The 576,716-nt window shown below is 39.1% G+C and overlaps 1 protein-coding gene and 2 pseudogenes across 2 annotated transcripts; 1 reads left to right on the top strand and 2 right to left on the bottom strand.

The window, feature by feature from the left end:
- Window positions 1-26,539: 26,539 nt before the first annotated feature.
- LOC149203423 (25S ribosomal RNA) lies at window positions 26,540-28,922 on the top strand (annotated as a pseudogene).
- Window positions 28,923-85,700: 56,778 nt separating this feature from the next.
- Window positions 85,701-418,452, bottom strand: SFC (ARF GTPase-activating protein). Of its 2 annotated transcripts, none has more exons than XM_089403430.1 (19): window positions 417,359-418,452; window positions 392,121-392,197; window positions 338,776-338,876; window positions 284,444-284,514; window positions 265,001-265,063; window positions 237,617-237,661; window positions 236,336-236,401; window positions 204,135-204,182; window positions 203,877-203,972; window positions 203,682-203,723; window positions 202,432-202,647; window positions 202,039-202,170; window positions 201,566-201,817; window positions 201,239-201,325; window positions 200,766-201,104; window positions 178,590-178,735; window positions 178,347-178,443; window positions 86,537-87,036; window positions 85,701-86,421 (listed from the first exon to the last, which is right to left on the bottom strand). In XM_089403430.1, the coding sequence occupies exons 1-19, from the start codon at window positions 417,401-417,403 to the stop codon at window positions 86,304-86,306; spliced, it is 2,541 nt and encodes an 846-aa protein (XP_089259556.1). In that variant the 5' UTR covers window positions 417,404-418,452; the 3' UTR covers window positions 85,701-86,303. The 2 variants fall into 2 exon arrangements, with proteins under 2 accessions (XP_089259556.1, XP_089259555.1); XM_089403429.1 differs by having other exon boundaries at window positions 200,766-201,107.
- A 6,960-nt stretch (window positions 418,453-425,412) lies between these two features.
- LOC149203425 (uncharacterized) lies at window positions 425,413-426,086 on the bottom strand (annotated as a pseudogene).
- Window positions 426,087-576,716: the final 150,630 nt, after the last annotated feature.

A 576,716-nucleotide genomic window follows, 5' to 3' on the forward strand; every position in this document is an offset into this window, starting at 1 on the left:
CCATACCTCGTAGCCTTATATACTGCCTTTGTGCAGCCCTACTTAGGGGCTAAACGTTGTGCTTCTACGTTATTACCCAAGTCCTTACTGGTATTCCAATATTAGTTGATTATTTTAGCCTATTTGCGTGCTTTAAGTTATACTTAACAACATAAACCATTCATACAGGTGTGCGCAGTAAATAAACAATATATTTGCAAATTATATCGAACATGCATTAACCCAAGAACAGATACACAGAATTATGTTAAAACTTCTCTTTATTAATTCCTTCTTCGGTTACAGACTCGACTCTGCCCTGCACACTTAGCTCCAAGGGTCCGCGCACTCAGCTACGGACTACTAGGCCTCTGTGCACTCAGCTACAGAGCCTTCTCCTACTCTACGACCCAAAGACACACTTCCCTTAGTCACTTAGACTCTTTCTTCTCTACTTCTTCTCTCCTCCTTCTCTTCCTTTTTACACTTAGAGCCTCGCTCTATTTATACAATCCCATGGTCTGCAGACCATGGGTAGGTCTATCCAGCAGACATTACATTACAAAACTAGGGTGGACAACCCTGTGACTCTATCATACATTTCACGCTTCGCGCCCGCAATTCGCGGAGCTTTACAACAAGATTGGGTCAAAACTTGGGCTTTGAGCCCCAGAACATGCCTTGGGGGGGACTCCATGCACAACAAAGAATGTTCTGGCTTCTATAGAATTTCAATAGTGGGTTCTAAGGGTGTCTTTACAACTTCTCGCTTAGGATTCAGAGATTTGGAATGCGATCGAGAAGTTGGAGGTGAGGGTGAGGGAGTTTTACTCTTAGAATGGCCTGTTGGTTTGAATTTACTTGCCATTCATAGTTAGGCCCTCCTTCTAGCGCCAAAATGTTGAAGCCTCGAAAATTGTTGCTACAACATGGGGGAAAACCACCCGATCCAGACCTTGGTTGGCAACTCCTTTTTCGTTTGGTGTAGTGGCTCCGACTGGGGATAATGGGACAAGTTTCCCAAAAAGATATTTTCGATAGTGTTGAAGAGGTGATATATGATGTAACAGGGGGATGATTAAGCTAAGTGTAATCTAATCTAAACTATTTGAACACATGCATATATCCTAGTTTAAACATTATTAAATTATAACTATGCCCGGGAATAAAGTAAAGTATGTGATCTACAATAATGTCCTATAGCAATTGGTAATAAAGATCATTCAACTGCAATAAGAAGTGAAATCGTTTAACAATAATCATTTTGGATAAATAGTTAGCCAAAACGATTGTGAAAGATATATCGCATATAGAATCGTTCATATATTCAACAAAAAATTAAAGCCAACACCATACAAAAGTGCAATAATGCTAACCGAAATTCAAACTTTCATACATAAAACAATTGAAGAAAAGTTATTTTATGATACATAAATAAAAAATAACCACAAGATAAAAGTACCATATATGATAAGTTCTGCTCATGTGTTTCAGCAATATTGACCTAATTCGAACCAATCCAACATCATCTAAGAGTGCAAAAGTGAAAATTCAGTAGAACATGGCAGATAAAAAGAAAATATATCATGTTCCATTCATTCCACCAAAACCTCCTCAAAGGTACAAAAGTGCATGTTTTGAAGAATGTTTCTGATAAAATTTTTGTACCCCTCTCTAAATTCATGAGAAGGGTTTAAATACTAAAACTTTAGGTCCTAAAATAGATTATTACAAAAATAGTTGAGGAGGTTTAAACGACCTTCCTCAAATTATGCTAAATAAAACAAAGAGACTAACTCCTTTGCATTTGATCCTTAGGATCGCAGATATCTGTCATCGGTTTGAGCTGTGTTGGTTGGTTGATCACAGATTTCAACTATCCAGTAAATATAACGTTTGTCAGTGCTAGAACCATTTTTTGTGTGGAGGTAGTTAGGCATCACAAGGTCATCCACTGGCTATATGGTTTGACTAAGAATTTCTAGTATGCTTCCCAGTTCATCTTGCTCATTTGTCTGATCACCTCCTCCCTTTCCTTTGTTGCTTGTCTCCATTGCTGCTCTAGTTGATTAGCATTTGGAAGAAATCCTGGTATAGATTCTACAACCAGGTTGGCACCATGTAGATTTTCATTAATGGCTTCAATGATGTTGTTTGTTGCTACTTCCGCGACCACTGTTTCCTTTTTTGCTTGCTTGAGCCGAGAATCCCAGTCTGCAAATAGAATTTCTTTATGCGATTCCTCTAGTTTTGGAAAATCAACCTTTCTCCCATCTTCTAATTCTTGCCAGGTGATAAAGTCAGAAATCCTTTTATGGACTTTTTCATACTCAAGTCTCATGTCGACAAATTGGCTTGTTATCTTATCACTGATCTCACAATAAGGACTTATTTGCGAGATTTTCTGGCACAAAACTTCCTTTTGTTGCATTAGTTGGGCATTAAGGCTGAGTGCTTCTTTTACGAACTGATCGATTTGTGAACTGTCTTTATACTTCTCTGTCATAGCTTGAATCCACGCATCCTTTTCTGCTAGGCTGGCTTGATGTTGTATTTGCATCTGTTCAAACTCCTACTATAGTTTGGCTATTTGTAACTCTACTTGTTGGTTATATTTTTCTTGCTCTAATTGTTGTTCCAACAACAGGATCTTTTGTTCCTTTTCTCTTAGCAGCATTTGGACCTCTGTTGCTTTATCAATAGTTGTCATAGCATAGGCTCCCACAAATTGTGATAGTCTCGTAAGGTTCTCAGATGGGTCCATGGGCGAATCTTTCCAGACAATGTCCATTGGTTCATTTTTGAGAGTGGCATTAGTTCATTTTTGAGAGTGGTAATAGCTGCAACATCTATCTTTCTTTTCTTCCTCTTCCATTTGATGACAACTTTATGGGTAGGGCTATAAAACACATCTAATGGAGGAATTTCCTCAATTCTCAAAATAATTTCAAAAGTGGGGGTGGCAAGAATGAGCTCCACATCCTAAGTGCCTACAATCTTCTCCACTATAATTTCTTGAGTTGATTTGTGCTATGGACTTTGTATCTTAGATGTTTGTTCCTATGTATGGAGCTTCTTATTAAAATGCTCCCATTCTTTTTCTAAATCAACAACTGGGGGTTTCGCCGACTGAGTGGAAGTAGAGGGAAGTTCAGCTTGTTTCTTTGTCGAGGTTTGTTCGGCTGCTTTTTCTGTGGTTTCAGCTATGTCCCTTTCAGACTCTCTGTTTTTATTTCCCCCATTTTGAGACTGTAGCTATGAGTGCTCTAACTCACGAGTAGACTTTTCCTGGGACTCTGCTTCAGAATTTTCTTTGGAATTTTCTCCGGAGCTTTCATCTAAGCTTACAGTGGGAGTTGGCTCCCTTATTGGTTCAATCTGTAGCAGGTCCAATGGGACCTGTAATAATCTCCTTTCCCAATATTCACTAAAGGCTTCAAGATGATCTGGGGAAAAAAGTAGTGATGCCATATGCGTCACTTTTGAAAACGTCTCTTTTTGTAGGAAGAGGTCATCGAAGGCATATTCCTCATGGGTGAATGGTTTCACTTTCACCATAGTAGTGAAGTCTTTGGACATGCCATTTGGGTCATACTGTCTTCCTAAGAACGTAGTCAATTTTAGAGATTTCATAATATCTGCTTCCTTGCATGCATGTCCAAAATCGTGTAGTGAAAACACACCACATTGCAATGAAAATGTAGGCCAAATGGCCTTTTTATGTTCCTTCAGTCCTTTTCTCAGCCCACCTTCCCCTTCTGTTTGGTAGGCTATCTCCCTGGCCATAAAATTATCGGGGACATAGTATGGGAGGACATGCGGTGAAGTAATTCTCCTGAATACTTTGATATATGTAAATGTTTCTTCCCCAAACCATCTGGCTATAGGTAGGATATATACTTTAGCTTCTCTAGAAAATCTAGGGGCATTCCTGTTGTAGACTTGTTTATGAATAGGCAGCACAACTCCTTGACAAATTTTGTAAAAAATGGGGGCGAAACTGAGACTCCCACATACTCTTATGATATATATGGATAGGAAGTGAGTCTTGGACAATCCACTTCCATCCCATGATAGGAAATTTGGAACCAAAACAGATAGTGTTCATTACATAGGCACTCATGAAAAATGGAGGGTAAACCCTAGAAGAGGTACTCCTCTTTCTCCTATACTCCATTATGGCTTTTGCCAAATTATTAGACAAAATTGGGCCCAATTCATTATTGTTGCATTTACGGCTGCATCTATTAATGGTAGTCATTCTAGGGAAAATTTAGTACTACCAGGCTTGCCAAATATTCTACATAGCATGGTTGCTGTAAAACTATGAGGGGGAGAGATAGATGTTGTAGAATACATACCCATCTTATCATTTTTGATCTTTCCTTCATTTTCAGTCCAGTTCCATGTGACATCTATTGGGTCTTCATTCTCCTTAGCAAATTTCTCAAGGAACTATTTATTATAGATATTCTGTAGCTCTGGTATATTTTACATAACCGCAAACCATCTGGTGAAAAAGATCCCATAACCTCCTACCTGCTATTCTTGAATTCTCTGTCCGAGACGTCCACCTAATCGATTATCCACTTAACCATATCTGTATATGGAATTATCTTCGGCCTTGTGGCTATGCGGTGCATAAATGAGCATGTTGTCTTGAAGAAGGAGGCATCAGAGGAAATATGACCATCGGTTGTGGCCTTTGTTACCAGAGGTCTTGGTTTCTCTTCTTCTAATAAATCATACATGGCCTCCCATGTTGAGGTTCCTCCATCTTTGTTGCATGTAGTGTCAGAGAATAGAGGGATCATTTCTGATTTTTCAGACGCGACTGCCTTTCCCCTCTTTGCCATTGCTCCCAACAACTCTTGTTGTGGATTGTTCCTGAAAATGGAGCAAAGCAAAAGCTATCAGATAGACACAAGTAAAAATGAACATAAGAATGAATGATACAAGTGACTTTGAAAAGGTGACAAGAAAGGAGTTTTTATTAAATGCAAGTGAGAAGATATCGTATCACGTCGAACATCTTTTCAAACGTAAATGCCATTAACCTGTACTAAATGCCCACTAATGGTTCCTTATCCCTAGCTTTATTGCTCATTAATGTTTTGCATTGTAAGTCGGGAAAGAAACTTATTAGTGTGGTGCTTTTTAACTGCGAAAATGCCAATTTTATGATTTGCGATGCAATATCACAGATCACATTATCGCATTTTGTGTGCGCGCTTTCTTTCCCATTCCTTTGGTTTCTGAAAAACGCAATATGCAGGGTGTTCTTTATTAGTTTTCAAAGCATAGCTTATTTGATAGGATTTTCTTTGTAAATACTTTTTTTGTTGCGCAACGGACTTGAGTGTTTTTATAACATAGTTGGCAATCGGGTCCAGGGTCCCATCGCATTTCGCAATATCGCAGGGTTGATAAGTTTTCAAATCTTTCTTAAGGGTTTCCACTGCGATGCAATAAGGGTGACGGTGTCATCACAATATCGCATATCGCATGGTTAAAGATACTTTGTGAAGGTGCGCTCTTTGCAAGTGGCGATATGCGATGCGGGCCTTACTTTAATAAGAAACATTTTAGGACTTAGTTCAAATGAAAAGTCTAATAGTTTCAAGGTTAAGCGCAGTAATCCCTTTTTATTATTTTTTCGCGAGTTTTGGTCGTTAACAGGGATTTTGACACACTTGATCATGCGATATGCGAAAATAACAAGAAAATAACAAGAAAATGCCTAAATGTTAAATTTATTTTTTTGGAAGGAATTTTTAAGGGTCCCCATTTATTAATAGAATATCAGCTATTATGTTAACAAATGGGGGGGATTGTTGAATAGCACAATAGGTCACTTCAAAATGGCTTTACAAAATCAAACATGGACCTGATGGGAGTGCTAAAAAGTTCAAGGCCAGGTTTGTTACTCGAGGCTTCTCTCAAAAGGAAGTAGTAGACTATGATGAGATATTTGCATCGTTTTCTCGATATACCACCATTTGTTCAATCATAGCCCTTGTTGCCTCACAAGGTTGGAGCCTACACCAAATGGATGTCTAAACTTCTTTCTTGCATGGATCGCTTAAAGAGGAAGTCTATGTAGAACAAACTAAGGGGTTCGAAGTTCAAGATCGTAAGACACATGTATGCAGGTTTAAGAAATCCCTCTATGGGTTGAAAGAAGCCCCTAGGGCTTGGTATGAGAGGATTGATAGCTATCTTATGAAGCCAGGATTTACAAGGGGAAATGCAAAACCAAACCTATACTTCAAGGTTGAAAAGGACAGGCCTCTCATTCTGGTCCTTTACGTGGATGATCTCTTTCTAACAGGTGATGACCCTCTCAGTCATCAATGCAAGAGGGAGTTGGATTATGAATTCGAGATGAAGGACCTAGGACTAATGTATTATTTCCTAGGACTGGAGGTCTAGGAAAATCCAGGTGAGATTTTCCTTTCTCAAAGAAAACACATTGTGAAGCTACTTGAGAGATGTGGGATGGTGGATTGCAAGTCTGTATCTACTTCGATGGAACTCAACTTCAAGAAGTTATGTGGAAGTGTTGATGGGCCCGGATTAGCGAGTCCTTCTGAGTATCGTCACATTCTGGGGGGCCTGATGTTCTTGGTAAACTCTCATCCTGACATATGATTCGTTGTGAGCATGTTGAGTCAATTTATGGTCGAGCCTCATCACATTCATTGGATTGCTGCTAAGAATCTCTTGAGATATCTCTGGGGCACAATCCACTATGGATTGAGATACACTGTCGGGAATTTGAGGCTACATGGATATACAAATGTTGATTGGGATAGCAATGTGGTGGATCGTAAGAACACTTCTAGGTGTTGCTTCACTTTGGGGTCTGCTTCAATATCTTTGATGAATAGGAAGTAGAAATCAGTTGCTTTAATCACCGTCGATGCCAAATACATTGCTGCGAGTATGGTCTGTTGTGAAGCTGTTTGGTTGAAGAATATCTTCAGTGAGCTATTTGAGCACATGCTGGATACCACCATAATATTATTTGACAACCAGAGTGGAATTCACCTTTTAGAGAATCATGTGTTCCACAACCGCTCCAAGCACATTGATATCAGGTACCACTTTATCTGGGATATGGTACAACGGGGAGAAATAAGGCTCCAACACATCAGGATGGATGATCATGTCACAAACATTCTCACGAAGCCTTTGGTGAAGGTAAAATTATTAACCTTCCGAGAGAGACTTGGAGTTGTGGAAAGACCCTCGTATGAGGGTCTCGTGTGAGTTGGACATTGAGTTATGGGAGCTCCTGGGGAATTGGGGTACTTCTTGGAGCTATGAGCGACCATAGGGTGAGTAGTTCACCTTCCCTTAGTGGTGTGCTAGATACAGGGCGAGTGGTTCACCTTCCCCTATGATACCCCATGATGGTTGACATGTGTGTAAGGTTAGTAGTTCACCTTCCCCTATGATACCCCATGATGGTTGACCTATGTGTAGGGTGAGTAGTTCACCTTCCCCTACGATTGCAAACACATGTATGTAGGGTGAGTGGTTCACCTTCCCCTGTGATTGACATATGCATAGGATGAGTGGTTCACCTTCTCTTGTCGATGCCCTAGCACACATCCTACCCATGGAGTCCGGGACTCATGGGAATAACCTCTCATCTAGCCAATGAGTTGGGAAAAGTGGTTAGGGAACATATCACTACCAATGGATGCATCGTGTACTTTCATACTCCCTATGACTAGGGTGCATGGTGTTCAACAACTTGATTTGGGATCAAGGACTGAATTTTGTCAGTGGAGAGTGGTAAGGTCTTGTGGCTCTCTCTCGATCACTTCTTATTCATTATTATTTCATGGTTTAGCATAGCATAGTAGAGGAGTGATGACAGAGATGGTACATGATGACATGATGGCATGATGATGTGTTACATGTCAATTTGTCACCATGACACTTGATCAATTTATGGATATTTTTACCTTCCGTGAACATGTTTGAACCAGCTCCCTCAAAAGTCAAACAACCCAAAATATGTTGAATTACATGAGAAATTTGAGTCAAATAGTTGTCACACCTTGTTAAGTTCCACCTGTGCCATTTTCTATAGAGTTTCCCACATATGCGTTGAAATTGACTCTAAGAACAGCGTAGAGTACTGCTCTATATACCATTATAAACCCGCGCAAATGAATTCTAGAAAGTAATAAAAAGTACATTCTAGAAACATAGTTGGCCGAATATTTCCTAATTGAAAGCTTCCAGGTGATGACTATTCGAACTATAACCCTCAGAAGATGCATCTCCATCCCTTTTCTCATGGTAACCTAATCCCTCAATAAAGGAGTCTCATCCTCCTCTCATGGATCAAAAACTGCCTCTTCTTGGAAAATTCAATCCCTAATTTACTTGATCATTAGGCTAAGTTGTTTGGATTATTATATCACATGTGCTTTTGATCCTTTTATAGTCTATGTTCACAGGTCTTATCAAGCATTGAAGAACTGCATCAAGTCACAACAAGGGATCTTCATCAGGAATTTCGTGAAATAGGTAAGAGGCTCATCCATTAACATTACTTCCTTAAATTCGAAAAAGTTCAACTTAGGGAAAGAGTCAGTTCAATTGTCATGATTGTTTCTAGTTTCCATGTTGGGTTTGTTGGGTTGTGTTATATTCTTTCCACGTAGTTAACAGGGGGTTTGAGGGGCACCGATAACCCCACTTTATGGGGTCCGAGGCAGCGCCCCAGAAAATTTTGGTTTTGGACCCTATGTTAGGTTGGGCGGACCCACCTATGGTTTTGTGCATGATTTTCGCACATGTTTTTTGGACGCGATGGTTTTTGGTCCATGGTATTGGATGCGATGGTTTTTGGTCCATGGTATTGGACGCGATGGTTTTCGGTCCATGTTATTGGATGCTTCGGCATGTATAAATATGTATTATAACATTGAAAGGAACATAATGAAAAATCAAGCTGGTAGTCCCAGTTTTCGGATCCAGGGGAAAATCTTTGTGTATATGTGTTTTATGTGTTCTGCTCTCACATTATTTATTTTTTGTGTTTTAGAATTCGTATGCAGGTAATCTCTGTACGGGGTTAAAACCTGCATTTGGTATCAGAGCAGATTTGGCTTCAAGGGGACGCCTTTGTTGCTGAGGGGTTTCGCTCGGGCCTGTGGTAGACCCTGTTCAGTGGGAGATCTGCAAGATCGATTCTGGTGGTGAAAGAAGATGGTGAGCAGTGGAAAGATAGAGATCGAGAAATTTAATGGTTAGAGTTTTGAGTTGTGGAAACTCAAGATGGAGGATCTGATGGTGGATAAAGATCAGTGGATCGTGGTATATCATGGTACTAAACCAACGGGAGTGTCCGATGAAGAATGGAAGAAGTTGGATCGGAAGGCAAAGAGAACAATACAATTGTGTGTATCAGATTCAGTATTGCTGAATGTATCAAGGGAAGCTATAGCAAAGGCTTTGTGGGACAAGTTAGGGACTTTGTACCAATCTAAGTCTCTGGTGAATAAACTGTTCCTGCGGAAAAAGTTGTATAACCTGAGGATGAAAGATGGAGGCTCGGTGACAGAGCATCTGAATGCATTTAATACTATGGTAAGTCAGTTAGCATCTGTTGATATTAAAATTTCAGATGAAGATAAGTGCATCAGTTTGTTGTGTTCTCTACCAAATTCGTGGGATAATCTGGTTATTGCAATAGGTAGCAATGCAACTGCCTTGCAGTTTGATGAAATAGTCTCAGCCTTGCTGATGGAGGAGATGAGACGGAAAAATATGGAGAGCCAAAATGGTGATGCCTTGTCTGTACGAGGACGGTCCCAAAATAGAAACAAAAATAAGTCATCGAGTGGGAGATCTAAATCTAGAGGGAGATCTATATCTCCAGGAAAACCTATAAAGGTGGTGTGCTGGAAATGCAGAAAGGAAGGCCACTTTAAAAGGGACTGTAAATCTAAAGCTCCTGACAAAGGAAAGGGATCTGATGAGGCTCCTTCTGCAGAGGCGAAAACCACCTCAGATGAAGGTGGGGATGTGTACTTGGCTTCTTCAAGTACACATGTAGATCATGAGGCATGGTTGATTGACTCAAGCGCATCCTTTCACTTCACTCCCCATAGAGAGTGGTTTTGTGAGTATGAGAAATATGATGGTGGTGATGTCTTCTTGGGGAATGACAGGAAGGCTAGAATCATTGGTCGTGGAAAAGTAAAGTTGAAGCTGCAAGGTGGAAGGGTTGGAACACTTCTGGGTGTTCTGCATATTCCTGCATTAGCCAAAAATCTGATTTCTGTTAGTAAGCTGGATGATGCAGGTGTAAAAACAGTGTTCGAGAAGGATACCTGCAAGATGGTTCGGGGAGCACTAGTATTGATGCGGGGAGTTCGGATTGGAACTCTGTACAAGCTGCAAGGTAACACTGTTGTTGATGGGTGCAACAGTTCCGTGGTCCTAAAAGTGGAGCAGAAAATCTAGTGGTCTCTGGAGAAAAGACCATGCTGTTGCATCAAAGGCTTGGACATATTGGAGAGAAGGGCCTTCGAATACTTCATGGTAAAGGTATGGTAGAAGGTATGAGTAATAGCTCTTTGGATTTTGATTTCTGTGAAAATTGTGTATACGGGAAGCAAAATTGGGTGAGTTTCCCCTCTGGTGGTAAGAGGGTGAAACATATATTAGAGCTTGTGCACAGTGATGTGTTTGGACCTATGAAGGTTCCATCACTGGGTAAGTGTGTGTACTATGTATCATTTATAGATAACTTCTCAAGGAATACATGGATATATTTCCTTATGAAGAAATCTGAAGTCTTTGATAGGTTTAAAGAATTTAAGGCTCTAGTGGAAAACCAGATAGAGAAGAAGATAAAGGTGCTGAGGACAGATAATGGTGGAGAGTTTTGCAGTAAGGAATTTGAAGAATTCTACAAGAAGTGTGGTATAGCACGACAGAAGACTACTCCATATACACCTCAGCAAAATGGAGTTGCAGAAAGAATGAATAAGATGTTGATGGAAAGGGCAAGAAGCATGCTCAGTGGTGCCAGGTTAGGACAGGAATTCTGGGCAGAGGCGGTGGATACTGCATGTTACCTGGTCAACAGGTCACCTTCATCAGCGTTGGAGGATAAGACTCCACAAGAGGTATGGACTGGTAAGAAACCCTCCCTTTCACATCTGAGGGTATTTGGATGTGATGCATATGTACATGTTCCAAAGGAGAAAAGAACAAAGTTGGATAGTAAATCTGAAAAGTGCATCTTTATTGGGTATAAGGATGGTTTAAAGGGTTATAAGCTTTGGAACCCAGTAACAAGGAAGGTTATGTACAGCCAAGATGTGGTGTTCAGAGAGGTGAAAGATGTTATTAAACATGAAGTCCAACCAAAGGAACTTGAGAAGATAGAGTTTGAGCTAAAGGAGGAAGAATTAGACTCTACAACAGAGGTGGAATCAGAAGATAAAGAGCCACAAACTCCGGATGTGAGCAGATCAATTCGAGAAAGAAGGCAACCAGAAAGGTATAGTCCATCTGCTTTCTGTTCAAATTTTTCTTTGTCTGTTACTGATGATGATCCTAGAACTGTGAAGGAAGCAGTGGATTCAGAGGATGGAAAACTCTTGAAAGAGGCCACGGTTGATGAAATGGCATCTTTGCACAAAAATGAGGCTTGGAATCTAGTGGAGTTGCCGGCTGGAAGGAAACCCATTGGCAGCAAATGGGTGTTCAAAAAGAAGACAAATGTAGAAGGAAAAGTGGAGAAATTCAAAGCTCGGTTGGTAGCAAAAGGTTATTCCCAAGTGCCGGGAATTGATTTTGGTGATATTTTTTCTCCTGTTGCCAAGGTAACTTCTATTAGATTAGTTTTATTTGTTGTTGTTGCTTTTGATTTTGAGGTAAAACAGATGGATGTGAAGACAACATTTCTTCACGGGGATCTGGAAGAGGAGATCTACATGAAGCAACCTGAAGGCTTTGCAGTGAAGGGTAATAAAGAACTGGTATGTAAGTTAAAGAAGTATCTATATGGGTTAAAACAATCACCAAGGATGTGGTATCAAAAAGTTGATACATTTATATGGGGACTTGGCTTCACCAGAAGCAAAGCAGACCACTGTGTGTATTTTAAATTAATTGGTGACCGTGTTATTTATCTGGTCCTGTATGTGGATGATATGTTGTTGATTGGAAATGACAAAGAAGTTATCCAGGATTTGAAGACCCAATTGTCCTCCAAATTCGACATGAAAGATCTTGGTGCTGCAAACTATATTTTGGGCATGGAAATTAAAAGAGATCGGGCAAAGAGGAAGTTCTGGTTAAACCAGAGGAAGTATGTCGAGACAATATTACAGAGGTTTAATATGCAGGATAGTAAACCGGTGAAGGTTCCTATTCCTGTAGGTGTGAGGTTATCTACTGAACAGTGTCCCAAGACACAAGAAGAGGAAGAGGACATATCCCGTGTTCCATATGCAAGTGTAGTTGGTAGCCTGATGTATGCAATAGTTTGTACTAAACCAGACATTGCACATGCAGTGGGAGTATTGAGCAGGTTTATGTCAAAACTAGGGAAGGAGCACTAGACAGTAGTGAAGCGAGGTTTCAGGTATTTGCATGGCACTAGTGATTATGGCTTGTGCTACCAAGGAAGACCAGGATTGGACAGAGTGTTGGATATTCATGGCTTTGTTGATGCAGACTGGGCTGGAGATCTGGATCAGAGAAGATCTACAAGTGGGTATGTGTTTAACCTATTTGGAGGTGCAGTTAGTTGGATGAGTAAGAAACAATTTGTAGTGGCACTGTCAACTACAGAGGCAGAATACATGGCAGCCACTCATGCAAACAAGGAAGCTGTTTGGTTGCAGAGATTGTGTTCAAGTATGGGGTTAGTATAGGAAGCTATAAGGATAGACTGTGACAGCCAAAGTGCAATTTTCTTGGCAAAGAACCCCACATATCATTCAAAGACAAAGCACATTGATGTTCAGTATCACTTTGTGAGGGATATGATAGAAGACAAAAAGGTGTTGCTGGTAAAGGTGGACACTTTGAAGAATGTTGCAGATGCATTGACAAAATCTGTGAGCTCTAGGAAGTTCTCTTGGTGTAGAGAGACAATGGGCATTTCAAGGCTGGAAAAATGACTAAGCTCTCTTGTGGCCCCCTACGGAAAGAAAAAAACAAGTGGGAGAATGTTGGGTTTTTTTCGGTTGTGTTATATTCTTTCCACGTAGTTAACAGGGGGTTTGAGGGGCACCCATAACCCCACTTTATGGGGTCTAGGGCAGCGCCCCGAAAAATTTTGGTTTTGGACCCTATGTTAGGTTGGGCGGACCCACCTATGGTTTTGTGCATGATTTTCGCACATGTTTTTTGGACACGATGGTTTTCGATCCATGGTATTGGACACAATGGTTTTCAGTCCATTGTATTAGATGCTTCGGCATGTATAAATATGTATTATAACATTGAAAGGAACATAATGAAAAATCAAGCTGGTAGTCCCGATTTTGGGATCCAGGGGAAAATCTCTGTGTATATGTATTTTATGTGTTTTGCTCTCGCATTATTTATTTTCTGTGTTTTAGAATTTGTATGCAGGTAATCTCTGTACTGGATTAAAACCTACATTCCATTTAGGATGTAGGGAGATCACTCTTGTCTGCAAGAGGGATTGTCTGATGTAACAAATTGGTGACCATACTAGGGATGCCTTTTCAAGTCCAACCAACCGTCCACGCTAACCTATCGACCCCTTCCCATCAACCATTCCTGAGTACTCATCAATACTTGGTGCAGTCTACCATGCCAACAACTGTTCAGAACCCCGGTTCAGGTTCGCCTCAAACTCCCATTCCAAGAGCATCGCAAGTAACTGTCCCGCTTACATCACAGGTTACTATGCAACCCCCTTTTTAGTCTTTACCTCAGGCATCTAGTGTTCAATCTATTCCTATGATTTCATCACCACCTTAAATACCTGTTGTACAACCTAGCGTCCCATATACACAAGTACCGTTTCAATGGCTACCTTTCCAAGGTTTACCCCAGAGTCAGTTTGTTCATGGTCCACCTTTTCAAACTCAATTTCGCCAAGGTCAACCCTTGCAAAGCCAACCCTTTCAAGGACAGTTCGTTCAAGGTCAAATGAGCCAAAGTCTCCCCTTTTAGAATCAACCATACCTAGGTCATACATTTCAAAAACCTATTCAATTGCAATACGGTATGGCTCATCCTGGATACCCATGAGGTATGCAAATTCCAACTACTCAGGTTATCCCATGATATCCTGGATATCCTCCTCCTGGTATGGGACTCATCCCTCAAGATTATCAATATCCATCGTAGGACCCTAATTGACAGTTGCCCTTTAGTGCAACTTTGGATTTGCTTGACCTTTCTCAGTTAACTAATGATCCACTTCTTCATTTACCATTTTCGCCGAATATTCCTACTAAGTTGCCCAGTGATATTCCTAAGCTCAAAGGTAAGTCGAGTGAAGATCCATCCAACCATGTTATGACCTATCATCTTTGGTGTGTTTCCAACTCATTAAACGACGATTCTATTAGATTACAACTTTTTCAACAAACCTTAACTGGTTCGGCAACCAGATGGTATGTAGAATTGTCGCGTGCTTCCTTCAACACGTTTAATGCCCTTGCTATAAACTTTTTGACCCATTTTCAGTTGCCATTCGGTATGATAATGGAACTGAACTTTTAACTTCTTTGAAGCAGTCAATGTCAACCCATATCTCATATCACATTCATGAATGGAGATGAAGACATCGCTTAGTTAAAGTTTACATTCCAGACCAGATTTTGGCTGAATGGTTCATAAAATCTCTTTTACCCATAATAACTGAAGATGTGGCCAAAGGGGGTGATGTAATTGAAGAGCAAGTAATTTACTGTGCTCAATACCTTGATCTTGTTTATACTCAGTCTGGTACTTTTTATGAAAAGATCCCATATTTACCCCGATCTACCCCAAATAATCCACCTCTTCCAGGATCACATGTCGCAGATGGCATGATTGGTTCTATAAGCTGGAAATATAAGAACAAAAAGAAAAATTCTAAGAAATTTTAGGTTTCAGCTCTATCTGATTCACCTGACAAAGATCCTTCTCCCAAAATTACTTCTGAAATTAACGCCATAGAGTCATCTACTGGAAAGGGTAAGAAATCCATAAATAAGAAAAAGGGAAAAGGGAAAACTAAGCAAGACAACCTTTCCAAGGAGAAATCAAACAAGAACGAACCATCTGACGAAAAGAGGAAACCTTGGTATCCTTGCTTAATTTGTGAGGAAGATCATTACACAAAGGAGTGCCCTCATTGGGCCGAAGTTTCCAAATTCGTCAAAAGTTCACCCACACCCATTGTTTTGAAGGATCCTTTTCCTCGATAAGAGAGTAAAATGGTTTCTCATGACCAATACTCCTCATCCGCATCGGCAGATATCATGATGATGTCTTCCAGAGTTATGGCAAAAACAAGATCCAAATATTACACATCAAAGAGTCATGTTGAAGATGGAGATGACTCCAGTTCACCTGGTCAAACTTCCACATCTACTCCTCCTTCTTCTGAACCATTACATATTGAAAAACCAAACCCTGATATGATAATCCGTCCGCCTCCTAAGGGTATGCTTCGTAAGTCAACTTTTAATCCTCATGCAAGGGATTCCCAAAACTATAACATCATCGAAGATCTGGCTATGTCACCTTCGGCCATGTCTGCCCTTGAAGTGATGCAAACTTGTCCAGCACAAAGGAAATTATTATTATCAGCTATAGGAGTGGTAGATCCTCAAGACTCCCATTTGATTGTTTTTGATCTCGAAAATCATGTCCCACGTCTCCTACACCAACTGGCTTTTCAAATACCATTTCACATCAAAACGCGACAAGGTTTTTGAACACTGATTGACAAAGGAGCGTCAACATGCATTATGTCCATTGCCTGTTGGAAAGCCTTGGGTTCTCTAGCAATCAATCAATCTCCCACGACTTTGAAGGCCTTCGATGGAAGAGGTTTTCGTCCGTATGGACTTTTAAATGGTTTACCAATCGAATTAGAGGGAAAAACAGTTGCAATAGATGTTGAGGTTATTGATGCTCAACTTGAATATAACCTTTTTCTTGGTCGGATTTGGACTTATTCATGGCGCAATAGTCTCGCCATATTTTAGAATGATTATGTTTCTTCACAAAGTAATAATTATGAAAGTAGATCAATTATCCTACTATACCTTAGACCCTAATTCCACAGGTAGTATCCCATTTGTTGGAAAATCAACCACTCCATATGAGGAAGTTGGTGTTGGCTGAATTAAAGACTCATATTTTATGGGAACTTTTGTGTTTCCTCCACCCAATTTCCCTCATCATGATGGCTAGATTAACATGATTACATCAAGTACTTTCGAATTAGGAGATCCGTGGAAAGTACCTTCAAAATCAGAAATGATCTTATATGGAGATCAAATGCCTCATAGCCCTTTTGATTTAGCCTATGAGGTAATTCAATCTTTTTCCAATTCATCAACATTTGATAATGATCGAAACAATACTATTATTGATGAACATTCTCATTTGTCATGCTTAGAACCAATCTCTATGCCTGATCCTTTTAACACATATTTTTTTAACTAATGAAGGGATTATGGAAGTCATGACTTTGGATAAAATGCCATGGGATGATACTCATCATCGTTCAACTTTCTTTCCATCCTTTGACAAAAATGAGAATAATTTCTCATCTATGTTTTCATCTAAGACCCTTAGTGACCCTCAATGTCCAATATCTACCCTTTCTTCTAATTCTGAACAAAATTTAGGGAACATATTGACAACGGTACCTATAGATATCTTAGTTAAACCCAGGATAGCTGAAAATATTCATATAGGAGCTTCTTGTTTGTTAGAAGAGATTTCAACTTATAAAGCCCTATTTCAAGAATTTCACGACATTTTTGCTTGGTCCTACAAAGAGATGCCAGGAATTGACCCTAGCATTGTTGTACATGAAATAAAAACTTATCTGGATGCTAAGCTAGTTAGACAACGATTACGTCCTATACATCCGCGAAAGGTTGCCACCATCAAAACTGAAGTTGAAAAATTGTTGAAAGCAAGTTTTATTTACCCGGTTTCTTTAATGGATTGGGTATCAAATATTGTACATGTTAATAAAAAGCAAGGAACTATTCCAGTGTGTGTTGATTACCGATATATAAATAAAGCTTGTCCCAAGGATAATTATCCAAATCCGTATATCGACCAAATTGTCTATGATTGTGCTGGGAATGAAATTTTTCCCTTTACGGATGGATTTTCTGGCTACAATAAGATAAATATACTCCCTTCCGATCAATATAAAAACACATTTATATGCCCATGGGGAACTTTGTCTTATCACAAACTCCCACTTGGCCTAAAAAATGTTGGTGCGACTTTTCAACAAGCAATGGCTTATGCATTCCTCGATATCAAAAATATTGTTTATCCTTATTTAGATGACCTATCAACTCATTCTATGAAACGGCAGGATCACCCATTGCACTTGAAAGCAAATTTCATTAGCTGCAGGCATTACAATATTCGCTTGAATCCACACAAGTGTGTTTTTTGTGTACAATCAAGTCGACTTCTAGGTTTCATCGTTTCAAAGGAAGGCATTCATGTCGATCCCCTCAAGGTAGAGGCAATCTTGAATTTGCTTGCTCCTTCTATCCTTACTCAACTCCAAAGTTTGCAAGGGAAGGCAAACTTTTTGCGTATATTCATCCACAATTATGCTGAACTAATCCAGGGTTTTACTCGACTGTTGAAAAAGGGTATTCCATTTTTTTGGGATGATCTTTCTGATAAATATTTCGATGGGTTAACGCATGCACTGACTAATGCATCGTTATTGCATCCACCCGATTATCATCGAGACTACTTTATGTACTTAGTTGCATCTGATGCCACCATTAGCATGGTGTTAGTCCAGAGGATGATTTTAGTAGCGAACATGTGATTTACTATTTGAGCAAGAGTCTCACTAAAACTGGGATTAAATATGCACATGTGAAGAAGCTAGCCTCGGCAGCTGTGCAAGCTGTTCAACGATTCCGTCACTATATACTTCTCTGAAAAACAACCGTCATTTTGGATTGCAACCCTATGGTGTACATTCTCACAAAACAATTGCTATGGGGTAAATACTTGAAGTGGATAGTTATTTTATAAGAGTTTGATTTGGAATTTGAAATATCCAAATCAAATAAATCCTTGATTTTCACTGAACTATTGTGTGACTTTCCCCATACTGATATAGAAACTGTAGCAGAAGATTATTTTGATGACGAATCTCTCTTTCTTATTAGTATGTTAGATATGTGGTATGGAGAAATCATTGTATATCTCCAAACACAAAATTTTAGGCCTGAGTTATCCAAAATTGATCGTCGGAAAATTCGATACCAATCCCAACAATACAATATTGTTGGTGACACTCTTTACCGTCGTGGTGCTAATTTTGTATTCCAACATTGTTTAACCTTTCAAGAAGCTGAAAAAACTTTAAATGACTTCCATTTTGGAGCATGTGCCGATCACATGTCTGGGTATGCTACTGCCCAAAAGATATTACGTGCTGGTTATTTTTGGTCGTTAATGTTTAAAGACTGCATCACTATAGTATGCAAATGTCATAATTTCCAAATCTATGATCGCAAAATGTGAGCACCTCCAGCTCCTCTTCACCCTATCATTGTTGTTGGTCCTCTTTTCAAATGGGGCATCGACTTCGTCACATCTAACCCTCAATCGGTCGGGGGGCATGGAATACATTATCCTTGCAGTTGATTACTTTACAAAATGGGCTGAGGTAGTGCCTACATATAGAGACGATGGTTAAACTGTAGCAATTTTCATTTTCAATCATGTAATTGCTCGGTTCGGTGTCCCACAAGCTATTGTTACAGACCATGGTAGTCATTTTCGTAACTTTATGATGGTCGAACTATTCACACAACTCGACCTTCGCCATGATAGCTCTACTCCATATTATCTACAAGCTAATGGTCAGGTCGAAGATGTCAATAAAGTTTTAACCAATATGATTAAATGGATAGTTGGTACGCATAAAGGAAACTGGCATTCTATGCTCTTTTCAACACTATGGGCTTACCATACCACTGTAAAAACATCGACCAGTTTTACTCCTTTCCAACTTGTTTATGGTTTGGAAGCAGTATTACCTATTGAATATGAGATTCCATCCCTTAAGCTAACTATCGAATTATTACTTGCTACCTCTGCGGACGAAGAACGATTTGTACATTTAGCTCATTTAGATGAAAATCGTCGTAATGCCGTATTGGCTAGTGAAGCTCACCAGAAACGTGTCAAAGCCCAATATGATCAAAAAGTTAATCCTCGTATATATTCAGAAGGTGACCTAGTATTGGTTTATTATCAAGCTCATGACAAGTTAGGTGCAAGGAAATTTGAGCCCATGTGGCATGGTCCTTACATCATAAAATGTGTATTAGTTAAAGGTGCCTATGAGCTAGTTGATTACGATGGTGTTCCTTTGGGAAATCCCGGAAATGGCCTTTACCTAAAGAAATATTTTGCATAAAATTTTGGTGAAGATTTGTACATTATTTACCGTTTTTTAGGAACGTGTGATAATTAGTGTTTTTTACATTTTCTACTACTTCTCTTGCTTATCTTGTTTTTACACTTGATTTGCAGATGTCGACGTTCTCTCAGACTTACATTTGGCTTCGCTGATGGCGCTAGTCGTAGTACTCAAAATTTATCTTCTGAAACCTGGGTTATCTATTCACCCGGTGATGAGCTAGTTTATATTAATGGAATATGCCTTGGTCAAACAATGAACAATATAGCATAATATAGCATATTCATTGAGCTATTAGCTGATGCCATCACATTTGGTATCTGGCGTTTGATCATTAGGTTAGATTCGCGGCTCATGGTATTAGATTTAAATGGTGTCTATACAGTAAGGAGTCCAACCATGTTAAGAGTATTTTTACGAGTCCGTCTCTTGGAAAGGTAATTTGATTACATCGAATATCAATACATTCCAAGATATTTAAACACATTAACGGATGCATTGGCGAATCATGTGTTAAAGAGACATTTTCTACATATGTAAATTAAAAACAATATTCATTCATACATTGATCAAGATAAACATAGGCAAAAATTAGTATGTTTTTCATTAACATAGAGTTTGGGTGTGTCTACAAAATATGTCATCCTAGGACACAAGGCCCCATGGCCTTTTATTTTCCAAATATGCTAACACCAAAAAGTAAAAAATGGTCCTAGAAACTAGAACAGCTAGGCATGATGATGCTCATGATAACACACGATAGCACGAGAAACTTGACATAGAAAACATCTGAGGGGCCCTAGAACACCAACTACATGCCTTTGATAGGTGCATGGAATGTCATCGGTCCCAGTCTTTGGGATGTTGGAATTCAACCTCTCAAGGTTGTGCTCCAACTCTGTTAGGACTTTCTCTGCCTCCGAGTTCATTGCTGCAGCTACTATAGGACGCTCACCTCATCTATCATATCGTCTCAGCCCGGCTGGTTGATTTGGACCCACATTTTCACATGCATTTCGGGTAATTAGCCTTTTAAGACAAAAAACACATAAAAATTTGAAAATTTGAAAATATGTCAAAATGAGAAATTCTTACCTAGATCACCCCACTGAGTTATGGCAGGAAGTGGGATATCAAGATCACCTCTATAATCCATCTCGGCATACGGAAAGTCCTCGATCAGGACAATTTGTTGTCCCAACCAATCAAAAAACTATGTCGTATACCTCATTACGGGTCCATCATCTCCATGGCGTGCCATTAGTGCAACCCACCTCATCACGCGTGGATCCCTCAAACTCCCCTCGTCTGCCAAAATCTGTTGTGGCCAAATAATAGGAACCCTCTTTAGGGAAAAAGAAACAAGAATGGCACCATAGCCAAAATTCTTCAATTTTCCATTCTTGCACCTAGTCAACTCACCCTTCATATTCACCACCACTGCCTCGCACCAGTTATATACCGTGGATTCCCAACATTCCACGACCATCTGCATTTGTGCCCGTGTGGCTAGATGAAGGGCAGCGGTCCCAGACAGTTTCCAAACAATAAAAGCAATGGTCCTCATTGGTAAAAGTTTGATGGACTGAATGTTAATTCGTCCATCCTTGGGTGGTGCACCCTTGCAAAAGCACCATAGGTATCCATCAGTAGTGTCTCCCCCTGATCTTGTTCCAAATAGTGAAATATCGGCTCCCCAATGAGACAACCCAGTCAGGAAATAGATATCATCAGCGTCAATGGTAAGGTGATAATCATCAATCACAAAACATTGTTCCTGGACATTCCAGGTCCTTACCAACCACGTCATTAGATCTACTTGAGCTTTCATCCCAGGGATAAGCCAGTATTTTAGGAGGCCACAAGTCCTGAGAGCCTGCAAGGTGGCCAGATCCACCAAAGCTGCCAAATCATTGGCTTCATGCTCTCTTTCCCTCCACTCCATTTTTTAGCAATAAAATGACCTGAAATGAATATTTTAAAGCAGTTAGAAACATTTTTAAAACTCATTTCACATTTTTTACGACTGGAAACTTGTTTAAAAATTAACCCCGGTGACTGCGCAGCTGCCCTTTTATGGATAGGGCGTAGCTACGCGGATTTTTCCGCAGAATTCCGCGCACTATGAATTTCCGTGTGGAAAATTTTATCGGCTTGCACGGGCCTGATTGAAAAAACCCACGCAAGGCTGGGGGCGCATTTTTGAACAAGGTTTTTCTCAAAAAAAAAATGAAATCTTAAAATGAAAAATTAAATAGATAAAAATCTAAGTTATGGAGAAATCTTCTACCTGGAAGAAACGATGCACGATTTTGTCCACCGGTTGGCTCGGAATCAGTCCTGGAAGTTTGATGGTAAAAACTCCTCTCTTTGCTCTGAACTAGTGAAAGTGCAAATGGTAAAAATAAATTACTTTTTTCCACTTTTATAAGTTTTTGAAGCTTAAAAAATATTACTTTTTTTAATGTTTTGAACCTTTTTGGGAGGGAAAATTCCCTTTTTGAGCAGTTATGACAAGTTATTGAGTTAAAATGTGCAAGATCGTTTACGGAGTCAAGATGAATAATTTTTGACATTTTAGCAGACTTTTATCACTTTTCATTCTCTTAAAAAATTACGAAATGCGAAAATCATGGAGTTCTCTTTAAAGCCCTTTTCAGACTCTTTCAAAATGGAAAGATTGTCGAGTACTTTCTTGTTCGAACTTGCAAAAGTAAATGAACAACCGTCCACTCAGTATAAGTTTACCCCTTTTACGGATTGAGCCAGCACTGTTTACAAAAAAGGTATACGTTGACTAGACATGGTTAATAGAGTTCTCTCTTGTATTAATTTATCCTTTTTCGGATCTGAGAGACTAAACTGACGAAAAAGAACCTGATTGAGCCTGATTATGCTTTTCTTCCGACTCTCTAAAAATGAAAAAAGCCGAGATTTACTTTTTCCAAGCTAGTTAAAATTTTACGGTAAAAGAACTGAATGAGTTTCCTTTTTGTGTCTTTTTCAAAACTCTTAAAATAAAACAACATTGAGTTACCCCTTTACTGTACTCGTAAAAATTAAACAATATAGGACCCATTAAGCAGGACGAGACCGAACCGCTCCTTCTTATGGTTTGTTAAAAATACTTGGATGGAGTCATCCGAAGGATGAGCTTACAGTCCAAGCATATGTTATCCTCCTCAAGCTTTTAAAAAATAAAGAGGTACTTGCCAGTAATGGTGGGGAAAAATTGGGGAAGGTGTCCATTTTACATTTTCAGTTTTAAAAGGTAGCATGTCACTCTTGAACATGGCACTCCGTCACATTCATGTCCAGGTTGGGAAATCCATTTTCCTTACAGTTAATCAAACCTCATTGAAAGTCTTCATGGTTTTGGGTATTATCGTTAAGTCAAATGCTGCCAAGTCATTGTCATGTCATTATGTGTTCAAGAGAAGTTCAACCTCAGTTCAAAACCCTTTGCAAATTATATGCCTTCATTTGCGTTGGCCATCCTTGAGTCAGTCCTTGCAAACTATTTTCAAAAACTTGATATCATGTTTCGTGTCGTAGGCTTTCCTACGACAGATCGCTTCCTATCGACTTCAGCTCATTATCTAGGAAGTTGATTTAGAAACCTTCAGTGCCTTGAAGCCTGCATGCCTTAATGGAAGGTTTCTCACTTTTGACAATAGGTTCTCATCATTGGCCTTCGATCAAATGATTCTATGAGTGTTTGACTTCATATCACTTATTCACACTTCATAGATTGTACTGGGAGTACCTTGAGAGCCATTGTCATTATTGGTGGTTTCTCTTGCGCTTGTTAACAGTTCACATTATTGACCAGTAATCAAGTGGTTTCTATCATGTTCAACTTCAAGACATTCACTCGCATTGTTAGAATCAGACTGTGGATCGAGAGATGGAGATCAAGACCCTAGATCTAGTTTCATCAATCCAGGTTGCAAGGAAATTTTATATTCATGATTATGTAGACAGGTGGTTGCATCCATGTTGTGTCTACCATCTATATGATCTTATTTTTTCCATGCTTGTTCATTAAGTTCGCTTTACTCTGAGTATGGGAATGCCTACCTCAAAGATGATTTCTTGATATATATTTGCATTATGTTCCTTGAATGTTCCTTGCAGGTTTTCGACCATTGCCTCTGATCCGATCCTTGGAATGATAAAGCGCTTCAATATTTAAACTTGTTTTTACAAACTTCACACTTTAGGGGGAAATTTGTTACATGTCAATTTGTCACCATGACACTTGATCAATTTATGGATATTTTTACCATCCATGAACATGTTTGAACCAGCTCCCTCAGAAGTCAAACAACCCAAAATATGTTGAAGTACATGAGAAATTTGAGTCAAAAAGTTGTCACACCTTGTTAAGTTCCACCTGCGCCGTTTTATCTAGAGTTTCCTGTACATGCGATGAAATTGACTCTGAGAACAGCGTAGAGCTCCGCTCTATCTGCCATTATAAATCCGTGTAGGGGAATTCTAGAAAGTAAAAATAAATGTACATTCTAGAAACATAGTTGGTCGAATATTTCCCAACTGAAAGCTTCCAGTGATGATTATTCGAACTATAACCCTCAGAAGATGCATCTCCATCCATTTTCTCATGGTAACCTAATCCCTCAATAAAGGAGTCTCATCCTCCTCTCATGGATCTAAAACTTCCTCCTCTTAGCCTATAAAATGACTAGAGGGTAGAGGGATTGAAGAGGTTAGAATTGAGAGAAGACAAACTTATGATGTTGGTTTGAGATGGGAAATCTTGTCATCTAAGGAGGATATTGAAGGAATTTGGGAGGGATCTCATGGCATCAAGGTGAAGGTTGTAAGGCTCCTCTTATTTTCTAATTAATACAAATGAACACTTTCTCCCATTGATTTTTTCTTATGTGAATGATGAATGGTTTACAATTGTTTATAATTTTTATTAAGGAAAATTCAATCCCTAATTTCCTTGATCATTAGGCTAAGTTGTTTGGATTATTATATCACATGTGATTTTGATCCTTTTGTGGTTTATGTTCACAGGTCTTCTCAAGCATTGAAAAACTGCATCAAGTCACAACAAGGGATCTTCATCAGGCATTTTTTGAAATAGGTAAGAGGCTCATCCATTAGCTATACTTCCTTAAATTCGAACAAGTTCAACTTAGGGAAAGAGTCAGTTCAATTGTCATGATTATTTCTAGTTTCCATTTAGGATCTAGGGAGATCACTCTTGTCCGTAAGAGGGATTGTCCGGTGTAACATGATGACAGATGAATTGGAAAGTGGAATTCTCCCTAGTTGAGAGGGAGTGTTAAAATTGGAAACTAGGGTCAAATTCCACCTTGGGACAACTCATATGATGGAGATTATTATTGCATTGGATTCCTATTTTCGAGAGGTCCAAGTTTGATATAAAGATCATCTCATTCAGAAAAGCAGAAGTGGAATTTTGAATTTATTTGCTCCCATGCACAAATTGTTAAGGTTGGCCTCAGCTTAATGTAGGCTCATGAAGCCCAACAAATGTGTCCTATCACCCTCAACGAATTGTATAAATAAGAATGACCTCTCTCCTCATTTGACATCACTCACTCATTATTTCTTCTCTCTCCAAATCTGGTTGGTTCGTACAACTTGAAGATCAACTCTCTCTCTCTCTCTCACGTGAGGAATAAAGGACGAATTTCTGGGTCATATTGCAAGCCAAATTTCAGAGTTTCAGGACAACGTTGACTAAGGCTTCATTGACCAAGTTTGACTGCTTTTTCTAGGGCAGAATTTCAATCTCTTGAGGCCACATTTATTAACACAAAAATCAACGTGTTTGGGATAGTTTGACCAGCATTGATTTATGTTTTGACTACTAAAAATCTCAGCATATTTTCTCTCTCCTTTGACTAGGTTTGACCAAGCTGTTTTAGGCAATGTTTGACCTCTTAGTCCATGTTTGACCAAGGAAGATTGAGTTCCTTTGGTGAAGTTTTTTTTTTTGTTTTGACCATCGTTGACTTTCTGGTTAGGGCTGAAATTGACTGCAGTTGACTACAAAATTTTATAGGGTTGATTGACTATGTATTAGGCAAGTGAATTTGATATTTGTACTCTCTCTCTCTACTGAACTATTAAATAATAATAAGAATATTTGATTAAAGGGTGGTATCTGCCATATCCTATGTCCCTTGTCTTGGCTTGTCTTCGGCATATGTTTTTATGTTCTATCTGCATTTATTGTCAATGTGATTAAGTTAATGTGATTTCTACTAAAATTAATTGGAATTGTCATTAGGCTGATAAAGGAACATTAAATTAAATTGTGCTAAGCATAGAACATACCATTGCTATCTAAAATTAACACTTTGTCCCTCTAGAACTACGCATTGGGCAACCTTAACGCTCAAGCCTTAAGACGGTCACCTTGAGCCCCTCAATTGTGTAGTCACTTTGCCTTGACCTGTATGAACTATGCACTTCACAGTCTCAAGGCTCAAGCCTTAGCCTTGACCTCTTGAGTTACACAATTGTGCAATCCCTTGGCCTTTGTCCTTCCAAAACTGCGCAATGGGAAACCTCAAGCCTCAAGCCTTTAACCTAATCCCTTAAGCCCCTCAATTGCATAGTTGTCTAGCCCTGGCATGCCTAAATTGCACACTGCATAGTCTCAAGGCTTAGTCTTGGCCCCTAACCTCCTAAGTCGTGCAACTGGGAAATCCTTGAGCCTGTCTCCTAGACTACCTGGTTCTACCTCAGTCAGTGGTTAACATGAAGCATGTTAGACTAGGGGTTTATCAGACTGATGTTGTCTTTTCATGAGTCGATTTCAGTTGCAGGTATTTTATCTTGTTATAACATGATGATGATGAAGGAGATGAAGAAGGAGACCATGCTAGAAGACACCTGTGAAGCTGCAAAAACAATTTGATAAATCAAGAAAGATGAAGGGACACTAGATTGCAACAACAGCTGGAAATCACTATCACATTGAAGATTCCTTATCTTCGAGCCTTATGGAGGAGGAAGAAGAGCATGTTCCATCTCTCAAGAAGACTCAAAGAAAGAAGCATCAAATAATGGTTTGACATTGCCATGTCAGCATGCAGTCCATGTCATTAGTGTAATGTCATGGATGAAAACCTAATTGGGTAGTAAATTTCGTCCAAGGATAAATACGGGCGAAAGACCGATAGCGAACATGTAACGAGAGGGAAAGATGAAAGGGACTTTGAAAAGAGAGTTAAAGAGTGCTTCAAATTGTCAGGAGGGAAGCAGATGGAGGCTATCGATGCGTCTCGGTCGAATGTAGAATGGCTCAAGCTGGTCCGCTTCTCGCTTGAGGTGAAAACCAACATGGACTGTTGCATCGTCACAAGCACGAGTGGAGTAGTACTTGTCAGTTTTCTGTTACGGTGGTTGAGGAATGAAACGTGCATCCTTGTGGTTGGTCATGTGCACCTGTGCACTCATGGTGTTGGTTGGTGGGCTTTCCATTCGACCCGTCTTGAAAAATGGACCAAGGAGTCTAACATGTGTGCGAGTCGAAAAGTTTGAAAACATGCGAGGTGAAAGGAAGATGATGGGTGATATCCCCTCTCTAGGGGGTGTATTGTCAACCAACCTTGAGATTATGCGAAGGGTTTGAGTGCAAGCGCACTTTTTAGGACCCAAAAGATGGTGAACTATGCCTAAGCAGGGCGAAGCCAGAGGAAAATCTGGTGGAGGCTCATAGCGATACTAACGTGAAAATCATTTGTTTGACTTGGGTATAGGGGCAAAGGCTAATCAAACCATCTAATAGCTGGTTTCCTCCGAAGTTTCCCTCAGGATAGCTGGAGTTCACGCATGATTTTTATCAGGTAAATAAAATGATTAGAGGCATCAAGGTTGTAATGCCCTAAACCTATTCTCAAACTTGGTGTGGCTTCTCCATTGCGCTGTGCCACAGAATCGAGAGCTCCAAGTGGACCATTTTTGGTAAGAAAAACTGGTGATGCGAGATGAACCGAAAGTTGAGTTACAGTGTTAAATTGTGCACTAACCTAGATCCCACAAAGGGTGTTGGTTGATTAAGATAGTAGGACGGTGGTCATGGAAGTCGAAATCCGTTGAGCAGTGTAACAACTCACCTACCAAATCAACTAGCCCCGAAAATGGATGGCGCTAAAGCACACAACCTATACTCGATCGTCGGAGGAATTTCTTGGATTCGATGAGTAGGAGGATGTGGGGGTCATTGATAAACCTCGAGCATGAGCTTAGGCGGATCGGCCCCTAGTGCAGATCTTGGTGGTAGTAGCAAATATTCAAATGATAACTTGGAAGACTGAAGTGGGGAAAGTTTCCATGTGAACAACACTTGGACATCGGTTAGTTGATCCTAAGTGATGGGGAAGCCTTGTATCAAGGGTGCACTCTGCATGAGCATCGAAAGGGAATCGGGTTAATATTCCCGAACTGGGACATGCCGGCATGCAAAAATGTTAGGAAATCTGGAGATGTCGTTGGGGGCCCCGAGAAGAGTTATCTTTTCTTTTTAACAACTTTGCCACCTTGGAATCAGTTCACCCAGAGATAGGGTCCAGCAACTGGAAGAGAACCGCATGCCTTGCGGGGTCCGGTGCGCCCTCAATGACCCTTTAAAATCTGGAGGACCAATTAAAATTCATGCCCAGTCGTACTCATAACACAAAAAGTCTCCAAGGTGAACAACCTTTGGTCAATAGAACAATGTAGGTAAGGGAAGTTGTAAAAATGGGTCTGTAACTTCGGGAAAAGGATTGGCTCTAAGGGTTGGGCCTAGGGGTTTGCGCCCTCAACTTGTGGGTCGTCGGAAGTTTGCCCAAGCTGCTCTCGGGGCGGGGACGAGCAGTCGCGTGCCGATTGGGCTACAGGCGTAGAATGCCCCCTAGCAGGGGATTTTCCCTAGGCAGAAAACAATCGACTCAGAACTGGTACGAACAAGAAGAATATGATTGTTTAATTAAAACAAAGTATTGCAATGGTCCCTGCGGATATTGATGCAATGTGATTTCTACCCAGTGATCTGAATGTCAAAGTGAATAAATTCAACCATGTGCGCATAAACGACGGGAGTAACTATGACTCTCCTAAGGTAGTCAAATGCCTCATCATCTAATTATTGATGTCCATGAATGGATTAATGAGATTCCGACTGTCCCTATCTACTATCTAGCGAAACCACAGCCAAGGGAACAAGCTTGGCAGAATCAGCGGGGAAAGAAGAGTCATCATTTGCCACGTCATTTATGGATTATGTAAATTCAATATTAGAGAAATGTAATGTAAAGTGTAAGTCCAAGAGTCATCCATAAAATGTGAAATGTCATGAAGGAGTCAAAGAGTCTTAGAGAAGTCAAACAGTCATGAGGGTAGACCAAGAGTCACAAGGGAGGTGAATGGTCACCCCATTTGTTATATATACACCCTCATAGATCATGCAAAGGAATTTTCACCTTGGATCCTCCTACTAGGCATTAGAGAAGAAAATAGTTCTTTTGGAGGAGCAAGTGGTTGCTCTAACTCTCCACTATTGGAGCTAGTGGTGTTTATTGTATTTGATATATCTTGGAACTTTTTCTTAATTTCAAAGCTTGTTGAGCCAACACACTTTCATGTGTATGTCGTGAATATTGTAAGACTATTCTTTGAATGTTTGCGATGTATGTTGTTTTCATCTATACTAAGGAAATTGAACTATTCCAATGTATTTATCTTATTGAAGGTGTGTTGTATGTGTTTTAACAATCGTTGCTTCTATGTGGACTATTTCGCTAGTTGTCCAACGATTCATTCATATGTATATGCTCGTATGTCTTTACTAGATCAATATTATTACTCTTCCTTTAAAGGCTCACTTTTTCTCTCCCTTTCAGTAGAATAACCTTGGTACATTCTGCAGTTGAACATTCCACAAGGCATACTCACTTGTTCATTTGAAAGTACCTGTGCATTACTCTCTTGTGCTGACCATTGTAGTTGAGGATTATCTCTAAGAACATATGGAAATCGGGCCTTATTTTCGGAAGGGCTCCCACACCAAATGGTGTGAAGTATGATTGGGACTTTTCATCGAGCAGACCCCCTTGGTTGACAGATTTCTGGCACCGTCAACACAACCTCAAGTCAATATTCCCAGAAAATATCAATCAATATCTCAACCAATGTGCCCTCCCAAAACATAACATAATTCGGTCCAACCAAGTAAAAATAGCCCAAGTCAAATGTTGGTCAAAGTATGTCCAAAAAACATAAGTCAATGCAGTCAAACATAAGCTCTCTCCCCTTTACACATGTGAACTTGTCCCTTCAATTTTAAGAGGTGTACGAACCAATAGAAGAGATGTGATGATGCCTCCAAGTGAAGTCAACAAGCCCATATTTATATGGGAGTTACAAGGGTCAATTTCTCTCTCTAGGCCAACTTGTTGACTTTCATGTTGACCCCGACCAACAAAAAACAATAATATTTTTCCATGTGCAAATTTTATTTCTCTCAAGTAGAAGAGGGGCCTCCTTAGGGTTTGCTAGGATTCTCCAATGGGGAAATTCATCCCTTAGCTGCCAATTTTCGACCACTTCCAACCATCATTAAGGTCTATCATTGTTATTTGACTTCATAAACTCCAAGACCAATATTGCAACCATATCTCAATAAATCATTATATAAACCATTAGTTAAAGTGATTAAACTACCTAACCTCGAAAAATAGTTTATAATATAGCACCAATCACATGTTACTACATAAATCACATTACAAAACACCATATATACTTATATTTCCTTTACATTAACATTAGAGAATTTAAATTTTTCAAAAGTTGCAAAATTTTAATCCTAAAGTTTTTAAAAACCCTAGGTTCACACTTAACAAACTTCAGCCAATTTGGTTTCTATATTATTAAAAAAATTGTATGAAAACCACCCAATGTATTGTATTTTAATATTTTTTTTGTAACTTTGTCATATTCTAAAATGGAAAATTAGTTTCCCCTAGTGCTAACTTTTATTAAATTTCTAAAATGTAAGAACATGAACTTCTACAATATAACCTAAATTGGTTACATGATACTCATCTTTCATCTTTGACCACAAATAATAAATGCTTTCAATATTTTATATATAATGTTCTTATTATTACTTTTCCTTCTTTCAAAGTTCATTTTCAATAACATTATTTGGGCATATAAATGAACATATGAATCATTTTTACATGGGCATGTCATCTTTTATCCTGATGCGGTGATTAGTCAACATAGTAACTCTCTTGCTAATAACCTTCTCAACATTTATACCAAAACATGAAAGAAGTGAACCTTCGAATATGAAAATTTCCTCTTCCATTTATCTAGTCACACTTAATTCGGATTAGTGAAATATGAAACCCTTTTATTTTAGCCATTCCTTGAAAGTTAACTTACATAGATTGCATCTTGAGTTTTGAGTATAAAAATTTGAACATGTAACAACCTCAATGGTCCACTTTTAAAGCCAAGAATCACTGAATTTGGATATGAAAATCCACAAGATATTCACAATAAATTGTAACCTACACTTTCCTATTCAACACTAAATTTGAGCCATAACATGTATGAATTATATCTCCTAAAATTCCATGCACATTTCTCTTAAACCTTAATCAAATGTTCTACTTGAATCTTTCCAAAAAAATTAGATGATGCAAAAGTTCTACCTCTCTACCAAAAATTAGTGTCTCCAAGAGTAAATGGGTATCCCTTGAAGATTCAGTCCCAAGAATCACCTCATCAAATACCACAAAATGATATTCATTGATTACTTTTAATCACTGCCTTATTTTTCCAATATTGTTTCAATAGATATTTATATCACTTGATTATACATAAATCAACTCTGTGTGTGAGTCATTTTTCCAATATTATTTTATTAGATATTAATATCACTTAATTATAAATGAATCAAACACAAAATGACAATCACTGGTTATTTTTATTCATTATCTAATAAATCTTTATTCTAAACTAAATGGAAAGAAAATAACATCTTTACAATAAACATAAATGGCCCATAAGTGACACTTTGTTGCTCAAAGTTTTCTTTTGCAAAAATTTCACTTTACAAACTTTGATATCATAAAATATAATAATATCTCCATGCTATTTGTGCGCTTGTTTATCTTTAGTATCACAATTAATCAAATATTTTGTGACCAACAAGAAATGGATTAAATATGGAATGTTTCACCATGTAAATATTCACACAAATGTTTGTTTTCCATACTATACAAATAAGAATACAAGGACATGGATACAAATGTTTTTTTTTTTTTTTTTTAAGCATACATATGATTACAAGAACAGCGATGCAAATTTGTTGAGATTTACAACAATAGGCAATGGAAGTTCATTTAATGAGTTTGATTTTTCAAATTAGCAATTTGTCAATAAGCATTGAAACCTCATTTTTAATGCCTTTATTAAGATGTACATCTAATTTTTGTTTTTTTATAATTAAGTCAAATAATATTGTACAAGACACATAATATCATCACAATTTCAACTTTGTAAATAAAATCTAACTATTGGGTAAACATGTGAAATATGATGTATACATGTTTCCTCATCCAAAAAATGCTCCATCTCATAACAATATTGTTCTCATTCGTGAATAATTATACTCATTGTATGCACTCCAAGAAACAAAAACCAATTCATATAAAATTATAATCATTCTATTCCATCAATTGATTTTAATTAAATGCCTTCCTTACCCTATATATTATATTATCATAATTCAAAGCATCATAAGCATTGCTCATAACTAAATTGTAAATAGTATTAGCTTAACCATGTCAACATACCTTCTAGAGATTCACATCAACATCTGTTAAATGGTTATTATAATTAAATTCTAAACAAATAACATAATATGCATCGCAAATAAGACACAAATTCTTAAGTGACGTGTTTTATATAAGTGAAAAAGGTTCAATTCCCTTAATGGCTTTCCTTAGAACCATGGGGTAACCTTGAGGGGGAAGTTGAACATGTGGTTGCACCTAGAATGTTTATACTAAATGTTCCATGTCCTTCAATTTGATATATATTTTTCTCAATTAAGTCTAACTTGAGTGGTTAGGACAAGAAATCCATATCCTCCCAACTAAGATTAAAATCATACTCATAATGTGTTTTCCCCTTGAATTTTGATTGATGTTGGCTAAAAACACAACCTTTCTTGTGCTCAAGTGCTTGAGGGTGAAATGAGATGTTCTAAACATTTTTTGAGAAAGGCAATATCTCAGTTGGTTGTCCCCCATATTGTTGCACATTTATAGCTAGTCCTGTGCTAGTGAGTTGCTAATTTGAATCCTTGTAGGTGACACAATGTGTTTACTAGAGATGTCATCCATTAATGTGCAGAAGGATCCTTGGACTTTTTCTCCACACTAGACTTCATACACAATTTTTTTTAGGGAAAAAAAACAGAGAAAAACCTTTAATCAATTTTCAAATGGGAAAATAATAGTTAAATAATGTAAAACCTGTTTACCAAAACAAAACAAAAGAAAATTTGTACATATAGTTCAAGAATATAAATTGAAGCTCATAGGGCTTTGGATTGGCAGTGAATGACTGTTTTGTTAAGGAACTTCATGCGTTTCATGCAAAGAGGTCACGGATTCAAATCCCCATAGATATTTACTCCAAAATAAAACATAACAAAAAATACAAATTGAAAATAATACCTTTGTTAAAAAAAAAAAACATTTTAATTTTGATCCTAATTTGCCACACTCACAGATGAATATTTTAATTTAGAACTTAAATCATCAAATTTTCCAGCTAAAAATTCCAGAAAAAACCCCTTAAAACCATATAAACTAGAGACTTGTGAACATACCCACTTTAAACTTGACCATCTTAATCCGTAGCTAAGCTCTTTGTAAAAAAGCTTCATTCTTTTGAAAAAAAAAATTAAAACATCTTACTTTATTGCATTAACTAAAGTTCTTACCCAGGAGAACCGTAAACTAATGAAACAGTCTTGTAAGCCCCCCAAAAAAATAATGTGACCAAAACTCAATTTAAAGCAGCAATCTATTACTACTGGAGCCGAGAAAATACGCATGGACTATTGGCACAATAGTTTTTATACACTTGCTTTTCAGCTCTATAACTTTCTCTATAGCCGTATGAACAGATTTAAGGATAAAACCAGCAAAACATTATAATAAACTCATAAGACCATCACCCAAACTGATTCTTGATGAGCATTCTTGAAGAACTGGACAACCTGTACTGGACCAAGAATGGGTATAATACATCAAAGATATGGACAACCCTGCTTCTCACATACACAATGGTCGTACACAACTAAGATTATCTGAACCTATCTATTGGGTTCAGACAAGAGACCAGATAGTTTCTCATTTGCAGTAATACCCATTTCTTTTAATCTTTGTGATGGGGTTTTACCATCTCTATCCAAAACTGCTGTACTGGCACCCCTACAAAACAAAGGAGACTCTAACTGGAATTTAGAGAGAAATAAATCATACAAAACCTTAACACAACAAGAAGTAGACAAAAAGCAACTCAGCAAAAGATTTGAGCACCTAGAAATCAGCAATTTTGCAAATGGGATCATCCTCCTAAGGATACAAAGATGAAGTGGAGTTCTTCCACAATAGTCAAGAGTATTCAGAATGGCACCATACTGCAGTAGTAGCTCTACCATGCCTAGGCCCTAGATCACCAATATAGCATGCTAGATGTAGCAACGAGCTCTACCATGCCTAGGCCCTAGATCACCAGTATAGCATGCTAGATGTAGCAACGAGCATTGTTGTAGACCCTCCTCTACTTCACTTAAATCCTCACTGTCAGTCAGGGAGCTTGGGCTAGATGTTGCCGAATCAGATAGTTGTACGTGAACGAGGGTCTGTTCTTGTCATGCTCTGAAAAGTAAAAGAGCAGACAGGCTGTTCCAGAATCAGACATACTAGGCTGTCTGAAGGACAATCAGTACAATGTCTCTTTCCATGGAGGAAAAAAAAAAAAAAATATCCCCAGTATTCCCAAATTTTCCAAAATTTTGGCATTGTACTTAGAGATCTATTGAGATTCGGTGATGCCAAACTTGCTGAGTGGTCAACAAACTTCACATTCAAAATATTTAAATGACAGAAATTTATAGTAAACACGTACCAATCCTACAAAATGCTTGGCACCCAAGTTGAGACGGAAACTCTTATTTTTAACTCTATGGAAAAGTAAATGCACTCTGAGCAAATAGGACTTGCCCTTTCTCTCTACGCTGCTATCTCGATTCACGTGCTGTCACTCAGAGGCCAGCGCTATTTGCCTTGCATGTCAAAACGCATTTACTTTTCTATAGAGTTGGAAATAAGAGTTCCGAGAGTTGAGACGTGGTTGCTATATATTCTAAAAATTTAATGAGAATAAATGAAAGGCATGATAAGCGGTGCATTTTATCGTTATAAGCGGTGAGATTTTATTCGTGAATAAAATTCTTTTTGAATATTGGTATAGATCATACATTGAAACACCGTGTATAGAATTAACAAGAATACTTTAAATACCCTATAATCCTTTATTATTGATTTCGGAAAATCCTTTTCTCGATGTCCACTCTTCTGAGAGCCACACGAGGTTAACACCGCTTGTTTAGAGCCTCATGGCTACTTTCTAGGGGTTAAAGATAAATTTCTATGTTCTTTCTTGGGATGTTTTACTCTAGGATGATTAATTTAAATGGATAGGGATTTTCATACTATTAGTTTTAGATTTATTATTTTTTACTCCTGTTGAAAATGTGTAATTCGGTTTGGTCTTCATAATATTTTATGTACTATTGATTTTATGTATTTGATGAAAGAAAATTATTATTGTTATTTTATAACATTGGTTTCATGCTCTAGATTAATTTGTTTTTCGGTCAAAGCACCCATTGCGTGCTTCTAGGTTTTGTCATAGAATCAAGAAGACAAAGGAGTCATTGCTATATGTAGTAGATCCTATGGGGCATTTTGTAATGAGTCAAAAGAATTTATTTTTGAGTCAAAAAGTGGCTATTTGTCCTCCTTAGAAGCCTATATATAAGATGACATTCGACCTTATTTGTAGTAGAAGATCCAAGCAAGTTCGGTCAAGAAAGGAGAAGGAATAACAAGTGAAGGAGAAGAAAGAACAAGCAAAGGACTAGATCTCAAGAAGAAAGACGAAAATCTGAATATTTGCACACTCTCTCTTTCACATGTGCGAAGAAGAAGCTAGGGTTTTTGCAACTACAAGGACAAAATGTAGATCTCCAAGAAGGGCTAAAATCTTGATAAAAGCAAGTTTTGAAGTCTATTTGTCTAAAAAGAATAAGCAAGCCAAGGTAAGAAGTAAGGAGGCATAAAATAGCCTCTTTCTCACACACGTGCAAAGTTGCAGGAGGGCCGAAAAAGTGCAGACCTACAATAAAGGCCAAAACTTGTTGCAAGGGTCAAAATTGTGCATTCTCAAGAAGTTTTGACTTGGTTTGACTTTGTGAAAGAGAAGCTCATCTATAGAAGGTTGACTTGGTCTTGGAGGGGTATTAGTCTTAGGTCTATAAGGTCGTGGAATTCGTCATTTTATGTTTCTATAAGAAGAGAAGAATTTCTTGTGGGATTTTCCTCTCTAGGAGAGGCTTTGGCCCTGACTAGCAGCCTACATCTTGTGTCCATTTATTATAATAATCAAGAGAAGAAGAAGCTAATTATAAAAACTACAAGTTGAAGTAAGGAAAATCACCCGCAATTATCAAATTAAAGAGAAATCACCCATAATTCAGCTGCCTTGGATTTCTCAACATGGTATCAAAGCTAAGCCGACAACGAAAGGCAACTGGAAGATCACATAATTGAAAAAGGATATATAAAGGTCGAATATAAGAGGAAGATCATCAAAAAAGATCTAGCCATCACGTCACAAAGACCCGGATCATCTTTAAGAAAGAACTCTTAAAAGAATAAAACAAAGACCTTAATGACCCTACCTCCATCTCAAAGAACGGAGGAATTTACACACTTGAAGCATCTTGGTAAGCCTTCAGCCGCAGCTCGGCAATCTAGAGATTCAGCTCCAGCTGCACCTTTGTTGTCTCTTCTTCGGCATCGCGGACTCCACTTGCTAAACTATGAATCCGCACTTCTACCAGTAGATCTGCTGTGATAGCCAGCTCTGGGACGCGTCGGCAAGCGCCATCTACAGTCTGCACCAACTGTTAGTTCTGCAACATCAACTCGTCACGCTGCAAGCTAAGCTATTCTATATTAATCCTCTGCTCGCTTAGAACCTGGATCGCGCAACTCTCCCTGGCGCGCAACTCTACTCTTATTCCATCATGTAGCTGATAGAGTGTTTCTTGGGGAAGGGCAGCTAGATTAAGGCCAAGGCCTTTCATCATGCTAACCGTCATTCGGTCCATGGCATCTGCTGATTCTAACGCTCCTTCTGGCAACACTATTGTGTTGGTCATCCTCGCGCACAACATCTATTCTGCTGATGAAGTGCCCGCTGTGACGTGGGTAGATAGGATACCTTCCTTAGGGGGTTGTGCCTTTAACTCCTGTAGATGCATGCTAAGGGCCCCCAACACACTCTGCTGCTTCGTAAAAAATTCTTGGAGCGCTTCACTAGTGACATCACGAACTATCTCGCCAATGTCATGGAGATCACCTTCAGTTAAGGTGATCGGGTTGATGGCCAGCTTTGAGGCCTTGACCTTTTTTCTTGGACCTGATCTTTCTGCGACGCGTGGCCGTTTGAGTTGGGTTAAGGTGGTTCCTGAGTCCGCGCTCTCTTCTGCAAGGTCCGTGTCCTCTACCTCCTATCCTGCAGACACTACTTAGCCCTCCTCTGCCTACACTGTTGCGGCCTCTGCTGTCTGCGCTGCTGCTGCTGCTTCGGTAGCCTTCTTCTGCTCCGCGGCTGCCTGTGCCGCTTCGCGGGCTGCCCTGACCTCAGTTGCTGCTTTTTCGTTGCACCTTTTCTCGGCTAGTTGGGTGACGCACATCATGGCATCATCCTTCCTTTTCTGTGTTGTTGCCTTCTCTAGTTCCACCAAATCTGGGGCGTGCCACTCGAGAGGCCATGTCTCTAACACTGCAAAGATCGCATCGTCAGTGGCTATGAATGGGAGCTTTGTCCACTGCTATGCCGGACCTTTTCACACTCTGATGTAGATATTGTGCATGTCCGCCTTGAATGAGGTCACCTTGAGGGGGTAGTTGAACATGTGGTTGCACCTAGAATCTTTATACTAAATGTTCCATGTCCTTCAATTGATATATATTTTTCTCAATTAAGTCTAACTTGAGTGGTCAGGACAAGAAATCCATATCCTCCCAACTAAGATTAAAATCATACTCATAATGTGTTTTCCCCTTGAATGTTGATTGATGTTGGCTAAATACACAATCTCTCTTGTGCTCGAGTGCTTGAGGGTGAAATGAGATGTTCTAAACATTTTTTGAGAAAGGAAATATCTCAGTAGGTTGTCCCCCATATTGTTGCACATTTATAGCTAGTCCTTGCTAGTGAGTTGCTAATTTGAATCCTTGTAGGTGACACAACGTGTTTGCTAGAGATATCATCCATTAATGTACAGAAGGATCCTTGGACTTCTCCACACTAGACTTCATACACAATTTTTTTAGGGAAAAAAACAAAGAAAAATCTTTAATCAATTTTCAAATGGGAAAATAATAGTTAAATAATGTAAAACGTGTTTACCAAAACAAAACAAAAGCAAAATTGTACATATAGTTCAAGAATATAAATTGAAGCTCATAGGGCTTTGGATTGGCAGTGAATGAGTGTTTTGTTAAGGAACTTCATGTGTTTCATGCAAAGAGGTCACCGATTCAAATCCCCATAGATATTTACTCCAAAGTAAAACATAAAAAAAGAATACAAATTGAAGATAATGTCTTTGTTCAAAAAAAGACATTTTAATTTTAATCCTAATTTACCACACTCATAGATGAATATTTTAATTTAAAACTTAAATCATCAAATTTTCCAGCTAAAAACTCCCGAAGAAACCCCTTAAAACCATATACACTAGAGACTTGTGAACATATCCACTTTAAACTTGACCATCTTAATCCGTAGCTAAGCTCTTTGTAAAAAGGCTACATTCTTTTGAAAACCTTTTTTAAAAAACATCTTACTTTATTGCATTAACTAAAGTTCTTACTGGGGAGAACCGTAAACTAATGAAACAATCTTGTAAGCTCAAAAAAAAAAGTGACCAAAACTCAATTTAAAGTAGCAATTGATTACTACTGGAGCCGAGAAAATACGCATGGACTTTTGGCACAATAGTTTTTATACACTTGCTTTTCAGCGCTATAACTTTCTCTATAGCCGTATGAACATATTTAAAGATAAAACAAGCAAAACATTATAATAAGCTCATCATAAGACCATCACCCAAACTGATTCTAGATGAGCATTCTTGAAGAACTGGACAACCCGTACTGGACCAAGAATGGGTATATAATACATCAAAGAAATGGACAGCCCTGATTCTCACATACACAATGATCGTACACAGCTAAGATTATCTAAACCTATCTATTGGGTTCAGACAAGAGACCAAATAGTTCTTCATTTGCAGTAATACCCATTTCCTTTAATCTTTGTAATGGGGTTTTACCATCTCCATCCAAAACTGCGATACAAGCACCCCTACACAAAAAAGGAGATTGTAATTGGAATTTATAGAGAAATAAATCATACAAAACCTCAACATAACAAGAAGTAGAAAGAAAAACAACTCAGCAAAAGATTTGAGCACCTAGAAATCAGCAATTTTGCAAATGGGATCATCCACCTAAAGATACAAAGATGAAGTGGAGTTCCTCATAATATCTTTTACTTCTGTTGAAATGTGTAATTAGGTTCGGTCTTCATAATATTTTATGTACTATTGATTTTATGTATTTGATGAAAGAAAATTATTATTGTTATTTTATAATATTGGTTTCATGCTCTAGGTCAATTTGTTTCTCGGTCAAAGCACCCATTGTGTGCTTCTAGGTTTTGTCATAGAATCAAGAAGCCAAAGGAGTCATTAGCATATGTAGTACATCCTATTGGGCATTTTGTAACGAGTCAAAAGAAATTATTTTGAGTCAAAAAGTGTCAAAATTCCCCTCCAAGATCAAGTTGGCTTATAAAGAAGAAGTCAACCTCATTAGGGCTATTTGTCCTCCTTAGAAGCCTATATATAAGATGACATTCGACCTCATTTGTAATAGAAGATCCAAGCAAGTTCAGTCAAGAAAGGAGAAGGAATAACAAGTGAAGGAGAAGAAAGAACAATCGAAGGACTAGATCTCAAGAAGAAAGACGAAAATCTGAATTTTTGCTCTCTCTCTTTTACACATGCGAAGAAGAAGCTATGGTTTCTGCAACTACAAGGACAAAATTTCAGATCTCCAAGAAGGGCTAAAATCTTGATAAAAGCAAGTTTTGAAGTCTATTTGTCTAGAAAGAATAATCAAGCCAAGGGAAAAAGTAAGGAGGCATAAAATACCCTCTTTCTCCCACACGTGCAAATTTGTAGCAGTTGCAGGAGGGCCGAAAAAGTGCAGACCTACAATAAAGGCCAAAACTTGTTGCAAGGGTCAAAATTGTGCATTCTCAAGAAGTTTTGGCTTGGTTTGACTTTGTGAAAGAGAAGCTCTTCTATAGAAGGTTGACTTGGTCTTGGAGGGGTATCAGCCTTAGGTCTATAAGGTCTTGGAATTCGTCATTTGAAGTTTCTATAAGAAGAGAAGAATTTCTTGTGGATTTTTCCTCTCTAGGAGAGGCTTTGGCCCTGACTATCAGCCTACATCTTGTGTCCATTTATCTATTGATCTTCATGTTTTGCTAGTTGTTTGATGATAAGAACACTATAATAATCAAGAGAAGAAGAAGCTAATTATAAAAACTACAATTTGAAGTAAGGAAAATCACCTGCAATTATCAAATTAAAGAGAAATCACCCCTAATTCAGCTGCCCTGGATTTCTCAACATGGTATCAAAGCTAAGCTGACAACGAAAGGAAACTTGAAGATCACTCAATTGAAAAAGGATATATAAAGGTCGAATATAAGAGGAAGATCATCAAAAAAGATCTAGCCATCACGTCACAAAGACCCAGATCATCTTGAAGAAAGAACTCTTGAAAGAATAAAACAAAAACCTCAATGACCCTACCTCCATCTCAAAGAATGAAGGAGTTTACACACTTGAAGCATCTTGGGAAGCCTCCCACATTCCACATCGTCATCCAAAGGAAGCAAGAAAAATCACTTCATCATCATCCAAGGAAACAAAGTGATCTCCCTCATATTGAATAAAAGAGCAGACCTCAAGCATTCTTGAAGGAAGAAGAACATCTCTCCTAATCTTTAAGAAGAAGCATTGTCATTTTGAAGAAGGAAGATCATCCCTCCCTCATTCTAAATCTCACACTCTTGTGGAAGACATCATCTTCAAGGAGGCATCTTCATTTTTCAACTAAGTACTTTATATTCATGTCTCAACCTATAAGTCAAATGATTACTTTCTACAAGGAGAACAATAAACTTGTTGGGACATCAAACTACCTTCCATGGAAAAAGAGTATAGATTAGATTTTCACAGAAAATGAAGCTTTTGATTATATCAAGGGCTCAATCACAAAGCCTCCTCAAGAACAATCTCAAGGATTATCAAAATATATGAAAGGAGAAATAAGGGTTAAAAGAATCCTCATTGAATCTATCAAGGATTCTCTCATTCCCTTTGTAGAAAAATTGAAGACATCAAAAGAGATTCGTGACATATTGGTAGAGCTATACTCTATTAGTAAAGTTGGGGAAATAATATCATTAAGAATCGAACTATACAAAATTAAAGTATCAAAGGAAAAAGGGGTAGCTTCATATCTCATGAAGGTAACTCAATCAAAGATCAACTACAAGAGCTACGAGAAACAACGTTAGATCCATAAATGACCACTTGTGTACTCAATGCACTATCGAATGAATGGGGCAACTTTGTATAAAGAATCTATGTGAAGAAGGAAGCTACACCATTCAGTGATCTATGTGCATTATGTAAGTGTTACCCACCACCCATGGGTAATATCCATAAGAGAAAATTTTCTCCTAGGTGATCCTCAGCCGGAAACTAACAACCCCTTGTAGCCACTAGATAGCTCGATGTGCCACCATCTCTGCCATCTAAGCCGACCATGTGGTCCCTCGCCCATCTGTTATGATTGTATGTTTGAAGGTGGGGCTCCTAATCCCGAAGGTATGGAATTTTCATTAATGTAGTTAAGTAATTTTTTTTATTTATCATGGACACTTTTGGGCATGGATTAGTGGGGGGATTTCGCAGAATGATTGGGCTAGGTCTGTACTCTTGTATCCTCTGCCTGATTTGGTGGTTAGCCTTGTATCCTACTCCCGTGGGATCTCCTTTACTAGCTACTAGCTTCAGGGCTCGCACTACATGGGAAATCTTGATTTTGGTTGCGTGGTCCCGCTTCCCGACACCATATACATCAGTCCCTTCCACTCATTTTAAACCCATTTATCACTTTTCTTATCCAAGTGCACATTTGTCCATTGGGTCCACAAGGAGTTAGTCTCCCTATCCATACTTTGTCTCAGGCCTGGAACGATGCCCCTAAGGTTGATGCAGCTAAAAGAAAAGAAAAAAGCATAATTTGGCCACTCTCAACAGGAAATGTACCATAAAATGCAAAAGATGGCCAGGAAATACACATTTAGTACGTGGGCAAAAGCCAAACATGACCTCTACCCCTTTCATAGTGGTCATCACCTTGGTTCCTAGGGTCCCTCATATTGACCCCTTTCATCATTAAGGAACCCATGATTGTCCCAACCCCCGATGGGCGATAAACTACCCCACCTTAAAGGGGGTATCCATTGTTATATCTCACATATCATGATCTCATCCCCTCGAGCCCCAAGCAAGTATAAAAGAAAAATCAATAAAAGGCAAAGGCATATGAAGAAGGGTGGAAAAAAAGGTCGAGGTAACTCATGTACCATGATTGCTCCCTCTTGCATTCATACACCCAAGTGTGGGCTTCCCTATTATGGCTAACCTTATAATATAGCATGTGGCTTGGAGCCTTCCCTCGATGTCCCATTCCATTCCATTATTATATCACATGCCACCTACTACTTGATGGATATACCATGGACATCACCCCCTTTAGAAGTAGAAACCACTTAATAGGGTCCTTGGTTTTACCCCCTTATTGAGATTGGAGACACCTGTACATGTGAAAGTCCGCTATGGAAGGGCATGCCACTATGCGGTGTCCACCTGATTCCATGATTTGTAAGCTCTTTTAATCAATTACTCTAATTATTTTTTGTATTGGAAGGCGAGGGGATGCATTGGATCTTATACAGGATTGCAGGTAGTTCTCCATTCGGGGTTTGGTCTCCCTATATGGGGTCCAAGCCCTCCAGAGGGCCATATTGGCACTTGTAGAGTGAGTGTTGAGAGCCATGGGCCTCCACCATATAAGAGATCAGATTACCACCTTATGGATCCCTCAACACCATTCATTGATTGCTTGTGCTCCACCTTATAGATGAGGATGATGCACCTGGACCACCATGCCCAGTCTGCTCCACACTTGCACCACACTTAGAAAATGTTCCAGGGCCTAGATGAGGATGTGTCTCACCATGGGTGACATAGGGAGGACTTATGTCATCATTCTATCCCTTACAGATGGTATACAGGCATTATCGATCCACTTGGAGACCCATGAGGATGTCATTGTGCCCCCACACCCACTTGGGGACACCACATTTGATTTGCTTGGATATCAAGGGGCCACCCCCTTGATCACTATGTTTGGAGCCTATTCTCTCACCTTGGCACACTTTGGACTCCACTAGGCCTCTTCAATGGCCCAACGACTCATTGTATCTACTATTTTTCCCTCTTGAGAGGCTTATCTTTGTATTATGGAGCTATCATGGCAGGCTTGTCACCAAGTTTTGTTACTCTTGCACATTATTTTATTACTAAGGGGAATTATTAGGCTAACAGGCTATTCAAATTCCCTTATGGATTGTATAAATATATGAGAGGCTCATTCATTTCTCTCATCACACTTTAGGATTGGACTATCTCTTCGTGATAATTTCAGCTAGCCTTTTGATGGATGAATTGGATTTCTGCATGCATTTTGATGTTTGGAAAGTTGATCTTCTATCTTGGAGCTTTGACGTTTTTGCACGTTGACGATTGGAGGAGTATTTATATACTTTTAAGTGTCATTTTCATGTTCTACTTTACATGTATTTCCACTTTTGTAATGTATGAATGTTTTCGCTCATGAAGTTGGTGTAACTGCCTTTAAGAAATGTGAATTTGTTAAAACTTGGCTTTGTGAGGGATTTTCATATGTTTCATGCAAAAATATTTTCAATAAATGTCCTAGAGGTATATGATTTTTCATTGTTACCTTGATAAGTCATCAATTGCAACATCAAATAAGTATAAACTTTCCTAGTGACCTATTTGCTTCCTTTTAGGGTGATGAAAAGTTACTAGGAGACTCCTTGACTGGGTATAAGAAATCTCAAAACATTGATTTGCATTGACTCCATTCTCCCAATTTGCTAGGCATTGGTCTAGTCCTAAGGTGATCACAAAATAATATTCTTCTCACCTTATCTTCCTCTTTCTAAGCCCTAACCTAGTATGCCTCCTAGGGCATCATCTTAAAATCACTTTTAACCATTGAAAATATTTGAAAATTGGTCCACTATTGCGCTAGGGTCTTTTGAAGAGGTCCTCTAAATTTGAGGTCAATCCCGTAGTGGAATCTCTAGATATTCCAAGCCCTAACTTGAAGATTGTTCTCTCCCCTAGGGTCCCTTTGGTTGGTGGCTTCATTAGGATCATTTCATTAAAATTCCAAGAAGAATTCCATCCCTCTGATCCTATTTCCCCCCAGATTGGTTTAGATAATCAATTCGTTGCTACAAAGAAAACCCTTGGCTTCGATCGGGTCCACTCAGGCTTCCTTGTGGTCCCACAAACTCAAAATTCCAATTTCCAAAAAGAAACTTGGAAACCATTTTCTTTAGGATTCCTTGATCTTGGGTACTCCATTTTAAGTAACACTCCTCAAACCCTAGGTCTTGGTAATCCCCTGGATCTTCTAAGAGAGCCTTTCATATTGCTTCTATAAAAAGTAAGTCCCTTGTCTGAGACTCTCTTATGAATAGGCTTTAGGAATCACCCCATATCCTACTATTGATCCATCTATTCTTGTGATTCCTCTCGTACCAGGACTCCTCCCATCGGTGAAAGTTCATAAACAACAGGGAGCTTTAGCTAAGGTGACAGTGGGTTATCGCTCCATTTTTGCCACTCGACCTAGTAGTTGCTCTATAATATCCCCTGCTAGGACCCCTGCTAGTTTTAGTGGTAATAGTAAGATTAAAGAAACTATATTAAAACAAAGAATGACATTGAATCCAATGAGAAGTATCAAGCATTTGCAACTATGTCAAGGAAGAAAGGAAAATTTGGGAAGTTTGAGCCTCGAAAGAGATTTCAAAAGAAAGTTGACATGTCTAAAATTTAATGTTGTGAATGTAATGAATATGGGCATTACAAGAGGAATTGTCCTAAACTCAAGAATGGCCACAATAAAAGTTAATAAAGAAGAGAAGCCCATGTGACCGAAAAAGTAGAAGAACCGGAAGAGAAGAAAACAAAGAAGGAAGAAGTGAAATACCTCTACTATTAAAGGTCTCTCATACATTAAGTTTATTTTCAAGACAACAGTCATGGTAGAAGCATTACAGTTATGGTAGGATGCATTGTAGCAGTAATTGAGATGACATCATTATTAGAAGCATAGAAGGATAGTAGAAGTAAAAGTTTGCATGGTTGAAGCAGTCATCTTACTAGATAGTAAGGAAGAAGCTTATCACATCATCATTAGAAAGAAGCATTTGTAGAATAAGGATCATCAAGAAATGCTAGATGACAATTTGATTGAAGTATTTTCATCTTCTAGCAAGGGAAAGGAATTTGCTAAATGAAGTATAGATGACCACATGAAGGAAGAGGTATGCACATATTTGGTAATTTTTAATAGATAGATAAAATCATGTCATCACTTAGTTGCAGATAGAATGGTTAGAATACTCTATCTCAAGAGCATGATTAAAGAAGAAGGAACTGTTCCTTATGAATGACGCATGAAGGCATAAAAACAATATACCTTGAACTCTTCTACATTATAACATGACAGAATAAACATCATATGGCCTCACGAAGAGGATGAGGTGGTGGACAACAATTGTTCCTATGAGGAGCCATGTATAAATATGGTAAAAGAAGTAGTATGTGAAGAAGTTGAAAGAAGAGTTCATGAGAATACAACTAAACAGATGATATAGATAATCAACATCTGATGTTAAAGAAGGATTGGTTATGACATATTCATGAAAGAAGTTATGAAGACCCTGATAAATATAATGAAGAAGGAAAAAATTGGTAGTGAAAATCTTAAACATGGATTCATACATTTTGTAAGGATGTTGATGTTGCAAAACTAGATGTTATGACGAAGGGCCATCATAAAGAGGTTGCAAAAATTCATCTACAACTAGTACACATAAATTTGGACAGATGATTCTGAGAGGAACATGACTTGAAACAAGTAGCAGTAAGAAGGATAGCTAGATGATGACAAAGAAATCCACTTTCAGATAAAAGAAGTATGACATGACTAGCATTAATTGGTTCAACACTATGTTTCATTAAAGGAAAGTGATGAGAAAGATGGTCAAAGCCATACAAAGAAGTTATGGAAGAAGATGGCTCCATGATGTAGCGGTTGAATTTTACTAATGACATGATGATGCATAAAGAGTATCCCTACAAGCAGTTGATAATACCATGATCTCCACAAAACAATAGATAGTTGTTGTTGGAAAGAGGGAGCTTGGGTATGTCCCTTTCATGTAAATGAATGAGTAGATCCTCCCTAGTTGAGAGGGAGAGAGAGACACGTCATTATTGTATTCACATCATGAAGAAAGAATGGAGGATTGGGTAAGCATCTGAGACCAATAATTCCTGATAGAAGTAGTCTCTGGAACCGATACACTTTGAGGATGAGGTAGGGCATCCAATAGGCAAGAGTAGTCGAAGAGGAAATTCCTTGAGGATGTGTAAATCCAAGAGGGGAATGGTCCTAAAATGACATACCTTTTGAACATCTAGATAGGGTATGTGCCTTGAGAGATAATGATGAATGTTTTTATAAATCATTGCCTCCCCAACATTGTGCTCTAATCTAGTGGAGAGATAGAGTTGTTACTCAAGGCCTTGCTATAAGAAAATGATGGTTGATATGATGGATGCACTAACATAAACTGAGAAGATAGCTTATGAGATGGCTTACCAATCCAACTCTTACGAGAATTATTCAGTGTGAGAATGTCCATGTACCATCAAGCATTATGAATACCTCCCTAGTTAAGAGGGAGTGTTGAAATGTGTAACTAGGTTCAGTCTTCATAATATTTTATGTACAATTGATTTATGTATTGGATGAAAGAAAATTATTATTGTTATTTTATAACATGGGTTTCATGCTCTAGGTTAATTTGATTTTAGGTCCAAGAACCCATTGTGTGCTTCTAGGTTTTGTCATAGAGTCAAAAAGTCAAAAGAGTCATTTTCATATGTAGTAGACCCTATTGGGAATTTTGTAACAAGTCAAAATAATTTATTTTGAGTCGAAGTGTCAAAATTCCCCTCCAAGATCAAGTTAGCCTGAAAAGAAGAAGGCGCCCTCATTAGGGCTATTGGTCCTCCTTAGAAGCCTATATATAAGATGCCATTCAACGTCATTTACAGTAGAAGATCCAAGCAAGTTCAATCAAGAAAGGAGAAGGAATAACAAGTGAAGGATCTAGGGGTATTGTTGACTAGGAGAAATCCAATTTGCAGCAAATGGGTGTTTAAGAAAATGTTGAATGCAGAAGGAAAAGTGGAGAAATTAAGAGCTTGATTAGTAGCAAAAAGTAATTCCCAAGTAGAGGGAATTGACTTGGTGATAGCTTTTCTCCTATGGCCAAGTTAAATTCTATTATATTTTTTTTACTTGTTGTTTCTACTTTTGATTTTGAAGTAGAGGAAATGGACATGAAGACAACATTCTTACATGCGGAGCTAGAGGAAGAAAACTACATGAAGAAAAAAAAGGATTTGTAGTGATGGGAAGAGCTAGTATGCAATATGAAAATTTACCTATATGGGTTAAAACAATCGCAAAGGTTGTAGTATCAAAAATTTGATACTTATATATTGGAACTTGGCTTCATGAGGAGCAAAGAAAGTCACTATGTGTATTTCAAATTAGTTGGTGATCATCTTATTTATTTGGTCTTATATGTGGATGATATGTTGTTGATTGGAAATGATGGGGAAATCATCCAAGAAGTGAAAACTTAGTTGTTCTCAAATTTTTTTATGAAGGATCATGTTGCTGCAAATTTCATTTTGGGCATGGAAATTAAGTGAGATCGGGAAAACATGAAACTATTGTTAAATGAAACATGTCAATACAATAATTTAGAGGTTTAAGATAGGAATGTAAACTGATAAAGGTCCTTATTCCTGTAGGTGTAAATTTATCTGCATAACAATGTTCCACGACATAGGAAGAGGAAGAGGTGATGTCTCTTATTCCATATGAAAATGTGGTTGGAATTTTGATATGTGCAATGTTTTGTATTAGACCAAATATTGAACATGTAGTGCAAGAATTGAGCAGGGATATATCAAAAGTAGGGAAGGAACATTGGACAATAATAAAGAGTGTTTTCAGGGATTTGCATGGCACTAATAGTTATGAATTATGTTATGAAGTAAAATAAGGATTGGACAATGTCATACATACATGGCTTTGTTGATGTAAACTAGGTTGGATATCTAGATTGCAAAATATCTACAAGTGGGTATGTGTTTAACCTGCTTGGAGGAGAAATCAATTGGATGAGAAAGAAGCAATTTGTAGCAACACTCTCAACTACAAAAGTTGAATACATGATTGCCACATATACAAACAAGGAATTTTTATGGTTATAAAGGTTGTGTTCATGTATAAGGTTGGTATAACAAGTTGTGAAGATAGATTGTAATTCTAATACAAAGCATATTGATGTTCAACATCACTCTAAGAGAGATATGATTGAAGAGAAGGAGGTGTTACTATGAACATGGAAATTTTGAATAATGTTGTAGATTCATTAACAAAATCTTTGAGCATTCAGTTCTATTGGTTCAGAGAAATAGTGAGAATGTGTTGGATTGTTGATCATGTACTCCGATGACCCCTTGCATGCAAACAAAACAAGTAGGAGAATGTTGGGTATGTGTTACATTCTTTGCACAACAAAAATCACATTTTTTTGGAAGTTTTCGATTTAAGAGTTTTTATGATACATGGTGGCTTAGCCTATGGTTTTGTGTTGATGTGTGTATGCATCTTTTATGTATTATCTATGATATATTTGTAGCAATTAATTGTATAGAATTAAAACCTACATTTACTTACTCTATTAATGAAGTGAAATTGTTGTTCAATGCTTTTGGATTGTTGCTAGGTTAGATCACTTACCTATATGAGTAATGATAAGGTGAACAATGTGGTGAATAATTTTGGTCGATAACGTTAATTTGTTTATTATAGAATTTTGTTATAATCTTTCATGTATATTATCTATGATAAATATGTGATGCTTGTTCATGAAAATAAATGGTAAATTTAATTGTAATGGTTGTATTTGTTCAAAGCTTCGTGAATTTTGCCATGCTAAGTATATATCAATGAGGAGTTGCAAGTATGGTTTAATTCTATTTGATTACTAGTTGTGAATACTTATAGAAGGAACTCTATATGTAGAGGTGTCACTTAAAGTATGTTCCTTTTAAAGGGTTGGAATTATAATGTATTGTATGGTTTTGCTTCAGTGTTAACTACACTTGTTTCATGATATATATATATATATATATATATATATATATATAAGTACTCTCTAAAACAATAGGCTCTTCTTGTTTTCTATTAGTGTCTAACCTCACCAAACGAGTTATGGGAAGGAAAAACTATGTCATATCCTTATTTGGTTGAAAAGACTTAATAGTTCTTCAATGAGGGGAGACTTTGCTTCCTTTAGAGGTAAGACATAATGTTGGTCCCTTTGCAAGATTTGCATTGCCAGCGAGACATTGGTAGTTTGTAGTAAAAAAGAATAAGAGTAATCTCAACTTAGTTGGGTGAAGTTGAGAAGGTTTGGCCATTAGTAATTTAAAGCTTTTTGGTTTTACAGATGTCATGTAGGAGATAGATTTTAAGAATGTCTTCCTAGGTTAGAGAATATTTCTAAGTCTTCAAAAGTATTTAAGAAAAGTTTTTACTATGTTGGATTCATTTTCAGTCCTTTCAAACTGGCTTCAAAGCATAGCGAGAATTTCATGAATTTGGGAATGACCCCTTGAATTTTTGGGGATAGTTAGTGGAATTCGAGAAATTTGGTGTTTGGAGATGTTAGCCCCAACCCATAGTCACATGGTTCGACAATAGCCATGACGAAGAGCTTATATGAAAGTAGATTAAGTCATGGAAGGATGGGATATTGGGTGTCGAGAATTGGCAGCACTACAAATACCCTCTATCAGAGATTCCCCAACACTAAATAAATCTATCAGTTGTTGGATGATGTCCACTCTGGGTGATCGACCATCAAGTTATCAAGATTCCTCATTATTAGCATTTGGAGTATTCAAATACTATATTATCAGGATTTTGGGTGTTAGGTATTACCTTCAATAACCTATAATTCTTAAATATTGATAGATCCCAATATCAAATATTTCCCCATTGGTTCACATTCGTTATCCGATCGAGCTAGGGTGTTGAAGAAATCTTATAGTGATCCAATGAATCAATGCTTAAAGGAATGACATGGATTTGATGTGTCATGATGATGTGGCTAAAAAAAAAAAGACTAGGATGATGTGGATTTGACATGTCAAGAGGATGTGGAATGAAGGAAAGTCTTAGTGACACGGAAAGATGGTGTGACAAGGATGTTGTGGATCAAAATGCATAGTGACACTAAGATGGATGCTAGGTGGCAGTCAATATAGCATATATTGGGAGATCAACTTTCGAATGATCATGTATCAGTGAGATCAGGATATGAATTACCGAATATTTCTCCCAACACTAATAGATATCGATAACATTGTTACTGGCAGAAAAATTCCCATCATGTAACTATCAATTTATTGAATTTTTTGGTATGGGGTATTAGAAAATCAATTATTGAGCATTGGGAGGCTAAAACAACAATTACCAGGTTCTCCTCCAAATATTGTTGGAACCTGATAATATTCCAACATGGCATCGCAAGTTAACATGCTAGGATGTTGTGATTGATTGTTGATGTGGTAGTGTATGATAGTGACACATGGCAAAAAGAATCACCATGTGCATTCCAAGTGGTATGGCACAAATGTTGATGTAGCACTTCGAGGGCGAAGTCTCGAGTAACTCCATAGAGTTCCTTCTCCTATATACTTGTGTCTTCCATTCCAAAAAAAATATAGAGCAACCTCACCTTCTAGGTCTTCTCCAGTAAGGGTTTCCCAGAGCATATCTTGGTGTTCATTATGGCTGGTGTTATTGTGTTTTATTGTTATGCATTTTCTACATCTTATAAATTGCATGCATAAATAACAAATCAATAATAACAAATTTGGAATCTAAAAGGAATTAACCCTTCATATAATAAATTTTGGTTTGTTCTAATAGATATGTTTTGACAAATTGTCCAATGGAATATCCACAGTAGTTTGCAGATCAACTATGATTTCCTATTAATTTCTTCTTTCCATTCAAAATTTACAACTTGTATGGCTACCATCACAACTTCTTGTCAACCTCTAAAAATAAAAAAAATTGTTGTTCATTTAATTGATTTATAACAAATTGATTTATACATTTTTATGTATGTATATATTTCCACTATCCATCTCTACCATGCACCATGGGTTTTCTACCCATCATAAAAAGGATTTCCCTTTCTTTTTATGGGCTCTAGTTTTATACCAGGTATGTTTTTATTTTTCATTATAATATTTTGCTATTGTTTTGATTTATTAATTTTTGTTGGAATGACTATTTTCAAAATGAACATATATCTCCATTAAGCCAAAATCAAACCCATGCTTAATAACAATAGATGAACTCAATTGACAAAGTAAAAAACAACCACCTTGTAACCAGATTAAGTGACATGATTTTGAAACTTCAAACATAAAATATCACCCAAGGTATAACTAACAGTTTGCCTTTTATTGAGCTAGAATATTGTGCATTCATCCTAGATAAAAATTCGGGAATTTATACTTGTGACATTAGCGCAAAACAATCTCTTCTCTGAAAGGGTACAAATTTTGTGTTATTCCTCTCATAGCTTTGCTTTTTTCCCAATTTTAAGCTCTCATGCTTCTCTTAATTGTGAAGCTTATCCTTGGCCATAAATATTCTAGACTTTTGTGGACAAACACTAACACAATTCTACAACTTTTGCATTTTCCACATGCTTCTCTATTGTGTATTTATTCTTCTGCAACTATTTGGCTATTGTGTGGTCTATTCACATTGGTTATAACTATATTTGCATTGTGAAATTTTCTTCATTTTTTTTCCTCCATATGTCAATGTTTTACATCTTATGGTATTTATTCCTTTTGTCTTCAATCGATGCAAAATTATATTGTATGATCCTTCCTAGGAGTAAGTTACACAATCCCGTGCTTCTCATCCATAGCGCTTCATATCTTCATCCTAACGTAATTATCTTCCATTTTTGTGTTCAACTGTTTAAATATTAAATTAAATTAAATTGCAAATTTTCATTTACTTCTTGTTTAACTAGTAAAATCAACATAAATTTTGAAATTTTTTTATGTGCTATGTAATCTTCACCCAAGGTACAAACACTTGTTTTTTCTCTACCTTGACCCCTTTTCCTTTTGTGACTTTTTTTACATTTTTCACAATGTTCTATGTTGTAACAATCACTTAAACTATTTCTTCTTTCAGTAGCATTCACTTTTCATTTTATTTTCAATAACCCAATAATAGTAAGAAATTGTAGATAGAACAATAAACAACATGCACAATACAAGACAACCAATATCAATGAGACATAGAGATTTAGGTCAAAGACTAGGGGAAAACCCCACATGGGGGAAAACCCAACCAAATTATTATTCTATTAGATCAAGTGTTCAATAGAGAAATAATCCAAATAGTACATTCATCAACAAGTCAAGGGTCAATGCCTTGACTTTCCAAGTCAACAATATAAAACCAATCAATGATGAGAGATAAAATCAAATTTGGTCAAAGTACCAATCCTGTAATTTTCGACCCTGTCAAACTGTAGTCAATGGTAGTCAACAATCTACCCTAACCAATTAAACTAAATAGTGAACTTCCCAGAAAAGTTCAATGAAATTTGCAATGAATGCAACCTTCCTTCCTCAGTGAAAACCAACAAAAATCTCGTTCAAGGGAGAGATTAGATCTGTGGTCAAACCTTAGTTAACCTCAATTCAATGCCCAAAAAATATCAGTCAATATCTTAGTCAATGCAACCTCCCAAAATAGAATAGAAATTGGTCAATGTCAAAATAACCCAAGTCAAATGTTGGGCAAAGTATGCCCAAAAAACATAAAGTCAACACAGTCAAATAAAAGCTCTATCTCTCGTTCGCACGTGTGAACATGTCCTGCTATTTCTAGAGGTGTATGAATCAATAGAAGAAGATGTGATGATGCCTCCAAGTGAAGTCAACGAGCCCATATTTATATGGGGGTTAGGAGGGTCAATTTCTGTCTCTAGGTCGACTTGTTGACTTTCATATCGGCCCCAACCAACGAAAAATAATAATATTTTTCCATGTGAAAATTTGATTTTTCTCAAGTAGAAGAGGGGTATCCTTAGGTTTTGTCGGGCTTCTCTAATGGGGAAATCCAACCCTTAGCTTCCAATTTTCAACACGCCCTCTTAGCTAGGGAGGAATTTCCAACTGCATGATAAGTCTCATCTCGGATGTACATGTCTCAACATAAGGAAACTCATCTCGTCTCATCTTTACTCATATTTTGAAAAATTATTTCTCGATCTAAAGAAGAAGAATCATCATAAGCGAGACCATTCTCTAGACTTTATATCCAATGAAAATAGGGGAGATACACACTTACCATGTTAGGTAAGGATCTGACACATCATATTGTTCGTTGATCTTCCCACCTTCATCCTTAAAAATAAAGATCTAGAACACTTGCATCCAATAGCTTTGGGGAGATACCACTTACCACAAGTGGTAAGGATCAAACATGTCCTAATTCTTATCACCTATTGGCCAGATGGGTGGAAATCCCAACAAGCCCAACTTGTGGGTAGGATGCATATTGGGGCGTACTTGATAATAGGGGAGATATCACTTACCATTCCTAGTAAGGATCAAACACATCCTACTTTGACAATAGGGGAGATACCATTTACCATTCATGATAAATATTAGATGCATCCTATTGTCCATGACTCACAAGGAGCACCCTCAACCCCAGGAGATCCTTGGCTCCATTCCCCCCCAAAATTAAGGGAAGACAAAAGATGGGGGGGAAGATCATTTCTCATTGTTCTTGATCAGTCGTGACCCCTTCCAACAAGGGTCACATCCACCAATCCAAGTTGCACTCTGAAGACCAAGAAATCCCCTTTCGACAAAGGCTTGGTAAAAATGCCAATTATCTTCCCATCAGTCGAGATGTGTTGGATCCTTACTGCTCCTCTCTGCACCATATCCAAGATATAGTGATATATAATCTCAATGTGCTTGGACCTGTCATGGAACACAAGATTCTCTGAAAGTTAGATCCCACTCTTATTGTCGTAGTATATCACAGTCATATCCAGTACCTACTCAAGCAACTCTCCAAAGATCTTCCTCAACCATACCGCCTCACAACTAGCCATGATAGAAACAATGTACTCAACCTTAGTTGTGCTAAGGGAAAAATACTTATGCTTCCTTCTCATCCAAGATATCATGGCATACCCCAAGCTAAAACAACACCCATATGTGCTCCTCCTGCCAATTATTCTACCATCCCAATTAGCATCACTATATCCATGAAGTCTCAACTCGCCAAAAGTATATCTCAATCCATGATTGATAATCCCATGCAAGTATCTCAACACATGCTTAGTAGCAACCCAATGTGCATGTAATGGCTCCACCATAAATTGGCTCAAAGTGTTGACAACAAAACATATTTATGGTCTAGTGTTCACTAAGAACATCAGTTCCCCAATCAATTTTTCGGTATTTAGAAGGATTTGCCAAGTTAGGTCCAATAGCTTAACCAAAAAGTTTCTTGAATTTTATTTCCATTGGAGTGGCCATAAACTTGCACTCCACCACCCCAAATATTTCCAACAACTTGAAAACATATTTTCCTTGAGAAACGAAAAATTCTCCAGGTGTGTGCCACACCTCTAAGCCCAAGAAGTAGTGAATCAAACCAAGGTATTTCATTTCAAACTCAGATGCCAACTCCTTCTTACACTAGAGAATAAGAGGCCCTCCATCTGTCATGAATAAATCATCAACATATAATAACAAAATCAAAGGCATACCTTGGTCAAATTTGTAGTAGAGGTTCGAATCAACATTGCTTTTAGTAAATTCAAGCTTCATCAGATAGTTATCAATGTAGGCATACCAAGCCCTAGGGGCTTGCTTTAATCCATAAATATTTTTCTTCAGCCTGCACACATAATTATTCCTATAATGCTCCTAAAATCCCTACGGTTTCTCCAAGTATACCTTCTCCTTGAGAATGCCATGTAGAGATGTAGTGTTCTCATCCATCTAGTGAAGTGTCCATACTTGGATAAAAACAAGAGAAATGATAGATCAGATGGTAGTATATCAGGAAACCAGTGCAAAAATCTCATCATAGTCCTCTCCCTCAACACTTCCATCATCACCATGCTTAATTTTATAGATCCAGTTTGAAGTCACAACATATTTACCTTCCAGTCTTGGAACCACTTCCCATACATCATTCTTCAATATGAACTCATATTCTTCAACCATGGCATCCTTCCAAAATTGTTCATTCACAGCTTCTTCAAAAGTGCATGGTTCAACTTATATAATGTTTCTCATAGCTACAACGTATCCCTAGTATCAACATGGCTTCATGCTTTCTCTAAAGGTTCCTCTTAGGGTAGCATGTCTCTCAACATCTTGCAAAGTGTCATGAAGCCATAATGGTATCTTTATAGAAGAGGTAGGATCACATGGAAGGGGATCTAAAGGATCCATGGGTGCCATAGGATCATCAGCAAAATCAGGTTCAACGTCAACCATAGGCTCTTCTTGTACATGATCCAGAATTATGCAAGAACACAACACAATACAGAATTAATATTAAAGAATTGAAAGATGCTTACATACAGAATGGAAATAAACTAGCTCAAGCGATGGTAGCTTATCTCTAAGAAGAGATGTGGCGACTACATGTCTCTATATTGTGTTATAATGATGCTCAAGGGCATTTTTATTATTGAACAACGAAGGGAAACCCTAAACAACCAAAATCCTAACCCTACAAGATGGAATGCCAAGAGTTTGTGGGCCTCATTGGGGTTAGTTGGGTATCCAACTTCCCAGGATCGTAACTTGGTCATATGATATTCGTTTGGCGCATATGATACCTCATTAGAATGGTCTCTCTGAGTACTAAAGGATTTGTGATTGGACCATAGAAAGTTATGGGCCTATTGTGGACCTAAAAAAAACATTGTTTAGGGGGGTCAAAATAGCTCTGGAAGTTTAGGACTTGAAAAAATTGCTAAAAATAGTAAATGTTGCTATACTCAAGGAAACTGATGAAACTGACTAGAGGTCTAGGTGGAATCAGTGGGTGGCCACCAATATCCAAGTGGATCATCCCTCCCCCCTTAGAAAGAAATGGTCCCCATTGCGTGCAGAGCCTCCATGAGGTAAGGAAATTTCTATTGAACCTAGTCCCTAGTGAGCCACTTAGTGAAGGAGTTGGTCTGCTTTGACAACTCGATATAGTTGGATCCTCTACTAGCGAGTGTTATTGATCTGTGTGTCCATGATCCTATCGATTTTGGTTTGTTCGATATTGCTTGGGTTGAGCTCTATTGGTGCCAGCTGCTCAAAAATGTCGAATGTGTCCAACAATGGGGGAAATTATGGCCGCAACCGGTCCACATTGAATACTCGGTGCAGGATAAGGAACAATGGAATTTTGAGCTTGAAATTTTTGTCCCCTACAACCTTATTGATGGTGTAAGGACCATTTTCGAGTAGGAAAATCTTGCAGTGGGCCCCCGTGAGGCACTCCTGTAAGTGTAACCAAACTTTGTCGCCCACCTGGAACTTGTGTGGCACCCATGCTGATCATAACATTGTTTGTACTTAACATTTACGATGTAAAATATAGAATGGACACACTGGCGAGTGTGCTGGATGCAATCAATGAAATTGTTAGCCTTGTCAGCTTTGAATTGGACATGATTTGAATCTTCCTGAGTAGCTTCAAATCGTATGGAAACATCAATGGGACACAGTGGCTGGAATCTCAATCCCACCTGAAAGGGGTTGTGACCAGTTGAGCTATGGAGAGCCCTATTCTAGCTATGTTGGACATAGTGGAGGCTCTCATCACATGTGCGTGGGTTCTTTGAGTTGTACATGTGCAGGATGTGCATGGCCATCCTGTTGACAACCTTTGTTTGGCCATCATTTTGGGGGCAGAAGGTCGTGGACTTAGTGAGCTTGGTATCCAACAATGACCAGAGGCATTAACATAATGCACTTAAGAATCAGATGTCTCGATCTAAGACAATGGAATATGGGATCCCAAAGTGTATCGATACTTGTTCAAAGAAGAGCTTGGTAGTGGCTTTTGATGTGATACTCTTCTTACAGGCCGCCATAATGGCCATCTTAGAGAATTTATCGATGACCACCAAAACACTGTCGTTGCCATGGTTGGTAGAAGGAAGGCCCGACATGTAATCCATGGAGATGGATTCCCAGGGCCGGCTAGAAGTCGACAGAGGAGATTACATGCCTTGGTTCTTGATTGTAGGTTTGGAAATGACATAAGAAGTGTAGGATTTGATGTACTTCCCAACATCTTATAGAAGGTTTAGCCAATAAAAATACTTCTACATAACTGCCAATGTATTTTCTACCCCAAAGTGTCCAGTAACCCGACTGTAGTGCGCCTCCTAAATCATCTTGGCAAGCTTGCTTGAAGGAACACAGAGGTGTCCCAAGAAGCATAATAGTGTGTCTTGGGGGTGAAATTTGGAACTTTCTTACTGTTAGAAAATTATATATTATAGAGCAATGGAACACATAAAATATTGCAAAAATATAAACATAGAAAATGAATAAAACAAGAGAGACACAAATATACATGGTTCACCCAATTTGGGCTACGTCCACGGAGAAACGCTAGTCCTTCCTTTTATATTACCTAGAAAAATGAAGAGATACAACCTACAACAAATCCATTGTAATTCCCTCTTCACTCTCACACAATCTCCTCTCTTTCTCACTCAGAATACACATCCACATAGCCGCAATACAATTCCATCATATATAGCAAGGGGTTTCCTTCGAGGGAAAAAAACCCTAAATTAAACATAACTTCTACTATCATATTTCCACCGATGAATGATGCAAAATCACTCTTGTAAAGATGCACCCATCCTGAAGTCTCGTGTCCACAAGAGTCGAGCACAGTGGTCAGTTCCATAACGGATGGTCGGCTGAGGCAATTGTACTTAATGTTCAAATGGAATTGTTGTAGATATGTGGACCATTTTTTATGGTGATCATTCTACAATTTTCCTTGTGTTTGTATGAACTACAAGGGTTGATGGTGTGTATGGATGATCGTTTCCTTCCCCAAAATGTAATGCTTCCATTGTAGGTAGGCCTGCACAATGGAATACATCTCCTTGTCATAGGTGGAATACTTTCAGACTGTATCTGAAAGTGTCTCATTGTGGTATGCCACTGGATGCCCCTGTCAGGTAAGAATTGCACCAACAACATAGTCGGAGGCATCTGTCTCAATTTCAAATGGTTGTTGCGGGTCTAGTAATGTGAGTACTGGTGCAGAGCAGAGGAAATGCTTCAACTCGAAAAATGTATTTTGTTGGGATTTGGACCAAAATAACTTTTCTTTCGCTCTGCCCTTGGTGACTTGACTGAAAGGCCAAGTGATATGAGAGAATCCCAAAACGAACCGACGATAGAGGTTGGAAAGACCCATAAAGTTGCAGAGTTGTGTTAGAGTGGTTGGGGTTGGACAATCCTAAATAAATTGTCTTGGTTGGGTCCACATGCACACCCCACTCATCCATAATGTACCCCAGATATTGAATCTGAGTCATACAAAAAGTGCATTTCTCCAAATTTGCACACAATTTGTGTTGTCACGAGGTTTGGAGGACTTGTCAAATATGGTGTATGTTATTTTCCCAACTCTGACTGAAGATTAGGATGTCGTTCAGGTACACTACCATGAATGAGTTGGTGGGGGCATTTTTCAACTCGAAAGGCATGACCAACCATTCGAAAGACCCTCCTTGGATTTGAAGAAAGTCTTCCACACATCGGAGGGTTCAATCGGTACTTAGTGATAACCAAACTTCAAATCAATCTTGCTGAAATATTTCCCCCACTTGAGTTGGTCCAGAAGGTCATCAATCTGTGGGATTGGATGCTTATTCTAGACAATGATCTTATTCACCACCTGATAGTCAATACAGATCCTCCAGGTTTCGTCCTTCTTCTGTACCAACACAATCGAGCTCCCACAAGGTGATGAACTTGCTTTGATGTTCCATTTCTGTAACAAATCCTACATCTGCCTCTCGATATCATCATTCTCCATAATAGAGCCTCGGTAGATTGGTCCATTATGTAGCGATGCATTCAGGGTCAAATCGATGGAGTGCTTGACTTGATAGTGTAGGGGTACCCCTGTGGGTGAGGTGAAGATGTCCTTGTACTCCTTGTTGTCGTGCGAAGGAGCCATGTCTGGAGGTTGTGGATGTGGCTACAATCTTACTCTTGTTCTGAGGGTGAATCATAAGGAAGAAAAATTTCCCAGTCTGGGAAATGATCTTACTGCATTGTTTAGTAGAGATCAAAGAAAGGATGGTAGGCAGTGCTACCTCTAGTATCCTGTACAATTTCTCGCCCAAAGTAATAATAACAAATCGAGGTCTAGATTCATATACAACATGACACTTCCATAGGTATGGATGACCTAATAAAACATCATAGACTTCTAGAGGGGAAACATCACATAATACCTCATCTGCAAAGGACTTGATGCTATAAGGCAGGTGGCACTACTCGCTAACACAAAGATCTCTCCCTTGGTGGAGCCACTTGATGGTGTACGCTTGTGGGTGCAGTGTTGTTGGCAGATTCAATCTCTTAATGACCTCAGTTGATATTAGGTTCCTCTGGCTCTTAATGTCATCGATGAACTGCACCGAAAAACCCTTTACCGACATCTACGAGTGGAATTGCCACTCCCCCTCCTCTGGATCCTTAGGTTCCGCCTTTTGGAGCTTGATGGTGGCTATCGCCACAATGGGTTCAATGTCAATGATTTGATTTCCCTTGTTGGTTCCCTTTTCTGGTTCTGGCTCAGAGTTAGAGCATGCATTCGTCTATGAGTCTCTCAACTCGAATGCTAGTGCCTACTTTGTGCGACATTCATTTGTGTTGTGAGTGGGAGTTTTATGGAAATCACACCACTTGCCAGTGTTTTACTTTGTCTTCCCATTATTCTTGGACTGTGGCTTTGAGAAGTTGTCCTAGGGGTTTGCAGCCTGACTTTGCCCTTTTCTCTATGGCTTGGGGGTGCCTTTTCTCTGCTTTGGTTTTGCAAATCCAAAGTCTCGCTTCTTCTGCTTTAATTTATGCTCAATATTGACAACATATCGGTATGCTGCACCAAGCAAGGAGATGTACAGGAACTCCATTTCCTCTTGAATGTATTTGTGCAACCAAATACAATACTTGAGCACCAAATGTTTCTTAGAATCTTTGATATCCAACTTTGTGCACAGGTTATGGAAAAGATTTGTCAACTCATGCACATCTTGATCCCTTTTCTGTCGCAACATAATCCATTGTATGTACTTGTCCTCATAGCTCCCCATGAGGTAATATTGTTCCTTGATGGTGTCTCGAAAATAATTCCAAGTGGGTGCGGTAGAAAACAATGAGGGTTCTCTCCCATCCCTCTATTCACAGTAGGTTTCCCACCAGTCCTTGACATGGGGATCAACTTTGAGGAGTGAAAAAGTAATATTTTCCCTATTGGAAAAATCATGAACCGAAAAATATCCTTCCAACAGATTTAACCATCTATCTACGACATCTGCATCTATCTGGCCTTCAAATATGGGAATGTCAAAGTTGACTTGTACTTGAAGGGAGTGGCGCCTCTAGAGTGGCTATCGGATGAAGATGTGTCACCTGTGGGAATCCGCCAATGGATCTGGGCAAAGTTATCCATGATCACGTTCCTTTGTCACTTGAGGGATTCTTCGAGCAATATTTTGAAGGGATTTCCTACTCCCTTGTCTTTGTTTTCTTCCACCATGGGAGGTCGTCGAGGTTTGCAAGGTTGGTCTTGCAAAGATTCAACCAGTTCGAGCTCTAACTCCTTATACCTCGACCTTGTTGGGGACATGCAAAGAAATACAGACAAGGAGAAAACCTCTCAAATACCACTAATCCGAACTTCTGTAGGACACAACAGAATACAAATATAAACATAAACAAAGAGATGTAGCAGAAATAAATCTTCATTTCATTAATATCAAAGAACTGAAAGATGCTTACATACATAATGGAAATAAACTAGCTCAGGCGATGGTAGCTTATCTCTCAGAAGAGATGTGGCAGCTACATGCCTTAGAATTGTGTCACAATGAGGTTCAAGGGCCATTTTATTATTGAACAACAAAGGGAAACCCTAAACAATCAAAACCCTTACCCTATAATATGGAACACCAAGAGTTTGTGGGCCCCATTGGGGTTAGTTGGTCAGACAACTTCCTGGGGTCGTAACTTGGTCATATAATATTTGTTGGAGTGTAAGATACCTCATTAGAAATTTCTCTTCGAGTACTACAGGATTTTTGGTATGTATCTGCCTATGGCTATCGACCTGGTGCAGACCTTAAGAAAATGCAGTTTAGGGGGTCAAAAGAATTCTAGTTCATGACCCAAAAAACTGCTAAAAATGTTAAATGCTGCTATAATTAAGGAAATGGATGAAACTAACTGGAGGTCTAGGTGGAATAGGCAGGTGGCCACCAATATCCACCTGGATCAGTACGTCGATGGCATCATCCTTTATTTCAACATAGGTAGGGGGGAGTGTCCCTTGCTTTCTCAAGAGCAACATCTTCATCAAATCCCACATCCCTACTGAACTCTATATTCCTTTGACTAGGTACATATATTCTATAAGCTTTAGAATTTTCCAATAAGAAAAAAAAGTACCTTTCTTTCCTGAAGCTTCCATCTTGGTCCTCTTCTCCTTCGACACATGAAAATAAATGGGGTAGCCAAATATCCCCATGTGTCCAACCTCAGGCTTCATACCCGTGAAGGACTCTTTGGAGGTCTTGTCACCTAAGACTCGATGAGTTCTATTTTGAACATTGGCAACAAGTTAGCATCTTCTCCCTATAGAAAGAGTGGCAACTTTTTATCATGCAACATATCTTTGGTTGCTTCCATGACAGTCATGTTCTTCCTTTTAACTACACCATTTTGCTCAAGGTTATAAGGTATGATGGCCTCCTCCTTAATTATAGTTTCGTTGCAAAAATCAATGAATTCATTTGAAGTGATTTCTCCTCCATTGTCAATCCTCAAAATTTTGATCTTCTTTCCAGTTTGATTTTCCACCAATGCCTTGAGGTCCCTGAACATGTCAAATAATTTGTCCTTGTTCTTTAAAAACAAAATCCATGTCTTGTGGGAAAAGTCATCCATAAATATTATATAGTACATATAGCCACCAAGAGAGGTCACGGGCATGGGTCCACAAAGATCAGAATGTATATGGTGAAGCATTCCATTAGACCTACTACTACTAGAAGGGAATGGTCCCCTCACATGTTTTCCACTTGCACATCCTCCACAAACTCCATCACAATCTAGACAAATCTCAGGCATCCTAGAAACCATCCTTCTCACATTAGGAAAAGCTTTGTAGTGAAGGTGAGTGGATCTTCGATGCCACAACTCACATTGATGATTACTATCACGGACCAATGCTTGGATTGGTCTTCCATTGACTTTATAAAGGCCTTCAATTCTAGATTTGAGAGTCAAGGAATTCTTCAAGCTAGACTTCCTTGGCCAAGAAAGAACATTTTCATTTATGAAAGCACCTTTGATTCCTTTGTTCTCAAAGGAAAATATAGATACAAGATCCTTTTTTAATCTTGACACATACAAAACATATTGTAGATGTATAGTTTGACTGAAATCCAAATGAGATGAAACAAACCAAGTCCCCTTAATAGGATATGTAGCATTATCTCCAAGAATAATCTTCAAATTCGACTCCCTCTCAACCATGTTTAAGAGTACTTTACAATAACTAGTGAACTGTCTAAAAGCCCCACTATCTACTAACGAGCTATCAAAAGAGTCTAGAGGATAGGAACTCGAAAGAGAAGAAATAAGAAAGTATTCAGGTTGAGTTTCAACTACATTATCATCATACCTTGGGTTCCTTGATCTCTTTTTAGGACAGTGACTTTCTTCATGGGAAACAAGAGCCTCTCTTCTTCTTTTATTCTTAGACCCATTGTTGTTCTTGCCACGATTATTGGACCTTGGAGCACTTCTATTTTCCAGATTATTTGACCATGCTTGTGGAAATTGTAGCACTGAACTTTTGTTAAGTCCCTTCTAAATATTCTATTGGAGTTCTCGGATGTTGGAGCAAGCATTCTTGAATTAAACAGTCCTACTCTTTCTTTTTTCTTCTTGGCTTAGCCAGAAAAGGAAGCGGGTTATACTTTTTCATGCTTTGGAATTCTTCTCTATAGATCATCCTGACTCCTCTTGAGTTCACTTTCCTAAGAACTTATCAAATGTGGGGAGCTTGTTACTATTACTAATAGTTGTGATAAATGTTTCCCAATTCATATGGCCTCCAAATGTGACCAACACAAACTCTCTATCAGGTATAATTTCACCAATGGACAAAAGTTGATCCTTGACTTTAGTTATCCTCATGAAGTATGCTTGAATGGTCTTACCTTTTTTCATCTTGAAGTCCCCAAGTTGATTTTTCAAAGTGATGATATGGCTCAAGTTGTTGACTTCGTGCATCCCAATCAGTTCATCATGCATTTCCTTTGACTTCTTCATCTTGGATACATATGTGATCAAATGATATTTCAAAGAGTCAATAATGATTTTCTTAGCTTTGATCTCACCTTCTTGTACTTGGAATTGATAGAAACAGTTGCATTTTCCGGTAGCTCAACTACCTTGCCTACAACATATTCCATAACATCATTATCTTCCAAACTCAAATGCAACCTAGCCCTACAAGGAGAAAAGTTGGAGGAGTCATTCAACTTCTCCTCAATCTTGAAGTATGAGGTAGAGATCTTGACTTAATCAAATGACCTTCAGCAGTAGAAAAGATATCTTCAAGGGGTGATTGTTATAGTATCCTTGGGCATGTCTTCACCTCAACTCTGAAACCATGTTAATTTCTCACAATGTTCTATGTTGTAACAATCACTTAAAAAATTTCTTCTTTCACTAGCATTCATCTTTCAATTTATTTTCAATTGCCTAATAATAGTAACCAATTGTAAATAGAATAGTAAACAATATGCACAATAGAAAAAAACCAAGATCAATAAGACACAGAGACTTAGGTCAAAGACTAGGGAAAAACCCATAAGGAGGAAAATGCAACCAAATTATTCTTCTATTAGATCAAGTGTTCAACAAAGAAATAATCCAAATAGTACATCCATCAACAAGTAAAAGGTTAATGCCTTGACTGTCTACGTCAACAATCCAAAACCAAACAATGATGAGAGATAAAGTCAAATCTAGTCAAAGTACCATTCTTGCAATTTTTGACATTGTCAAAGTGCAGTCCATAACAGTCAACGATCTACCCTAACCAGTCAAAGTCAACAATCTACTGTCGAGAAATGTTCGGTCAAATAAGCAATGAATGCAACCTTCCTTCCTCAGTCAAACCCAACAAAAATCTCAGTCAAAGGAGAGATTAGATATGTACTCAAACCCTAGTCAACATGCAGTCAACTTGTTATCATTGCGACAAACACCCTCCAAAATTTAGCATACACTTAGATTTTGGAACCTACTATGGATATTGTGATCATTTGTTCCATAGTCACTTTATGGTCAATCGATAAGTGTCAAAGTCACCTGCTCACATATGCTCAATCCACAACAAGTTCATAAGCGTGCTCAATTATGCAAGCTTGAACAGACATAACACAAGTCCATCATGGCAGTGTATGTGCAATGTTCAACCTGTGTCGACAATTAGTGTGCACACTCGTCGACAATTTCTCACTTTTGGTTGTGATTGTTCTTCTATTTTGGTGAGTTCTTGCCAACTATCGTTTTTGTGCACTTCCTTGTCACTAGTGTTGTTTTCATGTCTACGATTGTCGCTTTTGCTTATTTCATTGAAATAAGTGATGTTTTTATGCTATCTTCGTTCTGACATGTGTCGCTTTCAATGTCATTCACATTTTGCAAGTTTCGTTTGCACTTTCTTCGTACTACAGCAAATTTCATATTTAGCATGGCAAGCATCACATATCACACAAATGTATTTTTGAGTTGTTTCAAGGGATAACCTTGGTGTAAACAAATCATTCTTACCATGTAGACATGTATCACACTCATTCCAAAAGTTTCAAACATTGTCACACAAGTGTTGTCACTATCGTCGCAAAGTGCACCTTTAGTGTCATACTTAGGGAAATTTGTCGCAATGTCGTCGCATTGAGGGAAGTATGTTGTTCATGTGTTATGAGTGATCAATGTTGCATTGTCAACTATTTTAAGTGTGTGATCATACTTCAATTTTATCATTGTTCACATTGGTCTCACTTATCCCACACTTAGCCAAATTTGGAAAAATTCTTGCCTGAGCAACTTGGTCTCACTCAGCCTTCTTGAACTGTGCACTGCACAGTCTCAGTCCCCAAGCTTCAACCTTACCTCTTGGCACTGCGCAATAAGCAATTTATGCCTTCCAAAACTGCACACTGTGTAGTCTCAATGCTCAATCCCGACCCTAGAGCTCTAAAACTATGCAGTGTCTACCTTCAGTCAACCTCCTTTGTGCACTGCGCAGTCTCAAGCATCAAGCCTCTAGCTTGAGCTCTTGAATTGTGGAATTGCACAAGCCCCAAGACTTTGTCCCTCCAAAACTACACTGTGGGCAACCTCAAGGCTCAAGCCTTAAAAATGTCACCTTGAGCCCCTCGATTGCACAATTACCTTGCCTTGGCTTGTATGAATTGCGCACTGCGCAGGCTTAAGGCTCAAGCCTCAGCCTTCCTCTTGAGTTGTGCACCTGTGTAATCCCTTGGCCTATTTCCTTCCATAACTGCAGAGTGAGCAACCTCAAGCCTCAAGCCTTTAGCCTAATCCCTTGAGCCCCTCAAGTATGTAGTTGTCTAGCCCTGGCCTACCTGAACTGCGCACTACATAGTCTGAAGGCTCAGTGTTGGCCCCTAATCTCCCGAGTCGTACAACTATCCAATCCTTGAGCATGTCTCCCAACCTGTCACCTGGTTCTAGCTTAGTCAGTGGTTAACCTGAAGCATGTTAGACTAGGGGTTTATCAAACTGATGTCATCTTTTCATGAGTGGATTTCAGTTGTAGGTATTCTATCTTGTTATGACAGGATGATGATGAAGGATATGAAGAAGGATACTATGCTAGAAGACACCTGCAAAGCTGTGAAAACAAGTTGATGAATCAAGTAAGATGAAGGGACACTAGATTGCGGCAACAACTGGAAATCACTATCACATTGAAGACTCCTTACTTCGAGCCTTATGGAGGAGGAAGAAGAGCATGTTCCATCTCTCAAGAAGACTCAAAGAAAGTAACAACAGAGAATGGCTTGACATTGCCATGTCATCATGTAATCCATGTCATCAGTGTCATGTCATGAATCATCACTTGCCACGTCATTTATGGATTATGTAAATTCAATATTGGAGAAATGTAATGTAAAGTGAAAGTCAAAGAGTCATCCATAGAATTTGAAAAGTCATGAAGGAGTCAAAGAGCCTTAGACAAGTAAAACAATCATGAGGGTAAACCAAGAGTCACAAGGGAGGTGAATGGTCAACCCATTTGTTATATATATATATATATATATATATATACACCCTCATATCTCATGCAAAAGACTTTTCACCTAGGCCCCTCCTACCAGGCATTAGAGAGGAAAAAATTTCTTTTAGAGTAACAAGTGGTTGCTCTAACGCTCCAATATTGCAGCTAGTGTTGTTCGTTGTACTGTTTTATCTTTTAACTTTTTCGTAATTTTGAAGCTAGTTGAGCCAGCAGACTTTCATGCGTATGCCGTAAAAATTGTAAGACAATTCTTTGAATGTTTGCGATGTATGTTGTTTTCATATGTACTAAGGAAATTGAATTATTTCGGTGGCTTTTGGTACTTATCTTGTTGAAGGTGTGTTGTGTTAGCGCTTGAAATTTCACCTCAGGCTGAGAAAGGTAAACTTCAAGGCAACATCAAACCACTTAGCCTCGTAACTAGCCCTACGGGGCAGGAGAGGGCTCTCTCCGATCTATCTCGGTAAAGATCTTCAACGGGCGAGATAACCAATAAGGAAACACTGATTTTAGGCTAGTAAACTGATAAAAAGGTTTGAATTGGGAAGTTTTAAGATTTTGGTGGAAAATCGGGGAAAGGCAATTTTGGGTGCGGGGATTGGACACAGTTTTTGCAGGGGGTTCTTTGGGGCAAGGTAGGAGACTGTATTGATGCCTTTGAATTAAGTGAATGGATAGGAATGACCGGTGAGGGGCTAAAGAGAGCAAGAAACCTTCAAGAGTTCTCTTTAGACAGATGAAAACATAAATATTAAGCAAACTTAAAAGCAGAGCATGGCGATCATGAATTCTACTTTAACACTTCATTTGCCTAATTTGCAGAAGGAAAAGTAAGAAGATGATTCACATAACAAACTTACAAATACAAAGAGAAACACACCATCAATACATGTAACCACAGGAATCCCAAAAAAGACTGCAAAACCCTGGTCTTTCTTCCTTTGCCAAAACTGCAGAGATACAATGAGTAATACAATAGAAGCTTTCTCCCTCAAGAGTCCAACCCTGAAAATGACCAAGAGAGTACATAATATAGGAAATCTAACATCTTTCCTTGCCTCTAGGGGTCAAGCTCATCCTTCTAGGAGCTGTTTCAACCAATTCTAAACTGAGCACTAAAATCTAGGCAGTCAAAACAACTTGCCTCTATAAGCTAGGAAGCCAATTCATTCATTAAATGTTTGTTATTTCATGAATGAATCTTCTAGAATAGGTAAATAAGTGTCATATCAACATGAAAATACATTAATTACATCAAAGAGGGTGAAAAATCCCATCCCAAGTCAAAACTGGCCAAAGCTGGGCGAATTCCTGAGCTGTAGGTGAAAAATTGTGAAAATTGCCCAACAGGTCGTGCCCTAATCCTGATAGGTCGCGCTTCTTTGGAGCTGCGTTTGAGGCACTTCTAGGTGTCAAAATGAGGCAAAAGTGGGCTTGTTGGAAAGGTCTGGATGTCTACTTTCCAACCCAAGTGGAATTTCTGAATTTGGTGGCAATTTGCCCCTCCAAAATTGCAATCTCCCAAGACTGCTTCCTGTGTGTCAAAAAGGTGGCAGAAAGTCATTTTCTGCTTGTTTTTTGACCTTCTGGAGGCTCAAAACTTGATGAAATCTCTTGGTAATTGCTGAGCAGGTGTATCTTTGCATGAAAAATCCAGAAATGCAGAGTTTTCCCAAAATGAAGTTTCCCATCGAATAGGTCGCGCGCGGCGTGTGACCTGTCAGGGAGAAAAACCTGTTTTTTGCCAAAAAAAATCACAAATGACCAAAAATGCTCAAAATTTTTAGAATTTTGTGCTGGAGTTAAGTCATTTAGTATCATGCTCCTTCAAGGAAGCCTCAACCAAGATTTGGAGGGGATCGGGCCTTTTCCTTCGTTTTAGTGCTTTGGCCAGCAACCTCTCCAAATGAGCGTTGACCTAGAGAAACATAGCCTCTCGAGAGATAAAATCCTCCCATGGGATACCCTGCTGTTTTGACTGTTTAAATGCTGCTCCAAGGGGACAAAAACACAAGGGAGATGTTTAGGGAGGGAGACTTTTGAAGGGATTTAGGGAAAATACATATGAAAGGGGAATTTAGGGAAGCAATTATGAAACATGTACCATCACATAATCATATTTTGTAGGGGTTTCATAGGAGGTAGGGTTTAGGGACTTTGATATTTTGGTAAGGAGATTAGGTGAAAATGACAAGGGAGATGGTTGGGATGTGGGGAAAAATGGAAGTGAAAGGGATAACCTTGAGAGCAGCAAAACAAAACCCTAGCTTTACTTGCACTTTGACATTTTTAAACAAAATACACATGAACTTCTCCTTTCAAATTGATGGCATTAAAACACATTTTCATGCTCATGCAAGCTTTAGCAAGCAATAAACCTTGATGATCAGAGGCCTTCCTGCAACCTTAAAGAATTTCGGGGTCGTTTGGCAGTTTACAGGTGATTTTTTGTGGATGAATTCCCAACAGGTCGCGCCAGTGTATTTTCTCAACTGGTAAGACCCCCCTGACAGGTCGTGCGCTTTTGCAGGAGGCTTTTGGAGGCCTTCCCAGTGTCGGAATCGGGTGCAGGATAGCGCGTTGGAAAGGTCTTTGAGTCTACTTTCTAACCAAACTAGAATTTTTCAATTTGGAGTTCATTTACCCTGTCAAAAATCAAATCTCCCAAGACTGGTCAAAAAGTGCCAAATGAGGCTGCCTCAAGGAAGAGTGCTGTTGCAGTCAACTTTTGAATGCCTTCCTCAACCCCAAATTGAGCTCATGATAGCTCATTGGAAATATCTTTGTGTCTAGTTATCATTTTACCCATCAAGCAAATCATTTTGCCAACCAAGCTAGGAGAAAACTTGATTTTCCCATGGTCACTTCAGAGGTGTCTTTGATTCTCTTGAGGCAACGGTATTCTTGACATTTCTCTCAAACCATGCCACCTGTGAAAAAAGTGAAGGAGGTTTTTCTTCGTTGGCATGTTGTGGACAAAAACCTCTCTCAGTTTTCCAAAATTCATCTTTGATTTCTCTGAAACATCTTTTGAGTGAAACTTATCCCGATGTGTGAAACAAGGAATTTTGTCGAAATGAAGCGAAATGAAGGGATAAGGGGCTTCTAAATTCTTGGGGAAATTTTTGGGAGTGGGGAGGGATGTTAGGAAGTAGGGGAAAGTGGAATCTCAGAGATTGAGCGAGGGGAAGGGGTCCAAAAGGGCAAAACACAGGCCGAACCTAGAAAATTGTCAAGTTGTAGCTAGAAACTAGGGTTTGTGCAAAACTGAGGAATTTGGGGGATCTCAGTGATGGAAAGTGTTTGATAAGGTACATGAAGGATAGGGGAAGGTGTATGAACATCTGGATACAAGTTTTGCTAATGATTTGACCATTCAAGAGAAATTAGCTTTCAAAACCCTAGGAGAGGGAAATGACCTTGCCTAGGTGCAACTGAAGCATGAACAAGGTGTAAAATGACTCATTAGACACTGACATGATAATGAAAACCCTATGAATGATAATAAACTCAGCTGAATGGTGACATGGACCGACATTTGGACAACTTTAGAAGGAGTTAAAGTAAACCCTAAACCTAATGCCTAGTGACCAAATTTTGCTTGAAAACTCTTTGAAATGACAAAATTTGACCTTGACACTCTGAGACCACTTTGTAAGAGAATATTTGATCACTGGAGGAAGGCTGGCAAGACTGACACTAACATTGGCTCCAATGGGGATGGTAGCTCCTTGGAGGTGCCAAGAATGACAGATCTTTGAGAGAGCAGACAGTGCCTTCGTCCATTGGGCAATGGAGTCAAAAACTCAAACTAAAATGCATGACTGAAAACTGATGACTTGACAACACAAATTGACTCTCACTCAACTAAAAACTGACTCAATACTTAAACACAACCGACAAACTGGAAATGATGCTCAAAGGGGAGCTTATTCATCAAAACCTACTCTAACAGTTTCATTCATCACCTGATCAAGTGAAATGAAACAACCAATGCAACCAAGTAAGTATCCGTTCGCTGTTCGAAGTCTCCGCAAGTGCTCACTTATGAACAACAAGAGAGAACTACTGAAAGGCAACTCCCATGACAACTTAGAAACAGATCTGTAGAATTATATGAATTCTCTATCAACCTCCAAAAACACTACATAAGGATCTTGAAATTCAAGCACACTGGAACTTAGCTCATCCAATGGATTACTTCTCGTTTCCTCATACCATGAATGCAAACTTTGATCTGAGCCTTGTGACGAGACCTCTGCTGAAAATGACAAAGAAACCAGCTGCCGGATCAAGTTCATGTCAGTACATGTTTCAAGCTCACATGTAGTCAATGGAGAAAGACTTTGACTGCAAACCTCATCCAAAACATCAGCTATTGGATCATGAAAAACTTGAAAAGACTGTTGTAATGTATCCATTGAAAATGTATGACATCCTTCTAGCTGTTCATTTTTTTCTTGAGAGATTTTACGAAGATTCTGCCTTATAAACTGAAATGCTTCGAAACAAAAGGGTATAGAATCTTCCTGCATCATCAAATCATGTATTTTGTCTGCCACAACTTCATCTATAATCTGTTCTTCAATTTCATTTGGTGGCTGCAAATCTGATGCTACAGGCTGCTCAAGAATTTTGTTATCTGATTCATCCTTAACATTAACACAAAGAGATTGCTGATTTGTTATAGGCTGTTCATTTGAAGATTTACTATGCAATCTACCCTTCAAAAACTGAAATGATTCAAAACAGAATGGTATGGAGTCACCTTGAATCATTAAATCATGTGTGTGCACTTCCAAGTTTTCAGCTGCAACTTGACAATCAATGGCTTTCGGGGGTTGCAAATCTGAATATGAGAAGTCTTGAACAAGGTTCTCATTGCTCCCAATATGATTCAAATCAAGACTTGTTGACATTTGATTTCTGATTGCATGGTAGTTATCTCTGATGAACTGAAACGAATCAAAACAAAAAGGCAAAGATCCGCCACTTACTTCAAACTGTGCTGCACTTTCCTCGTCAATGTCATAGCTGATATGCATCGTTTGATCATTGTACTCGAGCTGTTGTAAGTGAACCTCTTCCTCCCACAAACTAGCTGCTGATTTGTCTGCAAGATTAGCTTCTGTTTGGAGAACATAATCATCATCATACTGATCAAACTGAGGAAAATCATCGGTATAAAACATATCATCAAGCATGCAGGTCATATCAACAGTTCTTTCTTCTTCACAATGATCTATAAAACAATCACTATGACAACTGGGATCAGAAACAAAATGTTTTGGATCAGCAACTTGTTCTTCTTCAATCAACGAGCCATGAGTTTGAACATCATAAGAATTTCTTGCGGTGACCTTCTCCATCATCTTTTCCACTGTACTTACCAAAATGTCAAGCTTTACCTCTAGAGATGTCGATTTTTCCGGATCTATGTTTTTCATCTCTTCTTCCTTCATCCTTGCCCTTCGGATCAACAGATGCACCTCTACATTTACTGCATTGTTTTGCATCTCGTGAAGTGTTGCAATATCCCTTTCTCTCAGCTGAAACTCCATCTCCGGATCAAAGGCACCCGGATAGTGCAAGAGAGCAGATCTAGGAGTAGGCCTTATATCAACTGGCATTGAATAATAAACTTGATTAAATCTGGCCGAAAACTGTTGTACTGTCTCCCCTGGCAATCTTTTCAGCTGGTTATACTCTTCTACAATCAAGAGAAGGTTATGTCCGATCATCCACCTGTCGAGAAAAACTTTGACAAACTGCTGGAAATCTGAAATGCTTGCATCAGGCAGGGCTTTGAACCAACTCTTCACTTTGGCTTGCAAAAAAAGAGCAAAAAGCCTTATACTAACATCTTCGCTATCAACTTCAAAAAGGTCTAGAAAATTCTCAACATTCTGCACATGTTGCTCAGCATTGACATTCTTACATTCACCATCAAACCTCGGCAAGTATAGATCATAGTTTTTGGGGAAAGCATGAAGAACAGAAGGTAAAACAAGAGGTTTATACCGATCTGGAATTTTACAAGGTGTAGGGGTATGTACAACAGGTATAGAATCAGTCTTGGTCTCTTGAGATTCATCAATTTGAAGATGGTCATCACAAGATTTAGAAGAAAGGTCTTGATCAAGCTCAAAGGTATGCAAATCTTTGGTATTCACAATCTTCAAAGGGAAAGAATCAACTGCACGCCGAGGATCTCTTCTCAAATACAGTATACTTTGCAAAGCCTTCTTGACATTCTTGGGAAAAGAGAAGAAATAATTTATGACAAAGAACAAAATGTCTTGGATGAAATTCCAACTTGAATACCTGGTTTGTCCATGTTGTCCTTTCATGTTTTTGCTGGTCGGGATCATCCTCCAGTGGAGTCTTTGGATCTGATCTTGAAAATGATTTAGAGTCACCAGGTGAATGATTTAAGCCTTTCAAGTGTCTGATCGTTGTCCACCATCAACAATCAGATCTGAACTTGATACATGTACTGGGGTAATTAACAAGTTAAATGTCACGTTTACAAGCTAGACTGGATATTGACTGAAGCAGCGTTTATCTACTTTCGCTAATGCAAAGCAAAAGCGTTTCGAAGGCTACCTGGCATAACTTCAGGCTCCGTCTGTAGCTTATAAAACAAATGACATCAACAAGCAAACAAGTTTGTTCTCCCCAGTATGGTCGCCAATATGTTAGCGCTTGAAATTTCACCTCAGGTTGAGAAAGGTAAACTTCAAGGCAACATCAAACCACTTAGCCTCGTAACTAGCCCTACGGGGCAGGAGAGGGCTCTCTCCGGTCTATCTCGGTAAAGATCTTCAACGGGCGAGATAACCAATAAGGAAACACTGATTTTAGGCTAGTAAACTGATAAAAAGGTTTGAATTGGGAAGTTTTAAGATTTTGGTGGAAAATCGGGGAAAGACAATTTTGGGTGCGGGGATTGGACACAGTTTTTGCAGGGGGTTCTTTGGGGCAAGGTAGGAGATTGTATTGATGCCTTTGAATTAAGTGAATGGATAGGAATGACCGGTGAGGGGCTAAAGAGAGCAAGAAACCTTCAAGAGTTCTCTTTAGACAGATGAAAACATAAATATTAAGCAAACTTAAAAGCAGAGCATGGCGATCATGAATTCTACTTTAACACTTCATTTGCCTAATTTGCAGAAGGAAAAGTAAGAAGATGATTCACATAACAAACTTACAAGTACAAAGAGAAACACACCATCAATACATGTAACCACAGGAATCCCAAAAAGGACTGCAAAACCCTGGTCTTTCTTCCTTTGCCAAAACTTCAGAGATACAATGAGTAATACAATAGAAGCTTTCTCCCTCAAGAGTCCAATCCTGAAAATGACCAATAGAGTACATAATATAGGCAATCTAACATCTTTCCTTGCCTCTAGGGGTCGAGCTCATCCTTCTAGGAGCTGTTTCAACCAATTCTAAACTGAGCACTAAAATCTAGGCAGTCAAAACAACTTGCCTCTATAAGCTAGGAAACCAATTCATTCATTAAATGTTTGCTATTTCATGAATGAATCTTCTAGAATAGGTAAATAAGTGTCATATCAACATGAAAATACATTAATTACATCAAAGAGGGTGAAAAATCCCATCCCAAGTCAAAACTGGCCAAAGCTGGGCGAATTCCTGAGCTGGAGGTGAAAAATTGTGAAAATTGCCCAACAGGTCGCGCCCTAATCCTGATAGGTCGCGCTTCTTTGGAGCTGCTTTTGAGGCACTTCCAAGTGTCCAAATGAGGCAAAAGTGGGCTTGTTGGAAAGGTCTGGATGTCTACTTTCCAATCCAAGTGGAATTTCTGTATTTGATGGCCATTTGCCCCTCCAAAATTGCAATCTCCAAAGACTATTTCCTGTGTGTCAAAAAGGTGGCAGAAAGTCATTTTCTGCTTTTTTTTACCTTCTGGAGGCTCAAAACTTGATGAAATCTCTTGGTAATTGCTGAGCAAGTGTATCTTTGCATGACAAATCCAGAAATGCTGAGTTTTCCCAAAATGAAGTTGCCCATCGAATACCTGTCGGGGAGAAAAACCTGTTTTTTGCAAAAAAAAATCACAAATGACCAAAAATGCTCAAAATTTTTAGAATTTTGTGCTGGAGTTAAGTCATTTAGTATCATGCTCCTTCAAGGAAGCCTCAGCCAAGATGTGGAGGGGATCGGGCCTTTTCCTTCGTTTTAGTGCTTTGGCCAGCAACCTCTCCAAATGAGCATTGACCTGGAGAAACATAGCCTCTCGAGAGATAAAATCCTCCCATGGGATACCCTGCTGTTTTGACTGTTTAAATGCTGCTCCAAGGGGACAAAAACACAAGGGAGATGTTTAGGGAGGGAGACTTTTGAAGGGATTTAGGGAAAATACATATGAAAGGGGAATTTAGGGAAGCAATTATGAAACATATACCATCACATAATCATATTTTGTAGGGGTTTCATAGGAGGTAGGGTTTAGGGACTTTGATATTTTTGGTAAGGAGATTAGGTGAAAATGACAAGGGAGATGGTTGGGATGTGGGGAAAAAATGGAAGTGAAAGGGATAACCTTGAGAGCAGCAAAACAAAACCCTAGCTTTACTTGCACTTTGACATTTTTAAACAAAATACACATGAACTTCTCCTTTCAAATTGATGGCATTAAAACACATTTTCATGCTCATGCAAGCTTTAGCAAGCAATAAACCTTGATGATTAGAGGCCTACCTGCAACCTTAAAGAATTTTGGGGTCGTTTGGCAGTTTACAGGTGATTTTTTGTGGATGAATTCCCAACAGGTTGCACGCGCCCAACAAGTCGCGCCAGTGTATTTTCTCAACTGGTAAGACCCCCCTGACAGGTCGCGTGCTCCCAACAGGTTGCGCGCTTTTGCAGGAGGCTTTTGGAGGCCTTCCCAGTGTTAGAATCGGGTGCATGATAGCTCGTTGGAAAGGTCTTTGAGTCTATTTTCCAACCCAACTGGAATTTTTCAATTTGGAGTTCATTTGCCCTATCAAAAATCAAATCTCCCAAGACTGGTCAAAAAGTGCCAAATGAGGCTGCCTCAAGGAAGAGTGTTGTTGCAGTCAACTTTTGAATGCCTTCCTCAACCCCAAATTGAGTTCATGATAGTTCATTGGAAAGCTCTTTGTGTCTAGTTATCATTTTATCCATCAAGCAAATCATTTGGCCAGCCAAGCTAGGAGGAAACTTGATTTTCCCAAGGTCACTTCAGAAGTGTCTTTGATTCTCCTGAGGCAACGGTATTCTTTACATTTCTCTCAAACCATGCCACCTGTGCAAAAAGTGAAGGAGGTTTTTCTTCGTTGGCATGTTGTGGACAAAAACCTCTCTCAGTTTTCCAAAATTCATCTTTGATTTCTCTGAAACATCTTTTGAGTGAAACTTATCCCGATGTGTGAAACAAGGAATTTTGTCGAAATGAAGCGAAATGAAGGGGATGAGGGGCTTCTAAATTCTTGGGGAAATTTTTGGGAGTGGGGAGGGATGTTAAGAAGTAGGGGAAAGTGGAATATCAGAGATTGAGCGAGGGGAAGGGGTCCCAAATGGCAAAACACAGGCCAAACCTAGAAAATTGTCAGGTTGTAGCTAGAAACTAGGGTTTGTGCAAAAATGAGGAATTTGGGGGATCTCAGTGATGGAAAGTGTTTGATAAGGTACATGAAGGATAGGGGAAGGTGTATGAACATATGGATACAAGTTTTGCTAATGATTTGAACATTCAAGAGAAATTAGCTTTCAAAACCCTAGGAGAGGGAAATGACCTTGCCTAGGTGCAACTGAAGCATGAACAAGGTGTAACATGAATCATTAGACACTGACATGATAATGAAAACCCTATGAATGATAATAAACTCAGCTGAATGGTGACATGGACTGACATTTGGACAACTTTAGAAGGAGTTAAAGCAAACCCTAGACCTAATGCTTAGTGACCAAATTTTGCTTGAAAACTCTTTGAAATGACAAAATTTGACCTTGACACTCTGAGACCACTTTGTAAGAGCATATTTGATCACTGGAGGAAGGCTGGAAAGACTGACACTAACATGTTGTATGTGTTTTAACAATCGTTGCTTCTATGCGAACTATTTCACTAGTTATCCAACGGTTCATTAATATGTATATGCTCGTGTGTCTTTATTAGATTAGTACTATTACTCTTTTTTAAAGGCACATTTTTTCTCTCGCTTTCGGTAGAAGAACCTTGATACATCCAGTGGCTGAACATTTTGTTGGCATTATGATACAGGTGTTGTCCTTTATGGCAACTCACTCAGATGACAGTTCTCAGTGTAGTAGTAAAGAATTACATATCAGAGTACAGAGAATGAAGAAAGAGAGGTATACGCAGGTTCAACTTGACAGAGAAACGTATACACGCGGGTTAACAGACCAAAAGAAGCGTATAACGTACACACGCACTTTCACAGAATGAAAAGCGCGTATATCTTGGAAAACTAAGTTTTGGTCCAAGGTATTTGGTCCATGGTATTTGGTCTGAGGTATTAACCCTAGGTATTTGGTTCAAGGTATTGGTCCTAAGTGGTTTTGGTCCATGGTATTGAGAAAGGCCTAAAACTATATAAGGAGGAGAAGATCATTAGACCAGGGTGTGCAAGTATTGAATATCTGATGAAGTGTGAGATCCAGTGTGCAGGTTATGGGTTTGTGATGCCTTACTTGATTTGAACTAAGGATGCACCTATGTGGATGATGATGGATGATGGATCAGGATCTTAAGGCTTGGAATGTATTAACATTATGTGGTTTGATCATGGATAGAATAGATCTGAATACTGACACATGTTTTATTATACAAATGTTATGATCTGGGTATGACTGAGTTTTGAAATAGCTGTGAAGTTGTTAAGTTAGTATTTGCAAATCTGTACGCGGGTTTGCTTTGGTAAAAGCGTGTGTACACGCTGGTTCGGTTCATCAGAGTAGTGTATGCATTATGAAATATGATATCTAAACTTGTAGATGGTACTAGTGGTTGTTGCAGAGTTCTAGGTTCTGTTATGTGTTCTGGTGGCTGTGTTTTGATGACAGGCTTTCAATGATTCAGTTGTGGGTGATACAGAGATTGATGATTGAGTATTTAATGATTGGTTAATGTAATGGTTTTATTGCAATGGTGATTGATTTTGAGCTTCAATGTTGTTGATGGGTCCAGTATGAAAATTGGATGAAACGTGGCCTTCAAATTATGGTGGTGTGTTTTAGGAGTATCCAATTTGAAAATTTATGAAACGTGGTCATTGTAGGAAGAGAGAAGGTTGTAGCCTTCTGTAGGCCGATGCCTACATACTGGTAAACATATTGGCCAGTACAAGAGCCAGGGGGGTTGTAGCTCCCTTCTAGTAGCAGCTAGAAAACAAGTGAAGGTTGGAGCCTTCGGTAGGTCAGCGTCTATGTACTAGTACACAGATCGGCTAGTACAAGAGCTAGGGGGTTGTAGCTCCCTTCCAGTAGAAGCTAGAGAACGGGAGAAGATTGTAGCCTTCTGCAGGTGGGTGCCTGTGTACTGGTATGAGTCTGCGCCAGTACAAGATTGTAAACAAGTTTTTCTTATATTAAAAGGAAGACAACAACAGGTGGTTTTTGTCTCGCATTGGGTTTCCACCTTATATCTTGGTGTTCATGCATATTTCTTATGTGTGATGGTCTGCTCTATTTTTACTGCACCTGGTTACTGTTTATATGGTTAATGACGTACTGATGCACTGATTAAAGATCGGCATATGATAAATTAACTGAATCATAAATTCATTGGATATATGCTAGTTTCCCTAAACACAGTTGCGTGTACACGCGGGTTACCTTCATTGAAGTAGCGTATATGAATTTTAGTATGCAAAATGAAAAAGATTATTGACTTGACTAACACTGATTCACCCCCCCGCCCTCTCAATATTATTTCCAACAATTGGAATTAGAGCAGGTCCTTTGGTAGAAGCTTGATCACTTTAAGGAGATCTGTAGAAACAATGGGAAAGAAGCTAAAGAAGAAAGCGCCTCAGAAGAAGAACACAACTCAAAGGAACAGTAACAACAGGAGAAGAAAGGATTCAGATTCCGAATCACCTCAGGTTGAAGAAGCATCAGATAAAATCAGAGATCAACAAGATCCATTTAAAAAAATGGAGTGTTCCCTCAAAGAAGAAGTTACCAAATTAAAAGCTCAGTTTGAGTGTGCCTTCAAAGTACGTCAAACGCTGCAGGATGAAGTGATATCATTAAAAAATAAGCAGAATGAAGAACTACCTCAAGTAGATAAAGAACAAGAAAATGAGATTCTCAAATTAAGGCAACAAGTGGAAGAAGGAAGAAAGGCTCAAGAAATCCTGAAAAAGCTATATCTGGAAAAGGAAGAACAACATCAGGTTGAGGTAAATATCTTAAAAGGTAAATTAGAAGAAAATGATAAACTATTACGATTTCAAGACAGTACTAAGATTCTGGATAATATTCTTAGTAGTCAAAGGTCTCCTACCATCAAAACTGGTCTTGGTTTTCATGAATCTATGGCAGGAAAATCTAGCTCACAAGGTGAGGCAAGGAACTCTAATGCAAAACCTGAAATGCTCAACAAGGAGATAAGAGGTCAACCCCATCAACAACCGAGGAAAGAAATCCTTCAAAGAAAATCTTTTACTCCTAACTATGGAAGTGATAGTCGGTTATTTTCTCAAATGAATAATGTTGAGTGTTATTTATGTCATAATCTTGGACATATTGCAGCAAGATGTAGAAATAAAATGGTTCAAGGCCGTCACACAAAAAGATCATCAGCTTCAAGGTACTTTAAGGGATATTATTTTTCTTGCAATATGTTTGGTCACAAAGCCATTGACTGCTATAGAAGAAATATGAAACATGTAAGATGTTATACATGTAACAAGCTTGGACATATAACAAAGGAATGCAGGAAAAGATTTTGGGCACCATACGAAAAGGAGAAAACATCATCACGGTCGAAGATATGGAAGAAGAAGGAAGTACAGTCAGAAAAATGTGGCATGGCACAGTGTACAAACATAACAGACTCAGAGGGCACTGAAAGTATGAAGCTTCAATGTTCTAAATTTCATACGCAAGTTTCATGAAGACAAGTCGCATATATACGCGAGTTCGAAGCTTCACAGTTGCGTATATGTTAGTTTGAGGAAAAGCAATGGGACAGACTCAGGAAAAGGGGTCTAATATGGTTCAGTCAATTATCTGCTCTATTTGATGATGGTTACAATCTGCTGATGATGTGTGGAAATGTGTTGGTACTCATAAGATGTTATTTAGAAGTGCTTTTGATCCTCACAAGTTAACTTGATATATATCTTATTGATGATGATGCCTTGATACTTCTTACTAATATATGCATGATCATATCTGATAGTGAAGAGATGGAACAGGTTCAGGGGGAGCATATGCTTCGAATAATGCATTGTTGGCATTATGTTAGAAGATCTTGGTACTTGAAGATGCTTATATTGCTTAATCCACATAATTGTTTTGATTCAGGTGACTCTTTGGATGATGGAAATGTACAGGTTGTTGATCCTGATGTTGCTGATGGTGCAGATCATATGGTGTATGATAGTTGCTGATGACTATCATGATCTTGTTTAGATCGGTTGTCCTTGCTATAAATTTCATGTATATCATTTGATGTAAAGGTCATGAAAAGACCTAATTTGTAACCCTGCTATGCATGGGAAGGATGATATAATAATTTCTATTTTCAGTCATGTATAAACATTTGGTATATCCCCACTTGGTTGGGTGAATGAGTCAAAATTGGCATATCTCCACTTGGTTGGGAGATGGATATTTGTATGAGTCATTGGTGATAAGGTGGTCATACTCACATAGTTGAGTTAGAGAGTCATGTTATTCTTTTGAAAATATTGTTGCAGACTCTGCATGTGCTCAGGGGAAGAATGGACTGATTGACAAAGGGGGAGCCCAATCAGAGATTTTAGCATGTACTCAAGGGGAGTATGGACAGCATAATGCATATCAAAGGGAGAGAATATCTTGGTCCGCCCTTTGCCCTTGATGTCAAAGGGGGAGAGTGACTTGGTGTTGTTGTTGCTATCAAGTCCAAAGGGGGAGATTGTTGGCATTATGATACAGCTGTTGTCCTTGATGGCAACTCACTTAGAGGACAGTTCTCAGTGCAGTCGCAAAGAATTACAAATCAGGCTACAGAGAATGAAGAAAGGAAGGTATATGCAAATTCACCTTGACAAAGAAGTGTATACACGCGGGTTAACAGAACAAAAGAAGCATATAACATACACACACACTTTCACAGAATGAAAAGCGTGTATATTTTGGAAAACTAAGTTTTGGTCCAAGGTATTTGGTCCATGGTATTTTGATCCATGGTATTGGTCCATGGTATTTGGTCCGAGGTATTGACCCTGGGTATTTGGTCCAAGGTATTTGTCCTAAATGGTTTTGGTCCATCGTATTGAGAAAGGCCTAAAACTATATAAGGAGGAGAAGATCATTAGGCCAGGGTGTGCAAGTATTGAATATCTGATGAGGTTATGGGTTTGTGATGCTTTGCTTGACCTGAACTAAGGATACACCTATGTGGATGATGATGGATGATGGATCGGGATCTTAAGGCTTGGAATGTATTATCATTATGTGGTTTGATCATGGATAGACTAGATCTGAATACTGACGCATCTTTTATTCTGCAAATGTTATGATCTGGATATCACTGAGTTCTGAAATAGTTGTGAAGTTGTTAAGTTAGTATTTTCAGATCTATACGCAGGTTCGCTTTGGTAAAAGCGCGTATACACGCTGGTTCGGTTCATCATAGTAGCTTATGCATTATGAAATATGCTATCTAAATTTGCAGATGGTTTTAGTGGTTGTTGCAGAGTTCTGGGTTCTGTTCTGTGTTCTAGTGACCGTGTTTTGATGATAGGCTTTCAGTGATTCAGTTGTGGGTGATTTAGAGATTGATGATTGAGTATTTAATGATTGGTTAATGCAATGGTTGTATTGCAATGGTGATTGATTTTGAGCTTCAATGTTGTTGATGGGTACAATATGAAAATTGGATAAAACGTGGCCTTCAGATTATGGTGGTGTGTTCCAGAAGTATCTAGTCTGGAAATTTATGAAATGTGGTCCCTAGAGGAAGAGAGAACGTCGTAGCTTTCTGTAGGCCGACGCCTACGTACTGGTAAACATATCGGTCAGTACAAGAGCCAGGGGGTTGTAGTTTTTTTTCCAGTAGCAGCTGGAAAACGAGTGAAGGTTGAAGCCTTCAGTAGGCCGGCGCCTACGTACTAGTAAACATATCGGCCAGTACAAGAGCTAGGGGGTTGTAGCTCCCTTCTAGTAAATGCTGGAAAACAAGAGAAGGTTGTATCCTTCTATAGGTGGGTGCCTGCGTACTGGTATGAGTCTGCACTAGTACAAGATTGTAGAAAGTTTTTTGTTATATTAAAAGGAAGACAACAGCAGGTGGTTTTTGTCTCACATTGGGTTTCCACCTTATATCTTGGTGTTCACGTGTGTTTCTTATGCATGGTGAACTGCTCTGTTTTTACTGCACCTGGTTATTGTTTATATGGTTAATGAAGTACTGATGCACTGATTAAAGATCAACATATGATAAATTAACTGAATCATAAGTTGGCTGGATATACGCTAGTTTCCCTAAACACAGTTGCGTGTACACGCGGGTTACCTTCATTGAAGTAGCGTATATGAATTTTAGCATGCAAAATGAAAAAGATTATTGACTTGACTAACACTGATTCACCCACCTCTCTCACTATTATATCCAACACATACCACAAGGAATACTCACTTGTTCATCTGAAAGTATATATGCATTACTCTCTTGTGTTGACCATTGTAGCCAATGCATATCTCTAAGAACATATGGCAGTCGGGCCTTATTTCCGAACGGGCTCCCACACTAAACGATGTGAAGTTTGATTGGGAGTTTTCATCGAGGAGACCCCTTTGGTTGAAAGATTTCCGACACTGTCAACACAACCTCAAGTCAATATGCCTAGAAAATATCATTCAATATCTCAACCAATGCGGGCTCCCAAAACAAAACAAAATTCGGTCAAACCAAGTCGAACTAGCCCAAGTCAAATGTTGGTCAAGGTATGCCCAAAAAACAAAAAGTCAATGCAGTCAAACATAAGCTAAAAATTTGAACATGTAACAACCTCAATGGTCCACTTTTAAAGCCAAGAATCACCGAATTTGGATATGAAAAATAAAAGATATACACAATAAATTATAACCTACAATTTCCTATTCAAAACTAAATTTAAGCCATAACTTGTATGAATTATATCCCCTAACCCTTAAACCTTAATCAAATATTCTACTTGAATCTTCCAAAAAAAATTAGACAATGCAAAAGTTCCAAGTCTAATTTTTAACTTTTTATAATTAAATCAAATAATGTTGTACAAGACACACAATATCATCACAACTTAAACTTTGTAAATAAAACCTAACTATTGGGTAAACATGTAAAATAGCCCATGTGAAATATGAACGGTATACATGTTTCCTCACCAAAAAAATGCAAGATCTCATAACAATATTGCTCTCTTACTAGTGTCATGAATAATTAGAATCATTATATGCACTCCAAGAAACAAAAACCAACTCATATAAAATTATAATCATTCTATTCCATCAATTGAGACTAATTAAATGCCTTCCTTACCCTATATATTATATTATTATACTTCAAAGCATCATAAGCATTGCTCATAACTAAAATGTAAATAGTATTTAGTTTAACTATGTCAACATACCATCTAGAGATTCACATCAACATTTGTAAAGTGGTTATTATAATTAAATTCTAAACAATTAACATAATATGCATCACAAATAAAACCCAAATGCTTTGAAGTGACGCGTTTTATATCAGTGAAAAAGGTTCAATTCCTTTAATGGCTTTCTTTAGAGCCATGGGATCACCTTGAGGGGGCAGTTGAACATCTGGGTCAACTTAAGGGGGCAGTTGAACATGTGGTTGCACCTAGAAAGTATATATTAAATACACCAAGTCCTTGATATATATTTTTCTCAATTAAGTCTAACTTGAGAGGTTAGCACAAGAAATCCACATCCTCCCACAAGATTAAAATCCTACTCATAATGTGTTTTCCCCTTGTATGTTGATTGATGTTGGCTAAATACACAATCTCTCTTGTGCTCAAGTGCTTGAGGGTGAAATGAGATGTTCTAAACATTTTTTGAGCAAGGCAATATTTCAGCTGGTTGTCCCCCATATTGATGCACATTTATAGCTAGACCTATGCTAGTGAATTGCTAATTTGAATCATTGTAGCTAAGACAATGGGTTTACTAGAGATGCCATCCATTAATTTGCAGAAGCATATTGGACTTCTCCACACTGGACTTCATACACAGTTTTCTTTGGGGAAAAAAAAGAAAAAGAACTTTTTTTTAAGCAATTTTCAAATAGGGAAATAATAGTTAAATAATGTAAAACATGTTTACCAAAACAAAAACAAAAAAACAAAATTGCACATATAGTTCAAGAATATAAATTAAAGCTCATAGGGCTTTCGATTGGCAGCAAATAGGTGTTTTGTTAAGGAACTCCATGCGCTTCATGCGAAGAGGTCACCGATTCAAATCCCCATAGATATTTACTCCAAAAGGAAATACAAAAAATACAAATCGAAAATAGTACCTTTGTTCAAAAAGAGACATTTTAATTTTGATCATAGTTTGCCACACCCACAGGTGAATATTTTAATTTAAAACTCAAATCATCAAAGTTTCCAGCTAAAAGCTCCCGAAGAGACCCCTTAAAACCATATGCACTGCAGACTTGTGACCATACCCACTTTAAATTTCACCGTCTTAATCCGTAGCTAAGCTCTTTGTAAAAAGAGCTTCATTCTTTTGAGAACCTTTATTAAAACGCATCCTACTTTATTGCATTAACTAAAGTTCTTACAAGGGAGAACCGTACACCAATGAAACAGTCTTGTAAGCCACAAAAAAGGAGCATGTGTCTAAGACTCAATTTAAAGCAGCAATCTACTACTACTGTTCGAGCCGAGAAAATACGCATGGACTATTGGCACAATAGTTTTTATACACATGAAGTATCTAACGTTGCTTTTCAGTAAAAGCAAATGAAGCCCGCTTTATCAATTACACAAAAAAGCTGACCAATGATTGTATGGAATTCGACCAATGCGAACCCTGCATTGGACCCTTAAATACACAAGGGACCAATCATTCCTGTGTATGAACCAACCCTCTGAGCAGACAACTTGGGCACAAACAAATATTTAGAGACATGGCTTCAATACTTCCAAGATTGAGATACAATATTACTGAAAGGATGCTAACAGCTTTTTTCAAGCACAATATATCCTTTACGATTTTCAACATTTTGTATCCTCGCAACTGTAATTCCTTTATAGAAAAGGACTGCACAGTAGGGCATAAAATTACAAATAGAAACAAACAGAACTCTAATTTTGTGGCACACAAATAATGTAGAATGTTGTGTGCAGAAACAAACGAATCACAAATTCTAGTGTGAAAAAAAGTTGGATATAAAGGGAGGAGGCATTGAGCAATGCCTGACCAACCAAACAAATAAAGAGGATTGAGATGAAAAATTGGATTATACATGCTGGAGAACATGCTTTTCAGCTCTATAACTTTCTCTATAGCCGTATGAACAGATTTAAGGATAAAACAAGGAAAATATTATAATAAGTTCATCATAAGACCATCACCCAACTGATTCTCGATGAGCATTCTTGGAAGAACTGGACAACCCGTACTCTGGACCAAGAATGGGTACTATAATACATCAAAGAAATGGACAGCCCTGCTTCTCACATACACAATGATCGTACCACAGCTAAGATTATCTGAACCTATCTGTTGGGTTCAGACAAGAGACCAAATAGTTCGTCATCTGCAGTAATACCCATTTCCTTTAATCTTTGTAATGGGGTTTTACCATCTCCATCCAAAACTGCTGTACTGGCACCCCTACAAAACAAAGGAGATTGTAACTAAAATTTAGAGAGAAATAAATCATACAAAACCTTAACACAACCAAAGGTAGATATATAACACAAAAAGCAACTCCAAAAGATTTGAGCACCTAGAAATCAGCAATTTTGCAAATGGGATCATCCTCCTAGAGATACAAAGATGAAGTGGAGTTCTTCCACAATAGTCAGGAGTATTCAGAATGGCACCATACTGCAATAGTAGCTCTACCATGCCTAGATCACCAGTATAGCATGCTAGATGTAGCAATGAGCATCGTTGTAGACCCTCCTCTACTTCACTTAAATCCTCACTGTCAGTCATGGAGCTTGGGCTAGATGTTGCCGAATCAGATAGTTGTATGTGCCCACTACAACCAGAATCATTTTGCATTGTGTTTCGATTCCTTCTAGTGATTACTGCTTTTGCTAAAAGCAAGGAACAATTGGCCTTTGCCTGCTCATATGTTGTATTAACATCAGCACTGGAATTCACAATAAGACGGTATGCTAACTGCTTGTTATTTTCAAGGACAGCATCCCATATTTGACAAGCAACTGATGGTGCCCGAGGATCTGGCTTTGGTTTGTGTACAAAACGTTTTCCAGCATACTGCACAAGAAATAACAACAAAAGGAACCATCTCAGTTTCTATTCCAAGGCAACATATAAATTACAGTGCTCTTTTATAACTAATTAAAATTAGGAGACCCTACACAGATCATTAAAAGGCATTTATCTTCATAATATTTTCAAGGACACGATTTTTGCAGGTCATAAATATTTTCTATTTTGTCACAAGCCTAGATATATAAACATTGACCAAATTAGATTCTTCCTATCTTAAACAGATTAGTCTAGAGGCCTGGTAACATGTCGAAATAGGCTTCATGGCTCTGTTTGCTCCTATATATCTAAATTCAAGTAACATGAACTCATCTTCACCAAAAGAATATAATTTCCAAACCTCATTTTACAATACTAAGGTATCACGATGAAGACGCCGAAAAATCTATATTTGGTTGCAATGTGGCTGCAATTGATCCAAAAACATGTTTACTTACTCCCACTAACAATTCATATGAGCAATATGATGATATACACCTTATGAATAATTGATGTGAACGAGGGACTGTTCTTGTCACGTTCTGAAAAGTAAAAGAGCAGACAGGCTGAAAAGGAACAGAATCAGACATACTAGCCTGTCTGAAGGACAATCAGTACAATGTCTCTTTCCATGGAAAATAACAAAAAATCCACAGGATGAGATCCCAGAGAGCTATCAGCATGTTCATGTGGATGCAATTTCCCAAAATTTTGGCATTGTACTTTAGATTTATTGAGACTCGGTGATGTCAAACTTACTGAGTGGTCAACAAACTTCACACTCAAAATATTTAAATAACAAAAATTTATAGTCAACCCGTACCAATCCTACCAAATACTTGGCACCTGAGTTGAGAAATGGTCAAATTTACTGATGGAAAGCCTCCAAAATGAATTCGATCTTCCATATCTTAAATGATGGGTTGCTATATATTCTAAAAATTTAATGATGATAAATGAAAGGTATGACAAGCGGTGCAATTTATCATTATATAGAAACCATCAGAGATTTTATTCGTGAATAAAATTCTTTTTGAATGTTGGTACAGATCATAAAATGAAACACCGTGTATAGAATTAACAAGAATAATTTAAATACTTTATAATGCATGAATGTGAACTCAGAGCTTCTTTGGGAGCTAAAGTTCTAACTAGAGTAGATAAAGTGAAGATTCCTTTATTACGGATTTCAGATAGTCCTTTTTTCGATGCCCACTCTTCTGAGATCCACAAGAGGTTAACACCGCTTGTTTAAACCCTCATGGCTACTTTCTAGGGGTTTTGCACATATCAAGACCAAAGATGAATTGCTATGTTCCTTCCTGGGATGCTTCACTTCAGGATGAATAATCTAAATGGATAGGTATTTTCATACCACTAGCTCCAGACTCATTACCTCTTACTTCTGTTGAAATGTGTAAATAGGTTCAGTCTTCATAATATTTTATGTACTATTGATCTTATGTATTTGATGAAAGAAAATTATTATTATTATTATTTTATAACATGGGTTTCTGCTCTAGGTCAATTTGTTTTTCGGTCAAAGCACCCATTGTGTGCTTCTAGGTTTTGTCATAGAATCAAGAAGTCAAAGTAGTCATTCCCATATGTAATAGATCCTATTGGGCATTTTGTAACAAGTCTATTTCAAGTCAAAGTGTCAAGATTCCCCTCCAAGATCAAGCCGGCCTACAGAGAAGAAGTCGACCTCATTGGCGCTATTTGTCTTCCTTAGAAGCCTATATATAAGATGGTATTCAACCTCATTTGTAGTAGAAGATCCAAGCAAGTTCGATCAAGAAAGGAGAAGAAAGAACAAGCAAAGGAGAAGAAAGAACAAGCAAAGGACTAGATCTCAAGAAGAAATATGAAAATCTGAATTTTTGCTCACTCTCTCTTTCACACGTCCGAAGAAGAAGCTAGGGTTTCTGCAACTACAAGGACGAAATTTCAGATCTCCAAGGGCTGAAATCCTGATAAAAGCAAATTTTGAAGTCTATTTGTCTAGAAAGAATAAGCAAGCCAACGAAAGACGTAAGGATGCCTAAAATGGCCTCTTTCTCCCACACGTGCGAAGTTGCAGCAGTTGCAGGAGGGCCGAAAAGTGCAGACCTGCAATGAAGGTCGAAATTTGTTGCAGGGGTCAAAATAGTGCATTCTCAAGAAGTTTTGACTTGGTTTGACTTTGTGAAAGAGAGGCTCATCTACAGAAGGTTGACTTGGTCTTGGAGAGGTATCAGTTTTGGGTCTATAAGGTCTTGGAATTCATCAATTGAGGTTTCTATAAGAACAGAAGAATTTCTTGTGGGTTTTTCCTCTCTAGGAGAGGCTGTGGCCCTGACTAGCAGCCTACATCTTGTGTCCATTTATTCTATTGATTTTCATGTTTTGGTAGTTGTTTGATGATAAGAACACTATAATAATCAAGAGAAGAAAAGATAATTATAAAAACTACAAGTTGAAGTAAAGAAAATCACAATTATCAAATTAAAAAGAAATCACCCCTAATTCAGCTGCCTTAGATTTCTCAAAATGGTATCAGAGATAAGGTGACAAGGAAAGGCAGCTTGAAGATCACTCGATTGAAAAATAAAGGTTGAATATAAGAGGAAGGGCATCAAAGAAGATCTAGTCATCACATCACAAAGACCCTATCATCTTCAAGGAAGAACTCTTGAAAGAATAAAACAAGGACCTCAAGGACCCTACCTCCATCTCAAAGAAAGGAGAACTTTACACACTTGAAGCATCTTATTAGAATATGTCTATTTAGTATTAATGCTCAGTCTTCTAGCTGTTGCTAATTTTATTCTTTTAGTAGTTTCTTAGATGAAACTGTTTGTACATAGAAACCTGATGTTTCTATTATTGTAAATATCTTTGTATTATCATTGAGCTGTTGGCTCTTTTGGAATTAATTCATTCAACATTCTTTTATGGTATCAGAGCACAGGGATTTTTTTCGAAATAATTTTTCATAGTCTGAAAAATTCAGGAGTTCATTTCGAAACTGCTCTCAGGGTCTGTAGATTTCTTGATCAGCTATCCTCTTCATTTCTTTCTAAGGTCGAGCCCTCTGTAAGCCAGGCAGCCTTCACTGAGTCTTAGCTTCGGCTTTGCTCATTGTGATAAAAGCTTACAGTCGTCAATCTCGATACAGAAAGGGATTCTTCTCCTGCATTATCTTTATTATGAGGAATTAACTTTGTGGAGGTACTCGGGATCGTGAAATTTTCTTGAAATTAAATCCGTCATTTTGAAATCTGGGGGCAGCAGTCGATTTATCGGTTGAACAGGTTATCTGTTTCTGAAGTCTTGTTTATTTTTGTGGCCTGTGAAATCTCAGTATTCAACCCTAGTTTTCACGGTGAATCTGGTTATCTTCTTCAAAGCATTTTTCTGTCACGATATCTGAAATCGCACACATATCCGGTTATTCTCTTCGTGGGAGCGGGATTTTGTTTTTTGCTGACGAATCCGGTTATCTTCTTCAAAGTCGTGAAACCTGTGGATACACCTGCGGGTTATACATCTGTGGATCCAGCGTTTGATATTATCTCTGCGTGCTTCAATTCCGGTTATCTTCTTCAAAGTCGTGGATACATCTGCGGGTTATACACCTGTAGATCCAGCGTTTGCTATTATCTCTGCGTGCTTCAATTCTCACCTTGGTATGCTCAAAACCCATCCGTTTTCATGGTCAAACTATTTTAAAAATGCGTGGATGAATAATCTTCATATATATATGCTGTTCGATCTTCGATTTAGAGCAAATCGCTTGTCGAGTTTATATTCCGCGGCACTGTGGACGTGAAGCCATAAGACGTGGGTTCATATTTTGTTAAGAGCCGTGAAACATTAAACCGTGAAGACGTGGAGACGTGAAGACGTGGGTCCATATGTTTTGTTGTTTTGTGAACCGTGAGTCTTTAAAATCATTGCTGATATATCGTAGAACTGAAGACGTGAAGCTGTGAAGAAAACGTGGGTCCGTTTCAATCCACGTATTTAATTTTTTCAAAACAATCTTGTCTGCCGGCAGTTGTTTTCCAGTCAGCGAATTTTTTCTCCATAGTGATCCTGACAGCCTCCATTTCAACTCAGATTTGAAGAAAAACTATCTGTTTATAGCCTGGACATTGCAGCAGTCAGACTTGTGCTTACCTCAGGACAAATCTCAGAACTGGAATCTCACACTTGAACCTGTTACATCCATTAAAGTTCTGTCTTGTGGTATTTGCCTAAAGAAGGGTGCAGCTACAGCCGTATTGCTCTTTTTTAGACAGGGAGAATTTTTTTTGCTGGGTAATTTTTTTCCCAGAACAAAATCTGTTTTGATTTACATCAAGATAAACAGGCAGCTACAGTCTTTTTGTGTATCAGTCTTCTGTATTTTCTTTAAGAAAATGGCCACGCTCACCAATCTGATGTTAGAAGGAAATCAACGCTTTAATGGCAGCAACTATAACATTTGGAAACAAAGAATGTTGACCATTTTTTAGTACAGGCGTCTTGATCAGCTCATTTTGGGCAAAGAGCTTCGTCCCGGTACAGCTGGGACCGATCAAGATAAATTTGATGATCGAAATCGAGAGGCTGTTATGCTTCTCAAGCTCTCTGTCACTGATGATCAGTTACCACAGATTCCTTCTGGCAAGACCGCTGCCGAAATCTGGCAACAGTTGAAAGAACTGCATGAGACATCTGACAAAAGCAGAGCATTTTTTCTCAAAAATCAGTTGTTCTCCATCATGATGGATGACCATATGTCTTTACAGGAACATCTCAACAAAATTAAAGACATTCGAGATCAGCTCGAAGCTATTGGTCGGACTATGGAGGAAGAAGATATGGTAGTCATTACTCTGAAAAGTCTACCGAAATCGTATGAACACTTCATCGAAACACTCAACATTACCACCACAAATGTTGATCTGAAGTTTCCAGATTTATGTACCAAACTTCTGCAGCAAGATAGGTGGAAACAGCAGTTTGGTAGTGGTACTTCATCAGTACCCTCGGAAAATGCATTTGCTGCAAAATATCAGTCCTCTCAGTCTTTTCAGCAGAAAGGCTCATCTCAGTCTTTTGATCCTGCCAGGAAGAAAAGTGTACAGTGTAATTACTGTCACAGGTTCGGTCACATGAAGAAAGATTGCCGGCAGAGGATTGCTTCTGAACAAAAGAAACAGGGAGGGCCACATCAGACAGCAAATGTTGCAGAACATTCCGAGCAGACAGATTCTGCTTTTTACGCCTTTATGGCTAAAAGGTCTTCCGAACATGTTCCTTCCTCTGCATGGTACATTGATTCTGGTGCATCACGCCACTTCTCTCACAGGCGTGACTGGTTTATTGACTTCTCACCTTTCAGTGATTCAGTGGTATTTGGTGGAGGAGAAAAGTACAATGTTGCTGGTAGGGGTACAGTTCAAATTCAGTCTGGTGGACGAACGCTCATATTTCTCAATGTATACTATGTTCCTGGTATGGAGATTAATCTGCTCTCTGTCAGTCAGATTATGAGGAATTCTCCTCAGCTTGATGTTGTGTTCAGTGCACACAAGTGTTCCATCATTGACAGGGAGACCAGTCTAACAGTTGCTACTGGCCTAGAGGACCATGGTCTATACAGGCTACTTGACACCGGTGACTTTCCAGAAGTGGCTCTAGCAGCACGTGTCTCTCCCATCAGTACTCTATGGCATCAGCGATATGGGCATCTCAATATGCAGTATCTCTCTCAGCTCTCTCGGGAGGGACTTGTGTCAGGATTACCTGATATTCAGACTCAGCAGTTGGGGGTATGCAGCGCCTGTCAAGCAGGAAAGCAACATCGGTCTTCATTCAAAAATGGAGAATCTTGGCGCGCATCCCAGGTACTTCAGTTACTTCATGCTGATATTTGTGGTCCTATGAATACAGCTTCTATCACTGCTTGCAAATACTTTTTACTTATTGTAGATGACTTTAGTAGAAAGATGTGGGTGTATTTTTTAAAAAATAAATCTGATGCTCTTAGTACCTTTCAGAAGTTTAAAACTTTAGTTGAAAACGAATCTGGTTGTAATATCATGACCCTTAGGACCGACAATGGGGGGGAATTTTGTTCCTCAGCTTTTGCCAACTTCTGTGATATTCACGGCATCAAACGTCAATTAACCACACCTTACACTCCCCAGCAGAACAGTGTTGTCGAGCGTCGCAACCGCACGGTTGTTGAAATGGCTCGTTCCATGTTACAACACCGGAGTGTTCCAAACAAATTCTGGGCTGAAGCAGTATTTACTGCTGTTTACCTTCTTAACAGATCCCCTACTCAGGCTGTTAAAGGGAAGACTCCTGAAGAAGTGTGGTCTGGTCGTAAGCCTAAGATCAGTCATCTCAAAGTTTTTGGCTCAGTTGCATATGTTTGGATTCCATCTGCTAAGCGCTCTAAGTTGGATTCCAAAAGTCAAAAACTCATGATGACAGGTTACAGTGATCATCACAAGGCCTATAGGCTGATCGATATAGCCACTGGTCGACTTAGCTTCAGTCGAGATGTAGTATTTGATGAAGACAGAGGATTCTTTCAGTCTTCTTCTTCTGAGCAGCACTCTGAGGATCCGCCTCACAGTGTTCTTCTTCCAGTCAGTCCATCTGATGGGAGGGGTGATGTAGCATCAGGATTTGATACTACTCTATCTGAGCTTCCTCCAGAAGCTAATCCTCCTCTTGCTGTTCCTATTGCTCTTGAGCCTGCTTCTCTTCCTCCTGATATTGGTTCCTCTAATCCTGATATTGGTTCTTCTTCTCTTCGGCCTAAATGGTGGGCTAAAACCATAGGTGATCTCCGGGATGATGAGCTCCTTGAAGGTAGAACTTCTAGGCATAAGAACAGACAACAGTCTACTGTCAATTTTGCTCTTATGGCTAACCTTCACAGTATTTTTGAGCCTCAAACCTATTCAGAGGCTAAGGGTACATCTGAGTGGGAACAGGCTATGGAAGCCGAATTCCAGAGTCTTCAGAAGAATCACACCTGGACTCTTTCTGATCTTCCTGCGGAAAAAAAGCCCATAGGCTGCAAATGGGTGTATAAAGTAAAATACAACGCTGATGGAACCATAGACAAGTATAAAGCTCGTCTTGTGGCTCGAGGATTCTCACAGAAGGAAGGCATCGATTATGAGGAGACTTTTGCTCCTACAGCCAAGATGAGTACCATAAGACTTGTTCTTGCCCTAGCAGCTCAGTTCAATTGGAAAGTTCATCAGATGGATGTAAAGAGTGCTTTCCTTAATGGTGATCTTCAGGAAGAAGTCTACATGACGCAGCCTCCAGGTTTCAAGGTTGCTGGTCAAGAACAGAAAGTGTGCCGGTTAGCTAAAGCAATCTATGGATTGAAACAAGCTCCTCGGGCTTGGTACATGAAAATTGATCAGTATCTGACAGGTCAGGGTTTTCAGCGGAGCCCATCTGATGCAAACCTGTACATCAAGCATATTGGTGCTGATATCTTATTGGTTGTTGTCTATGTGGACGATCTCATCATCACTGGCAGCTCTGCACATTTGATCCATGGGATCAAACAAGATCTATGCAGAACTTTTGAGATGACAGATTTGGGACTTCTTCATTACTGTCTGGGGGTTGAAGTTTGGCAGACTGAAAATCAGATTTTTTTCTCTCAGTCCAAGTATGCCAACAATCTTGTGGAACGGTTCAGAATGCAGGATTGCAAACCGGCCACGACTCTTATGGAACCAGGGCTCAAACTTTCAGCACAATCATCCTCTCCTCTTGTGGATGAAACTTTATTCAGGCAATTAGTGGGCAGTCTCATCTATCTTACTGCTACCAGACCTGATATCAGTTTTGCAGTAAGCTACATTTCTCGCTTTATGTCAGCTCCTAAAGCTGATCATTGGATAGCTGCAAAGCGGGTGCTAAGATATGTGCGTGGTACTTCTGAGTATGGCCTCTTATATACTCGCAGCTCCAATCCTATTCTCAGTGGCTACACTGATTCTGACTGGGCCGGTTCGGTTGATGATCGTAAATCTACAGCTGGGTATGTGTTTAGCCTAGGATCTGGTGCTGTTACTTGGACTAGTAAGAAGCAACAAGCAGTGGCTCTCTCTTCAACAGAAGCAGAGTATCGGGGAGCAGTTAAGGCATCCTGTGAGGCAGTTTGGCTTCGCCGTATGCTTGTAGATATGCATGTTTTCCAGACAGGGCCTACTTCTTTGTTTTGTGATAATCAGGGAGTACTCAAACTTGCCAAGAATCCAGTCTTTCATGAACGAACAAAGCATGTGGAAACTCATTGCCACTACATTCGCCAGCTGGTTGAAGACGGCTCAGTTCAGTTGCAATATGTTCCCACAACAGAGCAGCTCGCCGACATTTTCACCAAGCCACTTGGTCCTGATAAATTTGTAAAATTCCGAGGGTCTATTGGTGTTGTAAATAGATTGAGCATTAAGGGAGGGTATTAGAATATGTCTATTTAGTATTAATGCTCAGTCTTCTAGCTGTTGCTAATTTTATTCTTTTAGTAGTTTCTTAGATGAAACTGTTTGTACATAGAAACCTGATGTTTCTATTATTGTAAATATCTTTGTATTATCATTGAGCTGTTGGCTCTTTTGGAATTAATTCATTCACATTCTTTTACATCTTGTGAAGCCTCCCACATTCCACATCATCATCCAAAGGAAGCAAGAAAAATCACTTCATCATCATCAAAGGAATCAAAGTGATCTCCCTCATATTGAAGAAAAGAGCAGACCTCAAGCATTCTTGAAGGAAGAAGAAGATCACTCCTCATCTTTAAGAAGAAGCATTGTCATTTTGAAGAAGGAAGATCATCCCTCCCTCATTCTAAATCTCACACTCTAGTGGAAGACATCATCTTCAAGGAGGCATCTTCATTTGTCAAGTAAGTAATTTATATTCATGTCTCAACCTATAAATCAAATGACTACTTTGTGCGAGGAGAACAATAAACTTGTTGGGACATCAAACTACCATGCATGGAAAAAGAGAATAGGTTTGATTATCACAGAAAATGAAGTTTTTTATTATATCAAGGCCTCCATCACAAAGCCTCCTCAAGGACAATCTCAAGCATTATCAAAATATATGAAAGGAGAAATAAGGGTAGAGCTATACTCTGTAAGTATCATTGGGGAAATAATATCCTTAAGAATCGAATTATACAAAATGAAAGTATCAAGAGTAGCTTCATATCTCATGAAGGTAACTCAAATTAGAGATCAACTACAAGAGCTAGGAGAAACAATGTTAGATCCATAAATGACCACTTGTGTAATCAATGCACTACCAAATGAATGGGGCAACTTTGTATCAAGCATCTAAGCGAAGAAGGAAGCTACACCATTCAGTGATATATGCGCATTATGTACATGTCACCCACCACCCATGGGTAGTATCCATAGGAGAAAATTTTCTCCTAGGTGGTCCTCATCCGGCAACCAGTAGCCCCTTGCAGCCACCAGATAGCTCGATGTGACACTATCTCCGCCACCTAAGCCAGCCATGTGGTCCCTCGCCCATCTGTTATGACCATATGTTTGAAGGTGGGCTTCCCAACACCGAAGGTATGGCTTTTTCATTGGTGTAGTTAAGTAATTTTGTTTACTTATCATGGACACTTTTGGGCATGGATTAGTGAGGGGATTTGGCGAAAAGATTGGCTTGGTCTGTACTCTTGTCTCCTTTACCCGATTTGGTGGTTAGCCTTGCATCTTACTCTCATGGGATATCCTTTACTAGCTACTAGCTTCAAGGCTGGCACTACATGGGAAATCCTGATTTTGGTTGCGTGGTCTCGCTTCTCGACATCATATACATCACTCCCTTTCGCTCAATTTAAACCCATTTATCACTTTTCCCATCTGAGTGCACATTTGTCCACTAGGTCCACAAGGAGTTAGCCTCCCCATCCCCTTGTCCACACTTTGGGTCGGGCGTGAAATGATGCCCTAGAGGTTGATGCAGCTCAAAAAAAAAGAAAAAGCATAATTTGGCCACTCTCAATAGGAAATGTACAATAAAATGCAAAAGATGGTCGGGAAATACACATTTAGAATGTGGGCAAAAACCAAACATGAGCTCTACCCCTTTCATTATGGCCATCACCCTGGTTCCTAGGGTCCCTCATATTGACCCCTTTCATCATTAAGGAACCCAAGATTGTCCCAACCCATGGTGGGCGATGAACTACCCCACCTTAAAGGGGGTATCCACTGTTAGAAGCATAGAAGGATAGTAGAAGTAGCAGTTTGCATGGTAGAAGCAGTCATCTTATTAGATAGTAAGGAAGAAGCTTATCACATCATCATTAGAAAGAAGCATTTGCAGAATAAGGATCATCAAGATCCTCCACCGAAATCTTTGTTGAAAAGGTTCACCTCTACTTGGAAGAAGTAAGTGTTACATAGACAGTCTACATTCCACCTAGTACGAGATCCACAGTTTAGAAGTATAAAAGGTATGATGACAGAAAATGCAACATGATCATTTGATTGAAGTATTTTCATCTTCTAGCAAGGGAAAGGAAGCTGCTAAAGGAAGTCTAGATGACCACATGAAGGAAGAGGTACGCACATATTTGTTAATTTTTAATAGATAGATAAAGTATGTCATCACTTAGTTGCAGATCGAATGGTTAGAATACTCTATCTCATGAGCATGATTGAAGAGGAAGGAACTCTTCCTCATGAATAACACATGAAGGCATAAAAACAATATGCCTTCAACTCTTCTACATTATAACATGATAGAATCAACAACATGTGACCTCACGAAGAGGATGAGGTGGTGGGCAACAATTGTTCCTATGAGGAGCCATGTATAAAGATGCTAAAAGAAGTAGCATGTGAAGAAGTTGAAAGAAGAGTTCGTGAGAATACAACTACATAGATGGTATAGATAATCAACATTTGATGTTAAAGAAGGATTGTCTATGACATCTTCATGAAAGAAGTTATGAAGACCTTGATAAGTATAATGAAGAAGGAAAAATTTGGTAGTGAATATCTTAAAGATGGATTCATATAATTTGCAAGGATGTTGACGTTGCAGAAGCAGATGTTATGACGAAGGGCCATCATAAAGAGGTTGCAGAAATTCATCTACAACTAGTACACATAAATTTGGACAGATGACTCTTAGAGGAACATGACTTGAAAGAGGTAACAGTAAGAAGGATAGCCAGATGATGACAAAGAAGGTCACTTTCTGATAAAAGAAGTATGACATGACTAGCATTAATTGGTTCAACACTATGTTTCATTAAAGGAAAGTGATGAGAAAGATGGTCGAAGCCCTACAAAGAAGTTATGGAAGAAGATGGCTCCATGATGTAGCAGTTGAAGTTTACTCATGACATGATGATGTAGAAAGAGGAGCTCTACAAGCAGTTGATAGTACAATGATCTCCACAAAAGAATAGGTAATTGTTGTTGGAAACAAGTCCATAGTTAAGAGGGATCTTGGGTATGTCCCTTTCATGTAAAGGAATGAGCAAATCCTCCCTAGTTGAGAGGGAGAGAGAGACACATCATTCTTGTCTTCACATCATGATAGACTGATACTTCTTGATAGAAGTAGTCTCGGGAACCGATACTCTTTGAGGATGAGGTAGGACATCCAATAGGAAAGGGTAGTCAAAGAGGAGATTCCTTGAGGATGTGTAAATCCAAGAGGGGAATGGTCCTAAAATGACATACATTGTGAACATCCGGATGGGTTATGTGCCTTGAGAGATAATGATGAAAGTGTTTATAAATCATTGCCTCCCCAACATTGTGCTCTAATCTAGTGGAGAGATAGAGTTGTTAGTCAAGGCCTTGCTATATGACAATGTTGGTTGATATGATGAGATGCACTAACATAAGCTGAGAAGATAACATATGAGATGGCTTACCAATCCAACTCTTATGAGAATTCTTTTGTGTGAGAATGTCCATGTACCATCAAGCATTATGAATACCTCCCTAGTTAAGAGGGAGTGTTGAAATGTGTAACTAGGTTCAGTGTCCATAATATTTTATGTACAATTGATTTATGTATTGGATGTAAGAAAATTATTATTGTTATTTTATAACATGGGTTTCATGCTCTAGGTTAATTTGATTTTAAGTCAAAGAACCCATTGTGTGCTTCTAGGTTTTGTCATAGAGTCAAAAAGTCAAAAGAGTCATTTTCATATGTAGTAGACCCTATTGGGAATTTTTTAACAAGTCAAAAGAATTTATTTTGAGTCAAAGTGTCAAAATTCCTCTCCAAGATCAAGTTGGCATGCAAAGAAGAATTCAGACTCATTAGGGCTATTCGTCCTCCTTAGAAGCCTATATATAAGATGACATTCGACCTGTTACAAAAGAAAATCCAAGCAAGTTCCATCAAGAAAGGAGAAGGAAGAACAACTGAAGGAGAAGAAAGAACAAGCGACGGGCTAGATCTCAAGAAGAAAGCTGAAAATCTGAATTTTTGCTCACTCTCTTTCACACATGCAAAGAAGAAGCTAGGGTTTCTGTAGCTACAAGGATGAAATTTCAGATCTTCAAGAAGGGCTAGAATCCTGATAAAAGGAAGCAAGTTTTGAAGTCTATTTTTCTAGAAGGAATAAGCATGCCAAGCAAAGAAGTAAGGAGGCCTAAAATAGCCTCTTTCTCTCACACATGCGAAGTTGTAGCAGTTGCAGGAGGGCTGAAAAAGTGCAGACTTGCAGTGAAGGCGGAAATTTGTTGCAGGGGTTGAAATTGTGCATTCTCAAGAAGGTTTGACTTGGTTTGATTTTGTGAAAGAGAAGCTCATCTCCAAAAGGTTGACTTGGTCTTGGAGGAGTATCAGTGTTGGGTCTATAAGGTCTTGGAATTTGTCATTTGAAGTTTCTATAAGAAGAGAAGAATTTCTTGTGGTTTTTTCCTCTCTAGGAGAGGTTTTGGCCCTTGCTAGCAGCCTACATCCTGTATCCACTTATTCTATTGATCTTCATGTTTTGGTAGTTGTATGATGATAAGAACACTATAATAATCAAGAGAAGAAGAAGCTAATTATAAAAATTACAAGTTGAAGTAAAGAACATCACAAGCAATTATCAAAGTAAACAGAAATCACCCCTAGATTTCTCAACAACTTCCTGCCTATGGATGGTTCCAGTGATAAACCACCTTGTGACTAGATCTCTGTTACAAGGTCAATTAAGTAAATTCCAAACCACAGAAATGGTGGTCAAGAGGAATAAAATCACCAACTTCTTCTTAGTCATGATTGTGGGGAGTGTCACTGGATGACAACATTTATGCTTTAGACTCTAGAACTCATTCATGCCATTTGGATCATCACCCATTTTTTAGATTTGGTGTTCCTGGTGCATGATTCTATTACTTCAATGCCTTACTTTGATCTCTTCTATATTACTAGAGTTGTTTTAACTTCTCAACCGTGCATATGTACTTATTTCTTTTTGTTTTCTTAATTTCTATCGAAGATACTTTACTCCCAATGTCCACTTATCTTTCTGCTTTTAGCAGTGCCATACCCCAACTAGGGTCCCAAGTAAACATAAGCTTTTAAATTACAATTACAATTTAAATTATTATTCTTCCAACTATGCAATACGTCAAACATAAAGAATTGTATTGTGACATATATGCATGGACTTACCGCACATGATATGACTAATGAACGAGGTCGTCTCGGGGAGGGTCATGTGTCCCAATGTGTGAATGATGTAGTTCTTTCTTCTAAATCTTATAAAAAAATACATCATTGTGTCTATACTTTTTTTTTTTTTAAATCATATACACGTAGTTGGTCTAACAGTTATGAGCATGTGTTTCCTCCTACGAGGTCATAGGTTCAAATCCATATGGAAGTAGAGTATGTACACCTCTGTAGACTTTAGCAGTCAAATCCTTGTGCAGAGGTTGGCCCTTTTTCCCACAAACAAGGGAGTCTCAGACACTAGCTTGGCTGTGACCATAAAATTAAGTTATTATTATTATTATTGTGATATATATATATATATATATATATATATATATGCAAAGTGCAAAATGGTTGGAGGCAATCACTTGAATTTTAGTCGTTGTGGTTGGTATTCATAATTTATATTAGCCCACAAAATAAAACAAAATGAAGATATAAATTTGATTGTAAGTCGGCTCCAAATAAAAGCAGAAAAAGGTCAAAATTTGAATTTCGAATTTTTCATCCAAAACGTCAAGTTGGCCAGCCCTCAAGACACCTATTCATGCTCATTCATCCACTATATATTGCCATTCGTCCTCCTTAGTGTGAAAATTCGAGAAGCCCTGAATCATTATTGCAACAAACTAATATTACTTCTCCTACTTGTTAATCCATACAAGTTATGTACTGTGTTCAATTGTAAATATCAGTGTTGCACACATCGCGATCGGGATTTAATCGGCGCCGGGAAAAAAGCGGAAAAAATCGTTAAAATCGGGAAAAAATCGGAAAAAAGCGGGAAAAAATCGTTTGGCACAAAAATATTCATTTTTTTTCAATTTTTTTAATATTTAAACCATCTACAACATAAAATAAATACATTGACACATAAATATGATAAAAAAACTAATATATAAGATGTTTAATATCATTTCTAGCGCTAAAATCACACATAACATTGAATCATGTCCTGAATAGTAAGTCCTGAGTCCCAAGTCCAACTCAGCCTCAAAATATCAACAAAAAATATGATAATTTATCTCATCATGTCATAATGTCATATACAATAAAATGAAAGTCTAATCCTATTGATTTCCTCTGCCCCTCTTGCGAGAAAATGGCACAACTTTCTCTTTCCCTCTAGATGTAGAAGCTGGTGCCTGTGGTGGTGGAAATGGCAGTGGAGTCTGACGTGCTCTAGAAGCTGAAGAACTAGTAGTAGCAGCTACAGGAGGCCGAGGTGGACGAAGACCACGTCCTCTGGTAGTGGTAGCCCGGGTAGCCCGGGTAGGCGGTGTCACCTCCTCCTCCTGCTCCTCCAACTCCTCCTCCTCCTGCTCCTGCTCCTGCTCCTGCTCCTCCTCCTCCCCCTCATCCTGCACTAACCAATCCTCAGTGGGATCCATGAGAGGCCTCTCGGTCTCAACCCTCCATTCAGCAGTGGTGTCAATCCCATCCAATGAGATGGCTTCCGTATCAGGTGTCTTCTCTAGTTGTTTCACCCACAATCGAAGATTGTAGTAGACATAGACCATGTCATTAAGTCTATGGGACTCCAACCTGTACAAAGTTCATGAAATAATAAATTAATAATTAATAATTAATATTATAAAAAAAATATTGTTTAAAACTTTAATGAATTCAAAAATTTATTTGGAAATTTGCAATATTTTAAATGTTTAAGTGTTAACCTATTGCGCTTCTTGTTGTGTATTTTTTCAAATACACTCCAATTGCGCTCACATCCCGAGGAGCTGCATGTTTGGCTGAGGATGCGTACGGCAAGATTTTGCAAAAGGGGTACTCTGCCACCATACATCTTCCACCATGCGTCTACAACAAAATTACAAATAAAATTTTAAATAAACATAAGAAAAAAATGGAATTTGAAGAAACAATGAAATTTGAAACAAAGTTACAAAGTACAAACTAAAAAATACCTGGCATTTTAACCGTCCTATCAATGACAGCCATCTCAAAGCCAAATGTGCCACCTGACAACTTATATTGCTCAATTTGTCTAGAGATCTCCATACGTTCTTCTGAAGATCTCACCATCTTCTGGACACAGGTTAATAATCCTTCCACGACCTCAACATCAAAATTAAACCCACATGCATAAGAAAATGTAGGGTTCAGGAAAAGCCCCGCAGCATGAATTGGACGATGGAGTGTGTTGTTCCATCGCTCATCAATGACCTTCCATAGAAGGAGTTGTCTCTGGAACCCATCATCTCCCTTGTCATCATAGTAGGACCGAATGGCTTCTTTGGCCCTGTCCATGGCTTCATACAAATAGCCCATTGCGGGCTTCTCACCATCAACCAACCGAAGAACCTTTACCAAAGGTTCTGTAACAGCGCACACCTCCTGCACTCCCGCCCAGAAGTCTTCCTGGTATGAAACTAGTCTGCAGACGGCCTCTGCTTCTGGTTTGCGGCTCATTGACGAAGCACGCCACTCCTCTGAAAGAAACATTCTCTTCAAATCCCACATAGAATTCACGAGGGATTGAAGAGATATGAAACTCGTCGCAAACCGTGTAATGGCGGGGCGCACCAACTCTTTGTTGTTGGTGAATCTTCTCATCAAGCTAAGCACAGATGTGTGATTGTAAATAAATTTTGTGATGCTTTTTGATGAGTCAACAACCTCTTTGACAAAGGGAATTTTCCCAATGTCCTCTAACATCAAATCAATACAATGGGCAGCACAAGGTGTCCAAAATAAAGCAGGATGCCTGTCCATAAGCATTCTACCAGCAGCAACATAATTTGCAGCATTGTCCGTTATGACTTGGACAACATTTTCTGCACCCACCTCCAAAATAAACACATCCAGCAAATCACATAAAGTTCTTGCATCTTTGATTTGATGAGTTGCATCAACAGATTTGATAAACATAGTCCCCTTGGGACAACTAACCAAGAAGTTTATAAGGGTTCTCCCCTTTTGGTCAGTCCAACCATCTGACATAACAGTGCATCCTGTTTGTGCCCATGATGCCCTAAAATCCTCCAATCTTTGGGTGCAGTCACGCTTTTCATCTTGAAGAAGCCGGCCTCTGAAATCATGAAGAGAAGGGAGTTTGTACCCCGGGCCAACACTGGCAATAGCATCAACAGTAGGTTGGAAAAATGGATTATTCCTTATAATGCTGAAAGGAATATCACTCCAGAGGAGAAATTTTGTCATCAACTTGTCAGCTTTTTCTTTTTCAGTTCTTTTTAGCATTGAACCAATAGTTGGTTGTGAACCAGGTGTGGTTCGAGGAACAAAATATGATGATGCAGCTACCGGATTGACTGACGCTGCAGTAGAACCTGTGCCACTTGGCCCACTTCCGTCAGCTGACCTTTTTAGTTGCCTTTTGAGTTCTTCTTTGGCGTCTCTAGTGTGCTCTAATTCTCCCAATGCTCTCATGGCTTTTTGGATAATTTCAGCATTTGTCTTTAGACAGGGCCCCACATCACGTCCAGGGATTTGTGCAAGGTGGAACTTCAACCTGTACACCCCCCCGAATATTTCCTTTCCACACAACTTGCAATACAAGTTTTGTCTATCATTCGGAGTTTTAGGGTCACCATATTCCCAGAAAGGATCCAATTTCCTTGGCATGTTTGTTTTTGAATTTTGAATTTGCAAACCTATGGAAAAATAAGGATTAGGAAATAGGAATTTAGGATTACATAAATGATAATACAAATTACAATTTAGCATTTGCAAAATTACAAGCTAATTATTTCCAAAATCCCAATTTCTAAACCCAAGTTACCCAACCAAATGCCAAAAAACAATGAAAATTCAAAAAAAATAAACAATGTTTAAAAAAAATGAGAAAATAAAAATAACAAATTGGTTCTCATAGTCATAACAAATTACCCATCCCAAATCAATGAAAAATTTCAAAAAATTCTTTAAAAACAATGAAAACCAAAGTTTTTATAGAAGCAAAACCAAAAAAAATTAATCTACATACCTCTTTTATGGACAAATTGGTGATCTAGGCTTGGATTCCTCTTAAAAACGCTTCGATTCGCTCCCAAATCCGACGGAAACCCTTCAGCTCCTCTCCCTCACCTCTTCTCCTCCTCCTCCGCGCGCAAACAGCAAAATGACATAATAAAAATCGATTTTGCATATAAAAAGAGCGCTGCCCCCGTGCCCTGCGATTTTTACCCAAAAAATCGCGATTTTTTCGAAAAAATCGCGATATTTTCAAAAACTCGCGATTTTTTCGATAAAAATCGTTATAAAAAAAAGTGGCGATTTTTATGCATAAAAATCGCGATTTTTTATGCATAAAAATCGCGATTTGAATCGGGTAAATGAAAAAATCGCGCTTTTTCGATAAAATCGCGATTTTATCGCGATTTTAACAACACTGGTAAATATCGAACTAAATACAACTGCAACCTTCACAACTTTAAATAATATGTGGAAACAAGAATCTGAGCAAGAAAGAAATAACACACACAAGTGACACCATTACTTTTGGACCAATGTCCCTAGAAAAATCCAATGTGGGAAAACCCATGCAGCAGCTAAGGGTTTGTATTATTAAATAGTAATTTCTGAGTACAATTCTTCGGATGCCCAAACTGGAAATCCTATACAGAGATCTAATTGGACAAAAAGATAGTAAGATGATCTCACCCTGTCACTGGAAAATTTGGCAATGATCTGTGTTGGAGATGAGCCTTTTCGCTACCTCTGCGCAGTACTGCATCACACCCACGCAGTCACTGCGTCATTGTTGTTGAGACTGCGTTGCACCTCATCTGATCCTCTGTTGGCTAGAAACTTCGGCCCTCTGTCCTCCCGGTCTCACAACCCAGCGCCGATACTTGATCCCGACTGTTCCTTGAAGAAATTTCGAACTCCCTCTGAAGCTCTATGCTGCCACAACGTAGCTCTATATGGCCCTACATCAGCCTCTTTGGACGTCTTTCTACCCTCTTTGCCTTGTACTCTTCAGATCATGAAAACTTCCTCCGAAAACTATCCCTGCCCCTCACTGCAAGAAATTGCCTCAATCACTTCTTTGGCAACTTTGTGCTACTCTCTTCAAAAATCAATCTCTCACTCAATGTGTCTTCCAAATGCCTATCAAGCCTCTTCTTATAATCTTCTTGTTGAGTAACCAACAACCCAGATTAGATTCTAATCAATGGCTCAGATCATTTTGGCTTGATCCTCGTCTTCTTCTAGAAGTTTCACCCCCAGTTTAATTAATACCTTTTAATTATTTTAATTTTCTAAGTTTATTCTTAGGCATCCATTAAAAATAATTAATTATTTTAATAAAACCTTCTCCAGGTGGAATTTCCCAAAACGATTTTTGGGTATTCTGGAATACATGTGTCCCAACCTCCCTACAAATTTTGAGGCTTAGAGCACATCCGATACTATCAGAAATCACCACTTAGTCTGCAATTAGGAGACAACTTAAATGGAGAGGGCAGGGATCTGAGTGATAACCCCTGCCCTAAGTGTTGTTGCAATTTGGTGTACAATTTCAGCTACAACGCTAGGGATAGGACTTTTCATCATTAAGAAGGCTAAAATGGAGGAAAAAGGTAAGGAGAGATCTCATTCTTCAAGTGCAAAGTTGGAGAAGAGAAGAGAAGAGGAGAAAGAAGGATGAGACAACTAGTTTGTTGAAGGCGAAATTGAGTGTCAGCGAGGAGAAAACCATTCTCGGTCCCAAGTTACAAGGTTGAGACACAGTTACATAATTCGAGGAAGAAAAATTGCTACAACAGTTAGGTTCAAAGCACAAATAAAGGTGAAAAAACACAATTTTCGAGGAGGGTTAGTCTGCATTGATTGCAGAGTTGTGGCATTCATTTCCAAGCATTAAATGTTGGACTAAGTGGGTGATTTTCGACGCAGTATAACTCTGTCAGACAACACCGAAAAACAAGGAGAGATTCCTAATCTGACAATGCTAAAATCGAGGGGTTTGTATGCTGAAAGTACAAAAAGCGAGATCTAGAAGTCTGATATTGGCATGCTTTTATGCACAGAGAAGAGCAGAAAGTGGCACAAATTCCTATGCAATCATTGTCAAACCTATGGCACAAGTTTCCAAATCTGTGGCACAAATTTCGAGGAAATTGGTACAAGTTTCAAGGGAAGAGATAAGTACTTTAATCTATAATTTATGTTGTAATAAATTCTCTTAGTTAAGCAAATATAATCCTCCTTCAAACTGGTTTTCCCCTTTGGCGTTTTTCCAGGGTCTAAGATTGACCACAAATATCATTGTTCAATTTACGTGCATGCTTGTCTAACTTTCTTATTTGTTGAAAGTGAAAAGAAATAGTGGTAGCTGAGCAGTGTTTTAATTGAAATTTTATATTCATGTTTAAATGTGCAAATGAACCATGGGGTTGGGCATTAAACAATGATGCGTAAAACAAACTGAAACCGGGAGGATCTACAGGACCCAAGAGTTTTCTACACAAGGCAGGAAAGGAAAGAAACATGTTGATGATGAGGATAAGGATAATTCCCTACAATCCCCAAAAGATAAGTACTTCATATCTGTATTCATTGTTTATTATTAATAATTTAATTCAAGTTAGTCTTGTCTTTGTTTCTTTCGCTGGGTTATAATTGTTTCTTCCATCACCTCCTAGTAAGGGTTACAGGTACCTTGTGTAGGTTGCCAAGGCTCTGGCAACAAATGAAAGCATTGGAAGAACAAAGCAAAGTTTGTGGCAAGGGGATTCTCCCAGTATCATCGATTTGTGTTAAAGAGGGAGAAATTGTATCGGCATCTAGAAACCGTGCCTGATGACCGAAAGAGCTCCTGGTTCAAAGGAGCAGGAAGGCCAACAAGTATGAAGGATGCCATGATGGGGGAAATTTTGCCTTAGAGAAGACAGCGGTGACTTCCAAGTGAATATACAAGATGGCGTATGTAGTAGATGGAAACAAAGAGAAGTACAAAGAAATATTCATGAGGATTCTCTGAGAAAGAGGGAGAGGACTATGTGGAGACTCCAGTTTCCAGGTACACTTATGTTACAACTATTATTTTTCGTGCTTCTATTATTTTTTGAAAATTACATCAAGTGGATGTGGAGAACTCTTTCCTAAATGGAGTATTTAAGCAAGAAGAAGTGCACATAGAGCTACGTCAGGGATTTGAGGTACATGAGAGGGAATCTCATGTTTGCAGACTAAAGAAAACTTTGTACAAACCTCGAGCATGGTATTCTCAAATTGATGGATATTTGATGAGTCTTGGTTGATCTTGTTATCATATCACTTGATTTTGATGGGACTAGGACTCATGTGACTGACAGAGAAGTGTTGCGGGGGAGCCCCCCCTCCCCAAATCCGTTCCTGAATCATTCTCGTTTGGAAGTGATTTTCGAGAGCGCGCTCTCACAAATTTTTTTTCACTCCCTAGCTTTTCTTGCAAAAAAAAATCGCAAAGACATTCTAAACACAAATATTTTAAAAAGAAGAAAGAATTTTTTAGTGGGGTAACCTAATATTCAAGCCTATGGCCCTAGTATTGATATGCAATTCATGGCAATGTTAAATTCTTAAAGTAAAAGTGACATTCTCCTTCATCTTTCATTTTCATCCTTTTACTTAAATTTTTAACATTACCATGAAATGACTCAAGATGTTTGAGTGGTTTCGACCTCATTGGATTTCATATGGAGAAAATAGAATTTTATATCTCACTCAAAATCCAGCATACTTATTAGTTTTCCAAGATTTCGGGATTGAGGGGATTGCAATGTTTCCACTGAATTTTGTCATGTACTAGGGTATGGAACTCGTATTTAATCAAGTGCACCAAGCCTTCTATGTAACTTGATGTTAGTGGCCTTGGTCGTCGAACTCCTCAATCATGACCCTACTAAAAATGTACCCATCACTCAAACAAAATCTTGACTTGACAAGCTATGCTTCTTTTATATTATGTTAATGCTTAGAGGGTGGTATTAATGACAAAGATCCCAAGATAGGCAATAATTTTGATTATATGTAGGTATCTGTTGTAGCATGACTTATTTCGATGCTAGAGGCCATATAAAGCTTGTTTGTTTTTCGGTTCACAGATGGATTGCACTCGATGCTATTTTGGTTATGTGCACCCTTGCTATATAAATGAGAACTTGTAATTTGTGGACTTGTGGTTGATGAGTATTATAACTACTATACGATTGATGTTATATGGTTTAATCCATGTTTTATGTTTTTTATAACTAATCCATAATTCTACATGCTTTTTTTGACATATATGCATCAAAACATATAAAAGTATATATTATATAAAATTCGCCACCGATTCGCTCCCAACCCGAAAGCTTATGAAAATTTTTGCTCTGTGCTCCCGCTTGCAAGTGGCCTTGAGAGTGAGTAGCAGTGGTAGGAGGATTTGCCTCCTTCATAAAGGGAGCAATGAAGCCCTCTTTTATATTCAGGAGAAGTAAAAAGGTGTATATAAAAAAGGTATATTAAAAAAGAAAATTAAAGTCAAAATCAATTGTTATTGAAATTATAGAATAGAAAACAAAAACAAAGTTATATTAAGATTTTTTAAGGTGCGTTGAAAGTCATATAAAAGATTTAAAAGGGAAAAAGGAAAAAGATTATTACAAGGCTTAAAGGGGTTATTATTAAACCTTAAAGCTCATCGAAGTAGTTCATTTCTTCGAAAACAATGGAGTCTAAGTCGGAAATAGAGGAAGGAAGATTTTTAGAAACGTTACCCAACTATGCGAGAGTGCTAGTTAAAATTAAGGGAATGCTCGAAGGAAAAGATGTTACTATTTCTATCTCCCGCTAAAAGTAAAAATTATATAACCCCTAAAATTGCAAACCAATTGGTGACTCATGTGTTAAATATAATTGAAAAATTAGACTTCTTGGACAAAAACCAATACAAAATAACTGATTTACAGTGAAAAATTGGAGATTATACATTTATATCACAATTCTCTGTTCAATCCCTATAGAATGATCAAGGAGACATTATTCTGGGATCACCATGGATGGAAACCCTAGGTTACTTCATCTTGACTACGAAAAAAGAAGTTTTTGACATTTTCATACAAAAAGAAAAAAATAACACTACAAGATGTTACATTGAAGCCAAATTCAGTAGCGCCAGAAGACATACAAGATATTTCAAAAGTAATTTTTCAAGAAGGTAAAAAAGTACTACAAAATATGCAAAGAGAAGTTGACAAGATCATTGTTGACAAAAATGAAGAAGTTTCTCAGCTTAAAGACCATAGTGAAAAATTATTAACACAAATTAAGAAGCTAAAGAAAGACAAAAAGTCGTTGGAAAACTAAGTCACCTGACACGGGGATTCGAGATTCGTGCTGTCGGATTTGAACACATTGACCCCCGGAACAGGACACGTAGGATTTGTTATATATTATTTTATTAAAATATATATATATATATATATATATATATATATATATATATATATATATATATATATATGTTAAAAATTGGACATTTCTTACACAAATTTTAATTAATGATACAAATTTATTGATTTCAAATATAGATCTTCATCTATAGCTATTAGCATGCATAGTACATACAAAGTTCAAATACATGTCAATCTGCTTGGCCCTCTTGCCACCACGAGAAATGTCTAATTTTTTAGTCTTGTTGGAAAATCAGGACCTTTGTCATTAATATCACCCTCTAAGCATTAATATCTAGAGGTATCTTTGTCATTACCTCTGTATCTGTATAGGGATCTTTGTCATTAATATCACCCTTTAAGCATTAACATAAGATAGAACAAGCATAACATGTCAAGTCAAGATTTTGTTTGAGTGATGCGTACATTTTTAGGAGGCTCATGATACAGGGGTTCGACAATCAATGTCACTAACATCAAGGTACATAGAGGGATTGGTGCTCTTGATTAAATACAAGTTCCATACCCTAATACATGACAAAATTCAATGGAACATTGCAATCCCCCAATCCTAAAATCTTGAAAAACTGATAAGTCTGCTAGATTTTGAATGAAATGTAAAATTCTACTTTCCCTATATGAAATCCAATGAGGCCAGAACCACTCTCAAACACCCTGAGTCATTTCATGGTAATGTTAAAAATTTAAGTAAAAGGATGAAAATTTAAGTAAAAGGGCCTAGACTTGATCATTAAGCTGCCAAAACGCTTGCCAAATGAAAATATGCGTGGTTGTAATGACCAAATGCGGCCTTTTCATACCTATGCAGGTCACTTTTGCCGCCTAACGAATCCTGGAAAACAAAACACACTACCAAAATCATGACACGCAGTCAGATTTGACGTGTCAAAATAGGACACGACGTGTCATGGTTTTTGGACACGAATCTCGAGAGAATCATGTCGGACACGATGGGTTCGGGATTTGTGGGGCCTATAGGACGAATCTAGTTATCTAGTTGGAAAATAAGGTACAACAACTTATTGAGAAGGAAGCATTAAATTCTTCAAATAAAGAAAATGGAATGAATATCGATCCAGTGAATATCACAACTCAAGAAAAAGACATCAGTTAAAGAAAAAACACACTCAGATGTTGAGATGAAGGGAATTCCAAGTGAAGATTTTGTAAACAACTCGATGACATCAGTGTTGGAAATAATACTGAGAGGGGGGGGTGAATCAGTATTATCAGATCAGATAAAACTTTTCAATTTCATACTCAGAAACATATACGCGACTTCAGTTAAGTGAACCCGCGTGTACACGCGACTGTGTCTAAAGCAACTAGCGTATATGCAGAGATCTTATGATTCAGTTAATCTTATCTTCAGTAAATGCATCAGGATATTATTAAGCATATTAACAGTAAACAGATGCAGTATAACAGAATAGATCATCACACAAAAGCCACACACATGAACACCATGATATAAGGTGGAAACCCAATGTGGGTGAAAACCACCTGCTGCAATTTGTCTCTTTCTTCTTTAATGAGAAACTTCTTTTACAATGTACTGGTGCAGTCCTTTACCAGCACGCAGGCTACAACCTGCAGAGGGCTACAACCCTCTCTCGTTTTCCAACTACTTTTGGAAGGGAGCTACAACCCCCTCAGCTCTTGTACTAGCTGATCCATTTACTAGTACGTAGGTGCTGACCCTACAACCTTCAGGGACCACGTTTCATACATTTTCATACTGGATCCAAGAGTACAAAGCAAACATTACCGCAATACAATCATCAACTTATACTTGCATCATAATTCATTAAACAACCCAATACCGAATCACTGAAACCCTGTCATCAAGAACACAGAACCCAAACCAGAATCTAGAACTCTGCAACAACCACCAGAATCAGCAGCAACCTGAAATATTAACACTTATCATGCATACGCTACTTCACTGTACCAAAACCGCGTGTATACGCGCTTTCTCCAAAGGCAACCCGCGTGCAGATCTAGAAATGATTACTTCTGCCTTTGCTGTCAGATCCGACCCTTGCCAAGCGTCCCGAACAGATAACCAGCAATACCAGATCTTCTCACTGCGTCAGACACCCACAATCCATACTCCTTTGCCTAGTGATCTTCTCCTTATATAGCCTTAGGCCTTGTTCAATACCAAGAGCCAAAACCATAGAAACACAATACCATCAACCTCGAAACTAGGGATCAACACGTCCGTCGAGACATAATGGTCCGAAACCATAGGCACAACTTCCAAGGACTAACCGCCATGGACCAAAGGTACTTTTCCACATACACGCGCTTTTTCTGAAGCCAACCTGCGTGTACACGCGACTTGGTCTTAACAAACCTGCGTGTATGAACTTCCTTGGCAAGCTGTACTAGGATCTGTCTTCTGATTAAGTTGCCATCTCCTGTACCAACTTCTGAGCATCTGTACCAACCTCTGAGTGAGTTGCCATCAAGGACAACACTTGAATCATAATGCCAACAATCTCCCCCTTTGGACTTGATGGCAACCACCACACCAAGTCACTCTCCCCCTTTGACATCAAGGGCAAAGGGTTGACCAAGATATTCTCTTCTTTGGTATACCCTCTCCTGTCCATACTGCTGTCCATACTCCCCCTGAGTACATGCTGAAATCTCCAAATGTGCTCCCCCTTTGTGTATGCCAAAGTGTACCAATCTATCCATCCTGCTCTTGCTGAATTGTGCTGTTCATGCTCCCCTTGACTGTAGGCAAGATCTGCAAAAGATGTTCTTCAAGAAGAACAAAGACTTATACATCATAGAAGACCTTCCTATCACCAAAAGACTCAACATACATTCATCACCCAACCTAGTGGGGATATACCAATATTGACTCATCCACCTAACCATGTGAAGATACATGATAATACATGAACATTTCATCATTCATCCCAGGCATAGTGGGGAAACCAACATAGGCCGTTACATGACCTTGACATCATAAAAGAGATACATGACATAGTGATGAAATATCTAGACCAAGACTTATGAAAGCCACCAACAGCATCATGATCTGTACCATAAGCATCAGCGTGCAATACCATTCCTAAACAGTAAGATGTATCATTTAGCTTCATAGACTTTATCAACACCTTCTAACCATAATGCCAACAATGCATTATTTGAAGAATATTCTCCCCCTGAGTGTAAGCCAACCATGTCTGAACCATTTCCTGAGTCTGTTCTGCTCCCCCTGAGCCTGAGCCAACCATGACTGAACCTGGGTCTGTTCTGCTGCCCTTTCTCCATATACGCGACTTTGCAGCCTGTAACTCGCGTATATACGCGACTTGTCTTCATTATATAAGCGTATGCAGGATGGAATACTGAATTTCACTTTCAGATTCCCCTGTGTCTGTTATGTCAGCTGACTGAGTTATCCCACACCTTTCTGTCTCTGTCTTCTTCAATTCCTGCAACTGTGATGATGTATGGTCCTTTTGTCTTGAATTTTGAAATCTGCTCCTGCATTCCCTTGCTTTATGCCCATAGTTGTTGCATGTATAGCACCTTATATTTTTCATGTTCCTTCTATCACAATCAATTGCTTTGTGTCCATATGCATTGCAGGCAAAGCAATACCCTCTGAAGTACCTGGGATGCGATGATCTTTCTTGAACCATTCTACTTCTGCATCTGGCTGCAACATGTCCAAGATTATGACATACATAACATTCAACATTATTCAGCGGAGGAAATAATCGTCTATCACGTCCATAGTTAGGAGTAAAGGATCTTCCTTGAGGAATTTCTTTCCTTGGTTGTTCCTTGAGCATTTCAGATTTCTCATTAGAGTTTCTTGTCTCACCTTGTGAACTAGATTCACCTTCAACATATTCATGAAAACCAAGACCAGTCTTGATAGCAGGAGATCTTTGACTATTAAGAATATCATCCAAGACTTTAGAACTATCTTGAAATCGTAAAAGCTTATCCTTTTCTTCTAGTTTACCTTTCAAGATATTTACCTCAACTTGATGTTGTTCTTCCTTTTTCAGATACTTCTTCCTTAGGTCTTCTTCAACTTTTCTCCCTTCTTCCACTTGTCGCTTTAGTTTGATCACTTCATGTTCTTGATCTTCAAGATCTTCTTTTAGAGAGAGGATCTTTGATTCAAGTCTCTGAATAGTTGTGCTCTGATCTTTTGCTATATCCTGCAATTTCTCCCTTACCCTGGTTTCTGTCTCCAATAGTTCTTTTAGTTTGGCAACTTCTTCAGTTTCTGCATTCGTCTCTTCATGTGCCATGAGACTTTTAATATCCTCGCTATTATTGGATGAAGCATTCTTCTTCTTATGTGCCATGAGACTTCTAATATCCTCACTATCATTTAATGAACTTTTAATATGGGTATAATAGCTTCTACCATCTTTTTCATATATCTTTTCTTTGTTATGAGGACATCTAGCAGCATAGTGACCAACTCTACCACATAGAAAACATTTGAAAGGTAGCTTATCTTTGAACCGTCCAGATCCCCGTTCAAGATTCTTGACAAAATTTACCTCATCTTCTTCCTCTGACACTTCGAATGCGGCCTCTGGTGGTACCTCTTGTCGCATTTCAAAAGCAGTTAAGATCCCGTGAAGCTGTGACATGGTAATTTTCCGCACATTCTCCTTTTCTTCTATGGCAGATACTTTAGAATCAAATTTAGTAGACAGAGATCTCAAAACCTTTTGAACTAAGACAACTTCCTCAAATTCTTCACCCAGATCCCTCATACAATTCACAATCTCATCCATACGCAGGAAATAATTAGCTACGCTTTCATTACTTCGCATCTTAAGAGTTTCATATCGGATTCTGAGAGTTTGAAGCTTTGCTATTTTTACCTGATCATCTCCTTCGTAGCTTGTAACGATTTTGTCCCATATTTCCTTAGCTGATTTGAGATGCATGATCTTCATAAATTCTGATTGAGTCAAAGTACTCAATAGGACAGTAACTACTTTGGCATTGAGCTCATATTGCTTTTTCTCTGCTGGATCTGTAGGAGTTGCTGATGGGAATTTGTATCCTCCTTCTACGATTCCCCAAACTTCTGCTCCAAGCGACTGTAGATATGCAGTGGTTCTTATCTTCCAGTGAGTAAAATTGTTCCCGTCAAAGACTGGTGGCCTGATGTGTGCCTCTCTTTCTGGATTAGCCATTTGATGGATCTTTTCCTTCAAGCGATCAAGCTTTCTTTGAAGGACCTGCTCTGATACCAATTGTTGGAAATAATACTGAGAGGGGGGGGTGAATCAGTATTATCAGATCAGATAAAACTTTTCAATTTCATACTCAGAAACATATACGCGACTTCAGTTAAGTGAACCCGCGTGTACACGCGACTGTGTCTAAAGCAACTAGCGTATATGCAGAGATCTTATGATTCAGTTAATCTTATCTTCAGTAAATGCATCAGGATATTATTAAGCATATTAACAGTAAACAGATGCAGTATAACAGAATAGATCATCACACAAAAGCCACACACATGAACACCATGATATAAGGTGGAAACCCAATGTGGGTGAAAACCACCTGCTGCAATTTGTCTCTTTCTTCTTTAATGAGAAACTTCTTTTACAATGTACTGGTGCAGTCCTTTACCAGCACGCAGGCTACAACCTGCAGAGGGCTACAACCCTCTCTCGTTTTCCAACTACTTTTGGAAGGGAGCTACAACCCCCTCAGCTCTTGTACTAGCTGATCCATTTACTAGTACGTAGGTGCTGACCCTACAACCTTCAGGGACCACGTTTCATACATTTTCATACTGGATCCAAGAGTACAAAGCAAACATTACCGCAATACAATCATCAACTTATACTTGCATCATAATTCATTAAACAACCCAATACCGAATCACTGAAACCCTGTCATCAAGAACACAGAACCCAAACCAGAATCTAGAACTCTGCAACAACCACCAGAATCAGCAGCAACCTGAAATATTAACACTTATCATGCATACGCTACTTCACTGTACCAAAACCGCGTGTATACGCGCTTTCTCCAAAGGCAACCCGCGTGCAGATCTAGAAATGATTACTTCTGCCTTTGCTGTCAGATCCGACCCTTGCCAAGCGTCCCGAACAGATAACCAGCAATACCAGATCTTCTCACTGCGTCAGACACCCACAATCCATACTCCTTTGCCTAGTGATCTTCTCCTTATATAGCCTTAGGCCTTGTTCAATACCAAGAGCCAAAACCATAGAAACACAATACCATCAACCTCGAAACTAGGGATCAACACGTCCGTCGAGACATAATGGTCCGAAACCATAGGCACAACTTCCAAGGACTAACCGCCATGGACCAAAGGTACTTTTCCACATACACGCGCTTTTTCTGAAGCCAACCTGCGTGTACACGCGACTTGGTCTTAACAAACCTGCGTGTATGAACTTCCTTGGCAAGCTGTACTAGGATCTGTCTTCTGATTAAGTTGCCATCTCCTGTACCAACTTCTGAGCATCTGTACCAACCTCTGAGTGAGTTGCCATCAAGGACAACACTTGAATCATAATGCCAACAATCAGAACCTAAAGTAAATCAGAATCTTGCCACACACATGATAAGGAAAACCAAAAGAACTCTTTATCTACATTTCAATCACAAGAACATACATTTCAATCAATCTACGAATCCGTATCACTCGGAACATAAACAACAAACTTATGTTCCGAAGAATATTGAAGTGTGCACAACTCAGTCCAATGACAACAATTCATCACAAGTTTCCAGTAATCAAAAGATTTCCCAAAAGATTAATTTAGGATGGTCAGATCCTTCTTCTGTGCGACAATTTTATATATCACTCCAAGGATCATATCAACTTGTATTGACAAAGATGATTGTCCCGAGACGAGAAGACATTCATAGCAAAAAAAAAAAAAGATCAAGCAGAAGGCATTCGTAGCATTAAAAGAGATCAAGCCCTTTCATCAACAAACTTTGAGGACAAAGCTTTTTGAAGAGGAACGCAATGTTACGAATATAATTATGTAAAAGGTAATAAATATAGATAATAAGTAATAATCACAATAATATGTAAATGATAATTAGTTAAACAAACAGGCATGTCTCTATAGACATGGCCGTTTGTGAAAGGGTACTTACCTGGCTATATACACAAGACCCTCACTCTCAATTGTATCATTCTTATTCATACATTTAATATAAATTCTTGTATCTCAATGGAGATCTTTATATTCCAAGTCTTCTAGAGTATTTAACTTGAAGTACGAACTTTGTTCGCTGCATACACATAACATCATGGGTATTGACCAAGGGCCATGTAATGTGGCTAGGGAAATTGGCCCAGTGAGCACTAAGGCTCAAAGTGCTCCCCTATTTAGGGGTTACCTGACCATATTGCCAAGGCTTACTTGCCTAGTTGATTGAGTGGGTGTCTCATAATATCAAGAAAGTAGTTTTACAACTCAATAGCATGTGATGACATGTGGGAATGGTAAATGGACCCAGGGTTTCACCATTTGTCCTGACATGGTTCCAAGTCACGACTTGGTGGGTTGCTGAAACAAGGACTAGTCTTGTGTCAAGGGGTACCTGAACAGCCAATTGGTAATTAGCTTGTGGATGACTAGATCCATTTGCAAATGGGATATGTCTAGTGGGTGACTAGATTCCTTTGCGTGATGCTAATGCGAGATGCTTTCCACATGGTTGTAGTATAGAACATGAAGTGGATGGATATGTTAGGCCCCTATACTACTAGTGTAAGTTTCATAACAGGATACATCAACATCCCTAGCTCATTTAAATTTTCTTGGGATAGAGAAATTTTTCAACAAGAGAACATCTAAAAATGTCAAAGGGAATACCCCTTAGCTAAAAGGGAGCATTGTATTTTGGTAGCTACAATCGGTATTCATAATTTATATTAGCCCACAAAACAAAAGAAAATGAAAATATAAATTTGATTGTAAGTTGGCTCCAAATAAAAAAGGGACAAATTCAAAAAAATTCAATTTCAATTTTTCCCTCCAAAATGTCAAGTCAACCAGCACTAGAGACACACCTATTTGGGCTCATTCATCCACTATATATTGCCATTTGTCCTCATCCATTGGCAACAATTTGGATCATCTCTTTTGAGGTTTTGCTCACACGCAAAGGAGAGAAGTATTATGAGGTCTGATTCACTTTGACTGGCTACCAAAGTTTTTCTGAAGCAGCTTTGACAAAATTTCTCAAGTTGTTGATCGAGTTTTTCTAGGCATAATTGTTGATTTCTGGTAGCATCAAATGTGCTCTAAGTCTCAAATTTTGCAAGGAATCCTGAGCACATGTATTCCAAAAAACCCAGAAAGTGTTTTTGGAAATTCCACCCGGAGACAGTTTTATTAAAATAATTATTGATTTTTAATGGGTCCCTAAGTCTAAACTTAGGAAATTAAAATAATTAATGCGTATCAATCTAACTCTGGATATAACTTCTAGAAGAAAACAAGGATCAAGCATAAATGATCTTAGTCATTGATTAACTTCTAATCTGGGTCATTGAATGTCAACAAGAAGATCATTTAAGGAGGCTTGAAGGTCATTTGGAAGACACACAGAGAGTTGATCAGTCAGATTGAATTGTTGAAGCTAGAGGTAGCGCAGTGATTTGTAGTGATCACGCAGTGAGGGGCAGAGTAAGTTTTGACTAGAGGATCTTCTCCGAAGCCAAGAATACTCAGCAGAGAGGCAAAGAGACACACAAAGGAGGCAACATAGAGGCCAGAGAGGGTGACGCAGAGCCAAGAAGGACTCATGCAGGGCCCACGCAGAGCAACGGAGAGCCTCCTACGCAAAAGTTCGAAATTTGTTGGGGAGTTGGATATTCTAAGTCGAGAGTGTTGTAATCAACTCTAGAGGGCAAATCGATTCCTAGCAGAGTTGACGCAGTGCCTCAGAGGCTGACGCAGGGCCCACGCAGGTGCAACGCAAAAGGAGTCGGGGACTTGTTGATTCAGCTATCGGATCAACTGAGACTTGCAATGTAAAGTGAGGTAATCTCACTAATTTCTTCTGCTAAGTGATATTCTCTATAACTGGACTGTTGGGGAGGCATTCAAAAGTTGTATTCAGAAATACTTCAGCTTAATAATAAAAAAACTCAGATCTGCTGCATTGGTTTTCCTGCATTGGGTTTTTTCGTGGACATTTGTCCAAAACCAACTGTGTCATTTGTGCGTATCTTTCTCTATTGTTAAGTTTCTTGTTTCGACATATTATTTAATGGTGTAGGCTGCAGTGTATGTATTTCGATGTTTGTCATAGGAAACTGTGAATAACTTGTTCATGTGAATCTAACAAGTAGGAGAAATATCATCAGTTGTTGCAGTAGGTATTCCCGGGTTTAAGAAATTTTCACATGGTATCAGAGCAGTGCAGGTGAAGCAAGAAGAAAAGTGTTATAGAACCCAGCGCTAAGCAAAGAAGGAGGTTGAAAAGCTACAAGAGACAACAGTTCGAATCTCCAGAAGGGTTTGTGCAATCCAAGCCGGACGGCTGAAATTAGAGGCAATCTCTCTCTGAGTGAGTCGATAGAGAGGAAGGGCTTGCAGATCAAATTTTTGTCGTGGCAAAGGGAGCAGCGCTGGGCCTCAGCATGAGGAAGCGCTGGTGGGACGCAGTTTTTCTGCAGGCCATTTTGCTAGGCATAAAGACGTCAGAAGAGACAAGAGAAGCACAGTGAGGGAATTTTTCCTCAATAGACTTCCCGCCAAGAAGTTTGTTTACGTATTGGCTGAGCAGCAGCAGTAAGAGTAGAGAGTAGTTTAACATTTTCGTGGCAAAGATGGCAACCAGTGGGCTGAGAGATCAGGACAGGTTGGATGGGGCATCCAACTATGTCATATGGAGACAAGGATGTCATTCCTTCTAGATGAGCATTCTCTCAAGACCTATGTTGACAGCGTGGTGGCTATGCCTGCAGATCCAGATCCGTTGAAGTACCAGGCAGAAATGGCGAAGGCCAAGAGGATGATCCTTGATGGAGTAAAGGATCACATGGTTTGTCACGTCGCTAGCAGAGGGACTGCTAAGGAGATGTGGGATGCCTTGGAAATGTTGTATCAAGGATCTTCCGAGCAGCGAAAGATGTACTTAGAGTAGACACTGAGACTTGCACGAAGGGGGAGTGCATAGATCCGTTTGTCATGAAAGCTTCAAGAGACCCGGAATGAGTTAGCAGTTGTCGGGTCAACACCTCAAGGTTCCGACATGGTAAGACTCGCCCTCAATTCTATTTCTAAAGATTGGCAAGTCTTTGTCCAGAGTTTCCTTGGCAGGGCGACTTTGCCAAATTGGGATGAGATGTGGGCAGCTCTTAAGCAAGCGGAGCTGAGGAGAGATTTGGTCAAGTGTAAGCTTGACAGAAGCAGTAGCAGTGGGTTGACACCCAAGGAGGAGGATGAGAATGCAGCCCTAGCATCCAAGGGGCAGCAGGAGTAGTGGAGGTGGAAGAAGGATGTCGCAAAGATCAAATGCTTCAGGTGTGGAGAAATGGATCACTACGCAACACAATGTCCTCTTAGGAAGAACGACAAAGATGAGTAGCACGATCCGAAGCCTGCACCCGCGAAGATCGAGGAGGAGGAGTTCACAATGACATTCGAGATACCTCCAAGAGAGAGGTCCGTTGATTTGGAGTTGTGATTCGAAAGAGCTACAAATGGGCAAGATCCTTGAGGAGTCCACCTCTCAGATCAATACCTTGCTACGGGAGCCCAGATCAGAAGTAGCAGGCGGGACCAGAGTTGATGCAGAGGAGTGTTGGAGCGACAGATGCAGTGGCCAGAACGCCAAAGTCAAAGCAACGTAGTGAAGAGTTACAGTAGTGCAGGGAGGCATAGGGCAGTAGCAGCATCAGCGCATTGGCTTCAGAGGGATAGCGTACGATTAGCAGCAGTAAAATCTTCAACATTGAGATGCATCTATGCGGAAAACTTGTGCAGTAATTTGGGATATTTTTCCATTGTTGATGTAGTAGCAACAACAGTTTGCAGTGCAGTGGTAGTTGGCAGTGGTAGTGCCAGCAGCAGCACGGATGCAGAAATTCAGAGTGAGGTGTAGTACGGATGCAGTGTTGACAATGGCAGTGTTAGCAGTATTACAGTTGCAGCAGCAACGCAGTGGTTGGTGGACAGCATGTCAAACATCAACAGCGTAGAGGACGATGTTATGAAGTCAGGGTGATGCTTCAATGGGAAGCATTGCTAGAGCACATTCCTCGCTAAGAGGGAGTGTTGATTTCTGGTAGCATCAGATGTGCTCTAAGTCCCAAATTTTGCAGGGAAGCCTGGGAACATGTATTCGAAAGAACCCAAAAAGTGTTTTGGAAAATTGCACCCGAAGACAATTTTATTAAAATAATTAATGATTTTTAATAGGTATCTAAACTTAGGAAATTAAAAGGCCGAACAATCTTAATAGGGATGATGGCTGGAAGATTAGCAGTTGCTGGGTCCCAGCCTTGTCTTCCTAGCCTCCTCATTCCCCTTTGGTTAGGTCTTAGGGTTTCTGTCTTCCCTCTCCTCAAGTTCTGTTTTTGGCGGGTGTGTCTTGGAATGCAGGAGTTAGTAATATGTTATTAAGTAATTTCGGGCTAATTATGGTATTAACCTTATCCCAGGGGGTAATTTAAAATTAGATTAGATTCTTTGCATTGATTTTTAACCTAGTTATTTCCTTTAACTGATTTCCTATATATTGAATTAAAAAAAGACCCCCTTTTTCAAACCTTGTAAGTAATAACATAGTTAATTTTAATAAAAAATTTAGTAATAAATATTGATTGTTTAATGGATATAAATTACTAAATTAGATAAACATGTACTTTAATTATGGTATTTACATAATAATGATTTAACTAGAATACTATTTATAAGATTAAAATTATAAATTATTAAGTAAATATAGATTATTTAATAAACATAAATTATTGTATGAACTTATTATAATTAATAAAAATGATTTATTTTAGAGGAGATCTAGTTCACCTTTGGACCCTGAATTTTAATAATTATTATTAAATAAATACACAGTTACCTATTGTAACTATATTATAAGAATAATAGTAATTTAATACTATTTATTATATTTAAATAATTTGGGAATAATAATAAATATAGGTTATATGAAGATTTAATTTATTAATGACCATTATATTTAGTTTACCATTATTTAGTTTACCATAATTTATTAATGACCATTATTTCTAGTTTACCTTTGGACCCTTTGATTTAAACAGTTATTATTAAATAAATACACAGTTACCTATTGTAACTAAATTCTAAGAATAATAGTAATTTAATACTATTTATTTATATTTAAATAATTTGGGGATAATAATAAATATAGGTTATTTAATAAATATGAAGATATAATGACCATTATATTTAAACAATAAATTTATTATTCAATTAACTAATAATAATAAATTATATGCTTCTATTAATAGAAATCAGGGGTTTGACTTTGATCCTCAGGTCAAAATTAGCCGTTGCAATATAGCCGTTGGAGTCTCTGCACAAGCTATTTAATCAAGCTAAGCCAGATCAGTTCTTCAACTTGTCCTGACGATGAACCACACTGGTTGGTTCGAAACTCGTCGACAAAAGATTGATTATGTGATTTTGCCGAAGATTATCCAGACAATGTGTATCAATCTAACTATGGGTGTAACTTCTAGAAGAAGACAAGGATCAAGCAGAAATGATCTTAGCCATTGATTAACTTCTAATATGGGTCGTTGAATGTCAACGAGAAGATTATTTAAGGAGGCTTGAGGGTCATTTGGAAGACACATAGAGAGTTGATCAGTCAGATCGAATAGCTGAAGCTAGAGGCAACGCAGTGATTTGTAGTGATCACGCAGTAAGGGGCAGAGGGAGTTTTCGCTGAAGGATCTTCTCCGGAGCCAAGAATACTCAGCAAAGAGACACACAGAGGAGGCAACGCAGAGGCCAAAGAGGATGCGCAGAGCCAGGAAGGGCTCACGTAGAGCCCATGCAGAGCAGCACAAAGCCTCCTACGCAGAAGTTTGACATTCGCTGGGGAATTGGATATTCTGAGTCGAGAGGGCTGGAATCAGCTCCAGAGGGCAAATTGATTCCCAGCAGAGGTGACACAGTGCCTTAAAGGCTAACGTAGGGCCCACGCAGGGGCAACGTAGAAATAGTCGGGGACTCGTTGATTCAGCTGCCAGATCAATCAGCACTTGCAGTGTAAAGTGAGGTAATCTCACTAATTTCTTTTGACGAGTGATTCTCTGTAACTGGATTGTCAGGAAGGCATCCAAAAGTTGCATTCAGAAATACTTCAGCTTAATAATAAAAACCCTCAGATCTGCTGCACCAGTTTTCCCACATTGGGGTTTTTTCGTGGACATTTGTCCAAAAACAACTGTCATTTGCGTGTATCTTTCTCTATTGTTCAGTTTCTTGTTTTGACATATTATTTAATGGTGTAGGGTGCAATGTATGTATTTCGATGTTTGTCGTAGGAAACTCCTAATAACCTTTTCATGTAACTCTAACAAGTATGAGAAATATCATCAGTTGTTGCAGTAGGGATTCCCGGTTTAAGGAATTTTCACAAGAATCTCTATTTAGATGACCAAGCTTTTCTGGGCAGTTAACCGCAATTTGGGCTTAGTTTTAACCACAGGCTGACCTAATTACAAGAGGACGAAATTTGGTTTGCTTGACCAAACCTTGACCAGGTCGCAGAAGCTTTAAAATAGGGTCTATTTGACCAGTTTTGACTTATTGAAATTTGTGGTCTTGTTTGACCTAGTTTGACTGGAAATATCAAATTCCATCTCTTGTTGAATTGAAAAAAATTCTCTAAAAAAAGGTTGTTCGAGTTTTCCCTAGTTAGGGTTTTCACAAAGTAAAAATTTATGTCTCTTATGTTTGGTTGTCTCTTATGATCCTACTATCATTATTGTTTTTTTTTTTTTTCTGTTGAGCTTTTCTATGTATAATTGCTTAATGATGAATGTGACACAAGAAGAATTAATGAAGATATCATTGGAAGTAATTATCAGACTACAAGATTTTGAAAAATCAACAATCACCTTGTATGGTATTCTCATTGATAGTGTAATATGACATGAGGACGCACAAAGACACGAATATGGGTCTATAACACATAACACAAGACCCTACAAAAAGCAACCTGTATGTGTGTTGTATTAGAAACCTAAATTTGTGTCTTTTCTGTTGATTTGGGGTAACATCAGATGTGCTCTAGCCACGAAAATTGGTGGAGAGGCTAAAGCACATGAGATCTCCAATACCCAGAAATGGTTTGGGCAGATTCTAAACAGTTTGCGAGATATTAAAATAATTAATATTTTTAATGGATTCCCTAAGTCTAAACTTGGGGAAAATAAAATATTAATGTGAATTAATATAAAAGTGTGTTAGAAGGGTCCAAAAGTCATGGATCAAGCCAGAGTTAATCTTAGCCATTGATTAGGGACTTGATCTTGGCCATTGAATTGTCAACGAGAAAAGTATAAGAGGAGGCTTGAGGGTCACTTGGAGAACACACCAAGTTGATCAAGAATTCGATTTTCTGGGGCAGGGCTTGCTGAGGAAATCGAGGGATTTACCGGAATTGCAGCTGAGGGGCAGTGAATACAAAAGCAGAGGCAAAGAGGGTACTGGGAGCATCAACACAGAATTCGGGAGAGGGTTGATGCAGAGCCAACTAGAGGCCACGCAGAAGCAGCCAGAGGCCACGCAAAGGCAGCCAGGAGCTGTGTAGTGCCAGAGAGAGCCAACGTCGGTGACGCAGAGGCTGACGCAGAGCCTCCAGACGTTGACATAGGGCTAGTTGGGGTGACGCTAGGCCAACGCTGAGATAGAGAGGCCGACACAAACCCTAGAGGCAGAGGCTCGAAGATTTCGTGGCGCTGATTGGGGTTGATATTTGTCTCCGACTGAGAGGTACTATTGTCGAGGGCATTCTCTATTGGGTGAGCCATTTTCGACACCCCTATTGTATTAAAAAACTATTTAATAATAAAACCCTCAGATAGTTGCACCGGTTTTCCCGCATTGGGTTTTTCCGGGGACATTAGTCCAAAAATAACGGTGTCACTTGTGTGCTTTTTTTCCTTCAGTTCATTATCTGTATGTGTTGAGACTGTACTTTGATTTATTTTCAGTATTTACATGGTAAATAACTTGTTAATTAACCGAACAAGTGGGAAAAAATAAATCAGAAAGTACAGGAAGGATTTATAACAAATAGAATTAGAAATTCCAACATTTTTCTGTCCTCGTTACATGTTAAAATTGGCAACTAGGGCCAAACTTCACATGGGCCATCTTATTTATGACAGCTGATATTTTTCTTGGATTCCTCTCTTTGAAACATTTAGTTATTGATCTAAAGATCATATGATTCTGACATGTACAAATTAAATTATGAATTTATTTTGATTATGGTCAAATTATCAAGGTCAGCCTCTTCTATATGTCGACTCACCTAATAAAATAGTCACGTCTCTTGACCGCCACTGATTGGTATATATAGAGGTGCTTTCTCCCTCATTTGACAAATCCAAGTGCTCATCCCCTCCTCTAAAATAGGACAGCATCTGAGGCAGGATGCAAGTGGCAAGGGTTGAGTTTATGACGAGACCCGTCTTTGTTTAGGGTTCAATTTTCTCGGGAGAAAAGTGTTGCAGGTCTGTGGCATCATGCATGGAGGATAGGAGGTCTGTCTGGGCAACGTACCTCTTGTCTTGGGTACAAATTTCCTGTTGAATAGAGCCGCAGTCAGAGGAATGCTTGTTGGATGGTTTTCTGTGCTATTTGGTGAGGTGTATCTCTGTTACAGGCCACAAGCCTAAAGGAAAATCTGGGTAAGATTTAAGGTGATCATTATCTCCGTTTTGGGTCCAATTTGGGTAGAAGGGGAGGCCGAATGTTATGAGGAGAATCTGTATACCTGCGCATTGTGTATAGTCTTGGCCGCAGGCCTGTAGAGGATTTTCGTTGGGACTATTGTTCATAACAAGCTGAAACATGGTGCCATATAGAGCAGCGAAGGAAGAAGGGTCTGGTGGAAGGAAAGCTGTAGTCCTTTAGGTGATTGTTGGAGCAATTTTAGGGCTGAAGTGCAGAACTTGATGAAGCATAGACCATTTGTGTTGAGGAGATCAAATCATGTTTAATCGAGGACACTTGAGCCCTATTCAAAGGAACCCAAAGCTAATATATCAGCCCTCTCTTGATTGCACTTATTGGTATGTAATCCGATCTCTACATCAAAAGACACAGTGATGACAAACTTTCTGAAGCTCACATCCACAGAGATGTTATACAAAAATGATGATCACAGAAGTACAATCCTCTGGACACTCGCATGTCATAGAGAAAGAATGTTAAGTTTAGGTATGTTCTATGCTAGAGCAACTTATTTCAATTTTCACAATTAGCTCAATATCTTTTCCAAATTAGCAATCACATCAGCGTTAAACTGCAAATAGAACATAAATATAAATCGCAAAAGACAAGCCAAGACAAGAGGACACAAGATGTGGCGATAGCCATGGACAAACCCCAATGTGGGGAACCCTTCGTCAATTCTTCTTATATGATCTTCAATAATTCAGCAGAGAGAAAGAGAGATAGATAGTACATTTACAACAGAAGTCAACACTTTGACTTATCTAGATAAGAGCATAGATCATCTCTAAGAAGATGATACATCAGATCAGTTGAAGACATGCTGCTTTAACTAATTCTCCAAGGTGACTCCTTCACCTATCATTGTGTTGCATCTCGTCATCATGCTGCACTTCACCGTGTTGCACCATGTTGCACCCATCATGAGTATGCTGCATCTCATCATGCTTCATCAATCATGGCTATACCCATCACTGTACTGCATCATGTGCCATTGTTGCACCATGTTGCCATACTATCCTATGTGCTTGCTTGTTGTACCTTGCATGCTTGTTGTCCCTTGCATGCTTGTTGTACTAATGCTTGCTTCGTGTACTTGTTTCACCAAGTACCATACTACTGTCCCATTATTGTTTTGTCTCATCATATGGTTGTCCCAACATCTTACAGCTATCCCTTTGATCATTGCAGCACGCTGCATTATATCATTGTTGTCCCATCACCTTGTAGTTGTCCCTTTGATCATCGCAGCATTATATCATTGATCTCCCATCATCTTGCAACTGTCCCTTGAATATTGTAGCATTATATCATTGTTGTCCAATCATCTTGCAGTTGTCCCTTTGATCATTGCAACACTATCATTGTTATCCCATCATCTTGCAGTGATCCCTTTGATCATTGCAGCATTATACCATTGTTGTCCCATCATCTTGCATTTGTCCCTTTGATCATTGCAGCATTATATCATTGTTGTCCCATCATATTGCAGTTGTCCCTTGAATATTGCAACACTATATCATTGTTGTCCCAACATCTTACAGTTGTCCCTTTGATCATTGCAGCGTTATATCATTGTTGTCCCAAAAACAAGCTATTGCTCCAGCAATTAACTCGGCCTCCATTGAGGAACTCAAGCCTCCTCCACACTGTCTTAAAGCCTCCCTCTCTTGCTGCGGTTAGGGAAATCCATAGACTGTGTTAAGGTTCTAGGGCATCCATTTGGGATAGAGACACTTTTCTAGGCTGCACTGAGGGCTTACATTGTTGCCCTTCTTAACTACGTATACCTCTTCATAGGTTATGTTAGGGCTTCCCCATAGGGCAGCATTAGGGCTTCTCCATAGGGCAATGTTAGGGCTTCTCCATAGGGTTGTGTATAGGGCAGCGTAGGGCTTCTCTTTTAGACCAGCGATTAGATCTCTCCTTGCTGCGTTATGTAGGCTTCCTTTACTGCGTTAAAATCTCCTCCATGATAGTGCTAGGATCTAGGGCATCCTCTAGGGCAACGTATCCTCTTTAGATCTCTCCTCCCACCAAAACCCAAAGACAAGTGAAGAGGAAGAGATCACCAAGAGGATGTGTGTACAAATGACTTTCAAGGAACCTCTATTTATACTAAAACGTTGAGCACAAGTGGGGCTTATTTGGTTGCTGGCCGACCTTGACGAATTGTCCCATAACACAAATAAATTCATATCTCCGTGAATACTTATTGGAATCGGATGATCTTTAGATCAATCCTACACCTCTTGATGAGAGGGATCCAAGAAAAATATCAGTTGTCATTAATAAGATGACCCACATGGTGTTTGGCCCTAGTTGCCAATTTTAACACTCCCTCTCAACTAGGGAGAACTCCATCCGTTGATCCATATATCCGACTATACTATCTCTGCCATCACTGCCCTACACTACTCTGCTCTGCTAGACTCTATTGAACCATGAAGAAGAAGAATTGATCGAGAATGTCTCATACCATTCTCTACTGACCCGAAGTTAGTTTCATCTGAAGAGAGTGTCATATCACTCTTACTTACCCAAAGTTAGTTTTATTGATCCTAGATCAATATCAAAAGAGAGTGTCTCAAACCACTCATACTGATCCCAGATCAATGGAGGTCATCCTAGCATAGGGAGTACGGTAGATACAACGATGCGTCCATCGATAGTACTACTATGGTCCCTAACCCCATTTCCCTGTTCATTGATGAGACGAGAGGTACTTCCCATGAATCCCAGACTGCATGGGTAGGATGCCTCGACAGGAGAAGTGATCATCCTGTCCCACAGGAGAACGAATCATCCTGTCCAACAGTCGCCACAGGAGAACTAATCATCCTAGCCCATAGGAAAATTAATCATCCTGTCCCAAAGTCATCACATGGTATCACAGGGGAAGGTTGAACCTATCACCCTGTACATAACGCACCACTAGGAGAGGGTGAGTTTCCTTGTGGTTGTATGTCTTTCCAATAAGTACCCCAAGCCCCCCAGAGCTCCCAGAGCTCAATGCATGCAACATGCAGGACCATTATAAGAAGGTCTCTCAACGACTCCAAGTCGTTCGGTAAAGTCACAGATTTGACCTTTCCCCGAGGCTTTGACAAAATGTCTACGACCTATACATCAGTCTCAATGCGATGGAGCCTCCTCGCTCATCGACTTACCATATCCTAGATAAGGTAGTATCTGATGTCTATCTGCTGGAGCAATCATCAAATACGGGATTCCTCAACAATCGAATCCCCCCTGGTTGTCACAGAGAATCATAGTGGTATTCATCATGTGTACAAACAGTTCACTAAAGAGCTTCCACAACCAGGCAACTTCACACGAGATCATACTTGTAGCTATGTATTCAGTCTCAGCGGTGCTTATAGCAACTGACTTTTGCTTCCTGCTCATCCATGATATCGAAGTAGAATCCAAAGAGAACCAGCATTGAGAAGTGCTCTAGTGATCCTCCACACAGACTACCCAGTCAACATTCGAATAATCATGTAGCTTCATATTTTTGGCAGCGTATCTCAATCCATGAGAGATTGTGCCCCGAAGATATCTCAAAAGATTCTTGGCACCAATCCAGTGAAGTTCAACCAAATATGAGCTCACCATGCTAACTGCAAAACATATACCCAGACAGAAGTTCACCAAGAACATCAATGCAAATGAGTTTATGAAACTCAGAGGCATTTCCCAAATCTGGTCCGGCATCATCACCATATAACTTCTGAAAGTTAAGATCCTCGAGGTAGTCACGGGCTTGCAGTTTACCATTCCACATCCGAAATCCAACTCCCTCTTACTTCTGCAAGTGAGAGGGTCTGCACCTATCAGAAATAGATCGTTCTTAAAAGGTGTCGGTATGAGAGGTCTATCATCCACAACCTTCAAACAATGGTTTGGATCGGCTTCACTCTTAGTGAATCTCAACTTCATCTGACAGCTATCAATCCTCTCATATCAAACCCAAGGTGATTTGCTTCAAGCCATAGAGGGCTTTCTTCCACCTTTATACATGAGATTCTCGATCATGAATCTCAAACTCCTCGAGGTGTTCCCAACCTGTGGACCTCCTACATGAGGGGAATGGTCCCCTTGTAGGATTTTCCTTCGATACATCTCAGACATGTACCTTCATGCTCTTCTTGAATTTAGGCATCCCTGTCACCATATGACTAACATCGGGTAGGGCCCCATAAGTAGACCTCTGGTGTTATAGATGAGATATGTCAATTGACATGGTTCCCAATGGACCATCCTACAACTTGATACAAATTGCCAACCCTGAACCCATGAATCGAGTTACCCTGATTCAATTGAGGGGTAACATTTCCTACACCCTTTCCGGGATAGGTGGCATCGACTCCAAGTATAATTCCACAGTTGTTTCCATCTCTACCAGATTCGAGAGAGCACCCTTCTATCCGATGAGGCGCCTTAAAGCACTACAATCAATAAGCCATATTCCCAAAGAATTTGAAGGAGAGGGCCAATACAAGATAACGCTTCTTTATCTTAACAGAAACAACATTTGATTCTTCATACCTGCAGTTCCTTCTTCCTCTGAAGAGTCGGTCGTTTCCTTGATGACCTGCATTACTTGTCATTCCTCTCATCATTGAAGATGTCCCTGGAATGATTGTTATCATCATCAAGTGATGTGTCCCTACCTCAGACACTGCTTCGCATAATGGCCGAACTTATTACAACCAAGGCATCTGCCTTTCATTAGATCTGGACATCCCTTTGAAGTGATTTTTATGTAGGCCATCAAAAACTTCCGTTGCACCATACTAATAATATTCTCTGCTTCAGCTACACCCTTGGTGAATTAGAAGAGGGATGAGGAATCTATTGATCCTTTTGTCCTTTCCCAAATGTCTTCAGTGATTGCTCTTTCACTCTTGCTTGGGCTTTGTCTTCACCTCTCCTCTGATACCATGTTAAGTTTAGGTATGTTCTATGCTAGAGCAATTTATTTCAATTTTCACGGTTAGCTTAATAGCTTTTCCAGATTAGCAATCACATCGGCATTAAAGTAAACTGCAGATAAAACATAAATATAAATCACAGAAGACAAGCCAAGACAAGAAGACACAAGATGTGGCGCTAGCCAAGGACAAACCCCAATGTGGGGAAACCCTTTGTCAATTCTTCGTATATGATCTTCAATAGTTCAGCAGAGAGAGAGAGAGATAGTACATTTACCACAGAAGTCAACACTTTGATTTATCTAGATAAGAGCATAGATCATCTCTAAGAAGATGATACATCAGATCAGTTGAAGACACGCTGCTTCAACTGATTCTCCAAGGTGATTCCTTCACCTATCATTGTGCTGCATCTCATCATCATGCTGCACCATGTTGCACCCTTCATCACTATGTTGCATCTCATCATGCTTCATCAATCATGACTATACCCATCACTGTACTGCATCATGTGCCATTGCTACCCTATGTTGCCATACTGTCCTATGTGCTTGCTTGTTGTACCTTGCATGCTTGCTGTACTATTGCTTGCTTCGTGTACTTGCTGCACCAAGTACCATACTGCTGTCCCATTATTGTTTTGTCTCATCATATGGTTGTCCCGACATCTTACAGCTGTCCCTTTGATCATTGCAGCATTATATCATTGCTGTCCCATCATCTTGCAGTTGTCCCTTTGATCATTGCAGCGTTATATCATTGATGTCCCGCCATCTTCCAACTGTCCCTTGAATATTGCAACACTATATCATTGCTGTCCCATCATCTTGCAGCGGTCCCTTTAATCATTGCAGAATTATACCCTTGCTGTCCCATCATCTTGCAGCTGTACCTTTAATCATTGCAGCGTTATACCATTGCTGTCCCATCATCTTGCAGCTGTCCCTTTGATCATTGCAGCGTTATGTCATTGCTGTCCCATCATCTTGCAGCTGTCCCTTGAATATTTCAGCACTATATCATTGCTGTCCCAACATCTTACAGTTGTCCCTTTGATCATTGCAGCATTATATCATTGCTGTCCCAAAAACAAGCTACTGCTCCAGCAATTAACTCGGCCTGCATTGAGGAACTCAGGCCTCCTCCACACTGTCTCAGAGCCTCCCTCTCTTGCTGCGGTTAGGGCAATCCATAGGCTGCGTTAAGGTTCTAGGGCATCCATTTAGGGTAAAGACCCTTTTCTAGGCTGCATTGAGGGCTTACATTGATGCCCTTCTTGACTGTGTATACCTCTTCATAGGTCATGTTAGGGCTTCTCCATAGGGCAGCATTAGGGCTTCTCCATAGGGCTGTGTATAGGGCAGCGTAGGGCTTCTCTTTTAGACCAGCAATTAGATCTCTCCTTGCTGTGTTATGTAGGCTTCCTTTACTGTGTTAAAATCTCCTCCATGATAGCATTAGGATCTAAGGCATCCTCTAGGGCAGCGTATCCTCTTTAGATCTCTCCTCCCACCAAAACCCAAAGATGAGTGGAGAGGAAGAGATCACCAAGAGGATGTGTGTACAAATGACTTTCAAGGCACCTCTATTTATACTAAAACGTTGAGCACAAGTAGGGTTTATTTGGTCGCTGGCCGACCTTGACGAATTGTCCCATAACACAAATAAATTCATATCTCCATGAATACTTATCGGAATCGGATGATATTTAGATCAATCCTACACCTCATTATAGGAATCCAATAAAAATATCAACTGTTGTTATGTAAAAAATTAGTTAACTTAGGTTTATTACTTAATTTTAATTTTAATTAGACGAAAGGGCACGATCATAAGGTCATGCCCTTTCCCAAAGGGTGTCCATGGCAGTATATAAGCCAGGAACCCCATTGTAATCAATCATCATCTGTATTCATCTTCTTATTAATAAAAATATATATATATAATCCTGCGTATCTTAAAATTCTCTGCTTCATCTGGTATTGGAGCAGGTCGATTCTCCGGCTGTACATCCGCTGACTCTGTTTTCTGCTGTATAGATCGTATTGCTTTGTTGCCCCTGTCTGCTGGCCATCCGCACATATTCATCACTGTTCCGCTGTCTGCCATTTCGCTGCATTGTATCGTGCCACAGCACGTCCATCTTTGCCCACCATAGCTTCCACAACCCACGCTGTTCAAGCATCATAGTCTGCAGTCTTCCGCACTTGTACACAGTCTACAACACACCCTGCCCCTGTTATGCCATCCGCTATCCGTCGCATCTGCAGAGTGCATCCGATCCAAATCTGGTATGCACGCTGAAAAATTGCCTAGGTTCTGCGGTAATATCCGCTAGAGGCATTGGTCGTAACGCTTGGGGTGAACGTAACATATATCATATATATCCTAAGTCACATGACACGAGGACACGAGACACGGAGGACACGTAAATACGAGTATTCAATACAAAACGCTGCGACCTGGAAACAGGACACGGGGGACACGTTATATATATATATATATATGTGTGTGTGTGTGTGTATATATGTGTGTGTGTATATATATATATATGTGTGTGTGTGTGTGTGTGTGTGTGTGTGTGTGTGTGTATATATATACCGAAATATAGTTTTTTATCCATATTAAATTACAGGTTGCAGCTTATCTAATCAAATTAAAATATAATTACTTCTCAAAGTTCATAGTTCACTTTTAAAAAAATAAATAGAATCAAAGGTCACAATAATCTATCACTGTCATATATGTGTTTTATTTGTGGTCTCATAGATCCGTTAGAGTCTGTCGTGGATATTACTAAGAATTTTTCAGTTTTAAATTTTAATTCAATATTTAGTTTATGGATCCAATCCTTGTCAATAGGTTACATGAGAATCGAGATCAATTGACAAGATTATATAATCTCTTGCTTCGGCAGCTAATGACAAATTCTGGTATACAAAAATAGATTTGTCTTGAACTTGAAGGGTTGAAGATAGTAAGCACGTTGCTTTGATTGTTAGATTTTCTATTTCAAGATGAAGTGTGTTATGTGTTATTTACGGAAATCACAGGAATAGTCAGTTGATAAAGCTTTCTATAGATAAAGTATATTAGGGAATGAAGTGCTATAGAGATGGCTCTAGGCATTATTGAACAACAATAATAATCTAATTGTAAATTGTCTTTGATTCCCATAATTGCTAGCACCAAAAGTCTACTTTACAACACGGAATGTAGAGCGAAAAAACAAGCTCAGTTTTCCTGGAGAGCACCAAACTGAAGACAGATTCATGCTTGTTATTCCAATTAACTATGGCTTAAACATTTCTCAACATCTAAGCCAAACTGATACCCCGACAAGGTTCACGCTGTAGAAATTCCTATCCCTCGAAGGCCAAGTTCATAGAATCTAAATTCCCACGTACATACGTCAGGTTTACAAAATAGTCTTTAGCCTCTATATGCCAGGTTCTAAGAGTTAAGGCATCCCAATACCTAGGCTAGGTTCATGTCAATTCCCATGACCTCACACCTTGTTATAAAAGAAATTTTCCAGATAGCATACGCTAATTATAAGAGTCAGATTGAAAAGTACCCATGCCTGATTAATAAAGTAGGGTTTGACAGTATCTATGCCAGGTTCGGACTCAGTAATAAATTTAGCTTTACTCTGAATGCTTTGAACTGCTACAGCAAAAGGTGCCTCATGATGTCACGAGTATGCTTTAGAAATTTAAAAGTTGTGAATTGGCAGGAAGGAGTGCCATTGCATGCTGTTTCTCACAGCTGATAACGATTTTAATATACCATTCGTTTGACAAAAATAAAGAAATGCACAGATAAAACACGGGTTCCGGTTTAGGGGTTCCCGTACGTATTCAACCTGTCGAAATACGTTAGGGCAACGTTTTCTACCAACCAAATACGCGTTTTCTAAATTCAGGACACGACAGAAAACGGAGAATACGTATTCAATTTTTCAGGACATGTTGAAAATCGTATTCGACACGTATTAGGGCCGTTTTCGTGTCCAATACGTAAAATACGGGACACGGGACCCTGGGGGACGTGTCCTGTGACTTAGTATATATCATATAAAACATATATCATATATAACATATATTATATATCATACGTTTAAATATTACATATATAATTAAACGTTTATTTATATATATAATATAATATATATATATATATATATATATATAAAAGTTATATATAATACATAACTATAATTTAATTATAAGTTATAAAGTTATATATAACATTATTTAAAAAAAAAATTATTAATTAAATTAAATTATTAAATTAATTTAAAAAAAAAAAATCTTAAGCTGGCAGATAAATACACGCCCCCACAAACCAGCTCAATGTCGACAATGACAATGGCGGATTTCCAAAAAAAATTGGTTGACGCAGAGCATAAGATAAATAACAACCACGACGAGGTCAATAAAAGATTAAATGAATTTGAGAGCAAGCTTGGGGAGCAAGCAAACAAAATCAAAAATCTTCAAGATACGACAAATCGAATAGAGATAAAAATGGAAAGTCAACATGTCCAAACAGAAGTAAACATCAGAGATGCCTTAACAATGCTGAGACTTCTGTGTAAAAAGTCGAATTGTACACCCAAAGAGCTATTAAAAGAAAGTGAAGAGAATCAAGAACACCTCTCATTAGATTCAACAAAGTCAACAGATTCTCATGAAAAGGTTGAATCCCCAAGAAAATCAGCGACACCCCACCAAGAAGCAAGTAACACGGCCTTCACAAACAAGCAACTTTGGGATACCCTTACTAATCAACACCCTTTTTTTGCTCAACCATTAGCCACATACCAGAAGAGGGCAAAGGTTGAGATGCCTAAATTCGATGGAAACGAAAAAAACAATGTTGCATGGATAAATAAAGCAGAAGAATACTTTGAGATATATGACATCACTGACGATGACGAAAAGTATGACATCACTGACGATGACGAAAAGCTCAGACATGCATCCATGAAAATGGAGGGAGAATCATATAACTGGTATATGTGGTGGAAAAAGACAACACACGTCATTAGCTGGATAAAATTTAAAGATGCATTCTTCAAAAGATTTCAAGGTGTAAAGGAAGAAGAATTATTTTCAAAACTCATCAAATTACGACAAAAAAGAAGTGTGGATGAATACACTCAAGAATGGGAGACCTTAGTAACACGAGTACCTGGGTTATCAGAATCTCGTCTAATTCAGTCATACATCTCGGGACTCAAAACCCATTTACAAGCAGAACTTGAGATGCATGACATTACATCTATAGAAGTAGCAAGACGAAAAGCAAAAACAGCCGAAAAGAAATCCGAACCAATATTTTGGTCAAAAGCGAAAAAAGCTTATGCAAGACGAAGGATACCCCAGTATGTGGACTCAAATAATACAAGATATGTTCCACCACATCGTTGTGAAGATGAAAAATCTAATGTGGAAATGCAAAAGATAAAAGAGGGTAAATGTAAACGCTGTGGTGAGAAATGGGACCCCAAACATAGATGTGCTAAAAGAAAAGAACCAAAGAACCTATATAATTGTGAAGCAACCAATGATTCAAACAGTGAAGATTATGACATAGAAGACACAGAAGACGCCCCAGAATTCTCACCAGAATTAGATGACGGAAGTATTCCGCAAGTGTCATTATCAGCTATGACAGGTATATCACAACCTCAGACTTTAAAATTAAAAGGACACATAAAGAAGAACAACGTAGTGGTTCTCATCGACTCTGGAAGCACACACAATTTTTTAGATGCAACCGTGGCAAAGAGACTCAATATCTTTTCATTTCCCTTACCAAACATGAAAGTGATGGTAGCTAATGGTAAGAAGATTGAAAAGGTAGAGAAATGCCATAAGGTCAATTTGCAGATTCAAGACTTTAATCTAGAGTCTCCATTCTTCACAGTACCGTTAGGAGTAGATGTAGTCTTAGGTATCCAATGGTTACGAACTTTAGGTACTTATGCCGCCAACCATCAAGTACAATTTATAAAATTCAAATGGGGAGGTCAAAAGTACAAGCTACATGGATTCCAAGCACCAGAAAATCAAGTTGTATCATCATCTTAGATGATGAAGCTGAGTCGAAGAAGAGCACCTGCGTATGCAATACAATGTCACCTATTAGAAATGTTATCTGCAAATATGACCAGAGAAGAGTCACCAGAGATACAAGATCTGATTCAGAAGCATGAAAAAGTATTTCAAGACCTACCTATGAAGATGTCGCCTAATAGGGAAATTGAGCATACAATAGAAGTCAAGGCAGGGTCAGACCCTGTCAACATCAAGCCATACCGATATCCACATCACCAAAAAACGGAACTTGAGAGATTAATCCAAGACCTTTTAAAGTGTGCAACCTTGATCATCTTGGAATATCTGATCAAGTGGAAGGACTTACCCGAAGAAGACGCTTTCTGGGAGAATGAATCATTCTTCAACAACATCCGTCGTTACTTATGCTTTGAGGACAAAGCATTCTTTCGAGAGGAAGGCAATGTTATGTAAAAAATTAGTTAACTTAGGTTTATTATTTAATTTTAATTTTAATTAGACGAAAGGGCACGATCATAAGATCATGCCCTTTCCCAAAGGGTGTCCATGGCGGTATATAAGCCAGGAACCCCATTGTAATCAATCATCATCTGTATTCATCTTCTTATTAATAAAAATATATATATAAAATCCTGCGTATCTTAAAATTCTCTGCTTCAGCTGCCATTAATAAGATGACCCCCATGGAGTTTGGCCCTAGTTGCCAATTTTAGCAATCCGCTGGACACTCGCATGTCATAGAGAAAGAAGGTGCCATAGAGCTCTGGTATGTATATTTCATTATTGAACAAGTGAATATATTAATGTTTTTGTGACAGGACTGATCTCCAATGCTGGAGGCATTTAAGGCCTTCCTATTCGACCATACTCTAGAAGAAAGGAAAATGGTCTATATTCAACCCATAAAGGACAACCTTCAAAAGAATTAAAATTCTGAGTCTACTCCTGCATAAATACTCAGTCCAAAGTTGACTTTGAGGACATTTTGAGCATGAAATTGCACCTAACCTTTTACTCATTCCCGAGCATGAGGCCCAAGCTTCTCGAAGCAGTCTAGCTCTCCTGTTCTGAGCTCATTTCATCTCAAAAGAACTAAACTTGAGTGTCTGTTGTAAAGAAAGAGGAGCCGAGACTCCTATCATATTTTCTTTGCATAAAGGAGATTTAGATCGATGTATTATTAAGTAAGGTCATCACCTTGATCTCAGTATTGGTTCGTAGCATAAAAGGGATTAAATCATCTACTCATATTATGTACGCTGACTTATGGAAACAGTATGAGCTCCTGGGTGATGAAATCCATAATGTGTGCCTTCATCAGTGTCGTAATCATCTCATATATGGATTCACAGCTTGAATCTCTTATGTCAGTCAAGCCGACCTGTGAAATGTTATTTACTTACAGCGGCAATATTTTTAATCTATATTATATCCCTTCAGTATAGTCATCAGCAAATATTTGGGCACATTGAAGAGGAAGAGATCTACAAGCATCAAGCAGTATCAATCCTCAATCATTTCTGGAAGAATCCTGAAGCCCTCTAACAGCATCATTGAATATAGCAGCCCTGGAGGTGTATAAATCTGTGGACACCTGAAGATTGTTTCATTAAAAATCACCTTGCTAGCTTTCCCCACTGTATATAGTTGATTACCTCAAGTAGTTTGGATCCTCCATTGGCTTATGAAATAAGTCAAGGTGTATTGCACTGGGTCACCGATTCTAGGCTTCAGCAGGTATTCACAGTCTTTCATCATTCCATGTCAACCACCAGAACCTAGAAGGGAGAAGTCAAGTTCTCTTCATCAGTTTATAGTACTTTCCTTTGCAATAACATTGAATCTTGGAAGTACTTCAGTACATTAGCAATTATATTCAGAAACTCAACATCAAGCATGGAAGGTCATCAATGACAGAAGCATTGCCAATGGATCTTGTTCAAAATCGAAGTTGTGAACAAGATGTGTAAGTTCAAGATAGTCTGATGAACTTAAGGACAGATCTAATTCTTTGTCCTTGATTTTTTGCACAAAGGACTTTTGATGAAGTACAAAAGTAGTTGTAAGAATACAACATAAAGGAATATCCTGGTTAGGAATGGCTTTGGCATATCGCTCATTTCAACAAATGATTTGAAACTGGATATCCTTGATATAGCAACATTGTTTATTCCTCGTGCAGTAGTTGATGTTATACTTCCTCAATTTGAAGGAAGATGACGAAATTCAGAAGTCAGATAAAAGTCACTTATCATGGTCATATGCATACAAATGGCTAGATGAGAAAATCATCCTTATTGAGTAGTTTCATGCACATGGCAGAAATCATTTAGCAAGCTCATCGTTGAAAGCTAAATGACCATCTGACATATGGCCTCAGAGGGAGCCATAGATTATTTCAAGAAAGATAACCATGTCAAAGGGTGTTGATTCATGATAGCTGATTATAATATGATATCTGATGACTCTAAAAATGATATTCTTGTTACTTAAGAGGCAACAGTATTGGCTGACTTTGATGTATAGACCGTAGGATGAATAGCAGGGTGCAGATGGCTTGATGGATATACTCTGAACAAGCATACATTTCAAATGTTTAAAGGGAGCCATGATGTTTATTGAGATCCTCTCATGTAAGAGGGAGCAGGCTTCTGAATTTGAGATGAAGGACCCAGGACCCATGCACTATTTCCTAGGGTTGGAGGTCTGGGATAAGCCAAGTGAAATTTTCCTCTCTCGAGGAAAATATGTTGTGAAGATATTGAAAAGATTTGGATGGTGGATCGCAAGCTTGTGACTACTCTGATGGAACTTAACTTTACTATGTTATGTGGTAGTTTTGTTGGACCTGAATTGAGAAATGCTTCCGAGTATCGTCAACTCATAGGAGCATCGATGTTCTTGGTGATCTCCCATCCAGACATATGTTTTGTAGTTAACACATTGAGCCAATATATGCTTGAGCCTCTTCAAATGCATTGGATTGGTGCCAAGAATCTTCTGAGATATCTTCGAGGCACAAACACTCATGGACTGAGACACACTGTCAGAGATGTGAGTCTGCATGGTTATTCTGATGCTCATTGGGCTGGCAGTGTGGTGGATCACAAGAAAACTTCTGGATGTTGTTTTTCTTTGGGTTCTGCTTCGATATCCTAGATGAGCAGGAAGTAGAAATCGGTTGCCTTGAGCACCGCCGAGACCAAATACATCGCTGCTAGTATGACCTCCTGTGAAGTTGTCTGGTTGAGGAAGCTCTTTAGTGAGCTATTTGGACATGTGTTGGACACCACCGTGATCCTCTACGACAACCAGAGTGGGATCTGATTATCAAAGAATCCCATGTTTCATGATCGCTCCAAGCATATAGATATCAGCTACCACTTTATCCCGGATATGGTACAATGAGGAGCAATAAGGCTCCATCACATTGGGACTGATGAGCAGGTCGTCGATATTTTGACAAAGATCCTAGGGAAGGTCAAGTTCTTGGCGGCCTTCCGAGAACGACTTGGAGTCGTGAAGGGACCCTCTTATGAGTGTCCTGTATGAGATGGACATTGAGCTTTGGGAGCTCTAGGGGGCTTGGGAGACTTCTTGGAGCGATGAGAAACCATAGGGTGAGTGGTTCAACCTTCCCCTAATGGTTTGATGTGTACAAGGTGAGTGGTTCAGCCTTCCCTTGCGATACACCTTGGCGATATGTAGGGAGGATGAGTGGTTCATCCTTCTCCTGCTAAGACATCCTACCCATGCAGTGTGGGACTCATGGGAAGTACCTCTCATCTAGCCAATAGTAGGGAAATGACGATAGGGACCATAGTACTACCGATGGACGCATCATGTACTACCGTACTCCCTATGCTAGGATGATCGATATTGATCTGGGATCAATGGGAACTGACTTCGGGTCAGTAAGAGTGGTATGACACACTCTCTTTTGATTGGAACCAACTTCGGGTCAGTAAGAGTGGTATGACACACTCTCTTTTGATTGGAACTGACTTCGGGTCAGTAAGAGTGGCATGAGACACTCTTTTTTTGATTGGGACTAACTTCGGGTTAGTAGAGAATGGTATGATACATTCTCAATCACTTCTTCTTCTTCATAAGTTCAGCAAAGCAGAGCAGAGCATTGATGGCAGAGATAGTACAGATTAGCAAATGGATTAGCAGATGGAGTTCTCCCTAGTTGAGAGGGAGTGTTAAAATTGGCAACTAGGGCCAAACTCCACATGGGTCATCTTATTTATGACAGCTGATATTTTTCTTGGATTCCTCTCTCTAATAGGTGTAGGATTGATCTAAAAATCATCTGATTCCGACATGTACAAATGAAGTTATGAATTTATTTTAATTATGGTCAAATTATCAAGGTTGGCCTCTTCTATATGTCATCTCACCTAATCAAATAGTCACGTCTCTTGACCCCCACCGATTGGTATATATAGAGGTGCTTTCTCCCTCATTTGACAAATTCAAGTGCTCATTCTCTCCTCTAAAATAGGATGGCATCTGAGACATGACGCAAGTGGCAAGGGTTGAGTTTATGATGAGACCCATCTTTGTTTAGGGTTCAGTTTCCTTGGGAGAAAAGAGCTGCAGGTCTGTGGCATCATGCATGGAGGATAGGAGGTCTGTCTAAGCAGCGTACCTCTTGTTTTTCGGTACAAATTTCCTGTTGAATAGAGCCGCAGTCAGAGGAATGCTTGTTGGATGGTTTTCTGTGCTATTTGGTGAGGTGTATCTTTGTTACAAGCGCAAGCCTAAAGGCAAATCTGGGTACGATTTAAGGTTATCATTATCTCTATTTTGGGTCCAATTTGAGTAGAAAGGGAAGCCGAATGTTTTGTGGAGAATCTAGACACCTAATGCATTGTGTGCAGTCTTGGCCGCAAGCCTATAGAGGAGCTTTGTTGGGACGGTTGTTCATAACAAGCTGAAACAGGGTGCCATATAGAGCAGCGAAGGAAGGAGGGTCTTGTGGAAGGAATGTCACAGTCCTCTAGGTGATTGTTCGAGCACTTTTAGGGCTGATATATTTCTATGTTTGTGCCCTAACCAGTATTCCGAATTGGAGTATAGAAATCTTCAGCCCTTGGTGCCAGAATTGCAATTTCATTGAGTCATCTTCATGGTTAAGAACTTTGAAGTCAGACCTCCTATTTGGCAAGTTAGTATTGACTTTAAATCATTGTACTCTATCTCTCTCTCTCTGTTGAACTATTGAAGAATATATAACAAGAATTGATCAAGGGTTTCCTCACACTGGAGTTTGTCACTGGCTGGTGCCACATCTTGTGTCCTCTTGCCTTGGCTTGTCTTCTACTGTTTATGTTTATGTTCAATCTGCATCTTACTATCATGTTGATGTGATTGCTAATCTGGATATGGATATTGGGCTAACAGAGAAAATGAAGTAAAATTGCTCTAAAGCATAAAACATACCATTGTTACCTAAAATTAACAGTTATGCTATCAATGGCAATCACATACAAGGTGATTGCCTCAATTTTTCCACTCTGCACTTCACTTTTTCATTCACTTTATGGTAAATCTACCAATCCAATATCTAGAACAATTATTTGATTTCGCACATGCTATTGATGCCACTCACCCAAATGTTTGTTCCAACGTTGCAAACATTGCAATCTCTCTATTTTTTACACCAGCCGAAAAAAGTGTGGGTAAAAACCATCAATTTTTTGCCCGCAAAAAATTCAATATTTTATTGTAAAATCACAATAGAATCATGTGATGACTGAAAAAGTCCACGGGCCAGTATTGCAGGATCCCCTCCCCACCCCCCATGGGATTAGGTGGCGGATTTTCATCCCAAACAGATCCGCCACCAATCACTGACGAAATCAAATTTCTGCGATTCTTACAAAAGTAGAACCGTTGTAGTTCTGTGCACGATTCCGACATGAATCTTGTGTCGTTCCACTATGGATCGTGACCAAATCCGAGTGTGATGCTGATGATTCCGCGGACTTGGTCTCTTTTTTATTTTTTTTGGACTTGACTTGGGTTTAGCTAGGGTTCAAGTGAGTTGAGGGTGAGTTAGGGAAAAGAGAGGATGAGATTAAGAGGCAATTCCCCCCTCTTTTCCTCATTCTTGCATCTTTAAAGATGCTTGGAGAAGAGAGGAGATACCTAGATTTTGAGATCAGATTGGTGAGAGAGTTGAGAAGAGCTTGGAGGAGTGAGGGAGTGAAATCGGAATTTGGAGGAGAAATGAAGGGCTGCCATCTACAAGAGTTAAACAAGTAAAGCGCAAACTCCAAACTCCCTCATTTTTTGTCATTTTTTATTGTATTTTTTATCTTTCCCATTCTTTCTTCTTGCCCATTTTATTGCAAATTATGCATATATAATTATGTTCCAAAATGGTGTTCTTTTGGCTTATTTGTATAATTCCACTTTTGGTTTTCATGGGGTTGGTGGAGAGTATGAAAAGAAGTAAAGAAAAAGAGGACAGTAGTCCCCATACGAGTGACTGAATGTATGATGAGGAGGAAGGGGATGAAGAGGGCACTGAAATGCAAGGGGGAAAAGTTGCATTGACACCCTTGTGGAATTATGTGACAAAACTTGAGGGAGAAAGAGGTGGTCGAAGCTACAAGTTTTTATGCCCTTATGATTTTCCTGGAGGAAAACCTTGTTGTGGTTCATATACCTGTGTGACGAGGCATCTTTGTGGGGCGTTGAACAATGATGACAAAAAGGGTCCCATAGGGATATTAGTTTTCACTAATGTTTCAATGGAACAAAGAAGAAAGTACATCCAAATAGAAGAGGCTGCGCAAAAGAAAAGCAAGAAACAAAAGATTCGTTTTGAATCAAGTGCAACCGCAACCTCTAGATTTGGCAGCTCATCTCTTCATGCTACTTCTGCAACCTCTGAAACTAGAAGAACAATAGCAGATTTCCTGAATGTTGTTGGGAGGGATGGTATGGATGGAAAGGTGGTCCGGTTTCTTTGTGCTTGCGATGTACCATTCAATGTGCTTCATGTTGTTTTTCTGATGAAATCAAGACTAGTACAATTTTTCATTCAGATAACTAATTCCAATGATACAATAGACTTCTTTAGAGCATTCAATCATTAAGCAATTATACATGAAAAATTTCAACCATTCACTTTCTTTAATAGAGCAATAGAGATCACAATAAACAGTGAAGCAATAGACAAGAGACACTAATATTTAGGCTAGCAGACAAGGCAAAATCCACAAAGGGGGAAACCCAAGAATCTTTCCTTGGAGAGAATTCAATTCATCAAAGTGTACATCAAAATATTCCAACAAGATCCCAATTTTCCTAACCTCAACAAATACCAAGTCAAACCAATCAAAGGAGAGAGATAGTACAGTGAACACTGGTCAAAGTCAAGTCTGCAACAAAGGGCCAAATTTTGGCCTAAGGTAAGCTCAAAATAGAGGGATGAAATTCGATCAAAACCACAATAAAAGAACCTCTGCAATTTTCGGTCAAAGGACAAATTGTGATGCACGAGCATTCACCCAAGAGAAAATCATTGTAATTAAGTAGACATAGGGGGTCATGTATTTTTAGGAAGTTGGATTCCTAAGTGACAAATTAATGTAATATTAGGCTTTTAAGTGAATTAATTAGATAATGGGAGGAAATTGTAAGTGCTCTCGAATAAATGAGAACATGAGTGGCAATAATGACAAAAGAGCCTAAAATCAATTAGGACTCTTAGAACAGTTCATGATTCGAGGAACTAAGGAGAGACTTTAGGAATTAATTAATTAGAAGTGGACATAATGGATAGAGGATTTAGGAGTCGGTTCAGTAGATATAGGAGTCGAACCAGGATAGTTCAACAGAACTCCTGGCATATATGTAAGCCTACGGGCAGAGTCAAAGGGAGAGGCCACGATATTGAAGAATAGAACTGTGCGAGACTCAAAGTCTCAAATATGTAATTGACTATTTATATTTATATATAGAGATGTTTATTCCTGACTATGTCAGTGTATTGAAGAGTATTTCATGAATGATTTACTGTGAATTCATAGGCTCTGTAACAAGTTGCAGGCAGAATTCTGAAGGACGCAGAGGAACGGAGTTGATTCAGAGGAATCGTAAAAGGATCCTTGAATCAAATTGAGGAAAAGAGTGAAGCTCTGGAGTGAAATCGAAGTGAGATTTCACAGAAGAGTAGAAGCTCAGAGGTAGCTGAGCAGCGGAAGCAGAAGGCAGAGTTTTAAGAACTATACAGTGGAGAAGAGTGATTCGAAGGATCACAATGGATCGTTGAATCCATTTGAGAAGATTAAAGCCAAGCTCAGGAGGAATCGCGCATTAAACCAGCAGAAAGGCCGAAACCTTCGAAGAGGAGAAAACCACAGAAGAATTGAGGAAAACGCGTAAAAACTAAGTAAAAAGGGACGAGCGAAGGAGTAAAGTGTCAGTGCTCAGCAGCCGTTGGATCTTTAAGATCAACGACTAGGATTTAATCGCATCGGTGGAACCCTTTTTAAGTCATCGGGACGGGCCATTGTATTATAGCGATAGCGATCATCCGATTAAGCATGGACCATCGGATCAAGATTTAGATCGACGGTCCAAATCTAATCACTAATCGCATTATCGGCGGTTTTAAGTGGAAGGGCTAATTGCTATGACCAAGCGATTACGATCGTGCGATTAATCGTTGACCGTCGAAACGCGATCATGATCGACGGTCACGACTTAATCGGCCATCGCATATCGGGGAAACGGAGATCGGAGCGATAGTGCGAGAGGACTCGAAGGAACCGGACCCGATGATGATATGAACGCAAATCTGTAATATTTGAGATCCGCTATATGTGATTCGGAGCAGATTTCCTATGTATACCATGTATTTGCGTAAAGTGTGCGGCCGAGTCTTTTAAGACAAAAACATATATGTTATGTTTCATTAGTCGCTTATCAGAAAGGAAGGGCAATGAGGAACAATGGAGAACCCGATTCCGATTGCGATTGCAATGGAGGTAGCCTCAAAATTTGTACAGAAGCCATACGGAAGGCGGAAAAAGGTATGTTTGCGGGCATTTTCTTTTGTAAAAGGGTTCTAAGGAAAATAGTGTCGATAAAGGGTTTTATGTGTTAAATATATATTAACCAATGTTTTAATAGGGTGGTTATATATATATATATATATATATATATATATATATATATATGCGGCTGATGGGTTTAAAAAAAGGCTTAACTAAGGTTTATCGGAGTTTTTAATTCCCAATAGAAGGATTTAGAAGGAAGACTTTAAAAGTCACAAATAAAGGCTTGAGGGATGTTTAAAAGTCTCGATAGGAGGTTTTGGTGGGGTGATTGGTTCCAATAACAAAGGAACTATGGCAAAAAGGCCCTTGACATGTATGGTTGAAGATTTGACTCCTTCGCAGAGTTAAATACTTCGGACAGTTGTGTTTATGCATGTTTATACATACGGTGGGTATGTGCGGGGGTAACCCTGCACCATTAGTGGTATCAGAGCCAGGTTTGAAATCAGAGCGAGGAAAGATTCCTGCAAAAGGAAGTTTGCACACAGAAGAAGGTTATGTGCATAAGTTAATTGATGAATGATAGAGAATACAACAGAACACTGTAAGGGGAACTTTTGAAGTTCTTGGGAGACTATAATAGTTCTAGCAAAGGCTTGGAGTAGACAGGAACAGACGATTCCTTGAAGGAAAGAGAAAGCAAGATTGCTTAATGCAAGTTCTGAAGGAAAGACGACCTGGAGACAAAACAAAGGACAATCCATTCAAAGTACAGGTAGAATGGTGAAACAAGATCATGCTGAGATCTTGAAGGTGAGGTAATATGTTTTGTTTTAAATTGAGAATGTGTGTTTGTATACTAATGCACAAGTGACAGCAAGAGAAGCTGTGAGAGGAGAACCAGATGTGTTCTTGAAAACAAAGTAAGGAAAATACTCTGATGGAAAAGTGGCAGTGAACCTGAAGAATCCAACAAGGGATTAGACAGAGAAGACAGCTGAAGTGTTCTCAAGAGAGAGTGAAAGATTGCAGAAGCCTAGAAGGAGCAAAGGTGTTGCTCAAGAGGAGGTTCCAGACAGAGGACCCATGCTTACCAAAATACTGAGTAAGGAGATATTAGTGAGGTAAGATTGCATCCAGGAGGACTAGTTGTTGCAAAAGTTTGTTGCAAATAATTGAGGAGCTCATGAAGGAAGAGGGTAAGAAGATGACTACTGATAGTCATAGCAGAGGTTCAGAGAGAAGCCACAACAGAAGAAAGATGAGGAAAGAGGATGCCAAGGCAAATGGCAAGAGGATGAGCCAAGAGGAAATTGACAAAGAGATTGCAGAGTTGAAAGAACAACTCAATGCATTAAGGAGAATACTTGAGGAAGACCAAATGGTAGAGACTAGGTTGGGTATTAAGGAAGAAGCTAGTGGAATGGCATGAGATGCAGAGAAGGCTACAGCGAAAGCAAGTAAAGTGGCTGAGGGGAAAACTCAAGGAAGTTGAGTTAGAAATGGAAGAGTACATTTGTGAACCAGAACAGGGAGAAATTCTGGGAGAAAGTGAAGATGAAGACTTGAAGATTGAAACTTCAAGTGAGGCCAAAGGGTCACATGGTTTAAAATTTGACAATTTGTGTGTGTTTGCAGGTGAAACATGTAAAGAAGGACAATTTGTTGATATTGTCATAAAAGAGGAAGAAGACCAGCAGAATCTAAATTCTGTTTTGGAAGAAGATGAGATAGATAGGTCTCATATGCAGTTGGAGGAAGATATCAAGCAACAAAGTGAAGGGCTTAAGGAGATTGAAGAGGAGACCATCAAAGAATTTCTAAATCATATGAAGGATTTAGAACAACAAGGAGATATGACCGCTGAACCATCAAGTGAGACCACAGAGTCTTATATTTTTAAAACTGATAGTTTGTGTATGATGGCAGATATTGCAGGAGAAAAGCAGCCTTTTGAAGATATCTTCAGAGGAGATGAAGATCTGAAGATAAAGGGTGACAAGGAAAACTTTTCATAAGAGGAGGAATTTGACTGCATACAGAAGGAAAAGTCTATGGATGAGTCTATAGAAGCTGTCATGGAGATGAGGAATCAGGATCTTATTCTGATGAAGAATGAAGGAATATTGTCTCAGAAAGGTAATCAAATGAGTTTGATTGATGTTATTGATGAAAATCAAATGCAGGAGAATGATAATGCAGATGATGAGACAAGGATAGCTCTTGGGGAAGATAAACAACAAGAGATTGAAGGCAAACTTGAAGAAGAGACTATGTTAGCTGAAAATTAGTAAAGGATCATCAATTCACCATGATAATAGGCACAATGGAAATAACCATGGAAGTTGTTGAGGAAGAAGGAAATCTAAAGAAAGATGTTAAGAAGGAAGAAGTCTATGCAAAAGACTTAGCAAAGGGAGAAAGAACACTAACAAAAGAATGTTTTGTAGAGGATGAGCAATCTTTTGAAGCTATCAGAAGTATGGAGAAGTATCTTTTAGAAGATAAAAACTTTGAAGTAAAGGAGGATGAAGAATGTCTCTTAAATGAGAGAAGCAGTGAATTATTGCAGCAGAAAGAACTTAGGATTGGAAGTGATGATGAAATACTTGCAAAGTGTCACAAAGAAATTGCATTGCTGGAATATTTGCTGGAAAATTCAGAGTATGACAGTGTGATTGCAGAAGAAAGAGTTCACTATGGTGGACAAGGGCAGGAAGGCATCATTAGGATAGATGGTGTGGAAGAGAGACTAATGGACAGTCTCATGAATTCTTATGAGAGTTCAAATCAGCATACTGATGTGCTGACAAAGGAGCAAGAAATAGAGCAACAAACTGAATTGTTGCCAAATGAAAATAAGGCACAGCAGCCTTATGTTTTTTATTTTAACAAGCATTTTGTGAATGCAAGTTTTGAGGAGATTTGGCACAAGTAAACAGCCAAATAAAGGTGAAGGAAGAGAATTCTATGGAAGAACTCAATATATGGAATAGAGAAGTTAATTTACTGGATAGAGTGTTGGACAGACATGATTCAGTGCAAGAGGGTAAGGATGATAGGGAGGCAGCGAGCAAACCAAAAGTTGAAGCAAACAAAGCAAAAGTCAGCATAAGAGACAGCATAAAAGTCAGCATAGAAGTCAGCAAAGCAAGCAAGGCAAAAGTTGGAGCAAGTAAAGGAAACCAACAACAGTTTGAAGAAATAGTGGACAGCAACAGCAACCTGAAGCAAAGAGAAAGAGGAAGAAGTAAGAAACAGAATATGGACCAGTCCAAAGATGTACTGGAAACAGAGATTGAAGAAATGTGGCAATTGATGATGAAGCAGTTCAAATGGAGGAAAATGGTAGCAGCAGGAAGCATGATCAATCAGAGTTTGAACCTGATTGACAAGAAGAAGAAGATGGAGCAAAAGACAGCAGAAGTACAGCAGCAACAAGGGAACAAAGCATGTGGACAGTTACAGAACAAAGTGTGGGATCCAGGAAGACCAAGATCAGAAGACACATGATCAGGAGATCATGAATATTTTCTACTTTGGGAGTCTGATGTAGGAGCATTCACCCAAGAGAAAATCATTGTAATTAAGTAGACATAGGGGGTCATGTATTTTTAGGAAGTTGGATTCCTAAGTGACAAATTAATGTAATATTAGGCTTTTAAGTGAATTAATTAGATAATGGGAGGAAATTGTAAGTGCTCTCGAATAAATGAGAACATGAGTGGCAATAATGACAAAAGAGCCTAAAATCAATTAGGACTCTTAGAACAGTTCATGATTCGAGGAACTAAGGAGAGACTTTAGGAATTAATTAATTAGAAGTGGACATAATGGACAGAGGATTTAGGAGTCAGTTCAGTAGATATAGGATTCGAACCAGGATAGTTCAACAGAACTCCTGGCATATATGTAAGCCTACGGGCAGAGTCAAAGGGGAGAGGCCACAATATTGAAGAATAGGCCTGTGCGAGACTCAAAGTCTCAGATATGTAATTGACTGTTTATATTTATATATAGAGATGTTTATTCCTGACTGTGTCAGTGTATTGAAGAGTATTTCATGAATGATTTACTATGAATTCGTAGGCTCTGTAACAAGTTGCAGGCAGAATTCTGAAGGACGCAGAGGAACGGAGTTGATTCAGAGGAATCGTAAAAGGATCCTTGAATCAAATTGAGGAAAAGAGCGAAGCTCTGGAGTGAAATCGAAGTGAGATTTCGCAGAAGAGTAGAAGCTCAAAGGTAGCTGAGCAGCGGAAGCAGAAGGTAGAGTTTTAAGAACTATACAGCGGAGAAGAGTGATTCAGAGGATCACAATGGATCGTTGAATCCATTTGAGAAGATTAAAGCCAAGCTCAGGAGGAATCACGCATTAAACTAGCAAAAAGGCCGAAACCTTCGAAGAGGAGAAAACCACAGAAGACGAGCGAAGGAGTAAAGTGTCAGTGCTCAACAACCATTGGATCTTTAAGATCAACGAATGGGAACATTGACAAAACCCTTTTTAAGTCATCGGGACGGGCCATTGTATTATAGCGATAGCGATCATCCGATTAAGCGTGGACTGTCGGATCAAGATTTAGATCGACGGTCTAGATCTAATCGCTAATCGCATTATCGGCGGTTTTAAGTGGAAGGCTAAGTGCTATGACCAAGCGATTGCAATCGTGCGATTAATCGTCGACCGTCGGATCGCGATCCTGATCGACGGTCACGATTTAATCGGCCATCGCATATCGGGGAAGCGGAGATCGGAGCGATAGTGCGGGAGGACTCGAAGGAACCGGACCCGACGATGATATGAATGCGAATCTATAATATTTGAGATCCACTATATGTGATTCGGAGTGGATTTCCTATGTATACCATGTATTTGCGTAAAGTGTGGGGCCGAGTCTTTTAAGACAAAAACATATATGTTATGTTCCGTTAGTCGCACGTTGGAAAGGAAGGGCGATGACGACCCATGGAGAACCCGATTGCGATTGCGATGGAGGTAGCCTCGAAATTTGTACAGAAGTCGTGCGGTAGGCGGAAAAAGGTATGTTTGCAAGCATTTTCCTTTGTAAAAGGGTTTTAAGGAAAATAGTGCCGATAAAGGGTTTTATGTGTTAAATATATATTAACCAATGTTTTGAGAGGGTGGTTATATATATATGCAGTCGATGGGTTTAAAAAAAGGCTTAACTAAGGTTTATGGGAGTTTTTAATTCCCGATAGAAGGATTTAGAAGGAAGACTTTAATAAAGTCACAAACAAAGGCTTGAGGGCTATTTAAAAGTCCCGATAGGAGGTTTTGGCGGGGTGATTAGTTCCGATAACAAAGGAACTATGGCAAAAAGGCCCTTAACCATGTATGGTTGAAGATTTGACTCCATTGCAGAGTTAAATACCTAGAATAGTTGTGTTTGTGCATGTTTATACATACTGTGGGTATGTGCGGGGGTAACCCTGCACCAGATTGACCTGCAGTCAACAACCAAAAAATAGGATAAAGTCTTGGTCGAACAGAGTCAATAGATCCCTAGAATATTCAGCCTCCAAAACAGTGAAAGAGCTTCATCGAACAAAAGCAAACTTTACCAAGTCAACATTGGTCAAATAGAAGAATATATTGTTGGTCAACGCAGAATAGAAATACTCCTTGACTCCTTCACATGTGTGAACTTCTTGCTATTTTAGATTGAATGATGTGATGTGTGATGATGCCAAATGAGGGTCAACAAACTCTTATTTATGTGTCTTAGGAAGAGGGTCTTTGACCTTGGGGTCAAACCCATTCATATCGACCATAGGTACCAATTTTCAACACTCCCTCTTAGCTAGGGAGGTACTTTTCATTCTCTCTCAAGATTAGTCTCCCCGACCAATCCATAGGTCTCTCAGCGACTGCCCAAGGGACGGAGAGATCAAATGTACAAATCTCTCTCTTTCAAGATCAATCCCCTGACCAATCCATAGGTCTCTCAGTGTTTAGAAATCCTTTGGGCATCTTATTAGGGTTTCTTTAATTTGAATTCTCTTTAACATTACAATTACTTATGATTTCTTATGTCTTCTTCTATTAAACTTCTTATCATCAAGACAATTGCCAAAACTATGAAGATCACAAAGACAAGAACACAAGGTAGGCACTCAGCCAGGGCAAAACCCCTCTTAGGCAAAGACTTAACCAAAATGTCTTCTTTTCTTCAAGAACAAAATCAAATGAGACAACCAAGACCCTCTGACCAAGACAAAGACCTCCTCCAATCCATCAAGTCAGCCTCCCAAGAAAACTTGTCAAATTCTAGTCAAAGTCAACATAAGTCAAACTCCATAATCTGAGTCAAATAGGGTCTCGACCCTCTCTTGCTTCTGAAATCTCAGCCTGTACTCTCGACCCTGCAACCTCGCATTAGTTACCTTAATCTTCTCGCACATATGACAGTGAAAGAGAGATTTTTCGGTCTTCCTTAGCTTGACAAGGGCTCCTTTCTTTCTTGCTTAGAAAAGGATCTTCTTTTCAACCTTCTTGCACTTCTTTTCTTCCTTAGAAACTTCAGATCGAATTGATTAGATGAATGACGCAATAGGTCGAGATTCTGGCCTATATATAGTCTCCCAATGAGGTCAAATCTCTTCATTAAGGCCGACATGAAGGATAAGCAGGCCAATTTGATAGTGGAGGTGTAGATGACCAAATTACATCAAAATAATTTTATTTCTTTAATACAAAATGCCCAATAAGGGTCTAGAACATAAAAACAAGTACAATGACTCATGACTCAACCTTAGAAGCACTCAATGGCTGCTTTGACCTAAAAACCAAATAAATAAAGCATGAAACCCATGCTTATAGATAATTTTGTTTTACAATAATTTTCCTTTTTCTTTTCTTTTGACAAATACATAAGAATTACAATCAATTATGAAGACCGATACTAGTTACATTTCTCAACACACCCTCTTAACTAGGGAGGTATTCATAATTCTTTAACGGGTACAAGGTTTTAACCTCAATTTAAAATGTTTCAAGAAGAGTACAACAACATACGTAATGCTAGATATCATCAAGGCCAAACAAACTGCCAAGGTATCACATCAAAGATCCAAGTGTCAAGACATTGTCTCAAGGATCCAAGTGTCATCATCAAGACACCAATTTAAGGATCCAAGTATTATTTCCAACAAACTAATTCAAGGATCTACAACACTAACAAGGACTAAGGTGTGATCAAGGCAACATACCAGTATAGGTACCATTAGGCTACAACCATGGTATCAAGCCAGCAAGATATAGATATCATCTAGGCCTCCATGCCAAGACAACAACCCTTACAAGGATCCAGGTATCATCACGGTCAAACACTAAAACGAAGCTCCATAAGACTAAGATACCCTCCCACACCGGGATCTAGACATCATCAAGGTCAAACTATAACTGAGATCTCAATATCAACCAAACCAGAATGTCCTCCCAAGTACCATCATACAAGTGCACAACCTAAGATACTCATCTCTCCCTCTCAACCAAATCAATCCAAGCATGCTTATCAAATATTCAAACTTGTCAGGGAGAGATCAACACATCACCTACTTGTTCATTCATCTAAACATATTGTATCTTCACGACCCCAACCAGTATCAAACTTCCAATATATTGGTTCTTATTATCAATATGCTAGCACAATCTTTAGGGTCCTCAACCATTATATTGCTACTTAGTTCATTATAATATCCAAACAAATCTTGAGAGAAGCTTCCTTTTCCAATCTTCTCAAGCAACACCAAACTCAACCTCGGCACTTCTCAAAATCATTGAATCTTATTCACAACACATCAATACCAAACATTAACAGTGCCTTAACTATTCTCTAATCTCATTTTCTCCCTACTATACGTATGGCTAACACATCAAGTCCTCCCTCTCAACTATGGAGGATATACACATTCCTTTATTCAAGTTCTTTCTTAACTTGGGGGATAATTCCATAATCAACAACTTTTATTCTTCCAACTATATAGGTTCTTTCATTTTACATCATCATGTCATCGGAGAACTTAGACCTTTAGAAACATCATTCTTTATCTTTTCATGGCAATAAGGTCAGCGATCAAACATCAATGTAAACTTCAATGTCATCAAAGTTCTCACAAATATATATGTACAAGGGCGTGAAGATTAAATTTACCACAAGGAGAGCATCTAGGGCTATCAAAAACATTGAATAAGAAATTAAACTCTCCCTAGGCTACCTACAAACCCTAGAGTTCAAAAGTTAGGGTTTCTATGGGGAAACAAAATAAAATAGGGTTAGTGTTTCTCTTTATACTAGGGTTTCCAAATACAAACTAGGGATTACTAGAACTTAGATGCTAACAACCTCCAACAATATGAAGGCTACAAACCCTAGAACTAAAAAGGAGATCTCAAAACCCTAATCCAATTTGAGTTAGACCTTATACAAATAAGAACAATTATATGTACCTCAAGGACTACATACCTTAGTCTTCCAAGATCACAAAAGTCTGCTTACAAAGGCTTCTTCAAGATGTCATGATCTTCTTGATGCTTTCAAGAGTAAAAAACTCCAAGGATGGCAAAGCCAAAGATTGTCTTCAAAGGTATTGCTACTTCCATAGATGTCAAATCAAGGTGCTCTTCATAATGTGACTAATTGTTTCATACTACTTTAGTCCTTTAGTTTCAATACTTCTATTATCACAAGAGTACTTATCTCATATTGTTGATTCAAATAGTAGGTCTAGTACCTATTTTAGATTATGAAGCTCTTGAAGATTTTACTGTGATTACTTGAATTCATTCTTTCAAATTTGAATAGATCTAGCACCAAATGACCTTCTCCAACCTTGATCCTCTTAGCACAGTCACTAATATTCCAAAGCCTTTACATTCAATGGACTTGTATCCTCTTCATATAGACTGCTTTTATAAGACCCATTTGAAGTATGTATTTTTGTGACTTCAGCCCTCAAACTAGGGCTTTACTATATTCACTGTATATGTCTTTTATGTAAGTCGTTACTGAGCATTCCTTACACTAACCTTCTGAAGATGCTTACTTCATCGGACCTGTAGTTATAGTTCTATTTATTATTATAGAAGTCTCAGTCTTTTCTTACTGTACATTTCAGTCCTCCTATACAGAATTATAAGGTCGCCTTTCAATGCTTCTGAGGGTCGGTATTCAAGGAACTCAGCCTAATTCTTTTGTACATAGTTATCAACCTGTTACAATGCCTTCTTTTCTCTACCACAAGGATATTCTTCCCTTCAACTTGTATTTAAGGTGATCCTCTTGTAGCCTTGACATAAGTTATCAGCTCTGAGCCTATCTCTGAAATTTCAGTCATCCTACTACAAAATCTTCGACAACCAAGAAAGAGACTGTGGCGTATTCATAGAACTTGGTCCTATGCACAAATATCTGAACTCCATCCTCTCCGTAGACTTGAAGTTTTTCTTTGGCATATCAGATGTGACCTTCCAGTTGCCCATGTCACTAACTATAGCTATAATACTATGTTGAGAAATCCTTAAGGCAGCTTATTCGGGTTTCTTTAATTTGATTTCTCTTTAACATGACAATTACTTGTGATTTCTTATTTCTTCTTCTATTATTAAGTTCTTATCATCAAGACAATTGCCAAAACTATGAAGATCACAAAGACAAGAACACAAGATGTAGGCACTCAGCAAGGGCAAAACCCCTCTTAGGGGAAAACCCAACCAAAATTTCTTCTTTTCTTCAAGAACCAAATCAAATGAGACAACCAAGACAAAGACCTCCTCCAATCCATCATGTCACCGTCCTAAGAAAACTTGTCAAATTCTAGTCAAATTCAACATAAGTCAAACTCTAGAATCTAAGTCAAACAGGGTCTCAACCCTCTCTTGCTTCTGAAATCTCGGCCTACACCCTTAGTCTTGCAACTTTGCATTAGTTACCTCAATGTTCTCACACGTCTGACAACAAAAGAGAGATTTTTCGGTCTTCCTTAGCTTGACAAGGGCTCCTTTCTTCCTTGCTTAGAAAAGGATCTTCTTTTCAACCTTCTCGCACTCCTTTTCTTCCTTAGAAACTTCACATCAAATTGATTGGATGCATGCCACAATATGTCGAAATTTTGGCCTATATATAGTCTCTCAATTAGCTTGAATCTCTTCATTAAGGCCGACATGAAGGATGGGCAGGCCGGTAAATTACCAAATTAGATCATAATAATTTTATTTCTTTAATACAAAAAGCCCAATAAGGGTATAGAACATAATGAGAAGTACAATGACTCTTGACTCAACCCAAGAAGCACTTAATGGGTTCTTTGACATAGAAACAAAATAAATAAACCATGAAACCCATGCTTATAAATAATTTTCTTTTACAACAATTTTCCTATTTCTTTTCTTTTGACAAATACATAAGAATTACAATCAATTATGAAGACCAATACTAGTTACATTTATCAACACTTAACAACTGCCCAAGGGAGAGATCAGAAATGTCATCATAAGGAATGATACATATCATCAAAAATCCCATAAGCCAAAACCCAATGGCATCCAGGTCAGTAACCAACTGACCAATGGGATCAATCAATGACACCATACTCTCCAACCATATGCAATGGTTACACAGGGTACATCTCTGCAACCACAAACAAGGTCTCTTGGTTCGCGACCGAAGGGAGAAATCCCTATCTCAATCCCCAACTATATAATCTCTTAGTCAAATGACCCAAGGAAGAGGATCTCAAAAGCAATGTCCCTGACCAAACTGATCTCTCAATCCTAATGACCTAAGAGATCACTCTATGCCTCAGAACCAAGCTCCCTAACTAGCGTCACTGGCCTCTATGGTATGAATAAATTTTATATAAAAATAATAAAAATAATGTATATAGTAATAATCATAATTAATGATTAACTAACTAATAGTTAGTATTGAAGAGACATGTTCTAAGGACATGTTTGTTAGTGAAGGGGAACCTGCCTAGGGTATATAAGTAGGCCCTCACCCTCATTTGTAATCTCACAACAATTCTTTTATACAATATTCAATATACTATTACTTGTCTTACTATGGATGTTTACATCTTTGAAGTATTTTGAAGATAACTCCTTTGCGTATACGAACTTTGTTCATTACATTAGTATCAGAGCCACGTCGATAGGTCTTGGCCTTCGGCCATCAACCCCTCATCAGTTCGTTGTCGTTAGAAATCAGGTTTTTAGCCACACATATTGGGAGGTTCTCCAATTTTTCATTAAGCCTGTAATATATATATATATATATATATATATATATATATATATAAAAGCGGTAAAAAAATCAAAAAACGTTACCTGCCCACCAATTGCCAATCATTCCATCGGCATCTTCACCCATGCAGAACAGTTTGCATCCCAGACAACAACTAGCTGCTATTTTTGTGTTGTGAAATTCACTTGCTCACAGAAATATTGTTCAGTCATCGCCTCCACGATTTCTCTCTTCACACGTCGGCCCTGACCAAAAACACTGCCACTAGTGCAAATTCCGCCATGCCATACTCATCCTCCCTGCATCCCGTCGCATAATCTGATTCCGAGCCTCCACAGTCAGCCTTCACCGTAGCCTGTTGATTTTTGGTAGCATTGAATGTGCTTGTAGCTTCAAAATTTGTAGGGAGGCTAAGACACATGTATTCCAAAATACCAAGAAATCATTTTGGGAAATTCCACACGGAGATAGTTTTATTAAAATAACTAATTATTTTTAATGGGTGCCTAAGTCTAAACTTAGTAAATTAAAATAATTGAAGGGTATTAATCTAACTATGGGTGAAACTTCTAGAAGAAGACAAAGATTAGGCCAGAATGATCTAAGCCATTGATTAAGATGTAATCTAGGTTGTTGGTTCTCAACAAAAGGATTATAAGAGGAGGCTTGATGAGCATTTGGAAGACACATCGAGTGGGAGATCAGCAATCGAATTTCTGAAGTGAGCAACACAACAATTGCCAGAGAGATTTGAAGTGATTTCTTGCAGAGGGGCAGGGATGGTGCCGATTAGAGATTTCTCCTGATCCAAGAATACTTAGCAAAGGAGGCAGAGAGAGATACGGGAGAGGCAGTGCAGAAGCTATGCTGGCCAACGTAGGCTGACGCGAAGGAAGCGCAGAGCCTTGAGGAGATCTGCATTTTTGTTGGAGAGATCGATTTCTGAAGTCGGAAGCCTGGGTGTGAGACCAAGAGGATAGAATCGAAGTATCAAAGAGGCAAATTGATCAGCAGTCCCTAGGAGTTGTGATGTTGGGCCTATGCAATGACTGCGCAACGCAGCAAGGGACTAGCCATTATGTAGTCAGATCAGTCAGGATCGCCAGTGATAGTGTGAGTATTTCTCACTAATCTTCTGCCAGTAATGTTCTCTGTACGGGATAGCCAGCAAGGCATCCAGAGATTGTATTCAGAAAAACTACTCCTTAAAAATACAAACCCTTAATTGCTGCACCGGTTTTCCTGCAATGGGTTTTCCTGGGGACTTTTGTCCAAAAACAATGGTGTAATGTGTTGTGTATTTCTTTCTTGCTCAGTTTCTTGTTTCCGCTTATAATTTAATTGGTGAAGATTGCAGTGTATTAATTTCGGTGTTTACTGTAGGAAATAGTAAATAATTTGTTCAGTAATTAAAAAATAGGAGGAACTTAATCAGTTGATGCAGTGGTGATTTGGGTAATCGAATTTTCACATAGTATCAGAGATGCAGGTGAAGCAAGAGAGAAGAGTCGTAAGAGCCCAAGCGCTGAAGAGGAAGGTCGAAGTGTTGCATAGGCAGAAAATCAAATCCCCAAAGGGATTGCGCAGTCCAGGCCAGGAGGGCAAAAATTTTCGAGGAAGGTCTCTCTCTGAGTGAATCGACAGAGAGGTAAGACTTCCATATCGAAGTTTGTCAATGTCAGAGGGAGCAGCTTCAACGAAGAGGCAAGTTTCTAATGTGACGCAGTTTTCTGCAGCAGTTGTTGGGGCAGAAAATCGTCAGACGGAAGAAGGGAGACACTGTTGAGGGAATTTCTTCCTCAAAGAATTCCTAGCCAGGGAATTTGATTTCTCTATGCTGAGTAGCAGCAGAGAGGAGTAGATCTACTAACTCCAGCAGGGAGTGCATAGGCTAGCCCAATTTTGCGCAGATGAGAGAGGAAGTAGTTCGACACTTTTGTTGGCAGACATGGCAGCCAACGAGTTACGAGATCAGGATCGGTTGGATGGTGCATCCAAATATGTGATCTGGAAGGCGGGGATGTCATGCCTTCTAGATGAACATTTTCTCAAGATCTACGTCGACGGTGTGGTAGTTGAGCTTGCGGATACAGATCTTACAATATCAGGATCGGTTGGATGGTGCACCCAAGTATGTGATCTGGAAGGCGGGGATGTCATGCCTTCTAGATGGACATTTTCTCAAGATCTACGTCGACGGTGTGGTAGTTGAGCCTGCGGATATAGATCTGCTCAAAAAGTGCAAGGGAGAGATGGCGAAGGCCAATCGCATGATCCTCGCCGAAGTGAAGGATCATGTAGTATGTCACATCTCAGGCAAAGGGATTACCAAGGAAATATGGGATGCCTTCTCCATGCTATATCAAGGATCTTCGAAGCAGCGGAAGATGTACTTGGAGCAAAAGATGAGATCCACACAGATGCAAAAGGGGGAATGCATTGATCTGTTCCAAGAAAAGCTTCAAGAAACTTGAGACGAATTGGCAGTTGTGGGGTCAACAACTCAACCTACCGAGATGGTGAGGCTAGCCCTGCACTCAATTTCAGAAGGGCGGCAAGTATTTGTCCAGAGTGTCTTGGGTAGGGAAAAATGACATACTAGAAGGAATGTTGGTTGCTCTTCAACAAGAACAGATGAGGAGAGACTTGGTCAAGTGTAAACTTGATAGAAAAACCAGCAATGGGACGAAGCCCAAGGACGAGGATGAGAATGCATCCCTCGCATCTAAGGGGCAACAAGAGCAGCGGAAGAAGAAGAAAGATATTTCGAAGAACACATCCGATGCTACCACAAATCAACACAAAGCAAAGTCAACAACAACAGAGAGGCTTCAAAGGGTCAGCTTAGAGACTAGCAGCGGTCAGAACTCCAATAACAAATGCATCACGCTGAACACCAGTTCAATAATTTTGGATGCTTTTCCGTTGCTGATGCAGTAGCAGCAGTAGTTGGAGAAGATTGCAGTGCGGATGCAATGTTGGTAGTGGCAATTCTACAGCAGCACAGATATAGAAATTATGAAGGTCGTAGTACAGATGCAGAGTTGGCAGTGGCAGTGTCAACAGTAGTACAAATGCAACATTTGCGTAGTAGTTAGTGGGCAATGACGTCAGACATCAGCAACGTAGAGGGAGATGTTACAGAGAAGGATGATGCTTCAACAGGTTGCATTACTAGAGCACATTCCTCGCTAAGAGGTAGTGTTGATTTCCGGTAGCATCGGATGTGCTCTTAGCCTCAAAATTTGCAGGCAGGCTAAGACACATGTATTCCACAATACCCAAAAATAATCTTGGGAAATTCCACCCAGAGACAGTTTTATTAAAATAATTATTTATTTGTAATGGTTTCCTAAGTCTAAACTTAGGAAATTAAAATAATAAAAGGGTATTAATCTAACAGTGGGTGAAACTTCTAGAAGAGGAGGGTCAAGCTGAATTGATCTAAGCCATTGATTAGGATCTAATATGGGTCGTTGATTCTCAACAGAAGGATTATAAGAGGAGGCTTGATGGGCATTTGGAAGACACATCGAGTGGGAGATCAGAGATCGAATTTATGAAGTGAGCAGTGCAGTAGTTGCCAGAGAGATTTGAAGTGATTTCCTGCAAAGAGGGTTAGGGATAGTGTCGATTGGAGATTTCTCCTGATCCACGACTACTCAGCAAAGGAGGTAGAGAGAGATCCGGGTAGGCTATGCTGGCCAACGTAGGTTAACATAGAGGCAGCGCAGAGCCTTGAGGAGATCCATATCTTTGCTGGAGAGATCGTTTTCCTGAAGCCGGAAGCTGAGGTGTGAGACCGAGAGGACAGAATCGAAATCTCAGAGAGGCAAATTGATCAGCAAAGGGAGTGACACAGTCCCTAGGTGCTGTTATGTTGGACCTATGCAGTGATTGCGCAGACGCAGCAAGGGACTAGCCATTCTGTGGTTGGATCAGTCATGATGGCCAATGATAGTGTGAGGTATATCTCACTAATCTTCTATCAGTGAAATTCTCTGTACTGGATAGTCAGCAAGGCATCTAGAGATTGTATTCAGAAAAACTACTCCTTAATAATACAAACCCTCAGCTGCTGCACCAGTTTTCCCGCATTGGATTTTTCCGAGGACTTTTGTCCAAAAACAATGGTGTAATGTGTTGTGTATTTCTTTCTTACTCAGTTTCTTGTTTCCGCTTATAATTTAAATGGTGAAGACTGCAATGTATTAGTTTTGGTGTTTATTGTAGGAAACAATAAATAATTTGTTCAGTAATTAACAAATAGGAGGAACTTAATCATTTGCTACAATGGTGATTCGGGTAATCAAATTTTCACATAGCCTATAACTCCATTCCCCCACTGGCTGCCATCACCACCGCTAGCGTTCACAGCCAACACCATTCCTGTCATTCACAGCCGCCTACACCAAGTATTGAAGCTTCCCTAATAGCGTCTGACATTTCCGATAACCCGAATTGTTTCTGCCTTCATCTTGGACGTCGTACATTTCTGCTACCTGTTTCTGTTTATTCTGTCAGACATCCAACCATGTTGCCGCTAGCAATTGGTCCCCTGACGTCACACGTCCTTGCTCACCTGTCATCGTTGTTCCTCACTTCCATCAAAATTCATTGTCTTCTTACCTTAACGCTTGACTGTCACATTTTTTCGATTTCACCTTTTTGTTCTCGATGCACTATCATTTTATATATTGGGGATTATAATTAACTATTACATAAAATATTATATATATATAATATATATATATATATATATATATATAGATATTAAGGGAATTTAATAATATATATAGTAATAATACTACCTTAACTATTACCAACACAGGGATATAGTTGTAGAATCCATCGATGAAATTGTTCCCTGGGCTTGTTTCGATGGATCAGCTCAACAAGTAGGCTGTGGCGGTGGAGCAGTTTTATATCTTAGTGACAATCATTATTACAAGAGGATGGGATTAGGGAGAGGCGCAAATAACTTTTTAAAACTTAATAGCCTCAAACATGAGTTCTTTTATACAATATTCAATATATTATTACTTGTCCTAATATGGATGTTTACATCTATGAAATATTTTTAAGATAACTCCGCTACGTATACGAACTTTGTTCATTACATTGATATCAGAGCCATGTTGGTAGATCCTAGCCTTTGCCCATCAAACCTTCGCCAGTTTGTTGTTGTTGCAAATCAGGGTTTTAGCCACACATATTGGGAGGTTCTCCAATTTTTCATTACACCTGTGGCCTTTAAAACATTAAAAATAAAATAAAAATAAAAAAAATAGAAGTAAAATTGGAAATACAAAATATAAAAAAAAAATGAGTAAAAGAAAAAAGAAAAAATAATATCATATATATTAAAAAGATTATTTAAAAAAAAAAATTATATCATACAAAATTTTAGAATAACTAAAAAAGTAAAAAATTATTATTATTATAATATTATAAAAAAACAAATACACAATTGGAAATTTAAAAAAAAAAAAAATTGAAAAAAAAATCACATTTCAAGAAGAGATATAAAAAGAGAGGTAAATAGGTTAATACTTTAAGGGGATCTTATTATACTCCAAACAAATGGAGTCTAACTCATAAGTAGAGGAAGGAAAATTTTCCTATATAGGTCTTTCAGTTATGGATCACAGATTAATTACATTAAAAGGAAGTATCCAAGGAAAAGAAATCAATATCGCTATCAGCATAAGCAACGAGGAAAATTACATCAATATTAATTTGGCAAATCAACGATTAATTCAAGAGCCAAACATTGGTGAAAGAACAGATATTTGTGGCCAAAAGGAATATGAAATTAGTGATTTACAAGTGACAGTCTAAGTCACCTGACACGGGGATTCGGGATTTGTAGGATTCAGGATTCGTAGTATCGAATTCAGACACATTGACCCCCCCGGAACAGGACACATAGGATTCGTTATATATTATTTTATTAAAAATATATATATATATATATATATATTAAAAATTAGATATTTCTTACACAAATTTTAATTAATGATACAAATTTATTGATTTCAAACATAGATCTTCATCTATAGCATGCATAGTACATACAAAATTCAAATTCAATATAATAGTAATAATATTATATTAATATCCACCTCTATCAACTACCTTTATTAATTTATTAACCAAATTTATTAATTTGATTGTGTTAATTTTAAATTGTAATTGTGCTAGTTTTATAATTTAATATGAATTTTTTAAAACTATAATATAGGAGTTGCAATAAATATTTCTAATATGTGTGAACCATTGGTGCCAACATGGTATGTGATCGCTGCTGCTTGCATACTTATGGCGGTGTTTCAGCCACATTTGCATGGAGGCCGACTTTTCACTGAATTGATACGTTGCTTGCGAGTAAGCACGGAGATCGGTGTTTCAGCCACATTTGCATGGAGGCCGACTTTTCACTGAATTGATACGTTGCTTGCGAGTAAGCACGGAGATCTCACTCTTCGTGGCAAAATCTAAATCCTAGGAAGCCATGTAAATCGGCATTTTGTTCTTGCAACAATCGTGGCAAAATCTAAATTTCATCCCAGAATTTAACGAGGAGATAAATACCTAATTATTTCTCTTTCACCTGCAACACACCATCTCTCCTTGCAAACAGCTCAAACAATGCAAGCCAAATGATAAACAGCGTGACTGAAATGAGGAAATGCGGCCTTTTTTAACCCGCGGGAGTCCCTTTTCGGCGAAACGAATCCTGGAAATCGGGACACGCTGGCAAAATTCGGGATTCGTTTGGGATTCGAAGAATCCTAATAGGATTCGACGAATCCTATTTTAGGATTCGTTTTTTGGCCGAATCGTACCCGACACGCCGGATTCCGGTTCGCCAGGCCATTTGGACGAATCCGGTTACTTAGGTGACAGTAGATCATTATGAGTACATATCTCAATTTCGTGTTGTAACTATGTTTAATAGAAAGATTGACATAATTATTGGTTAACCTTGGTTTAAGGAATTGGGTACGTTCATGTTAAACATAGAGAAACAATCTTTGATGTTTCCTTATAAGGGGGAGATGGTCACATTTCGAGACATAACAAGCAAATCAAAATCAATAACATCTTCATTATAAGGCTTTAAGGATATTTCGAAATCGATGTTTTAAGATAATAAAAAAACTATACCAAAAAAGTAGAAAGAGATTGAAGTGTTGAAGAATCTAGGGCATCTAGATTATGATGAGATTCTTCTTGACCTTGATAACTATTTGTGAAGAACTTTTATTTTCTTATTAGTACAGTCTTCTCTTATAATTATTAATGTGTTTTCTCTTTTTCCATCAAACAGTTATCAAAATAAAAGAGACAAGATGTTTGGCTCTCAGCTAGGGAAAAACTTCTCTCACCTAGAGAGGAAAACCCTTCTGCAAATTTCTCTTATTGAAGCCTTGATTGACAAATTCCAAACCCTAGACCCTTGACATCAGTATGCTTCCAATACCTTGTCACTGCTCTTCTTAGTCAACTTATGTTGATTTCCTTTCTACACTAATTTGCACTAGGGCTAGGGAGACTCGTTCCCTAGTCTAATAGCCCTTTACAATAAGCTTCTTTCCAGCCTTCCTTAGATTTAAACTCAGCCTTCTAAAGATTCCTTTTCGATCCTTTTTGTACACACTTGATACACCGTGTCAAGTTCTCTTTCTCATTATGGAAACCTTCCTTCTCGCTGTGTATATTTTTGGTCTCTTCTAGGAATTTCTGAGATCAAGATAGAGACTAATATTGTCTCTCTTTCTCATACTTCGTAGTCCCTTACTCCTTGCGGTATGGTCTTTCCTTTTCTGTAATTCCTTTCAACACTAGATAGAAGGCTTCTTTACTGTCTTTTCCTGAAGTAAACCTCGGCCTATCTCAGAGATGCGAGGTAGGTACAAACCCAAAACATAATGCCCTTATCACTGCACTATACTTCTTTTTGTTCTTCATTGAATTGCCTCTTCCTAATGCACCAAAACACTGACTTTTCCTCGCACTTGATCTCAGAGCTTGACCGAATCTGATCTCCAAATGAGGATGCAGTTCCTCCTTTATATAGGGACTGTCTCCCTCTTCTAGGCCGACTTAACTTCTGTGGGTAGGCCGACTTCATCAAGGGGTACGTTTAATCATATTTGAGCTGACTTTTATGGAGCTTCTTGACAAGGTCTTGGAGCATACAATTACTTCAATAAATTGCCCTTTTTCAAGTGTAACAATACTTCATATACATGACTCTAAAATATATTTATGACTAGATGACAAATCCCTAAAGACATCAAGAAGAACTCTTTGATCTATAAAAAAATCTTTCTCATGAAACCCATGAGGCAAGCTTTACAAAAATACATTTTATCATCTTTGTCTCTTCATTACATAATTACTTAGTCAATATGAAGACCAAACCTAGTTACACTTTCTTCAATACTGCCTCTTAACTAAGGAGGTATTCATAAGTCATTTCAAGGTGTTTGGACATTTTCAATCTAAAGAGTTCACATAAGAGAAATCGGCTTAGCAATCCCTCTGTTATAGCATCATAGTAACCAACATTGTTTCCCCAGCGACGCCTTGACTGACAACTCTACCTCTCAATAGATCAAAGCACAATGTTGGCGAGATCAATGACTATAGACATCTTCATCATTGTCTCTCAATGTACATACCCACCCAGGTGTTCACTAAGTATGACCTTCTAGGAATATTCTTATCTTGGGTTCCCAGCCCTCAAAGAATATCAATCTTCTTGCCTACTCTTATCTTGGATGCCCTACACATCCTCAAAGAGCATCAGATGCCAAATGATTATGTTATGAAACCAGCTCAAGAAAAGAAGAAAAGATAGATCAACGCCTTAGAATTCAGCCTCTTCGAGGGGGCAACCTCCTTTACATTACATAAATGAACAATTCTTGGATGATACAAATGACAAAACCTCCTTTCTATATATACGAGTCTAAGGAGTCACAATATAATCCAGCCGACCTAACAATAATAATATAAAGCCACAAAAATAACAATAGAGGGATTCTATGGGGCACATAAATAACAACATGGGGGTAATAGGGGCACAACAATATAAATAAGGGGTATAACTACAATAGTAATGGGGTAATCACTAGTATTATAGGGACCCAACAGATTACCCAATCCTTCCATTCTTTATTCCCAAGTGAAGACAAGAATGTTGTGTCTATCTCTCCCTCTTAACTACGGAAGATATTCCCATCCCTGTGAAGGAATGTACCCAAGCTCCCTCTAACCAGGAACTTGCCCAAGCTCCCTCTCAACTAGGGACTCTTCTTGTCCATTAGCGACTTCTTCTTGTGGCTTCTTCAGTTGCTTGATCACTTTCTTTCCTTGATGCCATGAAATTCAATCGAGTTTTTTTTTTTTTTTTAGGGCATCAACTATCAATCATGTTCCTTCTTAGTTTTTCATGTCATTCCTTTCTCCATAGAAAGTGGCCTTCTTGATACATATCTAGAACCTTTGTCACATAGCTACTTCTTTCTCATCATGCTTCTTTCTGGAATTTCCATCCACCACATGAGTGCTAGTTGTACTTACACTCACAACTTTTGTTCTAGTAGCCCTGCATGAACCTATCCAAATATCATTCAAGAAATCAAAGCATAATATTAAATCAAATGGTACCTTACGAGATGGCCTTCCATCATGACATCTTGTTGGCTTGAATAATCATCCTGCATGTTTCACATCTCCAAGGCCTTTCTAGGTGTCAAGGGTCCCTTGAACTTTTACTTCCTTTGTCAGAATTCACATGCCTTCTTCTGGGAGATGCCTTCTACAAATCTGTCGGATATTGATTCCTAATGTCCATGGTGTCCTTTTATCCTTGATCTCTTTTCTCATGTATTTCTTTATAGGTTTCTTAGTCAACCTCCTCATACTTCTTATGAGGACATATCTCATGTCGACCTTTATCAGTGTGAATCATGCCTTCAAGCATATTCTTGATGAAAGAGATCTTCCCTATTCTTGACCATGCTTTTAAAGCCATTCCCGATGCTCATTACCACATATGATGACGTGAATTTTAAACTGAAAAAATAGATGCATACATACCTCATCTTAGTTCTTTCCTTGCTCATCTCAACTTCCTTTGACAGCTTCCTAGATTAAGATTACCTCAATCCCCTTTTCTTTGCTACATCTTTCCTTACCTACATATCATCCTTTCTTGAATCCCCACAAGTGGAATTCTTATCGAGACATCTATTTTTCCTGAAAGTCATGAACCTTCTATTGAAGATTCCACCAAAGGATCCTAGTAGTCCTCATCCTACAAATGCTCCTTTCTACTGATGATAGTGGCCTTCCAAGATGATTCTTCTTGATCATGATCATTCCTTTATGCCTTGATGAGGTTATCCAATGGCTACATCCTTCCTACATGAATATCTTTATCTGAGCTATCTCTACATAATGCTCCTATATTCCTGAAGATGCCATTCTCATAAATCATGCATTCTTTCCTACTGCTACATGTTCCTATGATACCCAAAACTTTAAAGAAGACTTGTGTGAAGAAGTTGATTTCAATCATAGTAGAGGTCTGGAGGGTCATCCTTCTTCTGCATCTTATCTTCTTCTTTCACTGCTTGGGTAATGTGGGCTTCTTCTCATTTCCTCTTATTGTTGTCCTTCTTGAATTTAGGACAATCCCTCTTATAGTGTCCATACTCTTGGCAACCAAAGCATTGGACTTTGGAGATATCTCTTTTACCCTTTCTTTGTGGACCAAACTTGCCAAATTTTCCTTTTCTCTTGGCCATAGTAGCAAATGCTTGCTCCTTTGATCCCACATCATCCTTTGCTTTGAGTAGAGTTTCTTCAATTTTACATAGAGACCAAAGCTCATTCATCGGGGTGGCTTCCTTCTTGGCATATATACTTGATGTGAAGTTGTCCCATTCCTCAGGTAATGCATTGAGCACTACAGTTGTCATTTCTCTGTCTGACATAACTTCTCCGAGTTCTTGCAACTGGTCTCTCATTTTCGAGACCTTCATGAAGTAGGGATTTATTCCTTCTTCCTTTGATATCTTCATCTTATATAATTCATTACATAATGATATCACTTCTCCAGTTGTACTAACTGACAATAACTCCACTAGTTTATCATAGATTTCTTTAGATGTTTCAAGTTTGGAAACATAAGGAATGAGAGGGTCCTTGATGGATTCTATCAGAATCTTTGAGCCCTTGTTTCATCCTTATTATGCTTTGCTAGGATTTGAGTTTGTTCCTTAGCAAGAACAATGACACTCCCTTTGATGCAGTCCAGAAGTTCATTTTCTTTGAGAAGTAGATCAGTCCTTTTTTTCCATGCAAGGAAATTAGCAGTCCCAACCAATTTGTTGCTTTCCTTGCAAAAAATAAATTTTGATATATTTAGAAGAGGACATACAAATACTTACTTGAGAGTGTTAATGATGAAGAGGTCTTGTTGCTTCCTTGATGATTTGATGATTTGACTTCTTGGATCGTAGAGATCTTCAAAATGCTTCCTTCAAGGTGCCTTCTAAGAGATTGCTTCGTGATGAAAACTTCCCAATGTGTAGAAACCTTCAATGATGAAGCTTGATCTAGAGTTCTTTCTTTTTGAAGATGAAGAATCTTTGATGGAGACTCTTCTCGGATGAGCCTTCTTGTAGATGCCTTTAGATGGAAGGCTTTCTTCTTTCTTTGTTCCCGGGATGGTAGTCCTTCTTGATGGATCTAGGAGAGGAGATGGCAATCCTCATTGCCTTTGATGGATCTGGAACCCTCGCTTGTAGATCTGATGCTTCAACCTTTGTATGCCTTTCCTTCTTGATATTTTGTGTGTTCTTGAGATGCCCTTCCTTGATGAGTCACCTTAGCTCTGATACCATGTTAAACAATCTAGGGCATCTAGATTAGGATGAGATTCTTCTTAACTTTGATAACTATTTGTGGAGAACTTTCATTTTCTTATCAATACAATCTTCTCTTATAATTATTAATGTGTTTTCTCTTTTTCCATCAAACAATTATCAAAATAAAAGAGACAAGAACACAAGATGTTGTTGATTTGGGGTAGCATCGGATGTGCTCTAGCCACGAAATTTGGTGGAGGTTGGGCACATGAGATCTCCAATACTCAGAAACGGTTTGGGCAGATTCTAAACAGTTCATAAGAAATTAAAATAATTAATATTTTTAGTGGAGCCCCTAAGTCTAAACTTAGGGAAAATAAAATATTAATGTGGATTAATATAAAATTGTGTTAGAATGGTCCAAAGGACATGGATCAAACCAGATCTAATCTTAGCCGTTGATTAGGGACTTAATCTCGGTCGTTGATATGTCAACAGGAAAAGCAAAAGAGGAGGCTAGAGGTCACTTGGAGAATACACCAAAGTGATCAGTGATTCTATTCTCTACAGCGGGGTTTGCTAAGAGAGATAGAATTAGTGATCGGGAGTTGCAGCTGAGGGGCATTGAGTACAGAGAGACAGAGAGGCAGAGATAGTGTCAGGAGAGCAGCACAGTAGCCGGGGAGAGTGACGCAGAGCTAGCAAGGGCTCACGCAAGGCCACGCAGAGGCAGTCGGGAGATGCGCAGAGCCTCAGAAAGGCCAGCGTTGTTGACGCACAAGGCCAGAGGGCTAACGCAAGGCCTCCTAAGGCGGACGCAGACCCATCCAGGGTGACACAGGGCTAGCGTGGGCAGAGAGGGGTTGACGGAGTCCAAAGAGAGGCTGACGCTGGGGTTTCTGGGGCAGATTGGTGTTGAGGAGTTGTCGGAAGGATTATCTGGGGTTTCAGCCAGGACATTTGTCAAAAACTGAGAGGTACTACAGCCAAGGAAATTCTCTGTTGGGTAGGCCAATTTCGGCACCCAGATTGTACTCTGATATTGCTTAATAAGAAAACCCTCAAATAGTTGCACAAGTTTTCCCACATTGGGTTTTTCCGAGGACATTGGTCCAAAAATAATGGTGTCATATGGTGTGATTGTTTATGTTTCCTTTAGTTGTTGATCTGTAATATGTTGAGCATGCACTAGTGTTTATTTTCAGTATTTACATTGTAAATAACTTGTTAAGTAAATAACAAGTAGGTAGGAATAAATCAGATAAAGTGCATGGAGGGTTTCTAACTAAATAAACTTAGAAACTTCAACATGGTATCAGAGCGTGATTGCAGATCACATGATGACTAAGGACATCAGTCGAGCAGAGCAATAGCAGCAGAAAAAAATTGTCCCAAGGTGACAGAAGTTGTTTCTAGCAGAGCAGCAACAAGGAAGGGTGACGCAGTGCCCGCGTCTTCAAGGATGAGCTGGGAAGAGGCAGTACAGAGGCTAAGGAAGGCAAAGGGAGCCTCACAAAGAGCCACACAGAAGCTGGGAGGGCTGACGCAGTTGGCTGAGGAGGTCGGGTTACTGGTGTCGGGATTGCGCAGAGCCTAGGAGCTCTCACCTTCAGGTTGCTAGGGTTTAGAAGGTTGTGGGAATATTGCACAGTGGAGCAGATGAGGTAGTGTAGTCAGAACAGTACCTGACAGAGCAAGGCCAAGAGGAGGGAGTTGCTGCCGAGGGTTTCTAGCCGAGGAACCCAAATCAGTGGTGCGATTGCACAAGACGATCACAGTAGGGGGCATCTCGACAGCGGCAGAAAGATTTCCAAGAGGAAGAGAACTTCCAGATGGGAAGTAGAGACTCAGAGCAGTCGAACAGAGAACTTCCAGGAGGGAAGTAGAAGAGCATCATGGCACTACACGGAGTAAGAGACCAGGATAGACTAGACGGAGCATCGAACTTCGCAGTCTAGAAGGCCAGAATCTTATAAGTACTTGACAGAAATAGTGTCAAGAACTTCGCCTTGAAGGTAATAGTTATCCCAGTCGACCCCAATGATAACGACAAGTACGAGGAGGCAATGGCGAGGACCAAGAGCATCATCCTTGACGGGGTCAAGGATCATGTAGTACCACACATTGCCAAGAAGGAAACGGCATATGAGATGTGGGAGGCTCTCAAGAAATTGTACAAGCATACTTCTGTGCAGAGAAGAATGCTACTTGAGAATCAGTTGAGGTCGTATCAGATGAAGAAGGGAGAACCAATTGACACCTTCCTCAAAGGACCGAATGAGATCCGAGATCAATTGACTACTATAGAAGCCACGTCGGATCAAGAGTTTATGGTGAGGACAGCCCTGATTGTTGTCTCGGAAGACTTGGAGGTCTTTGTCCAGAGTATACTGGGTAGAGGGACTCTCCCACCTTGGGACGAGATGTGGGCAGCTCTTCGCCAGGAAGAGATCAGACGCCAGTCGAAGATGGGTAGCAACAGCAAGGGGATCAAAGTCAAACAGGAGGAGGAAGATGTTGCCCTAGCATCTAAGGGAAAGAAAGAAAAGAAAAAGAAGAAGGATCTCTCCAAGATCAAGTGCTTCCACTGTGGGGAGCTGGGTCATTATGCGACGTGGTGTCCAAGGAAGAAGAGTAAGGGAGAGTGTTCCAAGACTAAGGCAGCGCCAGCAAGGGCAGAGAAGGAAGTTTTGACAGACAATGACTGTTTCATGAATGCACACGCACCACTTGAGTGGAAGTGAGGAGACATCGAGGTGTAGTCAGTGGGACTACATGTGATGAGGGGCAGGATCCTCGAGGTACCCAGCCTCTTGGATTAAACCTTTCTACAGGAGCCCATAAGAGGAGTAGCAGGACTGGCTGAGTCGGCTAGAGACGGATGCAGATGGAGCGGTAGAGAGCTACAGTGCAAGAGTCCCAAGACAGCACAAGGCTAGCAGGCTACAGCGATGCGAGAGGCACAGGAGCGTTGCACCAATGCAGGATGGCACAGAGAGGTGTGCAACGGTGCAAGATGCAGGGAGTTGTTGCAGCAGCGAAGGTCAGAGAGGGAGCACTTGTCAGTGGCAGAGGGAGCCAGCATTAGTGGGTGTCTCTAGCCCAACAGAGAGGTCAAATTGGGAGATCAGTTACTTACTTCTCAGTAATTGAGTTGCAATGCAGCAGTGGGCAGCATGATGCAACATGATGAGAGGAGGTGCAATGTGGATGCAGTGCTGGGAGAAAGGACCAGCAGCATCACGGATGCAGAGGAAGTTGTCGTACAGATGCAGCAGTGGTAATGGCAGAACCATGGGCAGCGATATAGAATACAGCAGTGCAGAGGATGTTGGGCCGGAAGGCCTAGCATCAGCATAGGTACCAATGCCAGATAATCAGAGTAATACTCAGTGAGGAATATTGCTAGAGCATAGTCCTCGCTAAGCAAGAGTGTTGATTTGGGGTAGCATTGGATGTGCTCTAGCCATGAAATTTGGTGGAGAGGTTGGGGCACATGAGATCTCGAATACCCAGAAAGGGTTTGCGGCGTGCGCAGATTCTAAACAGTTCAGAAGATGTTAAAATAATTAATATTTTTAATGGAGTCCCTGAGTCTAAACATAGGGAAAATAAAATATTAATGTGTATTAATATGAAACTGTGTTAGAATGGTCCAAAAGAAATGGATCAAGCCAGATCTAATCTTAGTCGTTGATTAGGGACTTAATCTCAGTCGTTGATATGTCAACAAGAAAAGTATAAGAGAAGTCTTGAGGGTCACTTGGAGAATACCCCAGAGTGATCAATCATTCTATTCTCTAGAGCAAGGTTTGCTAAGAGAGATAGAATTAGTGATCGGGAGTTGCAGTTGAGGGGCATTGAGTACAAAGAGACAGAGACGCAACGATAGTGTCGGAAGAGCAGCGCAGTAGCTGGGGAGAGTGACACAGAGCCAACCAAGGCTCACGCGGGGCCACGCAGAGGCAGTCGAGAGTTGCACAAAGCCTCAAAGAGGCCAGCGTTGCCGACGCAGAGGGCCAAAGGGCTAACACAAGGCCTCCTAACGCTGACGCAGACCCATCCAGGGTGACACAAGGCCAGCGCTGGGCAGAGAGGGGCTGACGCAGTCCAAAGAGAGGCTGACGTTGGGGTTTCTGGGGCAGATTGGTGCTGAGGAGCTGCCGAAAGGATTATCCGGGGTTTTAACCAGGAGATTTGTCAAAAATTGAGAGGTATTACTGCCAAGGAAATTCTCTATTAGGTAGGCCAGTTTCGGCACCCATATTGTACTCTGATATTGCTTAATAAGAAAACCCTCAGATAGTTGCACCGGTTTTCCCACATTGGGTTTTTTCGGGGACATTGGTCCAAAAATAATGGTGTCATATGGTGTGATTGTTTATGTTTCCTTTAGTTGTTGATCTGTAATATGTTGAGCATGCACTAGTGTTTATTTTCAGTATTTACATTGTAAATAACTTGTTAAGTAAAATAACAAGTAGGTAGGAATAAATCAAATAAAGTGCATGGAGGGTTTCTAACTAAGCAAACTTAGAAACTTCAACAGATGTTTGGCTCTCGGCCAGGGAAAAACCTCTATCTCCTAGAGAGCAAAACCCTTATACAAATTTCTCTTATTGAAGCTTTGATTGACAAATTCCAAATCCTAGACCCTTGACTTCAGTATGCTTCCAAGACCTTGTCACTGCTCTTCTTAGTCACCTTATGTTGATCTTCCTTTCTGCACTTCTATGCACCAAGACTAGCGAGACTCAGTCCCTAGTCTAATAGCCCTTTATAATAAGCTTCTTTCTAGCCTTCCTTAGATTTAAACTCGACCTTCTAGAGATTCCTTTTTTATCCTTTTTGTACACACTTGAGACACCGTGCCAAGAGCTCTTTCTCACTGTGGAAACCATCCTTCTCATTGTGTATATTTTCGTTCTCTTCTAGAAATTTCTAAGATCAAGATAGAGAATAATATTGTCTCTCTTTCTCATACTTCGCGGTCCCTTACTTCTTGCAATATGGTCTTTCCTTTCTCGTAATTCCTTTCAGCACTAGATAGCAGACTTCTTTATTGTCTTTTCCTAAAGTAAACCTCGACCTATCTCAGAGATGCAAGATAGGTATAGACCCAAAACATAATGCCCTTATCACTGCACTATACTTCTTATTGTTCTTCGTTGAATTGCCTCTTCCTAATGCACTGGAACGTTGACTTTTGCTCGCACTTGATCTCAGAGCTTGACCAAATTTGATCTCCAAATGAGGACTCAGTTCCTCTTTTATATAGGGATTGTCTCCCTCTTCTATGCCGAGGATGAAAGTCTTGAGACGAGAAAATATCTGAAACAAGAAAAGTGATCAAGTCCTTTTATCAGTAACCTTTAAGGGCAAAGCTTTTTGAAGGAGGAGGCAATGTTAACAATAAAATTTATATAAAAATAATGTAAATAATAATAATAATCATAATTAATGATTAACTAACTAATACTTATTATTGAAGAGACATGTTCTAAGGACATGTCTATTAGTGAAGGGGCACATGCCTAGGGTATACAAGCAGGCCCTCACCCTCATTTGTAATCTCACATCAGTCCTTTTAATATTTTATACAATATTCAATATACTATTACTTGTCTTACTATGGATGTTTACATCTTTGAAGTACTTTGAAGATAACTCTGCTGCGTATACGAACTTTGTTTGTTACATCGGTCAACTAACCTAAGGGAGGGACAATCTTCCCAACCATAATTTATGACCTCTCAGCTACAACCCATGGAAGATTGTCAATCACATGATGCAGTACAATTAGTGCTCCCTCTCACCGAGCGAGGGATTCTCAACAACTACAAGTTGTTCTCTGAAATAAGCAAACTTCATTCGAGACAATGGCTTCGTCAAAACATTAGCAATCTTCTCATCGGTAGGGACATATTTGAGCCGTACAGCTCCCCTCTGGACAATATTTCGGATGTAATGATACGTGATTTCAATGAATTTCGACCTCTCATGAAAAAATGGGTTCTAAAAAAGCTTCACACAGCTTTGATTATCACAATATATAACCATTGATTCCAGCACTTGATCAAACAAACCAGTAAACAACTTTCGAAGCCACACAACTTCAAAATAGGCTTAACATGCAGCTACATACTCTGCTTCAGCCGTACTCATAGCAATAGAAGTTTTCTTTCTACTAGACCATGAAATCGTAGCAAAGCCCAAGCTTCAACAAAACCCAAAATTGTTGTTTTTATCATCAGAGCTCCCAGCCTAATTAGCATCAGTGAAACCATGTCGCTGTCATTCTCCATTAGAAGCATATCTCAGACCATTATCAATGGTACCACGCAAATATCCCAGTATATGTTTCACTACAACCAAAGCACATGACAAGGCTCAACCAAGAATTGGCTCAATGTGTTCACAACATAACAAATATCAAGTCTAGTGTTCATGAGATAGTTCAACGAGCCAATCAATTTGTGATACATAGAGGGGCAAATCAGATCAAAGTCACAATCACATATCTTCTTCAAATTCATCACCATAGGAGTGTCCATGGACTTGCAGTTCATCATGCCAAATCTTTGAAGGATCTTAATAGTGTACTTGTCTTGGCCAACAAAGATTCCATCAAGCTTTTGCCAAATTTCCAATCCCAAATTATAATGCGTACGACTAATATCCTTCATCTCAAATTCAGAAATCAGCTCCCTTTTACACTAAACAATCATAACTTTAGCCCCTGCCAAAAACAAATGATCTACATACAACAGGAAAATCAAGAGCTCACCTTTGACAATGTCGAAGTACAAATTTGGATCTGTATTGATCTTTTTGAAACCAAGGCTCAACAAATAGATATCAATGTGAGTAACATGCAAGAGGAGCTTGCTTCATCCCATACAAGGATCTCTTCAATTTGCAAACATGTGTTTCTCTATCATGGATCTCAAAGCCTTAAGGCTGCTCAATATAAACTTCTTTTTCTCTGACTCCATTATGTTATGATGCAAAGAATAATAAAGACCTTAAGCTTTGGGACAAATATCCAGAGCAGGCCAATTTGGAGGATGGAGTGTTGCAATTAGAGCGATTGGTGGAGGATGCTCTTATCCAAGATGATGATGATCAATCTGAGATGGCACCCCCATCTGGTCCCATGGTCCCTAGGTTCCATTCTTCAACTAGTGTAGCAGGGGCTTCATCTTCAGGCTCAGTAGTTCTACAACTTCCACGACCACCATCTTCTTCACTGCCACCACGTGGAGGCTCACATAGTGGTCATGGTGTAAGAAGGAGTGATTACTAGATAAATTCACAGTTTTCTACTTTTGTCAAAGATTAGACTCTTAGAGTGTTAGTGTTGTGAATTTAAATTTTTCTGCCTTACTCTTCCTAGTTTAGTGTGTAGTTAGTGGTGGCTAGGTAGCCTATTTTGTAAAAATTATTATTTATATTTTGGTCATCACTCATGTTGGCAGTTGCTCTAGATAAGTTATTCAAATATTTTATGCTTTTATCTTCTAAATGTCTACTTTCTATTATATGCTTAAAATTTTGGTACTTTCTACCTTCTATTATCTATGATATGCTTAAAAATTTGATGTAAGTTTGTAATTGCTAGAATCTAGATGGTTGATGCTCGAAAAAATAATCATTGATGTACAATGGATGCCATATCTATCTTGATTTATGTACAAATATGCATGTTTTCATATTTTCTACAACTAATTTGGTAATGTGGATGCTTTTATCAATGTTGCAAACATCGTGATTGGGATAAAATCGGCAAGGGTCTGGAAAAAGAAAAAATAGGGAAAAAAATCAGTAAAAATTACAAAACATCGGCAAAATTTCACAAAAATATTCATTTTTTTGAATTTTTTTAGTATCTAAACCATCCACAACATATTGACACATAAATATGAAAGGAAAACTAATATATAAGATGTGTAATATGTCTAGTGCTACATCACACATATGTCTTGAATCATGAGTCTTGACTCAGCCTCAAAATATCAACAAAAAATATAATAATGTATCTCATATCATGAGTCATATACAATGAAATGAACCACTAAGTAACTAATGATTTTCTTTGCCCCTTTTGCGAGAAAATTTAATAGCTTTCCCTCTATAGATGAAGAAGGCCTTAGGGTTGGCATTGGACTCTGATGTCCTCTAGAAGAAATAGGAGCCGAAGGAGGTAGACCATGTCCTCTATTGGTGACCATGGTAGACACCTCCTCCTCCTCCACTTTCTCCTCTACAATTGCTATATTCTCCACTACTTCCTCTAACCAATCAGGGGTCGATTCCATGACAGGCCTCTCGACCTCAACCCTCCATGCATCGGTGGTGTCAGTCCATCCCATGAGATGGCCTCCACATCAGGTGTCTTCTAAAGTTTCCTCACCCCGTTTCCAACGCTTCGCTTCCAAAAAATGTCCCTGATTCATGCAACATTGCCCCAGGCCACGAACAAGGATGCTTTAAGTTGATTCTTTTGGCATTTTTTCTTTTTTTTGCAAATAATAAGGGTTTGGAGAGCAAAGGACACCATTTTCCTTTGCCATCACCACGGTTTTTTGGAGTGGGGATCGATTTCCCTCAACCATGGATGCATTTGCAAGTATGGGCATCAATTTCCACTATACTTTTTTCCCCAGATTTTTCATGGAGTTTCTTTTAACCATTACTTTTCCTCCACATTGCTAGGGAGAATGTGTGTATTATTTGCCATCATCAATTTATTATAGAGTGGGGAGGATTTCCCAAATCCCACAGCTACCAAACCATTCATCGAACCAGTGGAGCCCAAAAATGTGAACCAGGCCGGAACTAGAAAAAGAATGGACCAAATACATGTTAATTGATTTAATGGTTATTTTGCTGCACATTAAGATAATGTATTTCCATTTTAAATACTCAGCACATAGAGGACAGAAGCAATATGTAGTGACATCATGAAGCGATTGGAATTTGCAAACGATGCTATACCTTTGCCTGGATGAACTTCTCCTTTGTTGAAAGGCTATCTCTATCATCTGGTTTGGTAATAGGTACATGATATATTTCTTCTTCAAGCGTGACTCGCCTACACCAGACAAAACTAGCAATATGTAAGTCTTAGATCCATTCCAGCTAATCCAGACCCAAATCCACTATTGCAAACCACCCCGTTTTCATGCCATTATCATAATATGAATATCTAAAGATATTCCTGTTGTCTTCATTACATACCTGCCACAGGTACCATCTTCTCTCAAATTCTTCTCAGATTCTAGAAGCTCCTCCCATACTGAGTTCGCATAAGTATTACCAAGAGATTGGAACAAGTTGATAACAGAAGGCTCCCAAACCTTAACATCAAGGGTTAAAGACCTGACCTGGATATAAAATAAAACACTGAGTTAGAAATCATTGAAGATATGTACTATATTCCCAGCCAATTTAACATCTTTTGAATTAAGAAAGTATAGAGTGTCAAGACCCAGATGGACTAACAGTTACGAAATAATGTAGAAATAGAATGCATGAAGATGTACAGAAGACACACTGGTAAAATTCAAATTCGGTTTATATTTGTCTTTATGGCCTATTATTTGTACTCTAGACTAATACCTTATCTTTCCATGGAGTTAAGGAAACTATACTCGCCTCTCTTTTGCCATCTTAAACTAAAGATACAGGAAATCACTAAAGTTACCAATCATTTTCACAAAATTCGAAGTTGTTGCACATGTTCCACTATAAATCATTTTTTAAACCAACGCCGACTAGAGTCTGGAATATTACATGGATGGTTTTACAGATATTTAAGTTAATATTAACACACACCTGATGTCTTACTCTCACGCTTTTACACACACACACACACCATCTCATGTAACAACATGATGTTTTTTAGAGTTGCGTACATAAACTAGCATCTTTGAATTAGTCAGAAGATTACAAGACAATTGCACATGCCAAAGCCTGATTTCAGCTTGTTAAGTCAAAAAGCTGAAGGTACTGTCGTGATCTCATGATTGACTCCTTCAAAACATCAGTCCATATGATTCATCCCAGAAAAAGGGTTTTATATTAAATTGTTCTTTCTTATGTTCACCATTTTTCCTATGGTTTTTTCTGACATACTGGCCAAGTATACAAGTTCTTTAACGTATCACAATTACCATATAGGAATGCTAAAAGATAATCATATATATGATATTCTTTTCCCTAACAATTCAGTGTGAGAATCAACTCATTTTGAATATTAGGATTACTACTTTGCAGTTGGTTTATGAGTGGCATAACCTGCACACTGCATAAAAAGTAGGATAAACAACCACCATTTTGCCCCTTTTCCATTCAGTGTTTCTTAACGAGACACTTTTGGACAGCGATTTTTTACAGGAATCCAGCAATTTCTATTTTCTTTTGATGAAATCACAAATTCAGGTGCTGAGATAGCACGATGATGGTCCTCTGCGGTTTTTGATGATTCTGAATTTATCTGTGCAAACTAGAAAACTTTTTTTCATTGATTTCTGGGTATATTTTGCTGAATTTGAATCACCAGAATCAGTGAGGTGGCTAGTTATTAACTTCCACATAAAAAGCCCCTCAAGGAATCAGTACAAGATTGGATTATGAACAAACAGTCAGAAGTTAGAACCTACAAATCTTTTTGAACTGTAAGTTTGTTAAGTGTAAGATTAAGAGTCTATGAAACAAGGCATTCTACAGATACAATCATACAAGCCATAGTTATAGTATCCAAAATCCCAATATTGCAAATGCATCATCAGCAATTATATCTCTGTGGGTCCGACATATAACTTATTGGATAAATAAAGGAAAATATTGGACACTATTGTCAAACTTCAAAAAATTCAAAAATATTATTTTTCTGTTCTTTTCTTTTAAATCTAAAGCAACAACAACATCAAGCAAACACATTGTCACATAAATATGAAAATACAACTGATATATAGTATGTATCAGATGTTAATTGACACATCACACCTTGATATTGAATCCTGATAGTTGTCCTGACTCCCAACAGACTGACATGAAATCTCATCAAAAAATAATAAATGTATCTCATGATTCATAATAAATGTAACTGTTCTTCCTCTGGAAGCAATAGGTGCTGGGGCTGAGGTGGAAACCATAATAGAAGGGAAATGTCGTCTGCTGCCCTCGGTAATGGCAATGAAAACATTTGATTTTGCCTCATTAAGTCAATCAAAGCTAGTGACAAACTCCTTTGCTCTAATTCCCAGCCTCCATTTTCAAAATGAAGTTTAAAAACAAAAAACAAAAAAATGGGGTCTTAAAGGGTCATTGGTGCAGACAGGATCACATTTTCCATCAACTTTTGCTACTATCAAAAAATATTATGATATTTTGAATATATATTGCAATAATATCACCCCAATTAGAAAATATCACAAATTTTCAAGGCAACAGTATCGACAACTTTAAAGACTTGAAAAATTTGTGATATTGTTGCAATATTGGAAACAAATTTAGAGTCTAGACTTTTCAAAAGAAAACACAACTTGTCTGTACCTCTCAATTAACCTTCCTTAACACAACATATTATTATGCAGAAACTCATCTAGACTTTTCAAAATAAACACTATTTGTCTGTATTCTATATTAACCTTTATTAATATGACATATTATTATGCCAAGTCAATAAGTGTTCTATAACTCAAGTCATAGCCTTGACCACAAAAAGGAAGGACAATTTTTTTTGCCTACAATATTGAATTTTGTAAGCCTTATATATGTTAATTTTGTAGCATCGGATGTGTTCTAGCCACAAAATTTGGTGGAGCGGCTAGAATACATGAGATCTCCAAAACCCAGAAATCGTTTCTGGAAATTCCACATAGAAGTGACATAATTAGATTATTAACCAATTTTTTAATGTTTCATAAGTCTAAACTTAGGAAAATTGGTTAATTAATCGGTATTAATTAAATCATGGTGAGAATCATCTAGAAACTCACACGGATTGATTCCAAGATGACCCTAGCCATCAATTAAGTTTTAATCTTCATCGTTGGTGCTCCAACACTGGATTATAAAAGGAAGTCGATGGGCACTTGGAGAATACACTTGAGAACACCATAAATTTGATTTCCTTGGCAGATCAATTTCCAGAGTAGTAGCAGTCAGTTGTCAGAGAGCCAGAGATCGAAGCAGCGAGTGAGGGGCAAGAACAGAAACTCTGGAGGAAGTTTCCAGATCTGGAGAGACAACAGCAAGAGGGTCGAGTTATTCCTAGTGAGGCAGTGCAGAGGACTGCGGAGTTGCTTCAGATTAGCAGTTCAATTTGCTGTAGAGAAATTCGTTCTCAACTCCAGAGGTCGGGCAGAGTTCTAGAGTGTCGGAGAGACGATTTCCTCAGCAGAGGCAAGCAAAACAACTTCATCAGAAACTGGTTGGAGGCTTGACATCATAGAGACTGCGTAGAGGCTAACGCAGAGGATCTGAAAGGCCGAGTTTTCTGAAGGTAGGTTGTGTCAGGATTGCTTGTGGAGGAAGGGTAATTCCCTTCAGTTGTAGCTGCTGCAACACCCTCCAAAATTTTATCCTACATCCAAATTTCAAAGCCTTCCTTGGATTTTCCCCTGCAAACACTTGGGCTCAGTCCATGAGCTCTCGTCGAGTCTTTACACCCTTTTGCTTGATCGACCATCGGTCGTCTTTTGGCATGTTGATTGCTATGTCATGCTTGTGAGTTTGTTCTGGCAATTTTGAAGGTTTGTCTTTGTGTGCATGAGTTGTTTTCGCTCTGTCAACATTGGTCGTACTCACACATAAAGTTGCACGCACTGTTACGCAAGTGTCGTCACGGTCATTCGAAGATCTATCTCAAGTGTCGCACTTGTTGCTCTTAACCTTTAAGTCAGTCTCACTAAGCACATGCTTGTCTTGTTGGTTTGAGGTGTCTTGTCATCGAGTCATGCTAAGTGTGTGATCACAATGTCATGTATGCACAAGTTCACTTGCTCTCACACTTAGCCATTTTTCCTGAAAAATCTATCGACCAGACAACCCTCTTTCAACCGGACCCCCATTGAGATGCATTGTGCAATCTCGGCTCTCATTGACCCTGCTCTGCTGCCCAAAACTGCGCAGAGCTTGAGGTTGTCCTCTTGGGCAGCCTGCATTGCGCAATCCTGGAAGTGAGCCAATCGACTATCTCCCAAAACTGCGCAGAAGTTCTCCCCAAGTCCAACCCAATTTGTGCTTCCTGCAAGATCACTCATCAAGCCTCCCTTTGGTCTACCAAAAAACCTGAACTGCACTGTGACCCAGGGCTACACTGCTCCCCAAAACTGCGCAAAAGTTGCCCAGCTGCCTGCCCTGCACTATCTGCAGAAACTGTGCAGTCATGTGAGTCGGGCCTCTGCTGCATGTCACTGCATTGTTCCAAGGAATTGCACAGATTTGACTGGCAAACCCCTTACTAGCTTGCCCTGCTCTCCCTCTAAGAATTGTGCAGATTTCACTAGTAGGCCCCCTATGCTGGCTTGACCTACACTCCCTCTGAAAATTGTGTAGTTTTGACTGGCACTCTCCCTGCTACCCCACTCTGCACTCATCCCAAAAACTATGCAAAAACTGCCTGTCCGAGACTGTCTCTCAAAAATGCACAGTTATGACCAACAGCGCCCCGCAGCCCAATCCAGCCTTGCTCTAGAAAACTGTGCAAAAATGTCAGCCAGTGCCTCCTGCTGCTTGCTCTGTCTTCCTCAGAGAAACTGCGCAGATTCCCAGTTGGACCCCTAGATGACATGCCCAGTCCTCATCTTGAAAACTTCGCAAAATTGCCCAGCAGTTCCCCAACACCCTACCTTGTCTTCCTCCCTGAAACTGTGCAATTCTGCCTCCCAGCTAGGGTCTCCCTTGTCGTTGTCACTACTATCCCGGATTGCACAAATCTGCCTCCCAGTGACATCTGTGTAGTTTTTCCTGACAGTGCTCCAGAGCCTCGCATCCTGACCTAAGCTGTGCTCTGCGCAATTTCAGTGCCTTACCCTATCTCCTAGTAACCTGCACTTGAAATGGAAAACAATGCATCATATTAGACTAGGATATTTCTAGATTTGATGTTGTCTCGTCATGAGTGATTGCAGGAACAGGTACATTGATGAAACATGGCGCGACGACGAACGGGATGAAGAAGGAGCGCATGCTAGAAGACTTGCTCACAGTTGAACAAACGCACAAAGCACATTGAGTAGCAAGCGAAAGGGACACATACACATGCAAGAAAAGACCAAAACCATCGAAGACCCCACGTACTTTGCCATGTGGAGGTGAAGACATGCTACACCGAGAGCACACCTATCACTCAACAGCATAGTAGTTCGACATAGACACCACAGTCAGCCAGTACATGTCAGCAGTGTCATGTCAAGTTGTGTCATGAGTTGTCTCAGTCACATCACTACTATGGGCCATACTTGTTGTAATCAAATGTAATGTAATGTGAAATTCCAAGAGACGCACATATGAAGTTGAAGAGTCACGTCAGTTGAAAAGTCATAGGAAGTCAAACAATCATGAGGGAAGTCGAAGAGTCACAAGGGTCAGTTATCCCCCTTGGCTATATATACCCCCTCATTGTATGAGCAAAGGACTTTTCACCTTGGCTCCTCCCACATAGCCTTGAGAGTTTGTAGTCTGTTCTTTGAGGAGTGAGGAGTGGTTCCAATGTCCCACTACTAGGGCTACTGATGTATGGTGTACAAATGTGTCTTGGAACTTTTTCTTAATTCAGAAGCCTGTAAAAGTAGGTTGACGGAAGAGACCTACACCCAGTTGCATGGGATATTTGTATATTGCTATGTGAAGAAGGTAGGATTGAAATGATTTGAATTTGATCTCAAACCATTGTTTTCGCAATTGAATGGATGGCGAGGGCTACAAAATCTTGTTCATCATCACATCCACATTGCCATTCATATGGGCCATATCAAGGATACTTTAGGGATCTATGGTATTGTTGGTCAGGTAGTAGAGTTTAGAATTTTATTATTAGAGTTCTCAAGAGGGTGGATAAGACCTAGAAAGTAGTGTCCATGAAGCTACGCATAGTAACTTTCCAAGCAGTTGAAAAATAAGCTATTATGGCATTGTAAAACTATGTTGCACAAATTTTTAAAACATAGAGGCATATGGGATGTATGCATCAAGGGCTCAAATCTCGACATCCATTTTTCAATCAACTTCTAATGGTAGATCTACTAGAGCAGTGAATGACATATCCCCATAATGGAAACTTTCCAAGCATCTATCATCTTCAAAACTAACACAAAATCTCCTAAAATAATGAGTGTTTAACCTCTAGATGAAGGGCAGCTTTAAAGTCTCACATAAAGATATTGGTTGTTGTTGTTTGTCTCAAGAAAAACTTAATCAAAATCCTCTACTCTATCTCGATCTTCCATTCCCTTATAAAGCAATAATATATGTGCCTCTAACTTCTCAAGATTGACTACTATATAGTCTAAGAAATCAGATTATTAGACGTCATCTTAGAGATCTTACTCTGAAGATTCTTTAAAATTCTTCACTAACTAGGATGCAAACTTTAGGAAAATGAAGATACCATTTTTGGCATCTCCTTTAAATCTAGAAACCAATGGGCTTGATAATCATGTCTTCATCATCCAACTAGACCTTATCAAACTAATGTAAAATATGTTCCCAAATAAACATGTACAGATATAGAATTGTTTCGATGGAACTTTCAATTTTTAGGCCTATATTTGCGGGTACTTCATGGCAATAAGGTCTAATGGGGCATAAAACACAAGAAAATCATGTTGTAATGATGGCATTTTCATAATCAATTTGCATCTCAAATGAAAAAGTTGTGACTGAACTTACATGAGTGAATTTGCCATGTAAATCATGTTGTGAATTTCCCTTCTTAGAAACATGGATTATATCCCTGGATTATATCCCTGGACGAGTCACTAGGTGAGATCTTTCAATGTCTCATCACCATTTCTTACACTCATCCACATGCAATAGGCAACTACTCCAAGTAACAAGGCTTTGTTCCTAGTGGAGTTGCCAAATTATATGAAAGATATTCAACATATATATCCCATTAAAGTTGTTATAGCAGATCCCCTAATTTCAAGGACGCAGTGTAGTCCCTAGCAATGGCACCAATTTGTTAACACCCAAACATACACCACAACAATAATGGAGATTTGATGCAAACTTCGATGCAACACACATTATCACCTTAGCATTTGCGAATCGCATCTCTCATTTTCAACTAGCACTTTTCAAACCTTAGAGGAGTGTCCCTCAATGTGGCTTCTAATCTACAAACCATGTTTGGAGGGAGAAAATCAGATTGAGAAACAAAGAAAAATCAAAAGAAGAATATATCAATGAGGGAAGCATGAATTCAAAAAACAAATTTGCTCCTTCTTGTGAAAATTCCAAATTGGAATCCTATTGCAGCAACTGGAAATTATTCTCCTGATTGTTAATTTTATCTAACAATTTATTTGTTGTTTGCTACGACAAATACTAAATAAATCACACTACAATCTACACAAATAAAATTGCGGAAGAATAAACGTTGGAAGAAATGTTATCACACACACATAAAAATAACATGGTTATTTTTGGACAAAAGTCCCTAGAAAAACCCAACTTGGGGAGGACGGTGAAGCAGATGAGGGTTCTAATATTATGCAGCAATGAAAAATTTCAGTACAATCTGGATGCCTGAAACTATCAATCCACAGCAAGAAAATCTAGGCAAAATACTCAAGGGGATTTCCTTTCTCCCACAGGCAATCTCTAGCACAACTTGCCTTCAGAAAACTGGTCATCCAAACCTTAGTGTGAGCCCTTCTGTGTTGCCTCTGCGTTCTCTTGTTGGCTCTCTCTCCTTACACGTGTGGCTCGAAAATGCCTCTAATGAAGTCTTTCTGCCTCTAGCTGCTAAGGAAATCACTCTCCAGCCTTTTGGAGCCTCTGCTCAGCCTCTAGAACTAAGAATGATTTTTCTCACCAGCAAATTGATCTACCTTGTTGAAGCTACTGCGCAGAGCCTCTGCGTTGCCACTCTAGGATAACTCGGCCCTCTTGCTACTACCTCTCTGGATTTGGAAATCTTTCCTGTGGACTCATTGTCCCTGCCACTCTCACACTGCGTCAATCTCTAGCTCTCTCTCTCTGGAAACTGATTGCTGCTACTCTGGAAATCAATCTACCAAGAAATCGAACTGCTCAAGTGTCTTCTCCATCACCACATCGACCTCCTCTTATAATCCTCTGTTGGAGCACCAACGACCAAGATTAAAACTTAATCAATGGCTAGGATCATCTCTGGATTGATCCATGTGAGTTTCTAGATGATTCTCGCCTTGACTTAATTAATACTGATTAATTAACCATATTCCCTAAGTTTAGACTTAGGAAATATTTAAAAATTGGTTAATAATCTAATTAAGTCATTTCTAGGTGTAATTTCCAGAAACAATTTCTAGGTTTTGGAGATCTCATGCAATCTAGCCTCTCCACAAAATTTTCTGGCTAGAACACATCTGATGCTACAAAAACTAACACTTGTACTATGGAGTCAAAGGAACAACAAAGGTCTAGGTGTACATGGAGAAAAGTAATGGGGCATCCTATTTCAATGAATCCCACTGGATCAAACCAATTCAACCTCCTTATCATTACTAGGAAGGTGAAACCTCTAAGGCAAGGAACCTCGCATACAATTTTATCCTTGCTGCTTCAAGGCCAAGTAAAGCCAAATAACAAGTCGAGCACTCTATAAAGGAAAAAAATTGTAAGTGGCAAAGTCTAATTATCAAAATAGTTGAGCCTAACTCAAACACTATGAACATCTAGATATTGAATCATATTGTTAGCTCACAAATCATTTATAAACATAACTAAAATAATAGTAAAATAAATAATTAAGAATCAAAGGGTGCATGTCCCAGGAAGCAGCTCAATTGGTTAATTCAAAATTTGTGAAATCGTCGAAACAAGGAATACCCGGGTTCAAATCCCCCTAAAATGACCTGGTTTACGGCAAGGACAAGTCGTAAACCCCCAGAGGTTTATTAGTAGTTACGTGTCAGGCAGGATACTAGGTTCCTTTAGGATACAGAAAAAAAAGGAATCAAAGGGTGCATACCCCTCCACTTGCAACCAGTCAAAGCTATATGTATATTGTGTCAAGTGACATTGTAACCGTCTCATTTTCATTTATTCATAATAATTATTCAATTCAATATACCAGCAAAAGTTGATTGTAACATTGGTATTAGAGCCAACAACATGTGTTTCACTATACAAAGCCTATACAACCACCACTGCTTTTGTCGCTACTTATAGTCCACCATACATCCACCACTAATGGTCATCCCCACATCCATGTGAAAATCCATACAACTATCACGTGTTCATAAGATTGTCCATAAACATTTCGTACATTGTCGCCGACTAATCATGCTGACACACTACAATACATCACCACCAACTACTCCTACTAGCACACTGTCGTACACTGCCTCTATCGACAATGTTGTTGTTCCCTCAAAGTGTCCCATTGTTGCCACAATACAATCCATTGTCCTGTCGCACTATCCCCCTGTCTCGTCGCACTATCCCCCCCACATATTAATCAACAAAGGCACACCAAATATTGTATGGTCATGACTGTACGGGGCATGTCATCTTTTATTAATTAATTAATTATTTTACAATCACCTCAATAAATAATTATTTATTGAGTCACTTGTAAAGTTACTTTATAAAATAAATAATTAATTACTAATTTAAAAAAAAAAAAAAAAAGTGTTAATATAAAAAAATGAATAAACTAATAGAAAAAGAAGACATAATTGTTAATCTAATAGTGGAATCTGAGAGTTGATGAGAAACCACATTAAGAATGAGAAATCACGACAAAGAATTGACCAACTAACTGAGAGGGTGGATACATTATTTGCAAAATCCTTAGTCTACCAAAAACCAACAAGTTCACAAAATACAAATGAGCAAGGACATCAAAAAGCACCTGCAGTATTTTTTATAAGAAGTAAGTATCACACCAGAATTCTGGATAGAGATTATCAAAAAAATAAAAAGGAATTACCGAAGTATTATGGTAAGGACCATAGAGGATTAGTCCACTAGGTGTACAAAATGGAAGGAAATTTTTAATCAAACCCCTTATTGGGTGAAAGGGAAAGAATAATGACAGCTTCCAACAACTTAAAAGGGGAAGCTTACAATTGGTTTCTATGGTGGACTAGAAAATGTGAAGCTCGTCATTTTCCTTGGCAAAGTTTCACGACTAACTTATTGAAAAGGATTCATGACGAGGAGATGATGACCTGTACAACAAATTTGTACATTTTAAACAAAAATGAAATGTAAATGATTATATGCATGAGTGGGAAGCTCTAGCAACAAAAAAATGGATTACAGATGAACAATTCCTAAAAATGTACATCTGTGGGTTCAAGGAATATATCGGTACTAAAATTAACCTATGAAATCCTAAAACTATTGAGGATGCTAGACATGCAAGGAACTAATTGGACAAAAGCACAAGTTCAACAAGCTATCATTCACAGGTCCAGAAACATCAAACAAATACTCAAATGAAAGATCGAAAAAATACTCTACAAATAGGTCTAACAAACATGTACCTCCTTTAAGAGAAGAAGAAAATCAACACCAACACTCAAATAAGAAATGGGTAGACAAATATAAATATTACTGAACACAAGTCGTCACCTAGGGACAGATACAACAATAAAAAACTATATATATGTGAAGCAAAGGATTCAAATACATTTAGTAGTAACACAGATGAAGGATGATACGAAGAAAACGATGTTTCAAATATGAATCCCAAGGAGACCATGCCCAAGATATCCCTTGTGACAATCACATGAATAACACAATAGCAAATATTAAAACAAAGAGGGCACTTATCGAAATAAAATGTCAATATCCTTATAGACATAGGGAGCACCCATAATTTCATAGACATTTATGTTGCAAAAAGGCTAAATCTATTTGTATATCTAGTTGTGGATATAACTAGAAGCAAATGGCAAAAGAATCAATGAGTCAAGAAACGTCAAAAAGACAAGCTACAAATAGAAGATTAGGAGTTAGAATCTAGTTTCCACACAATGCTTTTGGGAGGGGAGAGATTGTATTGAGAATTCAATGGCTACAAACATCAGGGACCTATTCTACAAATCACTAGAAACAATTTATTAAATTCAAAATGAAGAGGAATAAAACATAAATTGTTTGGGATTCCAACCACAACTGACTCAAATTGTATCTTCGCAACAAATGGAGAAACTAATTCAAAAGGGGGTACAAGTTTACATTGCACAATGCCATCAAATGGAGATATTAGCACCAAAAACAGTCCACCCTCCAAACACCCAGAAGTTAAAGCCCTAATCCAAAAATATAACAAGATATTTTGAAACCTAACCATGAAGTTGCCACCAGAAAGAAAAATACAATTGAGGTTAAACTAGACTCAACATTGGTTAATATCAAATTGTATCTATATCCTCGCCACCATAAAAGAAAGATATAAAGACTAATTCAAGACCTATTAAGGTGTGGTGTTATTACAACACGCAAGATCCCATATGCAGCACCAGTAGTGTTAATTCATAAGAAAAATGAATCTTTTAGACTATGCATAGACTATTGAGGCCTAAACAAAATAACTATAAAAAAAAAGTTTTCTATTCGATATATAGATGAGATGTTAGATGAACTCCATGGAGAAAAATATTTTTCAAAATTAGATCCAAGGTAAAACTACAATCAAACCCAAGTAAGGCCAAAAGATGTGACAAAGATTGCTTTCCAAACTCATGAAAATCACAATGAAATCCAAGTGATGTCGTTCAGGTTAACCAATGCCCCCGCCACCTTCAAGCAACTATGAATGAACTTTTTAAACTGCAACTAAGGAAGTTCATACTAGTCTTTATTGATAATATTACTTCTACAGTAGGACATGGAAAGAACATCTTAAACACTTGGAGCAAGTACTTTTGCTCCTAAAAGAAAATCAATTCTATGCAAAAAATCAAAATGTAGTTTTGGTAACGAAGAAGTAGAATACCTTGGCCACATCATATCCAAGGAAGACGTTAAGGCGAATCCTAATAAAATCAATGGAATCATGGAGTGGCCAAAACCGAATAACATATCAAACTAAGAGGATTCCTAGGACTAGCAGGTTATTACGGAAGGTCCATTAAGAACTATGCTCATTTGACAACCCCACTATCAACCTTATTGAAGAAAAATCCCTTGCAATGGAATAACAAGGCGAAAGAATCTTTTGAGATATTGAAAAGGTTATGTCATCCACACCTATGCTAGCAAAACCAGATTGACAAAATCCTTTGTCATAAAATGTGATGCTTCTAGTTTTCAAATAGGCACAATGCTAATGCAAAATGACCACTCAATAGTTGTTGACAGTGGAAAGCTCAACAAAAGGGAAGGCTTAAAATCTACATATGATAAAGAGATGCTCACCGTTATTTGTGCATTGGCCAAGTGGCGACAATACCTACTAGGAAGTAAATTCTCAATATGTACAAACGACAACAGACTTAATCGAAAAACAAAATTCAATCGAACAACAAAACTCAATCGAAAAACATTCCACCTTTGATATGGAAGTATTACACAAAAAACGGGAGGACAATGTAGTTGTTGATTCACTATCACGAAAGGATGATAGCATAACAACATATACAACAATAGTGGTGATTCTTGATTGGTTGAATGAAATTTGAGTTGGATAGGCCAAGGACCTTGAATCTTATTTCATAATCAACAATTTGGACCAAAACCCAAAATTTGAATGGAGAAATGGCAATTTGAGATATAAGAGAATAATTTATCTAATTCCAGCTTCAAAGTTTAAAATGAAAATCTTAAGAGTCACATAGTTCCCCAATAGCAAGATATGTAGGATTTTTCAAAAGTTACTATAATGCACAACAATCATTTTATTGGAAGGGAATGACTAAAGATATTCAAAAATTTGTTCCTAAATGTCATATATGTCAAAGAAATAAAAACTATGTTGCACTGAGATGCATCTCCCCCAAAAAACCTTATGTTAACAACGTTTCGATGTTTGAGGACTTTTAAACAGTTTGGGAACGTCCCCGATTCTGCGAGGACGCAATTGGGGACTTGGGGACATCCAATCCATTCCAATCCTATCCATGGCTAATTTCGAGGACTTTTCGAGTACCATTTCGTTATCTCCAAAAAAAACAGCGTGTTTGACCACCGGTTCACGCAAAAAATTCGTTGGATGTGGTTTATTTTCTCTCGCGACTTTTCTTCCATGCCCTAACCTTGTTATACTCGTGCGTTCATACCTTATCCTTTTACTCGCGTCGTAATTCCTCTTGAAGTCCTCTGTCACAAGCAATTGAGAGAACAAGCTCGCACTGCACAGTCACAACAATTGTAAACAAGTTCACACTTTACATTATCAGCAATCTATTCCCTTCCCTGGCATCATACAACAGGTATTCATTCGGGCATTTGGGCATTTACAGTTTCAACTCTCAAACTTTGGCATAGAGCAGGTTCGTTTGACCATTCGAGCATCAAACGTTTTTGAGTTTTAAGTTTCCCAAGCCAGCCAAATGTCGATAAAGGCCAGCCAGACATCAATACAACTAGTCGTCGATAACTCGAGGGGCTAGTCGCCCCACTGTCAATATAGCTAGCCTCAGCATAGCTATTTTATATTTTACATATGCTTAATTTTAAATTTATATTATAATTTAATAATTTATAAAGTTAAATGTTAAATTAATTTATTAAACTATGTAGTATATTTTTTCATTTTTTAATGTTATAACTTATAAATTTACAATTATAATTTATTTTAATTTTACAATGTTTAAAACTTTATAATATTATTAGTAATTACCGTAACTATGATTTTCAATGTAAGCATTTAATAAGAAAAATTGAATGATTACAGAGATTTAAGTTTCTAGCTTGTCATAAACCTCAATGATCCACGGTTAATTTAAATAAACTTAGTACCTATCATAACTAGCACTAACAAGAATCCAAGAGTAAGAAATTGGAAAGAAATGAATCTGATACTTCGTTTTGGAGGTTAAGTACCATTTTTCAAAATTCATTTATTTCTACCTAAAAATTCAGGAAAACAGGTTAAAATAATCTTGTGTCATTAAGTAATCCAGGAACTTGCCCATGGCTTTGGTTCCAACTTCCTCTCAACCATGGCGCAAACTATAGTAATAATAAACTGGAAGTGACAAATTACATGAAAATAGAGTCCCACAACAAGCTAGCCATTCATATGTGCTTGTTTCATATTGCATATGATTTGTTTTGCATTCCTGAACTCCCAGCCTTTTGAACCTTCCTCTAACCAAAAAACTTTTACAGCATAGTTTCTGTTCATGAAATTGTCCTTTACCATCATAAAGGGACTCTTAATATTAGGCTATCTATTTATCTTTTTTGACTGTGTATACTTCTACAACCAAACAATTTAAAACATTTGTGAGAACCTAATACAACGCACTGGTTCAAGTAGATTGCTCAGATTGTAGATCCTTTCCCTAATCTAGTAACAACTTGGCACTTTCTTCTTGCGATGATGGTGGTGGCTATTGATTTGGGGTAGCATTGGATGTGATCTAGCAACGAAATTTGGTGTAGAGGTTGGGGCACGTGAGATCTCCAATACCCAAAAAGGGTTTGGGTAGATTCTAAATAGTTTGGGAGATATTAAAATAATTAATATTTTTAATGTAATCCCTAAGTCTAAACTTAGGGAAAATAAAATATTAATGTGAATCAATATGAAATTGTGTTAGAATGGTCCAAAAGTCATGGATCAAGCCAGATCTAATCTTAGCTGTTGATTAGGGGCTTAATCTCGGCCGTTGATATGTCAACGAGAAAAGAATAAGAGGAGGCTTGAGGGTCACTTGGAGAACACACCAAAGTGATCAATCATTCTATTCTCTAGAGCGGGGTTTGCTAAGAGAAATAGAACTAGTGATCGGGAGTTACAGCTGAGGGGCATTGAGCACAGAGAGACAGAGAGGCAGAGATAGTGCCGAAAGAGCAACAAGTAGCCAGAGAGAGTGACGCAGTAGCTGCCAGGGCTCACGCAGGGCCACGCAGAGGCAGCCGGGAGCTGCACAGAGCCTCAGAGAGGCCAGCGTTACTGACGCAGAGGGACAGAAGGCTGACACAGACCCATTCAGGGTGACACAGGGCCAACGTTGGGCAAAGAGGGGCTGACGCAGTCCAAAAAGCGCAGACACTAGGGTTTCTGGGGCAAATTAGAGCTGAGGAGCTGCCGAAAGGATTATCTGGGGTTTCAACCAGGAGGTTTGTCTCAAACTGAGAGGTATTACTATGAAGGAAATTCTCTGTTGCGTATGCCAGTTTCAGCACCCAGATTGTACTCTAATATTGCTTAATAAGAAAACCCTCAGATAGTTGTACCGATTTCCCCACATTGGGTTTTTCCGGGGACATTGGTCCAAAAATAATGGTGTCCTTCAGTTGTTGATCTATAATATGTTGAGCATGCACTAGTGTTTATTTTCAGTATTTAGATTGTAAATAACTTGTTAAGTAACAGAACAAGTAGGTAGGAATAAATTAGGTAAAGTGCATGGAGGGTTTCTAACTAAGCAGACTTAAAAACACCAACAGTTGCACATCAACTTTCTGGGAACTAGTTAGTCTAGGTAAGACCACAAAACTCATTCCACCAAGTACATTATTCAGACATCAAAGCACAACCACAGAAGTCTTAAACATCAATGGAGTAAATTCTTTTGCCAACAAAAATTCAATGCAATTTAGAGTTTGATACCTGATATTGCTGCTTAAGCCCATGTGAATAGCCCATGTGGATGCGTTGAGCAATGTTCAGGGGTGGGCCCATTTCCAATCTCATTCCTGACTCAGATGAACAAAGACTTGCTAAAGTGGATGAAAAAGTCCGATTTCACAAGTTAGTAGACTTGTCAACATTACAAATATTGTGGGTATACAAAGGATGAATGTTATCATGTACACCAATTACTCCAATACCAATGTTAACAAAAGCCTCTTTTGACCAAGGTTTGTTTAAACTTTAAGGTTAAGGTTGGTTGAAGATCAGTCCTTCCAATACAAGCATCACAATTAGCTTTAGCAATTGTTACTTTACTTTGGATGCCAAGGGTTATGCAACCCACAGAAAATCTCATTCACCCAATCAAAGATGACAAGCCATGCCCAGTTGTGGTGGGAAATCTTTTGCCAGTAATAGAGTGTTACACAGTAATTTGTCACTGCCCTCATATCCCCTGATCTCAGGATAAAGTCAATCTCTGAGCGACATCTCTGCTCTGTCATGCATCAAATAAGTATGTCCATATCTTCCCACTCATTCAAGAAGATTAAACAAGTGCTCTCTAATCCTGAAGATTGATCCTTTTACCTATGTTTCTGCATCGTCGCAAGTAACCCTAATTCTGCCTGCGACAATTCTTTGCAATGAACAATAATGTCGCGACGTCGTCGCAGGGGTACATATGTTTCCTGCGACAGTCAAATTTTAGGGCTCAGTGCAAGTCCTCAAGATATTTCTTGCGACGATTTCTCTGAATGCACTGCTTCCTTGTGATGTCGTTGCTGACCCCTAGTGTATAACTTGCAACGATCCAGATATGGCGAATTAGTTCAAACAGTTGGCCTTCTAGGTGATTCTAGAACTGGTTGTTGGGTCAAGGGAGTTCGCCTTTCCTCCTCTGGGATGGTGGTTCCACCTTTTGTGAAACCTCCTTTGAGGATAAGCTCCCTCTCCCTCATTTTATGGAGGCTCCTCCTCCTATAAAAGCACTCCCTATTGCTATGATCAGCTAGCTTTTTGGATTGGAGCAAATTAGCTAGCTTTGGTGTGAGTTTGATAGTTTGCAGTGTGAATTGCTGATAAATTAGCAATTGGTTGTGGATTGCCTTAGCCTTGTATTAGAGCTTGTGAGTAAGAGAGACTTATCATCCATTTGGGAGACCCTTTTGAGAGTGAATGCTTGAAGAAACATACCGGTTGGACCCTTCGAGAAGGCTTGCGACGTTACGGCTTGGTTGTAAGCTTTGCTTTTATTCATTTTAATACAATCAATGGTGATTTCCTATGTCTTGTGTAAAATATACTTGATAGCTTATGGTTCCTTGACTCTGTAAGTAAATAGATCATTGTTGTATTCTGTTATGTGTTTTGTTGTTCTCTTGTGTTGTTTCAAGTAAATTGCTCATTGAGGAGAAAGAAATGATAGCTGAAGTGGCGCAACGAAAGCTCCATCGAACACCGGTTTGAGGTAGGCTCTTTCAACAATGATTGTTTAAGGAAATTTGTTGTTGTTTTGTCTTGTTGTGACTAAACCCACTCTAGGGCTAGAGGGGTTGCCTCTATCCGCAGAGGGAACATTTCCTACTTCACAGTGACCCACATGGAGATGTATTCGGTCGAATGACACCCTATTCTAGCATCTACTGGCACTTCTCTATTAGGTGGTAATAGTTTGGGCAATCAAAACACATCCTTGTATGCCTATAACAACTCCTCCAATTGTTGTTTTTGTTTCTTAGTACACCCTTCCAAGGATGCCTTGCCTCTTATTAACTCTTATTCAGTCTGACTTTCTCTTAAAAACAATAAAACGTACTTTTTGTTGGAACTGATCAATTGCTTGGCTTGGTTGGCACTTACTAGCGAAATTTTTTACTTGCCTTTGTGCACGTTGATGATGAACGATTTTCCATCCTTGACGAGCCAGTACTGATTGGCTCTCCTCATGAATATTGCATCATGCATGTACATGTATGGACTCCCAAACACGACTCCACATACATCAAGGGGAACCACATCTAAATCTACTTCATCAATAAAATCAGCATTGATAGAAAATCTAATTTTACACTGTTTTGTTACCTTCAGCGTTGCATCCTTATTTAGCCATCCCAGTGGATATGGGTTTGGATGGTCACAAACTTCCAGCTCCAACTTCTTGACCAACTCTGCTGCAATGAGATTTGCTTGCTATCCCAAGTCAAATAGAACATCAATCTTTGTATTCTTGACCTATACCTTTATATGGAAGAGTTTGGTCATTTCTTTCTCCTCCTGTTGTTGAAGGCTACTCAGATTCACCTCCTTCTGCATTGACATACAGACAATCTCCTCACCCACATCTGAGTTGCTTTCAACTTTGTCACTCGAATCCATGGTCATGAGATTCTTCTCCTTGTTATATTTCTTCTTGTTCTTCGGGTTTAGCTCTAGATGCAACTTCCAACACTTCTCCTTTGTATGGCCATCAATGTTGCAGTGGTTGCATAGGATCTTTGCACTGGTGTGTTGTGGTTGTCGTCTTTTATCTTTCCCCCTTTTTGCTTCTTCTTCCCCTCCTTGGAAGGGTCTTGTTGCTACTTCTACTTCAATCCACTTGATTGCGCTCTCTTCAGGCCTATGTTTTCCAGGTACTTTCCTTGTACACAAGCCTCATCCACCGATTTGGGCTTGAACAGCATCACTTGCTCACGCAGATGGCGGTGCAGACCCCCCAAATACTTGAGTAAATCTAGGTTCTTTGGAGAGAGACCCGACATTATAACCATCTTTCTTAATTATGTGGTGTACTCTTGAATGCTTTAGCCCGATATTTGCTTGAAGTAATGCCACCGGATCCACTAGTCCTCCACGTACCCAATGGGATAAAAATGTGACTTAATGACGGTTTTGAAATCTTCCCACTTAATCACTAGAGGTTCTCCCTCCAACCTTAGGGTTTTTGTGTGGCTTTCCCACCAAGTCAGTGCATGACCCTCTAATTTCAGTTGTGCGAATGAGACCTTACGTCCTTCCTCAATCTGATGGACGCTGAAATAAACTTCCAATTGTTGCAACAAATGGTTCAGCTTCAGAGCATCAATCTCGGCATGATATGGGTTGATATCGACTTTTGCTTCCATTTTAAATAGGAACTGATTCACGACACTTGAGTCGGGTTGATCTTTTGTGGATTCTTTCTTCGACAAGTTCTCTGTTTCTCCCTGATATTTTGATCCTCGTTCCAATTTGTCCTTTGCATTCGAACCCCCATCTTCTCCAAATATCCCTAGCTTGTTATTCAAGGTCATCATGAGTAGGCTTACAATGCGGTTGATATTTACGACTTCTTGTTCCAGCCTCATAAACCTCACCTCTGCAGGATCACGAGGTTCATTTACAGATTTATCAGCGATGATTACAGTTTTCCGATTTTCAGCCCCACCGATCTAGATCCCTGCAATCTCCACAAAATACCCAAAGAAACCTAGCTCTGATACTAAATGATCCATAAATTGTCGTGGATATTCCACTGGATAGTTCATCACAACAAATTTAATAATAAAATATTAAAATTCGGAATTTCAACACTATTACAGTTTTATTAAACTTTAAGATATGTAGAATTAACTGTAATTAGTGCATGCATGCGAATGGAAATTATGCAGAAAAGTAGAGAATGAAAAAAATAAGCTCACACACACACATAGAAGACACATATGCTCTGGTAAACCCTTTCGGGAGAAACCCCAACAGGAAGGTGAGGCCACTTCGCTCTCTTTCTCTGTCTAGAAAATAAGGCTGCAGGTACAAATAAGTAATGTTTATGGCCCATGGGATGCTACAGTGCATAGATCCTCTCTATGTGCTCTACCTCCTATCTCTCCTGGCTATCTTTGCTCAACTATGGAACCAAATGCTCTCAAAAGAATGGAATGTTTGTTCCTCCTAGTGGCCCAGTTATAACACAGCCTGATAGCGTACTAGTGGTTAAGTTTGACTACATCAACTCTTAACTAGAGTTACAATATAAACTCTTCTAGAGTCTTTTACATCAAAAACACATGGCTAACCCCTTTTCCATGAATAATGGGGGTTGACGCGGCATCCTCGCGAATTATAAGTGTGAAAACAGGAAGGTCAACTTCTAAGTGCCATAACTTTTGCATACGGAGTCCGATTGACGCGCTTCTTGCAGCATTGGAAACATGAAAAGCATGAAAAGGTGTTACAGCGTCAAAATTTTACCCTCAAAAAATGTCGTTTGATGCCTCAAAATGCTTCTGGAAGGTTTTGAATCTCGTTTCGCCAAACTAGGTCCCGCCAGTAAAAACAGTCCCATGAGCTGATTCCTCCACATTTTCCACTCTGAATGCATCGATATGGGTGACAAACAATATAATGATCCAATCCGGACCAAGAGCACTCCATCAAGGGGCTATATCCATGTCATAATAAAGTAATATATATTCGAAAACCTCCAAATGGACTAAGGCACTCACACCGGAAACTCGTATCGCCATATATCACATTGAAATAAAGACTAAAATTCTTGTAACTATTTGAACAAGGGTAAAGATGCCAAGCAGTCTCCACAGAAGTCAACCAAACAAAGGTGTTGATCAATAAAAATAAGGCCCAAGATGATAGGGCACTCCACCTAGGCATCATGTCCCACCATAACATTATCTAATCATGTCACACCATCTAATCTAGCACAACATAAGAAAAGGGAACCATGTGGTACATCCCATCAATGACAAACCAATAATATAACACCAACATGCACAATCACTAGGATGCTCCAAGAACAATATGATGCCATGTCACTACCTCACATCACCATTATCGAACCCCTTAAAGGGCTAAAACCACCATACTTGAACAAGGGTGTAGCCCTCTCTAGACATGATGAACAAGTATACCAAGACAACACCATGGTGAGGTAGCATCATTTATAATCATCAAATATCTACCAAGAGAGTGATCCACAATCAATGGTATGCAACATGCTATACACTCATATATGACAAATGACATGAAAATCCACCCAAAAAAAAAGTGAGGTACTTCCAGTTCCACCAATACAGGCACCCAAAATAAAAGCAGCATCTCCAAACATTGGGCGAAACCCAAAAATTCCTGAATGAAAAAAAAACTCCATCAAGATCCCTAACTCCATCCAATGCTCCTTATATGTCCTACATGTGATGAAAATCACAAGTTTACCTCTCATACACTATGAGGGGTAACATGACCCTTGACGGTTCATTAAGCAAATATTCATTATTTATTAGTAGTAGTAGTAGTATATACCATATATATCATTAACATCATTTGTTATCAGTAATTTATTATATTTCTTACATTTCTTCTCTTCGTTTATACTCAAAAATGAAGCTTACTCAAAGAACGGGCAACCTCTAGTAGCATGTTTGTTTTCAATTATATTCTGTGTATTACTTTTCTGACCCTAACACCTTGTTAATTACTTCCTAGCAGATTAGATCTACTGAATAAAAAAAATGGCTAGAATTTTAACAATTATAATCAGTGGAAGTATATTAAATAGCAATATCACAATCACACGCACACAAAATTTCTTCCCTGTGTATTACTTTTCTGACCCTAGCACCTTGTTAATTACTTCCTAGCAGATTAGATCTACTGAATAAAAAAAACGGCTAGAATTTTAACAATTATAATCAGTGGAAGTATATTAAATAGAAATATCACAATCACACGCACACAAAATTTCTTCCCTTCAAATCAATTCTTCATCCAAATAACTTTGAAACTTAAAAAGGCTCCTTTCCTTGGATAATGGTCCACTAAGGAAAATATATACAACAGAACCTGGAACTGATCTAGCTTATCAAGCCTTAGATCTGTGCTTTGATCTGCTTGGCTGATCTGAATCTCCCTTCTTGTTCCTTGCACCTTCCTCAAACCTAGCACATTTGAATGAAAGTTTTCCACCCACTCACTGAGAAATCAATCTCACTATATCTTCTACTCAAGATGTGTTGTGTGTCTTCTCCCTTAGCCTAGCCTTCCTTTATAAGTTTCAGTTATTGACTGAATCCACAACTCTAATCTCCAAAGTGATTAACACTTGAGATTGATGGCTGAGATTCATCAAATTCACTAATGCAAATAACCTTTGCATTTCATTAGATTAAACTCACTTTATCTTATAAAAAAAATTTACTTTAATCACTAAAGCAATTGCTAAGGTTACGGATCTATTAGGCAACTTCTGCATGCCTAGACATGGAAAAGGACCTGCCCAAGCTTCAAACATCAAGAGTGTACCAATATATTTTCTAATAGAATGTAATTGAAAGCATATGTTTATCCAAGATACCACACAAACAAAACGAAAATTAGTTACTGCTATAAAAAATTTGAATCAAAGCCTAAGATAATGCTTAAACATTTACAGTTATTGAACTAACCTTTGATATATGTACACCAAGGTTGCGGTGAACCCCTGAACATTCGATGCAAAGTAACACACCAAGGTTCAGTGAGGCCCAGTCTGGTTCAGGTGAACCACAATCTGCACAAACATTATTTCCGGGAACCTTTCTAAAAAGCTCAAGGGGGCTCTCCAGCTTGCCATGTGTCCTGAAACCCTGCAAACCTCTGCCCGAATGGTCACGATGTCCGATAAGATTACAATTCTGTAACGCATTGTCTTCAGGTATTGTGTGATCAAAATCAGAAGAGCTGCCCAATGAGCTGCTCTCACTGGCTGTGCGTTGATGTCCACTGCTCATTGGACTACAAGGCAGCTTCTGACCAAGAATGCAATTGTGTGTCAGAAATGCATAGAAATACTTTCAAGCACTGAGCAAACAATGTAATTATGAAATTAAAAATTACAGTGTTTGGAAGTAACACATTAATTTCATAGAACAATCTTTACCTGCTCTGGCATTTGAGAACACAGAAGTGAAGCAATTACTCCTGTTATTTTCTCAATCCAATCCATACGATCTATTGCACTCTCTGCCTGTGTAGAACATATAGAAACCAAACACACAAACCTCAGTGTATCAACATCCAACTGATTGGCAATGGATGCATACTGGACTAAATTTTGTCAGAGAAAAAGCCAAGCGGAGGTTAAGTGGCAAATAAGTGGCCTTTGCCATGCTCCTATTACCAATAGTGGAAACTTGAACGTGAATCTACTACTAGTCTGTGTCACTTCAATGCTGAGACTTTCCAGAAAATAAATTTAAGAATGTACCTGCAAAGTATAGTGTTTTGATGGTGAAATTATTCTGAAACAAAACCGCAAATCTGTCTGTTCTGCATCCACCTTAATAGTTGACGTAAGCAGATTAACAGCATGATATGGAACGGACTTCTCATCTTGCGATGTCCCGTGGTGCTGAGATGATGTCCCATGGTGGTGAGATGAAAGCAAACGACCAAATAAGCCAGATACATGATCAGTTGCATGATGTCCCCTTTGAGCAGAGTGCTGACTTGTGGTTCCCTGAAAAACACATTGAATGATCAACTTGACCAATAAATATGCAATCAAACTTAACCACTTTCCCTAAAAATAAAAATAAAATATAAAGATATTGTCAAGAGATGAAGCTAAGCTATTTTAGTACAAGAAATGCTGAAGATCGCCAGATACGTGAGAATGTTTCCATTGTCCTTACAAGTATGGATGGTGTTACAACAACAGTGATCTATAAGATTGCTCACCATTGGTTTTCCCCATTGTTTACGGTAATAGTACAAAAGTCCACGGCTATCAAGAACAAAGAATCTCCTCTTCCAATCACCTCTCAAATTTGAGGAACGCTTTGATAGATAACCTTGCCTGATTGTCTGGACCTAAACATCACAAGATTATAATATATAAAAACTCTAAAAGCTACAAAAACTTGAATCTCAAAATAAATTCACTGAGATAAATCTGAAGTTAATGTGGCCATACAGTCTCCTCAAAATTACTGGTAACAACCCTCAACATGTATCCTTTAGAAAATTAATTTTTACAACATTTGTGAAAGGAGTTCATTTGAGATATATGAAAAGAATCATGAAGTCTAAAAACTTAAAACTTACACAAGATTTTCATGTTACTATATTTACCTTTCCTTTTACAGTTGACTGCATGGCTGCTTCAATCATTTTATGTGAACTCCTTCCAACAGCCTGGATCCCATCCCCAGTTGGGGAATTTTGTGCACCACTAAAAGACCACCGACTTTCCCGATCTATCTGCCTTTTAAATTCCTGCATCCTCTCTGCAAGTGCTGCTTGCTCATAGTTTGTCCTTTCTCTCGACTGTTGTGCATATGTTAATACCTGGTAAAATAGTCATGTAAAATGTTCAGATATTCTGACTGCGATTATATATAAACATAATTCAAAAACAAAATACAGGAACAAAACATACTTAAAAATTAATGGATCCAATGTTTTCTTAGGCCAATGGAAAAACGTAAGAGAACAAGGTGAAAAGAGGACAGAGATATCAAGAAAATCATGAAAACAACAGTGAAAGGAAGGGATGAAGATTCCAATAGGGAAACATCAATACTCACATGAAGGCAGTAGAAGGAAGAAGGAATGGAGTGCAATATACAATTCCAAAGGAAAATGTGACAAGCAATGGATGTTCAAGGTTCAGGCATCATACTCACCAACCGTAATTACCAAAATCAGAAAATTCTAAAATTTGCTTGACGCGAAATTTTCCCAAGAAAGCTTTTTGAAGTAGCAGAAAAAATATCTCAATTTCTGCAAGCATATTAGGCAGAAGTAGAATAAAATAGCTCCCAAATGCGATCAACGACCATTGCTTCTTCGACAAAAGAACACAGGTCGTTTATCATTCATTTTTTATTTTTTGTCTTTTTCTATTTTTTTGTATCCTGTTCGGTCAAGGGCTGTATGGATAACTATTGACAGGAGGGTGGACATCCATTGACCTAGAATTGACCTCAGTGACTCACCAGGCATGGCTTTAGAAAGTGTATCCATTTTTAATAAGACAGTGTCAAGTTTGAGAATTTCACCTAAAATTTGATTTGGAGATTTATCTCAGTACCAAGGCTGCCTAGAGAATACAAACCTGCTGGCAATGAAATGTTATGAATCCATAAAAAATGCCTTCACAGACGAATGCCTTAGAACACACACACACACACATACATACATAACATACATCCACAAACACATATTCTGATGGTTTTCTAAACATTGACCTTTAATTGTCTGGATCGAAATCTCAAAAAATGAATATGAGAATTTATCATGTACTCCTGTTTGTTACAAGTTCCAATGAAAGCTACGAGTTCAGATTATAAATAATACTAAGAAAAACATGTAACACTAACCTGGTGAATGTATGGTTCCATCTGGTGCAGCAACTCATAACCCTAATGATATGCCATGGTCCATGGACAATTAGCTGCCTCATAAAAGAACACTCTATACACAGGACATGACATTCTCCTAGTGGAAATCTGAACTGTGCAAAAATCGAAAATTCAAATAAATAAATTTCTTCAAACATAATAAGCAGAACATACCTGCTTAAAATAACGGAGATGGGCATCCATTGTTCCACTTACAGCTTCCAAGAATTCAAACCTTTTCTTGGACTCGATACTTGAAAGTGCACTCACCTGAGTCATATATGAGAACTAAAATTAGGAAACCTAAATCAAAACAAAAAATTCCCTTCACAATAAGAATTGCAGTTAAGTACACCAATGAAATTTTTGAGAAAATGCTGTGTTTCATTATTTGTTAAAGTTTACAAGGTAAGTGAGTAAATCCATACATACTAGATTGAAGCGAGCTTGCTCAAATGTTGACCGAGCATTGCGTAGTTCCTGTAGTGAAGAACAAAAAAATTAGGCCTTCTCTTTTTCCCTATCTCATACTCACAAGCAATCTCAGAGAGAGAAAATTGAGAGAGATATAAGAAACCCATCACACGTTTCCTCATAAAAAAGAACACATACTACCAAGCATATAGAGTATCTTCAGAGCACATCCCGTTTTGACAAAAATAGAACGATTGAAAAGTATAGTAACAATGAGATTTAGTAGGTGTAGTTGTCAAAACTATGATGAAATTTAAAGACATATTTGTAAGGGAAGTCGTCCCGTTCCAATTGTGGAAGAAAGCCAATGTTCCACCTAGTTTCCAAGAAGAGAGGGGGGGGGGGGCGGAGAGGGGGCACGGAGTGGGACGACACACATGGAGGATGTGCGGAAGCACCACCAAATGTTGGGAGAATTCAGGGGGTACAGCGGGACATCGATTACCTAACATAGGGGTCCCATTATTTAAAAATATATAAGCAATAATATTAAATTATTATTATTATCATTATTATTATTATTATCCAATTTTAAGGTCACGACCAAGTCAGACACCACATTGGTGTATGACACCCCCTTGTTTGTTGAACAAGGGACACACCTCCGCGCAGTTATTTGACTGCTAAGTCTACAAAGGCATACATACTCTACACCTCTGGTTTTGAACCTGTGACCTCTTAGGAGGAAACACATGCTCTTAACAATAAGGCCCACTCAAGTTGTAAATACTAAATAATAAACAAATCGACCCAAAAATAACAATTTGACCCATGCAAATTCATCATTGTGCAATGTAAATACTAAATAATAAACAATAAAATAGTATTAAATTTGAATTGTATTTGATATAAACATGATTTGGATTAAGATTCAGTAATGAATACATTGACACATAAACCATAACTGAGAAAAAAAAAATACTAAAATATTTTACACTGATTTAAATTAATCATTTTATAATCTAATAGTATTAAGAAAAATACTAGAACTAGATACTGAAGTCTGCAACAGTAAATTGAAATTACTCAAACTCAAAAATAGTAGAGAGTGACAAGTCAACGACTTATCCAGAGGTCATCAATATCTAGAATCAAAACTCCTACTCTGGAACTACTATGGCAAGTGCTGGTATATTTTGTTATTGGAAGGACAGAGATGGTGCGGGACAAGAAAGCACGTTTGCTCAAAAGTTAAAACTGAAAATTAGCAAAGGGCAATGAACGGTGAAAATAAAATGAAAATTCCTCCCTAGCTGACAAAGAGTGTTGAAATTTGGGCAGTTATGGGATGAATTTCCTAAAGACCCCAAATGAAAACCCTCATGCCCCAAAAAGAAGAATTCAAATTGGACAAGCGAAATATTGCTTTTGTCACTCTTATTATTTAATATGGTATAATTTGGGAAAGTAATTACTAAAGAAAAATATATAATATGAGAAAATATGAATTTGTGATTTCCCTCAAAATAGTTAAAGTTGGCTTCACTTTTTGAGGATCTATTTCTCCCTTTTAATCCCTATATAATAAGGTCAATGTATGTGAAAATTCCTAGTCCAAGGAACCCCTACTGCAGCAAATCTGAATCTAATTCACCTACTTGATTTTAATATTCATTCATCAAGTTATTCTCTGAATACTAAAGCAAATTACTTCTGCGGCCCACACTACTTAAAATTTGATTACATGAAACAAGAGACTGAGCAAAGAACAAGATACATAGGACAGTTATTTTTGGACAAAATAGTCCCCGGAAAAACCCAATACGGGAAAACCAGTGCAGCAGCTGTGAGGGTTTGTTATTATGCAAGAGAAAATTTTGAGTACAAATCTAGGATGCTCAACTAGCAATCCTTTACAGAGAAAATATTGGACAAAAGATTGGTGAAATGATCTCACCCTGTCACTGGAGAATCAGTGACTGGTCCTTCAGCTCTGGAGGCTCTGTGTGGTGGCCTCTACATCAACTGTGTCACCCCTCTCGGGTATTACGCTGCCTCTCTGCTCTAGATCCTCTGTTGGCTGAGAAATCGACTTTCCTACCTCCCGGACTCACACCCTAGCTTCCAGCATCTGAACTTTGATTCCATCAACAGAAACTCGACTTCCCCTCACTGACCGCGCTGCCTCTGCGTAGGCCAGCATCAGCGCTCCTCTGGACGTCTTTCGGTCCTCTCTCTGCCTTGTACTCTCTGGAAATTCCTTCTCCCGAATTCTCACTACCCCTCTACTGCAAGATCTCCTCAATCGATTTTCCTCCTGAGAACTTCTCACCTCAGAAAATCGATTTTTCTCAATCTATGTGTGTTTCTAAATGAACCCCAAGCCTCCTTATACTTTTCTCGTTGAGACTTCAACGGTCGAGATTAGGTCTCTAATCGACGGTTAAGATTAAAACATGACTTGATCCACCTTCTAGATCATTCTCACCCATATTTTAATTAATACCCATTAAAAATAAGGCTTAGGAACCCCATTAAAAATATTAATTATTTTAATAAAATACAATCCAGGTGGAATTTCACCAAACGGTTTCTGGGTTCTTTAGAACTCCTGTGCCTTAGCCTCTCCACAAATTTTCATGGCTAGAGCACATCTAACGCTACCAAAAACTAACAATGTATAGTTCATTTGATAACGCCCATCAATACTCATGATCTGAGATCTCGACGGAAATGAAGATTCCATTCCCGCATAAAAGGATGATTTATCACTGCGATTTGTCCTTGGAACTTTTGTGATATCTTTTGCGGCTCATCTATGATTTGCCTCGTTTTCAGTGGATCGTGTCTATTTTACAGTAGCTCACATATGGATCACATACATTATCTGAGGCTCACATTCAACATCAAAGCTTTGCATATTTATCTCTGTGGGTCACACTAGTATTTACATTTCTAAGGTTCGATATATATTTTTCTATGGCTCTCTACATTCCACTGAGGCTCGCATATGTTCTATGGTTCGTATATATTTTACTATGGCTCTGATCATACATGTAGGGACTTGCATTTGTTGTGGCTCTCTCTCTCTCTCTCTCTCTCTCTCTCTCTCTCTCTCTCTCTATATATATATATATATATTGTTTTTCTACATGTTATGGCTCTCATATCACCGTGACTCGCTACTCTTCATGGCTCGCTATCTCAGTGGCTCAATCACCATGGTTCATTATCCTTCATATCATTGTGGTTCGTTGTTACAGTGCCTAACTATATTCTTTGTACTTTGTATTCACAATGGAACACAACGCTCGCATTATAATTATAGGGGCACTCGCTACTTTTTGCCTTACATTCTATGTAACAATGGTTGAATATATATATTTTGTGGTTCGTATGTCTTTCCCTGAGGCTCTTAACCTGTGTGATGATGCATGACAATGTTCTCAGAATAGCATTACTGTGACTCTAGTTTTATGACAGTGATTTGTGACCTCAAAACGGTGATGTTTAAACAGTAGTGATGAATGGTCATAATAGTAAGATATGATGTATGAAAGTAGCATAGATATCAGTGATCTATACAATCGTGAGACAGTGATCTATACAACCATTATACAGTGATATATTCAATGGAGGAAACGACCCTAATAGATCTAACCAGTTAGGGTTTTGCTAATGTGTCTTAATCAATGACATCTGGATAGTAACTCTTCTGATACATTGTGACAATGACCCTTGTTTTATATGATGGCAGTGACCGTGCTCTTATATGATGACAGTAACCATGTTTATGATGGCAATAACCATTGATGACAGTATATCCTTGATAACATTTGATGACATTTGACAATAATGATTCATGACAATGATGATGTTCCTTGACAGTGATGACCTCTAATAGTGACGACACTTATTCCTATGACATGGATGTTACTTCTTGTGACAGTGATATGATAACAGCTCTCGAGATCAAATTGTTTAGTTCACAAACGTAGTTGTGAACTGACTTGGGTTGGCCCTAGGAGGCGTGTTGTGATTGATGTATCTCATTATTATTGTACCTTGTATCTCAGCTAAACATTTGATGAATATCTAATAGAAAAAGAATTTGGTTGGGTTTTTCCCCTCGTGGGGTTTTTCCATGGTCTCTGACCCAAATCCTGGTGTCTCTATTGTGTATGCTTTTCTTCTATTGTCTTATTATTTTGATGCATTGTTGATGTTTATTGTTCTCTCTACATAATTGCTAATGATGATATGATGTTATGGGGTGAATGTAATGTGAAAATGTTGAAAAAAAAATTATAAATGCAATTATCTACAATAGAGAACAATCTAGCCTAAAAATTAACATGTTCTATCATTTGTTAGAGAACCTCACCTCTTGTGCATATGTGCTAGTTGGTATAAGTGTGGAGTGCACTTATTCTTTGACTAGTCATCTCACTTAATAGAGTTAGTTAGCACACTTCTAAGAGGGCACACTTAGTTATCTGTCTCTTCTTAACCACATGTGTGACCTTTGTTGGCAGTTAGAGCATTCTATGGAGGGTGCACCTATTCCTAGATGTTTTACTTATGGTGGTATCAGCCATGGTTCGGAGGGTCCACACCTTCTAAAGGAGTTTCTTTCTACTAGCCCATACTTTTTATTGTACTTCTCTCTACCTTGTTGGAGAGTTACATTTATGGGCTAGAAAGTTAAAGATCTAATATTTTCTTATTCATGAGATTGTTTGGCTATATTCCTTTATAAAGAACCCCTCCTTCACTTTTAAACTATTGGATAATAAAAGAAAAAAACTTATCTCAATTTTGCTCAAGTTGTGTTTATTTTGGTATTGTCTTGAAAATGTCTATTGTCAAGGGCAACTAAGAGCATTTGTTTTGCAATCGATTACTGGGGATAAATGTTGTGAACCCTTCTGAGAAAAATATTCTCCCATTTGTTCAGCGTGCTAGTCAACAGTCCTATAATGATCCATGGATCACTAGCCTCGAAGGCCTGCCATCCATGCCTCAGTCAATGCTTTGTTTCATCTAGCCTACTTGTCAACGGAAGGTGGGTCATCTATTATAGGTCACATTAAACATTATTTCAATCTAGCATGGATCACAAGTTGAATTGGATGATAGACCATTTTTGGTTGTATTCCTGTTACCATGCTTCACCTTTGTGTTATACCTTGCCCCTAGTCCAGTGTGCCCTTCCTTGAGGACTTTCTTTCCACTATCCATGAGGGTCACAAACAGGAGGCATGATTGATGTTGGGTGTCCAATATGATGGGTGAAGGGCAACAGATACTAAGAAAAGAAAATTTTGGTTCCTTACTTCGTGAAGGTCGGCATATCTGTATTTATGAGTTTTGGGTGGGGTTTCGGCTCATGGTTTTGTGGCGCTTGTAATCTAACATCATTTGGCAGATTATACTTGAATTAGGTTGCAAAAAGTTTATATATTGCAATTGTTGATAACCTCGTTGAGTTTTTGGCCCAAAAAATCATGATTTTTCCCTTTCATGATTTTTTCCCAATTTTTCCTGATTTTTGCCGATTTTTGCCGATTTTTGCCGATATTTCCCAATTTTTCTAATTTTGAAAAAAAATGAATATATTTCAATTTTTTTTAATTTGCCATGATTTGCCAAAGTTTTCATCAATGTTTTCTGGACCCTAGCCAATTCATTGGCAATGGCGATGTTTTCAACAATAGTATATTGTATTGCAAAATAATTTTGTTAATTCAACGAGAGAGAGGTGTTGCACTGACTTTCATGGGATCCCCAATAAAGGTTTTGCAAGGTAAATCTTTGTACATAGTGTCTATATATGCCATTTTTTCTTTCAATTTTAACATTTTATTAGCATTGTCTTGCTTGAATAGGTTTAACAAAGCCAATTATTAGTTTTAGGGCTACACGTTTCATGATAAGGTTTAGCTCATTATTTGAAGCGCAAGGATATATTGGGTTTGTGATAAGCTACTCTTGGGTGGGAAAACCGGGCACGTAAATCTTGTGAAGGGAAATGATAGGAGATACAAAATTTAAACAACAAAAGCTTCAAGTTATGAAAGTTTAAGATGAAATACTTTCTTGTGGATAAAAGATCAATGTGTCGTTGTGTCTAGAAACAAACTATTAGGTGTGAAAAAGTTAAAAGACTAGAGAAACATTGTTATCCAATTATGCCATTCAAATTCAACATTATGGAGTTTGTCAGGAGAAGCCAACACTAGGGAGCTATAGGAGAAGTTAGGGAATTTGTATCAATCAAACTCTTTTGTAAGCAAATTGTTTCTTCAAAATAAATTGTAACTCCTAGCTAGAGCATCTTAATGCTTTTAACACTATGGTAAGTCAATTAGAAACTATTATATTAAGTGTGTTTCTCTGTTATGTTCTTTGCCATATTCATGGATAACATCATTGTAACCATTGGTAGTACTATTATGTATACTTTAAAGTTTAAGGACATAGTTGCATCCTTGTTTCCAAAAATAGAGGTGAAACTACATTCAAGGTATAACCAAGGATACCTTCTTTAGAAAGAAGGTTCCTAGGAAAAATATAAAAACAGCTCTAGGAAAAAAATCAAAGTCTAAAGGGAGAACAAAATCTTCTTGGAAATTTAAAAGGAAATACTAGAAATGAGATAAAGTTGGGCATTTGAACAAAGATTGTAAATATTAGAATATGGACATAGAGAAGGTATTGTACGATGCCTTTTCCACAAAAATGAAGACCTCCTCACAAGGATTGGTCCACCTTTTTCACAAAGATGAAATATTTAAAACTCTCCTTGAAGCTCTTCACATTCCAAGGTTGGCTAGAACCTCGATGCCTCTGAGTGAGATGAGTAATTCAAGTGTGCAAACCATATTTGAAAAGGAGATGCAAGATGGTTCAAGGAGCAATGGTGCTGGCAAAATCAATTGAGATTGGAACATTGTACATGTTATTGGTAAGTTTTGTTATTCTTGTTGATTTTTGGTAGCCTTGAAAGGTCTTCTACACTAGCTTCATGTCTTAGCATGTATTAGATATTTGATTGCCTCTTTAGGTGCTTGCTTGGTGGAATAAGTGATTTTATGATTTCTTTCTGAAGGTTAACTTAGGAAGGGTGTAGTAATTAATTTAATTAATTATTGTGGACTGTTATACCAAAGTTCTAAGGATACATAATTAAATTAATTGACTTAGATATAATCTCAACCGTTCATCTCAAGTGAGGCCTAAGATTTAATCCTAGCCATTGATCACTTAGGAGATTAGGGTTAGGGATTTTGGCTTAATGAATTTGTAAAATAAGCCTAAGGTAGAGGTGAAAATGCATTATGCTGAGGAAGTGATTTTCTCAAAAGCGAGGCTTGATTTGATTGAGAAGAATAAGGAGAAATTGTTGAGAGTATTTCAAGATGAAATTCAAGGAAACCAAACTAGAAAAAGGAGAGGTCATGTACCATAGCCAAGAGGCCAAATTTGGAGGAGGTTGAATTATCCAGAAAGGTCGAGTTGCACAAGTGTGCACACTGTATAACAGGTTTGAAGTGGTCGTGTGCAGAGCAAGGAGTTTAAGCAACTCTAGAGGAAGCCTAGAATTTCCTGAGGCAGATTTTTTGTTAACACGTTGACTTTCAAGATGTTGATTTCCTTGGGGGCTGAGTTAAATATTCCCATACAGCTAAAAATTTCTCTGTGTTTTCTATATGGGTGTTAAATTGTGCAACTAAGGCCAAATTCCACTTTGGATAGCTCATTTGATGGAGATAATTATTTCATTAAATTCCTCTTTTCGAGAGGACCAAAATTGACCTAAGGATCACTGAAATCAGACAAGGAGAAATATGTTTTTGAAGTGAAACACACATATGTGCAACTTGTCAAGGTTGGCTTGGGGTCAAGTTGGACAATTGACCCTCCTCCAACACATAAATAAGAGTGACGCCAAACCTCATTTGGCACCATCACAACTCATCATATCTTCTCTCTCCTCATTTGATTGGGTCGTACAAATTGCAAGCAAAATATTTCTCTCAAACATGCGGCTTTCAGAAGGCAATTTGATTGGGCATTGACTTTCTGTTTCAGCTGAGTTTGATCAGTGTTGACTAAGGCTCCTTTGACATGTTTTGACTGTGATTTTTTGACGAATAATTCAGTTTGGGCATGCCGCATTAACTGGTAGAGAAAACTAAGGATTTCTTGGCACTTTGACCTGTGTTGACCGCAGGCTTGTTTGACCGCAAGGTTGACTTCAGGTTTACCAAATTTGAATGCTGCTTTGTTGATTTTTTTGGGCTGCCTTTGACCAGCAAAAGAGGTTGAGTTCCTCTCTCCTTTGACCGATCTGTTTTGGAAGAGTTTGACCAAACATTGACTGTTGTTGACTTTCTCGGAAACATACAAAGGGACCATTCCCTTGTAGTGAAAGCAAGACAACTGATATTCTTCAATTGGTCCATTCTGGCCTATTTAGTGCCCCACACGTAACCTCATTGGGAGGATACATATATTATGCAATCTTTGCGGATGACTTCTCACGCAAAACATGGATCTATTTCTTGAAGAGGAAGAATGAAGTGTTCAAATGGTTTTGTTCTTTCAAAGCATTGGTGGAGAATCAAACAAGGAAAAAGATCAAGACATTGAGGACCGACAATGAAACCGAATATGAATCAAATGAATTCAATGAATTTTGCAGAGAGATTAGCATTAAGAGGGAGACAATTGTTCCATACACTGATGAGCAGAATGGTGTTGTTGAAAGGAAGAATCAAACAATCATGGAAACCACCCGTGCCATGATATATGATCAAGGACGACCGAAATTCTTGTGGGGAGAAGTTGCCGACATTGTCGTATATATTCAAAATAGGAGTCTGGATCAAGTTTTGGGTTTCAAGACACTCGAGGAAGTCTTCACTAGTAAGAAACCTGATGTTTCTCATTTTAGAATCTTTGATTGCCCCATATACTTTCATGTGCCTAAACAGTGAAACTTCAAAGGCATATAGATTCTATGTACCTAGTCAAAGAGATGTAGAAGTATGTCGAGATGTTACCTTTGATGAAGACATTGCCCTTGGGAAAGCCATGTTGATTTTGGGTAGCATCGGATGTGCTCTAGCTCCGAAATTTTGGGGAGGGGCTAGAACACATAAGATCTCCAAGAAACAGAAATTGTTTGGAGAAATTCCACCCGAATGAGGAGTTATTAAAATAATTAATATTTTTAATGGATTCCTAAGTCTAAACTTAGGAAAATAAAAATATTAATGGATATTAATAAAGATATGGGTGAGAAGCTTCTAAGAGACGAGGATCAAGTCTGTTTTAATCTTAGCCATTGATTAGAGACTTAATCTCGGTCGTTGATTCATCAACAGGAAAAGTATAAGAGAAGACTTGAAATTCATCTGGAGACACACCGGGAAAATACTCAATACCCTGACCAAAATCGATTCTCAAGGAGGAGTTCGATTTCAGAGGGAGAGTTGTAGGGTGAAGGAAGAGGAGGGCATCAGCAGCAGCCAGTGACTGAGGAGGAGGTGACGCAGAGCATTTAAGAGATAGCGCAGAGGGAAGAGCAGGAAAACAGCACCATTGGAGGCGAAGTCCTCACACACACTGACGCAAAGTGACGCAAAGGTGGGTGAAGAGTCTCCAAGGTGTCACAACTTCTCCAGGAGGAGAAACTGTCTTAGGTGTTTTCTCTCAGAAGTGTCTCAGTTTTTCTGTGGAATCATTCCTTGTAAAGCAATTATTGTTGAAGATTAATAAAACCCTCATCTGTTGCACCGGTTTTCCCGCATTGGGTTTTTATCGGGGACAATTATCCAAAAACAATTATGTTGATGTGATTGATTCTTGTGCCTGTATATCACTCTTATTTTCTCTATGTAATTATGTGATAACGGCAGTAGAATTTATTTTAATGTTTACTGAAGGGTTTTGTAAATAACTTATTGTGAGAGATAAGTAGGTGAAATAAATCAGCTACTACAGTAGAATTTCATGTTAGAAATTTTCACAAGCCAAAGATCTCCCCATCCCAAGGAAGGGCGATGATGATACTATTAAATCACAAGAAGAACCTTCAATAGATGAGCCTATGCCTTGTTGAAATTTGGTACCGGAGGACAGGTGGTTCCCTTAGGCTTTGATCTTTGGCCTAAGGAAAAGTGTCCAAAAGAATTTAATTTTTCTCCTAAAATGACTTTATAATTTTATAAAGTTAAATCTAATTTAAAAGTGACTTTAAATGATAAAATTACTAAGTCTAATTTTAAAGTGACTTTTATAAAGTCAATGAAAAATTAGAAAGGAAAAGTGACTTTGGAAATAAATGACTAAGTGGGTCTTTATTAAAGTGGGGTGAATTACAAAATAAAAAGTGAGATTTAAATGAGCATTTAATCTCAGCCTTAGATGTCAATCTATTTTAGCCATTGGATTTAGGGATCACCCAAAAGTCACTTGGATCACCCAAAAGTCACTTGGGGTTAGATTAAAGGAGGAAAAGGAGAAAAAGGTCATTCATTCTTTTTTCATGAGCAGATTGAGAGAAGGAGAGCAAGAGAGCAAGGGAGATTTCTGGACAGTGAGCTCCGGAGTTTCAGCAACGGAGTTTCAGCAGAGCGGAGTTTCAGCAGCGGAATTTCAACAGAGCGGAGTTTCAGCAGGGCTGAGTTTCAGCAAGTCTGTACAGCGGAGTTTCAGCAGGGCGGAGTTTCAGCAAGGCGGAGTTTCAGCAAGGCTGAGATAAGTTGTAAAAGTTTGCTTGCTGATTTTTGCTGAATATTTCTCTTACTGTAAAAAGGCATTTTCCAGAAATAAAGAATAGCTCTCAAACTGGTTTCCCCAAGAGTTGTAGGGGGTTTTTCCAGGGTCACATTGACCAAAAATCTCAGTGTTTAAATGTGTTTTAATGACTGTTTATTATTGCTGATTTTTATTTCTGCAATTTCCAGCATTCTGTAAAATTTCCAGAATTTGTGTTTTCAGCAAATTTATTTTTTCCAGCTTGTTAAATGTATGGTTATGGGAAAGGGCATTTAACTATATGGGAGAAATAAAAAGAAACTGAAAACCGGGGTGGGAAATGAGAAATTTCTACATGGTATCAGAGCTTGAGTGCTGAAGGGCAGTTTGGGACAGCAAAAAGGAAAAACTACAGCTGCTAATATTTCACTCAGAAAATTCGAGCAAACTGATTTTTTCATAAACAGCAGTTTTACCTTTATTACAGTAGTGCTATTTTTCAGTTTTAGGACAACAAGATGTCATTGGGATTGAGGGTGGAGGATAGGCTGGATGGGCATACAAATTACAGCGTTTGGAAGGAGAGAATGCAGAGTATCTTTGAGGAGGCAGAAGTCTGGGATATCATGGTGCATACCACACAAAACCCTATTGTTGTGCCTACTGATGCTACTCAGTTGGCTGAGTATAATAAGAAGAACAATAAGGGTAAGAGGTTGATTCTAGACGGAATCAAAGACCATTGCATTCCTCATGTGAGAGGAAAGAGCAATGCCCATGAGATGTGGACAGCATTGTCCAATCTCTACCAGAGTACCAATGAGAACCGGAAGATGGTCCTGAAGGAGAAGCTGAAGAACATTAAGATGGGTAATGATAGTGCAACTGGATATCTCACAAAGATTACTAAAGTGAGAGATGAGTTGGCAGCGATTGGAGAGGCCATTCCACCCACTTAGTTGGTGTAGATTGCAGTGAATGGCCTCTCCCGTTCATGGTTGAACTTTGCTGATGGGGTTTGTGCACATGAGACCCTTCCCACATGGGAGAGGTTTTGGGATGATTGCATTCAGACAGAGATCAGGAAAGGTCAGCTTGGGGCAGCCAAGCCAGTTGAGCAAGATGAGGATGTAGCACTGGTGGCAGGAGGCAAGAAAGGCAAAGGGAAGAAGCAGGCTTCCACAAGCAGTGGTGGGGGCAAAGGCAAAGGTAAAGGCAAACAGGGGAACACACAAAAGGACTATTCCAAGGTGAAGTGTTGGAATTGTCAAAAGATGGGACACTATGCAGTTGTGTGTCCGGAGAAGAAGAAGAAGAAGGGGAAGAACCAGGACGTGGCAGCTTCAGCAGAGATTGAGGACTTTGCAGGTCGTTTTGACCGGGAGTTTGTGTTCACTACGTGTGAGTCCTCTAGTGCAGGATCACTTGCCACACAGGTTCAGAGGGAGCATGCTTTTCCCTCGATTAGCGGAGCATCTTCAGGTATCTGGTATGTGGACAGTGGGGCTTCACGTCACATGACAGGAGTCCGTGAGTACTTCTCAGAGCTTTCAGAGAGTGGCACTGATATAGAGGTAGTACTTGGTGATGACAGAGTTGTTAGAGCAGTCGGGGTGGGGACACTGACATTTCAGAGGGAGTCCAAACCTCCCTTGAAAGTGTCGGATGTTCTTTATGTGCCAGGGATGAGGAAGAACCTCATATCCGTCTCAGCTTTGGAGGACAGAGGATATGACGTACTGTTCAGGGGAGGACAGGTGTTGATGTATCCCAGGGGCACTCCAGCTGATTTAGCTAGAGTGATAGGTGTACGCCATGCAAAGGTGTACAAGTTTGCATTCCAGCCCCTTTTGGCATTGAGCAGTAGTACCGACAGCAGAGCTAGCAGTTCTGAGCTGTGTGAGATTTGGCACCGCAGGATGGGACATATGTATCATGGAGTCTTGAGGACATTGCGGGAGATCACTACAGGTGTGCCAGATTTCAGTACTGATCACTTTAATACTTGCAGAGGTTGTGCGATGGGCAAGTTTGCCAAATCCCCTTTTCCCAGCAGTGACAGCAAAGCGACTGGGATACTTGATTTGATTCATTCCGATGTGAGCGGTCGGATGTCTCATGTTTCCTTGAGTGGATATGAGTATTATGTTTTATTCATTGATGATAACTCCAGGAGGACCTGGATTTATTTTTTGAAGACCAAGAGTGAGGTCTTCAAGCGATTTCAGGAGTTCAGAGCTCTTGTGGAGACACGGACAGGTCGAAAGATCAAGTCCCTGAGGTCGGACAATGGAGGAGAGTACACCCTTGGAGAGTTTGTTGACTATTATGCGAAGGCAGGCATTAGGAGGGAGTTCACTGTTCCTTACAACCCCCAGCAGAACGGGGTTGCAGAGAGGAAGAACAGATCCATCATAGGGGCTGCCAAAGCCATGTTACATGATCAGGGGTTGCCATTGTTCTTGTGGGCAGAGGCCTGCAACACAGCTGTTTACTTGCAGAACAGGAGTCTGCATCGTGCCTTGGGGCACATGACTCCGGAGGAGGCTTTCTCTGGGAAGAAGCCTGATATTGGTCATCTTCATAGCTTTGGATGCATTACATACTCCTATATACCCAAGGAGAAGAGGACCAAACTAGAGCCCACCGCAGAGAAGGGTATCTTTGTGGACTACAGTGAGACCTCAAAGGCCTTTCGGATTTACATTCCTGCACAGAGGAGAGTTGTTGTCAGACGGGATGTGAAGTTCGAGGAGGACAGGGCCTTTAGGAGGTCACGGGAGTTAGAGTATCTGGATCAGCCAGACCCTCAGCAGCAGTTGAGTCAGTCGCAGGGATCTAGTGGGCAAGGATCAGGAGGATCAGGAGGTACATCTATGAGGATGTCAGGTCCGTCAGTGAGCAGTGGCTCACCGAGCCAGAGGGGTGGTGCTCCGGGCAGCATGCAGAGCAGTTCACTAGGGAGTCCACTGATGGACAGTTCACACGATACCTCAGCTTCTACAGGTTCAGGTGCAGGCAGGAGGACAGCAGACAGACAGTCAGGAGTTCAGGCTCCTGATGATGATGAGGAGGAGTTTCATTCTCCGGTGGGAGAAGTGCGCTCAGGGAAGAGGAAGCCCAAGTGGCTTCAGGACACCTTGAGAGATGCCTCATCTGTTGCTGAGCCGAAGAGGCCGGTCAGAGAGAGTAGACCACCTGAGAGGTTTTGTAGCTATATGGCGATGGTTACCAGCATCCTTGACTCTGAGCCTTCTAGCTATGAGGAGGCAGCTAGCCAGCAGGTCTGGAGAGAGGCCATGCCGGAGGAGTATTCTTCTATCATGAAGAATGATGTTTGGGAGGTGGTGCCGAGGCCTGAGGGCAAATCCATGGTTACTTCCAGATGGCTTTATAAGGTAAAGCATGCTGCAGATGGCAGTATTGAGAAATTCAAAGCAAGGTTTGTGGCTAGAGGGTTCTCCCAGGTAGAGGGAGTTGATTATGAGGAGACCTTCGCTCCCGTGGCTCGATATACTTCGATCCGCTCCATTATATCGATAGCAGCAGAGATGGGTTGGAAGATCCACCAGATGGATGTGAAGACTGCATTTCTCAATGGCTTCATACAGGAGGAGGTGTACATTGAGAAGCCACAGGGCTTTGAGGTGCATGGGAAGGAGTCCCATGTGTGCAAACTGAAGAAGGCCTTTTATGGCCTGGAGCAAGCTCCCAGAGCTTGGTACTCCAGGATAGATACATATTTGCAGGGGATGGGTTTCACAAAGAGTGAGGCAGATCCGAACCTTTACTTTATTGTGATTGGTGAGGAGCCTCTCATTCTGGTGTTGTATGTGGATGACTTGGTCATTACAGGTGCAGAGAGACTCATAGAGCACTGCAAGAGAGATCTTGCGACGGAGTTTGAGATGAAGGACATCGGCTTAATGCATTACTTTTTGGGCTTGGAGGTGTGGCAGGAGGAGGGGCATTTCTTCCTGGGGCAGGGGAAGTATATTGTGGACATTCTTAGCAGATTCCACATGGAGGATTGTAGACCCTGTTGTCGCGCAGATTGGCACGACAACGCTCGGACCGGGGGCTGTCACTCTGATCCCCGATCCCTCCGTTTAAGCCTGTCTCCCGCGGCTAAGGGGGGTAGACCCTGCGAGATAATGAAGACCAACTGCCAAACAGTTGGGTGGGAGACACGATACACGATATGATAAGCACTAGATGGATTTAGAGATTTAGCAGACCAGTGCCTTAAGAGATTGTGGTTAAAGCGATTACTTGTTAAATGATATAAAAAAGATATGGACCATGAACAGCAATCATCTATCATCAGCGAAAACACAATGCTCTTTAGAATGACCAAAACGATATCCAGCAACAGAAAATTCTAAAAGATAAATGCTTTAAAATACCACAAGAATTATAAACCGTTAACCAGATATCAATTTCGCATCTCGACCTGAAAATTTAGATCTCAGAAAGATATGACAATTCGCGAAAATAACTTGATCTAAAATTTTCCACAATATTATTATTATTATTATTTTTTTTTTTTATTTTTTTTTTTTATATATATATCTAAAAAAGGAAATCTAAAAAAAAATTAGTCTAAAACTAAACAAATAAAACTAAATCTAAATAAATCTTTTGATTTTTTTTTTTTTTTTATTTGAAATACAATTGAAATCTAACTATATAAAAATGAAACTTTAAACTAAAATAAAAACCTTACACTAAATTAAAACCTAAAATGCGAAACGCAGAACCCAAACTAAACTACGCCAACTAACACATTTTTTATTTTTATTTTGATTTTATAACAAAACCTTTGCAAATCCTGAAAAAATTAAATAACAAAAGCTTAAATTTAAAGCACTAAAACCTAAGACGTAACTCATACAATTGAAATTTAACCAAGAAGAAAAATTCGAAAATGGCTAAGCCCTAACCCAAAAAAAATTACGCGACCCTTCATATAACTCAAAACTGAAGACGTAACCACGCATTGCATATGCTATACAACTCAGAAACGTAAGACTGAAATGCGTGAAAGGGTTTTCGACAGGAAAATGCTCAAGTCGTTTTTTGAAAAATCACCTGAACGCTGCATAACGACTTCGATCATCACTCTCACTGCAAACGCATGACTGGAGACTCTTACCTGACGTTTATCTGATTGTCTTCGATTACCTGTTCCGTATGATTCGATTTCTTTGTGTATTTGCAGGTGTATGGACAGAATGATTTCTTGAGACGCATAGCAGATGGCAGAGTTTCACATCGATGCTGCGTTAAGAAAACGTGTGGATGAACCCGTGACAGATGAAGATCGTTTCGTTTGCTGGAATGATGCCCACGCTTTCACTTCGGACGGAGACTGCAACTTTAAACCAAGGATTAACCATGCAATCGAAAGGCGGAAAGCTTATAGCCGAAAAAATCAATGCGTTTACCTGTAATACACTTACCTGCGGATGCTGCTTCGAAATGTTTCGATTTGGATTAGTTTTCTCACCTGGCGTATCCAAAACGAAATCTTAACTGAGTGTGATTTACCCTCTGCGTGATGGCTGAGAGCGAGAGTCTTTTTTGATGCGTTTTCCAATTCGCGGCTTCGAGTAGCTGGCCAGCAATCGAACTTGGAGATGGACGAGAATATGAATGATACGGTTTCATGCATGGCACTCGCTCGCAGAAAGATGAAATTTGAAGCAGATTTGTGCCAGAGGGTTGACACCTGCAGAGTATGTCCACCACGAAAGACAATTTAGTCCTCACTGAAAATTTAACTGCAACCTGATATGGTGAAAACGCTCAAATAATATGTACAGAAAACCATAATCAAAACCCTAATGAAAACTGAACAAAATATGAAACCCTAGAAAAGAAGAAAAATTGAAACCCTAAGACAGCCCAATAATTTACAGATTTTGGCCCCTGAAATGCCAGATTTAGCTATAACAGCAGTAATATTTTCGCAATATCAGAAAAACTTGAACTTCACTGTGAACAGAACGAAAATCTCTCAATGTAAAACAGAAAAAGAAACTTTTAATGATTAACCCAGGGAACAAATCAGCTGGGCTCTGCACAGAAAGTGCTTGCGGGAGTTGGCTGGTTCAGCCGAGAACTTCCCCGAACGCCCACAAAATTTCCTTCAAAAAATGTTTTCCTGCACATCTCAAGCAACCATCAGCAAAGAGAGAGAGAAAGCTGCTAGATCTCAGGAAATAATGGAGATACCTGCCATTATTTCAGAAACCCTAGCAGCCCTCAAACCCTAGCAGGTGAACAAGATACCTGTGCTCACACTACTCTAAAAACTAGCTATGATTAATGGCTGAAAACTGCAATATGCAGAAAATTACAGATCTCACAGCAATTCCAGAGAGCAACACCAACACGTTTTGAACCCCAAAGTCTTTTATTAATCAGAAATCAGTTTACAAGAGAGCTTTCGGTACAGACTCACAGATCAGATGATCTGAAATGACCCCCTAAGACCCTATATAAAGGAAATGATCCCAACGGCTAGTTTTGGGTGATCCATGTAGAACTGATCTCGACCGTTGATGAGGATCAAGACATCTCTTGATCTCATCCGTCGATTTATTAACTTAAAATATTATTATTTTATTAGTTAGGGTTTTTGCTTCATTTTTTAATTTTTTATTATTTTTTATTATTTTATTATTTTTATTCATTTTTAATTTTTTTAATTCATTTTAAGATGGATCATCAAACTAAGCCGTTGGAAACATCACCTAGGACCTAGGACCTAGGACTCATGAGGGGATTTACAACATTTCTCGACCCTCAGGACACATTACATCATGACTTTTACAAAATTACATCTTAAGGGACAAACCCATTTAATACAGACCCTCACAAAACACCCAGCTCTGCGACACAACGATAATCTAGCAGATCAACACACTAGGATTCTCCTAAAGTTCTAATGACAAAATCAATCCCGGCTTTGGGGTCAGGTTTGAAGGAAAACTCTGCCGATCCGTGGATCGGTGAGACAAAAAACCTTCCGGGACATAGATTATCATCAGAAAGTTAGGTCCACCTAGGCAAATTACATACATGACTACATGTCTGCTAAGATTATTTACAGTTAATACATGCAGACTGGGTTTACAATCAGAAAGATGAAACTGCTGATGATGGTAGGATGGCATGGACATGCTGATCAGGTGCTGCTTCTTTCTGTCAAAAAAACGGGATGCACTGCATGGGTAGTTGACCAGTAGAGGTCAACAGACCCATGTCGACACCGATAATCACCAACTGGAAGAAGCTTCATGCTTCGGATTCCGAGTTGGTGGATCCCACATTGTACAGGCAGCTGATTGGTTCCTTGATGTATTTGGTCAACACTAGACCAGATATCTGTTTTGCAGTCAACACGATGAGTCAGTGTATATGTGAGCCTAGGAAGGTTCACTGGGTGGCTGCAAAACACATTTTGCGGTACTTGCAGGGGGCAGTAGATTATGGTCTGGACTACAGGCAGGGAGATGGAGTGAGATTGGCAGGATACACTGATTCTGATTGGGCAGGTTATGCTTTTGATAAGAAGAGCACTTCAGGGTGTTGTTTTGGGTTGGGTTCAGCAGTAGTGTCATGGTTTAGCCGGAAGCAGCAGTCAGTAGCACTGAGTTCAGCGGAAGCAGAGTATATGGCAGCCAGTCTAGCTAGTTGTGAGGCTATCTGGCTTCGCAAGATGTTGTTTGGCTTATTTGGTCAGCCGTTGAAACCTTCAATGATTTACTGTGATAATCAGAGTTGCATTAAACTCACGGAGAATCCAGTATTTCATGACAGGTCAAAGCATATCGGGATCAGATATCATTTCATCAGAGACTATGTTAAGAAGGGAGCTGTGAAGCTTGAGTATATTTCCACTGATGAGCAGGTTGCAGATATTCTTACCAAAGCCTTACCACGGGGCAAGCATGTCTACTTCAGAGACAAGATGGGTGTGGTGAGGAACACCTTCCTCGGTAAGAGGGAGTGTTGAAATTTGGTACCGGAGGACAGGTGGTTCCCTTAGGCTTTGATCTTTGGCCTAGGGAAAAGTGTCCAAAAGAATTTAATTTTTCTCCTAAAGTGATTTTATAATTTTATAAAGTTAAATCTAATTTAAAAGTGACTTTAAGTGATAAAGTTACTAAGTCTAATTTTAAAGTGATTTTTATAAAGTCAATGAAAAATTAGAAAGGAAAAGTGACTTTGGAAATAAATGACTAAGTGGGTCTTTATTAAAGTGGGGTGAATTAAAAAATAAAAAGTGAGATTTAAATGAGCATTTAATCTCAGCCTTAGATCTCAATCTATTTCAGCCATTGGATTTAGAGATCACCCAAAAGTCACTTGGATCACCCAAAAGTCACTTGGGGTTAGATTAAAAGAGGAAAAGGTCATTCATTCTTTCATGAGCAGATTGAGAGAAGGAGAGCAAGAGAGCAAGGTTGATTTCTGGACAGTGAGCTGCGGAGTTTCAGCAGAACGGAGTTTCAGCAAAGCGGAGTTTCAGCAAATCTGTACAGCGGAGTTTCAGCAGGGCGGAGTTTCAGCAAGGCTGAGATAAGTTGTAAAAGTTTGCTTGCTAATTTTCGCTGAATATTTCTCTTACTGTAAAAAGGCATTTTCCAGAAATAAAGAAGAGCTCTCAAACTGGTTTTCCCCAAGAGTTGTAGGGGGTTTTTCCAGGGTCACATTGACCAAAAATCTCAGTGTTTAAATGTGTTTTAATGGCTGTTTATTACTGCTGATTTTTATTTCTGCAATTTCCAGCATTTTGTAAAATTTCCAAAATTTGTGTTTTCAGCAAATTTGTTTTTTCCAGCTTGTTAAATGTATGGCTATGGAAAAGGGCATTTAACTATACAGGAGAAATAAGGAGAAACTGAAAACCGGGGTGGGAAATGAGAAATTTCTACATGCCTGATGTTGATGGTCCAATGGATCTTACTGATCCACCACCTGGTGATCCCCTACCTCAAGGAAAAGACCATTATGGCTCAAAGATACTCTCGAAGAGGCTGAAACACATACTTCTCCAAGAAGGACATTTCGCGAAAATAAGAAGCCTAACAGGTATCAAGGGTACTTGGCTTCCATGAGTACTATTGTTCAAGATAAAACTTGCACGTTTGAAGAAGTCGTAAAGCACCAAGTATGGAAAGATGCAATGAATGAGGAAAATGAATCAATCATGAAGAATCTCCTACTTCTCTTGATCCAATCAAATCATGTACTTCACACTCTCTCCAGTTGTTCCCTTGTTCTTGTTTTTCACTAGTTCTCACACTTCTCTTGCACACACTCAACACTTGCTCTCCTTCTTCACAATGAACATGCTACACTCAACTCTCACTTGCTCTTGCTTAAATAGATGAGAAGGAGGAGTTACAAAATGAATTCATGCCTTGAGACAATAATAGGAGAATCGAATTCCATGAGGGAGGAGTTACTTGAGGAGAAGTGTAACTCATTCCAAGAATAGAGAGAGAGGTACACTTGTCTTAAAGAGTTATAGTTCGAATTAGTGAGAGAGAGAGTTACACTTAGACATGAGAGAAAATTTGGTGAGAGTTACAAATCGAATTGAATGAGGGAGTTACAAGTGCAATTAATGAGGAGTTACACTTTGGCCATACATTTAATTAGTGAGGGAGAGTTACATTCTCTTAAGTGAGGAGTTACTATTTTATTCTAAGAGATGGGTTTGATTTGCCAAGTAAGAGATTCTCAATTTAATTCACTTAATCTATGAGAGAATTCGTTTTTATTAAACCATTAAAGGTGAATGACTTTAGACTATTTTATAAATAATAACATCATAATAATAATAATAATAATACCAGTAAGGATAAAAATATTAATTCTTGACTTGTATAATCATGATTGATTTGATTTTAAAGTGGATTCCATATGTCGAGATAATCCTTGATCATTTAGACATGACTTTCTATTTTTTGGAAAGTCACTTCCAAATTGAGATGTGACTTACTAATTTTGGAAAGTCCTTTGCCAAGTAAGAGATTCTCAATTTAATTCACTTAATCTATGAGAGAATTCATTTCTATTAAACCATTAAAGGTGAATGACTTTAGACTATTTTATAAATAATAATATCATAATTATAATAATAATACCAGTAAGGATAAATATATTAATTCTTGACTTGTATAATCATGATTGATTTGATTTTAAAGTGGATTCCATATGTCGAGATCATCCTTGATCATTTAGGCATGACTTTCTATTTTTTGGAAAGTCACTTCCAAATTGAGATGTGACTTACTATTTTTGGAAAGTCATATTAGAATTGTCAGAAATGAAAATTTATTATAGGTGTTTCAAACAGAACTGAAAGATATGATTTCTTCTGGGAAAAATTCATCCCTGAGTCACCAAATTTCAACAGGGCCCAACTTGGAGATGGAAATTAACTTGGCATTCCCCGATTTCTTTTGACCTGTTAAGGGTGGATATGTTTCTAGATTTCCATAAACAGATCCAAAAAAATTTAAAACCCTAGAAATGTTCCCATTTTCGGATCTGTTGGTTCCAATTTTTTGAAATGGCTCAAAAACGTTCCCAAGGCGTTTTAGACGAGGATTGTATCGGTTTCTATTTCGAAAACTTGGAACAGCATTTTCAGCAGTTCAAGATGGTGTTTCCGATAACTTAGCTATAAACATAACATATAAGTAATAATTACTAAATAATTAGCATATTGAAGAGACATGTCCTAAAGGACATGACTATTAGTGAAGGGGCACCTTGCCTAGTATATAACCAGGGCCCTCATTTGTAACCACAACATACCATATTTGTTAAACAAACACACAAATAATGGACAGGAGATAAGATAAGCGTGAGATGAATTCTATTAACAAGATTTACATATAAACACGATTCCTTATGACCCTTGGATTTCACATTCCAGGTGGTCTCTTGGAGTCTAGTGATTGTTCAACTTCCACACCATAACCTTTTGTGGATTAGGTGTCTAGCATTCCCTCCTTAATCCGAAGGCGTAGATATTAAATACAAGTCCAAGAAGAGAGTTGTAAAACAAGAGTGGTAACCAAAGGTTGAATGTGCTCTCTGAAAATATGCCATAAGGTGGGCGAACTCAAGGTCTCAAACGGTGATGGTTTAAGGATGACCTCCAACATTAAAACGCTTATAGTGCAATTCCTAGAACTCTTCCAAATCTGGCTTTGACATTGAATGGGCTTGGAATAATCTGGAATATGAAAGGACACATGCTTCCCATATCCAAGACCTGTTACGTTTCTGTTGTTGACAACCTCTTCCCTAGGTCTAATGATCTACTTAGGAAGTGCAAACTAAACTTCTGCATCTGCATGCAAATATGCTCTTTCAACGATTTGATTAGTTTCTGGAAGTTGATGGGAATTTGCCTCAATCTCAAGGAGAGAAATGTTCTGAACAAAAACAAGTTCAAAATGATGTTTACGTTGTTGTAGCTCTTCTTATTGTAGTTGTGTCTCAAGCTACAAAAACTCATTTTTTTCTTGTGCATTTTGTAGACTTGTTCTAATGTCAGCAAGACAAGCTTTGCTGACTTTTACCATCCCATCAACAATGGAGAGTATCAGAGTATTCATTAACTCTAATACTTCATCAAATTTGGCCATTGTGTTAACAAAAATAAAGCCCTCTCCTTGAGAAAAGCTTCCCACAACAAACTTAATACAGAGGCAAACAGGCACCTAACTAAAATGTGCTTCTGAGTGATGACGAGAAGGACCAACAGGGCAATGGCGAAGACCTAGTTCAGCTCGACCGTTGTGGCTTCCATGGTGGTCTGGGGGGCCTAACCTCACGGTTTTGACCACTCTCATACTTACCTCCCCCGCTGACTCACAACGCCCAACCTCTCCTGGTCTGGTTTACCCACCGTCACGGACTCAACGTTTTTTACTGTGTTGTTGTGGTTAAACCCCCGTTTTGGCTATCACTCCCCTGTTGTTTTGCCGACAATAACCACTGTTTCCCGATGGACGCAGAAGACCTCATGGACTACGAGGCGGACCCCAATCCCGACCAAGTCATATGGGCACTTCAGCAACCTGGATCTGAACTTGGTCCCCGGTCTGCCAAAATTCATCAGCTGACAGATGCACGGTCTGAGCCTTTCCACCCGCGCTCCACTGGCAAACCTCCTCCACCTACTGTTCACATTGAAGACCTCCCGGGGTTAGATTGCCCGCCTCTATCTCCAGCTACCCTTAACTTGTTAGGCACTTGCCTTCAGTCCTCCCCTACCTTTGATTCACCCTTGGAACAGCCTCCGCCTTTCTCCATGCCCTTGACCGCGCCTTCATCCTCCTGCACACCGGCTGGACCCTCTAACCTCCCCAATCCTGCACACTCATTTGCTCCCCCTGTGTCTGGCAACCTTAACCCTAACTCGTCGATTCGTTCTGGGTGCTTCAGCTCCCCATTCCAAACCCTAAATCTACCCCGTCAATGCCCCGCAGTGCCTCTCAGGGTTGCAGGAGCTTGTTAAGAGAACATCCCACAGGTCGCCGCACAGATAAGCCGAAAAAGGGTAGGTGCCTCAAGGTTGTGGATACAGACATCAACCTGACCTTCGGTGAGGACGTTCCGATGGGAGATGTATCTGACACGGCAAAGAAGGTCTTAGTCGGGCGTGTGCGTGGTAGGAATTATTCTGTTGAGCGCCTACGCCACTGGACTATGGAGATTTGGGGTTCACTGCTAAAGGAACTCCCCATCATCAGGGTTTTGGCCCGTGGTTGGTTTGCCCTCCGGTTCCACAAAGAAGAGTACACGGATTGGATCCTATCCCGCTTTTGGCACATTGAGATGGCCCCAGTTCTCCTTAAGCGATGGGATCCCTTGTTCGACCCGGAACGAGAACAGTTGGGAGCGGGACCTATCTGGGTTCGATTGCCTGGTTTACCCATGCAATTTTGGATCCCTCAGGTCTTCAAGCGTATAGGCGATGCCCTGGGGACATATCTTGAACATGATCAGTCCTACGAGAAAACCAGAATCATGACTATGGCCAGGATCCTTGTTCACCTTGATACCAGGGAGGGCCTGGAGGAGAAAATTACCCTTCACTGGAGGCATTTCTCGCGCAGACAGAACCTAGACTACGAAGGAGTGCCATTCCGTTGCCGAAGATGTCACAAAGTGGGGCACCTGTACAAGGATTGCCCGCTACTCTCATCACCGGTTCCGGAGGCTACTCGTGGGGTCAAACACCGTCTATCGGAAGAGTTGAACATGGACGAACAGCTACCTCGACATGCCCCCTCCAAGGAAGCTGAAGTGCTTCGACTCAGCATACAAAAATTCTAAGGAAGTTGAAGGTGCTTCAACTCACATACAAAAATTCCAAGGAAGCTGAAGGTGCTTTGACTCAGCATACAAAAATTCCAAGGAAGTCATCTCCATCCCCTCCTCGGACGCGCTCCAAGTCTGCAGTGGGAGCAGCACCTACAACGAGTAATGCCTCTGTTCCTGTTTCCTCTGCTCTTCATTTAAATAATGTTCATGCATCTTTGCTTATTCCCTCATCTCCCCCCGTCTCTACTCGAAACACACTCCCCCCCTTAAATTGTGACATTGTGTCTCCTCCCCCCATCTTCTCAACTACACCTCCCTCTATTCGTGGGTCTAATCCCCCTACCCTCCCTTCCTCCCCTCCCTCTGCATCGAGGCCCCATTCCTACAATCTGCGATCTAGACCTCTGCACAGTATTCCCCTTCTTGGATTGGGTATACCTCCCCAATCAGCCAAATCCAAGCCTACCAGAGGTAGACCTTCTAAGATTGCTAAAGCCATCAAATCTGCGGTGGCTGATGTAGCACAGGGCCGCCAATCCACTATTGAAAGGGCACTTAGAGCATCAGAGCCCCTTGAATCTGTTCCCCCATGATCTGGCTTTCCTTCAACTGTAGGGGACTAGCCAACCCCAAAAAAAGATTGGCTCTCAAGCGTCTCCTGAATAACTCCAGCTGTGACATTCTCCTCCTCCAGGAAACCCTCGGACCTTCTGAAATGATTTCCTGAACCCTACTTTCCCTCCTCCCGGGATGGCACTTCCAAGGTTTGGATGCAGTGGGCAGATCGAGGGGTCTTGCTATGGGCATCAATCCCAAAACGATTAAAGTGATTTCCTCCTAGGGTGGGAAGGGCTTCTTGGGCATGGATGTTTTCACTGGGGATCTGGGGAAAAATATTCGTATCATGAACATCTATGCTCCCAACCAGAACAAACTTGAATTCTGGCAATCCATCCTGGACAGTACTCTTATCACCTGCTCCACCATCATAGGAGGTGATCTAAATTTTTCCATAGGAAATGAGGAATCCTGGGGTCATCACTCTCAGATCGACCCTCTCTCAGATCAAATGGGCATACTCCTAGAGAACCATGGACTCATTGATGTGCCCATGAACAAGAAAATGCCCACGTGGCATAATAGGAGAACTGGAGATGCAGCCCTGGGAAGAAGACTGGATAGATTTCTCATCCATGAAGAGCTCCTCCGAACCCTAACCCTATTCAGGCAATGGGTAGGCTCGGGTGGCCTGTCAGACCATTCTCCCATTTTTCTTCAAGTTTCGGGTCCTTCCAGGAAGCCTCGAGCCCCATTCAAATTTAATTTTGCATTCTTAAAAGACCCAGACTATATCAAACTAGTCTCAGATTTCTAGCGAGCTCAACCCCCTCTCAGGGATCAGAGAAAGGCAGCTGATTTCTATGGGCTCCTAAACAAGCTCAAAAGACTTACTATGGACTGGTCCAAAAGGAAGAAAGAGAGGGATGAGCAGACTCTGAAGGACATTGAAGAGCAGATTGCCTCCTTAACTGATGAAAATGGACATGGTTTCCTATCAAATGAAACAAAATTTCACCTTGTTGAACTGGAATCTCAGAAATCAAAGATCTTATTGGAAAAGGAAGAGCTATGGAGGCTTAGAAGCAGAGCTATTTGGCTACAAGCTGGTGATGGCAATACAAAATTCTTTCACAACTTCGCCAATGGTAGGAAAGCAAATAACACCATCTGGCAGTTGCCCATGGAACAAGAAGGTTGGGCTTCCACTCACTCTCAGCTAGCAAGGCTCGGAACAACACACTTCAAAAGTCTGTTCAAAGCCCCCACAGCTACCACTCTCCCTGATATCATCAATCTGGCAGGTCATTTCCCAAGATATATGGACCCGAATGGCATTGAAGATCTCTTAAAACCTGTTTCAATGGGGGAACTAGAGGGCACTCTTAAATGGTTTAAGAGAGATAAAAGCCCAGGCCCGGATGGCTGGCCTGTTGAATTTTATACTGCATTTCTGGATATTATTGGGCAGGATCTTCTTGCGGTCATTGAAGAAAGTAGGACCCTGGGTCGTATATATGCCCCTCTCAACTTCACCTATATTGCCCTAATCCCTAAATCTGACTCTCCTTCATCCTTCAATGATTTCCGGCCCATTTCTCTCTGCAATTGCCTCTACAAAATTATAGCCAAAATCATCGCCAATCGCATCAAGCCCATTTTATCTGATCATATCTCCTAGGAACAATTTGCTTTTCTACACCACAGACATATCTAGGAAGCCATTGGCTCGGCTCAGGAAGCCCTTCATTCAATCAAACAAAAAAAGCTCAAAGGGATGGCTCTTAAAATTGACTTATCAAAAGCCTTTGACAAAGTCAGCTGGTTATACCTCAGAATGATCCTCACTCATTTGGGATTCCCCCTGGCATTCACAAACTGGATCATGGGATGTATCTCTGTATCATTTGCAATCCTCATCAATGGGTCTGCTACTCACTCCTTTCAAGCTGATAGGGGTATAAGATAGGGATGCCCTCTATCCCCTCTACTCTTTCTACTGGTTATGGAAGGACTGAGTAAACTGATTGATTCTGAGAAGAGATTGGGGAGGCTCAGGGGATTAAAGATCACTGAACAATTCAATCTGTCCCATCTCCTTTTTGTGGACGATATACTTATTTTCCTCAGTGGAAGTGTTCAGGACATTACAACCATGAATGAGGATTTAAAACTTTTCAGCAGTGCCACAGGGATGGAAATCAATAAGGGAAAGTCTACCATCTCTTTCTCGGAATGCACTCAACAGGAAATACAGCTCTCGCTTCAAAATTTTCCCTTCCAGGTTTTAGATCTAAAGGATGGACTGAAGTATCTAGGTTTCAGACTCAAACCTGATGGATACAAAATAGCAGACTGGAACTGGCTTATTACCAAGGTGGAGAAAAGAATCAATATATGGTGTCATCGGTTCCTATCAAGGGCAGGAAGACTGATTCTTATCAAAGCAGTTTTGGAAGCTACTCTTGTCTTTTGGATGTCTTTGGCATGGATCCCAAGGGGGATTCTTCACAGAATACAAAAAGCATGCAGTCAATTCCTATGGAGGGGGCGAAAGGACGGGAAACTTTTTGCCTGGGTTAAATGGAACAAAATCGCCACTCCCAAAAAATGGGGAGGTTGGGGACTAAAGCAACTTCCTGCCTTTGCACAAGCATTGGCTGCTAAACAGGGGTGGCTTTTACTAAAGCACAAGAGCCTCTGGTCGGAGGTGATAGCTCACAAATATATCTGGCCCAGCACCATTATTGATTGGATAAGGCGCCCCTCCTGGAGCAGAAAAGGAATCTCAGTCATATGGAGGGCCATACTAAATACTTTGCCCATTATCAAAGATGGACTCATATGGAAAATAGGAAATGGTGCATCAGTTCGTATTGGGATGGATCCCTGGACTGGCAGTGGGAACTCATACCAACTCCCACCAGAGCTAATCACATTTCTAAATAACAAAGGCATCACATACATTGAACAACTCGGTGACCACCAAAACTCTTCCTTTCTATTTCAAGCCTGGCACTCTGGTGAGGACTGGAACATTCCTATTGAATGGGACAAGTCATGGAAAAACTATATTCAAGCCCTTACAGAGTCTCATGTCAGACTAAATGATGATGATGATGAACTTATTTGGGGTCATTCAAAAAAGGGCCAATACTCCTCAAAACAGGGCTATGACATCATTATAGCTGATACAAAGCTAGAAAGCATGAAAAGTTGGTGGAAGCACATATGGAAATTGAAAGCCCCCCTTCGCACAAGACTTCTGATGTGGAACATCCTCGAAAATAAAACACCCACTGGAACAAATCTAAGAAAGAGGGCTTTCACTGGACCTACTTGGTGCATACTTTGCCATCAGGAGGAGGAATCGACACATCATCTTTTTCTTACTTGCCCCATTACTAAGACAATATGGGAGCAAGTTCTTACATCACTAAATATAAACAAGATCTGGCAAGGAGTAGACATTCCAAATGCCTGGGACTCGTGGTGGGGAGAAGCATCCGAACCAAAGACAAGAAATTTGCCCCTCCTGGTCTCATGGCATATTTGGCTGGGGCATAATCTCATTATATTCCAAGACAAGCCTGTAAATTGGAACATGGTTCCACCCAAAATATGCTCGGGATATGAGGAAATACCAGCAGAAGAAAACAACAATAGACCCAGGATTATAACACAGGAGCAGATAGACAAGTCAAAGCCTTGGGCATATTTCGATGGGGCTGCTCAAGCTCAGGGCTGCGGGGGTGGCATCCTATTCCATCTCACAGATTCACATTTTTTCCAGATTAGTATGGGCTTGGGCCAAGGAACAAACAACTATGCCAAACTGATATCTCTTCGACACCTGATTTATTTTGCTATACTACAACAGTGCAGAAATATACAAATATATGGGGACTCAAAGAATGTGATAAACTGGTTTAACAACACTGCTACATGCCATGCTTATTCACTAAGATCTATTATGGATGAAATTGTTTTTTTTAAAACACATTTTGATCATATTTCATGCTCTCACATCTACAGGGAGCGAAATGAAAGCGCGGACAAGCTTTCGAAAGAGGCGATGAATCGTCCTATAGGAGAATGGCTGATTATTGAACATACACCAGAAAGAACCTACCAGTTTTTCCACAGGCCATACATAGACAGGGATCTTCAGAGGGGGGACAGCCCCTAATTTTCACAGCAAATTTTGTTTATAAATACAGGTTTCTATAAATGATGTAAATAACAGCTTTTGTTCATGAACAGTCATCACCTCTGGGTGACATTTTGGTTTTTGTATTCGCACAGTAGCACAGTACACCCCTTGGGGTCTTCTTGTAATTATCTCTGAACTACAAACAGCTGACTTCGGTCACAGTCTTCCATATGCTTAAGGGCATCTACAGCATGTAATTTCACCAATTAATGAAATTATGTTTTTTCTCCCCGATAAAAAAAAAAAAAAAACTGAAATGTGGTTCTTAAAATTGTTTGGCAGGGAAAAAGAGATGTGCAGTAATGGAACTAAGATTTTCCAACTAGTATACGGAGGATCTACTAATTTTTTGAAATCGAAACCAAAAAATTGATGAATTTTATACCATTACCCCTCTCTCAATAGTCTGAAACTTAACTCCTATGAACTTTGGCACACTTGGCAACGAAACTGCATTTGATTCGTTTAAAGAAATGGACATCGTACAGTTTTATCTTTCCTATAAAATTCACATAGGTCGCTTCACCTTCAGGGAAAAGGCCTCCCGTCACGCTTTTATTGCACGAAAACACTATTCTATGTGGAGGCAAGAACAAAAACACCTGTTTTTTTTTTTTTAATTTCATTCCTCCTCTGTTTTTTTGTTTGGATGCAAATGAAGTCAGCCAAAGATGGATTGTTCTCAATGATGAACCAAGGCAAATCTTTGTGTTACACCACTACACAGGTGGAGGCAGTACTAGCTCTATTCGTCCCCAGCAACTCATGCAATAATGCCTAATACAAATTCCCAATCACTGATGGCTCAATGGCATCTTACTCTAAGGTCATTCTTATGTGCTTGTCATTGGCTTCTCCAAAATTCATCATTCTCTTTTCTCTTTGCTCGCCAGGGGTCGGTTTTGCTTTTTTATAATGAAAATTTTATTGCCAGTCACACCTCATCTGCCTCGCTCAGTCTATTGGTCATTATTCCAAGTAATGGCAAAGCTATTATAGAAGAAACAACGTCCAACAATCTCAAAAGATGACAATGTTGTCAAATAAGAAGCAACTGGGTCCACACTTTTTTTAATGAATAATCTTCAAGTGCACCAAGGTACGTGCCTAATAGGTCTTGCGCACAAACTCAATGATTCTGACATTCTTAGACAGACTTGGATGCAGTAAGTAAACATGAATTCATGCTAGAGATTGTGAGAAATACTAGCAGGCAGACACATCATACAATCCAAGGGAAGCTTATCACTGAACTTAAAGGTCATGGCCTTAACCCAATCGTTGTAGAGCTTGGCATTGCCACTTGGAACAATCCATCCTGCGCTTCCACCCACGTTGTAGTTCAATGTTGTCTCTAGTGCAAACTGCTTCAACACATGAGAATTTTGTGAATTTTAATTCCTATGTACTGGAAAACTGGATGTTCTTGTAACTTCAGCACGTAGCCATTAAACTATTTTCGAATTTTTTTTTCAATTCTCTGCACTTAGTCCTATTACTCGGGAAATTGAGGAGACGTTTCAGAGAACAAATAGTGAAGATGTTTCGCGTTAATGGTCAGAGAGAGAGGAGGATGCTCCAATAGAAGTAGCAGGGCAGAGATTCAATGCAAAGAAAATCCACTATGCAGGGATGATTGTTCTATGTTGCTCATAGGAGTTTTAACGCACAGAGAATACAAATTGATGCTTAGAGACTGCACATTTTGCAAAAAGACACAGGAGTTATTAGGGACAGAACTAATTCTAAATTAAGACCTGCAGATTTGACAATACATAGAAATGCTCAGTAAAACGTTGGAGGGTTGACCAGAATAGCAGAAAAAGTTTCTATTCATGAAACGAGGCAGGTATGATCAACAGGCAGGTCAGACTGACAGCATTCCACAGAAAAGAATGTTTTGGAAGATAGATAACACAGGTGAACGTTGCCAGTAGACAGGTACGCAAAGGAGAGGGAACAGATTTCTGACAGACAACAAATTAATGGAGCATTATGAACATTAAGCAGAAATGGCATAATTGACATGCATGGAAGCCACAAAACCAATGGCTCAAATATGGGCAGGGCAGGGGTATGCCTGCTCTGACACCATGTTAAACAAACACACAAATAATGGACAGGAGATAAGATAAGCGTGAGATGCATTCTATTAACAAGATTTACATATAAATACAATTTCTTATGACCCTTGGTTTTCATATTCCAAGTGGCCTCTTGGACTCTAGTGACTGTTCAACTTCTACACCATAACCCTCAGCGGATTAGGTGTCCAACAATATCATATCTCTTGACATTCAATATTCTTATATATATAAACATTATTGTCCTATAATAGATATTTACATGTTTTAGATATTCTGAATATTCAGTTGCGTATACGAACCTTGTTCGTTACAAAGATACACAAGGCACATGTGGGATAAGGGGGTGCACTAGGATCAGAAGGGATATTGTTAGGGAAAAATACATATAGTGATCGCCCTTACAAGGATTTATGACAAAAGTGCTCCCTTAAACCATGATTCCTAGTAGTGTCTAATCCATGATACTGGCAACACCATCCGAAGGTATAAGAATACCCATTAAGGCAGGGAGTTACCTCCTAACAGGGGGAAGTCAACAGTGCCACAAAGCCAGTCATATCATGAATAAAACAAAACCGGGAGTAGACATGGGTGTCCACCCCAACAAGGATCTGACAGTCACTTTCACAAATGTAACACACACCCACATGGCTTTAAAAGGCTATAAGGTGCATTCTTTTGGCTTATATGGTGTGGCCAAAAAGTTCTAGAGTACCCCTAGTGAAAGAGGGGTGACACTACCCAGTATGTTTTCTAAAAGGATAGGCATTGAAAGCATGAGAAAAAGAAGAACTGTCAGAAAGCATATGATGATTTCAGGAATCCAGAGGTCACCATGAAAATGCACAAAGGCATTAGTAAAAAGCAGTTTTCTATTCTTACATTCCAATACTGGTACATTCATTTGATAAGCTTTCAGTCATTAGTCCTGGTCAAAACTTGTCAATATCTATTTAGTATGACTCAACTCCTCTAGAATTTTTATGACATATGGCAGGTTTCGGAATAAAGAATCATTTCATCCATAACAGGTCAAAACTACAGCTTTACAATGATAAGATTTCATCACATCTTATGGATTAGATGCATCATTATCAACAGTACTGATAATTTTTTCCTTCTCAACCATGGATTCTCTACCATACACATCTCATCATGCATTACTTTCTACCATTAAAAGCTTGCAATTTCTAATAGTTGAATTTTTTTTTAATCCAAACTGAAATGATTACCTCCTCAGATTCTGTAACAATGTCCATCTTTGTACTTTTCCGCAGGGATAGAAATTTTTCACGAGCCTACAGCAAAATTACATCACTTTTATATAATATATGAAAACAAAAAGCTTTTAAAGTTAAATAACAAGACTGAACTAAAAATATACTACCATGATTTATCTCAATCTTATTTACAGCCTTACATATTATTCACAATATAACATGGGTATGCATCGAGAACACAATAGATGTCTTATCTGAAAACACCTTTCAACAATGAATAAGCCTCTAAAATAGCATATCTTATATCTAAACCTTAACACTGGCCTTGCAACCAACATTCCGATTCCCCAATACTACCTAAACAGTGTTACCAAAGTGCATCGTAAACAAAGAACAGCGAGCGAACTGCATCTGACGAAAGGTGATTGCATGTACATATTAAACTTATTGGAGAGGTGGCATGTATTGGAGAGGTGACATGTACATCTTATTGAAATAGTTATTTGTCTACTAATGTTATAATACAAAAAGATCATGGAAACCCTATAGCATTGTCTCCATTTGGTTTGTTCTTGGATGTTACATGGTGCAACTGACTCACTTGGGATCAGCAACAGCAGGTAGGCTTCAGTCATTGATACAGGCAAGTGCATTTAATTAGCATTGAGTGGTCAATTAATGTTTTGGTCAGAAAGATGAATATTACAAAAAGTCCCTTTATCTTGTAAAGGATGAGATACAGGTACAAAAATATGATGTTAATTAAGCAGCAAGGTTGGTATTAAGAGACTAAAGGGGGTTGCCAACTTCTGTCAAGGTAATTTCTTCTGACAGTGACCCCTATTTTTTTGCAAAGAGCACTGTTTCTCTGAAGGATGCAGATGCAGACAGCTTTACATGTCATAATGTTTCACTTCTTTTTTGTGTGCTGTTGTTGATCATACGAGCAACTTACAGCTCCCATGAAAAGGAAACATTTGCCAATTGCAATCCATGAGGCTCAAATGATTAATGGTTCTTTTAAAATGATTATCTCAATTAGAATACAATTTCAAAAAATTCCAGTATAGTCCAAATTCAGTCACCAAGCTTTGAATATTTAAAAACTCATTTGCAATCTTAGGTTATATTTCAATTTAGAACCATCTGAAAACTGCAATTGTGATTTATCTGTTTCAACTTCCAGAATTCACATTTCCTTTCCCTGTTTCTACTTCCTTATCATGCAAAACTAGAACCTGACAAACAAGCAACTTCAAACAAACCTTTAACAAGAAAGGCTAAATAAGGAACCTGATCATAGTGAAGACTGGCTTTATCAAAGCGCTTCCGAACTTCCTGCATCAATTTTCCCCAGTTCATCAAAATACTTCACTCTTACTTGTCTCATAAGTTATAACAGTTAAAATGAAGCAATAAAATCAAGAATGGTCTTCAAGCTAACAGAAACTCTACAATCTTCAGTTAATGGAGAAAAATAAAACAGTAATTTTCTTAGCATTTCGGTATTCATAACCCACTCAAGAATATCATAACAAGTATAGTTGCATTAAAAGCACATCCCCAGATTTTCTTTGAACATAATTTTAATACCAGAACTCCAGGGAAAACCACCAAACTCAAGTATAGCTTTTAACCATTTAACAAGACCAGAATTTAAAAACACTTTGAATCATGCACGCCAGCTACTAGAGATACCATACATGACCTTTGCTGAACCCTGCAGACTCATTAACAGCAAGCATGCCAGTTTATGTTCCAGAAACTAGGTAGCAAGCTGAAGTATAGCTCTCTCTACTTATCACACACAAACTGGGCAAATCGAGGTGGTGAATAGACATTTTGATTTGTGGCAGAGCATATTTAAAGAGCAGCCAAATCAATGGGATGTACCTTTTCTAGGGACAGGTGTATCATACATTGTAGAGCTGTAGCAGGAATATATCCAGAGCAGTGGCAGAGAATAAGTGCAGCGCTGTAGCAGAAATAATGCAGATATGTACCAGGAATGTCTGAAGAACAGTGGCTGAGAATAATCTGCTGGTGGTTTGCAGTATGTAGAATGGTAAACCATAAATGGCTTATGGTTTTCCTATGCTTATTCATCAAGTGCTAGGACTAGAGGAAATGAGGAAAGTAAGTTTTATCTTACCATTATAGCTCCCATTCCAATGATTCGAGAAGTCATCGATCTTTAAACTTAGTTCTCACATTATAGTATGTTATGCATGGAAGCCTTTATCAAGCTAAGAACCAAGCAATATGTCAAGTTGAAAGCTCTTCAATCTTGTCAGCTCTTTATTGCCAATGCCACTTAAGGCTTATGAAAGAGGGTCGTAACCCATCTTATTTGAGCATACTGACTTTAAAAAACATATACTTGAATCATATATTTTCAAATATACCCTATTCCATATGGACAAATATAGTCTTCAAGAGCGTTCAAACAAAATTACTACTAGCATATACATACTTAGCAGCCAAATCAATGGGATGTACCTTTTTTCGGGACAGGTGTATCATACATTGTATGTAGAGCTGTAGCAGGAATATATCCAGAGCAGTGGCAGAGAATAAGTGCAGCGCTGTAGCAGAAATACTGCAGATATGTGACCAGGAATGTGTGAAGAACAGTGGCAGAGAATAATCTGCTGGTGGTTTGTAGTATGTAGAATGGTAAACCATAAATGGCTTATGGTTTTCCTATGCTTATTTATCAAGTGCTAGGACTAGAGGAAATGAGGAAAAGTAAGTTTTATCTTACCATTATAGCTCCCATTCCAATGATTCGAGAAGTCATCAATCTTTAAACTTAGTTCTCACATTATAGTATGTTATGCATGGAAACCTTTATCAAGCTAGGAACCAAGCAATATGTCAAGTTGAAAGCTCTTCAATCTTGTCACCTCTTTATTGCCAATGCCACTTAAGGTTTATGAAAGAGGGTCTTAACCAATCTTATTTGAGCATACTGACTGTAAAGAACATATACTTGAATCATATATTTTCAATTATGCCTTATTCCATATTGACAGATATAGTCTTCAAGAGCGTTCAAACAAAATTACTATTAGCATATACATACTTTATATTTCGGTAATTAGACATATTTACCAGTAGTTACTGCCCACCATAATTCATGGAATTCTTTGCATTCTTTATATTTTGGTAATAAAACATTTACCAGGAATTACTGCCCACCATAATTCATGGAATTCTTTGCATTCTTTATATTTTTGTAATTAGACATATTTACCTGGAAGTACTGCCCACCATAATTCATGGAATTCATTGCATTCTTTATATTTTGGCGATTAGACATATTTACCTGGAATTCTTTGCATTCTTTAGGTAGGAGTAAAAAATTAAATATGTTGTATGTAAAGATTGTAACAACCCCAAAAATTTAACACTCCGTTGAGGCCTTTCTCCACCAAAGCTCTGATACCATGTTAATTTTTATGGTATGTTCTATGCTTGCAACAATTACTTCAATGTCTTATCATCATTGACAGTAATTGTAGATAGAACATCAACAATACGTACAAGAAGATATGAGATGATTTGATTACAACTAAGGGTCCCAATTATATACCTAGGTAGGTACCCATTCACGAATGGTCATGTCCTTGGAGACATGACTCTTCAACACTAATTATTAGTTAATTATTCATTATTTATGATTGTTATTATTTATAGTTATTTATATATTTATATATTTTATTCATAACAGGCTTCTAGGAAGGGGAATTAGTCCCTAGGGTAACTCGTTAACATGGAGTGGCAATCAACAGAGCCAAAGTTTCTTTATGAATCAAATGATTTTTTGGATATACTGAGCCCCTTTTCGCAGTTTCATAGTAGTCAAGAATGAAATGTCTGTGCAACTTATAGCAGGCATAGTACTCAGTTTACCCTGTGTGTAGCCTATATTATGACTCCCTCAATCGTTGTTGTGTTTCTTTTGACAAGGTGGGATACTACCCACAACCTTGTTAACATAGCACAATTGTCCATGAGTTCTGGTTGTTGGTAGCTTCATATTAAGTAGAATTGAGCTACCAACAACCAGAACTCATGGACAATCATGCTATGTTAACAAAGTTGTATATATATATATATATATATATATATATATGAAGCTACCAACAACCAGAACTCATGGACAATCGTGCTATGTTAACAAAGTTGCAGGTAGTATTACTTTTACTAAATGGATGGTAGACTTTTCTTTTGATTTTCTTCTAATTTTCCTTTTGTTGAAGTTTTATCTCGTTGAATTATGGTTCCCTTTCAAGTTTTGAAGTGAATAGAGCTTTCTCTTTCTCTTTCTTTTTTTAAATATTATATTTTTTATCTTTTTTCCTTTATTTTTCTTCTTTTTGTTCTTGACAATGTAACTTTTTCTTCAATAGAAATTATGAACATTTATTAGAAAAAACTATTGTAGAAAAGAATAGATAATTACAGAAATTCTGAATAGTTATGGTTGTGGCCAAAAGCCAACAGATACATTGCCAAGGGCATAAAAAATTTGACTAAAGGTCTGGCAGCCAAGGGTTGGGATCCAAAACGAAGCTCTAATACCAAATGTGACAACTAAACCAGCTCATAAATATAATTTCCAAAATAATATCTGGAATATAAAGAAATCCATTTAGGTTAAAATAATAACATATTAGGGGTGGCAGGAGTGGGATGGGTGATCTTCTGCCCTGAAGAACAAACAGAGACTAGATTTGATTTGGGTTTGGGTTCAGCGACAAACAACCAAGCTGAAATTTTGGCATTATTTAAAGGCCTAGACATATAGCTAAAAGAAAAGGAATAAGAAGAATGAAAGTTCTCAAGGACTCAATGATAGTTATAAGGATGATCTCTAAGGCGAAATCAAGTCGATATTCTTCATTCCCAATCCCAGTAAGAAAAATAGCATTGCAATTAGAAAACTTTGAAGATGTCTCATTCCTCCATATCCTTCAGCACCTAAATGAAGATGCCGACAAAATGGCTAATAGAGGGGCTGCACTTGATCCCAGAATACTAGTATTAAACAATGAACAAGGGAGCTTTGTTTAAGCGCTTTAATATAATCATAGGTGTCATATGGATAAGACAAAAATCAGTTTTGGACGCTCCTTGAATTGCAAGAGCACAATTGAAAGCCATTGTATGAAAGACAGACTAGAACGGTGTAACAGGTCTATTCCACCCGGTACTAATTATGAATGCATGCTTTCACATGGTCGATCCGAGTACTTAGCATCCCTTTCCAAGCACATCAGTCACAGAAGGATGGAAAGATGGTTTGGTTCAAACATTGGTATTAATTGCAATCATTCGGGATTATTCAATTTACAAATCCTATTGAATTTCCCCAATCTGCCATTCTTAAATTCGCAACATCATTTCTTAAGCTCGGTTGTCCTGTGTATCAAGAATTCCCTATCTGTTGCAGGTTCTCAAATCCGTGGACATCTAGTCTTAATGGCATTTTCAGAGTCTTGCCTCAGTAGAGGCATTGAGGATTTGTTATATATGAGGTGGAATTATGTACTATGGTCATATCCCTCTTTCGTCTTCAGGTGCACCCATTGTCTCCACTTGAATTTGGAGTGTGTAGATATGGAAGCTGAGGAAGGGCAAGTTCCAGAGTCAGAGATAGAACACTAGAAAAAAACTGTGGAGAATTTGTTTAAGGTGTTGATGGGAAAAAATCCGTGGACTTGGTTTGCATTGCTAACTTTCAACATGCCAACCAACCTGTCATACATCTCCTTAGATGTGTTCAAATCGGAGATGTATGCAACCAAATGCTTGTTAATAGAATCCCTGATGATCTTCTTAGCTTTGACTTCACCTTTCTTGTACTTTGTCTTAGCGGCAGTCGGTGCATTTGAAGGAGGTTTAGTAATCTTTCCCTGTACATAGTCCATAACATCCTGCTCTTCCAAAGTCAAATCAAGAGCCATCTTCCATGCATGATAATCAAACTTATCACTGAGCTTGTCATCAAGTTTGAAGTAAGATGCAAAGGCCATTGAATCTTGTCCTTGTCCAACAAATCTCAATGATTTCTCTTCTTAGTGATTGCTCTTTTCACTCTTGCTTGGGCTTTGTCCTCACCTAAGCTCTGATACCATGTTAATTTTAGATAACAGTAGTATGTTCTATGCTTAAGAGCAATTTACTTCAACTTTTCTTATTAGCCCAATATCAATTTCCAAATTAGCAATCACATTAACATGATAGTAAATGCAGATAGAACATAAATAAAACGCAAAAGACAAGCCAAGACAAGAGGACACAATATTTGGCGGATGCCAGGGAAAAACCCCAATGCGGGGAAACCCTTTGATCAAGTCTTCTTATTATTCTTCAAAAGTTCAGCAGAGAGAGTACAATATTGCAATCAACACGATGCTCTAACCAGAAAGTCATTGCTGATCAAATCAGCAGAATTACTCCTCCAAATCAGCTCGGTCAAACCCAGTCAATTCGGCCTCCAAAAACAGTCTAAATCAGCCCAAAACAGCCCTGAAAAAATTGGTCAAACTTGGTCAACGCACAGTCAAACCTGCGGTCAAAGGCTCTGCAGTCAATGCTGGTCACCCTGCCCAAAAATTCTTGAAATCTGTGCCAAAGAATGCAGCCTGCCCTAACAGAAATTCTCCCAAGAAAAATGCAGTCAAACAAGGTCAAATGTTGGCCGGTCAATGCTGGTCAAACTTGCTGCAACTTGGTCAATGCAGGAAAACAGAAAATGCAGTCAACCCTTCGCACGTGTGGAGGAGAAGAAGGCTGCCCTGAAATTCGTACGAACCAATCAGATGTGGAGAGAGAGAGATATGCGTGAGATGATGAAAGTCCAAATGAGGTAGATGCTCCTCCTATTTATCTGCAACGTTGAGGGTGAAGAGACATGACTTTTGGGCTTCTTGAGCCTACATTAGATCACTGGCTGACCTTGACAATTTGTTCATAGAAGAAATAAATTCATAATTCCATTTATACATCTATGTCACAAGGTTTATCGAACTTTAACCTTGAGGTTCGAATTTTAGCGAGCGTTAAAAAAATTTTGAGGTTCGGCGAACCTCATAGCCATTGACCAAGTCCATAGATCAAAACTCATAACTTCATGTCACAACTCAAGCTTGTAATTTATCCTTGCAGTTTCCAAGTTCATGATAGCATTTTTTATGTTTATTGATGTTGATTTCTTACTATTTTATCCTATGATTCATTTTAAATTAATATATGTGTCTATATATAGACGAACCTAATGGCAAACCTCATCCAAAAATTCGAAATCAAACCGAACCTAATCACTATCGAACCCGAACTCGAACCCGAACCATGTGACATTGTTATACATATGTCAGAATGAGATGATCTTTAGATCAATCCTACACCTCTCGGAAAGAGGAATCCAACAAAAATATCATCTCCATCATATGAGCTGTCCAAGGTGGAGTTTGGCCGTAGTTGCCAAATTTAACACTTCTTCATTTCAGGCCTTCAACTTGGACTTCATGTGTGGTAATTTCGAATGGTCTGTGGCTAGTTCTAAGGCAGCTCGATTTGTTGGCATTTGAAGATCTATTCTCCTATTCTCCGTGGCCTAGTCTTCTCTGCGGCCCTTTCTCTACAGTCTATTCTCTGCAGCCTAGTCATCTCTGTGGCCTAGTCATTTCTGTGGCCTATTCTATGCGACCTTTCTCTGTGTATATGTGAGACCTAATGTGGCATTTTTTCTGTGGTTCATATATGCGGCCGTTTTGTGTTGCCTCCTTTTTTTGAGGATCAAAAGATTCTTACCTCTGTCCTAATGCAACCTAGTCCTGCATCCCTTTCTCAGTGGATCTATATGGCCCATCTCAGTGAGTCAAATGAAGCCCTTTCTCTGTGGACATATCTGCTTTATCTCTGTACGTATCAACGACCTTTGCAATTATTCCTAATTATATGTTGTCTTTCTCTGTTAAGAAGGGGACTGTTCTAGCAAGGTTATGATGTCTTCATATGCAGTCCCTTTGGCACATCGTAATGCTGCCCTACTGGCCCTAACCCTCTACAGTTAGGGTATCATTTATGTGACCTTTAAGATGTCTGTTAGAAGATCTTTGCGGCCTAACTTGAGCAGTTTCTATGTGCCCTAATCTTATGTGTTTAGCAGTGACATATCAGTCATCTATAGCAGTGAAGTATGGCACTCGTGTAGCAGTGATATGACAATCATGTATAGCAGTGATGTTGATATATGGCAGTGTCTTTATAACCTAAATGTATGGCAGACCCTTGAGATGTATGACAGTATCCTCATATGGCAAATCCCTCATGACAATGATGATTGGAAAATGGTTCATGTTCCTATTACGAGGATGATTGGGCAGTGAATCTTATTCTTATAATAGAGATGTGTGACAATGCTCTATGACAGTGATGTGTATCATCAATTTGGCACTATGATGTGTGACAGTGCATCTATGACAGATGTGACAATGCCTCTATGATCTATGACATTGATGTGTGACAGTGCCTCTATGACAGAGATGTGTGGCTGAGCTTTATGACAATGTGTTTAACAGTGATGTGTGGACAGTGATATGAAGGCTACTTTGAGGAGGACCTGTGACTGTCATCATTGAATAATTACACTTCAAAAAATCTTAACAATAGATGCACTGGAAATAGTAAAGATCATAGAAAGGCAGCCATGCACAATAAAGACAACAAATATTACCCTGGGAAACCCGACCTTGTGAAAAAACCCAGCAACTTTTCTTTATGAGAAATTATTCTTCAGTAAGGTTAACAAAATCAGCGATTTTGTCTACAAAATAGTGCCAGTAATCCAAGTCAAAATACCAGTCAAGCTCTTTCAATCTTTCGCAAGTCAACGCTGGTCAAACTAGCCAAAATATCATAAATTCAACACTGGTGAACTCGGCCTAACAACCTTCTTGTGGTCAAATTTCGGCCCTGAGATCAACTGTAGCACAATTTTCGGTCAAACTACTACCAAATCAGCTCGGTCAAACAGACAAACTCAATCAATTCGTGCAGTCAAATTCGTCCTTTTGTTCACGTGTGACTGCAAGAATGCTAGTCAAACTCGCCCAAGAACTCAGTCAAAGAATCCTTCGCACATGTGGCCAAGAGAAAGATAGAAAGACGATCTCCAAAATAGACGACTTCATGTTCAAACTTGCTCTTCATTGGTGGAGAATATGAAATTATACATCATCCATATATACTAGTCGAATGGGGTGAAATAACCAAAGGGACTTGTCCCTTCACCCTCCTAGGCCAACTTGACTTTTCTAGGCCGACTTGTCATTCAAATATAAAAAAATTCTTCATAATTCTTCTACGTCGACTTAGGCATGCGAGAATACCTCCCAATCCTACACAAAAAATCAACATATTTGTGAGGAAAAAATATGTTCATCCTCTTTAATCTATGAAGCATCCCTAACACCTACATCCCATTTTGTTATAGTTCCCTTAAATACAAAGGTTCCCTCATCAAATAAAGGAAGACACTAATATCCATATCAACATATTTCTCCACGCTCGTAAAAGCAAGCATGTTTCTCTTAATAGAGCGGTGAAATTGTAGGCGTCCCAGGTCCTTTCAAGAGTTTGAGGAACCAACAACCTAAGATGACAAAAGTGTTTCAATATAATCAATCTCAAGAGTTTGAGGAACCAACAACCTAAGATGACAAAAGTGTTTCAAGATAATCAATCTCTATTGCCTTGTTCGCATAGATCCTCAACCATCCAATGTGACAACTCTGTGCATAAAGCTTCTAGTCCTCTTTCCTCAAAAGAACAAACGGGGGGCTACTAAATGCAGAAAAATGATTAAAGTACTCAAAATATTATTGTATCTTCATGACTATACATGCTCATTATATTATTAGCAAAGACTCGTTTCACCTCTTCATCCTCTATTGGTCCAACCTACACAGTCTCTTTCTATAACACTTTAGACTAAGTGCAGAAGAAGGGATATCAAGAGAGGTGCTCGACTTGTTCCATTTCCTCTCTATCAACTTTTCAAGTTCATTGAGAAATTCCTAAAGAGGGTGTCTTTAATAACGGATGACCTCTATCCTACCAACATTATTTTTAAATGACTTGTATATTCCCCGTGACTACCAAAGTCTAAATCTGCATCCCTAACCTTACATAATATTTAAGTCATAAAGGATACTAATTTTGCATTCAACCTAGGAATCATCATCCAAAATCATTTGTTTCAGTTTTTCTCCCTATGTTATTGAAGATTCCCTCCAAGAAAATCCAATGCTCGCAATAGTGGCTTGTAAAGCCACACACACCAAAATCATATGCTCTAGAAGAAACGAATGTGTAGCATATCTTGTATTTGTAGGTTTCAAGAACTTCATTTTGCATTCATCGTGCTAATAGTAAATTGCACATGGTGGTTGCAAATGAGCATTTACATCTCTTATATCCCAAAAAACATGTGCAATACAACCTTAAGTAAATTAGAAGGAGCAACATCTTCAATTGCATCAATCAATACATCAAATTTGAAAGATGAATCTTTCATCTCTCTAGTACAGCCAATTATCCTTCAAGAAAGGTGGCAAAAATGCTTAGCAAGGACCTTTGTTGAATATATCTTCCAACCATCTATGACAATTGAATACCCTAAGACAACCCAAGATTACTTTGCAGTTTTTTGTTAACACTTTCTTTCTAGTGGCCCTATTACCGCTCAAACTAGCAAGGGTCCTAAAGGGGATCCCTAAAGGGAAAATGCTAGGCCAAGGGCAACAAACGGAGACTTAGCCCACTGTCACCTCAGTTAAGCTGCCTTCTATTTACGGGCCTTCACCGATAGGAAGAGACACAGTATATTATGGAGTCACCAATTGAAGGATAAGTCGATGGATATGAGTGACCCAAATAAACCCTTTCCCGAAAGGGCTTGAAGTACGGGTACTATGTGTTCTAGGGAAAGGAAGAGAGGATTTGAGGGTTAGGTTTATGGGATAAGACTTGTGAAGGAGTTTCCTAATCCCTAAAATCCTTGTTAGATTTGGTATCCCGGATGGTTCTTGAGTAATGATTTTTCAAAGGAGTGGAACCACATGGGGCCAAGTGGACCTAGTCTAGGGTATGAGGGAAGAATGTAGCAGCCAATAATATTCTTACCCTAGACAAGGAGGGGAAGGATCAAAGAAAGAATTTGTACAAGAAGGTGGTGTTTTCACCCTATGAGGTACTAGCCTTGGGGATGGCAGATTAAATTTCAATGAGAGCTAGGGTTTGGCTTTTCTCCCAACTATACCATCAGGATGGCCTCAAAATTGGAGGAGAGTTAGAGGAAAGGCCAGTGCAGGAGACCCTAGCAGATTGAATTTTTTTGATGGCTAGCTTGTCGGGAAATTGATGCCCTAGGTAATCCAACTTGGTTAGACCAAGGAAAAGGTGAAAAAGATGAAGAAATAGATTTAAAGTGACCACCTTTTGAAGGATCAGTGCCTATTTCCTTTTGGGGATATGAAGTCCAGGAGAAATATGAAGATGGATCTCGTTTCGTGTTCAAGGAGGCTCTCAAAGTCAACTTCGTCCAATGTTAAGGGCAAGAGAAGAAAAGTGACCTTAAAAGCATTTATACTTCGTTGTAAAAGAGAAGGCTTGTCAAGGTAACTTCGACCTCTAGGACAATTCGTTCGTCAAACATGGCCGATACATAGAGACAAGCTATATAGAGACATAATTCCACATTGATGTCGTAAGTGCATAGGAGGCTCTCAAAGTCAACTTTGTCCAATGTTAAGGGCAAGACAAGAAAAGTGACCTTAAAAGCATTTAAACTTCGTTGTAAAAGGAGAAGGCTTGTCAAGGTAACTTCAACCTCTAGGACAATTCGTTTGTCAAACATAGCCCATACATAGAGACAAGCTATATAGAGACATAATTCCACATTGATGTCGTAAGTGCATGCAGCAACTAACCTCAAAATAGTGAAAAACTCATGGTCAATGTATGCAGCAAAGCAAAAGAAAATAACATCAAAATTGTACTTACATGTAAGAGAATATATCCAACCATCATCACATTTGAAATATAAGAACCTCCAAGATAAGAAGACCCAATCCACACATCAAAATTCATCCATGATCCAAAACTATACTCCAAGGAAAAAATGTGAAATTCTCAAGAGAGTGAATGATCCAATTCAAGTGATGATACAAAGTGAATTCATCTAACTCCTATTTATACACTCATTAAGAGTTCGAATTTCCTAATTGGGCCTACATTAGCCCCTAAAATAAAATAATGTGCAAATTAACTAGCTTTTGGTGACAAGCCCACCAAACTAGCTCATAAATGAAAAAGTATGCCTCTCAAGAGGTCAAATAATAATCTATGCATGTCGTAGGGCCATCTAAGAGGCCTGATGGGGTCCATGGGTGCCACAATGAAGAATAGGACCCTAGAAAGCAATGGACAAGGGGTTGGCCCCTTGTAATGGCCTGTGGTGCTCCAAATGACATGTGGGGGCACACATGTGTCCTCATGGGTCTCCAAACAAATCGAAGATGCATGTAAACCGCCGACAAGGGCTAGGATGATTATGTAGGTGATGCCACATCATCGCGCAAGTCCTAGATCATCTGCCAAGTGTATGGTGTAGATCTAGGGCCAGCTGGGCATGATGGATCAGATGCATCATCTTCGTCCAATAAGTGAACCACAAGCAATTTCTGAATGGTTGTGGGGATCCATGGAATGCAATCTGTTGCTGTGGAGGCCCATGGCTCTAAATGCTCACCCTATATGTGCCAATGTAGCCCTTTGGAGGATCAGGACCCCATATAGGGAGACCAAACCCAAAATAGAAACCATCTGCAATCCTGCATAAGATCCAGTGTGTCCCCTAGCCTTCTAGTACAACAAGCCATTTAGAGAAATCGAGTAAATAAGTTCACCTAATCATGGACCATAGGTGGGACTTCATAATGGCCTGCCCTTCCATAATGGGCTTCGAGATGTGCCATTGTCCTCTAAACTCCAAATGGGGTTAACCAATAATCCTATTAGGTGGTTTCTACTTCTAAAGGGGATAATATAGTCAAGGTACATCCTTTAAGAGGTGGTGTCATGTGATAGATAGGTGAATGGAGTAGGGAATGAGAAGGGGCAGCCCTGGGTCACATGCTGGGGTATGAGGGTAGCTAATAAGAGGGAAGCCCACATTTGGGTTTATAATGTGTAGGAAGGAGCAATCGTGGTACATGAAGTGCCCTGGCCTTGATTTTTCCACCCTTCTTTATATGCCTTTTGCTTTTCATGATTTTCTTTAATTAATTTCTCGGGTTCAATGGGTTAGAGCATCATGTATAAGATATGGCAGTGGATTCCCCCTTTAAGATGGGGTGGTTTATCGTCCATAAAGGGTTGGGAAAATCATGGGTTCCTATATGATGAAGAGGGTTCATAGAACCTGTAGGAACCAGGGTGATGCATGATGATGGGGTAGAGGTCATGTATTGGCTTTTGCCCACGTGCTAAATGTGTTTGTCCTGGCCATAGTTTGCATTTTGTGGTACATTTTCTTGTTGAATGTGGCCATATATGATTTTATCTTTCTATTTAGCTGCATCGACCTGCAGGCTTCATTTCAGGCCATGACCCAAGGTGTGGGCAAGAGGAAGGGGCATGCTAACCCTATGTGGACCTATTGGAGGAATGTGGACCCAAGTGGGAGAAATGATGAATGGGATAAAAATGAATGGAAAGAGGGTAATATAAGCAGATAAGGTAGCGGGACCACGCAACCAAAATCGGGGTTTCCCGTGAAATGTTATCCCTGGAACCAAATGGTCAATAAAAGAGATCCCATGGGACTAGAATCTAAGGTTAATTCCTAAATTGGGTCTAGGGGACAAAAGCACAGACCTAGCCCATTCTTTCCGCCAAATCCCCCCATCAATCCATGCCCAAAAGTGTCCATGATAAGCAAACTACAATACTTAATTTCCAAATGACAAGGCATACCTTTAGATTCGGGAGGCCCACCTTCAAACATACGATCATGGCAGATGGAGGGACCACATGGCTAGCTCAGGTGGCAGAGAAAATGGCACAATGAGTTAGCTGTTAGCTGCAAGGGGTTGTTGGCTGCCGACTGAGGACCATCTTGGAGAAAATTTCTCTTAGGGATATCACCCACAAAATGGCGGGTAACAAGCCCCACTATAGAATAATGTTGTTCTCAATTTTTTTAACATGGGGACAGATATCTCGACCTACCATCTAAGAATTCCCTCCTAAGTGCTTTGAAACATGGGAATCGGTGTATTAAAGGCAATCCCATTAGCCATGAAATATTTCACGATCACATCATCTACCTCATCCCTACATTGTGAATTTTAAGCAGTTTTTCAAAGACTCTTAACCACCTCTTAAAGTAGGGCACCTTCCTAGTATCTATTGCCACACAATCTAGTAAGGGTCCTAGAAGGGGTACCCTATGTCACAAGGTTCGTCAAACTTTAACCTTAAGGTTCGAATTTTGGCAAACCTTAAAAAAAAATTGAGGTTCGACGAACCTAATCGAACTTCATAGCCATTGACCAAGTTCATCGGTCAAAACTCATAACCTCATGCCACAACTCGAGCTTGTAATTTATCCTTGCAATTTCCATGTTCGTGATAACTTTTTTGATGTTCGCTGATGTTGATTTCTTACTAGTTTATCCTATAGTTCATATATATATATATATATATATATATATATATATATGTACATGAACCTAATGGCAAACCTCATTCGAACCTCATCAAAAAAATTGAACTCAAATCGAACCTAATCATTATCGAACCCTAACTCGAACGCGAACCATGTGACATTGGGGGTACCTAAGGGGCAACTACTAGACCAACAATGGGACAAAGAACCATTGTCACCTCAGTTAGTGTCCCCTTCTCTTTACAGACTTTCACCAATGGGAGGGGTCTCGGTACGATGGAAAACACTATAAATTATTGGATCAATGACAAGGTATGATGTGATTTCCAAGGCCCATTCAAAAGAGAGGCTCAATGCTTCAAGAGAAGCTTAAAGCTCTCCAAGAAAGACTTATGAGGAGACCTAGACCTAGGGTTAATGATACCCAATAATGACAAGGAGGCCTTAGGTCAAGGCTCCAAAGCTGATTCGAACCTCTCAAGAAGCTTTATATGATGATTATATAGCTCTATATAAGCTTTTGTTATCCTTAAGAAGCCTAGAATCATAGAATGTGACCACACGAGAGCCAAGGTTTATGAATAACCGTGGGAAGAGACCCTCCAATGAGCTCACTAGGTCAAGGTAATTACGGAAAGGGTTTTAAATGATTTTTTTCCATCGAATACTATGTGCAAAAACCCTCAAGAAGACCTCTCACCAAGGCATTCAAGATGATTTCCAGGAATGTAACTAGGGCTTGAGTTTTCTCATAAACCGATCGTGGGAATTGCTCCAAAACTGGAGGCTCACTAGAGGAGACACCAGCACAGAAGTCTTGGAATCGAAAGATCACTCCTCTAATGCAATTCTCAGGGAGTCGTAGCCAATCGTCTAGGGTAGGAGCCAAAATTTTGGAGGAGGAAAAGAATAGGGAAAAAGGGGTGATCACCAAATTTGTTTGGATCAGTGACTTACCCTTGGCCTATGGAGTCTATGTGATTCGAAATTTGGACGAAATTGTGTTCAAGGAGGCTAAAAAGTTATGCCCTAGCAACCACTCTTTAGCATTTACCTACTCAAGATCTATGGACTTTCATGGAAGAAAACCGAATTTCAATCCACTAGGAACATTCTTCTACTTGTTATTCAATGAGTAACATGTGCAATTTCACAATCTAACAATCTTTACAATGATATTCAATAAATTAGGGTATAAAAGAAATAGGTAGTTGCAATAATTTCACATATTAGACATTTTTCATGCAAAAATATTCAATAAGACTACTTACAAGATAACAAGAGATATATCCAATCCAAGATCAAGAAGATGGCTCAAAGAGAGAACGAAATTTCAGCTCCAAATATATCGAAATGCATCAAGAGTGTCGCAATAGACAATCAAGAGAAAAGTGTGAAATTCCTCAAGAGAATTAGATCCAAGTGTGATGATGATGTTTGAAACAAATGAGGTCTCAGGGAAAAAGGGGTGATCACCAAATTTGCTTGGATCAATGACTTACCCTTGGGCTATGGAGTCTATGTGATTCGAAATTTGGCCGATATTGTCTTCAAGGAGGCTAAAAAGTGATGTCCTAGCAACCACTCTTTAGCATTTACCAACTCAAGATCTATGGACTTTCATGGAAGAAAATCGAATTTCAATCCACTAGGAACATTCATCTACTTGTTATTCAATGAGTAACATGTGCAATTTCACAATCTAACAATCTTTACAGTGATATTCAATAAATTAGGGTATAAAAGAAATAGGTAGTTGTAATAATTCCACACATTAGACATTTTTCATGCAAAAATATTCAATAAGATTACTTACAAGACAACAAAAGATATATTCAATCCAAGATCAAGAAGATGGCTCTAAGAGAGAACGAAATCTCAGCTCCAAATATATCGAAATGCATCAAGAGTGTTGCAATAGACAATCAAGAGAAAAGTGTGAAATTCCTCAAGAGAATTATATCCAAGTGTGATGATGATGTTTGAAACAAATGAGGTCCCACTTTATTTATATGAGCCTCTAAGAGTTCGAATTAGCCTAATGTGCCCCTAAATTCACTTTAATGTGCAAAATAACAATAACTTTCGTGACAAGCCCACCAAATAGCCATAAAGTGTAAGATAAGCCATCCAAAATGAAGTTGAAATGATGTAGCAATGGTGTAGGAGGGTCGTTGGAAGGCCTAATTGAGTCCTCAAGTGCCATGATGAAGAAGAGGGCTCCATGAATGATGCTCAAAGGGGGTGACCCCTTGATCTCCAAGTAAAACATCATGTGGTCTTCCAAAGTGGCTCTTGGGCACGAAGTATGGTCTCATGGGTCTCCTAACGAAGAATAAGCCTGCAGACTACTTCAAATGAGGGCACGAAGATGGTGCTTGCCCTCCCATGTCTCAATGATAAGGCAAACCTCCTTTGGGCCTCAGATCAGCTGCCCAACCCTGTATACAATGATATGTCTGCTAGGGGCACTGTTGGTTCAAGTGCATCATCTATCATATAATGTGGGCAATGAACAAGTTGTTGTAGGTGTTGAGGTTGCCCATGGCAAGAGATAATGCTCTGTCACATGATGGAAACCCATGGCTCTCAACGCATCCCCTACAAGTGTTGATATGACCCACTGGTGGGATTGAATCCCATATAGGGAGGCCAAGCCCAAAGTGGATTGTGGAATCACTTACCAATCCTGTATAAAATCCAATGTGTCTCCTCACCTTTATATGCAATACTCATTAGTCTAGTTGAGTGAATAAGCATGTTAATCTATGTTGTAGGAAACGTGGTATAGAGGCCCGTTTCCGTACGGAAACGGGTACGAAACGCGGAAACGCGTTTGGTACGGCCGTGAAACGCGTTCCCGGCCGTACTGCCACGTTTCCCGAAACGGAAACGTGGCCAGTACGGCCAGAAATGCGTTTCAAGGCCATACGACCCACGTTTCCTCATTAACTTGTGTTTTTTTTAATTTACTTTTAGGGTATGTTAGTGACTTCTTGTTGCTTCTAGATGCGTGTCTAAAGTTATAAAAGTGAATTTTTGCCCTAGTGTTGATATGCAATTCATCAGGAAGTTTGAGGGATATGCAGTTCATGGTAATGTTAAATTCTTAAAGTAAAAGTGATATTCTCTTTTATTTTTCATTTTCATCATTTTACTTAAATTTTTAACATTACCATGAAATGACTCAGGATGTTTGAGAGTGGTTTCGCCCTCATTGGATTTCATATGGAGAAAGTAGAATTTTAGATCTCACTCAAAATCCAACAGACTTATTTGTTTTTCAGGATTTCAGGATTGGAGGGATTGCAATGTTTCCATTGGATTTTATCATGTATGGAACTTGTATTTAATCAAGAGAACCAAGCCCTTTATGCAGGGGAAACTCCCAATAATGAAGATCATGTAGGGTACTAGGGTATGAAACGTGTATTTAATCAAGAGCACTAAGGTCATTCGACTATGTAGGAGGAGACTCCCAATACAACAATGGTCCTTCTAAAGAATGGGATGTGGATGCAGAAAATCCTGATTTGGATCTCTCTCTTGCAGCCTTATAGTCTTTATTGTACTTGCAACCTCATATATTAATATAAATAAAGGCTAATTTTGAGATTTGGATATATAATAAAGGTTGCTTTTGGATATTCCGACATTTTTATTTTCATTATGTGAACATTCATGAGTAAATGTGATGTAAATTAAATCTTAATGTTTAAGTGTAATAAATTATAATGTATCATTTATGCTTTATGATTGCACATATATATATATTTAAATATTTTCATATATATATATATTCGCATTTCCCTGTTTCCAAAATTTGGGGAGGTCGCATTTCGTATCGCTTCCCGTTTCGGAAACTCGTACCCATTTCCCCGTTTCGTGCAACTTAGATGTTAATCAAGGGCAGAAGTGGGGACCTCATATTGGGTTTCCCTTCCATATTTGGGGCTTTGAACATGTAATAGTGTTACCTCCCTAGGTAGGAGTGGTTAATAGACAACCCTATTAGGTGTTCCTTGTGAAAATTCCTATACTCAAGGAACCCCTACTGTAGCAAAATTGAATTTACTTCTCCTACTTGATTTTAATATACATTATCAAGTTATCCCTTCCAGATTTGGGGCTTTGAACATGTAATAGTGTTACCTCCCTATGTAGGAGTGGTTAATAGACAACCCTATTAGGTTGTGAAAATTTCTATACTCAAGGAACCACTACTGCAGCAAAACTGAATTTACTTCTCCTACTTGATTTTAATATACATTATCAAGTTATTTTTCTGAAAAATACTAAAGTAAACTACTTCTGCAGCCTACACCAATTTAATTTGATTACATGAAACAAGAAACTGAGCAAAGAACAAGATACATAAGACACCGTTATTTTTGGACAAAATAGTCCCTGGAAAAACCCAATGCAGGAAAACTGGTGCAACAGCTCTGAGGATTTTATATTATTAAGCAGTAGTTCTGAATACAATGATGGATACCCTCCCGGCAATCCAGTTACAAAAAAAAAATATAATGGCGGAAAACTAAGTGAGATTACCTCACTTCACCCAGCGGTTTCCAGCTAATCCAACAGCAAAACTGGCTAACCCCGCCTATCTTTGCGATGGCCCTGCTTAGGCCCTACGTCAGCCTTACAGGGTCTGTGTTAGCTCTGCGCTGTCTCTTCTACCTCCTGGAGCTTCTGCGTCAACCTCTCTCGGCAGTTCCGGATTTCTGCGTGAAAGCAACTTTCTCCTCTGCGTTGGCCCTTTTGGCTCTGCGTCAAGCCTGCGTGGGCCCAGATTGGCCCAACGTCGATGCCTCTAGGTGTTGCGCTACCTCCACTAGTGGCTCTCGGCCTCTCTGCCCAGTATTCCCGAACTATCCCCGCCCCTCTGCTGCAAACTGATCACTTAGTTCGAATTTCTCAACTTCCTAGCACCAGAAATTGAACTCTAGATCAATTCGTTCTCTCCATGTGTGTTTTTCTAAATGAACCCCAAGCCTCCTTCTTATACTTTTCTCGTTGAGATTTCAACGGCTGAGATTAAGTCTCTAATCAACGGCTGAGATTAAGTCTCTAAAAACTTGACTTGATCCACTTTCTAGAACATTCTCACCCATATTTTGATTAATACCCATTAATACTTTAATTTTCCTAAGTTTAGAATTAAGAACCCCATTAAAAATATTAATTATTTTAATAAAATACAATCCGGGTGGAATTTCACCAAATGGTCTATGGGTTCTTTAGAACTCATGTGCCTTAGCCTCTCCACCAATTTTCATGGCTAGAGCACATCTGATGCTACCAAAAATTAACATTCATTGCCCCTAAAGGGAAAACATGTGCAAGATACATCCTTCAAGTGGTAGGTGTCATGTGGATAGTGATGAGGTGCATTGGGACACAGGGGTCTCAAGGCCAAATGACATGGGCTCAAGGGTAGTAATGATGGGGGGATGTCCACATATTTGGGTATATGAATGTAGAAGGGAGCAATCTTGGTACATGAGTTACCCCGACCTTTGTTTTTCCACCCTTCTTCATTTGCCTTTTTCCCTTTATTGATTTTTCTTTATTATACTGCTCAAGGCTTCACGGGATGAGAGCACGAGGTGTATGATATAACAGTGATTATCCCCTTAAGGTTGGGTTGTTCATCGCCCACCAGGGGTAGGGACATACATGGGTTCCTTAATGATGCAAGGGTGATGCCCAAATAATAAGGGGTAGAGCTCATGCTTAGCTTTTTCCCATGTGTTAAATTTTACAGACTCGACCATCTTTTGCATTTTGTGGTACATTTCCTCTTGTATGTCGTCGTATTATGCTTTTATCTTTTTTTCGCTGCATCAACCTCCCAGACATCGTTTTAGGCCCGACCCAAAAATGTGGACAAAGGGAGGGGTATACCAAAGCCCTATGGACCCAGAGAGGGAAGATGATGAAATAGAGCTTGTAATGTGCGAAGGGGAGTGAAAAATGTGGAACAGGAAAACAGGACCACGCTACCAATTGGGGTTTCCCAAGTAGTGCCCATCCTGAAGTTATAAGCTAGTAGGGGAGATCCCACAAGACTAGGTTTGAGGGTCAACCTCCCAATTAAGGTAATGGAACAAGACTACAATCAAAGCCCTTCCTCCTTCCAAGTCACCCAGTAATCCATACCCAACAAGTGTGCTTGTTATGAATTTAAATTCACAAAAATTAAAAATATTAAATATTATCTAAATTAATAAATGATTAATTATAATCAATTAATTAGCAGTTTATTAGTTAAATGAAGAGACATTAGTCCCAAGGGACATGTCTCTCTGATTAGGCATGGCCAGTCACCTCATATTAAAGGAGCACCGCCTCAGCCTTGTAATCATCATTCGAATTTTATCAATTAAATATATATATATATATATATATATATATATATATATATATATATATATATTACATTCAAAAATCATCTGGTGTATTTTAAACAGTTAAATAGCAATTTAGAAATTATATTGCTATCAGTGGTATCGGAGCCATGTTCTGCTGGCCACGCACCACACCCCCCTGTGGGTCGTCGACCCTCCACCTCCATCAACCCCATCCGTTGTGTATAACCCCATTTTTTTCCTAACCCTTCCACGTTATTCTCACCGTTGTTTTTTTTTTTTTCGCTGTGGTCCTCCCGCGTTTTCTATTGTCATTCCTTGTCGGTTTGTGTCCCTACAATATCCCCTACGCCCTGTTCCGTTGTGTTACGTGATCCTCGGCTGGTGGGAACAATAAAACAAAGCCGCAGATAATTAGTTAATGCATCGTGCCTGGCCGCTGTCAATTGACACAATCCGAACGAAAATTCAAAGTGCGTGAGCGGCCACCTAACATCATTTCATCTAGGGTTCAGTGGGTGGTATAAAGATAGAATCAGACACGGTGTTTCAATACCAATGACATCGGTGAATACCAATGGCCCGAGGCATCTTTGCGGTAGTCGAACCATACATTGTAACTCTTCCATTGGTCAGAGTTGTGTTTTGTCCATTGGGTATAACGTTAAAAAGTGGTAAAATAATATACATATACTATATATGTAATAACGTTAACATTACATAGTGGTTATTAAAAAATAAAAATAAAAATCAAATTAGGTCTTCAAGGAAAAAACGAAGCAAAATGGCGAGCAACAATGACGATTTGAAAAAGATTCAAGAGGACATCAGCATGTTGAATAAACGTCTGGATAACATTGAGAAGTCAGTTAGTAAACACGACCAAATGGCCAATGATATCTCTTACTTAAAAAAATTGATGAGCCAGCATTTCAGAGGGACTAATCCACCTCAGCGACAGAGTCCCAAAACTCCAAAAGGTGAAACTTCTCTAGAGCATGAGTTCCTGAGGCATGAGAAGCAGCGAATATCACAAATTCACTTCGAAGGAAGCCAATATTATACTAAATCTTCTAAGAGGAACCATCTTAAAATCAAAAATGAATTACCTAAGTACGATGGTAAGAACTATAAGGGCGTCGTCGTATGGGTAAATAAGATGGACGCCATTTTTTAGCAAACCCTCCACTCGGCGAGCAAGAAAGAGTCATGACTGCATCCAACTACTTAGAAGCAGAAGCATATGATTGGTTTTTGTGGTGGTCGTCTAAATGTATAGGTTGCTCATTCAATTGGCAAAACTTTAAAAACGCCCTGCTAAAAAGGTTTCATGACGAGGAGGAAGATGATGTCTACGAGAGATTCGTTCACCTGAAACAAAAAGGATCAGCGAGTGAATACACTCACGAATGGGTAGTATTAGCAGTAAGGCATGGAGGGTTCTCAAATGAAGAGTTGTTAAAAATCTCTGGTTGTGGCCTTAAATATTACATCCACGAAGAATTAAAATTGCATAAACCCAAAACCATTGAAGAGGCCAAACACGCAACCATAATTATCGAGCGGAAATATAAACTCCACAAGGCACCATATGCTACTAGCGAGAGAACTAATAGCTATTCCAAGGGGAAGTCAGGTAAACCATCATCAGAGAACACTAACAAGTACGTTCCACCACCATTGTGAAATGAAGGAAAACAACAATCTAATGTCAAAAGGAAAAAGGATGGAAAATGTTGGAAGTGCGGATATGAGTATTACGCAAGACACAAATGCGAAACGCAAAAATTGTACAACTACGAAGCCGAACGAGAAGAAGAATCTTCAGAAGACAGCTCTGACGAAGAGGGCAATGAAGAAAATGCAAACCCTAGTCCAGAATCAGAAGAAGATATGCCACGAATTTCTTTAGCAGCCATCACAGGGATAGCTCAACCATAGACACTGAAACTTAAAGGTCACATCAAGAAGCAAAACGTTATCGTTCTAGTAGACTCGGCGAGTACAGACAACTTCGTAGATGTCAATGTTGTGAAAAGACTTAAAATATTTACTTACCGAGTAGCAAATTTAAAAGTTATGGTAGCAAGATGGGAAACATATAGATGGAGTAGGCAAGTGCCATAAAGTTAAGTTGCAATTAAGCGAATACGCAATGGAATCCAGTTTTTATACAGTTCCCTAGGAGGAGTAGATGTCGTTTCAGGGGTACAATGGTTAAGAACGCTACGCACGTATTCAGCAAATCACATAACGCAATTCATTAAATTCAAGTGGGATGGAAGGAAATATAAGTTGTTTGGGTTTCAAGCACTACCAACTCAAGGCATCTCCGCTCAGCAAATGAAGAAACTTAATCGCAACGAAATTTCAGAAATTTCATCCTTGATTCAGAAATACGAGAAGGTTTTTCAAGATCTACCAATGAAGTTACCCCCTGAAAGGCAAATTGAACACATTATTGAAGTCAAACCAGACTCAACACCAGTGAATGTTAAGCCATATTGTTATCCCCATCACCACAAGACAAAAATAGAACGCTTAATACAAGACCTGCTGAAGCATGGAATCATTACGAAAAGTAGAAGTCCATACGTTGCACCCGTAGTATTGCTCGGGAAGAAGGATGAATCCTTCTAATTATGTATAGATTACAGAGGTTTAAACAGAATCACTATTAAACATAAGTTTTTGATTCCATTCATTGATGAAATGCTAGATGAACTACACGGTGCAACATACTTTTCCAAATCAGATCTAAGATCAGGCTACTACCAAATCCGAATAAGGCTAGAAGAAGTCGAAAAGACAACATTCAGAACTCATTAAGGGCATTATGAGTTCAAGGTCATGCCATTTGGATTAACAAATGCACAAGCCACCTTCCAAGAAACCATGAATGAACTCTTTCACCCTATCTCCGGAAGTTTGTATTAGTTTTCTTCGATGATATTATGGTCTACAGTGAGACGTGGAAAGAACATCTCAAGCATCTTGAAGAAGTATTGTTTGTATTGGAGAGAACTAGTTCTACGCCAAGCTATAAAAATGTACGTTTGGGCAAAAGGAAGTGGAATACCTAGGACATGTTATATCCAAGGAAGGAGTCCAAGTGGATCCCAACAAAATCAAGGCAATCAAAGAATGGCCCAAACCCAAGAACGTATCCAAGCTGAAAGGATTTTTAGGTCTAACCGGGTATTACATAAGATTTATAAAAAACTATGCACATTTAACAGCACCCCGGATCAATTTGTTAAAGAAGAATGCTTTTCAGTGGAATGACCAAGCAGACAAGTGTTTTGAGAATTTAAAGGAAGTAATGTCAACCACACCAGTGCTAGCGACTCTTGACTTCTCCAAACCATTTATTCGAATATGATGCTTCTGGATTCAAAATTGGAGCCGTATTAATGCAGGACAACCACCCTATAGCATTTGAGAGCAGGAAGCTTAATAAATGAGAAGGCTTAAAATCAACATACCAAAAGGAGATGCTCGCCATCATACACGCTTTAATGAAGTGGTGCCAATATTTGCTTGGGAGTAAATTTTCAATCCAAACCGACCACAACAGTCTTCAGTTCTTACTTCAGCAAAAGACATTATCAACAGAACAACAGAAGTGGATGGAGAAGTTGTCAACTTTCGACTTAGAAATATTGCACAAGAAAGGAAAGGAGAACATCGTAGCTGATGCACTCTCACGTAAGGATGACGACCACACAACATGTGCCGCCATGATAGTTGTTTCAGAATGGTTGGACGAAATATGAACCGAATATGCCAAGGATGAGGATTGTGACTCCATGATTAAGAATATCAGTCAGTATACCAACTTCGAGTGGAAGAATGACATCTTATGGTACAAGGGTAGAATTTACCTAACACCCGCATCCAAATTTAAGATGAAAATACTAAAAGAGTCTCACAATTCGCCTGCAGTCAGACATGTCGGATTCTACAAGACTTACTACAACATCCGACAATCATTCTATTGGAAGGGTATGAGCAAGTAAATTCATAAATATGTCGCAGAATGTGATATTTGTCGAAGGAACAAGAGCAAAAATGTTCCAGCTCCAGGATTACTACATCCACTACACACTCTGAATCAGAAGTGGGAGGAGATTTCGATGGACTTTATTGAAGGACTACTTGCATCTGACAGGAAGGATAAAATATTTGTAGTAGTCGACAGGCTCACTAAATATGCCCACTTTATGGCTATTAAAAACACTGACACAACTAAATAAATCATTGATATGTTTTGTAAAAATATTTACAAACTACACGGTTTTCCTAAGGTCATCGTCAGCGATAGAGATGTAACGTTTAAAGGCAAATTTTGGAAGGAATTCTAGCACCAAGCAGGAATATCCCTCAACATGAGTTCAGCCTATCACCCCCAAACAAATGGGCAAACCAAAATCGTTAATAAATAATTGGAAACATATCTTCGTTGTTCCGTTACAGATAAACAAAACAGATGGACCTAGTGGCTACACCTGGCAGAATGGTGGTATAATACCACGTACCACACTTCAACTAAAATGACACCTTTCCAAGCCTTATATGGTTACGAGCCACCTAGGTGGAAATACTTTGCACTCCTTGATTCCAGGGTACCAGTAGTTAAAGACCACTTAGGAGAAAGTCAAAGGATCATCAACTTACTAAAAGAAAATCTAACCATGGCTCGTAATAGAATGAAACAACAAGCCAACCAACACCACTCTGAAAGAGAGTTCGAGGAGGGAGATTGGGTCTTTGTTAGACTCCAACCTTATAAGAAACTATCACTAAAATAGCAAGGGAAGAATAAATTATCACCTAAATATTATGGGTCGTATCAGATAATCAAAAAAATAAGTAGCATAGCTTATGGCTTAAAGTTACCTGATAATTGTCGAATCCATAAAACCTTTCATGTATCAAGTCTCAAGAGAGTATTAGGGCAAAACCAAACAGCACAAATAGAAATACCAAAGACCGATGAAGGAAGAATAGTCCTCGAACCTGAAGGTATACTCGCTACCCAAGAAAAAGTTTTATGGTCCAAGACAATAAAGGAATCCCTCATCAAATAGAAGAGGTTACAGAGGAAGACTCGTCTTGGGAATCATAATGTTTTCTTCATCAACACCCAAACCTATCTATGCTTTGAGGACAAAGCATCTTAAGGGGAGGGCAATGTTATGAATTTAAATTCATAAAAATTATAAAATATTAAATATTATCTAAATTAATAAATGACTAATTATAATCAATTAATTAGCAATTTATTAGTTAAATGAAGAGACATTAGTCCCAAGGGACATGTCTCTCTGATTAGGCATGGCCAGTCAACTCCTAATAAAGGAGCACCACCTCAACTTTGTAATCATCATTCGAATTTTATCAATTAAATATATATATTACATTCAGAAACCATCTGGTGTATTTTTAACAGTTAAATAGCAATTTAGAAATTATATTGCTAATAGTGCCCTAGAAAAAAAGCATAAACACCCAATTACATAATGAAAAATCATACCTTCAAGATTGGATGGCCCACCTTCAAACATAAGATCTCGACAAATGGGCGAGGGGGCATATGACTGGCTCTGAGAGCAGAGACATATGACACAACATCAGCTACACTAGTGGCTAGCAAGGGGATGTCGGTTGTCGGGTGAAGACAAATCTAGGAGAAAAATTCTCCTACAGGGTCACCAACTGATGGTGGGTAACAGTATCTCAACAAGCAAAGAAGGCACACTATCATTTATACTATAACACCTATCATTCACTTGGCAAGGTACTCCAAAACTGGGATTCTTAAAGGCAAAGTGATGCCCAACTTGGTCTCCACATGTGTGTTAGTTTCAAGCAAGTGAAGCCTAGTGATTTCCATTCTACTTTCAATTACACAAGCACAGGCCTTCACTCCATCGTGAAATATGCCTAAAAGATAATATCAAACAATAGTGTAGAATTCGTAAAATTATGGCCACAAAGAGTACATACCCATTCCTGACAACCACCACTATTTTATTCTTACTCTTAGGGATTTGTTTCACAAATTATAACCAATGCTTTTAGTATTCAGCTTCCTTCATGTTTTCTTCACTCTATGGTGATCTCATTCAACTATTTGGCTCTTTCACTCCATGGTGAGTCTTTTATATTTTTCTTCAAAACCAAAAATGCAAAAAGAGGAGGTAATTAAAAAGACAGATAGTTCATTGTCCATAATCAAAGAAACTTCAAAAAACCAACGGAATAGTAAGAACATAGAAATCTCTCAACATGCAACTACCATCCAAAAAATTTGTCGCCAACGTCAAATCTCTAGTCATGAAATTTGTGCAGCTTCAATATTGCTAATATAAATGCTCCAAAGGCTCGTGGGTGGTAGCACAATTGGCAAAAAGCATGTTGGCAAGCCCTTGTGTATCCAAGTGATCGGAAGTCCAATCCCCCTGGACATGTCTCACCAGCTAAACTTTAAAAAAAATGAATGCTCCAAAGGTTAAAAAATGGCAATGAAAGATTTTTTATTCTCTTCCATGCTCAAGAGACCAAAATCAACCTTGCTCTTGTTTCTAAACGAAATAACATAAAGAAAACCACATAGGGCATATTTAAGAAGAAAATGTAGAGTTTCATTTTTTTAATTTTTTCTTTTTGGTTGCTATTTTATTTTTTGTTAGTTTTCCTACTAGGTTAGGCTTTTTTATGCCCATACAAGCCTATTTTGGCACATGTATGTGACCCAACTAGTCACGGAAAATTTGGCATCTCACTATTTGTTTATCTATCGAGACACTACCCAACAAGTCGAGCATGTATTTAACGTGTCACTTCTTCATAAAGGGTGTTTGGATGCTCCTCAACATGCATGATCATTGCAAGAGAATTTCCATATTTAGTGAAGAAACTAACTGGGAATGTCGGGAGAACATTTATTAAGTCATTCATAGTTGAATGGTGACATTTTGTACCTATCCACAAGGCTCCACGAAATGTGGCAACCTCTAGCACACAGTATCGAGGGAGGGGGGGCACGTAAGCTCTAATACTACCTCAGTATAAGAGATATATTGTTTCTGAAGTTTGTGTATTTTATGGTTGATAACCTTTTGCACAAACTACGAAATTATAAAAATAAATGTCCATTCAACATTGACATCTCTTAATCAATTCCAACTTCACATAATTCTCAAGCCAAATTTCACTCAATGCTCCCCACATATGAGTCCCTAGAATACATTGCAACATACATTAATGACATGGTCTTAGTAACTATCATTTTAGCTATATTGAAACAAGATTTAGATTAAATTTTGTTTGTAGGGAAATATAACATCACATGATTATATGACTCTAATTATCCTTCAGTGTTAATATGAAGAAATCATTTTTTTCTCTAGTGATATGAGGTGATTGAAGTTAAAAAACTTGCGAGGAAAAAAAAGAGATAGAATATAACAAGAGAAAAAGAAACAACAATAAATGTGGTGTAAAGGCCCCAAGCATTATCCACCTCTAAAGACAATATTAAATAATAAATACCTTCACATCTTGTAAATCAATATTGACAAACTGTGTCAATTTGTCATTTAACTTGCGTTCGACCTGAAAACCAAAAAGTATAAAGTGATTATAAAAACAAAGTTACTACTTTTCCTTTAAAAAAATAATTGAAATTTTTAAAATACTTGAGAAAACTATAATTGAAATAAGTTATAACAATATTCAAAGGTCACTTTAGATGGGAAAAAAATTTAGATGTACACAAAGGAAGGATTTTAATCAACAACTTGGTACTAAATTAGAGTAGAGTGTTAACACATATCGTCTAGGCAATTTCTACATAAAAAAAATTCAATAAAATATTTCAATTTATAATTTTATCATGTTCTATTATGTGTGTTCCTCTATCTATGGAAAAAGTGAAGTGAGCAATGCTAAGATACAAGGTCAAAACAAACATTGATTACAACCATTAAATATAGTTTAGTTAAGGAGGCAGTTAAATACCTTGTTACTTGATCTATAAAACAAGCTTATGGTGATGCATTCAATCATTCCATAAATAATCAATACATGATTTGTATGTCTCTTGCTCCCTGATGCTTATAATCATACATCTCTAAAATCAAAACATGAGTGATAAGAAAGCATGTACCTATGATTAATGCCCACAAAAGACCAAAATAGGTCAAAGGGGCAGGAATAATGCAAGAATGAACAGCTAATCAGCGGGGTGCATGAATCATCAACAAAAAGGAGATAAATGAACACAATATAACAGAACAAAATAGTTTGATCGTGTAATTACTTTTCTCTAAGGATTTTTGGAATATGGGTGTGCGACTTGTTGAAATCGATCCATATTTATAGTACAGAAGACCGATCTGTTATCTTCATCAAGATGGTCCTACCTCGTTGGATATTTCATTTCTAGAATATTGAATCTCTAGAGCACGAGGTCTATCATAGATATGTTCCGGAAGATCTGAACTATGGTTTGTACCTATCATTTCCTCGTCGCCAGACTTCCAATAAAGAAATTGAAAGAGGTATTTCCTATAATAAATCGAAGGATCTATCCCCTCTCATAATTACCAAAAAGGATGTACCCTAAGAAGTCAACAAAAGACAAACAAGACATATAGAAGTTAGAACTACAAATGGGGAAAACATGTTGCAAGGGTAAGCTAGACATATCTATCATTGAAATCAGTTGTGCAAATGTCAACACCAAGTCCCTACTAAATAATCCCCTCAAGCGGCATGCATTCATTCTCAATAGTATAAAAAAATGCTCCTAGTACTAGTCATTGTATATTGTAACTCACCCCCTTGACTAACCGGAGGTGGCTACTAGGTTACACGGCTCTCGTTGCATGGTTAGAAGAATGGGGTAATTTTATTTTTATTTTTGGTTAAATTGGATTGTAGGTTGCCTGGAGAACAGAACAGACAATAGGAAGAGCGTTTTACTTCAGGAAACTTAGCACTCATTGAGAAGATCACTACATGGATTCTGAGAACCTGTCTGCTGATCTGCAATATCCAATTGCAGTTCTGAATTCTTTTCTCACTGTTTTGATACTTTAGTTTGCAGATCTTCAGAATTTCAATTAGCAAGATTACCTTAGGGACACCCCCCTTCAGATTAGCAAGCTCTAATCCAAAAGTGAAATGGATTGTGCCCATGGCAGGTGCAGCTTCTCTAAGTTGATCATCCAAAATTCCTTGAGACTAACCCCTCAAAGAAATTCTGAGCGATAGCAAGAGATCCACAACAATTAAGGAATGCCAACATTGACCAAGAATCCAGTATATAAAAGTTTCAAACTACAACCAAGCACATCAAGTTTCAGCAGCAGTTTATCGAAGAAAAGGTCTTTGATGGCTAGATTGAGTTGGTATATGGAAGTCTGTCCCATATAGAACAAAAGTACAACAATTTCACTAAACCTCAGGGAAAAGTTCGAAAGGTTTAGAAACAGGCTTGGTGTGTCAGTTAACATGTATCTGTGTTACTGTTTATTGCATTTACCGAAGTCCACAAGATGACAAGATAAGCCGTGAGCAAATCCATGTCATCCTTTTGGTAGATGTTAAAATTGGCAACTAGGGCCAAACTCCATATGGGTCTACTTATTTATGGCAGCTGATATTTTTCTTGGATTCCTCTTGTCAAGAGGTGTAGGATAGATCTAAAGATCATCCGATTCCGACATGTATTCATGGAGATATGAATTTATTTGTGTTATGGGACAATTCGTCAAGGTCGGCCAGCAACCAAACTTCCCCCACTTATCCTCCACGTTTTAGTATAAATAGAAGAGGACTTTAAGTCATTTGTCACACACACTCACTCTTGATTTCTCTTCATTCTGTTTTGGGTTTGATGAAGATGAGATCTAGAGGGAGTGCCCTAGGTGATACGCTGCCCTAATAGGAGATGCCCTAGAAGCTGTGATGAAGAAGGCTCTATGCTGTCATGGACAAGGCTCTACGCTGCCCTAAAAGCGGTCATGGAATCACAGCAAGGATTGGCCAAAAACGCAGGTCTATGACTGACATCTAGACGCTGATTTAGGAGGGTCATATTATGACTTGCCGCAGAGAATAGGAAGGCTTATGACTGTATAATGGAGGCCTAAAAGACAGGCCTTAATGCTGTGAAAGAAGGCTCAGTGCAGGCTTGAATAAGGGCACCTATGTCCACTCCAATACGCTGTCCTATACGCAGCAAGAAGAGGGACTTCACTGTCCCTAACACAGTGATGGAAGGAGGTTAAACGCAGGTCCTATCTGCTGACCTTATTCCACTCATACGCTGGAAAGAACACAGCCCTAACGCTGGCCTATCAAACTGTTCTAAGCCGCAGTTTAAAGAGGGTTTTATGTGCATTAATCCGCTGTTCTAAAGAGCCCAAATTGCTGACCCTTATACACAGTCAAAGTCTCCTATACGTTGGCAGAAAAAGCTCTTATACGCAGCAAGCAGAAGGAGCCCTTGGTAGTGGAACTTCCAGCATGGAAGAAAAGGACTATCATTGTTCAGAAGTTGTCATGGAGGAAGACTTATTACGCAGCCATTACCTGCTGTTAAGAGAGGCCCATTAGTCTGGGCATATTGGTGATGAGCTTGATTTGAAGGGTTGCTACAGCTAGCTGCTTTGCTAGGCTGCAAGACATGGCAAGCAGCTAAGGCTGTCCCATGATAGTATTGCAAAGTACAGCACAGTGATGATGGAAATGGTGTGATAGGTGACAGCGTGATGTGGGCAACACGGTGCAGCATAGTGCACAGTGACAGTGGTGCAGCATAGTGATGCATAGTGCAGCATAGTGATGCATAGTGCAGCATGATGAATGGTGCAGCATAGTGCATAGTAACAGTGGTGCAGCACAGTGATGATGGGCATCGATGTATAGCATCAGCATGATGTATTGCAGTATACATAGTGCAGCATGAAGGATGCAGCATAATGATAGATGCAGCATAGTAATGATTGGGTGCAGCACAGTGACGGGTGCAGCATGATGATGAGGTGCAGCACAGTGATGGGTGCAGCATGGCGATGGAGTCACGTTGTAGGATCAGTTGAAGCAGTATGTCTTCACCTGAGTTCAGATCAGCTACCTCATTATGTTATCTTCATGGTGAAGATCTATGCTCTTATCTTGTCAAGTCAAAGTGTTGACTTCTGATGTATATGTACTATCTCTCTCTCTGCTGAACTATTGAAGAACATTGGAAGAATTGATCAAGGGTTCCCCACATTGGGGTTTGTCCCTGGCTAGTGCCACATCTTGTGTCCTCTTGTCTTGGCTTGTTTTATGATGTTTATGTTTATGTTCTATCTGCATTTTACTATCATGCTAAATGTGATTGCTAAACTGGAATTGATATTGAGCTAATATGGAAAATTGAAGTAAATTGCACTGAGCATAGAACATACCTAAAATTAACATGGTATCAGAGCTGAGGTGAAGACAAAGCCCAAGCAACAGTGAAAGAGCAATCACGAAAGACAGTTGGAAAGGACAAAAGGCTCAATGGGTTCCTCATCCCTATTCAAATTCACCAAGGGTGAAGTCAAATCAAAGAAGATTATCAGAGTGGCGCAGTGGAAGCATCTGATGGCCTACCTAAAGATCACTTCAATGGGAAGTCCGGATCTAAGGGTTAAAGGAAAGGCAGATGCCTTGCTTGCAATGAGTTTGGCCATTATGCGAAGGCATGTCCGAATAGAAAGGACACATCACTTGATGATGATAAGATGATAACAATCATTCCAGGGGCATCTTCAATGATCGAAGGAATGATAGGTACCACGACAAAGGAAAAGGGAATGCAGGTCATCAAGGAAATGGCCGACTCTTCAAGAAAGCAAGGATCTCCAGTTATGAAGAATCAAATGTTGTTTCTGATAAGCTAAAGGAGTATTATCTTAGATTGGCCCTCTCCACTACTTCTCCTCCAGACTCTTTGGGAATCTGGCTTATTGATAGTAGTGCTTCAAGGCACTTCATCCGATAGAAGGAAACTCTCTCTAATTTGATAGAGAAGGATACAATTTAGGAAATTATTCTTGGAGACAATGCCACCTCTCCGGAAAGGGTGTAGGGAATGCTACCCTTATATTGAATGAAGGTAGCATGATTCATTTACAAGAATCTCTTTATGTACTTGATCGCAAGAAGAACCTGGTCTCCATTTCAGCAATGGAAGTCAAAGGTTTCAAGGTGGCATTCATCAATGAAAAGGTACGTGTTTGAAAAAAATAATTTTCAAGATGCTTTTACTCTTGGGTTCAGGGTTGGCAATTTGTATCAAGTTGCAGGAAGTCCATTGGGGACCATGTCAGTTGACACATCTCTTCTATAGCACTGGAGGTATGCTTATTATGGGGCCCTACCCGATGTGAGTTAGATGGTGACAGGGATGCCTGAATTCAAGAAGAGCATGTAGGTACATGTCCGAGATGTACCGAAGGAAATATTACAAGGGGACCATTCCCCTCATGTAATAGCAAGACCTCAGATGTGGAACAACCTGAGGTGTTTGAGATTCATGATTGGGAATCTCAAGTATGCAGGTGGAAGAAAGCTCTCTATGTTTTAGAGCAAACACCTTGAGCTTGATATGAGAGGATTGATAGTTGTCCGATGAACCTAAGATTCACTAGGAGTGAAGTCGATCCAAACCACTGCTTGAAGGTGTTGGATGATAGACCTCTCATATTGGAACCTTATGAGGATGACCTCTTTCTGACAGGTGCAGACCCTCTCATTTGCAAAAGTAAGGAGTTGGATTCTGGATTTGGAATGATGGAGTGCAAGCCCGTGACTACCTCGATGGAGCTTAACTTTCAGAAGTTATGTGGTAATGATGTCGGACCTGATTTGGGAAATGCCTCTGAGTTCCATAAACTCATTCTAGCATTAATGTTCTTGGTGAACTCCCATTCGGATATATGTTTTGCATTTAGCATGTTGAGCTCATATATGGTTGAGCCTCACTGGATTGGCGCCAAGAATCTTCTGAGGTATCTTCGGGGCACAATCTCTCATGGATTGAGATACACTGTCGGAAATATGAAGCTGCATGATTATTCGAATGTTGTCTGGGCAAACAGTGTGGAGGATCGCAAGAGCACTTCAAGGTGTTGGTTCTCTTTGGGTTCTACTTTGATATCCTGGATGAGCAGGAAGCAGAAGTGGGTTGCCTTGAGCACCGATGAGGCCAAATAGATAGTTGCGAGTATGACCTCATGTGAAGCTGCCTGGTTGTGGAAGCTTTTCGGTGAGTTGTTTGGACATGCATTGGATACCATCATGATCTTCTGTGACAACCAGAGGGGGATTCGATTGTTGAAGAATCCCGTATTCTATGACCGCTCCAAGCATACAGACATCAAGTACCACTTTATCTAGGATATGGTACAATAGGGAGGAAGAAGGCTCCATCACTTTAGGACTGATGTGCAGGTTGCCGATACTCAGACGAAGCCCCTGGGAAAGGTCAAATTCTTGACTTTCCGAGAACGACTAGGAGTCGTGGAGAGACTCACTCCTGAAGGTCCTGTATGATATGGACTTTGAGCTCTGGGAGCTCCAGGGAGCTTGGGGGTACTTCTTGAAGCGATGAGCAACCATAGCGTGAGTGGTTCAGTCTTCCCCTAGTGGTCTTCTATGTAGGCAGGATGAGTGGTTCATTCTTCTCCTGCCGAGATACAATCATAGGGTGAGTGGTTCAGCCTTCCCCTACTGATTTGTTGTGTACAGGGTGAGTGGTTCAACCTTCCCCTGGGATACCCCTGGCAATATGTAGGCAGGATGAGTGGTTCATCCTTCTCTTGCTTGAGACATCCTTCCCATGCAGTATGGGACTTATGGGAAGTACCTCTCATCTAGCCAATGAGTAGGGAAATGAGGAGAGGGACCATAGTAGTAACGATGGACGCATCGTGTAACTACCGTACTCCCTATGCCAGGATGATATTGATCTAGGATCAATTGGAACTAACTTCAGGTCGGTAAGAGTGATATAACTCTCTCTTTTGGAACTGATTTCAGATCAGTAAGAGTGGTATGATACACTCTCTTTTTTGGAACTGATTCCGGATCAATAAGAGTGGTATGAGACACTCTCTTTTATATGGAACTAACTTCAGGTCAGTAGAGGATGGTATGATACATTCTCGATCACCTCTTCTTCTTCTTAGTTCAGCAAAGCAGTGCAGGGCGTTGATGGCAGAGACAGTATAGTGTCGTAAATGGATTAGCTGATGGAGTTCTCCCTAGTTGAGAGGGACTGTTAAAATTTGCAACTAGTGCCAAACTCCATATGGGTCTACTTATTTATGGCAGCTGATATTTTTCTTGCATTCCTCTCGTCGAGAGGTGTAGGATAGATCTAAAGATCATCTGATTCCGACATGCATTCATGGAGATATGAATTTATTTGTGTTATGGGACAATTCGTCAAGGTCAGCCAGCAACCAAATTGCCCCCACTTATCCTCCACGTTTTAGTATAAATAGAAGAGGACTTTAAGTCATTTGTCACACACACTCACTCTTGTGATCTCTCTTCATTCTGTTTTGGGTTTGATGAAGATGAGATCTAGAAAGAGTGCCCTAGGTGATACGTTTCCCTAATAGGAGGTGCCCTATAAGCTGTGATGAAGAAGTCTCTACGTTGTCATGGACAAGGCTCTACACTGCCCGAAATGCAGTGATGGAATCACAGCAAGGATTGGGCAAAAACGCAAGTCTATCACTGACATCTAGACGTTGATTTAGGAGGGCCATATTATGCCTAGCCGCAAAGTATAGGAGGTCTTGTGATTGTATAATGGAGGCCTAAAAGGTAGGCCCTAACGCCGTGTAAGAAGGCTCAATGCAGGCTTGAATAAGGGCACCTATGTCCACCCCAATACGTTGTCCTATACGTAGCAAGAAGAGGGACTTCGCTGTCCCTAACACAGTGATGGAAGGAGGTTAAATGCAGGTCATATCTGCTGAACTTATTCCACTCATATGCCGGAAAGAACACAGCCCTAACGTTGGCCTATCAAACTGTTCTAAGCCGCAATTTAAACATGGTTTTATGTGCACTAATCCGCTATTCTAAAGAGCCCAAATTGCTAACCCTTATACACAGTCAAAGACTCTTATACGTTGGCAGAAAAAGCTCTTATACGCAACAAGCAAAAGGAGCCCTTAGTAGTGGAACTTCCAGCGTGAAAAAGGACTATCATTGTTTAGAAGTTGTCATGGAGGAAGACTTATTACGCAGCCATTACCTGCGGTTAAGAGAGGCCCATTAGCCTAGGCATATTGGTGATGAGCTTGATTTGAAGGGTTGCTACAGCTAGCTGCTTTGCTAGGCTGCAAGTCATGGCAAGCAGCTAAGGCTGTCCCATGACAGTATTGCAGTGTACATAGCAGTGATGATGGACATGGTGTGATAGGTGATAGCATGATGTGGGCGACATGGTGCAGAAGGGTGCAACATAGTGCACAGTGACAGTGGTGTAGCATAGTTATGCATAGTGCAGCATGATGAATGGTGTAGCATAGTGCATACTAACAGTGGTGCCGCATAATGATGTGATAGGTGACAGTAAGGATGGGTGCATGATGGTGCAGCACAGTGATGATGAGCATGGATGTATAGCAGCAACATGATGTATTGCAGTATACATAGTGCAGCATGAAGGATGCAACATAATGATAGATGCAGCATGGTAATGATTGGGTGCAGCTCTGTGATGGGAGCAGCACAGTGATTGGGTGCAACATGATGATGAGGTGCAGCATGCTAATGAGGTGCAGCATGATGATGAGGTGCAGCATGCTAATGAGGTGCAGCACGCTGATGAGGTCACCTTGTAGCATCAGTTGAAGCAGTATGTCTTCACCTGAGTTCAGATCAACTACCTCATTATGTTACCTTCATTGTGAAGATCTTTGCTCTTATCTTGTCAAGTCAAAGTGTTGACTTCTGATGTATATGTACTATCTCTCTCTCTGCTGAACTATTGAAGAACATAAGAAAAATTGATCAAGGGTTTCCCCACATTTGGGTTTGTCCCTGGGTGGCGCCACATCTTGTGTCCTCTTGTCTTGGCTTGTTTTCTAATGTTTATGTTTATGTTCTATGTGCATTTTACTATCATGCTAAATGTGATTGCTAAACTAGAATTGGTATTGAGCTAATATGGAAAATTGAAGTAAATTGTGCTAAGCATATAACATACCTAAAATTAACAGTAGACCATGACTCTTTTTTTTTGTTCTCACATTCATGACTTTATACGATCGTCAATGTTGAGAAACATGCCGTAAGGAAATGCACAGTAAATAGCAAACTTCCTTTGACATAGGTATTATGTCTCAAGGATATCTATAGCCCAAAATGTCTCAGAGACTCATACTTGAATTCATCCCTTTGAAACCCATGCCATATCATATATTTGAAGCAGACCACAATGATCAGGGCGACAGCTTAACACTTCGATAATCTCACCTATGAGCGAATGTTTTGTCGGCAATGAAGAGCATGCTTCACTCACTACATTTTTCATTTAGTGTTCTTCATACATGTGAGGAAGTTACACTAGTGTCATATGTTGATTTTTAATGTATCTTGGACAAGTGGTTTCCCATGGGTTAGTCTCTACCTAGGGACAAGTGTCCAAAATAATTATTTTCCTAAGTATGACTTTATAAAGTGAAAGTGACTTTATAAGTGGTAAAGTCAATGTTCAATTATAAAGTGAAAAGTGATTTTAGACATAAAGTACAATGTGGGTACTTTATTTAATGGGTGAGTTAAAAAATAGAAAGTGATAATTAAATGCACATTAATTCTCATCCCTTGATCTAAATGAATCTAAGCCATTAGATCTTAGGGTTGCCCAAAAGTCATTTAGGGAAACAAAAAGGGGAAAAGAAAAAAGAGATTGCATTCATTCTTCATGAACGGATTGGAGAAAGTAGGTTGAGAGCTGGAGAAAGGTTCTCAAGGAGAAATTTGTTGCAGCAATCTGCAGTGATTTCTAGGAAAAGATGGGCACAGAAATCAAGGTATAGAAGACAGTGGAAAGTACAGTCCGAATAGCATTTAATGTTGTGAGATGCAAGTTGTTCGAGAGAAGTTTTTGAGAAAAAAATAAATAAATATTTGAAAAATTCGTACAATCTATACAGCGGTATCAAAATCCATACAATCCGTACAGTACAGTCCATATACGTACAGTACATATTTTCAACTTCAAGTGGGCATGGAAATCGAGAGAAAGTGGGCACGGTTTTCAAGGAGTTTTGGGCTAAAGAGATAAGTTGTATTTGGTTGTTTTGTTTTGTCTACAAATGTATTTTTCTTGAATTTGAAAGATAAATAAATTTGAAGAGCTCTCTAACAGGTTTTCCCCATAGAAGATTGAAGGGGTTTTGCCTGGTTCCAAGTTAACCAAAAATCTGTGTATTTTTATGTGTGTTGTTGGTCTATTTATGTCCATATTTATTTTCAGCATGTGTTGACAGTCCCATGTGTTTTAATCTAAAAATTTCATTTCCAGAATTCTATGTGTTGAATGTATGTCTATGGGAAAGGGCATTTAACTGAATGGAAGTGATAAGGTGAAATTAAAACCGGGTTGGGATTGCAGGAAACTTTTTAGTCATCAAATTTCAACATGGTATCAAAGCTACAGACTCAAAATTGCAATTTGAACAATAGACAGCAATTTGGGACAGCAAACAATGTTTTGGCCAACAAACTGAATTTTTAGACAGCAAACTAATATTTTTGGACATTCAGGTGAAATTTCACACAGACTGAACTTTTGGGATAGTAAGGTGTGCTAGAAGGTTCATTTCTTTGTTGATTTGGGTTAGCATAGGATGTGCTCTAGCCACGAAAATTGGTGGAGAGGCTAAAGCACATGAGATCTCCAATACCCAGAAATGGTTTGGGCAGATTCTAAGCAGTTTGAAAGATATTAAAATAATTAATATTTTGAATGGAGTCCCTAAAAGTCTAAACTTATGGAAAATAAAATATTAATATGAATTAATATAAAATTGTGTTAGAAGGGTCCAAAAGTCATGGATCAAGCCAGAGTTAATCTTAGCCGTTGATTAGGGACTTAATCTCGATCGTTCAATTATGAACGAGAAAAGTATAAGAGGAGGCTTGAGGGTCACTTGGAGAACACACCGAGTTGATCAAGATTTCGACTTTCTGGGGTTGGGTTTGCCTAGGAAGTCGAGAGTGATCACAGTTGCAACTGAGGAAGTCGAGAGTGGTCACAGTTGCAGCTGAGGGGCAATAAATACAGAAGCAGAGAGGCAGAGATAGCACCAAGAGGATCAGCACAGTGGCCGAGAGTGAGGGACACAGAACCAGCCAGGGGTTCACGCAGAGCCAGCCAGGAGCTGCACAGTGCCTCAAAGGGCCAGCGTGGGTGATGCAGAGGGCCAGAGGGCTGACGCAGTGCCTCCAGAGGCTGACGCAGGCCAAGCCAAAGTGACGTTGGGCAAACATTGGGCCAGAAAGGGCTAACGTTGGTTGTTTCGTGGGGCAGATTGGAGCTGTGAAGCTGCCGGAGTGATTATTCGAGGTTTTAGCCAAAACATCTGTCTCTGACTAAGAGGTACTACTACTGAGAGTATTCTTTGTTGGGTGAGCCGGTTTTGGCACCCAGATTGTATTCAGAAACTGCATAATAATAAAACCCTCAAATAGTTGCACCAATTTTCCTGCATTGGGTTTTTCCGGGGACATTTGTCCAAAAACAACGGTGTCACTTGTGTGCTTGTTTTGTTTCCTTTTGTTTCCGGGGACATTGGATCGCATTTCTGAACGGACTTATAGAGGAGGGGTATGTTAAGCAGCCACAAGGCTTTGAGGTACTTGGGCGCGAGATCCATGTATGTCGGTTGAGGCAAGCACACCACGAACTTAAGCAAGCTCCAAGAGCTTGGTATTCGAGGATTGATACTTACTTGCAGCAAATGGGTTTCACGAAGAGTGATGCAGATCTGAAACTATACTACATTGTTGTAGGCGATGATCTACTCATTCTTGTGTTATATGTTGATGACTTGTTCATTACTGGGGCAGAGAGACTGATTAGTGGTTGCAAGGAGGATCTTGCTATGGAGTTCGAGATGAAAGACATTGGGCTGATGCATTACTTTTTGGGGCTTGAGGTGTGGTAGGAGGAGAGGCATATCTTTCTGGGGCAAGGGTAGTATGTTGTGGATGTGTTGAGTATATTTCACATGGCAAACTGTAGACCCATGTCTATACGTATGATCACCAACTGGAAGAAGCTTCAAGTTTCAGATTCTAGTTTGGTGGATCCCACATTGTATAGGCAGCTTATTGGGTCCTTGATGTATCTGGTCAACACTAGGCCAGATATATGCTTTGCAGTGAACACACTTATCCAGTTCATGATTGAGCCCAAGAGGGTGCACTGTGTAGTTGCAAAGCACATTTTTCGCTACGTGCAAGGGACTGTTGATTATGGTCTGGACTACAGGCGGGGATATGGAGTGACATTAGCAAGTTACACAGATTCAGATTGGGCAGGGTGTTGCTCCAGAGTGGGTTCAATAGTTGTGTCGTGGTTCAGTCGAAAGCAAAAGTCAGTGGCTTTGAGCTCTTCTGAGGCTGGGTATATCGCTGCTAGCCAGGTTAGTTGTGAGGCCATTTGGTTTCGCAAATTGTTGTATGGCCTATTTGATCAGAAGTTGAGACCGACGGTTATTCTCTGTGATAATCAGAGTTGCATTAAACTCACGGAGAATCTAGTGTTTCATGACAAGTCAAAACACATTGACATCAGATATCATTTCATCAGAGACTATGTTCAGAAGGGGGCAGTGAAGCTAGAATACATATCGACATATGAGCAGGTGGCCGATGTTCTCACGAAGTCCTTGCCAAGAGGCAAGCATGTCTATTTTAGGGACAAGATGGGTGTGGTGAGAAACACTTTCCTCGATAAGAGAGAGTGTTGATTTTTAATGTACCTTGGACAAGTGGTTTCCCATGGGTTAGTATCTACCTAGGGATAAGTGTCCAAAATAATTATTTTCCTAAGTATGACTTTATATAGTGAAAGTGACTTTATAAGTGGTAAAGTCAATGTTAAATTCAATGTTACCAGACTCAGAAACGGCAATAAATCGGCAAGGCAAAAGAGCAAAGAGTTCTAATCGGATCGGGAAAAAATAGGCAAAAAATCACTGAATTCATTAAATAAAAATATACACATATATTGAATTAAAAAAAAAAAAAAAACATTTTTCATTAATATTTGGTAAAGGCATGTCCAAACAATGCATAATATCAATAGATGTCCAAAATATCATGAATGAATAAGTATCTCATATATGTTATGAGTCCAAACATGATCCAAAGTACTGAGTCTTGACTCTTGAGTCCTAACTAAGAGTCGAAGACTATTAAGAGTGAGAACTAGAAGCGATTCCTCCCACTCCTTCGCTTTCTTGACTCTCAAAGTTCTCCAAGTCATGAAGGCTTAAAAGAGGAGCCTCCTCTAATTGGACTCAGTCTGCCGCATTTGTAGTTTGCAAATCTATATATAACTTGTGACTTGGGAAAATATAAAATAATATATTTCCTTTTAGTTTAAATTCAACCATTTGCATAGGTGATTAAATAAAACAGTTGGATGCTTATTGCTAAAGGAAGACATTGACATGCTTATAAACCTATATGAGAAATTGCTTTTATGAGTATTTGAAAAGCCTAGATTCACCACGCCATGTAAGAATGCTTTTAACGATGGGAGTAAAAGGTTGAGCATCTTATTTTATTATATATATATATATTTTAAACGATGGGAGTTAAAGGTTGAGTCTCTCTCCTCATGGGAAGGGTTTTCAGTAATAAAGATAATTGACACGCCCTTTTCACTAGTCATGCGCATGAGATAGACCGCAGTTAATAAAACGTTGCAGTGATAATTTTAATTTGCGACAATGACCTCCGGTAAGAGTGGCTTTACAACGTACGGATGCTTTTCTGAATATAACGTGATTGTAATGCAATACCTAAATGAGTCAAGCAAATCTTCACATGGTTGTTACTGTCATGCTCTCGAATTCTTCTGTATTGACGAGTATTTCAGACCGAGAGACACTAAGTGTACAGGTGTAGATGCTTTGGCTCTACCCTAGTTCAAAACGCATATAAAAAGGAAAAGCGAAAACCAGTGTTCCATGCCCACCCTTTTCTTAAACTACGCTGTCGGAATTTTTCTTTCTCACTCAGCCGCAAGGAAGGACAGGCATCGGTGAGGATTGTTTCAATTTACTGACATGGAGAATTGATTCTCTGCGGCGTCTATCTCAGCAGCGTCGTGGAATGAGGTTTCTCTGCGGCAGCGAAGTGAACAAGCAAACTGGCAGCAGCGTAGTGAACAATGAAAACCTGATAAAGCGACAATCCAAAACTAGCAGGACTCGGGAAAAAACGCGAAAATCAGCCCAAACACAGACTTGCGAGTCAAACTAGGTCAACGCGATTTGACTCGCAGAGTCAAAACTCTGCTCATTTCACTGGCAATCCGATTTTAACTCGCGAGTACTCGTCTATTCTTGTTACACTGGTTAAATTATAAAGTGAAAAGTGACTTTAGACATAAAGTACAATGTGGGTACTTTATTTAATAGGTGAGTTAAAAAATAGAAAGTGAGAATTAATGCATACTTATTCTCATCCCTTGATCTAAATGAATTTGAGCCATTAGGTCTTAGAGTTGCCCAAAAGTCATTTAGGGAAATGAAAGGGGGAAAAGAAAAGAGAGACTGCATTCATTCTTCATTAATAGATTGGAGAAAGGAAGCTGAGCGCTGGAGAAAAGTTCTAAAGGAGAAATTTGTTGCAGCAAGCTGATGGAGTGATTTCTGGGCAAAGTTGGGCACGGAAATCAAGGTATAGAAGACAGCAGAAGGTACAGTAAGAATAGTATTTAATGTTGTGAGCTGCAAGTGATTTGAGAGAAGTTTTTGAGAAAAAAAATAAATAAATATTTGAAAAATCCGTACAGTCTATACAGCAGTATGGAAATCCATACAGTCCATACGGAATCTGAACAGTACAGTCCGTATACGTACAGTACATATTTTCAACTTCAAGTGGGCATGGAAATCAAGAGAAAGTGGGCACAGTTTTCAAGAAGTTTTTAGCTGAAAAGATAAGTTGTATTTTGTTGTTTTGTTTTGTCTACAAATGTATTTTTCTTGAACTTGAAAGATAAATAAATTTGAAGAGCTCTCTAACAGGTTTTCCCCGGAGAAGATTGAAGGGGTTTTGTCTGGGTCCAAGTTGACCAAAAATCTGTGTATTTTTATGTGTTGTTGGTTTGTTTATGTCCATATTTATTTTCAGCATGCGTTGACAGTCCCATGTGTTTTAATCTGAAAATTTTATTTCCAGAACTCTATATGTTGAATGTATGTCTGAAAATTTTATTTCCAGAATTCTATATGTTGAATGTATGTTTATGGTAAAGGGCATTTAACTGAATGGGAATAATAAGGTGAAATTAAACCGGGTTGGGATTGCAGGAAACTTTTTAGTCATCAAATTTCAACATCATATGTACAGAAGATAACATGAATAAATTTCATTAAGTTATCGCTTCTTCAAAATCTTAAAGGCGTCCTCTTATGTTAAAATGACAATATTGAATGTATTCATTATACAAACACCAAATCTGACAATGAAAAGCCTTTTTTCACCAGTTAGCCTTATTTCATTCAACACCAGGTCTGTAACACAGAGCTCACTTTGCCATCTCCTTGAGGAGTAACCGTCGATAAACAGTAGCAATAGCCTATTACAGAGCTGATTCAAGACAACATGACAGGTGAATCAAGGGTAGGAGAATACTGTGGCTCTATAGGTTTGGTGTGTAAAGAGACAACCACTTATTGGCAAGCAGAAGATAGACTTTATGGTACCAGCCTCTGTAAGTCAGTGTCCTTGTGTAGTTAATCTCAGTATTGCAAGCGCTGGTTAGGTTTAAAATTACCCACAATGACTATTAATAGGAACATGCACCCAGTGGCTCATAAGCAGAGAACCATGAAGGAAATAAATGCATCAATAAACAGGAACAGAAGTATTACCCAATGTTGCCGGCCAAAACCCATATCATCAACCTACTGTGCATTCAATTACTAGGCAAACCAATGCAAAAGCATACCAGGTACATGATTCTGGACTGAGTTGGGGACTCTGATTTTCTGCCCAACCATAGACAAGCTGCAGCCAAAGTCACTTGCAGCCGTCACCCGTGACAGATTCCCAAGCGTGAGTAAGATTTGTTTGTGGGATGAGACTCCAGACGACAATCCTCTCCACCTTCAACCACATTGCTGGGAATCGAACTCTGCCACATCTCTGAGAATAAACTGACCAGAGTTCCACCCTGGGCGAATTGTTAAAATCCTTCGGTTACAACATAATATGCAAATAAACTTCCTGAGCCACTGTCATTCCTAAATCGAAGGTGTCAGAGAAAAAGTGTTCTCTGCTGCCTCCCAAAACTCTGTAATGTGAGGTTCTGCCCAGAAGATGAAGGAGAGTCCCCGCTGCTCTTCCCGTTGCCCCTCCAGGGCCTTGCAGGAAAAATAATGAAGTCCTCCCGCTCTCCTTGTTCAAGTAGTTGTTTGATTCCATTTCCCCATTGTTGTTTTCACAGCCTGGCCGAAATCATGTAAGCCAATCAATGTTGCTCCAGCCGTCCCTTTTTTCCTCCTGATTTTTCTGTTTGTTAGCCTTGACATCCTTAGTTTGTTTTTATGTCTGCTGTAGGCCAATCACCATACAGCCTCCATGGCTGCCAACAAACTAGTCCCCATCCAATCAGTTTTCCACCTCAGCTCTGGAATCCGTGTCCCCAACTCAGCTCATTTAATTTGATTAAGGTTACAATGTTTATAATAATGGTAAATGTAACCGGGCTATTACATATATGGTAAAGAAGAAGTGAGAACACTCCTAATATCTAAGAGTAAGGAACTTCTAGGGAAGAAACTAGTAATACATCTCTATGTTGGTGTCCTATAGTGATGATCCAACAAAGTGGCTTTGATTTTTATATTGTTCCATGACATAACGCAATCTAGTGCTAGAGTGTTGTCTATCAATAAAAAAAGTTCGGGAAGTGGGATGTGGGGAGTGGGGGATTCTCCTTATAGCTTTCGGGTACAGTTTAGTTATTAGGTTTTAAGTTTTTTATTATAAAAATATGAATTTTCCATGTCAAGCCCGCCACAATGGTGTCAACTTTCAAGTACCTACTGGAAAAAGTAGAGATGGTTGGAAACCGAACCAACCCAGTGATGCTTTGAATTGATCGGCCCTCTAAATTGAGCAATTGGCCAAGTTAGTGCAGTCACTAGTAAACTCAACCAAGTTTGACAACGGCCGTTTTTCAAAATATTCACTTTCATAAACACATCAAGTAGACTTTGTCACCAACCTCTGCATGTATTCATGATTGGCCTTTCAAGTTAAAGAAGATGGACAAGTTTCATTCAAGAAAAAAGATGGGAAAAGATGAGGTCTTAGGTTGACACCCAGCAATAAAGAATTACTTTCCCATGGTCCCCCCTTTCTCTTTCCCTTTTGTGGAATCATAACCTCTCTCGTGCTCTGCACAATCATCTTGGGCCATCATGTTTTATATAACATTGTTAAAATCTACATAGCTTTCAGTGCATAGTTATAGGTTTGCCACAATGTTCATAGAAGTATATTATATAGCATTTACATGGCTAGGCACTTTCTAGTTGAACCATGGTCTTAAACTACAGCCTAGGAATCCAGAGTCAATGCAGGTTTTCTAGGGAAACTAGACACAATACTAAGACAGAAATTACACAAATGTGGCACTGTAAATTGCAGATAGGATGTTGAAAATTGCAGATATGATGAAGGAAATAATAATATATCTAATGCCAAAAATCACCAGATCTGATATCAAAAGTTGTAGAATTGGTGCTGAAAATCAGAAGTCCAAATGTTGGAAATTACAAATTTCACACAGAGAATCACAGAGTGCTAGAGATTGAAGATCTGGAATTTGAAATTGTCGATCCAATACCGGAAATTGGAAATCTGATACTGGAAATTGCATATCTAATGGAAGAACACAATTGAAAAGGTGTTCACGGTATGTCAGTGACCTGAAAACAGGAGAAGGCAAGAAACATTGTGCATAACTCTAGACACTTGCAAATCAGAGATTTAAAAGAATTTTGAGTACAGAAAATCCTGATGTGACCAAAATTGCAGCGTGCCAAAACACCTGAACCATAAACGATCTGATACTAATTTATGTGTGCACAAAACACCAATAAGAAATATCATATGAAAATATAAATTGTCACAGATTCAAGCATGCAAATAGAGAGGAGATTGATGCAATATACACACATTGTATACTCATTTGTCTTTCACGGTATAGAGGAGTACAAAATTGTGGGAAAGTGATTAGGTTTGATAATGTCCTATAAAAATAAATAAATGGTGAGTGTTCCAGATCGACCAACTCACCTATGAATTATTTTAATATTTATAGTAAGACAGGAGAATGATGAAATGTAAGCGTAAATTTCAATTAAAAATATAGTCTGGCCAAGTCCACCGAAAACTTGGCCACTAAGTCTCATCACCTGCCCATCTTGAAGAAGGGGGAAGACATAGGCAGGCCTTACCCCTCCGATGTAACAGTAGATGTAAAACATCTCAATTACCAAATATAATGTTTTACTGATAAAGACCAAATACTTAATCTACTACCAAAGAGAATTCAAAATGTATATTTCAAAAATAATAATATGGTTTTATCTAGAAAGGATTCCTACCAAGGAGGAGAAGTTGAGTTCCTTAAGATACTCAAATTTCAGAGCCTAAGTTGAGAGATTGAATCACAATCCTAAACAACAAAAGATCATGTAGTGCTTGATAATTTCATCTTTTTTGAGGTATTTCAAACTTTATTTAAATTTTAGCCATTTGTAATGACAAATCTGTAGATATTTCAAGAATCTGATTTACTAGTATTTCAGAATTCCACTTCAACCTTGAAGTATCCTGAATCTATTTCCTGTTAACTTTCAGCCTTAGGGCTGAAATCTGAAATATTAAATTACAGCAGTAAATACTTCTTTTTTTCAACACAAATGAAAAGGAAGCCCAAAAAAAACAACACCCAAGTCTACTTCAAAGTAACAATTTTCAGCTCTTAGGGCACACTTTCCAAGCAACTTACAGATCTGAAAATGACTTATTACAGCATTTTTTTTGTTGGCTATAACCATGGGGTTTTGAACCACGACCTTCACACAAGGAGTGCCTTAACAGATAGGTCTGCAATCCAAAAATTAATCCACAGAAAATGCCTAACAATAAATTCATCCAACAGAAAAAACAGTCTTTGTGAATTCCTTTGTTTTCTTCTACCTGTTCTTTTCCTTGATCTTCACCAAGATTATGTCACCAACAAACTGCCTTAGCTTGGTATTTATACTTGCTTCTATGTTTGAACCGTCATGTGCTTTCAACAATGCTCCTAAGGTACCCTCTTATTGACATCACACCTAGGGTTGCCCTCTTATTGACATCAATGACAACTTTGTCCAACACATCCAAGCATGGTGTAAACACTTTTGAAGTAACTCTAGAAGCTAACAAAATATTCATTGTATTCTTCTTAAATTCAATATTTGCAAACAAGTATTTTTCTAGAATTGCTCTTTACCTGCAGGCTGCAAGTAAAAAGAATAGTTCCATTTAAAGGGAAAAGATAAATGTCTAGAATGTGTATTTAATGCTCAATCACATGCAATAAATTTTTAATTCTTAACATGCCCCATTCTCTACAAATATACTACTAAAATAAGAGGAGAAAAAAAAATTTAAAAATACCTCAGAGCGGAGAAGTTCCTTGTATGTTCCAATTTCTCGTAGAGCAATGGTGTATTTAGTCATCACAGGACCTATTATAAACACAATTAAACAATCATCAAGAACAACATATCTGCAACTTGTACGTAGGAAACAGCAGCAGAATTTTGAAGATGTAACCAAATATTGCTATTATTTTTAGAACTCAATAATGCTTTTAAAGATAAATACTAGTTACTTTCAGCTACCAACCTTTACAGTCACTCAATTGCAACAAATGACATGTCAAGCTAAGCTTAAAATTGAATCTTCATCGACAATGATCACAAACCTAAAATTACATCTCTACTCTGATATAAGTCTGAGTATCAAAACATGTGCCACATTGACACAACACCACTAGTAAGGAATCCCTACATTACAAGAAATGATAGCCCAACCTGCACTGCCAATGATACACTAAAACTCGATACAAATGTAATATGTATTAAATTTTTTGTTCCTAAGTTATGTTGTGTTTCCATCTCCATTACACATCATAATCTTTGTTATAAGTAACATTCCACATCGGAACTTGCCTACTGTCCTTTTTAGTTAATTCTCTTACTAGCACTCTTCATTCTTCTACTTAACACTCTTGTTAGTAACAAGTTTTCCTTCTCCACGTCTCATCACAAGGGAATGCAAGTAGCACCTACCACTACCTAACCCCATCTGTATAAATTTCATTGCAAGTTAATGGAGGCATTTTGAATATTGTGAACATATCACTGCAGATTGACTTCTCGAAGTGGGATTATATTCGAATGCTGGCCTCCAAAGTAAAAATAAATAAAGATTCAGCTTCATTGATTCCATTAATTTCCTATCGGGTATTCACTGCATGCTGTATCCTTGCAAGTGGTATCCAGAGTAATTTTCAGTGCAAATTTCTATTGAAAAATATTTTAAGATAGAATAAGACTTTTGCAGAGAAATTTCTTCTCATCGAGGATCCATAATGCACCAACTTGAAAATTGTGCAAAATAACAGTGCTTTGATCCTGCTGGGATTTCAGCAGACGGTAGATCTCATCATTTGGATAAACTTTTCCTTCTTCAGCAGGTCCAAATTCAGTCATCCTATGGAATTTTTAGCAACCTTGGAATCTCTGTAGAAATAAAATTTCCCCAGTCAGCATAAAATTTCACCAGAAGATAAATCTAGGCCTTTGAATCAGTGTTTCCTTCTCCAGCAGGTCTGAAAACATTCATCTTATGCCACTTTTTGGCAACCTCCATAAACATGCCAAAACAAAATGGTTTTCCAATTCATTTCCAGAATTTTGCTCTTATGTTCCAAGCTAAGTCACAGGACAGCAGGACATGGGACATGGGGGGCACAAAAATATGAGTATCCGACAGGTGACATGGTGACCCCCAAGACATGACACTGAGGACACGTTATATATTATATATTAAAAAGTATAATATAAATTTAAAATATAACAAATTAGTGAATTACGCCCAAAATATGAAATATATAAAACATTTATTATAAATGATGATGATACAAACTCAATCATACAACTAATTCATATAACAAAAATAGCATTGAGTGCAATCCATCTTTGAACCAAAAATACATCAACAAAGGCACCCTAAATGGCTTGTAGAGTCCAAAAGAAATCATGCTACATCAAATAACTAGTACTACATATCATCAAAATCACAGCCTATATTGGAATCATCATCATCAATATCACTTAATATGTCAAATCGAGAATATGTCAAATCAAGAATCTGTTCGAGTCATGGGTACATTTTTATTAGGGTCATGTCAAAGGAGTTGAACATTCAATGCCACAAACATCGAGGTACATAGAGGGCTTGGTCCTCCTAATTAAATGCTAGTTGCATACCCTCATACATGACAAACCTGATAACTGTTACGTCTGCTGGAATTTGAGTGGAATCTAAAATTCTACTTTTTCCATGTGAAATTCAATGAGGTCGGAACCACTCAAACATCCCGAGTCAATTAATGGCAAAGTTAAAATTTAAGTGAAAGATTTACTTTAAGAATTTAACATTACCATTAATTGCATAGCATTAGTAGGGCTTGGGCAAATCCACTTCCCAACACTTGGAATACCTTCTAACATTGCTTAATCGCCCTTAGTTGCACTCCAAAACCTATGACAGCTCCAAATCTATGACAGAATTGCATGAGCATGTGGCAATAAATTGGTTTTAAGAATCTTTCACTGGACACGTGTTCAAATTTCGGGACACTAGTAGGGCTCGTGTCCAACATGAGTCAAACTCGTGTCCCACGAGCAAGACAAGAGTCAAACTCGTGTTGGATATGTGTCACCCATGTATCATGTCCGACACGTGAAATATGTAACATGGGGGGCGGAGGGCATGTCATGTTACTTAGGTTCCAAGACATGAATCCTCACACATCACAAGTTATTATCATTATGTTATTATTATAATAAAGAAAAAGAAATCTACACACTTGCTTTTTGCTTCTATGGAAACCAATGTTGCAAACATTGGAATCGAGATAAAATCGATAATGGGCCATAAAACCAAAAAATCACAAAAGTCATGAAAATATTGGTCAAATTTGGCAAATATCGGTTAGGCCAAAAAGAAAATGCAAAATCGGGATAAAATTGGGATGTTTGCAACACTAATGGAAACCCCTAAACTAGATTCCAAGATCAAACAATAGTATGTGTAACATCATTGCAACAAGCAGCGATGATCTCAAGGAACTCATTATGCAAATCAAGCACATTCATCCTATGGTTCAACCACGGGTTCAAGAGGAATCTATGCAACCCTCATGCAAGCTTGAGGAAGACACTTTTCTCCTTTAACGGAATTTTATCCCAAATGAAGACATGATCAAGCTTTTATTAGCCCTTATGTTTGAAACCCCAAAGTGAGTGCAAAGAAGGCTTCATGCAGGCCCTGGCTGATTTGATGTAGCAGATACACCCCTCATAGTGTGAGGACTTGGCCAAAGGGGCAATTGTAACTATAAGCAGTAATCACCCATGGCCTCCCCATCCCAGGCTAAAAATGAGATGATGGTAATCGCGTTCCTAATGAGAAAACTCATAACCCTTTACTAATGAAAATGGATCCTTGACCCAAAAGTTCCAAACCAAGGTGGAGAAGATATAACATTCATGAAACCCACCAATTATCACCCACTAATGATAATCCCAACCATGGAATGTTACAATGAAGAATCTCCTGTGGAAAACCTCTCCAAATTTGTTCATCTTTATGAAAAATGTTAGAAAAGATGGTTCGTAGAACTTGAAAATTTTACAGAGACAAAGGGGGGAGAAATGAGTGGTTTAATGGAGGCATGAGATGTTGATGATCCTTACATTAATGATAGTTCTTCCTACGATGGATGCACTAGTTTGGAGAATCAACGGTGTTTAGGGGTGATACAATCAATATGACAAGAAGAGATCTTTACAATTTCATATGATGACATGTGCCTACCATTGGTTTGTTACTTACAAATGTGAAAATTCTAGAAGGCATTGATAATATTATCTATGTTATTCCAATAAACCTGTAGTTCTTCACAACCTTTGGAATGAGTTGTTGTCAAAAGAGAAAAAACTTTTATATGGACATAATAAAATTCTGCAGATTTGTGAATGCATTTTGAAGCACCTTTCTATAGTCCTAGACACAAGGATCAAAGATCAAATATTAATTATCAAGTGTGATCTTTGTCGCCGCGAGTTATTCTAATTTTCCAGAGTTACAACACTTGAACAGAGACTGTGCCAATAGATGTGAACTAATATTGCTTCGCCTATTATGGATCCACCTCAGATTGTGTTGTAAATCGACAATCTATTATGGATCAGCATAGTAGGAAATTCAAATAGATTTTAAAGACAATTCCCCCAAATTGCAATCATGGCCATCCTATCTATAACTACTCACTCCTTAGCATGTAACAATATCCTAAACTGAAGGTAATAATGGCATCATTTTTAGAAGGGGAGGAGTATGTTGTGTTTCTCTTCTAATAAAATGTTTTCTTCTCAGCAAAAGGGGTTTGCTATAATATTACATCTCATGAAAGCTGATTTGCACTCTTAAAATAAAAACCCTACTGCTAAATCTGAAAACTTCAAAAAAACATATCAAAACTTCAGATCTACGTAAACCAAAACACTATCTGAGAGAATCAAGCATGTAGACACCACATAGCTGTTAAAAAATCGGAAAGGCAGAAAGATTTTCCCTTATTGATAATTACTTGTGATTTCTTTGAATTATTATTATCTTTCTTATGTTCTTCTTTTATCTTAGTTCATCAAGCAATTACCACAACCAAAACACGAAGATCAAGGACACCAGATGTAGGCAGACAGCTAGGGAAAAACCCCTATATAGCGGAAAACCTAGTCAAGAACTCTTCCTTTAGTAATTCAAATGAAATAGACCAAGACCCTAGCCCAACAAACCTTCCTCAACCAATTCAGCCCTCAAACTATTCTTCCAATCTTCAAATATCAACTGCATCAACACTGCTTCAATACTGCATCAAAGACAGATTTTCGACCTACTACATCAGAATTTTGGCCCAGCTTCAAGATTGCAATTTCGGCCCTCCTGCAGCTTTAGTTCCTTCGCACGTGTGAGACAAGAGAGAGAGAATTTCGACTTCCTTAGTAAGATAATGACCTCCTCCTCCTTCACTAGCCCTTTCCTTCTTCCTTGGAATTCGTACCTTTTACTGCTTCCAACTACTGCATTTCAAACTTGTTGTGTGATCTCTCCCAAATGAGTTGAGTTGTTGCTTATATATAGTCCTAAGTCATCGAATTCTTCCTTTGAGGCCAACTTGACCTTCCTTGAGGCCGATTTGGTGGAGAAGGCCTAATTAACCTAATTTACATTAAAATAATTTTCTTTCTTGACAAATAATTCCTAAGAAGGGTTCTTTAGATTGTGACATGGTCAAGGACACTTGACATAAACCCTAGAAGTCTTCAATGGAGACTTTGACCTAAAGACAATTGATCCAAGCATGAAACCCATGCTTTAATAAGTCAATTTATTTAATAATAAAAATTATTTTTCTGTCTTTTGACAAATATGCTTTAATAAGACCAATGCTAGTCACATTCTTCAACACTCCCTCTTAACTAGGGATGTATTCATAATTACCTATATCTATAGATGTACATGGAAGATCTCAAAATGAACTACGAAGAGTTCAGCACACTCAGTGCTACATATTAGATACCTGATAAGGGTAACCTATCCGGGTGGGACTAAAATGGACTCAAGCTTTCAGCCAGTCTAGGTACTATCAGGCTTACTAACCATCAATCCAAGGATCTAGGTGCGTATCCAAGGTCAGAGCTCCAAGACCAACACCACCTTCCCTCTTCAGGATTTAGACATCAACACATAGGTCAGCCAAATGTCATCCCAAGCATCTGCCATTAGATGCTTCATCTCTCCCTAATAAACTAGATTATCCATTTGTGCAAGCATGCTTCCAGAGTGTTCAGCCTTCTTATGGATAGATTTTACTTGTACAAACACAAACCCCAATCAATAATAAGCTTTCAAATATACATATACAAGTAAACACAAACCTTCGGGGTCCTCAATCATCCTTATGCTACTTATTCATATGTAACCAGTCAGAAGCTTTTCTTCTTTCATTTCATCTACAGCATCAAGACATCCTCAATACATTGTAGTACTCTCATTTATTTTTTTATTTCTTCTTCAAGGTATCTGTCATGATTATCATAATATGCCCTCCCTCTTAATTGGGGAGATGTACTCTTTTCTTCTAATTATGCTCCCTCTTAACTTGCGAAGATCAATCGCTTATATAACATTGGAGAACCTATCATGGCTTCATTCCTTCTTATAATATCACGGTTATCATCATAACTTCCTTTATCATGCTCACCAATATTATCAAGTCAATTTTATTTATGAACATCTCCAACATCTTGAAGATTATGTACCTACACAACTTAAACAAGAAGTACAACTAAATACAAAAGCATGAAGCTAACTATATCATAATCATGTCAATATAATGGAAGCAATTATACTTTAGACATTAAACACCTAAACCTAGTTAGGTTCATAATCAGCGAAAGTTACATCTCTAGACTTCAACTCCTTGCTAGGGTTTTGTCACAAATCCTTGACTTCATCTACGAGACACAAAGCCTTATATATCAACAATTCATACAAATAATAATCCAATCATAGTGTTTTATATAAAAAAAAAAGCTTTCACATGTCTGACTTCTACTAGGGTTAGTTGCAAACCCTAAATTGTTTCATCAAAACTAAATCATATCGAAAATTAAAAACGACATCATCATCTCCTAGAATATCAATTTCTACTAAGGCTTAGTTACAAACCCTAGAATTCACAAACATAAGTATTAATAATAAGGTTAGCATACTCGCATATATCTAGGATAACATAATCATGCATTAGCATACAACTAGGTAAACCCAGGACATAAACATCAATACATTAGAGTTAGATATACAACAATTTTTTACCAGACTAGGATTTTGATCAGACAGATGAATATGCACCTAGGGTTTCCTTCCTAGGATCTTACTATGACTATTACAAAGGTTTTGCTTATAAACCCTAAACATCTAGGGTTTCATAACTTAGATATTAATAGCAAACCCTAAAGGGCTAGGGTTTCTATCATAACAATATCAAAACATCAAAGGAATAGGAATTCTAGATTTCATCAACATAGGGTTCCATAATCAATATTGACACACCCTTAGGTTAGGGTTTTACAGTGAACCCTTTTAGGGTTCCACAAGAATAATAATATAATGAGGGTAGATTGAATCTAATGATTAATAGCCCTAACAAGAATCTTTATGATTTAAAACCCTAGACATAACGATGTCAATAATGTAAAGAAAATTTAAAAAGAAGAATGATCGTACCTTTTGAATGAAGAGAACTTTATAGCAAACCTTATAGTTTAACTTTTAAGACATACCTCGAGTTGTTCCTTAACAACCCTGGTATGACATCAATTCTTTAAGGGATTCCTTTGCAACATAACTTCTTTCAAGCTTCAAGTTTATCCTTTGAAGTCTCCTCCATAACTTTTGTGTATTTTGCAGTCTTTCCTAACCAAGGAAAATATAAACAAACGGTTATTAGCATACAATACAAGCAGATCTTCATAAGAGAGGCAAACCCAAACATAAAAGATAAGACAAGGAGTAAGATACTTGTAATTGGTAAAATGGCGAGGGCTCCCTCTTAATCCAATCTTTGAGAGATACCTACAACTTATCAAAAATTCAAAATGTTCTAACAAGACATGTTAGACCTATAAATTCTAGAAATCAAATCATAAAGAGTCCTTATTGCAAAACTTAAAATAGAATGATATGTGAGGGATATTATTCCCTAAGAGTCCTTGGCAAATAGATCTTCAGTCTTGTTTTTCTTAGGAGCTTCATCAATAATATTTGCATGTTCCCTTTCTCTTCTTTTATTATTTGGGTTCTCTAGACAATGGCTTTTTTTGTGACCCATCTTGTGACAGTTGTAACATTCAATCTTGGATAGATCCATTTTCTTCTTTGGTCTTTTGAACTTCTTGAAGGTTCCCTTCTTCTTGTGATGAACAGAATAGGCATTCGAGGTGTCTTCTTCTTCACCCTCCTCCTTGATGTTTACTAGCGATATTTTGGCTTCTTCTTGACTACATGCATTCCACATTTGTTCAAATGTTGGAGTATCCTTCCAACTGTTAAGCCCTGATGCAAAGGCACTCCAAGATTTTGGTAGCCCTAGAAGGGCAGTAATTATGAGCTCCTTGTCTGGGACAACATCATCTATTGCCTGGAGTTCATTTCTAATTCTAGATATCCTTATAAAATATTATGAAACAATATCATCATTTGTCATCTTAACAGTTTTTAGTTCATTCTGACGCTTGCTATTTGACCTATGTTCTTCATTGCGAATAACTTGGAGAGAGCCTCATACATTTCTTGAGTGGAATTTATGTTGGATATATATGGAATTAGGTTATCCTTAACTCCATCCACTATTAGGTTCATAGCCATGATTTTGATTTCTCTAAACTTTGCTTTCTCTGCATCACTTGATTCACCAGTAAGCTTCTTGACTATTCCTTTAATGAGATCCAAAACTTTGTTCTTTTCGAGAATGAGGTCTATCCTCGTTTTCTAGGCCCTATAGTTGGAGGCTCCTTCTAATTTGTTTTCTCCCGTCATTGAGTTTATCGGAGTTCTCCTATAGATAGTAGGCTTGTCTCTTTATATGATCATTTTCCTTAATGACCTTTGTTTGATCTCTTTTCCATAATAGATCTTTGACCTGCCTTTTTCCTTCTTCTTCACCTTTGCTCTGATACCATGTTAGAAATCAAAAAGGCAAAAAGATTTTCCCTTATTGATAATTACTTGTGATTTATTTGAATTATTATTATCTTTCTTATGTCCTTCTTTTATCTTAGTTCATCAAGCAATTACCAAAACCAAAACATGAAGATCAAGGACACCAAATGTAGGCGCACAGCTAGGGAAAAACCCCTATATAGGGGAAAACCCAGTGAAGAACTCTTCCTTCAGTAATTCAAATGAAATAGACCAAGACCCTAGACCAACAAACCTTCCTCCACCAAGTCAGTGCCCATATGATTCTTCCAACCTTCAAATATCAACTGCAACAATATTGCATCAACATTGCTTCAAAACTACATCAAAGATTTCAATTTCAGCCCTCCTAGTGCTTCAATTTCTTTGCACATGTGAGACAAGAGAGAGAGAATTTCGACTTCCTTAGTAAGATAATGACCTCCTTCTCCTTCGCTAGCCCTTTCCTTCTTCTTCCTTGGAATTTGTACCTTTTATTGCTTCCAGCTACTGCAATTCGAACTCGTTGAGTGATCTCAACCAAATGAGTCGAGTTGTTGCTTATATATAGTCCTTTTAGGTGATCGAATTCTTCCTTTGAGGCCGACTTGACCTTCCTTGAAGTTGACTTGGTGGAGGAGGCCTAATTGACCTAATTTACATTAAAATAATTTTTTTCTTGACAAATAATTCCCAAGGGTTCTTTACATTGTGACATGGTCAAGGACACTTGACATAAACCCTAGAAGTCTTCAATAGGGACTTTGACCTAAAAACAATTGACCAAAGCATGAAACCCATGCTTTAATAAGTCAATTTATTTAATAACAAAATTTCTTTTTCTTTCTTTTGCCAAATCTAATACATCAAGGCTCAAATACAATTATGAAGACTAATACTAGTTACATTCTTCAACAATACCAAGAGGCTTGATCAAACCAATAGTAAATACATGATAGATCTACAAAAAGAGAAATCTAAAACAATAGATCAATATACTAAATCTGCAGTAGTAATCCCATTTCTTTTTATAATTGTTGAAAAAATTGGCATCCAAAAATATTGGAGGGTCCAAAATATAACTTATTGCTGACATTGGTGAAAAATTTGGCAAACCACAGTGAACATTAACAAATATAAAATAGATTCATTTACTTATATTTTTTAAACATATAAACCAACCACATCAAATAAACACATTAGCACATAAATATGAAAAATACACAAAAATATATCATGTAGTAGATGCCAAATCAAAAATAATACATCATATTCAATATTGAATCCTAAACACTGTTATGAATATAATTGATATAAAAATAATAAATTTAAATATAAATATAATAATAATAAATAATAATTAATTAACTAATAGTTAGTTACTTAGTAACGAAGAGGCATGTCTTAGAGACATGACCATTTATGAAGGGGCAACTACCTAGGTATATAAGCAGGCCCTCAAGTAATGATTTTCACACATCTTATATACATTCAACAATTCTTATATACAATTACTACTTGTCCTACGATGTATACTTACATATTATGATATTTCAATTCTTCTGAATTATTCCGCTGCGTATATGAACTTTGTTCGTTACATTGGTATTAGAACCACGTTTTCCGATCCCGGCCTTTGGCCATTAAAGTCTCTGTCAACCTTATTGTCGTGCAATTGAAGCGTTTCGCTACATCGAATTTGGAGTTTCTCAACCAAAACAAATATATATATATATATATATATATATATATATATTCAAAAAAAAAAATCAAAAGAAAAAAAGTCAAAAAACAATTGAAAAAAACAATAATAATATAAATAATCATATAAAAAAATTTTAAAAAAACAAATAGTATATATATATAAAAGGTAGGGAAAGAATGAGGCAAAAAAATCTATACAAGGAAAAAAAGAAAAAAAAAATTATTAAAAAATAAGTCTTATACAAGAAAAAATTGGAAAAAATAATTTAAAAATTATAAAATTATAACAAAAAAAAAATTATATATTAAAAAAAGTTATAAAAAATAAATAGTCAAAAATATCAAAAAACGTATATCTATAAAAAGAAATATTTCTAAAAAAAGAAGGAAAGAAGAATGACGATTTTACCTGGGAGGTTGATCGTCGCATGCAACCCTGTCGTCCGTCCTTGTTTACCAACCAACCGTTAGGGCTGCAGCCAACGCCCACGATGTCTGATCGCTCCACCGCCATAGCAAACCACCAACCCAATAGATGTACCATCCTTTATAGTTCAAGTCGTCGATTTCTAAACCCTTGCCAACTTGTGACACCATTATTCTCATCAGCACAGCAAGCCCAACACTAATGACAATCGTTGAATGCACCGCTAACAACCCTCACTCCGCCAGCACATCATTGACCCCCCACACCATAACCGCCAACATCTCTTCTTCCATCTGCTATACCATCAAACTATCATTGGATGCAAATCTCGTTGTCACTCTATCGCTGGTTTAGCCGCAATCATTTCTATCTAACGGTGTGTCTACCCTACCACTGTTGGTAAATTAACAAGAAAGATTATAAAATTAAAAAGGGGATCTATTCTAAGTAAAGAGAAGGAACTATAAAAGTGAAGCTAGTGGAAAATAGAAATTACAGTTTAATACTCATAAAAGTCGTAAAGGCGTAATGATTGGCTTAGTGCATATGGTCCTAAGCTAGTTGTAAAGCCAGTTATTGGTTTAATACCTTTGGATCTTGAAGTTATTCAACTTATACATGGTGAGATTACGGTGAGAATCCCTGTCATATATTGACAACCGTTGGTGAATAAGGTGTCATGTCTCTACCCCCTGGGGTTTTAGCCCACAAAACTGGGTCTTCAACTTCAACCTCAATTTTCTCTCAAACCAGGAGGAACCACGAGGCGTACCATATATCAACGGAAACATATCGTCAAGGAGAATCTATCTGGAAGGATCTTGTCACAAGATTCCATGAATTTCCATGTCATATTTGCAATGGAAGATTGGGGTAGCTCTTGGTGTTGCTTAGGTTGACATCAATGACAACCACCTATCAACATATACAGGGTGAAATCCCTCTAGAGGGCCACATTAGCACTTTTAGGGTGAGTGTTGAGAGCCATGGGCCTCCACCATAGCTGAGAGTACTTCATGGATCCCCAGCACCGTGATTGCTTGTGTTCCACTATTTGGATGAGAATGATGCACCTGGATCACCATGCCCAGCCGGTTTCACACTTGTACGACACATTTGGCAAAGGTTCTAGGGTCCAGATGAGGATGTGTCTCACTGCAGGAGACGAAGGGAGGACTTATGTCATCATCCTAGCCCTTACAAATAGTTTACAAGCATTATCAATCCACTTGGAGACCCATGAGGATGTCCTTGTGCCCCCACACCCACTTGGGAGCACAACACGTGACTTGCTTGGAAAATAAGGGGCCAACCCCTTGTCCACTATGTTTGGAGTCCATTCTCTCACCATGACACACTTTGGACTTCATTAGGCCTTCTCAATGGCCCAACGACTCATTATGTAAATCATTTTTCCCTCTTGGGAGGCTTGTTTTTATGTTATTGAGCTATCTTGGTGGGTTTGTCACCAAGGGATGTTATTATTGCACATCATTTTATTATTTGGGGCATATTTGGGGCTTATTTAGGCCTAATTAGGCAAATCGAACTCTTTAGAGATGCTATAAATTAATGAGAGGCTCATTCATTCCTCTCATCATCACTTGTTTGAGTTTAGTAGCTCTTGATAGAATTTTGCATTCACTTTTAGAGGATGAGTGTGGTTTCATGGATGAATTTCGATGTTTAGATACTATTCTCTCGATCTTGGAGCTTCAAGTTGGTCTTGATTTGATGATTCGATATACTCGTTGTACATATAAGTGCTCTCTTCATTTCTATTCTTTACTTTTATCTTGTCACATGAATGTTGCTGGGATTTTCGCTATCTAGGTCTGAAATTGCCTCTAATTTATGTGAAATTGTCGAATTTTTTTATCTATTACAGTGTTGCATATATTGCATGTGTCATGTATAACGAATGAATGTTCCTAACTTCCTAGAGGTTAATATTTGTTGGATTCACCTTGATAAGTCATCAATTCTTGCACATCTAAGTGTAAAATCTTCTAGCAGTGGCTCTCATGCCCTAATTGCCATGCGAAGTTGTCCAGAGGTCTCCTAGATTAGGTATAGTCTCTCCAAATCACAAATTCACCTTGATTGCATCTCTCCAAAAGGCAAGGCACCGGTCCAACCAATGATGGTCACTTTTAAAGATTATTTTTCTCGCCTCCCTCTCCTCTTTCTAGGTCTAATGCTAATAGGTGATCTAGGGCATCAATCAAACTCTTTTTTGGCCATCCAAACACTTAGATTTTTGGTCCAGTATTGCGCTGAGGTTTGCTCTAGAGGTCCTCCAAGTTTGAAGAAAATCTGACAGTGGAATCCCAAGATATAGCAAGCCCTAGCCACAAGACCAATTCTTGCCCTAGGTTGATTCGGGTTAGTGTTCTCATTTGGATCATTGCAATTAAACCTAAAAAGAAAATTAGCCCTTTGATCCCTTTCTCCTCCCCAATTAGGTCAAGCTCATTATTGAATGATCAACTCCATGCTATTGACCTAGTTGGGTCCACTTGGCTTCTCTGTGGTCCCACAAATCTACAACTCAAATTTGAGAAGGATTGCTTAGAAGTCATTTCTTCATTGGGATCCTTGAGTCTAGGAACCTTCTTGTCAAAGTATATTCCCTAAACCTAAGCTCAAGTATCCTCTTAGCCCTTCCTAGAGAGCCTATCACCTTGCTTCTCAAGCAAGTAAGCCATTTGTTTGAGCCTCTCTTGAGAATAAGCCTTGGGAATCACTCCTTATCTTGTTATTGCTCCATTCATCTCGTGATTCCCCTTATACCAACTCTCCTCCCATCGGTGAAAGTCTCTAAAGAGCAAGAAGCTTTAGTTGAGGTGACAGTGAGCTATTACTCCATTGTTGGCCCTTGACCTAGTAGTTTCTCCATAGGATCCCCTCTTAGGTTTCTATGAGGGAACAAGGTTGGGGTTTCTATATCACTAGGGTTTTACGAGAATCAACAAATTTAACAACAAACCCTAGATTTATACACTCAACCTACCCTACAATTTTTATGTTGGATCATACATACCTCAATGTTACATACCTTTGTTTAAGTGACCTGTTATTCTGGATGCCATGGTTGCTTCATCGTTTTTCCTCGAGGTGTGCATCTACTCAAGATGTTTTTTACTGCATTTATCTACTTATATTTTCTTGCCTCAGGATCAGTATACTATAGTTCTTCTACTTGTTCATCTAGAGAACTATCTGCAATGATATACCATTTACCCAAGAACTTCTTGAAGCTTTCAAGATGTTGACAATGGGGCCTCTTTAACTGTTATTTCTTCAAAATTGTTGCTACTCTGCTTGCAACCCTATGATGCATAGGAACCACAGAGCTGACTGCTCTAGGTGCAATAATATTTCTTAGACCCAAGAGCATTCTTCAAAATGTTGACTTACAATCACTGTCAACAAAATTATCTAGCACTGATTCACTATCATAATGTTGAGACCTCCCCATAGCCTGTAACTTGCTTCTTTCTCAATGTGACCAATTAAAATGTTATGCCCTTGGATTTATAAACCCTTGTTCTTGTTGATAACTTTATAGGGCTACATTCAAAAATTCCAAAAACACCACTGTAAGATCAAAATCTAATAGATGTACCTTTCTAATGAAGGTCAACTCACTAACTGATGTTTAGGTTCGGACTATATATATATGTTTTTTAGTTTTTGTAGCATCGGACGTGTTCTAGTCTCGAAACTTTGGGGAGAGGCTAGAATACATGAGTTCTCCATAACCCAAAAATTGTTTCTAGAAATTCCACCTAGAAGTGTCCCAATTAAATTATTAGTCGATTTTTAAATATTTCCTAAGTCTAAACTTAGCGAATATGGTTAATTAATCAGTATTAATTGAGAATTCTCTAGAAACTCACACGGATCGACAGGGAATTAATCTGGGCGCTTGAGTAAGTTTTAATCTTGGACATTGGTGCTCCAACAGAGGATTATCAGACGAAGTCAATGGATAGATGGAGAACACACCAGTTGCAGATACTCGGTGATTTAGGCAGTTCGATTTCCTAGTAGCAGCTGATTCAACAGTGAGATCGAGCCAGTGATCAAGTAGGAGGTGGCAGAGGGGCAGCATAGAGATTTTCCAGAGGAGTTTCCAATTCCGAAAGAGTCAGAAGAGGAGGCTGAAATTATTCTCCAAGAGGCAGGGAAAAATTCTAGAGGAGGCGGGTTGTTTCAAGTGCTGGAGGCAGGGAAAAATTCCAGAGGGCCTAGACAAAGACTTACAACAGCAGAGACAAGCATGACATCTGATTCAAATGGAGTTTCGAGCTAAGCGTACAAGGGATTGTGTAGGGCTTGCACAAAGGTTGATGCAGTTCATTTCAGGGGTAGTTTATGAGCCCAGACTGAGTCGATATTCCAATTCCCCAAGATATTTTGGCCATAATTTCTCTTATAGATAGAAATGCCAATTTGGGGTAATTTTATTGTATTCAGAATTTCTACTACATAATAATAATAATAAAACCCTCATCTATTGCACTGGTTTTCCCAAGTTGGGTTTTTCCAAGGACGATTGTCCAAAAATAACGGTGTCAAAATTTTGTGTATGTGCTAGTATTTCTCAGTTTTCAACTTTGCATTTTTTCCGCAGTATTTTTTTTGGTGAAAAATGTAGTTGTGATTGTATTCATTGTTTGTCGTAAGAAATAAATTGCACAATCAAATTTTCAGTTAGAAGAATAATTTCCAGTTGTTGCAATAGATGAAATTTTCACATGGTATCAGAGCTTGAGTAATCAGTCGAGAAGCTTGGAAGAGGAGAAGGGAATTTCACTGTTCAAAGTGAGCAGCAGGCCGAAATTCTTAGAGGTCGCGCAGTACCCAGACAGGCAGTTCAAATCGTTGGGCAAGAGCGTCGATTTTCAGTTGTAGAAAAGTCGATTTGCCCAAGATAGTTATTCCACTAGTTAGAGGGAGCAGCAACATCTCAGATTTTTGCTGAGCAGATTTTTGGTTGGACACAAGGGTTTTGCAGCAATAGAATCAATGTTGGGTGAAAGAGGAATAGCATACAATTTTCTATTTTATGACCATGCACAGAATTGACAACTAGGAGGCTTTAGATTTGTCTTCGAGGAGGGCGAATTTGCTTTCTTGTCAAGATCAGCTTCACAAGGTGTCTGGTATATAAACAGTGGAGCATCAGCTCATATGACAGGGGTTAGAGAATATTTCTCTAAAAGGAAGAGCATATGGACTTCCAGATTACAATGGCAAGCAGAACGAAGTGTACTCCAGTAGGGAGACGTATCATCGATTTTCAAAAGGAGTCAGGAGCAAGCACGAACGCTACAGATGTATTACATGTGCTACGATTGGGTATGAACCTGATTTCAATATCCCAGTTACAGGATAAGGGATATGATATTCACTTTGTAGGGAAGAAAATGTTTGTTAAACACTCAAACTGGAAGAGGGTAAGACAAATTGGAGTTCGAAGCAACAGATTGTACAGGTTGCAGCTTGACTCTACAATGGCACTAATAAGCAGCGACAGTAGTAGTGGGAAGGAACTGAATGAGTTATGGCATAGGTGAATGGGACATCTACACCATGGAGCACTCAAGATGCTCAAGGAAACAGTAAGAAGGGTTCCAAAACTTGGCACGGAACATGATGATGTGTGCAGAAGATGCGTACTTAGGAAGTATGTTAAGGCAACATTCCCAAGAAGTGACAACAAAGCAGATAGCATGTTACAACTTATACATTCAAATATTTGTGGCCCGATGTCCACTAGAACTTTCAGTGGTGTCGAATACTTCGTCACCTTTATTAACGACCATTCCAGGAAAACCTAGATCTACTTCTTGAAGACCAAAGATGAGGCCTCCAATCGTTTCAAGGAGCTTAAAGCCCTCGTGGAGAATGTGACAAGGAAGAAGATCAAGGTGCTTCGCTCTAATAATGGTGGAGAGTATCCTGATAAAGACTTCACAAATTTTTGTGTGAAGGAAGCCATCAGAAGAGAATTGACAGCTCCATATAATCCACAGCAGAATGCGGTAGCAGAGCAGAAACACAAAACCATAGTTGGGGTTGCAAAAGCAATGTTATATGACCGGGATTTGCTCAGGTTTCTATGGGCAGAGGCATGTAACACGGCAATGTATATTCAAAACAGGACTCCTCATATAGCTTTGGGGAAGAAAACGCCAGAAGGGGTCTTCATAGAGAAGAAGCCAGAAGTTAGTCACTTCAGGATCTTTGGCAGCGTTACTTATTGCCACGTGCCAGATTGGAAACGCACCAAATTGGATCAGACCGCAGAGAAGGATTTCTCGTTGGGTATACAGAGACTTCCAAGGCATATAGGATCTACATTCCTAGCAATAGGAAGATTGGAGTAAGACGAGACATAAAATTCATGGAAGATCGGGCTTTCTAGAGATCTGATGAGATGCCTGCAGGTGATCATAATCAGCCAGCTGAAGCTCCATTGGTCCAGCCACAGGGACAGCGAGTAGCACCACCAATGGGACAGACACAGGGATCCAGTACATTAACTAGTACTAGCATTTCATCAGGAGTAGGAAATCCAGTGAGATCTGTGAAAATTCTATCACTGCAACATCTAATTTACGTTTCCTACTTATTCTTCAATAAGCTATTTATGAAATTCCTTCAATAAACATTAAAATAAATTATGTTGCAAATATCACACTATAATACGTAAACAAACACATGTATAAGAATCAACACATTGACATAGATATTTTGGAAAATAGTCCCTGGAAAAACCCAATGTGGGAAAACCGGTGCAGCAAGGGAAGATTTTATTATTCAGCAATTCTTCAGTACAACAGGGTGCCAAATTGGCTTACCCACAGAAAGAAAAATTCTCCAGCACTTCTCCCAGTCCCAACATTAGCTTCGCTGACCTCTGCGTGGCTCCCAGACACTTTGCGTCAGCCCCTGCTTGACTGCGTCAACCCTAGGCCTCTCTGCATCACCCACACAGGCCCTCTAGTGACTACGCAGTCTCCTGCTGCCTCTGTGTCTGCCTACAATGCCCTGCGTCTGCCTCTCCTGCCTCAACCCTGCTTTCCAGTGGCTGATCCCGTCTCTCTGTTCCGTACTTGCTGCCTCCTGACTGCTCACCAAACCACTAGTTCAAATTTCTCAGCTAACCCCACTCCAGAAATTGAACTGACTAGTCTCCCTCAGTGTATTCTCCAAGTGACCCTCAAGCCTCCTCTTATACTTTTCTTGTTGACAAATCAACGGTCGAGATTAAATCACTAATCAACAGCTAAGATTAACTCTAGCTTGATCCATGACTTTTGGGCCCTTCTAACACAGTTTTATATTAATTCACATTAATATTTTATTTTTCCTAAGTTTAGACTTAGGGACTCCATTAAAAATATTAATTATTTTAATATCTCCCAAACTGTTTAGAATCTGCCCAAACCATTTCTGGGTATTGGAGATCTCATGTGCTTTAGCCTCTCCACCAATTTTCGTGGCTTGAGCACATCTGATGCTACCCCAAATCAACACTCCCTCTTGGCAAGGATTGTGCTCTAATAATATTCCTCACTGAGTATCACCCTGATCATCCGGCATCAGTCCCTGTGCTTGATGCTAAGCCTCCCTCCCCAACATTCTCTGTACTGCTGCATCGTGTACTGCCGCCCATGGCTCTGCTACTGTCATCGTTGCATTTGTACGACAACTCCCTCTGCATCTGTGCTGCTACTGGTCCTTTCTCCCAACATTGCATCCACACTGCAACTCCCTCTGCATCTGTGGTATTATCACTCCCATTTCTGCTACTGAAACGGGTTCTTTACCATCCCCATCTTTTCCTTGAAGTAGTCAAACTATGTCCTTCCAAGGGCCTTGGTAAGGATGTCCACCACCTGTTCTCCTGTAGGGGTGTAGCTCAACTGTACAGCTCCTCGTTGGACACAGTCCCTGACAAAGTGACATCGGATATCAATATGCTTCGACCTATCATGAAACACTAGATTCTCAGAGAGCTTGATGCAACTCTGATTATCGCACATGATCCTGGTCGCCTCCATATTCCTTCTTAATAGGTTCACAAGCAGTTTCCTAAGCCATATGGCCTCACAAGAAGTTGTGCTTGCCCCCATATATTTTGCCTCGGATGAGCTCAGAGCCACGGACTTTTGTTTCCTACTGCACCAAGAGGTCATTCCTAATCCAATGTTGAAACAGTACCCAGAGGTACTTTTTCGATCCACTGAACTTCCTGCCCAATCTGCATCAGTAAATCCACTCAAACTGATATCCTTAGCTTTGGTGTACAAGAGTCCATAATCGACTATTCCCTGTAAATACCTGAGAACGTGTTTCGCTGATGCCCAGTGTGCCATCTTCGGTTCCACCGTGAACTAACTGAGGATGTTGACAGCGTAGCAAATGTCTGGCCTTCTATTGACCAAACACATTAGGGACCCTATGAGCTGCCTGTATAGGGTGGGATCAACATCCTTGTCTTTTGATGAATCAATCTTCTTCCAGTTGGTGATCATTGGAGTAGCCATGGGTCTATAGTTCTCCATCCCGAATCTTTTCAGGATTTCTGTAGCATACCTCCCTTGCCCAAGGAAGATTTCTCCCTTCTGCTGCCAAACTTCCAACCCTAGGAAGTAATGCATTCGTCCCAAATCCTTCATATCGAATTCTGTGGCTAGATTCTTCTTGCAGTCCCCAAAGACCTTGGATGATCCTGTCAGAAAGAGATCATCCACATACAATACTAATATTAGTGGCTCGTTCTTTACAACCAGATAGTAGAGATTTGGATCCGCGTCACTCTTGACAAATCCCATCTTCTGCAAGTAGCCATCTATTCGACCATACCATGCTCTAGGTGCCTGTTTCAGCCCATACAAGGCTCTCTTCAATCAACATACATGAGACTTCTTCTCATGTGTCTCAAAGCCCTCTGGTTATTCAATGTATACCTCTTCTCCTATTACCCCGTTCAAAAAAGCCATTTTGACATCCATCTAATGAATTACCCATCACAACTGAGTTGCAAGAAATATCACGGTTCTAATAGACGTATACCTGGCTACCGAGGTGAAGGTCTCCCCGTAGTCAATTCCTTCCTTTTGAGCATACCCCTTAGCCACAAACCTAGCCTTGTATTTCTCAACATCGTTGTCTACAGCGTATTTGATCTGATAAATCCATCTCAAACCTACCACTGATCTGTCTTGAAGCCTTGGCACTACCTCCCAGACATCATTCGCCATTATGGAGTTGTACTCCTCTACCATCGCATCTAACCAAACCTGATGTTGAGCTGCCTCCTTTGAACTGGCAAGCTCCCCATCCTAAGCTACTAATGCTTGATATCTATCTCGTTGTTTTCGCTCCCTCTTATTGTTTCTTGGCGCACCAATGAAGTCATTTGCATCTCGCAGAATCTAACGAAGTTCCCTGCTAGTTCTTCCTCTGCCAGCAAGTGCTTCTGTTAGCTCCTCCTCCTCATCCTAAGAATCTTCCTGACCCAAGGAAGAATTTTTTTTCTTCCGTTGGTTGAAGAGGCTTAACCAGCAACTCCTCTTTTGACTGCTCCTCGGAAGGCATCTCACGAGATTTTTTGAAAGCCCTGTCCTCCATGAACCTTACATCTCATCGAACTACGACCTTCCTGCTCCCTTGAAGGTAGATTCTGTATGCCTTAGTGTTCTCACTATATCCCACCAGATATCCCTTTTCCGCAGTTTGATCCAACTTCTTCCTCTTTTCCTCTGGTATGCGGCAATATGCTAAACTCCCAAATATCCTGAAATGACTGACTTTAGGTGTCTTCCCTATGAAAACTTTCTCCGGAGTAATCTTGCCCAACGCCCAATGAGGAGTCCTGTTCTGAACATAGACTGTGGTGTTGCATGTTTTCGCCCACAGGAATTTCGGCATATCCTGATCATACATCATTGCCCTAGCTGCTTCTACAATAATCCTGTTCTTTCTTTCTACTACTCCATTTTGCTCTAGATTGTAGGGAGTTGTCCACTCTCTTCTAATGCCCTCATTAGCACAAAAATCAATGAAGTCCTTATCGACATACTCTCCACCATTATCTGAGCGCAAAACTTTTATTTTCTGCCCAGTCAGATTCTCCACCAGAGCCTTGAACTCTCCTTGGTTTTCAAAAAATAAATCCAAATTTTCCTTGAGTGGTCACCAATGAAGGTAAGGAAATACTCGGCACCACTGAGAACTTTGACGGACATAGGTCCGCAGATATCTGAGTGTATCACTCCTAGTACACTCTTGGCCCTGTGTTTGCTCCTAGGAGATGTTGCCTTGGCATACATTCCTAGAGCGCATCCTTTGCTTACATCATCTCGTTCCGTACTCAGATCTAGAACTCCTATTACAGTGCTCCTGAGAATTCTCAGAGCTCCATGGTCCAAATCACCCATTCTTCTGTGCCATAGTTCATTCAAGCCTTTGTCTCCATGACTGCCTATTAGTGCCATTGGTGATTCCAAATGTAATCTATACAACCTGTTACTTTTGATCACGATCTGCACTTTCTTTTTCTAGCTCGAGTGTTTGACGTATACCTTCTCCTTGATGAAGTAGACGTCATAGCCCTTGCATTGAAGTTGCAACACGAAAAGTAAGTTCATCCCCAATCCTGGTACAAGCAACACATTTGTAGCACGGAACCATTCGCCTGATTCTGTTTGAAAAACTACCCTTCCCTACTGGAGTACACTTTGCCTTGTTCCCCATGGTGATCTCAAAATTCATCTTCTCTTCTTGATATTTTGAGAAACATTCCCTGATTCCCGTCATATGCCACGAGGCTCCACTGTCTATATACCACACTTCTAATGATGCAGAACTAGTCATACAAGCCACTTCTTCTTCCAGCCTAGAAGCCAACATAAAGAAATCGAAGTCTCTTTCTCTTGTGCAATCTTCTGAAAATCTGTGGGAGTCCCCTAACGTGGATGCCTCTGCATCGCAGTCTCGACCCATAACTGATTTTCCCTTCCTATCTCTACCTACTCGCTCTGATACCATGTGAAATTCTATCACTGCAACATCTGATTTACTTTTCCTACTTATTCTTCAATAAGTTATTTATGAAATTCCTTCAATAAACATTAAAATAAATTCTGCTACAGATATCACCGTAATACAAAAACAAACACATGTATAAGAATCAACACATTGACACAGATATTTTGGACAATAGTCCCTGAAAAACCCAATGTGGGAAAACCAATACAACAAGGGAGGATTTTATTATTTAGCAATTCTTTTGTACAACAGGGTGCCAAACTCGCTTACCAACAGAGAGAAAAAATCTCCAACACTTCTCCCACTCCCAACGTTAGCGTCGCTGACCTCTACGTGGCTCCCAGACACTCTGCGTCAGCCCCTGCTTGAATGCGTCAGCCCTGGGCCTCTTTGCATCACCCACGCATGACCTCTAGTGACTATGCAGTCTCCTGCTGCCTCTACATCTGCTTGAAATGCCCTGCATCTGCGCCTCCTGCCTCAACGCTACTCTCCAGTGGCTGATCCCGACTCTTTATTCCGTACTCGCTGCCTCATGACTACTCACCAGACCACTAGTTCGAATTTCTCAGCTAACCTTGTTCCAGAAATTGAACTGACTGGTCTCCCTCAATGTATTCTCCAAGTGACCCTCAAGCCTCCTCTTATACTTTTCTCATTGACAAATCAATGGTCGAGATTAAGTCCCTAATCAACAACTAAGATTAACTCTGGCTTGATCCATGACTTTTGGGCCCTTCTAACACAGTTTTATATTAATTCACATTAATATTTTATTTTCCCTAAGTTTAGACTTCAGAACTCCATTAAAAATATTAATCATTTTAATATCTCCCAAACTATTTAGACTCTGCCCAAACCAGTGTTGGAGATCTCATGTGCTTTAGCCTCTCCACCAATTTTCGTGGCTAGAGCACATCCGATGCTACCCCAAATCAACAAGATCCCAAGAGACGGAGCAACAAGGGCATGATTACGAGGAGCTACTAGAACCTCCCACTACTAGTGATCGAGCCAGCAAAGAGCTTTCAGGAAGTCGCACGACATCAGGTGTGGGTAGATGCCATGGTAGAAGAGTATAGCTCTATCATGCTTAATGATGTTTGGGAGGTGGTGTCGAGCCCTGAGGACAGGTCAGTTGTAGGTTCTCGATGGATCTACATGATCAAGTATGTAGCAGATGGCAGCGTGGAGAAGTACAAGGCTAGCTTCGTGGCAAAGGGGTATGCACAGAAAGAAAGATGATAGATTATGAGGACACCTTTGCCCCAGTTGCCAAATACACTTCTATTCAGTCAGTTATATCCCTAGCAGCTCAGATGGACGTCAATACAACATTCTTGAATGGGGTGATAGAGGAAGAGGTGTACATAGCATAGCCAGAGGGCTTCAACACTCATGAGAGGCGCACTCATGTGTGCAAAGTGAAGAAAGCTCTATACGGGCTTAAGCAAGCTCCCAGAGCGTGGTATGGTCAGATTGACAACTACTTGCAGCGAATGGGATTCGTCCAGAGTGACGCAGATCCCAACCTTTACTATTTGATGGTAGAGGGAGAGCCACTCATCCTAGTATTGTAAGTGGATGATCTTTTCTTGACAGGATCTTCAGGGCTCATAGAGGACTACAAGAGGAAGCTGGCAGGAAAATTTGATATGAAGGATTTACGCTCGATGCACTATTTCCTAGTATTGGAAGTGTAGCAAAAGGACGAGGAGATCTTCCTTGGGCAAGGAAGATATGCTACGAATATTCTGAAGAGGTTCAGAATGCAGGATTGTAGACCCATGTCTACGCCGATGATTACCAACTGGAAGAAGATAGATGCATCAGATGACAAGGATGTCGACCCCACCTTGTATAGACAAATTATCAGTTCTCTCATGTATCTGGTCAATACTATGCCAAATATCTGCTTCGCCGATACCCTCAGTTAGTTCATGGTGGAACCGAAGAGGGTGCATTGGACAACAGCGACACACATTTCGAGGTATGTATGTGTCAGGCCAGGGTAACTCCAAAATGGGCAGTAGAAAATTGACTGATTATATCATTAGACAACTATTGTTTATATACATAAAATGGACGGATCAGTTCATCTTCTTGATGACTGTTCACGTTCCTGTTTACCCAACCGTTGAAGATTAGGTGTGAACATTCCCCCCCTTAATCTGAAGGGATGTTGGTGAGCCCAAGCATCGTTCTGAATCTTTCAAGTTTTTCTCTTCCAAGCGCTTTGGTGAAGATGTCTGCAATTTGCTCATTTGTGGAACAATGACGGAGATGGATTGTTTTGGCCTCAACATGATGTCGGATCAGATGATATTTAGTATTGATGTGCTTAGTACGATCATGGAACTTTGGGTTCTTGGCCAACTTTATTGCAGAGGTGTTATCAATCATGAGTGGAGTTGATTGTACTTGTTTTACCTGCAAATCTTCAAGAATTTTCCTGAGCCACACAATTTCTTTCGTTGCTTCAGCTACTGCCACGTATTCTGCTTCTGTTGTGGAATCTGCTGGAACTAATTGTTTGCGTGATCTCCAGGAGACAGCTCCTGATCCAAGACTCATAGCATATCCTGAAGTAGATACCCCAGTTTCTTTGTCTCCATCGAAGTCTGAATCAGAGTATCCAATCAAGCTGAAGTCGTCCACCTGTGTATACTTGATTCCAAGGTCTTGAGTTCCCTTCAAGTACCTTAGAACTCTTTTTGCAGCAGACCAATGTCCCTCACAAGGCATTTGCATAAACCTGGAGAGGATTCCAACAGCAAATGAAATGTCTGGTCTGGTAGTAGTGAGGTAGATGAGACTTCCTACAAGCTGTCTATACTTTGTTGCATCCTCAAATTCCTTTTCTTCAATAGATGTGAGCTTCAAGTTTTGTTCCATTGGAGTAGAAAGAGGATTGCACTCTGTCATGCCAAATCTGTTTAACAGATCTCCAATGTATTTCTTTTGAGAAAGAAATATGGATTTTGGATGTTGGGTTACTTCAATGCCAAGATAGTAATGAACATAGCCCAAATCAGTCATTTCAAAATTTTTTCCTAATTCTTTCTTTATGGATGCAATATAGCTTTCATTGTTCCCTGTCATTAAAAGATCATCTACATATACCACAAGATATACAACTGTTTTGCCAACTTTCTTGACAAATAAAGTTGCATCATCAAGATCAAAATGTTTGAAGTTGAGTTTCAGAAGATGCTCAGTTAGTTTTTCATACCAGGCTCGTGGTGCTTGTTTGAGGCCATACAAGGACTTCACAAGTTTGCATACTTTATGTTCATGTCCTTTCACAGCAAATCCTTCAGGCTGGGACATAAAAACATTTTCTTTTAGATCTCCATTCAAGAATGCAGTTTTTACATCCATTTGATGGACTTTCCAACCGTTCTGAGCAGCTAGTGCAAAGAGTGTCCGGATGGTGGCCCATTTTGCTGTGGGGGCAAAAGTTTCCTCATAATCGACCCCTTCCTTCTGTGCAAAACCTTTTGCCACAAGCCTAGCTTTGTGCTTGTCAAGTGAGCCATCAGCTTTGTACTTGTTCTTGTAGACCCACTTGCAGCCAATTGGTATGGTTCCAAATGGAGGATCAACCAGCTTCCAAGTGCCATTCTTTATGAGGGCATCATACTCCTTCTGCATCGCTTCTTTCCATTCATCATGAGAAGCAGCTTCTTTGAAGGAAGTTGGTTCAAAATCTGTAGACAAGTTCAATTCACAATCATAAGTAACATCCATGTCAACAGGTGAATTAGAGTTATCTACATCACCTCCATCTTGTCGGTTTGTATTTCTGGTTCCTGTTTTTCCAATTTCATCAGGATGAACACTTTCAAGTGTCTTTGTCAGCCACTTTGGGGGACCTTTTTGAGATGGTCCAGGCTGCTCTGTTGATTGAGTTGGGACTGAATCAAGATTGAGTCTCCCAATTCTATCAATTACATCACTTAAAGGATCATCTGGTGTTGGAGTTTCATGCAAGGGAGATTGTTCTTCAAAAGCAGATTCCACATGTTGATCTAGTATAGGAATCCCCCCTTCAAGATGTGGAATCTGATTATCAAACTCTTGAAATGATTTCGTTTTTGTGAATCTATCCAAGCGATCAAGTTGCCGCTCAACAACACTGTCAGATTTGGATGATTCAAGAAAAATGACATCTCTAGATACACAAACTTTTTATTTACTTCATCATAGAGACGGTATGCTTTAGAGGTGTTTGAATACCCCAGGAAGATACACTTACGACTTCTAGCACCAAGTTTGTTTCTATGTACCTTTGGTATTAAAGCATAACAAGTGGAACCAAAAATCCTGAGATGTTTTACCGAAGGAACATGTCCATACCACAATTCATAAGGAGTCTTGTTTCTTATAGCACTAGATGGACATCTATTCTTTATATATGCAGCACATAGAACAGCATCAGCCCAAAACATTATCTTTACATTTTTGAAGAAAAGCATGGATCGTACCATATTCAAGATTGTTCTATTCATTCTTTCTGCTACACCATTCTGTTGGGGATTATAAGGTACAGTGGTTTGATGTTTGATCCCATGTTGGCGAAGATAGTTTTCAAATTCATTTGATGTATATTCTTTTCCATTATCAGTGCGAATAGACCCAATATGAGATTGTGCATCATTTTCAATCCACTTATGAAAATTCTTGAATGTTTGAAAAGCATCAAATTTGTTCTTCAATAAATAAACCCAACACATTCTGGTGTAATCATCAATAAATGTCATGATATATTTATTTCCATTTGCAGAAGGAACAGGCATTGGACCACATAAATCTGAATGAATGAGTTCAAGCTTCCTATGTGCTCTTGAATGTGAATCATGAAAAGATTGTTTGCTATGCTTTCCTAGAATGCAAGCATCACATTGCTTATGTTTTCTAGGAATGGTAGGCAAACCAGCAACACCATTTTTCTTCAACAAGCGGAGACTATCATAGTTTAAATGTCCAAATCTAGCATGCCATAATAAACTTGACGGAAGTGTACCTTCTTCATGATGAGAAATATATGAGAAATGTTGTGCATGAGCAGAGGTTCCTTGCAGTTTAAGAAGTCTTTCTTCTTCTATTCCCTTCATGACAAGTGAGTGGTCAGATGCCTTTCTTACCTCAAGCTTTCCATCAAACATATGAATGGAGTGACCTTGCTGGCGGATGTGGACCAAGGACAGCAAGTTTCTCTTGAGCTGTGGGAGATATAGAACATGATCCAGAAGAAAGTCTGGAAGACCAGGCAGTTTAACCCTGATTGTGCCAAGCCCTGATGGCTTGATTTTTGACTGATCTGCAAAGTATACTGCTCCATCAACATTGTCAGTGAAATCTTCAAAAAAATCTTTCCTATGAGTCATATGACAAGTTGCTCCTGAATCAAGCAACCAATCATTTTTCGAAGAAGCAAGTGAAGCATTAAACAAATCTTCATTTACTCCAATGTTACATTGTGCCTCAATATAGTGAGCGGATTCAGGGGCTTTACCTTTGTCTGTGTCATTAGTTTTACCTTTCTGCTGATTTCTTCTCTGCTCAATTTTGTCCCATGGTAGCTTGCATGTAGAAGCATCATGTGATCCATTTCGTTTGCAGCGAATGCAATGCAGATCTGCCTTTTCTCCTTGAGAATGTCTGCCCCCCCTGCCTCTGAAGGATCTTCCTCTTCCTCTTCGTCCACCTCTTCCTCTTGTAGAATCTTGAGCAGGATGCTTTTCTTTATGAGCAAGGCAAACAGTCTCTTAAGAAGATTCAGGGACTGTCTTCTTTCCAAAGGCTTTCTCTCTTTCAGCAAACTTTTTCACAAGAGAGTCAAAGGTTATATCTTTAAGATTTCCATTTGCTTGTAATGACTCAAGATAATTGGAGTAGGTAGGATAGAGTGCTTTGAGAAAGGCAATAAGAGAGATATCCAGCTCAACCTTAGTGGATTTAATATCATGCATTATAGACTTTATTTCAGATGCAAGAGCAAGAGGATCATTATTTTTCAGTTCAAGAGTGAAGAGTTTAATCATGAGCTGAACAACTTCAAGTGCAGAATGTGAATCATAGAGTTCTTTCAGCTTTTGTAAAGCTTCAAAGGCAGTGGAATAGGATGAAATATGACTACTTACTTCTTCATTTACAGATGCTGCGATCAATGCATAGGCTTTGCTGTTCTTGTTTTCCCAAATGACAAGTTCTTTATCTGATGTAGGCTGCACAGGGTCTTTGTCTTCTTCTCCGACACACACTCCTTTCCACAACTCATTGTAGATGAGGGTGTGTTTTACCATCCGAGACCATTCAGAATAGTTCTCCTTGCCAGTGAGAACTATTCCTACCATAGAGATGATTGAATGCATTCTGTAAAAAATTACTCCTGCTAAAAAAAATCCTTACGTTACAGCCTTCAAATCCCTCTAATATTTTGCTAAAAGCATCAGCATTTCATTGTACATATCACTGCAATACTACTATGTTTTGAAAAATGCGTAATGGATCACTTCAATATATCACTTCATTCTATTAATATATCACTTCAATATATCAATACTACAAATGCTTTGGTATATAAGACATTCTGGAAACACCGCAATATTTTGAATGATATACAAACGCTTTGAATTATTTAAACTGTGTAATATCATGAAGTCAACAAACTGCTCAACGCTATACCAAAACCGCCATCATAAATATATATTGAAGTTAAAATCAACAGCACAACATTATACCAGAACCGCCATACTGAAGTTAAAATCATCTCTCTTGTCATATATCGGCATTCTCAAACTTAAGGGACTCACAGATTACAGAGCGACTTCAATCCATCAGGAGGACCATGCCTTGTGCTAGCACAATAGCCTCTGATAATGGAGCTCTACCCACATTTAAGATGAGCGAGTCCACCTTCATTGCCCTGTTGCTGCTGCTACTGCAGCATCCTCCCGTGCACAGCCCTTATACTCGACACACACATCGAGTAATTAGACCCTCGGCTCCCGTTTTAGGCATATGCACGTCGAGTATCGATCCATCTGCTCGGTCTGCAATTTGAAATTTTCGATTATTTGTTTCTGATTCGGAAGGATGGCCACCAGGGTGAATCCGCCTAACGGAGTTTTTGTGGAGGGGAAACACTACTATTCGATGTGGCGCAACACATTCGAGTTAGACACCAAGTATATTCCCATCAAACCTATTGGGAAGGGCGCCTATGGAATTGTTTGCTCGGCCAGAAACGCAGAGACCAACGAGAAAATTGCCATTAAGAAGATCATCAATGCATTCGAGAACCAGACCGATGCGAGGAGGACGCTCAGGGAAATCAAGCTTCTCAGGCTGTCGAGAATTGAACGGTAATCGAGAGGCGGTTGCAGAGATTGAAGTTGTTCAGGCAGCTTTCAAAAGAAGCTCTGAGTCGGGCGATTTGTGGAGCAAGGAAGTATTAACCAGAGAGGCAGTGGGATTCAACGTAATGCAAGGCTCTCAGAATGTTGGTGAAGCAGCATATGGTTAAGCGCTTCGGATGTGGAGGGAAAGCCAATCCGTTTGTGTATATGGCGCTAATTCCCCCTAATATGAGCGAGCTCGAAAGGCTGGAAGAGGCAAATGTCGTGGGAATGATATGATTCGGTCACGAGGAACTCGAAATTGCCTTCAGGAATCAGCTGTAAGTTTTAACGATTCAAGATTGCTGCGGGGAATATCGTAAATTGTTAAACTTCCTGATGGATTTTTGTAAAGGTTATGAATGTCAAAAGATAACTGTGCGCAATGGCAGCAAGGTATACGGTGTGGAGAGGCAGTAAAACGGATGCGCAGAGAATCAATGAGGCGCAGACAATCAATGATGCGCAGAGAATTAATAACACTCTGGACGGATGCAGCGCTCAGGACAGAGGAGCGCTCAGAACAGAGATGGGAGTTACAAGGAATCTGGGACCTAAGCTCTGATACCATGTCAGGCCAGGGTAACTCCAAAATGGGCAGTAGAAAATTGACTGATTATTTCATTAGACAACTATTGTTTATATACATAAAATGGACGAATCAGTTCATCTTCTTGATGACTGTTCACGTTCCTGTTTACCCAACCGTTGAAGATTAGGTGTGAACAGTACGCGACATGGTCGAGTATGGGTTGAGGTATATCTGAGGGAGTGACGTCAAACTTGTGAAAATTCCTGAATCGAACACATCAAAAACCCCTACTGCGATGTTTGGTTTACTATCTCCTACTTGTTCTTTACATTAACAAGTTATTTAATTTCATAAACATTGAAGTAAACACAAATTCAGCCTGCACAGATATACACATCATGCACTGAAGTAAACAAAAACAATAACACAAGGGACATTGTTATTTTTGGACAATCGTCCCCGGAAAAAACCAATGTGGGAAAACCGGTGCAGCAGATATGAGGGTTTTATTATTAAGCAGATTTTTGAATATAACTAGGGTGCCAGAATTGGCTCACCCACAGAGAATGTCCTTGGCAGGAGTACCTCTATCCAGAGATAGATATTCCAGCAAGTGAGCAACTGGATGATCAACCCCACAGTGACCTTGATTGTTCCTTGTGCTGGACAGTGAAAGTTGCTCCAAGCACTGCTCTGGAACGGCGCCACTCTTCAGGAAATGTGTCACCCTCTCCCTATTGATATGCTCTCAGTCTACCCCACAGAATCTTCCCAACGCTGCCTCTGAAGCCCTCTGCGTCAACCTCGACGGCCCTCTGCATCCTCTACTCTGCCTCCTTCGGCCTCTGCGTCAGCCCTTCTTTGGCCTGTGTTGTCTCTCCCGACACTTCACTGCCGCTCTACTATGTATTCTCCAGCCTTGGATGAAAATCCATTACTGAACTGCCCCTCGCTACAATAGATCACTAGCTCGATTTCCTCAGCAAACATCGCCCCAAAAAATCGAATTCTTGATCTCTCTTGGTGTATCTCCAACTGACCCTCAAGCCTCCTCTTATACTTTTCCTATTGACGAATCAACGGCCGAAATTAAGTCCCTAATCAACGGCTAAGATTAGAACTGGCTTGATCCTCGTCACTTAGAACTTTCTCACCCATTTTATATTAATACACATTAATATTTTTATTTCCATAAGTTTAGACTTAGGGACCCATTAAAAATATTAATTATTTTAATATCTCTTCCTCTGGGTGGAATTTCTCCAAACAATTTCTAGGTTTTGGAGATTTCATGTACCTTAGCCTCTCCACCAAATTTCATGGCTAAAGCACATCCGATGTAACCAAAAATCAACAAGACTATGTGGATTCATAGATGCAAATTGGGCAGACAATTTAGTGGGCAGGAAAAGTACCTTTGGGTACTACTTCAATGTTGGATCAGGAATGGTTTCTTGGTGTAGCAAAAAGCAAAAGTCAGTAGCACTGAGCTTTGTAGAAGCAGAGTATATGGCAGTGAGCACAGCTACTTGTGAAGCTATATGGCTTCGAAAGTTGCTGGTAAGCTTATTGAAGCAAAGTATAGAGGCGACCAGCGTTTACTGTGATAATCAGACTTGCATCAAGCTCTTTGAGAATTCAGTGTTTCATGATAGGTCGAAAAACATAGATATTCGGTGCATTTCATCAGAGATTGTGTGCAGTGTGGAGCAGTCCAACTACAGTGTATTCCCAGAGAAGAGCAGGTTGCAGACATACTCATGAAAGCTCTTGGGGGAGCTAAGTTCGTCTATTTTAGAGAACAAATGGGTATGCTGGAAAACCCGTTTCAGTAGCAGGGACTGATTATTTAGGATGCTTCTCAGTTGCAATGGTTGCAATAGCAACAACAACAGATGAGAATGAGTTGCAATGTTGATGCAAAGATGGAAGTAGTATGGCAGTGTCTGCAAAAGCACCGATGCAACATCAGAGTTGGGCAGTGGTTGGTGGGCAATGGCCAGACATTAGCAGCGTGACAAAGGGTGGTACAGAGACAAGGTGTTGTGGCAGGGTGTGGGGCACTAGAACACAGTGCTCGCTAAGAGGGAGTGTTAGTTTTTATAGCATCGGATGTGTTCTAGTCTCGAAACTTTGGGGAGGCTAGAATACATGAGTTCTCCATAACCCAGAAACCGTTTCTGGAAATTCCACCTAGAAGCATCTCATTTAGATTATTAGTCGATTTTTAAATATTTAACTTAAGGAATATGATTAATTAATCATTATTAATTAAGATAAGGTAACAATTCTCTAGAAACTCACATGAATCGACATGTAATTAATATGGGCCCTTGATTAGGTTTTAATCTTAGTCGTTGGTGCTCCAACAGAGGATTATAAGAAGTCGATGGGTGGATGGAGAACACACTAGTTGCAGATACTCGGTGATCTAGGCAGTTCGATTTCCTAGTGGCAGGTGATTCAGCAATGAGATCTTAGTGGCAAAGGGGCAGCATAAATATTTTCCGAAAGAGTCAGAAGAGGATGTTGAAATTATTCTCTAAGAGGCTACGTAGTGCCTCAAGAGGAATAGTTCGATTTAGTTGAGGAGCAAGTTGTTTCAGGTGTCGGAGGAAGGGAAATTTTCCAGAGGGCCTAGACATAGACTTCCAGCAGCAGAGACAGGCAAGACGTCTGATTCAAAGGGAGTTCCGAGTTGAGCTTACAAGGGACTATGCAGGGCTTGCGCAGAGGTTGAAGCAGTTCATTCTGGGGGTTAGCTTCTGAGCCAAGATTGCTTGGAGAGGAGAGTAAAATTCCCTCAAATATTTTGGCCATCATTTCTCTCATATAGAAATGCTAATTTGGCGTCATTTTATTGTACTCAGAATTTCTTCTGCATAATAATGATAAAACCCTCATCTGTTGCACCAGTTTTCCCAAGTTGGGTTTTTCTAGGGATGATTGTCCAAAAATAGTGATGTCAAAATTTTGTGTTGATTTGGGGTATAGCATCGGATGTGCTCTAAGCCTCAAATTTTGTAGGGAGGCCTAGGCACAAGTATTCCAAAGAACCTAGAAAGCGTTTTGGGAAATTCCACCCAAAAGTGATTTTATTAAAATAATTAATATTTTTAATGGGGTTCCGAAGTCTAAACTTTGGAAAATTAAAATATTAATGGGTATTAATCTAATCAGGGGTGAAACTTCTAGAAAAAGCCATGGATCAAGCCAAAAATATCTAGGCCTTTGATTATGTTTTAATCTAGGTCGTTGTTTGTCCAACAAGAAGATATAAGAAGGGGCTTGAGAGTCATTTGGAAAACACACAGAGATAAAGAAAATCGATTTTCTGAAGTGAGAAGTTCTCAGGAGGAAAAATCAATTTTTTGAAGTAAGAAGTTCTTAGGAGGAAAAATCGATTGAGGAGATCTTGCAGCAGAGGGGCAATGAGAATCCGGGAGAAGTACGAAGCAGAGGGGGAACAAAAAGACGTCCAGAGAAAGGTTGACGCTGGCCCACGAGAGGCAGCACAGTCCGTCAGGGGAAGTCGAGTTCCTGCTGAGGGAAGTCTAAATTTAGTTGTCGGAAGCCAAGGTGTGACTCTAGGAGGCCGAAAGTCAATTTCTCAACCAACAAAGGATCCAGACGAGAGGAAGCGTAATACCCAGGAGGGTGATGCAGAAACTGCCCAGGGTGACACAGTTCTGCGCAGAGGACACGCAGAGGGTGACACAGTTCTGCGCAGAGGACACGCAGAGGGTGACACAGAGCCTCCAGAGCAGCAAGATCAGTCACTGATTCTCCTATGAAAAGGTGAGATCATTTACCAATCTTGCGTTCAGTATTCTCTCTATATCGGATTGCTAGTTGAGCATCCTAGAAATGTACTCAGAATTTTCTCCTGCATAATAATAAACCCTCAGAGCTGCTGCACCGGTTTTCCCACATTGGGTTTTTCCAGGGACTATTTGTCCAAAAGTAACTGTGTCATGTGTTGTATTTTTCTTTCTTGCTTAGTATTTTGTTTTCGCATATATGTTAATTAAGTGAAAGTTGCAGATGTATTTTCTTCGATATTTACCACAGAACACAGTAAATAACTTGCATGATTTAAACAAGTAGGAGAAGTAACATCAGTTTGCTATAGTAGGGATTCCAACTTAGGAATTTTCAGATGGTACCAAAGCTAGTGCAGGTGAGACAAGAAGAGCAAAACCAAAAACCCCAAGGCTGAGCAGAAGGGGAAATCGAAAAGTTGCAAGAGGTAGCAAGTCGAAATCCTAGGGGGTTTGCGCAGTTCTAGCCGAAAAGCCAAAAAATCGACATAATCTCTCTCGAAGTGAGTTGACGGAAAGAAAGGGCTTCCAATTCTAATTTTGCCACGGCAGAGAGAGCAGCGTTGAGCCTCAGCGAGAGGAGCAATTGGTGGGACGCAGATTTTTCAGTGAGCAGTGTTGTCGGGCTAAGCAACGTCAGAAGAAAGAAGAGGAGTATTGTGAAGGGATTTTTCCTCAATAGACTTCTTGCCAAGAAGTCCATTTTCTCGTTGGTTGAGCAGCCGCAGCAAGAAACTAAGAGGGATTTTCGACATTTGTGGCAGAGATGGCAACCAGTGGCTTGAAGGATCAAGACAGGTTGGACGAGGTTTCCAACTATGCCATCTGGAAGGCTAGAATGACCTTTCGTCTAGATAAGCATGCCCTCAAGACTTATGTTGATAATGTGGTAGTTGTCCAAGTAGATGCAGATCCGTTGAATAAGTACAAAGCTGAGATGGCTAAGGCGAAGAGGATGATCCTGGATGGAGTCAAGGATCACGTGGTGTGCCACGTTGCAAGCAAACGACCGCTAAGGAGATGTGGGATGCTTTGGAGATCTTTCGAGTAGAGGAAGATGTACGTAGAGCAGAAGTTGAGATTTGCATAGATGCAGAAGGGAGAACGTGTGGATCTATTCCTCACGAAACTGAAAGACACCCGTAATGAGTTGTCAGCTACGGGGCATACACCTCAGGGTTCGGAGTTAGTGAGATTGGCTCTAAATTCCATCTCAGATGATTGGCAAATCTTTGTCCAGAGTATCCTGGCAGAGCAACATTGCCAAATTGGGACGAGATGTGGGCAGCTCTGAAACAAGAAGCGCTGAGGAGAGCCCTGCTCGAGGTCAAGCTTGACAGGAGCAGCAGCAGCAGTGGGTCGAAGCCCAAAGTAGAGGAGGAGGATAACACGTCCCTTGCATCAAAGGGACAGCAGGGGCAACAGAGACGAAAGGAGGACCTCTCCAAGGTGAAGTGCTTCAAATGTGGTGAGATGGGCCACTATGCATCCTAGAGTCCGTTGAAAAAAAAGGACAAGGATGAGAGGCATGATCCAAAGGTTGCAACCACAAAAATCAAACAAGAGGAGGAGTTCGCCATGACAGCCAAGATACCTCCATGAGGGAGGTGGGTTGATATAGAATTGTAGTTCGATAGATCTACAGATGAGCAGGATCCTTGAGGAGCCCACCGCTTGGATCATCACCTTGCTAGGGGAGCCCATAATCAGGAGTAGCGAGATGGTGGAGTTTCAGTTGGTGCCATGGAGTGTTGATTCGACAAGATGCAGTGGCTAGGAAAGCTAGAGACTGAGCAGCGCACAGCAGAGAGGCAGCAGTGCGAGTAGGCACAGTGCAGAGTTTCAGCAGTGTTGGCTTTAGAGGCAGCATGGGACTAGCAGCAATCAAGATGTCAACACCAAAAAGTATCCACTACATACTTATTCAGTTTTGGGTGTTTTCAGTTGCTTCTCTCAGCGACTAAGTTGCAGTACAGATGCGGTGTTAGCAATGGCAATGCTAGCAACATAGCAAATGCAGCACTTGAGGGGGAGTTGCAGTACAGATGTAGCATTGGCAGTGGCAGTGTCAAAGTCGGTAGTACAGTAGCAGCAGCAACGCAGTAGTTGGTGGACAATATGTCAAACATCAATAGCGCAGAGACAATGCTTCAAAGTCAAAAGTATGCAGGGAGGTAGTGTATTGCTAGAGCACATTCCTCACTAAGAGGGAGTGTTGATTTGGGGTAGCATCGGATGTGCTCTAAGCCTCAAATTTTGTGGGGAGGCTTGGGCCCAGGTATGTCAAAGAACCCAGAAAGCGTTTTGGGAAATTCCACCTAGAAGTGATTTTATTAAAATGATTAATATTTTTAATGGTGTTCCTAATTCTAACTTAGGAAAATTAAAATATTAATGGGTATTAATCTAATCAGGGGTGAAACTTCTAGAAAAAACCATGGATCAAGCCAAAATGATCTGAGCCTTTGATTATGTTTTAATCTATGTTGTTGGTTGTCCAACGATTAAATATAAGAAGGGGCTTGAGGGTCATTTGGAAAACATACAGAGATATAAAGAAAATCGATTTTCTGAAGTGAGAAGTTCTCAGGAGGAAAAATCGATTGAGGAGGTCTTGCAATAGAGGGGCAGTGAGAATCCGAGAGAAGGAATTTCCGAAGAGTACGAGGCTGAGGGAGAACAGAAAGACGTCCAAAGAAAGGTTGATGCTGGTCCATGCAGTGTTGATGCAAAGGCAGCGCAATCCTTGAGGGGAAGTCGAGTTCCTACTAAGGAAGTCGAAATTCAGTTGCCGGAAGCCAGGGTGCGAGTCTGGGAGGCAGAAAGTCGATTTCTCAGCTAGCAAATGATCAAGACAAGAGGCAGCGTAATACCCAGGAGGGGTGACGTAGTTTTGCGCAGAGGCCACGCAGAGGGTGATGCAGAGCCTCCAGAGAAGCAGGATCAGTCACTGATTCTCCAATGACAAGGTGAGATCATTCCACCAGTCTTGTGTTCAGTGTTCTCTCTGTATCGGATTGCTAGTTGAGCATCCTAGAATTGTACTCAGAATTTTCTCCTGCATAATAATAAACCCTCAAAGCTGTTGCACTAGTTTTTCCGGGGACTATTTGTGCAAAAATAACTGTGGTATGTGTTGTATTTTTCTTCCTTGCTCAGTGTTTTGTTTACGAATATATGTTAATTAAGTGAAGGCTGCAGATGTATTTGCTTCAATATTTACCATAGAACACAGTAAATAACTTGCATGATTTAAACAAGCAAGAGAACTAACATCAGTTTGTTGTAGTAAGGGTTCCGACTTAGGAATTTTAACATTTTGTGTATGTGTTAGTCTCAGTTTTCAACTTCCCATTTTTTCCATAGTATTTTTTATGGTGAAAATTGCAATTGTGATTTTATTCATTGTTTGTCGTAGCAAATAAACTGCACAATCAAATTCTCAATTAGAAGTAAAATTTCCAGTCGCTACAATAGATGAAATTTTCACAATGCTTACTACAAATTTTCTAACTTTCATGGATCAGAGATCCTTGTCTATTATGTCACTCCACATGGCGGCTTGCCCTATATGTATGCTCGGAAAATCGTCTTTTGTACACAAAATTGTTATTTCTTCATGGATCTATACCACTACAAATGTTATGCTTCTATTGTCACGTAAGTATGCGGACAAGATTATGATTGTGAGTGAAGGGAGTCTCGGCTCCCTTTTTGTAGCCTTTCAATTTCAGATCTGCTATTTTTGTGCTTAGAACTTCGATGACTTGGCGGATCCAATACTTCCTTTACATAACTCAAACTAGTGTATTCGTTATGCATAAGTGTAGAACAAGGCTTTATCTCAACAATACCCTTGCTCTTGAATCTCTATAATGCACAGGTATATCCTCTTTCAAATAGTGCTTTCGGCTCCCTCACAAACGTGCTCACAATTTCGACTTCTTTAAAAAATGATAGACTTGAGACTTCAGAGTCTTGACTTCTTCAATTCGGATTTGACTTTGCAAAACGTGCCCAGAACTTTCTTTGAATGCACAAAAGTAGGGTATGGATTTCGTTTCAATGAGACTTTGCTTCAAAACTTTGGTACTAGAACCCTTAATCAATTTTGTCTTGGATCTCCTTATTCACAGATGTAGCGCGAGAATTTTGATCCCTTTATTGGCTGTCTTTCTAGGGCTATTAATGTGACATTTATCCCAAGAACAATACTCCAGAATTTCACACTTTTGACAAAAGGCTTGGTGCCTTTCTAGTATTATTGAAGCTGATAATAGATAGGCCTTAAATGCCTTACAAAACTCATAACACACCTTCAATAAAGCTCAAACATACTAGAGATGGGAGATGTTCAGAAAATTCGGAGATTGCAAACCTTGTGAGATCTCTTTCTATCTTCGCTCCTCCACCAAGAAGTGTGGACTCCCTTGATCTGGTAGTATAGCCTTTTGGAACTTTATGAATAGGCCTCTTTATTCCCTCACTCTTCTAGATGGGTCTGCGGCCTTGTATCTACAATAGGAGCTGGTAATCATGCCCAAAACTTTGATCTATTTTCCTCCACAAATTTGGTCTATGGTAGATGATTTCCTTGAGCTGAAATGATGCCAACTGATCTTCTTTTTGCCCTCTGATCAAAGCCCTAGCTTTGATACCATGGTGAGATATCTAAGGCAGAGAGTTAGAGTATTTATTAACTTGAATTCTCTTTTAATCCTTGACATTTTCTTGTGATTTATATTAGGAGATTATCATCATTATTTAGTTTTGTTCATCATCAAGACAAATGTAAATAAGAATATCATAATGCAAACACAAAAACACCAGATGTTGGCTACTAGCCAGGGCCAAAACCTCTCCTAGAGAGGAAAACCCACAAAAATCTCTTCTTATAGAATTTCAATTAAGACTTCCTTGACCTTGACCCTGACCCTGACCAAGACCAAACCTTCCAGGAGATGAGCTAGCAAAACCCCAAACAATAACACTGTAAAATATGGATGAGGAAACCCTAGGTCCTCAAACAATCTTGCATCTGTGGGCAGGCAGAGACAGGAATTCACTCCTACCTCCTCGCTAACCTCCTCAAAACTTCACTCCTCTTCTTGTTGGATCCGACGTCTTTTATCTTCTTTGCTTGGATCAGAAATATATCTTGATGGATGTGTATCAAATGAGAGGAGGCTCCTCTTTATATAGGCTTCCTTGAGGTCAGATTAGGCCTCTTTAGGCTGACCTGAGGAAGGTAGGCCCACCCATCTCTTGGAGGCTTCTAAACACAACGAATTACAATAAAATATTTTTCTTTCTTGATACATGAGCCCTCCAAGGGCTACTACATCATGACCATGACTCTTTGACCTTTTACCATGACCCCTAGAGCACTTAATTGTTGCTTTGACCTAAGACAATAAATCTATGGGCAAGAAAGCCAATTCACAGTAAATAATTTTCTTTTACGAATAATTTTTATTTTCTTTTTCCTTTTGACAAATACATCAATAATTACATCAAGTCATGACTCAAGTACAATTATGAAGACCGGCACTAGTTACATTTCAACACCCTCAAGGTCTGTTTGGCCATCTCGGCCTCCTTGTGGCAGAGCTTGAAGGAACACATGACTCCTCCAAATCTACATGTTGTGTCCCTGCTACTAGTGTTGTTGGCACATGCCCATCCTTAGGAGCCTCTCGCTCTCAATTCTCTACCCCTACTTGGCTCTCTCTCTCATGAGATCTCCTAAAGGTTTTGCCCTCCTCAAATCTGACATCCCAACTAACTATCACCTTCCTCTGTCCTAGGAGGTAGATTGTGTAGGCCTTCAAGACCTCACTATAACCAACAATATCCCCTTCTCTGATAGGGCCTCCAGCTTAATTTTCTTCTTTGTGGGACTCTGGCCATACACTAGACTACCTAAGATGTGCATATGGCTCACATTCGATTTCACTCTTGCCAACATCTCCTCAAAGGTCACATCCTCCAATATCCTATGAGGACTCCTGTTTTGCACATAAACAATTGTGTTGCAGGCCTCTACCCACAAAAACATAGGCAATTCCTTATCATAAATCATTACCCTCCTTGCCTCCATTATGGTAGTGTTTTTCCTCTCAGCAACCCCATTCTATTAAGGGTTGCAAGGAACTGTCAGCTCCTTATTTATCCCTATTGCCCTGCAAAATCCTGGAACTCATTAGAGGTATACTCAACCCCATTATCTGAACTCATATCTGGTTTCACTCTTGTAAACATGTCCTCAGAGGTCACATCCTCCAATATCCTATTTGGACTCCTGTTATGCCCATAAACAGTTGTGTTGCAAGCCTCCACCCAGAAAAACATAGTCAATTCCTTATCATAAATCATCGCCCTCGTTGCTTCCATTATGGTAGTATTTTTCCTCTCTGCAACACCATTATGCTAAGGGTTGTAAGCCATTGTGAGCTCCTTATTAATCCCTATTGCCCTGCAAAATCCTGGAACTCATTGGAGGTATACTCGCCCCCGTTATCTGAACTCAACACCTTAATCTTCACCCCGTTCTACTTCTCCACAAGAACTTCAAACTCTTGAAACCAACCAAAGAGCTCACCCTTGGTCTTCAAGAAGTAGAACCGAGTTTTCCTCAAAAAAACATAAAGGAATGTCGCAAAGTACAAAGACCCTATGATCAACTCCACAGATATAGGACAACAAATGTCTGAGTGCATAAAGCATAGCACACCCTTAGACCTAGTCTCACTCAATGTTTTAAAACTCCGACTCGGCCGAGGGTCGACTCCGACTCCGACTCGGTATCGACTCAGTCGGCTCGATTCCAATGACTCGGTGGTTGTAAAAAATACATTTAATATTTTTTTTTATAAAAAAAACATAATTTTAAATATTTTCATTCATATTTCCAAACACACAGCATTAGAATATAGATAGAAGACAACATATGATCAAAGTAGGCTCATGAATATATCCAAATGGCACCCAGTGCACTGCCCAATACATACATGATCATGAGTCATGATATAGAGATCAAAACAAAAACACATAACCAAGGAAGCTAGAAATGGCCTCTACAACAAAAGTAAACTGTGACCAGTACTACTGGCTACTACCAGAGGAGCCAAGATCATGTGGATCAATCTCTGGAACATCATCAGAGTCAGACAGGGGGCCCCATGGCTCCCCCTCATCATCATCTCCAACTGCAACTGTAGAAGTGGTAGCACTAGCAGGTTGTGCAGCAGATGCAAGCTGAGATAGACAAGATATGCGCTTCTGTCGTGGATGAGTAGAGGAAGCGCCTACAACTGGAGGACTTACTGGCTGTGAGGCTGAGGCTGGTACAAGTGGATCAAGATCTACATTCAACTAAACATTATGTTCGAGTGATGCTATCGTCTGTAATTCATAATCCATATCCTCATCAGAAGCAAACTCTGTTGGATGACTCTCCACTACCCAATCTGATGTTGGATTAATGTTTTCCAACACAATGGGATCTGAATCAGGTCTTTTGTTCAGCAATTGGTTGCGTCTGAGCCGGAGGTTGTATTGGACATAGACTAGATCATTTAACCGTTTTTTATAAAAACGGTTTCTCTTCTTTGTGTGAATCCTCTCAAAGACAGACCAATTGTGCTCACACCCAGTAGCACTGCAAGTTTGACTCAAAATACGAATTGCAAACCTTTGCAATTCAGGGCACTGGCCACCAAAGGCCTCCCACCATTGTGCTGCAAAAAACATAGGAGTGTAATGAATTATGAGTTAGATGAAGGCTGAAGCTCAACAAAATTACAAATTATATCTAACTTTCAAATTATAAATGATTTAACAAACTTTAATAGCTGAGCCACTTGCTCAAGAGAAAATCATCTTCTCCTCTTTTTGTGTCTTCACATCTCCCTTAGGCTTTCATTTATAAACTTCATTAAGCCCAAACCCATAACCCCAAGCCCCCTTCTACAATATCTAGGAGATCAATAGTTGAGATTATTTCTAAGTCACCCAAATAATTTTATTACTTATCCTTAGAAAATGACTTAGTAGGTCACAATGACTAATGACTAATTATTGTACTTTTCCTAAGTTAGAATTAGAAAAGAAGACAAATACCTAAAGAGGCAATAAATCATCTCATACATGCCAAGTCACCAAGCCTATGTAGAAGACCTTCCGCAGCTATTACAAGGTTCAACACTATGTGAATGGGATTGAACATATTTCTTTTAAAAGAAAATTGCATTTTTGCGTTCCTATCAAGTACATTTTCTAGTGATTCCTAAACTAAGTTGCACAAAATGCTAAAACATCTGGAAGTTTTCGAAACGAGTGTGGCTGCGACCCCAGGGGAATGGATACATTGGTTGAAACGTCAAGGGAAATGTCATATGTGTGTGTGTGTAAGTATTAATTTGTTTTTACAAATAAGTTAATAGCTCATCATCTTGCAAGAATGAGGCACATAAATGGCATTTTAGAAGGAGAAACCAGTCTATATTAACTCTCATAGATGATTACATGATTTAAAATCCAAATTACATCCAAGATTCGAAAATGAACATTTATAAATGAGGATTTACATCCAAAATCGGCCATTAAATGTGGCTATATGGCTGAAAATGAAATAAAACATGAGCTAATAAAAAGTACAAGAACATATCTTATAATCCCCATCCTCATGTTCATTAGAAAAAATAAAACAGACACTTTTTTAGCAAAACTAGAGCGTGGAATGATTAGAGATAAATTAGTTTATGTGCTGAAAATGAAATAAAACATGAGCTAATAAAAAGTACAACATATCTTATAATCCCCATCCTCATGTTTATTAGAAAAAATACAACAAAACACTTTTTTAGCAAAACTAGAGCGTGGAATGATTAGAGATAAATTAGTTTGTGGAGTGATCAAAGATAAAATCTAGTGGTAGATTGAATCTTTTTTAGGCCATAGAAGGGCCCCACACCCTTCTTTGGTGCTTGAGTGAGCCTGCAGAAGCAAAAATGTCACAGAGACGAGGTAGATTTGCATTGAAACGTTGCTGAAATGCTTTGGACCATTTCCAAATTAGGTGGCATTTCAATGTTTCAGGTACAGGTACGCCAACTAGAATGTTGTTTCTTGCAACATAGTTCCTAAACTTCATTGTTAGGTTTATTCAAATACAAATCATAAATTTGGTTATCTAATAATTGTAAGCCTATTTTCACAATACAACTTTTGCATCTTCACCTTGTACATTGATTCCATACGCTTCGGTGGCATTTCAATGTTTCGAGTACAGGTACACCAACTTGGGGGTTGTTTCTTGCAAAATAGTTCCTAAACTTCATTGTTGAGTTTCTTCAATACAAACCATGAATTTGGTCATCTAATAATCGTAGGCCTATTTTAACAGTACAACTTTTGCATCTTCACCTTGCACATTGATTCCAGTTTATGGTAGTTGTGACAACAATGACCTCAACTTGTTTATAATGATGTCATCTACATAAACATCTAGTAGAATAATTACCAATGGTCGTGACAAAAAAATTGGAGTTTAAGGATTGTGGAACCCTATTAACCATTGTCCGTATCAATCTTAATGTACCATGCCCAATGTGCCTATTTCAAGCAATATAGAGTCTTCTTCAATCTATAAACAAGAAGGTCCTTCCCTAGAACCTGAAACCTTTGTGGTCAATACATTTAGACGTTTTCCTCCAAATCTCCAGTGAGGAAGGCACTCTTCACATCTGTATAATGGACCTCCCAACCAAATTGTACTACTAGGCTAAAACTAATCAGATGATGCTCATATTTGTTGTAGTAGCAAAAGATCTCCTCATAGTCAATGCCCTCTTATTGAGAGAACCCTTGTGCAACCAATTATGCCTTGTACTTTTCAAGTTTCCCACCTGCCTTGTACTTGACCTCATACATCATTTGCGACTGATGTATTTCTTGACTATTGGAGGAGCGATGACATCCCAAGTCTAATTTTTCATTAGACTTTCATATGCAACTATCATTGCCTTCTCCCATTCAAATCTTCTTTTTACCTCCTCGAAAACCTATGGCTCATATACTTCTTGAACATTGGCCATCAAAGCAAACTAATTCATCCAAACATCTCTATTGATTATTTCATCCATCCAAACATCTCTATTGATGTTATGCCACCACTTTTGTCTCTTCCTGAGATCCTCCCCATCAATATTGTCACCATGATCTGAGCTACTTGTCTCTACACCAATATCATCAAAATCAAATCCCAAATAAACCTCTTGCTCATAATCCTTCCTCTTTCAAGCAAAGCTACCTAAAGCTTGATACTTCAATCCTTAGCTACAACAAGTTGGTGTTCTATGATTTCGATCTGTAAAGAATTCTGCAACAGACCAACATTCTCTATTGAAGCTCAACTAAATCGTGTCAACAACAACTAATCTGTAAGCTTTATGGATGTTGTCCTCAGAAGAATGAACAATGTACTCCATGAACCAATCCATACTATTAGTGAAGAGTGGTGATGCACTTCAACCAATGTCCAAGTCAATGACCTAAGCTCATCAATTGGTCGCCTGGCCATGAATGCATAGAAGGTTGGGTACTTATCCTCTATTTGCTCTACAACATAAGCCTTCTATTAAGGCCCTCCCTAGTTAGTCAACCTCCTTTTGCAATGTTTCTTCGTATGGGCCACCTTGCCACGATAGTGACATGTGATGTCCTTCAAATTTCTAGTTGCATCTTCACCATTGCTTTGACCTTTCTTCTTTGCCCACTTGCTTTTGCCTTTGACATTTGATACAAAGGCTTGTTCTAAACAATGTTGCACTTATCACAATATTATCACATGCCAAAATCAACCTCGACGATAATATCGATAGTATTTATTGTTGAAATTTCTAAGTCTATCCATTAGAAATTTAATCTATATTCTTCTGGTTTATTTCTTCTACTTGTTAATTCTGAACAAGTTATTTAAAACATATAAATAACGAAATAAACACAATACAGTCTCAACATCTACAGATCAACAGCTAAAAGAAAACAAACACACAAGTGACACAGTTATTTTGGACAACTCGTCCCCGGAAAAACCCAATGCAGGAAAATCGGTGCGGCAATTCTGAGTGTTTATTATTGTGCAATATTTCCTTGAGTACAATTGGGTTCCAAACAGGCTCACCTGACAGAGAAAAACATTCTGCAGTAATACCTCTCTATTCGGAAATAGGCATTCAAAAAACCTGTCCCACAAAACCCTCTCCAGCAACTCTGAAGCACTGCGTCAGCCTCCTGCTGCTCTGTGTCAGCCTCAAAACCCTCTGCGTCAGCCCTCTGAGGCATTGCACAACCTCTGGGACCCTCTGCGTCACTTCTATTGCCATCTGTGTGGATGACGCACGCCCTCTGGCCTTTGCATTGTCTCTATTGGACTCTGCGTGGCCTGCTTTGACTGTTGTGTCTCAATCTCTGCCTGTGCACTAGTCTCTCAGCACTATCTCTGCCTCTTTGTCCAATACTCACTACCCCTCGTTGTTGATCATTGATTCTACTTTGCTTAACAACCCCATTCTAGCAAATTGAATGACTGATCATTCTGGTGTGTTCTCCAACTGACCCTCAAGCGTCTTCTTATACTTTTCTTGTTGGTCCTTCAACGGCCGAGATTAAATCTCTAATCAACGGCTAAGATTAGATTTGGCTTGATCTATGTCTTTTGGACCTAACCAAATTTTATATTACTACCCATTAATATTTTATTTTTCCTAAGTTTAAACTTAGGAACTCCATTAAAAATATTAATTATTTTAATATCTCCCAAACCGGGTACAATCTGTCAAAACCATTTCTGGGGCTTGGAGATCTCACATGCTTTAGCCTCTCCACCAAATTTCATGGCTAAAGCACATCCGATGCTACCCCAAATCAACATTTATTGTGATAATTTTCCCTTTTAGGTGATTATCCCAATGATTTAGGTAATTATCCTCATAATTTGAAGATTATTGTTTTCTCTGTCATTTTCACCTTATAACCAAATTCTTGCTTTTTAACCCTCATTTTTTAAAAGTGAGTTAGGGGATTGAGGTCCTAAGATACTATGAATTTTTCCATTATGTAAACAAGGGGGAATCCATTGTTTTCATTCACCATGATTCATCTCATGAGATACATACCCTAGTACTTAATGGTAGTATTAAAATTTTAAAGTAAAAGGGTCCTCCTTTTACTTAAAATTTTAACATTACCATTAATTTTTTCAAGATGTCTGAGAGTGGTTCCAACCACATTGGATTTTATTTGGAGAAAGTAGAATTTTTAATCCCATTAAAAATTCAGCAAACTTAATAGTTTTTAGGATTTTAGGATTACAATGTTTCCATTGGATTATGAGATGCATGAGGGTATGGAACTAACATTTAATCAAGAGCACCAAGCCATCTATGTACTTCGATGTTAATGGCATTGATTGTCGAACTCTTACATCATGATCCTAATAAACATGTACACTTTACTCAAGCAAACAATGGGGAATCCATTGTTTTTCATTCCCCGTGATTCATCTCATGAGATACATACCCTAGTACTTAGTGGTAATATTAAATTTTTAAAGTAAAAGGGTCCTCCTTTTACTTATAAAATTTGAACATTACCCTTAATTGTTTCAAGATGTTTGAGAGTGGTTCCAACCTCACTAGATTTTATATGAAGAATGTATAATTTTGAATCCCATTCAAAATTCAACAGACTTTATAGTTTTCAAGATTTCAGGATTGCAATGTTTCCATCGGATTATGTGATGCATGAGGGTATGGAACTAACATTTAATCAAGAGCACCAAGCCTTCTATGCACCTCGATGTGGGTGGCATTGATCGTCAAACTCTTACAATATGATCCTAACAAATACGTACACTTTACTCAAGCAAACAAGGGGGAATCCATTGTTTTCATTCCCTATGATTCATCTCATGAGATAGATACCCTAGTACTTAGAAGTAATATTAAATTTTGTTAATTTTAGGTATGTTCTATGCTAGAGCAATTTATTTAAATTTTCACAATTAGCAATCACATCAGCATTAAGATAAACTGCAGATAGAACATAAATATAAATCGCAGAAGACAAGCCAAGACAAGAGGACACAAGATGTGGCGCTAACCAGGGACAAACCCCACAATGTGTGGGGAAACCCTTTGATCAAATCTTCTTTTATCTTCAAAGTTCAACAGAGAAAAAGAGAGAGAGAGAGAGAGAGAGAGATAATACATTTACAACAGAAGTCAACACTTTGACTTATCTAGATCTGAGCATAGATCATTTCCTATAATGATGAGATTAGTTGAAGACATTCTGCTTCAACTGAATCTCCTAGGTGACGACTTCACCTATGCATTTTGTTCATCTGCGACACCTTATCATGTAGCACCATCACGTTGCATCATGCATCCTCATGCTTCTCATGATCACTGTGTTGCCCATACATCAAGTTGTCCATGACTTCATACTTCATGTTGCTCATGCATCATCATGCTTCATGCTGCTGCAATAATTTGTCTTTATTGATATCAGCCTTAGCTGCTTGCTATGGCTTGCAGCCTAGCAAAGCAGCTAGGCTGTAGTTCCACGCAATCCCATTATACACAGCGTATTGGTATTCCTCCAATACCATGACTGTGTTTACCTCTTCATCACTGCAGCTTGATGATAGTGGCACCCTTGTCTTGCTGACCAGCGTATGACTGCCCAGCGTATATATAACCATGACTCCAGCGTATATATAAGACCATGATGCAGTGTATATATAAGACAATGATGCCAACGTATATATAAGATTGTCCAGTGATTACATTATTTTCCAGCGTCCAACATTCATATAAGCATATGACTGTCCAGCGTTGACATGTATGCGTTCCGATGTTTCCAAGGCCTCATGTTCCATGGTTGAGTATAGACTGTGTCGTATAAAGTCTTCATGTTGTTGACTCCCATTACAGCGTATGTAGATCATCCTTCTACTGCTTACTGCGGCTAGGTTATCATGACGGTGGCTTTGTTACCTTGACTGCATCTAATACGTCTCCACTTTGTCTGCGTATATGGTGTCTTCATTTACTGTGGATTGGATTGGGGTGTTTCCACTTACAGCAGATCATGACTTGCGTATATGGTGCTTCCTGGACAACGTAATATCCTCCATTGTGACCAGACCTTCATGACCTGCGTATATGGTGCTTCCTGGACAGCGTAATATCCTTCATCATGAACAGACCTTCATGACCTACGTATATGGTGCTTCATGGACAGCGTAATATCCTCCATTGTGACCAGACCTTCATGACCTGCGTATATGGTGCTTCCTGGACAGCGTAATATCCTTCATCATGAACAAACCTTCATGACCTGCGTATATGGTGCTTCCTAGACAGTGTAATATCCTCCATCATGAACAGACTTTCATGACCTACATTCCTTTTATTTATGTGTTGCCTTGACTGCTTTATTACGTTGGCTTCATAACTGTGTATAGATCCATATTATATGACTGCGTTCCTTTGCTTCATTACGCTGGCTTCATAACTGCGTATAGATCCATATTATATGACTACGTTCCTTTGCTTCATTATGCTGGCTTCATAACTGCGTATAGATCCATATTAGCTGCATTGTATGCCTACGTGTAGAGTATAGGGCATGTTGTGCGTGTAACAGGTTTGTTGCGTTGTATGCCTGCGTGTAGTAGGGCTAGCTGTGCGTGTAACATGTTTGCTGCGTATATAGCTAGGGCATCAACCATGTATAAGCTATAGCATCATCCAATGTATCTTCTTGTGTGTCTCTCCTTCACCAAAAACCCAAGACGTGGTGAGGAGAAGATCACATGAAGAGTGTGTCTCTAATGACTCCAAATCCTCTCTTATTTATACTAAAAGCGTAAGGTTGAATAGACATGACGTTTGAGCTTCTTGAGCCTACGTAAGAGCTGGTTAGCTAGATAATAAAACCATAATCTAAATAAATTCATATCTCCATAAATACATATCGGAATCGGGTGATCTTTGGATCAATCCTACACCTCTCAACGAGAGGGATCCAATAAAAATATCAGCGGCCATAAATAAGCTGACCCACATGGAGTTTGGCCCTAGTTGCCAATTCAACAAATTTTAAAGTTAATCACATGAGGATATGGAACGAACATTTAATCAAGAGCACCAAACCCTCTATGTACCTCGATGTGGGTGGCATTGATTGTCGAACTATTACATTATGATCCTAACAAATACGTACACTTTACTCAAGCAAACAAGGGGGAATCCATTGTTTTCATTCCCTATGATTCATCTCAAGAGATAGATACCCTAGTACTTAGAAGTAATATTAAATTTTAAAGTTAAAGGGTCCTCCTTTTACTTTAAAAAATTTAATATTACCCTTAATTGTTTCAAGATGTTTGAGAGTTGTTCCAAACTCATTAGATTTTATATGGAGAATGTGGAATTTGAATCCCATTCAAAATTCAACAGAGTTAAAAATGTACACGTCACTCAAGCAAAATCATTGATTATGCATGTTAGGTTTTTTCTATCTTATTTTAATGCTTCGAGGGTGATCTTGATGAGGAGGATCCCAATATAGGCAATGATTTTGATGTTATGTAGATACATGTAGCATGATTTTTCCCTGGACTGTCAAGACCATTTAGAGCCTCTTTGTTGATATATTATGACTGAAATATGCATTGTACTCAATGCTATTTTGGATATATGCACCTTTGCTATATACATAAGAAACTTTGCATATTCGTGTATGATAGTTTGGATTCATATTGATGCACATGAATTATGTTCTTTTCGAAATTTGCATAATTTGTTGAGAATGTTGTGACCATTTTCCTTCAAGCAAACAAGGGGAGATCCGTTATCTTCATTGAGATGTCGTCATTGCCATGATACATCTCATGATATATACTAAGTAACCGGATTCGTTCTATAGGGCCCACGAAGCCGAATCCGTAGTGTCCGACATGATTCTCTCGAAATTCGTGTCCAAAAAACATGACACGTCGTGTCCTATTTTGACACGTCGAATCCCCCGGTGTGTCACGATCTTGGCAACGTGTCACAATTTTGGAAATCGTGTCCTGTTTTCCAGGACTCGTTAGGCAGCAAAAGTGAACTGCGCAGGTATGAAAAGGTCGCATTTGGTCATTACGGCCACGCATATTTTCATTTGGCAAGCGTTTTGGCAGCTTAATGATCAAGTCTAGGCCCTAGCATTGATATGCTATTCATGGTAATGTTAAATTCTTAAATTCTTAAAGTAAAAGTGACATTCTCCTTGATCTTCATTTTCATCCTTTTACTTAAATTTTTAACATTACCATGAAATGACTCAAGATGTTTGAGAGTGGTTCCGGCCTCATTGGATTTCATATGGAGAAAGTAGAATTTTAGATTTCATTCAAAATCCAGCAGACTTATCAATTTTTCAGGATTTTAGGATTGGGGGATTGCAATGTTTCCATTGAATTTTGTCATGTATTAGGGTATGGAACTCGTATTTAATCAAGAGCACCAATCCCTCTATGTACCTTGATGTTAGTGACATTGGTTGTCGAACCCCTGTATCATGACCCTCCTAAAACTGTACGCATCACCCAAACAAAATCTTGACTTGACATGTTATGCTTGTTCTATCTTATGTTAATGCTTAAAGGGTGATATTAATGACAAAGATCCCTATACAAATACAGAGGTAATGACAAAGACAACTCTTGATATTAATGCTTAGAGGGTGATATTAATGACAAAGATCCTGATTTTCCAACAAGACTAAAAAATTAGACATTTCTCGTGGTGGCAAGAGGGCCAAGCATAAGAAATAGATAATAGATTTACTTCTCTTTTCTAGTTTCTAGTAGCTTTTATAACTATTCACTCTTTCAATAAATTAAAATTTGCGTAAGAAATGTCTAATTTTTAATATATATTAATAAAATAATATATAACGAATCCTACGTGTCCTGTTCTAGGGGGTCAACGTGTCTGAATCCGACACCAAGAATCCCGAACCCCCGTGTCAGGTGACTTAGGATATATATTTATTTTTGTTTTCACGTAATTTGTATCACTTTGTCAGATCTTATGACTCGGGACAAATATCATATTTTAATATCAGTGTCTGATGTACCACTTATCTTATATATCAATTTTATTTTCATATTTATGTAGCAATGTGTTTGTTTGATGTTGATGTCCATTTACAAGCAAAAAAATTGAAAAAACGTAATTATTTTTGTGTTTTTTCAAGTTTCCCAATTATTTTCAATATTTTCCCCAATATTATCGATAATTTAAAATTCGGACACTCGGCGATAAATTGTCAATAAGAACAGATATAATATTGGTTCTAAACCCTCTGTCTCATTGCTATTACCGAACTATTTCTTCCATCTATTGCATAGCTCACCAAACTTTAGGTCAACTTTTCTAGTGGTGATATTCAAGGTCTCAATGAAGTGCTTGTAGGCACATGGTAAGCTTTTCACCATGATTAGCACCATGCCTTCTTCCATCTTCCAACCTAGGATGGAAAATTGTTCTCTGATATGCTTGACTCCTACAAGAATGCACTCACATCCATGGTGATTGAAACATTATATTCTTCAGGAGAAAGGCTTTCATATTATCTGAAGTAGCATGCAACTATTCCAAATGCTTCCACATCTCTGCCGAAGTCTTCCTTTTCTTGACCTCACTGCTTCTCTAACTCGCTCATCAACATGTCCTGGTCTCTACCCATAACTTACAGTCAGGTATCATTACCTAGGAAAATAGCAAATGAAGAACCTGCACTCAAATATGCCCAACATATGATGCTTCCACGTATTATAATTCTTGCTAGGGAACCTCTGGCTGTCTTCCAACATGCTGTTGAGTAAAGAGGTCATTGTTACAAGTCACAAATGCAGAAATTCACACTAAAATAAAATAAAATGTTGAAAATACTTGTTCATCCCTGCCTCAATCCATAATCTTAGAATAAGAACACCTAGATATTGGCTCTAACCACCGGTAGTAGCTATGAAGTATGAGCCAATATATAATTTCATGAAGTATGATGTGACTCTGAAAACAATCTCATCTTCCTTTAAAATGTGAGTGGGTATTGACATTTTAATCAAAGGTGCCAACTTGAATGTTATAATAATCATTGATGATGATGATGACAATGTTTATACTGAATTGACGATGATGATTTATTTATGTTGAATTCATAATGATGATTATATATTTTTAAATATGGAATCTAGATTCTAAAGACTAAAAGATGAATGATAATATGAAATTTTTATTTTATCATATATATATATATATATATATATATATATGCCATTTCCTTGGCATATCGTATCCAGATTTTTTGAAAATTTTCTGTATCCGTTTCAAACCCCATATCTGTATCCATTCCCGAATCTGTTTCAGTGCAACTTAGACTGAAACACATGTAAATTTCTGCTCATATGAGAAATCTGCCCAAAAGGTTGAAAAACTGATAGATTTTGATAAATCTGGTCAAAATCAGCAAAAAAACATACATACAACAAATACAGATTACTGATCAATCTGCCCAATATAAGCAGCAAATCAATTTCTCCTTGGATCTGCTGCAAATCACCAGATTGGCAACCAATTATTCCAACTCCGCAAATCTGGGCATTAGTGCAGCATCACTTTAATTCCAAATCTTCTATACTTACATTAAAACTCACAAATTTCACTAATTAATTGTCTGCACAGACCATATTCAAATTTCTGCTGAGCTACTTTGGTACACTCGTACGATTAAATTTAGTATCTTTCATACAATGGTACAACTGATTTTCATATTCTACAGTCGTACAGCTCACGTGCAGCTGTTCCATACACTGGCAATTCTACAGCAGTTGTGCGGCAGTCATACAGTTCTACAACCAAGTCACACAATTCTTATATTCCTTTTTCTGAACTTGGCTTTAAACTGAAACTTTTTAAACCTGGCTTTCAAAACCAAAAATCAATCCATCTTATTTTTGTATAATCAAAACACGTTTGGCTCTTTGATGTGTCATGCTAGGGATCCCTCAATTCGTCTCTGCCATTTACAGTCCCCAAGTCTTCACACACGCATAGACTCCGTGGCACCCAAACTGTTGAAGCCACAAGAGTGTAAACCTTTGCATTTCCAAGGCCCTGAACTCTGATATGGCTTCAAAACTGCTGAACTCATAAGAGTGGAAACCTTGTCTTCTAAAGGCGTGAAACTCTCGATACAGTGTCGAACTCCTGGGCCCTGAACTCTGATATGGCTTCAAAACTGCTGAACTCATAACAGTGGAAACCTTGTCTTCTAAAGGCATGAAACTCTTGATACAGTGTCGAACTCCTGGGCTCTGATAACATATCACAATAACACTAACACATAAAGAAAACCAAGATTGCATTAATTAATGAGAAAGAGAAAGCTTTCTTATAAAGGGTTACGAGCTAGTCGAGTCAATCCACTTTATCAATGTGGGTAGACCAAAACACACACTAAAGTCAAATAAAACATAAACGCATAAAATAACCTTAAGTCAAAGTGTATTTTATTAATCACTATGTCTAAAATCTAATTGACCATTATATTCATATGTATCATTATTCATGTATGTTTGGCTATTGCACTCTCTCTCCAGTGTACTAGAGATCTCACAGTCATCAACTCAATCAACATAGTAAACTCGTATGGCTGCATCTAGATCTATTGTGTGTGGTTATATATGTAAATTTTGTATTATAGATTCACAACTGTGTAAGTGTAAATAAAGTATAATGCATAGGTTTAATTACATATTAAGTGCAAATAGGGTTAATACGATTACCATAACGACGGATCTTGACACCCGCCTGCTTACAAAACCACTTAAAAGGAAGGAACACGCAGCAGCTGAAACAACGGTCAAAACATGTGAAAGGAACTCGGTAGAAGGAAAGAGAAAGCAAAATGTCCACTCATAAAGGCTAGTTGGCTAGTCGGCAGGCAGTGGGAGGAAGACGGGGAACTAGGCATCTCTCTCTATTACACTTACGAGGAAGCTATCTCAAAATTTGGGTTAGATTTGGTTCCATTGATTCTTTTGTTAATCCTTATAAATCGCAACACTGGATATTATTGGATTCTCCTTAACATGATGGTAATTAGGATATTTCACTTCACCCAGATGATCAACCCTACAATCTATCAAATATGACATCACAACACTCTTTCTAAACCTTCAAGTAAAAAAGTACCTGAAGCAACAAGAATGTGAATCAATTGTATTTCAAGAAAAGCCAACATAGAAAAGTGATTAAATCCTTTTTCATCATTTTTTGACATTGAATTTTCTAAATAGAGAAAGACTGGAAGGATGGACAAATGCAGCATAATTTTGTATACGGAGATATGCTTGGAAAGCTAGGTTGGAAATTCATAGATCATAATTCCTATTAAATTGAATTTGGAAAATGGACACAAGATCGAACCATAGTAGGAATATACTTGGACAGTTCCAATCGTAATTTGTTCTTAGGAGGATAGTCTTGATTTAAAAACTATGGCAATCAGAAGGTATAATGCCGTCTTCGGTCAAACATGGTTGTACCATTTAAATATGCAAATTCTTCCATGTCATCATGCTTTTCACGGAAACATTACTTCATGAGTTCGGTAGGGTTACCAATAAGAACTTGAAGAAATATTCCCAAGGGATGTCAGGACATAACAGCAATTCTATAAAAAGATAAAGGAAATAAAATACCACTGATCTGTTTTTACCATTTGTAAGCAACTAAGAATCTAGTTTTTTACTACAATTAATGAAACTTGAAAGTAAAACATATCAGTTCCAAATCTAGATAAAGTCACAAAAGCATAGATCCAACAACCTCCAAAAGCTACACCAATTGGATCATTATGACCTCCTCCAAACATTTCAAGAGCACTTGCAAATGCAATATCTTCATCATATGCTTCTCCCAATCCTTCTCTGCATACAGAAATGACGAAATGTAAAACTTCTTTAAACTATGAAAGGTAAAAAAAATATATCTAAATATGTGTTTGCATACCAACTAAAAGCACCATTTGCATAAATCACCAAAAAAATTGTATAGCTCCATGGTTTTATAATCAGACAAAAGTCTTGTTTTCTTTTCCATTGTAACTGTATTCATCGGAAAATAGAAGAAAGGCAATTAAGACAGCTTCACACAAACTGACTTGTGCAATCATCAATTACCCCATAAAACATAGCTAATGGCAAGTGTAGCTTTACAACAGAAGGATAGCTATCACAGAAACTAACACTCAACCACCATATTTCATGAAAACAAATCCCCCTTTTAAACCTGATCCAATATCCAAAATGTCTCACCTTAAGTTACAGTAAATGCACCTCCCACCCTGCCCTCCTTTCAGGATCTCAAAACCATTTTCTGATGCTTTTGGCTTATGTTTTGAGCCACTAAAGTGCCAAGTTAAGACTATCAAACACGAAAGAAGGTTGGAAATGGCTAATACATGGAAATTAATGAATATTAAAGTTTAAACTTTAAACATCTAATTTGTTTCTAAAACATATTATTACTTTTTAGATTAATTTGAAAAGAAACAATTATTTAGAAATGCTAATAGAAATATCTTCCTTTCATTCATTCCTCACACTTTATTCATGAGAAAGGGCTTCCTACAGCAGCATCAAGAATTTTACTAGAATTTTCGAGCATTGGGAGCAGTTCTTTGGTGCATTTGTAGCAAGAAGGTGATCTTAACTTCCTTAGCTTTGGTAAGCAGCATCGTTCTTGCTTTTGAAGCATCAATGGCTTCTCAAAGTGGTGTTTCCCATGCCTCTAGACCTCCAAACCTTAAAAAATGCCCTATCGGGGTTCATGGGAATGGAGGCCAAACCTACGCAAGAAGGACAAGTTTTGCAATGGCTCTTACACACGAGTTAAAACACACATATTCTACATCAAGGGGTAAACAGTGTTGATGATTGTTCACATACAGCTGATCCAATGGTGAAGGCAAATTTTGAGAAACAGACAAATGACACTAAAAGGTTGAGAGTCATCAAAGAAGCAAATGCGATGTCAATACTCCCTTGGCTATTTGCAGTGAGCCACATACTGTCAAAGAAGCAAGGAAGAGAATGGCTGTGCAGACATAAAAAGAACCATCAAAAACTCCAATAACAGCCCAACCAAGCCAACTGGTGAAGATGATCAAAGCTCGTGAGAAAGCAAAAGCTAAGACAAGTGCCAAGCAAAATCTATATTTGTGGTATCAATTTTAACATGGTTCAGTCTCCCTATTGGTAAAATTTGGTGAGGGTGATTAACACAGCCCCTCAAGGTTTCCAGGAGCGGAACTATGAAAAAGTCCCAACCGATTTTCTCAAGAAAGTGAGGCAGCTTACTGAAGATGTTTTAGCAGCAACGGGTTCTGTTGTGTCAAATGGATAGATTGATGCAAGCCCATTGATCAATAACATTGCCTTCTTACCAAAATGTACAATGAGTTTGATGGTTGAGGATTGTTCAAGGTAGGTAAAAGTTAACATCTTCATCACTAATAATTTAATTATTGCTATTAAGCAAGTAGGCAACATGGTGCGCATTGTCAAAAATAATGTTGCAAATCCCAGAGCTTGCAAATCCCCCAGATTTATATTATGGACTCCTTGCACTGTCCATAATATAAATCTAATTTAGAGGGATTATGAGGCTAAAGTTGCATTTTTTAAGGAAATAAAACAGCAAACTAGCATCATCATAAAATTCTTCACCAACCACCATCGTTTCAAGCAATATACCAATAATACACCAAATTGGAGTTGCTGAAAGTTGTTGTGACAAGATGTGCACCAAATATAGTAATGTTGTCCGACCTTGTTGAGGTCACATATGCATTAGTGACGAAGGCGGTGAGTGTGACTCGGTATGAGTGTAGAAAGGAAAATTCAGCGCGGAAGTATCGTGCATAGGCTATTGATTCACGAGCAGTGGTGAAGCAACATAGATTTCTTGCTCAAGCTCATATTATTTGCATTTGAGCTTCTTGGACAAGCAAACACAGCAAAACCTTTCTTGGGAAAGTTTCTGATGGCATGGATACGCTGGTTGAGAAAACCATAGATATTATTTCACAGGAGGCTCCATCTCTTTATTTTGTTGATGTTGACTTTGCAGCGCTTGTGAAACCAATTCAACACCCCATTGTATGCTTTCACGCATATTTTGAATTTATGATAAAGGCATCATTACCCAAAACAATGAGTAGAAGAATGCCATCCATAAGCATAGGGAAGTGGCCTATGGAGTAAAGAGAGCCTTGATGAGGATATTTCCAGCTTCATTACAAACTGATATGAGTGAAGAATTTGATAGTTTTGCTGCTGGACTGGATAAATTTTCAGATATATCATCTTTTGATGAGAAGACAACCATGAACCCAATTAAATGGTGGAATTGTCATGGAGCAAGTGTACATTTGCAAAACCTTTCCAATTGTATTCTCTCACAAGTGGTAAGCTCCTCATCGACAAAAAGCAACTAGAGCACATACGGTCTCATTCATTCCATGAAGGACAACAAGTTAGGATTGCAAAGGGCCAAGAATCTTATCTATGTGGATATTTGATATTTGAAGGTGATCTCAGTTTGAAGTGTTATTACGCCCTTAATTAAGTATGGTCCACTATGACGCATCTATGGTGTTGTCCCTAAGGATTGGTGGCTTTCACTTGATCTTTGTTGGACACAGATTGTCATTGATGTCAATATGGCAATATTTGAGGAGCAAATGGAGCCAAGAGGAGCAGACCAAGCCAGAGGAGCCACATTGGAGCAAGAGGAGCAAACGGAGGAGCCATATATATATATATGCCAAAGATGAGGAGCTATCAGAGGCAAAACCCATATATATATATATATATATATATATATATATATATATATATATATATATATATATATATATATATATATATATATATAATTTGCATGCATTTAAACACTATCGGGAGCGACCTTAACACTATCGGCAGGCAAGCTATGCATCCCCGACAATACACTATCAGAGGCCAAAACTCACGTATATATGTCGTTACACTATCGCAGGCAGAAACCGGACTTGAAAATATATGCACAGGAGATTTGGGATCCTATCGGGTCCGACACATCGCATCGGCACTTCGGAAGCAGGCGTTACAGTGTGTCAAGCGGCCCCTTTGTGATCGCCGATAGCGATTATCGCATCGGGAAATCGGAGCGGAGGTAATACAGTGTAAGGCCCTGACCATATGCGACTTGCGATCGCCGATAGCGATATCGCATCGGACCTCCGCCAAGGGCAAACCCCGATTGCGATGAACGGTTGCGGACCCGACGAGAATATCAACTGCTGTTTAATACCATATCGCGTCCGCAGGAGGATCAGCCCATCGGCCATCGACGATGTCATGAGGTCACTATATAAAGAACTTCGGGAAGCCGGGATTGCCGATTGCGATAATGTTGTGGAGGAGCGGACCCGATGTCGTTTAAATGCGGGTGTAATATTTCCTAAAGTCCGCCCCTTCAGTCTTTTCGACTGTTTCGCACATATTTCCTGTGTAATCAAGTTTTTTGTGTTGCGTGGGGTTTTGGGCCGAAAGGCCTATGATAACTATTCTGATGAATTAGAAGGCTGAGCATCAGTTACATGGGGTGTATCAGGGCGATGGAGATTACGATTGGAGCATAACATGTCCGTTAAACAAAACAGTCTCGGTGGATGCATGTTGTCATTGAAAAAAACGGGCCTGTGTTACAATTTTAACACACAGTGAATGTAAAGCCAAGAAGTTGCATGGAAATCCAGCACAGAGGAAGCCACAGCGACCAAGGAGGGAAGCTGAAAGATCAAGCAAGTCAGAGGAAATGACAGCGACCGAGGAGGAAGCCAAAGAGGCGGTGGAAAGCGGAAACGAAGAGTCAGAGGCATCTGAAATACATATAAAACAGTAAAAACAGAGAACTGTTGGTGTTGTTGTTGTGATGAATAACCTGAGCGGGAGATAGTGGAAGCAGTGGAGGCTGTAGAGGCAGCAGAAGCAACAGAGGCTGTAGAGGCAGCAGAAGCAGCGGAGGCTGTAGAGGCAGCAGAAGCAGCGGAGGCTGTAGAGGCAGCAGAAGCAGCAGAGGCAGGAGAGTAGGAGTGAGAGAACCTCAGCTGAACAGAGTGCAGCAGCATACCAGTGTATACCAAAGTTGGGTTGGAGCCCAAGAGGTTGGAGCCTCAGAACTGAACAGGACTAAAGTCATTAGGGGTAGGTGCTCCTAAGTACAGAACCACTGCTAAACAGAGTTGGTGCTCTGGAGGTTGGAGCCTCACTGAAGTCCAAGTTGGAGCTTGGCAACTATTCACAGTCAGATATATATGTATATTGTATTTATTTCATTGCACTGTCTTGAGTTTTAATAAAAGCATTTATTCCAACTGTTGATTTCTGTGTTCTGTGTATACATATACATATCTATATATGCTTTTGGCAATCACTAGAACAATTAAAAAATAATAAGAAATACCAATTCACCCCCCCAGTATTTCCAACAATCTTGAGATGGTTTTGCCAAGCAGTTTTTCACACAGCAGCAGAAGCCTTTGAGGGCATATTACATTACTCCACTACACATCTTGTGCAAGCCATTTTGGACCTTTCAAAGAGCAGTGATAACCTTGTAGATATATTGTTACCCCTATAGAGCAGAGCATTGGGCACTTTCATGATTCCAAATAATAATTAGCACCCCTAAGTATCCTTAAATGTTGAAACATTGAGCTCCTCTTGCTTGGTGTCAGATTTGCTTGATGTTGTACGAATCAGACCTAGGACGCCCCTAGGTTGGCCTTGACACTGTCTGATGGGCGTTGCTTAATCCGCAGTCTAGATGATGATCATCATCCTCGATGACACAAGAGGACTTGTACTTACTCTTGGAGCCCCAACACTCGAGAGAGATGGTGTCATGCCACCCATTTGGCCCTTGAGAGGGTGACATAAGACACACACTCATCTTCACACTTCTCTCTCTCTCCTCATTGATTGGGTACGGATTTCTAGGCCTCTCTCTCTTTGCATGTCCGAAATTTCAGGAGACCGAATTTCTAGACAGTTTGACCATGCATTCACCTCTTTTGATTGTGTTTTTGTGGGGGCTATCTCTGTTTGGGCAAGCCGCATTTCTGGGCACAAAAATAGAGGTCAAATGTTGACTACAGCTAGGGCTGACCGCAGGTTGGCTATTTGACCAGATTTGACTGGGCTGATTTTGGGTTGTTTTGAAGGCTGATTCATCTTGTTGTTTGGAGGCCAAAGTTGACTGAAGTTGACCAATTTATTGAAGGTCAAATCTGCTCTGTTGACCAGCATGGACTTTTCTGGTTAGGACTCTTTTGTTGCTGTCATAAATTATCAGATTTGTAAATTGTACTCTCTCTCTGCTGAACTATTGAAGAATATAAGAAGAATTGATCAAGGGTTTCCCCACATTGGGGTTTGTCCCTGGCTGGTGCCACATCTTGTGTCCTCTTTTCTTGGCTTGTCCTCTACTGTTTATGTTTATGTTCTATCTTCATTTTACTATCATGTTGATGTGATTGCTAATCTGGATATTGATATTGGGCTAATAAAGAAATTGAAGTAAAATTGCTCTAAAGCATAACATACCATTGTTGCCTAAAATTAACAAATTCTGAAAATTGCACCAGGACAACACACAGAAGGCCACTTCAAAGGTCTGGAATTGGCTTTTGGTGGCCCTGAAATTCAAGGGACTTGATTGGAAATGTTAGTTCTATAAAAGGCTTTTCCAATGAGCACAACAACACCAAATTTGGATGAGTAGTTAAAAGGATATTCAATATGCAAATCAACTACCTAGAAAATAGCCCACAACCATGAGGACTGAAAATTTTGACTTAGCCCAAAAGTTGATCAAAAATGCAATTTGTTTTGGACAGCCAACCTATGATCTAAAAGTAATAAATAATCAATGAAGAACCTCTTTAGCTGAATTAAACCAGATACAAGAGAAATTATCTTGGATTTCACATATCCAAGGGCAAAGGTTTGCCTGCAATTGCTTCTAATTGCTATAGATTATTTTTAGAACCTGTAATCCAAAAAATATATTTTTCCAATTTTTTATAATAAGTATTTTGGATTTTTTGAAATACATACATCTATATATATATATATATACATAGGGTTCCTATATTTAATGCTAACACTTGGAAACAATGTTAGCATGGCAAATTAGAGCAAAATAAAGGAGATCGTACAGCGTTAGGACTTTAGGGCTTCCCCAAAATGAAATTTTGTGGTGATTTGTCCAATAAAATAGTCAATAAATGCACTCTAAACAACAATTTAGTGAAGAAATTCCCTATTAAACTATATTTTTGGATTTTTTATAATATGTAATTTGAATTTTTTGAAATATATAATTTTTTTTAGGCTTTCTATATTTAATGCTAACTACAAATTTACAAAACAATACAATAAAATTTGAACAAAAAAAAATTGTAGAGAAATTTATTGTAAATTGTTGGAACAAGGATACAATCCTTCTTCCACAAGAGTCAAGGACAAAGAAATATGTCCACTCTTTGATTTGGAACCTCAATGCTTGAGGTTTTGATTGCTAGGTGGAACACTAAGAATACGACATTAGCATCAAAACAATACAGCAATAGAACAAAAATCCTACTAAATGGGCCTCCCAAGGAGCAAATCCTCCAACCAAGAAACCAACAATTATAGAAGATAAGGTTATTTACCTCTAGAGGAGAGGTGAATCATATCCCAAAGGAGAACAACAGTACCTTGTATGAACTAAGAGAGTGAGAGATAAAACCTAGACCTCCTCTTCCAAGTCTTCTTGGATCGATTTGCTTAGCCTTGTAGTAACTTTATGCTGCTCCAAAAATTGCCTTTGAAATAAATTTGATCAACCAAACAACATACGAGAATCCACATGTAAACATTTTTGTCTCATGAAAAAATTCACATTGTGATAGATCTCAACGAGTTTACATTGAGTTGTCAAGGAGGAGAAAGCCTATATTTATAGATGAGGCTCTTCAAAAATTCCTCCTTGGTCTCCCACAAAATAAGTAACTTGCCATCCACAAAATGCTTGGAGGCTAAGTTAAAAAAATTTAATTTTTCAAATTTACATTGAGTAAACGACAAAAGGAGGCAAAATGCAACATTGATGAGGCCAAGAGGGGTCATTTTGACTCCAAATGACCAAAAGTTCCACTCGTAATTACATGGTTGGCTTACCTGTAAAATCAACTATTCATTGTTGGTCCAACGACTTCATTTGACCTTGGGTTTGGCCCTTCAATGGCTAGGAGAAAGGTGGATGGCTCCTCAAAAAATAACTCAAACAAAGGCTCAAATAAAGCTTAATATCCTTCAAAATATGCCTTAAACGAAGGTTCGTGTCTATGACTCTATACTATAAGTCAAGGCACTTCCATGAGGCATGGCAATGACTTTTCAAGCTCAAAAATTGGTCATAAAACCCTCAATAAATAAAGTGGCGTCAAACATAGAAGAAATAAATTAGCCTTTATGATGTTGGAAATACTAGTGATATTGAGAGGGGAGGTGAATTAGTATCACATAGATTTAAATTCTTTACATTTTATTAATATTAACATTGAATTCACATCACAAAATCAATCATCAACACAATGCATGAACACAAAAGATTGTAGTGGAAATTCAAACTTGAAGAAAAACACTTGAATGTTATTTTAGCAGTGTTCAATGTATTACAATGTTATAGGCAACCACCTGTGAGCACACAAATCCTTTGTAAACACCAACTTACAAAATTGCAAGCTCCAGCATGTCAAGAAGATGAGGGCACCAATCCTCTGTAAGCACATATTTAGGGTTATTATCTTTTCAAAAAGAGTCTACCCTCTTGGCAACTTGTACCCAACACTACTCTATAGCTACAACTGAGCCTCTAACTAGGACTCGACCTCCAACCAAAACTCATCCTAGACAAACAAGAACTTGGCTTCTAACCAAGACTCGGCCTCCAACGCCTTATGGGCTCTCTAGGTTCAGTTACACAAAAACACAAGCTAGTGACCTCTCTCCAAGCTACACAAACCAATTCCAAATACTCTACATCTCAACAAGGCTCGACTTCACTTCTCTTCTTATTTATTCATGAGATATGAACCTCAGAGCTATGCCTTCTGCTGCCCTTTTCCTTCCAAAACATAATCGAATTGATCCTTCCAATACACTCCCTCTTAACTAGGGAGGTATTCATAATTTACACATGTATATACAAGTACAAGGAAGATCTCAAAACACAAGAACTACGAAGAACTTCGGCACACACGGTGCCACGGACTAGATTCCTGACCAGGGCAATCTATCCGGGTGGGACTAAGATGGACTAAAGCTTTCAACCTCTCTAGGTACCATTAGGCTTACTTGCTAACCATCAACCCAGGGAACTAGGTGCGTAATGCAAGGTCAAAGCTCTATGACCAATGCCACCCTCCCTACTTTGGGAACTAGACATCAACACATATGTCGGCCAGATGTCCTCCTAGACATTTTGTATCACACAAGATGCCTCCTCAAGTCTCTTCCAAACACCTTTCGTTAACGAAATCAATAATATCAACCAAACCAAGCATGCTTCTCAAATATTCAAACTTCTTATTAGGAAGAGACTTTGTTAATACATTCGCTACATGTTCATCAATCGGAACATATTGTAGCTTCACGATCCCATCTTGTACCAAACTTCTAATATAGTAGTACTTATTGTTGATATGCTTCATCCTTGCATGGAACAAGGGACCTTCAAACATCTTAATGATACTTTGATTATCGCAATTTATCACAGCAGGACTTAGAGGTTTTTCAAACAAGTTTGACAAAAGTTTCCTCAACCATACAGCCTCCTTTCCTACTTCACATGCAACCACATACTCGGCTTCAGCACTACTTAAAGCAACAGGATCTTGCTGTCTACTCATCAATGAAATCATCACAGATCCCAAACTAAAACATCCACCAGTAGTGCTTCCATCAGTCTACTGTCACCCCAATGAAAATCTGAATAACCTGTCAGCTTGACTTCCTTGCTATCATACTTTAGGCAGTGATGAATAGTACCACATAGATATCTTAATATATGCTTGGCAGCTATCCAATGATCATGACGAGGCTCCAACTGAAATTGACTAAGAATGTTTAGAGAAAAACATATATATGGTCTAGTGTTTACCAAATACATCAAAGAACACACCAACTTTTGATAGTTGGTAGGATCTACGAGACTTGAGTCAGAGCTTCTTAACTTCTTGAGATTGGTGATCATGGGAGTAGTCATGGGCTTGGAATCCATCATACCAAATTTCTACAACAACTTAATTATATACTTTCCTTGCCCCAGATAAATCTCCCCAAGTTTCTGCCATACTTCCAATCCTAAGTAATAATGCATCAAACCCAGATCCTTCATTTCAAACTTGGCTGCCAACATCTTCTTGCATTCTTGTATCCTTCGCTCTACACCTGTAATAAATAGATCATCCACATATAGTAGAATAATGACTGGCTCATTATCCACAACCTTGATATAGAGATTTGGATCAGCAGAACTTTTGACGAACCCGATTCTTAGAAGGTATGCATCCATTCTTGCATACCATGCCCTAGGAGCTTGCTTCAAACCATATAGGGCCTTCTTGAGTCTACAAACATAAGTGTGTCTTTTCCATTTATTTCAAAGCCTTCAAGTTGTTCAATGTATACTTCTTCATCGATGGTTCCATTCAGAAATGTTGTTTTACATCCATTTGATGGATATTCCATCCCATTGTTGCAGCCAACAAAACCAAAGATCTTATAGTAGTATATCTTGCAGTAGGTGCAAAGGTTTCTTCATAGTCTATGCTCTCCTTTTGGGAGAAAGCCCTTGCAACGAATCTAGCTTTGTACTTGTCTATGCTTCCATCAACAGCGTGCTTGATCTTGTAGATCCATTTAGAGGTGACAACCGATTTGTCACTTGGTCTAGGAACGATTTCCCAAACCCCATTCTTCATGATGGATTGATATTCTTCCTGCATAGCCTTCTTCCATACTTCTTGATGAGGAGCTTCCACAAATGTAGGTGTTTCAACTTCTATTAGTTTTGTCATGTATGTAGCATATCCAGAATATATTTTTGGTCTTCTTCTATCTCTAAAAGTTCCTTTCGCAACTCCATGTCCCTCGGCATCTTCAAGAGTAGCTTTTAACCAATTTGGCCTCTTCCTTGTGTCGGGTATGATCACAGGTTGAATAGGCTCACTTGGTCCTTCTTCTTCTTCTTCTTGATTTGTAGTAGGATTGTCGTGATGCTCTTCTTCTTCAAATAGTTGTCTGTCTTCGTCATCAAAATCAATAAGAATATCTTTGGATCTTTTATAGGCATGATTTTCATCAAATAAAATGTCCCTGCTTACTTCAATATGTCTTCCTTCCTTAATGTAGATTATATATGCCTTTGAAGAAAGACTGTAGCCAACGAAAATCCCTTTAATGCTTATAGAATCTAGCTTCTCTTGTTTTTCCTTTGGAACATGGATATAGGCGGGGCAACCAAAGATTCGGAGATGGTCCACACATGGTTTCCTTTCAGTGAATGCTTCTTCAGGTGTCATTATCGAGGAATCTATGAGGACTTCTGTTTTGTATATATACAGCAGTGATTGCAGCTTCTCCCCATAGAAATTTAGGAATATCTTGATCAAAAATCATTGTTCGTATACATTCTTCAAGTGTTCTATTTTTCCTTTCTGCAACTCCATTATGTTCGGGATTGTGGGGAACAATGAGCTCCCTCTTAATTCCTGCTTCTTTGCAAATGCAATTATTTCTTTTGAAGTGTATTCTCCATCATCATCGGATCTCAAAGTCTTTATCTTCTTTCGGTTAAGGTCTCTACTCCAAACCTAAATTCCTTGAACTTTTCAAATATTTCATCCTTTGTTTTGAGTAGATAGAGCTATGTCTTTCTAGAGTGGTCATCGATGAAGGTTACATAATGAAGATGACCTCGAAGTGATTTGTCAGACAGACCCACACACATCTAAATGAATAAGGTCCAATATTTCTTTAGACCTTGTCTTGCTGCTTGTAAATGGCTTCCTTGTATTCTTTCCCAAGGCACATCCCTTGCTTATTTCTTCACAATCTTCTTTAATATTGGGAATTCCATTTACCAATTTATTGAGAGAGGGAATAACTTTGTAATGTAAATGTCCATATCTTGTATGCCATAATTCAATGGGATTGATTTCCATGTGAATTTGGGCTTGAGGAGATGGTGTTATTACTCTATATAGACTTCCTTCACAAATTCCAATAACCCTAGCTTTATCAATGCTTGAATATTTACCCCAAGCCAAAACTTTTCCATCTACAAAAGAAACTCTATCACCTTTATCTTCTAAGCAAGAAATTGAAAGTAAATTCTTTTTCAAACCTGGAACATAGAGTATATTGTTGAGATGTAGCTTTGCTCCATTGTCCAGCTTCAAAGAAGTTGATCCCAGGCCTTTAACAACATAGCTTTTGTTGTCTCCCAATTCCACTGCATGAGAAGATTGTTCCTTTGATAGAGTGTGAAGTTGTTTGCTATCTCCTATCATGTGTCTTGATGCTCCACTATCAATAATCCATGCATTGTCATCATTGAGTGAACCTGTGAGTGCAGCCAAAAACCCTTTGCTTTTGACCTTGTTGAATAAGTTGTAGATGATTCTTTTGATCCAGCTTCCTACAATATTGAATCCCATTTTCAAGTATCTTATCATAGAGGGAGTAGTCCTTTCTTTCAAGCCAATAGAGTGATCTCCAATCTTCCTTGACCTTAGCTCTGAAACCATGTTGAGAAATCAATGCTAGTAGAATTAGGGTTAGATTTCTCTTCCTTGATAATTACTTGTGAATTATGTTGGCTTCTTTTATTTCTTTATTATATTATCTTTCATCAAGCAATTACCAAATTATGTGTGTATGAAGATCACAAGAACAAGAGACACAAGATGTAGGCACTCTACCAGGGCAAAACCCCTATCTAGGGGAAAACCTAGTCAAACTTCTTCCTTCAGTAGTTAAGACGAGATAATCCAAGACTCTTCAACCTAGACACAAACCTCCTCCAACCACCAAGTCAGCCCTTCCTTCCAGCAACTTCGATCTAGATCTTCGACCTTGCAGCAATAGCACTTCGACCCAACAAATTCAAAACTTCGACCTTCCCAGCAATAGAACTTCGATCCAACACATTCGGAATTTCGACCTCCCCGGCAGCATAACTTCGACCCAGCAAATAGCCCAATAACTTCGCATAAAAGAGAGAGAGAGATAGCCCAAAACTTAGACTTGCAATTCTTCCTTCTTCTCCTTAAACTTCGCACTTTTTTTGCACTTCCTTGATGTGTATCGAACTTGTTGAGTTGATGTCCAAATAGATTGAACTGCTCTTGTATATATAGCCTCTTTTGTGGGTCAAATTGTCCTCTTGTAGGCCGACTTGGTGTGGAGGTGACAACTTACATTTTTGACTCAATAATAATTCTTTTTACATGATTGAAAAGCCCAAGAAGGGTCTCATTAAATGGACAATGACTCTAATGACTCAGTATAAAACCTAGAAGTCCACAATGGGGACTTTGACCTATAAAATGATGACCCAAGCATGAAACCCTTACTTTAATAAGCCATTGTAATAACAATAGTAAAATTCTTTTTCATTCTTTGACTCAAATATAAATATTATGGCCGAACCTAGTTACATTCTTCAACACTCACTAGAATGGTGCTCCTTGAACCAGCCAAGATGCGTATGCTCCTTGATTAGTTACTTACTCAGTTGTGTGAAGCCACTCATACAACCATGCAACTACCCAAGCCACTGTATCGATAGCCAACTTATTAACACCACCTAATTGGTGGAAAATGGTCACAGGCAATTAATCGATTCCTCCAACCACCAAAAGTGTCTACGGTCAGATTCCATACCTACATCCTTATGGAACTAATAAAAATAATCAACTAAAGCGTTCACGGGCTTACACCCACTCACCATAACAAATTGAGACAAATAGGAAAAAGAAAAGAAGGGGCACACTCAATGCCTGCCATAGTAACAAAGAAGGTTGAACAGCATACTGAATGACTCAAGTGCTTGATCAAGTGCTTGTCCTATTTCTTTCGGTTCTTTCTTACTGACTTACTAACTTGACTGATTTATATATATATGAAGAGAAAAGTTCATTTCTTCTAATTTGTGAGGAGTTAGAAGGCATGACACCTATCACTAGAAAGGTCTCAAAAAATGTCAATTGATTATGTAACTTTCCCTTCCATTAGGACTGCCTTTGACATCGATAACAACTATTTTCAACAATCTCCCCCTTTGTTATTGATGGAAATACTTCAATATTGCTTCTTCTGGCAGTTGCTCCCGCAGCCTGCATTATTTCCACATTTCTTGTCAGTTGCTCCCCCTATCTGCATTCTCTCCTCCTTTGACATCAATAGTAAATTGTTGCTCCCCCTGAGTTTGATCTTTCTTTACTAAGATAAAAGAGAGATCACTCCCAACTTCTGCCTAAGATATTCAAGGTTTCTTTATGCATAGGTTTGGTAAAAATGTCAGCAATCTATTCATTGGCGCCAATATATTCCATCTTGACATTCTGCTCGGCGACTTGTTCTCTAAGAAAATGATACTCAATTGGAATGTGCTTCATTTTTAGTACATGACAGGATTTCTTGAGATATTGACTACACTATTATTGTCATAGAAAATGACAACTGGCTGATCATATTCCACTTTCATGTCCGACAAAGTTTGTTTCATTTAGAGAACTAGGTACAACAGTTTGTTGTCGCTATGTGTTCCCTTCTTTGGCAACGAATTTGACCCACTAGCAGATAGAGAAATGCATGTCCACTTCAGTAGTGAAGTTCAGCCTTATTATCAGTTAACTCATCCTCCTTGAAGCTTAGATTTGTGTTTGAGCACTTGGTCTTCTCTTGGGTTTCGCTAGCCTGTCAAAGATGTATGAGAAATTCAAAATTATGAGCTAAAATCAACTGATAACACCTTTTACCTCCATTATCTCCAACAAACCTTCTTCTTCTTTGAAATGTAATGGCGAAATTTGAGTGATTTTGCTCTCTAAACCAACTAGGGTATACAGTTTCAACATCGGTGCTAGCAATCGCTACCAGGGTTTCCCAAACCCTAAACTTCTCTCCAGAACTCTCCAAAGCCTTCTTTTCTCAAATTGCAAGAGAGAACAAGGAGAGACTCCTCTCTTTTCACCTTTTATATTTTATTGGCCACTTTAGCTGCCATTTTACCTTTTTAATTTTTATAAAGTCACTTTAGGAACTTTTTACTTTATAAAATGAAATTGATTTTTCATTAGCTTCGAATATGTCCCATTTTTCACCCCTTAAGCAATTGTAATGTTTTTCCTAAGCGAATCATGTTCCCTTATTGAAATTTTCCTCGCCTTAGCCTACAGATTGGGCTAGCAAAACCCCATCTTATGTCTCATAAGCAGTTGGGGGCATTACAATCCTCCCTGCCCAAGATTGCTTCCCTTAAGCAACTTTAACTCTGGATGTTTGAGCACCTGTTCACCCTCTCATGTGGCATCCCCAACAGGTAGATCCTTCCACTTCGCCAGGTACTCCACAGTCTTGTTCACCAACTTTCGCTCCATGGTCTCCAAAATCTCCTCTAGAATCAGGATTAGTTTTCCTTCCTCCTCTAATGGTGGGAGTTTAGTGGAAGTGACTATATGCTTCCACAAGTCCTTTTTGAGGCACGAAACATGGAATACATTGTGAGTTTTACATCCTTAAAGAAATAGGCCACTTCCCCAACTCGTCTCACGATTCTATATGGCCCATAGAACATGCATTTCAGTTTTTTTGCTCCCTTTGTTTTTAGTGATGACTTCCTATGGAGTTGAAGATGAAGGTATACCACGTCTCCCACCTCAAAGTTGTGCTCTATCTTGTGCCTATCTGCATATACTTTTTGTTAGTTCTAAGTCATCTGCAAGTTGTCCTTGAGGACTCGTAGGATACCATGGCTCTCCTGAATCCAGTCTTTAGCCAAAGTGGCACGACTATCCCCAAATACATGATCTGCAAATGTTGGGGCATCATATCTGTATAGTGCTTTGAAGGGCATCATACTAACAGACATGTGGAAAGTGGTGGTGTAGTTGTGATCCCCCAGATGCAGACACTTTCCCCATGCTTTCTATTGGCTAGATACATAGTTGTTGAGATAGCCCTCCAGCCACTTGTTGACTATCTCGGTCTGCCCATCAATTTGTGGGTGGTAACTAATGCTTGATCTCAGCTATGTCCCCACAAGTCTAAATATATCCTGCCAGAAGCCGCCCATAAATATACTCTTTGTCGTTCACGCTAGTCTTCGGCGACCCATGCAATCGGTAGACCTCCCTGAAGAACAACTCAGCCACCTGTGTCGTTCAATACTTAGATGGTATGGCAAAGAAGTGTGCGAACTTCGTAATTCGATCCACCACTACATATATGCAATCCTTACCCAATACCTGAGGTAACCAGTGATAAAGTCCATGGAAACGCACCCCCAATTCTGCTGAGGGATAGGGAGTGGTTGTAATAACCCCATCAGGTGAGTATGTTCAACTTTGTTCTACTGGAAACTGTTGCATTCCTTCACAAATCTCAAAACATCCATCTTGAGGCCCTTCCAAGTGAACCTCTCCCTGATTTGCTTGTAGGTTTTTAAGTACCCTGGGTGTCCTGCCAAAGGTGAGCTATGAGTTGCCTACATAATCTTCTCCTTGAGTTGTGATTCCGATACCAAATACATCTGGTTCTTGTAGTAAAAGATGTCGTCCACAACCCGATATCTGTCATGCTATATCAATTCGTCTGGAATCTCGCAAGTGAATTTGTTTTTACGATATTCTACAAGCAACAATGACTTCCAATCATCCATCATCTCCATGAGTGAGAGAGTGGGTGGCATTCTCGAAAGGGTGTTTGCTACTACATTGTTTTCCCTTTGACATACTTGATCTCAAAGTCATAGGCCTACAATTTGTTGATCCATTTTTGTTGTCTCTCACTCAGCTCCTTTTGCTCCACGAGGAATATCAAGCTATTATGATCTATTTTTACTTTAAACCTATTCCCCATGAGTTATTGTCTGAACTTGGCCAATGCATGCATAATGGCCAACATCTCTTCGTCATAAATTGAATAATATCGCTCATGATCTTAGATTATGTGCCTCTCGAACGTTATGGGATGGTGATCTTGCATCAAAACTACTCCTATTCCTGTCCCTAAAGCGTCACACTCCAGCACGAATGGCCAAGTGATATTTGGTCGTGAGCACAGAGCACGAACTCATCACCTACTTCATCTTCTCAAATGTTTCTTGTGCTTTGTCGATCCAACTGAAAGCCCCTTTTTTGGCGAAATCTGTAAGAGGCACTATCAAATGCGAGAAACACTTAACAAACTTTCTATAATATGTGCAGAGACCAAGGAAGCTTTTCATTTCCGTTACATTTTTCGAGGCCGGCCACTCGATGATTGCCCTGATCTTCTCTTGATGGACCTGAACCCCATCATTCCCAATCACATGCCCTAAGTAGAGTCTCTTTGTCATGCCAAATTCACACTTGGACTCTTTTGCATATAGTTCCTATGCTTCCAAAATCCCAATACCTCATCCAAGTGCACTAGATGATCCTCCCAAGTCTTGTTGTAGACAAGTATATCATCAAAGAAAACTAGCAAGTACTTCTGCAACTGCTTGTTGAACACATGATGCATGCATGATTGAAAAGTTGCGAGTCCATTGGATATCCCAAATGGCATAACCAGGAACTCATAGTGCCTATAATGGCACCTAAAAGTTGTCTCCAGGATGTCCTACTCCAAAACTTGAATTTGATGGTAGCCTAAACGAAGATATATTCTAGAAAAATATTTGGCTCCCCTCAACTCATCCATCAACTCATCTATCCTGGGAATAGGATAAGGGCTTTTAATGGTGCTTTTGTTAAGAGCTCCGTAGTCGATACACATCCGCAAATTCTCATCCTTCTTCTTAGCCATCACTACTGAAGGAGCAAAAGGGTTGGAGCTAGTATGGATATGGCCCAACCTCAATAACTCCTTAATGGCCTTCTCAACTTCATCTTTGTATAACTTGGGATGTCTATAGGGACTGGTTATGATCACCTCCACACCCTCCTGCTACTCTATGACATGCTCAAAACCAAGATTGGTTATGATCACCTACACACCCTCCTGCTACTCTATGACATGCTCAAAACCCCTATCTGGCAGTCTACATGAAGGAATGTCAAAAAATACTTTCTAGTGTTTACGGAACAATACCTGAATATCGTCTGGATGTTTCCGCGGATGTTTTGGTTGTCTGTTGTCGGTAATTAAATACTTGACTTCCCACTCAACGTCGCCCTGCCGCAATACTGCTTCTATGTTGTTAGATGATACTATCTTCGGTGGATATTGATGCATGGCCCTCAAAACAACTTTCCTACCATCCATTAGATCTTTAAACTCCATCTCCATGCTCTGTTGATCTGTTGTATACCTCTCGATGTAATAGAGCCACTGAACTCCTAACACCACATTGGTGTGTGATATGTCCACCACGAAGAAGTCATCTGTCACTGTATAATTCCCCATGGTTAGCTTCAATTTGGGGACATATGTTAAAATTAGCAACTAGGGCCAAACTCCATGTGGGTCATCTTATTAATGGCAACTGATACTTTTCTTGGATCCCTCTCATCGAGAGGTGTAGGATTAATCTAAAGATCATCCGATTTCGATAAGTATTCATGGAGATATGAATTTATTTGTGTTATGGGACAATTCGTCAAGGTTGGCCAGCAACCAAATAAACCCCACATGTGCTCAACGTTTTAGTATAAATAGAGATGCCTTGAAAGTCATTTGGACACACACTTGGGATCTCTTCCTCTCTACTTGTCTTTGGGTTTTAGTAGGAGAGGTCCTAAGGGATAACGCTGCCCTAATCCAGAAGGAGTGCCCTAGGCTCTATGCTACCCTAATGAAGAAGCCCCAGAAGCAGGGAGGAAAGGAAGATCTAGCATGGTGAAGGAAGCCCTAAAGCTGCCCTATGAAGAAGCAGTAATACGCAGCCATGGAGGGTCTAAGAAGAGACCCTATCCGTTGTCCTAAAAGGCACCTATACGCAGCCCTAAGGAGAGAGACTTATATGCTGTTCAAAAGAACCTTAGCTGCAGTCATAAAGAGGTTCTATACTACCCTAACCGCAGTCCTAAAGAGAGTGGTTTAAGCCGCAGTCCAAGAGAGGAGATCCCTGCTCCTATACACTGCCCAAACCAGCTCTATACGCTGCCCTAACCTGCTCCTATACGCTGCCCTAACCTGCTCCTATACGCTGCCCCAGCCTGCCCTAACTTCTTGTCTAAAAGAGTGTTCTAACAGCAGTCAACAAAGGCTACTTAGCCGCAGCAAGAAGGGAGTTGTTTAGAGGATCATCTATACGCAGCAAGGTAAGACCTAAACGCAGTCATACTACACTGCTTTGGAAGGGTTTAGGACAGCCCTTAGACGCAACAACCAGGAGACTAAGCCGCGGTCTATACATAGCCAAATGCAGCCCAAAGATGATGACTAGATGTCCTAGTAGCAGCAAGAAGAGACAGCAAGGCAATGCCACTTCAGGACAGCATGGAGAGCTTAGATCAGAGGCCAACTTGCTGTTGAAGAGCGGATTAGTATGAGATTGTTTGAGGGTGCAAATAGGTCCTGAATAGAGTTGTCTCAAGGATCAAGGAGCTGTGTGCATGGCTGTTGAGACCAGCGCAAAATCAAGATAGTTTGGACTGCAATCAAGGGGTTTTGAAGTGAGTTGTAGATGACAGCTATACTGTGATAGGCAGCAGGCCTTATCACCTCAGATCAAGAAACAATGTGGATAGGCATGGGGCAGATCTGTGCACAGCATTGTGATAGGTGGCAGCATGATGAAGGCATATGGTGCTGTATAGTGCAGTCTTGGGACAGCAATGAAGCTGGATGGAGCAAGCAAACGGGACAGTTGTATGGCAAGCATGGAATGGCAATGTCACTAACAGTGGGACAGCATTATGGTACATGGGACAGCAGTGGCAGCATGAGGTCCAGCAATTGAGTGCAGCATGGTGTAGCACAAGAGGTGCAGCATGTGGACGAGATGGAGCACAATGATAGGTGAAAGAGTCACCTTGGAGAATCAGTTGAAGCAGCATGTCTTCAAATAATCTCATGTAGAGATGATCTATTCTCTTATCTAAAAAGTCTAAGTGTTGACTTCTGTTGAAAATGTACTCTCTCTCTCTCTCTGCTGAACTAATGAAAAACATATAAGAAGAATTGATCAAGGGTTTCCCCACATTGGGGTTTGTCCCTGGCTAACGCCACATCTTGTGTCCTCTTGTCTTGGCTTGTCTTCTGCGATTTATATTTATGTTCTATTTGCAGTTTACTTTAATGTTGATGTGATTGCTAATCTGGAAAAGATATTGAGGTAACTATGAAAATTGAAATAAATTGCTCTAGCATAGAACATACCTAAAATTACAACATATCTAGTGCAGTCCATCTGATGCCCACCGCTACTATGAAGCCATCGAACTCCTCCATCGAAATCTCCCTCTGATCTACCATGGCTACATCTATGAAGTTGTGGGATGCACCAACATCAATCAATTTTGTCACATTGTGCCCTGCTAGAACCCCTCTAACTTTGAAAGTGTGATACTTGGGGAATCCTGACCTAGATGTAATCACATTGGCTTTGCCTCCTTGACTGTCTAGTGTCCCTGCTCTCGAGCCTGTTCCAATGTTGGTTGCTCATCATCATCATAGTTGCCACTCTCTAAATACACCCCAATATAATGGGCCTTGCTCACTCTGTCCTTTCCTGCACACCTGTGCCCTGGTGCCAAAGGCTCCTGACAGTTGAAACAGAGCTTCTTCTTTCTCATCTCCTTCCAGGTCTCCTCATCCAACTTCGGTTTCTTAGTGCCCTCCTTTTCAAAAGGTTTGACTTCTTTGCGCTTCCAGAGAAAAGAAGGCTTAGGAGGGAATCTGCTCTTAGGAATAGCATCCTACATATCCTTGGCCCTGTTAACTGCATCACAAAGAGTGGCGAGTTGATAGCCTTTGACCCAACCACATAGAGGCTCAAACAGTGGCTCCACAAATAGCATCACCAGTCTAACCTTGAAATATTTGTGACCATAATTGTTTATGTTTGTTTGTGACCCAACCACACAAAGGATCAGACAGCGCCTCCACAAATAGCATCATCGGTCTAACCTTGAAACTCCAAAATGTAGGCCTCCAGACTACATGTTTGCCTGAGCTAGGCCAGCTCCTTAAAATGAATCTTTGGATCCTTCCAGTCAAATTGCATTATTAGCCACTCAGTAAACTTGGTGCATGAGGTGATGTTGGTGTGGCCCGATGTCACCAACTTGTGGTACCACCACTGATGTGCTCCGCTATCCAAGTGCAATGTGGCAAACTTAATGGCCTCTTCCTCCGTCATCTAATGTAACTGGAAATATGTATCTAGCTTATGTACCCATGATCGAGCACAGAATTTAGATGACCCGGAAAAGCAAGGAATGGTCACCTTCCCCAAAGTCTTTTATAGCTCGTGATTTCGCCTCAAAGCCTTCTGAACTACCTTACTTTTGCTTTTCAATTGGAGATGGCAAAAGTCAATGAAACTCATAACAACTTGGAACTCACGTCCCAATGCTCTATACTCTAAATAATCTGCACAAGGGATCCCCTTACTCATTTTCTCTACCTGGCCTTTCGTTGTCTCATGTATGAACCATGTATGGTCTTGGTGCTCTACAGTGTACGTGTGAATGGCTTTGCATGGTAGTACAGGCATGGCTACTCTCAGCACTGATAGACCCTTTTCCATTAACAAGATTCTTCTCAGTGGAAATCCCTTTGTTTGTTATCCCTCCCATCAGATCCACCATCTCCTTTTGGCCCTTAGCCAAATCATTTAGTGCATTAAGCAAGTTGTTGAATGCTTGAGTTTCCTTGTCCCCCATGTCTAGCTCTTCCTTTTCAAGTGTCTCTTCTACCCCTTTCCCCTTTCTAGGGATTTCTTCTTCCTCTCCTCTCTTCTCTGCAGATTCTTCTTATTCCGAAACAGGAGTGGACTCTCTGACTTGAAAGCTCCCTTTTATAGGTTACCCCACTTAAAGGATTGTCTTCTAAACTCATGAAATCACTGATAATCTGCCCTTAGCCCCCACAGATGTCCAAGAGCATGCTATGATACCACTGTAAGATTCCACTCTAGAATTCCACCCAAAATGTCACTGAGTTTTATGAGTTTTGGTGTGTTTTTCTAGTGAGTGATTTCACCAAACAGTTTGTAAACCCTTTGTTGTAGGTGTTTTCTTATAATTTGATTCTAAATAGACACGTACAATGACTCATGCATAGTAAGGTAAAGCTTCAAAACATCATTCACTGATTTTTAATATGCCCATAATTACATTTGATGCTGATACAAATCTAAATAATGAGATATATAGGCATGAACAATTGTAACATGGATATTTATCACTGTTGAATTAACTCAAAAATGCCAAGGAAATACATTTTGGAAAATACACATCACTTGAATTAAGTTACAGTTGCGTTTGCAATGACATGGAACAATAAAACCTAAATATGACCTCAACACATCAATCGGCCCTTCTACCTCAGTTCAGCAATGGTATCTTCAACAATACGACCCAGAGAATGTCTTTGAAATGGCACATAGCTCCAAATGTATACCTTAAGCAACACAAGCATACAAACAAGGAGGAACTCGTTATTTTAGCGTCTCTTCCACAGTAAGCCTAGCCCACAAAGATGATAACCAACCAGCAACAGGAATGGGAACTTGACCCTTTATTTGAGTGAACCTGGCGAACTGAGGAACCAGAACTCGACCTCTAAGAACTTCAGCAAAAATCGACCTCTGAGATACACTACTTATTCACTTTTCTTCATTGTCCAACCAACAAGGTAAGATATTATCTCATCCCTTCTTTAGCTATGAATTCGACCAACTAGCAGAGATAAATGCACGGCCACTTCAATAGCGAAGCTCAGCCTTATTATCAGTGAACTCCCCCTCCTTTAAGCTTAGATTTAGGTCTAATCACTTGGTCTTCTCTCGGGTTTTCTTCAACCTATCAAAGATATATGAAAAATTCAAAATTAAGAGATAAAATCAATTGATAACACCTTTGACCTCCATTATCTCCAGCGAATCTTCTTCTCCTTTGAAATGCATTGGCAAAATCTGAGTGATTTCGCTCTCTAAACCAACTAGAGTGTATGGTTTCAACACCGAAGCTACCAATGGCAGTTAAGATTTCTCAAACCCTAAGATTCTCTCCAAAAACTCTCCAAAAGCTTTTTTTTCAAATTGCAAGTGATAGATTAAACACAGACTCCTCACTTTTCCCCTTTTGCCGCCATTTTTACCTTTTTTAATTTTTATAAAATCACTTTAGGAACTTTTTACTTTATAAAATGAAAGTGACCTTTCATTAGCTTAGACTTTTGTTGCCATTTTATCTTTTTAATCTTTATTAAGTCACTTTAGGGACTTTTTACTTTATAAAATGAAATTGACTTTACATTAGCTTAGGATATGTTTCATTTTCACCCCTTAAACAGTTGTAATGTTTTTCCTAGGCAAATCATGTTCCTTTATTAAAAGTTTCCCCACCTAAGCCTATGGTAACTTTATTAGGCTATCGAAACCCTGTCTTATATCTCCTAAGCGGTTGGGGACATTAGATTGAGCTTATCTAGCTCTTTCCTTAATGAGACAATGTCTTCTTCAAGCTTATCACAGTTCTCTTCCTTTTCTTTTAGCTGATTGTTCAATATTTCTTCCACTCTTTTTCCTTCCTCTTTTTCAGTCTTGAGGAAGATGATTTCCTTGGATAGCCCTATGTTCTCTTTCCTGAGGTTATCAATCTCTTCTCATGCACTAATGAGTTTTGCTTCAAGATCCACTATGCCTTCAACACCTTTCTTTTTGCTCCTCTGATTTGTCTATGTTGGATTCTTCACTTGTGCCTATAAATAAGATCTCTCATTTGTCATCGTCGGAATCATATTCATCTTCTTCAAGAAAATCAATATCCTCTTTAGAACAGAGATTTTTCTTTTTCGAAGATTTTCCTTTGAAGACCCTTTTTTTGGGTTCTTCCTCATCATCACTATCTTCCCTAAAAGGGCACTTAGCAACAAAATGTCCTATCTTACCATAATTAAAACAGATGAGAGGTAACTTATCCTTAAATCTAGATTCTTGCTTTAGTTTTCTAACTAGTTAAGCCATTTCTCTATCAGATTCTTCACTAAAGTAGTCCACAAATTTGCATTTCCTTGATTTCTTTGCGAATTTGTTATTTTTAGATTCTCCAAGTCCTTTAATTCTTCTATGGCAAAGACTTTGGCATCTCCTTCATAGTTGCTTAGAAACTTGTCTCACATCTCTTTAGATGATTCACACTGCATAACTTTAACAAATTAAGAATCTATGAAGCCACTTAAAATGGAATTCATAGCTTTGGCATTAGACTCATAAGCCTTTTTCCAATTTTCAGTATTGGAGAAGACGATGGAACCTTTTAGACATTTATTGTTGAAATTTGGGTTGCTATGGAACAAATTTCCCTACAACTCTAAAAGAAGCCCCCCCTGCCCCAAAGGAAGCCCATTTGCCCTAAAGAGAATTAAATTGAAAGAAAGAAATTTTATCAATGTATTTGGGGCCTTCCAATTATTTATTATGGTAGAAATTTATTAAAGAAAATATATTTGAGAGGAAGTTTAAATTTTGTGCCCTAAAAGAAGTCCCTCCTGCCCCAAAGGAAGCCCATTTGCTCTAAAGAGAATTAAATTGAAAGAAAGAAATATTATCAATGTTTTTGGGGCACTCTTATTATTTATTATGGTAGAAATTTAGTAAAGAAAATATATTTAAAAGGAAATTTAAATTTTGCATTTCCCCTCCTAATTCTCAAGTTGGACACAAGTCGGCCTATCCCAAATGGACGCATCCGTTCACATTGAGACAACCATATATTCCCATAAATTTTCCTCCATTTGTTGTGCGTATCTAGGATCTTCTCTATGGTAGCTTCTCGCACTTCTCTGTAGAAGGATCTCGCTCTTGGTGTGTAATCTCGCTCTATTGATTCTAAAAGATACGCAAGTGGCATTGCTCTATTAATGGCATCGCTTTATTCGTTCAAAAATATAAATAGTGGCTCGCTCTTGATGAATCTTTGTGACGGATCGCATCTGTATGGCTCGCTATTATATTTGTGATGAATCAGTGTTATTTATTCCTCGCATTTTGTATTTGTGCATCACATATGGTTTTGTGGCTCGACTTCTTTATCTATGGATCGCTTCTATTTTTTAGTGGCTCGATAATTCTCTGTGGAACGCAATTTTTCAATGGTTTGCATTTCTTGTCATCTCTATGATTCGTTATAATGGTTCACTCTTGGATCTCAGAGACTCACACTTTCAGTGGGCTCGCACCATACCAAGGCTCAATGGACTCGCATTGTTGTTCTATATGGCATCACATTTATTTTCTAACTTGGACCACAGTGACATCACTTTTGTTTACGATTCGGACCACTGTGACATCGCATAAATTACAGTAGCTTTGTATCGTGATTTGCATTGCTTTCACCTTGGATTATACTCTGTGGCACACTCGTTCTATCTATACTCTTTGTGGTATATCGATCTCCCATTTACTGTGGCGTTCATATTGCTCTACAGTGGCATCGACATACCTCGCTAGCTTTGTATTTCTTAGAGGCTCCACATCTATGCAGTGACTCATATATAATTCGCTCTTCGTGATTCACTTCTCTATAAATCGTCCTTTACTTTGTGGCTCGCTCTGTGGCCAGTTTTGTAGCTCACATATCATCACTGTGGTGACTCGTATACATTCTCTATGATAGCTTGTATATATTTGATTTTTAGCAATAACACTATTGATGCTAATATGAACATGGCCTTTCTCTTATGATAGCATTGATACATATGACAGTAAACCTTGTTCTTATGATGACACAGTCTGGCAGTAACCTATAATATGGCAATGACCTAATATGGTCGCATATGGCATTGACCTAGTATGTATGGTTGTGACCTAATATGGTTTTAATGACAATGAACTTGATGGCAATCAACTTAAGGGTTGTATCCTATATGGTGGTGACATTGTTAATATAACTATGTCTTTGAGGATGTTGTTGTGATATGATATTATATGTTACATGCAATGACTTTGCTATGATTTGATTATTGGAGGTCAGATCCTTCAATTCACAAACGAAGTTGTGAACTGGATTAGTTTGGCCCTAGGAGACCCGATATGATTGAGGTATCTCATTCTCATTGTAAATATCTAATAGAAGAAGAATCTAGTTGGGTTTCCCCCTTGTGGGGTTTTGCCCTGATCTCTGACCTAAATCTTGGTGTCTCTATTGTGTGTATGCTTTTCTATTGTTGTTTCTTATTGTTTTATTGCAATGATGCCAAACATGGGGTAGCAAGCTAAGTGGGCTTGATTGTGGGGAAAACTCCACAATTAAGCGCGCTTGAGCCAGAGGCGATCTGGGATGGGTGACCTCCCAAGAAGTCTTGGTTACTGGGTGCAAACCCCGGAAATGATGATTGACGCTATGTGATTTATTTCACTAGTTTCAATCCCACTTCTTCACCCCTGTGAGCATCACCCGATGCAATGAGTGCTAAGTGGACTATTCAAAAGTCATGAGAAATTAGTCAGTTATGACTACCTCTCATGGAAATGGTCATAAATGAATGACTTACTTAATGCAATTGAATCCCAAAAATTGATATCTAATATACTGAAGCAGTTGAGATTTGATGGATCCCATGGTGAGCATGCGGTCAGATGAATTCTTGCTAGATATGTATATTGGGTTGTTGTTAACCATGTGTTGAGATATCTACATGAAACTACTAATCATGGACTAAGACACACTCTCGAAAACTTGATGAATTCACCAATGTTGACTCAGACAGAAGAATGTTGTTGATGGGAAGAGCACATTTAGGTGTTTCTTTAGCTTGGTGTCTACCATGATATCCTGGATGAGTTGGGAACTGAAGTTCGTTGCTTCGAGTATAGTAGAGACAGAGTACATTGTTGCTAGCGTGGCTAACACCAAGGCAGTGTGATTGAGAAACCTCTTTGGAGAGCTCCTTGAGCATGTTCTAGATACGACTATGATATATTGCGATATTAAAGAGTGGGATCTGACTTTCAACGAATCTTGTGTTTCATGAAGTTCGTTGCTTCGAGTATAGTAGAGACAGAGTACATTGTTGCTAGCATGGCTAACACCGAGGCAGTGTGATTGATAAAGCTCTTTGGAGAGCTCCTTGAGCATGTTCTAGATACGACTATGATATATTGCGATATTAAAGAGTGGGATCTGACCTTCAGCGAATCTTATGTTTCATGATCAGTCCAAGCATACTGAGATTACATATCATTATATCCAGGATATGGTGCAAAGGGAGCAGTGACGCTCCAACGATGATTTGTCATGGAATTGAAGCAATGAAGCTTCTGCTGGTAAACATATAGTTGACACTCTCACCAAGTCTTTGCCCAAAGGGAAGTTCCTGGTCTTCAGAGAGAAGATTGGACTTGTGGATGTGACCCTCCTGGGAAAGGGTCACAGCTAATCGAGAACACTGAGCTATGCTCTTCCCCCTGTTTGAGTTCCCAGGGAAAGGAATTAAGCTAGAGAGCTCCTAGGGTTGAGGGAACTTTGGACAATACGATAAACTATGATCCTTGCCTTCCATGGTAAGTAGTATCCTGCCTACTGTCACCGTAGGGTGTGTATGTTATCCTTGTCACTTGTGACAAGTGGGTATCTCCCCCTACCATCAAGTATGGGACTTAACAGAGTATACCCCAGTATGCATCCTACCCATAAGTTGGGCTTGTTGGGATTGCCACCCATCTGGTCAATGGGTGAGGAGACTTGAGATAGTGTCTGATCCTTACCATTTATGGTAAGTGGTATCCTTCTCAAGGGATGGGATGCAGGTGTTCTACCACTTGACTCCTAAGGGTCAAGGTGGACCGTGGGAAGATCAGTGGACAATTGTTCCTTATTGTTTTCTATTGTTGTTCCTTATTGTTATTGTTGTTCCTTATTGCATCATTGCATCGGGTGACGCTTTTCTCCATGTTTGAGCTCACCTACGATGATTCTTCTTCTTTATATAGAGACCTCATTGTTCAGCTAATGATCAAAAGAGAGACAAGTTGTGACCAGATGTCATGATGTGATGAGATGGATATCTTGTTGATCCAACTAAGATGAAGGTCATGAAACATGACATGGAGACTAATAGGGTTTGGAGGATCTAATCGATCTCCCCTACCATTAGTTATGGGTTATTCTTCTTCTATGAGGTGCAACGAGATGAGATGAGATGAGATGAGACATCTGAGATGAGACGAGATGAGGATGGAAATTCCTCCCTAGCTGAGAGGGAGTGTTGAAATTTGGGCAACTATGGGACGAATTTCCCCATAGCCCTAAAAGAAGCCCCTCCTACCCCAAAGGAAGCCCATCTGCCCTAAAGAGAACTAAATTAAAAGAAAGAAATATTATTAGTGTATTTGGGGCACTCCTACTATATATTATGGTACAAATTTATTAAAGAAAATAGATTTAAAAGGAAATTTAAATTTTGCATTTTCCCTCCTAATTCTCAAGTCACCGACAAGTCAACCTATCCCAAATGGACACACTCATTCACATAGAGACAACTATATATTCCCACAAATGTTCCTCCATTTAGTGTTGTATCTATGATCTTCTCTATGGTTGCTTCTCGCACTTCTTTGTAGAAGGATCTCGCTCTTCGTGTCTAATCTCGCCCTATTGATTCTAAAAGATACGTAAGTGGCATCATTTTATTGGTTCATAAATATAACAGTGGCTCACTTTGTTGAATCTTTGTTGTGGATCGCGTTTGTATGGCTCGCTCTTGTCAAATCTTTGTTGTGGATCGCATATGTATGACTCGCTATTATATTTGTGACGAATTGGTTTTATTTATTCCTTGCATCCTATATTTGTGCATCACATATGCTTCCATGGCTCGACTTCTTTATCTTTATCTGTGGATCGCTTGTATTTTTTAATAGCTCGATAATTCTCTGTGGAACGCAATTTTTCAGTGGTTTGCATTTCTTGTCAACTTTGTGATTCATTATAATGGTTCGCTCTTGTATCTCAAAGACTTGCACTTACATCGGGCTCGCACTATACCATGGCTCGATGGACTCGCATTGTTGTTCTTTGTGGCATCGCTTTTAATTTGTAGCTCGAACCACAGTGACATTGCTTTTGTTTATGATTCAGATCTTTATGGCATTGCATAAATTACAGTAGCTTTGTATCGTGATTTGCATTGTTTTCTCCTTGGTTTATACTTTGTTGCAAGCTCGATCTATCTACACTCTCTATGGTATATGGATCTTGCATTTATAGTGGCGTTCATATTGCTCTACAATGGCATCGACATAGCTCTATAGCTTCATATTTCTTTGAGGCTCGACATCTATGCAGTGACACATATATATAATATGCCCTTTATAATTCACTTCTTTGTAAATAGTCCTTTTCTTTATGGCTCGCTTTGTGGCCGGTTTTGTAGCTCGCATATAAATACTATGGTGGCTCGTATACATTCTCTATGATAGCTTGTATATATCTGATCTTTGGCAATAATACTTGTGATGTTAATATCACAGTGACCTTGCTCTTATGATAGTGGTGAAACATATGACAGTAAACCTTGTTCTTATGATGATACAGTGTGGCAGTAACCCAAAATATGGCAATGACCTAATAAGGTAGTATATGTAGTGACCTAGTATGTATGGTTGTGACCTAATATGGTTTTAATGACAGTGACTCTGATGACAGTGAACCTTATGGCAGTCAACTTAATGGTTGTATCATATATGGCGGTGGCCATGTTGATATAACTATGTCTTTGATGATGTGGTTGTGATATGATATTATATGTGTGGTTGTGATATGATATTATATGTTACATGTCAATGACTTTGTTATGATTTGATTATTGGAGGTCAGATCTTTCAATTCACAAATGAAGTTGTGAACTGACTTGGTTTGGCCCCAAGAGGCCCAATATGATTTATGTATCTCATTCTCATTGTACTTAGTATCTCAGCTGAACAATTGATGAATATCTAATAGAAGAAGAATCTAGTTGGGTTTTTCCCCCTTATGGGGTTTTGCCCTGGTTTCTAAACTAAATCCTTGGTGTATCTATTGTGTATGTTTTTCTATTGTTGTTCCTTATTGTTTCGCTGCATTGTTGATGTTTAATGTTCTCTCCTCATAATTGCTAATGATGAAATGATGTTATGGGGTGAAGGTTATATGAAAATGTTGGAAATGTTCATAAATGCAATTATCTACAACAAAGAACAATCTAGCCCTAAAATTTAACATTTATAACACATTGTTGAACTTCAACACCAAGAGACATCAAGAGAGTTTTCATTCTTATCTTCCAAAGTGGGTTCCATCAAACAAAGGAATTTTGATTGAGCCTTCTCGACTGGAGATGGCACCCATAAGATCTTATTCTAGTCATTAGACTATTCTTGAGGAAACTCACTCTAATACCAATTGTTGGAAATACATAGTGATACTACGAGGGGAGGGGGGGTTGAATTAGTATCGCATAGATTTAAATTATTTTCACTTTATTAATCTTAAAACTGAAATCACGTCACATAATCAATCAACAACACAATACATGAACACAAAGATTAAAGTGGAAATCCAAACTTGAAGCAAAACACTTCAATGCTTTTCTAATTATCTTCAGAGTTAAATTTATTACAATGTTACAAGCAACCACTTGTGAGGACAACAATCCTTTGTAAGCACCAACTTAAAAAAATTGGAGGCTCCAACCTGTTAAGAACATGAGGACAACAATCCTCTGTAAGCACCAAATTACAGTTGTTCATTGTTTAAGAGTCAATATTTAGGCTTATTACCTGTGCAAAGAGATCTGCCCTCCTAGTACCTTGTACCCAAAACTGTTCTAGAGCTAGGACTTGGCCTCCAACTAGAACCCGGCATTCAACCAAAACTCGTCCTAGACGGACTAGAACTTGGCCTAACTAGAACTTGGTCTTCAACCAGTAGTTGACCTCCACCAACTTGTCGCCTCTCTCAGTTCTATTGCACAAAAATAACAAGCCAACAACCTCTCTCCAAGTTGCACAAACCAGTTCCAAATAGTCCACGTCTCAACAAGGCTCGACTTCACTTCTCTTGCTACTGGTTCATGAGATATGAACGTCAGACCTGCTCATTTTGTTGTCCTCTTCCTTCCTGAAAAGAACCGAATTAATCCTTGAGCGATGGCTAAAACTCTCCTCCTCAACACCTATTTATAGCGCATAGGTGGCTAAAGTAGGGTTGACATTAGGGCTGACTCTTGCAAGGATACGATATATATACATACATACATACATACATACATACATATATATATATATATATATATATAAAGAGAAAAATCCATTTCCCCAAATCCAAAGAGTTACAATGTGTGACAACTATCACTCGAAAAGTCTCGAAAAATGCCAATTGATTATGTAACTTCCCCCTCCATTAGGACTACCTTTGACATCAATAACAACCATTTTCAACAAAGAATGCAACATTTCCTTAGATTGTAGAAAAAATGGGTAGCTATGGTAGGTATTTTTATTGACAAATGAAGAAAAATTAAAATTGTGTTTGAGCAAGTCGGGTCACATGTGTGAAAAGACACCTCTTAATTCACATATAAATAATCCATCGTTGGAGCTCATTTCGAGTCAAAGGAGCCTTTCTTTTTTGCATTGACCAACATATCTTTCTCTGTTTAACCAAACTTTTCACTATTAGAAGAGGCCAAAAATTGTAGAGATATGTTGACCTTATTTGACTAAGATTCATCCCTATTCTAGCTCGTTGACTTGGGTTGATCACAAGATTTTACTAGAGATTTGACTGGTTCGTAGACTGGATTTTCTGAGGCAAATTTCAAGAACGAATTTCAGCCCCTATGTGTTATCTTAGGCCGAAATTCAGCCCCTCTATGGCAGACTGTAATTTTGACCAACATTGACTAGATTCTCTCTCCTTTGACTAATTTGACTTGGATATTGTTGAGGTCAGATTTTGGTATCTTGCTGGAATATTCTGATGTACTATTGATGAACAAAATTTCTCTCTCATAAGGAAAGATTGGTTGGGTTTTCCCCTTGTGGGTATTGCCCTCGTTGTGAGCATAATTTTGGTGTCTCTTGTTCTACTATTCACTGTGATCTATATTGCTCTATTGATGAATAGGTTTTTCCCTTGTGGGGTTTGCCCTGGTTGTGAGCCTAATTTGGTGTCTCTTGTCTCTTGTTCTACTATTCACTGTGATCTATATTGCTCTATTGATGAATGTATATGGTTGACGTTTTTCATGTATAGTTGCTTAATCATTGGAATACTAAAATAAGAGTGATTATATCATTAGAGGTAGTTATCAATTGTGAAAAACCATACTAGTCTTGAATGCACTAGAAAATCAACATGTTATCATAGCTTTGGTGAAGGAAAAGAGTCGTAAGAGCACCTTGAAAAGCATTGAGAAGCACTTTGAGAAGTTTGAGATTATGCCTCCCTGTTTTGGTTGGAAATCTTCATTATAAATTCATTCAGAAAGATCAAGAACAAGCTGGAAGGAGCTACAAATTTCAAGAACTGGAAGGTTAGGATAGACCTAGTACTTGCAAGCACAAAGTTTTGGGGCATTGTTACAGTGAAAGTCACTAAACCAATTGATCAAGCAAGGAAAGAAAAATTTCAAAAAGATGACATTTTGGCAAGCAGTATCATTATAGAAGTTGTTAGGGATAATCTAATTCCCTTTATTGTGGATCATCAAACCTTTGAGGGAATGTATGATGCCATTACTGGATTGTACACTATCAACAACATAAATCAATCCATCAACCTAAGGGGTCAACTTTGCAATATCAAGATGACAAAGAATGATATTGTCACATCATACTTTGTTAAAATTTCTCAAATAAGAGATCAACTCAAGGCTATTGAAGTAGAAGTATCCAACAAAGTATTAGTAATTGTGGCTTTGGGTGGTTTGCCTAGATCATGGGATCCTTTAGCATCAAGCGTTTGTGGAAGAGAAAATGCACCTACTTTTGATAAGTTATAGGTTGCCTACATTCAAGAAGAATCAAGACTCCTCACTAGAGGCGATATTGAAGAAGAAGCTCTTCAGTTCATTCATGAAGCGGTAAGAAAGGAAGACCTAATTTCAAAGAAATTTTGGTAGAAGGCAAAATTCAAGACCTTCTCCAAAAAGGGAATCTGCTCCACAAAGAAGTCCTCCTCCCTCTCGGGATAGAAGAGATAGAAACGATCTGGAAAATGTTCAATGTTTTCATTGCCAAGCATATATTCACTATCAAGCTCATTGTCCTCAAAGGAATCGAAGAGATGACTATAAAAGGAATGATGATCAAAAAAGGAGGGAATTCTCATGCTTCTACTGTTGATCTAAATGAACCATCTCATAAGAGAAGGCATACGAAGAATGATTCTCATTTTGAATACTCATTTTATTCTACCTTTACAGGTTCCATTGCAAGTCATGATGAAATATGGTTGGCGAACAGTGTTGCCTCTAGGCACGTGACTGGGAATTGAGAACATTTATCTGAATTGATTGAAAAGAAGATAGCTCAAAGAATTCTATTTGAGCTTGGAGATAATGGAAAATACAAAGTCAAGGGCATTGGTACATCATCCTTCCAATTGGAATCAAGAGGTAATGTACCCATTAACAATATTTTATATGTCCCTAGTTTAAAGAAGAATTTTTCGTCCATATCATCTCTTGAGGACAAAGGGTATAGAATTGATTTTGTTGATGGACAAGTTCAAGTATGGAAGAAGTATGCCTCTTTTGAATCTGCAAGGTCATTGGTGTGCGAATTGGAGGCCTATATCATCTCCTTACACAATCAATTCAATCTTTGCTACATAACGCCATTAATCTGTGTGAGCTATGGCATCGAAGGTACGCTCATGTTCTTTATAAAGCTTTGTCTAGATTGAAAGATTTTGTCAAAGGTGTACCTGAACTTAGGACTGAGCATGATGGAGTGTGCAAAGGATGTGCCCTTGGGGAAAATATTAAAGGAAGATGTACTAGCATTGATAGTAGATCCAAAGGAATCTTGGATCCTGTGCACTCAGATGTTTGTGGACCTATGACTAACAAGACCTTGGGTAACAATTTGTATTATCTCTCTTTCAATGATGATTACTCTCGCAAAACTTGGATTTACCTCTTAAAATCCAAGAATCAAGTATATGAAAAGTTTTGTGAATTCAAGGCACAAGTTGAGAATGCTACAAGAAGAAGAATCAAGACTAAGGTCCTAATAATGGTGGAGAATATGTATCCAAGGAATTGATCCATTTATGTAGGGATGTTGGAATTAAGGAGGCGTTGATAATTCCCTACTATCCGCAACCAAATGAAATTGTCAAAAGAAAAAATAGGACCATTATGGAAGCTACCAAGGCCATGCTTCATGATCAAGAACTTATGATGTTTCTATGGGGAGAAGTTGTTAGAAAAGTTGTTTATGTTCAAAATAGATGCCCACATCGAACCTTGGAATACAATATTGTTGAAGAAGTCTTCACAGGTGAGAGACCAAATCTCGAGCATTTAAGAATATTTGGTTGTCATGTTTATGTTCATGTGCCCAAGGAGAAAAGGACAAAATTGGAACCTTTTGAGAAAAAAGGAACTTTTGTTGGCTACAGTGAAAATTCAAAGGCCTTTAGGGTCTATGTTCCAAGACAACATTATGTTGAGACTTGCAGGGATATTATCTTTGATGAGGATGCCGCTTTCTGGAAGTCCAAAGGTTCACACTTTGATCCGAAAATACAGGATTGATTATTTGCTCAATTTCACCAAATATTAACTAAGGTTGCTTTTATGTGAATGAATGAGAGATTGATTTTTTAAGTGCCTTTAAACATAAACTTGAAATCTGAACATAAGCATAAACAGAAGAGAAAATAAGAAGCAAACTCAAGATATTTGATGACGAAGTTTGTCCCTCCTAGACTACATCTCTGGGTCCACTTCCAAGTGGACATTCGTTGTATTAGGAATGCTCAAAAAGTCTCTTTACATAAAATTTATCCATTCTAGACTGTGCACGCAGGCACCAATGGCTATTGTCAGAATGAAGGCCTCCTTGGCCTCTGCTCTCCAACGCAACTTTCCGTTCTCAAAAAGGCCCAAGGATGGCCAAGGTATGCCCAAAAAGGCATTTACAAGCACAAATAAAACACAGTTCTGAAACTTACATTACAACTCCTTAGCCATTGCCGCATTGGTAATACCTTTTATAGATCCGTGGGCAGGTCTCGGGGTCAAACCCACAGGCCTCCCGAGATCGGATTTGGCAAACATGGTAATATGTTATAACATAATTGCAATACATAGCAAACAGGCGCACTACATTTCAAATATTGTTTTAACAAAACTTTAATCATAGTATATGATTGCACCCGTCGAATATCTTGTGGACCCGTGGCATTGTTTGATACAACCGGCGGATATAACATATATATAGTATGAAACTATATTATATAGTTTCAATAACTACCCGCGACCATGGCATATAATATATTATATGGTATGTGACCATATTCGGTGGTGAACTTCCATGACTGTGAGCAAATGTTTGTTGCCGCACCATTTTGGAGAGTCGATAACAGAACTTGGGTTTGGCGGAGCCACTGAATATGGCAAGCTCCGCCAACCCTTCCCCCCATATACAACCAAACTCGTATTCAAATAAAAATTGCCACCACTATATAATCAAAGCATGAGCATGGTGCAATGTTAAAGTTTTGGGGTGTTATAATGGAGGTCGCAGGTTCGACCCCCGACTCTGCCTATCCAACCTCTGCTTTAACTTTGACCGCCCCTGCGTTGACTTTGACCGCCACGTGTCATGATGTGAGGTTGCCACTTGGCCTGCAAAGGCCCATTTTTTACTTGTTTGACATATACTTCATAGTGTGTTTTCTCCTTCATATGGAGGCCATTTTCGAAACCGAATATACTGTCGGAATAAGCGCAACAAGCTCTTCGACTTGGCGTTGGTTTTGCGAACATCTGAGACTTTTGAACTTTGAGCATTTCAAGGATCCTCCTGGATCATTCCTCTCTACTAGAAGCTTTTGGACCACCAAAAGTTTGGTTTTAAGCAGACATGAGGTGAGCGTACAGCTCCCTCACCTTTCCGATCCCCAGGATTCATGCCTTTGAGTCCCACTCGAAGATACTCAACATCTCCATGCCTGGAAGTGCGTACCTTCCTATCCAAGATGGTATCTTCCTATAACTCGGTCATACATTCAGGTGCAAAATAATTTACAGTTGGAATTTGAACATTTTCCTCTGGATCCATGATCATAGGAGGTTCATACAACTTCAAACTTTCAACACTGACAACTGAATATATGTGCATATATGGAGACAAATTTAACCAGAATGCATTCTGCCCAATCTTTTCAACAATTTCAAATGGACCATACCTGATAGGTTTCAACTTTTTACCTTCACCTTTCATCCTTTCTTTGTTGATGTGTAGCCATACTTGATCACCAACCTAGAAGTGATGATCCACCTGATGCTTGTCATGGCGCATTTTTTACTTGCCCTGACTTTTCTCCAATTGATCCTGCATTGCTTCATGAATCGTTTGGATTCTTTGAATGAACTTGATTGCTTTGTCGGCATCTCCATGTCCATCCTCCTTAGCTTCTTCACCAAACATGAAGTCCATTGGTGATTTTGGCAGGTACCCAAAACATGTCTCAAAAGGAGATCTACCTGTAGAAGAATGCAAGGCCCGGTTGTAAGCATGTTGGACATAATGTAAGGATTCATCCCACAACTTAGGATGCTTGCTACAATAGCCTCTGAGAAGATGTACCACTGTTCTATTCACCACCTCTGTTTGCCCATCAGTTTGTGGATGAAAAGTTGTGCTCTTTTTCAACTTAGTGTCCATGAGTCCCCACAAAGTGGACCAAAACTCTCCCATGAAACAAGAGTCCCGATCTGAAATGATAGAAGTAGGCAACCCAAAATGAACCCATACATTTTGAAAGAACAACTGTGCAGTCTGTTCAACAGTAACTTGCTTTCTACATGGAACAAGAATACACATTTTGCTAAATCTATCAACCACAACATACAAATAATCATGCCCTTTTCTAAACATTGGAAGTCCTCCTACAAAATCCATAGATATATTGTCCCATGGTCTAGAAGGAACTGGAAGTGGCATATACAAACCTAACTTTTTGTTGTTAAGTCTGCTTGTTGAACACATGACACAACCTTTGACGTATTTAGCATTGTTTCATTCATTTGAGGCCAACAGCAATACCTTTGTAACTGTGCCACTGTCTTACCTACACCAAAATGCCCTGAAACACGAGAAGAATGTGCTTCCCTGATGACATGCACTCTTTCTCCCTGTGGTATGCACAACTTGCCAAGATGGTACAATAACCTGTCATGAACATGATAATTCACTTCTTCCACCTGAGCACCATGAGTTAGTGATTCATAAACATCTTTGAAATCAGTATCTTCAGCATATTGTTCAATATAACTTTCATGTGCTAAAGAACTATTTTGAAGAATAACTGAAGCATTCAAAGAAGGTCTTGATAACATATCAGCTACTTTATTGGTGGTACCTTTCTTATATTTGATTACTAAGTGGAATTGCTGCAAAAATCCCATCCATCTATAATGTCGAGACTACTGCAACTTAGTTTGAGATTGAAGGTACTGAAGTGGTTGATGATCTGTATGAATCATTGTTTCTTTGCCCATTAAATAATGTTTCCATTTTTTAACACTTTCCACTAATGCATATAATTCTTTATCATATGTTGGATAGTTAGCAACTGCTTTAGAAAATGTTTCTGAATGAAAACAAATAGGCTTCCCTTTTTGCAATAACATTGCACCCATTGCATACCCACTAGCATCAATTTCTATTTCAAATCGTTGTTGAAGGTCTGGTAATGCTAAGATTGGAGTTGTCACAATTTTCTGCTTTAGAGTATCAAATGTTTTTTGTTGTTTTCCTCCCCACTGAAAGGAAACTTTGGAACTTGTTACAGCATGAAGTGGTGATGCAATAAAAGGGAAATGAGAAATAAACTTCCTTCAATACTAAACCGCACCCAAAAAACTTCTAACTTTCGTCACATTTTGAGGTCTTGGCCACTTAAGGATTACATCAATTTTAGTTGGATCTATTTTAAGTTGACCTCCTCCAACTATGTAACCAAGATATACTAAGGAAGTTTTCCCAAATTCACATTTAGAAAGTTTGAGATACAGTTTCTCTCTTTGCAACACATCAAAACCATGTTTAACATGCTTTACATGTTCTTCCAAACTTGAACTGAAAATAAGAATATTATCCAGATAGACTATGACAAACTTATTAATAGAAGGACAAAACACATCATCCATCACTCTCATAAAAGTTGTTGGAACATTGCATAAACCAAACAGCGTAACCAACCATTCATAAAGCCCCTGTCTAGTCTTAAATGCAGTTTTCCATATATCATTCTCTGCAATACGAATCTGATGATAACCACTTCTTAAATCCAGTTTGGTAAAGTAAACAGCATTCTTTAACTGATCAAGCAAATCATCGATTCTAGGAAGAGGATGCATGTTCTTAATGGTGATCTTATTTAAGGCTCTAAAATCAACACACATTCTCCAAGTTTCGTCTTTCTTAGGGACTAATATGATCGGTGATCCAAATGGAGAAGAACTAGGTCAAATGAAGCCTTTATCAACCAATTCCTGAATTTGTTTCTTAATTTCTTCATTTTCTGTGACCAACATTTGATACATGCCAATATTCAGAAGAGGGGCATCAGATTGTAATTGAATCTCATGTTGTATTTCTCATTTTGGACTTAGACTTTTTGGTTCTTTAAACAATTCCTTACAAGAATCTACTATTTCAACCAATTTGTCCTTAAACTGAGAACCACACCCTTGAAAAGCATCATATTTATCCTGACGCTGTTCTTCAACAAACACGAGAACATACTTTTTACTTGAATTTATGAGTCTTTTCTTTTGATTTACATTGATTAAATCCAAGCTTGTCTTCATTATGTATGCCCTGACAATGTATTCAATTCCATCTTTAAAGAGATGATACTTAGTCTCCTTTCTATGAAATATGGCATCTCGATCATAAAGATAAGGGCTACTCCACATATATCCAAAGGAATCACATCTAAATCAACTTCATCAAAAAAATTAGCTGTAATTGCAAACCTTAAACGACACTGTTTTGTGACTTGCTTCTGAGTGATTTCTTTCAACCATCCTAAAGGGTATGCTTTTGGATGAATTTTAGTTTCCAATCCCAATTTCCTTACTAGTTCCTCAGATATTAGATTTGCATGTGATCCACTATCGAATAATGTATCTATCTTAGTGTGCTTGGAGATAATCCTAATATGAAACAATTCAACTCTCTTCGTTTCTTCAATCACATCATTGGATTTTGAAGATGCAAAACAAGTAGAACTAGAGCTAGATTCAAAAGGGTTACCTGTCAGACCCATAGCGGTTATCTTTTTTCATCACTGGAGTCGGATCCCAAATCTTGTTGGACTGCAGCATTAGCTTTCATCTCGCCCTTCTTCTTAAGGAACTTCTTTGGCTTAAGTTCCGGATGAAGCTTCCAACACTTGGAGTCATCATCTCCAACCCTCTGACAATGAGTACAAGTAAGCCTTTCTCCTTCTTTCTTAGTTGTTGCCGATTTCTTCACTTTCAACTTGCTCTTCCCTTTGCCTTCTTTGGAATCTTTGTTCCTAAATACTTGAATGGTTTCTATGAAAAGTTTGACAAAAAAGGTCTGCCACCTGACTCAATATGAGTGGCTTGTACACACACTTCTTCAAAGTCGGTTGGATTAAGCATAAGCAATGTATGTTGCAAATAAGAATGCATACTTCCAATATACTTTAACAAAGTATCACATGTGTTTAATGGAAACTTAAGTGCTAATGTTTTTTTCCTGAATTCCTATGTAAACTATTGCACACTTTGTCCTTTACCTTGCTTTATATGTTGCCAATCGATTACAGCCTGTTGCATATATCCTAAAGGATAGAATTACTTTCTAAGAGCTTTAACAAACATAGACCATGAAGAGATAATTTTACCTTTATGCTTCAAATCAAATTGAGTTTTACTTTCCCAACATATCAAAGTTGTTCCCCCCATTCCAAGTGTAGCTAACTGAATTTTTGCAGATTCATCAACAATATTCTGAATTCTACAATACACCTCAAGTTGCTTTATCCAGTTATCTAACTTTTCAGGATTCATTTCACCATCATATATTGGCAACTCAAACTTAACATCAAGCTTCAATAAAGGAGATTTCTTTTGCTTCTTTTGTGAGTCTGAATTTGAACTAAAATGATAAGAGAATGAAGAAGAAAAAGAAGACGAAGATGGAGGAGAAGGAGGTTCATTACCATCATCGTTTTCCTTGCCCTTTTTCACTTTCGTGCTTTTAGAAGACAAAGTTGCATCTCTAGTCTTCTTGTCTTCATAAAGTTCTGTAGGAACATCTACTGAAATTGTTCCTCGCTCTTTGTCTCAGGAGCTTCTCCTTCATTTGAACCTGCCATCTTTTGTGAGACTTTCCTCTTTCCAATCTCTGGATTTATCTCTTCAAGTTTCCCTTCTCCATGTTGCAACCTGGATCTAGTCAACATTCACATTGGCAAATATCTTGCTTATACATGATCAACCTTGCTCTAATACCAAAATATGATCTGAAAACACAGGATTAACTATTTGCTCAATTTCACCAAATATTAACTAAGGCTGTTTTTATGTGAATGAATGAGAGATATTGATTTTTTTAAGTGTCTTTAAACATAAACTTGAAATCTGAACATAAGCATAAACAGAAGAGAAACTAAGAAGCAAACTCCAGATATTTGATGACGGAGTTCGTCCCCCCTGGACTACATCTCCGAGTCCGCTTCCAAGTGGGCGTCCGTTGTAGTAGGAATGCTCAAAAAGTCTAAATTTAGCCATTCTGGACTGTGCACACATGCACCAATGGATACTGTCAGAATGAAGGCCTCGACCTCTGCTCTCCAATGCAACTTTCCGTCCTCAAAAGGCTTAAGAATGGCCCAGATATGCCCAAAAACGCATTTACAAGCACAAATAAAACACAGTTCTGAAACTCACATTACAACTCCTTAGGGACTAGCGCATTGGTAATACCTTTTATAGATCCGCAGGTAAGTCCCGAGGTCAAACCAGCAGGCCTCCCAGGATAGGGTTTGGCAAACATGGTAATATGTTACAACTTATAACATAATTGCAATAGCGAACAAGCGCACTACATTTCAAATATTGTTTTAACAAAACTTTAATCATAGTATATGATTGCACCCATCGGATATCTTGCAGACCCGTGGCATTGTTTGATACAACCAGCGGATATAACATATATATAGTATGCAACTATATTATATAGTTTCAACTCCCCCGACGGTGTTATAACTACCCGTGACCGTGGCATATAATATATGGTATGTGACCATATTCGGTGGTGAACTTCTGTGACTGTTAGAAAATGTTTGTTGCCACACCATTTTGGAGAGCCGGTACTAGAACTTGGGTTTGGCGGAGCCGCCGTATATGGCAGGCTCCGCCAACCCTTCCCCCCATATACAACAAACTCATATTCAAATAAAAATTGTTGCCACTGTATAATCAAAGCACGAGCATGGTACAACGGTAAAGTTTTGTGGTGTTATAAAGGAAGTCACAGGTTCGACCCCCGACTTTGCCCATCCAACCTCTACATTGACTTTGACCGCCACGTGTCATGATGTGAGGCTGCCACTTGGCCTACAAAGTCCCATTTTTTTACCTGTTTAACATATACTTCAGAGTGTGTTTTCTCCTTCATACAAAGGCCATTTTCCAAACCGAATATATTGTCCGAATCAACGCGATGAGCTCTTTGACTTGGCGCTAATTTTGCATGCATCTGGGACTTTTGAACTTTGAGCATTTCAAGGATCCTCTTGGATCACACTTGGACTCTGATGACGAGTTACAGGTTGGCTCCAAAGAATGTTGAATCGAAGACTAAAGAACCTGAACTGATGGATCAAGATCCTCATGAAGAATTTGATGATCATGAACTTGTTGAATCTCCAAGGGTCATTGCACCTGAGACTAGAAAAAAACATGCCTGGCTTGAAAGAACCTTGAAAGACGCTGAAGGACATGATGCATCTCATGGAACCTTCACGGAAAGCAAGAAGCCAAAGAAGTATTATGGTTATGCAGAAATGTTGTGCAAGATCATTGAGTCTGAGCCATCCACCTATGAAGAAGCAGTTGAGGAACAAGTTTGGAAAGATGTTATGACTGAAGAATATCAATCTATACTGAAGAACGATGTTTGGGAAATCGTGCCAAGGCCTGAAGGAAAGTCTATTGTATCTTCAAAGTGGATCTACAAGATCAAGCATGTTGCTGATGAAAGTGTTGAAAAGTACAAGGCTAGATTTGTGGCTCATGGATTCTCCCAAAAAGAGGGAGAGGACTATGAAGACACGTTTGCTCCCGTTGCCAGGTATGCATCTATTAGCTTTGTCATTGCTCTTGCTTCTATTGTAGGTTAGAAGTCACATCAAAAGGATGTCAAGATTGCTTTTCTGAATGGGGTCATGGAAGACGAAGTCTATATTGAGTAACATCGAGGCTTTGAGGTCCATGATAGAGAAACTCATGTTTGCAAATTAAAAAAAGCCATGTATGGGCTAAAGCAGTCCCCTCAAGAATGGTACTCTCGTATTAATGTCTATTTGTTGAGTCTTGGCTTCAAGAAGAGTGATGTTGACCCGAACTTGTATTTCAAAGTTGTTGAAGGCAAGCCCTTGATACTGTTATTATATGTGGATGATTTTCTTCTGATCAGGGCTGAAGTTATGATTATCTTGTATAAGATGAAGTTGGTTTTTGATTTCAAAATGAAGGATCTTCGTCTCATACACTACTAGTTGGGATTGGAAATTTGGCAAAACCCTGATGGAATCATTGTTGTTCAAGGCAAATACACTATTACGATGCTTCAGAGATTTGGCATGATGGACTATAAGTGAATGGACACTCCTATGGTCACGAATTTGAAGAAGATTCAAGACTGTGATTCTGATTTGATTTATCCCTCTATGTATCATAAATTAATTGTCTTGTTGAACTATCTTGTGAACACCAAGCCTAATATTTGTTATGTTGTGAACACGTTGAGCCAATTCTTGGTTGACCCCGACATGTGCACTGGGTTGCAGCAAAGCATATATTGAGATACTTGCGTGGTACCATTGAATATGGTTTGAGATATGCTTCTAATGGAGAATGACAATTGCATGGATTTACTGATGTTGATTGGGTTGGTTGCTCTGATGATAAGAAGAGCACTTCTAGATTTTGTTTTGGCTTGGACTCTGCTATGATTTCATGGTCTAGTAGAAAGCAAACTTTTGTTGCCCCGAGTACGGCTAAAGTTGAGTATCTAGTTGCATGTTCAGCGTATTGTGAAGTTGTGTGGCTTCAAAAGCTATTTGTTGGTTTGTTTGATCAAGTGCTAGAATCGACCATTCTCTATTGTGATAATCAAATTTGTGTGAAGCTTTCTGACAACCAGGTGTTCCATGACAGGTCAAAGCACATTGAGATCAAGTATCATTACATCTGGAATATTGTACAGAGGGGAGCAGTGACGCTCGAGTATGTCCCAACTAATGAGCAGGTTGTTGATGTGCTAACAAAGTCATTGTCGTGGATGAAGTTTGCTTATTTCAGAGAACAACTTGGAATTGTTGAGAACCCCTCTAAGAGAGGGGAAGCACTAATTGTACAACATCATATGATCGACAATCTTCCTTAGGCTATGTGCAATGAGACCAATGGATTGGTTGGGAAGACTGTCACTCCCTTAGGCTGCAGTTGTGAGTCCAATGTATTGGTCGAGGAGATTGGTTTCGTTGGAAATATTGAAAGGGGGGTGAACCAGTATTTCTTAGCAATTAGCACTTTTTAATATTTTTCAGAGCATTAGTTAATCTTCAGTTATTATTATTATTCTTCTTCGGATGATCATAAACAATAATCAACAGTAGACACACCATACAACAATGCAAAAAGATTAAACAGAGGACACAAAGATTTTTAGGTGGAAAACCCCCTCCGAGTCAAAAACCATCGAACGCCTTTTTAGTAATTGTCTTCTCCCTGTTAAAATAAAATTGATTACATCAAGATTTCAGCTACAAATGAGGGAGGCGTCAACCCCCTAATTCACGAGATACAACTTGTAGGACACTACTAGACCTTAATATCTTGTTGCAACCAGAAGGACGCCACAACGCCCTGTAGATCAGGCCACAACCTGATGAGTACCCCCTACACTTTGTTTACCAACATGTAAGAAAGGATGCTTTCATTGACCTGTTAGTTTATCAGCCACAATTGAATGGACGCCACAACACCCTATGCAAGCCACAACTTGCCCTAGCACCACCCTGCCACCCTAAAGTGTTCTCAGGCCACAACCTGAAGGTGACTCCAATCACCCAGAAGAGTCAGTAGATCACGTTTCACAATTTTCACACTGGATCCCATGTACTCTGAATCAATGTAGAATAGTTGTAAGAAAGATATAAACTAAATGTTGAATCCTGGTAGCCACTAATCATTGTTCCCACAAGTTGATTACTGCACAATGCTACACATCAAGCTACCAATGTTTAGCTGCACATCACTGTCGCTGCACACTGTATATCATTATCACTACACAATTGTTGGTTGTCAATGCATGTCACTTCTCATGAATGAATAGTCATCAATGCACAACCACTGTCATCATCATATCACACTGCACTCGATGCTACAACCATCTAGTATTGCTATCAAATAATGACACAATCCAAGATGCCTCAAGTCATCCCGATGACCTGCAATCAGTGCTCTCAAGCTTTGTCCTCAGAGACCTACCAGCACACATGTAAACATTGTTGCTTAGCTGGTCAAGCCTTGCTATCCATTCTTACTTCAATATGTTGTACAACTGGATGAAAAATGCCTTCAACACTTGTTTCCCTGCAAGATTACAATTGTGTCACTGCACACAAATCCCTAGGTCATACTATGAGACAAAACCCTAGATCAATATTGTCATATTTCTATGTGCTTCAGTCTATAGGTCAAGTCAATCAATGATACAAAAGTTAAGGTGTCAACCCTATTTCAATGTCTTCAACAGTATTGCAACATTGTTATATAGTATCTTGGTCAAGTATATGTTGATTTGGGGTAGCATCGGATGTGCTCTAGGCCTCAAATTTTAAAGGGAGGCTTGGGCACATGTATTCCAAAGAACCCAGAAAGCATTTTGGGAAATTCCACACAGAGCCAATTTTATTAAAATAATTAATATTTTTTAATGGGACCCTAAGTCTAAACTTTGAAATTAAAAATATTAATGGATATTAATCTAATTGTGGGTGTAACTTCTAGAAGAAGACGAGGATCAAGCTAAAATGATCTTAGCCATTGATTAGCTTCTAATCTGGGTCGTTGAATGTCAACGAGAAGATTATTTAAGGTAGCTTGAGGTTCATTTGGAAAACACACCAATAGATCAAGAGATCGAATTTCTGAAGTGAGAAGTTCTCGGGAGGAAGTTTGGATCGAGGATATTTCTTACAGTTGAGGGGCAAGGATAGCATCCAGGGAGAGGGATTTTCTCAACCAGAGAATCATTAGTAGAGAGAGGCAGAGAGTGATCCAGCAGCCCAGACGCAAAGGCTGACGCAGGGCCACAAAGGGCCACGCAGAGGGTGAGAGGGAGTCCAAAATTTTGCTAGGCAGAGTCAATTTCAGAAGCCAAGATTCGGGGTGTGAAACCGGGAGGCTGAGAGTAGAGACACCGAGCAACAAACCGATCAACAAACTAGGTGAAGCAGTGCCTAGAGAGGTTCACGTAGGGATTATGTGAGGACTATGCAGAGGCAGCATAGGGCCTGCCAGAGGCACTTCATCCAGTGTCTGAATCAGCCGGGTTTTTCTCAGTGATTGTGTGAGGTAATCTCACAAATCTTTCTACCAGTATTTCTCTGTGTAACTAAATAACCCGAGAATTATTCAAAGATGTATTCAGAATTTGCTACTGCTTAATATTAATAAACCCTCAAATCTGCTGCACCAATTTTCCCGCATTGGGTTTTCCCAGGGATAGTTGTCCAAAAATAACGGTGTCTATTGTGTTGTATTTTCTTTCTTGCTCAATCTCTTGTTTCCGCATAAAATTTAATTAAGTGAAGGTTGCAGTGTATGTATTACGATATTTGTCATAGGAAACTGCAAGTAATTTGTTTAAAGGAATTTAACAAATACGAGTAATATCATTAGTTGCTGCAGTAGGAATTCCTGTTGAGGAATTTTCACAGTATAGCAAAGACTTGTCAACGAGACGTAAACTCACTATCCCAAACCATATGTCAAAGTTAAGTCTTATTTAAGGAATTATGTCAAGGTTAAGATGTCAACTTAAGGTTATGTCAAGGTATTACTATCATGTCACAAATAGTCAAGGTTAAACATCATAGAATGCTCACTAAGTCAATCATTGTTAGTCAATTTCACTTGTTGTCCATTACGTTTCTTGTCAACGTTGTCATTGTCAATATTGCAGTCAAACAAGTCAAATCAAAGCAAGCGACTTAACATTGTTATGGTAAGACATTAATGTTAGGTCTATGTGTCAATTTGGTGTGTCGATATGTCAAGTCACAGTTGTATCATTTACCAAATGTTGTCACAAACTACTTTGTCAAAAAATGTTGTAGTCAATGTACTTTACCTAACAGACCAGTAAATTATATGGCAATTTCCTTGACTGTGGGCTAACAATTTAAAGACAAACTACTTGTGATGATAGTGAAATATCTTAGGTTGTTGTAGGTCACCTTTTCATTGTTTTTATTTCATAATCAAAGTATTGTAATGTTGAGACATCAAGCAACTGTCATGTAAGTCAAAGTCAAGTTTAATTGAGGTCACGGTCAACATCACTTGCTGTCCATTATAGGTTAAAGTCACAGTCAAAGCAAGCAACTGTTGTCAAGGTCTTACTGTAGCTTATCTCCTCTCTGTATAAGAAATCACAGTCACATCTACCTTGTTGTCCATGTCTCACTGCCTAGTTATGGCAAGTCAAGGCAAGGTCTATGTCACTTGCTGACCCATCACGTTACTTGTCAAATGCTAACATGTCATAGCTCAAACAGTTTACAACTTGTCAAGTCAATAGTCATAGTCAAAGTTAGTCAAGGTCAAGATACTTATCTTCTAAGTGTAAAGTCACGGTTCCAATATAAGGATCAATAAGACTGTCACACGAAGTCATGATCAAAGTATCATTGTTTAGGTCAAGGTATTGTGGAAGGTTACAAGTCAATACCCTTATCTTAAACCTCTCTAACAGTGGTCTCATATATCACTGTACAAGGTCATTTTTCATTAAGATTTCACTGTTTCATAGGTATTGTGTTGGGTCAAAGTCAAGACTACTGCATGCTCTTACAAGTTAACAGTCCAATGGTTATGTAGTTGTTTCAAACAAGTCGAGGTCAATTTTCTTGCAGTCCCCTACGTTTGTTGTCATTGTTGATTAAAAGAGTCAAATCAAGACAAGCAACTTAAAATGTCATGGTGAGGCATTAATGTTAGGCTTGAACCTCTCCAAGTGAAAGGTCGAATAGTCACCTTTGTAGATTTGCAACAAAGTTTTATTGGGAGGGCCGAGGGTCTAAAAAAAATGCCCAAGAAGCATAATCAAAACACAGGCCGCTTACTAATATAACTTACCTTGGAGGCCGAGAGGAAGAAAATATTTTTCGTCCAGTCAATAGAAGCTTCGCTGCCCTAGCTTCTTCAGGAGGACTGAACCTTGAAACTGCCTCAGAAGATCCTTCACTAGGCCGAAAATTTCAGAGAGACACATAAGGAATCGTTGTGATTTGTTATGTCTTTGGAGATTGATTTTGTGTGTTTTTATAGTGTTAAGGAGGGCTTTTAAAGTGAGACGTTGGAGGAGTCTTTAGTCTTAAGTAATTTCTTAATATGTTAATTTATTTAATAAGTGTTATGAACAAGTTTTCTTGTGCCCTAAGGAAAATGTGTGCTACCTTTTATGATGTATAGAATAGGCTTGTAAAATTATAAATTAGTAAGAGCTTCCTAATGGTGGAGGAGACTAGATCTTATTAATAATATTAATTTATTTAATTACCTTTATTATTATTATTATTATTATTTTATTTATAACATGCTTTGCGTTAAGCTCTACTAAAATTTGAAGTCAATGATTGGCTTAGTGCATATGGTCCTACCCAAGTGTGAAGTTGATGATTGGTTTACTACCTTTGGATCTTGAAGTTATTCAACTTATACGCGGTGAGGTTATGGTGAGAATCCATGTCATATATTGACAATCATTGGTGAATAAGTCGTCATGTCTCTACTCCCTGGTGTTTTAGCCCACAAAACTAGATCTTCAACTTTAAACTCAATTTTCTCTCAAACCAAAAGGAACCACGGGGCATACCACATATCAACAAAAACATCTCTTCGAGGAGAATCTAATGACGTAGATCTTCAACACAAACTCAATGGTTTGACCCTTCAAAAACCCTCGACAAGGTCGGGGTGCATCCTTAGTCCAGGGAACCCAAACCCTAGGACTTGGGTTTTCAACCATCCAACAATATAGCTGCTATCTTGATGTAATCCGACAATTACTAAGAAGCGTTCATTAACCGTTCAACATCAATGACTGGTGTTTTTGGTCAAAGTCAAAACCAGACAACTCCATGGGTTGACATTAATGACAACACCATCCAACAAGTTCTGAGGCATAGAGTGATCCCTTAAGTCATGATGATTGTGAGACCAGTTTGGTCGGGGACACAGAGTTTGTGATCTCTCCCTTAGGCGAGTGTCGTGAAACCTATGGATTGGTCAGGGAGATTGATCTTGAGTTCTCTCCCTTAGGTCGTGCATTGTGAGACTATATAGTCGGGGATTGAGAAAGGGATTCCTCCTTAAGCCTGTCGCTATGAGACCTATGGATTGGTCGGGTTGATGGACCCTATGCATATGAGTATGGCCTCATGAATGATATTGAATGATGGGACATGTTTGATGCTATCTTTCCTTATGATGAGATTTGTGATCTCCCCTTATGATGAGATTTATGATCTCTCCCTTAGGTTGTGTGTTGTGAGACCTATGGATCGGTCGGGGAGATTGAACTTGGCAAAGAGAGAGACTTGTACGTATAATCTCTCCCTTAAGCTATGGGTTGTGAGGCCTATGGATTGGTTGGGAAGATCGATCTTGAGAGAGAATGAAAAGTACCTCCCTTGCTAAGAGGGAGTGCTGAAAAATTGGGTAGCTATGGTCGTATTTTCATTGACAAGTGACAGAGAAAAATTCAAATTTTGTGTTTGACCAAGTCTGCCTCAAGGACAAGTCGGCTCATATGTGTGAAAAGACACCTCCTAATTCACATATAAATAAGGCATCGTTGGAGCTCATTTGGACACACCTCACATCCATCATTCGACCTGAAAATCACAAAGAGACATCACACATGTGAAGGAGTCAAAAGGTGTCTTTCTTTTCTGCGTTGACCAACGTATCTTTCTCTATTTCACTTTTGTTGACTTGGGTTGTTTTGCATTTGGTTTGACTGAACTTTTCACTATTGGAAGAGGTCAAAAATGGCAGAGATATGTTGACCTTACTTGACTGAAGATTTATCCATGTTCTAGCTCGTTGACTTAGGTTGACTGTGGGCTTTGACTAGAGATTTGACTAGTTCATTGACTAGATTTCTTGAGGCAAATTTCAGCCCCTCTATGCTACCTCAAGCCAAAATTCGGCCCCTCTAGGGAAGATTGTAATTTTGACCCACGTTGAAGAGATTCTCTCCCCTTTAACTAATTTGACTTGGATATTGTTGAGGTCATCTTTTGGTATCTTGTTGGAATATTCTGATGTACTATTGATGAACAGAATTTCTCTCTCATAAGGAAAGATTGGTTAGGTTTTCCCCGTGTGGGTTTTACCCTAGCTGTGAGCTTAATTTTGGTGTCTCTTGACTCTTGTTCCATTGTTCACTATGGATCTGTATTACTCTATTGATGAATGTATATGGTTGAAGTTTTTCATGTATAACTGCTTAATAATTGGAATACTAAAAAAACATTGATTATATCATTAGAAGTAGTTATCAATTATGAAAAACTACACTAGTCTTGAATGCACTAGAAAATCAACAGGATCTCTCTTGATTTATCTTAGAAATATTTGAAATAGCCCTTGGGCGCTCTCCTTCATGCATAAGTCTCCTTATGTTTGCTTGAAATAGACTTAATCTTGCTTAAGGAGGGTTTGGCCTCCTTCCTTGGTCTTCCCAATGGCTACATTGCGAGAAAATGCTTGGATTTGACCCTTAATTTGACATTACTTTGCTTGATTTAGCCCTTGGGGCCTTGATTCTAGAATTCTTCTTTCAACATGTCGTTTAGAGATGCTTCCTTTGCTTGCTTGGAGGACTCGACCTCCCTTTCCTCGGAATGCTAGCAGCTACCTTCACTTGAAGCCCCTTGACCCTTTCTTGGAGTAATTTGGAGTTGATATTTGAATAATTAGCCCTTATGGGCTCCAATTTGCACACAAAGTCTCCAACACTCCATAATTTGTACTTGTATTCCTTCTTTACTCCATCTAATAGCCCCAAAGAGGATGACATCATGCCCACGTGTGGAATAAATGCTTGAAGATCTTGGCTTGATATCACTTTGCTTAAGCATTGAGTTGATTTGGCTTGTAGCTGACACTTGCTTGTCCTATCTTCCTCGTCCACTTCGTCGCCTACCTTCAAATCTTGTTGTTTGCAATGCCACATGGAAAGCCCTCTTCCCCCAAAATTGGGTCCATTACTATAACTAGAGATCTATGAGGGCATTATGACTGCTTCGAAAGACAAGCGGTTCATCTTGACATAGAGAATTAAATGGACATCTTTTGTGCCTCAAAGGATGTAGCATGATGCCTCGAGAGATGCAAATGCATTAGGCACTATGAGACTATCAAGATGCAAAGCCAAAGTCGATGAGGAGTACAAAATACACAAGGCACATGGCACGTGGGGTAGGGGGTGCATCAAGATCAAAAGGGACAATGTCAGGGAAAAGTACATATGGTGATCACCCTTACAAGGCTTTATTGACGCAAGTGCTCCCTTAAACCATGATTCCTAGTAATGCCTACTCCATGATACCTGCACACCATCGCAGGGTATAAGAACACCCATCTCAACGCAAGGAGTTACCACCCACTAGGTGGAAGTCAACAATGCCACCAAGGCAAACATATCATGAAATAAACAAGACCAGGAGAAGTCAAGGTCATCCATTGCAACGGGGATCTCAAAGTCACCTTCACAAATAACACACCCACATGGCTTTACAGGGCTATAGGGCACATCCTTTGGGCTTACATGGCATTAGCCAAAAGGTTCTAGAGTACCCCGGTCGAAAGAGGGGTAACACTTACCATGCACTATAATTTTAACACAGAGAACATAGAAAGTTTTATTTATCTTACTTATACCAGGTCATAAACAATCCTTGCAATAAGTCTTGTTTCCATATATCCTTGAGTTTCCTAATGGCTATGCACTAGAAGGCGGCAAAGTTAAATTCCACAAAACATGGAAACATGTACAAGTTTCTGAAACATAAGCTAAATACAAGCCCAATTACATATCAATTATGTAGGCACCAATTTTTATGCCCTTAGAGCTGACATAAACTTTTAAGATCAGCTACAAAAATCAGTGAACATATAGAAAATCTGCCATATGTGTAAGTGGCAAATCCTCCTCTCTATTTGGCTCGGTGCTTGCCAACCTTAGTGGGGGTGTCCCTAATGATTGTACTTATTGTTCTAACCTATAAATCTACAATAAAAGACTCAAAAAACAGAAAAATAATGGTTGTTTGACCAACAAGTTAATGACCAAATGATATGAACATAACTATATCAATAAATAAAAATAATTAATAATTATGAAAAGTCACGACTTTTCTAAATGACAGAACCCTTCATGGAAGGGCACTCCCACCTAAGTATATAAACAGGGCCATCATTTGTAAATCATCACATCATATCACTTTTGTAGTATGTACACTCAAACATTATATATAAATATTATTTATCCCATGATGGATATTCTCATTTTCTAGATCTCTTGAATATTTGTGTGATAATGAACATTTGAATGTATCAATGGTATTACAGCCTTGCCTCTAATCTGGCCTTTTCACCACGCTCTTATCAGAGCTATTCTAGCATGGATTTTGGCCATTTAAATTTCAAGGTTTCTCTAATTTGGGTCTTTAACCACCTTTAGGCTCTTAGCCGCTAGAGATTCAAATCTGCTATTACAGAAGCTGCTACACTACAAATGAAAAAAAAAATCAAAATTTTGTTATTTGAAAAATTGGAAAATATATGTATTAAAAGTGTTAAAGCCGGATTCCACCTTGTAATAATGATGGACCTCACGTGCTCTACAAAATGGAAATCAACAAAAAGAAGAGCGATATCCTCCTATGTAATGATTTCCATAGTTTTCTCAATCATCATGCCCGTGACATCATAAATGTCTCCTAAGAAAGGGTTGTCTCTGTCTGCATCTCAAAGAAGCTCAAATGTTGGTAATGTGAACTTGAGCAAGAGATATATCTTATTCCACCAATCCTCATCAATCAACACCCTTCATACCATACTTCTCCTCTTCCTTGAGCAAAATTGTTTCGAGTTTTTCATAGTTTGGCCCCTTGAAACCTTGAGGAGTTGTGTTATTTGGCCTAACTAAATCCTACCGGAGTGAGAGGTGAACCACATTAAAAGGGATACAATTGCCACTCTACCTCACCTTCCCATCTCCCTTGATTTTTGAGCATTTTCAACAATCTACTATCATTACCTATCATCTTCAATAATTGCTGAGACTAATACTCTTAGGACAGCAGTCTAAAGTTTAAACATCTACCTTTTGTGAGAAACTACAACGAAACATACCAATCTGCTAGTATTACTGCATAAAACATAACTGTAAGAGCCTCAAAATGGAAAAAGGCACAAGGGTGTTGCAACAAATCAGAAGAGGAAGAGATGATCATTGTTGGAAAAAGAAAATGCCCTTGGCAATCAATCAAGAGATCATTATTAGTTACAACTTACAACATGTTTTACGGAAAAGCAAATATAACAGTGATTGTTTGACATAAAATGCTTGAAATAAATGTTTGGTGCCAAAATCACTCTTGACAATTGCTCAATGAGTGATTATAACGCATACATGTCATTGTCAAAAATCTCAAATAAGATTGCAATTATGCAAATCTCCATTTCAATAGATTTTAATAACACGCACCATTTACTAACCATACCAGGCTCTGCTGATAATTTCATGTTAGAGGTGCAACCATTTATAATTTATGTAAATGTTATACTTATTTGAAAATAACAAACAACAGAACCAGTAGAAGTAAAAGACAAGGTCTATCTAGAACCTACGTATATTTCCGACATCCTTTGTAAAATCTCTGACTGCGTTCCCTTAGTGCCTCCGCAGTTTCTTCTAATGCTTGTAGCTGCATTGCAATTCAACAAACAATGTCATGGTGTAGATATATGACTGAAATCTATTACAGAACATTCAACAAAAGAACAATGTCGTGTCATTTTAGGAAGATGGTTTAATTAACAGTGATGTTATGATCCTGAACCCTAGAGATAATGCATCTCTGAAACTGGACCAACCAGAAAAGTAGTAGGGATAGAATGGAACCTTACATTGTCATACGTTAAGGGCATCTCACCTAATATTCAACTGGTTCTGTTAAACAAAGGCACAGACTCAAAACCTTGCTGACAAAACAACATCAATAATATTCAATTTACCTCAAAATTTGATATTAGTGAGGTGGAAAATGGACACTGGACAGGGCGTTGGGTGCAGACAGATCCCATCTGCTGCAGCTTCTCATCGATTTAAAATAATCAGTGCCCAGATGGATTGTATTACAATATACTATAGTTACCTGATCGGCCAAAATACCTACAATTTCTGAAACTGGAAATGGCCTATTCTGAACTTTTAGGGAAAAGGGGAATTGGTATTCAAATTTTACTGTTACCTCTCCAAATGCATAGGAATAATGCAATAACCAATTTTTTATTCGGCAAGACATTCAAAGATGAGTATATTCCAGCTATGTTACAAGAAACAGGTTCAGTGTGAGAAACAAAAAACTCATGTTTCCAGATAATACATTTTGGGATATTTAAGAATATTTGCAAAAATAATTAAAAAAAATTAACTATCAACACGCTTTATACCAAGAAAGGGCAAACCATTCATATTTTTACAAGGACATACACAAAGATGTCAGACCATGTAATGTTTATTTTGTATGACTTGGTCTCTTGGGAGTCAATGTTAAATTTTCAGAGACATCATAAATTGTAATGTTGGGACAAGATGATGATATGTTATGACAATATTGCAATAAAGTGATGATGATGTAACAAGATATGATCTGTTCCTTCCAATACAAATGGAACATGTCTCGACTCTCACCCTTCTATATGTATACAACGTATGTATATGGCACATATGAATTAAATGAATGAAAAACATCATTGACTCTTCCAATCTGCCCACATGCATTAAGTATTTCAAACAATGTTATCCAAGCAACAATCACCTGCCTTTGGAAGGATCAAAGAATCGTGTGGAGATGAAATTCGGCAAAAAGGTCAGGAATTAATTCTGCAAATGGAAGACACCCAAAAATAAAAGCAGCATACCAAAGGCATAAAATGTCTATTCTGAGTTAAATAGTGCATCAGACTTATTACAATTGATAGGTTTGTGATTTTTGAATAGATAAAAGGCAAATAATAAATTTTTAGAAAGATCTTACATTGGGAACCTTAGAGAATAAATAAATTATCTTTAAACAATACCAAAAGTATATTGTATTAATTCTTCAAAGGGAAAAAGCATCTTGTAAGGGTTCAGCTCAATGCCATATAGGTCATGGATATTTTATACAAAAAAAAAAATTACAAATAAATTTGCAACTTGGCAGATCTGATCAAGCATACTGTTAAAATTGGCAACTAGGGCCAAATTCCACCTTGGGGCAGCTCATTTGATGGAGATTATGATTGCATTAGATTCCTCTTTTCGAGAGGACCAAAATTGATGTAAATATCATCTCATTCGGACATGCAGAAGTGTGATTTTGAATTTATGCCCACACATGTGCAAATTATTCACGTCGGCTACATCGTCATGTTGGCTCAAGAAGCCCAATGGATGTGTCTCTTCACCCACAACGAATTGTATAAATACAAGAGACCTCACACCTCATTTGGCATCATCATCACTCACACATTCTTCTCTCTCTTCATCTGATTGGTTCGTACAGCTATTGGGCAGCTTCTCTCTCTCTCACGCGTGTGGCAAGGAGGAGGAGTTTTTTGGTTAGAATTGCAGACCGAAATTTCAGAGTTTTGTGACAGGTTTGACTAGTGTTGACCGAGGACTTGTTGAACAAGTTTCACTGCGTTTTTGGGGTCAAAAGTTCGATCATTTTAGGCCACATTTCTGGGCACAGAAATCGAGGAATTCTGGACTTTTGACCAGCATTGATTTCAGGGTTTACTGCAGTTTGACTGCAGAAAAATTACAGCTATTTTCTCTCTCCTTTGACCAAGCTGTTTTGGGCTGACTTTGACCTCCTGATCAGGCCGAGTTTGACTGAGGAAGACCAAGTTGCTTTGAGGATGATTTGCTGCTGTTTTGACCAGCATTGACTTTCTGGTTAGGGCTGAAGTTTGACTGCAGTTGACTGCAGAAATTTACAGGGTTGTTTTGACTTTGAATTGGGCAAGTCAATTTGACTTTTGTACCTCTCTCTCTCTGCTGAACTTTTGATATAATAATAAGAAGAATTGATCAAAGGGTTTTCCCCACATTGGGGTTTTTCCCTGGCATCTGCCAAATCTGGTGTCCTCTTGTCTTGGCTTGTCTTCTGCATTTTGTTTTATGTTCTATCTGCTTTTACTGTCAATGTGATAATTGTGATTACTATTGAAATTGGAAATTGCTATTGGGCTAAGGAACATTGAAGTAAATTGTGCTAAGCATAGAACATACCATTGTTAACTAAAATTAACACATACCCAGCAAAATATATAGCAATACGCTTCCAGAGGTAGCAGCATTTCATTTATTTTAAGTTGCAAGATGCATTTAAGGGAATTTTTTAAATTGTCATTTATTTGTATTTTTCATCCTCTTTTCTGCTGGCCATTTCTCACAGGCAACAGACCTGTGACAAACAACCGCAGAAACATTGGTCTTTTTGGAGAAACAGGTTTCCTACCTTGAAATGGCAGACAGATGACAGAACTGGTGTTTCTAGTGCTCTGTCTATTTTTGACGGGTTTTTCAAAAAACAGCATTGTCTGGTGACAAAAAGCTTCTGTACAAGTAAAATTTTACTTCTGTAAGCAATTCAATCAGAAATTATTACACCCAAGTCCACTAACAAAAATTATCCCTATAGAATATGTGACACAATATCCACATGTTGGAGATCCTTGTATATCAGATATTGAGGAGGCCTCATGCTCGTAGCTAAACAGGACTCTTGTAGTAATGGAAAGCCTATAATGGATCCTCTGAAAAATAAATATACAAGGATATACCTGAAAGTTTTCCAATTTGATACTGTACATTGAATCCCATTTCTTGGTTGAATCAACTTTTTATCGGTACTTTTCTTTGCAAAAGATGGGAGTTGGTAAAGAACCCACAATAAATAAACAAATAAAAGAAGTTGCCATAAGCAACCAGAGCCAATAACAAACACAGAAATATTTTAGGAAAGTTTCACGTAAACGCTGTTCCTAAATATTGATGGGACCAGAAACAGCAATTGGTGACAAATGGGTATTGGATTCCAGTAAAATAGTTATAAATTTTATTTTAAACCTATGTTGCACAAATTTCTGGAATGCAAGAAGTGGGGAAGCAGGTACAGGTGTCTGAAAAGGATATAAGCTGCCCCAAATTTCCAGAAAGTGCCGAGTTGGGAGCAGCAAAAATACATATTAAAAAAATATTTCAAAATAAACAAACAAATAATAGAGAAAATTTTAATTCAAAGGGAAGCCTCTGCCTGAATCTCAGTGTGTGATTTGCTTAAACAGAACACAAGTTCAAAAGTCGTGCCAAGAAGAAATTTTGCCCCTCAAACAAACAAGAGTTTATCAGTCAAGCCTGTAGAAAAGGAGGCAAACAACCGAGGGTTGAAGGCCAGTAAATCACCCTCTGAGATTAAACTCTTGGCAGAAAGACACTTAACCATAATTTCATAATGATATCAGTTGGGTCATGAAAAAAATTGGTAAATATCATGTGCAGTCAGCATATTCTTTTGTCGCTTAAGATGTTCAGTAAGTGTATTTATTTGTAATGTTGAGGTATTGCTAGAAGTGAGCAAACAAGACTCCTCAGGATGATCCTTGACCTGGGATCCAAAAAAGAAATTATATATAATGCAGTTTCCTATGCTTCGAAAAACCAGCACAAGTTTCTTTTGAAAAATGTTGTTTCTATTCATGCTAATTATATTAGCAGAATATATGGTACACAATCAATATATAACCTAGCACAAAACTACCTAAAGGCTAAGAGAAAGGCCTTTAGGTCTAACTGCACAACCTCTCGCATATCTGGAGTCTCAGGCCTTTTAAGTCCAACTGCACAACCTCTTGCATATCTGGAGTCTGAGTATAAGGGTTCTTTTAAAGCTACACAACAAACTTATTTGCAGAGAAGATGCTTCCTAAAAGAAGCAATGGAGAACAGACAAAAACAGCTTGACAGTGAGAGTCCACAAAATACAGAGCAAAACAACTCTGCTGCAATCCCAAGCATATTGGAAAGTTGGAAATGAAGCAGTCCAATGGAGATGACATCACCTACCAATACTGGTTTCCAAGCAACCTTACTGAAGAAAAGATGTCAAACATTCCAAACAAAGTTCCACAAATCCAAAACGTACCTTCTAAAACAAATGACAGACTGTCTCAACCTCACCACAATGTACACACGTGTCATGCGTGAAACATGTCCTCAACAGTCATTCCTTGAATGGTAAACCCTAGTAAATCAGATCCAGGCAAACGCCCTCATTCTGAAAGAGATCTTTAAAGTCCAACCTGTCTGGAGATGACTCACCCACATCTCTTAATTTAAAGAAGAGCAAAACTTATTAAAAAGATAATTTCATTAAAGGTTGAACCTTACTGAATACTGATATATAGAAAATATAATCAAGCAGTGAGAGGTCAACAGAAAACAAGTTTAAGGTGGTAACAGCAGCATCATGATATAAGACAGAGGCAGCAAGAGACATCATGACATGAGATGACACCCCCCAATCAGTTTACCGTGATTCCAACAACATCCACAGTTGCCTGAGTGTTAGTGTACACTGTACATGCACATTACCTAACCTAACCTACCCTACATTTCCTATCCCTCACATGATATTTCTATTTTTAGCAGTTACTATTTATGACATGTCTATTTTTAATCAGGGGCTGTCATGTAGAATGACATGTGGTAGTGACTAGGCATTGACTGGGCAGTGACACCCTATTTCTTATCAATTAATGTGCACTTCCTATCCTCTAGACACCCTATCCACAAGTGCACACTTCCTATTTCTGGGGACAAACCTTATCCAGAGCCTTATCCTCTTACCTCTTTATCCTAGGAAACCTTATCCTTTCACTTTCAGTCCTATCCTTGGAGCCCTTCCTGAGTTCTTGAATTAGGAGTTTCATGTGTGAGTTCTTACTTCAGTTATCACTATTTGTGGGTCATCTTATCCTTAACACAACTCTATTATTGACTCTAACTCTATTTTAGACCCTACAACTCCATTTTTGACCTAATTAATTGGAACTAAGGGATGTTAAAATTGTAGCTCGGACAGGTGTCTCTGGATAGGCCTTGTGTCCAGGCATGCAGAATATACCTTAATAATTAATTTAATTAGTTTTTATTGGCTTTGTACTCAGATTTCTACAATTTATAACTTTGGAAATTAATATTTCTTTTTTGACAGGATCAAAAGAAAGTGATAAGATCAAATTTTGGCCTTTGATCTTTTCTTTGAAGATTTCAAGGAGGAAATAGGGTTATGAGAGAAATTATAAATTGTTGCAATGAGTGGGTGAACACGATTTGGAGATCACACCGAGTGAGAGAGAAGAGGGACGATTTAGGTGAGAAGAAGGAAGGTCGAGCAGCTAAGGAGAAGGGACCGAGTTCGCAAAGAGGGGTCATGTTCAAGCCGTCATCTGCCCAAGCCCAAGTTCACAAGAGAGAGAGGCCAACTGTTTAGGGCCGAGTTCTCTGCTAGAAGAGAAGCCTCATCCTGGGCTAAGTTCGATGAAGAGAAAGGGGTCGTACCCATGAAAGGGAGATTCTTTGGAACTATTGTTGCAATATTTTCATGATTTATTCTCTGAAGCCTAACAAAATCCTTCTTTGTTGGTTTTTCTCCACATTGGGGTTTTCCAGGGTAAAAGTTGTGTAAAAGCTTATGTGCTTTGATTTATTGTTTCTACTATGCATTATTTGTTAGAAGCTCAGTGGTGTTAATTGTGCTAGATTTCAACTCTAATTTTTTTCTGAGTTCAGTAAAAAAATAAATTTACTGGAATAAAAATTTACTAGCACATTAATCGTTTGGCTAGGCTTAGAAAAACTAGCATGGTATAAGAGCCAAGCTTTTGAAAGAAATTCAAGCGTTGCACAAGTTCAAGCTCAAAGGGGTTCGTTGTCTTTCTAAGGTTTTCAGCAAACAACTATTCAAGGGTTTGATTTACCATGGCAACCAGTGTCAAGTATGAAGACAGGTTAGAAGAAGCCTCAAACTATCTAAAGTGGAAAGTCTGGATAACAACTGTTCTCAAGGAGAACAAGTTGTGGAGCTTTGCTAACTCCACAATGGTTGTGCCAATGTTAGATCTCGTCGCCCTAGATCTCCATGAGGTGACAACCAAAATCGGAAGATTGTGGTAAGGGACAAGCTCTACAACGCCAAGATGTCCAAGGGAGAGAACATGTCTTCCTACCAAGCTCATGCAACTACAAGATGAGATGGCGGCGATAGGGGAGACAGTCCCTGATTCTGAACTAAACTATACAAGAGTAACAACCAAAATCGAAAGATTGTGGTAAGGGACAAGCTCTACGGCACCAAGATGTCTAAGGGAGAGAATGTGGCTTCCTACCAAGCTCATGCAACTACAAAATGAGATGGCAGCGGTAGGGGAGATAGTCCCTGATTCTGAACTAGTGCATATAGCCTTGAATAGTTTTACAAAGCAGTGGGATGTATTTGTAAATTGCATCGTAAGACGAAAGCATCTTCGCACCTGGGAAACGTTGTGGGATGATTTCACACAGAAGGAGATTCAAGAAGGGCCTCAAGTTTCAACGTGGAGACAAAAAGAAGGGTGAGGAGGAAGACAACCTAGCCCTAACCTCTGAGGGAAAGGGAATGGCCAAGAAAGGTTCCATTAAAGGAGCCACCTCAAAGGGCGATAAAAAGAAGTTCGATGCTAGCAAAGTGCAATGCTTTGTTTGCCACCAGCTACGGCATTTTGCTAGCCAATGCTCTAACAAGAAAAAGGGCAAACAAAAGAAGTACGTAATTGCTACAATTGAGATGGACAAGTTTGCAACCAAATTTGAGGATGAGTTCTCTCACTCATCATGAGTCTCTCTAGTTCAATGACCACCAGCGTGTGGTACATTGACAGTAGTGCTTCATGTCACATGATTGGAGTGCGAGACTACTTTACCAATATAAAGAAGCACAGTTTGGACTTCCACATTGAGCTTGGTGGCAATGCCAAGTACAAGCCAACAAGAAATGGAATTGTTAAGTTTCAGAGGAAGTTCAGGAAGCCTCTACTGGTGAAGGATGTGTTGTACGTTCCAGGCTTGACGAGGAATTTGAATTCTATTTCAGCCTTGAAGGACAAGTGTTATGTAGTGATTTTCCGAGATGGAAAGGTGGATATTTGTCCCAAGGGTTCCAGCATCAGCACAACAAAGGTGCTTGGAGTGAGAAGGAACAGCTATATGAACTTTAGTTCGAGCCAGCCAAAGAGTTGGTGAGCAGCACCAGCACCAGCTGTGACTTGGGGAAGTTATGTCATAGTAGAATGGCACCCTTGCACCATGGAGCACTCAAAGTGCTCAGCAAGGCCATGACCAGGCTCCCTGATTTCACTACAGATCAGCAAGACGTGTGCAATGGGCGTTCCATGGGAACGTACACCAAGACTGTGTTTGCAGTTACAGCAAGTCCAAGTGGACCTTGGACTTGATCCATTCAGATGTATGTGGGCCCATGTCAACAATGTCTATTGGAGGGTTCAACTACTATGTGACTTTTATATATGACCATTCCAGGAAAACCTGGATCTATTTTATGAAGGACAAGGATGTGGTCTTTCGTCAGTTCCAGGAGTTTAAAGCTCTTGTGGAGAACCAATCCAGGAAAAAGATCGAGGTGCTTAAATCTAACAATGGAGGCGAGTATAGCTTGAATGCCTTCCAGGAGTTTTGTGTTGATTCTAGAATTAAGAGGGAGCTAACAGTTCCACATAACCCACAGCAAAATGTAGTATCGGTGAGGAAGAACAAAGCCATTGTTGGGGCAACGAAAGCAATGTTGCATGATCAAGATATGCCTATGTTCTTATGGGAAGAGGCGTGTAACACGACAGTTTATTTGCCAAACAGGAATCCACAAAAGGTGTTGGGGAGGATGACCCCTGAAGAGGCATTCACGGGGAAGAACCAGAGGTTGGGCATCTTCGCATTTTTGGGTGCTTGGCTTATTGCACGTTCCATCAGAGGAGCATGAAGCTCAAGCCTACTATGAGAAGGGTATCTAGTAGTAGCAAAGGTTTTGAAGCAAGAAGCACCAAAGGAAGAAGGGAGACAGCCATTACAGATTGCAGGACTCCAGATTTGAGTGAAGGATGAGCAACATGAACATAAGGCGGAGTAGGATGCTCCATTTACCCAGGCCAAGACTTCTTGGGAGAAGCAAAGCATACCTTAATGGAAGCTCAGGAGCAAGTGGATGCTCATAAGACTTCAGTCAGGGTGAACAAACCACCACAAAGATTTTCCAGTTACATAGCTCTTATGAGCAAGTTGATTGAGGCTGAGCCTTCCAATTTTCAGGAAGCATCTGAGCAGCAGGTGTGGAGGGATGCCATGGTGGAAGAGTACTCTTCCATCATGAAGAATGATGTATGGGAGGTTGTGCCATGGCTAGAAGGGAAATCAGTGATGGTATCTAGGTGGATCTATAAGATCAAACACGTTGTGGACAATAGTGTTGAGAATTTCAAAGCCTTATCTGTGACTAAGGTGTTCTCTTAGAGAGAGGGAGTTGACTATGATGAGACATTCGCCCCTATAGCTAGGTATTCCTCCATTAGTGTCGTGATTTCCAATGCTACAGAGATGGGTTAGAAAATCCATCAAATGGACATCAAGACAGCGTTTCTTACTGGTGTGATTGAGGAGGAGGTCTATATAGGGCTTTGAAGTGCAATGGAGAGATTCTCATGTATGCAGATTGAAGAAAGCATTGAACGAACTCAAGCAAGCACAATGTGTGTGGTATTCCAGGATAGACAACTATTTGTTGGGGATGGGCTTCACCAACAATGATGCTGACTCAAACCTGTACTACATATTAGTTAGGGGAGAGCCACTCATTCTTCTTTTATATGTAGATGACATGTTTCTAACGAGTTTAGAGAAGCTCATTGCATATTGCAAGAGGGATCTTGCTTCAGAGTTCGAGATGAAGGATATGGGGTTGATGTCCTACTTTTTAGGACTAGAGGTGTGGCAAAGAGATGGGAAAATCTTCCTTGGATGGGGGAAGTACGTTATGCAGATCTTGAAAGAATTCAAGATGCAAGATTACAGGCCTATGGCTAAGCCAATGGTGACCAATTGAAAATTGATGCTTCCAAGTCAGAAGGAATGGACCCCATTCATAAAAGAAGCTAATTGGCTCTCTTATGTATCTAGTCAACACCAGACCCGATACATGCTTTGTTGTTAATACATAGTCAATTTATGGCTGACCCAAAATGAGTGCACTAGGTGGCAGCAAAACACAAACTCAAGTATCTGTGTGGTACAGTGAAGTATGGGTTGAGCTATGTCCAGGGAGATGGAGTGAAGCTAATGGGTTATTTGGACGCCGGTTGGGCAAGCAGCGTAGTTGACAAGAAAAGTACTTTAGGCTGTTGTTTCAACTTAGGGTCTGGAGCTATTTCTTGGTTTGGCGGGAAACAAAAGTCAATTGCATTGAGTTTTGTTGAGGCTTAGTACATGGCAGCAAGTTTGGCATCAAGTGAGGCCATTTCGTTTCAAAAGATACTCATGGGGATGTTTGATCAGGAGTTGGATCCGACTACGAAACATTGTGACAATGAGAGTTGCATCAAGCTCTCAAAAAATCTAGTGTTTCATGACAGGTCGAAACATATAGAGATCAAGTATCACTTCATCTAAGGTTGTGTAGAAAGGCAAGGTGAAGTTGCAATATGAACGTACATATGAGCAAGTTGCAGACCTAATCACGAAGGCCTTGATGAAAGGCAAGTTTGCCTTCTTCACGGTCAAGTTGGGGGTGGTGCAAAACACCTTCCTGACTAAGATGGGGTGTTATTATTGTAGCTCAGATAAGTGTCTCTACATAGAACTTGTATCCAGACATGCAAAAGATACCTTAATAATTATTTATTTCAATAGTTTTTTTCCCAAGTTTACACTTACAAAAAGCATGAAGATTAATTTAATTAGTTATTATTAGCTTTGTAACTCTAATTTCTAGAGTTTATAACTTTGGAAATCAATATTTATTTTTTGACCAAATCAAAAGAAAGTGAAAAGATCAAATTTTGGCATTTGATCTTTTCTTTGAAGATCTCAAGGAGGAAATAGGGTTATGATAGAAATTATAAATTGTTGGAATGAGTGGGTGAAGGACACAATTTGGGGATCACATCTAATGAGAGAAAAGAGGGCCTATTTCGGTGAGAAGAAGGAAGGTCGAGCAAATGAGGAGAAGAGACTGAGTTCGCAAAGAGAGAGGAGTCGTGTTTAGGCAATCATCCGCTGAAGAAAGGGGTCGTGCCCGAGCCAAGTTCGCAGTAGGTAGCAACCGAGTTCTTTGTTGGAAGAGAGGTCGAGTTCGCTATAGAGAAAGTGGCCATTCACTACAAAGGGAGAGACCATTTGTTGGGATGTACTATGCAAAGGAGAGGGGTCGTTTTCTAGGGTTGTTCCTAGCTATAATTTCTCTGGAACTATTGTTGTAATATTTTGTTGATTTATTCTCTGAAGCCTAATAAAATACTGCTTTGTTGGATTTTCCCCACACTGGGGTTTTCCAGGGCAAAGGTTGTAAAAGTTCATGTGCTTGGATTTTTTGTTTCTATCGTGCATAATTTGTTAGAAGCTCAGTTGTGTTAATTGTGCATAGATTTCAGATCTAAAATTTTTCTAGGTCTTCACTAAAAAATAAATTTCTGGAATACAAATTTACTAACACATTAACCGTTTGGCAAGAGAGGGTTGCTTATCTACTAGTTGTGGATGCTCAAGGAACCATGTTAACTTTCACTCTAATACTTCAGAATCATATCTATGTCTAAAAACATCACAAACACACTGAAATACCCACAACTTTAAGCACTTTGCACAGCGGAAATGTACAACAATGAATCAACAAAGTACACAATATTTTTGCAGACCCAAAACTTGTTTATATTACTACCTTAATACAACAAACATAGGGCTCCCATACTAGGGATCATGGACCTCACAATCAGCCTTGATATAAGAAATAACTAGGGCTTGAGGTCAACAACTTATGGTCCTAAATTTGCCCACACAACAAGAACAAATACATTGACTTACTTGTTGAAGGTGCTCATTCACTTATAGCGCTTTGGTCCCCTTGTCCTTGGTGTACCTGGCAGGTCCTTTGCCACCTATCTCACAGAGATCTTGTTGCTCCAAAATCTTTGCACTCAGCTGCTCACAAGGGTCTTTGCTCCTTCAAATTCTCTTGCACAATCAGCTCAACAAGTCTGGATTCTCACAATGAAGTGGGATCTTCCAAACATTGAACAATCAACCTTCACAAATATGCCTTGTCAGAGTAGGTTAGTGTGATGTTCCCAACTAATTAATCGCTTAAGGGATGAACTAGCATATCGATCCTCGTAGGCTATAGTCCTCAATAAAGGTGAAAACCCCCAAAATACCTAAGTGTCTTGGTGAGTTTTGGGACAATTGGGCAAAGAAACCCAAAATTGGGGATTGAATAAAGTTTACTGAATCAATTAAGAAGAAGAGACCTCTCTAGGAAATCTATAAATATGAGTGGGATGAATTCATGTTCGAGCATCATTGTGTGGATCAATTTGTCTTTGTTTTTCTCAAGCCTAGGGTTCTAACGATTTTAAGACCCCTTCTCTGTCAATTTCGGTGGTGAAAGATTCCACCCTAGTTGACTCTATTTTAGTTTTTCTTTGTTCATTCTTTTTTGGCACAGCAAGAGAATATCTTTCTACAAGGACTGAATTCTGGTCAAGTCTGGTGGCAGAACAAGCCAACTGAACAACAGATCTCCTAAGGGCAAGGTCAAAGGGTATCTGAAGTTCTTTCAATTTTGTGGCTACACCTGAATCTCTTGAACACCGAAACTCTTTATGCCACGAGACTGTCTGAAGCTGATAGTATGCAAGGATCCTAAGTAAAATCTTGGCCATCCGTAAGTTATGTAACTCCCCCTGTGACGGAACAACGACTCAACGAACAGTGTGAGGATCCCGAAACTCATCCGGAGTCAGAAAACCCCTCATGACAGAAGAGCGAGTTGTCTGAACCTGACTTAGTTTTCCAAGTGCCCATCGAAGTTCGAATAGCGAAGCGCAATTGAAGATCTGGTGAGTGAATCTACAAGGTCAAGGAAAAGGTTGAACCCACTGCAATCTGGCGCGAGAATATTCTAAGACAGGGTGTTCCTCCCTTACTAAAGAAGTTCGTGAATCAGAACGCAATAGTGATTATTACTGTAAGATTCTTCGCAATCAAATGGTAGGTTTTGGAAGAATATTAAAGTGTAATATTGGTTGACAATTTAGAGGTAGTAATTTGTGAAGTCTGAAATTATTGGGCCCTTAACGTTGTTGGTAGAATTATGTAGATGTTTAAAATATAAACATGACTGGACGGTGATTTGTTGGTGAATAAATTGTTATAATATGCTTGGTGTTATCGCATGAATTTATTATCCTGTGTTGTGGATTTATTGTATTTATACACCGAAGGTTGTTTTTTCTACATTGTTCTATTCATTGTTTAAGAAGTTGGGTTGCTCATTATTTGTATTAAGTTAATTATTGTTTAGGAAGGAAAAATTATGTTCTAAAAACCCTACTGCATAAGAAACCCTAGGGCAGAATTAACCTCGCCCATTATAGTTAGCTCCTCCTACACCATTATATAACAGCTCCAAACAAGGTCTGCTCACACCATGAATTTACCATTGAATTCCTTGTACAACGCAACCCTTTCAACCTTAACTTCTCACAGTGCATAAGCCCTATTAGGTCACTAAATATCAATCATCAACTAGTAACTTAGCAACCCAAACTTCTCCAACGCATCTACCCACAAGCTTCCTTTCTACTTCTTTTTTGTACCTAAGGTAATTCGCACTTTTGTTCAAGTAACGAGGCTATTTTCAGCCTAACCCTGAAGTCCAGCGTTGCTTATTCAGTCAATGCGGCACATTATTGCAGACCAGGCTGGGGCTAGAAAAGGCTCCATTCAGGGCTCTTCCCTCTCCCTTCTACAAGAACAAAAGACACCCTCCAATAAAGAATTTGGTAGTAAAACCTTGGCCTGAACAGTCATTCGCTAAGGCAGGAAAATACACAGAAATTGTGCTTCTTTTCTCCTAGATTCGACCTGTCCAAAGCCCTAACTAGGGCACAAACCCCACAAGAAACTTGAACTTATCACAGAGAAGACTCAGCCCTCTTTCCAGCTCTTCTAACCAAGAAAGACCACAAAACTTGCTCCTCTTCCAAGCTCGACTCCTCTTGAGGTCTGAGGCTCCCTTAGCTTGTTAGAATTGCCTCTTCAGATGAGTTTCACTTGTGTGTTGAAACCTCTCATGTTCTCCTATATTTATAGTTTCCTAATGTTTCCTTTATGTACCCCTTTCCTCCTTCAAGGATGCCCTGACACAACAATAAGAAAAAACAATGAATTTCTCTTGGGCCTTTAGCCCACAACTTTGGGTCCAAGGCCCACCACTCCGGTACACAACCCGCAAAACCACATTATTTGTGGGTCAACTCCACACAACCCCAATACCCCAAGGGTTGTGGGAGTACCTCCCAAGCTACACCTCTCAACAAACCACAATTAGTGTGCATTAATCCTCTCTATGAGAGTGTTATTTAATTGTAATTAAGTCAGCCATAACAAACAAGTGAATTTAAATTAGTCTTTCAGCTACTTAGTCTATTCGAGTGTTATTTCATTATCTCTTCTCTCTTTTGTTTTGCAATTGCTCGTGTAGTTATTTTATCACAACTAGATCTTGAACTTGTGCTTAAAATCTAAAATGGTATCAAAGCATTCAAGGAATTTATGAAAAATATACTCATATTATTAAAGGTCAAAAAGGATTAGATAGCAAGAGAGGATGGATCACAGCTCACTATCAATGTGATTCTTACTCCATTCAACTACTTTGATTGGAAACTCAAAATTCTACTTCTACTGCACAGTAAGGGACTTTATAGAATCACTATAGCAACTAAAATTGAACCCATTTCAACCATAGATAAGGCAAAAGACTTCAATAGAATGGATGAGGCCTATGGGATCCTGTAATTATCTATTTATCTAGACTTACACTTTCATTATGCTACTTGTACAACTCCCAATAAAGTGCGGACCAAGTTGAAGAGTTTATCTGGCAAGTTAGATGAGTTGAGAGGACATCAATCGAAGAATGAGCTCATAGCTTTGGGCCGAAGCAAACATCAAGACCATACAGAACTTCTTCTCCAAGTTAAAGACTTTGCTTTATCAAGTAAAAGCTTGTGGCATTGATAAAAAGGAGGAGCAGCTTATCCTCTAACTTCTTTCAAAGCTAGGACTTGAGCATTTAGTATTTATTTCTTCTTTCCACATTAAACTTTCTATTATTGGCATTTTATAGAATCATTGGTTCATGAGCAAAATAAGCTCATTCATATGTGGGTGCTTAAATTCTCCAAGGCCCATGCACTTATAATGCAAGAAACTAGCAAGCAGAAAAGCAAGGGTAAGAAGGAGCCAGATCATAAGAAAGATGGAAAACAAAAGGCCACTAAGCAGGAGTTTGAATCCCAAAGGAGGAAAGTCCAAGAAGGAGAAATAAAGTGAACATAATGCAACAAAGGATTTCATCCAGAAGGTGCACGTATGAAGAATTCAATTGACCTGGTGGTGCAGACCCTCCGCCCGCGTCATCCTGAGGACTACATTCTAGATAATGCAAGAAGAAGTAGAGGGACAAACCACCAAAAGGCAAAAGTATGCATCATGCTTTGATTGCAATAACTTCTCCTAACACTTGGATTCTTAATTCAAGAGCCACTCATCATATGGCTTCATAATCTCATACTCTCTCATACATGGAGTCTTGTACTAGACCACCTATTTGGTGGGAGATGATTCTCTTATTGAGGTAGCGGAATAAGGGAGAGTAGATCTTGACTATAGGAGCTCTCAAAATGTGCTTCATGTTACTAACCTCTATAAATCTTTTCTTCATCTACTAGATTACACACTCGTGATCAAGCAAGAAAGTTGAGTTCACTCCAAATTCAGTGATAACTTCAAAGATGACAAATGTTTCTAGATGGACAATTGGTGGGGTTGACCACCATTCTAGTTTGTATTATTTCTCTCATTTCATTCCAAAATCACATTCTTTTCTTGTTACCCATGGCAAGGAGGACAACAAGTTATGGCAAGAAAGGTTCGACATCTAAATTATAGGTATTTGGATCAACTAAGTAAAAGGAATGGTTGAAGGCCTACCACAAATACAATACATAGATGGAATTTGCCAAGGATGCATACTTGGCAAGCATCTTGAGGACAAGTTTGTTGGAAACCAGGGTAATACAGAGAAAGGGGGTGAATCAATATTATACAATTTTTAGCGCCTTTTAAGATCTTCAAGTTATTAATAATAAACCACACAAAAATACCATAAATTAAATGAAGCACACATAGATCAGGAGACAAATATTTACATGGAAATCCATACAGGAGAAAACCACAAAAATTATGTCAGAATATTATTGTAGGCTCCAACATACTGTTACATTCAATTTACTAGCAACAACCAGAAGGAGACACCCATCCCCTTAGATTTACAGCCTATTGAAGAATCTAAGGCAAGATGACATTAATGATTCCTCTAACTATGATAACTGCTTGTGATGTATTTTTACTTGTTAGGATTATCTTCTTCTTATTATTATTCTAGTGTGTTCTTCAATCATCAAACAACTACCAAAACAAGAAGATCAACAAGATACAAGTACACAAGATGTAGGCTCCAAGCCAGGGCAAAACCCCTCCTCTTGAGAAGAGAACCCTTCAACTCTTCTTATAGATTCTTTATTGACGAATACCAAGACTTTGGACCAACACTGAAGTCCTTCCAAGACCAAGATCATCTTCTCAAGAATGTGCTTGCTTCACTGCTTTCCAAACCCAACAGAATCTCTTCCGGCAAAACTACTTCGACCTCTAACTACAGCTTTTCGGCCCTGACTGCATATCTGCAATTCGGCCTCCCAGCAACAACAGCTACTTCGCACGTGTGAGCTTGAACTGCTTCTTCTTAGCCTCCAGCTACCTCGCTTGACCTAATTTGACTGCTGGATCTAGAAGGGGACTTTGTTGGACCTTCCTTTAGCTCTTTTTCACCAAATCAAACCTCCACAACAAAACCCTGGCCCGGCAACAAAAACCCTAGCAAAAAGCTGCAGAATTTCAGCCCTCTTCTTCGCTTGCCCTTTTCTACTTCTTCCTTCGCATGAGAGAGAGAGAAATGAGTGGGTCCAAATGAGGTTGAATTGTCTTCTATATATAGGTCTTCCAGGGGGACAAATTCTAGCTTCTAAGCTAACTTGACAGGCTGGCAAGCCGACTTGGTCTTGGAAGGCTCAATAAAATAATTCTTTTTACAATTTACAAGATGCCCGATGGGGTCTTCATATTATGACAACGTCCATATTTCACTTCTTGACCTAGGACAATCCTAGAAGCACTTTCAATTAGTGATTGACCTATAAAACAAATTTCTTGGGCAAGAAACCCAAGCTCAATAATAATAATAATAATTTTTCTTTCTTTTACAAAATACAAGAATCAAAAGTACATTTCATATTTATGAAGACCGAACCTAGTTACACTTTCTTCAACACTCCCTCTTATTAGGGAGGTATTCATAAATGGTACATGGCTATTCTCAATATTGAAGAGATCTCATAAGAAGAGTCGGACTAGTAATCCATCTGTATAGCATCATTATAACCAACATTGTCACATAGCAAGGCCTTGACTAACAGCTCTATCTCTCAATAGATTAGAGCACAATGTTGGCGAGACCAATGATTATAGACACCTTCATCATTGTCTCTCAAGGTACATACCCACCCAGGTGTTCACCAAGTATGACCTTCTAGGACTATTCTTATCTTGGGTCCCCAGCCCTCAAAGAATATCGGTCCTCTTGCCTACTCTTATCTTGGATGTCCTACCACATCCTCAAAGAGTATTCCTGCCAAACTTCCAGTCCCAGGAAGATTTCATTCGGTTCCTGCCAAACTTCCAGTCCCAGATAATGATGCATAAGTCCTAGATCCTTCATATCGAATTCAGCTACCAGCATTTTCTTACACTCTTGAAGTCTTCATTACCAGCTAATAGAAGATCATCTACATATAGAAGAATGATGACAAGTTCATCATTTTTCTACTTTGATGTAGAGATTGGGATCTGTTATGCTTTTCCTGGAACCCAACCTTTGCAAGTATGTATCCATTCTAGCATACCATGCCCTAGAGCTTGCTTGAGGCCATAAAGTGCCTTCTTCAATCTGCAAACATGAGTTTCTCTATCCTTTACTTCGAATCCCAATGGTTGCTCTATGTAGACTTCTTCATCTATGGTACCATTCAAGAATGTTGTTTTGACATCCATTTGATGTAACTTCCATCCCATAACGCTGCCAGAGATATCAGAGATCGGATCGTGGTATACTGTGTTGTGGGAGCAAAGGTCTCTTCATAGTCAATGCCTTCTTCCTGAGGGAAGTCTCGAGCCATGAATCTAGCCTTGAATTTATCTATGCTTCCATCTGCAGCATGCTTGATCTTATATAGCCACTTAGAGGTTACCACTTATTTGTTTTCCGGTCTTGGGACAATTTCCTAGACTCCATTCTTCATAATAGATTGGTATTCCTCATTCATTGCATTCTTCCATTCTTGGTGTTTGGTTGCTTCTTCGAAAGTGGAAGGTTCATCTTCAATGAGCTTCGACATGTATGTTGCATATCCTGAGTATCTTTTCGGTTTCTTGCTCTCCCTGAATCTTCCTCTTGCGGTGTGACCTTCTGCTTCTTGAAGTGTAGAAGTTAACCAGTTAGGTCTCTTTCTTCTTTCAGGGAGAGAGATTGGTTCACTGGGACCTTCTTCTTCATGATGAGAGACTTCTTCTTCCTTATTAACTTCTTCCTCAAACATAAGAAGATCCTTCTCATCAGAATCAAATGGGAGTTCTTTGGATTTCTTGAAGGCAATGTTGTCATCAAATATTATATCTCTGCTTACTTCTATTTGATGTCCTTCCTTTATGTAGATCTTGTAAGCCTTGGAAGAGTTGCTATATCCAACAAATATTACTTTCTTGCTTGCGCGATCTAGCTTCTTTCTTTTGTCCTTGGGAATGTGAATATATACAGGACACCCAAATATCCAAAGATGATCAATATTTGGTTTCTTTCCAGTGAAGACTTCTTCTAGTGTTATATTGCCAAGTGACTTGTGAGGACTTCTATTTTGAATGTATATTGCAGTATTTGTTGCTTCTCCCAATAGGAATTTTGATAGATCTTAGTCATATGTAAGTTCTGTGTAGGTTGCTGAGGCTGCGCCTTCTTCTTGTGCATCTTGGCTATCAGCACCGGGCATTCTTCTATAGTGTGGTCAAATTGGCTCTATTCTTTCGTTCAACTACTCCATTCTGCTAGGGATTGTATGGAACTATAAGCTCCCTCTTAATCCCAGCCTCTTTACAGAAAGCAATGAGTTCTTTGGAGGTATACTCGCCTCCATTATCTGACCTTAGAATCTTTATCTTTCTTTTTGTAAGATTTTTTGCCTCTACCTTGAATTCTTGAAATTTTATGAATACTTCATCCTTGGATTTAAGTAAATAAACCCAAGTTTTACTTGAATGATCATTAATGAAAGTAACATAATATAGATGACCTCCAAGTGATTTAGACATGGGACCACACACATCAAAGTGGATAAGATCTAGAATCTCTTGAGCTCTAGATGTACTATTTGCAAATGGTTTCTTTGCATTCTTTCCCAAAGCACAACCTTTGCAGACTCCTTCATGGTCTTCTTTGAGATTGGGTATCCCATTTACAATGGAGTTTAGAGTTGGCAAGATCTTGTAATGAAGATGGCCCAATCTTCTATGCCAAAGTTCACACAGACTTATCTTAATGCGGACAAGTGCTTGATTTAGAGGAGATGAGAGTCTGTAGAGTCTTCCTTCTCGAACTCCAGCGGTTCTAGATTTTTCAATGCCAGAATCTTTAGCCCAAACCACTACTTTACCATCTATAAAAGCAACTTTATCTCCTTTTTCTTCTAATGATGAAACAGAAATAAGATTTTTGCACAAACCTGGAACATATAGAATGTTGTTGAGATGGATGTTACGTCCTCCTTCCAACTCAATTGATGTAGATCCAATGTTTTTACCGGATAGCTCTTGTTGTCACCAAGCTCCATAGAGTATGAGGACTTTCCTTTGGATAGGGTTTTGAGTTGCTTGTGATATCCAGTCATGTGTCTTGAAGCTCCACTATCTATCACCCATATATTTTTCATCTCGAAATGTTCCGATGAGGGTAGAGAACAATCCTTCATTCTTTGAAGATTTGAGATCTTTGGAAGAGAAGAAACTATTCCATACTGCTTTGAAACTTAGTTTGATGGGACTTGCTATTGATGAACACTTCTTTTAAAGCTTCTTCATAATAGAGTTCACCTTCTTCATGCCTTGTGTGAACCATTGCTTCGATACCATGTTGACGAATCTAAGGCAAGATGACATAATGATTCTTCTAACTATGATAACTGCTTGTGATGTCTTTTTACTTATTAGGATTATCTTCTTCTTATTATTATTCTAGTGTGTCCTTCAATCATCAAACAGCTACCAAAACAAGAAGATCAACAACATACAAATACACAAGATGTAGGCTCCAAGCTAGGGCAAAACCTCTCATCTTGAGAGGAAAACCCTTCAATCTCTTCTTATAGATTCTTCATTGACGAATACCAAGACTCTTGACCAACACTGAAGCCCTTCCAAGACCAACATCAGCTTCTCAAGAATGTGCTTGCTTCACTGCTTTCCAAACCCAGCGAAATCTCTTCCGGCAACACTACTTCGACCTCTACCCACAACTTTTCAGCCCTAACTGTAGATTTGCAACTTCCCCCCCCCCCCCGCAACAGCAGCTACTTCGCACGTGTGAGCTAGAATTGCTTCTTCTTAGCCTCCAGCTACCTCGCTTGACCTAATTTGACTTCTGGATCTAGAAGGGGACTTTGTTGGCCCTTCCTTCAGCTCTTTTTCACCAGATTGAACCTCCACAACGAAACCCTAGCCGACAGCAAAAACCCTAGCGAAAAGCTGCAGAATTTCAGCCCTCTTCTTCGCACGTGTGGAGAGAAAGAGAGAGAGAGGAACCCAAAACACTTCTTCTCCTTCTTTTGCCTTCTTCACTTGCCCTTTTCTACTTCTTCCTTCGCATGTGAGAGAGAGAGGAATGAGTGTGTCCAAATGAGGTTGAACTGTCTTCTATATATAGGTCTTCCAGGGGTACGAATTCCAGCGTCTAGGTCGACTTGACAGGCTAGCAGGCAGACTTGGTCTTGGAAGGCTCAATAAAATAATTCTTTTTACAATTTACAAGATGCCTGATGGGGTCTTCATATTATGACAATGTCCCTATTTGACTTCTTGACCTAGGACAATCCTAGAAGCACTTTCAATTAGTGCTTGACCTATAAAACAAATTTCTTGGGCAAGAAACCCAAGCTCAATAATAATAATAATCATTTTTCTTTCTTTTACAAAATACAAGAATCAAAATTACATTTCATATTTATGAAGACCAAACCTAGTTACACTTTCTTCAACACAGCCAACCTGAAGTAGACTCTAATCCCCTAAAATATAAAGGCACCAACCTAAAGGAGACACCTATCCCCTAACTTGCAAGCACAAACATGTTGGAGGCACCAACACCCTAATATTTGGAAGCACCAACTCCTTGTGCTAATCAAATCCCTTTTTCATACATTTTCAAACTTAGATCCATAGGCTTTTCAAATCAAACTTACTCATACAAACTTCTTAATCGCTTCTCCAGCTTGGTCTTCCTCAAGATTTCTTCTACTGCTTCTCTTCAGATCTGAACTTAAACACATCTGTCGAGAACCCATACACCAAATATTTAGCCTTCTTTTGCAGTCAAACTCTATCTTTGCATTGCATCTCTTCACCTCTGGCTCAAATCTCATCTTAGCGACATCACACACTCTATATTCATCATTCAGATCTGCTCTCGTCTCAGCATTTAACCAACTTGCACAATCACCACTCTCAGGATCTTTTTTCCTCACTCGGCTCACTCTTCTTCAAGAGATTTCTTTTGCTTTTATAGTTTTGGTTCTTTCCTTTACCATGGGCATCGATCCATGGTATTGCAACTTGACTGGGTCACTCTACCTTCTTAACTAGTTCAGCACACCATCTTATATTCACACACAGCAATCCCATAGTTCTCTCAATTCCATTTTTAACTAGATTTGTGCTCTCTTGCTAGACCAATTCTCTCTCTCTCTCTCTCTCTCTCTCTCTCTCTCTCTCTCTGTGTGCTCTCTCTATCTCAACAAGCTCTCTCTCATTCACTCAACTCCTTTTATCTGCTAGATTCATGCACACGGTCAGCCTTTACTCTCCACAAAATTCGCCACTCCTTGCGCGCATGTTGTTCTCCCTTGTGCTCTCTGACAGTTCTCTAACAACCCTGACAATTTCTAACATCCCTGATCACCACTCTCTCAATAGCTCATGTCCTTTATTTTTGTGATCTAACTGGTCTATTCATTAACAAATCATATATGTTGTCTTACTAGTCCATTTATATTTAAAAATGACACAAGAGTGCTTAGGCGCCTTTACCCTTTCTTAGCCTTCCAGATGATCCGACGATGTAAGCAGGTGCTTAACATGCTACAGTTGTTGAATCTAGGCCTTTTTGTAATAGCCATGCATCGAACACTCAAACATGAGCGGATGTCGAATGCTCAAGTTTCTTTTCACCTTGACTTTCACCTAAAACAACCCCCAGTACATGTCCCATGAACTGTTGGATTGAAGACGGGACTTTATGACACTCTTCACTACTCCCTAAAAGCTTTTTGGTGGGCCCTCTTTCCTAGACATCACACCATCGGCCTTGACCCCCATACCATGTTCTCCCACTCCACCTCCCTTTATGACATCCCTGGGCAACCCCCTCCAACCCTCCCCTCCCACCTTATGCCACCTCTTCTTTGTATCGGTGATCAAGAGAGCAACCAGAGCTTTGAGAACCAACAGAGCCGCTGATGAGGTTGGGTTTCAGGGCGAATTCCTCAAGCATGGCATCCAATCACTTGAGACGTATATTGCAAATATTTTTAACTATGTGGTTTGTTCAAGCTTCCCCGCTACTGGAAAAGACACATCATCCATCCTATCCACAAATTGGGGAGCAGTGTTGATTTGAATAACTACAAAGCTATCATGGTGGTCCACACATTCTCCAAACTTTATACCACAATTATACACCAATGGGTTTCTAAGGAACTAAAGAATCGACATCTCAAAGCTACAGGACAAGCAAACTTCCGCCTAGACTACAAAACAATTGATCACATCTTCACCCTAAGAGCCATCATTGAGAAGGCTCGCCATCACTATTCGCAGCTTTACAGTTGCTTTGTTGATTTCCGAAAAGCTTTTGACACCATTTAGAGGGAGGCACTATTCCGAAGACTCCGCGACATTAGCAAATCAAAGATCCTCTTAACTGTTATCATGAGACTATAAGTCTATAACAGGCAAATTATATACGTAATGTATACATATATTTTATTAATGAATTGAAAAATAGATGATGAATTACAGCGGAGGCCCCACAGCGTAAATACTAGGTGAGTGCCTAGTTTACACGAAGAGGCGTGTCCCTTATGAATAGGGCACATCCTTATATTTCCCTAACTAATTATGTTTGTTACATTACCACCGCCTTTAAAAATTGTTTTGTCCTCAAAGCAAAAAGGTAACGAGGGGTATTTTTGATGGAAACTTTTTGTCTCCCATGACAAGTCTTCTTTAGGAAGGTTTTTCCATTATTAGAATAGTATATCAAATATGGGTTCGGAGGGCAAATAAAAAATAAATAAATAAACATTACATCTGCCAAATGAATTGCTCTAACACAGTCACCCAAGAGCGTTTTTCTAGCATATACTTCATACGTTCTGATTTTTATGAATGATGTCTGGTCTAGAGCAATGTTACGCCTTCTAATACCCTTATGTTGTTGCAATTTCAGGAGACTTTTTGCAGCTAAGAATGTTGCCACCTTCATGTTGAACCTCATTGTTGGCTAAAATCATTGATGTGCCCCCATGAATTGCTGATCTTATTGTCCAATCGAAATCCTTCTTTCTCAGAACCCCAAAGAGTTGTACCACATTATGTCATATCTAGCATAAGCTCATATATTTTTTCCCTTTTCAGATTATCAAATCATTCTGAAAGTTTCGAACTTGGAAACCTTTTATTTTGTGGGTGTGTGTGTATATATATATATTCCGTCACCTTCCTCTTGGTCATTCTTCCTTTCAACAAGTGTGCTCCAGGGGCTCCCTTCTGATATCATATAGGTAAATAGCATGCACAAAAGCTAGAGAGAGAAAATACAGAAATATTTTATTCATACTGTCAATATTACATCTCTCACACACAATGAATCACCATACACGACATTCATAGCAACCCTTGCCAGTTTGTTCAACTTTGTGTCATTAGCTAATTATAAGAAGATGGAGGGTTGATTTCACTTTATTTGCCATTTCTATGGAGGTGAACGGTTGACTTACAATATCAACTTTCAACAATGAAACACAATGCTCCATCCCCAGCCTCTCTGTTGGCCTACGTTATGGCATCGGGATTACAGCTCTTTTATCATTGAAATAACAATAAGCACTGCCTCTGCTTTTGAAAAGTTATGGTCAGATGAGGCTAGTACCCGAATCAAAGCCAAAGGATTTTTTATTATTCAAGAATAGCATTTTGCTAATATACATGCCTTGCATGTAACAAAATTCCAGGGTCAAGATAAATAAATACTGAATACTATTCTGCTAATGTAGATGCCTCAAATTTAGCAGAATTTGTGGGTGAAAAATTAGCTAACCTATAACCCCAAACACCCTTTGCTACTTAAAACTTTCATTATGTGCTTAACTCAAAGCAAAACCAGATAACAGGAATTTGACAGTATGGCAGTCAACTTTGTAGCTATATTAAATGATAAACCTAATACTAAATAGATAAAATTTGCTTCATAATGCACTTAGTTACATGTTATAGATCAAGATAAGGAATTCAAAATTCCTTATTGAATTGTTCTTCAGAAGAGTATAATCACAGAGCGAAGGATGGATGCTGTAAAGTTTGTGGTGGGGCAGCAAAGGAAGCCACGATGAGAAAGCTGAGTAATTTCATGAAATTATGGAAAAATGAAAGAGCAGGACCACTTTCATAATGCAGTGATACAAGTTTTGCTTCATAATGCACTCGGTACATGTTATAGATTGAGATAAGGAAAGATTGATATGTTCCCTATTGAATTGTTTTCAGCAGATTTTAAACAAGCAGGAAAGATTGATGGCGGAGCAGGGTGGGGAAGCCAGGATAGGACAGATGAGTAATTTAATGTAAAATTATCGGAAAAATGATGGGGCGTTTGTTTATATTTCTTGGATCGATGTTGAAATTTACTTCTATCTTCCGACATTGAATAACACTGTATCCATAACATAAGATGTAGTTAAAAATCGATGTTCATAAATGTCTACTGTTAGTAGCCGATATTATGCAGCAGCTGTTATTTAGAAGAGGCATAAGAAATTGTGTCCCAACCAACCTGCTTGCGGAACATGGGCGAGTCGTCCAGCTTTGTGAAATACATGGTTGTCGATGCTGCACTGTCTGCTTCCCAATCCTCATGAAAGAGCGGACACACTCATAATATATCCTACCCTCGAACAGTTAAGGAGATTCGACCTCCAAACCTCGCCCTTTCCAAACAAGGGAGAACAGCAGAAGATCTCCTTTCTAAACCCTTCCGATTTCACCTCCTGCAGCCCTGGCAGAGATGGATATTGTTCGCACATATATGTGCATCTAATATTAAAAGACAAAGCTAAGCATCACACCGATATCGTGTTCCACAATTCAGACCCTCGTGGCACTGAAAATGGACAGCATAACCAAAATGCCAATCAATGCACCCAAATAGCATTCCTCCTCAGCAGGCAACCACTCCGAACCCCTTCATCATCAACTGTGAGCGTTAACTTAAATGTTTCCAAAGATTTCACATCAGACGTAGGCCACACACCAGCGTTCGAGCCACGGGGAAGTTTCTTTACGGTGAGAGATCTCTTGGGCCGGCCTCTAGAACAGTCTTCGAACAGCCGGAACTTCAAAGCGAAGCATAAGCTTTCTTTGCGCCTGGACTAAAGACAACGGTTTCGAAGCACTCGAAAGACCAAATGAAAGCAATCTTTTCACCCAACTCCCGGATTACGGTATAAAGGACACGAGTTCGACCCACCGGAACATCAACATCAAGCTTAAAAGCACGTCACACGAAACGTATTCCGCGGACGGACGGATCCAGCTGCTGGAAAGTCGAAATTAAAAGCTATATGAGGAAGAACGAACGCCGGATTCGAACTACCGAAATATCCAAAAGAAGCAATCCGGGCACTCCCGAGGGTATTTCAAGGCCGACAAAGGAAAAACCAAAGACAGCCCCTACTGCAACATTTTTTACTCAAAACACACCGTTCGAAGCCACCCCGGCATATTAAACATTGCTAAATGCAGCCTTTGGACATGGATTAGTGAAATCCGCATTAAACTGTGTCCTACCCGGCGATCTTTCGCTGGATCCCCGCGGAACCCTCTCCGCAACACCGCTGACGGGGCTATAAGTCGGCACGTTTTCGTGAAAGTTCATGCACTGCCTGCTGTAGTGCAATACATCCACCTGTGAATGCCTGCCAACGTGGCACCAGGTCAGATGCGTTAATGAGCCCGTACTCGAGTGGCGCCCAGCCGTCGACTTCTGAGGCTGCCACGTAGAACACGCGCACATGGCCGCACTGATTGCACGCACTCGATATTATTTTTTGGGGATTATTATATCAGTAAGGGGTATTTACTAAGGATATTTTAATTATGTAGGGAGCATGTGAGCCGGCTTCGCTTAACCAAGGAGCAAGTCTACAAGGCATCTATGACGCCTCTTCCTCATCAACGAATAATATTTCATGCTCCAATGGACCCCATGGTCCCTCTTCTTGAAACTGACATTTGAGAATCCCAGGGAAGTTGCTTTAATTAGCAAATGCTCGAATTCCTCGCCACAATTATATTTGCAAATAAATTGCATACACAATGATGATGTATTATATTATAATATAGTGGGCCGGGGAAAAATTTGAGCCCTTTAACGGATTCTCTTTTTTCTCTCTTTTTAAGTCAAGGATTTTTTCCAATCTTCTTTTTACCAATGTTAATAAATTTATTGTTAATTTGATAGAGAAGAAAGAAAATATTTTTAACGTTTATGAGGCTAAAGATGGTTTATGGGACAGATTGTTTCTTCATCTGCTTGATGTATTTGACCCTTTTTCTGTGAAGCTTCAAAATAAATGCTCCGAGCTTCTCGACAAACCCCTCGCTAAATAGATTATCCCAAGAGCTAGCTACCAGTGTATCTGCATAACTTTTCATGTTGTCTTTGAAGGCCTCACATTCTAAAATGAAATGTTTTTCTGTTTCCACTTTTCTAGAAGAACAAAAAATGCATACTCTTTCCTCCCACGCTTCCTTTGGCCTTTTCCGGCGCCCTGTTTCACAATGGAGTTGATGAGAATTGGTCATTAACTGAGCAATAAGAATTTTGGCTCTCCAAGAGATATTGGCCTCTATGTATGCTTTTGGTTGATGACTATGAGTGGGATTAAACACTTCAATATAGTAATTTTTCTTTCTCCCTAGCTCCTTATCCCAAGTAGGCTTGTGGAACTTTTCCATAACAAAAGCTTTTATCTCTTTGTTGTTTATGGGACACGCATTCAAGCAAATACCCCATTTACTAAACCATTTGTTATTTTGCTGCATCCAAGTTTTTTTGCTCTTGCACAATCTATCATTAAAGACAACCTTAGGCCATCTACCCTCTTCCATTTGCTCAATTTTTTTAAATGCCTTATGACTCGCACTATAGCAATTGCTTCAATAAGAGCAGTCCATGTTTCACTTAACAAGATATCATAAGGAACTGCACTTTTAATCTTAAATTTGTTTGTAATCAAACGCTTCTGAATTTTCTCAATTTGTCTCCACTGCATGTTAGATGTATTGCTGGCCCATAGTTCACAACCATAGAGAATCATCGGAATCACTAAAAGCCCAAAAAGAGTTTGAGTGGTTTTCCAGTCCACTAACTCTACCTCTCTACACCTATTTTGAAAAGCATAAAATGTTTTCCAACCCCCCAAAGTTCCTTTCTTTCTACAACCATTCCAGCTTAGATTTTTGTTGAAGTCAATTCCGAGGTATTTGTAATCTGCAACTTCTTCCAGAATGTTGCCTTCAAAGTAGAACTTATGTTGGTTATGTTTTCTTTTCTTAAAGAAGACCACTACTTTCGTTTTGCTGATACTGACTTGCATCCCCACACTTCTACAAAAATGCTCAAGGGATAGTAAGTGCTCTTGCAAACCAAGAGCCAATTTAGCAATCAGAATAAGGTCATATGCATACAAAAGAAGCCTTATAACAAACTTGCCCAAATAGATACCATCACCCCCTTGTGAATTTAAACCACTCCTCAATCTTGTCGATATATAAACCAAAAAGGGTGGGAGATAATGGGGAACCTTGCTTGACCCCGATATCACTTCTAAAACTTTCAAAAATGCCTACTGAAGTTCTAGTTTTGACTTTCACCTCTTCATACAGCCTATGCATAGTTGCTCTCAAATGTTTAGGAACCCCAAGTTCCTCCATTCTGTGCCAAAGCTTATTCATAGGAACCGAGTCAAACACTTTTCTAAAGTCAACAAAGCAACAAAAGACTTCTTCCTTTTTCTCCCAAACTTTTTCAATGATGTGCCTTAAAGTTATACGATGATCAACTGTGGAATGTTTAGGTCTAAAACATGCTTGCCCTTTGGCACGCTTATCTCTTGCTTCTGCCCACTTTCTAATTTTGTTTTCTAGCATGCTTCCAAATAGCTTTGCAAACAAAGGGTTTATCATGATTGTCCTATAATTGGAGGGATTATTAACATCACCGCTCTTGAAAATAGGTATTGCCAGACTAGTTGTCCAATCTATGGGGAGCCCTTGTTGTATGATGTTGTTCAAGATTTTTGTAATGTGGGGTGCAAGAATCTTTGAGCCCCACTTTAGATATTCTGCTTGGAGTTCAGCTAAGTCTTTTGCTTTTCCAACACCCAACTTCTTGATACCCATCTCTATCTCTTGTACTGTGAAGAGTTTAGTATTAGTGTTGACCAAGGGGGGAGGGTCAACTTGGGGAACCTGCTCATAGATTTGTTTTGCATAGTCAAACCATTTAGAAGTTGTAATGTTATTTCCAATTTGTATCTTTTTCGGTTGGAGCTCCTTCCAAAATAATTTGGGATTATTTTTCCCAAGGAAGATTATTTCTTCCCTCCTTGAAACCATGAAATCAACCTTTTTCTTGCTTAATAACTACTTGTAAGCTTTGAGCTTTATGTTATACTTGTTTGACTCTTTCCACATTCTCATTGCCTTTTTGCGTTCCTTGTCAAACCAACCATTAATCGAAAAGCAATTTGTTTCAAACTTCTTAATTTTTTCTCTTTTTCACTTTGGAAGTGCGCATTGAATTAAATGTGTTAATTCATGACTATGAAGGTTGTGAATTGTAATTTTCTCCTTCTCAAAGAACCTCTCTAGCGTCATTTTGAAGGTATTACAATTTTATGGTGTCAAAATAATTCTGCCCTGTGGGAGATTTTGTTGGACATGCTGAATTATTTACTCTAATTGTTTCTTTCCAATCCAAGATAAACATAAATAAATTGGCTTGTGATCTTATTTCAAGTCCCACAACTGATCTCCAATCAAAACTTCCTCCATGTTCTTACACAAACCATGCGATCAAATTACATAATCTACCACACTTGCTCCATTGTATGTATTGCAAGTGAAATTACCGGACTTTGCACATCTAGTCAAGCCATTACAAATGACTAAATCAAAGGCCCCACATAGAGTAAGCAATTGTTCACCAAAGAGATTGCAGCCCTTGTCCTCTGAAATTATTTCCCACTGATGATTACTTTCTTCTGTAAGCCAAATAGGGTCACAATCATCTTTACAACAAAGAATGTTAGCTTGCTCACTTGCAGTCCTAGCATTGAAATCACCCACTATAAGGACTTCACCTAGCTACAAATGTGTTGCAATATCTACTTTTAAGGCTGCAAATGGATCTTTGTGGTCAAGCCCTCTACCTTTGTAGATTTTTGAAACCTGCAGCGCAAAATAGCATGCTGCAATTCTGATGTGGTTTCCATTTTCTGATATTTTAAACCAAATGAATTGCTTATTTGAGTCTTCTTTTTCTAACTGAATGAGACGACCTTTTTTCTCCCTTACTAAAACCATGATACCCCCATGCCCTTTGCCATTCCCTACTACCTTGTTCCACATTGCCATCTTCCAGTATCCTTGAAACTGAGGTGTCTTGCACCCTTCATGCTCATATGTTTCTATGAGGCAAAGTATGTCTCTATCTTCCGCAATAGGCCCTAACCCAGGTCCTTGTCTCCATGGGTAACCTCTGCAGTTCCAACAAACTAATCTTAAGGAAACCTCGGTATGACTTGATTGCTATTTATTTTAGTATGCAAGACTCACATTTGAGTCTTTGTCCCTGCTTTCCCATACTAGTCTTGCTTTCTGATTTCCTGTTGAAGAGTTTGTTGTCTCTTCTTTATTACCATCTTGTTGCTCTGTTTTGGAAGAAGGTCCAAATCGTGCTATCACAACTTTGCCTTTATAAATCCATGCTCTCTTGCCTTCATCTCTTGTTGTCCTAACCTTTAAAATTTCCTCCCTTCTTTCCTCCTGTTGTTTTATAGTTAAATCTTCTTCTAGGAAAAAACGAGAACCCCTCAAGAGATGTTTCTTGCTTAGAATGATATATTTATCACGCAAGCTAGGCATAATGACTTTTATGGGCTTGACTCTCTCCCCGTTAAACTTACCCACCCTCCATGCTTGGTATATTTGTCCTTGCCATAGCAACTTGTCTTTCAAGAAGTCTCTTTCAAGGTCAAGAGTACATTCATTTTTCACATGGTCTTTCACCCTTTTGATAATTATGTTCGCTGCCCTATTTTGTCTTTCCTTGCCTTCACTATCTTGCATGTTGTCAACCTGAATATTTGTTTCTCCTCCCTTATTAGCAGAATTGCTAATAACTTGAGCCTGAGTTTTGGAAACTTTGGTGGAATCTCCTTTCGTTTCTTCTCTTGCATTCTCTTCATGGTTGTTTATTTGGGCAATCATTTTCCCTTTATCCTGAGATGATTTCACATTCACCACCTCTGTATTTTCCACTACAAATTTCTTTATGTTTTGCACATCCGCTTTCATGCGTTGCCATTCTATCTTCCCTATCAGGAGAGCTTCCTGTAGCAATGCCACTTGTTTTTTAAAACTTTATTGCTTTCTGCTAAAGCCTTGTTCTCAACTATTATTATATGAATTTTATGATCTCTTTCCTGCCCTTTAGCTTCTAAAACCTCCAACCATTATTTTGCATTTAACAATTCTTTCACATAAAGATCATATGACCAAGGGAGAGGTGTGGATGTGGGACTATATAAGGCATAATCATCAATGAATTTTCTTCTAGACTTCTTGTCACCACGTGCTTGTAGAGGAGACTTATTTGAGTGTTTTTTGCGAAGGGCTCAAGTACTTTTCTTTTTAGACCATTTCTTCCTTCTTTGCTCCCATTTTAGACAGGGTATTCTTCGTTTTAAAATGCCCCGTTATTGTTTGGCATTGACCCAAACCCACTTCCCAATGAGGCAATTTTCACTTGTCCGAAATCATTTGTCTCCACATGTTCTAAAATTTCTTGTTCCTTTGTCATGTTTGAATGCATTTGTTGCTCCTTACTCGTTGCTCGATACTTATGTTGCATAAAAGCTCCCTGCTCTCATTGTTGACCGCACTGCTCGTTGCTCTCACTGTTGACCACACTGCTCGGACAACTACACTAAGCAAACGAGAACTCATTATCACTCCAAGAGAAACCTTCAAACAAACAAATCTACAACGAAATACACAAATCGAAGGCCTGTTTTCCTCCAAAATCCTAAAAAATAATGAGAATTTCAAAAGCTAAAGCACATCGCTATTGGACAAAAACCAGACGGTTCCAAACCCTCCCTGCGAGATGTGGTTAACTGCAATCAGCTCTGTGCTTCTAATGAATGATGAGATATCAGAGGTAATATGATTGCACGCCGCTATTGGACAAAAATCAGACAGTTCCAAACCCTCCCTGCGAGCTACGACTACTGAATTTCTCACGGGAATTGCATTGGATGACAAGGCACCCAAATTTCCATAACGCGGACCTTTTCGAACTCCAACCCACGTGAAAAACGAAGTGTTTGTGTGATCTCTGAAAATTTAAGATGTTGTTGGAACCCCTTATTTAACAGCGATAATGTCAGTAGTGCCCACCTTAGAGAAAGAGGAGATCTCGCATTTTCTTTCCCTTCAAATCTAAGGACGAACAAGGACCGTCACTTTATCGTCCTCGGAGTCTCACTCAATCAAGAGTAGACGAAGAAACAAAAATAGACACAAGGATCGCTTCATATTCCAGGCGACGGTTCATGTCATTTTGATGACGACCTTCTTCACATGCACATCGCGCTTGGAATTTTTCAAAGCCTCAGATATGTTATGTTTGTTTTGACTGGAGCAAAACTTTGTGTTCATTACAAAAGTAGATGTTCTGCCTTTTATTATTTCCCGGAAAATTTGAAGTCATCTCATGTCATGCCGACCCAATCGTGTGTAAAAAAAAACTATGCACTTTCTTCGGGTTCGTACCATCATACATGCATCAACATCAACATCAACGGTGGAGATGAGTGTGATATCTATGAACTGGTTATGCACCAAATCCCACCTACCACGCACGCCACAGTTGAAAAACTTTTATTCAAAAGTCGAGAGTGTTGAAGTTGACAATTTTGCCCTTTTTTTTCAAAAGTTGTTGGAGAAGCAGATTGTCTTTCTTGTAGAGTAGGTTATTGTTTTGGGTTTTGTAATGAATTTTCTTTTCTCGTTGGTCTTCACTCGTGTGGGAAGACCTTTTTTATCAAATAGGAAAAAACAAACAAACTTATGTTATTATAAAAGTTATTTATATATGTATAATTGCCAAGATATATCCCATATCTCATATAGTCTAAAATCATGGAAGAAACATGAGAGCAGGGTATGTAGGCCCGCCAAAATATTTCATAGGGAGCACCAAATATAGCTTATCAAAAGCACAATCAATCATTATAATGTGGGTCAGCATGCCCCAACAGAAAAATGAAAGAAAAAGGGCACAAGGCCCACAAACAACAAAAAGGAAATCGTTGGAAGATGCTCTAACTAGCTAGGTTGTGCCTAAAGATGCTCTGATAGGCCTCATCACACGTACACACACAAAATAGTTAAAAAAACAACCGGAAAATTCTATGATCGACATGATAAAACATAGTTGGAAGAAACTCTAACCGGAAAGAAAATAAACGTCAGAAAATACTCTAACCAACCAGATACACATGGAGATGCTTTGACATGTCGCTTCATTGTTCACGGTGGCTAGACACAATAAAATGGAGGCACACCATGATATACCCCTCCACCGAGGAACCTTGGTGTTGTAGATTGCCCAGATTGTTGAAGTTGGTTTTGATACTATGACAAAGGATATTGTCTTCCTTCTGGAAATCCAACCAACTGAGAAGCTCCTCTTTGATCACTCCACTCGATCGTCATAACCACCAACATGTGGAGGGTTTCCAAATGGACCCAAGCCCCCACCATGCCCTCCATAACTACCCATCCCCAAAGTAGGGACTTGGCCAAACCCATCATGTATTCCTCGGAGAGAAGAGAGTCTTGGGGTCATAAGAGATGGATGCATGGGATGATCCATGGATCCCACAAGGGTTCGGGTGGCCTCTGAGACCAGATAAATCGGAACTACCTAACTCATGATGGTTTAAACCCTAATGCGCAACTAGTCCAGTTAGATTTGAACCTTAGTTAACCCCAAGCATCGGATTCACAAAACCATGACCCATATCACCAAACCGCATACCAAGGTTCGAAGGAACTACATTGTCGAGGTGGTACAAGTTGTTTATAACATATCCATGTGATCCCCCAGGAGCATAAATACCTTTGGGCTTCGACTTCTGCCCATTGTCAACCAACATATAGAACATTCGATGCCCATCAAAGGACTTCATGGGCATCTCCAATGCATGCATGGTTTCATCTAATGGCGTGAAAATAAAAAAACATAAAACCCCCTAACCTGCCCGACTACATGCCAAACCCTAGAGGCTCCTCTTTGATCATTCCATACTAAGAAACAGGGCACAACATGCGATCAGTCACCATGTCCATTGTAACATACCCCAACATAGATTTTTTGGGTAGAGACAACAACTGCAGGTAGTGAGCCAGCAGAGGCCAATAGACAAATGGTCAAGTGGTTTTTGATCTTCATGTTGGGCTCCTTTAGGGAATTAAGAGCATCGTCCAAGTGCTTGAATTTGATGAATCAGAAACCCTCAGTCATGTCGGTTATCTTCCCATAATAACGATGTCTTCCACCAATTCCCTAAATTGGAAAAAGAGGGCCCTAAGAGACATTATATTTGTGTCCCAACCAAGGCCATGAACAAATAACTTATGTGCGCAAGGTCCATGTCCGCGATGGAGCGCACTTGCTCCAATACGTCCAGCTGCATCGATGTTGCCTCCTCCAACCGTAATTTTCTTTGCCGTTCCAGCACATTTCCCTACTACTATCACTACTTACTTCCTAGTTTCTACAACTATGGAAGGAACCGTAAACAAGGGGAAGACCTATCATAACCCTGTTGTCAAAGCAACTGTGGGACAGCCATCACTGGATCATATCCACAAATGTAGGTTAACTCATCATTGTTATTCAGGGAAAGCCACCTGTAATTACCCAATATTGGAGGTTTATAAAAGAGTAATTTTATTTATTTTTAGGTATTAAATTATTAATCACCCCTTACATTCAAAGAAGAAAAGCTCTTAATTGAAAGCAATTTTAAGTTTTATTACAAAAAAAAATAAAAAATAAAAAATAATAATAATAATAATAGAAAAAACCATTTTCATTTGTGATTATCAAGGAGGCTACCTCCAATGGAGTTGTGTACTTCCAAGTAGCATCTAGCTCTAATCTTATATGTAAAACTATATATTATTACTGGTTGTAGTGTAACACTTCATCCAAAATGATAGCCCTATCATCCTAACCGAAAACATTGTCTTAATTAAGCTTATAGGTGTATGTATTTTGAAATAGGTTTCTAAAATTATAATTTAATTATCAATAATTATTAAGCCAATAGACATGTCTATTTTAGAATAAAGTTTCTAGAATTTTTATTTTAATTCAATAATTCTTAGGTGGACAGTAGGGATTTAACCTCCACTAAATATTTTAGAATATTCTTGGCAGTAGTCATCGATCAAAATTTGAGATTTATCTCAAAATTAGTTATGTTCTTGGTGTCCTTTTAATTAAGTTGATTAATTAAAATTTGTCGTATGAACATGAGTTGTGGTTTTCAAGCATGTGGTATTAATACACCATGACATTCACTCATGGTTTTGCAACAAAACCTATTTATATGTTAAGAATCTCCATGGCAAAGTGAGAGTGAATCTCCATGGCTAAGAATGTTGTTATATATGTATGTGTGTATGTTTAACTCATATATTAATTCTTCTTATAATTAATAATAAAAATAATATAAAATAAAGTTATAATTTAGTTAATTTGTATGGATTTTTTTTAATCTTAGCAAACTCATGAAATGTATCATGAGGTAAGTGTTTTGATGCTTGGTGTTTATTTGTCATTTAATTTATATTGTTGCTTTAGTTATCTTTTATTTTTTTTGTAAATAAAACATTATATTTCATTATGTGAACCAGTATTACATAGAGAACGTCAACAAAAGATTGTCAAAGCCATAAAACATGATTGGCCTACAAGAGGCCAGCTACCACACCTAAGTACATAGGTAAGAACAACAACCATTATGATCAACACAACATGAACCATTACAAATAGTGAACACAACAACGTTATTACCACCACCATCATCGACCAAGAGCGCCAACACAAAGAGAAATAGTCCAGGAACCACATGGTTGCCCATGTCAAACTTCCCAAAAATATTTTCCATCATCATTCATCTAAATAACCTTTAAATCAATTGGGATAATGAAGGAACTACCTGAATTGTAGGCCAAAGAGCTCCAGATGCTCCAATTGAAAACTATGCAAATTTGACCAGTGCTCCAGTTGTGAAACTGTAAAAAAACACACCCAAAAGGGCCACAAAAGACAATTGAACCAAGCAACCAGCACCATACCCATACATCTCAAAAAGGTAAGACCAAAAAGCTAGAAAATCCTCCATTTAATCTAATATAGGAATTGAAGGGTCCAGAGAGCTAGCAAACAGAGTTCCATAAGGATCTCTCGGAGGGTCAGTGAGATCCCTAGAATCCGAATTTGACACCAAAGTTTTATCCACCTGACATAAGCGTGCATGCATATCATTAACCTTGAATCTCACATTTCTGAAAATTCGCTTAATGTCCTCCAAACCATAGCAAAGGTTGTAGTTATGAATATGATTGTATTTAATAACTAAGCCAAATAGAGAGTCTAACTGCAACCACATAGTTATGGAATTCAAGAAGAACAATCATTTTTTCCACATTTTTTCGGGGTCTAGGATCCCTAGCAAATTATCTTTGACGACCTCTGAATCCAAGAAATAGGGGTGTTCCCTAGATTCCTTAGATTCCAAAAATAGAATCTCCCTGCACACCTCAAAGGGTGCAACATTGAAGAAAGATGTAAGTGAGCCACCTACGAACTGACAACTCCTTCGAAACCCTATAATACGAAAACCACCCCGACGACTTATTAGATGTTATCAAGGAGCCATCACCTCTGACGTCAATAAACTAAGCAGACAATCAACTAAAGAGTCACACCTTACAAAACTAACCAAAGGATGAACCACTAACTTGTTAATAACTAAGACAATAATGTTATCCCCCAAAGACCAAAATAAGGGGCGTAATGCAGTAGCCGACCACTAACGGACGCAATCAGGATGAAAAGACCAACTCCAAGGAACATATTGCAAGGATTGAATTGGAAGTGATACCCAATTTCCCCCAATGCAACCTCAAGACTTTAACAACAGTGGCTCACACATTAGAGACAACACGGTAAAGGAGGAAGACTGCAAAATAAAACTCCCAGTCCAATGTTGAAAATAGCAACAAGAAATGCTAAAAATAGCATTGCTATAGATAACATTTTAGGATATATTCCAATTTTAATTTGTCCTTGAATTAAAATTGAGAATTAAAATTCGAATTTAGTCTCACCAGCTGTTTGAAAAATAATGAATTAATTCATCTTGAGTTAATTAGTTGGTGAAAATCAAACATGAAGTCTTTGTGAGACATGCAACAATTATCCCTTTGATTGAGGAAGTTATCCCTTAATTAAGGAGATAAGGATGAGTTGTATTTGAGTTGTAATTAGTTAGCTCAGTTAACTGAGTTAAGTCCAGTTAGATTAGTTCCAAACAGTTTGTGGAACTAATTGTGAGTTCAGTCAGTTAATGCATGCATGCATGCAACTAGTGTTCTCCAGATAACTGATTATTCTCCCATAAATAACCAATGCATGTCAGTTCAGACAAAGACCCAATTGAGATTAAAGGCAGGGACAATGTACTATCAGTTGCTAGAATATTCTCATGTGAATATCTCTTGCATGCAGAAGGAATTCATTCCTTGAGGATTGTGCAGTTACTACAGAGGTCAGAGCAGTGTGTGAGGTGAGAATCACACAGGTGGCAGCTGGAGAACCCAGGAGAAACTACGCAAGGAAATAGGAGGCTTGGAGGACTGAAGGAAGGCATATGGGTGTTTATTCTGTCTATGAGCAGCAGTGAGGGATTGTACTGAGAGCTGGATAGCTTCTGAGCTAAATCTTTATGTAATCCTGAGATATTTCCACTTGTATGATAATACAGATAGCGGGGTTTTTAGCTAAGGCTTTCCCCAGAGTATTCTTCTGTGTTTCAGATGTGATTGATTCTTCTTCTCTGCTCTATGTGTTCTGTTTGATCTAGCTCAAAATCGATTAAGCTTCCTCAAGTTTGATTGTAGAAGTAGATTAAGTATTTTGCTTTAGTACATTGCATAATCAGTTTAATCTACAGTGAGAATTTCTACATCGTATTAGAGCAAAGGTGATCAAAGTGGAGAACAATATACAAAGAAGGGAGAAGTTCGAAGTTTGAAGTTCTTGATTGTAGGTACAAAATCAATTTCTTATCACATCTCAAAGTTCACCAATGGCGTTCAATGGCTTGAGACTCGAGTATGCCCTAGATGGCAGCTCGAATTACATAGCATGGAAGGATCGCATGGAAGCGGTATTAGAGGACAATGGTTTGAAGGACTTCATTGATCAAGAGGTCCCCATGCCAGGAACAACTAATGCCCAAGAATTGACGGAATGGAAGAAATGTGTGGCGAGAGCGAGGAGGATTCTTCTGGAGGGAGTTTGAGACCATATTGTCTCAAGTCTCCATGGGAAAGAGACTCCATTTTCAATGTGGAAGACGTTGTAGGATCTATATCAAAACAACAGCGACCAGAGGAAGCTAGCGCTAAAAGACAAGCTTCGGAAAATCAAGTGTGAAAAGGGAGACACAATCTCTACATATTTGAACAAGCTCACCACCTGTAGAGATGAGCTTGGAAGTGTAGGAATCACGATAGCTGATGATGATATGGTGAGTCTTGCTCTCCTTGGTCTTCCTAAGAGCTGGCATAACTACCAAGATTCAGTGAATGGAAGAGAGAAACTGCCAAATTGGGAACGATTGTGGTCGGATCTGATGCAGGAGGAGATCAGGAGAAGCACCAGAGATGGTTCTTCATCTAAGCATGATGATGAAGAAAATCTAGCCTTAGCAAGTAAGGCGCGGAAAGGGAAAGGGAAGGCTTCCCATTCCAAATCGAGTTCTTCCCATGGTGGGAAGAAGATTGACAAATCTAAAGTGCGATGCTTTAATTGTCATGAGGTGGGCCATTATGGAACAAATTGTCCATTGAAGAAATCCAAGAAGGGATCCTCGAAAGGATTAGATGGTGAGGCACTGGCCTCATAGTTCGAATTGGATTTTACCCTCATTACATGCATGGTTTCATCGATGGTGGGTTGTGTTTGGTACCTGGATAGTGGAGCCTTATTCCACATGACTGACGACAAGAGTTTATTCAGTACCTTGGAGGAGAAAGACCTCTAGATGTGCATCGAGATGGGCGATGATGGAAAGTACCGTGTTTCAGGTGAAGGTACGGTTGTGTTTCAGAGGGAGCATGGAGCTCCTCTCACCCTGACTGATGTAAAGTATGTGCCTGGACTGAAGAAAAACTTGGTATCGGTCGTAATGTTGGAAGACAAAGGTTATGATGTAGTCTTCAGTAAAGGAAAGGCGTTCCTAAGACACATAACCACGGGTCAGACCAAGAGGATTGGGATTCGAGTGAAGAATCTTTACAAGTTGGAGGTAGATGATTGTGCTGCATTGAGTTCCAAAGCAGAATTAGTGCAAAGCCAAGATATTGGCGAGTTATGGCATAGAAGGTTGGGCCACTTGCATCATGGGGCCTTGAAGATAATGCAACAGATTTCTACTGGACCTCTCAAAGGTAAACTTGAGCAAGTGGACACATGCAAAGGTTGTACCTTAGGTAAGTATGCAAAATCTTCCTTTCAGGATTGAGACAGTTGAGCTGAAGCAATCTTGGAGCGAGTTCATACAGATGTGTGTGGACCATTCTCGACAACCTCCACCGCTAAACAAAGGTACTATGTTATTTTCATTGATGATTTTTCTCGTAGATGTTGGATCTATTTCATGCAGAAGAAGGATCAAACCTTCTCAAGGTTTTGTGAGTTCACAGCCTTGGTTGAGAAAGAATCAAGAAAGAAGATCAGGGCCTTACGAAGCGACAATGGTGGAGAGTATGTCTCTCAAGAGTTTAAGGACTTTTGTGTTGCAGAAGGAATTAAACAGGAGTTGACGGCACCCCATAACCCACAACAGAATGGGGTGGCTGAAAGGAAGAACAAAACGATTGTGGGAGCAGCTCAGGCGATGCTGCATGACCAAGGCCTACCACTTCATTTGTGGGCTGAGGCATGCAACACAGTGGTTTACTTGCAGAATAGAAGCCCGCATCGCATACTTTGGATGAAGACACCAGAGGAAGCCTTCTTTAGGAAGAGACCAGATTTGGGTCACTTCAAGATCTTTGGCTCATCGGTTTATTGCCATGTGACCAAGGATGCCCGGAAGAAGCTAGATACGACAGCAGAGTTGGGGATACTTGTGGGCTACACTGATACTCCACACAACTATCGGGTGTATTTGCTTACTAGTCAGAGGACAATGGTTCGTAGAGATCTTAAGTTTGATGTGTTGAAGGCCATGCGAGTTTCCCTTGAGAGGGAGCTCAAGATGCAGGCAGAGGAGGAACTTTTGGTTCCTAAGGAGGAGGAGCCTCACACTGATGCAAAGCAGCCGCATGTAGAGGTTTCAGGAATGGAGATATCCACTCATGCAGAGTCTTCTAGAGATGGGAAGAAGCGCACGAGAGAAGTTGACAGATTGTTGTCAGATGCAAGAGAGAATGTGGGAGAGCAATCTTCTCAGCGCAGATAGAGGAGGTTACCTGAGCAATACACTGGTTACATAGCCCTTCTTGGGGAATGTGTAGAGACCGAACCATCTTCCTTTGAGGAAGCAGTGCAATAGCCAGTTTGGGTTGATGTTATGGTGGAGGAGTATGACTCCATAGTTCGGAACAGTGTTTGGGATGTGGTTCCAAGACAGGAGAACGAGTTAGTTGTGAGTTCCCATTAGATTTACAAGGTAAAGCATGTTGTTGATGGTAGTGTGGAGAAACATAAGGCAAGATTTGTTGCCCATGGATTCTCACAGGTCGAGGGGATCAACTATGATGAGACTTTTTCTCATGTAGCAAGGTACTCATCTATTAGTTCAATGTTGGCACTATCAGCACAGATGGGTTGGAAGATCCATCAGATGGATGTGAAGACTGCATTCCTCAATGGCAAGATTGAGGAAGAGGTGTACATAGAGCAGCCAGAGGGATTTGAGACCTTCGATCGTCAGTCGCATATGTGCCGACTCAAGAGAGCTTTGTACAGGCTGAAGCAAGCACCTCGTGCTTGGTACACCAGGATCGACAAATACTTCACCGAGTTGGGTTTCATAAAGAGTGAAGTGGATGCGAACTTGCACCACATCATGGTGGAAGGTAAGCAGTTGATCATTGTTCTTTATGTTGATGATCTGATATTGACAAGTGATGATCAGTTGATCATGTCTTGTAAGGAGGACCTTGAAAGAGAGTTTGAGATGAAAGACATGGGTCTCATGCACTACTTTCTAGGCATGGAAGTGTGGCAGAATGATGGGGAAGTGTTTGTGTCTCAAGGCAAGTATGCCAATGAGATACTCAGGAGATTCCACATGGAGAAGTGCAAGCCCATGCAGACACCTCTAGCAGGTAACTGGAGGAAGGAGGATGCTACTTCAGGAGAAGTAGTAGAGGCTATTGTGTATCGACAACTTGTGGGTTCACTGATGTACTTAGTGAACACATGACCAGATTTGTGCTTTGCGGTGAACCAGCTGAGTCAAGCTATGGTTCAGCCTACCAAGCTATTTTGGAAGGCAGCGAAGCATGTTTTGAGATGCCTCAAAGGCACATCTTAGTATGGATTATGGTACAGATGGTCATAGGGAGTGAAGCTATAGGGCTTCACAGATGCAGATTGGGCAGGGAGTCCATCAGATCGGAAGAGCACATCAGGAGGAATTTTCAACCTTGGTTCAGTTGTAGTTTCTTGGTACAACAGGAAACAAAGGTCAGTTGCACTTAGCTCAGCAGAGGTTGAATACATGGCTGCAAGTTAGGCAGCATGTGAGGCCATTTGGATGCAGAAAATTCTAGTTGGTTTGTTTGATCAGAGGATGGATCCAACTGTGATTTATTGTGATAATCATAGTTGTATCAAACTCTCTGCGAATCCATTATTTCATTACAGTTCCAAGCACATAGACATTCAGTATCATCGTCTCAGAGACTGTGTGGCGAGGAGGATCATGTTGTTGTAGTATATTTCGACTGAGGAGCAAGATGCTAACATTTTGACTAAGGCATTGTCAAAGTGTAAATTCGAGTTCCACAGAGACAGGATCGGGGTGGCAGATAATCCCTTTCTTGTTGAGAGGGAGTGTTGAAAAAAGCAACAAGAAATGCTAAAAATAACATTGCTATAGATAACATTTCAGGATATATTCCAATTTTAATTTGTCCTTGAATTAAAATTGAGAATTAAAATTCGAATTTAGTCTCACCAGCTGTTTGAAAAATAATTAATTAATTCATCTTGAGTTAATTAGTTGTTGAAAATCAAACATGAGGTCTTTGTGAAGACATGCAACAGTTATCCCTTTGATTGAGGAAGTTATCCCTTAATTAAGGAGATAAGGATGAGTTGTATTTGAGTTGTAATTAGTTAGCTCAATCAACTGAGTTAAGTCCAGTTAGATTAGTTCCAAACAGTTTGTGGAACTAATTGTGAGTTCAGTCAGTTAATGCATGTATGCATGCAACTAGTGTTCTCCAAATAACTGAATATTCTCTCATAAATAACCAATGCATGTCAGTTCAAACAAAGACCCAGTTGAGATTAAAGGCAGGGACAATGTACTATCAGTTGCTAGAATATTCCCATGTGAATATCTCTTGCATGCAGAAGGAATTCATTCCTTGAGGATTGTGCAATTGCTACAGAGGTCAGAGCAGTGTGTGAGGTGAGAATCACACAGGTGGTAGCTGGAGAACCCAGGAGAAACTACGCAAGGAAATAGGAGGCTTGGAGGACTGAAGGAAGGCATTTGTGTGTCTATTCTGTCTATGAGCAGCAGTGAGGGATTGTACTAAGAGTTGGATAGCTTGTGAGCTAAAGCTTTGTGTAATCCTGAGATATTTCCACTTGTATGATAATATAGATCGCAGGGTTTTTAGCTGAGGCTTTCCCTAGAGTATTCTTTTGTGTTTCATATGTGATTGATTCTTCTTCTCTGCTATATGTGTTCTGTTTGATCTAGCTCAAAATCGATTAAGCTTCCGCAAGTTTGATTGTAGAAGTAGATTAAGTATTTTGCTTTAGTACATTGCATAATCAGTTTAATCTACAGTGATGATTTCTACATCCAATAGCCAACACCAAGATGGAAAATACAAAATAGAATTATTGGGAACCCATCCTATGAAACGAATTTGCACCCATGGAAGTAGTAAAGACCAAGACTTATAACCATATTAAAAATCCCAGAATACTAGTTGTCGTAAACCAACACCGGATAAGGGTACAAGATACCTGAGAATTCAGACTCCATAAGATGTGAATTTGAAAGAATTGCCACCAATTCATAAACTGACCCTTGCTTTGTAGTGTGCAAGAATATAACTAAATAAATGGGTTCACTACTCAATACAGCATGGATAAAACCAATAGCAGAAAAGAGACAAAATCTCCTAGAATTCCGCCACAACCAACATCGAATGGGAGGTATAATGTATGCCATAATATATGCCATTAACACCTCGTTGCAGATTACCATAAAACCATAAGCATGGGGGTGGGTGGCGTACCTCACCTCCATTGTAGTTCACAAGTACCCTTCGCCACCCCACACACATGTATTTAACATGAGGGGAAGTTAGATGTATATCCCAAATCCCACCTCCATCATCATGCCATGCCATGTGCATTGAACGCCAAATGTCCAACGTCTTCTCGTGTTTCAATGGGCTAATTAATGGCATTTTAGGATTATGTAGCGACACCCCCATTAGGGAGATGGGAGGTTACTTTAGTTTGTCACCTACTAATGGTGTTTTTTATTACTCTCCTAAAAATGGTGTAGATAGAATCACTTAGTCACTTAATTAATAAATTGGGGTTAGTTGAGCATGCAGGGCATCATGTGCAATATACACAAGACAAGGTTTCATATTAACTAGTCATAAATTTGCAATAATTAATTTTACTTTGGCAATGGAGATTAAATAAATCTATATTAATTCAAATCCAAACCAAAATTAAAAGCATTCACTCATCATAAAAGGAACTTTTGTTCCTCTAAATTTTACACTTAGCTAATGGCACCTCTGATACTAGCCATTAAGGATTTTATCCTGTGCTACTAGCATTTTAGCTCTATTTCACTAAGCTTTCATTCAAGAGGGAGTCTAATTATGTAGTAATGATATGTTAATTCCACAACAACTATAATTGTATAAGGAATACAATAATTAGTAGTAATTGTTAATACTATAACAAAATTACAATGCACACATCTATTAATTATTCAAGAATTACCATGTGCACGTTCTAAAGGGTCACCAAGTTAGCTTAAAGAGAAATAATCCATAGGAACAAACTTTCATATGTCTATTAAAAAAACAGACAAGATTATGAAATAAGTATGTCACTTAATAGCAGAAGTTTGTCCTCCCCCTAAGGATGAGGGTATCTTTACATATTTATATAATCAGGGTACCAATTCGTTTAAAAAATAGTGCGACAAGAACCCTTGAATCATGGTTTATGGTTTCTATTATAAGAGACATTGAACCTATAAACACCCTCCTCCCACATCTACCCAAGCAACCGGCCAGCCGGGGTAAACATGTGACTAGAGGCCACTATGATATAATTCGACCTCCTAAGTCACGTTAAGGATGTGGAATCGACAAAAACACACCATATAGACATTTAACATCAGCTTCAGGACCCTCAGGAACCAATCAAACACTTCAAACAACTTGTCCTTGGGTCCCACTGAAATTTTGGACAACTGAAGCCTCATTTGCTCTCATGCTATAGGCATGACAGCGTCCATTAAACCCACAGTCACTCTCACAGGCTTGCTTGCCAACATCTAGAGACTCATTTAGTCATATGCTAGCGTCACCAGGATTTGAGCCACTTTTTCAGGCCCAAAGCCCAGGTCACTGCCCAGAATTGAAGCATCTCTTCATAACAATAAAATAACATGGAAATGATAGTACTAAAGCAAATACTTATTTAAGACCTCGATTAGATCCCTACTAGCCATGATAGGAATTTCGTCAAACATATCACAAATATGTAAACTACAGGTGTCAAGAACAGATCTGAGCATAGGGGTCTCATACTTATATGAGATTCTCCATGAAGCATTGATGCCTCAACACATTAAATTTCATTCCATCCATTAGTCCATAGATTCATTTATCATTCAATTACAAGTAAAAACATGATGAGAGCCATACATAGTTGTTGTCATAAAACACATACATAACGAGCATAATAGGGATAGAAATACCCTGGAAATCGCAACCATATAAACCACGTATAATCTAGTATAATACTCATAGAAATACAAGGAGAAATAACCTTTCATTAATGATGCAAAATCCAAACCCGAGATGGGACTTACACATTACACCTGACCATAGAATGACTGAGACAAATCTTTCTTTAGTCATTCAGCCCCATGCCATATTCCAAACATGAATGTGGTATCTTATATAACACATCAATCAAAACCCATCTAGGGCTTCCAGAGGCCATACACCTAAACCCATCAAACAGTAATTCCACCTCACGGTCGGACATCACAAAACCATCATCAGACTGGTCTTCATCCAAGGCTTCCAGGGCTTCCAGCTCATTTGTTCCAACCAAGGTTTCCAGGACTAGTAACTTAACCCACAACTGTCGTCGGGCTTCCAGAGTGTTTGTCCAACCAAGACTTCCACGACTAGTAACTCAACCCACCAAGGGCTTCCAGAGCGTTTTTCAAATCGGGGCTTTCAGGACTAGTAACTCAACCCAAGTTGTTACAGGGCTTCTAGAGCATTTGTCCAACTAGGGCTTCCATGAAATAATAACTCAACCCAAGTTAAGGAAACATGAGAACCAACCAAAAATAACAATTAAAGTAAACCCACAATCACCATGGATATCTAGGAAATGGAATGGCTAGGCAATCCACTATTAATCTACGAAATCCTCCATTCCAATGATATATCATAACCAATAATCCACATGCATATGCCATGCATGCCAAAACTAGTGAAGGAAACATACATACAACTCGGTACCTGCATGTAAATTTCATGTAACTGCTGATCCTGAGGCCCTCTTGCACTTTCCTGCTCTTCTTTTGCCTTCTTGCTCCAAGAATCCAAGTATGCCACACCCTCCAAGTGTGCTCCAAGAAAACTCTAAGTCTCCAAGAGCATGAGAGTGAGAGAGAATAATGAGAGAGCTCCAAAACTGGACTAACAAAAGCTTACCAACTGATCCTCGGAAGCCTTTTTATGAATGAGGACTTTATTTTCTTCATTTTCCATTATTTTCCTTCATTTTCCTCCTCACATGCAACCTGTGACCTTTCATCTCCCTTTTCTCCTAATTTCCATTATTTTCATAAATAAATGTGCCAAAAATTCCATTTTGTCTTTCCAAAACCTTCACCATTGCCTTTTCCAATTTCCATAGCCATAACCAATCACGAGTGATCCCCATCACTAGGATTTTGCCCAACATTCAGCGTGGAATAAGTGTTCCATCATCCGTGGTTATTATTTTGCCTTTATTTACTTTTATTACATGGAATTTTCACCAAGGTTGTTACAGAACCCTCCCCCTTGGGGGAAGACCGTCCTCGGTGTTCAACAACACCTATGACCACAAAATTGTTGTAAGCAAAACATATACTCTTGATGGAGCTTTATAACTTAGCTCGATGCAATATTTACAATGATCAACATGCTAAGAATAAAACCAACATGAAAGCATAACAACATAACATCATAATGACATGACACCGATACCGCTTATTGGAGATTTATAACATAGCTCATGCCAGTATTTACATCCATATACATATGTACATATACCAAACATCACCAAAACATATATCAAAACATATACCAAAGAATATACCAAAATCACACCAAAACACCAAGCCAAAATTGCTTTGCCTCAATCGGCAAACAAGGAAGGATACATAGCCCACACCTAATCTTCCATCTCCCATGTAACTTCATCAGGCCCAAAGTGCTTCCATTGCACCTGAACCTGCTCAATTGCTCGGTTCCTAAGCATGAACACCTTTTTCTGCAATATACATTGAGGCTCCAGCTGGAATTCTCCATCTGGTTCCACCTGTTATACAGACCAACCAATCACATGATCAACATCTCTAATATACTTCTTAAGCAATGACACATGGAAAACATCATGGACTTTCAATGTCAGAGGTAGTGCAAGTCGATAGGCTATTGACCCGATCCTCTTAATGATACTGAAGGGTCCACAAAATTGTGGTGCCATCTTGGCACATGATCCATTCCGTAAGGAGCTCTTCTTTGGTTTGATGCACAAGTACAACCTATTCCCCATCCTGGAACTCCTTGACCAACTTGTTCCTATCTGCATAGCTCTTCTGCCTATCATGTGATGCCTTTAGATTCTTCTTTATAACCTGCATTTCCTATTCCATGTCTGCATACCACCTGTCCATCCTGCATGAGGACTCCACCAAGTCCTCTCTTGCAAGCATTTGTGCATATTACAAACTCTCTGTCTGGATTTGCAATCTTTAGCACTGGTGCATGTGTCAACAACTGCTTGAGCTGCTCAAAACTAGCCTTGCACTCCTCTGTCCATTCGAACTTCTTACCTTTCCTTTGCAATGATGTGATAGGATAAATAATCTGTGAGAAGTTTTTGATGAACGTCTTGTAATAGCCTTCCAAACCCATGAAATATCTCACCTAATCCACATTCTTAGGAGCTACCCATTCCATGATGGCTCTTATCTTTTCAGGATTTACTGTAATGCCCTCCTTGGAGACAACATGCCCCAAGTAATTTACCTCTATTTGAAAGGAACTACACTTGTTGAGGTTAGCATACAACTGATCCTCTCTCAACAACCTCAACCCTGTTGCTAAATTTTTGACACGCTCTTCCTCATTCTTAGAATATACCAGTATATCATCAATGAACACAATAATAAACTTATCCAAGTACGGATGCAACACACTATTCATCAGACACATAAATGTAGTTGGAGCATTAGTTAAGCCAAATGGAACTACAACAACTCATAATTCCCATACTTGGTCCTAAATGCAATCTTGTAAATGTCCTCCTCTTTGATGCATACCTGATGATATCCAGATCTTAGATCAATCTTCGAGAACACTGTTGCTCCCTTCAGCTGATCGAACAAGTCATCAATCCTCGGTAATGGATACTTGTTCTTGATGGTCACTTTGTTCAACTACCTATAGTCAATGCATAATCTGAGAGTACCATCTTTCTTCTTCACAAACAATATTGATGCGCCCCATGGTGATACACTTGGCCTAATGTATCCCTTGTCCAACATTTCCTTCAGCTGCAACTTTAACTCAACCAACTCAAGTGTGCTCATCTTGTAAGGTGCTTTTGATGTTGGAGCTGCCCCTGGCACTAACTCAATAGAAAATTCTACCTCCCTGTGAGGTGGAAACTCTGAAATGTCCTCAGGAAATACATCCTTGAACTACTGTAAAATTGGGTACCTGCTCAAAACATCTATATCCTCAACTTCCTTACCCTTATCACTAGAAATGTGCACTGCAAATAACTTACACCCTTTCCTACGACTACGCTTTGCTTGCATAGTTGTCACCATCCTAACTGATGTAGCTTTCTTCTTACCCTATAAGACTCTTGGTTCTCCATTGTCATCAACACACTCAATAGCTTTGTCATAACAGTCTACCTTGGTTCTATGAAGATACAACCAATCCATGCCCAACAACATATTATATGAACCCAATGGCAATACATTCAAATGTTTTGCAGTAGGCATACCATTCAAATCAAATGCACAAGCTCTTACCCAATGATGAACTCGCTTCTTCGTACTTGTAGCCAACTGCACTAAACAAGAATCTACATGCAATTCCTTACTCAAACCACACTTATCCACCAAGTTAGGACTAACATAACTATAATTAGATCTAGGGTCAATCAAAATAGAAATAACTTGATCAAAAAGCTTACCATCCATCTCAATTATAGATGCCTGGTGATCTGCTTGTTTGTTATCCAATGTTGCATAGATACATGGAATACTTTAACCGACATCCCCAACAGTTTATGCCTCCTACACACTATATATATGAGGTCTACCACCCTGATTCTGGGGACAATCTCTCATGCAATGATCTTTGCCACAAATCCAACACTCTATAGCTTTACAGCCTGTCTCCTTGTTCTGTTCTCCTTATCAGAATCCTTGTCCTCTATTTGATGCATTGAACTTCTTAGGTGGTGTAACATTCTCCTTGTTACCTGTATCCTGAGGCCTTGCTCGCTTTTTGTCCTATTTTCCTTTGTTCTTTTCATTACCTCTCTAGTCTAGCTTAGTCTTAGTTCAACGCTTCGATTGTTCATAGCAATGCCTTAGCTTTCGAATGGCCTCCTCCAATGATATAGGCTCATTGAACTCAATCCTGTCTTAAAATGCAACTGGTAATCCACTTATGAACCTCTGAATCTTGGCCTTTTCCTCCGTGAGATAAGGCACATACCTCAGTAACTCCAAGAACCTGCTAGTGTACTCATGATCTGTCATGGATCCCATCTTTAGCTCATAAAATTATTTTGCTTTGTCATCAAAGTATCTCTATGACAAATAATTCTTCCTTAATAGTCTCTCAAACTCAATCCAATTCAAATCCTCCTCATGAATGCATCTGACATTCTTCACATCTTCCCACCAAATGTCAGCTTTACCTTTGAGCCTGAATGTAGCCACTCTATCTTTCATGTTCTCTGAATAGTAATGCAATTTGAATAATTTCCTCATGTCAAGCAACCATTCCTCTGCATCTTGTGGTTTCTTCATCTCTCTGTCAAATGTCAGTGGCTTTGCTTTCTTAAACTCATCTAGCAAATATCCCCTATCACTCCTCGTGTAAGGATGGTAACGATGACGATCGTGATGCCTATCTAAATCGGAACTGAAATAATACGTGTCTATCCCCTCTCCTATCCGGAGTGTCCAACAATCTGCCATCTCTAATTATGTCATCTATATCTGACTTGTGACCACCATGTGACCAACTACCATATGCCCCATTAGTTCTATCCTCCTGCTCATAGCTGATTTGACGTGGTCCATGTCACTGCAAATCTAAAAAACTTTGAAGTATCAATGGATTTACCTCTGCTTGTTTCTCATGTGCCTGCATGATTATATCACTATCTGCCTTACAACTCCTTATTTCTTCCTTTAAGTTTCTTAGTGTAACTGCCAAATCAGAAGAGTTCCGAACACCATACCACTCTTTGGGTTCACAGGGAGAGTCTTTGTAGTCAACCATATTGCTAGCCATTTTACATTTCTTCCTACAATGTATATCATGCTGGCTAAACCAAATCACAATAAACCAACGTACCTGAGCATAGCTCAGGGAGAATACATTTTCTACAAGATCATCAAATCAGCGTGATACATGTATAACATAATCATGACAGCATATAACAACTTAATGCATAATCATATGACCATGCAACTGTCATTCTTACTAGGGTCCAGTCATCAATGCATGACCTTAACAACAACACATACTACAACCTCATGCATGACAACCACCATCATTACATCACTATATACTTGACCACTTACCAACATGAACATGCATAAGCGATGCATAACCATCCACACATATGCATAAACATGTATGATCAAGCATGGATGAATGATACTTGAAACCAATAATTAAAGGAATGATACATGCAACCAAGCATATAAGAATGTAACCAAACACGTAAGATTGTAACCAAACATAATACAACAATACATGTAAGCGACATAAGTCAACATGTAACTACTTATACACTCACGACGTTGCATTCCACAACAAAAACCTCAAGTTTCAGATGATGACATCACTACAACCATGAACAATTTCATGCAAATGCAACAAGCACAGGGAATGCAAGTGTGAAAGACACACATGCAAATGACATGCATGCATGACCAACACATAGCCCATCCAGTCTGAGGGGTGAACCATTCTCTAATATCACTCTGTAAACACCCTCCTCCCACATCTACCCAAACAACCGACTAGCCAGGATGAATATGCGATGAGAGGCCACTATGATTTGATTTGACCTCCTAAGTCATGTTAAGGAAGTGGAACTAATGGAAACACACCATACAAACATTCAACATCAGCTTCAGGACCCTCAGGAACCAATCCAACACTTCAGACAACTTGCCCTTGGTTCCCACTAAACCTTTGAACAACTCAAGCCTCAATCACTCTCATGCTATAGGCATGACAGTGTCCAGAAACCCAAAGTCGCTCTCACAGGCTTGCCTGCTAGCATCCAGAGAATCATTTAGTCAGTGTTATGCTAGTGTCCCCAGGATTTGAGCCATTTTTTCAGGCCTAGAGCCCAAGTCACTGCCCAAAATTGAACCCTCTCTTCAAAATAGTAAGATAACATAGAAATGACAGTACTAAAGCAAATACTTTTTTAAGACCTCGACTAGACCCCTACTAGCCATGACATGCATTTTGTCAAACATATCACGAATATGTAAACTACAGGTGTAAAGAAAATATCTAAGCATAGGGGTCTCATACTTATATGAAATTTGCCATTAAGCATTGGTGCCTCAACACATTAACTGTTATTCCATCCATTAGTCCATAGATACATTGATAATTCAATTACAAGTAAAAACATGATGAGATCCATACATAGCTGCTATCATAAAACACATACATAACCAACATAATAGGGACAAAAATACCCATGAAATCACAACCATATAAACCATGTATAATCCTATATAATACTCATAGAAATACAAGGATAAATAACCTTTCATTAATGATGCAAAATCCAAACCTGGAATGGGATTTCCACGTTCCACCCGACCGTAGAATGGCTGAGCCAAATCTCTCTTCAGCCATTCACCCTCATGCCATATTCCAAGCATGAATGTGTGATCTCATAGAACATATCAATCAAAACTCATCCAAATCTTCAAGAGGCCATCCACCTAAACCCATCAAACAATGATTCTACCTCATGGTTGGACATCACAAAACCATCATTAGATTGGTCTCCATCCAAGCCTTCCAGGGCTTCCAGAGCGTTTGTTCCAACCAAGGCTTTCAGGACTAGTAAATCAACCCACGGTTGTCATCGGGATTTCAGAGAGTTTTTCTAACCAAGGCTTCCAAGACTAGTAACTCAACCCACAAGGGCTTCCAAATGTTTGTTCAACCAGGGCTTCTAGGACTAGTAACTCAACCCAAGCTGTTACAGGGCTTCTAGAGCGTTTGTCCAACCAGGGCTTCCAGGAACTAATAACTCAACCCAAGCTAAGGAAACATAAGAACCAACCATAAACAATAATGAACGTAAACCTACAATCACCATGGTTATCCAGGAAATGGAAAGGCTATGCAATCCACTGCCAATCTAGACAATCCTCCATGCTAATGACAGATCACAACCAATAATCCACATGCATATGCCATGCATGCCAAAACCAGTGAAGGAAACATACATGCAACTCGGTACCTACAAGTAAATATGATGTAGCTACTGATCCCAATGCCCTCTTGCGCTTTCCTGCTCTTCCTTTGCCTTCTTGCTCCAAGAATCCAAGTATGCCACACCCTCCAAGAGTGCTCTAAGAAAACTATAAGTCTCCAAGAGTGAGAGAGAGAGAGAGAGAATAATGAGAGAGCTCCAAAACTAAACTGACAAAAGGTTACCAACTGATCCTCAGAAACCTTTTTATGAATGAGGCCTCTATTTTCTTCATTTTCCATTATTTTCCTTCATTTTCCTCCTTACATGCAACCTGTGACCTTTCACCTCCTTTTTCTCCTAATTTCCATTATTTTCATAAATAAATGTTCCAAAAATTCCATTTTGCCTTTCCAAAGCCTTAGTCATTGCCTTTGCCAATTTCCTCAACCATAACTAATCACAAGTGATCCCCATCACTAGGATTTTTCCCAACATTCAGCTTGGAATAAGTGTCCTATCATTCGTGGTTATTATTTTGCCTTTATTTACTTTTATTACATGGAATTTTCACCAGGGTTGTTACAAAACCACTATGATCCATGGTTGGGTGCATGCTTTTAACTCACGTACATAGAAAATAAATGCATTTGTTGCTTGTCCAATTCATTTGTGTGCATAAATTTCTATTTTTCCATTAGATGGGAGGGTTAATTTAATGTTGGAGTCTGTTGCTTTTTAAAATAGATAATTGAAATCCATTATGGTGGCATTTTTTTTTTTAATGAATGTGCATATGCCTTCAGTTGAAGTTGATATCCCATTGTTGAATGGAGCTGCCCTGTTTCGACCATGTGGAAGATTCTATGTTCCAATATTCTCTTGTAAAACCTCTCATGGCAACATGGAGGACATGTTATTGATGCATTATAGGTTATGTCAACAAACCTTAATAAAGTCACACATGCATAGTTATATCATAGTTCATTTTTAATAACACAATCAATTTTATAACTACTCTAAATTAATCATGCAAAAACAAAAATAAGTTAAATTATCATACTCTAGTTACCTTTAAGAAAGTTTGGAAGATGGATATGATAATGGTTTTTTTTTGCAAAATATTAAAAGGAACTTTAGATAGTAAAATATTGTCAATTATTTGTCTCATAATCTCCTCCTAGTTGATTTGATTGCATGTCCTTTGTGCAATGCCTATTTTTCTGTAGAAATTACGATGTAGATTTGTAGCTGCTCATGAAGTTTTAACCAAAATCACAAGACGAAAACCTACTCTTCTGCTCTACAGAAAGTAATTCACATTCTATACAAAAATTTAGACATGCAATAAGCAATAACACACATGCAACAAGTATTTTCGTGGGGAAAGCAAACTGCTAAAAACCCCAATTCGTTCTTGCATTAAATGAGAAGAATAGAGATGTATTACAATTTCTTTGCTCAACCGAGCACAACCTGCAAGTGCATAACATATCTCTCTGCTCACATAAAGGTTATGACCTAGAATTAGTCAAATTTTGCCTCTACTTGAGCTCCTATTTCTTTACATTGTTCCTTGATAAATTAGGCCCCTATTATTTAGGAAATTCCTTAAATTGATTACATAATTCCGTTAGGTTGGTCCTCTGACTATATGCAACACCTATACACTCAAGATTAGTCTACAACTGATGTTACACTACCTTGGAATCTCCACCTCAACTGGGTAACTTCAATTCTTTGCATGCACTATCTATTTTGGGCTAATTGATCAGTTAACTGGGTAATCACTGAGTTTGACTGAAGTCCCACTGCTTAATTGGCCTTCCACTAGTTCCTCCAAAATTTGGAACTAGTTTAATTGAAAACAACTTGAGATCACTGACCTTGATTGCTATAATTTAGCAATCACACATGCTGAACTAAACTCTAACTCTTCCCACTTGAAATTACTAAGTAAAGTAGGTGACACAAGACATGTCACACAAGTTAACATCATTCAAGTTGTCCGTTGATGTGGATATTCAAATTTTCTCAATTTAATAAAGGTAAAATCAAATTGATAATTTATTGCTGCATATTTCAACACTCCCTCTCAACAAGTAAGGGATTATCAACCACACCTATCCTGCACCTATGGAACTTGAACTTCCCTTTTGACAAGGCCTTTGTCACAACATCTTATTCCTTTGTTAGAATGTACTGCAACACCATTATCTACCTTTGCACAACGTCCCGTAAATGGTCATATTGGATATATATATTCTTGGATCGATCATGAAAAACATGATTCTCGAAGAGCTTGATGCAACTCTTATTATAACAGTAGATCACATTTAGATCCATCATCTGATAAAAAATCCAACAAGTATCTTTCTCATCCAGATCACCTCACATGTTGCTTGACTTGCAGCCATGTATTTTGCTTCTGTCGAGAGTGCCACATATCTTTGCTTCCTGTTGTACCAGGAAATCATTGTGGACCCAACACTGAAAATTCCACTTGATGTGCTCTTTCAGTCTGATGGACTTCTCGCCCAATCTGCATTTATGAAGCCACACAACTTCACTCCCTCTGTCTGTATGTACCATAGTCCAAACTGGGTAATGACTCTATGGTACCGTAGAACATGCTTAGTTTCCCTCCAAAATAGTTTGGTTGGCCTAACCATAACTTGGCTCAATTAGTTGGTTTCATAGCACATATCTAGTTGTGTGTTCACAAGATACATTAGTGAACCCACTAGTTGTCGATAAATGGTAGCGTCCACTTCTTCACTTGAAGTGGCATCCTCCTTCCTCTAGTTGGTCGCTAAAGGCGTCTCCATGGGTTTGAAACTATCCATTCAGAACCTCTTTGGTATCTCATTTCCATACTTTCTTTGAGAGACAAACAATTCCCCGTCGCCTTACCATACTTCTGACCCAAGGAAGTAGTGCATGAGACTTGTGGTGAAGTAAAATTATAAGTGCGGACACAAACAAATTCCTCTAGCCCGATAATGGGTCTAGCCACAACAGATACATTCTATGGAAGATTTCCTTAGGTTAGAACCAATTAAGAGGGCCTACCTCTTAGTACGCTTATCCCATTTGATGATGTCCTTGCTTGCTCGCTCCAACTATCTCTCGCTTCCTTCTTCAAACACCTAAAACAAGTAAACAATAGAAAACAAAAACCGTGATAATAGACAAATTGTAATTCAACCTACTTAACAAGTCAAGAAACTTTAAGCCATGAATATGTAAGATGAAAAAACATGTAGGAAATCAATTGATAGTTGCATATATATTGATATCAAGAAGAGATTACAACCATTGTCTTAACATTGTTGTCCTCCTCTGACAAGACCAGGTTCCCACACACTTCTGCTAGCATCCCATGATGGCCTCAATCAACAATAGTTTTAAGGTTCTTCCCTTTAAGATTTACTCCAAACCAAATCACACTTCTCCCTCACACAACTAGATAGCTACAAATATGAATAACTTGTTGTTTACTCCGAACCAAAATAGCACTAGCACACCAACATCAACACGTGATCAACACTAGCTTGCACTTGGGAAGAAGGGAGGTTTATATAGGATGAACGGATGGGAGATGGATCCACTCCTCATGGGAGAAGGTCTTATCCCTTGAGGTAGGTCCATCATTATAGGGGAAAGGAGCCCAAACTGACATCCTCGACCCCATTCGGCCAAACCATTTACCAAACTTCCGTTACGAAGCTTCTAGAGCTGGAAGCTTCAGTTCCTAATTTAAAAAACTTTCCATAATAGGACCGGCACGACTGGAACACAACTCAATCACCCTGGTTGGCGCTAGGGACAGTGCTAATCTCTGCACATCGGTGCGGGGGAGATAAAGGTCATTAGCGCCAGGGAGACAAAGGTCATTAGCGGCTGCCTTGTAAACTGGGCAAAACAAAAGTTTCAGGGGAAATGATACAAAAGGGAATTGATCTGCTCATGAAGAGGGACATAATGTGAGTTTCTTCATGAAGGAAAAGCACGTGGAGTTCACTGTACAGTTCCTCCAGGATCAAGGAACGAGGAGTACAGGGACTGTGACAAAATGCTGTGTAACAGATGCCTCCTAAAGCGTGAAGGCCGAACTAGAGTGAGGGATGAAATGCTTTATGAACCAGTGCGGGGAACCGTAGTCTGTTGTCAGAAAACCTGCAAGAAAGTACAGATACATATACATATACATAACTAAAAACTCTATCAAATGATACATGAATCGTGGCATGGACGCAGCCATCCAGAGAATGATTATGTAACTGGATCCAGGTATGGGCACAACCATCCATCAAAGAGGATCATAATGAAGCCAAGGTATGGTCGCATCCACCCAATAATGAGAAGGATCACATATGATAACTCATGGTATGGTCGCAATCATCCATATGAAAGAGACATGCATATCAACATAACCATGTCACATCACTTCGCAGCCTGGACTTTTGTGATCTCAGTCCAGGGTCTTGTGCTCCAACACGACCCGATCAAAGTACAAATTCTAACAGGACTGACGCGACTGGAACACACTCAGTCGCTCCAGTCGGCGTTAGGGACAGTGCTAATCTCTGCACATCGGTGCGGGGGAGACAAAGGTCATTAGCGCCGGTCTTGTAAACTGGGAAAAACAGAAGTTTCAGGGGAAATGAAGCAAAAGGGAATTGATCTGCTCATGAAGAGGGACATAATGGGAGTTTCTTCATGAAGGAAAAGCATGTGGGGTTCACTGTAGAGGTCCTCCAGGATCAAGGAAAGGGGAGTATAGGGACAGTGACAAAATGCTGTGTAATAGATGCCCCTTGAAGCGTGAAGGCCGAACTAGAGTGAAGGATGAAATGCTTTATGAACCAGTGCGAGGAATCGTAGTCTCTTGTCAGAAAACCAGCAAGCAAGTACAGATACATATACGTAACTAAACACTCTGTCAAATGATACATGAATCTTGGCATGGACGCATCCATCTAGAGAATGATTATGTAACTGGATCCAGGTATGGGCGCAGCCATCCATCAAAGAGGATCACAATGAAACCAAGGTATGGTCGCAACGATCCATATGAAAGAGACATGCATATCAACATAACCATGTCACATCACTTCGCAGCCTAGACTTTTGTGATTTGAGTCCAAGGTCTTGCGTTCCAACACGACCCGATCAAACTACAAATTCTAACACGTAAATAGATGTGTTGACGTTGAACATGCTAGACATTCGCTTGATTACCAGTCAATGGTGTAAACTGTTAACAAGCACGAGAGAAACCACCAATAATGACAATGGTCCTCAAGGTACTATCAGCACAATCCATGGAATGTGAATAGAGGAACTGAAGTCGAACACTTGTAAAATCACTCGATCGAAAGCCAACGACGTGAACTTGTTGTCAAGTGTGAAGAACTTGCCATTAGGGCATGCAAGCTCTAAGGTACTGGAAGGGAGTTTCTCGGTCAACTTCCCGGATAATGAGATGAAGCCGATGGAAAGTGACGTGTTGAAGGAGGGCCATAATGGTTCCCACATCATCGACACGAGACGAAAGGATGCAAAATGATTTTGGATGATACAGAGAATCGAGGTAAATGCAACTGCAGAAGGACAACTCTTGAACATATCGGTGATACAACTGAAAGTTTGGCAGCTTATGGATCCATGGGATCGGTGGTCATGATGATGTGGCAGAGATCAATTGGAAGGCAAAAATGAACGGCCCAAACCCAGGAAGGTGAACGATACAAAAGGAGGACATCCCAACCTGACACGAAGCAAAAAGTGTGATGTTCAAGAGTGAGCTGCCGACATAACTGATAGATTTCCAAATTTTCCCCCACCATTTCTGGCAGGTACCCCAATTATCTTTTAATCACAAGCTTGAAGGGGATAGCATATTCTTGCACTGTAAGTTCATCCTTTGGACGATTTTGACCTAGTGAGTTTAACGATCCCTACGAAGGAGAAGCTCATGTTCGTCATGGTGACGAATCCAATGTCGTTTAATATTTTAACGAGTTCGACAAAGGGGTAACTCGTTATCTTTTTCACATTTAGAGAGTTTGAAAAAGACACGTAAAAGAAAAATCCACATGGTCCCTTTTCGTACATTTGTGTCTCTCGAGCTTGAAAAGGCAGAAAATGATACTTGAGAGAACGTCTTGACCATTTCAGTCAATGATTACCTTTTTCGTAAATAGTGCCTCCTAGCCTGAAAAAGGGGTAAACTTATATTGGGCGCATGACGTTTCGCATCCGTTAATGAGTTCAAAACGACAAGGGCTCGGCCATCTTTTCGCTTTTAAAGGGTCAGAAAAGAGCTTGAAAGCGAACCCCCCATTTTATTTTCTTTTACGATTCAAAAGGGAAAAACACTCGACAATCTTTTCATATGAGCATAACAAGTCGAGAAAAGAGTTGAAACGTGACTCGTCATCATCGTCGAACCTCCATCACCCGTTGCTGCGCAAAAAGGTAAACTGTATTATCTACTTCTTGAGGAAAAATAGGTTAAAATATTTACAAAAACCTGATATTTTCATGAAAAAATGAATGAAAAGGAGAAAAGTAAATATATTTTTACCATTTGCCATTTTACCGTGCTGTGAAAACTTTTTACTCACTTTTTCCCTAATTGTTCTGGAGCAAATTGCGGGAGATCTGGGAGGTCAATCATCGAGCCGCCAGTTACAGGTAAAATCCAAAGCCCTGAGCTCCATTTTCATGTCGTTTCTTTATGTTTTTAACCATTTTTTAGATTTTTGAGGGGGGTTTTGAAAAAACTTTTTCGCCCTCAGTTGACGCGACTTCCAGGCACGTAATTGCGCGCGGCCGAGGATGATTAACAAAGCCAGTCGCGCCATCGGTGCAACTGTTTTTAAGACAGGTGCGCTGACGCCATGAATAGGGAAAAACCCTATTTCCTCAAAAGATCACCGTTAAAACTCAAATTTTATGGGGCAAGCATGATTCTTGACTCAAATTAATGGCTTTTGCAGGAAAGGATCGCTGAAAATGGTGGACTAGAAAGAACAGGAACATGAGGATGCTGACACCTAGACAATGAATGACCCAAATTGCCTGGAATAATTTAAGGGCTTTCAGGCTCCTCAAATTCTTTCTCACGCCAAGAATGTGGGCCCAGCCTGAGTTGCTTCGGTACTTGATTAGTCTTTGGGACATTGATCGGGAGATATTTTTCGTTGGTGACCAGGAGCTGGAGTTGGAAACTTCAGATATATACTTCATCACTGGCCTATCCCGAAGAGGGAAACCAGTGAACTTGTATGGGTTACGACTGATTGGGGCAAGCATATCTTCATTGCTTGCTGAACACTGCCATGAGGCCCTGAAATCTAAGAATGGGAAGATAGAGATTTCCGGTGTTCAGGATATGACACTGAGAGTGCTTCTGTTGACCATCAACAGAGTGGCGGGGTCTCAGGTGGAACATGAGACCAACAAGTCAAAGTTCCTTTATGCTATCGACTGTACAGCTCCTACGATCTTCAACTGGGCCGAGGCCATGAAGACCAACATAAAGCACTAGCTATTCAAAACTAAGGCGGGGAATCTGAAGCAATTTTGGTTCGGATCTATGCTCGTGACCTTTTTCTTGGAACAGGTGCCATTGTTCCAGTATCTGTTGACTGAGATAGATCCTTCTATGCCACGCAATCTGCGGATGGCCTGTTGGAGTCGTTTGATGCCCAAGATCACTAGGGGTCAGCACATGTCATACCGACTTGTATTCTTTTCATGGCTATGATGACAAAAGATCATCGTGGAGGATTGGCCATACAGTGGCACCGACTTCCGTGGAGATCCATACATGCCCTTACCAGATGGAGAGGATTTTGATGACGAAGGTAAAAAAGCAACCTTTTAATTTATATTGTTAATTGTTTTTGGTATTTATGTGCTTATAACATTTCTTTTGTTAATGCAGACGTTGGACCAAAGCGGCCTGCTGGGATGTCCCTAATAGCCAGGCGCGTCCCCCGCCCTATTGATGTTGTCGCTCCTTATCAGGAAGGGAGTGACAACGAGGAGGAGATCGCGAGGAACCTTGAGGGGTTGACTCATGGCATCCTGGAGTATGCTCGGGTAGGAGACATTCCTCGTCAGTACCAGAGACACACGGTGGGAGTCTCGGATCAGATCTGCCGATTGCTGACTCATGTTGCATGAGCCGTATCATGCTACCACGATCACCATGCTGATTAGTTCCTAGGTCCAGCACTTACATTTTTTGAGGCCTGCGTGCCACGGATATATGAGGCCTGCGAGCTGCCGATGTTATTTTGGACACACATATTATTTTTTGGGGTTCTGATGTATCAAACATTATCACCATATATATATATATATATATATATATATATATATATATATATATATATATATATATATATATATATATATATATATATATATATATATATATATATATATATATATATATATATATATATATATATATATATATATATATATATATGCTGTATTTTCTTGTCTACTATGGTACAAATGGTTTGTTTTATCTTTTCACATGTTTCGTAAATGTCTATCCAACACATAATTAGCTAATGCATCTGTCAATGTATTCATGCGTCTAGGAATATGATGATATGTAATGTAATCAAAATGTCTTTCCAATAGACAGATACAGAGATACATTCTCAATATTTGAGGGTTTCTGACGGAATATTGCCCGTTGAGTTGAAGGACGACAAGCTGTGAATCCAGGTTGACAACTAACTCTCTAATGCCAAGAGCAATGGCTTCTGACAACAATTCGATGACCGCACTGTATTCGGAAATGTTGTTAGTTGTGCGACCTAGATAGATACCTTCAAGGTCAATCAACTCACCGTTAGGGTCATAAATAGCCCATGCCGTGGATGATAGGTTCCGGGTACTACGACAAGCACCATCAGTGAAACTAATGTGGGGATTCATAGACATCTGCTAAGCAAGAAAAAACATAGGAAACAGGAAAGTTGTTTGAAAACTAACACACAAAACCACACTGCACAAAAATGAATGACACACTAATGTACACAAATAACCATGCAAGATGACCTAAGCATAGTACTTCTTGAGGTAAAGCCTGTTTCGGGGCTTATCGAGAGGATTTCCTTCATAATCAATAAGCTCATAGGCTCCTTTCTGCAAAACGTGTTTCACAATGTAGGGCCCATGCCACATGGGTTCGAACTTGCCTTCCCCCAGCTTATCGTTAGCTTGGTTGTATAGTAAGACCAAATCACCCTCAGAGAACGTGCGAGGGGAGACCGACTGATCAAAATGGGATTAGACCCGTTTCTTTTGTGGTTCGATGACCAAGGCGACGAGACGACGAGTCTCGTCTAATCGTTCTAAATATAAGAGGCATTCCTCTTGAGGTGAAGTTTTGGGGAGGAGTTCAATAACTAACTTGAATGAAGGAATCTCACATTCAATTGGCAATTTTGCTTCCAGACCATAGACCAGCTGGAATGGTGTGAAACTAGTTGTGTCTTTGGCTGAGGTTCGGTAGGTCCACAGAGTTGAAAAGAACATGAGATGCCAATTTGACTTGTGCATCCCAATAGTACCCCGAAGCATTGTGACCAAGACTTTGTTCACGGCTTCAAGTTGGCCGTTGGCCTAAAGGTAATATGGGGTCGAGCCATCGTGGTGCAAGCCCAATGCAGATGTCAACTCAGCCATCATGTAATCTCTGAAATGGGAACCATGGTCGGTGACAATGGCTTGAGGTACGTTGAACTTGGAAATAACATGATTGAAAAGGAATTGAGCCGCCGTCTTACCGTCTACACAGTATGTAGGCATCGTTTCGACCCATTTGGTGAAATAATCCACGACGACGATAATATAGCCATGCCCCCCGGCCGAATGAGGGTTACATGTCATATAATCATTGCCCCATTTAGCAAAAGGACCAACGGTAATGAAGGGGTGTAGGGAGCGGGTGGAGCATTGGTAAATATGGCATTCGTGGCACTTGCGAATAGCAAGAATGCAGTCCTTGAAGATAGACAACCATAAATAACCAACGTGAAGGATTCTTTGAGCAGTAGCATAACCAGACATATGACCACCACATGCCCTAGAGTGGCAATCATTGAGAACTCTTTCAGCTTCCTCGATCGTAAGGCATTGATGAAGAACAGAATTGACACCAACGTGGTATAAAGTATTGCCAATAATACGGTAGGGTTAAGAGTGATGTCGAATCCTTCGGCAATCATCTTTAGTCAACACAGACCTAAACGTGGAAATCTAAAGATACATGATGATATGACCGTACCATGGATCATGGGTGCTTTTTGGGTTGTGTTATATTCTTTCCACGATTAGCCCACATAGTTAACCGGAGGTTAGAAGGGGGGTGGAACCCCCCCTTTGTTGCGCCGATTGCGTAGTAGGGGGGTCACAAGGGGTTTGAGGGGTGCAGGTATCCCCACTCTATGGGGTCCGGGCCAGAGCCCTGGAAAATTTTGTTTTTGGACCCTATATTAGGTTTGGCGGACCTACATATGGTTTTGTGCATGATTTTCGCACATGGTATTGGACGCGATGGTTTTCAGTCCATGGTTTTGGACGCGATGGTTTTTCGTCCATGGTATTGGATGCTTCGGCATGTATAAATATGTTTTGTAACATTGAAAGGAACATAACAAAAAATCAAGCTGGTAGTCCTGGTTTTGGGATCCAAGGGAAAATATTTGTGTATATGTGTTTTATGTGTTATGCTCTTGCATTGTTTATTTTATGTGTTTTAGAATTCATATGGAGGTAATTTTTGTATGGGGTTAAAAGCTACATTTGGTATCAGAGTTGTTTTGGCTTCAAGGGGATGCCTTTGTTACTGAGGGGTTTTGCTCGGGCCTTTGGTAGACCCTATTCAATGGGAGATCTGTGGGATCGATTCTGGTGGTGAAAGAGGATGGCGAGTAGTGGGAAGATAGAGATCGAGAAATTTAATGGTCAGAGTTTTGAGTTATGGAAACTCAAGATGGAGGATCTGTTGGTGGATAAAGATCAGTGGGTTGCGGTAGATCTAGGTACTAAACCAACAGGAGTGTCCGATGAAGAATGGAAGAAGTTGGATCGGAAGGCTAAGAGCACAATATGATTGTGTGTCTCAGATTCAATATTGTTGAATGTATCAGGGGAAGCTACAACGAAGGCTTTGTGGGACAAGTTAGGGACTTTGTACCAATCTAAGTCTCTAGTGAATAAACTGTTCCTATGGAAAAAGCTGTATAACCTGAGGGTGAAAGATGGAGACTCAGTGACAGAACATCTAAATGCATTTAATATTGTGGTAAGTTAGTTATTATCTATTGATATTAAAATTTCAGATGAAGATAAGTGCATCAACTTGTTGTGTTCTCTACCAGATTCGTGGGATAATTTGGTTATTGCAATAGGTAGCAATGCAATTGCCTTGCAGTTTGATGAAATAGTCTCATCCTTGTTGACGAAGGAGATGAGACGGAAAAATATGGAGAGCCAAAATGGTGATGCCTTGTCTGTATGAGGACGGTCCCAGAACAGAAACGAAAATAAGTCATCGAGTGGGAGATCTAAATCTAGAGGGAGATCTAAATCTCCAGGAAAACCTGTAAAGGTGGTGTGCTGGAAATGCGGAAAGGAAGGGCACTACAAAAGGGATTGTAAATCTAAAGCTCTTGACAAAGGAAAGGGATTTGATGATGCTCCTTTTGCAGAGGAAAAAACCACCTCAGATGAAGGTGGGGATGTGTACTTGGTTTCTTTAAGTACACATGTAGATCATGAGGCATGGTTGATTGACTTAGGTGCATCTTTTCACTTCACTCCCCATAGAGAGTGGTTTTGCGAGTATGAGAAATACGATGGTGATGTCTTCTTGGGGGATGACAGGAAGGCTAGAATCGTTGGTCGTGGAAAAGTAAAGTTGAAGTTGCAAGGTGGAAGGGTTAGAACACTTCCAGGTGTTCTACATATTCCTGCATTAGCCAGAAATCTGATTTCCATAAGCAAGCTAGATGATGTAGGTGTAAAAACAGTGTTCGAGAAGGATACCTGTAAAATGGTTCGGGGAGCACTGGTATTGATGTGGGGAGTTCGGATTGAAAATTTGTACAAGCTTCAAGGTAGCACTATTATTGATGGGTGCAAAATTTTTGTGGTTCCTGAAGGTGGAGCAGAAAATCTAGTGGTCTCTGGAGAGAAGACCATGCTGTGGTATCAAAGGCTTGGACATATTAGAGAGAAGGGCCTTCGAATATTTCATGGTAAAGGTATGATAGAAGGCATGAGTAATAGCTCTCTGGATTTTGATTTCTGTGAAAATTATGTATATGGGAAGCAAAATCGGGTGAGTTTCCCCTCTGGTGGTAAGAGGGCGAAACATATATTAGAGCTTGTGCAGAGTGATTTGTTTGGACCTGTGAAGGTTCCATCACTAGGTAAGTTTGTGTACTATGTATCATTTATAGATGACTTCTTGAGGAATACATGGATACATTTCCTTAAGAAGAAATCTGAAGTCTTTGACGGGTTTAAAGAATTTAAGGTTGTGGTGGAAAGCCAGACAGAGAAGAAGATAAAGGTGCTGAGGACATATAACGGTGGAGAGTTTTGTAGTAAGGAATTTGAAGAATTCTGTAAGAAGTGTGGTATAACATGGCAGAAGACTACTCCATATGCACCTCAGCAAAATGGAGTTTTAGAAAGAATGAACAAGACATTGATGGAAAGGGCAAGAAGCATGCTCAGTGGTGCCGGGTTAGGACAAGAATTCTGGGTAGAGGCGGTGGAGACTACATGTTACCTAGTCAATAGATCACCTTCATCAACACTGGAAGATAAGACTCCATAAGTGGTATGGACTGGTAAGAAACCTTCTCTTTCACATTTGAGGGTATTTTGATGTGATGCATATGTACATGTTCCAAAGGAGAAAAGAACCAAGTTGGATAGTAAATCTGAAAAGTGCATCTTTATTGGGTATAAGGATGGTTTAAAGGGTTATAAGCTTTGGAACCCAGTAACGAGGAAGGTTGTGTACAGCCAAGATGTGGTGTTCAGAGAGTTTAAAGATGTTATTAAACATGAAGTCCAACCAAAAGAACCTGAGAAGATAGAGTTTGAGCTAAAGGAGGAAGAATCAAACTCTACAGCGGAATCATAAGATGAAGAGCCACAAACTCCGGGTGTGAGAAGATCAGTTTGAGAAAGGAGGTAGCCAGAAAGGTATAGTCCATCTGCTTTTTGTTCAAATTTTGCTTTATCTATTACTGATGATGATCCCAGAACTGTGAAGGAAGCAGTAGATTCAGAGGATGGAAAACTATGGAAAGAGGCCATGGTTGATGAAATGGCATCTTTGCACAAAAATGAGGCTTGGGATCTGGTGGAGTTGCCGGCTGGAAGGAAACCCATTGGCAGCAAATGGGTGTTCAAGAAGAAGACAAATGCAGAAGGAAAGGTGGAGAAATACAAAGCTCGGTTGGTAGCAAAAGGTTATTCCCAGGTGTCGGGAATTGATTTTGGTGATATTTTTTCTCCTGTTGCCAAGGTAAATTCTATTAGATTACTTTTATTTGTTGCTGCTGCTTTTGACTTTGAGGTAGAAAAAATGGATGTGAAGACAACATTTCTTCATGGGGATCTGAAGAGGATATATACATGAAGCAACCTAAAGGTTTTATGGTGAAGGGTAAGAAAGAACTGGTATGCAAGTTAAAAAAGTCTTTGTATGGGTTAAAACAGTCACCAAGGATGTGGTATCAGAAATTTGATACATTTATACGGGGACTTGGCTTCACTAGAAGCAAAGAAGATCACTGTGTGTATTTTAAATTAATTGGTGACAGTGTTATTTATCTGGTCTTGTATGTAGATGATATGTTGCTGGTTGGAAATGACAAAGAAATTATCTAGGATTTGAATACCCATTTGTCCTCCAAATTCGACATGAAAGATCTTGGTGCTGCAAACTATATTTTGGGCATGGAAATTAATTGAGATTGGATAAAGAGGAAGCTCTGGTTAAACCAGAGGAAGTATGTCGAGACAATATTGCAGAGGTTTAATATGCAGGATAGTAAACCGGTGAAGGTTGCTATTCCTGTAGGTGTAAAGTTATCTGCTGAATAGTGTCCCAAGAGACAAGAAGAGGAAGAGGACATGTCCCGTGTTCCATATGCAAGTGCAGTCGGTAGCCTAATGTATGCGATGGTCTGTACTAGACCGGACATTGCACATGCAATGGGAGTATTGAGCAGGTTTATGTCAAAAACAGGGAAGGAGCACTGGACACTAGTGAAGCGGGTTTTCAGGTACTTGCATGGCACTAGTGATTATGGTTTGTGCTACCCAGGAAGACCAGGATTGGACGGAGTGTTGGATATTCGTGGCTTTGTTGATGCAGACTGGGTTGGAGATCTGGATCAAAGAAGATCTACAAGTGGGTATGTGTTTTACCTATTTGGAGTTGCAGTCAGTTGGCTGAGTAAGAAACAATCTGTAGTGGCACTATCAACTACAGAGGCAGAATACATGGCAGCCACTCATGCAAGCAAGGAAGTAGTTTGGTTTCAAAGATTGTGTTCATGTATGGGGTTAGTACAAGGAGCTATAAGGATAGACTGTGACAGCCCAAGTGCAGTTTTCTTGGCAAATAACCCTGCATATCATTCAAAGACAAAGCACATTGATGTTCAGCATCACTTTGTGAGGGATATGATAGAAGACAAAAAGGTGTTGCTGGTAAAGGTGGACACTTTGAAGAATACTGCAGATGCATTGAAAAAATCTATGAGCTCTGAGAAGTTTTCTTGGTGTAGAGAAACAATGGGTGTTGCAGGGTTGGATAAATGACTAAGCTCTCTTGTGGCCCCCTGTGGAAAGAAAACAACAAGTGGGAGAATGTTGGGTTGTGTTATATTCTTTCCACAACTAGCCCACGTAGTTAACCGGGGGTTAGAAGGCGGGTGGAGGCCCCCCCTTCGTTGTGCTGATTGCGTAGCAGGGGGAGTCATAAGGGGTTTGAGGGGTGCAGGTAACCCCACTCTATGGGGTCCGGGGCAGCGCCCCGAAAATTTTTGTTTTTGGACCCTATATTAGGTTGGGCAGACCTACCTATGGTTTTGTGCATGATTTTTGCACATGGTTTTGGACGCAATGGTTTTCGGTCCATGGTATTGGATGCTTCGACATGTATAAATATGTATTGTAACATTGAAAGGAACATAATGAAAAATCAAGCTGGTAGTCCCGGTTTTGGGATCCAGGGGAAAATCTCTGTGTATATGTGTTATGCTCTCGCATTGTTTATTTTCTGTGTTTTAGAATTCGTATGCAGGTAATTTCTACATGGGGTTAAAACCTACAATACTAATCAGAAAGAGGGTCTCATTGAGAAGCTGTTCATTTGCACCAGCAAGAAGAGACTTAGAGGGAAGGGAACAAATCAATTCGACGAAAACGAGTGACTTCTTAGATATGGCAGTAGTAAATTCCAAATCAAATTCTTGCAAGATAATGATCCATTTAGAATATTTTCCCCCCAGTGACTGACGAGTCAGGATATAGGTCATGGGGTTGCATTCAAAAATCACTGTAGTCGTACTCAAAAGGATATAGTGCCGAAAACGTTGAACAACCTAGATGGAAGCCAAAGCCAACTTCTTGACATGTGCATAACGTGTTTTAGTGTCAAGGAGATTCCAACTAAGGTAGTAGATTACATGTTCGTTGCCTTCATCATCGTTTTGGACCAAGACCATAGCAATGGTGCTAGGGGTCGCGGCTAGGTAAAGGAAGTAATCTCGATAATAATTCGGCGGGTGAAACAGAGGAGAAGTTACGAGGACGACCTTGAGATCATCAAAAGACTTTTGGGCCACCTCGTCCCATACAAAGGGCATTCCTTGTTTTAGGAATCTGGTAAACCCTGTAGCTAGCCCGACATAGTTGGGTATAAAATGACGGATAAAGTTGGCCTTTCCTTGCAGGCTTTGGAGTTGGTGCAGTGAAGATGGAGGGGGTAAATTTACAATTGCCTCAACTTTTAGCGGATCAAGGTGAATACCGTCCTTGGAAATGATGAAGCCGAGGAGTCGACCGGATTCTACGTAGAAAACACATTTGTGCGGGTTTAACCGGATTTTATAGTGTCTGCAACACAGAAAATCTGCCCAAGATGGTTGGGGTGATCTTGGCGCATACGAGAATGAGCAAGAAGGTCATCCAAGTAAGGTTGGACAATGTTGCGAATATCATGAAACGCATAGGTCATTGCCCACTGAAATGTAGCCCTAGCATTTTTTAGGCCGAAAGGGAGCTTTTTTTTATGCGAACGTACCCACGAACAGATAAAAGCTGTCTTTTCTTGGTCAGCCAGTGCGATGTTGATCTAGTTGTAACCAAAAAAACCGTCCATAAAGGAAAAGGTCTCACTCCCAGCACATTCATCAATGATTTGATCAATGAAGGGAGTAGGATAGTTAACGCAAACGTGGATCATGCCTTGTTTTTTAGTCACCGAGACAATATTGGACACCCAATCTGTAAGGGGGATGGGATAGATGAACCCATATTTGAGAGTTTTTTCAACTTCACCCTTAATAGCAGCGACCTTCCTAGGGTACACCGGGCGAATCCGTTGGCGAACGGGCTTCGCATGCAGATAAGTTGGTATTTCGTGCACTACAATGCTAGGATCGGTGTCGAGCATTTATTCATAGGACCACGCAAACATATCATGGAATTCTTGAAATAGACGAGTATATGCCTTGATCTCATCCAGAGAACAAGATACCCGAATATGAACGTGTTCAATGATACCAGGTTTGATAGAAATATCAATCGACATTGTTTGGGTAATATTACCCAAATTTCCTTCCGGCCATACTTCATGAATGAGGATTGGTGGCGGAAACAAAGACGATGACTCTTCGAAAATGGTAGACATGACCGCCGGACAAGGCAGGAATGAGGAGCAATGATGAGTATCGATCCAAGGTGGTTCCTTGAGAGACATGACTTCCATAATACCTTCATCAACTAGGAAGGTCTCGGCTAAGGGATTAGGCAATTCCAAAGTGCCAAGCCATGGGGATTGAGAGTACGTATAACCTTGCCTCAGGTTATACGTAGCACATGATTCGGCGGGACCAAGTAGCATAACCTTGCCTCAGGTATCAACAAGATCTGGTGAAGGTGTGACCCAAGGATTAGATTTGACTGAGATCATGTTGACAGAGGCAACATGAGGAGGTGGGAGTGGAAAAATGCCCATTAAGGCAAAATCTTTGAAAAGACTTGCCCCTACACTCTCATAGGGAGCACTAGAGTGGTTGACGTATGTAACATTACTATCTGAGGAGGAAGAGGCAAAGAAAGACAGCTGGTCTATAATGACAATCTTCCCTTGATGGGGAAAATGAATCACGTGAAATAGAGAGGAGGCCACAACATGCATGGCATGGGTCCAGCTTCGGCCAAGTAGAAGATTATAATTGAGATTGGCGTCAACAATTTCTACCTCGACTTGCACTGTCTTGCCTTCTAGAGTGATGGAAAGGTTAGGTAAGACACCGAAGGGTCGCGAATCGCACCCATCGAAAGCTTCCAAAGTGTTCGGAGATTGGTTCAAAGAAGGAGAACCAATAGCCTTCCAGCATGCGGTCAACATGATGTAGGTGGAAGCACCTTCATCGATGATAGTCCGGTGGATGGTCTTCTCATTGATGATTACTTGAATGAGAAAGGCAATCTGATGAGGGAGACACGAAACATGGTTCTCTAGATCAAAACATATCAAATTGGAATCAGTGGGATTGATGCCCCCGATAGCTAGCAGCAAATATTTCCGCTATGATGGGCAGATTTAGAGCACCTCGAGATCCGACATGGCTGATGACGCCTGAGCAAAATCCTCAACAATATTGTAGTGCTGAGCAGCTTGGCCATTGGGATTATACGAGGATTTTCGCAGCACACCTTGAGAGGGTGGCCATATAGCGGAATCAAGGTTAGGGTGCTCAATATGCAAAGGGATAGAACTCGGGGTAGAAGAGAAGGTGAGGCTTCTTTCTCTTTCCCAGCTGCTGAAGCGGGAGTTTTATAATATTTCGATCTAGTAGCCACATTAATAGGCGTACTCATTGTGAACACTTGAGATCTGGAGGAGGCAGATTGGGGTTGGTCTACCATTTGGGTTTACTGGGACGAAAATAACTCTTTGAGGATAGCGGGGGTCCCTTTGAGCAAGCGACTAACTTCGAATCGTTGCGGACAATCCTTAGTGTAGTGATCTTCCTCGCAAACGAGGCAAGGATGCTTAGGTTTCCATTGTGAAGATTCGCTAGCAGACGATTTAGGAGGACCCTGTTTTGGGGCATCGGCTTTACCGTTGCCTTTGACTTTCTTCTTTCCTTTCGAGGATTTGTCCGTTGCAGTACATTGGACATCATGGACCTTTGAGGCTTTACCAGGGCTAAGTGGATTCTGGGACAAACTATTAGGAACAACATTTGAGACTCACTTCTGTTTGGAAGAAGATTTAGCAGGGGTCTGGGACACTGAACCAATAACTCCATCAGCGAGAGCTACAGCTTGTGACTTTGATGTTGCACGATCGGATGATGGCTGCGGAGCATCGAGTAATAACTCATAAAAAGTCCCAGACTGAGAGTAAACTAGATCCAAGTACTAGGCACGAGCGATGGCGTGCTCTTCAGTAACGCATCCACCCATAGCTATATCACGAGCAATTGGGGCCATGAATGATTTGGTGAGCCATTCAGTGAGCAGATGATTAGCAATCTGAAATTTGATCAGGCGACATCTACGTCTCCATTCATGGATGTGATCAGAGATGTGTGTTGTAGTATCTTTCTTAAGCAATGTGAGCAAATAGGTGCCAATTTCATAGCGAACCAGCAACTGAAAATGCATGAGGAAAGCCATGGCTACAGAGTTAAAGTCATGGTAAGTAATTCGAGGTAGCTCGATGTACCACTTGGCTACAATGCCCATGAGGGTTCGTTGGAAAAGACAGAGACAAATGGAATCGTCAACGTATGAGTTCAACGAGCACTAGAGGTGATATGTCATCACATGGGCCTGAGGATCTTCTTTAGCTTTCCCATCAAACTTTGGACAATCGCTTGGTATCTTGGACAACACCGGAGGCCAGTATGGCGAATGAAGGATTGGATCATTCGTAAGGTGAGATATACCTGGCAACTCGAGTGTAGCCAAGAATGGCAATTGGGTGTTAAAAGGAATGGGAGGTCGATAAGCGGGTCTGAACGGAGGAGCCCATCCCTGCTAGTAAGGATTTTAGCCCCACAGTAGGGGATTTTGGCCATATGGCATCTGAGGTTGCCCCCATTGCAAATTACCTTAACCATACAGAGGATTTTGACCTTGGATACCTTGGAACTGTCCAGCCATAAGTTGCTGATAAGCAACGTACTGGTTGAGCCTATTGACCTTGGACATATGGATATTGGGCCTATTGTCCTTGAACATACGAGTGATGAACCTGTTGCCCCTGAACAAGAGCTTTTTGGACCTGTTGTCCTTGGGCATAAGGTTGATACACTTGTTGCCCTTGTACATAGGGATTCTGTACCTGCTGCTCTTGACCAAAAGGATTTTGAACCTGGTGACCTAGGGCATTAGGGTTTTGTACCTGATTCCCTTGGCTAGTAGGATTCTGGCCCTGTTGAGCTAGGACATTAGGATTTTGAGCATGCTGCTGTAGGACTTGACCTTGATCCTGCCCTTGCAAGGGTTGACCTTGCTGATATGTATACAAGGGTTACTGCTGCCCTGGTTGGTTTTGTTGTTTCAAAATTTGTCCCTAAGGCTGCAGAGGTTGGCCCTGTGAGGACATGGGCTGGGAGGTGTGCGGAGCATATTGCATTTGCTGCTGCACGGTTTGCTGCAACTGTTGCAAGGGTTGACCTTGTGGTTGTTGCAGTTGACCTTGCTGCAGGATCATTTGCCCTTGCTGTTGCGTGGAGAGCCCTTGCTGCAACAAAGGTTGCCCTTATTGTAACAAAGGCTGCCCTAGTTGTTGTAGAGGTTGTCATTGTTGTTGCAAGGGTACTTGAACAGTGCCCGCGAAATTTCTGAACTGAATCTGGCTATAGCCAGGTTGAATGTACTGCCCAAATTGGAGGGTGTAAGGTTGATTAACCATTCATTGAGAACCATATGGAATGTAAGGAGTTTGGTATTGGACCTGAGCCCCATAGGGCTGCTGATATTGAACATTTCTCGGTCCAGACGGACCAATGAGATTCTGAACCTATTGGTACTGGACATTGCTTGATCCAGTAAGATCAGCAGGGTTGTGAATAATACCAGAGGGAGGCTGGTTCATACCAAGCATGTGAGCTTGTGAGGCACTCAAATTGGTGACACCTGACACCATAGAAACATTCAGGTTTTTCCCCTAGGTGGTGGGATAGCCTGGCCATTGACTAGAGGGATGGAAGAACTGATAGAGACATTCTTTGAAACTGCCGGTTGTGCCTGACATGTAACTAGGATTTATGGTACAAGGGTATTCAGAATGGTGGGTTGCACCAGGACTGAGGTAACAACCTGTTGGGAAGTTGTGTTCGCAACAAATGGACCTGACGTAGGCATGGCGCCTGACACCCAAACAGGGTTATGAAAAAGTGAAGAGGCACTAGGTGTACCTGAAACCAACTACGCCAAAGACACATAGCTGGGTGGAAAACTTGCGGGAATACCCCTGAATAAGGGAAACCCTGAGGAGGAAAAGGGAGCTCTTCCTCCTCAACAGTTTGTGGAGTAGAAACTTTGGACTCTTTCGGAGAGGTGACTGGAGCATCACCTTTGGGTTCCATGTCTAGAAACAAACGATGACGAATGGTCAAAGAAGTACGAGAGGATAGTTCCAAAGGAACACCCGGCTAGTCGTACAGACTGTAAGGACGCTGCAGTGATATCACAACAATGTCAAATAGAGTATTCGAAGGATAGATAACCAGTCCAAGCTAACTGTTAATGGTCGGCGAGTCCTTAGGAGTTTGAACGAGATTGTTCAGAGATTCCAGGCCAAGATCAACAGATGACCCAGTATCAAAAGTAGGAGGAGGACGAGATGACAAAGGTTGAATACTTAGAAAAATTCTGAGTTCAACACCTTGGTCCTCGAGTGACTCTGGTAACTCAGGAAACGACTCCTCAAACAATCTTTTAGACAGAGGAGAGGAAGAGGAGGTGGATGAACAAGATGGTTCAGCCACAATGACCTTGTCTTAGTCGACAAAAAAATTAACTTCGAGGCTTTAAAATGTTCTTTTAAGGGAAACTCACAAATTGGTCTCAAAAAGACTAACAGGGTGTTTTCAGATCATGGGTAATCAATTATTAAGACACATAAAAGACTGGTGCTCTTTCATTTTTTAAGAGTCGAGAAAGAAACAAAGATGACTCTATCACTTTCGATTGGAAACGAGCTCGAAAGGACAAGTGCTCGAACAATATTTTAAGTTTAATGAGTCAAAAAGATCAAATGATTGCTTTGGATGATCTAGGTAAATAGGATTACCAGGCAACCGTGAACTAAATAATACATCCCAGCGGACCGAGAAGTACGAGCAGGCAATCTACCCAAATGCTGTGTTCGGTGTATCACGTTTGCAAGGCGACCGACTCAGCTTCCTAAGGATAAAGGATTGCAGCCTAGAAGGGTCTCCCATTATATACTCGACATTATGAGGAGCACAAATCTATACTAGCATTGTCTAATGCTGAAGCTAATGACAACTGCTAGGTTTAAAGACATCAGAACACATCTCTAGCCTAGACCTTCTAGATATGATCGTTAAATGTCAAATGCATCTTAGGTTAATTGAATTCATTTTAAAGTTCATTTTGATTTATGTTTCAATTTTCAGGTCTTAGTGATGCGACTCAAAAAACCTTAAATGCAACTAAATGAGACAAGACCCTTTCAATTCGATGAAATTACTACACTAGAGAGGGTAGAAACTACTCAATCAAATGCGAACAATCAAGCAACTAAAAGGGAAATGATCTTTCACTACCTTACTTTTTTGAAAAATAAACTAATGAAAAATGCATTCCAATTCCTAATTTCTTGACAAGCACATATCTAACAGTCCTTTGAAAGCAAAAGAGTTCTTTTCCTTTTCCAAATGCCGATGCAATTCTAATCTTTCAATGTTGCAAGCCATCGTAACCTAACTATGCAACAAACTAGAATTTCATACTTTTTCATGAAACAACGAAATAAAATTTTTGCATGCAACTCTTCAATGAAAAAGTTTTTGAGCCAATAAGATCTTCAAGCAGATGAAAACATGAAAAGAGAAGCTCATTCAGACTAATGAAACACCGACTTTACCAACAACAAGACAAGCAATGTGATCCATCCTGGAAAAGAAACGTTTAGACAAGCAAATGAAAACTTTCCACACTTGTGCAATAGAGGTCAAAGTCGTAAAAGGACTGAAAACGAAATGCAAGGAGTAAGCACACCTACAACCCGACTCACTGAGTCCACAAACAGCTAAATGAATGATAATCTAGATGCCCTATTGTCGCTGACCACCCAATGACTCAAGCAATCAAGCAGAAAGTTGATAAGCCAAGAAGCAAACAAAACCAAATGAAAAGCAACTTTCTAGTCAGGGAGAAAATGATCCAAAAGGCTTACGAGTTCAAAATCATAAGAGCAGAACACACTGGTCAAGATCGGGGTCAAACCCTAATCTTCACTAATAGGCTTCGATGTGATTGCTTAACTAAAAACAAGTGCCAGAGGCTGGTCGGTGCGACTGTTCCTCAGCATATCGCGCTGATCGGTGCGTCTGTCAGTGGATTAAGAGCGTTGATCAAGGAAGCTATTTTTTTTTTTTTTGAAACAGAGACTAGATCTGTTACTATGAATTTTAAACTCAGGCCAGTAAGCAGGAGAAAAGAAATAGAACCAAAGGGAAAAAGTGGAACTAGAAAAGTTCTCACGAAATCATGAAATCCAAGACAAACAAAAGGATTGGTTCCCCAGTGGAGTCGCCAATTTGTGGTGAAGTAAAATTATAAGTGCGGACACAAACAAATTCCTCTAGCCCGATAATGGGTCTAGCCACAACAAATACATTCTATGGAAGATTTCCTTAGGTTAGAACCAATTAAGAGGGCCTACCTCTTAGTACGCTTATCTTGTTTGATGATGTTTTTGCTTGCTTGCTCCAGCTATCTCTTGCTTCCTTCTTAAAACACCTGAAACAAGTAAACAACAGCAAACAACAACCGTGATAATAAAAAAATTGTAATTCAATCTACTTAAAAAGTAAAAAAACATTAAGCCATGAATATGTAAGATGACAAAACATGTAGGAAATCAATCGATAATTGCATATATATTGATATCAAGAAGAGATTACAACCATTGTCTTGACGTTGCTGTCCTCCTCTGACAAGACCATGTTCCCACACACTTCTGCTAGCATCCCATGATGGCCTCAATCAACAATAGTTTTAAGGCTCTTCCCTTTAAGCTTTACTCCAAACCAAATCACACTTCTCCCTCACACAACTAGATAGCTACAAATATGAATAGCTTGTTGTTTACTCCAAACCAAAATAGCACTAGCACACCAACATCAACACTAGCTTGTGCTTGGGAAGAAGGGAGATTTATATAGGATGAATGGATGGGAGATGGATCCACTCCTCATGGGAGAAGGTCTTATCCCTTGAGGTAGGTCCATCATTATAGGGGAAAGGAGCCCAAACTGGCATCCTCGACCCCATCCAGCCAAACGATTTACCAGACTCTCGTTACGAAGCTTCTAGAGCTGGAAGCTTCAGCTCTTAATTTAAAAAACTTTCCATAATAGGACTGACGCGACTCGAACACAGCTCAGTCACTCCGGTTGGTGCTAGGGACAGTGTTAATCTTTGCACATCGGTGTGGGGGAGACAAAGGTCATTAGCGCCAGTCTTGTAAATTGGGAAAAACAGAAGTTTCAAGGGAAATGATGCAAAAGGGAATTGATCTGCTCATGAAGGGGGACATAATGGGAGTTTCTTCATGAAGGCAAAGCATGTGGGGTTCACTGTAGAGGTCCTCTAGGATCAAGGAACAAGGAGTACGGGACAGTGACAAAATGCTGTGTAACAGAGCACCACATATCTTTTCTTCCTGTTGTACGAGGAAATCATTATGGACCCAACAATGAAAATTCCATTTGATGTACTCTTTCATTCTGATGGACATCCCACCCAATCTGCATTTATGAAGCCACACATCTTCACTCCCTCTGTTCGTATGTACCATAGTCCAAACTAGGTAATGACTTTATGGTACCGTAGAACATGCTTAGTTTCCCTCCAAAATAGTTTGGTTGGCCTAACCATAACTTGGCTCAATTAGTTGGCTGCATAGCACATATCTGGTTGTGTGTTCACAAGATACATTAGTGAACCCACTAGATGTCGATAAATGGTAGCATCCACTTCTTCACTTGAAGTGGCATCCTCCTTCCTCCAGTTGGTCACTAAAGGTGTCTCCATGGGTTTGAAACTATCCATTCAGAACCTTTGTAGTATCTCATTTCCATACTTTCCTTCCCCATCGCCTTACCATACTTTTGACCCAAGGAAGTAGTGCATGAGAGCCATGTCCTTCATTGAAAACTTCCTTGCAAGATCTGATCAGCTTCTCATCAACGGTTAAAATAAAATCATCAACATATAAGACAATAATGAGCAATTTACCTTCTACCAAGATATGACAGAGGTTCACATCCGCTTCACTTTTGGCGAAGCCTAAACCTGTGAGATAGTTATCGATCCTGGTGTACCAAGCACAAGGTGCTTATTTGAGACTGTACAACACTTTCTTGAGTTTGCATACATGAGACTCCCAATCAAAAGTCTCAAATCCTTCTGGTTGCTCAATGTACACCTCCTCAATAACTCCATTGAGGAATATTATTTTTACATCCATCTAGTGGATCTTCCACCCCATCTGTGCAACTAGAGCAAGAATTGGTCTACTGTATGAGTACCTTGCTATAGGATCAAAGGTTTCCTCATAGTCAATCCCTTCAACTTGAGAGTAAAACTTGGCCACAAATTTGGCCTTGTTCTTCTCTATGCTTCCATCTGTTGTCTGTTCACCTTGAAGATCCATCTCGAATCCACAAATGATTTATCTATTGGTCTTGGCACCACTTCCCAAACACTGTTCTTTACCATGGATTTGTATTCCTCCATTATTGCATCAACCCATACAGGTTTCTCTACTACTTCTTCGAAAGAGGATGTCTCAGTCTCTACAAGCTTAGTCATTACAGCTATGTAGCGAGTGTACCAAGAATCAAATTTGTTAAAGAATCAAATACCTTTTATGATTTCCCATTTATTAATGCCTCTCGTCTCACGCCATGCTTATGACAAACTAATAGATAAAATAATTTTGAATACAAATGTGGATCAAGTGCAATTACAGTATCCTATGTTATGGAAGTTTTGTAGCTACTACAACAACCCTCCAAATTTCTCATCCTCATTCAATTTTGGAGCTCTTAGCAATCTCTGTAAAGGTCATGCTCTCAAAAAAAATTCTAAGTGTTCGGAGCCATCACAAGATAGTTTAAAAATCCCTAAGTGAAAGGGCACATGCTGCTCACAAGCCTAGCGCGAGCACCCTTCATAAAGACATCCTAGTAGCTTATCATGCCTCCTTATGTTAGGTCGCATCCAAAAGTGCGACTTGGTCACACATGCAAGTTGGGTATATAAGTAAGTCTACCCCTAAACTCCAATTCATTGTTTCATTTGACTTTATTGAAGCTCCGTGCACATTCCAAGCTCATAACCATCTCCGTGCACCTCACAACTTATACCACGCCACGCACTAGATCTGGGTGAGCTCCTTTCTCTCACATCATATGTTTGTGATTGCATGTTTGACGTTTCAGTTCTCTAAGTGTGTATCCATGCATCTCTTTGATGAGCCCCAAATTTGGTAACATTTTGGGCTCATTTGGCCTAACTACCCTTGTTCAATCCTTCATTTTTCATAACTTATGCATTATTTTTTAGTATGTTTATGTCATTTGTACGAATAAGGGTAGTCACTATTCCTAGGTGGCTAACACGTGCTCATTTCAGGATTTTTTGACACATGTTGGAGCAAAACCGAGCAGACATGGGCTAGGAGACAGCCAAGCTTGGGTTGAGGATTCGTAGGGGGGTTGTCTATGGCATTAAATAGCCTCCCTTGGGATCTTCACCCCCAACTCCGAGCTCCAAAGGCCACCAAAACCGGATCTAGAAGGCAGCCAAACAGATTTCTTGGAAGGAGCTGTTCACTCACAGTTTGGGCAGCCAAGTCCCATAGATTTAGGAGGCCAGCTAGGGCCTCGTAGTGTATAAATGTTAAGGCCTCAACATTCGAAAAGGACTTTTGAAAAACTCTTGCATATTCTGCACTACAGGCTGCTAGCTCTGTTTTGTTCTTTTGTAGCCATTATTGGCACAACTCTTGACTTATGATTGTTTTTTGATAATGGGAAGCAGTCAGATTTGATATCAGCTCTGAGTTTTTTATAGGAGCCATAGCTCTTGGGGTTGGGCCCAACCTGAGAGCCTAGGGCCTCCTCCTTTGTATTGTTATCTTTCCTTTGAGCACTGTGATTTTCCTTTTTTTATGCATTTGAAACGAAGTTTTGTTGAGCAAGATTCAGTTGTGTTGGTTAAATAGGTCGTTGTTGAGGAATAGAATTGCTTCAGATGTGTAGAATAGATTGATAAGATAAGAATTGATAAAGCTCCAGAAAAGGGTTGCCTGCACTCTCAGTTTCACCTCTCCCTTATTGGATCAGGGGCTGGAATTGTAGAACCAGTGCTGCTCAACAAAAACACTAGTTTGCTTGACCATGCAATCTTTGGTGTAATGTCCTCATTTGTAGAAGTTAGTCATGCGTTCAGACCTTTTTAGATGTTTCTTTGATTAAGTGTTGTACATGGTTCTCTTTGGAAATAAAGCTGCTGTTCATTTGTTTCGTTGACAGTTTGGATAGATTAGCTAAGATTTTGATTGTATGCAGGATTTGGTTGATTCAGTTAAGTACACACCGTGCAAGGCATATCCATCTTTCTCTCATCCACCTAAGCTTCGTCCAGGCCAACTGCTCCATCTCCTAGTTAGCTTCTTCGTCTCACAACTGCTCTTCTATCCACGTAACCCTACCTTCTTGCCCTTCCTTCACCTTAGCCTCCTTTAAGCCAAGTGAGTTGTCCACACCCTCTCATCACTTCATCCATCAGTCACTGGGCCATCTCAGACCCCTACCCTACCTCTCTATCCATTCATGCATCCTCTTTCACTCACCCATCCTTTAAAATCCAATTTTAGAACATCTTGTAGAAATTTCTGAACATCCTGTAGAAATCCCTGAAACATCCTGTAGAACCCCTGCAGACTTCCTGTAGAAGCTCATAAGTTAGGTTGCTGGATAAACAAACTTTGTGAAACTATCTGGAAGGGTGTTAGGGACTCCTTAGACCTTCTCTACACCTTCCCAACCTTTTCCAAGCATTTCCCTCTCTTGATCCACCCCTGCACAGTAAAAAGCCAGTTAAAAGCACATGTATGATAATTCTGATAACTTATTCAAAAATACAAAAAGATATGTTCTTCAGATAGAGATAGCATAGGCATGTGCATTTTACTTTTGTAGAAGTAATGGCATCTTTTTCAATAGTTTGCATCCTCTCCTCTGTATCAGTAGGACTAGCTGGTAGAATTAGGGTTTGCTAGGGTTTATGTTACTCTTTGACTTTCAGTTTCTTTCTGCAAGTAGATCAGCTTCCTTTGAGTTAGCTTCCATCCATCAGGTACAAAGCTTCTTCTAAGAGCTCATAGAAGTTGGCTTGAGCCCCTAGTGGACTTGTGCCAACTGACCAAGTGACAGCTGCAGCAAGAGCTAGTACTTGTGCATACAGCACCGTCGCTTCCAAGTTTGTTACGAACTACCGGGTTGATAAGAGTAAAGAAGGGAGTCCCAGGAGTTGCAACATTATTGCTGCAATACTGGAGCCCACCATCTTTTTGGCACCATTGCCGGGGAAGCGTCAAAGTATTGGTGATTGTTGCTTTTCTTCTATTTATCTACACTCGCCTTCTGCTAAATAGTTTATTTCATTTCCATCCTGCAATTTCATTTCCGCAAAAGTAAAATAGATGTTTCCTGCTTTCATAGATGAGCATTTCAATTCTGCAAGTGTAGATTAGCAATTTCAATTCTGCAAGCGTAGACTAGCATTTCGTTCCTGCAATTTCATTTGAGCAACGTAGATTAGTCCTTTCCTGCTTTCATTTCAATTCCGCATCTTCATTCCAGCAAGATAGCTAGTTGCAGTTCAATCTATTTTAGTTTTGCAGGTACAAGCAGAGAAAGCAAAAAGCAATTAAAAGCCTTTCCATTTCATGCCTCGTAGGAACATAGATAAAACCTGAAAATTCTTACGCAACACCCCCACCACTTCATTAAGTCACCCTTCTCTCTTCTTTGGTGACAGTGACCCAGAAGAACCTATAGGTGAGCCTCCTGAGATATACGAAGATCCTATACCAGAAGAAGAGTTAGAAACCACTCCACCTGAAGCCATGCCTGAGAATGGAAGGGAAGATGAGAGAATAGAAGGTGCCTTTCCCATCCGAGAGACCAATGGAGACATGAAAATGAAAAACATAAGCCCCTCCGCTTTACCTCACTTCCATGGATTGACTACTGAAGACCCTGATACCTTCCTGTTTGAGTTTGTTGTCCTTTGTCGAACCTATGACTATACAGAAGATGAGCAAAAACTGAAACTCTTTCCCTCTACCCTCAAGGATGCAACATTACGCTGGTTCATGGGATTACCTGGAAACAGTATCACCACTTGGGCTCAGATGCAGCAAGCTTTCAATACCAAATACCGGGACTACTGTAGGTCCAAGGAAGCCAAGGGAGAGATCTTTCGGATGACCATGGGAAATGATGAGTCTTTAGAAGATTATGAGGAAAGATTCCAACTTAGCTATAAATGGGCCAGGTGCACACTCGACCCTGAATCTCTCAAGTTGGTCCTGCTCCGAGGAGTCCCTGAAGACCTTCTAGATACCCTTCACATGCTAGTTGGAGGAGACATTTACCAACTACCTTATGAGGATATAAAGACTGTGTTTAGAAACCACTCTAGGGCAACCCGGAAAAGAGGTAGGGGAAACCCCCTTTCAGCTAGTGCTACTTTCTCCAAGCATGAGTTTGTTAATCAGCTAGAGGACCTCAAAAGTGAGGTGAGACAGACCATTGCCATGCAACTTGATACATTCCGAATCCAGCAAAAGAAAGAGGAAGCTGAGAGGGCTTTGGCCATCTTCTGTCCTAGGTGTACAAGGAAGCACCCTAAGAACGAGTGTCCATTACACTCGGTAGAGGTATGCTTCGTTTGTGAGGAGGACCACCCCACAAACCAATGCCCAACCTTACCTGGGTTTAAGGCCATGTACCAAGGAACTGAGGCACCCATTGAACCTCTCTACTTCCTCAACCAAAGGAGGCCGCATGGACCTAGACCTTACCAACAGGGGATGCAAGGGACATCCGAAGCCTATTATAGCCCCAACCAATCTGCTCCTATGCCTTCTTGGGCCCCCCCTGCTCATCCTCCCTGGTCTGTGCCTCCTCCATGGTCTTACCCCCCTCAATACCATACTCAGCCCACTACTCATTCGTTTCACTCACATGTTCAGCCACAACCTCAGTGGAATGCACCTCAACCGGGGTGGAGGCCCCAGTACAACACTCCTCTCGCCATTTTGCCTCCACCACCAGCTCAACCACAACCATTACCTCCTGCTCCTTCGAGACAACCCCAGATGCCTACTCAACTGAACCCGAACCCCAACAACCGACAGGCCCAGCAGGTATATACCGGGGAAACAACCTGCCCTACCTATGCTGTGGAGATCCAGGAGATCAACCTGCGATCCGGGAAGACTCTTCCGGATCGCCAACCTCCTCCCCTAGAGGACGAGGAAGATAAATAGGAAAGTGAACCCAAGACCACTCCACCCTTTCCTGAGAGACTAACAGTAACCACATAACCCGACCTAGAGGAGAATGAGCTTCTGGGAGAACTCAAACAGTTGTGTGTGAGAATACCACTTCTCCAAGCCATCAAAGATGTACCGATATACAACAAATTGGTTAAGGAAAAGTGTTTCAGGCACCCAGGCAGGTGAAAAAGAGATGCCTCAACCATCAATGTCATAGGACAACTGTCTGATCTTATGTTGGGGCAAGTAATCTGTCCAAAGTACTTGGATCTTGGGAGTCCTGTAGTTGATGTCCACATCAATGGCACAATCATACCCCACACTTTGATTGATTTAGGGGATGCCATTAATGTGATGACCAGGGATACCATGCTCAAACTCAACCTTCAGGGTTCCTTAAGGAAGACCTCGACGGTCCTGCAGTTGGCAGATCGCTCCACTGTGACTCTTGAAGGGATTGTGGAGGATGTCTTGGTATCTGTTGACTCTTGGGAGTATCCTGCGGACTTCTTGGTTCTTCAGCCAAAGGCAAAGCTTACCGGATACCCCCTTACTTTGGGAAGACCTTGGTTAGCCACTGCGGATGCTTACATAAGCTGCCGAGCAGGAAACATGACCATCAAAAATGGTCCGATGTCCAAGCAGCTAGTCCTATACCCTCCTGCCCAACCTCTATTAGAGCATGACTTACCACTTTGGTTGGAAGAAGGAGAAGAGGATGAGGTGTACTCTGCACCCTTGTGCACCTTAGAGACCACCAGGGGAGGTCCTCAAACTGAGGATGATTTGATTGAGACCTTGATTCAGAATCCGCCTCCTAGTGCATTGTCCTTAGAGAAATTGGTGGAAGATACTCAAGCCAGCACCTTAGTGGACCTTTGTGTGACCGATCCACTCTCTCCCAGAGTAAAAAATGTGGAGTTTGGCCCCGAGAGAACGTTAAATATCAGCTCCTCCCTATCTCCTTCCCAGGAAAAGGAGCTGTATAGTCTGTTGGCCAGTCATCTAGATGCTTTCGCTTGGAGCTATAAGGAGATGAAAGGAGTCCATCCTTCGATCTGTACCCATCACATCTACATCAAAGAAGATTGTAAACCGGGCAGGCAACCTCAGAGGAGAATGAATCCAGCCCTTAAGGACATTGTCAAAGAAGAACTGCAAAAACTGTTGGATGCAGGATTCATCTACCCCATCTCGGATAGCGAGTGGGTGTCCCCTCTGGTGTTGGTACCCAAGAAAAATGGAAAGTGGAGAATCTATGTGGACTACCAAGAACTGAACAAAGCCACCAAGAAAGACCACTTTCCTCTGCCTTTCATAGATCAAGTGTTGGATGGACTAGCGGGGAAGAAGTTTTTCTCTTTCCTAGATGGGTTTAGCGGGTATAACCAGATCCAAATCAGCCCGGAAGACCAAGATAAGACCACCTTCACTTGTCCTTGGGGTACCTTTGCTTACCGAGTCCTTCCCTTTGGGCTATGCAACGCTCCTGCCACTTTCCAAAGAGCATTATTGAGCATCTTTTCTGAGCTGGTCCATGATTCGGTGGAAATCTATATGGATGACTTCACTCCCTATGGGTCCAACTTCCAAGAAGCATTGTCCAATCTGGGAAAAGTCCTAACCAAGTGAATTGAGATGAACCTATCCCTTAGTCTTGAAAAATGTGAATTCTTGATGATTGAAGGGACCGTGCTAGGACATACCATTTCTCACCAAGGATTGCAGGTGGATCCTAATAAAATTGCTCTCATCAAAAAGGTTCCACCTCCTCAGAAAGTAAGAGAGATTCGGAGTTTCCTAGGCTTAGCAGGATATTATAGAAGATTTATTAAAGACTTCAGTAAGCTAGCCTCGCCATTGTTTGGCCTCTTAGCAAAAGATGTTGAGTTCAAATGGACGGATGACTGTCAAAGGGCTCTGAATGAATTAAAGGATAAGTTGGTGTCCGCCCCGATATTAAGAGGTCCAAACTAGGCCCTACCTTTCCACATCCACACTGATGCCTCGAACAAAGCCATAGGGGCAGCCTTAGGACAGGTTGAACAAAAACTCCCATATGCCATATACTTTGTCAGCAAAAACTTATCCAAGGCAGAACTGAATTATACTGTAACTGAGAAAGAGTTCTTGGCCGTGGTCCATGCCCTGAACAAGTTCTGACACTACATCACTGGCTATCAAACATTTGTACATACTGATCATGCTGCAATTAGATATTTAATGAATAAACCAGATGTGAATGCTCGTATTATTAGATGGTTACTTCTGTTGCAGCAGTTTGATTTGACTATCGTTGACAAACCAGGTAAAGAAAATGTTGTTGCTGACTTCTTGTCTAGACTGGATTTACCTGCAGGTGAAGATGGAACAGTGGACGACCAGATGCCAGATGAACATCTATTTGCTATCTCAGTACTCTCTCCATGGTTTGCTGATATAGCAAACTATCTGGTCTCATCACAGTTCCCTCCGCATCTATCTTCCAAAGAGAAAAGCCAAATTGTAAGGAAGAGTGCCTCATTCACTTGGATTGGGGGCAACCTGTTCAAACTTGGCCCCGATCAGATCTTAAGGCGTTGTGTAAGGGAGGAGGAAGTCTTTGACATCCTCCTAACTTGTCATGATGGGCCTTGTGGAGGACATTTTACAGCCAAGAGGACTGCCTTCAAAATTCTACAGGCAGGCTACTATTGGCCCACGCTTCATGAAGATGTCAAGAGATATATCAGCCAATGTGACCGATGCCAAAGGATGGGGAAGCCAACCCCAAGGGACGAAATGCCTCTCCAACCTCAAGTGACTCTTGAACCATTTGAGAAGTGGGGCATGGATTTTATGGGTCCTGTTAGCGCTTGAGATTTCACCTCAGGCTGAGAAAGGTAAACCTCAAGGCAACATCAAACCATTCAGCCTCGTAGCTAGCCCTACGGGGCAGGAGAAGGCTCTCTCCGGTCAATCTCGGTAGATCTTCAATTGATGAGATGACCAAACGGGTAACACTGATATTAGGCTAGTAAACTGATTAGAAAGATCGATTTGGGTTTTTAATTAAATAACGGGGTTTTTCTGGGCTACATGGGCAAAATCACAGCTTTTTTGTTGTGGTTTAGAAGAATCCTTAGCTGTTTGTTGTGGTCTAGAAGAATCCTTAGCTGTTTGTTGTGGTTTATGGAAGCTTGACTCTTGCTGATATTCCTACCAGTCAAACTTGCAATGTTTTTGGCACCTTCACTATACCCTTTGGATACATCGATGTCTGATCCATTTATAGAGATCCCAGCAGACACGCTTTTGTTTCATATCTGTATTTCATTTGCCATTGATCACTTCAGGCCACGGGCAACTTTTAAGAATGTTCTTTTTTCACTCTTGCTGTCTATGAACTCACGACCTTTCAGGTATGATTTCTGTTGCAAAGCATACCTTGGAGACCTCCATTTTGTCATCCACATCATTATCTTTTACTATTCCATGAAGCAAATGTCTCAAAGCTTGTGTATTCAGATGCCGCGTTTTATTGAAGAGTCTGATCCAGCTGTGATAAGAATGGAAACTCCTGGGACCTATCCATAGTGCCAAACACCTCTCCCAATGTGCCCTTCGATGGTTGCAACATATTTCCCATTTGAATTCCATATGTAATCCTTACTGGCTGTGATCCAGATCCGAGAATTATGACCAAACAGAATTGGTCCAGCAACAATATCAACACTGGGAACAGTTCATGGATCATGTTTTACGTTGCAAGTCCATATATGGGCACTGCGATCATCAGAGGAAGAAATCATTTTCAATTCATCATAGGACCATGCAATGCGAAAAATTGTTTCTTCACGCCCACTGAGCCTATTCAATAGGGCAGAATCATAATATGAAACCATTGCAATAGCTTGATTCCAATCCGCAAATTCCACAAACGCCTGGTTGCGATTCAATCCAACATTGACCAGCGCTCCACGAGTTTATGGCCAGTGAAATACTCAGCAAGAAAGATGCACACAAAGGGAGTTGTATCCTTTACCCATCCGCTCTGCATTACATTGTAGATTATCATTATGCTCAATGCTCATTATAACTTTTCCTTCGCCATATTGAAGGAACTGATTCTTCATGCGCAATGCTACCTCTTTTACATCTGACTGTAAAAATATCTTTCCTCCGAGATAAATATTTTCAATAATTGCTTTCACAAGTAGCCTTTGCAACATCCTCCATCGATGTTCAGGATTGGAGAAATTTGGATCTGGACATTGTATAGAAACAGACCATAATACTCCAGGGTAACTAGCAATGATGGAATGAAATGACGATGATGCATCAGCGGAAACAAAATACGCATTCATCAATTCCATTTCTTGTATACAAGCTAATGAACGATGTACAAGCTTTTTATTAATTTCAAGGCCGAGAAAATTCAGATGTTCATACAATTGAGCCATTTTCAATATAAAAAGACCATTACCGCTTCCAACATCCACAAACAAAGGCTGACATGGATCCCGAAAGATCGCTCTCCAATCAAGATTTCTAGTGCATACACGATCCAGTGCTGCAACTCCAGCGAGAGTGCGTCCTTTCAAAAGTTCCCAGACAGCAGCCCCATGCTCGTAAACAAGATGAGCTGAACAATATGCTGATGCTTCTCTAACAAAATTGCATGCTTCCTTCCCAAGAACAACAGTGGTACACCCATTTTCACTAATCCGACTTAGAAGTCTTGCCAAATGCATTGATCCATGGTATCGATGCTTTGAAGTTCCAAGTTTAACAGGACCAATCCAGAGGGATGTCTGCAACTCTTACTTTCACTAAGAAAAGAAGCAATTTCATTCAAGGTTTCTGGTCCAATATCATAAGGCCTCCAACCATCCATAACACATTGGACTTTACAGACTTGCACTTCTTGACAAGACTGAGCATCATTGCTGCACCAAAAATCTTTTGGAAGCAACACTTCCACACCTTTTGCTTTTGCAATATCCAACAATTGCATTGCCTCTCCTAAAGCATGTTTTTCCACCATGCTTCCTACAAAGACAAGCTTGTCACATATATGAAGGAGAGAATGCAGAGCATCCCTTTTCTCAAGAATCTTGGCTCCACCCATTATAACAATGAATGGATGCTTGGGTTTCTGTAAAGTTTCTGCAAACAAAGATAGCACCTCTGTAAGGTGGAAACCTGCAATTCTGGCATAAGTAAAGCGTGCAACTCCAACAGTAGATGCAAGAACTCTGTGAGACTCAGAAAATGAATCATTAACAAGAATATCAATTTTTGCTGAGAGATTCCTTGCAAAATCCATACAATTAGCAGCTTCCTCTCTATACAGTGATAGGTTCCCTAAAAGAAGAATGTCCCCGTTTTCTAGTTTGCTTATACTGCATTCCACCTTATGTCCAGTAACACCCTCTGCTGCTACCACTTTCTTTTCCAGGCAGACTGAAAGGTAATCTGCAACAAGCTGTGTGTACTGATCCTTTGATGAGTTTTTTAAAGAAACCGAATGAGTCACAACCACCACCTTGGCTCCAGCGTTGCAAAGATACTTGAGGGTATTAATTGCATTTTTATTAGGATATTGAATACCAAATTGATCATCCCTGGGACACAGTCTGGAGTCAAATCGCACCATAATGACCTTACCATGAAGTTCATTCCTAGGAAATGTCTTTAGTGTTTGAAAAGGTAAGCAGTGTACCATTTCTCTATCAGAACAAAATCCAACAAGGGTATATGAGGCTATGAATATTTGATCAAGATCTGGATCTGCAACATCAATTTTCCAGCATCAATTTTCCAGAAGAATTCTCTTTCCCGCGCGATCCCTCTCTAACTTCATCCAACACACTTGCAAGTTGAAGTCGTTGATAGTAAACTGGACCAATGAATATTTCACAAGTAAGCTCTTACCAAGGGTGCCACTGTAGAGAACCTCTATGCCATGATAGTTGAAACCATATGAAGATGAAACTTGACCAAATTCATCAACAGTAGAGTATGATGTATGCTTTGTTTTCTTTGTGCTTTTACAGAGGTAGGAGCTTGAAGTCGCTGCCAGTTGAAGAGCTAAAGAACAAATTACATAATCTAAAAAAGCAACATATTAATGATTTCTTCTTCAAAACAGGGTTTTGAAGAAGAATCAATCTCTGACATGAGACGGAGTCTAACAGGTCCTATCAATCCTCCTTCAAGGCAAAGGTCTTACATCATTGTGTGCACAGACTATCTGACAAAGTGGGCGGAAACCAAGGCAATCAGAGCAGCGACAGAAGAGAAGGTGGCTGAGTTTTTAAGAGAAAACATCTTCTACAAATTTGGCTACCCAAGAGAGCTAGTCACCAATCAAGGAAGCCAGTTCACCTCCAACTTAATTGAAGACTTGCTTGCTCATCACAATATCAAGTATAGGACTTCCACCCCCTATCATCCTCAAGCAAATGGGCAGGTGGAAGTCACCAATAGAGCATTAGAAGGGATTTTGACTAAGGTGGTAAGCAGCAGCATAAAGGATTGGGCAGATTGCCTGGTTGAGGCCACTTGGGCTTACAACACCACTTGGAAGACCACAACTGCTTCACACCTTATGAATTGGTCTATGGGAAGAGAGCTTTGCTGTCAATTGAGTTCGAGTACAACACATTGAGGATGGCAGCCTAGCTGGACCTAGATCTCAGCCATGCTCAACAAGAAAGGTTATTGCAGCTGAATGGGCTAGATGAACACAGAATACAGGCCCTTCTCCACTCAGAAGTGGTTCAACTTCAGAGGAAGATATGGCATGACCGACACCTCAATGACAAGCAATTCCAATCAGGAGATTGGGCGCTGTTGTATAATTCCAGACATAAGGATTTCAAGGGGAAGCTGAGGACAAGATGGCTAGGACCATATGCAGTGGAGAAGTGTAATGATAATGGGTCTGTTCTTATTCGAACCATTGATGAGGAAGCCATCCCCATGCTCGTCAATGGGCGTCGACTAAAGATCTACAGGAAACCTCTTTCGAGGCAAGAGTTCATCAAAACTGTGGAAAAATCAGTGCTGGTCATAGAGAAGGGTTCTGCCTCTGTTGTGGGCATACCTTGAGCATCAAAAAAATAAAAAATAAAATAAAAAATAAAAAAAATCATAATAAAAAGATCCTTGGGTGAAAACCTTTCTGAGGCTCCCAAGGCAGATGGTAGGGGTGAAAACCTCATTGAGGCGCCCCTGCTATCTCTCTAAAAAAAAGTGAAAAAAGATCCTTGGGTGAAAACCTTTCTGAGGCGCCCAAGTAGATAGTAGGGGTGAAAATCTCATTGAGGCGCCCCTGCTGTCTCCTCAAAAAAAAAAAAGAAAAAAAAGAAGAAGAAAAAGAAAAAGGAGGCAGAAACAGAAAAACAGGCTCAGGTTTTGGAAATTAATGCAGGTTGCAGGAATTCCATGCAAAAAAGGAGGCTTCTCAACTCAAGGAAAAGGGTCCCTACCATGCTACCAGGTGACCTCACCAGCACTCCCTCCAGAAACACTCATTTCTTCCAAGGTTTGGGCACGATCTGGTCATAGTTTAGCCTCCTACAGGAAGCTACAGGACTTTCTACAGGAAGTTCTGTATTTCTACATGAAACTTCCTGTAGAATCTTGGGATGGGCCAGGACCGACTATGTAGAAGAATTTGAAGCTCGAAGTCCAATAAGGAGGCATGCAACCAATGTTTTCCTCCATCACCCACTGCTGTCGCCTCCTTCCACCACCATTGCTGCCATACAATTGAAATACCTGCATAGTCAAACCAGAACGTTGGAGTCTCAGAAGAAATAATTTTCAAATGGAAAATAAAACATGCAGAGGCCCAATGTGCTACCTGTCAAGGAAATCCGAGGACCCTGCAACCGTGAACGTGACTCCACTGTTTCGGCATGCACCCTAGGAGGAGAAACGGCTACAGGATGTCCTACAGGAATCCTGTAGCAGTTGATCCGGCTAGAGCACACACCATGAAGATACCTGAAACTCATGAGCCGGCGCATGCACCATCCACAGCCAGGCAACCGGTCTCGTAACCAGCAGCAGTCAGCGAAAAGGAGCTCCCGTGCCTATGCATGAAGCGGCAGCAAGCGGATCCGTCACCCTCGTCCTGAAGCATGAGAAAAATAACGTCCACGGCCGCACAGGTAAGTGCCTCACCCTGTTTCGTCAAATTACATGAACAATGCTCTAAAATGTGTGTAAATATGAAAATGAATGGGTTGAGCAAGTCGGGTAGCCATTCAACTGGCCACCACAACCAGCCCGACGACCTCATCCGATCCGAAAAGCTTTGGGTGTGTCGACGAGACAGGAAATGGACACGTGGGAAGCGTCTAGTCGGAGAGAAGCGGCGATCTAACAGGAGTGGCGGCGGTAGATATGCAGGGAATGATTCGGCGGTTAGGCAGACATACAGTGGAATGATAGCAGGTGACGTCGGCCAACGGGCTGACGGGGACAGCTCACCCCCGCACCACGAGTTCCGCAAAGATTCAAATCCACCGGCTAGATCGCGTATGGCGCACTACACTCATTTATTCTCAACCGCTTTGCAGCCGAGTACGCATCCGCAATTTCCTGAAGGCTGTTACTCCGAGTTCTTGGCCTGTTCAAACGTCCTGTTCAAACGTCCTGTTGTTGCACAGAAGGCCCAGAACCACTGAAGCACTCCACATAACTCGTGCATGATTTCTACAGGAAGCTGCGCTACAGGAAGCTCAACGTTACGGAGCGAAATTAAACTGTTCATGTCAAAGGTGGCAATTCTGGAACGAGGTAAGCCTGAACATAGTCCTCCCATGCAATTGGTTCGAAAGGTGGTGAAGTCGACGTATTAAAGGGGTAGAAAACCGTAAATTACAGTCTGTGCATGAATTTGCAAGCGTCTTCTTATTTCTGCATGAGAATTGTCATCGTAGTGTGCATGTGGGATTTTCTACAGGGTTTGGTTCATAATTGAGCCACTGTCAAGGCTCACCTGTAGACAGTCGTGAATTTATAAACTGTGTGCATGATAGAGGCGTAACTCTGCGCTCTGTCTAAGGAAATCCCAAAGATCCATCTTTTTATACGCGCCAGCCAGCTCAGGCCAACGCAGCAAGCTTTTACCATGCCGGGTGGGTTCATTAGGAAAGAGCCTACAGACTCAAAGAAGCTACGGGAAACCCCTGAGGTGGTAGACCTGTTTTCTCGTGCACGGTGGATGTCATTCTGTGACAAGCTTCAAGGTCACGATGACGAGGTTGCAGAAGAATTCCTGCGATCCTTGCAGCCAAAGTCAAAAACGTTGGCTGTTGTCAACTTCAGAGGTTTGACCCTCAGACTCACCCCACAGTTCATTAGCAGAGTCACTGATCTACCGATGGGGGTACCTTGGGATAAGGAGGAGAGAAAACTGGGCCAGAAGGCTAAGAAGGAGTTCTTTTTGCCGGAGGAGCAATTCTCAGAAGACAAGAATGGAGTTCGAAGAACCAGCCTACAGCCGTTCTGGAGTGAGGTCAACCTCCAAATTATGAAGTATATCACGTGCGAGGGGCGATTCAGCATCGTGTATGGATATCATTTCTGGCTGCTCACAGAACTTAGGCACCAAATGGACCTACCCTCAGAGAAAAAGTTGAGCATTCCTTACTTCCTCCTGCAGTCCATGACTGAGTGTGCCACTAAATTGAGAGAGGGGATGCCAGACCAGATAGCCCATCATGGGCTCATTAAGCTCCTCGTGGAAGATGCACTCCACACGTACACCGTCCCTCTCTCCTGGGAAACCTTTCGAAATTTGACTAAGGATGATGACATCCGAGTGCTGGCTGAGGAGCTCACCTCCTCCAGCAGCGAGGAGAAGGAACCAATTCAAACAGAGAAGAAAGGAAAAGGCCAAGAAACCATGGCCAAAGCACCAAAGAAAGAGCACAAGGGAAAACAAGAGAAAAACCAAGCTGCCAAAACAGAGGGTGACAAAACCACACTAACACCCAGGGAGAAACGACTACAGAGCAGGGTGGAAAGGACTGAAAAAGTCCATGTCAGTGAGGGCACCTCTAAGGCAGCCTCAGCAAAATTGAAGGAAAAAGCACCCTCAGCCAAGCAGGCTAAAACGGTGCCATCTGTTTCTACAGGAAAATTAAAAACGGCTTCTACAGGAAGCCAGAAATCAGCCACTACAGGGCTTTCTACAGGAAGTCCTAAGAAAAGAACACAGAAGGAGAAGACGGCCGAAATTCTTGCTCAGGAGGCAGCAGCTGTGCTGGCCACCCTAAGTACCTCTCCCAAGCCAAAGGAGAAACGCAAAAGGGAGACTCCTCTGTATTTCAAAGCGAGGAGAAGTGTAAGAATTAAAACCGGCAGGCCCCAACCTCCATCTAAAGACCCAATTACCATCGAAGACACCCCTACCTCGCCAAAGGAGAAGTCCCCCTCCAAAGTATCAGTCACTTATGAGCGGGGGAGCCCCAAGACAACTACCTGGAGGGAGAGAATGGAAAGGTCAGCTTCAAAAACCCCTCTACAGGATGTTGAAGCAGTTCTACAGGAAACATTAGCCAGGCTCAAGGAGACCGAAAGAATGGAGGGGGAGGCAGCCACCTCACCACAAAGGGAAGAAGAGATAGAACACATTATGGAGCCTAGCCCCCAGCCTAGCTTGAGCTCTTATTATAACTTTTTGGAGGCTGGGAAAATTATCCCACAAAAATTCACAGTACCGCTTTTCTTTGCATTGGAAGAAGAAAGAGTGCGGACCCACACATGGATGAGGATAGCTAAATCTAAAGGAGTAGCAGATATAGGTCCCTTGGAGGAACAACTCAAGGAGGCAAGAAGCAAATTAGCTATGGCAAAACACGTGGGAAACTGCCAGCGAGTAGTACTACAGGAAGAAAATGAGAAGCTCAACCTGCAGCTACATGAATAGAGGAAAGAAAGGGGCACAACATCAGAGGACACTACAACAGAACCTCAAGGCAAAGAAGGAATGCAAGCTGGTCTTGAGGAACTAAAACAACATCTATAAGAAAGGGAATTGCAAGCAAACATAGAGATACAAGCTCTCAAACAACAGTTGCAAGAAAAAGAGGCACAACTGGCCTGCATGGCCAGTTGGGCTATGGATTCTCTACAATGTAGGCAGCCGGCCAAATCTTATGGCCTATACCTATGGGACCAGTGGCTGCAGTTCCAAATTAATGCATTAGCACAGAGGGGTATCTCCCAGATCCAAAACCCCCAGCAGTTCACAGATTTATGCAACAGCAGCTCCACAGAGGACAAGGCCAAGCTATCAGAGTTCTACCTCCATAATTTGGCCCTTCCTAATGTAACTTCATGGGATCCCAACACAGTTGTGGGAGATATGCAGCTGATGGCATTTACCTCATGGTTAAACCACGAAGAAAAGAGAGCGACAGAGGTCAAAGATGTTATGAACCGAGAGTTACATGAACCACTGTTAATTAGAGCAGAGCCAGGGGACCCCACTGCATTGATATCCGCCCACCAACACCTAACAACCAACCCTCAGGCTTTACTAAAATACATGGATCAGTAGGCTCAGGCTATAACACATTTCGAGGATATGGAGCGATTATTAGGGGACAATTGTGTTCATGCTTACACCCGAAGGTGGAACACATTGTCCCACAACGTCAAAATCAGGGAGTATCACACTCCAACTAGAATGAGGGAGGGCCTAGTACGGGTACCTCTCTACAAGAAGTCCATGCAGAACCTCCAGGCCAGCTGGATCGGCCTCAAGCTAAGCCCACCTTTGCTTTTGGGATTGGTAGAAGGCAGCACAGAAAAAGAAGAGCATAAGCAATGGGAAGAGGTAGAAAAGAAGGCTGGGTTCCATGATAGTGAGGAGGATACTACTTCAGAAGCCTGGGATGTGAGAGTGGCGGTTAAAGCAATGAAGGACGAGGAGCTGGATTAGTTGCTCAGGGATGAGCAATCATTTTAGTAGGGGGGTGATGATGAGCCCCAAATTTGGTAACATTTTGGGCTCATTTGGCCTAACTACCCTTGTTAAATCCTTCATTTTTCATAACTTATGCATTATTTTTTAGTATGTTTATGTCATTTGTACGAATAAGGGTAGTCACTATTCCTAGGTGGCTAACACGTGCTCATTTCAGAATTTTTTGACACATGTTGGAGCAAAACCGAGCAGACATGGGCTAGGAGACAGCCAAGCTTGGGTTGAGGATTCATAGGGGGGTTGTCTATGGCATTAAATAGCCTCCCTCGGGATCTTCACCCCCAACTCCGAGCTCCAAAGGTCACGAAAACCGGATCTAGAAGGCAGCCAAACAGATTTCTTGGAAGGAGCTGTTCACTCACAGTTTGGGCAGCCAAGTCCCATAGATTTAGGAGGCCAGCTAGGGCCTCGTAGTGTATAAATGTTAAGGCCTCAACCTTCGAAAAGGACTTTTGAAAAACTATTGCATATTCTGCACTACAGGCAGCTAGCTCTGTTTTGTTCTTTTGTAGCCATTATTGGCACAACTCTTGACTTATGATTATTTTTTGATAATGGGAAGCAGTCAGATTTGATATCAGCTCTGAGTTTTTTTATAGGAGCCATAGCTCTCGGGGTTGGGCCCAACCTGAGAGCCTAGGGCCTCCTCCTTTGTATTGTTATCTTTCCTTTGAGCACTGTGATTTTCCTTTTTTTATGCATTTGAAACGAAGTTTTGTTGAGCAAGATTCAGTTGTGTTGGTTAAATAGGTCGTTGTTGAGGAATAGAATTGCTTCAGATGTGTAGAATAGATTGATAAGATAAGAATTGATAAATCTCCAGAAAAGAGTCGCCTGCACTCTCAGTTTCACCTCTCCCTTATTGGATCAGGGGCTGGAATTGTAGAACCAGTGCTGCTCAACAATAACACTAGTTTGCTTGACCATGCAATCTTTGGTGTAATGTCCTCATTTGTAGAAGCTAGTCATGCGTTCAGACCTTTTTAGATGTTTCTTTGATTAAGTGCTTTACATGGTTCTCTTTGGAAATAAAGTTGCTGCTCATTTGTTTCGTTGACAGTTTGGATAGATTAGCTAAGATTTTGATTATATGCAGGATTTGGTTGATTCAGTTAAGTACACACCGTGCAGGGCATATCCATCTTTCTCTCATCCACCTAAGCTTCGTCCAGGCTAGCTGCTCCATCTCCTAGTTAGCTTCTTCGTCTCACAACTGCTCTTCTGTCCACGTAACCCTACCTTCTTGCCCTTCCTTTACCTTAGCCTCCTTTAAGCCAAGTGAGCTGTCCACACCCTCTCATCACTTCATCCATCAGTCACTGGGCCATCTCAGACCCCTACCCTACCTCTCTATCCATTCATGCATCCTCTTTCACTCACCCATCCTTTAAAATCCAATTTTAGAACATCCTGTAGAAATTTCTGAACATCCTGTAGAAATCCCTGAAACATCCTGTAGAACCCCTGCAGACTTCCTGTAGAAGCTCACAAGTGAGGTTGCTGGATAGCCAAACTTTGTGAAACTCTCTGGAAGGGTGTTAGGGACTCCTTAGACCTTCTCTGCGCCTTCCCAACCTTTTCCAAGCATTTCCCTCTCTTGATCCACCCCTGCACAGTAAAAAGCCAGTTAAAAGCACATGTATGATAATTCTGATAACTTATTCAAAAATACAAAAAGATATGTTCTTCAGATAGAGATAGCATAGGCATGTGCATTTTACTTTTGTAGAAGTAATGGCATCTTTTTCAATAGTTTGCATCCTCTCCTCTGTATCAGTAGGACTAGCTGGTAGAATTAGGGTTTGCTAGGGTTTATGTTACTCTTTGACTTTCAGTTTCTTTTTGCAAGTAGATCAGCTTCCTTTGAGTTAGCTTCCATCCATCAGGTACAAAGATTCTTCTAAGAGCTCATAGAAGTTGGCTTGAGCCCCTAGTGGACTTGTGCCAGCTGACCAAGTGACAACTGCGGCAAGAGCTAGTACTTGTGCATACAGCACCGTCGCTTCCAAGTTTGTTACGAACTACCAGATTGATAAGAGTAAAGAAGGGAGTCCCAGGAGTTGCAGCATTATTGCTGCAATACTGGAGCCCACCACTCTTGAGATTCCACAATCTCTTCGTATCCCTTTGGGTGTTTGAATGGATATATATGTCAAAGGGTTTCATTTTAAACAACACTCCTACACTCTTTTGGTTTGATCTTCTCTTATACTAAATCATTTTCTCAAAATTCCCTTTTAAGTTCATTGCACCCATGCAAGCTAGGATCATAGGGTGTCTCAACTATCATCTATGAATCCCGCCTGCTCCCACACACTAACCACTTAGCTTCCTTGGAGTACGTGTGCACAACCTAGAGTCCCAATCTTATACCCTTGCCTCTAAAAGATTGTATTGCACCCATGTTTAACTCTCCTTATGACTTGGCGTGTCGGTGTAAAATAGAGGCATATCTCCAAAAACCTTAGCTCTGGAAAGCCCAACGATGTTATACCTTGAGTTTACGTCCCTTGAGTTGCATAAGTGCACCTTATAGACCCTATCCAAACCCATCTATCCTTGCAAACCCCGCTTGCGCGAAGTACATGTGCTCTCAACCTTGCTAGCACACTATGAATTGCTAGTCCCTAGTTGACCAAACCTTTCCTCTATCATATGTACTAGTGTCAAGCCCAACAAACTGTGTTTTTACAATGAGAATTACACACACATAACAGAGATAGAGTATGGATTTTCTTGGACTGATTATGTATCTTTTCCATGGATGAATTTGAGTTTCCAGGTGTAAGAGATATTTAGTGTATCAATTTTCATTTTCAACTAAGAGCATGCTTCCTCTTAGGAGAAAAGGACCTATAAGAAAAACAAATGAGAGTAGCATCGAAGGTGTGGTGAATAGTCCAAATCCAAAAGTTCCAATACTAAAGGACACCGCATATTTCTTCAACAAGTCTATGACCTTAAGAATTTCAAGTTTCACAGGGTCAGTTGCCACTATCCAGTACTACCATTATGCAGAGACCATAGGATGGATCCTACAACACGTTGGCAATGAACATATGACCATCAAAAGTTCAAAGGGAGAAGTTTTGGATACATATCAGGCTCATGATATCCATATGTATTATAAGCTTCCAAAGCCTGAAGAATACCTCAATTCAAGATTCTATGTCAGTTTCAAAAAATCCACTAAGGATGTCCTCAAATCTTGGTGGCAAGAGCCAAGTAAATTTTGTCAAAAGCCCAAGGGTATGTACAAAACCAACATGTTGAGGAAAGTGTACTAGTACTTAGTGGCCATGTGTTGTAGATTATATGGATGCAAGAATGAATAATTCTTCGAGGAAAAATTGGTATTTATGGTGCAACCTTGCGTTATCAAAGGAACTATTTTCAATTGGTCTAATCTCATAGTGTAGTCACTACAAAAGAGAGTTGCAAAAGAAAAGAATGCGGCAGAAGGCAAGCAACCAAAATTCTACATGTCTTCATATTTTCTAGCCGGTATATGAGAAAAAACGAATTCCTAGGGTTGGAATGGAAGTGGGCCTATGATAAAGAGATACCAACAATGAATATATATTTCCCAGGGTTGGAATGGAAGTGGGCATATGCTAAAGAGATACCACCGTGGGAAACAAGTTACATGGGAGTATACACAAGGATAATTGAGTTCTTTATCTTAGTACTATGTTAGATGTTACTTGGCATCGAGGAACCATGCATGTCAGATAAGGCAAGGGGAGCTCTAGCAGACATTGCAAATAGGTTTGCATCGCCTCAGGGAACATTTTTTCGTCTTCAGAGCATATAAGAGCCCAAACCTTATGCCATTATTTGTTACAAATAACATGTTCATGCAGGAGGCCAGTGATCAACTTTCTATAGGGTTGTCTAGATCATTGTAGAAGTCAAAGAAGTCTCAATGTCTCATCTTCCATCTACATAAGGATAATATAGCCTCAAGAGCCTGGACGTAACAAAAGAAGAAATTGCAGAATTGGAGTGTTCTAGGTTCGGTGAGATGGGATATCATTGGTATGATCCCAATGCCACAACTACACAACATTAGTTACAGAGGAAATTACAAGAATCTAAAAGGAAGAGACAAGAAGATGAAGAAATACAAAAGGAGGAACAAGAAAAGCACAAGCAAGAAGCCTAAAGAAAGAAAAAAAGAAGAAATGAGGGAAAAGAGAGAAGAGGAAACATTGAAGAAACAACAAGAGGAAGCCTTGAAGAAGTAGAATGAGGAAGAAGCACAAAGAAGGATGGAATTTAAAGAAGATAAGAGGAAGAATAAATGTCCAAGATTTTGGAAGAAGAGATGACAACCCAGGAGTTAGATTATGAGAAAGTAGGGGAGAATAGATAAAAGGAAGTTGAGCTGATTATAGCCACTCTGAATATCTGACCTCTAACTCCTCTCACATGTGGGCATCTTCCTCTCAATGAAATAGGTATCTTGCCTCCAAGAGAAGACAAAATCTTAGATATCTCCAATTTCACATTGGATCAACTCAAGAAAAAACATTCAAGATAGAAGGAAATACTTTTTGAATGAGCCAAATTGACTAATCTCCATCAATACTGAAAGAGAAATTGTTACAAACACAAAGAACAATGCAAAACTAATCACTTTGGTAGGTGCAACCTTTGCAACAACCATTGAAAAGAACATTGATTATCAAACTATTGAGGTTGAATGGTTGAAGAAATAACTAGCTTATGGAAAGCAACAAAACAAGCAACCCGTGGTTGAAAAATAGAGTATGACTTCTGCTAGTTCCAATAGGGAAGGTTTGCAATCCACAATACTTGAGGAACTTAAGCAGTTGGGAGATATCATGAAGCAGGTTTATTAAATGAACATTGCACAAAGTAGTGACCCTTTTATATGAAATTCAAAAATATTTGCAGTAAAACATGAAGGTTTCAATGCCAACTCTCATGGTCATAGACCTTATTCAAGAATTAGGGCACCAAATATCTAAATGCACCAGTAACATTGCCCCAGAAAGGAAGAGTTGAGGTTGAGGTGGACAAAGTAGAAGTGAAAATATTGGTGCAAACTTATGATTAGTTGAACAAAAACATAGCCAAGACTATATCAGTATATATGGAATTGCATGTTGGATCGAAGGTTTTAGTTCAAGTGCACATGATACCTTCAATTGGTATACCTTGAGAGGTGAAGCAAAGAGAAGTTATCGGGTGAGAACTAAATGAGTCCTTAGATGTTGTAAGAGATGTGGATACTCAGGAAGGCTTGGAAATAACAAAGGATACCATTCTTCAATATGTCACTGAACTAGCCAAGTTGCACACTAAGTTGACTATGCTTCGAAACAGTATACAAGTGGGTTCGAAGGAAACATTGAGAGATGCTTTAGAGGGCATAATGAGGTATAAGCAAGAGCTGTCACAAAAGGTGAAATATATAGTAGCATAATACAAGGCTTGGCGTGATTACATTACAAAAGATCTCAATGTCATAGTACCAAAACTCCAAATTACTCAAATTTGTACATTAATATGTTTTAATATATTTTCATGTTTTTGGCCATAATTTTGTAGCTAGATAAAGGAAAAAAATGAAAAGACATGTAGAAGTCAAAAATTCACAAGGAAGTCTAAATGTCGCATAGAAGTTGAGGAGTCATGAGGGGAAATCAAGAGTCACAAGGGAGGTGAAGAGTCACTTCACTTCTTATATATAGACCCTCATAGCTTAAGCAAAAGACCTTTATCCTTGGCTTCTCTTGTTAGCATATGAGAGAGAGATTGTTATTTTGAGAAGCGAGTTGTGGATTCCATGTTCCACTATTAGATCAAGTGAAGTGTATTTGGAATTGTGCACTTTGGTACTTCTATATAATCATCAAATGCTCTTTGTGTCAGACATCCTTTTACGCATATATCAAACACATTGTAAGACTTATCTTGTAATGGTTATGCTATATGTTTGTATTCACATGTGTTGAAGGGAATGAACTATTTTGTTTTCTTTAATACATATCTCAATTTAAATTATATATATTTATGCTTTTCATGATTGTGTTCGATTGAAAACTATTTTCCAATCAATTAGTGATTATTTCCTTATATGTGTCTTTATTAGAGTTGTGTTATCATTGCTCTTTTAAAGGCTCATTTTATTTATTTTATTCGTGGAAGTATTTTATGCACATTATAATTGCACATTTATCAAAACTAACATTACTTGCATTTCTCAAAAGTGATATTGGTTCTCTCATATGTTTTTGGTTTTCGCCAAGGCGTATCATAAGTTAAGCAAAATGATAGTCGAGTTGACATTCCAGATGGGAATCCCACTCTAGACAGTGTAGAGTCTAATTGGGAATTTATACTAGGGAGATCCCCTGTTCTTGTGGAATATCCAACACTGTCAATAGGAAGCATAAGGATCCATTCCATTTTTATCAAATTTAAGATGTATTAGTTAAAGACTCAGTTACATGTTGATTGGGAAAGAGTCCAATATAATTTCCACCAAAGCACAAACTTTCTTATGGGGAAAGGGAGTACATGAAGATAGGAAAGACCATACCTTGGTTAGAATATATGTATTACACAATAAACCTTTCTTACTCCCCAAGTTTGTGTTAGATAGATAATTGGTTGTCGTAATTTGCAAGAAATACCACCCATGGTTTCTTCTATTTGAGAGAGAGAAGAAAAAACAATTCATTTATTTACCTTTTACCATTATGGAGATTACTGTGAGGAATTTTGCTTATCTAGATTTTTTTCTTTTTCGAGTCACTCAATTCTTTAAAATTATTTGAAGCAAAACCTATCTAAGGATTTGACCTTAAAGGAATGTTTCAAAGCATCTGTCTGTTGTCATAAATGGGATTTTTTTCACAAAAATTTCAAAATAAATAAAGAAAGTCATATAGGTTCACCAAAAGAGAAGGAAGTACCCACCCTTCCACACTAGAAACCATTTAAACTAGAATTGATGATATCGAAGTTGATAGTACCGGTACATTAGATTAGGTTACAACGCATATGGCCAAAACCCATAAAATTATCGAAGAAATTTCTACCAAATAATCATTCATCTTTGAGGACTAGTCTCTTATTATATAAAACACTCAATATGATAAGGCAAGTAAGAAATTACAATTTGAGAAAGTTAAAGTTTGAAAGAAGAAGGTGACTCGCCGATGGAAGTATGAAGTTGTTGTTTTTGGAGTTGGAACCATAGGCCTCTTAAAGTTACATCAAACTATAGGCAAGGCCCCATGTGATTATCCCTCCCACCCCCTTGGACTTACCCAACATAGTGGGAGGTGTTACCTTCAATTAACCCAACCTCCATGGTTTCATTATAAACATTGGGTTGCAAAATTCATTCTCACCCAAAGTGTGCAGAACTCACTTTGTATAACACCATCATGTTTAGCTCATTGAGAGCTTTTTGGTGATATAAATTTTATCTTAACTCGGCCTCTGGATTGGGCATTATGCCCATTTAAAATTTGGGCCTCGTAACCCTTGCCACCTCAACAAGGATTTGCCACATGGAATCCACATGGCATATCTTCGTCATATGAAATCCATTGTGGCACCCACCATGTCCTAACACCATAGGGCCTCACACCACTTATTTAGAATGACACTCCATTCAAACCTCTATGGTGTGCCACACTTTTTCATGTCATTTGAAGGGACGATCACTGTCCCACGACTTTTGTCTACCTCATGCCCAGCGGTAGAAATGCACTACAAACACCTCTGTGGTCCTGAGCTCCATGATTACATGGAATCCAACCATGTGTGCTACATCATTAACACCATATAGCACCCCCACTCCAAGTGGCACCACAAACCACAACCACATGTCATTTACACAACATCATCATCAGCCTCCATGTCACCCACCTATACAATGTTTTGCTAATGTCGTGGTGACATCATCCTACTACATGGAATCCTATAGTGGTGCCACATTTCATCCAAAAACCAATCACTTGATCATCCAGATGGTCCATATATGCCTACCATGTGTCACGCTGATAGTATGCCACATTGGAAACTATGTTGTGTCACAAGTCCACATTATTATATCCTATGCGACATCCACCACCTGAGCTTAAGTCATGGGTCCTAGAACTCTGTGCAAAACAACAATTTATTGTTTAACGAAAGGAAGGGTGTTTTTTCCTGACCTCTGTCAATAACAACAATACACTAATGGGAGGGTGATACCCTCATCTTTCTTTGCTGGTGTGACATAAAGTTTTGGTGGCAAGTGATGGGAATTTTCATATCACGTGCCCTTTATTGACTGCAACCACCTCTCCATGAAGTCTCCCAGCAACCTTGGAGTAGCACAACATGAATATCCACGACAGGCAAGGGGAACTTTGTCTTCCCATGCTTCCATTAACTTTGCACCTCCTGTCATTTCATGACTTTCTCCAAAGACACCAAGTTTCCTGTCTTCGGGAGGCACATCTTCATTCCTTGAGACGTGTATGTATCCATATTGGAATGAAAATTTGTCTATCTCCATAGACCCCACTCCATTGTAAGTCAAACAAGGTTCATACATCTTGAGCGCAAGCCCATTTTTCAATGATAACTAGGCTTGGAGACTTAAGGACTCCAATGGCTTAAAAAGCCAATATAGTTGAGGAGAAATGTTGGAGACCATTAATATAATAGGGATGCATCCTTCATTCCCTCACTAACATTTTAAACATTTAACATGGCCATAGTAGGGACATAAAAATATCAACATGCCTAACAACAAGCACTACTAGATTCACTGATATAGGATGCCTCACACACCTCGACCAGAGAATTCCACGAATCTACACATAACCATTATCCATGATATTCATGCATATCAACATCACACACAGTGAAAAACAACTAAACTCAACAAATAATCATATGTACTAGGTAAGTAACCATGCATTTAAGATATTATCAGCACAACATTCTACAAATCCCCTTCAAGTCATGAGAGCAATCACACATGTATCTCATCACAAGAAACTAGGAATAACACCATTCCCCCATAAACAATACTAGTACATTCATTATTATAACCCATAACAATATCATTTAACATTCATAATGAAATAGAACTACAAGTAGAGCCACTTATTTGTATAGCTAAATGACTGGAAAATAGTGGAGGGACTTCAAATCTCCACCCAACCATAAGCCAACTACACTATAATTTTTCTTGAAGTTGACCATGCCTAAGTTAGAATCAAAGTCCAAGGAGTTAATTGCTCAGGAGTACTCTCATCATTAACTAGTCAACATATGGAAGAAGCAGAGTTCATTTTTTAGGTGGTTTCTCAAAAATCCCCAGTAGTAACACCACAATGGCTCTCTGTTCAGTAGAACAACAACCACAAGTGTTCATCCAGGGCTTAGTGATACAACATAGTTATAGGAGAAGAAATATATATTTTAGGGAGGTTTATCAACTTTCCTAGTACTTTAAATTTTTCCTCTACTTGAGCTCCTATTTCCTTGCATTGTTCCTTGAGAAATTAGGACCCTATTATTTACGAAATTCCTCAAATTGACTGCACAATTCCTTTAGGTTGATCATATGTCGGCATGCAACACCTGTACACTCAATACTAGTCTACAACTGATGTTACTCTACCTTGGAATCTCCACCTCAACTGGGTAACTTCAATTCTCTGCATGCACTAGTTATTTTGGGCTGATTGATAAGTTAATTGGATGATCATTAAGTTTGACTGAAGTTCCACTGCGTAACCGACCTTCCAGTAGTTCCTCCAAAAGTTGGAACTATTTTAATGTTTAACCTTTAAAATGTCATCCACTTTCACCTTTATCGCCACCATTTCACTCACATGTCACAACCCCATAATAGTATAACCTTTCATTAGCCTCCATTTTCATGATCATATGGGGTTACATTTGTGTTTTCCAAAATTTAATGATTTCTAATATTATAAGTGAATTAATGGTTAAAAATTAGAAAAATGACATATACTTGCTAATACCTAAAATTGGCTTGAGTTTCATGACATGTGTAGGTAACACCCTTATGTGGCCTCCAATGCTCAAATTCGAATTCCTTTCAAGATATGGAAGGAGATTTGGATAAAGGTCAAAGAGGATATGTGTCTCATCATTAGCTATTTAGGTTGTAACTATATGATATTTTTATGGATCTAGGGAGAGAATAGTGGATCTTCGTTAATGGGGTAGCTTCTTATGTTCTTGTATAAATAGGAGAGCCTTCTCCTTTCAAAAGGCATGTGTAAAGTTTGGGAAATGTTCATGTTTTGAATATAGAATTTGGATTTGGCACCATGCTCATGAGTGATGTTCACTTTGATTGGGTTATGCTTGCATTTGGAGCCTCTCAACTTTCCATCTCTCATGCTTTTCGTTTAGCACGTAATATGTGTGAGATGTATCATATTCTTTTCATTTGAAGCATTGTTTTCTTTTCATTGTGTAGTTAAGATTGTATTGCTTTTGAGTTTCATAGATTTGAATTAATTCCTCGTTACCATTAGAATTTCATTTCTGAAAAGAGTGGTGTCATTTTGGTTTAAAATCTAATTTGCATACGAAATGACATCTAAAGATTTAAGTTAAATTCTCTTTCTATCAAATTATGAATCACAACTAAAAATCATCCTTTTGCATTTCTTGAATTGTTTCTTGAATTCTAGTTTATGATTTGATGCAATGTCAATGTTGTTGGAGTAGAACTGTGAGGAAGGAAAACCAGGAGCTCCTAAGTTAGGAGCCTCTTCTCTTGCTTTCTACACATCACAAATTGCTGCTCTTTAGTTTCTCTTCTTGAGGACAGTACTATGGGGAAGGACAACCGGGACCTCTTAAGTTAGGCACCTCTTCCTCCGCTTACTGCATCTTGAACGAGAGACTTGGTTTGTCATTATTCAATTTCGAAGTTAGATTAATCTAAATTGAAAGTTAATTTCTAGCATATATAGTGCACGCAAACTTCACAAGTTTTTTGAAACCCCCGGGTTGACAATTAAATGATAGGTAATTAATTTTCCTCAACATTTAACAAAAAACAACCTGAGATATTTGACCTTGATTGCTACAAATTAGTAATCACACATGATAAATTGAACTCTAACTCCTCCAACTCAAATTTACTAAGTAAATTGGGTGACAAAAGCCATGCCACACAAGTTAACATCATCCAAGTTGTCTGCTAATGTGGATATTTGAATCTTCTGAATTTAATCAAGGTAAAATCAAATTAAGAATTTCTTGCTACATTTTTCAACACTCCCTCTCAACAAGAAAGGGATTATCAACCACCACTATCCTGCACTCGTGGAACTTGAACTCCCCCCTTGACAAGGCCTTTGTTAAAATGATAGCATCTTGTTCCTCTGTCGGAATGTACTGCAACAACATTACCTACCTCTACATAGAGTCCCGTAAATGGTGATACCAGAAATGTATATGCTTGGATCGATCGTGAAAAACAGGATCCTCAGAGATCTTGATGCAACTCTAATTGTTACAGTATATCACAGTTGGATCCATCATCTGACTAAACAATCCGACAAGTATCTTTCTCATCCATATCTCCTCACATGATGCTTGACTTGCAACCATGTATTCTACTTATGATGAGTTGAGCGCCACAGATATTTGCTTCTGTTGTACTAGGAAACCTCTGTAGACCCAACATTGAAAATTCCACATGATGTACTCTTTCTGTCTGATGGACTTGCCGCCTAATCTACATCTGTGAAGCCACACAACTTCACTCCCTTTGTTTGTTTGTACGATAGTCCAAATTGGATAATGCCTCTAAGTTATTGTAGAACATGCTTAGTTTCCCTCTAGGATAATTTGGTTAGCCTAACCATTGCTTGGCCTAGTTGGTTGACTGCATAGTACATATTTGGTCGTGTGTTCACAAGATACATTAGTGAAACCATTAGCTTTCGATAAATGGTAGAATCCACTTCTTCACTTAAGTGGCATCCTCCTTCCTCTAGTTGGTCGCTAGAGGTGTCTCCATGGGTTTGAAACTATCCATGTGAAACCTCTGTAGTATCTCATTTTCATACTTGCCTTAAGAGACAAAAAAATCCCCATCATGTTGCCATACTTCCAACTCGAGGAAGTAGTGCATGAGACACATGTTCTTCATTTGAAACTCATATCTGATTAGCTACTCATCACTAGTTTAAATCAAATAATCAACGTATAAGACAATAATGAGAAATTTACCTTCTACCAAGATATGATAAAGGTTTGCATCTGTTTCATTTTTGGTGAAGCCCAAACCAGTGAGATAACTATTGATCCTAGTGTACCAAGAACGAGGTGCTTGTTTGAGACCGTACAATGCTTTCTTGAGTCTATACACATGAGACTACCGATCAAAACTCTCAAAGCCTTCTGGTTGCTTGATGTACACCTCCTCCTCAATAATTCTTTGAGGAATGTTGTTTTTACATCCATTTGGTGGATCTTCCACCCCATTTGTGCAGTCAGAGCAATAATTGTTCTAATGGGTGAGTACCTTGCTACATGAGCAAAGGTCTCCTCATAGTCAATTCCTTCAACTTGAGAGTAATACTTGGCTACAAATCTGACCTTGTACTTCTCTATGCTTTCGTTTGTTGCATGCTTCACCTTGAAGATCCATATCGAACCCACAACTGATTTATCTGTTGGTCTTGGGACCACTTCCAAAAGACTATTATTTACAATGAATTTGTATTCTTCCACCATTGCATCCACCCATACAGGTTGCTCTATTAATTCCTCGAAAGAGGATGGCCCAGTCTCTACAAGCTTTGTAATCAGAGCCATGTAGCCAGTGTACCAATATGGTGACCTTCTCTGCTTGCGCTGATTTGAAGGAGCACCCACATTCTCCCTTGCATCCTACACACATCTCTAAGATTCCCTAGTCCTTTTCCCACCTTCTCTAGATGGTTTTGCTTGAGTGGTTGTCTCCACTCTCTATTCCTTATTTTGTGTTTGGTCCACAAATTCTTGAGGTTCCTCCTTTGGAAATAAAATCTCTTCTTTTGGTGGGATTTGAAGCTCCCTCTCATGATTTCACCGCATGGCTTTCTCCTCATCAAATTTTACATCCCTTCGCATAACTGTCATTCTGAGGGATGGCAAGTACATAAGGTAGTTATGGGGAGTTGTTTTGTAACCCACAAATACCCCCAATTCTATTGTCGACTCTAGCTTATCCCTTGATTCTTTGGAGACATGATAGTAAATAGAGGCTCCAAAAATATTGAAGTGTGACACATCCGACTCCCTCCCCTAGAAATACTCCTCTAGTGTAATCATGCCAAGAATTTGATGAGGGCCCTGGTTCTGCAAATAGACTATTATGTTGCATGCTTCAACCAACAAATGCAAAGGTAGGCCTTGGTCATGCAACATTAGCCTCGTTGCTCCCACAATGCTACAGTTCTTTCCCTCAGCTGCCCCATTTCTTTCTCTCAGCCGCCCCATTTTGTTGTGGGTTATGGGGTGCTGTAAACTCTTGTCAAATGCTTTATTTTGCATTGAAAATTTTAAATTCATTCGACACGTACTCACCTCCATTATCGCTCCTGAGAGTCTTCACCTTCTTGTTGGTTTCTTTATCAACTAGTGCCTTGAATTCTATGAACTTGGAGAATGTCTCATCTTTTTTCTGAATGAAGAAGATCTAGCACTTCTATGAGAAGTCATCAATAAAAATCACAAATATTTGTGCCTGGCAGTGGAGGCTGTTGAGAAAGGTCCACAAACAACAGAGTGGATCCTTTCAAGGAATGCATGCGCTTTGTTGTCCTGATCATGGAATGTGGATTTTGTGTACTCCCACAAAGTACATCCTTTGCATACATCTTGCTGCTCAAGTGATCCTTTGGGGAGGCTTGTGGTTATCTGTTGCATGATCTTCAGGGTGCCATGATGCAAATGACTAAGTCTTATGTGCCAAAGTTCACTGACAATGCGGCTCTACACCTTCTCCGCCATTGTGCTTAATGCAACATAGTCTTCCACACCTAGCTTATATAGGTTCTTCACACGAACCCTGATCTACTTCACCTGTCCCATGGCTATGTGTCTTAGGAATGCTTTTCATTTGTTGAAGATCACAAAATAACCACGGTCTTCCAAAATTGCAACAGAGGCGAGATTTTTCTTTAGGCCCAGAATGAACATGACATCCTTGAGCCTGAGGGGGGAGCCCAACTCCCTTTGAAAGGTGACTGTACCAATCCCGATCAATATATACCTTCCATCGTCCCCCATCTTGATGTGCATCTGCAAATCTTTTTCTTCTAGGTCACTAAAAAAATATCTACACCTTGTCATGTGGAATGATGCACCTGAGTCCAAGTACCACACACTCCCCATCACTGTGCTGGCCATGCATGCAATGAGGGTAAATTCAAGCTTGAACTATGAAGCCAAGGCTTCACCTACTGCTCCTCCTAAGGTCTTCTTGTTTGCCTTCTTGTGTGGACACTTCGTGGCATAGTGCCTGAATTCATGACAATGGAAGCATTTAATTTTGGACAAATCTTTCTTCTTTCCCCCTTGACTGGATTTTGGTTTGGATTGAGATTTCTTCCCTTTTCCCTTCTTTGCCTTTCCATCCAAAGAAAATTTTTCTTCATCCTCTCCCTTGGATGAAGTCCCATCTCTAATATTCTGCCTTATTTCCTCCTGTACCAAATCAGACCATAAGCTTTCCCAATTGGACAATTTCTCCCTCCCTTTCACCGAATCTTGATAGCTATGCTAGCTCTTGGGAAGGCCCAGAAGGGCTAGGATTACCGAGTCTTATTCAATGACAGTAACAATGACCCCACCAATTTCATCAAGACATTGTGTAAACTTGTTCAAATACTGCAGAATTGTGTCATTCTTCTGCATCTTGATACTTCAAAGTTTATCTTTGAGTTCTAGCTTCATGTGGTCACTATTATTCTCGAACAATTATATTAGCGCTTTCCACATTGCAAATGAAGTTTATTTTCTATGGATATTTGAGATAATGTGATCCCTTACTCCCTCCAATATTATTCTCCTCGCCTTTGCTACATCTTTCTTACATTGAGCAAGATTTTGGGCATCAAATGCTTATGGTTTTGCAGCATCTGACTTGATGTATTCTAGCAATCTGTTGTCACCCAATATCACCTCCATGTGATCCTTCCACGCAACAAAATTAGAGGTTCCTTCCAAGGCATACTCTAGCCTTAGGGCCATCTTCTCAGCTCTGAAGATATCTTACTACACTAAAATCCAAATTCAAACCTCCTGAGAAACAACTTTGAAATTCATGTTCTAATGTGAATCTTGCTCTAATACCATGTAGAAATTATGATGTAGATTTATAGCTACTCACAAAGTTTTAATCAAAATCACAAGACAAAAACCTACTCTGCTACTTTGCAGAAAGTAATTCACAATCTAGAATAAAAAATTTAGATATGCAATAAGCAATAACACACATGCAACAAGTATTTTTCCTTGGGAAATCAAACTGCTAAAATCCCTAATGCCTGCTTGCATTAAATCAGAATAATAGAGATGTATGACAATTGCTTTGCTCAACTGAGCACAACATACAAGTGCGTAACCTATCTCTCTTCTCATTGAAAGTCTCTGACCCAGACTTAGTCAAATTTTGACTCCGCTTGAGCTCTTATTTCCTTACATTGTTCCTTGAGAAATTAGGCCCCTATTATTTAGGAAATTCCTCAAATTGATTGCACAATTCCTTTAGCCTGATCCTCTAACTGCATGCAATACTTGTACGGTCAAGACTAGTGTATTACTAATGTTAAACTACCTTGGAACCACCACCTCAACTAGGTAACTCAAATTATCTACATGCACTAGCTATTTTTGGCTGATTGATTAGCTAACTAGATGATTACTGAGTTTGACTGGAGTCCCACTGCTTAATTGACCTTCTACTAGTTCCTCCAAAAGTTGGAAGTAGTTAAACTAGAAACAACCTGAGATAATTGACCTTGATTGCTACAAATTAGCAATCACACATGTTGAACTGAACTCTAACTCCTCCAACTCAAATTTACTGAGTAAACTGGGTGACACAAGCCATGTCACACAAGTTAACATCATCTAAGTTGTCCGTTGATGTGGAAATTCGAATTTTCTCAATTTAATCTAGGAAAAATCAAATTGAGAATTTCTTGCTTCATTTTTCAACATATTCTTACTTTGGAACACCTACATGAGGCATAATACCGCAGTTAAAGGTTGGGTGTCCAAATTGGTTTGGTGCATAATACCTTGATGTCTTATCTAACTATGTCCAAATTAATACACTATCTCATCTCGATCCTCCCATCTTGTTGTTGCCTTGTAGAATCTACTAAGATACCAGATGATAGGGTAATGGAATCTAAGACCCATCCATCTTATCTCACGCCTCATCATGGAATTAACATAGAACGATGCCCTTTTGAGGGTACACTACAATAAGGAAAACCAATTGGATTTTTATTCCTCAAATAATTTGGCAATTTCTCCCATGGATCATGGGAAATTAAGAATGTTTCTAAAGAATGTGCGCTTGCAATCTCCTAATGATATATTATAGCAAATATTTGTGGTGCTTGATAATACAACATCCCCTAAATCCTGCATCAATTTTTGGTAGTCATTGATCATTATGTGTATGGAAGGATACTCATCTCCTATCATCAATCTTGATTATGCCTCAATTTGGGCATAAATGTCAAAAGACTTCTTCCATTGGACCTTATTAAGGATACATGAGAATAAGGCTTGTAATTTCACATCGTTGACATAGGGGTTAGGATTCCAATGAGCGTTATATTGGAGTAAGAGGTTAAACTGATAAAGTTCACAAAATAAATTTCAGTCAATGGGCTCAACAGAGAAAAACATGTTAATGGAGTCTTAAGGTTGTCCAATTTCATGCATTTATCCCAATTCCAATACCTAAGTATGAAATAGGTCCATCTATCATGTAAGAAAATGGGATATACCTTGGAGAGTGTCTTGCAAGAAAGAGCCTCAAATGCCAATTCACTTTCAAATTTTAGTTTTTTTTTTGTTAGTTTGTCCTTGTACTATTTAACCTTTATCTTCCACTGATCTTATTCTACCGGGTATAAGGAAAGCCATTTTTGTTTTATCTTTTCAATTATTTGATGATGGATCTCCTTATTGAAATGCCTAGATCAAATAACTTGCCCTTATCTCTCCAATTTGGGAGATCGAACTTTAATTGGATGAATGCATAAGTGTTTGTCACAATATCTGTAGAATGGAATAGATAATTCAATGTATTGTCTTCACACAATCTTCGGAACATCCATTTGTCGTAAGTATTGATGATTGTTTTGAGTATGACATCCATGTTACTTGAAACCATAGGTTTCTTTTTTTCAAAGCATACTTCTAATCTTCTAGTTATTCTCCTTAAATAGGGATTAGTAACTCAAGTTACATAAATGAAATGACGTAGAAACTTAACAAGATTTAATCTTACCTTTATTGACTTTACCTTCCTCCTTTTACATGATTCTGCATGCTTTGGTTCTTGAAAAAGCTCCTAAGATTTTTAATCCTTGTTCAAAGACTATTTATGTTGTGATAATGATAATGACATCAAAGACTATTGAACTTTGGATGTGTTGTCATGTTCTAGCTCTAGTGATAAGGGTTATGGAGATGAAAACCCCTTGATTTCTCCCTTAGGTTGTTCTAGTAGCTCCTCACTAGCATACTCTTCTTCTAATGCTACAAAATGTGATTTCATTACCCTGTCATCAAATAATTTATTGAACTTTAGAACTCCTCCTCTCTCCATAATCAAATGAAATGAGCGTGGGTTTTGTAGTAGGGTTTTTATCTAATTCTATAACGTTCCTTTCTTTTCGCTTGAAACCCTCAATTGCTTGGATGTTTCTATCTCATAGTAGCGACATGATTCTATAGCAATGTTCATGGTTGGAATTGAATTAGATGATGTCGAGGTTTGTAATCTTCCTGGTGTAGGCTTGTCCTCTAGTAAGATAACTCTAGTGCAAAGTTTCATTTTTCACCCCTTTGAAAATAGATTCCATGGGATATTCTGCTAGTTCAACTCTATTATAATTAACATCTAAATTAGCCCCTAGTTTTATATCCTAGATTGAGGGTTTCCCCTTTTCCTTATAGTTGTGACCATTTTCGTTAAACCATTGAGTAAGAAGAATGACATGTTTAAGAGTTCACGATTTCCTAGTTACATTAGGAATATGATAATGGAACACCATATTGAACCTACCTGAACAAATGTTAAACTTTTGCATGAATAATCCAAACTCCTTTTATGGTGATAACACTACCTTTCTTTAGATTCCCTTGTGTACATTGGCATATTAGAGGGGTTCACTAGGAACTAAGGCCAACTATCAATTGACAACTTTAAATTTTTAGACCATCTTTCCCCATACCAAGGAATCTCTTTTTTCCTCGGCTAAATCTAGGCAGATTCACCTGAAGGGATCACATCCCACCGAACAAAGTAATCAAATCCTAACCTCAAGGGAATCGAAGAGAATTGACACTATGACCTCCCAATGGCAAGGTGCTTTAGCAACAAGACCTCGACCAATTAATCCAACCCTCAAGGCTCATACCAAGGATGGTAGCTCCTAAAGCCAAATTTCACTGCAAGATATTTATTGTTGTTGTTTTCTTTTTCTTTTTATTTTCCAAATGTTTGGAATTGAAAGAGGTCAAAAGGTTATAGGTGTAGGTGGCATGACCACTTCCCCTACAACTTCCAATTCTGCTTTCTCAACTGGGTCTTGAATAATTTCTTCCTTCAAGCTGGGCTTTAAGTACAACCTTAATTGATGACCATTTTCCATCAATGGAGTCATTTTATTGTTGTTGGTATAGAGCTTGATAGAGCCATTTTCATACATAGTGTCAATCTCATATGGTCCCAATCGTCGAGTGTAATACTTGCCCTTGAAATCCTTGTACTTAGAGACGAATAAGAGAGCCCAATCCTCTTCTTTGAATTTTTTTTCTTAATCAACCCATCATGCCACTTAGCTCTTTGTTGTTGAATAAGAACATTTTGTTGCAAAGCATCTTAATGGAATTCATTAAGCTCATTAATTTGATTGAGCCAATATTGTTGAGCCAACGAGAGATACAAGCCCACTTGCAATGAAGTCCTTAGTGTTTTGATATAATTTGAACTCTAATGGAAGGACCACATGCTTTGCATACACAAGCACATGGGGGTGAAAGTCATGGCCTTTATCTATGTTGTTTGATAGGCCCAAAGAGTTTCTAAATGCCAATCAACACATTTCTTATGACGTTGTTGGGTGGTCTTGGTCTGAATGACCTCTAAAACTTTTTTTGTGAATTCTACTTGCACATTGGCTTTGGGATGCTATGAAGTAGACATTTGGTGCTTGATCCTCAATGGTTGATTGATGGACATGATGAAACAGGAAGTGAACCAGATCCCTTGGTTGTTAAATATTTCTTTGGGAACCCCAAAATGATCAATTTTTTTTCATGGAAAAGTTAATTACTATTGGTTCAGTGGCTTTTTGGTAAAGCCTTAGCTTTAACCCACCTGGCTACACAATTAATGGATACCATGATATACACCTTTTTATTTAATGGCAGATTGATTGGCCCCACAAAATCAAAGGCTCCCTTTTGAAATGGCTCCACCAAAATTTGAGGTTGTGGTGGCATCTCGTCAGATTGTATTGATCAACCCATTCATTAACACTTGCATAACACCTAACATATTTCTTATCATCCCTAAAGATGGTTGACCAATAATACCCCAAATGTAGTACTTTATTTAAAATCTTTTTATCAGAAAAGTACCCCCTAGAAGGTTCATCATGTCAAACCTTAGGAATATCAAGATATCATCTTCTTGAACATAATGTAAGATAACAAAGTTTGTCCTAGTTCAAAAGAGATTACCCTGAATCCTTGAATACATGGAACTTTGTCTAATGACCTTCTATGATTCCCTTGGTGATAAATGTTATGGAATCTATCCTATAGCTAGATGATTAGAAACATCTACAAACCAAGGAGTGTGCGAACAAATTTTCACAAGGAAAGTACTCTCTATAGGAATGGTATCCCCGTCATCAATAAGATTGGAAAGGAAATTGACAACAACATTTTCTTTTCCAGGTTTTTCAAGAATTGTGATGTCGAATTCTTGCAATAAAAGTAACCATTAGTTACCTTTCCATTAGTAACAAGTTTGTTCAAGCAATAACGAATGGCGAAATACTCGATATGTATAAATACAAGGTAACCAATAATATAATGATGAAATTTGTTTTTTTTTTTACAATAACGGTTATAGGATTTCATTAACTGCTTGGCTAAAGGCCACACATTCGGTTACAAATTGAGGAGCAAGTTTCAGCATGCCTTTCTACCAAGAGGGAAATGGCGCCTGCTCTTATCAACTTCCTCTTTTTACAATTGTTAAAATGCACTTTTGCTGCTAATTGTCCAAGCTAAAAGATACAAACGAACTGATGTAGAAGAAAGCGATAAAACATGACTCTTTAAGGGATTGGTGCCCACAGAATTTTCTTATCTTTGAGAATAGTTCCAGCCTCTAATTGTACAGCCTTATTTGCCTCAATGTCTTCTGCTTTATTATTTGTTCTCAATACATGAAAATAATTCAGATGTAGGGACTTTGACATGCTTTTGATCCTTGTAATTAACCTTGCTATCTGCAGATTCGCTAGGTTGGAGTTGGTCGCCACTGCTCTTATGATTACTTGGGAGTCTCCAAAGACATTTGCCTCCCGGATTGCCAGCTCTTTGAGGAAGTTTACCCCTTGAAAGAGGGCCAATGCCTCGGCTTGTATGCTAGAGTAATGGCCTAATCCCCAAGCGAAATTGTGTGGAGGTGTGTTGTCTGGATTGATGATCTGTCCTCCAGCTTTAGCCTTTCTGGGATTCCTTTTTGCTGCCCCATCAAAGAAGAGGGAGGGAAGTGGTTGATTGGACAACCATTCCTGAAAATCTTCTTCATTTTTCCTAATTTGCCAGTCTTCGAGAATTGGAGGAGAACTTCTTGGTTTTTGAAAATTAAACTTGAGGACAACTCCTAAATATCTATCTTGCTGGCTTAGATTTGAGTCATCTCTTTTGTCTTCCAGCCACTCGGTTGGCTAGCTTTTCACTGAGTTGGCAACTACTATGTGGTCTTGATTCTTGCTCCGGAATATCCTCCTATTTCTTTCCAACCAAACTTTGTTATAGACATTTTTGTGCCTTACAGCTCTAAGCATGAAATGTCCATAATACAAGGGATCCAAATTCCCTAAAAGTGTTGTTCCTACCCCTAGAGGAACAAGGTCAACCAATGACAGCTTCCCCCAGAAGTTCTCCACCAGAAACTGCTCAAAACTAGTCAAATCAGGATCAATTCAGATGCTCCACTAGCTGGCTGCGTTGCAAAGCACCCAAATACACTGGCTAGGTGCGTTGCAACGCACTTGAATGCACTACCCAGGTGCGTTGAGCGGGAAATGACAAGTGGCAGAGTCATTCAACGAGGTGGAGAGACAATGGAAGCTTCCAAAATCTTCTCCAATGACACTTGCCTCATTGAATTCGACCAGTGATGAGTAAGAGGCTCTTAGTCTCCAAGTGGAAGCAAGAACTGACAGAGAGAAGCCACAAGTCAAAACATAAGCTGACTCATCCTCTCTGCTTACATCTATATATGGATCCCTCATCCCAGAGATCCAGAGGCTGGAATTTTGTACTTTGCAGAGAATTGCTGTTGGTTTTGAGATTGAGATTAGTGCATTGGGTGATTTATGCTTTGTTGGAGGTGAGGAAGGGATTCCTTTGCTGGGAGGTAGATGCTGGATCGTGACTCACTTGGTTGTATCTCCTCCTGGATCTTCTTATTATATCAATAAAACTATTTGAGTTTCTCCTACATGCTTGTGTATCAGTGATGTTTTGTTATATTTGCATGTTTAGCTTAAATATGATCCTAAGCTATTTATGAATGTAAATCTATGTCTTTGTGTAGTTTCTCTCTTCTGTGATCTTGCAGGAACTTGGTGAAGCTGGGCCAGTAAGGGAGCAGGTAGCTGGAAGCTGTCGAAGAGGAGAGCGATTGGATCAACAATCTAGCGCAAGACACAGGTTAGTTTATCCTTCCTCTTCGTTTACATTTCATAAAGAAGAATACGAAAGTAGTTTTCCTTGTTTGTTGCTAAGGCATTGTCACACCTTAGAGTGGGATAGGGGCGTTCTGAGTAGATACTTTTACCAACAACAAAATGGCGACTCCGCTGGGGATCGTGTCTAGTTAGTTTGTTTGTGTTTCTCTTGTTGTTTGCTTCATAAACACAGAAGTAGCAATCGAACTGCATTTGCCATTATCAAATGCAAAGTAGCTGCTACTTCAATCCACCCATTGGATTTGTTTATGATTTGAACAACTGATCCACAAATGCTCTAATTACCCTTTGTGATAGCTCTTAGTCCTCCTTTAAATCATCCCTCTGATTGTACCTTACTGATTGCTTTTACTCGGCCAAAATCCATAGATTAAACTGCAAACCGTGACCCAGAACCCGGATAGAAGTCTCGTTTCTGCCCCAGCGCAGGCTCTGTGAAGAGGTTCTGCATTTCAACGCAGGTCCCGAGAGGGCTACCTGCATTGTAATTCAGTTTCTCTGTGCAACAGGTGCGCTGATCAGCCCTTGCCCTGTGCAGCTGAGGTTCTTTGCTTCATTTTTTTCAGTTTTATCTCTGATTTTTGCAGCCTGTTATCAGTGTGTGTACCTATCTGAAAACCCCTTTTCTTTGCCTTAATTCCGCCTCCTTTGTACAAAAAGACTGTAGGTGTTCTTTGTGTATTTGTTACATCATTTACATTTTTCCATTGAAAAGTAAAATAGTCATACTGTCGTCCTTAGATTTAGATCTGTCATAAGTGTCGATTTTGATCTTAGGAGAAAGTTTCTTTGCTGTTGACAGTTGATTATACTTTTTACTTTTGCTTTGGTTTGAATTTGTCTCTTTCTAGTGTCGAAACAAGTGTTTATTTCAAAATCATAGAGTGTCGTAATCTTCTCTACCTTTTTGATTTCGAAAAAGAAGCTTGTTTGTGTTTATTACTTGAAAGCAAATTCAAATTTGTACATCAACTTTCTTTTTAGGCATCAATATTAAGAAAGTGAAAACAAATACATGCATTTGTGCATTTGCATATTGATAGTTTGTATGGTTTGATTTAGGAAAAGTGCATTTACAGTGTGCTCTTTGCTCTTTGAGAAAAGATTGTGTCTTTCTTTTCCCCTTGTAGCTAGGATTTTCATTGTTGAAAAGAGATAAATGCTTGCTTATCATCTTTAGATTGCATTTAGGAATTACATCTACATCTCATGGTGATCCAAAAAGGAAAACTTCTAAGAAAGATCAACTTAAAATAAATTGAATGAATCTAACAACGCATTGGAACTTAACGCACAACATAGAGGTCTAGGCTAGAGACGTGTTCCGGTGTCGTAAAGCCTGGTAACTGTTGTCCTCACTGATGGTTGGGTGATTCCTCCACTGTGAGACGATAAGTGCTAGTACGGATTGTGCTCCCACGTACTGTCGAGTATATATTGGGAGACCCCTATATGCTTAAAACCTTTTATCCATAGGAAGCCGTGTCGGCCGCCCTACTGATCGCAATGCACCGAACACAACATTCGGGAAGATTGACTGCCGTACCGTAAAACGTATTCTGCAGTTTTGTGATTGGTTTGGCACACCCTCTACCTAGATCTCCAGAGCAGTCCCTTTCGTTCCTTTTCAGACTCCTTAACAGAAAAGGTCCATCTGAGCACTTGTCACTTCAGGCTCATTAAAAATCGAAGGAGACTAGAGTCATCTTTTGTTTTTTCTCGACTCTTTAAAATTGAAAAAACAAGTTGTGTCCAAGCGTCTTAAAATTTATTTTAAACGGAATATTCATACCCTTTTCCTACGTTGATCTTAGGTTGAGAAAATGGAGTCTACCAACCAAGGAATTCCCCTTGGTGGAAATCCTAGTCCCTTCTCCTCTTGGGGAGATGTTGGTGCACCCCATATGGCCACATTGTCGCTTCCAGGACTGACAATTGGCTTGCCAGTCTGGCTCTTCCCAACCAATGTCGTTCAGAACACCACTATTCCTGAACAATCGAATCAGCAGTTAGACCAGTCCAGAGTTACCCACCAACCTTCTACTTCCTCTAATTATTCCTCTCCTCCTTCCTCTTCGTTTGATGGGGCTGGCAAAGCCAAAAGTCAAGTTCCTGAGGAGAACAAGGAAAAGAAGAAGAAAGAGAAGAAGAAGAAGGAGCCAAAAGCGAATGGGGGCAAACGAGTGTCGTCTAACGAAAATCCACACACTGCACTGACCAGGCCTAAATCGCCATGTGTCATTTGCAAGGGAGACCACTTTCACAGAGATTGTCCTTGCATCCCTCGGATACTAAGGGACTGGTCTCCCCGTTTGCACAATCCGGTGGCGTCAACCTCTGATTGCCATGTTGAAAGCACACTGTCAACTAGCGAAAGTGAAGTCCCAGGACAAAAAGGGAGAGCTAGATCTCCCTGTAAACTGTGCGAAGGCGATCACGCCATCCACCGTTGTCCCTTCTTAGACGAAGCTAAAAGAGTTTTGGATGATCATCCGGTTTCACCGTTACGACTTCCTCCTGGATATAAAAAACTCTTGCCGAGTCCTTCGTTAGTTGAGAATCCAGCTGGCCCGCTCAAGTGGTCAGCTGAAGCGCCTGTCATTGAAGATGAACCGGCTGAATCCATACCCGACGAAAGTCAAAAGGTCGAGGCGGCAGTTGACCCGGTCTTGCCTTCAGAGGTTTTATCTCCGAATGACACAGTCACTGGAGAGAACAAGGATGACACCGTCCAAATTCTCTTCATCAACACAGACTCTGACGAACACGAGGCCAACCTACCCATTCCTTTATCACAGGAAGGAAGTTCGTCAGAGCCGTACCCGGCCGTCTACTCGGTCCCACCACAAAGCGACCTAGTTGTCTCCTTCGACTGGAATCAACTAGGCAGACCCCGTTTACCAGCAAGCATACCATTCAGAATTATCGTCCAAATATATAGAATGATCATGGCTGGTACCATCATAGATGAGGGGGCTTCTGTGAGTATCCTTTCCTCTATTGCTTGGAAAGCGCTTGGTTCGCCACCGCTTTTGCCTGAGATGAGAAATCTGACAGGCTTTGATAAAGGAACCAGTCGACCTTTAGGGATCCTCCCCAATGTGCCCATAACATTGAAAGGGAAGACAGTTCAAATGAATGTAATGGTCGTTCAAGGACCCTTGGATTATAACCTACTCCTTGGACGAGACTATATTTATTGCATGGGAGCCATCGTCTCCTCACTCTTTAGAGTAATGTGTTTTCCGCACGAAGGAAGAGTGGTCAAGCTCGTGGACCAGCTTTCATTTCCCGGATCACGCATCGCAAATAGTCATATACCATCCCTAAATGGTCTCTTCACGCAAGAAATGTCTCAACCCACGGTCCGTCCTCCCGATGAGCGCGAGTAATTCGGAGGGATATGACTGGAACCCAGGGGGCATGCGTCCTGGTCTGCTTCGGCAGGAAAACTTCGGGTATAGAGTAGGTTTCCGCGGGAGAATATGACTAGTCTGTACCCCGTCCGTGATTGGAAGAGGGGTTATTCTAGAATAAGATTCTTTTGTCAAAGTTATGTAAGTTGGGTCGGCGCCGCTTACCTTTGTTTATCTCGGTAGACATCATCGAAGAAGTGTTTTGTTTGCACCGCGAATAAAACAGCCTTTGAATAACCTGAAAGAGGTAGGCCTTTCCTGATAGAACAAATGTTTTGTCTGCAAATTGAGGGGTAACCTTGAAATCGTATTTTATACCTGGGGGCATGCAAACCTTTTGGAGTGCAAGCAAGGGGTGGCTATTTATTTTTAAATTTTTTAGGTCCTCCCTTTAAACTTGTAGGCTAACCCTTTAAACTCCTAGGATTAGTCGTCACCTAACTTGCATAACGAAAGGATGCGGGGAAAAGCTTTGTAAGGCGCAAGCTCCATAAAAATTGGCATCTTATATGAGACATTCCTATCATATGACTGGATTATCGAGCAGTTTTAGCACATAGTTCATGCTCATTAAAAAATAAACATACGATCGAGCAAGTTTTTCAATCCGCGTTTAAGCTCGTTAAAAAATGAACTATCCTCCGGTAAATAACCACCGTGAATGTAACATTATCAGCCATTAAAGCCTTGGTCGTGTTTGCATCGTCACCTCCACTTTTCATTTGGCTGATCATTCACCTCCATTTGAGTGTATACCCATTTTGAGGAACAACTGCGAAGAGTGATTTCGCTAGCCATCCTTGTGACACTGCCGTGATTGGAAAATTCCAACCCTTACCTGGAATTAGCTGCTACCCATTTTATCACTCGTTCCTCAAAAGACGAGTCTTCTTTAAGCTCTTTTCATCTGACTCGTAAAATATGAAAAGATTGCCGAGTTTTGGCCTTCCAGCTCGTTAAAGCGACCAGAAGTGCTATTCCTCCTCTAGATTTTAATCTTTTTGGACCGGAGGGATTATTGCACAAAAAGATCGAGCGCTTGTTTTGTTCGGCTCGTTAAAACTATCGAAAATTCATCCCTTCTGTATTGTTTTATACTTTTTTGGACTTAAGGGATTAGATGACGAAAAAGGAATTCCGGAGTTAACTTTACGTACCTTTTCAAACTCTCTAAAAATGAAAAGGACCGAGTTATCTTTGTCGTTAGACTCGTTAAAAACATTAATAGCGACAAACTTGTCTTTAGACGAGAACGAGTTTCACTATCGCTAGGCTCGTTAAAACATAGCGATGGGTTTGCCCGAAGGGTAAATTATAGAACAAGCATATGTTATCCTCCTCAAGCTTAACAAAAATAAAGAGGTACTGGTCAGCAATGACTGGGGAAAAATTGGGAAGAAACTCAAAGAATCTTTATTGGTAGCAAGTCGCTCTTGAACATGACACTTCCACTCCGTGCCTGAGTCGGGTTGGGTTGTTTCATTCACCGGTCACATCACCATGGTCTCGCCATACCATCCACATTTGGGGTAAATGCTACCGATCCATCACATAAGTGTCGCCGACATGTTCAAGAGAAGTCATCTAGAGAAGTCACCCGTGTCCCATCCACTACCATACATTATACTTCATTCTTTCATGACCGCCACCCTGAACCATATATCATCAGATTGTTTTCACCTCCATCAAAATCATTTGCTCCGTTCCATGTCATTGATGTGGGATTCATCAAGGCCCTCCTTTGATGGATCGCTTCTTGTCGACATCAGCTCATTATCCAAGAAGTTGATCTAGGAACACCCCATTCAGTACTTTGAAGCTTGCATGCCTCAATGGCAAGTTTCTCACTTCCGGCGACAGGTATACGTCAATGACCTTCGACCGAAAGATTTTGCGTGGTGTTCAATGCCAAGTCCTTTATTCACACCATGTGAATTGTACTGCAATACCTTGAGGGTCATCATCCTTATCGGTGATTCCTCTCGTGCTTGTTAACAATTTACATCATTGACTGGTAATCAAGCGATGTCTTTCCATGTTCGACTTCAAAACATTTTCACATGGATCGACTTGTACTTCAAGTGAAGATCGGACGAGATTGAAGACCCCGGATCTAGTTTCATCCATCCGGGCTGCGATATATATTCAGGAAAAATAAAGACATTGACATGTACAGCATTGCAACACAGATGATCATCCTACCAAAAGGATGATGACTTCACCAGAATCATCAGTCTACCATCAGACGATTGTCTGTCCTATGTACATAAAAATGAATTTATAAAGCTGAGCATGGGAATGCCCGCCTCAGCTAGATCATGAAAACAGTATGAAAATAATGTATTGTATTGTATCTTATTACAGGTCTCCTCCCAGCATTGAAAGAACTTCGGATCTTCCTAATAAAGCATTTCACCCAATAAACGACCTCATACTTTAGGGGGCAACTGTTATAGACATTTTTGTGCCTTACAGCTCTAAGCATGAAATGTCCATAATCCAAGGGATCCAAAGTCCTTAAAAGTGTTGTTCCTACCCCTAGAGGAACAAGGTCAACCAATGACAGCTTCTCCCAGAAGTTCTCCACCAGAAACTGCTCAAAACTAGTCAAATCAAGATCAATTCAGATGCTCCACTAGCTGGCTGCGTTGCAAAGCACCCAAATACACTGATTAGGTGCATTGCAACACACTTGAATGCACTACCCAGGTGCGTTGAGCGGGAAATGACAAGTGGCAAAGTCATTCAACGAGGTGGAGAGACAATCGAAGCTTCCAGAATCTTCTCCAATGACACTTGCCTCATTGAATTCGACCAGTGATGAGTAAGAGGCTCTTAGTCTCCAAGTGGAAGCAAGAACTGACAGAGAGAAGCCACAAGTCAAAACATAAGCTGACTCATCCTCTCTGCTTACATCTATATATGGATCCCTCATCCCAGAGATCCAGAGGCTGGAATTTTGTACTTTGCAGAGAATTGCTGTTGGTTTTGAGATTGAGATTAGTGCATTGGGTGATTTATGCTTTGTTGGAGGTGAGGAAGGGATTCCTTTGCTGGGAGGTAGATGCTGGATCGGGACTCACTTGGTTGTATCTCCTCATGGATCTTCTTATTATATCAATAAAACTATTTGAGTTTCTCCTACATGCTTGTGTATCAGTGATGTTTTGTTATATTTGCATGTTTAGCTTAAATCTGATCCTAAGCTATTTATGAATGTAAATCTATGTCTTTGTGTAGTTTCTCTCTTCTGTGATCTTGCAGGAACTTGGTGAAGCTGGGCCAGTAAGGGAGCAGGTAGCTGGAAGCTGTCGAAGAGGAGAGCAATTGGATCAACAATCTAGCGCAAGACACAGGTTAGTTTATCCTTCCTCTTCATTTACATTTCATAAAGAAGAATACGAAAGTAGTTTTCCTTGTTTGTTGCTAAGGCACTGTCACACCTTAGAGTGGGATAGGGGAATTCTGAGTAGATACTTTTCCCAACAACAAACTTGCCAAATGATGAATTTTGGTAGTGCACTCCACGCTATCCTAATTGTTTTGTTTTTTGGGTGTGTGCCTGGATATTTGGCCAACCAGCCCGCGAACAAATCCTGAACAGAAGTAGGAAATATGAACTTATAATTCCAAGAATCCAGAAGCTCCTACCAAATAGAAATTGTGAATTTGCACTCAATCATGAGGTGGAGGGAAGTTTCTGAGTTTTCCTTGCAAAGCGTGCATCTATAAGGCCCATTGATTCCTCTTTTCTGAAGTCTGTCATTAGTGAGGATTTTTTGATGATAGAGAAGCCAACAAAAGTAGTCTACTTTAGGAATTGAGGGGAATTTCCATATACCTACCCAAGGGGTAGGATTGGGAGGCACGTCGGGACGTTCAAGGCACTTAGAGTATCCCTGAGAGACTGTGTATCCTGCCCAGTTTTTTCCCCAGCCTCTCACGTCTTGCCTGCACGCGTGGATAGGGGCCAGCCCGTGCAAGAAATTTCTTAGCGATGCCAACTCAGGCTGCAAGGCGGTGGGCATAGGGAGGTGTTTCCAACCTGCCCAGTCATTCTCCTTCCACGTCGAGAGGTCCCACAGGGTGTGGACGTTTGCTTCAGACAGCCAGTTCTTTAACTCAGTAAAATTTCTCAATTCTTCCAGCAGAGATCGATCCAGAATTCTGTCACTCCACAACTGAATTCGTTTGCCATTTCTAGGAATCCAGTAAGAGTAATTTTTTATCATCGAACCAATTCTATTAATGAACATGCTGAAAGGAGTTATGAGTTGGTTTTTGGGTTGATCCAAACATCTGAGTCTTGTTTCTCTGAAGTATTTCATCCACAAAGCAACCTGAGCCCAATTTGGATTAGGAGTAATGATTTTCCAAATTAATTTAGCTCCCATGGCTAGATTTTGAGCTCCGAGATCTTTGAAGTTCAATCCCCCTTCAAAAAATGGTTTGGTGACAATTTCCCAGTTGCCTAGGGAGAATCTCTTATCGTTCTGTTTGCCTCCTTTCCAGAAGAATTGCTTGATTAATTCCTCCATCTTTTTTATGATTCCCACAGGTGCCAGGAGGACAGAGAATTTGAAAATTGAAAGACTGCTAAGGACTGCCTTGATGAGAACTTCTTTGCCGACAATGTTGAGCCAGGAGGATCCCTAGGCTTGCATTTTTGCTTTGAATTTGTCTAGCTGAGTTGACCAGTCTTTGCTTAATGCCCTCTTGTTGAAGATTAGCAGACCAAGATATTTGAATGAGGACCAAGTAGTGGAGGCTGCAAATCCGAGGCATCTGGCTATGGAGTTTACAGTTGAAGCAGGGATGTTCCAACAATATATCTGACATTTGTCCTTGTTTAACACGCTGCCTGAGACCTTACATGAGTCGTCCAGAACTGCTTTAAATTTCATAGCAGAATGCAGGGAAGTAGCTCCCAACAGTAATGTATCATCGGCAAAGAGGGCATGATTGATGCATTTAACCCCTCTCGCAATGCACAGGCCAGCAATGTCTTGTTCTTGCTGCTTTTTATTCAGATAGAAACTGAGGAAAAAAGCCTGAATGACAAATAAGAGGGGTGAAAGGGGACACCCCTGCCTCAGTCCTCTAGAGGCTTTGAAGAATTCAACGGCCCTTCCATTCACCAAAGGGGAAATCAAAGGCTCCGAAATGCAAGCTTTTATCCACTTTATGAGGTTTTTCCCAAACCCCAATTTATGCATTACATCAAACAAAAACCTATGTCTAACACGATCAAAGGCATTTGATAGATCTAATTTAATAACCATACCTTTTTCCTTTCGATGTTGGCTGGAATGGATCGCCTCTTGCACCAGCATGAAGTTGTCCACCAGCTGCCTGCCCTGAATGAACCCACCTTGATTGTCCAGAATAATTTTGGGGAGGATTCTTTTCAACCTGTTTGCTATCACTTTGGTGATCACTTTGTACCCAATATTACATAAGGAAATTGGGCGAAATCTGTTGAAAGAATTTGCACCTTTTTCCTTGGGGATGAGGGCGAGAAATGCCGAATTTGTGTAGCCCCCAATCTTTTGACAGTCCTGGGATTTCTAAATCATTTTGAGGAAATCCTTCTCAACTATCTGCCAACAGGTTTGTAAAAATCTAGGTGTGAAACCGTAAGGTCGTAGAGCTTTATGGGGATCCATTGTGAAAAGGGCCTCCTTGGCTTCCTTATGCATGATTTTGCATTCAAGAACCTGGTTCATCTTGGAGGTGATGAGGCTAGGGACAACGTCCAACAGGCTGTCGTTTTGCTCAGCTCCTATTTCTTCCCTGTACAGCTTCTCAAAATGATCTGAAGCTGCCTTTTTCATGCTTGCAAAGTCCTTCAGAACGTAGTTTTCTTCTTTTATTTCGGTGATGGAGCTACGTCCTTTCCTAGCTTGAGCTTGTTTATGAAAGAAATAGGAGTTTCTGTCGCCTGATTTGAGCCAAAGACTTCTAGACTTGAGCCTCCAGTACTCCTCTTTTGCCAGGCATGCCTTATGGAAATTTTGCTGAAGCTTGGCCTCCTTTTCCAATTCTTCTTTAGTGATTTCAGTTGTTTCAAGCTTTCTAGACCGATTTGAAATTTTTTCCTTTTCGCAGCAAGGTTGGGCAGGGTCTTAGCCCAGTTTGTTAGCATGACTTTAACTCCTCTGAGATTTTCCTCCCACACAAAGAAGGCGGATCGCTTGACTGGGTCTTTCCAATAGTCTCTGACCTTGTCCATAAAGTCTGCCTCTTTGATCCAGAGATAGTTGAACCTGAATGGAATAGGCCCCAGGTCCTTGGGGGATAGTAGTTCCAAGCTAATAGGTTTGTGATCTGATATTCTGCTGTGAAGGATGCGCGATCTAGATTCTAATCCAAGAAGCAGGAAGGAACTTTGCACCAAAAATCTGTCCAGTCTTGCAGCTATGTGACTTGGGCCAACCCTCTTATTTGACCATGTGTACTTGCCAATAGTCTGCTTAATGTCTATCAGATCCCAATCTTGCATGAGATCTTCCACTGATTCTCTTGTTGGATCTCTGACAATATTGCCCCCTCTTTTTTTTGATGAGAGGAGGGTGAGGTTGAGGTCTCCGGCTGTGATTATGTTCTCCAAATTTTCTAGATCTGCCAAATTTTTGATGGAGTCCCAACATAGTATTTTTTTCACCTGCATTGTTAGGAGCATATACATTGACCAAATTGATAATTTCCTTAGATTCTAAGTGCTGCAATTTTAACAACATTCAATAAGTGTTTAGGGACTCAGAGATTAGAGAGAACTTATTTGGATTCCAGAGCGACCCAAGTCCTCCCGATGCTTCATGGGAAGAGGTTGCATGCACTCCATATTTCTTCCAAAATTGTCCGCTTCCTTGGAGGAAGGCTAAATCCTCCAGTTTAGTCTCCTGGATGAGAAGAATGTCCGGGGCTTCCAGTATTATTAGGCTATTCATTGCTTCTTCCTTGGCTTTGGAGCCCATTCCCCTACAATTCTAGGAGACTATCTTCATCATTTATTTTTGCTGTGATGAGCTCCTTTGGAGCTCTAGGTTTGGATCCTCTTCATCTTCGGGGTTTTTGCTAGGAGTTTCTCTAGCATTGGCTGGCTGCCCTGAAGCTTGTCTTTGTATGTTTCTTGATCTCTTTTTTCCTTTGTTGACATTCGTCCTCTTGTAGATCTTTTGGGGGTAGACTGAGAATCCCCTATTTCCCCTTCTTCCTCTGATTCCTCAGACTCTTGGGTTTCCTCCTCTTCTTCTGACATCTTCCCTTTGGATCTCTCTGATACGCTTTTGGATTTAGGCGGAGAGACTTCTTTCGGAATTTCTATCTCCTGCGTATTCATGATTTCAGATCCAAGGATCTCAAATTTGTTCCCTTGGCTTTCCATGGGTGGTTGCTAAGTAGGGCTCGTTTGGGGGGCTCTAGCATTAACATTTTCATTCTTCCTGGATGAAGTTTTGGGTCTTTTTGCCCAATTCCATCCTTCTTCCTTCCCTTTTTCCTCTACCCCTTTGGACGGGCAATCTCTAGCAAAATGTCCGTAGACTTGACACTTCCGACATTTGAACGACAACTATTCATAGTCCAACTTCTGAACATGTGTCCAGGGGCCTACCCTTATTTTGATGGCTTCTGGTAGTCCGACCTTCAAATCTACCTCCACACAAATTCTGGCGCAGTCGTACTGATCTTTGCTGTTCGCCTTGTCTATGAATTTCCCAAGAGTGTTTCCGATATGTTTGAAAGAGTCCCAGTTCCAACAGTGAATCGGGAGATTGGGAAGCCTTACCCACATCGGGACCACAAAAGGCATATCCATCACCGAATCGAAGTCTAGTGTCCATTTATTTAAGTACAGCCCTTGAGGGCCCATGAAGTAGGGGCCATTTCTGAAAATGAGATCCTTGTCCTATTTTTCTGAGAATTCAAATAAGAAGTATCCTCTTCCGAGGAAGTAAGATGTTACCTTGTTCTTGATCAGCGGAGCCCAGTTCCTAGCAACCTAGTTCTCTATTGATTTCGGGGAGGGCCAGAGACCTGTAAACTAACCAACTAGATCACGATCCACCAAAGATAATGCTACTTGAATCAGACCTTCAGGAGAAAGGGCAATCTCGGGGATATCTTCTAGCCTTTGCACGAACTTGGCAGCTTCCACAACTTTCTTCTTGGGCAGAGAGGCTAGCAAGGATCTGAAGGCCTCAGCGGTGGAAGGCAGAGAAGGGGATGAAGACCCCTGGGGGGGAATCGACTCCTCCATGGAGAGCCGACATATCAAACCCTAGCCGACTGCAGCCAGAAGCAAGAGCCCTCGGTGGATCCGCCCGCAGGAATCGGAGTATGCAGAAGGCGAGCGCGCGCGCAGTATTCAAAGGCCGCGGGTTATGGATCTCACAAGTTGCAGAGCCGAGCAAGCACGCGCAGCAAGTCCCATTCTACATTTCCTTCTTATGAGGTGTTGTTAGTAAGCCCAACTTCTTTACAATTGTTTCATAAATCAAGTTTACTTGTGATCCACTGTCAAATAAAGTATCAATGTTTTGGTGCTTGGAAATAACTCTAATATGAAAAAGCTCATGTATTTTCCTCTCATTATCTTCATTATCAATAGATTGTGTAGAATTACTTGAAGATGCTTCAAAATTTTTACCTTTTATACTTGTGGCTGTGGCTGTTGTTTCATCACCTGAGTCTGACCCTAAGTCTTTCTGAATAGAAGTAGCAGTCTTCTTCTTCTTACCACTGAAATTCTTAGGTTTTAGGTCTGGATGCAAAGACCAGCAGTGTTCATCATCGTTTCCATCCTTCTTGCAGTGAGTGCATGAAGGTTTGTACTTTTGTACAATGTTTGTCTTCCTCTCCTTCCATTTCAACTTCTTCTTTTCCTTGCTCTTGCTTGCAGAGGGTTTTGATGATCCCCCAATCTCTGGGTTCACATTTTTGCCTCTAGCTTCTAGATGTGTAGCCTGAACTGATACATCATCTAGGCTAGTGGGGTTAAACATGAGAATGCTGTGCTTCAAATAGCTATGCAGACCACGTATATACTTCAACGAACTTTCAGGTGAGTCTAGAGATATGCCTAGAGTTAAAGCTCTTTTTCTAAATTCCTGGGTATAGCTTTGTACACTTTGGCCCTTTAGTTGGCAAAGAGTTTGACAACTCATCATTTCTTGATGCATATAAGCTAGAGGATAGAATTGTTTTTTGATGGCAGAAACAAATTCGTTACAGGTAGAAAGAATTTTACCATGTCTCTTCAGATCAGCTTGTCTTGCCTTCCCACCACACTAGTGTAGTTCCTCCAAGGCGAAGGCTAGCCAGCTGAATCTTTCTCCTTTCTAAATTAATGTTCTGCACCCTGAAATATACATCAATCTGTCTAATCCAGTTATCTAGCTTTTCTACATTTAATTCACCATCATAAATTGGCAAATCAAATTTCACATCTAATTTAATCACAAAAGTTTTCTTCTTTTTCTTTTCAGGGCTAGTTTTATGTGAAGAATATGATGAGGATGATGAAGGTGATGATGGAGTAGATGGTGGAGAAGGCCTCTCTTCTTTTCCTTTTCCTTCTGGATGGGCATCTAGAAGAGGTTCCTCTGCTCCTTTATCTGGTTGAGATGTTGAAGTGCTTTCACCTCGGCATTTCTTAAATTCTCGATACATCTTTTCCACCATGGCTTGAAGTGCCTTAAAACCTTCCATAAATTGAGATTTTGCTCCCAAGGGAGTTTCTTCTGCCATTTGACTCCGAGGATAGACTCTTCCAATTTCTGGATTGGCCTCAACAAGTTCTCATTTTCCTAGTTTGAGCTTTGACCTAGTTAGCATTCAAAAAAGATCCAGCACAAGCTTGTCTAACCTTAACAAACCAAAAACCAAAAGCTTTGATACCACTTGATCTGGAAATGAGAACTTAGACTAATATTAAGGTATTACAGACTCATGTGCAGGATTTTCCTATATTACTTAGTGCAACGGATCGAAAAGATTGCAAATAATATATACAATGATGCAGTTAAAGAAACATAATAGATAAACACACATAACACAACAAATAATCAAGGAGTTCACCCAAAACTCTTGGGCTACGTCTCCTGGTCCAACTTTCAGTGGTGACCTCTCTATTATGTCTTCAAGAGCAGAGTTTTTACAAATATGAGCTCAAATTGAGTCTCAATACAACATGGATAAAACAACAGGGCTTTACTTGGATCCCCCAAGTCTTTTTTGAGTACATAGACTCTCCCTCCCTCTCCCTGTCTCTGTTTTCTCTTTGTCCCAGCACTGCCTGCTCCTGTCTCTGTCATTTAGTGGCTTTTAAGCCAATCGACGTTTGTCTATTCATTTTCCCCTTTGGGCTCTCTGGCTCTTGACCTTTGTCCGCTCAAATCCCCTCTGAGTGTTAAACAATCATTGTTAAACATCTTTAGGGATGGTGGCCACCTGTTTTGTAACGGAAGGGACCATCGACGCATTAGAAATCCAAAAATAGTCGTTCTCTGTTTACAAAGAGAAATACACAACAACATTGTAAAAATCTTCCAAAACGCCTTTTTCTAGACTTAAAATATTATTAACTCTGTCCTAAACTCCATCAGGTCCGCCTTTAGATCGCTATCGCAGTCGCTTAGTTGCGGGTTCCTTTGTATTTGGGTTTGTTAAGGTTTATATTGATGTAATAGATGGCATAAGGTCATTGTTTTTCTTTTTCCTAGTGCAAATCAAATGGTTATATCTAAAAAATCTATAGAAATATGAAAAGGTATGGAATAATTTGGTTCTCACAATATTGGTGTGATGGAAAACTTTTCTTTCAAGGCTTCAAATGCAGCTCGACATTGGGTAGTCCAATGAAATTCAAAAGTTATCGAGACTAACTTAAATAGGGTCAATGCCACCATGGAGAAATTTTATATGGGGTTATAATAGTACCCATTTATACCTAAAAAACCATGGATATCCTCCTGGGTTGTTGGCACTAGAAGCATAAGTATGATTTCCATCATAGCAAGGTTGACTTTGATTCTTGGATGATATATTGCATCCTAAGATATATATATATATATATATATATATATATATATATCCATACCCATACATTCTAAAATTATCCATGTAAATCTCAACACAATCATGAATTAAGGTAGCCTTATTTGGTTTTCCATAGTTGACACACAAAGCATTTCCCATTTTCATTTGACACGACAATTAAGGGTGAGACCCACTTGTTTTTAGAAATAAGGTAGATAAAATTCACACTAATTAATTTATGAAGCTCATCTTTTACTATATCCTTCAAGGTAGGATTCATCCTTCTCCGAGGCTATCTAATGGGTCAAGTGTCCTCTTCAATGTATCAAGATTCCGCTTCAATATATATACGACAAGTACACACATTGGGATGAATTACTTTCATATCAATATAGTCCTAGGTGAATGCATCATTAAGCTTCCACAATATTTCAATAAGTTGATCTTGTTGAGAAGGGTCTAGTCTTGAGTAACTTGGGAGAATTTAAATGATTAACACATGGTTCTCCAATATAATATCCAAAGGAATTGATGGGTTAAGTTGTTGTTTCAATTCAACCAATGAGTGGGTATCTTGGGAATACTTTCTCACAATATGCCCCAAGGTGGATAGTTGGGTACATGAGGATGTGCTATGAAGGTGCAAATAAAATCATCCTTGGTGTCTCTTTTAAAAGTTGAAGCTTGGTTTAGAGTAGAATAGGTTTTGTGATTTCCTCATCACTTTCTTCAAGCCAAGGGGTATTTTCAAAATTAGAGGAAGGCTTAGTAGGAGGGTAGGCAGTAAGGTTTTTAATGGAACTCCTATGAGATATAGTCATGTCACCTGATTTGTAGCTAATGTATGCATTGGAAATGACCAACCGTGATCTTCCCAAAATTATTTGATACTCCCGAACTTGGATTTCGGTTATAGAACCATGAAATCTGTTCGATATTCCCATGAATTTATTGACACAACTATATCTTAAACAATTCCCTCTAGTTTTACTATGAACTTATCTGCTAGCTGAAGGACTGTAGGAGTTGTTAAAAAACAAGGTAATTGAAGCTTTTCCATCATTTCTTTGGTTGTGACATTTATGGATGCTCATAGGTCATTAAAAGTATTGGGAATGGAAGTATTATTGATGTTAACATTCACAACTAGACTTCCTAGGTCTATGTATTTGGCCACAAATATTTTCCCCAACATTAGATCAACTAGTTTCCCAATCTTATGAACAATCTTTGGATCTGTCTTCTTTCTTTTCAGTTTCCTTAAATGGAGTTCTTAAACAACCTTAACATATATCAAGATATCCTTGATGGCTTTAAACAAAGGAATTTTAACACACACATTTCTAAGCTCCCTTGAGAAATAAATTATGGTTGAGTGGGGGGATTTTCTATGCTTAGCCTCTTTGGATATGACAGAGTTAGTGCTTATCCTTCTTTTTGTGATGGCCTTTGAGTAGCACTTATGTCTCTCAAGAAGAATTAGCAATCTAATCATCTAGTCTAGTTAGAACATCCCTATTATCCTATTCCTAGATAATGGGGGCACTTTGACCATGAATCACTTTTCTTGAGTGTAAGTGAATATCCTTGCAATCCATAGGAGAAATGATATAAGTTGGAAAGGGGGATAATTCAATATTATAGGTGAGCTAAACTACTTTATTATTTGGGTTAGGTATGGGCCAAGAAGGTATTTGTGATGACTCCTAAGGATGTTGATTATATGTTAGCTATAGTTATCATGCATATTGGAGCAATGAGTAGGATTGAGGAGAATAGGGTTGGGTTCAAGGAGGCAAGTTTCCAAAGGTTGTAGACCCTCGCCAACCTTAATATCAAGGTTGGTTTTAAGTACAAGATGGTCATTGTTGTCGTGGAATAAATGCATGCCAATTTTGATATGGTACTTGTATAGGTTAAGATATTGAGATTCGTATTGTGTCATACATGGTGGTTGTGGTGGTCATGGTCACTTTTGTGCTACAAAGAAAATTTGTTCAATTTCTTCATTAGTCCCTTGGAACACTACCTTTAACTTAGGCAAATAAGGGAAATATTTGGTGGAACAAATTTTCTCACATACAACACACACTCCATATTGTTTGAAGGGAACCCTCAAAGAAAGTGGTTCTTCCTACATTTCGAACAAAAGATGGCTAATGCCAAGTCTACTTCCTCTTTCTTTTTATTTACCTACATAGTGTCTAGTTGTGAGCTAAGTGAGCTAAAAATGTCAAAATTGAAATTATCTGGTAAATTTCCTATCTCAACCTAGTTACTCCTCCTAATGGCTTAGTAATTCTCAAGACCATGATCCTGGTACCTTTTCCATATTTTGAAGTACCTCATGAGTATCATTTACACAACCCACAAATTTCCTCATACTTCATTTGTGAGATGTCTATAGCTCCTATGAGTTAAACACATCCATACAATCATCTCTAATCCTTAGAATGAGGATGACTTTAGTTGTGAGCTAAGTGAGCTAAAAATGTCAATCTTGAAATTATCTAGTAAATTTCCTACTTCAACCTAGTTACTTCTCGTCATGGCTTAGTAACTCTCAAGACCAAGTTCGTGGTACCTTTTCCATATTTAAAAGTACGTCATGAGTATCATTTACACAACTCACAAATTTCCTCATACTTCATTTGTGAGATGTCTATAACTCATATGAGTTAAGCACATCCATACAATCATCTCTAATCCCTATAATGAGGATGACTCTTAGAGTCTTTGGATCCAACTTAGTTTTCTTTGAGCACTACAAATTATTTTGAAATATCTTGATATAATCTTCCAAGCTTTCATCATCATTTTGGTTCATTTTAAAAAATTACTCCTAAATGTCTCTTGCCATATAATAATCTTGACATTTAGTCAAAAATTTCTACCTCATCTCCTTTCTTGTGATAATGGTATTCCCATGGCCCCATGAAGTAGCCCAGAATCACCTCTTTTAAGGTGGCTCGTAATAGCTCTAACTTTTGGGCATCTAAGGAGTAGTTATATATCCGATAGGGGACAACAAATACAAAGAGGAAAGTGTTAAGGTCATCACTAGCTAGACCACATAAATTAGGAAAGTAGAGGGTGGAATTTTTTTCATTTGAATGACCCGATCAGATTCTTGAATAAGGAATTCAAATGTGATTGGCTCTTCCTGGTTAGATCTCTCACCTTTTATAGTCATACCAAATATTTTATGTCTCCAAATTACTATAGATTTGTAAGAATGAACAAAAAACTCAAGTTCTTCTATATAATTTTCTTGATATTTTAGATCTCCAGGATTGATAATTTCTATAACTAGAGAGACTATAAGAGTGTGAGCTATAGACTCATCCTTCTGAGAATTACCTATTATATTGGATGCTACTTGTTCAATTGGAAGTTCTAGTTGGGTCTTAAAGGAATATTGAGGGTTACCTTTTTCTTTCAATTTGAATGTCATGGTGTAAGTAATACAAGTAGTTCCTACTACACTATGGAATTCTCCTTGGACATATCTTCTTCTCTTCTCATCCATCTAACATGACCTAATGCATGACATCATGGACAAAGAATATCAATAGGTAGTTGACAATTCCCTAAGGTTACCTATAGTCTGGTGTCTTTTCCTAGAATAAATATAAAATAAAGATCCAAGTCCTCTAATGCCTCCTTAGAAATGACACCAAAAATGATGGATGTTTTTTTATTACCTTCCTAAATAAAGTGGTAGATCAAATCACCTAATCACTTAATTATCAACTTGAGGTCAATTAAACTTGGAAGGCACCATGTGTAACACACACGAGGCAAGGTTTTGTATTGATTGATCATAAATTATATGCTCTAATAACTAATTATACTTATGCAATAGAAATCAAATAAATCTATATTAATTCAAATCCAACCCAAAATTAAAAGCATTCATTCATCGTAAAGGAAAGTTATATTACTATAACTTCAATGCTTAGTTATAATGGCGTCCATAATGTTGGAGTCATTAGAGATTTTATCTTATGCTACTAGAAATTTAACTTTTTTTCAATAAGCTTGCATTCAAGAGTAAGTCTAATTTTCTAGCAACGAGAGGGTAATTTTGTGGCAAAGGAAACTGAATATGAACAACAACACAATGCCTTACCTTTAGTGGGCCCCCTCAAGGATTGGTATGTGCACTTTTCAAAATTTCACCAATCTAGCTTAAAGAGCAATCAATGTAAATACAGTATTACAAGATAGCTATGTCACATAATAATATAAGTTTGTCCTTACCCCTACAGATTTATACGAGTAGGATATTAACTTGTTTTAAAATGGAATAACAAGAACCATCGAATCAGGGTTTACAATTCTATTGTAACGAACATCAATTCATTGCAATCCATGGTTAAATGCAAGTTCTTGACAAACATACATGTTATCGATCCAATTAACTAGTGTATATAGAAGTCTGATTTTTCATTGCAAGAGAGGGTTGTTTTCATGATAGAGTTTATTTTGGGCTCAAAAAGATAATTGTAGGTCATTGTATGGTGGAATATTTTATTGAATGTACAAATTATTTTAAGGTAAGTTAGTATCTTATTGTTGATTAGAGATGTTTTGTTTCGACCATGGGGAAAATTCTTTATTCTAGTCTCACCACACAAAAACCCTTGTCGCAACCTAGAGCACATGTTGACGATTAACTACAGACTATGTTAGCAAATCTTATTAAAATCACATATGCATAGGTATATCCTTGTTCATTCTTAACAACACAAGTAATTCTATAACTCCTTTATATTAATCATGCAAGAACAAAAAGAAGTGAATGTTCAGACTCTAGTTACCTTTAAGCAAGTGTGGAAGATGGCTACGATAATGGCATTTTTTAGTAAAAGATAGCAATATTAAACACTTAATTAAGGATTAAAGGGAACATTTATATAGCAAAAATATGTCAATTATTTGTTTCATCACTTATATTGGTTGTATTTCTATTTATGTTCGATAAATCACCAAATAAGCTCCAAGTGTTCTAAACTCTCTTTTTCTAAAGCTCAAGCTCATTAAAGATAAGGGAAGAGGTTTTGCATGAAAAATAGTAGAGCTATTATCTATCCATGCAATATGAAATTTTGATCTCAAACAATATTGAACACTAAACTCAAAGGGAGTGCTCCAAGTTAGCTCAATGCAAGGGAATAGGGGATAAACAAAGAATGATTTGACACCTTTTTGTTTCAACTCTTTGTTGGAATTTTCCTGTGTAAATCACAAAAGCAATTTCTTTTAATTGAAATTATAAATCTAAATTGTTGACATTGGATAATCTATGCGTTGTAGGTGTTTTTAAGGGGTTTGAATTGATGTGTGCAACTAAAGTTGACAATTTTAATAAATTTGTGGTAATTAGATAAAGTTTAAGTCACCAAGTTTCATCAAGGCTAGATTAGAGAAGGGCCAAAGTATTGACCACTTATCAAGCTCCCACTCTCAGATGAAATGGAGAGATTAACTGATTAGTTGTAACAACAATTATAGATATAAGAAAAAACATTAAAGATAAAAACAAGAATAATGTTGATGTGGAGCAAAAAAATTTCGACATATGGATAAGTCATTAGCAAAGGTACCTTATAACATCGTAAAAATGATAACCACAAGCTATACATGGTGAACAAGGCATGCCATCAAATCCAATTGGGATGTTATTATCAATATGAGGGAGGATGATATCACATCAACTTGGGAATTTGCATTGCAAAGCTAATGTCCAAAGAGACAAAGCTTCCAATGTAGTTAATGCCTTACAAACCACCTTCATCCCCCAAATTGTGGACTTGTCCATATCACACACATTTAACAACAATGTTAACACATGTGCATTGTTAAAAAGAGGGGCATTGATGTGGAATGAATTCCCAACATGGAAAAATGTCATTGTGGCAAGGTTTTATTATGTAGATTAATATTGCATATTCCAACATAGAGAGATAGAATATGTGGCATGTTAGCTAGTATTATGTGATTTCAAAGATAATAGGTCTACCATTGTTTTCATTGCATCAAACCAATGGAGGGTAAAAATGGAAGCTTCATTGGTGGGATAGTTGATCACAACATATTTCAGTGGATATTCCAAATAATTTGAAAATTGTCTTGGATATTCCAGTGGATAGTTTATCACAACATATTTTTATTATGAGACTACAAATCAGATGAGACTTTGGTCCATAATGACTACTTGTGATTAGGATTTAATATTAGAAAAATAATGCTCACGCCAATAAAATTAACTAATAAATAAGACATATCCATGGTAGTAAAATGCACAACACCATGGATGCAAGATTTACACTAGGGAAACTCATGAGGAAAAAATACAATAAGAAATAAGCGTTAAAGACCATATGTCCTCACTACGAAAAACCCTAAAAATCAACCCTAAAGTTTGTTTAACTTTCTTTTATTTTGTTTTTATTGCTTGTTTTTTAAGTGTTTTTCAAAATTGTCTAACTTTTATTTTATTTTATTTGGGGTTAAAATTACCAATTAATTGATCATGTCCTTGATCACCGAAACCATCTAAAATAAAAGAGATAAATTCCATTACAAATCGAAAAATGACATTACATAATTTTGGTTTAATTAATTTAATTTAAAAATTGAAGAATAAAATTGTAAAAAAAATTAAATAAAAAATAAAACATTTCACCTTTTTATTCTTAAAAACAAAAAACAAAAAAATGTTGTGTGTGTGTGTGTGTGTGTGTTTTTTTGAGAAAAAACATATTTTCTTAAAAGAAAAAGAAAACATTAAAATACAAAAAGATACATTTCAAAATCCGAAAAATATTCAAATTGATGGTGATGATGATTAACGAGACCAATATGACTTGACGGACCTTAGGAAAGTAAGAGATTAATTGAGATTCTTTAATATTTTATTTCTATTATCGAAAAGAAGGGAGAGAAGCGTTCCTATATCGCCATAGTTTTGTTGACTTAACAAGTCACGAAGGTTGATAGTGTGGCAAAGATTTTGAAAATTAGAATGGATGTGAGTAAGAGTTGGGAAATCCAAGAGAAATTTCCTTTCATCTTTAGCCTTCTTAATATCGCAAAGGTGACAAACTCTTTCGTCCCAATGTGTCTTGGGAATTGACCAATGCCTAGTTTCACTTTGAAACTCATGAGAAGTAGTTCTTATCTTGGCATTGTTCATTTTCCTCTTAGCATTGGTCAACTTATAAACATAATTCTGGTTATGATGATTGGGGTTGATCACCTCCTTATAATATCTTAGCTTTCTTTTCCCCTCTAAATCCTTATCATCCCAGAACTTATCCTTAAATTTGGAAGTAATAATTATTTTTAATATTATCCTTATTCTCCAAGATGATCTCCCCCTTTAACCTCCCCAGTGGGCTAGCCAAGACTAGGCATTCCTTTGCCAACCTCGCTTGAGCTAGAGATGGGGGTTTTTGCTAGAGTTAGAATCAATTTTGGGGAACCTCTTAGCTTCCATGTTGTACAACTTCTTCTTATACATGATATACCTAACCATAGCCATGCTTTTAATGGAGGAAATGCTAGCTTCAATCAAGAGGATAGGGTAGGGAGTATTTCCTTTAATCTTGAGGTTGTAGGTTATAAATTGCTTTTCAATTGGCTCAATCTTCTTCCACGATTCTCTAGATATACTACAATCCCAAACCTCACATCCATATAAAATACTAGGGGTGATAAGAGTCTCAAAGAGGAACCTTTTTTTACTCCATACCCAAATATTTGTTGACTTGCAATTGTTTTTAAGCCCATAATAAGTTTTCCAACCCCCAATCATCATTTTCTCAATGCCATAATTCTAGTTGAGCTGATGATGAATGTTGATTCCCATATACTTGTATGAAGAAACTTTCTCAAAGTGGTTATTATCATAAATTAAATAATCATAGTTGATAGTTTTGGATTTAGTTATTGCAACTTTAGTATGGTTGATATTAATAGTCATGCCCATCTTGGAGCAGTAATCTTGGAAGATTTTAAACTTCTTGTTGAGATCATCATGGCTCCTTGCTAGAAGAATGATGTCACCAACATAAAGGAGAAGAGTAATGACCAAATTAGTGAGCCTGGGGCCATCACATCTTCCAACTTCCAAACACTCTTTTAGCTTATTAATGTAAATGCCAAAAAGCAAGGAGATAGGGGACACCCTTGCTTAACTCTGATATTGCATTTAATTTAATCCAACCAACCCTCGGTGGTCCTAAGCCAATAAACACTACAAAAAATACAATACGTAATAAAATAAAATAATTTTAAAAATTTACTAATATATTTTTAAAAATTATGAAAAAACAATGTTTATTTTTAATTTTAAAAATTTGTCAAATATATTTAAAAATAAACAAATAAAATTTAATAAAATAAATTAAAAGGATCAAAAGAACTGAAAAAATAAATAAGTAGGTTGTGCAGGCCATGTGGTCCATTTCCTTGTTTTTTTTTTAATTAAATTATATATATATATTATAATTTACATTTTTTTAAAATTTTAAAGTTTTTTTCTTTATGCTAAATACGTTTTTTTTGTATGTTTTTGTTTTTTTGTTTTGTTTGCTATTGCAAGTCATGAAATGATTGGCACACCTAACCTTTGTCTTGAGTAACTACGACCCAAGGGCATCTAAGCTATCAAAATCACCCGAGGATTGCACTTGGCTTTGACCACATCAACCCTTTGCATGACTGAATTTTTGCCCATGGAGTTTCAAATCAATAATATTTTCATCACGAAGTACCTTAACAGAGCACATTGTCATTGTCTCCTCTATGCCACATCGACATTATATTTTTGGTTTGTTATTTATATTTATATAACAAAATAAAATAAAATAAATCAAACATTTTAAAATATAAATATAAAAATACATACATACATACATACATACATACATATATATAAAACCAATAACTTCTATTAATGAGAAATAAACAAAGATACATATTTATATGCTCGTTGATCTAAATTCTATGCATTATAATCAAGCCTCATACTTAGTTAGTTTCTCATGGGTCTGTGTGGAGGAAACCCGCACTGGTGTTCCCCCACACACATGTTCTCTACACTCAACACTTAGCCAAAATATAATGTGTGGAAGGCTTTCATCTATACGTTCCCCCGCACATGTTACTTTTCCTGCACACCAAACTTCCGAACATCTTACCTCCGCACATCCTTCACTTTCACACATCACAACCTTCTGCACACCCATTCCTCCACATACATTAACTCTTGTGCATGAAATTTCTCCATACATGACGCGTCAAGAGGTCACCTCACCAATTTTACTTCAACCCCTTTAAGTAAAACCATCGTTTTCTCATGTTGAGGTTAATTAAAAACCCATTTAAGAAGTCTGATCCTCGAGGTAAATGAAACACTTGATGTGGTTCAATGTCATTATCTCTTTAAGTTCTTGATATTGTACTACGTGAATTACTCTAGATAATCTCATGAAGAGAGCGACCATAAGCATTAACTTCCCATTAATGTATCACATGGCCCAAGGGTAGTGGTAAGAAAAATAATAACATCATATTTTAATTGTATCAAAAATTGAGGATTTAATAGCTAAGCTCCATTAATGCTTTAATGATTCCTTATACATTTATGAGTACATTGAATAGATGACAACTAAAAGAAAGGAGGAGTTGTATTGTGGAGATACATATAATTTACTCACACACCTCGATAATAACTTTCAATGGTCCACAACTTATAACTGATATTTGAATTTGGCCCATGAAGATAGGAATAACAACAAAATTCAGACCACGGCTTGGTGAAAACTGCATGTGTTCCTGAATAATTTGAATTCATAGAAGTAATTTATATATGTGTTAGATATTTTGACCCGAAGACCAGAACCATTAAGCTCAACATTAAAAGGAGTATGATTCCTTTGATCCCTAAGGTCTTCACAAAAATATTAAAGTTTCCAGAGCTCACCAAGTAGCTCAAATCATCTAAATCCGATGTTTTTCTGGACTTTCGACGCAACCAGATGAATATCATCCAAGAATTCTCACCACACTCAACACCGATCCTACCCAATATCTCTTTTATTGGTATTCCTATATTCACGAAGCCATTTAGAGATTTCTCTCGGCTGTTTGCACGACTAATGCGATGGGAAATAACAATGACAATTTTCAGGTCAGTTTTATAAGCATTATATTATACTTACAAAAGAGGTGCCATCTTCGACTCGGTGGAGATCATCTCTAATGAGGTTTCCTCTCAATTAGTGAATTTGTTCAAGAATCAAATACCTATTATGATTTCCCATTTATTAATGGCTCTCGTCTCATGCCATACTTATCACAAACTACCACATAAAAGCAATTTGAATCAAGATGTGGATCAAGTGCAATTATAGTATCATATTTTATGGAAGTGTCATAGCTGCTACCATAACCCTCCAAAGTTCTCATCCTCATTCAATTTTGGGGACCTAGCAATCTTCGTAAAGGTTTGGAGTCATCACAAGATTGTTTAAAAATCCCTAAGTGAAAGCGCACTTGCTTCTCACAAGCCTAGCACAAGCACCCTTCATAGAGACATCCTAGCAGATTATCGTGCATCCTTATGTTAGGTCGCATCCCAAAGTGCGACTTGGTCACACATGCAAGTGGGTTATATAAGCAACTCTACCCCTAAACTCCAATTCATTATTTCAATTGACCCTATTGAATCTCTACGCACATTCTATGTTATGCTCTTGACCTGGGAGAAATTCCAGAATACCAGAAATGCGAAGAAATATAGCCCCGAACATAGAATAAAATGAGAAAAACAACAAGTATTTTAATATTCAGAAATAGATTCAATGTTCACTTGCCTCTTCAAGGGGGCAACCTCCAGCAGAGCAGAGCTCAATTACAATAAGACTCTATGATCTTTCCTTTACTAACTGAGACTATTTATAGCTAAATGACATCCAAAACCCTAACTACTAGTGGTCCCTTACATAACACGGGTTAACCACTTACAATTATTAATGCAGGCTTTAATTCCTCTCTAACTAACTATGACTATGACTCGGCCGATTGGGCTTATTACATAAATAAAGGGGTTAGGGTTGGACCTTAACATGCCCTCCCCCATTAAAAGTAGCCTTGTCTTCAAGGTTGAAGCTGTGGAAATTGCTGAAGAATATGGTTGGTTCCTAGGTTGCATCTTCTGGAGAAGTGTCTTTCCACTTGATGAGGACTTCCTTGATCGTGCGGTCGCAGAGATGTCTTTCACGAGTATTGAGGGCCTATTCTAGTTGGAGCCAAAGTGAGCCTTCCTCATCCAATTTGGGTAGACTGGTTTGAATTCTGAAATTGTGCCCTACCACTTTCTTGAGGCATGATACATGGAAGACCAGATGGATTTTTGAAGTTGGTGGCAAGGCCAGTTTGTAGGCGACTGCTCCAATGCACTAAAGTATCTAATAAGGTCCATAGAATTTTGGTGCTAGTTTTTGGCAGCTCTTTTCTTTGAGAGATAATTGCTTATATGGTTGTAGTTGCAGGAATACCTGACCCCCTTCTTGAAATGTCCGCTCGGAACGATGCTGGTCTGTCTGTTGCTTCATCGATTCTGAGCTTGATGTAGATTATCTTTGAGATGAGCTATCACGGAGGCACGGTTCTATAGGAGTTGATCAACTGCCTGCACCTTAGAACATCCAGGGATATAAGAAATAGGTGAATGTGGGAGTTGCCCATACACTGCCTCGTATGGAATCATCTTGGTGGCTTCATGATAGTTAGTATTATACCACCATTCAGCTAAAGGTAGCCAATGTACCCATTGATGCTGTTTTTCTGAAGTGAAGCACCTTAGATATGTCTCCAAACATTTGTTGACTGCTTCTATTTGACCATCGGTTTGGGGATGATAGGAGGTACTTAGTTGGAGTTGCGTGCCTTATAGATTAAAAAGTTCTTTCCAAAGTTTACTGGTGAAAGTGGGGTCGTGATCAGACATAATGGAAGTCGACATGCCATGCAGTTTGAAGATCTGGTCCATGAAAGCTTGAGCCACCAAAGTGGGGGTAAATGGGTGGGGTAGAGCGCAAAAATGAGCATATTTAGAAAGTTTGTCCACAACCACCATGATGACGGATTTGTTGCCCGACTTTGGGAGACTAGTGATGAAATCCAAGGAAATGTTCGTCTATACAGAGGTAGGGAGTGGTAATGGTTGTAAGGTTCTTGATAACTTGATTGTTTCTCCTTTGTTGCATTGACACACAACACTTTCAACTACAAAAGTAAGAATTTTGTTTTTCATGCCAGTCCAAAAGAAAGAATGACGAGCATGATCATAAGTCTTCTGAAAGCCTGAATGCTCTGCAGTTGGAGATGAGTACAACTCTTCCAAAATGAGAATTTTGAGGGTGGATGCTAACAGTCTAACTACTTGATCCTTGTAGCGAATAATATCATCCTTCCAAGAGTAGTCGATTAAAGAATTAGGATCTTCTCTCATGTTATTAGTAAGTTGGGAGATAGAGGGGTGTGAGAACCATTACTTGCGGGCCTCTTCAATCCAATCTGGTATGGGATGAGAGATTGATAGCAGGGTGGTTTCATCCTTAAATTGGCACGATAAAGCATCAACTACTACATTGTAACACCCTTTCTTGTAAATTATCTCATAATCCTATCCCATCATTTTGGCCAACCATTTATTTTGCTGTGGCAATGATAGACGTTGCTCCAAAAAATATTTTAGGCTTTGATGGTCCGTGCGGATTTAGAAACATCGCCCCAACAAGTATGGTCGCCAAGTGTTTACTACATGTAAGATGGCCATCATTTCTTTCTCATAGGTAGATTGGCCCAGATGTTTTCCATTCAATTGTTGGCTAGTGAAGGCCAATGTTCAACCTTCCTGCATTAATACAACACCAATACCAATACCAGAAGCATCACATTCAATCACAAAAGATTTGGTGAAGTTTGGTAGGGCCAATACGGGAGTGGAGCACATGGCTTGTTTGAGAGCCACGAATGCCTGCTGAGCTGCATCAATCCAGAGAAATGAATTTTTCTTGAGAAGATTAGTGAGGGATCTAGCAATGTAACCATAATTATGGACAAATTTGCGATAGTAGCTAGTGAGACCCAAGGATCTCCTCAAACTCTTCAGGTTTTTTGGTTGGGGCCAATCTTGCATTGCCTATATCTTTTTTGGATCAACCCTAACTCCTTCACAACCCACAATGTGTCCAAAATACTCGACTTATTCCATGCCAAAAGAACACTTGGACAATTTGACAAATAATTTGTGATTCCGGAGCAGTTGCAAGATCAGGTCTACATACTTTTTGAAGCCTCGAAATTCACCGCAACAACATTGGGGATGACCACCTGGTCCGGACCTTAAAGCAACTCCTTTTCTGTTTGGAATGGTGGTTCCGAATGGTTTAACTAGGTCCAGTTACCTTCTCTCAATCTCCAAAATGTCTTAAAATACGAATTTCATCCACCAATGGAGAAGAGACATCAGATCAACCCTCTTGTTGATAGGGTAGGACAGTGATCCTTAAGCTGATTCGGGGCTCAGCCAAACCACAACTAAAATTTGTCTCCTTGTGAAGAGGAAAACTAGGAATGTAGAATAAAATCTATATGCAAAATTATTCTAAAATGCAAGCAAAAGGAACTAAATCCTAATCCTATCTCAATTAAGCAGATATAAATATAACCCAACCGAGAGAAAGATATTTAAATACTTGGGACTTAAATATGTCTGGCTTATAATGACATATTTAGAAGCCAAATTTGTGAAGCTTGCTCTTAGTTGTTGACCAACAACACCAATCACTCTACGACATCATCGAGATCGAGGCAAAAGACATGAAGCTAATAATCATCAGAAGAAGTCAAGTTTTATACCATGAAAAGTCACATCCATTGTTCATGATTTCATCCATCATCCATATTGTATGTTAAGCTCCGTGATCATGCATGTTGAAGTCTAGACTTATTATCTATCCATTTACTACTATATCATGACTTCAATATAACCTATTTTCATAAGCTTTTCATACTTCCCCACTCAATTACACCCCACCTCCATCTAGAAAAGAAAAGAAGAAAAATAGAAAAAGATAAAAAATAATTAAGGAGTTTGGTTGTGAAAATCCACGAAAGTGGCACAATACCAACTCGAAGTCATATAGGAAAACCAACTTGTTTGGCCAATATGAATTCTCTATTTTGTTTTACCATTTCTTCAGTTTGAGTTTGCAGGAATCATCCTCCAGAATAAACAAGACTTGGGGACAAGTCTTCCCCTCAGTAATGGGGGAAGGTTCGCAAAAAGAAACTTAGTTGTGCTGCTGAATTGACGACGAAACTTGTATTGTTGGTAGTTGGGACCTGAAATATTTTTGAAATCAATAGCAGTTGGGACCTGAAATGTTAAAAAAACATGTATATATTGCATAAAAAAATGTACATGACAGAAGGGACCTAAGTTATTATGAATCAATTGCAGAGAGACATGAACGACATCGACAATCAATGGACCAGAATCAATGAAGGATGCTAGAACAGAAAGCAGAAATAAATTCTATATTTCAATCTATCTAAGACATTTGATCAGAGGACATCATCCAATATTGTCAAGGAAAAGAAGACATCATCCAATATTGTCAGGGAAGTACAACTATTGTGAGTACGAAATTTTGCTCTTGTAAATTCGAATTTTTTTATAGAAATTTTAGAGTTTGTTGAAATTGAGATTAGTACCTAAATGCATCTTCATTACATTACCTTCATTCTATATCCATTATTCTATACCCATTATCCTATATCCTACATTTACATTTACATTTACCCTATACCTAATCCAATGCACATCTTATATTCCACTCCATGACCCTAACATTCTATAACCCTAAGTATTTTTCCTCAAAGCAAAAGGGATTAAAAAGAATGCAATGAGATGGAACCTGCACAAACAAATCAAACATTAGTACCATGGAGATAATTTTAAACATGACCTAGGTGGTCATTTTAAAATTATAAGATATATTGTAAAACATAAGGATATGCACATCATGAAATATGTTGCAAGAAAATACAAAATCGAAATGATTTAAGTAATAACCTTATCATAGCGCATAAAGAAATGCTATTACTAATATATGCATGGTGTAAGTTATAATGGCAAATACAAAATGATGGCAAGCATATGGTAATATGACGGGGTAAGGTTATTATCATTGCAATAAATAGCAAACATGCACATTATGGGAAAGCCACTAAACAAATCAAATTGAAATGATTTATGGGTATACGGTTCATATGGTAGAAATACAATGGAAGTGATGAATGATGAATGCAAGCAGCTGTAGGTAGTGGCGAAGGTGAAAAACAAAATCATGAGTCATGCAATCGACGTGGTAATAAGGTGATGAACATATGACAGTCACAGCATAGTGAGTTGGTATGCAGGAGGACAGCCACGACAAGATTAAAGGACGATTTCAAATATGAATGCAAACAATAAACCGGATGGTGGCAACATCACGGTATAAACAGTTCCATTCAGCAGTTCGATGGTTATGCACAGTATCTGGTCAAAGGGATGACCACGAGGGCAATGTCCAATGGAGACTATACACGACATACCAGTCAAAAGGACAGCAATTAAAATATGAAACGGTCAAATATGCATTCAAACCAATAGAGAAAACCCTGTGTGTTTATCACTAAAGAGCTCCGCCATAGCCACAAACCTCAAAACCTCATGCCATCACAACCATTTGAGGCTCAACGAGAATGAGAGAAATTGTGAGCATTAGCATACAGTCAAAGGAAGTAAAAAACCGGTTTGACACAGGAAACAAACCGAGGAAGGAGAAAGAGATATAACGCCGAGGACTTGGAGAGATAAGAAGGGTAAGTCAACAAAGGAAGTGAAGTCAGTTAAAAAATCTTGTGAGAAGAAAAGGTAAGATCGAAAGCTTGATTCTCTTTAATAAATGCAATAGAGGTTCATGAGAAAATCTCGGGATTTTTCTAAAGATCGTCGGGATATGAAAGCACACAACTTTTGCTTGTCATCCGTTTTTGCTTCCAGTCAACCCAACGGTTTTCTAAAACAACGCTTAGCAGTGGGAAACGATATGAAACACAGCGAAGTGGGCCACGAATCAAGGGATTACGACACTTCAACAGTAGTCACGTATACTCCATGAAATTGCCAAGCTTGCAGTGTTTATAAGTGAGTTTAAATGCACAGGCAGTGGGTTTTGTGACATAGCTTCAAGATTATGAACGTTTTGTTAACTGTAGGAAGGAGGAAAACGAAACAAAACTCGGCTGAGAGAGACAAATCTTCCACGAAATTTTGAAACAGAGTCTCTTAATAAATTTTGATTGCATGAAATGAGGAATTTTGTGTAGTTTTGAAACATGTAGCCTTTGTAAAATGTATAGCCAGCCAAGGTTACAACTACACTTGTTCATGTTTTATTTATGATCAGACAGTGTGATAAAAGACCAAGATTCAGTTTGATTTCATAATGGGAATGATCAACGAAAACAGAGTACAGGGTTTATAATGTGTGAAACAATTCGTTGATTACCAACAATGAAGTGTTGCATGTCGATTTACACACAGTGGCCTCAATTCAACAATAAGTGAATGAAGAATATGTTAAGAAAAACAAAAATCGAAGGGAGGAATTGTAATATGATTTTATTTGTTTGTTTGTTTTATATATATATATATATATATATATATATATATATATATATATATATATATTTTTCCAAAAACAAAGTTTAATTTATTTCTTACAGAGATGTGTATAAAGATGGATATTTGGTTTGCACGAATAGAGTAGAGTGTTGATAAATGGAAACAGAGAATTCTACATCAGAGACAAAGGAATTTTTTTTAATTTTTGATGAAATAGAGGATAGAATATAAGAAGTAGATTAATAAAAACATGTTTATTATGTTTTTATAATCTCTCTATATCAAAATTTTGTGTTTGCGGAAGCAGTAAGTTCATATTTTTGAGGATTGGTTTCATCTCTTTGTCAAGGGCATCATAAAAGAGGTACGTAGGATACTGGAGAAGCATTTGAAGAGAAAAATTGATTTCAAATTGAATGATCATTCAATCTCAGAAATTCATTTCAATTTTAAGAAGCCACTATTTTTCATTGCTTTTTCTGAGCAAAATAAAATGAAATTTGAAAAACGAAAACATGGGTTTTCTTCAGAATGAGCCTAATTATGCTCACGCCGGCAATTTTCTCAAATTCATTTCTATTTGGGATATTTTTACGGCTCTTTCAACCCCTATTTTGTAGATTGCACGGGTAAAACAGTGGCTAAATTGAAAGTGAATTCCTAGTCATAAAAAAATTGGCTTCTTTTAGTGAGATGTAAGGGAAACTGGATATTGGCTCCTTTAAGTAAAGTTGTTGATATTGCTAATTTGAGAGGGACATGAATCCTGTGTCAGAATGTATTACAAAATTCAAGTTTTATTTGTTGTCTTCTTTGAAGCTGCTCATCCAAAATGATATATTGGCGTTTTATCATCAGAGGAGGAATAATGTAAAGTTTTTGTATTTGTATGTTGATGGTGAAACCTCATCACACATCGGAGACATTATTGTTCCCATCACTCCAGAATACATAGCCCAAGCCACAAGTTTGCCACTGATAGGTGAAGAATACTACAAAGGACAACATTTCAAAGAGAAATGATGAAATTTCGTTTTAGAAAAACAGAGGGACGAAAAGGAGAAAAAGTAAAGAATGTCATCTACAAGAAAGGAGAAGAAGTACATGAAGGCATAGATATCCTTTTACAGGTAGCTCAAGAGAAAGCTTCATCTTCAAGGGTCAGAGCCACAGGTACATCAGTAGGCCAATTAGCATATAGAAGCAAAAGGTCAAGGAGACAGAGGCAAGCATGAGGACATGCTTGAGAGTAAGCAAGGGGGAGATGTTGGCCCTCAGTTTTAGTCTATTTTTGCTTAAGGAAACTTACTTTTTTTTTTAACAATATCGTCTACTTATATATTAAAAAAACTGCACAAGGCAGGGAAAGATACATAAGGTGCAAGAGAAGTAGGTGGGTAAGAAGTCCAAAATAAGGGACGCAGCCCTTGCCTTCTGTGATTCTAACTGAAGTAAAGTAATTTGAAAGAGATATCTACTATATTGTCTAACAAACAGGCCGACTATAAGGCAAAATTTGCTATTCATGAGATTAACACCAGAACTGGTTTACAGTGTCCTCCATCTGGGCCTCCTTCTGCTCTTCCTTCTGACTATCCTTTGTGGAGGCCTCAGCCTGCATGCTCTCCGTGAGGCTTTGAATGTGCTTGACGACCTCTTCCAGATGCTCGCACTTTTCCTTGAGAGCCTCGATTTCCCTTTTTCGTTTCTCCAGCTTCTTGCGCTTGGATCTGCTGTCCGCAATGAAGTCCTCACGCAGTTCATTATGATGCTTGACGAAGCGGGCAATCAGAAAGCAATGATCCTTGCAGACGGAGCAGTTGTTATTGCCTAACACCCTGTCCAGCGGGTTTTCACGGCGCGCCTCGCCTCCCTGTGCCTCGTTCTGCTGTCTATTTTCTGCCATGACTGAGGGAGCACAAGTTAGAGAGCTAAAGATAATGACACGAAATGTTTTATACCTGTTCACTGAGGGGAGGATCGGATGATCCCACTGATTGCAGATTCTGGAAACCGGAGTATGGTGATGCTGTGAGATAACCGAGCTGCCTGTCTCGAGACTCCCAGCTTTGCCCAAATGTTTCTGAGACTTCCAAGATGTTCTGAGGAAAGGAGGGACCTGAGGGGGGATATAAAGGAACGAGGGCTGCCTGCCATGATGAGGGAGCATTTTAAAAATGCCTGAGGCTGGATCCTCCTGCAGATTTGAGCAAGATTCAAAGGTGCGGAGGGGACTGATACCCACCAAGTCGGGGGAGAGATCACGAGGAGGATGAAGCAGCAGGGAGCTGGGATCGAGGAACAAGGTGAACGACGGCGGAGGGGAGGGGAGAGGATAATCGAGGGACCGGGAACCTGAGGGGGAATGATGAATATGACGATTGTGACTAGATTGGGTGGAGCATTTCTGATGCATGAGCTGCCAATTCAGCCCCTTACGAAATTGCCTTTTCAAAAACTCTGCCATTTTCGCAGACTTGTCCTTGCGGTCTTTTAACTGCCCTGTTGGCTAAGATATCAGCCTCAGCATTGTTCTCCCTTAACACGTGCATGAAGGTGACTTGTCCCAGGTTTTTGATGTTGTCAGTTATCCTCATTCTGATGCTGTTAAGGCTTGCCTTTGTAAACTCCTTACCTGTGGTCATGGAGGCGATGATGATGGCCGAATCTCCAATGATCATAGCATTCCTCATACCTAACCTGAGAAGAGTTTCAGTCCCTAACAACAGACTGTAGGCTTCCGCCACGTTGTTGGAGGCGCACCCGAGTCCCCATTCATAACTGCATATGAGGGTCCCCTTGTGATCTTTGATTATTCCACCAGCTCCAGCACTCCCGGGGTTATTTTTTGAAGCCCCGTCGAAGAAGAGAAGGGGGCGATTCTGAGCTAGGAGCCAATTGTTTATCTCTGCCTTTTGTCCTCTAAGCTTCCAATTATGGTGTCTCTGCGTTATTTTGAGCTGAGGGGGGAGACCTTGGGAGTGGCTAATATTGAATATGTTGTACCAATCCTGTTCTTCCTGGGTCCAACCTTGCTGATCTGGGGGAGTTATATGGTTTGCGCTTAGAGTTTCAGCGATACCTGCTATGGTCTTTGCAACAATCTGGTCCATCTTTGGCTGCCCATTTTCGAAAACATGATGATTCCTTGCTAACCAAATATTCCAGCTTAGAGTAGCCGGGATGCAATTCCAAATTCTGATAAGGTTAGTCTTGCCTTTTCTGGGCAGAGGGTAGTCTTTCTTCCAGTTTTGCTGGAGATTATGTACCTGCTCATAGTTTCCCCTCCGTTCCAAAGGGTTGATTAATTGGTTCCAACAGCTTTGTACGAAAGGACAGCGAAGGAAGGAGTGATGAATTGACTCCTCCTCTGCTCTACAGAAACAGCAAATCGAGGGGCCTTGGATGCCTCTTTTTCTCAAGTTTTCCGCTGTTAAGATCTTTCCTTTTAAGAGAGCCCAGTTGAAGTGTTTTACTTTAGGAATGCATTCATTCTTCCAGGCTGCTGAGTGCAGATGCCACTTGACTGTGGGAGTCTTATTTTGCAATGATTTGTATCCCTCTTTCACTGTGAAGCTGCCCCCACAGGTGTCCCAAACATATCTATCCTCCATCTCTTTATTGATTGGGGCAGAGCTAGAGAGAGAAAGCTTCAAATTGTGCCAAAGGTCTCTGAGATCCTGAGGAAGATTTAGCTCTCTCCATTCACTCCATCTGTTTTGAGTCCAAGAGGAGATGTCAAACAAGGTGGTTATGTTTCGTTCTTCCATCCATTCTTGTAAAGGGCTGAATTCTTGTTGCGAATTTCGTGTGCTGGCCCCCATAATTCTATCAGACCATATTTTTGTGCTCCTTCCACTGCCTGGGATTTTGGAGACATTTTCTCGGAAATGGGGTAGGACTTTTTTAATCAATCGCCAAACTGGGGTGCAGGGCCGATCTGCAATTTGATCGTTAAGAATGTTGGAGGTTGGGCCGTTCAAATATTTTCTTTTGATGGTCTCCACCCACCAAGAGCCATTTCCTGTGAGGATCTTCCAGATCAGTTTGAGACCCAGAGCCTGATTAAAGAGGCTTGGAATTTTAATGGACAGACCCCCTTTATCATAAGGCAAAGTGACTTGCTCCCAATTGACAAGGCTGAATTTCTTTGTGTCCTGTTTCCCACCTTGCCAGAGAAAGCTTCTCATGATGAGCTCCATATGTTTATGTATGCTAGCAGGAGCCATAATTACCGCATATTGATAAGTTGGGAGGCCTGAAAGGACGGCCTTTATAAGAACAGTTCTGCCAGCAAGATTCAACCAAGAGACACCCCAGCTCTGGAGGAGACCCCTCATTTTTTCTATATGTTTTGTCCAGACTTCACCTTTGATGTGTTCTTTTGCCAAGGGTAAGCATAGGTAAGTAAAGGAACTCCAGTTTCTTTGAAGAGGAATGTCAAGAATCTGAGAGATTCTTTGTTGTATCAGGAGGGGGACATTCCAAGTATAAATTTTGCATTTCCTGTTGTTTAGTTTGCCTCCGGATGCTAGAAGAAAATCGTCCAGGACTCTTTTGAACCTCCTTGCCATCAGACTAGAGGCTCCCCCAATGAGCAAGGTGTCATCCGCGAAGAGCGAATGATTTATCTCCTTGATTCCCCTTTCAATGCGGATGCCTGTAATTTCTTTTTTCTGACGAAGGTTTTCTAGATGAACACTAAGGGTCTCAGCTATGAGAATGAAAAGGAAGGGGGAGAGGGGGCAGCCCTGCCTTAGCCCTCTGGTGCTTCTGAAGTAATTACTGGGGTGGCCATTGACCAAAGGAGCTGTCCATGTGTTGGATATACACCCACAGATGATGCTGATGAAGTTGGAAGAGAAGCCAAATTTTTTGAGAACTGCTCTTAGGAATGAGTGGTCCACCCTATCAAATGCATTTGCCATATCCAGTTTGATAATCATACCCCTCTCTCCTCTATTGAGACTGCTGTGAATAGCTTCCTGGACTATGATGACATTGTCTATGATTTGCCTGCTTGGGACGAAGCCTCCCTGATTTTCAGCGATAAGAAGGGGGAGGAGTTTCTTTAATCGATTAGCTAGCATTTTTGTGATTATCTTGTAAGAGACATTGCAGAGCGAGATGGGACGAAATCTGTCAAAAGTTTTTGGGTTGGCCTCCTTGGGGATCAAAGCTATGTGAGAGGATTTTGTGTTTTCCCCCAACTTATGATTTCTGAAGGCATTCTTTATCATTCTCACCAAATCCTTTTTTATAGTTTCCCAAAACTGCCTGTAGAAAGCAATTGTGAAGCCATCTGGCCCCGGAGCCTTATCTTGCTGCATGTTGAAGATAGCTTCCTTGATTTCTTCTTCCGTGGGGTCTTGTTCTAGCTCCTTGTTGTGGATCTCTGTTATTTTGCTCTCTATTATATTGAGGAATTCCTCACTGTTGTGAGGTTGAGGATCAGCTGTAAGGAGATCTTTAAAATGGTTAAAGGCTGCCTGTTTTAGTTCTTCTTGCCCTTTCAGTTCACTCCCCTCCACTTCGATTTTGTCAATTTGGTTAATGGCTCTTCTGATCTTAATGTTGTTGTGGAAAAAAGAAGTGTTTTTGTCCCCCGCCTTCAGCCACAAGCAACGGGACCTTTGTCTTTGGTCCTCTTCCTCAGCGCGATTTTGCCTGTATAACTGCTTATACAGGTTTTTCTCCTTCTCAAGATCCTCAGCTGTGTATTGCATTTGTTCTTTTTCCTTGTGCCAACGTTCCATCTCTTCTGTCAGATCCTTTTTCTTTTTCCTGTCTAGTGCTGCCTGATCCCTTGCCCACTGCTTTAGAACTACCCGGAGCTGTTTCAGCTTTGTTTCCCACACGAATTAAGGTGACCCAATTACTTCTTTAGCCCATTGGGTCTGAACCAGAGAGCGAAATTCTTCATTGTGATCCCATCTTTTGTTGTATTTGAAAGGAAGAGGACCAAGGTTTACACCTTTTTCCAGCTTAATAATCACTGGATTGTGATCCGAGGCAGTGCCATGGATGACCTGGCTCCTGATTGAGTGGAAGTTACTTGCAATGCTTTCCTGGATAAGGATCCTATCCAGCCTCTCTTTAATGTTGTGTATTCCTGTTCTTTTATTGGACCATGTGTATTTCCCGTTTGACAGAGGGGTGTCTAATAAATTAAAAAGCTGAATAATGGTTTCTAACTTATCTCTTGAGGGGTCTGCGTGGTAGCTTCCACCATATTTTTCTTCCACGTTCCTTATGAGGTTCATGTCTCCCCCGAGGATTAAATTGTTACTTTGTAGAGCATTGATGTCCTGTTCTATAGAGTTCCAACAGTTAGCTTTGTCCCTGTACTGGTTGGGTGCATAGATGTTGAAGATATGATAAGTTTCCTGCATGCTTTTGCACTTTAAGTCTGTCCTAATCCACCATGAGCAATGATGTGAGTTGATGATTTCCCATTTGTTTTTGTTCCACAGTGTTCCAATTCCTCCAGATGCCCCGTCTGATCCTTTTGATAGGCCTGAAAAACTTTTGAAACGTTGTGTCTGGTGAAGAAATTCCTGCTCAGTGATTTTGGTCTCTTGAAGAAGAAGGATGTCCGGCTGTTCTTGATTTAAAAGATCCTTGAGTTCTTTTAGTTTTGAGGAAGAGCCCATCCCCCTACAGTTCCAAGAGACCAAATTCATTATTTACCGGCTGTGGGGTGGGATCCTGACTTCTCCCTGATTTTTTCTCCACTTCCTTTTACCTTGCCTAAATAAGAGTCCATCGGCTGCTGGGTTCCGGTTGCCATCTCCTTTGCTGCTGTCTCGTCCCTGAGTTCTTTGTTCGATTTCCTGCCTACTTTTCTCGGGGGATCAGAAGGCTGGTTGGCTTCTTTGGCTTTGTTTCGGGTGAGGATTCTTTCTATGGTGGGGGGAGGAGAGGGGGGAGGAGAAGAGCGAGGAGAGGCAGGGCGGGGGGAGAGGGGGGGAGAGGGGGGGGTTTCAGCTGCTAAGGATTCAAAGGGGTTCGAAGATGAGGGGAAGGAAGAGGGAGGAGGGGGAGGAGGAGGGGGAGGAGGGAAGCTCGAGGGTTGAGGAGCTGAGGGGCTGGGGCCCTGGGTAGAAGAATATTTTTTCCGTTTGACTTGTTCCCAAGCACCCTCTGCAGATTCCTCATTGTTTTCTACTTCTTTTGCTTTTAACTTGCTACATCTATTTGCAAAATGACCATACTCATGACATACCTTGCATTTGAAGGGTAGCTGTTCGTAGTCCAGCTGCTGAATGTGCATCCATTTGTCTACCTTGATTTTGATGGCTTCTGGTAGTCCTTTACCTAAGTCGACCTCAACACATATTCTTGCGCATGCATGCATATTTTCTCTCGGTTCTGATCTGTCTATATATTTTCCAAGTGCATTGCCTATGGCTCTGACGGATTCGTCCCCCCAGCAGTGGAGCGGCAAGTGGGGGAGGCGCACCCAGACGGGAACTGCGTTTGGGATGTCCATTTCCGGATCGAAGTCCGGTGTCCATTTGTTCAAATAGAGTCCTCTTGTGTCCATGAAATAGGGACCATTTCGGAAAATGAGGTTCTTGTCGTCTTTTGTCTCAAATAGAAATGTGTAGTACCCGCGTCCAACGAATCTGATGGCGATCTTTCCTTGAATCATAGAGCTCCAGTTGCGCTCCACCCATTTTTGCACGGTTCTTGGCGATGGCCAGAGCCCAGTGAACTGGCCAACGAGGCCTCTTTCCGCAAGAGCTATTGCTGACTTCCTTGGCAGAGAGGGGGGAAGAATCACTTCTGGCATTTCATCTAGATTTTTAATGAACTTAGATTGGGAGGGGCGGGGCCTGGGATCGGAAGAAGCAGACAGCAGAGATTCAAAGATTTCTTCAGGGGTCCCTGAGTCGGGGAGGGGGGAAGCGGATCCTGCCATTGCAGGCCCGCTGAGAGCCACAAAAGGACAAAGCGACGGGGAGCTGGCCCCGAGAGGGACCGCGCAGAGCGACAACGGCAGGCAGAGCGCAGAGGCCCGACCAGGCAGAGCCCGGGGGCTAGGTCAGGGGCGCGCGAGAAAGACGGACGGGAGCAGAATCGGGTGACTCCACCTGTTATGCCTTGATCTATTCCTAGTCAAGGAAACTTACTTAATCCTTATATTTTCCATCCATTTTCCATCACATCCATCTCATTTTGATGTATTTATTGCATATTCAGGTATTTAATTTTAATTTTGCAATTTCTAGAAGTTTTTATGAAAATTGAGTTTCAAGTGCAATTTTGGACAGAATCAGAAATTCCCATAATAGCTATGTGGATGACATATTTGCAGGACACTTGGGCTCGAGCTGGATGCATGAATGGAAATCTTGGGAACTAGGACTGAACTAATTCCACTTGGTTCGGTCAAAACAAGCTTTATTAGGCTTGGTCAACGTTGGTCAAACATGACTAGTCACCTAGAAAATCCCTAGGAAATAGGGCAGTTTTGTGATTTCATGGGATTGTCCATATTTCTTGGGATGGATTGAATGAATTCGACTTAGATAGATGGATATGAATAGATATGATTGTTAGAGAGACTTTAGATCAGTTTGTTTCATAAACTTCTATTTAAGCCAAGACTTTGAAGGCTTATGATATGTAATTTTTATATAACTTTATGCTGAGACATTTGAATATTGGAGATTAATTAGAAGAACTTGTTCTACTTTCATTTTGCTGTTCATTAGTGTGGATGAGTGCTTGAAGTTTCAACATTTGATAGCAGCCTCAAGTGTGCAAGGCAAGGGTGGAGGGCCCCCACTCCAAGCTAAGTACACTTCATTGTTAAACTAGCTTAATTTTCATGAACTAGTTGCTTTAGATTTGTTTACTTGTTTTGTTTCATATTTGCTTATTTGAATTAATGTGTGATGATTGTTGAATGGATATTGGTTTAATTCTAATCTACATATGAAGGGACACACAGGAATTTAAGTTAAATTCCCCTTCTATTTGATCTTGAACTAAAACTGAATTTCATTCTCCTTTTCTTATTTGAAGTTATTTATGCATTTCTGGTTTGAAGCAATGGTGATTATGATATAGTAGAATTGTGAAGAAGGACAATCTGGTCCTCCTTAGTTAGGAGCCTCTTATTTTACATCTTTTGCATCATAAACCATTGTTAATTAGTGCTTTTAGATTTCTCTTCATGAAAGTAATATTGCAGGGAAGGACAACCTGGTTCTCCTAAGTTAGGAGCCTCATACCCCACATATTACATAAGTGTATTAGAAATTGTTAAAATAAGTTTATATTTGTAATATGAACTTCCTTATCTCTTCAATTTTTATCCTCTAAGCTTGGCTACATCTGATATCCATACACTGTGGACTTGCCTCCAAGTTTTACAAACCCGGATTGATAATTAAATACTTGTGTTAATTTGTGTTAATAAATTAGCTCAACAATCACTATTATTCTCGAACAATTATATCAGTGCTTTCCACATTGCGAATGAAGTTTATTTTCTATGGATATTTGAGATAATATGATCCCTTACTCCCTCCGATATTATTCTCCTCACCTTTGCTACATCTTTCTTCCATTGAGCAAGGTTCTGGGCATCAAATTCTTATGGTTTTGCAACATCTGACTTGATGTATTCTAGCAATCCGTTGTCATCCAATATCACCTCCATGCGATCCTTCCACGTAACAAATTTAGAGGTTCCTTCCAAGTAACACTCTAGCCTTAGGGCCATCTTCTCAGCTCTGAAGAGATCTTGCTACACTAAAATCCAAATTCGAACCTCCTGAGAAACAACTTTGAAATTCATGTTCTAATGTGAATCTCGCTCTAAGACCATGTAGAAATTACAATGTAGATTTGCAGCTACTCATGAAGTTTTAATCAAAATCACAAGACAAAAACCCGCTCTACTGCTCTGTAGAAAGTAATTCACAATCTAGAAACCCCAATGCTTGCTTGCATTAAATAAGAATAATAGAGATGTATTACAAATTCTTTGCTCAACTGAGCACAACCTACAAGTGCGTAACCTATCTCTCTTCTCATTGAAAGTCTCTGACCCAGAATTAGTCAATTTTTGACTCTGCTTGAGCTCTTATTTCCATACATTATTCCTTGAGAAATTAGGCCCCTATTATTTAGGAAATTCCTCAAATTGATTGCATAATTCCTTTAGCCCGATCCTCTAACTGCATGCAATACTTGTACAGTCAAGACTTGATCAGATATTGATCTAGGACTTTAATGACAGCTCAAATTTCAAAGTGTTCAAAAGAGTGTTGAACCTGAACAACCGAATAGATCTCGTCTTCCTAATTCAGGTGTCGCAAATGGTTCGAACAACTGACACCGTATGAAGAAGTTATCGCCATTTGAAAAAGTTTAATAAACTGCAATTTCCAAGAATAATTGATTTTTGGGAAATATTAAAAAAAGAATATTCGAAAGAATATTCCTTGGAATATTCGAAAGAATATTCCTTGGAATATTCGAAAGAATATTCCTAGGAATATTATTGTTTGGTTGACCAATTAGGTGCTGACACATGGCAAGCTCAGAGGTCGCCATGTGGCCCTGGATTGGCATAGTAAAATTATGTTTGGGGTCTGGGGGGATCGAACCCGTGACCTCCGGTAAGACAGGACCGTGTGCTACCACCTCTGCTACCGTGTTTCTTAACACATAACAGTCAAATGTTTTATTTAAGGTTTAACGGTTAGCAGTTTGGGGGTCAAGACCACCAGCGATCTTACCCGTGAACGGTCCCCATAACCTTGGTCACATGCCACCATTTGCGAAATAGTTTGTTAATTGACCACGCGTTTTGCGTGTTGACCGCCAGTTCAAACGACCTTTCTCCCTAACCGTTGGAGGTTATACCCATCACATGCACGCCTGATGGTTAAGCTAATGGTCAGCCCAATGGTCAAGATTAGTGGAGCGCCCAAAAAGGGCGGTTATGCCAAATTTAGTTACAGTTAACTCCAGTTTGCCAGATTTTGTGGAGGATCACTAGGAGTTAATGAATAAATGCACTCCATAAGTGATTTTCGACCTAAGAGAGTGAACCAAGAGGCTAGATAGGCTAATTGAGGCCTTCTGAAGCCAATGGAACAATCCAGAGTAGTCGAAGAAGCCATCTTCAAGGAGATTTTCATCCAGGGAGATTTTGGAGCTCAGGGCCACCAGGGGTTGGAGGCAGTTGCAGGAGCTACTAGTATCCATTCTTAGAGAACCAACAATCATTTCTGACTATAATGAGCCTTCTAAATCCATTTCAAGGGTTTACAAAAGCATCTAAATACTTCTAAAGGCCAAGATGCTACAGGGAAGTTTGAGGCAGCCCAGTGCCAACCGTGGAGGAAGGCTTAGATCGGGGATGTAGTGCTCATTTTCAGCAAATGAATAGTCTATGGTTGATGTCTGATATGTGCTGAAGACAGTAGAAGAGGTTTTAGAGACAGTTGAAGAATTTTGAAGAAGTTTTTGCCATCAAGAAGCTCAGGGAAGCTCAGTGCACCAATTGAAGGAATCAAGTTTAAGGGATCTTAGATCTGTTTGTAGAATGATGACAGCCATGATAGGGATATAGATGGTTTTCTAAGCCCATTGGTTTAGTCAATAACCATTGGAGTTGAGTGTGGAAATTGTAAAAGAATTGAAGCCATAATCCCAAAGAGCCAAGTCAAATTGACAAAAGTTGAAGGAGATGTAGCCCACGATATTCGGGTGAACTCCTAGATTAAATTTGCTATTATGTGTTGATGTTTATTTGCTGCATTATATGGCTGTTATGTGTGTCTAATATCAGAAGAAAAAAATCAACTTAAATCACTTAAACAATTAAAAATAAACAAAGACATACACCTGTTTGTACTTAATTCCACAATTGTAAACATAAGCTAGATCAAATAATTGTTAAGCTTTGGAGTGAGAGGTTCTTGTAAGTATGACAGGATGTTAAACCCTCATTTCAGATCAGGTGGTATCAGAGCAGGATGCTTGATTGACAGAGCAATCTATTTACTTTTTTGACTTGATAGGTGTTTAAAGAGTACAAAGGATTCTACTGTTTGATTGTTTGTGAAGTGACTATTGTTTGAGTTTGCAAAGGTGAAGGGAAAGCTACTGATAAGCTAAGTCCAGGAAAGGACAAGAAGGAAGAAGAGCTGAAGGCATTCTCCTTACCCAGAGGACCTCAAGACAATCCTTGAAGCATGTGAGGGTTTGTGTACAAAAGGATGCTTGAATAAGAATTTGATTCTACTGCCATTTAGTTCAGAAATTTGTCATTAGTTCTTTGAAAGCTTTGTGAATTTTGTCGAAGTGATTTTGTTCATTTTGATAATGACAACTTCTATAAGTGAGTTTTCCAAGTCCTCCTCTTTCACAAGATTCTTTGATGAAGACTTGAAGCGATATTTGTTCATCATAATGGATATGGTGAGAGAAATGAGCACTGAACTTCGAGAGTAGTTGAATTCCATGAAGGAAGAGAAGCAGTTGCTTTATGACAAATTGCAAGAAATGGAGAGACAACTTCATATTGCAAATATGGCTCTGGAAAAGATGCATGAGTTGGAGACACATCTCCTTGCTGCCAAGGAAGCCTTAGTCAAGCATCATATTGAAGAAGAGGTAAACAATTCTAGTTTGTCTTCAATTTCCTCTAAGAATGTTTGTGTTGGTTCTTTTGAAAAACATACAAGAGGCATAGGGTCCAAGTTAATGTTCAAAATGGGCTATGAAGGAAAATGATTGGGCAAACATGCACAAGGTATTGTTGAGCCAATAATGGTTGAGGAAAGGCCTAAGTATTTGGGTCTTGGCTATGGACAATCCTATGGAGAAAGTTCCAAAGCAACCATGAAGGTAATTGAAACAATTCTTAGAAGGAGTTTCATTTCAGGTTCTCTACCTAAAGTTTGTAAAGATTGTATTCTTGGGGAATGCAATTGTTTGAAACATCATTTTAAGGAAGAAGGTGTACATAAGCATACAATTGAACCAGAGAGTTGTGAAAGCTCTAAAAGCATTGAAGAGATTGACGGTGTTCCAAAGGGAGCTACTTCTTCATTAGATTCACCTCCTCATGAAGGTAATGAAGGTGAAAGAGAAACATATAAATCTGATTTCCATCACACTTATTTTGATTATGTTAAGCATGATAAATTTCCACATAAGCATTGGAAAATAATTTCACGCTCTTTTTGTGGTTTGGTTAACCATAGTGTTTCTAGATGTTGGAAGAGAATGGCCACATGCAAGAAACTTTTGAAGGAAAGAAGGCAAGAAGCCAAAGGTCCATTGGACAAGGCAAACTATGTTGTCAAGAAGATGAAGATGTGTTGTACTTATTTCCATAAGCAAGGACATATTGTTGAAAGGTGTTGGACTCTGAATCCAACAATGCTTCCACGAAATTTGAAGAGAGTGGAAAAAGAGTATGGTAAGAATGGAAAGGAAGTTTCCATAATTGGTGTTTCAGGATAATCCACATGTTGATGTCGATGTGCAGTTAAAGGAAGCACCTTTTGTGTGGATTGGTAAGAAATGGTTAGAGTTCTTATCCAATTAAAGTTACATGTCTTTTGATGAGAAAAGAAATGTGCCACATCTATTTGCAATTCTTTGCTAATGGAATGCAAGTTGTAGGATGGAAAAGTCGAGTATGTAGACTCACTTTATTGTAGCAAAATTATATTCATTTCAGCTTTGAAAGTACATGTACATGTGATCGAGGATCTTGTACTTATGATTGTGCTTAAGAGAAAGTTGAAGAATCGAATACATGCATGAGGATGGAATGTATGAACATAGGGATGTTAGTGATTTTCTTGTATTTGAAAATGTATGTAATTGACTTGATGGAAAGCTATCGACCATCATATTGTTTTGTTTAAACATGCGTGTAATGTCATGTCGACTTGGAAAAGTTGATTTGGTCTCCAAGATTGTAAAAGGGAGATACTGATGAAGTGTTTCATCTTTGTAAAAGAATCATTAAAATTCTTTTTGTACATGCTTGACTTGAAGGGTCAATTGTTGAAAGGGAATGTTTTTTTTGGCTTGGGATTTAGTCAATCATTTGTACACAAGATGTAAAGACATGATGATGATTCACATGATGTGAAATTTGTTTCTTTTAATGAAGCAAGAGTTTATGTCGTCAAGTTGTTTTCTTGTATTTTGACAGCGTCTGCAGAAGAAGATTTATTGGAGCAAAGGTCACCATGGAAGTGGCTTGGAAGCAATGTTCAACTACCTTCTGTAAATTCTGAATGAGTTCAAGGAAGAAAATTCTTAACAGGAGGACAAGCGCATCCAGGAAGGGAAGTGTCGACTATCTTCGAGATTTGGTTCAAAGGCACCCGCCATGCAGGAAAGTGTATGAAGGCTGAAAGAAGAGGGTACTATACTCTCATCTACTGTTCAGATCAGTATATCAGTCTTTTGGGGTCCAAAAGATTCCCAATGGGGAGGAGTGATCAGATATTGATCCAGGACTTTAATGATAGCTCAAATTTCAAAGTGTTCGAAAGAGTGTCGAACCTGAATGACCGGATAGATCTCGTCTTCCTGATTTCGGCACCATGAATGGTTCGAAAAACTGACATCGTATGAAGAAGTTATCGCCATTTGAAAAAGTTCAATAAACTGCAATTTCCAAGAATAATTGATTTTTGGGAAATATTAAAAAAGAATATTCCCAAACTATTCTTGTTTGGTTTACCAATCAGGTGTTGACATGTGGCAAGCCCGGAGGCCACCACGTTGCCTTGGATTGGCATAGTAAAATTATGTTTGGGGTCCGAGGGGATCGAACCCGTGACCTCCGGCAAGACAAGATCGCACGCTACCACCTCCGATACCGTGTTTCTTAACACATAACAGTCAAATGTTTTATTTAAGGTTTGACGGTCGGTAGTTTGGGGATCAGGACTGCCAGCGGTCCCCATAACCTTGGTCACATGCCATTGTTTGCGAAACAGTTTGTCAACTGACCACGCAGTTTGCGTGCTGACCGCCAGTTCAAACAACCTTTCTCCCTAATCGCCAGAGGTTCTACCCATCACATGCGCACCTGACAGTTAAGCTAACGGTCAACCTGGCGGTTAAGCTTGGCGAAGCGCCAAAAAAGGGCGGTTATGCCAAATTTAGTTACAGTTAACTCCAGTTTGCCAGATTTAGTGGAGGATCACTAGGAGTAAATGAATAAATGCACTCCATAAGTGATTTTGGACCTGAGAGAGTGAACCAAGAGGCTAGATAGGCTAATTGAGGCCTTCTGAAGTAAATGGAATAGTCCAGAGAAGCTGAAGAAGCCATATTCAAGGAGATTTTCATTCAGGGAGATTTTGGAGCTCAGGGCCACCAAGGGTTGGAGGCAGTTGCAGGAGCTACCAGTATCTGTTCTCAGTGAACCAACAATCATTCCTGACTGTAATGAGCCTTCTGAATCCATTGTAAGGGTTTACAAAAGCATATGAAGACTTCTAAAGGCCGAGATGCTACAAGGAAGTTTCAGGCAACCCAATGCCAACCGTGGAGGAAGGCTTAGATCGAGGATGCAGTGCTCATTTTGAGCAAATGAATAGTCTATTGTTGATGTCTGATATGTGCTGGAGATAGTAGAAGAGGTTTTAGAGATAGTTTCAGAATTCTGAAGGAGTTTGTACCATCAATAAGCTCAGGGAAGCTCAGTGCACCGATTGAAGGAATCAAGTCTAAGGGATCTTAGATCTGTTTGTAGAATGATGACAGCCATGACAGGGATATAGATGGTTTTCTAAGCCCATTGGTTCAGTCAATAACCATTGGAGTTGAGTGTGGAACTTGTAAAAGAATTGAAGCCATAATCCCAAAGAGCCAAGTCAAATTGACAAAATCTCAAGGAGACGTAGCCCACGATATTCGGGTGAACTCCTAGATTAAATTTGTTGTTATGTGTTGATGTTTATTTGCTGCATTATATGGCTGTTACATGTGTCTAATATCAACAAAAACAAATCAACTTAAAACACTTAAACAATTAAAAATAAACAAAGACATACACCTATTTCAAGTACTTAATTATGCAATTGTCAACATAAGCTAGATCAAATAATTGTTAGGCTTTGGAGTGAGAGGTCCTTGTAAGTACGACAAGATTTTAAACCCTCATTTCAGATCAAGACTAGTGTATTACTGATGTTGAACTACCTTGGAACCGTGACCTCAACTGGGTAACTCAAATTATCTACATGCACTAGCTATTTCGGGCTGATTGATTAGTTAACTGTATGATTATCGAGTTTGACTAGAGTCCCACTGCTTAATTGACCTTCTACTAGTTCCTCCAAAAGTTGGAAGTAGTTAAACTAAAAACAACCTGAGATAACTGACCTTGATTGCTACAAATTAGCAACCACACATGTTGAACTGAACTCTAACTCCTCCAACTCGAATTTACTGAGTAAACTGGTTGACACAAGCGATGTCACACAAGTTAACATCATCTAAGTTGTTTGTTGATGTGGAAATTTGAATTTTCTCAATTTAATCTAGGCAAAATCAAATTGAGAATTTCTTGCTTCATTTTTCAACATATTCTTACTTTGGAACACCTACATGAGGCATAATACCGTAGTTAAAGGTTGGGTGTCCAAATTGGTTTGGTGCATAATACCTTGATGTCTTATCTACCTATGTCCAATACACTATCTCATCTCGATCCTCCCATCTTGTTGCTACCTTGTAGAATCTACTAAGATACCAGATGATAGGGTAATGGAATCTAAGACCCATCCATCTTATCTCACACCTCATCATGGAATTAACATAGAATGATGCCCTAATGAGGGTACACTACAATAAGGAAAACCAATTGGATTTTTATTCCTCAAATAATTTGGCAATTTCTCGCATGGATCATGGGAAATTAACAATGCTTCTAAAGAATGTGCGCTTGCAATCTCCTAATGATCTATTATAGAAAATATTTTGTGGTGCTCGATAATACAACATCCCCTAAATCCTGCATCAATTTTTGGTAGTCATTGATCATTATGTGTATGGAAGGATACTCATCTCCTATCATCAATCTTGATTATGCCTCAATTTGGGCATAAATGTCAAAATACTTCTTCCATTGGACCTTATGAAGGATAGATGAGAATAAGGTTTTGTAATTTAACATCGTTGACATAGGGGTTAGGATTTCAATGAGCGTTATCTTGGAGTAAGAGGTTAAACTGATAAAGTGCACAAAATAAATTTCAGTCAATGGGCTCAACAGAGAAAAACATGTTAATGGAGACTTAAGGTTGTCCAATTTCATGCATTTGTCCCAATTCTAATACCTAAGTATGAAATAGGTCCATCTATCATGTAAGAAAACGGGATATACCTTGGAGAGTGTCTTGCAAGAAAGAGCCTCAAATGCCAACTCACTTTCAAATTTTAGGTTTTTTTTTGTTAGTTTGTCCTTGTACTATTTAATCTTTATCTTCCACCGATCTTCTTATACCGGGTATAAGGAAAACCATTTTTGTTTTATCTTTTTAATTATTTGATGATGGATCTCCTTATTGAAATGCCTAGATCAAATAAATGCCCTTATCTCTCCAATTTGGGAGAACGAACTTTAATTGGTGAATGCATAAGTGTTTGTCATAATGCCATGTAGAATGGAATTGATAATTCAGTGGATTGTCTTCACACAATCTTCAAAACATACAGTTGTAGTAAGTATTGATGATTGTTTTGAGTATGACATCCATGTTACTTGAAACCATAGGTTTCTTTTTTTCAAAGCATACTTCTAATATTCTAGTTATTCTCCTTAAATAGGGCTTAGTAACTCAAGTTACATAAATGAAATGACTTAGAAACTTAACAAGATTTAATCTTACCTTTATTGACTTTACCTTCCTCATTTTACATGATTTTGCTTGCTTTGGTTCTTGAACAAGCTCCTAAGATTTTTAATCCTTGTTCAAAGACTAGTTATGTTGTGTTAATGATAATGACATCAAAGACTATTGAACTTTGGATGAGTTGTCCTGTTCTAGTTCCAATGATAAGGGTTTTGGAGATTAAAACCCCTTGATTTCTCCCATAGGTTGTTCTAGTATCTCCTCACTAGCAAACTCGTCTTCTAATGCTACAAAATGTGATTTCATTACCCCGTCATAAAATAATTTATTGAACCTTATAACTCCCCCTCTCTCCATAATCAAATGAAATGGGCATGGGTTTTGTACTACGGTTTTTAGCTAATTCTATAACTTTCCTTTCTTTTATCTTGAAACCCTCAATTGCTTGGATGTTTGTGTCTCATAGTAGCGACACGATTATGTAGCAATGTTCATGGTTGGAATTGAATTAGATTATGTCGAGGTTTGTAATATTCCTGGTGTAGGCTTGTCCTCTAGTAAGATAACTCTAGTGCAAGGTTTCATTTTTCACCCCTTTGAAAATAGATTCCATGGGATATTCCACTAGTTCAACTCTATTATAATTAACATCTAAATTAGCCCCTAGTGTTATATCCCAGATTGAGGGTTTCCCCTTTTCCTTATAGTTGTGACCATTTTTGTTAAACCCTTGAGTAAGAAGATTGACATGTTTAAGAGTTCACAATTTCCTAGATACATTAGTAGTCAAATATGATAGTGGAACACCATATTGAACCTACCTGAACAAATGTTAAACTTCTACATGAAGAATCCAAACTAATTTTATGGTGCTAACACTACCTCTCTTTAGATTCCCTTGTGTACATTTGGCATATAAGAGGGGTTCGCTAGGAACTAAGGCCAACTATTAATTGACAACTTTAAATTTTTAGACCATCTTTCCCCATACCAAGGAATCTCTTTTTTCCTCGGCTAAATCTAGGTAGATCCACCTGAAGGGATCACATCCCACCTAACAAAGTAATCAAATCCTAACCTCAAGGGAATCAAAGAGAATTGACACTATGACCTCCCAATGGCAAGGTGCTTTAGCAACAAGACCCGCCCAATTAATCTAACCCTCAAGGCTCATACCAAGGATGGTAGCTCCTAAAGCCAGATTTCACTGCAAGATCTTTATTGTTGTTGTTTTTGTTTTCTTTTTATTTTCCAAATGTTTGGAATGGAAATAGGTCAAGAGGTTATAGGTGTAGGTGGCATGACCACTTCCCCTACGACTTCCAATTCAACTTTCTCAACTAGGTCTTGAATAATTTCTTCCTTCAAGCTGGGCTTTAAGTACAACCTTAATCGATGACCATTGTCCATCGATGGAGTCATTTTATTGTTGTTTTTATAGAGCTTGATAGAGCCATTTTCATACATAGTGTCAATCTCATATGGTCCCAGTCGTTGAGTGTAATACTTTCCCTTGAAATCCTTGTACTTAGAGTCGAATAAGAGAGCCAAATCCTCTTCTCTGAATTTTTTTTTCTTAATCAATCCATCATGCCACTTAGCTCTTTGTTGTTGAATAAGAAAAATCTGTTGCAAAGCATCTTAATGTATTTCATCAAGCTCATTAATTTGATTGAGCCAATATTGTTGAGCCAACGAGAGATACAAGCCCACTTGCAATGAAGTCCTTAGTGTTTTGATATAATTTGAACTCTAATGGAAGGACCAGATGCTTTGCATACACAAGCACATAGGGGGTGAAAGTCATGGTGTTTCTCTAGGTTTTTTTATAGGCCCAAAGAGTTTCTAAATGCCAATCAACACATTTCTTATAATGTTGTTGGGTGGTCTTGGTCGAAATGACCTCTAAAACTTTTTTTGTGAATTCTACTTGCACATTGGCTTTGGGATGGTATGAAGTAGACATTTGGTGCTTGATCCTCAATGGTTGATTGATGGACATGATGAAACAGGAAGTGAACCAGATCCCTTTGTTGTTAAATATTTCTTGGGGAACCCCAAAATGATCAATTTTTTTTCATGGAAAAGTTAATTACTATTGGTTCAGTGGCTTTTGGCAAAGCCTTAGCTTTAACCCACCTGGCTACATAATTAATGGATACCATGATATACACCTTTTTATTTAATGGTGGATTGATTGGCCCCACAAAATCAAAGGCTCGCTTTTCAAATGGCTCCACCAAAATTTGAGGTTGTGGTGGCATCTCCTCAGATTGTATTGATCAACCCATTCATTAACACTTACATAATGCCTAACATATTTCTTATCATCCCTAAAGATGGTTGACCAATAATACCCCAAATGTAGTACTTTATTTAAAATATTTTTATTCGAAAAATACTCCCTAAAAGGTTCATCATGTCAAACCTTAGGAATATCAAGGCATCATCTTCTTGAACAAAACGTGAGTTAACAAAGTTTGTCATAGTTCAAAAGAGATTACCTTGAATCCTTGAATACATGGAACTTTGTCTAATGACCTTCTATGATTCCCTTGGTGATAGATGTTATGGAATCTATCTTATAGCTATATGATTAGCAACATCTACAAACCAAGGAGTGTGCAAACAAATGTTCACAAGTAAAAGTACTCTCTATAGGAACGGTATCCCCGTCATCAGTAAGATTGGAAAGGAAATCAACAACAACATTTTATTTTCCAGGTTTTTCAAGAATTATGATGTCGAATTCTTGCAATAAAAGCAACCATTTAGTTACCTTTCCATTAGTAACAAGTTTGTTCAAGCAATAACGAATGGCGAAATACTCGATATGTATAAATACAAGGTAAGCAATAATATAATGATGAAATTTGTTAATGACATGCACAACAACAAGAAATTATTTCCTTGTTAATTGTATAATTTGACTCAATTGGATTAAGGTTTATATTGATGTAATAGATGGCATAAGGTCATTTTTTTTCTTTTTCCTAGTGCAAATCAAATGGTTATATCTAAAAAATCTATAGAAATATGAAAAGGTATGGAATAATTTGGTCCTCATAGTATTGGTGTGATGGAAAAATTTTCTTTTAACGCTTCAAATGCAGCTCGACATTGGGTAGTCCAATGAAATTCCAAAGTTATCGAGAATAACTTAAACAGGGTCAATGCCACCATGGAGAAATTTTCTATGAGGTTCTAATAATACCCATTCATACCTAAAAAACTGTGGATATCCTCCTGGGTTGTTGGCACTAGAAGCATAAGTATGATTTCCATCATAGCAAGGTCGAATTTGATTCTTGTGGATGATATATTGCATCCTAAAACAATTCCTTCAACAAGAATCATTTGGCATTTTTTGTTACTAAGGGCAAGATTTATCTCTTGGCAAAAGAAACAAAAATCCATACCCTTACATTCTAAAATTATCCATGTAAATCTCAACACAATCATGAATCAAGTTGGAGAAAATTCCAAGGAAAACCCTTTGGAAGGTGGTTGGAGCATTACAAAACCCAAATGGTAGTACTCAAGTAAGTGTAAGATCCTCGAGGGTAAGTGAAGGTAGTCTTTTCTTGGCCTTTAAGGGAAATTTGGATATTATTATAGCCATTGAATCCATCTAAGGAAAGCAAAAAACTTCTTTCTTTCCATAGTGTCAAGGATTTTGTCAAGGGGAGGGGAAGTAATCCTTTAAGGTAGCCTTGTTTGGTTTTCCATAGTTGACACACAAAGCATTTCCCATTATTCTTTGACATGACAATTAAGGGTGAGACCCACTTGTTTTCAAAAATAAGGTAGATAAAATTCACACTAATTAATTTATGAAGCTCCTCTTTTACTATACCCTTCAAGGTAGGATTCATCCTTCTCCGAGGCTATCTAATGGGTCAAGTGTCTCTTCAATGTATATACGACAAGTACACACATTGGGATGAATTACTTTCATATCAACATAGTCCTAGGTGAATGCATCATTGATCTTCCACAATATTTTAATGAGTTGATCTTGTTGAGAAGGGTCTAGTCTTGAGTAACTTGGGAGAATTTAAACGATTAGCACATGGTTCTCCAATATAATATCCAAAGGAATTGATGCGTTAAGTTGTTGTTTCAATTCAACCAATGAGCGGGTTTCTTGGGAATACTTTCTCACAATATGCCCCAAGGTGGATAGTTGGGTACATGAGGATGTGTTATGAAGGTGAAAATAAAATCATCCTTGGTGTCTCTTTTAAAAGTTGAAGCTTGGTCTAGAGTAGAATAGGTTTTGTGATTTCCTCATCCCTTTCTTCAAGCCAAGGGGTATTTTCAAAATTAGAGGAAGGCTTAGTAGGAGGGTAGGTAGTAAGGTTTTTAATGGAATTCCCATGAGATATAGTCATGTCACTTGATTTGTAGCTAATGTATGCATTGGAAATGACCAACTGTGATCTTCCCAAAATTAGTTGATACTCCCCAACTTGGATTTTGGTTATAGAACCATGAAATCTATCGGTATTCCCGTGAATATATTGACACAACTATGTCTTAAAAAATTCCCTCTAGTTTTACTATGGACTTATCTGCTAGCTGAAGGACTGTAGGAGTTGTTAAAAAACAAGGTAATTGAAGCTTTTCCATCATTTCTTTGGCCGTAACATTTATGGATGCTCATAGGCCATTAAAAGTAAAGGGAATGGAAGTATTATTGAAGTTAACATTCACAACTAGACTTCCTAGGTCTATGTATTTGGCCACAAATATTTTCCCCAACATTAGATCAACTAGTTTCCAAATCCTATGAACAATCTTTGGATCTGTCTTCTTTCTTTTCAGTTTCCTTAAATGGAGTTCTTAAACAACCTTAACATATATCAAGATATCCTTGATGGCTTTAAACAAAGGAATTTTAACACACACATTTCTAAGCTCCCTTGAGAAATAAATATGGTTGAGTGGGTGGGATTTTCTATGCTTAGCCTCTTTGGGTATGAGGGAGTTAGTGCTTATCCTTCTTTTTGTGATGGCCTTTGAGTAGCACTTGTGTCTCTCAAGAAGAATTATAAATCTAATCATCTAGTCTAGTTAGACCATCCCTATTATCCTATTCCTAGATAATGGGGGTACTTTGACCATGAATCACTTTTCTTGAGTGTAAGTGAATATCCTTGCAATCCATAGGAGAAATGATATAAGTTGGAAAGGGGGATAATTCAATATTATAGGTGAGCTAAACTACTTTATTATTTGGGTTAGGTATGGGCCAAGAAGGTATTTGTGATGACTCCTAAGGATGTTGATTATATGGCAGCTATAGTTATCATGCATATTGGAGCGATGAGTAGGATTGAGGAGAATAGGGTTGGGTTCAAGGAGGCAAGTTTCCAAAGGTTGTAGACCCTCGCCAACCTTACTATCAAGGTTACTTTTAAGTACAAGATGGTCATTATTGTCGTGGCATAAATGCATGCCAATTTTGATATGGGTACTTGTATAGGTTAAGATATTTAGATTCGTATTGTGTCATACACGGTGGTTGTGGTGGTCATGGTCACTTTTGTGCTACAAAGAAAATTTGTTCAATTTCTTCATTAGTCCCTTGGAACAGTACCTTTAACTTAGGCAAATAAGGGAAATATTTGGTGGCACAAATTTTCTCACATACAACACACACTCCATATTGTTCGAAGGGAACCCTCAAAGAAAGTGTTTCTTCCTACATTTGGAACAAAAGATGGCTAATTCCAAGTCTACTTCCTCTTTCTTTTTCTTTACCTACATAGTGTCTAGTTGTGAGCTAAGTGAGCTAAAAATGTCAAAATTGAAATTATCTAGTAAATTTCCTATCTCAACCTAGTTACTCCTCCTAATGGCTTAGTAATTCTCAAGACCATGATCCTGGTACCTTTTCCATATTTTGAAGTACCTCATGAGTATCATTTACACAACCCACAAATTTCCTCATACTTCATTTGTGAGATGTCTATAGCTCCTATGAGTTAAGCACATCCATACAATCATCTCTAATCCATAGAATGAGGATGACTCTAGTTGTGAGCTAGGTGAGCTAAAAATGTCAATCTTGAAATTATCTAGTAAATTTCCTATCTCAACCTAATTACTCAAGACCAAGTTCATGGTACCTTTTCCATATTTACAAGTACCTCATGAGTATCATTTACACAACTCACAAATTTCCTCATACTTCATTTGTGAGATGTCTATAACTCATATGAGTTAAGCACATCCATACAATCATCTCTAATCCCTATAATGAGGATGACTCTTAGAGTCTTTGGATCCAACTTAGTTTTCTTTGAGCACTACAAATTATTTTGAAATATCTTGATATAATCTTCCAAGCTTTCATCATCATTTGGGTTCATTTTAAAAAATTACTCCTAAATGTCTCTTACCATATAATAATCTTGACATTTAGTCAAGAATTTCTACCTCATCTCCTCTCTTGTGATAACGGTATTCCCATGGCCCCATGAAGTAGCCAAGAATCATCTCTTTTAAGGTGGCTAGGAATAGCTCTAACTTTTGGGCATCTAAGGAGTAGTTATATATCCGATAAGGGACAACAAATACAAAGAGGAAAGTGTCAAGGTCATCACTAGCTAGACCACATAAATTAGGAAAGTAGAGGGTGGAATTTTTTTCATTTGAATGACCCGATCAGATTCTTGAATAAGGAATTCAAATGTGATTGGCTCTTCCTTGTTAGATCTCTCACCTTTTATAGTCATACCAAATATTTTATGTCTCCAAATTACTATAGATTTGTAAGAATCAACAAAAACCTCAAGTTCTTCTATATAATTTTCTTGATATTTTAGATCTCCAGGATTGATAATTTCTATAACTAGAGAGACTGTAAGAGCATAAGCTATAGATTCATCCTTCTGAGAATTACCTCTTACATTGGATGCTACTTGTTTAATTGGAAGTTCTAGTTGGGTCTTAAAGGAATATTGAGGGTTACCTTTTTCTTTCAATTTGAATGTCATGGTGTAAGTAATACAAGTAGTTCCTACTACACTATGGAATTCTCCTTGGACATATCTTCTTCTCTTCTCATCCATCTAACATGACCTAATGCATGACATCATGGACAAAGAATATCAATAGGTAGTTGACAATTCCCTAAGGTTACCTATAGTCTGGTGTCTTTTCCTGGAATCAATATAAAATAAAGATCCAAATCCTCTAATGCCTCCTTAGCAATGACACCAAAAATGATGGTGTTTTTTATTACCTTCCTAAATATAGTGGTAGATCAAATCACCTAATCACTTAATTATCAACTTGAGGTCAATTAAACTTGAAAGGCACCATGTGCAACACACGAGGCAAGGTTTTGTATTGATTGATCATAAATTATATGCTCTAATAACTAATTATACTTTTGCAATGGAAATCAAATAAATCCATATTAATTCAAATCCAAACCAAAATCAAATAAATCTATATTAATTCAAATCCAAACCAAAATTAAAAGCATTCATTCATCATAAAGGAAACTTCTATTTCTATAACTTCAATGCTTAGTTATAATGGCGCCCATAATGTTGGAGTCATTAGAGATTTTATCTTACGCTACTAGAAATTTAACTTTTTTTCAATAAGCTTGCATTCAAGAGTAAGTCTAATTTTCTAGCAACAAGAGGGTAATTTTGTGGCAACTACAATGCTACAAGAATAAATTAATCACTTGTAATCATAAATACTAAAACAAAATTGCAATAAATACATCTATTAAATATTAAAGAAAACTGAATATGAACAACAACACAATGCCTTACCTTTAGTGGGCCCCCTCAAGGATTGGTACGTGCACTTTTCAAAATGTCACCAAGCTAGCTTAAAGAGCAATCATCGTTTGAACAAGATTTCACATGTGTATTAATAAATGTAAAGACTATTACAACATAGTGATGTCACATAATAATATAAGTTTGTCCTTCCCCCCTACGACGAGGGTATTTCTACAGATTTATACGAGTAGGATATTAACAAGAACTGTCGAATCAGGGTTTACAATTCTATTGTAACGAACATCAATTCATTGCAATCCATGGTTAAATGCAAGTTCTTGAAAAACATACATAAAAATAATAAATGCATTTGTTATCGATCCAATTCACTAGTGTATATAGATGTCTGATTTTTCATTGCAAGATAGGGTTGTTTTGATGCTAGAGTTTATTTTTGGCTCAAAAAGATAATTGTAGGTCATTGTGTGGTGGAATATTTTATTGAATGCACAAATTCCTTTAGGGTAAGTTAGTATCTTGTTGTTGATTAAAGATGTTATGTTTTAGCCATGTGGAAAATTCTTTATTCTAGTCTCATCACACAAAAACCCTTGTCGCAACCTAGAGGACATGTTGATGATTAACTACAGACTATGTTAGCAAATCTTATTAAAATCACGTATGCATAGGTATATCCTTGTTCATTCTTAACAACACAAGTAATTCTATAACTCCTCTATATTAATCATGCAAGAACAAAAAGAAGTGAATGTTCAGACTCCATTTACCTTTAAGCAAGTGTGGAAGATGACTATGATAATGGCATTTTTTTACTAAAAGATAGCAATGTTAAACACTTAATTAAGGATTAAAGGGAACATTTATATAGAAAAAAGATGTCAATTATTTGTTTCATCACCTATATTGGTTGTATTTTTATTTATGTCCAATAAATCACCAAATAAACTCCAAGTGTTCTAAACTCTCTTTTTCTAAAGCTCAAGCACATTAAAGATAAGGGAAGAGGTTTTGCATGAAAAGTATTAGAGTTATTATCTATCCATGCAATATGAAATTTTGATCTCAAACCATGTTAAACACTAAACTCAAAGGAGGTGCTCCAAGTTAGCCCATTGCCAGGGAATAGAGGATAAACAAAGAATGATTTGGCACCTTTTTGTTTCATTGACTCTTTGTTGGAATTTTCCTGTGTAAATCACAAAAGCAATTTCCTTTAATTGAAATTATAAATCTAAATTGTTAACATTGGATAATCTATGTGTTGTAGGTGTTTTTAAAGGGTTTGAATTGATGCGTGCAACTAAAATTGACAATTTTAATTAATTTGTGGTAATTCAATAAAGTTTAAGTCACCAAGTTTCATCAAGGCTAGATTAGAGAAGGGCCAAAGTATTGACCACTTATCAAGCTCCCACTCTTAGATATAAGAAAAAACATTAAAGATAAAAACAAGAATAATATTGACGTGGAGCAAAATTTCGACATATGGATAAGTCATTAGCAAAGGTACTTTATAACGTCATAAAAATGATAACCACAAGCTATACATGGTGAACAAGGCATGCCATCAAATCCAATGGGGATGTTATTATCAATATGAGGGAGGATGATATCACATCAACTTGGGAACTTGCACTGCAAAGCTAATGTCCAAAGAGACAAAGCTTTCAACGTAGTTAATGCCTTACAAACCACCTTCATCCCCCAAATTGTGGACTTGTCCACATCACACACATTTAACAACAATGTTAACACATGTGCATTGTTCAAAAGAGGGGCATTCATGTGGAATGAATTCCCAACGTGGAAAAATGTCATTGTGGCAAGGTTTTATTATGTAGATTAATATTGCATATTCCAACATAGAGAGATAGAATATGTGGCATGCTTAACTAGTATTATGTGATTTCAAAGATAACAGGTCTACCATTGTTTTCATTGCATCCAACCAATGGAGGGTAAAAATGGAAGCTTCATTGGTGGGATAGTTCATCACAACATATTTCAGTGGAAGTTCGAAATAATTTGAAAATTGTCTTGGATATTCCAGTGGATATTTCATCACAACATATTTTTATTATGAGACTACAAATCCGATGAGACTTTGATCCACAATGACTACTTGTGATTAGGATCTAATATTAGAAAAATAAAATTAACTAATAAATAAGACATATCCATGGTAGTAAAATGCACAACACCATGGATGCAAGATTTACACTAGGGAAACTCATGAGGAAAAACTACAATAAGAAATAAGCATTAAAGACCATATGTCCTCACTATGAAAACCCCTAAAAATCAACCCTAAAGTTTGTTTAACTTTCTTTTCTTTTGTTTTTATTGCTAGTTTTTAAAGTGTTTTTCAAAATTGTCTAACTTTTATTTTATTTTATTTTATTTTGGGGGTTAAAATTACCAATTAATTGACATCATGTCCTTGACCACCGATACCATCTAAAATGAAAGAGATAAATTCCATTACAAATCGAAAAATGACATTACATAATTTTGGTTTAATTAATTTAATTTAAAAATTGAAGAATAAAATTGTAAAAAAATTAAATAAAAAATAAAACGTTTCACCTTTTTATTCTTAAAAAAAACAAAAAAATGTTGTGTGTGTGTGTATGTTTTTTGAGAAAAAACTTATTTTCTTAAAAGAAAAAGAAAACATTAAAATACAAAAAGATACATTTCAAAATCCAAAAAATATTCAAAAAAATCCTTCAAATTGATGGTGATGATGATTAATGTCCACTGAGACCAATATGACCCGTTGGACCTTAGGAAAGTAAGAGATTAATTGAGATTATTTAATATTTGATTTCTATTATTGAAAAGAAGGGAGAGAAGCATTCCTAGATCGCCATAGTTTTGTTGACTTAACAAGTCAAGAAGGTTGATAGTGTGACAAATATTTTGAAAATTAGAATGGATGTAGGAGTTGGGAAATCCAAGAGAAATTTCTTTTCATCTTTAGCCTTCTTAATGTCACAAAGGTGACAAAATCTTTCATCCCAATGTGTTTTGGGAATTTACCAATGCCTAATTTCACTTTTAAACTCATGAGAAGTAGTTCTTATCTTGGCATTGTTCATTTTCCTCTTAGCATTGATCAGCTTATAAAGATAATTCTGGTTATTGTGATTGGGGTTGATCAGCTCCTTATAATATCTTAGCTTTCTTTTCCCCTCTAAATCCTTATCATCCCAGAACTTATCCTTAAATTTGGAAGTAATAATTATTTTTAATATTACCCTTATTCTCCAAGATGATCTCCCCCTTTAACCTCCCCATTGGGCTAGCCAAGACTAGGCATTCCTTTGCCAACCTCGCTTGAGCTAGAGATGGGGGTTTTTGCTAGAGTTAGAAGCAATTTTGGGGAACCTCTTAGCTTCCATGTTGTACAAATTCTTCTTATACATGATATACCTAACCATAGCCATGCTTTTAATGGAGGAAATGCTAGCTTCAATCAAGAGGATAGGGTAGGGAGTATTTTCTTTAATCTTGAGGTTGTATGTTATAAATTGCTTTTCAATTAGAATCAATCTTCTTCCACAATTCTCTAGATATACTGCAACCCCAAACCTCACATCCATATAAAATACTAGGGGTGATAAGAGTCTCAAAGAGGAACTTTTTTATTCCATACCTAAATATTTGTTGACTTGCAATTGTTTTCAAGCCCATAATAAGTTTTCCAACCCCCAATCATCACTTTCTCAATGCCATAATTCTAGTTGAGCTGATGATGAATGTTGATTCCCATATACTTGTATGAAGAAACTTTCTCCAAGTGGTTATTATCATAAATTAAATAATCATAGTTGATATTTTTGGATTTAGTTATTGCAACTTTAGTATGGTTGATATTAATAGTGATACCCATCTTGAGTAGTAACCTTGGAAGATTCTAAGCTTCTTGTCGAGATCGTCATGGCTCCTCGCTAGAAGAATGATGTCGCTAGCATAAAGGAGAAGAGTAATGACCAAATTAGTGAGCCCGGGGCCATCACATCTTCCAACTTCCAAACGCTCTTTTAGCTTATCAATATAAATGACAAAAAGCAAGGAGATAGAGGACACCCTTGGTTAACAGTGATATTGCATTTAATATATTCTGACCAACCTTCGGTGGTCCTAAGCCAATAAAACACTACAAAAAATAAAATACGTAATAAAATAAAATAATTTTAAAAATTTACTAATATATTTTTAAAAAATTATGAAAAAATTGTTTATTTAATTTTAAAAATTTGTCAAATATATTTAAAAATAAATAAATAAAATTTAATAAAATAAATTAAAAGGATCAAAAAGAACTGAACAAATAAATAAGTAGGTTGTGTAGGCCATGTGGTCCACTACCTTGTTGTTGTTATTGTTGTTGTTGTTTTTTAATTAAATTATATATATATATATATATATATATATATATATATATATATATATATATATATATATATATATATATATATATATATATATATATATTATAATTTACATTTTTTTAAAAAGTTTTAATGTTTTTTTCTTTATGCTAAATACGTTTTTTTTGTTTTCTATTGCAAGTCCTGAAATGACTGGCACACCTAACCTGTGTCTTGAGTAACTGCGACCCAAGGGCATCTAAGTTGTCAAAAATCACCCGAGGATTGCACATGGCTTTGACCACATCAACCCTTTGCATGACTGAATTTTTGCCCATGGAGTTTTAAATCAATAATCTTTTCATCACGAAGTGCCTTAACAGAACACGTTGTCATTGTCTCCTCTATACCACATCAACATTATATTTTTGGTTTGTTATTATATTTATATAACAAAATCAAATAAAATTAAACAAACAATATATATATATATATATATATATATATATATATATATATATATCTATCTATCTATATATATATATATATATATATATATATATATATATATATATATATATAACCAATAACTTCTATTAATGAAAAATAAACAAAGATACATATTTATATGCTCGTTGATCCAAATTCTATGCATTATAATCAAGCCTCATACTTAGTTTCTCATGGGTCTGTGTGGAGGAAACCCACAACAATGTTCCCCCACACACATGTTCTCTACACTCAACACTTAGCCAAAAATCTAATGTGAAGAAGGCTTTCATCCATACATTCCCCCACACATGTTACTTTTCCTGCACACCAAACTTCCGAACATCTTACCTCCACACATCCTTCACTTTCACACATCACAACCTTCCGCACACCCATTCCTCCACATACATTAACTCTTGTGCATGAAATTTCTCCATACATGATGCGTCAAGAGGTCACCTCACCAATTTTACTTCAACCCCTTTAAGTAAAACCATCGTTTTCTCATGTTGAGGTTAATTAAAAACCCATTTAAGAAGTTTGATCCTTGAGGTAAATGAAACACTTGATGTGGTTCAATGTCATTATCTCTTTAAGTTCTTGATATTGTACTACGTGAATTACTCTAGATCATCTCATGAAGAGAGCGATCATAAGCATTAACTTCCCATTAATGTATCACATGGCCCAAGGGTAGTGGCATGAAAAATAGTAACATCATATTTTAATTGTATCAAAAATTGAGGATTTAATAGCTAAGCTCCATTAATGCTTTATTGATTCCTTATACATTTATAAGTACATTGAATAGATGACAACTAAAAGAAAGGAGGAGGTGTTTTGTGGAGATATATATAATTTACTCACACACCTCGATAATAACTTTCAACCGTCCACAACTTATAATTGATATTTGAATTTGGCCCATGAAGATAGGAAGAACAACAAAATTCAGACCACGGGCTTGGTGAACACTGCATGTGTTCCTGAATAATTTGAATTCATAGAAGTAATTTATATATGCGTTAGACATTTTGACTTGAAGACTAGAACCATTAAGCTCGACATTAAAAAGAGTATGATTCCTTCGATCCCCAAGGTCTTCACGAAAATATTCAAGTTTCCAGAGCTTAGCAAGTAGCTCAAATCATCTAAATCCGATGTTTTTCTGGACTTTCGACGCAACTAGATGAATATCATCTAGGAATTCTCACCACACTCAACACTGGTCCTACCCAATATCTCTTTTATCAGTATTCCTATATTCACAAAGCCATTTAGAGATTTCTCTCGGCTGTTTGCACGACTAATGCGATGGGAAATAACAATGACAATTTTCATGTCAGTTTTATAAGCATTATATTATCCTTACAAAAGAGGTGCGATCTTCGACTTGGCGGAGATCATCTCTAATGAGGTTTCCTCTCAATTAGTGAATTTGTTCAAGAATCAAATACCTGTTATGATTTCCCATTTATTAATGGCTCTCGTCTCATGCCATACTTATCACAAACTACCACATAAAAGCAATTTGAATCCAGATGTGGATCAAGTGCAATTATAGTATCTTATTTTATGGAAGTGTCATAGCTGCTACCATAACCCTCAAAAGTTCTCATCCTCATTCAATTTTGGGGACCCTAGCAATCTCTGTAAAGGTCATGCTCTAAAAAAAAGAAATCTAAGTGTTTGGAGTCATCATAATATTGTTTAAAAATCCCTAAGTGAAATCGCACTTGCTTCTCAAAAGCCTAGCAGAAGCACCCTTCATAGAGACATCCTAGCAGCTTATCACACATCCTTATGTTAGGTCGCATCCCAAAGTGTGACTTGGTCACACATGCAAGTTGGTTATATAAGCAACTCTACCCCTAAACTCCAATTCATTATTTCGATTGACTCTATTGAATCTCCACGCACATTCTATGTTATGCTCTTGACCTGCGAGAAATTCTAGAATACCAGAAATGCGAAGAAATATAGCCCCGCACATAGAATAAAATGAGAAAAACAACAAGTATTTTAATATTCAGAAATAGATTCAATGTTCACTTGCCTCTTTGAGGGGGCAACCTCCAGCAAAGCAGAGCTCAATTACAATAAGACTCCATGATCTTTCCTTTACTAACTAAGACTATTTAGAGCTAAATGACATCCAAAACCCTAACTATTAGTGGTCCCTTACATAACACGGGTTAACCACTTTATACATTAACTATGGCCCGTTTACAACTAACAATGATCCATTTTCTCTAATGCAGGTCAACCACTTACAATTATTAATGCATGCTTTATTTCCTCTCTAACTAACTATGACTATGACTCGGCCGATTGGGCTTATTACATAAATAAAGGGGTTAGTGTTGGACCCTAACATGCCTTCCCCCATCAAAAGGAGCCTTGTCTTCAAGGTTGAAGCTGTGGAAATTGCTAAAGAATATGGTTGGTTCCTAGGTTGCATCTTTTGGAGAAGTGTCTTTCCACTTGACGAGGACTTCCTTGATCATGCGGTCACAAAAATTTCTTTCATGGGTATCGAGGGCCTGTTCTAGTTGGAGCCAAAGTGAGCCTTCCTCATCCAATTTGGGTAGACTAGTTTGAATTCTGCAATTGTTCCCCACCACTTTCTTGAGGCATGATACATGGAAGACCAGATGGATTTTTGAAGTTGGTGGCAAGGCCAGTTTGTAGGCGACTGCTCCAATGCACTAAAGTATCTAATAAGGTTCACAGAATTTTGGTGCTAGTTTTAGACAACCCTTTTCTTTGAGAGATGTTTGCTTATATAGTTGCAGGAATACCTGATCCCATTCTTGAAATGTCCGCTCGGAATGATGTTGGTCTGTCTGTTGCTTCATTCGATTCTGAGCTTGATGTAGATTATCTTTGAGATGAGCTATCACAGTGGCACGATTCTGTAGGAGTTGATCAACTGCCTGCACCTTAGAACATCCAGGGATATAAGAAATAGGTGAAGGTGGGAGTTGGCCATACACTACCTTGTATGGAATCATCTTGGTGGCTTCATGATAGTTACTATTATACCACCATTCAGCTAAAGGTAGCCAATGTACCCATTGATGCTGTTTTTATGAAGTGAAACACCTTAGATACGTCTCCAAACATTTGTTGACCGCTTCTGTTTGACCATCAGTTTGGGGATGATAGGCGGTACTTAGTTGGAGTTGCGTGCCTTATAGCTTGAAAATTTCTTTCCAAAATTTGCTGGTGAAAGTGGGGTCGCGATCAGACACAATGGAAGTCGGCATGCCATGCATTTTGAAGATCTGGTCCATGAAAGCTTGAGCCACCAAAGTGGGGGTAAATGGGTGGGGTAGAGCGCAAAAATGAGCATATTTAGAAAGTTTGTCCACAACCACCATGATGACGGATTTGTTGCCCGACTTTGGGAGACTAGTGATGAAATCCATGGAAATGTTCGTCTAGACAGAGATAGGGATTGGCAATGGTTGTAAGGTTTCCAATAACTTGATTGTTTCTCCTTTGTTGCATTAACACACATCACATTCAACTACAAAAGTAAGAATTTTGTTTTTCATGCCAGTCCAAAAGAAAGAATGACAAGCGTGATCATAAGTCTTCTGAAAGCCTGAATGCTCTGCAGTTGGAGATGAGTGCAACTCTTCCAAAATGAGGGTTTTGAGGGTGGATGCCAGCAATATAACTACTCAATTCTTGTAGCGAATAATATCGTCCTTCCAAGAGTAGTCGACTAATGAATTAGGATCTTCTCTCAAGTTATTAGTAAGTTTGGAGATAGAGGGGTGTGAGAACCATTACTTGCGGGCCTCTTCAATCCAATCTGATATGGGCAGAGAGATTGATAGTAGGGTGGTTTCATCCTCAAATTGGCATGATAAAGCATCAACTACTACATTGTAACACCCTTTCTTGTAAATTATCTCATAATCATATCCCATCATTTTGGACAACCATTTATTTTGTTGTGGCAATGACAGACGTTGCTCCAAAAAATATTTTAGGCTTTGATGATCCGTGCGGATTTAGAAACATCACCCCAACAAGTATGGTCGCCAAGTGTCTACTACATGTAAGATGGTCATCATTTCTTTCTCGTAGGTAGATTGGCCCAGATGTTTTCCACTCAATTGTTGGTTGGTGAAGGCCAATGTTCAACCTTCCTGCATTAATACAACACCAATACCAGTACCAGAAGCATCACATTCAATCACAAAAGATTTGGTGAAGTCTGGTAGGGCCAATATGGGAGTGGAGCACATGGCTTGTTTGAGAGCCACGAATGCCTGCTGAGTTGCATTAGTCCAGAGAAATGAATTTTTCTTGGGAAGATTAGTGAGGGGTCTAGCAATGCGACCATAATTGCGGACAAATTTGCGATAATATCTAGTGAGACCCAAGGATCTCCTCAAACTATTCAGGGTTTTTGGTTGGGGCCAATCTTGCATTGCCTATATCTTTTTTGGATCAACCCTCATGCCTTCACAACCCACAATGTGTCCAAAATACTCGACTTCTTCCATGCCAAAAGAGCACTTGGACAATTTGACAAATAAGTTGTGATTCCGGAGCAGTTGCAAGATCAAGTCTACATGATTGTTGAAGCCTCAAAATTCGCTACAACAACATTGGGGATGACCACCTGATCTGGATCTTAAAGCAACTCCTTTTCTGTTTGGAATGGTGGTTCTGAATGGTTTAACTAGGTCCAGTTACTTTCTCTCAATCTCCAAATGTCTTAAAATATGACTTTCATCCACCAATGGAGAAGAGACATTAGATCAACCCTCTTGTTGATAAGGTAGGAGAGTGATCCTTAAGCTGATCCAGGGCTCAGCCAAACCACAACTAAAATTTGTCTCCTTCTGAAGAGGATTTCTAGGAATGTAGAATTAAATCTATATGCAAAATTATTCTAAAATGCAAGCAAAAGGAACTCAATCCTAATATTATCTCAATTAGGCAGATATAAATCTAACCCAACCGAGAGCAAGATAATTAAATAATTGGGATTTAAATATGTCTGACTTATATTGAATATCAAACTAACAAAGTACTTGAATTAACTGACATTATGAATACCAAAACACATTCTATTCAGAGACCTCTTAACTGAAACATTTATGAAATAATTTACAAAATGATATTGATTGTTAAATCAGTAATTCAAATAATTAAACAATAACATGCGGAAATAGTTCACAACATATCATTATTTGTTAAATGAATATTAAAACACAAATTTCTGAGTAAATAGTTACTCAGAATTCAGAATTCAACCCATAAGAGCAGAGATAAATAATAACATATAATTGAGATAAATTACTCGTACCAACAATAATGCACAAATATGAGTAAAATGACAGATTCCTGCCATCATAAAATGAAACTAGTATTTAAAACAATAGTATTAGAAATACCAATTTATTGAATTCATTTATCTGGCTCTGGTCTCTAAAAGTCCTCTACAATATTTCAACTTCTGTTGTTACAACATGAGCTGCAGTAGTGCAAGCTCCTTTCTCCATACATAATTCAGAATGCAAAAGAAAAATCCTTAATAATCCCCAAATCTGAGATTTTCTCTCCTCTCACCTACAAATATAAATCCCTATTACAGTAGTGCTTTTAGAATTCTAGAATTTCAGAGAAGAGGATCCCCTAATACATTCTACAATCCGGTATTTATATTATTAATTCTCAACAAGAAAGTTTGTTGAAAAATAAATCTGCTCCATCAATTTTCGTTGGTTCAAAATTTCATTCTTCTATTGCTGGAGCATTCTCATTGATTGAGATTTTCTTTTTCTTATCTCTTCAACTGTTTTCCTACAAAAACAAATCAAAATTAAATTAAATGTAAAAATAAAATCAAAATGCCATATTTGGAATTAAAACAAATCCAATCAAAACTTTAATTACATAATTAAAATAAAAGAAATATGAGCTTTTTATTGATGCCTGTGAATA

The sequence above is a fragment of the Pinus tabuliformis genome, chromosome 2_1, assembly GCF_031772625.1.
Source record: "Pinus tabuliformis cultivar Carrire ecotype Pingquan chromosome 2_1, CPIR1, whole genome shotgun sequence".
NCBI classification, from domain to species: Eukaryota; Viridiplantae; Streptophyta; class Pinopsida; order Pinales; family Pinaceae; genus Pinus; species Pinus tabuliformis.

Excerpts from the sequence above, each read along its gene's own strand:
- SFC (XM_089403429.1), bottom strand. The coding sequence starts at position 417,403 with ATGTATTTCACAAAGCTGGACGACTCGCCCATGTTCCGCAAGCAG. Across the intron at positions 392,198-417,358 it reads CGCCCATGTTCCGCAAGCAG|CTACAAGCATTAGAAGAAAC; the intron begins GTTGGTTGGGAC and ends ATTGCAATGCAG. Across the intron at positions 87,037-178,346 it reads AGAAGTTCATCCAGGCAAAG|TATGCTGGAAAACGTTTTGT; the intron begins GTATAGCATCGT and ends TTTCTTGTGCAG.